This window comes from Muntiacus reevesi, chromosome 12 (assembly GCF_963930625.1).
Source record: "Muntiacus reevesi chromosome 12, mMunRee1.1, whole genome shotgun sequence".
NCBI lineage: Eukaryota > Metazoa > Chordata > Mammalia > Artiodactyla > Cervidae > Muntiacus > Muntiacus reevesi.
This window is the reverse complement of record NC_089260.1, coordinates 5,798,790-6,375,505: the sequence shown is the minus strand read 5'-3', so window position 1 is coordinate 6,375,505 and position 576,716 is coordinate 5,798,790. Positions and strand designations below refer to the sequence as shown.

At 37.4% G+C, this 576,716-nt stretch overlaps 1 protein-coding gene, 1 non-coding gene and 1 pseudogene across 2 annotated transcripts; 1 reads left to right on the top strand and 2 right to left on the bottom strand.

Moving 5' to 3' along the window:
- Positions 1-106,916: 106,916 nt before the first annotated feature.
- On the bottom strand, positions 106,917-458,762 carry CNBD1 (cyclic nucleotide binding domain containing 1). Its single transcript, XM_065903452.1, has 11 exons — positions 458,675-458,762; positions 439,799-439,871; positions 411,544-411,651; positions 392,315-392,473; positions 222,558-222,703; positions 208,974-209,152; positions 159,048-159,185; positions 156,697-156,829; positions 112,674-112,783; positions 107,793-107,943; positions 106,917-106,951 (listed from the first exon to the last, which is right to left on the bottom strand). Exons 1-11 carry the CDS (start codon positions 458,760-458,762, stop codon positions 106,917-106,919), a joined length of 1,320 nt encoding a protein of 439 aa, XP_065759524.1.
- On the bottom strand, positions 227,414-227,486 carry TRNAR-GCG (transfer RNA arginine (anticodon GCG)). Its single transcript has one exon. It is a non-coding gene; the product is annotated as a tRNA-Arg (tRNA).
- On the top strand, positions 250,163-250,892 carry LOC136145181 (ornithine decarboxylase pseudogene; annotated as a pseudogene).
- Positions 458,763-576,716: the final 117,954 nt, after the last annotated feature.

Here is a 576,716-nt window from a genome sequence, read left to right as displayed (position 1 = left end):
CTTTGACAACCAGTTTCACTTACAAATGATATGGGAAAGGCAGGGAGCGCAAGGCAGTTGTTGGGATTAAATTCTGAAGAATAACATTAAGTTCATGTCACGAAAGATGGGGGAAAAAATCAGTGATCATCAGATGGCAAATTGTTTCTTCAGGAAATTGAATAGTTTACTTAAAAGCTTAGCATTTGTTTTTATCTTTGAAATACAAGGGTCAAATGAATCAATAAATGTATCACATTTAAGACACGAATACACAGAATGCATGCATATTATACCTCAGTTCAGTTCAGTTCAGTTGCTCAGTCGTGTCTGACTCTTTGCGATTCCATGAATCGCAGCACGCCAGGCCTCCCTGTGCATCACCAACTCCTGGAGTCTACCCAAACCCAGGCCCATAGAGTCGGCGATGCCATCCAGACATCTCATCCTCTGTCATCCGCTTCTCCTCCTGCCCCTGATCCCTCCCAGCATCAGGGTCTTTTCCAATGAGTCAACTCTTCGCATGAGGTAGCCAAAGTACTGGAGTTTCAGTTTCAGCATCAGTCCTTCCAATGAACCTAGAGACATCTATATATACCTATATATCTATTTGTGTCAATAAAAATAAACGTGTTCTTTAAAAGATGTTTGCAAATTCTTTACACATCTTTCTTACATGCACAACCTTATTATTATAAAAATTATTGGATTTGCAAACATTTTTCCTATTGCAGAGGTTGATTTTTCATTTTGTTGATAGTTTCTTTTCTGTGAAGAAGTTTTCTAATTGGTATCTCTGGTTTATTTTTGCTTTTGTTGTCTTGGTTTTTGGTAGCAAATCCAAAAAAAGTATTCCAAAACCAGTTTCAAGAGGAGCTTATCTTATGTTTTCTTCTAGAAGTCCTATGGGTTCAGGTCTTATATTAAAGTCTTTATTCTGAGATGATTTTTGTGTATGGTGTAAAATAGAAATCAACTTCTTTTTGAGTATGGCTGTCTAGTTTTCTCAGTACCATTGGTTAAAAGAGAATGCCCTATCTCCATTGTGTATTTTTGGCTCCGTTGTTATAAATTATTTGACCCTATCTATGTGGGCTTAAGTCCGGGCGCTCTATGCTGTTCCGTTTATTTATCAGTTTTTACGCCAGTAACATACTTTCCTGCCCTTTGCTTGGATAGGAAGCTTGAATTCTAAACTGCAAGGTGTGCCTATCAAGAGATTCAGTTTGTGGCCTGGCTTAGCCTTCTGCATGCTGAATCTTGTTTTATATATAATTATTTATCAATTTTTTGCTTCATAATCTATGTCAGTCTGGAAAGCAAACAACCAAACAAACAAAAAATGCCAACACATTGAATCCCTACACGGACCTGCAGTCCCCACATGGACCTTTCCTTTCACTGGGGCATGATTTGCTATCTTCACACTTCAGGACTCATGTTCTCCACTACACATAATGTGACCTTCTACCTATAACTGATTTAGCTCCTCAGCCCCACTGCTCAATTCTTGAACTTTATATCCTCCTATCACTGATAAGTGGACACTAGCCTTTGCATATAACATATGCAATTGGTCTATGTAAAATTTAGACAGATGCTATATTATTAGCCACTGTTTAAAACGACTGTTGAATTACAGTGATCTGAAGAAATACTTTTATCTTTATATTTAGACTCATGGAAATTGAGATGTTACATTAAAGGAAAACTCACAGAGCTGTATATATTCAAGAAAAGACATTGCAATGCATAATGCACAAAAATTAACATTAAAGCTTTTTCTGCTTTTTTTCCATATGAAAGAGAAAATCAAGTGAATTATAATTACTTCCCTTAGGATACTCTGAATTATAGTATGCTACTACTCTAAAGTCCCACCTTATATATTGACATCAAATAAATAAATTTTAAGCTCTGAAAGGCAAAGTTTCATGATAGTGAGCATCTTTCACATTTATGAAGTGTTACAAAGAGGGGTAGGAAAAGATGGTGGTGTAGAAAGATCCTGGACTCACCTCCCACCATGAGCACACCAAAATTCCAACTACTTATGGTGCAACTATCTCTGAGAATCACTTGAAGTCTACTAGAAAATATGTTCCACGACTAAAAATAAAAAGGACATGCCGTAGTGAAACTGGTGGTAGTGTGGAGACATGGTCTGGCCATGAACCAAATGTCACTATTTTGACCTCTAGGCAGAAAGGATATCACAGCCCTGAAGGTTGCCTCTGAGGAATGAGAGGTTCAAACCCCACACCAGACTCCCCAGCCAAGGGATATGCACTGGGAAAATGATCTCCCACAATATCTGGCTTTGAAAATCAACGGTACTTATGTGTCCCTGACTGCTGGGGAGGCTATAGAAAACGGAGACTCCACTCTTAAAGGGCATGTGCAAAAACTAACTCTCTGAATTCCAGAACAGAGGCAATGTTCTGAAAAGTGCCTGGGTCATTCATAAAGAGGGGTTTACTAGGTGGCATCATTGGCAAAGAACCCACCTGCCAATTCAGGAGATGTAAGAAGTGTGGGTTAGATCCCGGGGTCAGAAAGATCCCCTGGAAGAGGGCGTAGCATATACTTCCTGGGAGAAGCCCACGGACAGAGGAGCCCAGAGGGCTACAGTCCTTAGGGTCTCACAGAGCTGGACACGACTGAGGCAACTTAGCATGCATACATAAGGAGGTTTGCTGAATAATTTTAGAGATGTGCCCAAGAAGTAGGGATCTGTTGGAATTCACTCTGGGTCAGAGAAGCTGGTAAGTGCCAGTATTCATTTGTTTGCTTTTCTTTGTTTATTTGGGGTTCACCTTTTACCTTCCCAGGTGATGCTAGTGGTTAAAGTACCTGTCTGCCAATGCAAGAGACATAAGAGATGCTGACTCAGTCCCTGGGTCAGAAATATCCTCTAGAGAAGAACATAGCAACCCACTCCAGTATTCTTGCCTGAAGAATCCCATGGACAGAGGAGCCTGGAGGGCTACAGTCCATGGGTTGCAGACTTGGACATGACTGAAGCAACTTAGCATGCATAGCGTGCATGCATGCAACTTTTACCTAACTGGTTTAGTGCTGGAAGGGGATGCCATCTCTGATTCTTTCTACCTATCCAATCTACTGGTGGTCAGCCGAGACTCTCCAACGTAACCCATGCCCCACTAGACGTAGACTATAATTTTCTGTCCTTGGAATTCTCCAGGCAACAATACTGGAATAGGTTGTCATTTCCTTCTCCAGGGAATGTTCCCAACCCAGAGACTGAACCCAGATCTCCTACATTACAGGTGAATTACAGGTGAATTCTTTACTGTCTGAATCTAATGACCAAGGTATCGATCAGACAAGAAGATATAATACTTGTAGACTATATGCACTCAACATAGGAGAATTTAAGTACATAAAGCAAATATTAAGAGATATAAATTGACAATAACACAATTTTAGGTAATTTTAGCATGCCATTTACATGAATGAATATATCATCCAGCCAGAATATATATACATACATACATATATATATATATATTTGTTGTTCAGTTGCTCAGTCGAATTCAACTCTTTGCAGTCTCATGGACTGCAGCATGCCAGGCTTCCCTGTCGTTCATTATCTCCCAGCGTTTACTCAAATTCATGTCCATTGAGTCGGTGATGCCATCCAACCATCTCATCCTCTTTTGCACCTTTCTCCTCCTGCCTTCAATCTTTCCCAGCATCAGGTTCTTATCCAATGAGTTGGCTCTTTGCATCAGGTGGTCAAAGCATTGGAGATTCAGTTTCAGCATCAGTCCTTTCAATGAATATTCGGGTTTGATTTCTTTTAGGATAGACTGATTTGATCTCCTTGCTATCCATGGGACTCGTAACAGTATACTCCAGCATCACAGTTCAAAAGCATTTGGTGTTCAGCCTTCTTAATGGTCCAGCTCTCACATCTCTCTATATATAGACGTCCCTGGTGGCTCAGATGGTAAAGAATCTGCCTGCAATGCAGGGGACCTGGGTTCGAACCCTGGTTCAGAAAGATCTCCGAGAGAGGGGAATGGCTACCCTCTCCAGCATCCTTGCCTAGAGAATTCTATGGACAGCAAGCCTGATGTGCTACAGTCCTTGGGGTCACAAAGAGTTGGACATGACTGAGTAACAAATGCATTCTTTTTTCATATATTTGTATATAAAACTTCCCAGTTCAAAGTAGTAGAATACACATTCTTTTTAAGTTATGTGAAACATTCTCCAGGCTCACATGCTAGCAAGCATAGATCATATACTCGTATGATCACATGCTCGATCACAAAAAGGGTTCAGTAAATTTAAGAAAATTGAAATCATATCAACAATCTTTTTTGGTCACAACACTACGAAACTGGAAATTAGGTACAATAAGAAAACTTCAAAAAGCACAAGCACATGGAGGGTAAACAACTGCTATTAAACAAAAAATGAGCCATTGAAGAAATCAGAAGATTAAAAAAAATACCTGTATATAAGTGAAAATGGATACACAATGCACCAACATATATGGGAAGCAGCAAAAATAGTTCTAAAAGGAAAATTTAGAGTGACAGATATCTACCTCAGTAAGTGAGAAAAGTCTCAAAAAATACACTAATCTTAACACCATTCTGCTTATCTATAGTGATATGATGTTCACTAAACATACTGAAATCATTTCATGATGTATGAAGTCAAATCATTATTCTATACACCTTAAACTTATACAGCGGTGTACATCAATTATATCTAAGTTAAAATTGGAAGAAGAAGACAGATGAATGAACAAAAATGCTATGATATATACATGCTAGTGGTTCAGGCATAATAATGGAGTGCATGCTACAATTTGGATGAACCTCAAAAACACTATGCTAAGTGAAGGAAGCCAGATAAAAGGTTACATATTGTATGATTCTACTTACTGAAAATAATAAGTTAATTCATAGAGACAGAAAGCAAATGAGTGACTGCTAGAGGATACATGAAAGAGGAGATTGGGGATATAACTGCTCGGTAGATATGAGGTTTCCTTTTGAGATGTTAAAAATAATTTAGAAATTGTGGCTGCATAATATCAATATTATGAATGTACTAAATTCCACTGAATTGCTCTCTTTATAATAGTTTATTTTATGTTATGTGATTTTCATCTCAGTAGAAATTAAATATAAAAAGTGCTAAATAGAATTGCATCAAAAATAGCAAATTATCTTAATATAATGAAGATTTTAGGTTTAGTCTTCAACAAGATAATAAAGCAAATTCCATTAAGTCAAAGAAAGCACTGTTAGATGTACCTCTTTTTTAATCTCATATACCTATTTCTTTTCCTTTGCATCATTCTTTAGAGAACTTCTCACACATTATACATACACTTGTGTCCATATTTTTATAATTTATGTATCTCCCATAAAAGAAATCCAGACGATCCATAAAAGAAGTGACTGTTTACACCTTATTATTTTCCTTTTTTTTTTTTACATTTCAGAAGAGTTATTTTGATTATCCAAATATCAATTTTCATCATTTAACTAATGCTCACTGAATTTTTCCTATATGCCATTCTGTGCTTAGTTCTGGACATATATATGTAAACAAGAGGTCTTCAAGAAATCTAAAATCTACAGCAGGAAATGACCAGAAGTAAAATGTCAGATAATGAGACAATGTTCTCAAAAAAAGTTGAGAAAGAGGTGTTAAAAAAAAAAAAAAAAAACTTCAATTCTCCTTTTAAAAACTTTAACACAGATCAGAGAATTATTGATTAACATTTCCTTTAATAATACTTTCAATGGGAAGAGTAAGAAAATATCAATTTTACAAAAAAAGATAAACTTTGGTATAATAGGAAAAGAAAAATATTTTCACTTTTTAATAACATATTCATTTTAGTCATGAAGACTAGCCTGAGGCAACAGGTCAATTAATATGATAATTTGATACTTAAAGACTTAGGCATAACAAGCGAAATTTAATTTTGTAATCTCATGGTAATCATTTAGGGTCCAGAAGAGAGCAACACAATAATTAAAAGAAAGAGCATTTATGAGGGGAATTGAAGGAACTAATGAAATATAACTAGAAAAGAGAAGAATAAGTGATATTTAATTTTGCTTAAAGAGATATAGTAGAGATATAATGTTAGGGGTCAAAGAACTAGGGCAAATGCTGATTTAAATATGTGTCAATAATCAAAAATACATATGCAAGCAGGGCATTTGGACACTGACGTTTACATGAAATTTTCTCCCCACGGAATTATACATTTTTGGCTCTGGACTTATGGATAGGAAAAAACTTACATTAGTTATAACACAAATGAGTGAGAAATTTTTGCACGTTCTTTGTATTTTGGGGAGTAACTTTTTGGGTTTTTGTTGGTACAATTTGGAAATATAATCAACTGTGTCCATTGTGTCTCTTATTGAAAGCAATAAGCATTAATATTCTTTGATTAATCTGAAATGCTTACGAAGTATAAAGATTGATTTAAAAAAATCTAAACAACTGTAACCAATACTGTTAATAATTTAATATGTCCACTGAAATGACACTACCAGCTCCTGTACACGTCACCCCTTTTCCAAAATTTATAAAACCCTCTGACCCATGTAAATTATACTTGTAGACCAAAGACCACGACTTGAACTACTATTTCTGTAACCTATTGAATATTTGCATTAAAAATTTAAATACAGCTTAAAAATTAATAAGAAGCCATTATTCCAGATATTTTGAAATGCTATTTTTTTCTAACTTTTGTAGTGTTTTCATTTACTTTAGGTCTTTTTATGGTAGAATAGATTTCTGCTCTGACTCAGAATTCTATTTCAATTCATAATTATTAATATTTTATTATTTTATTCTATTTGGAATTGTAATATTTTATTCTATTTGGAATTCTATTTGGGATTTATTCCAAACAAAATAAAATAATTGCAAAATCACCTTTTGAAAACGTATTCAAAATTACCCAAAACAAACAAAAAACCCCAAATCTCTATCCTGAGAATAAACTTGAGTGAAGTATATAAATTCGAATTATTATTATATCATTTTTATTTCAAACTACTGAAGGATTCAATATTTTAAATCTGAAATTGAAAACTGAAAAGGCATTAGAAAGTAATTTGTCAAATTATTCTTTTCTCACTTCTATATTCAAGTTTATATTAAGTATTTATTTTCATATGCATTCAATGCTATTCTGTATTGTGTGGTTCTATTCATGAGCACCTTTAAATAAAAGAAGAAAAAAAGAGGGAGACACATGTATAAAACACTTAGAAAATGATATTTCAGTTTATAAACAAGTATCCCCCAAATTTCTACATTTTCCTTGATCTTCCAAAACAGTGCTTAGTTTCTACCTCATCTCTCAGGAGGTGGGATAGAAGGAATCAACCAGTCTAGGTAGAATGGCTCCTTTTCTCATTATCACTTTCTTTACTCTCTGGAAATTCTTAAAGCCACCTTCCTGGACCTAGTGCTTAAGTCAGATTTGTGTAAGTTAAATGGGAACTTCACAAACACAGTAGCAAGCAAATAGAATGCATGAAAGAGAAGGAAAGTACAAAGCTCTCGGTTTATACACTGGGGGTCGGGGGCGGGGAGCGGGAAAGAGTCCCCCAAAGATGGGAATTAGAGCAGTTTATATCCTTGCCAGTTTTAATCTGCACATTTTTGGTTGGCTCCTGTTCTTAAAATATGTCATTTCTAATCAGTCAGTTTGGAGAAAGAAATGGCAACCCACACCTGTATTCTTGCCTGGAGACTCCCAGTGCCTGGCGGCTGCAATGCCTGGAATCACCCAAGAGTTGGACGGGACTGAAGCCACTAAACAACAAGCAGTTTAAAGGTCACAATGTCTAACTTAACATTGTGTTAAGCCTTGATGGCTTCTCTTGATCTTCAGTTTAACCTGCACCCTTGCTCATGCCCCCTGGGTGTTTTACAATGGACCAGGTATGAGGGTTAAAGATTAATGAGCATCAGTTGTTTTTCCCTCAGGCACATGGAACAGAAATTAATTGCAGCTCTTCCCTAGATCTGAGGGCTGATGATTTATCAGGCCCAAATTCCAGGAATTCTTGACAAAGGGTATAGCTTTAGGTTAATGGAGCACGATATTCATTGAAAACAAGAGGAGGTCTCAGAGTCCTATACTGACTGCCTAGTAATTTCTACCTAATCAGCATCTAATCTCACAGACATCAGGAATTTCTTGTGTGTTAAGGCCAGTTCATATCCCACGAGAGTCAAATGGGCACATCTCTTTCCAACTGCATGAACAGTGACATCATGTTGGGAGCTTGAAATTGGCTATGAAGAGATGATTTTCACCATGAAAACAGGGTTTTTGTTTCTTTGTTTTGCTTTGTTTTGAGAGGGAGAAGAGTAGTTTACTTAACATGTTGATTAACACACAATTGTGCTGTCATTCAGTCACTCTTTGTGTCCATCTCTTTGCGACCCCATGAACTGTACCACACCTCTGTTCTCCATTATATCCCAGCATTTACTCATATCGTGTCTGTTGTGTCAGTGATGCTAACTAGCCATCTCATTCTCAGCCACCTACTTCTCCTTTATCTTCAGTCTTTCCCAGCATCAAGGTCTTTTCCAATGTGTTGGCTTTTCACATCAGATGGCTAAAGTTCTGGAGCTTCAGCTTCAGCAACAGTCCTCCAAATGAATATTCAGGGTTTATTTCCTTTGTGATTGACTGGTTAGATCTCCTTGCAGGCCAAGGGACTCTCAAAAGTCATCTCCAACACCACAGTTCAAAAGCATCAGTTCCTTGGTGCTCAGCCTTCTTTATGGTCCATCTCTCACATTTGTACATGACTACTAGAAAACCATAGCTTTGATTGGACAGATCTTTGTTGACAAAGTGGCATCTCTGCTTTTTAATATGCAGTCTAGCTTTGTCATAACTTTCCTTCCAAGGAGAAAGAGTGTTTTAATTTCATGACTGTGGTCACCATCTGCAGTGATTCTGAAGACCAAGAAAATCAAATCTGTCATTGCTTCCACTTTTTCCCCTTCTATTTGCAATGATGCGATGGGCCTGGACACCATGATCTTAATTTTTTGAATGATGAGTTTCACGGCAGATTATTCACTCTTCTCTTTTACCCTTATCAAGAGGCTCTTTAGTGCCTTTCACTTTCTGCCATTAAAGTGATATCATCTGCATATCTGAGGTTGTTGATATTGCCTAGCAATCTTGATTCCAGCTTGTGATTCATCTTTTTTTCAGTATGAAAAGGCAAAGATATATGAATCACACCATTGTGTACAGCTATGCATTGGTCCATACAATTTCCAATTGGTTTTAGCTCCAGTTTTATAACACAACAACAAAAAATCTATAGAATACATACATTTCTAGCTGTAGGGCTAAGCATAAATATCTAAGTTCACAGTCTCTTCTTGTTAGTGTAAGTATAAGGTCTATAAGTAAGTAAAGTTGCTCAGTCGTGTATGACTCTTCGCAACCCCATGGACTGTAGCCAACCAGGCTCCTTCCATGAGATTTTCCAAGCAAGAATGAATACTGGAGTGGGTTGCCATTTCCTTCTCCAGAGGATCTTCCCCATCCAGGGATCGAACCCGGGTGTCCCGCATTGTAGGCAGATGCTTTACCATCTGAGCCACCAGGGAAGTCTATAAGGTCAATAGACTATTAAAATGAAATCTGATGTTCCCGTTGACACAGAATTTTTTTTTTTTAAGGTCTAGGTGTAAGGTAGTTAAAATAGGAGAAAGGAGTTCAAAATGGCAGTGGGTAAAAGACAAAAAAAGGAAAAAGCTCGTGAAAATGGAACACAAGAAGATCAATGAACCAGAATGATAACCTCATGTGACACAAACACGCCCCCTTCTTGGCCAGCCCAGTTTGCATAGGGCAGGCTCAAGGCAGGAAGGAGGAGACAAAGATATAAAAGGAGGAAGTCAAGACAGATTGAGGTCTCTCCTTTGGGGTCGGCTTGTCCTAATGCCTCAAGGGTGTACTGTCCTTTGCTTGTTGAATAAAACTGAGTTATAACCAAACTGTAATATTGATCCACTGTTTCAAATCTTTGCTGTGGCGATTCAAAACCAAGGAAATTACACATTCCCCCGACATAGGTGTTATAATATAGAAAAGAAATCAATGTTGAGCCATGGCTACTCCTTGGCTCTCTAACAGAAATCTCGTCAGGACTTATCATCAAATGTTAAGTAACAGAACATGTTTAACAAGAATTCCTGTGACAGATGAACTTGCAAGCAATCTATATTTAAGGACTTGAGAAAACAGCAACAACTTCAAGGACAACTCTGTGAATAGCTCTTCTTGAATTGTTTCCACAATAAACTAATAAATCTGATAGTCTTACACATCCAGCTAGAAGTTCTAGGAATCATTTTCTAAATATGCAGTTGGTAGAGAATAATTGAATATTATAGTTTAGAAATCTCACTAGAGGGTTAAAGACAGGAAATGAATTTTAAGTGAGCTTAGGAGACTGTTGTAGGCTAATAAACACTCAAGGAAAGAATCCAATCTACAATCTACTCTACCTTGAAGGAAGACTAGGCCCATTCAAGGGCCAGGTACACTCAAGTCACAAATCCTAATAGGTAAAACACAACAAAATAAAATAAAAACCGTAATACTTAAAAAATACTTTAAAAGCTTAAAATACTTAAAAAGAAACAAATCCTAACATTTAAAACACAATAAAATAAAATTTAAAAATCCTAATAGTTAAAAACAATAGATATGAGATGTGAATCTTATTGCATGAAGTCAGAGTCCATGGTCCTTGAAGGGTAGAATTTTGCATCTAGCCAAGCCAGAAATGTAGGGCAAAGAATCTAGGTTATAGGAGACATTATACAGGAATCTGAGATGAATTACTGTATTTTAGTATCATGTTACCACCTTTTTGCTAATATGCATATAATTTAAAAAGTGACATGACAGTTTTGGTTAGACCATATGGGGTCAAGGGAGAAACAAATGATGTAAACCTTGATGCCTAGCAGAGAATGAGAAAGAAGGTGATCTTCTTCCCTCCTCATGCTTCCTTTGATGAAAAAAAAAAAAAAATGCAGCCTTCTTAGTTCTTGGGACTGTGTTCCCTTACCTGCTCATTTTTATTTTTTTACAAACTTCCGATACTAATAAACTCACTGTTTGCCTATCCACCTTATCCCTTTGCCTCATCCTGAACTTTTTCTGTGATGAGGCAAAAGAACCTGGGCTTCAGTATGTCTCAACACCAGGTGAGCAGTTCTAAGTAGAAGACAGTGGATTTGAGTCCCCTCCTAAGGTGGGGATTTTGGGTTCAACTCCTGATCTGAGTAGAAGTCCCATCTGAGATGGAGTTTTGTTTCACAATAACAATATTTCTACAGCAGAAAGTTATTAAAGGAAAAAATAGCTTGGCAGAAGGACGTTGAACTCCCAGATTTTCCAAGGATCCCCTCATCATAGATTTGGAGTGACATCAACAAAGTTATGGCACCCTTATTCAAGATCACTTCAATAGCAAAGGCATCTGCTGGTAGTGTGTATATAATTCATCCATTTTTCATAATTACCGAGTGCCCATTTTGTGACAGGCGCTGTGCATGTCAATCTCTTTCCCTTATTGAAATTACAGTGTAGTAGTTAAACTGAAAATTAGCAGTTATAAATTAACTCAGGTAAAGGTGTTTTAGACAGGAGAGAGAATGGTCTTTTAGAGAACTGAAAGTTCAGCAGACAGGAGATTTTGGTATGGGCAAAATTCTTACAAAATCATGTGCAAATTATCTTTTTAAAAGATTTAGATTTCTTCAAGGAAAATTGGAAAGTATTAAAATAGCCTTATTTATTTATTTATTCATTTATATTTTGTGTGTGAGCATAGAAATGATCTAGCTTTATTTTAGAAAAAACTAGAATTTAAAAGAAAAAATACTATATATTTCAGTAATAGATTTAACCTTATATTTTTGATAAATTATAATATTTGGAGCAGTGAAAATTCCCAGTGGGAGTAAAATCAGAGCTCATTGACAAGAACATGAGCAAACATAAAAAAATAGCTTATCTAGAAGACTGAATTAGAAATTTACTATGGCAAGAGCAAGCTGTCATTCAGCCCAAAGGTTACACTGTTGCACGTGGTTATAGAAGGTAATATTTTGATGGAGGGATTCATTCTACCTTTTGTTTCACTGTTCTCTAGGCAGAAATAAATATTTGAAAAATCTTTGTGACACATTTGTCTTTTCTAAGAATTAGGTAGATTCGCCCACCCCACACGACTACAGCACAGAGTAGAGGCATTTTCTAGGCTTAACGTCTTATGGTAGTTGTGCAGCACTTACCTGTGGTGGGTAGAACTGTTTGAAAAACATTTACCCTTCCTTCTTTTTACTGGAGGTGTCTATCGGAGCTTTTTTGAAAAATAAGATGTCCCATTTAAAATGTATGAATTTTTTACTCCATACAGATGATGTGGTGTCTCACACAATATTCTACTGTGTTAGCCAGAAAAAGAGTTTGCTACTCTAAAAGGTGGTGCATTGTCTTAGAACTTTATTTTGTGTTCCTTTTTCTTTTTTTTCTTTTTTGCACATATCAGAGTTTATGTGTCTCAGTTGTGACACAGCCTTCAGAGTTATACTATTTTTGCTTTTAAACATACAAATATTTAGTGATATACACGAATGAAATATTTACAACTGTTTTACTCACTGTGCGTATCTTACAAAAGGTACTGGATACATGATGGTGGAGACAGTGATGATGATGATGATGATTCTGGCAGTAAATTTTTCACAGTGACAAAATTTGGATTAATCTCATCAGTTCAATTCAGTTCAGTTGCTCAGTCGTGTCCGACTCTTTGCGACCCCATGAACCGCAGCACACCAGGCCTCCCTGTCCATCACAGACACCCAGAGTTTACTCAAACCCATGCCCATCGAGTCGGTGATGCCATCCAGCCATCTCATCCTCTGTCGCCCCCTTCTCCTCCTGCCCCCAATCCCTCCCAGCATCAGGGTCTTTTCAAATGAATCAACTCCTTGCATGAGGTGGCCAAAGTATTGGAGTTTCAGCTTCAGCATCAGCCCTTCCAATGAACACCCAGGACTGATCTCCTTTAGGATGGACTGGTTGGGTCTCCTTGCAGTCCAAGGGACTCTCAAGAATCTTCTCCAACACCACAGTTCAAAAGCATCAATTCTTCAGCACTCAGCTTTCTTCAGAGTCCAACTCTCACATCCATACATGACCACTGGAAAAACCATAGCCTTGACTAGACGGACCTTGGTTGGCAAAGTAATATCTCTGCTTTTTGATATGCTATCTAGGTTGGTTATAACTTTCCTTTCAAGGAGTAAGCATCTTTTAATTTCATGGCTGCAGTCACCATCCGCAGTGATTTTGGAGCCCAAAAAAATAAAGTCTGACACTGTTTCCACTGTCTCCCCATTTATTTCCCATGAAGTGATGGGACCAGATGCCATGATCTTAGTTTTCTGAATGTTAAGCTTTAAGCCAAATTTTCCACTCTCCTCTTTATAGCAAGATGGAAATCAATAACTAGAGTCAATAACTTTTCTTTTGATGCATATATTACAAAATACAGTTTTATTCTCACTTGCAAGCTACTTTCTATGGCTCTCACAGAAAGAGGCATACAATTTCAAGGAACTCATTGTATCTTGAATTTTCCATTCTCTCTTTTGTTGTTTCACCCAAGCTGTTTTACTGGAAGTTATACTATCTCTGCTTCTTGAACAATTGCCTTAACCTCCAGTCTTTGGTTTCCTCTTCCATAAAATGAGAAAAGTAATCACAGGAGTTCTTGGGGTTAAATGATGCAGCATACATAATCTAAACACACAGTAGGTATTAAATGCATAATCTTCCCACTAAGAGAAAAAAAGGTTACTACAAATTTATTTGATATGTTTCTTACACAACAGTATTAATATATAAAGAACAACTGATATTTTAGTAAAAATATTGCCTTTAACATCCTTTTATTATAATAAAAAATTCACTTTCTTTAATATTCATATTCTTTGGAAAAGCTATTACTAATTTAATGCAGTTTGAAGAATAAATAGCTATCCTAAATATTTGTTTTAATATATGGTATTGTACCTTGAAATTTTTCCATTCCCTCTTTAGTTCCTTTTGCAAATATTCCTTTTTGACGTCCTCCTATGGAAAAACATAAGGTTAGATAAGTTAAGTGAGCCAATATTTCTTTTAATCATTTAGTCTCTGTATGGTGATTCAATGCAATGCTCATAGCAAACAACATCTTTCAAGGACAGAGGAAACAATTCTACACATGGACAGATGGTCAAAACCAAAATCAAATTGATTATATTCTTTGCAACATGAGATGGAGAATCTCTATACAGTCAGCAAAAACAAGACCAGGAGCTGATTGTGGCTCAGATCATGAACTCCTTATTGCAGAAGTCAGACTTAAATTGAAGAAAGCAGGGAAAACCACTAGGTCATTCAGGTATGACCTAAATCAAATCCATTATGATTATGTGGTAGAAGGGACAAACAGACTCAAAGGATTACATCTGACAGACAGAATGCCTAAAAAACAATGGACAGAGGATTATAACATTGTACAGGAGGAAGTGATTAAAACCATCCCCAAGTAAAAGAAATGTAACAAGACAAATTAGTTGTCTGAGGAGGCCTTACAGATAGCTGAGAAAAGAAGAGAAGTGAAAGTCAAAGAAACAAAGGAAAGATGTGATACCCATCTGAATGTAGAGTTTCAAAGAATAGCAAGAAGAGAAAAGAAAGCATTCTTAAGAGAACAATGCAAAGAAGTAGAGGCAGACCGTAGAATGGGAAAGGCTAGAAATCTCTTAAAGAAAATTAGAGATAGCAAGGCAACATTCTATGCAGAGATGGACACAATGAAGGACAGAAACTGTGTGTACCTAACAGAAGCAGAAGATATTAAGAGGTGGCAAGAATACACAGAAGAACTGCACATAAAAGGTCTTCATGACCGAAATAACCATTATGGTGTGATCACTCACCTAGAGCCAGACATCTTGTTGCGTAAAGTCAATTGGGCCTTGATGAAAAGAGTAGTGGAGGTGATAGAACTTCAGCTGAGCTATTTGAAATCCTAAAAGATGATGCTGTTAAAGTGCTGCACTCAATCTGTCAGCCATGGAACTGCAAAAGATAAGTTTTTCATTCCAATCCCAAAGAAGGACAATGCCAAAGAATGTTCAAACTACCACACAATTGCAATCATTTCACATGCTAGGAAGGTAATGCTCAAAATTCTTCAATATAGGCTTCAACAGTATGTGAACTAAGAACTTCCAGATGTACAAGCTGGATTTAGAGAAAGCACAGATTAAATTGCCAATATCCACTGGGTCATAGAAAAAGCATAAGAATTCCAGAAAAACATCTACTTCTGCTTCACTTACTACACTAATGTCTTTGATTGTGTGGATCACAAGAAACTGTGGAAAATTCTTAAAACGACAAGAATACCAGACCGCCTTACCTGCCTCTTGAGAAATCTGTATGCAGGTCAAGAAGCAACAGTTAGAACTGGACTGTTCTAACTGGAACAATGAACTGGTTCAATATTGGGAGAGGAGTACTTCAAGCCTGTATATTGTCACCCTGCTGATTTAACTTCTATGTAGAGTACATCATATGAAATGCCGGGCTGGATGAATCACAAACTGGAATCAAGCAGTATCAATAATCTCATATACGCAAATGAAAAAATCCTAATATCAGAAAGTGAAGAGGAACTAAGGAACCTCTTAATGAAGATAAAAAAAAAGTGAAAAAGCTGACTTAAAATTCAACATTCAAAAAACTAATATCATGGCTCCAGTTCCATCACTTCATGGCAAAGATGGAGAAAAATGGAAACAGTGACAGACTTGAATATTTGCTAGGAGGACTGATGTTGAAGCTGAAGCTCCAGTACTTCAGCCACCTAATGCAAAGGACAGCTCATTGGAAAAGACTCTGATGCTGGGAAAGACTGAGGGCAGAAGGAGAGGGGGGTGACAGAAGAAGAAATTGTTGAATGGCATCGTTGCCTCAATGGATATGAGTTTGAGCAAACTCTGAGAGATAGTGAAGGATAGGGAGGCCTGGAATGCTGCAGTCCATGCTGCAAAGAGTCAGACAAGATTGAGTGACTGAACAACAACAAATTGTGATTCAAACCTTGCACATGTATAACTGGAGGCCTGGAAAATAATAGTAGAGGTCAAATAGACACATGGTAGAAAGATATGGGATAACCAATTTGAGCAATACCTCATGTATTTCAGAGTCACATGTTCAAAGACAATGTCTTGAAACGAAGTTTTACTGGTAGCTTATAATGAATAATTACCAAATATATAAGCAATTTAATTATATTTATATAAAGAGACACTGAACACACACACACACATATAAGCAACCTTTCCATGCACTCTTATTTTAATAAAACTTTGATTTTATAATATACAAAACTAAGAAACAGGAAGATGAAATTAGAACTGTTTCCATTTTAAAAATAAAGATTTGGTCAACATGATCTCTATGCTGCTGTGTGTCACTATGTTATTATCCCATTTCTTCTGTGAATATCAGTTATTTGTTTGTATTACCTTTAAATTCAAAGTGTGACTATAGTGAGTGAATATAGGTGTACATAGGGTTTCTAAGGTGGTGCTAATGTTAAAGATGCCGCCTGCCAATGCAGGAGATGTAAGAGTTGTGAGTTCTATCCCTAGATCAGGAAGATCCCCTGGTGGAGGGCATGGCAAGCCACTCCGATATTCTTGCCTGGAAAATCCCATGGACAGAGGAGGCTGGCCAGCTGCAGCCCATGGGGCCACAGAGAGTCAGACAGCTGAAGCAACTTAGCCTACAGCACACACATATATTGAATAAATGCTTAAATAATATTTACCTAAATATTAAAAATCACCAACTATCTTACCAATAGTCTTCCAAAGAGTCTTTAATTATCAAATATGAAAGGTCACTTTTGCATTTTAGAAAGATATGTTTGCATTATATTTATATATTTTAGAAGAGCACAAATGTGAATATTAAAAGATACATTAAGCAGCAAAAAGAATGAACCACTTATTCCAACTATTCATATCAATACCTGTAATAGTACCTTTAGCTTATGTATGATCAAAATAATTCAAATTATAATGTATAATAAGGATATTAACGATATGTAATGTACAGCAGCTTCTTTCTCTTCTGGAATATGATCTTTCACATAAAATTGTAAGTTTCCAGTTGTTCAGCATGATGGATAACGATTTGTTGCAATTTATAAAATAATCAAATAAGCAAATTAATAGAGAGAAGTCACATGAAGTATTCATCTTTCACCAAAATACATGAACACAAGCTACACTAAACATAATTTGAATCTTGGGAATTCAGCAGACACATAAGTAGCTACCTTGTTCATTCCTTATGTTTTCATTTTAGTATTCAGAAAATATCAGCTTAAAAATATTTCCCAAGCAGTAAATGCTATATAAAATGGATTCTGTTTTTATTTTGAGATTTGTGAAAGTTTGGCATTCTCCTTTGAAACTACGCCTAAAATGACTCCCAGTGTGAAGCAATCCTTAGGATTAACTGTAGTGGTTATGAATTTACTGACATTAATATTCCTCATACAGGGATAGTCTGCTGGATAACTTCACATTATTGAATAACTAATGATCCCCTTCTCTTCTGGCAGTCCAAATGAGACATCTTTCAGCGAAAACAAAACACAGATGTTCAGCATTAGCAGAAGTCCAGGGTGACACTCTAAACATATACAAGGAATGGAAACCCTAGATCCTCTCTTATGTGTAAGAAATTCTGACAAGTGACTGTAAAATTTCCTAATAGCATCATTTGGTTTTGTAAGAGTATAATTTTGTTTATGTATTAGATAATAATATCCTCCCAAATTCCAGTCCCTACATTGATGCCAAGATTATATTTTTTTCAGAAATAAAAGTAATGATACATTATATTTAAAAAATCATATTTGTCTTCAGAATTTTCATACCATTTTTACATAAAATAGCAAGATAAAAACTATAACATGTAAAATATAATTTATCTACACTATCAAAATAAGTCTTTAAATTAATATCTTTTGTCAAAAAATTCTAAGTGGCTTCCTTCATTGTTCATTTTTAGCTTACTCAAATATCTTCTCAGTGTGGACTTCCTCGGTTCAATTCAAGTGGAATATTTGACATTGTACACTTAATTAATTTCTGCCCACTAGAAGCTTTGTGAAGGCAGTGAGTCATTTGACTTATTTATCACTCTATTTTCAAAGCCTAAATAGAGGACAGAACAGGCGCTCAATAAATATTTTTTAGTTACACAAAAGAGAAACAAAAATCGAGTGCTTCTGTTTGTTCGCTCGCCTGCCTTCCTTCCTGCCTTCCTCCGTTTCTTAGTTTAGTGGGTGAGGTCTCATCCTCCCCAAGTCAGCGTAACCATGCCCTGAATTTAATAAACAATGGACACTATTCAAGTAAATTAAGACTCTACCCTAACCAATCCCTTTATAAATGAAACTTCAGCAAATCATTTTTAAATCGAAGAATAAATCACACACTATAAAATGTACTTTTCTTACATTATCTGTTTGATGAGCTTTCACCACCCAAAACAAATTAATCACCCTGGAAATTTCCCTTATAACAATCTTTTTTTCAGTCAAACCCCTTTTCACAGAGGCAATTGCTATCTGACTTCTACCACTGTAGGTTATTTTTGACTATTTTACTAAATGAAATCATACAATATGTCATCTTTTTTTTGCTTCTAGTTTTATTCACTTTGCATAACATCTATAAGATTCTTTATGTGCTTTCTTTATGTGTATCAGTCTATTACATTTTATACCAAGCAGTATTCTATTGTTTTAATGAATCATGGATAGCTAACTAACTTTCTTGTTGATGGATAGTTGGGTTTTTCATTTCTTGTTATTAAGACTTAAAATACTATGAACGTTCTTGTAAAAATATTTTTTGTATTCATTGACCTTTGAATTAAATACTTAGGAGTAAAAATACTGAGTCATCGAGTAGATGTATTCTTAACTTTGTTGGAAATGGCAAAGATTCTCAAAGCTGGTTGTAAAATCTAATTGCTTTTCATCCTGCTACTACGCTAGCAGCTGCTAGCTACTATGTGCTAATCTATGACATCAAGGTCATTAAACGCATTCTTCTATGCTTTCTTCTAAAAGATTTATGGTTCTAGGTTTTATGGTTACTTTATCTGTCTTAAATGATGATGATGATGATTTTATTTTTATAGAATGAGGATAGGATTATTATTCATTTTTTCCATATAAATATTCAGTTATATGTTCCTTTTTTCATTTTTAAATTTTAGCCATTCTGCTACATATAAAATAGTATCCAATTGTGGTTTCACATTGAATTTTTCTATCGATTAATGATACTGAACACTTCTCATGTGTTTATTGATCACTCCCATATTTTATTCTGTGATGTGTTTGTTCAAATCCTTTGCTATTTTCAATTTAGTGTTCCATTTTATTGCTACTGATAGAAGAGTAACTATGTCTCCTGGGAAACATGTATGTGAGTCAAGAAGCAACAGTTAGAATCAGACATGGAACAATTGAGTGGTTCAAAACTGGGAAAGGAGTATGACAAAGTTGTGTATTGTCACCCTGCTTATTTAATTTCTATGCAGAGTACATCATGTGGAATGCTGGATTTGTGAAGCACAAACAGCAGTCAAGACTACCAGGAGAAATAACAACAACCTCAGACAGGCAGATGATACCACTCCAAAGGCAGAAAGTGAAGATGAACTAAAGAACCGCTTGACGAGGTAAAAGAGGAGAATGAAATATTTGGCTTGAAACTCAACATTCAAAAAACTAGGATCATGGCATCCGGTCTCATCACTTCATGGCAAATAGAAGGGGAAAAAGTGAAACCAATGACAGATTTTATTTTCTTGGGTTCAAAAGTCACTGTGAATTGTGACTGCAGTCACAAAATTAAAAGACACTTGCTCCTTGGAAGAAAAGTCATGACAAACCTAGACAGCATATTAATAAAGCAGAGACATCACTTTGCCAACAAAAGTCCATATAGTCAAAGCTATGGTTTTTCCAGTGGTCATGTTCGGATATGAGAGTTGGACCATAAAGAAGGCTGAGCATTGAAGAATCAGTGTTTCCAAACTGTGGTGTTGGAGAAGACTCCTGAGAGTCCACTTGGGCTACAAGGAGATCCAACAAGTCCATCCTAAAGGAGATCAGTCCTGGATATTCATTGGAAGGGCTGATGCTGAAGCTGAAGCTCCAATACTTTGTCTGCCTGATGTGAAGAGCTGACTCTTTGGAAAAGACTCTGATGCTGGGAAAGATTGAAAGCAAAAGGAGAAGAAGGAGGCGTAGGATGAGATGATTAAATAGCATCACTGACTCAATGGACATGAATTTGAGCAAACTCTGTGAGACAGTAAGGACAAGGAAGCCTGACATAGCACAGTCCATGGGGTAGCAAGGAGTCAAACATGACTCCGCAAATGAACAGCATTTATTAGTATGAATTCTATTGGCTAGCTTCTTAAATTTATAATATATAAATAATTACTGAAACTTCTAGATTTCTCTCTCTAAGCAATCCCACCCATCATTCTCAAATATCTTAATATTTCTTATCAGCAAGAACTTTTCCTACATGCTCATAATATAACCATCAAAATTAGGAAACTCATAACATAATTAAGAAGTTGTCAGCCTAACTTTTCTACTTTTTCTTAAATATTCCTTTCTTCCTTTTATAATTAGGACATATGTTATGGAGGAGTTACTTTAGAAATGCTTCGTTCCTCTTTGCATCTTCAGCCCCGATTATTTATTTGTGTTTGGAAACATGGTTTTCAATTTTATTCAAAAGTTATAATCAGTATTATACATTGATGTATAATTTATAGTGTAAATAATATATATTGTATACATAATGTATGTAGGTAAATAATACTATATATATTCAGACTCCAAGCAGTAGCTGCTACATGTGCTCATTGCTGTGGAGTGTCCCTCTCCCAAGCTCTCTTAGTGGATAGAACAAGTCTGTATATCCAGTTAAACCAATATTCAGTACTTTCAATTTCAGAGTGCTACTACGGGTTTCTTTCTAGTTTTCTTTTTCTCTTTTACAAATTGTAGCTAACTCCTCTCAGTTCAGTTCAGTTCAGTCGCTCAGTCGTGTCCGACTCTTTGCGACCCCATGAACCGCAGCACGCCAGGCCTCCCTGTCCATCACCAACTACTGGAGTTTACCCAAACTCACGTCCTTTGAGTCGGTGATGCCATCCAACCATCTCGTCCTCTCTCGTCCCCTTCTCCTCCTGCCCCCAATCCCTCCCAGCATCAGGGTATTTTCCAATGAGTCAACTCTTTGCTTCAGGTGGCCAAAATATCGGTGTTTCAGCTTCAGCGTCAGTCCTTCCAATGAACACCCAGGACTGATTTCCTTTAGGATGGACTGGTTGGATCTCCTTGCAGTCCAAGGGGCTCTCAGGAGTCTTCCCCAACACCACAGTTCAAAAGCATCAATTCTTCGGCGCTCAGCTCTCTGTATAGTCCAACTCTAAAATCCATATATGACTACTGGAAAAACCATAGCCTTCACTAGACGGACCTTTGTTGGCAAAGTAATGTGTCTGCTTTTTAATATGCTGTCTAGGTTGGTCATAACTTTCCTTCCAAGGAGTAAGTGTCTTTTAATTTCATGGCTGCAATCACCATTTGCTGTGATAACTTCTCTAATAGTGAGTAAATTGGCTTAAATCATCCTTAACATTTTACGTATTTGGTTAATCTTCCTGTAGGTGATCAGTTTCCTATCTCTAGCACTGTTCACTTCCTTCTTAGGGAATTCCCTCCAAGGAAGCCCCATCTCAGACACCTACACTGGGCCGGCCCCTGCTATGCCAATGCCCTGCTCAGTCATCCTGGATGTTCACACTGCCCGCCGGTGGATCCCTGCAAATGGGCAGACAACAGCCTCTTCAGAGCCTCCTACGTGACAGTCCGCACCTTGTCCCCTCCCTTCAGAAATCCTCACCCCGTGCAGACTCCAACACTAGGGCTTGGCAGCGCCCTATGCAAGGAACCTGCTTCCCTCCTCAAGCTCCAAAATCTCGCATGGCATTTCTAGACCCTCTGGAAGGGATCTACCCACTACCCTCTCCAGGGCTGACACCATTTAAAGGGGCAGCCCTCCTAAATGAGCAACCTTCTCCAGCTTCAAAAGCTAGGTACTCAGCACCAGCTCGCCACATCACCTTTAGGCTGCACACGGTCTGACCCTGTGTCTGCTGCCCTTCTGCAGGGAGGCCCTCCTAATCTAAAGATAAGCAATTTTTATTTAAACTAGAGTGAATTTACACTAAAAATGTATATCTTATGTCTTGATAAATACTGATGATGGTTTCCCATAAACTCAGTAAAAATTATGTCTTCTCTGATTTCCAATAGAAATACCGGCGAAGCACTGTAAGAAATTACAAGGTTTATTTCCAGTGCAACTTGGCAGGGTTGGCTGGCGGTCCTGCTTTGCACAGTCATTCAGGGACCCAGACTCTTTCCATCATATGGCTCCTTCATTCCAGAGGCCTCAGAGTCCTCCTCTAGATCCTCTGAATCCAGAATCAAACAAGAGAAGATGGAGAATGAAGGATCATGCGTGGGGAATCTGAAAACTGCAAGAAAATCTGAAAAACGTAATCTAGCTGTGTGTTCAGGAGGAAAGTGAAAAGATTTTGTCATATAAACAACTAATTTCATCACAACATTATGTTTAGGCCTTTGTGAACTGTAAGAATAGTTTATGGCTGATCATATAGAAGAAAAATAGATATAAATAAAATTTTTGTAAAGTGTATGTCAATTAAATAATGGGCTGTTTTAACAAAATGGAAATATGTCATTGAACAATAGAGAAATTCTAATCAATATTGAGATTTTTAAACTATTTTTCTTGGTAGACAATATATGGTAATAATTTTTTCAGATTTATTAAAAGGAGATTACATGAGGCAGCTCTATATAAGATATAACATGAATTTTCTCTGATTCCTTTTAAAATAACCCTTAAGAAATCATCCAATTTTAGTGCTGTGAGAAACAGACCGATGAAATCATCTACAGCTTAAAATATTGAAGATGCTATACTTAGGTAGCAAATATTAACTCTTTTTCCTTCTTTCCGTCTAAAGTGTTCTAATCTTACCTACTTAAACTCTCAAACCTATCACAAAAGAAATAAAGCACCTGGAGTAAGGAAAGGAATTGGTAACTGCACATATACTTTAAAACTCATCTCTAATTGTTTACAGTGAAATTCAGTCTTGCAATTTTAGATGACAAGATTATAAAATTAGATTCTTATAATTTAAACCTAACATCCATTTTCCAAGAAAGCAGTAACATTGTCTGACAGATTAAAGAACCACAAATAATAATCAAATTATATTGTCCTCTTTTCACAATTTTAGGAAAGCATCCACTTAGAGTATTGCTAATAAGAGAGAGTGATTATTTAACAAATATAACAAACATCCATTGTTTAGCAAAAGCAAAATACCAACAAACTTTCTAAAGAACATAATCTAACCTTAAGCAAAAACACATGACTTCTGATCCTTGTATTTGTATAAAAACAACATTTAGGAAAAGATTATAGAATCTTTTAGATGGAATCTTAGACATCATTTTATTAGCACCATAGTACTGGGCTTCTTCAGTGGCTCCATGGTAAGGAATCCGTCTGCAATACAATGCAATGCAAGAGATGTGGGTTTCATTCCTGGGTGGGGAAGATGCCCTGGAGAAGGAAATGGCAACCCACTCTAGTATTCTTGTTTGGAAAATCCTAAAGACAGAGGAGCAAGGGAGACTACAAGTCCACAGGATCATGAAAGATCTGGACATGAGGTAGCGACTGAACAGCAACAATAAATAGTATTGCAAGTTTTCTAAGTTTCTTAACACATAGAGTCCCAGTCTTAACTTGAACACTCCCATGGGATGGGGTTTCAGCAGTTCACAGGTGAGCAAGGGCCACTGGTGGATATAAAGGACCTAATAAAATGTCGTTTTACACTGGCTTGAAACAAAGTTTCTTATGACTTTTAACTATTAATTCTTATTCTATAACCTGGACAATGGATACATTTACACCTTCTATATGAAATACATTTAATAATGATGAGTGGTATAATGCAATTTATTTTCTTTATTGTCTGTGCCTTTGTTAATATCAATTCTTTAATATTTCTAACTAAATTGTCAACTCTTTTTTCAGAATGTCTGTGCTGTTCTTAACCAGAAAAACATATATGAGAAACAATGTACTTGACATTTGCAATGTCATTTTTCACTTAAAAATGTGCACTAATACCCCAATAATGAAATTCGTTTGAACTTCAGATCTCTCATGCAATTTCAAATAGAAGTCTTATTATGTTCATATTCTGTTACTTATATTTATTATTTTGAAAGAATGGTGATCTTGTTAGGTCACAAAATTTGGCATGCAACTTTAATTTCTTAAGGAAAAATAATATTATTAGGCAAAATATTCAATAGGATTTGAAGTATTGGAAGTTGTTTTATAAAGTAAAACATTTTAAACTTGTTTATGCAAATATATGGGTTTCCCTGGGACCTCAACTGGTAAAAATTCCACTTGCATTGAACCCAGGTCTCCCGCATTGTGGGCAGATTCTTTACCATCTGAGCCACCACGGAAAGCCAAGAATATTGGAGTGGGTAGCCTATCCCTTCTCCAGGGAATCTTCCCGACCCAGGAATCGAACTGGCATCTCCTGCATTGCAGGTCGACTGAGCATTTCTCCACACTCACATTCCAGTGAAGTGAAAGAAAAATACTAAAATAAAATCAAATGGATAGTAGCATTAGAGAGGAGAGCAGAACAAATCAGTAAGATATAAGAGATAAGGCAAGTATGATGTACTAAACAAAGAAAATGATAATCGCATATAAATTCAATGTTTATATAATGTATATATAAATTCAAATAAGTTTTGCTACAGAAGGAACATTTGCTTGTGTGACCAGCCAGTTCCTGAATATACTAAGTGGCTTCTTTGAGTGTTTCTTCACAGTCAGAGTTGTTGACTTTAGTATGGGTCTTCAGAATAAAGTAATCCCACAATTAGAAGGTGAACTGGGTACTCTCATTTAGAAGAAACCCGGAATAAGTTTTGGGTCAGAGAAACAGAGTCGCATAGACGTTTCCCAGCATTGTGTTGCTGTAGGCCCTGAACACGTGAGGCCTGAGGAATCCACAGCCAGACACCTATCAGCGATTTCCCCCCGCCACCCACAGTTCCCATCTAACCCCGCAGAGCTGCAGCGCCTTCAAGCAGATTCCACGTTTCTTGGCTTTTTACAAAGTTCACGCTGGTTTGAATATAGCACTCCAACTGCCAGTGTGGGGTCTCATATGTAAATATAGACATAAATTCAAGATCCATAAAGTATATGGGCCATAGTAGATACATTTGATGCCATGTTATGTTGTTGGAAATTAAAAACATAACCAGTTTTTCTTTTAACACTTCCAAGAAATAGTAAAATGGATATAGTTGATGATTCACTCTTAAGTTATAAGATTGAACTGAGGTTTTATCTGACATTAAAAAATAAGAAAAGAAAGAAAGAAAGAAAATGAAAGGAATAAGAGTAAAGTTAGAAAGTTGAAAAACCAAATCTGGGATTTTCAAGATTCATGGCACTTGTCCCAGAAGGGATAACAGAGCCTTGACAGGAGAGGACTTCAGTGTTCGGATGTCACAATTACTTTTCTAAAATGTCTCCTTCCAGCTTTATCCTTGTTCCTTCCACTCCAGCCACACTGGCTTTCTTTCTGTTCCTTGAGGTTGCTTAGCATGTTCTCAACTCAGATAAGAATCAGTCTTTGTACATGTCTGCTCCCTTTGTCTAGAAAACTTTTACAATAAATGTTAGATTCCTAACCTCAACTTTTTTCACATCTTTGCTCATACATCAACCTACCCACAGCGTCTTTCTTATCTGAGCTTTATAGAATAACACACTTCATGCAATGCACTCCACGTTTCCCTGGTTTTGCTCTATTTATCCTCACAATGTTGATTGCAATCAAAATCATTCATTTATTTATTGTTGATCTCTTTCCCTAGACTTCTGGCACTTGCTGTTTGTCACCTACTCTGTCCTCTATACTCAGATACTGACTGGAACATAAAAGGTACATAATAAATATTTGATGAATAACCCAATTAATGAATATTGAATGGTAGGAATCAAAGAAAATTTCTCATCCTTTGGAAAGAGTTATGTGTTCAGAACAAAAGATCTCAACATTCATTGACAAGGAGTCAAAACAGAAACTTAAAAAATAAAACACAGTGAAAAAAATGAGGTTTCCCTCAGATTATTTAGTTGTAAAATGAAAAATGAAGCAGTAAAATAATATTGAAGCTATAGTTATTTACTCAACTAACCTAGCATTCAAATGTGAGTTGAAAGTAAAACATTTTGTGTTTAGAACATAGAGAAATGAACATATTTAAAAAATGCAAGTGAGAAAAGGCACATTGGAAGACATAAGAAACAGAAAAAAATAAAAATAAAATAGAGGCAGTGTTTCAGAAATTGCTTACAATTCTGCACTAACTTTATAGATGAATTAAAGAACTTAGTAAAAATGGGATACCAAACAGAAATCTGCACATTTTATTTGGGTCATATCATACAAACTCATTTGTACTGGAAAATGGAAGCATATATCTGGATCAATGAGCAATGTTTACTATGATTGCTCTATATAAATTTCCAATAGAAATATTGATATTGTGTTTTATTTTGTGTTAGTAGGATGAAATATTAGAAGACAAAGTAGATCTTAGCTTTAATTTCAGTTATCTTCTGTATATTTAATTCTTGAATCAGATTAGTCAAAATTTTGAAAAGAGAACCTGATATCTCTGGTTGACAGTGTTAAAGACAACATACAAAGAAGACACTGATCAATCCCAAATTATTTCAAAATGCAATTTTTTTCATAATAAATTGTTTTTAAGGGACTCAATTAAACAGTTATTGAACCAAACTCAGTCAGATATATTATTTATTTTCTTTATTTACAAAAAATAAAAATATAAGTGTAGACTAACAGACTCTGAGGGCGCAGCAGAAACTTGTGCAGCAGGACCCAGGAGAAGGGAACAGTGACCCCAGAGGAGACGGACCCGGACTTGCCTGTGGGTGTCCAGGCATCCCCGGTGGAGGCGTGGGCCGGTGGGGGCCTGCTGCAGGCTGGGGGCGCGAGTGTAGCAGTGCATGCTGGGAGCTTCTGAAGGAGCTCACCATCATCTTCATTACCTCCACCATAGTTTGGCCCCAGATAAATAGCAAGGAGGGAACACAGCCCCATCCATCAACAGAAAATTGTATTAAAGATTTACTGAGCATGGCCCCACCCATCAGAACAAGACCCAGTTTCCCCCTCAGTCTATCCCATCAGGAAGCCTCCATAAGCCTCACAGCCTTCTCCATCAAAGGGCAGACAGACTGAAAACCACAATCACAGAAAACTAACCAATCTGATGACATGGACCACAGCCTGGTCTAACTCAATGAAACTATGAGCCATACCATATATGGCCACCCAAGACGGACGGGTCATGGTGGAGAGTTTTGACAAAACGTGGTCCACTGGAGAAGGGATTGGCAAACCTCTTCAGTATTCCCGCCTTGAGAACCCCATGAACAATATAAATGTACCTTATTGTAAAGTTTTTAAAAGTATAAAAGTATATGAAATAAACATTTTTAAAAATTTATTTTATTATTCCCTCCAATGATACTTCCTACCTTATAGCTAATCATTAACAGATGAAAATGGCAAGTTCTTCTAGACATGAAAGTTGGACTTATGATAACAAGGACATAGATCTATAAAGATATGCTGTCAAATATATTACTGTATTCAGATGGGCACCAAAAGGATTTTGAGGAAGAATAATGGGGTTTCCTTGTTTCATGATAGGAAATCAGGACAATTCTCTAATTCTCATGAGAACATGCATTATCAGAACATGGGAATTTTTTTTACAACACAGAACTGACATACAAATGCATTACTTGAGTAAGAAAATTCACTTGATTGCAAGTAATTTCTGATGTATATTTTGACAATTCTAAATAAAATATAAATTAAATTTTAAATATAAAATAGCATTTAACATTTATAGCAGTCTTCATTTATAAAACATGGCAAGTAGCCTAGGTGTATTTTTATGCTCACCTCATCTTAACATCTTAGTGGTTAAAGATAGAGAAAGACTGCTTCCACATTTAAACAGCTGCATTTTAGTAGGGTAGAGAGGTGACTTCAAATGTCTTACCAGTAAAATTAAACGATACACAAGGTACAAAAGCAGTATAGAACAGGAGAGAGACAGAGAGGAATTTTCCCAGCAGCGGTGCAGCTTTGGGAAAGACTTTAGAGAAAAAATTTTCCGTGGACAGGATTAGAAAGATGAACTTGCCAGGCTGATAAAAGAATAGAACATAGCAAAGGCACAGAGGCATGAAATAGGAGAGTATGCTAAAAATACTTTCAAGCAATTTTGCATTAGTTGATCATAACAAAGAGTAAATGGCAGGTGAAAACCCTGGAAAAGTCTGTAGGGGCTGAGTCATGGATGAGCTGGTATTAGCTGAGTTACTTGAACTCTAACTTATAAGCCATGGGATATGAATGAATGGGTTTTAGAACTAGAAGAGAGTATAGAGGCTGTATTATCTAAATTTAAAATTTTAAAGTCATCTACAATCATTTAATAACTGTGATCTGTAAGCAGTATCACACAATGCACCTTAGACTCTATGTCTATTTGTTTAAAAAAGTTCAGAGATTAAACTTCACAGAAGAGTCTGGAATATATACAATTAAATGGGGAAAACTGTGGGCTTAGAGGAAAGGTCATTAACTTGAGAAATGTATCAGGTTTGTTGAATCACATAGGAGATCATTATCAAAACGTGATTTGGCTTGGATTCCCTATTACATTTCACTTGTTTCAATTCTTAGGTAAACTTTTGAAATATTAATTCACTGCATTTTTTGTTTTCAATCAGTTAAAATTATTTTTATCTACCTTATACAAGGCACTGTGCTGAGTGCTGCTGTGAGGTTTCTGAAATTTGAAAAGTATTGTCCTTATAGTGTATAATCTTGTTGAGGATATAAGGCTTAAACATTTTAAGTACTAAATAATGAAAGATTTAAATAAAAGAAGCTATCCCAAGGTAACAGCTTGATTGCTGAATCTCTTTATTGCTAAAGAAATAAACACTATTCACTTGTGGCTTCCTTCGAGATTCCTGTTATCTTCAATTCTAAGATTTACTACGAATCTTACCAAATGGGTCTAGTGTAGACAGAGTAGTTAGTCAATCATCAAAAATATTTTTGCAAATATAATATTAGATCTAGGGTTAGTCATCATAAGGCACATTGTAGAAATGAATGTCAGAAGAAGGCAATGATCAAAAGAGAATAGGATCCTTAACAATGGTAAAATTGAATACCTTAATTCATGTAGTAGAAGTCATCACAAATATAAGACTGCATGGAATAAAATGTAAATAGGTAAAGTATTAATTTGTCTGAGTCAAACCCTATCAACAGAAAATTGAAGTTGCAACTAAACATTCAGTAAGTTTCCAAGGCAGTCCCAGAGCTCTTCCATTCTTTAAATGGTGTGAAAGCAGAGTAATACAATATTTGACTAGTTTAAGGACTGTCTTGAATGCACGATGCTCTATGGTACCATTTGATACCAAAGGTCAGCCAAGGATCTGTAAGTTTCAAATGTAACAAATTCAGAAATAAGTAGAAAAATCAATGAGGCCTAAATTATCAGGAATGTGTTGTCAAACTTTATTAAAAGATGAGATGTTGAATGTCTTTGCAGTCAACAGTCATTAGAGCAACGACGGGCTATGAGCAAGCACACTATTTCACACTTGAATTAATGTGAATGTTTTCTTCTTACTGATGTTTTCTTTTAAAATGGCTTAGGAATTAATCTCCAGATTTATTTCAGTTATCCATAAAATTTCTATGAATTATAGTTTATGAGCAAAAGAATTTCAAAGATAATAGTAGAAATTTTAAGACTATTCTAAAACCATGAAAATAAAATTAGATAAAAGTAAATATTTACATATATTTAATTATAATATCATATAAGCAGTAAAAAAAGAAGGTAAGAGGAAATCAAGTTTGTCAATTGTACACTAAATATGTTTTTAAAAAATTCATGAATTATATATACATAATAATTCATATATATATAAAATTCATGAGTTATATATACATATATATCCTATATATGTATCCAATACCTAGATTAACTAAAACAGAATTTTGTCATATTTAAATAAAACTGTGGGTCAATTAAGTTTTATCTACAGCTTCCCAAATGGAATGTTAATCTAAAAGGCAGCATTCCTAGAATGGATTACTCAAGATACCCATTACTCAGTAGAGAGGGATTAAGAACCTGGGCTCTGAAACCAAGTAGCCTGGTTTCAAACTCCAGCCATAAGCTTTTTTAGGCAGGTGATTTGGGGATTATCTAACTTCCCGGTACCTCAAATTATTATCTTAAAAACAGATATGATATCACTACTTCATAGAATTCTTGTGAGGGTTTGGCTTACTAAATGTAAGTTAAGTGAAGAAGTGAAGTCGCTCAGTTGTGTCCGACTCTTTGCGACCCCGTGGACTGTGGCCTACCAGGCTCCTCTGTCCATGTACGTTTCCAGGCAAGAATACTGGAGTGGGTTGCCATTTCCTTCTCCAGGGGATCTTCCTGACCCAGGGATCAAACCCAGGTCTCCCACATCGCAGGCAGATGCTTTGCCCTCTGAGCCACCAGGGAAGCCCTATTAAATGTAAAGCATATAGTTAATTGCTGTTCAGTCACTAAGTCACGTCCGACTCTGCGACCCCATGAACTGCAGCATGACAGGCTTCCCTGTCCTTCACTATCGCCCAGAGTTTGCTCAGACTTATGTCCATTGAGTCAATGACGCTATCCAACTATATCTGATCTGTCAAATATTTTTATTACTCAAATATGGCAAAATAAAATCAGAGAGTTGAGAATACAAAAGCTACTTCTAGTATCTTTTGAAGAACAAAGCTCTGCTGATTTGTTGTATTTTTCCTTTTTAATATGAATGCATCACTCTCTTGAATAAGTATTTGATAGCATTTATTTCTATTATTAAAATGAAGAATGTGTGATTTAGGAAAAAGAAAAGTTAATATCTGTGATAATCACATATTATCTAGTTTTCTTATTATTCTTAGACCTGTATGGAAATTGTTATAATTCACTCTATATTTTACTGCTTCTTTTTTATGATGCCTGGTTATGACAAAAGAGGGCTTGGAAATTTTCTTTGTCTCATGACAAAATTTTTAAAAATTTTGCACAACCTGTAGCAATCTAGCTCCTTATATATGTGGATGAATATGCTGCCTTTCTTCTTTACTTCATTGTTATTTATATTTCTTGCAGCTATCAACAGTATCTGCTTTCTTTCCAATTCTGATCTAGTGTTCAAAACTTATCTTCAAATTTTATCTTCTGCAAGAAACTTCCAAGAGTACTTCAAACCAAACGATTCATCTCCTAAATCTTTACCTTATAATTCTAGCTATCCATAAACATGGTGATTCTAAAATTGAATGATATTTATGCCCAACAGTCTATATCTCAAGCATCTATCATGGAATACATGCATGAAACATCTAAAAGTGGGCAAAGATGACAGAAGACATAAAATAAGACTGGCTGAGCAATTATGGAAGCCCTGTACAAAAGTAAGATGCTGATTTTACTTGATGTGCATCTTTTCTAAATTTTGTTTTAAAAAAGACTTTCATCATGTTCATGTTTTGTAACAATTTTAAATTATTTGGAATATTTAAATCTCATATGCCATCACTTGTTTTACTATAATAAGTTATTTTTGTAAATCAATAAGGTATTTTTGATACTGTAATGAGAATTAAATAAACTAGCAAATTCATATTTGCTTTATTTTGATCATTGAAATTGTAATAATTATATGCTAAAAATTATTTTGGTCTTTTTGATATTACTAAATTCATGATTTTTCAACTTGGTGTATATTATTACCTATAAATATATATTATCAAGTGGTCTTGTATCACTGTCCATTCTGAAATATTAAGCATTATGTTCAGCCTTAAAATGTAGGAGTGTAACCCTATTCAAAACCACCTTTTATGTATCTACAACTGTATCTATGTGTGTCAATGAAATATTACTGATATATATTCATTTTTAAATACCCTATTGTCTAATATACTATTTTAACTCAGTTCTTCCTTCCACTTCTAGTTGCTCAGTCCCGTTTGACTCTTTGCGATCCCATGGACTGTAGCCCACCAGTCTCCTCTGTCCACGGGATTCTCCAGGCAAGAGTACTGACTGGATTGCCATTCCCTTCTCCAGAGGAACTTCCCAACTCAGGGATCAAACCCGAGTCTCCTGCGTTGCAGGCAGATTCTTTACTGTTTGAGCTATAGGGGAGACCTAACTTTTAGCATTTTTGGAAATGGATAACCCCCATGTTAGTGGATAGGAGAGGAAAATGAGAAAATCTCAACAGGTTGCATACATATTCAAACATGTTCATGACAGATTTTTGTTGCTGTTGTTACTCTGCAATTATGTTGTTTTTATTTATAGCTTTACTAACCCTTCTCACATGCTATATATCATATTTGTTTAAAAGCCATGGTTCCAAAGAAAGGACTGGGGTAGGGGCGGTCTTCTTTCCCCTGCATTCCACAGAGATGCTGAATGGTTTCTAGCTTGGTGTAAATTTGTCTTGATATTCTGTGACTGGTGTTGTGTGAGTAATGAAAATAGTGTATCAGAACCCTGCACTAGAAAGTAGGCAGGCTGACAATATGCTTGTGCTTTTGGCTGCAAAATATAAGCAGGCTGCTGTACTTTATGAAAACGTCAACCTTCACCCGCCTCTGTGCGCAGTGACGAGGCTACACTGAGACAGTCCAGATGTTACAGATGCATGGATCCCACTGAGCTGATCTTTATCCTGGAGGCAATCCCAGAATATTCTGGCTGGAGAAAGGTGAAAGAAAGCACTTAGAGTTACATCATATACAATGTTAAGTCCAGAAGCAGTAATGAATAGCTTGCTTTGTTTATTTGTCTCTGAGAATTTTAAGACAACACCCATTGTGAAATGTGAAATGCCACAGGGCATATGTATGAAAAATAAACAAAATGATAGAAGCTAAAAGTCATTTTTAGTTAGCGTGTCAATCATGAAAAGCACAGCTGAACAGATGTCCCTCGCTTTGTGCCCAGAAGTTCATGAGGAACTACAAGTTTTGTCAGGTGAAGAAAAAAAAAAAAACAGTTCAACAGACGAAAGGCTTTAGGATCTTAATAAGATCGCTCTTGCCGATTTTACTCTTTGTAACTTTATGTGGATATGGATATCCCTCCAAAAATATCAAAGGCCATTCTCATAATGGAGATTTACAAATCACGTTTGACTTACATCACTGAGGAATTAAATTATATTGCATCATTTCAATATATTTGTATGGAAGTCACAGAACTAAGTATACCTGGGATATGTTACTTTCATCAAGCCTTTGCTACACTCATAACCCCAATCTGTTTTCCACACAAGTAACTTTTATGAAACATTGGCTGCATGTGTTCTACATTATCATTATTTATAAGAAATATACACATATTTGGTCATTCAGGTGATCAAAATATGTGTCTAATACATATTTGGTATTCATCCACAGCTTCTAATTTGTCCTTCAACACAACTCACAAAACCCTTGGAATTTTCCTGAGCAATAAGAGCAATGGGATCATCTTTTGCTAAGATATTTGATATCTTGTCTCAGTTCCTGAAAATTCTGCAGAACCATGAAATGGGAGAAATGGGTGTCTTCTTATTTTATCACAAATGTCTTTCCACCACTACCAGGTTTATGTTAATGAAGAGGGCTTTTGGAAGCACCTGGAAAAAGCATATAGAAGTGACTATTTGCCACGGAAGCCAAGAATACAATACTGAAACTTTCAATTCCATCCTCTGATTTCCTGGGAGGGGAGAGGGTAGAGGATGAATTCATCTCCAATGGCCAACGAGTTAAACAATTAATGCCTATGTAATGAAACCACCATAAAAGCCCAAAAGGAGAGGGTTTGGAGAGCTTCCAGCTTGGGAAACCAGACCATCTAGATGCTGGGCCAGACTTCACAAAGACAGGAATTCTTTTGTTCAGGACCTCAATCTATGTATCTTTCTATCTGGCTATTTTTATCCTCTAATATAATCTAATAATAAATCACTTTCCTGGCAGCTCAGACAGTAAGGAACCTGCCTGCAATTCAGGAGATTCAGGTTTGATCCCTGGGCTGGAAAGACCCTCTGGAGAAGGAAATGGCAACCCGCTCCAGTATTCTTGCCTGGAGAATTTCATGGATAGAGGAGCCTGGCAGGCTATAGTCCACGGGGTCACAACGAGTCAAACACGACTGACTGATAATAAATCAGTAATCTAATGAGTAAATGGATTCCCTGAAGAGCTGTTCTAGCCAATTAACTGAGCTCCAGGAGGGGGTCATGGGAACTTCTGATTTACAGCCAGTCAGTCAGAAGCATAGGGCATGCAATTAGTCTCTGAAGTGAAGGGCCATCTCGTGGGGCTGAAACCTTTATCGGTGGACTCTGATGCCATCGAGGAGTAGATGGCATCAGAATTGAATTACATTTATTTGAATTTTTGGACACTGCTGACAACTGGACTTTACTTGTTGCTGAGGGGAAGCCTTCACAGGGGTGTGTGCACACACACATGCACATGCCTACGCTTTGAAAGTGGGTCCAGGAACCCCTAAAGAACTTCCTACTTAAGGAACCATTGAGACCACAAGAGAAGATCTGGGTATATAAAACTCAAGTCACTCGCAGAACATCAAATTACTTCTCAGACTTCTCTCCCATAAAAGTGCAAAATATCCTCTCCATTTAAACTTTGTATTTTTCTTACACATCATGTGGTACTTAAAATACAGATAATCTCACCACTTCTGAGTATTTACATCCAAAAAAGCCTATTCATTTTTTAAGGTTTCTATAAAACAGTATACTTTTCATGAAGACTCTCTCCATCTATATTTCTCTGTAACTTCTGTTGAAAAATTAGCTGTTATTTTCTCATCTCATTTTCCATCCTAAGAATACATGTTACCCCTACTGCAATGGCTAAAGAAGTCAGGAATTGATTCGATTAATTCTATATGAAATCTGGGGGTAGACTACCCAATTAACAGGTGTATTCAAGGAAACATGCTCTTGATATCTTCTTGCTGCAACAACTTTTCTCCAACTTGTGTTCCAAGCCAGAATAATGAAGAAGGCCAAAAATATTTTGCTAGTGAGATATTGTTTGTTTCTTTAGAAGTCAAGCTATCTACAGAAAAATTCTAAAGTATTTCATTGGCTAGAACTGGATCACATGACCACACAGCTGAAATGGAGTTTGAGAAGTTTTTTTTTTTCCAAATCTAGACTCAAGATGAATGAAAGTATAAGTATATGATGCTAATACTTCCCCATAAAACTAACACATTTTGTGCTTATATTACACTTAATGTGGATATGTTCAAGTCTGTCTGTAATCCTGAGTCACTTGAAGAAAATGATTGTGCCTTTAATATTCCTATCTTCAGGTTGGGAACAATTTTAGATGATATTTGTAGAATGGATAGCTTCAAGAAAGAGAAGGTTCTGTTATAAGAAATCTGAGGACCTGAAAATAAACCAGAGTTATTTAAAGTGACAGACATTATTTTCTTGGAATCCAGAATCACTGCAGATGGTGACTGCAGCCATGAAATTAAAAGACACTTGCTCCTTGGAAGAAAAGCTATAGCAAACCTAGACAGCATATTAAAAAGCAGAGACTTTACTTTGCCTACAAAGGTCTGTATAGTCAAAGCTATGGTTTTTCCAGTAGTCATGTATGGATGTGAGAACTGGACAATAAAAAAGGCTGAGCACCAAAGAGTTGATGCCTTTGAACTTTGGTGTTGGAGAAGACTCTTGAGAGTCCTCTAGACAGTAAGGAGATCAAATCAGTCAATCCTAAAGGAAGTCAGTCCTGGATATTGATTGGAAAGACTGATGCTGAAGCTGAAGTTCCAATTCATTGGCCACCTGATGTGAAGAACTGACTCATTTGAAAAGACCCTGATGCTGGGAAAGATTGAAGGCAGGAGGAGAAGGGGACAACAGAGGATGAGATGGTTTGAAGGCATCACCAACTCAATGGACATGAGTTTGCGCAAGCTCCAAGAGATGGTGAAGGACAGGGAAGCCTGGCGTGCTGCCGTCCATGGGGTTGCAGAGTTGGACATGACTGAGTGACTGAACAACAGTTAAATAAAGGTAATATTCCCATGACCTTTCTGTTCTGAGAAAACTTAATTTTCTGGAGGAAACTAACATCATTCAGAGCATCTATAATTTTGCCAATGTGTTTTTCAAAGCAATTGTATTGTTCCCACCAAAAATATATGAGTTCCGGTATATACTTATACCACAAAATATATGTATGTGTATATATATATATATGTGTATATACACACACACACACACACACACACACACCAAGCACTACCATTCATTAGTGAAAAAGGACCAAAAACTACACACAGCAAGCACTGATAAATTATATAGATATAATATAAGGGGGGTAAACAAAGACAAATAAAGCATACTATATATTTCCAGTTATATGAGTTCAAGAGGAGGTAAAACCAACCTATGATGAGAAAGTTTGATGAACTGTTACCTTTGAGGAGAGATGAATGATATGAAATGGAAACTAGGGAGGCTCTGGTTATACTAGGAATGTTTTATATCATGACCCTTGTGAAACTCGCTGTGACTACATGGTTATTGTCACTTCCCATAAATTGACCTGTACACTTAAGAATTTGCACTTTTACCATATTTATAATATATATGCATATTATATTTCAATATAACTGTCCATAATAAATATAAATAATTAAGTGAGCAGTGGTTATATTATAGTATACTTCAGTTTTTATGTGAAAATCTTCCATATTACTATAATTGCTAATTAATTTGTATCATTTTTCTCTCTCCCTCATGAGATAAACTTAACAAATTCTCTACCACCCCACCTCTCTACTATGTCTCTTTTCCTCTATCATACATGTATACATAATCATGCAATTTAATCCTGAATTAGATTTTAAAATAGCTAAATATTTAACACTAATTGGAAATAAAACTAAACAATGAAAGACTTTGGTTAAACCTAAATAATTTAAAATTTTTGGTTAAACCTTCAATATGAAAGTGCTTTTCTTGTAGCTCGGCTAATAAGAATCTGCCTGCAGTGTGGGAGACCTGGGTTTGATCCCTGTGTTGGGATAATCCCCTGGAGAAGGGAAAGGCTACTCACTCCAGTATTCTGGCCTGGAAAATTCCACAAGCTGTATATAGTCCATGGGATCGCAAAGAGTCAGATACAACTGAGAGACTTTCACTTTTCAATGTGAAAAACAGCAACCTTTTATGGCATAAGGAAAAAAAATCCATAGCAAAAAGGAATTCTAGTCTTAAGTAGTACATCTGAACTTTCCTTAGGCTGGAATGCTTTTGTCCCAAAAATAAATGTATAGAAATTAGAAAAGCATCACATATCAGCAATGTTAAGCATCGAGTTAAGTCAGTGTGACTAGCAATAGGGTTTGTCACATATTAGATTGTCAATATACGTCTTTCCAGTAGTCATGCACAGATGAGAGCTGGACAGTAAAGAAGGCAGAGCGCAGAAAAATTATACTTTCAAACTGTGGTGCTGGAGAAGACTCTTGACAGTACAGTTGGACAGCAAAGAGGTCAAACCAGTCAATCTTAAAGGAAATCAACCCTGCATACTCTTTGGAAGGACTAATGCTTGAAAGTCTAATACTTTGGCCACCTGATGCAAACAGCTTACTCATTGGAAAAGACTCCAATGCACAGAAAGATTGAAGGCAGAAGGAGAAGAGGGTGACAGAGGATGAAATGGTTGGATGGCATCACCGATTCAATGGACGTGAACTTGGGCAAACTCTGGAAGTTGGTTAGGGACAGGAAAGCCTGGCAGCCTGCAGTTCATGGGGTCGTGAAGAGTTGGACGCGACTTGGTGACTGAACAACAACAACAATTTGTGCCCGTGGAGTGAAAAATAATAGATCATATGGTGACTCTAATTTCCTACTAGATGAAGAAAACCGTTGTAGAAATGTTGGGGTCATTAACTCCCTGGTGGTTGTCAACACTTGCAAGTAGTGCAGCTTTGGCAAACTTGTCTGTTAAATACAGAATTATTTACACGTGACTTATTTAGGAGTACAACAGGAAAATCTAGCAATATTAATTATACACCAAGTAACAGAGCATCCTATACACATAGGTAAATGGCAGCAATGAACATTTCATGGTAGATGCAATAACATTCTCCTGTTTCAAAAATAAAATTATTAAAATAGTAGAGAACCTCAAATGTTCTTTATTATTTTAAAACTTATTTATGCAAGAAAAAAATGTTGTTCCAATGAGAAAAATGTTTAGAAAACTTGAAAATCTATTTTAAAAAGAAGAAATTATTGCCAAGTCTTAAAAGTTTGCTTTATGGTTTTATTTCTTCTGGAAAACTGTGATTACAAACAGAAGGATTTCTTACAATTATTAGGCATGAAAAGAAAAGCATATTAAATTAAGAGTAATTTTAAGAAACTTTAACATTTGTTCTAATGCGGAGCAAAGCAATTTTCATATTGCAGCATAACATTTGTTTTTTACTTCCTAAGCTTTATTCTCATAATTGTTTTGGTGGGAATATTAAATATGGTAGTCACAACAAATCTTTTAAAATTCCTCTGAGTTTATAGTTATTATCTATATTTCTTTTAGAAAACATTTCAATTTAAACTGAATTTAAAAATCATGAAATTATTTAGTACAGATGATCCACAGCAATAATAATGCTTAGAACTGGAAATGTAACAGAATAAATTGATTATATTAAATGATTAATTAAATTAAATGCTTGTCTATTGAGTCTATTCAGGAAGTATCTAAAGGCAGGGATGGTTTTACACATTTAATTAAAGTGTTTTCTGAATTATACCCCTAAAATAAGTCCCCTACAAACTAAAGCCTTCTGTTCTAACAGCGCATTCTAATTCTTTTGTTAAGTCCAATAAAGTTGGCCTAGGGACCCAACAATCACAGTCTGCTGTATGGTACTGTAATGAGTTTTTAATACTCTTCTTATAAATAATACAAAATAAAACAAGCACAAAAAATAAAGGGAACATTTTTAACCATACAGTATAGGACCTTGGAAAGTACAGTAGTACAATACAACAGCTGACATAGCGGGCCTGGCATCAAGTTAACAGGCAAGATGACTTACTAACTGCAGGAGAAAGAGCAGGTTCGGGATGGTAGAGATGAATGATCAGCAGCAATAGGAGATGGAAGACAGGCTACAGCTTCGCTCTCACCTGACATTGAGGAAAGACGCGATCTCATCCTTTAAAGTTCGCAACCTGAATGTCCCTATGCAGGGGACTTACTGAACTGTAATTACTCTCTTTGTACATTTTCTTTTATCATACATTAATTCAGGCGAACAAATAAAATGAAAAGCTCTCTCTAAACTTCTCTGGTAATAATCTTGGTCATTTTAATATATTGCTGTATATTCTGATTTAAACCGCTAATTAAATAATATGCTAAATTAGTGACTGAACGATACCAATCAAAAGAATATCATTGCAAAATCACATCATTTTGATCATTGCAAAAGCGTATCATTTATATTCATATATATTTATATACGTATATATTTGGGCTTCCCTGGTGGCTCAGATGGTAAGAATCAGACTACAATGCGGGAAATCTGGGTTCGATCCCTGGGTCAGGAAGATCCCCTGGAGAAAAGCATAGAACCCACTTCAATATTCTTGCCTGGAGAATCCCATGGACAGAGGAGCCTGGGGGGGCTATAGTCCATGTGGTCGCAAAGAGTTGGACGCGACTGAGCAACTAACGCTAAAGCGCTACACACACATATTGTCCAAATCTTTGTGACCCTATGGACAGACTCACCATGGATTTTATGGACAAAGAAGCCCTCCAAGCTCCTCCGTGGATTTTTCAGGCAAGAATACTGGAGTGGATTGCCATTTCCTCCTCCAAATCTATCTATCTATCTATCTCTCTCTATATATATACATATTTATATATTTATATACACACACACATATATACACACAGATGCATATATATATATACATATACAATGTGTATATATATATATACACATTGATTAAAGGTAAAGTTATTTAAATTAGGTGGTTGGTACCGTGTGATAATGATTAGCTTGAACTCACTTTATTTTCTTTTCCTGTTAAAAGAGATATCTTAAACCAGTCTTCTTGTAAAAATATATTCAACACTGCAAATAAAATAAATCAAGAGTGAGAAAATTGGGACAGAGGGAAAATGAGGATAGGAAAGGAGGATGATGTCAGAAGCAGGATGCATACTCTGAAGACACACCAAATGTTCCCGTGCATCTGCTAGAGATGGGGCACAAATTTAGCTCGAAGCTTTCTAGTAGTCAACACAAAGAAGGATCAATATTTCATTTAATGGGTCACAGTATCCTTGAAATGAAAACAATATACTCATTCAGGAAAAGACCTATTACTGGCACTCTAACCAGAAAAACATTTCCCATGTGTCTTAAAAAGAATATTAGAAATTGCACCCACACTTACATCCTTACAGTACAGTAACGTCAGAAGAGCCTTGACATTTCTAGTGATAACATTCTCAACTTCAGCTGTGCTATGACACAGAGCCCGATTCAGCAAAGCCAAAGCAGTGAAGTTTGGGTGGACACAGCTATCGGATGACGTGGCTTACCCCAGCAATCCACTGCAGTGTTTCTAAAGTAGGAGGCTTTGCATTTTCACGCTGCTTCAAGACCTATCCTGTGTGCACCTGTGAGCGCTCATCCATACACATGGGCACATAGATAAAAGGAGATCCAATATCACTTTCAACTAAAACTTAATAATTTGTTATGTTTGCTCCAGGTTTATATACTTTGTGGCATAATACGTAGAAGAGTTTTGAAGTTTGTTTCTAAAGGACAGTTTGAAAAGTTTCCAGAGCTAAGCAAAGAGCTAGACTGGATATTGTTTAGGAAATTCTCAATCACCAATTCTCAAGTGGGTGAGAATAAGTGACAATTACTTCCAAGTTCTGCTTCCTGTCAGCTTTTTGTAATGTTATTATTTTACTTTTTTCTTATCCAGCACAAAGCCAAATCTTTTAAGAGTTAGTGGCACTAAAAGATGATCAATGCCATCATCTGTTTTAAAGGTAATGGTGCTTATGACAAACACACGTACTTGAAGAGATGACCTGGATTGACCTAACAGTCTTTTAAAAGCAGGTTTTCATTTGTTTTTTGTTTTAATTTCAGGACTAAACAGCAAAATATAAAAAACACATGCTTGTGGATTAGTGCCAGGTAAATATCCCCAAGCTTGAAGAGAGTTGTAATATAATCATTCATGAAATTTTTACAAATGCAGGTTGTCTGGCATCCATTTCAAAAATCCTGAATTAGAAATTGCAGAGTAAGAGGAGAATAAATATAACTACTCAAAAAACTCCATAGGTAATCCTATTATGTATTCCAGGTGGAGAACCATCAACTTCTTCTAAGTAGATTCAATGAAGTAGATTAAATAGGAGGAAAAAAACTAAAATAATCCCTTTCTTCAGTTTTAAAGTTCAGCCCATTTGTAGCTGGTCACTTAGTCAAATCATGAAGAGAAGCTGGAAAATATGAAAAGCTGAAAGGCCAGAGCCTTGGCACTAACCCCTGGTCTACTCGCTAGGATTCAACTCTCAATGCTGCAACTCAGCTTCACTCTCCGGCCAGGGGCTGGGGCGCTGTTTCCCCCACCACAGGCCAGGCTGCCTGAGATCAGGACCGCTGGGCAGAATGCTATCACTCAGTGAGGACTTCCAGTCAGGTTAAAAGGGGAAGCATCGGAACAAGCATTAAAGACCGCTTTTTCCAGAGAGTATTTAATTAATCCTTTCTTGTAGAACAGAAACATAGGTTTCCATAGATTTCCAGAATATTTCAGAGAATATATTTACTGACAGGTGAACCTAAGAAGTAGGGAAGAACTGAATAAAGAAAAAAGTCTTAATTTTCTTTCTGATTTTCCATTTACTACATTTTCTACATTTCTAGAATGAAACTTTTGATTTTATATTTAAAAATTAAATATCATTGCTCGGCTCTGCTAAAAACTGTATTTCAGTTCAGTTTAGTCACTCAATCGTGTCTGACTCTTTGTGACCCCATGGACTGCAGCATGCCAGGCCTCCCTGTCCATCACCAACTCCCAGATTTAGCACAAGAGTAATAACTGAAAGACTTTTCACCAGCTACAAAGGGTCTCTGACTATATTTTTCCATTTTGCAAAATATCTAGTTTTATTCTTCTTAATATGTTTCATTGAATGCAATAATCTATATTGAGGGTTAAATTCTTCATTAGTTTGGTCTGTTATTGAGTTGGTCTCATAATATTTTAAGTGCTATTATTTATTCCCTCTGCTCCTTATGCTTCTTTTTCAACCAGTGGGAGTCAACTATAGTTCAAAGTAATGTCTCTCTAGTCTTTGCATATTTAAAAATCTTTTTGTGCATTCTGTCAGTTATCCTCATGTAACTACCAGACTTCCTTTGTTCTCCATAGGCTCCATTAATTTATCAAATCATGGTCATTAGTGCCTGCTTGAAGTCTAGCCTTCCCACAAAGAGTAAAATAGAGGAAAGGAATTTCTATTTCTTGCAATGGCATAATCTTCAAATATAAATGTTTAAAATGGATAGATAAGTTAATTATCATAAGTAAAGGTAACGTTGCTTCCCTAGTGGGGCAGTGGTAAAGAATTTTCCTGCCAATTTAGGGGGGTAAGTTCAATCCCTAGGTCTGGAAGGTCCCCCGGAGTAGAAAATGGCAACCCAATCCAGTATCCGTGCCTGGGAAATCCCATGGACAGAGGAACCTGGTGGGCTCTAGACCACGGGGTCACAAAAGAGTCAGACATGACTTAGTGACTAAACAACAACAATAACCAAGGTACCCTCCTGGGGAAGATGCTTGGGAGCAAGGGAGACTCAAGTTGAATGACTCCAGATGTTAGGGGCTGAAAGGCATTTGAATCATTCATTGGGAAATTGAAAACCATAGGAAAGTGGTTGTTGTTTTTCAGTTGCTAAGGTGTGTCCAGCTTTTTGTGACCCATGGACTGTAGGACTCCAACCTCCTCTGTCCTCCACTATCCCCAAGTTTGCTCATACTCATGTCACTTGAGTCAGTGATGCTATCTAACCAGCTCATCCTCCGCCGTCTCCATCTCCTTTGCCTTCAATATTTCCCAGCATCAGGGTCTTTGCCAACGAGTCATTTCTTTGTATCAGGTGGGATTTCCCAGATAAAAATACTGGAGTGGGTTGCCATTTCCTTCAGGGATCAAACTTATGTCTCCTGCATTGGTAGGCTGATTCTTTACCACTGAGCCACCAGGGAAGCCCTGAAAAGTGGTCAAGTCAAAGAAGCTAATGAAAAAAAGAAAAATTAACCCAGGGAAAGTGTTTTGATTCATGTTTTTAGCAAAAAAAAAAAAAAAAAAAAGTATGCAGAACTTCTGCTTCTGGGTAGAATGGATTACTTTGTGCTTGACTACTGTTTCTGTAGAGCATAAGGAGATCAGTATTTTAAAATAACTTTGACCATTTTGTCTGTGTGGTGAGTGTGTTCATGGATGCTTTAGAATTTTGTACATATGAGTTCATGTCATCTGTAAAGGTCCATCCAGTTAAGCCTATGGTTTTTCCAATGGTCATATATGGATGTGGGAATTGGACTATAAAGAAAGCTGAACACTGAAGAATTGATGCTTTTGAACTGTGGTGTTGGAGAAGACTCTTGAGAGTCCCTTGGACTGCAAGGAGATCAGTCCTGGGTGTTCATTGGAAAAACTGATGCTGAAGCTGAAACTCCAATACTTTGGCCACCTGATGCGAAGAGCTGACTCATTGGAAAAGACCCTGATGCTGGGAAAGATTGAGGGGAGGAGGAGAAGGGGATGACAGAGCATGAGATGGTTGGATGGCATCACTGACTCAATGGACATGGGTTTGGGTAAACTCCAGGAGTTGGTGATGGACAGGGAGGCCTGGCATGCTGAGGTTCATGGGGTCGCAAATAGTCAGACATGACTGAGCGACTGAACTGAACTGAACTGAACATCTATAAACAGATAATTTTACTTCTCCTTTTCCAACTTGGATGCCATTTTTTTTTTTATCTTGACTAATTGTCTTGGCTGGATTTTCCAGTACTACACTGAATAAAAGTGGTGTGATGGTGGGTATTCTTGCCTTGGCCCTTATCTTAGAGTAAATGATTTTGGCTTTTCAACATTGAGTAGGAGATTATCTGTGAGCTTGTCATGCATGCGTCCTAAGTTGCTTCAGTCATGTCCAACTCTGTGGACCCTATGGACTGCAGCCTGCCAGGCTACTCTCTCTCCATGGAATTCTCCAGGCAAGAATCCTGGAGTGGGTTATCATGCCCTCCTCCAGGATATCTTCCTGACCCAGGGATCAGACTCGGGTCTCCTGCGTCTTCTGCATCGCAGGCAGATTCTTCACCACTGAGCCCCCAGGGAAGTTCCCCGAGCTTGTCACATGCGTTGCTTATTATGTTGACGTGCTTTCCTACGAAGTTTGTTGACAGCTTTAATAACGAAAAACTAGCAAATTTAATCAAATGCTTTTTCTATGAACATGTGATTTTTATCTATCATTCTGTGCATTTGATGTATCACATTAAATGATTTATGTTGAACTATCCTTTTAGTTTAGAAATAAGCATCACTTGATCAAGATGTATGATCTTTTTAATGTGCTGCTAAATTTGGTTTGCTAGCATTTTGTGAGGCTTTTGATTCTATGCTCTCAAAGAACATTGGGCTATCATTTCCTTGTAGCGCTTTGTCTAGTTTTAAAGTTGCAGGATACAAAGTGAACATAAGTTATATTTCTGAATAATAACAATAAGCAACCTGAAAAAGAAATTAAGAAAATAATCTCATTTACCCCAGTACTGAAAAAAAAGAAAACTTAGGAATAAACTTAACCAAGGTGTTAAAATGCTTGTACACTGAAAACTATAAACACTGATAAAAAAAAATTTTATCTATGTGTTCATGGATCGGAAAAATCAATGTTAAAATGTCTGTAAGTAATCTACAGACAGAGTGCAATTTCTATCAAAGTCCCAATGGTAATTTTTTTTACAGAAAAAGGAAAGGCAATCCTAAAATTCATATGGAATCATAAAGGCCCCAAATAGCCAAAGCAATCTTGAGAAAGAAGGGCAAAACTGTACTTATCACATTTTCAGATTTCAAATTACAAAGCTATAGCAATTCAGACAGTATGGTTCTAGACTAAAAGCAGATATAAAGACCAGTGGAACAAAACAGAGATCCCAGAAATAAACCTTGCATATATGGTCAACTGACTTTCAAGGAGAAGCCAAGAATGTTCAATAAGGAAAGGATCATCTTCTCATCGATTGGTACTGGGAACACTGAATATACTCATGCAAAATGCTGAAATTGGACCCTTATTTTACACTATACATTAAAAAAATCAATTCAAAATGTATTAAGTATAAGACTTGAAATTGTATAATTCCTAGAAGAAAATATAAGAGAAAAGTTATGTGACATTGGTCTGGGCAATGGTTTCTTTGAAATGACACCAAAAGCACAAACAATAAAAGCAAAAACAGACAAGTGAGACAGCATGACATTCAAAAGTTTCTTTGCAACAAATGAAATAATCAACAAAATTAAAAGTTGTTCTACAGAATGTGAGAAAATACTGGTTAGCTCATATATCTGATATGGGGTTAATATCCAAAATATATTAGGAACTCATTCTTAATTCAATAGCAAAAAAAAAACAAAACCCTAGATAAACTGATTTAAAAATGGGTAAACATACATCACAATCTTATTGAAATATTTTGCTAGTACACTAGACACGCATTCTCTATCCAACCTTTTAAGGGCAACTTATACTCAGAAAAAGTGAAATCTTAATATTCTGAATTATAGATCCTCTATGATCAAGTTCATAATTTTTTAAAAAAGAAAATTTCTTAACATATTGTTTGAAATTTGTGGCGTTACTATTATTTGTTTCTGAAGACAACAGTTACAGAGATGATGGGCCAAATAAATGCTCTTGCTTATAATGAAGAGATTTTTAGCTCTTGTAAAGATTAAAAACAGATAGTTTTTTGGACTAGGCTACAGAAATAAGATGACAAATGGAATGGAAAGTGTCTCAATGAGATAAGCATAATATGACGTCACTGTGATTTGACCACCTTGAGAAGTAGACCCATGGCAGATAGTATATCTCCAGTGCTAAGACTAAATGATGAACTGTCTCTGGCATGGTGTACCACAGTTTAGACATGAGGTCCCTGAAGTAACCGTACCCAAATCTGAGAAACCTGCTATTGTAGCATCCAGTATATTTTAGGGATGGAACAATTAGTCGGTTAATAAGTGTTCTGGTTCAAAAAACAAAACAAAACACAAAATGAGAAAGCAACTTAAATATTTCCAAAGAAGACATATATATGGCCAATAGGTACACGCAAAGGAGCTAAATATCATTAACCATCAGAGAAATGCAAATTCAAACCACCGTGAGATTTCACTTCACACATATTAGCATGGCTGTTATCAAGGAACAGATAGCTGTTTGTGGACATGTGGAGAAATTAGAACCCTTGTTCACAGTTGGTAGGAATGTAAGTTGGTAATGCCACTATGGGAAATAATATGGAGGTTCCTCGATAATTAAAATTGAACTACCATATGATCCAGCAGTGCCTGTTATGGACATGCAGTCAAAAAAGTTAAAATCAAGACATCAGATTAATATCTTCAGTCCCGTGCTTTTGAACTATTCAAAATAGTCGATACAGATACAACCTAAACGTCCATCAACATTTAGATAAAGAAATATGGTATGTCTGTTTATATGGAAATTATTCTAGTTTAAAAAAGAAGAAAATTCTGTCACATGCAACAACATGGATGGACTGAAGTAACTTATGCTATGTGAAATAACCCAGTTTACAGAAGGAAAAATACAACATGATTCCCCTTATTTGAAGTATCTAAAACAGCCAGACTTATATAAATAGAGAGTAGAATGTGGAGTTGCTATTCAATAGGTGTAAAGTGTCAATTATATATGATAAATAAGCTGTAGAGATCTATTATATGACTTTGTGTCTATAGTTAACAGTAATATATAGGCACTTAGAAATTTGTTTAGAGGGTAAATCTATGTTAAATGTTCTTATCATAGTCAAAGAAAATCACTTTGACTAATATGTTCAAGAAAATAGTGGAAAAAGATGAATTAAAAGGAAGAAAAAATATGGCTATCATCTGATATTTAGAGTCTACATCATTGGAATTTAAGATGGCAACAGATACAACCTCACATTAAAGAGCAGAAAATATGATTAGTGAGCTGGAAAGAAGAGCAGCTGAAAGTAAGTAAGGTGAAAGAGATACAAAAATAAATATAAATATAGAAAATATGTAGAAAATATACAGATAGAGCAAAAATTTCTCACACACATTTAAACACAGTCTGAGATAGGAAGAAGAATGATGTGAAATCATTATTTGAAACAATCCTGGATGAGCATTTTCCAAAATGAATGAAAGACATAAACTTGTAGACTGAAAAAGCTCTAACACTGAAAGAGAATAAATAGAAATAAGATAGATACATCGAAATAAGATTACTGAAAAATGAGGACAAATAGAAAACCTCAATATCTCAACAAGTTATTTTATGTATTTCAATAAGCTAATTTTATTACAAAATTTAAAGGAAATTCAAAGATGAAGAGAAGTGACAAGATAATCATGAAGAACAAAGTAGAAGGATTTAATCTACAAAAAGTCCCAAATTTATATGTAATTCTCAAAAATTAAGCCACTGTGGCACTTGTATAGGAATAGACAATGTGCCTATATTAAAAAAAGAGAGAATACATGAATAAACTCACGCATATATAGTCAACTGTTTCATATCAATGGTGGCAATGCAGTTCAGTGGATAAAGGACGGCCTTCTCATTACATGGAACTGAGAAAATTGGATATCCACATAGGAAAAACAAAACCAAGAAACTTGGCCTTAAATTCATACCACTCTCAAAAGCCAACTTCAGATAAAGTGTGAAAATTAAAGCAATAGAACTTTAAGAAGTAAACATAGGAGGATTAAACATAGTCTGAATAGATGAACAGGGAGAAAGGTCAAAAATGAATATTGAAGGTGGATTTTTGTGGCAATATACATAAGAATTTGGCTTAGTCGAAAAAATCAATAATTATAAAAATACTACTGAGCTGTGTCTGATATACTTCATATTAAAAACTAGGCAATAAAATTCTGTGACTGTGGAAAAATGCTGATCAGCACGAAAAAATGTTTAAAGGATACAGGTGTTTTACTCAGATATGTATTCTGCTCATATGATTCTGCAAGAATTGGTTAACAAAAGAATTCTAGCTTATGCAAAGGACCAGAATAGATGCCCCTGAAGGAGGTAAAATTTGAAACTACTTTAGAATCATCATAAAACAACACAGGGACATATACAGAATTAAAAATGAAGACTTGCATGACTATTAGCACATTTGGAAAATAAAGTGTGTTTGATTTTTCTGTCCTATAGGGCTTAACACATGTGGCTGATTTTCAGGCAGCATCTGTTCTTGTCCCTACTAAACTCTAAGTCAGAGCTGGTGTTTTTTTCCACTGAGTGTTAAAAGAGAAAAAAAAAAAATTGTTAGTGAGCAGTTGAAGACTTTTGAGGGGAAACAGAACTTTTATTTTAAACCTGCAACTGCAACCAACTTAGTTTGTTTATAAATGTGTATTATCTTCTAAGTCTTTCTTTGGCTGTACTTCCAACTTAGGATTTTCTCCTTGATCCATTTTGCTTTTTCTGCTTTCTTTCCCTCTGACACATCACTTTCCCCTTTGTACTCAGATCCCCGGGATGCACGGTCTAGATCTCTACTCACAGGGCTGACCTTTCCCGCCAGTTCACCACCCCTCTCCAGCAGTTCCTGTATCCACTAACCCTGGTGAATAACAAACATTATTTCTTTCTCATTTGTATTATTTCTTACAGAAAAATATCTGGGCATCTCCCGACCCAAAATCTTCTCAAGGAGAAGACAACACCAGGATTTCTTTGGTATTACCAGTGCTCCATTGATTATTTGCTTAAGTTCCTCTCCCAATCCAGAGGTAAGAGAGCTTTTTCAATGTCTTCTTTTGGGGTGGTGTTTCCTATTCCAGTCTGATGACTTAACTGTGGAGAAAGTCTCTTCTCCTGAGTCTGGATTTGCCCCTCTCTCAGTCTAGTCAGGCAAAATTACACTTGTGTCAACAGAGGTCAGTGAAAAAGAGTAAAGTGAAAGTGTTAGTTGCTTTGTGACCCCATGGACTGTAGCCCACCAGGCTCCTCTGTCCATGGAATCCTCCAGGCAAGAGTACTGGAGTGGGGTGCTGTTCCCTTCTCCAGGGGACTTCCCAACTTCGGGATCAAACCTGCAGGCAGATTCCTTACCATCTGAGCCACAGGGAAGCCCTCCCTCAGTCAAGGAAAATTATAGTTGTGTTAGCAGAGGTCAGGCTTCCCTGGGGGCTCAGACGGAAAGAATCCACCTGCAATGCTGGGTGGAGACCTGGGTTCAAAAGATCCCCTAGAGAAGGAACTGGCAGCCCACCCCAGTATTCTTGCCTGGAGAAGCCCACGGACAGAGGAGCCTGGCGGGCTGCGGTCCCTCGGGTCGCAAAGCGTCAGACACGACGGAGCATCTAAGCACGCAGCCTAGCTCAGCAGGTATTCTTAATTCAGGAAGAAGGCAATTATTATTGCTGCAAAAGGGGAGGCTCAGAGGTGAACTTCACAGCTCAGTCCTTACCTATTTAGCACATTTTATCCTCCGGACCAGAAACACCTTTAGCCCCTAATACTGATATCTCTGGGTTTCCCAGGTGGCTCAGTGGTAAAGAATCTGCCTGAAAATGCAGGAGACACTGGAGATGCAGGTTTGATCCCTGAATCGGACAGATTCCCTGGAGGAAGAAACGGCAACTCAGCCCAGTGTTCTTGCCTGGAAAACCCCATGGACCGAGGAGCCTGCCTGGCGGGATATAGTCCACGAAGAGTTGGACACGAATGAGCGAGTAAGCTGCTCACATCAATATCTCAGCATTCCTTTCAAACCCTCTCATTTCATGAGCTTAATTTCTCCAGAAGATTATGGTTTCTACCCTTAAAATAACCAAAATGAATGGTTGTTTCTATTTCCTCGCCTCTTGGAAGGCTCTTTGCTTTCATTTCCAAAATCTGTTTTTCCTGCCTCAGGTGGTCCTTCCAGTTCTATGTAGGACAACCACCAGACCCGAATCAAATTAGTGGGCAATTCCAGTGCCAAGGGCAGGTTTGGGAGGCCAACTCCTTCCTCTTCTCCATCCCATATGATCTCAGGCAGATGAGACACATATTAGTGATCTGCAGATGGGCCAAACTAAAATGACAACTGAAGTTTCAAGTCAGCTATTTCTTTTTATTTACTGAGGGCAGGCATTTCTACCTTTAGTTTTCTTTCTTTTGAAACAGCTAAAAGACAGTTATAAAGGGGCAAGTTTGTTTTTTACTGAATTCAAGATTTTTTCAGGAAGGCTAATTTATAAATTGCTCTTAAAGTACTATTTCTGGGTAGTCCCAGTATATTCTCCACATCATATTTCAGAAGGCTTATTACAAGATCTCTTTAGTGTTTAAAATACATGTAAAGGTATTTTATTCCTTGTCTTTTTGATTTATAATCAAAATCCTCTGATCTTAACCCCGGCTACTTTCCACTTTATCATACAATGCCACCAAAACCAGAGAGACATGTCCACGTTATGTAAGTCCTAGCACTGGTTTAACAAATGATTTCGAAATCTTTTTCATTTCTCTACTTTAAGCCTGTTCCTTCTGAGCGTTTCAGTGGCATATTCTAGCCACAAATCAAAATATTTTTCTCGTATCACTTGCATTACACTCCCAATACATTTCTCTATTTTCTGGCGGCTTTCAACCTCACTAAATCATTGTAATACTTGATGGATGATCAAATCACCCAAAAGTGCACTTTCTCTAGGGAATTTCACCCTTACAGGTGACATCTGTCATGGACATTTTATAATAATCCTGGAAATGTTTTAATATCTTAAGATTTGGTTAACTGTTTGTAGCTCAATTATAAATCCATTACTAGCTTCAGAATGACATTTCTTAATTCTCTCATTCAACTATATGGAATGGTTCATGTATTTACACTTTATCTGCCTGCAATGTGGAGACCTGGGTTCAATCCCTGGGTCGGGAAGCTTCCCTGGAGAAGTGAATGGCAACTCACTCTAGTTTTCTTGCCTGGAGAATTCCACACAAAAAGGAACCTGAGGCTACCGTCCATGGGATCACAAAGAGTCGGATGCGGCTGAGTGACTAATACTTTCACTGTCTTTCACTTTGAAAGTTTCCATATTAAACTGCACAACGTTCATCTCATAATGTCTCTCTTCTATTCAGTCACATGCCAACTACCATCATGGTGTGTATCATTTGGCAACCCTAGTGAATAAACACTCGTGTCAATTTTATCACAATGATTTAATCCAAAACATAGATGAGAAGAGCATCTTAGTTCAGAAATCCCAGCTGAGTATTCAAAGTATAACCCACATGTTGCTCTCTCTGGGGAGCTTCTATTCTTACCACACTTTAGTCCTAAAGGGGTACTCAACATGGGTTCAAATTCAACCACAAGGAAACTCCAACACCATGAGTGAGTTAAAGGGATCCACTAAGAATTTTGTGGGGAGCTGGACGGGATGGCTGGCTTTGAGCTCCGCACCATAAATAAATTTGTGTGTGAGTGCTGTGATCAGTCATGTCCGACTCTGAGACCCCATGGACTGTGGCCCACGCAGGCTCCTTTGTTCACGGAATTTTCCAGGCAAGGATCCTGGAGCAGGTGGTCATTTTCTACTCAAGGGTATCTGCACAACCCAGGGATCGAACCCTTGTCTCTTGCATCTCCCGCATCCTCGGGGGGATTCTTTACCGTGGAGTCTGGGACGCCATAAACAACTTAGTGTTTAAAATTCCCTTCAGGGATTTCTGGGCCTCAGTCATCTTGTTTGGTTAAATTGCCTGTCTGTTTCCTTTTCCCTTGACTTCTCTACTATTTTCTCAAATCACACATCATATCTTGCACTTTCACACATACTCACTACAGACATGTGGCCTTGGGTTCTCCCTTTTATGTAGAACAACGCCATCAGGATTCGAGCCTTCTTTAGACCTCTCCAGAATGTTACTGATTTAAAATTTCCCCCATTTTTTCATTATACCATAAACTTGTTTAAGGTTTTTCTTTTCTTGTATAACCAACAAATTATCATAAAGAAATTATCCTCCAATTAAAATAAACTAAAAAAAACAGAGAGAACAATATTCTAAATGGTATAATTTATAATGACCCTCTATGCATTCTTCCAGAGAAGGCAATGGCACCCCACTCCAGTACTCTTGCCTGGAAAATCCCATGGACGGAGGAGCCTGGTAGGCTGTGGTCCATGGGGTCGCTAAGAGTTAGACATGACTGAGTGACTTCACTTTCACTTCTCACTTTCACACATTGGAGAAGGAAATGGCAACCCACTCCAGTGTTTTTGCCTGGAGAATCCCAGAGACAGGGGACCTTGGTGGGCTGCTGTCTATGGGATCACACAGAGTTGGACACAACTGAACTGACTTAGCAGCACGCATTCTACAAGGGCTTCCTAGGAGTTTCGGTGGTAAAGAATCTGCCTAACAATGCAGAAGCTTAAGGAAATGTGGGTACCATCCCTGGGTCAGGAAGATCTCTTGGAGGAGGAAATAATCTGCTCCAGTATTCTTGCCTGGAAAACCCCATAGACAGAGGAACCTGGAATGCTACCATTCATGGGAGTCTGAAAAAGTCAGACACGGCTAAGTTTGCACTCACACGCATTCTATAACACATTTTAAACGTAAGTTTTATAGAGATTGGCATAAGCTGCATTTATTGCATTTATTGCAATTATATCTTATTTACATAAAAAGAATATGCTCAAACTGAAAAAGTGTTATATACTTAACAGATTTTTAAGTATATAATACTGTAGTATTGTCTATAGGCAGAATGTTGTACAGGTGATCTCTAGAACATTCATCTTGCAAAACTGAGATTTTATATCAATTAATTAGGGACTTCCTTGGTGCTCAGATGGTAAAGAATCTGCCAGCAGTGCAAGAGACCCATGGGACTTGGCTTCAATCCCTGGCTTGGGGAGTTAGCAACTCCCTGTTAACCTCTTCCCCCAAGCCTTGGAAACCACAATTCTAATTTTTTCTCCCTTGAGTCTAATTTGTTACCTCATGTAAGTGAAATTGTGCAGTATTTGTCTTTCTGTAGCTGGTTTATATCATTTAGCATAAGCTCCTCAAAGTTCATCTATGTGCCTATACGGCAGGCATGAAAAAGAATGAATTTGTATCTTTATCTTAAACATTATATACAAAAATCAACTGAAAATGGATTAAGAATTAAACATAAGATCTGAAACTATAAAGCTCCTAGAACAACAATAGGGAAGTCTTTTAATGTAAGAACGATTACATGGTAAACTTTGTTGTGATAAGCCATAAAAGTCTTTGTAGTGTGTTATAAGTCTGCACATTATAGAAATATTACAATAACATTGAAATACATAAGTAGGTAGATCGATCATTGTAAGAACTTTTACAAATATCCTATTCATTATTTTCTGGGGTGGATAATATGAACTCATTTTTATTAGCAAGAAAGCCAAGCATATTTAAACATAATAAATGCTTACATTTAAGTATCATGAACAGAGATTTGTGTTATTATTTGAACATTTTACTTACATCTGACAGATGACCAAAAGTTGGCTTAGCCGTCTGAAGCATAAGTTGCTTGGTCACTGGGTCTAACGCTGGAGGAAAACCAAACAAAATATATTAGAATATCATGAAAAGAAATAGAAAAGCACAAGTGGAGAAGTGGCTAAAAATATCTTTATCAATATTTTGAAATAAAAAGATAAAATTGGATTTTTCCCTGATAATAAAATTGGCTCACTGAGGATTCTTCTTAAATTCACATTCACAGACAACCAGATAATCACAGAGAATTTAGCATGAATTATTTAATTTATACAACATCTAATTTCAAACTTAGAAATTATGTAGTACTTAATTAGTGGCAGATATTATCGGTTGCCTACACAAAAGCTATTTCCTTATTCTTTGCCAGAATTACTTTCCATGACAGAGGATAAAAATACCAGCATATGCTTATTATATAAGACACTATGCTCTTAAGTCCTGTGATACAAACTAATTTATCAACCAAACGGGGGCATATTTGAGAGTAAAAAGGGAGTATACATAATACATAAGCAAAGTGTCTAAAATGTAGCACTTGTATACAAGCTCAAAAACAACAGAATGATCTCAGTTCATTTCCAAGGCAAACCATTCAACATCACAGTAATCCAAGTTTACACTCCAACCACCAATGCCAAAAAAACTGAAGGTGTTGGTCTATGAAGACCAACAAGACCTTCTAGAATTAACACACACAGAAAAAGATGTCCTTTTCATCATAGGGGGTTGGAATGCAAAACTAAGAAATCAAGAGATACCCAGAATAACAGGCAAGTTTGGCCTTAGAATACAAAATGAAACAGGGCAAAGGCTAACAGAGTTTCATCAAGAGAATACACTGGTCATAGCAAGTTCCTTTTTTCAACAACCCAGTAGTTAACTCTACACATGGACATCACTATAAGATCAGTACCAAAATTAGATTGATTATGTTCTGTGCAGCCAAAGATGGAGAAGCTCTATACAGTCAGCAAAAACAAGACCTGGATTTGACTGTGCCTCAGATCATGAGCTCCTTATTGCAAAATTTAGGTTTATATTGAAGAAAGAAGGGAAAATAACTAGGCTATTTAGGCATGACCTAAATCACATTCCTTATGATAATAAAGTAGAAGTGACGAATAGATTTAAGTGTTTAGATCTGGTAGACAGAGTGCCCGAACAATTATGGATGGGGATTCATAACATTGTACAAGAGACAGTGACCAAAATTGTCCCAAAGAAAAAGAAATGCAGGAAGGTAAAGTGGTTGTCATGAGAGGCCTTACAAAGAGCTAAGCAAAGAAAAGAAATGAAAGGCAAAGGAGAAAGGGAAAGGTAATCCCAACTGAATGCAGAGTTCCAGAGACTAGCAAGGAGAGATGAGATTCTTGAATGAACAATGAAAGGAAACAGAGGAAAACGATAGAATGGGAAAGACTAGAGATCTCTTCAAGAAAACTGGAGATACCAAGAGAATGTTTCATGCAAGGATAGCCACGATAACAGACAGAAATGTAAGGACCTAACAGAAGCAGAGCAGATTAAGAAGAGGGGGCAAGAATACACAGAACTATACAAGAGAAGTATTAATTAGCCAGATATCCAGGATGTTGTAATCGCTCATCTACAGCTGGACATTCTGGAGTGTAAAGTCAAGGGGGCCTTAGGAAGCTTTACTATGAACAAAGCTAGTGGAGGAGACAGTATTCCAGCTGAGCCATTTAAACTCTTAGATGAAATTCTTAAAGTGCTGCAATCAATATGTCAGCAAGTTCGGAAAACTAAGGTGTGGTCACAGGACTGGATAAAGGTCAGCTTTCACTCCAATCTCAAAGAAGGGAAATTTCAAACAATGTTCAAACTACTATACAATTGGGCTCATTTCACATGCTAATATGGTTATGCTCAAAATTCTTTGAGCTAGACTTCAGCAGTATGTGAACTGAGATCTTCAGATGTACAAGATGAATTTCAAAGAGGCAGAGGAAACAGATTAAATTACCAACATTTGTTGGATCATGGAGAAAGCAAGGGAGTTCTGGAAAAACATCTGCTTCTGCTTCATTGACTATGCTAAAGGCTTTGATTGTGTGGATCACGTCAAACTATGGGAAATCCTTAATGAGTGGGGAGTACCAGACCACCTTACCATCTCCTGAGAAATTTGTATGCTACTCAGGAAGTAACAGTTAGAATTAGTCATGAAAGAACTGACTGGTTCAATATCAGGAAAGGAATATGACATGCTGTATATTATCACCCTGCTTATTTAATTAATACACAGATTACATCATGCAAAATGCCAGGCTGGATGAATCACAAGCTGGAATCAAGATTGCTGGGAGAGGCATCAGCAGTCTCAGATATGCAGACGACATCACTCTAGTGACAGAGAGTGAAGAGGAACTGAAGAGCTTCTTGATGGCGGTGAAAGAGGAGAGTGAAAAAGCTGGCTTAAAACTCAACATTCAAAAAACTAGGATCATGGCATATGGCCCCATCACTTCATGGCAAATAGATGGTGAAAAAATGGAAAGAGTGACAAGCTTTATTTTTTTGGGCTGCAAAATCACTATGAATGGTAACTGCAGCCATGAAATTAAAAGACACTTGCTCCTGGTAGCTAGACAGCTTATGAAACCTAGACAACTAATAACCCAGACAGTTTATTAGAAAGCAGAGACATCACTTTGCTGACAAATGTTCTGTGGAGTCAAAGTTATGGCTTTTCCAGTAGTCATGTATGGATGTGAGAGCTTGACCATAAAGAAAGCTTAATGTCAAAGAATGGATGTTTTCAAACTGTGGGACTGGGGAAGACTCTTGAGAGTCCCCTGGACTGCAAGGAGATCAAACCAGTCAATCCTGAGGAAAATCAACCCTGAATGTTCATTGGAAAGACTAATGTTGAAGCTGAATCTCCAATACTTTGGCCCCCAGATGCCAAGAGCCGACTCAATGAAAAAGACCCTGATGCTGGGAAAGATTAAGGCAGAAGGAAAAGGGGATGTTTGGGCAACACCACTGATTCAATGGACAGGGGTTTGATCAAACTCAGGGAGATGGTGAAGGGCAAGGAAGATTGGCATTCTGCAGTTCATGGGGGTGCAGAAATTCAGACATGCTTAACTATTGAACAACAACAAAGCCCATTGTATGGATGTACCATGCTTCTTTAGTCATTCATAAATACAGTTGGGCTGCTTCTACTTTGCTGCTATGAACACTCACGTAAAAGTTTTTGTGTGGACATATGTTTTCAACTCCTCTGAATACATACCTACAACTGATGTTACTGGGCTCAGTGATTTACTTTTTGAGAACTGCTAACTATTTTCTAATGCACCACTTTACATACCCACAGCCTATGTACGAGGGTTCTAATTTTTCCACATTCTCATTAACACTTATTATTTTGTCTGTGATTTTTATTTTGTCATTCTAGAGGATAGAAGTGACATCACGTTTTTCTAATTAACATCTTTCCTAATTTGGAAACATATGTTCAAAATAATTTGCTCACTTTTTAAATGTTTTTGATTATTTTGGTAGAGTTTCAATAGTTCTGTATATATCTTACTGTATATACATATATACAGTATACTAGTAATATATATACACTATATATTTAGTATCTATATATATATATACTATATATATATCACTAGACTGTAATCAGATATATAATTTGCAAATCACGTATCTTCCATTTTATGCATGCATGGCCTTTTTAGTTTCTGAATAGTGACTTTAATGCACACAAAATTTCATCTTTAAAAAAAATGCTATTAACTTGTTCTTGTTCTTTAAGTATTATATGTAACGATTTCTTGTTCTTTAAGTATTACTTGTAGAAACCATTGCCTATTGCAAGGCCATGAAAATTCAGCTCTCTTAAAAATGCTATAAATTCAGCTGGTATATTTCAGTATTTGATTAACTTATTTTTTGCATATGGTTGGTGGTAGGGGGTCAAAATTTATTCTTTTGCCTATAGATATCCATTTTCCCAGCACCATTCATTGACATTGTCTTAGCACTATTGTTGAAAATCAATTAATCATAAATAGCCTAGCCTAGTGTGTGTGCTCAGTCATATTTGACTGTTTGTGAATCCCATGAATGGTAGCCTTCCAGGCTCCTCTGTCCATGAAATTTTCTTAGCAAGAGCATTGGAATGGATTGCCATTTACAACTCCAGGGGATCTCCCCAACCCAGGGATTGAACTCATGTCTCCTGCTTATCAGGCAAATTCTTTACCACTGTGCCACCTATGTGGGTTTATTTCTGGATTTTTAATTATATTCCATTGGTCTAATATTTACTCTATGCTGTTGCTGCTGCTGCTGCTGCTAAGTCGCTTCAGTCGTGTCTGACTCTGTGCGACCCCAGAGACGGCAGCCCACCAGGCTCCGCCGTCCCTGGGATTCTCCAGGCAAGAACACTGGAGTGGGCTGCCATTTCCTTCTCCAATGCATGAAAGTGAAAAGTGAAAGCGAAGTCACTCAGTCGTGTCCAACTCTGTGCGACCCCATGGATTGCAGCCCACCAGGCTCCCCCGTCCCCGGGATTCTCCAGACAAGAGGACTGGAGTGGGGTGCCATTTCCTTCTCCATACTCTATGCTAGTACTACACAATCATGACTTTTGTAGCTTGTATAGGAAGTTTTGAAATCCAGAAGTGTGAGTTTGCCTACTTAGCTGTTCTTTTTCAAGATGCTTTAGACTATTCTAGGTTCTTCATAATTTCCATATTAATTTTAGGATCAGTTTGTTAACTTCTGCAAGAAAAAAAAAAAAAAACAAATGACATTTGATAGGGATTATGTCAAACCTGTAGATCAACTTGGTGAGTATTGCCATCTTAACGGTATTAGGTCTGCCAATAAATGAACACATGCCTCCTTTTAATTTATTTAGTTTTTCTTTATTTCAATAATGCTTTGTAGTGTTCAGTGCACAAGTAAAACATCTCTTTTTCTTAAATATATCCCTAAGTATTTTGTTCTTTTTGATACTATTATACATGGACTTATTTTCTTAATTTTATTTTCAGGTTGTTTATTGCTTCAGTTCAGTCACTCAGTTGTGTCCAACTCTTTGTGACCCCATGGGCTCTTTATTGCTAGGGCACAGAAATAGTGAATTTTAGTATATTAATCTTGTATCCTGCTGACCTGATTTATTGAGTGATGGCTGTTTTGTTTTGTTTTGTTTTTTAATTCCTAAGCATGATGTTAATTCCTCCATTCCAAATAGATATCCTCTGTTTTTTTCCTACCTAATTATCCAATGTATGATCTTTATCAGGATATAAAAATTCCTTTCAACTTCTACTTTATTAAGCATTCTTTTTGTCAAAGAAATAATGTAATATTTGTTCTTTATTCTTGTCAATATGGTATATTAATCAAACATTACATTGTTAGTTATTCCATCGCGTGATACTTGTATGCTGAATAAACAAGCATTCCCGGGAGCAATTGTACTTCATCATGGTGTATAATCCTTTTTATAAGGGCAGGATTCAATTTGACAGTATTTTGTTAAGGAAGTTTGTGTCTATATTCCTAAAAGTTTTGGCCTATAATTGTCTTGTCTTGTGATATCTTTGTCTGGTTTTGGTATCATCCCTCATAAAAGGTATAATACCTCATGCTTTTGCCTCATAAAATGAATCGGAAGCTATGTTTTAGCCTACTGTTTTCTCCAAATGTTATCCACTGCCCCTCGGCAGCTGCTAGGTTAAACAACAGTTTAAATAACTCTTACTGTTTTCAAAAAGCACCTGGGAAAAGAGGTTTTGTGGGCTTCCCTGGTAGCTCAGCTGGCAAAGAATCTGCCCGCAATATAGGAGACCCTGGTTCAATTCCTGGGTGGGGAGGACCGCTTGGAGAAAGAATAGGCTCCCCGCTCCAGTATTCTTGGCCTTCCCTGGTGGCCCAACTGGTAAAGAATCCACCTGCAATGCAGGAGACCTGGGTTTGATCCCTAGGTTTGAAAGATTCCCCAGGAGAAGGGAATGGCTACCCACTCCAGTATTCTGGCCTGGAGAATTCCATGGGCTCTATGGTCCATTTGGTTGCAAAGAATCAACAGGGGTGAACAACTTTCAGTTTCACGGCTGAGCTGAGTTTGTCGCATAAAGACAGTCTTTCAGAGAACCATTGGACAGGACAGTGAATGACAGGTCTCTGGGGAGGACGTTTTGAAGGGGTAACAACTTGCTGTGCCTTTCTGGTGATTAGAGTTTCACCATGATGGTAGGCTGTTGGTCTTCAAGCCTATCGCAGAGTTGAACGGGGGCGTGGTTATAAGGAAAAGGCCGCAATGCTCACTGATCTTACGTGATTCTGCTGCATTAATACTTAAATAAATGCTCCTCAGGTTGCTATAAGCATTTGGTCAATTTTCAGCAAACTGAAAAAAGTTTTATCTTCATAAATTTGCCAATACTATTCCCATTACTTTTAAGGAGGATAATTTTCATAGGTCTTTCAGACAGTTAAGTTCAGTCACTCAGTCACATCCGACTCTTTGCAACCCCATGGACTGCAACATTCCAAGCCTGCCTGTCCATCACCAACTCCCGGAGCTTACTCAAACTCATGTCCATTGAGTTTGATGCCTTCCATCCATCTCATCGTCTGTCATCCCCTTCTCCTCCTGCCCTCAATCTTTCCCAGCATCAGGGGCTTTTCTAATGAGTCAGCTTTTTGCATCAGGTAGCCAAAATGTCGGGAGTGTCAACTTCAGCATCAGTCCTTCCAATGAATGTTCAGGACTGATTTCGTTTAGGATAGACTGGTTGGATCTCCTTTCAGTCCAAGGGACTCTCAATAGTTTTCTCCAACACCACGGTTCAAAAACATCAATTCTTCAGTTCTCAGCTTTTTCTATGGTCCAACTCTTACATCCATACATGACTGCTGGAAAAACCATAGCTCTGACTACACAGACCTTTGTCGGCAAAGTAACATCTCTGCTTTTTAATATGCTATCTAGGTTAGTCATAGCTTTTCTTCTAAGGAGCAAGTGTCTTTTAATTTCATGACTATAGTCATCATCTGCAGTGATTTTGGAGCCCAGAAAAATAAACTCTGTCACTGTTTCCATTGTTTCCCCATCTATTTGACATGAAGTGATGGGACCGGATGCCATTATCCTAGTTCTTTGAATGTTGAGCTTTAAGCCAACCTTTTCACTTTCCTCTTTCGCTTTCATCAAGAGGTTCTTTAGTTCATCTTTGTTTCCTGCCATAAGGGTGGTGTCATCTGCACGTCTGAAGTTATTTCTGCCGGCAATCTTGATTCCAGCTTGTGCTTCATCCAGCCCAGCATATCTCATGATGTCCTCTGTTAGAAGTTAAATAAGCAGGTGACAATATTCAGCCTTGACATACTCTTTTCTCAATTTTGATCCAGTCTGCTGTTACACATCAGGTTCTAACTGCTGCTTCCTGACCTGCATACAGATTTCTCAGGATGAAGGTAAGGCGATCTGGCATTCCTATCTCTTCAAGAATTTTCCACAGTTTTTTGTGATTCACACAGTCAAAGGCTTTAGTGTAGTCAATGAAGCCGAAGTAGATGCTCTTCTGGAATTCTCTTGCTTTTTCTATGATCCAATGGATGTTAGCAATTTGATCCCTAGTTCCTCTGCCTTTCCTAAATCCATCTTGAACACCTGGAAGTTCTCAGTTCACATATTGTTGAAGCTTCAGTTGGAGAATTTTGAGCACTGCTTTGTTAGTGTGTGAGATGAGTGCAATTGTGCAGTAGTTTGAACATTCTTTGGCATTGCCTTTTTTTGGGATTGGAATGAAAACTGAACTTTTCCAGTCCAAGACTACTGCTGAATTTTCAAAATTTGCTGGCATATTGAGTGCGGCACTTTCACAGCATTATCTCTTAGAATTTGAAATAGTTCAACTGGAATTTCATCACCTCCACTAGCTTTGCTCATAGTGATGTTTCCTAGACTCACGTGTCTTCCCACTCCAGTATGTCTGGTTCTAGGTGAGTGATCACACCATCCTGATTATCTGGGTCATGAAGATCTTCTCTGTACAGTTCTTCTGTGTATCCTTGCCACCTCTTCTTAATATCTTCTGCTTCTGTTAGGTCCATACCATTTCTGTCCTTTACTGTGCCCATCTTTGCATGAAATATTCCCTTGGTATCTCTAGTTTTCTTGAAGAGATCTCTAGTCTTTCCCATTCTATTATTTTCCATTAGTTCTTTGCATCAGTCACTCAGGAAAGCTTTCTTAGCTCTCCTTGCAATCCTTTGGAACTCTGCATTCAGATGTCTGAAAGCATATCTTTTTCTCCTTTGCATTCTGCTTCTCTTCTTTTCTTGGCTATTTGTAAGGCCTCCTCAGACAACCATTTTGCCTTTTTGAATTTCTTTTTCTTGGGGATGATTTTGATCACTACCTCCTATACAATGTTATAAGCCTCCATCCATTGTTCTTCAGGCACTATGTCAAATCTAATCCCTTAAATCTATTTGTCACTTCCACTGCATAATTTTAAGGATTTGTATAGGTCCTTACTCTATCATTTTTGCTGATTTTTATCTTCTTACTTTATTATATATTTCAGAAGTATATTATATCCTAATATTATAGATTTATGTATTTCCTTTAATGATTTATGTCAACATATTAAAATTTATCTGAATCTATATTATTCACAATACACAAATTTTAATTGCTTTAGCTTCTGATAACAGTTATACATTTCTTTTAAACTTAACTCTAATAAAATTTTCTTTTGAAACTTGTATTTTCTTTGTTTTCTGTACACACTTTTTTGTTATTCTTTACGTGATAAGTATTTTGTACCCTTTTTTTTTCTTTCAATATTTCTAAGTTATCCCTGCCTCTTACAAGTATTATATATTTGCATTTTGCTTTTATTTTGCTAATTATTTTTTCTTTATCCCCCTCAGGTCATGTTTTAAAATTTTATCCATTTGTCTTATTTTAAATTTTGTGTGTTATTCATTTTCTAGTGATTACTATTGTTAATTTCATATTTATACATTTTCTACAATTTTGTAAAAGTGTACCCTAGAGATGAAAACATATATTATTCTTGACATTAATCTAACACTTTAAACCACATCCTAGACAATGCAAAATCTTTAAAATATTTTATGCTCAAATACCCATTTTTAAAACATATTTTATGTAGTTTTTTATAGCTCTTAAGCAGAAGGTTTATCTGAATAACCTAGTCTTTCATGAAAACAAAACAAAGCTGAACTCTCATTTCTTGATATTTAGACAAGAGTATAGAATGTCAATTAATGGTTGCACTGAAATGAAATAGGGAGGAATATAAGAAATCATCAACATGTAGTTAAACTCTAGGAAAAGTTTCAATGATTGGAACAACTAGTCATCAACAGTCTGTTCTCAGCACGGGGAGGAGCAAGTGATACAGGGAGGCTCCAGGAGCCGCGAGGATGCCTGCCTGGGTTCTGAGGCTGCTCCTCTGATAGTGACACCGGGTATTTTCCCACTTTATAAAATTTTAAGAGCCCGAAGCAGGACATTTTAGGGAAATCCTCAGGATAACCAGAGGCCGTAAAAGATCCTATGAGGCAGTAGTTCTTAAAGTGTGCCCCTCAGACCAGCAGTACTGTAAGTACTCACGGGCTCCTAGTTAAAACTACATATTTCTTGGGCCACAACCTGGATTTACCAAATTAGAAATGGAATTTGAGGGCCAGTAGTTGATATGACCTTGGAGTCCCATTAGTGCTCCTGGAAATAGCCACCACTGTAGCAAAAACGAACGCTCCATCTACAGAGAGAGCACGGGCTGCGTCCACATCAGAGGGCACCTCCTGAGCGGTGCCCCTCCCTGTGGCATAGTAATAAATGCCCGCTGCTGCTCACACCGCTTGCCACATTCAGGGCTTACTGGGGCCTCAGATGACCCCTCTCCACTTAGCCTGACAATCCAACAAGTGGCTTGCTGCTAGACGAAACAGACGTGTATCATCAGGCACCGGGGCCCCAGAGAGTTGAGAAAGTAACAGTATCTCAACACACCTATAACTCATTTGGGGAAATGTTGCTTGTAAAGCTCAATTTTATCATCAAAAATGGATTATCCATTCAAGCAATATATTCTCAGCAGCTTGTGAACCGAGATCAAAATCACTAAGTACTTGTACATATTTTCTCATTATAGAAATTACTTTTTTAATAAGAAAATGCTTTTTTACTTTGGTTATAAAAAATTAGCAATACATTTTGTAAAAAAACAAACGAACAAAAAACTAAAGGTATAAAGAAAAGTACAGAGCAATGTAGCCAGTGATGTCTAATGAACAGTTCTTGTATTAGCACCCTGAGGTATAATATTATTAGTATATATTTATGAATTCCTCCTTTGCTAACCTTCTACCCACACATATCCAGTATATAGTATTTCCAGGTGTGTATGTTGTAGGCACATCAAAATAGCAAAATAAAAGAAGATATATGACAATTTGACAAACAAAATAATAACATAAATATTTGTTCAAGCAGTGGCTATGCTGTTTAGGCTCATCAATTACAATTCAAGGGTTATAATTAAATAAGAGAATAAAATCCACCAAAGTAAATACTTAAAATGACACTAGTTGTTAAAAATAAAACAAACCTTCAGGTGAATTAAAACTTGAATCATTTCAAAATACAGGTGAGAAAATGTAAACTAGCAAGAAACACAAGTAAGTAAACATAATGTCTCCTAGTATATTATGAAAATGCATATTTTTCTTGGCAATTGTACTATAAAGATCTAGGTTCACAAGAACTCGGAAAACAATACGTGAAGAGAGAACTTGCAGATGATTGTTAAAGCATCAGAATATAGACCCGTCTTAATAAAAATTACTTGTGCATTTTAGGCATGTGTTTCTCTTTAGTGTAACATTTGAGAGTAGAATCCTAGCCATAGACATTGGCCAGAAATGATATGTTGATACATATCATTTAAAGTATTAACTGCTTTGCCTTTGTTGTTTTTATACTTTGCAGATGTCACTTCATCCAAGTTTTAATATTTAAAAGGAACACATAAAAAATAACATGATATATCAGAGGAATTGGGATGTTATAAGAAAATAGTAATATATTTAAAAAATGAGTGTCATTCCCCAATTTGTCAAAATGGAGAAAATGAAGGATGCATGTATCTTAATTTAATCTGAAAAAAAAAACAGGCTAAGTCATTTAAACTTTTTTCCTGACCTTTATAGTATTATAAATCTAAGGTATTGAAGTTGCCTCTGATTATTAACAGTAGGCAAGGGCGATTTTGTGGACTTGTGCCCAAAAAGCACTAATGAATGTCGAGGTAATCCTCATAAAATTTTATTCAGTTGCAATAATGAGAGAGGAAAAAAAAAACTTTATGTCAAATATTTCTCTATAGAGTAAAAGCCATCTGTGTCAGAAAATCACATTCTGTTTCAGCAACATTATTTATAGTTCCATTCACTTTAAGGCCACTCATCTTAGTATTTATGCGAAAACAGTACCTAAAGTCATCACAATAGCATTTGTCACATCACTGCTGTTTTTACAACAGGAACATTCAGCTAATTTACTAGAAATGTTTCAGCGCATGTAACTTGTTGGGAATTTAGAAAGCAGTAATGAATATATTATAATTATTATAGAAATATATGTCAAAAAAACTAAAATAAAAAATAACATGACATATCAGGAGAAGAATAAAAAAGTCAATAAATTTCCAATAAGACTTAAATAATTCAGCTTCGGGTGGGGGCTTATTATTTATCCTGTGTTCATTAATATATTCTTAAGAACAACTTATCTGGCTAGTTATAGATTGGCATTTTTTGGCAATAGCACACTGTTTGTGAGAATTTTGTAGAATGACTTTTTAAAAGTATGTTTGTGCAGGAGATGAATATATATTTAACTCAACTAATCCTGCCTGTGAAATGCCTAAACTTAACTACAGATAGAAGGACTTGATACTTTAGTGAATTGCAAGTTGAACATGGATATGTAGGGAATTATGTTATTCATGCATTCATTAAAAATGTTTATCTTCAATTGTGTGCCAGAAATAAGGATAAATAAAGCGTAGCTATGACTTTGGACAGCCATGCACTCTAGTGGTGCCTGCTAAGCCCCTTCACTCGCGTCTGTCTCTGTGCGACCCTATGGACTTTAGCCCCTCTGTCCATAAGATTCTTTAGCCTGTCGCTAAGATTCTCCGGGCAAGAACACTGGAGTGGGTGCCATGACCTCCTCCAGGGGATCTATACTCTAGTGGCAGAGAGAGACAAATAATTAAAATAAAATATGAAAAATCATATAATAAAAGCTGTGGGAGCAGAAAAGAAAGAGAAATGCACCCAAAGCCCTTGGAAAGGATTCAGAAAAGTATTCAATTAAATGGAATCTCAAGTACAGTAGTAGGAGTTAAAATTCTGTTATTTTCTGAACTAATAAGGCACACCTAAAATTCATGGCCAGTATGGGCCCCTGCATTTCAGAATGGGACGAAATCAGGAAGATACCTGACAAGCACAATGGTACCTAGAAACAAGACTTCTGAAGAAAAGTAAAAATAATTGATATTATTTAGTTACAAAGTTGTGACATCTTGTAAATGGAAAGTTGCTGTTTCTTCAGATTCTTGTAGAAAAAGCCACAACAGGCCTATCAAAAATACATTATATTTGGGACTTTGCTTTTGCTTATGATGGACTAGTTTGTTTCAGACCAACTCTACTGACAGGAACAACTGGAAAAGCTGGGTAAAATACATTAAACCTCTTTGGAGGCATCAGAAAATTACCAAGACAACCAAAATTTGAGGGGGAAAAAACTCAGAGAGAATGGAAAACGAAACTGTAGCTCAGTGCTGTTTTTTCTTTGCTGATGTTTGCTGATTCCTAAGCAGGAGAAAGCCTAGAGATTCAGAAATAACTAGAGGTTGCCATATGAGGCTAAGAAGCTATGTAAATCTTTTGGCGGTCTTGCAGTGCAAGGAAAGGAGAAGTGAAGCTAAGGGCCATTTAAGAAGCCTAATTAATATGCCAGATCCTGCAAGGCTACACTCAGCATACAAGAGCAAATCTGAAATAGCCCAGCCAGAAAAACACTGAAACCCAGCTTTAAATTGGCTCAATTTCAATACTAGATTCAGGAGATAAGTCAGAAATATGCAAAAGTAATTATCTATGGGAAAGATAAGATCATTCAGAAATAAAAATTATCCCTACTATATTTTTACACAATAATTAGGATTCAATCATATATTACCAGGTTATCATCATACAAGATAAATGTACATACAAAAAAGAAAAAGAGTGAAAAAGAAAATAAAAAAATAGAGATTTAGGAAGGTGATCTAGATGTTAAAATTATAAGGACTCTACAACAATTTTGATTTATAGATTTATTGAAGATGCATTTTAGGATAGAGAATTTTAGTAGCTAGCTAGTTTTTGTTAATAAAAAAGAAAAAGGTGGTTACAGAACAATAAGATAACAAAAATTAAAGACCTGATAGGTAGCATTAAGCAGATTAAAAGATTAATGAATATGGATTTATTCACAGAGGATTAATGAATTCATATAGCTCAGAAGAAAATGCTTAGCTTGAAGCATGGAAAGAAAATTCAGAGAAAAAATTTCAGAAAATATCTGATATACCAAGAGTCATAATCCCATGAAGAAAGTGGACAAGGCAGTAGAAGCAATATTTGAAAAGATAATTACCAAGAATTCAAACCATAAAATACAAACAAAAAAATGTAAAACATATTGCACTGAAGAGAACTAAAGGGGAATGGTGAAACAATAAAACATATCTATAAGACAGTGTAGACAACTACCTTCAAGAATATGAGGTAGATATGAGCTTCAGTGAAAGAATATAAAAATCCCTATATAGGGGAAAGTGATGAGCTGGACTGCACTAAAGTGAAAAACTCCTCATCTAATGAAAACATTAAGAGAAATTCACTAGGAGAAAATTCAAACCAAGAAGTGGGAGAAAAGATATGCAATATATACATCTGACTCACATATATAATTTACTGAAAAATCTACAAATGAGTAAAAATATAGGCCACTCAATATTCAAATGAACAAATGGATATAAAAAAGGATATCCAAATCACAAATGAATATATTTTAACCATTATTTAACCTTATTATTCTTCAAAGTCATGCAAATTGAAGCTATAAAGAGATTACTTCCTATCCAAATTGCTGGAAAGACAGAAAATACAGGGAGTTTGCAAGAATTGGAAGTAATGAGAATTCTTATAGACTGATAGAAAGAGGGAAATTTGTACATATCATTTTTCAGTACTTGCTAAAATTGAATATATGCATAAACTATGACCTAGAAATTCAATTATGAGAAACAGGACTACTTGAAATACACTCAGTAAAAGACATTTACTAGAATGTCAAAATGTTCATGGCAGCATTTTTTCATAATAAATCCAAATTATAAACAATACCAATTTACTCAACAGTATCAATCAACAAAGGAATTGGTTAAAACGTATAGTATAATCAGATAAGAGGATATCATTCAGCAATGGAAATAAGCAAAATACTAATAGATGAATCTTGCAAATATAATAATGAGCAAGAGGAGGCCATAAACTTAAACTATACACTATATTTCCTTATACAAAGTTTAAAAATGCATATAACTTCTTCACAGAATTGCAAGTGAGAATGTTAAATTTACTTTGAGGATGCAGATAGGTTTTTTTACATAACTGGGAAAGGTCAAGAAAGGGCTTCGGTGGTATTTTAAAAGTCTAATTTACACCCTGCTTCTCAATCTGGGTCTGCAGTCATGGGCTGCCATGAAGATGCTACCAGTGGCATGTAAACCCACATATAAACCACATATTAGTGAATGAATATGTTTTTAAAATATTTTTTAATGCATTGAGAATTTATTCTGATACAAAAATCACTTAAATTGTTACTGGATTCATAGCAGCTTTTTGCCATTGGATATTTGATCAATCTATAGTTACTAATATGATATCATATTATAGATGTTTATAAAATATTTGACATTTAAAATATTTCCCATTCATAAACAAAGGTTGGCCTCAACAACTTAGATGATACACTGAAATACAGGTCATTAAATGAATGGTCATCTAAAATCTCTCTTGATTATATAATTATTTAGTTAAAAGAAGATATATTTCCAAATGATGCATAGTATCGAAATAATCTTGTCATTTTGGTGAATCCCAAAAGAAAGCTCCATTTCAAGGTCCTCAGAGAAATATACTGGACGTAAGATGCAAATGTGTAGAGATTTCACATTGTCACTGGATGATTAATCTCCCTAACTACACCTGTTATCAGATATTTGATGTTTACCAGAGCTTAAATTTTCAGTGGTAAAATAGATATCAGTAATTGTAATATTACTAATGTGAATCACAATAAAAACAGAGATAGTTTGAAAATCTCTGAAATAGTGACCCTGGCATATTGGCCAGAATATTGAATACAGGCTTTCCTTCTGCCATTGATATTGTTAGTCACATTTCATGCCAAACAAGCTGTCATAGCTCAAGGATGACGTGCTCAAGAGATGCATAGCATGAGTAATACTCATGATGACTCCCTTGCTTTATCCCTTCCATGTGTCACTGTTTCAGAACGCAAACCATGCAGTTGCTGACTCATTCAGGTCTCTGTTAACAAAATCAAAGATTAAGGACATCGGTAGTCTGGTCTGAGGCAGTAATAAGCCATCTGTGCTTCCCCAGTGGCTCAGTGGGGAATCCACCTACAAGGCAGGAGACGCAGGAGACCTGGCTTCGGTCCCTGAGTCGGGCAGATCCCCTGGAGGAGGAAACGACAGTCCACTCCGGTATCCTTGCCTGGAGAATCCCATGGGCTGAGGAGCCTGGTGGGCTACAGTCCCTGGGGTCACAAAGAGTCGGACACGACTGAGCGACTAAGGCCGGGGATCTAAAGGAGCTGTGGAAACACAAATCTTGCATGCTGCAGCAATAGAAAAATCACTTTAAAACTGTGGTAGAGATAGTCCCTGGATTTACTTAGAAAACACTCACTCTTTACTCTCAGTAGTAGGAGGAGGAGTGAAGATAATAATGAAAACAGTGATAATAATCATCAAAAGCAATACCCTCCTTCGGGGAGTGCCTGCCTCGTGTGAGGCATTGTTCCAGGTAATGAACAAACAATTTCATTTAACTCTAAGAAGAATAAGAACATGGGACATGAAAGCCTTGCTTTAGGTTAATATGATTATCTTTAAAACCTCAATAGGCCCCTAATAGACTTATTTCAGTCTTATCCAGTTGGCTGGGATAATCCAGTTTTATCCAGGCTAGTTTTATCCAGTAGGCAGTTTTTGCATGTAGGGCTTCCTGTTTTCTCACCGCAAGCCTTTGTGCACCAAGTACCCCCTAGTTCACAAATATTTTCAAACCGAGTTAAACTAAAACCTATATGATTCTGTCCTCCAGGCTACGTTCCAGAGACTTCTTCAATAAGAAAGAATTGTTCAAGAATTGCCTAGGGAACGTTTTAAAAAGCAAATGCTCATAATACTTTCTAAGAAAAATTAATTAAATAAGAATTTCAGGGCTGGAAACAAAGCATCATTATTTTTTAAAAAGCCATGTGCAGCCAAAGTTGAAACCACGGGGTTAACCAGAGGTATTTAAAAGAGGGTTAAGAGTTCAGACTTACATTTTAAGTAATCTTATCTTCTAAGAATTCTATCTTTCTGTCGTTATCAGACCCTAAATTTGGATTACAGTGTATTTTCCAGCAATGCAAAGAATCCAGTTATCAGCAATTGAAATCCTGATATCAATTTGGATATCAACTTTCCCTCAACAAGAGGAAAATGTTTATTTAAAAAACTGTCTTTTCTTTATTCCTTGTGTCCAGAGAGGCCTAAACTTGCCTCCTTCTTGGAAAATATGTATGATGGCCATAATAATTAATCAGCATATTGCAACATCCTGGTATTTTCCTAACAAGTTCTTAAAGATATTGCTCTTATTCAAAATGTATAACAAACCACAATCTAACCAAGCATGTCAACAAAATTTCAATTTTCTACCAAGAGTAATAGAGTCCTTCAGCAAATTGATTTACAGGTCGGGGTTATGTAACTGCCAGCAATCCAGTACTGGTACCAGATTATTTAACAGTGTTCTCAGCTGTAAACCAGAGATATTAAATCTGGTTATCTTAAACAGAAAATAATTATAGTGGAGGAGTGATTGGTAGCTCATAAAATCTCTCCTGAGTCCTGGAGAATAACTCCAGGTGGGGACAAAGAAGGTAAGGTGTAATGAATATCTTGCAACAGGAGCAATCTACACAAGAAGCCATTGCCAGTGCATTGACTGCCAATTGTTAATCTGTGAAGTGAGATGTGTGTTGGGGGTTCCAATTATTCTTCACCTTCAATTTGGTATGGTTACCTTTCTTTTATTCTTTTCTGACATCGTTGCTCTTGTCCTTAGAATAATCTTTCTGGAAAAGACCTGATATAAATAATTGAATGTCAGTCATAGTTCTGGGTTATTCCCGTTCAGCTGAACCAATTACAATATGAAATATTTCCTCACCATCTAAGTTAAATAACCACTGTTAAAGCACCTTAAGTATCCCACAAGCGCCTGAGCTGGTCCAGACCCCAGATTCTCCCATGACTAAATGCATGATGATTGGCATGTCAAGGACCTTCAGGACCCTGTTCGGAGCTCCTTCTGCTGAATGGATCAGGACTGGGATCTTCCAAGTGTTAATAGTTGAGTAATCCTCCTCTTTTCCCAGATGACTGAATTTTTGGCATCCAGAGCTGAAGGGTGACTTCATAAATTATTCACGATACCCCAGAATGTAAGTGTGAATCCAGAGTTTGGAACTTGGCAGGCTTGTTCCAGAGTCAGAGTTATAAAACACCAACTCCCTACTCCTTTCTTCTAGATACATTTGTATCTCATTAAGTGAATTTCCCTCACAAAAATTACAGATTGAAGAAGTGGGAGGGAGGCACTGGGGAAAACTGGAAAGGGTATCAGGAAGATTGTTTAAGAGACCTTAAAATCATATTGTGTATGCATTGTGCTCAAGGCTAACAACGCCTTAGGACACAGGAATCCTTAGGACTAGTGCATATTTGGCAGCTTCTTTAAAATCCTCACTTATTTAATCTTCATGATTTATATGCATGCTTAAAAGGAACACCAGTAATAACAAAAATAACTTGCTAATTGAATCATCACAGGTCAAAGGAGTGAAGTAAATAAAATCAAGCATGAAAAGAAAACAGAAATACATTTGTTCCATTATAATAAAAAATAAATGGAAATAAATTGTTTTATTTTAGGATGTTTAACTTCAGGGGGTGGAAACTGTCCTCGATTTAATTAAAAAATTAATCACTGAAGAATAGCAAGCTAGCAAATAGGAAAAGTGTCCCACTAAGAGAATACTTTTCTCTCATAGGTGACTAGATGGGTTTGAAAGTTATAGCACTAAAATCTGTGTTTGTTTAAGATTTACTGCCATTCTTGGTCTAAGAGAATATTAATAAGAGAGTTAAAGCCCAATAAGTTATAGCGAAAACTAAGAAATGCAGGAAGAAACTTTTGGGCCAGATACGTTTCCTGCTTAATGTATCGACCATGGGGAACATGGTGAGTATAAACTTCTAAGACAGAGGAATTGTATAAACCCTATAGCCCTCTCTGAGACTTAGAATGATGAAAAGCTTATTTGAAATATAATAAAAAATAGGATGAAGCAGGTTTAAATAAAGATGGATTAGGTAAGGAAATCTATAGTTTTAGGAAATATATGCAGCTGAAAACAAAAGTAGCCTGAACAACATTTTTAAAAATTGAGAGGATCGTAAGTAATCTATATTGAATACATTTTATATTTTATTCAACTCAAGTGAGTAGAGAAACTATATTACATTTTTAATACAGAGCAACAATCTGGCTTACAAACAGGCTCACCTATAACTAGGCAATTTCTATTTTCTCTGGAGATCTATTGTCTCATAACAAAGAGTGTCCAAAATATGTCAACACATAGGGATAAAATAAGGTAGCTCCAGAAATGGAAAAACAGTTTAATTTTTCAAAAGTTTAACTAACAAAATTCAACCATAAATATTTAGATGTCACTAGGAAATAGATACTTAAGATGATGTGATATTTCAAATTTATTAATATAACAGGAAAATACTTGCAGAAATGTGCTTGCCTCTAACACAGGTATAGTCCAGGTCATAATACAAAGACATTGGCATCTAAAATTTTAGAGGATATTGATGATTATAATTTAATCATAGCATAATTGAAGGCATGACTACATTTGCATCTATGAGGTTTGCATCCTTGCTATGTTTCAAAAAAGGAAGGAAATGTACATAGAATTCTGAAGACAATGAACGTAAAATGTAATTTCACTATATCTCCAACACTAACCAATAAAGAGATAAGATCTGTTTGCTGTCATGAACTGTCTGGCAAACTATATAAAATGTAGAGGGAAACTCTGTTTTGTGGCAAAGTTATGCTTCATATATATTTCCCAGCACTTAGCAAAACAGATCATTTCTTTTGCTTTGATTTCACTCTCACAAAACAAATAGCTTTGCTTTGTAAGAGTGCAGCCTTACTAGGCTATGGCAAGGGCATCGGATGAAGGTGACTAATGAAACAATACATACAACTCAGAAAGTGGGCATACTAAAGGAGTTATGCCAGCATTTTTACTCATGGGATGCAGTTTACTCCTCATACAAATATTACTAACAGAACTACTCATTTCTAGGGTTAAAAAAAAATTAAAATTACAGTTCTGGAAGAAATAATGCACAAGAATAAATAAAATATATAGAGAAAATTTTAAAAAAATAAGGAAGAAGTGTCCCTGACAAATATAAGTTGTACTATAAAACGAGTAACTAAGACAGTGTGAAAACTTTTCAAATAATAAAGCAACAAATGAAATAATCAAGAGTCCAGAAATAGAAAAATATATATTTTTAAACAGTTTCACCTAAAATCAGTAAAAAAAATTATGGGCTATTAAAGATACAATTTTAGGGAAATTAGCTATACTTGATTACTGGGGGTAGAAATGATCCCTGTATTACATGAGGAGAAATTCTAGATAGTTCAAAGAACTTGGTAAACAAATGAAACTGTAGCATATTAGACAAAAAACTGAGACCCATAAAGTAAGTGGAATGTATAGCTCTCATTATATTAATAAAAAGAAGTGGCTGAAATATCAAAAAACCAACAGTGGATGAACTAGGGAAAATATTTTCAATATATAAAACTGGAAAACTTTCAGTACTACTAATATAAGAAAAACATATGAATTGATGAAAAAGAGAAAATCTAATGAAAATAGACAAAAGTTATAAATAGATAATAGCAAAAAGAGAAATGCAAGTATTAAATACTTGCATAAAAGATGTTTTGCAACATTAATAGTTAACAGAATGAAAATTAAAGTGGTAGACATTTGATTCTTATTACTCATCATATTTGTGTTGTATAAAGTTGCCACAAAAACTGAACAATTATGCCACAGGGAAATACATTAGATTTCCATGAACCTATAGTCACAACATTTTCATCAGCTAATCAATACATAACATCGTTTTATGGATATTACTGTTTAAATGCACGTGTCTGATTCTGCGACCCAAAGAACTGTAGCCCGCCAGGCTCCTCTGTCCATGGGATTCTCCAGGCAAGAATACTGGAGTGGGTTGCCATGCCCTCCTCCAGGGGATCTTTCCAACCCAGGGACTGAATCCAGGTCTCCCAGATTGCAAGGCAGAGTCTTTACTGTCTGAGCCACCAGGGAAACCCTTTAAAGTCCCCTCATTTAGTAAATATTGTTGATTGATTCATTAACATTGAACTTACAGTCAGCAAACACTATAACTCACGCCTGACTGAGGTTTATCTAACACACTTGTCTTCCTAAGGCATACCACAGCCTTCTTGCACTTAGAAGCGTCAAATAGCACCGCAGCTCTACTCTTGGGGGCAATTTCAAATGGCAAAATCACCAAGAAGCACAAAATATGGAAAATGCAATACTAACGCACTGCAAAATTAAACTTATTTGCAGTATGAGAACTGAGCGCCATTTCCTCAGCTGGGCAGGTGTGTATCAGGTGGTTCAAAAGCTTCATTGCCCTGACTGATCCAGACAGCACTGTGAATACAGATTTAGGGGCTTAAAATTTATTTTAGTGAGCAGGTTAAGTTCACAAATAGGGAATACAGGGATAAAGAGAATCACTTGAAATCATCGGATGACCATAGCATGAAATAATTATATATAGTCAACGTTGCTTTGGGGAAACAAGGATTTGAATACTGTGCTGGTGGAATTACAAAGTTTATAATGTGCCTGCAGTATGGCTAAGTAACACCACTTCTAGATCTTGACTATGGAAATATGTGTATAAAAAACATAAATATGAGCACTTATATCAGAAAAATTTCTTACAGTGTATAAATTTTGACCTCTCCAAAACTAACTGCTAATAGTGTACCATTGACAGGAAGCTTTACTGATAACATAAGGAGTTGGTAACACATATTATGCATGTCATATGGATTATGTGATATATTCTTACAACAAGGCAAGATAGAGAAAAGAAAATTCTATCAAGAAAATCATAAGCAAGAGAAAATACATTCACAGAACAATACTGCATTTACTGATTCTGTGAGATTACAGTGGCTGTTTACAGTATGAACTGTGTCAGGATTTGCATCAATATCGTCTTATATGATATAAAATATTATAGGTGTTATACATATTGTAGCACTCAAAATCAGAAATGAAAAGATAATGTGAAAAAATTCATATTTATCTATAGGTATGATAATTCACGCATCAATAACAAAGAAGCAATGATACAATTGCTTTATGGTAGCCTAGTGTAATCTCTGAGATTGATTCATGGTAGCCTTACCTAATACTAATGAATGAATCCTTATAAACTTTTATGGTGTACAGCATATTATATTAATATTCATAATACACTATTGGAAGCTTTGCTATATTTTTTTTAAGAAAGCACCTGTGATGATAATCTGATACACAATGTCTCCAATTATGAGCGAGGCATACTGTAGGCAATGTAATTATTTGAAAGCAAAGTTATGACACTAAGAAATCAACCATATTATTAATATTACATTAAATATCACTCACCTTATGCCCAAGTAAGGGTAGGCTATCCACTTTACTACAAGTGGTGCAGTGATGTTCTACACAACCATTGCTTAGACACTGATGACAGTGAAAACGGTGTCGCCCAATTCTTGCCACGTAGTGATTATATTCTCAAATGAAGGCAAACATATGAGCAACAGATTGAAGGGCACAAGCAGAACCTTGGGCCCCAGGGCCCAGGAGAAAGGAGCAGCGACCCACAGAGACTGACCCAGACCGTGGGTGTCCAGGAGTCTCCAGTGGAGGCGTGGGTCGGTGGCAGCCTGCTGCAGAGTTGGCAGCAATTGAGGGCACGGGGTGTAGCAGTGCGTACATGGGAACATTTGAAGGAGGTCGCCACTCTCTTCATGACCTCCATGATGGTATAAGTAAGTAAGTGTTAGTCGCCCAGTCATGCCTGACTCTTTGCGAACGAATGCACTGCAGCCCACTAGGCTCCTCTGTCCATGAGATTTTCCAGGCAAGGATACTGGAGTGGGTAGCCATTTCCTTCTCCAGGGGATCTTCCCAACCCAGGGATCAAAGCTGGGTCTTCTTCACCGCAGGCAGATTCTTTACCGACTGAGCTACAAGGGAAGCCCCCAGGACAGTTTGGTCCCAGGTACGGATATAATAACAGGTACAGAGCACACCTCCACCCGTCAACAGAAAATTGAATTAAAGATTTATTGAGCATGGCCCCGCCCATCAGAACAACACCCAGTTTCCCCCTCAGTCAGTCTCTCCCATCAGGAAGCTTCCATAAGCCTCTTATCCTCCTCCATCAGAGGGCAGACATACTGAAAACCACCATCACAGAAAACTAATCAATCTGATGACACGAACCACAGCCTTGTCTAACTCAATGAAACTATAAGCCATGCTGAGGAGGGCCACCCAAGACAGATGGGTCATGGTGGAGAGGTCTGACAGAATGTGGTCCACTGGAGAAGGGAATGGCAAACCACTTCAGTATTCCTGCCTTAGAACCCCATGAACAGTATGAAAAGGCAAAAAGATAGGACCCTGAAGATGAGCTCCCCAGGTCGGTCGGTGCCCAATATGCTACTGGAGATCAGTGGAGAAGTAACTCCAGAAAGAATGAAGAGACACAGCCAAAGCAAAAACAACGCCCAGTTGTGGATGGGACTGGTGATGGAAGCAAGGTCCGATGCTGTAAAGAGCAATATTGCAAGGAACCTGGAATGTTAGGTCCATGAATCAGGGCAAATTGGAAGTGGTCAAACAAGAGATGGCAAGACTGAATGTCAACATTCTAGCAATAAGCAGACTAAAATGGAGTGGAATGGGTGAATTTGACTCAGATGACCATTATATCTACTAATGTGGGCAAGAATTCCTTAGAAGAAATGGAGTAACCATCATGGTCAACAAAAGAGTCTGAAATGCAGTACTTGGATGCAATCTCAAAAACAACAGAATGACCCTTGTTCATTTCCAAGGCAAACCATTCAATATCATGGTAATCCAAGTCTATGTCCCAACCAGTAATGCTGAAGAACCTGAAGTTGAACAGTTCTATGAAGACCTACAAGATCTTCTAGAACTAACACCCCCAAAAGATATCCTTTTCACTATAGGGGACTGGAATGTAAAAATAGAAAGTCAAGAAATACCTGGAGTAATAGGCAAATTTGGCCTTGGAGTACAGAATGAAGCAGGGCAAAGGCTAATAGAGTTTTGCCAAGAGAGCGCACTGGTCATAGCAAACACCCTCTTCCAACAACACAAGAGAAGACTCCACACATGAACATCACCAGGTGGTCAATACTGAAATCTGATTATATTCTTTGCAGCCAAACATAGACAAGCTCTATACAGCCAACAAAAACAAGAACAGGAGCTGACTGTGGCTCAGATCATGAACTCTTTATTGGCAAATTCAGACTTAAATTGAATAAAGCAGGGAAAACCACTAGACCATTCAGGTATGACCTAAATCAAATCCCTTACGATTATAGAGTGGAAGTGAGAAATAGATTCAAGGAATTAGATCTAGTAGACAGAATACCTAAAGAACAATGGACGGAGGTTTGTGACATTGTACAGGAGGCAGAGATAAAGATCATCCCCAAGAAAAAGAAATGTAAAAAGGAAGAGTGATTGTCTGAGGAGGCCTTACAAATAGCTGTGGAAAGAAGAAAATCAAAAGGCATTTGAATGCAGAGTTTCAAAGAATAGCAAGGAGAGATAAGAAAGCCTTCCTCAGTGATCAATGCAAAGAAATAGAGGAAAACAGTAGAATGGGAAAGACTAGAGATCTCTTCAAGAAATTACAGATAGCAAGGGAACATTTCATGCAAACATGGGCACAATAAAGGACAGAAAAGGTAGGGACCTAAAAGAAGCAGAAGACATTAAGAAGAGGTGGCAAGAATACATAGAAGAACTATACAAAAAAGATCTTCATGACCCAGATAATCATGATGGTGTGATCACTCACCTAGAGCCAGACATCCTGGAATGAGAAGTCAAGTGGGCCTTAGGAAGCATCACTACAAACACAGTTAGTGGAGGTGATGGAATTCCACTTCACCTATTTCAAATCCTAAAGAGGATGCTGTGAAAGTGTTGCACTCAATATGCCAGCAAATTTGGAAAACTCAGCAGTGGCCACAGGACTGGAAAAGGTCAGTTTTCATTCCAATCCCAAAGAAGAGAAGTGAAAGTCACTGTCATGTCCGACTCTTTGCAACTCCATGGACTATGCAGTCCATGGAAATCTCCAGACCAGAATACTGGAGTGGGTAGCCTTTTGCTTCTCCAGGGGATCTTCCCAACCCAGGTCTAACACAGGTCTCCCACATTGCAGGCAGATTCTTCATCAACTGAGCCACAGGTGAAGCCCATCCCAAAGAAAAGCAAAGCCAAAGAATGTTCAAACTACAGCACAATTGCACTCATCTCACACGCTAACAAGGTAATGCTCAAAATTCTCCAAGCTGGACTTCAACAGTACATGAACTGTGAACTTCCAAATGTTCAGCCTGGATTTAGAAAAGGCAGAGGTACCAGAGATCAAGATGCCAACATCCGTTGGATCATTGGAAAAGCAAGAGAGTGTCAGAAAAATATCTACTGCTTTATTGACTATGCCAAAGACTTTGACTGTGTGGATAACCCCAAAATGTGGAAAATTCTAAAGAGATGGGAAAACCAGACCACCTGACCTGCCTCTTGAGAAATCTGCATTTAGGTCAGGAAGCAACAGTTAGAACTGAACATGAAGCAATAGACTGGTTCCAAATAGGGAAAGGAGTATGTCAAGGCTGTGTATTGTCACCTTGCTTATTTAACTTATATGGAGAGTACATCATGAGAAACGCTGGGTTACATGAAACACAAACTGGAATCAAGATTGCCAGGAGAAGTATCAATAACTTCAGATATGCAGATGACACCACCCTTATGTTTTGTGAAAGTTAAGAAAGTGAAGAAGAACTAAAGAGCCACTTGATGAAAGTGTAAGAGGAGAGGGAAAAGTTCGCTTAAAACTCAACATTTAGAAAACTAAGATCATGGCATCTGGTCCCATCACATCATAGCAAATAGATGGGGAACAGTGTAAACAGTGACAGACTATTTTCTTGGGCTCCAAAATCACTGCAGATGGTGACTGCAGCCATGAAACTAAAAGATGCTTGCTCCTTGAAAGAAAAGCTATGACCAACTTGGACAGCACATTAAAAAGCAGAGACATTACTTTGCCAACAAAGTTTTGTCTAGTCAAATCTATGGTTTTTCAGTAGTCATGTATGGATGTGAGAGTTGGACTATAAAGAAAACTGAGCATTGAAAAATTGATGCCTTTGAACTGTGGTGTTGGAGAAGACTCTTGAGAGTCCCTTGGACTGCACGGAGATCCAACCAGTCCATCCTAAAGGAAATCAGTCCTGAATATTCATTGTAAGGTCAGATGCTGAAGCTGAAGCTCTGCTATTTTGGCCACCTGATGTGAAGAACTGACTCATTTGAAAAGACCCTGATGCTGGGAAAGATTGAAGGCAGGAGGAGAAGGGGACGACAGAGGGTGAGATGGTTGGATGGCATCACCAACTCAATGGATATGAGTTTGAGTAAACGCTGGGAGTTGGTGACTCAGGAGGAGGCCTGGTGTGCTGCAGTCCATGGGGTCGCAAAGAATTGGACACGACTCAGCAACTGAGCTGAACTGAACTGAAGTGTGTTAACTATATGGTATGATGATTATTTTCTACTCATTATGTGGAAATGGATTATCAAGAAAATCTTCATCCTCCTCGACTTCACACTGAGTAGGCTGAAAGTGGAAGTGAAAGTCACTGAGTTGTGTCCTACTCTGCAACTGAGGAGAAGGAGACATAGGAAGGTTGGTCTTGTTTTTCAGGGATAGCAGATACAGAAGCAGTGGAGGAGATAGAAAGGGAGGGAAAGAGGCAGGCACACTCCGTGTAACTTTATAAAAATGCATCATAGTTTATGCCTGATTTCTTTGCTTTTTCATTTCTCCAAAAATTCTTCTATATGAAACCAATCCCTCATCCACTGTCTGTTTTAGTCTCAATGCTCATATCATAAAAGGATCCATGTTTTAAAAAAGTCAAAAGCAGTCTTCAATAATCAGAACTCTTCTGTCAGGCTATCTGTTGTCAATTTCTTTTGTTTCTGGCACTGCTTCTACATTTTCTTCAGCATTGGTTCGGAAGCACTCATCTCCATCGAGTTGCTTCTGATTGTTCCTTTGATGTGATGTCTATTAGCTCTTGAATTTCTCTAAGATCCATATCTTGAAACCCTTCACACTCCCCCCCCCCCTTTTTTTTCTTCTATATCCACATGATTCCCTTGATTGGCTCTGTTGTAAAGCCTATGAAGTCATGCACAACATCTGGACACAGTTTTCTCCAGAAGGAGTTTATTGACTCAAGTTTGATGGATTTCACAGTTTTTTCTATAACAGTGATGGCATCTCCGAAAGTGTAATCCTTCCAGACTTTTATGATGTTTCATCAAGATTCTCTTCCATAGAGTTGACAGTCCATTGTAAACATCCTTATGACCCTCTGGTCTAAATGCTGAATTAGAGATATTGTATGTAGGGGCAAGTAGACCACATTGGTGACTTCGATGCTGATGAATTCATGGGGTTCTGGGTGACTAAGGGAATTGCACCCCACCCCCCACCCCCCCCAAAAAAAAACTTTAAAAGGCAGTTCCTTACTGGAAAGGTATTTCCTGACTTCAGGGAAAAAACATAAATGGAACAAATCCAGAAAAAGCGTTTCATTGTCCAGGCCTTTTAGTTGTATAATTAAAAACAAACAAACAACAACAAAAAAAAACTGGCAGCTGCAGTTTATCTTTTCAAGGTTCAGAACTCTGAAGCATTTGAGAAAAGGGCATTTGCATGAAAAGGTGAAATTGTCCTATTCCTTCCTGACTTAAAGCCTGGTGCTCCCTTCTCTTCCTTACTAATAAACGTCCCTTGTGGCATTTTTTCCCCAAGAATGTCTGCATTAAAAACCTGCTCAGGCAGATATCCTTTCTTCTCAATGATTTTCTTAACAACACCTGGGAACTCATCTGTTGCCTCTCAGTTACCTGTTATCTTGATATTTTTAAGCCAAATTTCTTTCTAAAATTATCAAACCATCCTTTACTGGCATTAAATTGTCCAGCTTTAGATCCTTCACCTTTCTTTTGCTTTAAGTTGTCAGATAATGACTTCAGTCTTCTCAAATCATCTTAGAAATTCATAGATATGTCTTTCATAGAGCAATCGTGTACCCACATCAAAACTGCATTTTTAATATGAGATTTTTTAAAAAGTAGTTTGCAAGAGGTACAAGATGTTCACACCTGGCAGAATGACCACAGCAATGGCATTCCTTATTTCCTTTTATGTATAATGGTCCTTATGCTGGATCCATTTCTCTTGAAGTGGCAGGCAACCTCAGTTACAGACCTCAATCACTGGTACATACCAAGCAATTCAATTTTTTCTTGTAATATCATATCTTTTCCTGCTTCTTGGGAGCACTTCCAGCATCACTAGTGACACTTCATATGAGTCACTTAGTGTTACCCAAGGTTTAGGGTATTGTGCTAAATATAATGGAAAATGTGCAAGTACCATGAGCCATCACTTTTCACTGTGGTACCAATGTACTGGCAAGATCAACTGCTCACGTGGAGATGATTAGTATCACACAGAATTTTAAGCTGATACTCACAACTCTTGAGCTCATTGTGATAGCAACAGGGTGTTTCTATGACATTTTGACACTAGGACAGTATGTACTGGAGTTAACTTTACACAGCCTTGCTTTAACACTGCATCCGGACACTTGCTTGCATTCCTCTTGACTGCAAATGACTCCATGTATGATCTATAAGTGTTTGTGTGCGGAAGTTTTGATACATCTTAATTTTCACAATAGATTTGTGACTATTTTATTGTAATACATGATAAAATAGACTAGTATCAACATATATTTTGTGCATTCATGACATTACTAATTTTTAACTTTTTTTTCAGTATTTCTAGGCTTTGTGACTTGTCTACAAGTTTTTTCAACTTATTGCAAATCTCTGAAGAATTTTTCAATATACGTACTGCAAAAAAATCTGCATATAAGTAGCCTACACAGTTCAAACTCATGCTGTTCAAGGGTTAACTCTCTATATAAACTCAGATAAATATGTGCTTAAAGTCTTGAAGAAAATAAAGAAAAATAGTTCGCTATCTAAAAGGTGGAAACTGGGGAGATTTAAAGAGAAATTTTACTACTTTTAGGTGTGTCATTTATTTTGACTATTTAGGTAGTATGTTGTTGACATTTTTCCCCACAGAAACAATACTAAATGTTATTTTTATTATTAAAAATGCATTTTAAAAGGGAAGATATACAGGAAATAAAAATATATTTTGCCCTTGAAGACTTTTGCTATAAAATTTTAAATTACAAAGTATTATAAAAGACAAATATCTAAGATGACATGAAAAAATCCATCTGATTCTAAGTTGAGCATGGACATTTCAGTGAAAGGAGGCAACATCTCAATTCTAACAGAAGTTTGCTAAATGATTTAAAGGAAATGTCTATAGTCTTATAAATACTAATTATGTGGGGTTTGGAAAAAATTAATTTATATGACTACATAATCATGTCACATTATAGATAAACACTCATAACAAATAGAAGAAGGTTTTGTGTATCATAATTTCTGATCCTAAGGAAGGAATGAGCTGGGGGAAAATACACCTAAACTCACCTCAATATGTCTTCCATAAGCCTTCTCTGTGATGTTTTTATGTTTCCCATTAACCTCTATGTGCTCCTAAAATGCATGGAAAAGGCTCTGTGGGCAAGCCTAGGTAACATCCCTGCCTTGCCTCTGAAGGAAATGATCACTAGCTGTCATGAGAGTCTCAAAGGATTGAAATGACACAGGCACACACCGAGATTTTACAACACTACTTTACAAAAACAATTCTCTTCTTTTGCTGTGATCAAAACGACTTTGTAAATCTTGATTATAGCATTTTAAGAAAGTGTTTGGCACCATTAGGCCATCAATAAATATTTCTTAAATGAGTGAAAAATTCAGTAGGTTGTTAACATGTAACACACTTTTAAGAAAATTTTTCCTAGACTATTCTAAAAGCCATAGAACGGCAACAAAAACATTATTTTTATTATTGACAAAAAATAAAATACTTGCCAATATCACAGGCATACAACCAGCTATGTACTCTATCTCCAGGATCTTTCAATTCAATTCAAATATTACTATTTATTTTCATGTTAAACTTTATCTAGAAGGAGTCTATACTCATATATGCCAAATTCAAAGGGCATATTTAAATTTATATTGTCAAATTCTCAAGTAAGAAGTCATTAAGCAAAAGTACTCTGAACTGTTGACCTATGTTTAGTGAACAAAGTGAGAACAAGATATTGAAACAATATCATTTTACTTTAATTCAAATAATTCATTTGGTGATTTGGTGTCCTTGTGTGTGTGCTAAATTGCTTCAGTCTTGTCTGACTCTTTGTGACTCTATGGACTCTATTAGTGTCTTTACTGAGAAGGAAATAAATAATACTTCAACTTGACTTGCTTCACCATGGCAGTCATATAAACAATAGAGATATTTATTTAGCCCATGTAAAAATGGTACTTTATTTTTTATTGAGTTAGTAGAAAAAGAGTCAAAAAATTTAAAATAAAATAAAATGATTTAATCAAATAAACAGTGAGTTTAATTAATGCTTGCCAAAACTTTTCACTTTCGTCTCAGGTTCAAGGGATTTGTTAACAAAATAAGCCACTATTATACACAAATAAATAATACAATGATTTTTTAGAGAATTATCTAGCTTACTTTCAAAATACTAACATTAAAAGAAAAGAGAAATAGAAAGAGCAGAAGATACATCACCAAATAGGATTCTGACCAACCTCCAGACTTAAAAAGTGCTGCAAGTCCCCTGTCAGAGTGCATCTGGAGTACCAATTGGGAAAGGGTCTGTGGGTGAGACTTCAAAGACTGCAGTTTGGGGTTCCCATTTATAATCCCAGGATGGACCCAAACTGCTATCATCATCAACCTGTGAGCAAATTGCAAGCTTGGGTTCAGGTTAATGATTTGGTTCTGACATGTAAAACTTGGACTGTTGCTAAGCCTGGGGCTTGATTGCCCAGGGCCCCCTCCAGGGGCTCAACAACCTCAGGAATCCTCTCCCATCTTATCTACGGGGCTTTAAGTCTTGCGGTCCCAGCAGGCAGTCACTCACAGTCACTCCATCTGGGCAGTGTCCAGGCAGATTAGAATCAAGGTCAGAGGCCTGCTCTGCTTTGTCTCTGAAGCTTAAACAGAACTATTTATTTAATTTCCCTAACAATTGTCTGAAACCTAAACTAAATGTTAAAAAATAAACTATCTAAGAATTTATATCCCCCTTTGATATACAGATAGCCAGTCTCACACCAGAAAAGTAAAACACAGAGGTTCTTAAATCTTAAAATGCACTATCTAGTTAGATTGCTGTTTTTAATCATCACAGCCTTAATATACAGATAAGTTCAGATAAAAGAATATAAATTACTATTCTAACCTACCTATGAGCCATAGAGAGAAGGAGGGAAAAGAGTGAGAATGCAAATTGTAACTGAAAACAAGATTCATTGCAAAATTCAGACTTAAATTGAAGAAAGTAGGGAAAACTACTGGACCATTCAGGTATGACCTAAATCAAATCCCTTATGATTACACAGTGGAAGTGACAAATAGATTCAAGGTATTAGATCTGATAGACAGAGTGTCTAAAGAACTATGGACAGAGGTTCGTGACATTATACAGGTGACTGTGATCAAGACCATCCCCAAGAAAAAGAAATGCAAAAAGGAAAAATGGCTGTCTGAGGAGTCCTTACAAATAGCTGAGAAAAGAAGAGAAGACAAAAGCAAAGGAGACAAGGAAAGATATTCCCATTTGAATGCAGAGTTCCAAAGAATAGCAAGGAGAGATAAGAAAGCCTTCCTCAGTGATCAGTGCAAAGAAATAGAGGTGAACAATAGAATGGGAAAGACTAGAGATCTCTTCAAGACAATTAGAGATACCAAGAGAACATTTCATGCAAAGATGGGCTGAATAAAGATCAGAAATGATATGGACCTAACAGAAGCAGAAGATATTAAGAAGAGGTGGCAAGAATATACAGAAGAACTGTACAAAAAAAGATCTTCATGATCCAGATAATCACGATGGTGTGATCGCTCACCTAGAGCCAGACATCCTGGAATGTGAAGTCAAGTGGGCCTTAGGAAGCATCACTACAAACAAAGCTAGTGGAGGTGATGGAATTCCAGTTGAGCTATTTCAAATCCTAAAAGAGGATGCTATTGTTGTAGCCACATGTTCCGGGAAACAAACTCACTCAGGACCATGGAGAGAGCGGAGTGCAGTTTATTACACCAGTGAGCCCAAGGAAGAGTCTCCTCTTAGCCAAGGACCCCAACCGACTTCTGTGAAAACCTTATATACCTTAAGTGTACTGCTCAAGCCCACATCCCCAAATTCCTTAAACCCTGCCTGGGAAGTGTAAAAGCGAGATGCAATCAGGTTACAGCCATGATTCATAACTGGAAGAGTCAGCTACACATTGTAGCCTACACCCTTACCATAAAGATTACAAAGGTGATTGACTACAGAGGGGATTATTACATTCTTTTTGGCGACAGGAAATCTTGGTATGTAATCTAGTGTTTATCAGTCCAGGAGGCCAGTTTGGGCGTAGGTATGCTATCCCCATTGCTACTAGGCACATAATCCAAAGCAAACTGAAAGTGCAAGGTGGAGTTTCCTTTTTTTTCAAGATGGAATCAGCTCAGCCTGTTCCTTTCCTCCCTCACCATTAAAATGCTGCACTCAATATGTCAGAAAATTTGGAAAACTCAGCAGTGACCACAGGACTGAAAAATGTCAGTTTTCATTCCAATCCCAAAGAAAGGCAATGCCAAAGAATGCTCAGACTACTGCACAATTGCGCTCATCTCACACGCTAGCAAAGGAATGCTTAAAATTCTCCAAGTCAAGCGTCAACAGTACGTGAACTGGGAACTTCCAGATGTTCAAGCTGGATTTAGAAAAGGGAATGGAATCAGAGAGCAAATTGCCAACATCTGTTGGATCATCAGAAAAGCAAGAGAGTTCCAGGAAAACATCTGCTTCTGCTTTATTGATTATGCCAAACCCTTTGACTGTGGGGATCATGACAAACTGAGGAAAATTCTTCAAGAGATGGGACTACCAGGCCACCTGACCTGCCTCTTGAGAAATCTGTATGCTGGTCAAGAAGCAAAAGTTAAAACTGAACATGGAAGAAGAGACTGGTTAGAAATTTGGAAAGGAGTACATCAAGGCTGAACACTGTCACCCTGCTTATTTAACTTGTATGCAGAGTACACCATGAGAAATGCTGGGCTGGAGGAAACACAAGCTGAAATCAAGATTGCCGGCAGAAATATCAATAACCTCAGATATGCAGATGACACCACTCTTATGGCAGAAAGTGAAGAAGAACTAAAGAGCCTCTTGATGAAAGTGAAAGAGGAAAGTGAAAAAGTTCGCTCAAAACTCAACATTCAGAAAACAAGGATCATGGCATCCAGTCTCATCACTTCAGGGCAAATAAATGGGGAAATAGTGGAAACAGTGACAGACTATATTTTTGGGGTCTTTAAAATCACTGTGGATGGTGACTGTAGCCACGAAATTAAAAGATGTTTGCTCCTTGGAAGAAAAGTTATGACTAACCTAGATAGCGTATCAAAAAGCAGAGACACTTTGCCAACGAAGGTCTGTCTAATCAAAGCTATGGTTCTTACAGTGGTGATGTACAGATGTGAGAGTTAGACTGTAAGGGAAGCTGAACACTGAAGAATTGATGCTTTTGAACTGTGGTATTGGATAAGACTCTTGAGAGTCCCCTGGACTGCAAGGAGATCCAACCAGTCCATCCTAAAGGAGATCAGTCCTGGGTGTTCATTAGAAGGACTGATGTTGAAGCTGAAACTCCAATACTTTGGCCACCTGGTGTGAAGAACTGACTCATCTGAAAAGACCCTGATGCTGGGAAAGACTGAAGACGGGAGGAGACAGGGATGACAGAGGATGAGATGGTTGGATGGCATCACCGACACAATGGACATGAGTTTGAGTAAACTCTGGGAGTTGGTGATGGACAGGGAGGCCTGGTGTGCTGCGGTCCATGAGGCTGCAAAGAGTCGGACACAACTGAGGGACTCAACTGAACTGAATACATTTATACAAAGTTTAACCACCCTACTCCACTGTGCTCCCCAGCTCATAGGTGATCTCTTCATTTAAACAGCTATTAGGATTAGAGTTGGGAATAATTATTTGACTTTCATCAGTGCTTTTTATTACCAAGAATCTTCTTATGTTATATTACTAATCTAAAATATGGACTTCCCTGGTGCCTCAGCAGTCAAAGAATCCACCTGCAATGTGGGAGAACTGGGTGAGACCCCTGGGTTGGGAAGATACCCTGGTGAAGGACATAGCTATTCACTCCAGTATTCTGGCCTGGAGAAGCTAAAATATAATTATTTAAGGCAGTTCTAATTTTAAATAGTCACCATGATAGTAGCATATTCATAACATACACAGTATGGATGATTATTATATCTAATCAACAGATTAAAAAAATATACCCTTTGATCATGCCCACAAAAAAAGTAGTTTGCAGTTTGATATCATTTTCATTGTTGTTGTTATTTTAATTATTATGTTTATTTTTATTATATGTTTAACCATGGAGCGATTGTATTATCAGTGTTTTCAAATCTGCTGTCTGTGGGACTGAAAAAAGTCACACTTATTTTAGCATAGAATTTAGCAATTCTATGACTGCCCAGTCCACAGGTGTTTTTCTTTTTGTTTTCCAAAGTATAGTACTTATATTTCCTACATTCATCTTGGCACTTACCATTTAGTCTGTTACATCTCATATACTGACCCCTTATTACTTCTAAACTTCCCACTATTTAAGTGTAATTGACTTTTTCTGGTAATCCATACTTTCTATGAACCTCACAATGTCTTCTGGGAAAGAAAGGATGGTTTATATTTCTTTTGAAATTCTCAAGCCTAATTACATACTATGTGCTGTCTAAAAACTTGAATTCGTGTTAGACAAAACACAATAATAAGCAATAATTTAGTGTGTAGGTCTACTTACAAACTCTCATTTTTGCTACTTAAAAGAGAATTAAAACTACTTGGGTCATATTATATCTAATTAACAGCTCAAATGCAGTGTTTCTGGAGGTAGAATATTGCTGGAAGATCAAGAATACTTGTCTAAATCATAGTGTGAACTGTGCTTGAATCTTGTCTGTAGAAACTATTTCTGCATTATTTCCTGAAGAATGATCGCCTGCCAGTCTGCTTATTGAAATCTCCTCCTGATGGTACTTAGTGTCTGTAGAGTTAACATGCTTAAAAATACATTCTTGATTCCATCCCCAATTTTACTCTACTTTCAATCTCCTAGATTCTAGTGAATGCCACCCTTATCTTTTCAATTCCTGTGTCCAAGAACTTAGTCATTTCATAGTTCTGACATTAAAACAAAACAAACAAACAAAAAAACTGTAGAAAGACCTTCAAACTTTGATGCTAAATCATTTTTAAGTGAACATTTTTTAGACTAAACAAACAACAAAAAGCGATTTTAAGCCAGCAATAGGGATGTGGGTGCATGCGTGCGAAGTCATTCAGTCGTGTCTGCCTCTTTGCGACTCCATGGACTGTAGCCCGCCAGGCTGCTCATGGAGTTCTCTAGGCAAGGATACTGGAGTGGGATGCCATTTCCTCCTCCAGGAGAGCTTCCCAACGCAGCGATCGAACCCGCGTCTCATATGTCTCCTGCCTTGGCAGGCGGGTTCTTTACCACTAGCACCAGCTGGGAAGCCCAAAGTGAAAGTGAAAGCCGCTCAGTCGTGTGCGACTCTCTGCGACCCCAGGGACTTACAGTCCGTGGAATTCCCCAGGCCAGAATCCTGGAGTGGGTAGCCTTTCCCTTCTCCGGGGATCTTCCCAGCCCAGGCCTCCCGCACTGCAGGCGGATTCCTTCCCAGCTGAGCCATGATGGCTTCCCTGGTGCCGCAGAGAATAGGGGTGTGGGGAGCGCAAACCGGCCAAGACCGCATGGTCGGTCTCTGGCCCCGCTCTTCGCACATAGTGGTTATGTCACAGCCGAGGTCGCTTACAGCCCTGCGCATGCACACCCAGGGTACTCGCTCGCTCACGGGCTACTTCCTGCGGCTCGCCTGTATGAGCGTCACCATGAAAGCCCGGCTGCTGCTGCATCGGGGCCACGCTGGGGCGACGTCATGGCTGTGTTATAAGAGGCTATGTTATGGCCACGTTGTGGTTCTGTTATGGCTGCTGCTACCGCTGCCCTGCCAGCCAGGACAGAGTGAGCGTGTCTGAAGCTCCTACAGCTCCTTGCGTCTTCTCCCAGCCTCTGAGCTCCAGCCTCGCCTACCCTGGGATCAGTGAACAGTCGGAAGGGCAAGACAGTTGGCATCATGAACAGGATCAGCAACACAAAGGGCTTCCCTGATGGCTCAGTGGTGAAAACCAGCCAGTGCAAGAGGCACGAACTCAACCTCTGATCCTGGACGATCCCTTAAGTCACAGAGCACTAAGCCCATACACCACAACTGTTGAGCCTGTGCTCGAAAGCCTGGGAGCTGCAAACACTGGGCCCATCTGCCGGAAAGACCATGATTCTCAACTAGGGAAGCCACTGCAAAGAGAAACCCACGCACTGCAACTAGAGAGTAGCCCCCGTTTACCACAACTGGAGAAAAGCCACTGCAGAAATGCAGCCTAAGTTTACAGAGTTGCAAACACACCACCATTTAATTTATCATATTTATTACCATTCAAAAGAATTTACATCTTTTAACAGTCACTCTTCATCCCTCTCCATTTTCTCTCTCAATCCTAACAACCACTAATCTACTTTCCATCTCTGTAGATTTTATTCTGGATATCTCATAGAAGCAGGATTACATAATATATGGTCTTTTGTGACTGGCTTCTTTTACTTAGCACGATGTTTCCAAGGTTCATCCAGGTTGCAAGGTTCATCCATGGAATTCTCCAGGCAAGAATACTGGCATGAGTTGCCATTCCCTTCTCCACGGGATTTATACAACCCAGAGATCGAACCTGGGTCTCCTGCATTGCAGGCAGATTCTTTACCATCTCAGCTACCAGTGAAGCCTCATCCGTGTTGCCCTGTGTATCAGTACATCACTCCTGTTTATTGCTAAGTATCCATTGCATGGATATATCACATGTTATCAGTCGATGAACATTTGAGTTGTTTCCATGTTTTGGCTATTATGAATAATACTGTTATAACCACCCACAAGTGCAATTGCTTACTTATGCAGTAAATGTATGGTTTTATGAAGAACTATCAAGTTATTTTTCAAAGTGGTTGCACCATTTTATATTTCCATCAGTTGTGTATGAGAATTCCCATTACTTCACATCCTTGAAAACATGTCTTTCTTTTAAAATTTTTGCTACAATAGTGGAAAAGAAATGATATCTCATTGCAGTTTTGATTTGCATTTTCTTAATCATTATGTTTAGCATCTTTTTATGTGCACACTACCTTATTTTATATTTTGGAAAAATATATGTTCAGACTATCCACTGATTTTAATGGTGGTGTTAGCACTCTTTCAATATTCAATACCTTGTTATAAAAATTATTTCCAATATTTTCTTCCATTATGTGGATTATCAACTCCTTGTTAGCATAATTTGCAATGCAAAAGTTTTAATCTTAATGAACTTCAATAATCACTTCTTTTCCCCTTCTTGCTTGTGGTTTGGAATCATAATTAAAAAGAGTTTGCCTAACTCAAGGTCACAAAGACTTACTCCCAAATTTTATCCAAAGAGTTGTATTAGTTTTGTTATTACATTCAATTCTATGAGTCTTTGCAACCATTTAAATTTAATTTTTGCCTGTAGTGTGAAGTAGGAGTCCAACTTCATTTTTGTGTGTGAGCATATCCAATTATCTAAGGATCACTTTTGAAATTGCTGTTCTTTCTCTTGGAATTATTTTGTCATCCTGTCAAAAATTGACCATAACTATAAAAAGTTTATGTCTAGACTCTCAATCGTATTCCATTGATATGTGTCTTTCTTTATGCAACTACTACACAGTTTTGCAGTAAGTTTTAAAGTTTGGAAGTCTTCCATATTTCTTCTTATCAAGACTATTTTGGCTATTCTGCATCTCTTGTGTTTCTATATGGATTTTAGTAACAGTCTGTCACTTTCTGCCAAAAGAAAAAAAGTAGCAGGCTGGGATTTTGATAGGGATTTTGCTGAATTTGTACGTTGATTTAGAGTATGCCATCATCATTTTCTACATGGACTTTCTAATGCCCTCACAACTGATCTTTTCACTTCAATCCTTGCCCTTCAAATATGTTCCCCATATGGAATTAAAGTGATTAAAGAAAACCAAACCTTGATTATGTTCCTCTTCATTTTACAAATCCCCAAAGCCTCACCCAGAGTAAAGTCTAAGATCCTTAAGTTTAATGACCCTATATCTACCTTTCTCCTGCTGCTACTCTGATTTCATCTCTTACAATTTTCCTACTTAGTCACTCATTTGAACTACCCTGAACTGATCATGAATCATTCTCAGCAAGATCAACTTCAGATTTTTTTACATTCTTTGTTAATTCTGCCCTTATCCTTCCTCCTCCAGACATTCTGCACTTTCCTCAGGTCTCAGGTACAATATCATATTATTAGGGGGTCCTTCTTGATCTTTTTGTCTAAAATAGCATCGCTCCATCTGTCTCTATCTTCTGATATGCTTTATTTTCCTTCAGAGCACTCATCACTGCCTGACATGTAATACATGCATGCAATTTTTTAGTATCTATCTCCCCCAATAAGTAAGTTTCATGTAAATAAAGATTTTGTTTTGTTCATGATTTTATCCCCAGTGCTTAGAAAGGTGTCTTCTACAAAGCAAGCACTCATAAATATTTGTTGAAAGAGGAACAAAATATTTTAAGACTATCTAATGGCTACAGATGAAATAGCCAATCCTATCAGGATTCTGTTATAGAATGTTATATGCAGATAATACATAATTAAACTTCTCTCTCTTACTTTCAATATTATTATATTATTCAAGCAGTACATCTACTTTAAAACACATGTCAAATGAATTTGAAGAGTATGTGAATGAGCCTTCCTTGTATCTAATTTTCAGCAAGTCAAAAATATTGAGGTCTCATAATCACTATCAGTCTTAGCAAGCAATCAAATTTATATCACTATGTTCTAAAATCAAGAACCATTGGTACCTCATAAACAGGATTCTAGAAGAATACTAAGACTATTAAGAAGCCAAGGAGCATTAAACTTCTTCACAATTCTGTTTTCACTTTACATGATTTGGATTGTACCACTAGGAAAATTCATTGTCTAACAGAACCTTGCTACAACTGGCTATTTTTACCAGTTTCTTCTCTAACATTGAGTTTCCCTTGTGGCTCACTGGTAAAGAATCTGCCTGCAATTCAGGGGACCTGGGTTTGATCCCTGGGTTGAGAAGATTCCCTGGAGAAGGGAAAAGCTACCCACTCCAGTACTCTGGCCTGGAGAATTCCATAGACTGTATAGTTCTTGGGGTCGCAAAGAGTCGGACACGACTGAGCGACTTTCGTTTCCACTCACTGCGCTAACATTGGATAGTGTTTCTTTAAAACCAAGATAATATAATTTGCTACTATTTATTCTCTTGCATGCATTTGGTGCTATCGATAAACGTGACATAATTCTCACTACAGGTCAGTTTTGTACTTGGGAACTGCCACCCAAAAAGAAAGAATTCCTACAGTATAAAAGTTTCAATGTGCATAAAGGATGATACATTAATATTATAGTGTGAAAAATAACAGAATTATAAATACATGAGAAGCAGTGTAGGAATCGGAGTCAGGAAGACCTTATTTTAAATGCTGATTCTTTGTTTTCATAAGTATAGTAATAATGATGAAAAGTTACACATAAAGGAAATTACTTCTTTTTCTCTAAAGGGGAAATAGCAAACAATTTTAGAACACCTAACAGAGTGCCAGGGATATGGTAGGTACTTAAAAAATGTGTGGTTCAACTCCTTTGACAGATGTCTCAAACGGGCATGACACGAGGTATAAATTCAAGGGTCTAATGAACAGATAGACTGAAACAGCCATCTTTATATGAGGCAGGTGGGATAACCACTGAAATGAACTGTTGAGAATTCCATTATCATTTTTAAAGTAACTGGTATCTTCATAATATAGTCACATTAAAAAATGACACATTTTATAAAATTGAATACTAAAATAAATTGAAAAAATATGAGAATTTTGAAGAGTTCATAAATTGGGAATCAGATAATCTATTAAATATTTATCTTTTTGCCTTTAAAATATTCTTAATAGATTTTTTTTTAATTTCAAAAGTCAAATATGCTATTCAATCCACAACCTGACAACAGTAGTTGACAACCTGGTGGATATATTTCCACTGTTTTGAGTATACTCCTATAACTGTTTGTGTGCATGTGAAGTCACTGCAATACTGTCTGACTCTTTGTGACCCCATGGACTGTAGCCCACCAGGCTCCTCTGTCCATGGGGTTCTCCAGGTAAGAATGCTGCAGTAGGCTGCCATGCCCGCATCCAGAGGATCTTCCTGACCCAGAGATGAAGGGAATTTGTCTCTTAAGTCCCCTGAATTGGCAGGCGGGCTCTTTATGACTAGTGCTACCTGGGAAGCCCCGGAACTATTTACATAGGATTTTTATGATTTGTTTAAATTTGTGATATATATATATACACATATATACACACATATATCTCCTGAAGTTTGCTTTGGAAAATTCTTAGTATCAATAAATGATATTACTATAATTCATCATCCAAATCCAAGAAAGGCTATGCTATTAACGCTCACATCTGTACAGTTCACTTCAGTTGAGATGCTCAGTCATTTGCAACCCCATGGACTGCAACACTCCAGGCTTCCCTGTCCATCACCAACTCCTGGAGTTTACTTAAACTCATTTCTATTGTGTCTGTGATGCCATCCAACCATCTCATCCTCTGTGGTCCCCTTCTCCTCCCTCCTTCAATCTTCCCCAGCATCAGGGTCTTTCCCAATGAGTCAGTTCTTTGCATCAGACGGCCAAAGTACTGGAGTGTCAGCTTCAGCATCAGTCCTTATGATGAACACTCAGGACTGATTTCCTTTAGGATGGACTGGTTGGATCTCCTTGCAGTCTAAAGGACTCTCAGGAGTCTTCTCCAACACCACAGTTCAAAAGCATCAATTCTGCACTCAGCTTTCTTTATAGTCCAACTCTCACATCCATACATGACCACTGGAAAAACCACAGCCTTGACCAGGTGGACCTTTGTTGGCAATCTAATGTCTCTGCTTTTTAATATGCTGTCTAGGTTGGTCATAACTTTCCTTCCAAGGAGCAAGTGTCTTTTAATTTCATGGCCACAATCACCATCCACAGTGATTTTGGAGCCCAGAAAAATAGTCAGCCACTGTTTCCCCATCTATTTGCCATGAAGTGATGGGACCAGGTGCTGTGATCTTAGTTTCCTGAATGCTGAGCTTCAAGCCAACTTTTTCACTCTCTTCTTTCACTTTCATCAAGAAGCTCTTTAGTTCTTCTTCACTTTCTGTCATAAGGGTGGCATCATCTGCATATCTGAGGTTATTGATATTTCTGCTGGCAATCTTGATGCCAGCTTGTGCTTCCTCCAGTCCAGCATTTCTCATGATGTACTCTGCATATAAATTAAATAAGCAGGGTGACTATATACAGTCTTGACATACTGCTTTCCTGATTTGCAACCAGTCTGTTCCAGTCAAGTTCTAACTGCTGCTTCCTGACCTGCATAGAGATTCCTCAAGAGGCAGGTCAGGTGGTGTGGTATTCCCATCTCTTTAAGAATTTTCCACAGTTTGTTGTGATCCACACAAAGACTTTGGCATAGCAAATATGTGCATATATATATATTAATTTCTATATTCAAACAAATTCTTACAGTGGGTAGATGGCACTTCTTGCCACCTATGTTTTTGCTCATACCCAGGGGAGGCTATATGTCTCACTCCTGATGCTCACTCAGCATTACATGTGCATTACTTTGGCCCATGAAAAGTAAATGCAATCTTATTTGTTAACTGAAATTTTAAGTACCAATATATGTTACAACATGTTTCTGTTTTTCTCTCTAAAATGATATCTTAAATATTGTAGATAATGACTGTTTCACCAGGCTGACCTACAGGTGATACTATAATAAACCTTCGAGGAATGTGGAATTTGAGTTAGGAAGCAATCTTGTTAACTATTAGCTTGCTAGACTATGCAAAACTTGATGAGGAAAAAAAAGGAAGGGGGGGAATCACTTGTATATGAAACCTGACAAATACAGCGTACTAGTGGATATAACAAAAATGAAGCAAACTCACAGATATCCAAAACAAAGTAGTGGCTACCGGTATTGGGGGAGGGATAATACAGGGCTGGGAGACTGGGAGGGATAAATTAGTTGGTATAAGATAGGTTACAAGGGGGCACTGTAGAACATGGGGATATAGCCAGTATTTTGTAATAGCTATAAATAAGAGTGCAATCTTTAAACATTGTATATTAAAAAAAATAATAATAAAATTCCTTATATAATTAAAAAACGTGTAGATGAATGAGGCAAAGTGTAAGAGTCAGGGAAAGATTTAAAGACAGGCCACTGCTGGCTTTGAAGATGGAGGAAGAGACTGAAAAAAAACCCAGGAATGCAAGAGATCTCTAAATTCTGGACAAGGCAAGAACACATCTTCCCCTGGGACATTTAGACGGCCTACAGGCCTGCTTACACCGTGATTTTAGACTAATGTCACCTACATCAGAATTCCAATATCTGGAGTTGTAAGATAACAAATGTTTCTTGTGAAGACACTAAGATAGCAGTAATTTGTTCCCCGAACATTATGACTTTGGTACCTGGACATGAGGTGTTGCTACATAGAATACCTAAGAAATGGAAAGAGAAAGAAAGAGGTACTATTTAAGAAGATTTTATTTTCTACCTCTAACTCTACATATCATCAGGAATTTTAATTTTTATGTTTGCAGTAAGATAGAGACGGTATGTTTTTATTTTCTTCCAGACAAAAGCAGCTATTCTAGCAACTTCATTTCTTTCTCTAGTTACTCTATTTTCAACTTCTTATATTTTATTTCATTTTCTTTCTTCTCCTCTTCCCTGAGATAACCAAAGAATCATGTATCAGCTCAGACTTACATATTTACTAATAGTTTGATGATACAAGCTAGTAGCAAGTACAAGGAGAGCAAAGAGAAATTTGGAACATCAGTGATGGCTCCCAGGGACATTACATCATCCTTAGACATGAATTTCTAACCTAGAATACCAGATGAGGTTTCCGTGTAAGATATCTCAGTTACTCCACAGAGCAGGAAGCATTAAGCTTATGAAGAATTTTTAATTTATATCTAGATAAGTGATCTTATTTAATATTTTCTATGAAATTAAACCTCACATATCCTAGGTTTGTTTACTATAAGCAATCCTAGCCAAAGACATCTTTCTAAGAGCATTCCATTGATAAGGGCTCTTTCTACTAAATCACCCTCAATGCAGGAGATGTAGGAGATACAGGCTCAAGCCCTGGTTCAGAAACATCCCTTGAAGAAGAAAACAGCAACCTATTTCAGTATCCTTGCCTGGAAAATCCCATGCACAGAGAGAGGAGTCTGGCAGTCTGCATCCATCGGCTTGCAAAGTTCGGAAGTGGCTGAGCATGCATGCACTTTCCTATTAAATATCAATAGCTTATTTCCTGAGACCTCCAAGGAGAGTAGACTGGGTCAACCGTGTTCTTTCTTTGCCTAAAATCATCTCTCCAATAAAGATACATAAATTACAGGGCAATTGTTCTACCTTTTTCCTCCCCAGAGCCGCAGAAAACTATTAAGTCTGTTTGGTTTCTTTAGGGATATCACCCTCTTGATATAGTTTAGTCTTAAGTGGATAAATACAATGGCATTTCAGGTCAAGAGATAGAAATTCCCATTCAGTTTAGTGCTTGTTACATGAATTTGGTTGTAATCACCTCTAACATGACAACAGTAATTCCTAGCAACTGTTTCAGGTGAATTAAGGAATGGGATTTTTTTTAGACATTGTTATCTCTATTGACATAGTTATTTTATTATAGCACAACCATTTCCCCTTATCTGACTCTTATGCAAACCCATTCAAAAATATTTGTAAAGCTCTCAGCTGTTCAAGACACAAAACTGCCCTAAAAGAACCCATGCTCTACTCTATGACATAAAGCAAAGCAAGACCCTCTATGACCCACCTCCTAGATTAATGGAAATAAAAACGAAGATAAACAAGTGGGATCTAATTAAACGTAAAGGCTTTTGTACAGCAAAGGAAACTATAAACAAGGTGAAAAACAACACTCAGAAAGGGAGAAAATAATAGCAAATAATAATAATAGCAAAAAACTGACAAAGGATAATTTCCAAAGCACACCTGCAGTTCATGCAACTCAATGCCAGAAAAACAAAGAATCCAATCAAAAAGTGGGCAGAAGACCTAAACAGATATTTCTCTAAAAAAGACATACCAATGGCTAATAAATACATGAAAAGATGCTCAATATAGCTCATTATTAGAGAAATGCAAATGAAAACTACAATGAGATATCACCTCACACACGTCAGAATGGTCATCATCAAAAAACATACAAAGGATAAATTCTGGAGAGGATGTGGAGAAAAGGGAGCCCTCTCACACTGTTGATGGGAATGTATGTTGATACAGTCACTATGGAAGGCAGTATGGAGATTCCATTAAAACCTAGGAATAAAACCAACTCCAGTCCTTTGGCCACCTCATGCGAAGAGTTGACTCGTTGGAAAAGACCCTGATGCTGGGAGGGACTGGGGGCAGGAGGAGAAGGGGACGCCAGAGGATGAGATGGCTGGATGGCATCACCGACTCGATGGACATGAGTCTGAGTAAACTCCGGGAGTTGGTGATGGACAGGGAGGCCTGGCATGCTGCGATTCATGGGGTCGCAAAGAGTCGGACACGACTGAGCGACTGAACTGAACTGAACTGATGACCCAACAATCCCTCTACTGGCCATAGACCCTGAGAAATCTATAATTGAAAAACACATGTGCACCCTAATATTCATTGCAGCACTATTACAATAGTTAGGACATGAGCAACCTAGATGTCCATCGACAGGTGAATGGATAAAGAAGCTGTGGTACATATGTACAATGGAATATTACTCAGTCATAAAAGGGAAGCATTTGAGTCAGTGCTAAAGAAGTGGATAAAGCTAGAGGCTATTATACAGACTGAAGTAAGTCAGAGAAAAACAAATATCATATATTAACAAATATATATGGAATCTAGAAAGATGTTGCTGATGGACCTATTTGCAGGGAAGTCGTAGAGACACAGACATAGAGAACAGACTTATGGACATGGGCGGGGGTGGGGGAGAAGGACTGGGTGGGATGGATGGAGAGAATAGCATGGAAACATGTATACTGCTGTATGTAAAACAGATAGCTGTGGAAATTTGCTATATGATTCAGGGAGCTCAGGCTGGGGTTGTGTGACAACCTAGAGGGGTGGGATGGAGTAGGAGGTGGGAGGGAGGTTTAAGAAAGTGAAAGTGAAAGTCGCTCTGTCATGTCTGACTCTGCAACCCCATGGACTCCTCTTGGAATTCTCCAGGCCAGAATACTGGAGTGGGTTGCCATGCCCTCCTCCTCCAGGGGATCTTCCCAACCCAGGGATCAAACCCAGGTCTCCCACACTGCAGGTGGATTCTTTACCAGCTGAGCCACAAGGGAAGCCCAAGAATACTGGAGTGGGTAGCCTATCCCTTCTCCAGGGGATCTTCCCAATCTAAGAATCAAATCGGGGTCTCCTGCATTGTAGGTGGATTCTTTACCAACTGAGCTATCAGGGAAGACTGAGGTTTAAGAGGGAGAAGGCCTATGTACACCTAAGGCTGATTCATGCTGATGCATGAAAGAAACCAACGAAATATTGTAAAGTAATTGTCCTTCAACTAAAAGTAAATAAATTTAAAAAAGAGATAACTCAAGTTCTTCTGTCATGATTAATTCTCCTACATTGTACACAATTATTAACTGTTTCCTGCTTTCTAAATATTGTCCCATCCACCAACTTTACTAGACACTTTCATGCTTCTATCTGATTTCTTCGTTTTTTATGATGCACAATAACTTAGAGTTCAAAGCAACACATTGGCATCTGCATCATTAGTCTATAACCTGACTGCATCTTTGCTTCTTATTTCACACCTGTATATACAAACCGGTGCTCTCCGAAGAAAGCTATTTATTCCCTGGATTCCTACACAAATTGATACAATATGATATGGAAAGAAAATATTAGAATTTCTTTTTACTTTAGTCTCATACTTTAAAACTCCCTCTTTTGTGTCTTATCATGATCATGATACAATAACATATATGTTATATACAATGAGGTATACATTTGTTGAAGTACAACTTCAAAAAATATTGCACTGAGTAAACTGTGCTTTCAAAAGAGTTTGAAGATCATTGCATCAAATTATTCCTATTTAAAAAAATATATATGAAGAATCAGAAGATTTTTCTTCTAGAACATTTTTTTTCTTTGCCTAAAACATCTCAAGAATTATAAAATACATTTTAACTATTATTTTATTTTGAATAAATTATCCTAAAGAGACAACAATGAGTATTTCCCTAGAAGCTATAGGTAATTTGTATATCAATGTTTCATTGATTTTCCCTTTTAGAACTCTACAACTTTTTAATGTATCTATATATTAAAGCCACTTCTCTAAAGAAATAAACATTACATTACTACAAAAGGTTTTACATATTTATATGTAATTTAAAAAAAACTTTACTTCCGTAAATAGTACTTTAGCATGACACGTATTTTTGTATTACATTCTAAGTAGAATGGTTCTACTTCCCAGGACTATTCACACATAAATTGATAAGTAGCAATGCTTAGTATTATATAATTGTGAGCCTTGAAAGCTGGTTTCCAAGATGTGCTCTGACACGTTAGACAAACGTCCTCAGTTATATATTTCACTTTTTGTAAGTTTCCAATTTCTCCTGTATAAAATGAGAAGCATAGTTAAGAGCATGGGTTTTGTACGGAACTGGGCCTGAATTCTGGCTTCATCACTACAAATTCCCGTTTATTTGAGTGTCTTCTGCTTTATAAGCATTAGTTTCCTCTTTTGTAAAATTTATTTAATAAGCTTAACTCAAAGGATTGTCGTTAGATTTAATGAATAACGCAAATAAAGCAATTTAATTCAGTAAAGAATCACTTATGTTAGCTCTTTTGATTACCCAATATTCAAATTTCTAGCAAAATTTCCAAATATGACTATGCAAGTCTGAATGTGTATCTGACGCTTTTCTAAGTGCTTTCAACTGGGTCAGGATATTTCTAGAAAGTAATTCTTGTTATACCAAGTTTTACCATTAAAACATTGGAATCTAGGGGTTAGGGTAATTTCTCACAACCACAATTCACAGAAGATGATGTGTTTAGTCATTCAGTCATGTCCAACTTTTTATGACCCCACGGGCCCCATGGACTATAGCCCTCCAGGCTCCTCTATCCATGGGATTCCCCAGCAAGAATATTGGAGTGGGTAGCCTTTCCTTTCTCCAGGGATCTTCCCAACCCAGTGGTCAAACCCAGGTCTCTCTTATTGCAGGCAGATTCTTTACCCTTTGAGCCACCAGAGAAGCCCCACAGAAGATGATAGAATTTACATTAGCACACTGAACTTTTATCTGAAACACTCATGATATTCACACCATAGCATACTGTCTTCATCAAAAGAGAAAACTAATGAAGTGGTTTGTATACAGGTAATTATGCCCCCAGCAATGTGGCAGCAGAGTTCTAATGTGCCCTTCATGATTACGGTATGACTTCCATGATTATGTTATATTATAAATCAGAGACATTTCACAGAAAAATGTAAGACTACTAACAAGTTGACCTTCTTCTAGAGAGCTTACCTGGATGAACCTAGCAAGATCACCCACAGAATGAGCAGTTGGTAGAGAAAAGAAATTTGAATGACTCAGTGTGAGAGGCTGGATGGGAGTTTTTCATCGCTGAGGTGGAGGGGGCTTGTGAATGGGGCAGCCTCCAGTGGCTGAGGATTCCCCAGCTGACAAGTAGCGAGAACTCAAGGAAGAAGGATGTAGCAAGCCCATCAACACTGCATCGAATTTGGATACGTGCTTCTTATCAAGTTAGATGCATTAAGGCCTCAGTTGAGAATATTTGGAAACTAAAAATAAATTTTAGCCTGTTTTATGACTTAGGAGTATGCATAAAATCATTAGAGTTGTTTTTAAAGTGAAAATGAAGTCACTCAATTGTGTCCAACTCTTTTGCAACCCCACGGACTGTGGCCCACCAGGCTCCTCTGTCCATGGGATTTTCCAGGAGAGAATATTAGAGTGGATTGTCATTTCCTTCTCCAGGAGATCTTCCCAACCCAGGGATCGAACCTGGGTCTCCTGCCTTGGAGGTAGACGCTTTACCATCTGAGTCACAGGGGAAGTCCAAGGGTAGGAGAAAAACTCCTCTCACTGAAAAAGTATCAAAGAATGTGGAAGACATTGCACAGTTGCTTTGTGAATGCAAATTTGAACTTGTTCAATAAACCAGTTATTTCTTTTGTGTATACAGTAGTTTGTGGTTATATTTTAATATAAGTACCCCAAACCCGAGTAACATTGTAACTTTTTCTGCAAGGAGAATGCAAAATGGTTGTAGTTAAATTTTTTAAACTAATGTGCCCAAATTGTGAAAGATCACTTTCACTAATAGCAAATAATGCTACTGACAAGTATACCTTCTTGCTGAGAGGCATGGCAGAAAAATGCAAACACAGACCTTTTGAATCACTGACTACATAACTTATCAAGGATCACATCTATGGTAGAACAGCATTTAGTGGAACAACAAGTAGCTTCATGTGTAGTACAGAGTAGAGCGTCAGCAAGATTAAAATTGAGAACAGAGTATTATAGATCTTCCTGCTTCTTTTGTTATAATAGACTTGTCAACTCTGTCATCCCCAAAGCCATAAACTGAAATGGTTTGATATTTTCTTTATGAAACAAATTATTAAAAAATACCCAAGCAAAGCATTGACTTCTTTATGCAAAATAAACAAAAACTTTATGAAATTTATCAGTAGCTAATACAATATAAATAATTAAAATTCCAAGATCAACCTTGTTTTCTGATTAATGTTATCATTTATTAATATATATAATGTATAAGATCTGTGATATTTCATAAAATAAACTTAATTTCCCAACTATGAACTACTTCTACATGTCTGCAAAATGTTTAAAATATTTGACTGGTTTTTATCATTAACAATATATTTTTCTTCAATATGTGTATGAAATTCCTAATGAAATTTTACTCCATTAGTTTCTGAGAAAGAGTTACATGAAATATATTGCTTTCACACAAAACTTTGTCCAAAATAAAACAAAAATTAACCTCAAATTAATTTACATTTCTTCACTGACATTATTGGTAATGAGTAAAAAGAATTTCAAGACAAAAATTGTTGTGTCATACCTTATTTTCAACTGGGAAATGTATATTTATACAACAATTTTCTCATCAAACAGAAACAAGAAACAAAGAGGACAGGAAAGCATAGTTACTGTAGCAAATCATTCAAGTCTAAGCTCTTCTGGTTAACTTTGTTACCAAGAAGATACCTGGTTACAACTTATCTCGGCAGAGAGGAGAAATTCCAAGGGTGTTGGGATGGAGATCTTTTCAATAAGAATATATCCATTGCTCTAAAACATCTAAAAGATCTATCTATGGTAAAAGAAAAAATCTGGTTTCCTAGGTTTCTGATTTAAATAATTATTATCAGAGATAAAAGTCTTTTAATATTCTTTCTTCCTGTTAAAAAAACAAACAAAAACATTCAGATAGTGTGTACTGATGACATCTTGAAACTGGAATTTTCCTTTTAGAAAAGTCCATTTAAATCCATAGCTGTCTCTTAGTTTTTCAGTTATTTATGGTTGATTGAAATATAATTAATAATAGTGGCAATCCATTTTTTATATGAAAGCAATTATTTCTCATTACAAAAGTAGTACACTTGTTTTAATGGTATGATGAGAATTTCAGATATCAACAAAATTAAGGTAGCTGGTATGTATAATTTTAATCTAAACGACTTGAGATATAAATTCTGCATCTGGGCAAAGATATATTACCTTAATAAAAATAGTAATCAGATAAGCTAAATTCCCAGTGTCATTATTTAAGAAAATATATACTTATATTGCTTAACTTAATAATCTTGTTCTCAGTTTTTTTAGATGCTTAAGGTAACATCTGAGAAGAATGTACATAGATTATAAAACAAGTTATCTGCTATTTTCCAAAAGTTGACAATTTAAATGAAAAAAAATCATACTTTAAGTCTGTTTAAATAATGTCCAATTAATTACTGAACTTTTTCCTCTATGATTGTATACAGTTATATATATAATTCTCCAGATATAATATGTAGCATTTATGCACTCTTTTATGTTTCTTTTCTGTTCTACTTATCCCAGGTAAAAATACAGTGACTGCACTGCTTCCTTTAGGTATTTACTAAATATCGTTAATAAACTGGATCATTTAAGTAATATTGGTCCCATATATTATATATATGGGAGCAAATATATACCTGAGATTGGTTCTTTAACATAATTTATATGGGAGCAAATATATACCTGAGAAAATGTTTTCTTCTCATATGTGGATTATGTTGCAATCTGTCAAAGATTGTTAAATACAGTAAATTTGGAGAGGAATTGTAAAATGCATTACTGGAAAACTAAATGTTTAATTAGTCACACAATATGTCAATAGGTTTATAACATCAGTTCCTAATGAACAAATACATGGAATTTAAAAATATGAACAACACTCACAGAAACACAAATAAAACTTAAACTATGACATCTATTTGAATTTTTGTTTGCCAAATGACAAAGATGATTCTGATATATGCTTGAAAGAAGGACTTTCATGTGTGACGTGGTGCTTTATGCAAAAGTGTCCAAAGTGTATTTACCTTGCATCAGTTAACATAATTAGTACATGAAAAGAAAAATCTAGCCTATGTCAAGTGAGACTATTGTAAAGATAATTAGTAGTTAGTACATATTCTTAAGTAACATGTACCTTGAGAGGTTTGGTAGTTGAATGTCATAAAAGGAAAGAATTAATCAATGCAATTTCAAACGGATACCTACTAAAAGTGGACACATGACTTTGAAGCTAAACAAAATCAGAGTTAAAAAGGTAGAGGATACATATTCTCTAAGAAACACTAAAAAAAAAAAACCTTGAAACTCAGAAAAGAGAATTCAGACAAATCATATATAAATAATAGAAAAAATTTCTAGTTGAGCTTAGTTAAAGTAAATATCTCACCTTTGTTAATTTCTATAAGTTTCTAGATCTTTTAATCAATGTTATCATCTATATTTCAAACTCAAGTGCATATCCTATTTGAATATTTATAGTATTCGGAGGGTCAACCACACATGACTGGATGATTATTCTTCCAATACCTCTAGAGCTCTAAAATTTCAGCATCACTAATTATTAGAGAAATATAAACTACAGTAACATATCACCTCACACGGTCAGAATGGCCATCATCAAAAAAATGTATAAACAATAAAATCCGGAGAGTGTGTAGAGAAAACAGAAACTTCCCACACTGTTGGTGGGAATGGATAGCCATTAAGGAGAAAAATATAGAGCGTCTTCTAAAATATTAAAAATAAAATGACTACATGACCCAGCAATCCCACTCCTAGGGATACAGCCAGAGAAAACCATAATTCAGAAGTATATATACACCCCAATGTTCACTGCAGCACTACTTATAAGAGCTAGATCATGGAAGCAACCTAAAAGTCCATTGAAAGAGGAGTGGGTAAAGAAGGTGTGGTATGTATATACAATGAATTATTACTCAGCCATAAAAAAGAACAAAATTCTGCCCTTTACAGCAACATGGATGCACTTAAGATACTGTCACACTGATTGAAGCAAATCAGACAATGAAAGATAAATGTCACATGATATTACTTAAACATGGAATCTAAGTAAAAGTGGTATAAATAAACTTATTTACAAAACAGAAATATGGTCACAAATGTAGAAAGCCTTTGGTTACCAGGGAATAAAGAGGGATAAACGGGGAGACTGGGGTTGACATCTGCACTTTGGCATATAGTAATAAAATGGACAAGTAATAAGAAACTGTTGTATAGCAAGGGAACTCGATTCAAAACTCTGTAACAGGCTGTGCGGGAAAAGAATCTAAAAAGGAAAAAAAATTCGGATGTATGTATATGGGTAACTGGTTCACTTTGCTTTGTTGTGCACCTGAAACGAGCACAGCATTGTAAATCAGCTATATGCCAATAAAAATATTAAAAAATTAAATTCAAAAGTTTAAATACTGCAAGCCATGGATTTCCATATGTATTTGATTTAGATTATATGTTGGAGGATAGTACAAAATTGACATGAACAAGAAACAAAGAAGTGATGGTTTAAAAAAATCTAGAAAGGGAGGAAATGTTGCTATTAATGATAGTGGGAATTAACAAAGAGAATTTAGTAATTTACAATCCAAGTCTTTTAAAATGCTGCTGCTGCTGCTGCTGCTGCTGCTAAGTCGCTTCAGTCAAGTCCGACTCTGCGCGACCCCATAGACGGCAGCCCACCAGGCTCCCCCATCCCTGGGATTCTCCAGGTAAGAACACTGGAGTGGGTTGCCATTTCCTTCTCCAATGCAGGAAAGTGAAAAGTGAAAGTGAAGTCGCTCAGTCGTGTCCAACTAGTAGTGACCCCATGGACTGCAGCCTACCAGGCTCCTCCGTCCATGGGATTTTCCAGGCAAGAGGACTGGAGTGGGGTGCCATTGCCTTCTCCTTAAAATATTGCTAACATATTCTAAAAGTAGCACAGTTAATTCAGATAAACTATGAAGTTATAAATGGGATTATATATAAGTATGTTTTCTCTGTATATAAATACACAAACACCCATACTGACCTGAGTATCCTAATTTGTCTGTGAAATACAACTACTCTTATAAAAAACTTATCAAACAAAATGGCAGAATAGTTGAAATAAAAGGCATTTATATATTTACCATGTAGGTCCTTATCTTCAATAATTGCCATCTCAACATCTTTTCCAGTAACTATTGTGCATGTGAAAGGAACTTGAAGAAGAACACTTATCTCACCAAAAGACTCCTTCTCATTAAGTCTACCCATATAAACAAGTTTCTGAATTTTTTTCTGTAATAGATATAGATAATGTTTAATGAAATCACTTTCATGTAATGGATAAGCATTATTACTACTAGAAATGTATTGCTCATATGTCATTTGGGTATATGGTATTTAAAATAAATTATCATTTTCATGCAAATCAAGAGGACACTTATTTATAAATATACTTAAAGTTTATTAGAAAAATAGTAGATTGATAAGAGAACCTCAGCATATCTAAAATAACTGAAAGCACTGTAGTTTAGTGATCTAAAAATTAAATGTTTTAATCCACCAAGATGTTTATGAAACATTGAACTAATTCCATTTTTCAACATTGTAGGATACCATTTAGCAATCATAACTTAGTATACTTAGTTTGTATGAGTAACTCTTTGAGACCCCATGGACTGCAGTATGCCAGGCTTAATGTATGTCATAAACAATCACAATACTGTAAAGTAATTATCCTCTAATTTAAAAAAAACTAAAATATAAAAAAGGGATTATTTCAATTCATCCTATATGCTGATCATCAGTTCAGTTCAGTCCAGTTCAATGACTCAGGCATGTCCAACTCTTTGCAACCCCGTGAACTGCATCAGGCCAGGCTTCCCTGTCCATCACCAACTCCAGGAGCTTCCTCAAACTCATGTCCATCGAGTCGATGATGCCACCTAACCATCTCATCCTCTGTCATCTCCTTTTCCTCCCACCTTCACTCTTTCCCAGCATCAGGGTCTTTTCTTTTTTTTGAAATTTTTTTTTATTAGTTGGAGGCTAATTACTTCACAACATCTCGGTGGGTTTTGTCATACATTGACATGAATCAGCCATAGAGTTACATGTATTCCCCATCCCGATCCCCCCTCCCACCTCCCTCTCCACCCGACTCCTCTGGGTCCTCCCAGTGCACCAGGCCCGAGCACTTGTCTCATGCATCCCACCTGGGCTGGTGATCTGTTTCACCACAGATAATATACATGCTGTTCTTTCACAACATCCCACCCTCGCCTTCTCCCATAGAGTTCAAAAGTCTGTTCTGTACTTCTGTGTCTCTTTTTCTGTCTTGCATATAGGGTTATCATTACCATCTTTCTAAATTCCATATATATGTGTTAGTATGCTGTAATGTTCTTTATCTCTATGGCTTACTTCACTCTGTATAATGGGCTCCAGTTTCATCCATCTCATTAGAACTGATTCAAATGAATTCTTTTTAACAGCTGAGTAATATTCCACGGTATATACGCAGCTTCCTTATCCATTCGTCTGCTGATGGGCATCTAGGTTGCTTCCATGTCCTGGCAATTATAAACAGTGCTGCGATGAACATTGGGGTGCACGTGTCTCTTTCAGATCTGGTTTCCTTGGTGTGTATGCCCAGAAGTGGTATTGCTGGGTCATATGGCAGTTCTATTTCCAGTTTTTTAAGAAATCTCCACACTGTTTTCCATAGTGGCTGTACTAGTTTGCATTCCCACCAACAGCGTAAGAGGGTTCCCTTTTCTCCACACCCTCTCCAACATTTATTGGTTGTAGACTTTTGGATAGCAGCCATCCTGACTGGCGTGTAATGGTATCTCATTGTGGTTTTGATTTGCATTTCTCTGATAATGAGTGATGTTGAGCATCTTTTCATGTGTTTGTTAGCCATCTGTATGTCTTCTTTGGAGAAATGTCTGTTTAGTTCTTTGGCCCATTTTTTGATTGGGTCATTTATTTTTCTGGAATTGAGCTTCAGGAGTTGCTTGTATATTTTTGAGATTAATCCTTTGTCTGTTTCTTCATTTGCTATTATTTTCTCCCAATCTGAGGGCTGTCTTTTCACCTTGCTTATAGTTTCCTTTGTAATGCAGAAGCTTTTAAGTTTCATGAGGTCCCATTTGTTTAGTTTTGCTTTTACTTCCAATATTCTGGGAGGTGGGTCATAGAGGATCCTGCTGAGATTTATGTCGGAGAGTGTTTTGCCTATGTTCTCCTCTAGGAGTTTTATAGTTTCTGGTCTTACATTTAGATCTTTAATCCATTTTGAGTTTATTTTTGTGTATGGTGTTAGAAAGTGTTCAAGTTTCATTCTTTTACAAGTGGTTGACCAGTTTTCCCAGCACCACTTGTTAAAGAGGTTGTCTTTTTTCCATTATATATCCTTGCCTCCTTTGTCAAAGATAAGGTGTCCATAGGTTCATGGATTTATCTCTGGGCTTTCTATTCTGTTCCATTGATCTATATTTCTGTCTTTGTGCCAGTACCATACTGTCTTGATGACTTTGGCTTTGTAGTAGAGTCTGAAGTCAGGCAGGTTGATTCTTCCAGTTCCATTCTTCTTTCTCAAGATTACTTTGGCTACTTGAGGTTTTTTGTATTTCCATACAAATTGTGAAATTATTTGTTCTAGTTCTGTGAAAAATACCGTTGGTAGCTTGATAGGGATTGCATTGAATCTATAGATTGCTTTGGGTAGAATAGCCATTTTGACAGTATTGATTCTTCCAATCCATGAACACGGTATGTTTCTCCATCTGCTTGTGTCCTCTTTGATTTCTTTCATCAGTGTTTTATAGTTTTCTATGTATGTCTTTTGTTTCTTTAGGTAGATATACTCCTAAGTATTTTATTCTTTTTGTTGCAATGGTGAATGGTATTGTTTCCTTAATTTCTCTTTCTGTTTTTTCATTGTTAGTATATAGGAATGCAAGGGATTTCTGTGTGTTAATTTTGTATCCTGCAACTTTACTATATTCATTGACTAGTTCTAGTAATTTATGATTAAAACTCCCCAGAAAGCAGGAATAGGAGGAACATACCTCAACATAATAAAAGCTATATATGACAAACCCACAGCAAGCATCTCCCTCAATGGTGAAAAATTGAAAGCATTTCCCCTGAAATATGGAAAAAGACAAGGGTGCCCACTCTCACCATTACTATTCAACATAGTGTTGGAAGTTTTGGCCACAGCAATCAGAGCAGAAAAAGAAGTAAAAGGAATCCAGATAGGAAAAGAAGACGTGAAACTCTTGCTGTTTGCAGATGACATGATCCTCTACATAGAAAACCCTAAAGACTCTTCCAGGGTCTTTTCAACTCAGTCAGTTCTTTGAACCAGGTGGCCAAAGTATTGGAGTTTCAGCTTCAGCATCAGTCCTTCCAATGAATATTCAGGACTGATTTCCTTTAAGATGGACTGGTTGGATCTCCTTGCTGTCCAAGGGACTCTCAAGAGTCTTCTCCAACACCACAGTTCAAAAGCATCTATTCTTTGGCTCTCAGCCTTCTTTATGGTCCAACTCTCACATCTATACATGACCATGGGGAAAACACAGCTTTGACTAGATGGACCTTCGTTGGCAAAATAATGTCTCTGCTTTTTAATATGCTATCTAGGTTGGGCATAGCTTTTCCTCCAAGGAGCAAGTGGTTTTTTTTGTTTGTTTTGTTTTGTTTTGTTTTTTATTTTCATGGCTGCAGTCACCATCTGCAGTGATTTTGGATCCCAAGAAAATAAAGTCTGTCACTGTTTCCATTGTTTGCCCGTCTATTTGCCATGAAGTGATGGGACCGGATGTCATGATCTTTTTTGAATGTTTAGTTGTAAACCAGGTTTTTCACTCTGTTCTTTCACCTTCATCAAGAAGTTCTTTAATTCCTTTTTTGCTTTCTGCCATAAGGGTGATGTCATCTGCATATCTGAGGTTAATTGATATTTCTCCCAGCAATCTTGACTCCAGCTTTTCTTCACCCTAGCATTTCACATGATGTACTCTGAATATAAGTTAAATAAGCAGGGTGACAATATACACCTTGATGTACTTGATGTACTCCTTTTCCAATTTTGAACCAGTCCATTGTTCCATGTCCAGTTCTAACTGTTGTTTCTTGATCTACATACAGGTTTCTCAGGATGCCAATAAGGTGGACTGGTATTCCCATCTCTTTAAGAATTTTGCACAGTTTATTGTGATCAACACAGTCAAAAGCTTTAGCGTAGTCAGTGAAGCAGATGTAAATCATTTTTCTGGATTTCCCTTGTTTTGCTATGATCCAATCAATGGATGTTGGCAATTTGATCTCTCATTCCTCTGCTTTTTCTAAATCCACTTTGAACTAGAACTTACATATTCTAGAACTTCATAAAACTGAAATCATACAGAATGCATTCCTCTGAGTTTCACTTTTTTGCCCAACCTAATGCTTCCAGGTTCATCCATATTCTTGTGTGCATCAGAGATTCTTCTTGTTGAGGCATGATATTCCAATGAAGGAATATACCACAATGTTTCTATTCATTTAACTGTCAATGGACATTTAGATTATTACTTATTTTTTGACATATGAAGATTCACATAAGTCTTTTGATAAATGTATATTTTATTTCTCTTGAGTAAATATTTAGAGTGGAATTTCTGGGTAGTATGTTAAGTATAGTTTAACCAATCTGATATGCTTATAAAAGTACTTTGTTGTGGTTTTAATTTGGATTTTTTGATAAATAATGTCAAGCATCTTTTAATGAGTTTCTAGGTCATTTCTAAGTCTTACAACTCAACATATCTTGCAAATTACTTTACATATTATAGCTCAGTAACAAGAAGAAAATAAATGCAATGAAAATTAGTTTAAAAAAAATGAACAGCTGTTTCACAATACAAGACAGATAATAAATGAGCAATAAACACAAGAAAAACATGTTCAATATCTCCTATTTATTAAAATAGATTAATCGGTTAAAAAGAATACATAGGTTTGAAACTTACCACTTTTCCTGATTGTGGTTTTGAAAGTCCTATGATATTTCTATAAATCTTACAATATCCAGAATTAATATAAGCCACAAAAGAGATTATATTTCCACTTTCCACAATCACTGTAAACAAAAGAGATAATTCACCATTTCACATAGTTTTCTAGAAGATATTATTTTAGTTACTAGGACAATAAAAGTTCGCATGTTTAATTCAACAACTATTAATAGTAAACTTCTTAATGAATGACAGTATACAGGCAAAGCTTGTTATATAAAAAATTTATGTTGGATATTTATACCAGCACCTAAAATAGAAATAAACATTGACAAGAATTTGGAATGGTGTGCTAGTAAACTGTGTGGTGGAGGAGAGGAAGAGGAGTTTGGTGCAAGCCCCAAATTGTAGCATTTGATGATTTTCATGGTGCAGATATTGATGCCATGACTTATTTCAAACTGCCAGTGATTTAACAACTGTCTCAAAAAAACAGAAAAATCTCTGAATATTTAACATTTAGAGCTTCAGAGCTCAAAGTGTATAATAAAAAAGGAAGTAAAAGGTTATTTGTCAGAAGTCATTTATTTTGCTTAAATAAAAATTTATGTAACTCTTCTACTGTTTTATACATTGTCTCTTAAATAACATTATAAAGTTATCTTCAAACATCAAAGCATAATATAGCTATGCTACTGCTGCTGCTGTCACTTCAGTCGTGTCCGACTCTGTGTGACCCCATAGACGGCAGCCCACCAGGCTCCCATTCTCCAGGCAAGAGCACTGGAGTGGGGTGCCATATGGGCTTACGTGTAAACTGTATAGACATGGGAATGTTTTCACAGACACAACAATTTAAAAACGCAAAGAGTAGCCTTTTGCCAAAATATAATGTGATAGCAGACATTGTTTTACTTCTTTTAATCAATCAATAGGACATAAGGAAAAGCATAGGGTCTTCTGGCAATGTAATAGGTAAGAGAAGGATACACTTAAGCAGATACTAAAGAAGCCCACTATTCTTAACATTTTGGGCAGCACTGTTGTAAATCTTTTCTTGAAAGTCAAGCCTTATATTCTACAGCATGCATGATATCAAAGCGAATAGAATCAATTTGTCTTTGTATTAAAGGCAAGTCAACAAAGGGAAAGCTGAACCACCGCAGTAAAACCTATGAGGCAACCTCCCTCCTTAGAGGGAACAGTTGCTTCCTGAGTAATTGTTAATAGTCTCTATTCTAATCATAGAAAATGTTTACCTTAATGAAGACAACACAGCAAAACCCTTTTCATCTAAACAAGCAGGCTGAATTTAATGATATTACAAAAAAAATATATCTCATTACACTCAAATAAGAAATTTTAGATCCTTTTTGACTAGGAAAAGAATTGTACGTACTGCCTGTAGAGAGTTAACACCTCTCTCGTGTTTCCTAATTTTAACCGTTCAACCTTTGATCCTGCTTCCCATTGCAAAGATCTTATGCCAGTGATGTCAAGATAAATGTTGTCATCTCCATACCCTTTCCTCTTGAGTTACACAGAAAATGATGAACAACATAGAAAGATCCAAAGGATTATAAAACAATTTTAAGTGGAAAGACTTAGTCATGGACTACATAAGATAAATTTTATTCATTATTATTTAATGGTAATAGTCAAGAAATAAAGCTTATTTGTATTTCAAACTTAGGCTTTAAAGGGCCTCATCAAAACTCACACTCATACTCTAAAACCTGAAATTATTAGATTGTTATGAAAAGAGCAAACCTGATTTTATCCTAAAGGTAAATATGAAAGGGAAGGAAATCAGAAAATCAGAAGGGTTCATAGACAGTGAGCAACAGGTATCGTTCTTTTCCTTCTTGTTGTTTATTATATACCAAGAAATAGTAAAAAAAAAAAAAAAAAAAAAAAAAAAAACAACTAATAAAATAATTTTATTCCAATTTTCAGGTCAGTTAGAAGTCATGATAAGAAAGATAACTCCCAACTGGCTATTAGAATCAGCACTGGGACAGTTAAGGGCTCAGTTTAAATGGGAACTAGCGATTAGAAAGACTGTTAAAGGACAGCTTCTTAATTAAGATAAGCTCAAGCCATGAGCCTAACAGACCAAACACAGTTTTGTATCAGAGTATCAGTAAGACTGATGCACCTCTAGGAGCAAAACACACATTAGCGTAATGGATACCAGTTCCTGTAAAACTAGATTACTAGGAAAAGAACAATATTAACAAAACCAATGCTAACAAGTGCTACTTTTGAACTTTACTTTCAATTTGGGGAGATATTTTTGAACTTGTTTTCCTTATGAATATATTTTTTGCTGTTGCAATGTTGCTAAGAAAAATCTTGGTTAGAAACGACTTTGTATTTACAAATGCTGAGTATTTCTGTAAGGGTCCATACAAATGAAACTTTCAGTTCAGTTGCTCAGTTGTGTCCGACTCTTTGTGACCCCATGAATCCCAGCACACCAGGCCTCCCTGTCCATCACCAACTCCCAGAGTTTACTCAAACACATGTCCATTGAGTCAGTGATGCCATCCAGCCATCTCATCCTCTGATGCTCCCTTCCCCTGCCCCAATCCCTCCCAGCATCAGGGTCTTTTCCAATGAGTCAGCTCTTCACATGAGGTGGCCAAAGTATTGGAGCTTCAGCTTCAGCATCAGTCCTTCCAATGGATATTCAGGACTGATCTCCTTTAGGATGGACTAGTTGGATCTCCTTGCAGTCCAAGGGACTCTCAAGAGTCTTCTCCAACACCACAGTTCAAAAGCATCAATTTTTCAGCGCTCAGCTTTCTTCTCAGTCCAACTCTCACATCCATACATGACCACTGGAAAAACCATAGCCTTGACTAGACAGACCTTTGTTGGCAAAGTAATGTCTCTGCTTTTTATTTATTTTTTAATTTTTTTCATTTATTTTTATCAGCTGGAGGCTAATTACTTTACAATATTATAGTGGTTTTTACCATACATTGACATGTATCAGCCATGGATTTACATGTGTTCCCCATCCTGATTCCCCCTCCCACCTCCCTCCCCACCCCATCCCTCTGGGTCTTCCCAGTGCGTGATAACAATGACCCTATATGCAGGTCAGAAAAAGAGACACAGATGTATAGAACAGACTTTTGGACTCTGTGGGAGAAGGCGAGGGTGGGATGATCTGAGAGAATAACATTGAAACATGTATATTATCAAGTGTGAAAAAGATCGCCATCCCAGGTTGGATGCATGTCTCTGCTTTTTAATATACTATCTAGGTTGGTCATAACTTTCCTTCCAAGGAGTAAGCATCTTTTAATTTCATGGATGCAATCACTATCTGCAGTGATTTTGGAGCCCCCCAAAATAAAGTCTGAAACTGTTTCCACTTTTTCCCCATCTATTTCCTATAAAGTGATGGGACCAGATGCCATGATCTTAGTTTTCTGAATGTTGAGCTTTAAGCCAACTTTTTCACTCTCCTCTTCCAGTTTCATCAAAAGGCTTTTTAGTTTCTCTTCACTTTCTGCTATAAGGGTGGTGTCATCTGCATATCTTTAACCAATATTAAACATTACCTCTTTATTATTTGAAAATCTATATTTATATTCATTTAAGAATATTTATAGCTAAATGGAAGCAAATATTGAATAGAAATATGTATCAGAAATATTGATCGCTGACTAATTTCCTAGTATACTACACCTGCTGAATTCATGGCAGGTTAGAATAGGTCATTATTTTAAAGTATGAGCACTATATGTAAAATTCTCTCATGCAAGTTAAGTACTTGTCACTTTACATAGAAATAAAAATAAGTGAGCATTTCTCTAATCTCACAAGTATGAGATTTGGGGGGGGGATGGTTATATTAATTATTGATAGAGGAAATCCAGAGAAATATGGGTGGAAGAAATTTAAATTTTGAACATGCCTCAGAAACTGTTCCAAGAAAAGAATTCGTGGGCTTAGTCGCTCAGTTGTGTCCAACTCTTTGCAACCCCAGGGACTGCAGCCTGTCAGGCTCCTCTGTCCATGGGATTCTCCAGACAAGAATACGGGAGTGGGTTGCCATGACCTCCTCCAGAGGATCTTTCCAACCTCGAGGTCAAATCCAGGTCTCCTGCATTTTTTCAGGCAGATTCTTTACCATCTGAGCCACTAGGGAAGCCTCTCCAATACAATACATTTAAAGTATCATTTCACAGAAAGTAACAGAATATGATTGGTTGCTCACTAAAAATTAAGAGAGATGAAGAAGGTCCAGACCTGATGTTGGATTCCCCGAACCCTCTCTTTTCCACATTCTTGCGCCTTTTTCCCTTTTCATCCCATTCCACACTCCAAGGTAGGACAAATATTGGTAGGTAGAACTTTTTACTAATGCTGAAACTTCAACTCCAATACTTTGGCCTCCTGATGTGAAGAACTGACCCATTGGAAAAAACCCTGATGATGCGAAAGATTGAAGGCAGGAGGAGAAGGGGACAACAGAGGATGAGATGGTTGGATGGCATCACCGACTGGATGGACATGAGTTTGAGCAAGCTCCGGGAGTTGGTGATGGACAGGGGAGGCCTGGCATGCTGCAGTCCACGGGGTCACAAAGAGTCGGACATGACTGAGCTACTGAACTGAACTGAGAGCCTTTTACAAGTCAGGGCAGGAGAGATTGTGGGGATTTGATGCCCAGCCAGATAGCCAGGACACACTCACAACATCTTCATTCGGATTTCCCCCTCTCAATGAAGTCTACCATGATAGATCGTACTACAGTTTAGTTCTCTCTTTCCCAGCTCTCTCACCCTATTCTCTTTTTCCTCATGGTTTTATTATCATCTAACATACTAATTCACTCATTTATTTCTTGTGCTTGTGGTGTATTATGTCCTCTAACCACTAGGATGCAAGCTCCATCAAAACAAGTATCTTTATTTCTATCTTTCATTCATGCACGTACTTGCAAAGTAGCCATTCAATAAATATTTGATGGAAAAATGCAACATCTCAATATTGAACTGCAATTTTCTCAGAGCTAATTGAGCACAGGAGGAAACTCACTGTACAGTACCTTAGGTTTTCATGAAACCAAGCTGCATGACTAAAAATTCTGGATGAAATGTTTTTAAGTATATGAGGTGGTATTAGGCAAAAACAAACAGCCAAAAATACCAATCTCAAAAGCCAGAAACAAAAAGAGAGTGCAGTCACAGGATTAAGAAAGCACTAGAGCCAGTGGCAAAGTGTCTGAGAGATCAGACATGCACATCCTCCTTCATAAAATCCCCAAGAGCAATATTCTTGTGGGGTGAACTGGAAAACATCCCACCTTACAGAGAGAGTTATTGAAGATATTTTCCTCTCTTAGTTGTGGTACTACTTGATGAAAAAGAGAAGAGAAAATCTCTCTGAAAATTATTAACCATAGCTCATGGTATTGGGAGTAATGTCTACACTGCCTATAAGGTACCAAACATCTATTTTTAAATTATAAAGTTTTTTTGCAACTCTATATCCCCAGGAAAAAAATTCTTTCGGGATAAATTCATGTATGTCCAGGCTTCAGAAGAGTCCCACAGATCTGAAGATACTATTTTAGGGAAATTAAGCCCTTAATAAAATATGTATTACTAGATATATTAGCCAACCAGCATGATTAATTATAGCCACCATACTATTATAAACATAAATATATATATATGCACACATATATTATAAACATAATTATACATATATTTAAGTCATGGTTCCTATTATCTTACATAACTATTGTTTCTTATATGAACTATGAACTGTCGACTTGAGAAATGGAAACATTGCTATCGATGTAATAAAAGAGAAAGCTTTGAAGAAAGGACTAACATTTAACTGAAGGTTAATTACAGTTATAGTTCCACAGTCAGAGTAAATCAAGCTTAATAATTATCATACTTAGAATTTTTATTCCACAAAAGTAGTCATAAGTAAGCAAATATGGGTCAAGTGCCAGAATATTTCTTTCTATGCAGTAGGGGTTGATCATCAAAGAATTTAGGTGATATTACCAATGATTGACTATATGCTAAGCAAACAAACATTTTTTAAAATTTTTCAAATAACATAAAAAATGTAAATTGCCATCTTCCAAAAATATTTCCGATTCATCCATTATTCTTTCTTTTGCCCAGCACTGTGATGAATTTTGTTGCAAGTGTGTGTGTGTGTGTGTGTGTGTGTGTGTGACAGTGTGTGTGTGTGTGTATGTGTGAGAGTGTGTGTGTGAGAGTGTGTGTGTGAGTGTGTGTGTGAGTGTGTGTGGACACGCACACATGTTTGTGTTTAGTTTGACATTTAGAATCGAATTCTATTTTCAATTGAAATGGCAAAATGATCTTATTTCATAGAGTTCTTCAGAGGACTGAAGAGTTAATCTAAATTAATCTGCAAGAAAGAGTACTTTATAAATATCAGTAAATTAATAGAAGAAAATTATTTTTGTATTAAACAATTTCTTCATTTTCACCTGACAATCATATTAATATATTTCAACCATAAATTATAATCATTGTAATTGTCCATTTAACAAGGATACACTGATTAGCAACTTCATTCTGACACTACATAATCATCTACATTGATTTCAGTTAAATTACTTAAGCAATATTATATTAGAGATGAATAATCATGTACTAAATGGACTGGCCAAGAAAGATCATGAATAGTATGATGCATTTATAATTTGTACCTAGGTATCATTTATACCTAGATGATAATTAAATTTATTCATTGCTTGAAATAATGATTTACCTCATTAACTTCACAATAATTAATTTATTTCAAGATATATTCCACTTTGTATATCTTAATGTAATCTGGACCAGTGTAGGTAAATCAAGAAAATTTATTTTATTACATTTCTTCAGAACATTGGTCATTTATACCCAAATGAGTTCAATCACTTTATATGATATTTATGCAAAAGTACATTTCATTACAACTACTGATGATCCAGCTTCATTTTTGTATACACTATTATGATGAGAAGAAAGTGTGAAGTTGTTAGTTTTAAGATTTTTCAAACAACTTTAAAAAATGTGATAAATCCTATTTTCATTTTTAAATGGAATATTATTTTTATAATTAGTTTTATAATTTTTTTATTAATCCTTTTTTACAATATCATTTGTTGATTCCTCTGAAACTATTGTTTTCCTCTTAATCACATTACTTTCACATGTTAAACAACTCAAAATAAATTGCATACCCAATATAAATTGCATACCCTTACCTATTATTGCTATTTCTAGTTTCAAGTTGATAATTGGGTTTCCCTGGTGGCTCAAAGGGTAAAGAATCCACCTGCAATGCAGGAGACCTGGGTTCCACCTCTGAGTTGGGAAGATCCTTGAAGGAGGGAACGGTTACCCACGCCAGCATTCTTACCTGGGGAATTCCATGGACAGAGGAGCTGGCAGGCTACAGTTCATTTCCATCTTAAATAATTTCTCTCACATACTGTCAGGTTAAATAGTTTATTGAGCTTTCTCCCATGTGTGCAGATTATTTTCTAATAGTTTCATCAAAGTTTCCTTTTTTATTTTATCAAATATATTCAATATACCCAAAACTTAACTCTTACCCTATGCCATGTTTGAATTTTAGAACTGGTAGGGCCTGATTAATACATTCTAACATGATAAATTAACAAGTTTGTTTTTCTAATAACATTTTCATTTTATTCTCCTGTACACTGGGTTTTTTTTTTTTTTTATGTATATACTAATGGTCTAAATGAAATGAAAAAGTTGTTTGAGGTTTTATAAGAAATAAATCTGCAACATGTGTCAAAATTCTATAACATTTTGGACACATTGGTGAAATGGATCTAATTGTAAGAATTTTTTCTTAAATATATAAGTAGACAAAACTGCATGTGTAAGATAGTTTATGCAACTTAAATGAAAACCAACAGGGAAATGCTTAAATAAAATGTGATAATCCGTTGAATATATTATATTATGCTTCCATTAAAATTCAAGGGGCTTCCATGATTGCTTAGCTGATAAAGAATCTGCCTGCAACCTGAGTTGCAGGAGACCCCAGTTTGATTCCTGGGTTGGGAAGATTCGCTGGAGAAAGGATAGGCTACTCACTCCAGTATTCTCAGGCTTCCCGATGGCTTAGCTGGTAAAGAAGTTGCCTGCAAAACCAGAGACCTGGGTTCAGCCCCTGGGTTGGGAACGATCCCTGGAGAAGGGAATCTTCTGGCCTGGGGAATTCCAAGGGGGTCGCAAAGAGTCAGACACGCCTGAGCTCCTTTCACTTCACTTCACTTCTTCACTAAAACTCATAACTTGAGAAACTGTTACTGACACGGAATATGTTAATTTTATAAAGGCCAGTGGCAATGCGATCCGTTAACCTTATAGTATTCAACTTTGGTTGAAAACATACAAAAACTATTTGCTTCTGAATTAAAAATCTGGCAAAATATAAGAAAAGGTTGATAATTGTCACAGTCACTGTTTGTAAGAGTACAAGTTATGTTCTGTAATATTCAGTATGCAAGTATATAATAAATGTATGCATTGTTTATATATTATTTTCATAATTACATTAAATAAATAATTTTCTAAAATAATTTTTAACAACTGATTTATAATGTGATCTCTGATAGAGGTATACCATAATTATGGAATAAAAATAAACTGATTTTGAGCAATATGGTATAATAACAAACCCAAGACCCTCCTTACTCTCACAGAGACACTGATTCAACACCAATCCATAGACCAATTCTATTTGTCAAAAGTCTAGAAACGAAGTTAAGAGTCTCTGGTCATCCAGGTAAGCACAAAACCAGCCATATTGAAGCTGGTTAAAAAAAAAAATCCATAGCACACACTTGTCATCATCTCCCCACCACTCCCTCCCCCAGCACAACTCCAGAGGATCAGGAGAAAATTACTGCTCTGATTTCTGTCCAGGGAGGGAGAGAGAAGGCTGGATTGCATGTCCAAAGCTTTGGACTTTCAGGGGAACTGCCTGAGCCATTGGATTCTGCCTTGCTTCTCTGAGAGCACCGATAGAGCTCAGGACACTTATCTAGATGCCTGGGGACCTCTGGGAACGAATAAGAGCTGGGTAGCGTGCTGCTTCTCCAGGACACGCATGGAGCAGCAAAGTCCACAACAGCTCTGTGGCCTCTCCCCCAGGGGAAAGAGAAGAGTGACGCAGTGTCCAATGCTCTGGATTTTCAGCGTGCTGCCCGACTTAATATCTTGTCTGAAACTGAGGGGACTGCACCGGAATGCGTGTGAGGGCATATTTCTGCACCGACAGTAATATCGTGCCAGGGTGAGGTCCGCTGAGAACAAACACTGCCCACTGTGTACCAGAATCTACAGAACAACATACAGACTCTCTGTGGCGCTCCTGATTGGAACTTGGCAAACCCCTTCATCAAGGAGATCAGACACACGAGACCAGAGAAAACGCATCCCTGGAAAAGGCTTGAAAGATCTCTAGAATATCTAGCTAGGCTGATTGAAGAAGTTCCTCCCTGGGCAGAGCTGTGCCACAAAGACTGGGAGAAGCAGTTGGTTTTTCACATTCCAAAGTTCTGACAGAAGATATCTAGACATACAAAAAGCAGGAAAATATGGGGCATTCAAAAAACAAATTAAATCACAAGAAAATGATCCTAAAGAAATGAAGAAATATGTATTAACAGAGAATTTAAAATAGCCATCATAAAGATATTCAGTCAATTAAAAGAGAGAACAGACATGTAAATAACTGACATCAAAAAATGATGTAGAGGAACTGAGTAAAAATTCTAGAACTGAAGAATTAAAGTAACTGAATTGAAAAATTCTCTACAGGGACTTAGCTTTTGACTAGACAGAAGAAAGAATCAATACACTTGAAGACAGGACTTTGAAAATGATTGAGGCTTAAGAGCAAAAATTAAGGAGAAGAAGAAGGATTAAAAAAAAAAAACAAAAATAGCAAAAGTGAAGAGAACTTAACGGATTGCGGGACATCATCACATAGTACAGCATACACATCACATGAATCCCAGAAGAGAAAAGAAAGGGTCAGAGAAACTTTGTTACATATGCATCCCTTAAACTAGTAGAAAGAGAACGTTTTAAGTAGGAACATGGACAATATATAAATAATGCAAATCAAATTTCTAGAGATGAGAACTAAGGTATCTGACATGAGAAATATAACATACAACTGACACGTTAGACACCACAAACAAAATGAGTAGTCACTTAGAAGATATGATAATGGAAATTATCTAAAATGAAGAGGAGAAGAGAAAAAAAGAGGATCAAACATGTATACACAGACACACAGAGAACAGAGCATCCTGAGACACGGGACAGATTGAATCCATCTAATACATGTTATTTGCACACCCAAAAAGAGTGAGGGAGCACTTTAAAAATCACATGCAAAATATCCCACATTTAATTAAAACTAATATTCCACCCAATAATAGCAAGATATACATTGGTTACAAGTACACATGGAGCACATACTACATAGACCTTATTCTGGGTCATATAAAAAGTCTCAATAAGCTTAAAGATATTTAAATCATACAAAACATGTTCTTTAACCAAAACAAAATTAAATTTAAAATTATTAACCTGCAAAATTAAAAATATTTTTAAGTTTAATAACATATTTCCAAGGAATGGGTGAAAGAGAAAAAATAAAATTAGAAAACATTTTGAAAGATGAAAACAAAAAGAGTAACATGTCAAAATCTGCATCTACATCCAAAGCAGGACTCAGAGGGAATAACATTATATGGTTATAATAAAAATGAAGAAAAATCTCAAATCACTAACCTCAGCTTCTGGCTTAAGATACTAAAAGAGTGAATAAAAGTCAAAATAGACAGAGGAAAGGAACTAATAAAGATATGAGCACAAATCAGTGAAAAAGAAATCAGGAAAATGGCAGGGAAAACAGATGAAAATCAAAGCTGCTTCTTTGAGAAGATTAACAAAAGTGAGAAACCTCTATCCCAGCAGTCACAAACACACAAAAAGCACCCTCTGATAAAAGTGCGATTATTACCCCCGTTTACAGAGGAGAAAATAAGGCACAGAGAAGTTACATGGTTTACCCAAGGCCTCACAATTAGAAAATAGTACAGGCAGAATTCAAACCCAAATTATCTTTCTTCTCCAGCCATTCTTTTAAATATATATTAATATTATATTTTATAATGTGAACATTTACAAATTCATATCAATATTTAAATACCTGTATCAAATATAAATATGATATAGTAAATAATAATTACCCACTGTCTGGCACTTTTTTACTTTTCAGTGTATCTTGTAGATCATTATGCATTTGTACATTGGTACATATACAAATGCATAATGTACATTATGATCGTATGCATTTATATATGCATTTGTATATGCTTCATTCTTTATATTGGGCAGATCCCCATTATATATTTTATTATATATATATTTATATATAATATATATTATATATTATATATATTATATATAATTATATATTATATATTCATATTATTTATATATTTATCATAAATATATATTTATTAACCAGCCCATTATTGATGGATATTTGCTTTCTAGAGCAAAAAAAAAAATTGCTGCACATACATCTTTGAATAAACAAGTACACATTTACTGCTAGTAAAACTTTTTAGAAATGAAACTTATTTATAGAAAGATTGTTATGTTTTTATAGATTTTGCCAAATTAGTCTTGAAGCACGTCAAACCAAGTGATATGCCTACCTAAAAACACATACGATTCTTATTTTCCAATCCTAGAAAATCTTTATTAATAAAATTTTGAATGTTTGTCAATGAGACAAGTAGAAAATGTCAATTAAATAAAACTGAATTTTCAAAATGATGAGCAAATGTGAATGATAAGAATTGTCTTTTCATTCTCCTTTCTTCATTGTCTCTCCCTCTCTCTACCAATCTGAGATTTTACAATTGATTAGTTAAGAGCCATTTTTTGTTAGAAATCATTTTTCGCAGGTGTACAACAATTTTATCACCTTGCCTTTATGTATTAATACTTATGAATCACACTGCCATGCAGAATACTGAATTTTTATTATTCTGGGGTTAATATTTCAATTTTAATTTTGAAATTTTAGTTTCAAAAAGATATTTTACATTTTCTTTAACCATGCTTAAAAGAGTATCTCCCACCAAAAGTTAGGAAGTAAATTTGCCCGTGTTCCCTTATAATGGTGCTATGACATCCTAGTTTACACAGAGGCTTTTAATCCACCCGAATGCATTTGTCTCATTTTAATACTTGTCCAACAATCAGATATTTAATAAACTATCTTTTACCTAATCTTTTAAAATAGCACCTCTGTATTATATTAGATTGCAATATTTTTTCTACTTCCTTAGTTTTTCAAACAACTGCTTACCAAATAAAATATTTGATTTACATTACATTCTCAAAAATGACAGAATGATCTTCTTGCATACTGCATATACATGAATCTTATGTATGTGTCTATGTGTTTAATTCAATCTCTATACTTTAATGAAAACTCAACATTCAAAACATGAAGATAATGGCATCAGGTTCCATCACTTCATGGCAAATAGTTGGGGAAACAATGGAAACAGTGACAGACTTTATTTTCTTGGGCTCCAAAATCACTGCAGATGGTAACTGCAGCCATGAAATTAAAAGATGCTTGCTGCTTGGAAGAAAAGCCATGACAAACCTAGACAGCATAATAAAAACAGAGGCATTACTTTGCCAACAAAGGTCCATCTAGTCAAAGCTATGGTTTTTCCAGTAGTCAGGTATGGATATGAGGGTTGGAGCATAAAGAAAGCCAAGCGCTGAAGAATTGATGCTTTTGAACTGTGGTGTTGGAGAACATTCTTGAGAGTCCCTTGGACTGCAAGGAGATCCAACCAGTCCATCGTAAAGGAGATCAGTCCTGGGTGTTCATTGGAAGGACTGATGCTGAAGCTGAAGCTGCAATACTTTGGCCACCTGATGCGGAGAACTGACTCATTGGAAAAGACCCTGATGCTGGGAAAGACTGAAGGCAGGAGGAAAAGGGGTCAACAGAGGATGAGATGGTTGGATGGCATCACTAACTCAATGGACATGAGTCTGAGCAAGATCCGGGAGATGGTAATGGACAGGGAGGCCTGGCGTGCTGCAGTCCTTGGGGTTGCAAATAGTCAGAGATGACCGAGCGACTGAACGACAGCATCAACATTGGTATAATCTACTCCATGAAAATTTAATCAAATTAACTATTTTTAGGCATGTTAAAATATTCGCATTATTATTACATTTACTTCTGGTATCAGCAAGGATCTCACTAATATTCTAGAAGAGGCTGCCACTAAATATGATCAGTCTTCTGAAAAAAAAAAAAAAAAACAGACAGGAATATGCAAAATACAAAATGGATGGGAAGATTTTTGTCTTGGTGAGTATTACTCAAATTACTTCTATTGCGGACATATCTTTTCTGTCATCATATAGTAAAAGTAACTAAACTGTTGAAAATGTTACATTTTTAACCAAGTTATTTTTTATATCTCTTACCACTTATTTAACAATAAATAATTTTTAAACCTGTATTATTCTAGTTAAGAGAACATTACAACAAAATATAAGGTATCAGTGGTCCCTATGATAAAAATATCACTTTCCTCTCAAAGATATCCCAGGTTATGCATGACACTTGAATGAGTGGTTGAAGTAGTTTGTTAAGTGATGTTCTTGTGGTTCACACACATTAAAAACTATTCATATCACTTTCATGATTGAAAGATTTGTCCAAGTGTTACATATTATATTTCTACTCTTTAAAACTATGTCTTAAATATTCATAAATGCATGAATAAATTAAGGGGCCAAAGTACTTCTTGAGAATAACTGCTTAATCATATAAAATGGTTCTGTGTAAGATGCTTGAATAATTATTGTCACCTTATTCAAACACGTCATTCATTCTTGAATAGCAACCCAAATTTGATTTATATTTTACATTTTATGGCAAATATTATTTCCAGAGAAGTTTCAGCAACATTTTCTAAAATAATATTTGTCAAGCAAACATAAGTGGATTAATATTAATATAATATGTGTAAAAAAAAGCAAATCTCTCAAGTTCAATAAAGGTCTTGTCTAAAACAGAATTTAGGTACATGGTATTTTAGTATAAAACCTATCCAAACTTTCTGAGTGAAGAATTTGCTTTATGTTAAAATAAACATTGGAAAATGGCATTTTCCTCATAAACATGATAAAAATTTAAATAATGCATAATTCAAAAAATGAAAGTATGCCATTTGAGAACTTCAGGCAGAACTGCTATAGCTTTTAAGCCTAAATGTAAATGAATGTGCATATTTTTCTCAGGGTAATTGTTTATCTCATTGCTGTATGTGTGTGTATGCTCAGTTGATCAGTAGTGTCCTGCTCTTTGTGACCTCGTGGATTGTAGCCCACCATGCTTCTTTTTCCATATGGAATTTTCCAGGCAAGCTGCAACTATCTCCTAAATGCTTCTGTAAAATGTGGGAGCCTAAAGAGACCAGGAGAGAAACACAGGTTCAACATGTCTGCGCTCTACTGATCAAGATTTGTCTAATTTCAACAAAGGACTTTTATGGAATATTGTTGTCTGACACGTCTAAGTCTTCTAAAGTCCCAGATTGAATAAAAATATATAAATAACACTTTTATTAAAGTTTGAGAAACAACATATGGACTTATGGGTAATTGCTCGTGTGGTTGTCATTGGCTATAGAAATGCAAAAGCATTAAAATACGAAATAAGAATACTATAGTCACAGATAGATTAACCCCTAGCAGTCTTACTTTTCTTTCTTTTTACAAGCAATGTAAATATCCACTATATTTCACAGAAATTGAAGACCTGCTCGTTTTGTGATTAACTAGTAGTTTGGGAAATCTTGAATAAACACTTGGTTGGGATCCAAAATGTGTAACAATACCACTGATATAAATTCAGTAGTGCTAATATTTAAAGAGCCAAAACTAATCATGTGGTTATTGTCCCAAAAGGAAATAAGAGGTTGTGCATCTGTAACTCACACACAGTCAAGAAAAATAGTTTTTACCAAAAAAAAAAGTGTGAATTTGTTAAAATTAGATTATGATCTCAAAACACTGACATGGTTCTTCAAGAAGGTTAAGTTTGGGGTTTGCAAAAACATTTGTTTGAGTTTTCCTATAAGCTGTTACAGAGAAACCTGAAGAAACTTTTTGGCCAACCCAATACAAGAGAGTAACTTGCTTTAAAGAAAAATGCGAAAAGTCCTCCAGTATCACTCAGTCCAAGAAACAGTATAGATGACAGACACAGATTTTTGCTTTGTTGAAACTATGGAAGCTTACAAAGTTCTTCTTGTGAAAAGAATGAGCAAGAATCATTTTAGTGATTTCAGAAAATTCATGCAGGGGATTACATTTTGTGAAGCAATATGAAGGCAGTTGCAAATATAAATACATGAGCAATATCACCAGAAACATGGCCTCTGAGAAATTTAGAGGAAAATTTGTAATTTTAAGAACCAAACCTAATAGCACAATACCTCTTCTTAGGTACCAGGAAATGACAGGTCTTATGAGGTTACAGTAGGATGCAGAAGCCGAAATGGTTTGGAACCAAGAAGACAGATGGAGAAGACGAAGCATAGCTGGGCCCCTCTGGAGGCAGCGCGTGCACTAATTCTGCCTGCGTGCTGCGCAAATGCTTTAAAGAGCGTTATGTAATACAGCACTTCCACTTGGATAAAGCATGCACTTCTGTTGTCTCAACAGCACCGTAGAAACACACTTATCCCCTTTGGCAGTCCACGTTGTCCTAGGAGGACTTTACCATTTTCCAGAGGCAAGACTGTGATCCAGATCCAGCTGAACAATAAATTCCAACCCTAGCCAGAGTGAACTGTTCAGAGTGCACATGAGACTCAAGCTCAGCCAGTGAGTCATACCAGATTTTTCCTGGAACAATCGGAAAAAGGACTTTTTCACAGGGATTGTTGGCTGTGATGAAAATGTATCCTGCAGTTATTTTTTGCCATAATATGGGAACCATGCTAGAGAAGAAAATGAAGAAAAAGCAAAAGAGAATAAAGGACTAAAACAAATAATCACAGTGAATTTAGTTCAGATCTTGTATCCAGGTGTTTCTGAAAGATAGGTTCCTAAGCTTCCTAGTTATATGTACCAATAAACAAATAGCAGTTATATGCTATGTTTTGTTGTTTCCCATTCTTGATTCATTGAGTTTGACTTCTGTAATGAAAATGCAAAAATACCTAATGAAATATACTAAAATTAGAATCCATAAAGTCTTCCTTGTTAGGCTCTGATCACTTAAATTTTTAGCAAAAGTTCCCTTAACCAGACTCTGTTTAATATACGATAAGCTAAACGTCTCTGTAAACATAACACATGCCCTTGTCTTATTGAATATCTGCAGCTAATCAGTGGTACTTCAATAGCCTCATGTCCTTCAATTACCATCATGTGAGTCGTATTCTTGACAACAGTCAATTGTGTTTGTTAGAAATGCTGTTCATATTATTTGTATTTGTCACTGTAATTCAAATTTTAATCAAATATTAAACTAAAATATTTTACATGTGAAAGAGTTCATATTTCTGTGAAATCTAAAGATGAATCTATCAGAAACTGAATCTACCGGAAAGACCTAATAATTGTGAGTTGCAAAATAAAATATTCTAGCTATAAGATTTTATTTTTTGTTCCTCTTTAAATTACTTACTAGCAGAATTCATGGGGGTGAAAAAAGAAAACATACATATCTCTAATGTGGATCCATTTTCAAAGAGGCCTTCTTCCTCCCATCACAGCATGAGACATACATGGCAACCATTTTAAATAAAGGTTTAATCTACCAACAAGTCATTTATATGATTCTCTAATTTTATTTCAGTTAAATTGCCACTTACTGATCCTAACATACCAGTACATCCATAAATTTTTAGCCTCTTAGAAGCTAATGTGTCTAGCTTTCAATTTAGTAGTGTATAATTTTAAAGATTTTTTTTTCAGTTCTTCAATATGGATTCTAAATGCAATGAGGATAGAGAGTTCTGGGTATTATATGACTGGGTATTAATGACTCTACAGAGTTCTGGGTATTATATAGTGTAAGTACTTGCAGATTCAAATATGAATCATTTCTGCTATCACATTCTTTGTTTCTAGTCACTGTGTATACATTCACAAATTCAGAAATATTTTTTTAAAGTTTCCATTCTTGAGAATAATATTAATAAAATTAATCCATAAACATCTCAAAATATTTTATAACAAAAATAACTATATTGAACTTCTCGTGAATATCTATTTTTTTCAACTGCAAGTAATGCTAATTGTGGGTGACTGATTTACATATGTTCTCCATGCATTAACAGTTGCTAGTTAAATCAAGAATCCAAGGGGTGAAAACAATATTTTGATTTACTTCCACTATTTTTCTTTTAGTTTTACTCAGGTATAGTTGGAACATAGCTCTGTGTAAATTATATGTTACATCAGAATATTTGACTTGTGCATACCATGAAATGATTATCACAAGCTTAGTGAAAATCATTCATCTGATATAGACATAATATTAAAGAAATAGAAACAAAAATATTTTTCTTGTGATAAGAACTTTTAAGATTTACTCTTAACAAATTTTGGTGTTAATTACATTTACATGTCATACATTGTATCCCAGTGTGTGTTTGCATACTCACTCATTCAGTCCTGTCCAGCTCTTTGCAACCCCATGGACTGTAGCCAGCCAGGCTCCTCTGTCCATGGGATTTTCCAGGCAAGAATACTGGAGTGGGTTGCCATTTCCTCCTACAGGGGATCTTCTTGACCAAGGGAGCAAACCCCCATTGCCTGCATCTGCATAGGCAGGTGAATCCTTTACCATTGAGTCACGGGGGAAGCCACATTATACCCCGAGCACTTATTTATCTTATAACTGAAAGCTTATATCTTTTGACCACTTTTATCCAGTTACCTCTCCTCCAGACTCCACCTCTGGTAACCACAAATCTGATCTCCTTTTCTATGATTTGCTTGCTTTAGAAGTATAAGTGGCTTGCAACACTAAGTTACCCCCTATTATATAACATAGGAGGGCATGGCAACCCACTCCAGTATCCTTACCTGGAAAATCCCCAGGGACAGAACAGCCTGGTGGGCTACAGTCAATGGGGTCGCAAAGAACCAAACACTACTGAGCAACTAAGCACAGCACACATACAACATAGTGTGATTTGATGTTTCTGTCCATTTAGAAATGATCCCCACTATAAATCATTGCAATATAAGATATTAGTTAGTGACTACATTCACACTGTACATTCGATACCCATGACTCATTTACTTTCCAACTGAAATTTTCTATCTCTTAATAGCCCTCACCTATTTCTTCAACTATTGGTTTTTTTTTAAATTTCTCATCATTTTCTCCATATTTCCACACTTTTTCCCCTTAGTTAACAATGCCAATCCAAGAACAGACCTATCTCACAAGTACCAGAGAAAAGCAGGGAGAACTGGAAGACACTGCCTCCTCCTTGCAGGGATTGCTGCTGCTAAGTCGCTTCAGTCGTGTCCAACTCTGTGCAACCCCATAGACGGCAGCCCACCAGGCTCCCCCGTCCCTGGGATTCTCCAGGTGAGAACACTGGAGTGGGTTGCCATTTCCTTCTCCAATGCATGAAAGTGAAAAGTGAAAGTGAAGTCGCTCAGTCGTGTGCGACTTCCAGCGACCATGGACTTCAGCCCACCAGGCTCCTCCGTCCATGGGATTTTCCAGGCAAGAGCACTGGAGTGGGGTGCCATTGCCTTCTCCCCTTAAGGATTAGTGCGGTTCAAATTCACCTCATGTCCCCATCACCATATGTGTACCCTGGTAGAAGGCTGCATCTGCCAAGAGAAAGTTGTAGCATTTTTAAGTCTACACAGAGGTGACATATGGTCTGGAGTAATTTCCGTAGCGAGTCCTCATTCTGTCTCATATTTAGACTGAAGCTTCTGTACTCATTCTGTTCTTAAAGAAGTCAGTTCAATTCAGTCTCTCAGTCGTGTCTCACTCTTGGGGAACCCATGGACTACAGAAGCCCAGATTCCCTGTTCATCACCAACTCCCAGAGCTTGCTCAAACTCAACCCATTGAGTCACTGATGCCATCCAACAATCTCATCCTCTGTTGCCCCCTTCTCCTCCTGCCTTCAATCTTTTCCAGCATCATGGTCTTTTCCAATGAGTCAGTTCTTTGCATCAGGTAGCCAAAGTATTGCAGTTTCAGCTTCAGCATCAGTCCTTCCAATGAATATTCAAGACTGATTTCCTTTAGGATTGACTGGTTGGATTTCCTTGCAGTCCAAGGGACTCTCAAGAATCTTCTCCAACACCACACAGTTCAAAAGCACCAATTCTCTGGTGCTCAGTTTTCTTTATCGTCCAACTCTCATATCCATACATGACTACTGGAAACACAATGACCTTGGCTATACAGACATTTTTCGACAAAGTAATGTCTCTGCTTTCTAATATGCTGTCTAGGTTGGTCATAGCTTTTCTTCCAAGGAGCAAGCATCTTTTAATTTCATGGCTGAAGTCACCATCTGCAGTGATTTTGGAGTCTCCCAAATAAAGACTCTCACTGTTTTCATGGTTTGCACATCTATTTGTCATGAAGTGATGAGACCAGGTGTCAAGATCTTAGTTTTCTGAAAGTTGAGTTTTAAGCCAAGTTTTCACTCTCCTCTTTCACTTTCATCGAGAGGCTCTTCACTTCCTCTTCACTATCTCCTATAAGGGTGGTGTTATCTGTGTATGTAAGCTTATTATTATTTTGCCTGGCAATCTTGATTCCAGCTTGAATTTCAAAATTCTTCAAGAGATGGGAAAACCAGTCCTCCTTATCTGCTTGTGAGAAATCGTATGCAGGTCAAGAAGCAACAGTTAGAACTGGACAAGGAACAACAGACTGGTTTCAAATAGGGAAAGAAGTATGTCAAGGTTGTTTATTGTCACCCTGCTTATTTAACTTATATGCAGAGTATATCATGAAAAATGCTGGACTGGATGGAGCATAAGCTGGAATCAAGATTGCTGGGAGAAATATCAATAACCTCAGATATGCACATGACACCACCCTTATGGCAGAAAGTTAGAAAAACTAAAGAGCCTCTTTATGAAAGTGAAAGAGGAGAGTGAAAAAGTTGGCTTAAAGCTCAACATTCAGAAAACTAAGATCATGGCAACCGGTCCCATCACTTCATGGGAAATAGATGGGGAAACAGTGGAAACAGTGGCTGACATTATTTTGGGGGGCTCCAAATTCACTGCAGATGGTGACTGTAGCCATGAAATAAAAGATGTTTTCTGCTTGAAAGAAAAGATATGACCAACCTGGACAGCATATTGGAGATCCAACCTGCCCATCCTAAAGGAGATCAGTCCTGGGTGTTCATTGTTCATTGGAAAGACTGATGCTGAAGCTGAAACTCCAATACTTTGGCCACCTGATGCAAAGAGCTGACTCATTGGAAAAGACCCTGATGCTGGGAGGGATTGGGGGCAGGAGGAGAAGGGGATGACAGAGGATGAGATGGCTGGCTGACATCACAGACATGATAGACATGAGTTAGTAATGGGAGTTGGTGATGGATAGGGAGGCCTGGCGTGCTGCCATTCACGGGGTCGCAAAGACTTGGACATGACTGAGCGACTGAACGGAATTGAACTGAACAGAGACAAAGTGATGTCTCTGCTTTTTAAATTGCTGTCTAGGTTGGTCATAACTTTCCTTCTAAGGAGTAAGTGTCTTTTAATTTCATGGCTGTAGTCACCATTGCAGTGATTTCGGCACCCAAAAATATAAGTCAGCCACTGTTTCCACTGTTTCCCCATCTATTTGCCATTAAGTGATGGGACCGGATGCCATGATCTTAGTTTTCTGAAGGTTGAGCGTTAAGCCAACTTTTTCACTCTCCTCTTTCACATTCATCAAGAGGCCCTTTTGTTCTTCACTTTCTGACTTGACTTAAAAGCAAACAAACAAACAAAAACACTCCAGATTGTGTACTGCCTGGAGTCTGACACACCTACGTCTGCTACCGCTAGGGTACTTTCCTTTTGACTTTTCCGAACACCAGAACATTTCCTGAAGGAAAAAGACAGTATAATGGAAAGAGGATTCATTTTATCATTAGTCCATTCTGGATTTCAAATATTATATGTATTTTTATACATATAATTTTGTATTCCATAATTTTGGAAAAGTACATTTTTGAACTTTAGTTTTTCTTAATGTCTGTTTCCCTTAATATAGTTTCCCTTTATGAATATAAAATGAGTGTACCTGTGATATATTTATATACATTAGCTCTGTGGAATTTCCAATCAGCTTATTACAATGAAGAACAGTAATGTAGTTATAATCTCAATATTAAAAATCAGATTTATCAAATCACTTGAAAATTTTTCTCAAATTGTTATAGAATGTCTTTTAATATCAAGTTTCCTGATGCCTCGGACAGTAAAGTGTCTGCCTACAATGCGAGAGACCTGGGTTCAATCCCTGGGTCGGGAAAATCTCCTGAAGAAGGACATGGCAACCCACTGCAGTATTCTTGCCTGGAAAATCCCATGGTTGGAGGAACCTGGTAGGATACAGTCCAGGCGACCCACAAAGGGTTGGACATGACTGAGCAGTTTCACTTTCTTTCACTTTCCCTGATGCTTATAGAATATAATTTCATTTAAATAAATTCTACATTAATAGTTACAGATATAGAAATATCACTTTATCAGGGCTATTAATATCTGTGAAGATAAAGTTGTGTGGTATCTCAATAGACCTGTTTATTAGGATGATATTTTCTGTTTGAAAATGAAAATAAAAATATTAAATGTAACAGTTTTCACATTCCTGAAGTAATCTTACCCCCTCACCACACACACACATACATACACATACATTTTCACTCATCTGTAAATGTGTAATTCCAGAGAAACTTAAGATATTGAAATATAAGAGTTAGGAAAACAAACTTATAATTCCATGATTTACCTTCTTAGCTAGAGTCACTTTTTAAGAAGTAGTCATTATAATTATTTTAAAAATCTTTTTTTAAGAAACAGACATATAGTTCATCTTTACTATCAGTAATTCTAAAAATCCAGTTCTGCAAATGTTTTACATCAATAATTTTGCTTCTTTTTATGTTTTCCAATAGCAGGAAGAGTATCTAAATCTCTGCTGTCCACTATGGAATCACTAGACATATACACCTGTTGAGAATTGGAAAGCAGTGAGGCCAATCAGAGATGTAATGGAAGTATAAAAAACACATTGGGTTTTGAAGATTGCATTTGAACACGTATTCTTAATAAAATGATGTAAAGTATCTAATTAAGCTTCCCTGGTGGCTCAGATAGTAAAGCGTCTGCCTGCAATGCAGAAGACCCGGTGTCCACCCCTGGGTCAGGAAGATCCCCTGGAGAAGGCAATGGCACCCCACTCCAGTACTCTTGCCTGGAAAACCCCATGGATGGAGGATCCTGGTAGACCTCAGTTCATGGGGTCCCAAAGAGTCGGACACGACTGAGCGGCTTCACTTTCAAAGTATCTAACTAGTACTTTTATGTTGGTTGCCTACTGAAATTATATATACTTAGCTAAAACAGTTTTGCTTTCCATAATCAACAATGGTCTGGACATGCTAAGTGGAAGATTCAAGAAATAACTCACAAATTCTAAAGCGCACCTTGTTCTGAGTAGCGTGGTGAAATCCCGCCCCGCCCAGCTCTGTAGCTCCCAGCATGGGAATCACACGGCGTGGCCTGCCCGCTAGCCGCTTAGTAGCCGACCTGGGCATCAGGTCACCTGGTGTGCTATCGCCGGGCTGTGTTCAATGAGTCTTGATGTACTTAATCATGACACAAAGGTGCAAGAGTCGTGATGCTAGCAGTCCATATATGCCAAAGAGAAAGTGTGAGTGCTTCCTTTAAATGAACAGGTAAAACTCCTGAATTAATAAGTAATGGGAAAAAACAAAACAAAAAAAAACTAGTATGCTGAGGTTACTAAGATTTACAATAAGAGAGAATCTTCTATCTGTGAAATTGTGAAGAAAGGAAAAGAAATGTATGCTAATTTTGTGGTCACACTTCAAACTGCAGCAGTTACAGCCAAAGTGTTTAGTAACTTCTTATTTAAGATGGAAAAGACATTAAATTTGTACAGTAAGATGTTTTGAGAGAGAAAGGTTACAGTCACGACTTTTATTACATATATTGTTATAATTGTTCTATTTTATTGTTTGTTATGGTTGTTAATCTCTTTACTCTGCCTGACTGTTTAGTTAAATTTTATCATAGATATATGTGAATAAGAAAAAAAGACACAGTGTATATAGGGTTTGTGTTATGCACGATTTCAGATATTCACTCTAGGTCTTGGATTGTAACCCCTATAGATAAAGAGGGACTACACTATATTAAATTTAATTTAATTTGCTTCTTTTTACTTTTTTAAGTGTCATTCCTAAGAAACTTTAAAATGTTTATGTGCCTTCTATTCTATTACTATTGGACAGCTTTGTTCTAAGATGCATACTTCTGAAAAATCATATATTATTACAATATAATACTTTGTGAACTACATGTTCAGTTTCATGTTTTTTAAAAACTTATTTCTCTTTATATAGCCCTCAGGGGAACAGTGGAAAAGATCATCATTGGTCATTATAGTCTTACCAAACTATACAGACTCTTGCTCTAATTTCTGCTTCAATAGAGTCATTCTTACTTTATTTCATCTTTTTAGACATACTCAAGAACTCATCATACACAAAAGGAATCCTTTGATCTAATCCATGTTCTTTTCCTGGACAGACTTATAGCATAATTCTGGTTTGTTTTCATATCGTTATGGGTTAGGCCTTAGAATTTCAAAGTAAATAAAGCAACTTTATTTTAATTATCACTTCCCTTCCCCCTTAAAATTCATAACACATCATATACTATATATCTAATTGCCTACTTCCATAACTCTGGTGTCTTATCTTTGTTCATCACATCTTTCCAAATATAAAAGTATCTTCCAAAAAGAAGCCATTGCAAAAAGTTTATAATTTCAAACATGATGAAAACTGGCAAGGACTTATATTAATGCAGTTCCACAGGTGGGACATTGAATGGTGCATCACAGCATTCAATAGAGATTGTTCTTTATTCATTAGATTGCTTTGGGTGTTTAAACACCAAATTATAACTATGCCTATTTATTTATTTATAAAAATAATAGTCATTATAGAACATTTTTGATATACTGAAAAATAGGAATGAGCAATTGATACTGTCATGCAATACAAGAGTTAGCATTGAACGAAATTCTGTTTTGAAAATTTAGAGATAATATTGATTAAAACAAAAAATATGTATCCTTGAGCATTGTTATAGACTGAAGTATCCAGGTATTTGGTTTGTTTAGAGAAAATAAAATTTATTTTCATATATTTTATTTGCTTAAAATGTGAGTAAATGGAGTTGGATTTTGTTGTGTGTGTGTGTGTGGGGAGCAAAATGCAACTTTACTTCTGGATGTCAAGAGATAGAATGATAAATGTTAATTTTCATTCATAGGAAAGATTATAATTTTTGTAATGACGAGGTAAAAAGTCATATGTGGAAAGTAGGAAAAAGTGAAGTATTCCATGGGGGCTTCCCTGGTGGCTCAGTGTTAAGAATTCCCCTGCCAATGCAGGAGATGTGAATTCAATCACTGGGTTGGGAAGATCTCCTGGAGAAGAAAATGGCTCCCCACTCCAGTGTTCTTGCCTGGAAAACCCCAGGGACAGAGGAGCCTGATGGTGTTCAGTCCATGGGGTCACAAGAGTCAAACTTGACTTATTGACTAACCACCACCAACAAAGGTATTTCATAAAGACCTCCAACATTGCCTTGGTTGTTCATGAAGACTTCTATTTACTCACAGGGAATTAGAATAGGTGAATGTTTTATTATTAAATGATATTCAGTAGTATCATATATTTCTAAGGATTTGATTAATTAAATAAATGCTTGACTTATTTTTATTACTATCTAGTAGTTGAATAATTATTTAAATCAACAGTAATTTTTTTTTACTTTACATAAGTGTTTAACTTATTATTCATCTTTGTCTTACTAAAACTTAATTAATTCTGAGTAAACTGCATAATTCCTACAACTTTTGTTTGGAAGTATCCCATGGATATTAATAAACTTTGTCAAATTACAAAATCAATTCAGAACAAAATCAGTGGTCTTATAGTATACAGGTGTACTAGTTTCCTGTGACTGCTGTAACAAATTGTCACAAACTAGGTGACCTGAAACAGTAGAAACGTGTTCACTGGTCGCTCTGGAGGTCAGATGTCTGATATCAAGGAGTGAGCATGGCCATGCTCCCTTTGGAGGCTGCCTCTGAGAAGAATGCATTCCTTTCCTCTCTTAGCTGGTAGTTGCAGGTATGTGTAATACACACAGGTTTCAGGGAGTGAGTATATCTTTGGAGAGTCATTGTTATGACTGTCATGATAAAAGAAATAATCTAATTGTGTTGTTAAATGTATATTACCAAGTTGTTCAATATGTGTGCAATTTTTAAGCATGTCTTACATCACCTAAATAAGAACTTCTCCAAAATGACTTTTTTTCAAGCAACAAATGTCTGGATTTTAATAACAGTGTGTCTTATTTTCTATTGACAAAATTTTCAAAATACTGTATTCAGAATCTAATAAAGTTCAGCTCTAAAGATATTATCTACATGCATTCAGATTCATATATTTTCCACATGGGCAAATCATTAACTATGAAATTTAAAAATTCACAATGAAAATATTAATAAAAATTATACTTAATAATATGCAATCTACAATATTTCTAGGGTAAATTATTATAGCATCTATTAGGTTGGTGCAAAAGTAGCTATAATTTTGGACTCTGAATTTTAAATCATTATTTAAATGATTCAATTATTGGTTATTTAATCAAACACATCTTTATTAATCAAAATGGGAACCATTTCAATCAACACAATTTTGCCCATGAGAAGTGTTTGTTTATTCCTGTAGCATAAAAATCCCTGCTTCACGATTCAATGAACTCTTGGAAAGTATTTTCTGCTTCTTGCTGGTTGTGGAAGTGTTTTCCCTATGAAAAGTTTTTGAGATGCTTGACGAAATGGTGGTTGGTTGATGAAAGGTCAGGTAAATATAGCAAATGAGGCAAAATTTCATAGTCCAATTTGTTCAACTTTTGAAACATTGGTTGTGCGATGTGTGGTTTGGCATTGTCTCAGTGGAGAAGAATTGGGCCCTTTGTGTTGACCAATGCTGGCTGCAGACACTGCAGTTTTCATTGTATCTCATGGATTTGCTGAGCATACATCTCAGCTGTAATGGTGTTGCTAAGATGTAAAAAGTGGTAGTGGATCAGACCAGCAGCAGACCACGAAACAGTGACCATAATCCTTTTTTTGGTGCAAGTTTGGTTTTGGAAAAGTGCTTTGGAGCATTTTCTCAGTCTAACCACTGAGCTGGTCATCTCTGGTTGTCGTATAAAATCCACTTTTTGTCGCACATCACAATCTGATTGAGCAATGGTTCCTTGTTTCATAGAATAAAAGATGATACTTCAAAATGATATATATATATTTTAAATTTTCAGTCAGCTCTAAAGGCAGCTACTTACTAAGCTTTTTCACCTTTCCAGTTTGCTTCAAATGCCAGTTGACTGTAGAATGGTTGATGGTGAGTTCTGTAGTTGTAAGAGGATCAGCTTCAATGATCTTCTCAGTTGGTCGTTGTCCACTTCCGATGGTTGGCACCTGCCCTCGTCATTTTCAAGGCTCTTGTCTCCTTTGCAAAACTTTTTGAACCACCAGTGCTATACATTCACTAGCAGTTCCTGGGACAAAGGTATTGTTGATGTCGCAAGTTGTCTCCGGTGCTTTATGACCAATTGTGAACTCAAATTAGAAAATTGCTCAAATTTGCATTTTGTCTAATATCATTTCCACAGCCTAAAATGCATGTAAAATAAACAGCAAGTAATAAGGCTTCCCTCATGGCTGAGATGGTAAAGAATCTGCCTTCGAAGCAGGAGACCAGAGTTTGCTCCCTGGGTTGGGAAGATCCCCTGGAGAAGAGAATGGCAACCCACTCCAGTGTTCTTGCTTGAAGAATTCCATGGACAGAGGAACCTGGAGGCCTATAGTCCCTGGGGTTGCAAAGAGTAGGACATGACTGAGTGACTAAGACACACACAATAAGCCATTGTTAAAAAAAATGTAAAGCAAAAAACACACATTAAAATTATGTAAAACACTTTTATTTAAGAATGGCATTCCAATATCAAGTGGAAAATTTCAACAACTCAAAACTGCAATTACTTTTGCACCAACCTAATATGATAGCACTAAAGCTTTTCATAGGATGTTGATAAAGTTATTTAATTTTACATAGTCATCACACATCTCCATTATTAATTATTATTCTAGCAAATAAGTCTATTATCAAATTGTAAAGAAAATCTAAAAAAGAGAGAGACAGCCAGTTCATTAAAAAAAAAAAAAAAACTTTCTTGAATTGTGAAAGAAATCATAACAAAAAAAAATTCCATGTAGAAATTTTGGATTATACTTAAGTGACCTTGAAAAATAAATTTATAAGCTAGAAAAATAAAAATACACATATTCGGAAATTGTATCTTTAGATGATCTACAGCATTATAAATCCTTTAGTAGAAATATAAATTAGTAATAATAATAAGCTTAAAAGTCAAGTGGTAGACAGGTCCTTCAGCAGCTTTGGGAACATTGGCAGAATGCAACAACTGAGGAGCTTGGGCTTAAATGACCAAACTGAGAGGAGAGGAAATACGTGTGCTTGTGCAAGGTGAAAGTAAAAAAAAACAAACAAAAACAACACTACATAATACTAAGCTTCTCAATGAAAGCATGTTACAAATACCTGTCCATAGATGTAGCAAGTCATTGAGAAAGCTCTGCTTACTTTGGGTTCTGGGTAGGAAAAATAGCATCTGTTCCATGAACATAAAATACTTGTTTACATTCACAGATGTCTTGAGAGTGGGGATGGGGTAGTCTATATTTAATTACCTTTGGGAAATACTAGAAAAACTGTTTTAACTCTGAGGTATTGAGGGAGAGAAAGCACAGGTTCATTTAAAACCAATCTCGAGAATCCTGCTCAGCAACTAGAGTAAGAGTTTAGCCTGAATTCAAGATCTACACATATCTATGCAGCAAAAATGTATTCTGGTTGATATTTTTAAAATGCAAGACAAAAACAAAACGTAGTGTAGACGGCTAACAGTGCAAGGGTGTACTGAAAATGTACTTGAAAGGGCCTATTTCATGCAATACCTTGAACAATTAAAATAGGTCTCGCATAAATCTCTTTCCATTATTAGCATCACCAGGGCCTTTTGTTTTTTTTTTCCCTCTGCACTACCAAAATGAACTTCCCCGGTGACTCAGGGGTTAAGAGTGTGCCTGCAGTGGAGAAGATGAGGGTTCCATCCCTGGGTTGGGAAGATCCCCTGGAGAAGGAAGTGGCAACCCACTCCAGTATTCTTGCCTGGGAAATCCCATGGACAGAGGAGCCTGGCGGGCTACAGTCCATGGGGTTGCAAAGAGTCAGACACAGCTTAGCAACTAAACAACTACCAAAATAGATGACTATCTGTTTTCCTGGTTTTCTCATCATTCATATAGCTCTGACTGATTCATTCCTCTAAAACTTTTCCTTCTTCAGGCCTCTTCTACTATTGAAAATCTTTAATGATACCACATTTGCCATAAAATAAGGCACATGTATATGAATCTGGCAGCTAAAATGCTTCAGATCTCTATGGTATTGACTGAACTCCCAGTGCTGGTGAATAACCGCTGACGTGAATGAGGCACTGTTTAAAGATGCACTTGAAAGGTGCATTGTTTTGACTTAAGATCTGCAGCCCTATGTTGACTCATATTTTTCCTGCCTACAACTATCACTCTCAGTCACTATCCAAGCAATATCAAAAGATTCTCTCTCCCAATCTTATATATTTTTGTAGTTGTTAATTCTTTGAGATCAAAACCAAGCCTTACATGCGTGCATGTTCAGTCGTGTCCGACTTTGTGACCCCATGGACTGTAGCCCACCAGGCTCCTCTGTCCATTGAATCCTTTAGAAATACTGGAGGAGGTTGCCATGGCCTTCTCCAGGGGATCTTCCTGACCCAGGAAGAGTCAAACCTGCATCTACTGTGTCTCCTGCATTGCAGGCAGATTTTCTACCCACTGAACTACTTTTGAAGCCCAAACTTTACATGATAGCTACTCAAATACTTGATTTCATTTGACTTTAAATGCACTTCTTTTAATCTCCCCAAAGCAGCTAGCATTTTTTTCACATAATAAATGTTAAGTAAAAATGTTACTTGACTAAAAGTCAAATGAAGAAATTATGAAAAAGTACTTATTTACAAAAGAAATCATCTTTGATACAACGAGCAGCCAGGGCACTAATCTTGGTTTCTGAATACAGACAATAGGCTCTTTTTAATCTAAATTTAAATAGAAACCAGTTTATTAGGTGTTTAAAAAAAAAAAAAAAAAAAAAAAACCTATAAGAGGACCATGGAACCTGGTTTCAAAACCCTAGAGTTGGGAAATTCCCTGGTAGTCCAGTGGCTAAGATCATGAGCTCTCAGTGCAGGAGCCCAGGTTCAATCCTTGGTCAGGGAACTAGATCCCACATGCCACAAGTAAAACTCAGTACAGACAAATGAAGAAAATATTAAAATAAAAAACACAATTATAGAGTCAGGGTGAAAAATCAGAAGTGAAAATGTTCCCCCACAGTATGAAGCTCTTAGAGGAGACCTCTAGCTTTCCAATCATCTGCAGTAATGCTGGGAAGGAGATCAGAAACACCATGTTCATAAGAAGAGCTGCTCCCTGAATACCTCCAAGCTTTGTGTAAACATATCTGCAAGGCAGCACTCAGGCCATAATCAAAATTAAGGCACTTACAGTGGATACAGGAGATGTAGGCTTTAGCGTTTCTAGCCTTCACAGTAGACTAAGATGGGTTAGAAGTGTATGGAAGACATTGAAGAATATAATATGCAGAGTCCACCATAAACAAAGCTTATTTCTCTCAAGAATATTTATAACAATGTGTATTATGACAAATTTAAAAAGTAGGAAGGGGATGCTATGTATATTTATCAGTCGTTATTCCACTCCCATTCCCTTACATTATAGAAGTTGGCTGCATATATAGTGAGATATGAATATAATGGCTAGCAATAAAAAGGGTTAGTTTGATAGATTCAAAATGTTTCACCCCAGGTGATTTCTTGAAGACAACAGAATTTCAAACTGCCTTTACCTAGTGTTGTTCTTAATATCATGCTAATGTCTGTCTCATTAACAGTATATCAAATTTAAACTGGCTTCTATTCTCACTAGAATATGAATTGAAAACGTGGCCTGCCAGAATTCTTGGTGGTTGGCTGAATGCAATGATATAATTTTTTTTTTACATTTTTACCCAGGGATATTAAAACAAACAGCTTGTTTTAATCAAAATTTGACAACAAAATATGTTTAAGTATGTTGTTGTTGTTCAGTCACCAAATCTTGACCAACTCTTCAAGACCCCGTGGACTGCAGCATGCCAGGTTTCCCTGTCCTCACCAGCTCCCAGAATTTGCCCAAGTCCATGTCCATTGAATCCGTGATGCCATTCAACCATCTCATCTTCTGTCACCCTCTTCTTCTGCCTTCAATCTTTCCCTGCATCAGGGTCTTTCCAAATGAGTCAGCTGTTCACATCAAGTGGCCAAAGTATTGGAGTGTCAGCTTCAGCTTCAGTCCTTCCAATGAGTATTCAGGGTTGATTTCTTTTAAGATTGACTCGTTTGATCTCTGCTGTCCAAAGGACTCTCAAGAGTCTTCTCCAACACCGCAGTTCAGAAGCATCGAGTCTTCGTCACTCTGCCCTCTATATGGTCCATACTATGTATAAGTATACTAAGATTAAATCAGCAAATAGCATGTTTCTCAAAGACAATTTGTGCTTAGTGTTAATACAGCACGTCTATCCCAGGAGAAGAAAATGGAGGGCATTTTGGTATTCTTGCCTGGGAAATCCCATGGACAGAGGAGTCTGGTGGGCTACAGTCTAAGGGGTCGCGAAGAGTCGGACGCAACTTAGCGACTAAGCTACCACCACCAACAACCCATCCATACTTATCAGTAAGGAGTTATATTAATTACTTTGGGAAGAAATATGTGCTAACTAGGGCCTAAAGGCACACACCACCATCAAAATATTTGTTCATTTTTTTCATTCAACATATCTTTCAAGGGCCTACAAATTTTAAGCACTTTTTTGGATACTGGAAAATAAAATGGACACAGTCCAGAGTCTATTAAGAAAACTGATTCTTAAGCCATTAATTGTGACTGCGCGATTAGGGTTAAGACAGGGGCTGTCAAAGAGCAAACACTATAGACATACTTCCCATCTCTTTTTCTCAGTTTTCTTTTAAAAACATGACTATATAAACTAATAGTGATCATTTTACTTCAGTTGTTAATATATTTGAATGAAATATGTACAGCAATAACAGTGCACAAAAGGAAAGAGGAAAAAGAGCTATACATTGTAGTTAGATGTGATATACATTATATACAAATGATATACATTATATCAAACTGGAAATGTTAATAAATTTGAAGCAGATTCTGATAAATTGAAATGTGTATGGTTGCCCTAGAACAAACATTAAAGAAGCAACAAGTATAGTAAAAGAAAAAAAAATAAAAAGATTTTTCCAGTACAGCATGTAAGGAGCTTGGGAGATACAACTGCATCTTAACAAGTAGAAAACTGAAAAAGAATTCAAGAATTCTTAAACCATAAGAGAAATGAGATGATAGGTCAAAATGCCACTCACAGAATTGAAGATATTAACAAATAAATACAGAGAATCACAACTTTCTAGAGTAGAAACCTCCAGAAGAACCAGAATTGAAGTAGAAAGAACAGCACTGTAATTAATGAATTGCAGAAGGCTCGCTGTAGATAAATCTGAGATTTTAAAACCCCAATGGGATCCAAACAACAGAGAATCCACATACTTTTATGAGTTCTACCTCCTGGATCTCTGCCAGGAACTCTTATACTCTGACATGAAATAGGACAGCATACTTTGTTCTTATCGAGGCCTGCATGGGTCAAGTCTAACCTAACAGGGTTTTTATCAAAGGTTAACTGAACTGAAGGAAAATACCTAATTCCAGTCAACTCGGACCCACTTTTCCTGTCTAACACGAATGGGAGAAAACTGAATTCTGTGTGAAGTTCACCTTTGAGAGGCACAGGCTCATGATAAGGTAGAGACCTCCTCTGCCTACACCTTACAACCTTATTACTAAAACATATTATAGTAAATTGATACTTAGATATCAAGCAAAAATTTAAATACTACAAAACAAAAATCACAGATAGAAAAGACAAAGTAAGCAAGACATTTCAGAGATGCTGGAATTGTCAAACCAGGAATGTTTATGCTAAGGGTCCTAATGAATAAAGTGGACATCAAGCAAGAACAAATGGACAAGGAAGCAGAGAGATGGAACTTCTTTGAGAGATCAAAACTAAATACTGGGACTGCAAAGCAACATGCCAGAAAACAACGATGTCTATGAAAGGGTTATCAGCAGACTGCACACAGCTGAGGAATACTCTCTGAACTTGAGGATGTCTAATTAGAAACATCAAAAAGTGAGAGGCAAAGAGAAGATAAAAAGAAAGCCTAGTCAAGAACTGTGGGACAACCACAAACGTTATAACGTACCTAATGGGACTGTTAGAAGAAGAAGAGAGAAAGGAAGGGAGACATATTTGAAATAATAACGACTGAGAATTTCTCAAAAATAGTAACAGACACCAAACCATATGCTAATTCAGTAGCTCAGAGAATATCAAGCAGAATATATACAGCATAAGTGCCCTCCTCTATTCAAAAAAAAAAAAAAATATATATATATATATATGAACAGAATCCCAAACAACTACATCTCAGCATTTTATTTCCAATATATAGAAAATCAGAGATAAGAAAAATCCTGAAAGAAGCCAGAGAGGGAAAAAGATATCTTACATATAGAAGATCAAAGATAATTACAACCAACCCCTTCTCAGAAACCATGAAAACAAGAAGAGAGAGGAGTAAAATATTGACAATATTAAGAGGAACAAAAAATATACCAGTGGAAAATTATGGACTCTGCAAAATTATCCTTCAAAAGTAGTTGGAGAAATAAAGACTTGCTCAGACAAATAAAAATTGAAGAACTCGAAATGTCTTGTAACAAATATTAAAATAAATTCTTTAGAGAGGAAAATAATGATATAGGCCAGAAACTCTGCTCTATATAAATAAAGGGGAAATATCAGGGAAGGATGAAAATGAAAGTAAAATAAAAACTTTTTCTTCTTAGTTGGTCTATCAGATAACACTTGGTTCAACAATAACAGAAATACTGTGTTTGACTATATATGTTTATAAATATGTATCTGCTTAACTATTTTGTACATGAGTAAAATTAATGACAGCAATGATAAAAGAAATGAGAGGGAGGATTATTTTGTTATTATTGGATTGGTTAAAGAGTTCCTTTGATTTCTAAATAAAGATACATATTTTTCACTTCACCAAGAACATTATCAAACAATGTATTCACCATTCTGTTCCACTACCTTCTGCTGTTTTTCAGGAGACTTCATAATTCCATCTTCCCCAAACTTTTTTATTTTTTGGAGAAAAGAAATGACCCAGGTACCTTTAACAGTCTTCCAGAAAATTTAAAATTTTTCCATTAAGATAATTTTATAAAGACTGAAATATACATAAATTTAAAGGTACAATTTCTGGTGAATACAGAGAATAAATCAGAACTTCCTAGTCAAGTTGTAACAGTTTTGCCTGGTCATCAAAAACATGCAGTCTTGCATTATCCTATTGAAAGATTATGCATTTCTGTTGACTAACTCTGGACACTTTTCATCAAGTGTTGCTTTCAGTTGTTCTAATAAGGAACACTACTTGTTGGAACTAATTGGTCTTCCAGAGGGAGCTCATAATAGAGAAAGTGAAAGTGAAAGTCACTCAGTCATGTCTGACTCTTTGCGACCCCAAGGACTATACAGTTCATGGAATTCTCCAGGCCAGAATAGTGGAGTGAGTAGCCTTTCCCTTCTCCAGGGGATCTTCCCAACCCAGAAAGCAAAACAGGGTCTCCTGCATTGCCTGGAGATTCTTTACCAACTGAGCTACCAGGGAAACTTGATAGTTCTCATAATAGAGAATTCCCTTCCAATCCTGCCATGTACACAGCATCACCCTCTTTGGATGAAGACTGGCCTTTGGTATGGTTGGTACTTGTTTGTTTCCCTTGCTCCATGATCTCTTCCATTTCACATTATTGTACTGTATCCATTTTCATCACCCGTCATGATTTATTTTAACAATAAAACATTTTCATTATGTTTAGGTAGCGAATTGCATGCAGAAATATGGTCATGAAGGTTTTTATTTATATATTTATTTATTTATTTGCTTAACTTATATGGAACCCAAACATCAAGGCAATGAATACAACCAAGCAGGTGCAAATGAATTTCAATGCTTGATTTGGATATTTTGAATATGTCAGCTATCTCCTGCATAGGGTAATGGGATAATGTTGATTTTTCTCAATTAATGTCTCAGTTTGATTGTTGTCAACTTCAACTGACCTGCCCAATCATGGAACATCATTCAGTGAGAAATCTCCAGCAAATAGCTTTGCAAACCACTTTTGACAAGTTTGATCAGTCACAGCACCTTCTCAGTACACTGCATAAATCTTTTATTTTTGCATTTCAGCTTCATTTTTTATTCATTGAAATACTAAAGCATAAATGCTGAGAGATGTTGCATTTTCCCTTACATGTTCAATTTCAAAGTGGCTACACAAAAATTCACCAATTTTGGTAATTAAAAAAAAAATGATGCTGATATGACAGCTGTCACAATACAATCTAACAAAACTGTTTCAAATGAAGTTAAAGACAACTGAACACTACACTTAGATTAATCTTAAGGAAAAAAAATAAACCTTTTAGCCAATACCTTGTATTGACAAGGTATTCACACTACTGTGAATCAATGTTTTACTTGAAAGTGGGCTTGGATTAGTTACAAGTGTATATTGTAAACTCCAGGACAACCATAAGAAACAGTAAAAATGTTTATACTAAAAACAGTAAAGCTGACATGTTAAGAAAGGAGAGAAAATGAAATCATACGAAATAATTAAAATCACAAAAGGCAGAAAATGAGTAGAAGCCAAAACAGAAACAAAGAACAATGACAGCAAATGGACAACAGTAACAAATATGGTGAATATTATAAAATTATATCAATAATAACTCTGTATACCAATGGTTTAAATGTACCAATTAAAAGACAAAGATTATCAGAGTGGATAAAAAGAAAAAAAAAAGACCCAATGATAGGTTGTCTACAAGAAACCCACCTTAAATATAAAGACATATAAATTAGAAATAACTTTATGGAGATAAATATACTCACCAAATGAAAGCACAAATAGCTATGGTAACTTCAGACAGAACAAACTTCAAAGTGAGGAATTTTATGAGATGAACGGGGGCATTGCATGATGATAAAGAAGTCAATTGTCCAAGAAAACATAATGATACTTACCATGTATGTGGTAAAAATGGAGCATCAAAATATGTGAAGCAAAAGTGATAGAACCTCAAGGACAAGTAGATAAATCCATTATTAAATTTAGAGAATTCAACTCCTCTCTCTCAAAAAGAGAAAGATCCAGCAGGATTTAGTTGAATTCAGTGTCACCACTAGTCAACTGAATAGAGCATCTCTGTACAAAAATACCAGAATAGTCATCTCTCAAGGTCAAGTGGAACGTTTGCCAATAGAGAACACATTTTGGGCCATAAAATATAACTTGAATTTAGAAGGATAAAAATCATTCAGTGTGTGCTCTTAGACCACAATGGAATTAAGTAGAAATCAATAGCAGAAAGAAAACTGGATAATTTCAAAATATGTGGAAACTGAACACATTTCCAAATAATATACATGGGTCAAGGAAGAAATTTCAAGAGAAATCTAATAATTGAGTTAAAAGTAATGAAAACACAATTTATCAAAAATTCATCAAAATTATGGGATGCAGTGAGAGCGGTGCTTTGAGGGAAATTTATAGCATTGAATTCATTTATTAGAAAAGAAATAGCTTACAAAAAAAATCTAAGCATCAACTTAGAAAATTAGAAAAGGAAAAGCAAATTAAATCCAAATGAAGAAAAAGGAATAAAGTAATAAAAATTGGAGCAGAAATCAAGGAAATTGAAAACAGAAAAATCAATATAAAAAATTCATGAAACCGAAGCTACTTGTCTTAACTAACAACAAGCATGTGGAATTTGAGACTTAAAATGAAATACTTTTTACCTTAGGATTCCCCAAAATGAAATACTTAGGTATAAATCTAAGCAATATGTGCGAGATCTATACAAGGGAAACTATAAAACTCTGATGAAAAAAGTTAAAAATCTCAATTAAAGGAGAGACAATTCATGCTTAGGATAGGAAGATATTATCATCAAAATGTCATTTCTTCTCAAATTAATCTATAGATATGATGCAATCCAAATTAAATTCCTTTTTGTGTGTGTGTGTACATTGATTAACTGATTCTAAAGCTTATGTGGAGAGGCAAAAGATTCAAAGGAGTCCCCACAATTTTGAAGGTGAAGAACAAAGTTGAAGGACGGCCACTATCTAAGTTCAAAACACTATAAAGCAACAGTAAATAAGACATTGTGATATTGACTTAAGGACAGACAAATACATCGCTGAAGCAGGATAGAGCACCCAGAAATGCCCTCCACAAACACAGCCAACAGATCTTTAACAAAGGAGTAAAAGTAATATAATGGAGCAAAAGCAGTCTCTTCAACAAATGGTGCTGGAGCAACTAGACTTGCTCGCTCGGTATGTGCTCAGTCTTGTCTGACCCTTTGCAACCCCTGGAAATGTAGCCCTCCAGGCTTCTCTGCCTGTGGAATTTCCCAGGCGAGAATACTGAAGTGGGTTGCCATTTCCTCATCCAGGGGATCTTCCCAACCCTAGGGATCAAACCCATGTCTCTTGAGTCTAGTGATGTCTTCTTTAAAATTAAAGACTTCTGTTCTTCAAAAATACTTTGTATTATGAGTATGAGAAGACAAGGAACACTTTGGGAGAAAATATTTGCAAGGAACATATCTGAAAAACACTGTTATCCAAAATATATAAAGAATTCTTAAACCTCAACAATATGAAAGCAAACAAAGATCTAATTTTAAAAAATGGGACAAAGAATTTGACTCTTCCCCAAAGAAGATATATCAATCAAAAAGCACATGAAAAGGTACTCCACTCATATATCATCAGGGAAATTAAAACCAAAACAAATCTATTTGGCTAAATAGATCCAAATCTATTTGACTAAAATCTAGAACACTGACAGCAGCAAATGCCAGCAAGGAGCAACAGGAACTCGCCTTGCTGGTGGAAATACAAAATAGTACAGCCACATTGGAAGTCAGTTTTTTACTTTCTCACAAAATAAAATATACTTTTATCATATTATCCAGTGATTTCACTCCTTAATGTTTACCCAAAGGAGTTGAAAACTTATGTTCACAGAAAACCCTGCATGCAAGTGTTTTTAGCAGCTTTATTCAGAATGCCAAAACCTGAAAGCAACTAAGATGTCTTTCAGTAGATGAACAGTTAAACACACTGAGTTACATCCAGACAATGGAATATATCCAGTGTTAAGAAGAAATTAACTAACAAACCATGAAAAGATTTGGAAGAAACTTAAATGCTAAAGGGAAAGAAACCAATCTGAAAAGCTACATATATATTGTATGATTTCAATTCAGTGACAATATGGAAGTGGCAAAATCAAAAGAAGACAGGAAAAAGATCACTGATTGCCAGGTTTAGAGAGGATGAAGAAATGAGTGTGTACAGCGCAGAGAAGTTTTAAGGCATTAAGTACTCTGCACAATACCAAAATGGTGGACAAATAGACATTTGTCCAAGCTACAGAATGTCTAATACCAAAAATGAGCCCTAACATAAACTCTGGGCTTTGGTTAATGATGTTTCAATGCAGATTAATTTACTATAAGAAAGGAACCACTTGGGTGGAATATTCTAATAATCAGGGATAGCATTCAAGATCAGGGGCAGGTGATATATGGGAATTCTCTGTACCTCCTTTTAAGTTTTTGCTGTGAATTTAAAACTTCTTTAAGCAGTAAAGTCTATTAAAATGATTAAATGAATTAATATGCTACATTACAAAATATTCACTTAATGAAAAAAAAAAGGAAGAAAAACACATCACAATCACTGGCACCCTAAGACATAAACCTGATTCTGGGATGCTCAAGAGTGTCCTTGGGACTAAGAGTTTTGATACCCTCCACAGTTAATTCATCTGCAAAGACAAATGTCAAAATATTGAGGTTTAGAAACATTAGGTAGAAATTCTGTGGCTAAAACTGTCAATTTTTGGTTTGTGAAGTTTAGATTTTTTTTCATAATTGCTATATTTGCATATTTTATCTTTTAAAACTAAATTGAATAATAGATTTTTAGTATATCTAATTATTATGCTTGCTATATCATACCCAACCTGGAAAAGATGAAGCTTATTAACATAAGCAGGATAACAATAAAATTTACACAAATGGTTCATTGATGTCTAATGAATGTACCATTTTGTTCTTATACACATGATACACATAGACATAGGTTGATTAGTGAGATCAGCTGGTTGCCGTTTTCCAGTCAATCACACCTCAAAAAACATCACCAGGGAAGACTTTGTACACATACATTATATTCAGTCTCCCTTTGTAAATGAAGCAGAAGGAAAAAAGACTTAAGTTAACAGAGGAACAGAGCCAGAAATAAGCTTTACTTATGTCATAGATTTCCAGGGATTAATGTTAAATTCTATCAAGATTTTCAATAACAAAATCTCTCTGAAACTTCACCAATATATTTTCCTAAAATAAGATCAAAACACACATAATTATGCTTTGGAATTCATACAACTGCTAATTCCGAAGCTAGATAATGAAAGTATAATTTGAGCTACACTCCACATTTTCTGATAAAAGTTCAAAATAAATCTTGAGTAAAGTTGAGAAGGATTATATCTAATGCTTTCTCTTTGATATATCAAGCTTGCCACCACCATAAAAGAAAATTAGATTGAAAGAACTTATTCTTCAGTATGTTTATTTATGAGAACCATAGTATTTCAGAGCTGAAAGAAGTTTTTAGATTCATCTAGTGAAATTGCCATTCTTCCCTAAGGAGGAAAGATGGTTTTTTTAACTGTAAAAGAATAAGGATGAAAGTTTTAAACAATTGGGAACAGTAGAAGAATAATGTAACTTTTAGATTGCAAAATATAATCATGGATTTTTCAATATAATAGTTTCCACCATTAGTGCAAAATACATTCACCAAAAACAAACTTGAGCCCAGCATGTCTAAGAAACTATGTGTCAAGTCAGGATCATCTTAACTTTTTGATGCTAAAGTTAAATATTTTAGGTTGAAACACAAATTATTCATCATTAGTACTCAAATAAATTAAAAAGACATGATTGTTCCCCTTTTTCCGAACCCCGTATCCTTTTGGTTCATGTAGTTGAGAAAACTCTTTGATTACAGTTCCTTCCTTTCTTTAAAATCATCTCAGAACTATTAACATCCTGATAAATTGGCAAGGCTATGATAGTCTTATATAAAATAGCCCTGGAACTGAAGTATGGGCCAAGAGTTGATATTTCTACAAATACAAAAGGAAAACCCTATGGTAAATCCAAACACTCAACTTAAAAATAATTTTATACATGTACTGACTTTACAAATGCTAAATGCCAGTTTTTTACAAATCAGTTTACTACTTGTCTTCTAAATAGACTTTTGACCAAAAAATGGATACATTGTTAGGAAAAAAATGTTTCATGATAGAAAATGCAATATATCATATTCAATTTTTATAAGCAAGAATAAAATAAATATTTGGCTAAGTATGGGCTAAACACTGCATTTCAATTCTGATAAATAATTTAAAAACAAGCACAGAAAAAACTTGGAACAAATTCAGAAAGGGTGCAGAGTCGCACTAAATTGAACAGGTTTATTAGGGACTCCGAGTTTGAAGCATAAGGTACTTATCTTTTTTTCCAATCAATGAAGCATCTGTACAGTGCTATGCTAAACCTCACTTTCCTATTATGTAGGGACTTCCTCAAATGACATCTCAGCCAGATTCCACCACTTCTTCAACATACTTTTATTATTAGAATAGTCACATTTTGGAATTTATAAATTAAACTCATTCTTTTTAGAACTTTAGATTAAATTTAATTCAGTGTTCCTTCTGATCACATCCTTCACTGCAATTATGATCCATAGGTTTGAGGTCGGGCACCAGAGTGATCCCTGACTGAATGAGCTCCAAGACTCTGGCCCACCTACCATAGTTCCTCTTGTATTAGTGACTTGGTTTTGCTTGTGATGACAATTAGTATTGGCTGGGTGGCTTAAACAGTAAACATTTTCTTTTAGAACTGTGGAGGCTGGGACAACTAGGCGCCAACAGATCCAATATCTGCCAATAACCTTCTTTCTGGTTTGTAGATAGCTGTCTTCTCACAGTCTATTCGCACAGTCGAGAAAGAGAGATCAACTCTTTCTCTTCCTATTTTTAAGGGCACTAATACCACTCAGGAGGGCTCCACTCTCATGACTTAATTGCATCCCAAAGGTCCCACATCCAAGTAGCATTATATTAGAATTCAAGTTTAAACTCAAGAAAGTAGGGGAAACCACTAGGAAATTCAGGCGTAACCTAAATCAAGTCCCTTGATGATACAGCAGAATAGATGGATATAAGGAATTAGATGTGGTAGACAGAGTGCATGAAAAACTATGGATGGGGGATAACAATGCAGAGGAGACAGTGGCCGAAATCATCCCAAAGAAGGAGATTTGCAAGAAGACAAAGGGGCTGTCTGAGGAGGCTTTGTAAATAGCTGAGAAAAGAAGAGAAGTGAAAGGCAAGGGAGAAAGGGAACGATATACCCAACTGAATGCAGAGTTTCAGGAGAGATAAAAAGGCCTTTTAAATGAACAACGCAAATAAATGGAGGAAAGCAATATAATGGGAAAGACTAAAGTCTCTTCAAAAAAAAGAAATTAGAGGTATCAAGAGAACATTACATGCAAGAGTGGGCACCATAAAGGACAGAAACTATAAGGTCCTAACAAAAGCAGAAGAGATAAAGAAGAGGTGGTGAGAATACACTGAAGAACTATACAAGGAAGATCTTAATAACCCAGATAATCACAATGGTACAGCCGGTCGCCTAGAGTCAGACATTCTAGGATATGAAGTCAAGTGAGCCTTAGGAAACATTATCATGAACAAAACTATTGGAGGTGATGGAATTCTACCTGAGCTGTTTAAAAATCCTAAAAGATGATGCTGTTAAAGTGCTTCACTCAATATGTCAGCAAATTGGTGAAACTCAGTAGTGGCCACAAGACTGGAAAAGGTCAGTTTGCATTATATTCCCAAAGAAAGGCAATGCCAAAGAATGTTCTAACTACCATACAATTGAACTCATATCACATGCTATCAAGGTCATCCTCAAAATCCCCCAAGCTAGGACTTAGCAGTACATGAACTGAGAAATTCCAGATGTACAAGCTGGGTTTTGAAGAGGCAGAGGAACCAGAGATCAAATTGCTAACAGTTGCTGGATCACGGATGAAGCAAAGGCATTCCGGAAAAACATCTACATCACTGACTACGCTAAAGCATTTGACTTTGTGAATCACAATGAACTGTGGAAAATTCTTAAAGAGGAGGGAGTACCAGACCACCTTACTTGTCTCCTTAGAAACCTATCTACAGGTCAAGAAGCAACAACTAGAACCAGACATGGAAAAACTGACTGGTTTTGGGGGAAGTTTCCCAAAATGGGGAAGGAGTATGATAAGGCCACTGTATATTGTCAACCTGCTTATTTAGCTTATATGCAGAGGTGGATGAATCACAAGCTGGAATCAAGATTGCCAGGAGAAGTATCAACAACCTCAGATATGCAGATGATACCACTATAATGGCAGAAAGTGAAGAGAAACTAAACAGCCTCTTAATGAGTGTGCAAGAGCAGGGTGAGAAAGCTAGCTAGAAACTCAACGTTAAAAAACTGAGATCATGGCATCTGATCCCATCATTACATGGCAAATAGAAGGGGGAAAAGTGGAAAGAGTGACAGATTTTATTTTCTTGGGCTCCAAAATCACTGTGGATGGTGATTGCAGCCATTAAATTAAAAGACACTTGCTCCCTGAAAGGAAAGCTATGACAAACATAGACAGTGTATTAAAGGCAGAGACATCACTTAGCTGGCAAAATTCCTTATAATCAAAGGTATATATTTTTCTAGTAGCTATGTATAGATGACAGAGGATTAGATGGTTGAGGATGAGATGGTTGGATGGCATCACCAATTCGATGGACATGAGTTTGGGTAAACTCTGGGAGTTGGTGATGGACAGGGAAGCCTGGAGTACTGTGTCCAAATGGTCCCAAAGAGTCAGACACGACTGAGTGACTGAACTGAACTGATGTATAGATGTGAGAGTTGGACTACGTAGAAGCTGAGTACCAAAGAATTGATGCTTTCAACTGGTACTGGGGAAGATTTATGAGAGTCCCCTAGCCTGCAAGATCAAAGTTGTCAATCCTAAAGGAAATCAACCCTGAATATTCACTGTAAAACTATTATTGAAGCTCCAATACTTTGGTCATTTGATGTGAAGAGCCGACTCATTGGAAAAGACCCTGATGCTGGGAAAGACTGAAGGCAAAAGGAGAAGGAAGCAGCTGAGGATAAGATGTTTAGAAAGTAGCACTGAATCTATGGACATGAATTGCAGCAAAGTCCAGGAGATAGTGGAGGACAGAAGAGCCTGGTATGCTACAGTCCCAGCAGTGGCAAGAATTGGACATGACTTGGCTCCTAAATAACAACAAGAGATTAGGGCTTCAACATATGAGTTTTGTGGGACCCAAAATCAACCCATACCAGTTGGCATCTCTTAGTTAGTACACTTCTCATAGATGAAAATATTGTAAAAATGACCCAATGCCACCTACATTTTTTGCGTATAAATAATCCAACATATTCATGCATCATTGCAGGTCTAAATATTGGAAATACAGGTAGCATCACTACTGCTGCTCCTGCTTTTAGTCTTAACTACTCTCTGTAATGATATTTTCCCTGATGATTTGTCACATGGGTTCAAACAAGCAAATGTGCAACTTAAGTACGTGTTCTTCCAAGATAACACACACAGAAAAATGACTATAGTTTCTCTTTGCATTTATACTGTATAGTTTGGTCCTTACATTGACAGCAAGGGTAAATCAAGAAGGGTAGGGATTGTGGGACGAAATAGAGGATGTGGAAGTAACTACTTCTGAGATCACCCTTTGAATCAATACAGAATGATTTTTAATTAAAAAAGCAACAATCTAAATTCCCAACTGAAAGTTAACATTAAATATATTAGAGAAACACATGTGACAAAATATTATATAAATATTAAATTATAAAATATTTAATATATTTATAAAATATTGAAAATATGAGAAATTATAATTTTCAATAATAAAATGTAAATAAAGTAATCCAAAATCACATTAAACTCACCATGACCTGGGGGAAATTTTTTCCATTTAGTGAATGTAACTAGTTCACATATGGATAAAGTAGGCCACTCCACATAATATGGACACTTATGAATTAACTTCACCTTATGTTGCTTTTCCAATCTTGTCTTTTCCTGAAACAAAAAGTCATTATCAAAATTTGTGTATTAAGTAATTTAAAAAAGAGAGAAATAAAAGGATAGAAGATAGGCAAATGGCAGTGAAAAGAAAAATAAAGGTTATATGAATGCAAACTATAATAGAATTTATTTGAATTTTTATAAAAGCAAGACCACATAACCCTTAAAGACTGAAATTTTAATCCTCATATTGGCTACTAAAATATTTTCCCACCTTTCACATTTATTTTTAAACTCTTATAAATATTTTAGCATTTCTGAAAGAACTCTGTCATAGTTGACTACTCTCAAATGTTGTATTTGATGCAATATTTATTTGATCAAGTAAGTGATACTTACTGACATTTTGAAAATAAAACCAAATGTGTGAAACTTTTTTTTAGGCCAACCTCTCTGAAACCAGAGGTTTGGAAGGAAGTTGAATCTCAGGCTTCTCTTGTGGTTCAGACAGTAAAGAATCTGCCTGCAATTCAGAAGACCCAGTTTTGATCCCTCGATCAGGAAGGTTCCCTGGAGATGGTAATTGCTACCCACTCCAGTATTTTTTCCTGGATAATTCCATGGACAGAGGAGCCTGGTGAACTATAGTCAGTCCATGGGGTTGCAAGGAGTTGGACATGATTGAGTGACTAACACTTTCACACTTCACTGAATCCTGGGAAAGTCTTCTGTATCACTCACCCTGAGACCACTGCATCAAAAGAAATCCCAACTACTAACGACCTAAATCAGGAAGATGGGTGTCTCTTGACCCCCTTCTGACACAGGATCTTACTGTAGCCCATACAGTGCCTGTGGCACATAGAGCACAGTTAAACCCTATCAAGAATTTCTGGTGGAGGATGACCCTATTAGTCCCCCAATCCATCATTTATACAGACTTCTCTACCCTCCAGGGGGGAGAAATACAAGATGGGTGTATTTTTCAACTTGAATGAAAGAGAATAAATTGTTAAAATTGAAGAAAATAAGTTTTCCTAATGCAGCAGAATTAGGGGGTCAGAGTTCAGTTGTGATCACCTCTTCATGCAGTTTTGGATTTTGACATGCGCTATACCAATAATGACCCCATGGACTGTAGCCTATGAGGTTCCTCCATCCATGGAATTTTCCAGGTCAGAATACTGGAGTGGGTTGACGTTTCCTTCTCCAGGGGATCTTCCCAACCCAGGGATTGAACCTGGGTCTCCAGCATTGCAAGCAAACGATTTTACCATCTGAGCCACCAGGGAAACTCAATAATCCCTAGTTTTGTTTTTTTCTTTTTCTTGTTCCTGAGGCAGATTATACAGATTTAGAGATCTCTGTCTGATTTTTCTGGTATCCCTAGCTGGTGACATGCCATTGTTGCCCAAAACAGTCATTGAATGAATGAATAAAAAAACAGTGAATGAATGAATCTTAAATTTATGGAGAACCAAATGCACCAAATGCACATGTATAATAAATTATATCCATAGAGACCTTCCCTTCCACTTCAACTATTCATCAAAGGCTTAAGTGATGTATATCAAGTCTTCTTTTTAAGGTCTCCAATTCAAAACAAATTAAAATATTAAAAGAGATATGGATAACTTCTATCTAGAGAGTCAAAACACTCATAATGTGTTAACATATAGATTAGATATGGTCACACTGGTGACTGCAGCCATGAAATTAAAAGATGGTTGCTCCTTGGAAGAAAACCTATGGCAAACCTCGGGGGCGTATTAAAAAGCAGAGACATCGACTTGCCAACAAAGGGCCTTATAATCAAAGCAACGATTTTTCCAGTAGTCATGCATGGATGTGAGAGTTGGATCACAAAGAAAATTGAGCACCAGAGAATTGATGCTTTTGAACTGTGGTGCTAGGAAAGACTCTTGAGAGTCAAGGAGATCAAACCAGTCCTTCCTAAAAGAAATTAACCCTGAATATTCATTGGAAGGATTGATTCTCAAGCTGAAGCTTCAATACTTTGGCCACCTGATGTGAAGAGTCAGCTCACTGGAAAAGCCCCTGATGCTGGGAAAGAGTGAAGGCAGGAGGAGAAGGGGCGACAGAGGACAAGGTGGGTTGCATGTCATCACCGACTCAGTTGACACGAGTTTGCACGAACTCTGGGAGGTGGTGAAGGACAGGGAAGCCCAGGGTGCTTCAGTCCATGCAGTCATAGAGTCAAACGCGACTTAATGACTGAACACCACCACCATCAACAGCAACAAAAACATACCGTTTTTAACTTTGCATAATTATTTGCTGAAATTTTAAGAATTTCACAGTCTTCTTCTGTCACCACTGAGTACCCCCTTTTTTCTGATTCAACATGAGCTGCAACTTCCAAGGTTCCAAAGGTACTCCATTGTCCAAGCTGTAAAAACACCAAGATCACTTAAACTTCATCATTATTCATCAGCATAAAAATATCAATGATAGGATCAGTCTAGGAGAGTCTGCAAAAGGCAGTATCATAGCCCAAGCTCCAGGTGTGTGAAAGAAGAGGATCTGAAGTCCGGCATGGCCGGACTTTCTTCTGGCCAATATTACTTGCCCAAACAAGAAAACTTCATTTTTTTTCACTAGCATGAAGAAAATAAATCGTAAGAATAGATCTTCTGTGTTATGCACTGATTCATTTAAAATGCCTGAAATAGTGCTTTGTGCATAAGAGCCATCCAACAAATATACGTTGAAGGGATGAGAAAATAGTGCACCTTTATCTGTGGGTCTTCTATTTATTTTATAATACTCATGTTGGTAGTAATAATGAAAATGAATATAGTGTTAGGCAGGTATAAATCACTGGTGTATATATATATTCATGTAGGGTCTCCTAACTTACTATGCTACAAATAGATATTAAGCATACCAAAAATATTACCACTAGAATACATACTATAAGTTTTTAGGATGTAGTGCGAATGTGTACAGCTACATAGAAGATTTGTATTCATGCTTGCCCATGAAATACCAAAAGGCATCTAGAATAACAGGGGTAGCTTCTCAGAGAAGACATCGGGTCAACATGCCTGGCTATCAGTGACATGGGAGAACTTCTACTCTTCCACGTCAAACCCATAGAAAGGTCAAATGTTTTCCTTAGTTGAATGAATAGCTGAAATTGAATCCACCCGTTTGAAAATAAAGAAGGAATTTAAAGTAATTGCTGGAATCAAAGTGGTCCAGAGTAATATCAAACTTAGATGAAGGTCTCTGGGTCTGAGGTCTAGGAATTGTCACGCATATTAGAATAAGAAACTCAGGACCATACAAGGTGAAAAACCAGAATTGAATGTTTTTATGTAAAGCTTGAGACTTAAAGGGTTGTATGACATGTTAAATGGGAGAAGCAAGCTGTTGGTTTGTTGTTGCTCAGTCCTGACTCTCTGCAACCCCATTGACTGTAGTAGATCAGGATTCTCTGTCCTCCACTATCCCCTGGAGTTTGCTCTAACTCACGTCCATTGAGTCAGTGATGCTATCTAAACATCTTGTCCTCTGCTACACCCTTCACCATTTGCCTTCAGTCTATCCCAGGACCAAGGTCTTTTCCAGTGATCAGCTCCTTGCATCACGTGACCAAAGTACTGGAACTTCAGCGTCAACATCAGTCCCTCCAATGAATGTTCAGGGTTGATTTCTTGTAGGATTGACTAATTTGATCTCCTTGCAGTCCAAGGAACTCTTGAGTCTTCTACAACACCACAAGTCAAAAGCATCTTTTGGCGTTTGACTTTCTTTATGGTCCAACTCTCACATATCTATATGACTACTGAAAAACCATAGTTTTGATTATTTGGACCATTGTCAGCAAGTTGATGTCTCTGCTTTTTAATACACTGTCTAGGTTTGTCATAGTTTTCGTTACAAAGAGCAGCATCTTTTATTTTCATGTCTGGAGTCAACATTCACAGTGATTTTGGAGTCCAAGAAAATAAAATCTGTCACTCTTTCCATGTTTTATCCTTCTATCTGCCATGAAAAGGTGCGACCAGATGTCTTGATCTTAGTGTTTTTAATGTTGAGTTTCAAACTAACTTTTTCACTCTCTTCTTTCACTCTCATCAAAGGTTCTTTAGTTTCTCTTACTTTCTGCCATTAGAGAGGTATCATCTGCATATCTGAGAAAATCATATTATAGTAATGTTATATATAATATTTGTGTTTTGTCATGAATTACTGTTAATTTTGTTTTATTATAAATGAATGTGAGCTTTTATCATGTTTAAGTGCTAATTTTTATTTTATCATTAATGAATATTGAATTTTCTGCTTCTGAGATGATCCTCTTCATTAACCTTTTAATGTGGTTAAATGACACAATGGACATTCATTCTTGGGATAAAAGTAGCTCATTCACCATGTGTTACATGATTTATATATCACTGGTTTTTCTTAGGATGCTTTTTATCTTTTAATAAAACTGGCCTTTAATTTTCAAAAAAAACCCAAATATTTCTCCCGGTAATCTTGATCCTAGCTTGTGATTCATCCAGCTCAGCATTACGTGTGATATACTCTGCATAGAATTTCCATAATCTGGGTGACAATATACAGCACGGATGTACTCCTTTCCCAATTTTGAACCAGTCCATTGTTCCTTGGCCGGTTCTAACTTTTGCTTCTTGATCTGCACACAGGTATCTCAGGAGACAGGTAAGGTGGTCTGGTATTCCCATCTGTTTCAGACTATGCCATGGTTTGTTGTGATCCACACAGTCAAAGGCTTTTGTGTAGTCAATGAAGCAGATGTTTTTCTGGGATTCCCTTGCTTTCTCTTTGATCCAATGGATGTTAGCAATTTGGTCTCTGTTTCCTCTGCATTTTCTGAATCCAGCTTGTACATCTGGAAGTTCTTGGTTCACGTACCTCTGAAGCCTAGCTAGAAGGATTTTGAGAATTACCTTGCTAGCATATGCAATGAGTGCAATAGTACAGTAATTTGAATATTCTTTTGCATTGCCCTTCTTTGAGACTGGAATGAAAACTGATGTGTTCCAGCCCTGTGGCCAATGCTGTTTTCCAAATTTGCTGACATATTTAGTGCATTACTTTGGCAGCATTATCTTATAGGATTTTAAATAGCTCAGCTAGAATTCTGTCACCTCCACTAGCTTTGTTTGTAGTAATGCTTGCTAAGGACCACTTGACTTCACACTCCAGGATGTCCAATTCTAGGTGACGAACCACATTGTCATGGTTATCTTGGTCATTATGACCATTCTTGTGTAGTTCTTCTGTGTCTTCTTGCCACCTAATCTTATTAACTATCAATAATTTCAAGCAAATGATTTATACATATTTTTCCTGATATTCTAACTGTTTCTTAATAAGACTCAGTCTGAGTTACCCAATAAATTATTATGAAAGCATAAATCACCCATGACCTTGAATAACGCTCTTAAGGTTTTCTTTCTTGATTCATTTTTTAATATCAGACACTCAATGTCAGGCAAGTATTCAACTTCCAACACTCTTTATACACTCACTTATTTTAATTGAATTAATTTAAATGATTGATGCTTATAACATTTCCATTCGGTTCTATAACTTTGGCCATCTTCAAAGTTCAAGAAAAAGAACTTTCAAAGAACTAGAATTGTGTATTTACTTAAAATAGCAATGCAGAATGAGTTAAAAAAAGATTATAATTTCAGACAGCATGTGAAACAAATTGCTAAAAATTGAATTTTAGCTAGGAAAACATTCATTCCAAAGAGAAGGAATGCAAAAAGTTAACAAAAATTGGTAAATGTAAATTTCATTTTTTCATATATAAAAATTTTTAAATAACTAATGTGGAATACATTTAAAACAAGATAAACTTAAAATAATGTACAGCAGAAATGCCAAGGAGAGGTGCAGGAAGATAGAACTAAAATACTTTAAAAAATGTCTATGCTCTGAAGGAAAAAAGATTTATGTAGCTTTTTTAAGTTCAAATTACAAATTTAATTATAGGAACTAGAACTTTGTAAATGGAATAGATAAATAAATGAAATGAAATAAAATGAAGTGATAAAATTTTATGTACCTAAAATGTCTAATAACACTAATAATTTGACCTAAAAATAAAAACAACAAAAGCAGATGACTACAAATAAAAGGAGAAAAATATTTTTAGAAATTTCCAGAAGAGAATAGTCAAATGAACCACAAAGGAAAGAAATATGTTCAGCCTCAATAGAAAACAGTTTTATATTTAGTCATCAATCAGATTGAAAATATTAAATTACTCTAACCTATGAGACGGGGGAGATACTTTAATACATAACTTGAAAAAAATGTAAAAAAAAAACTTTAAAAATGTAAAATTATCTGGCAATATTTACTAAAATAATTAAAGAATGTATGAAATACTTTATCCAGGAACTCCTTTCCTAAGAATCTAAATTGAATACACTACTTTCTTAGAGATATATTTAAAGAAGTTATTGCAGCGCTTTATAGAAACCCCTGACTGCAGTATCCCTGTAATGGTCACCAGCTTAGATCGATATGTGGGTGTGTGTTATTTGTAGCTTGTGTGTCTATGTGTCTATGTATACACACATATGTGTGTGAATAAATTATATAAACACACTCACCCTAAGTTCTAACAAACTGTTAAAAATCAATTACACCTATACATTTTAACATTTCTTATGATGAAAAAAATAACAAATGAGAATCTATTATTTAAATATTTTAAAAAAAATTTAAGGGAAAGATGACAGAAGCAGTACTCTATAAGTGTACACATGTGCTTACGCTTGTGTCAGTTCAAGAAAAGCTGTACAGGTGTAATTACAAGGCTATTCAGAGCAGAGGTGAAGTGAAAATGACAGAAGATTTGTTATATTTCTTTTCAAACTTCCTTCTATTTTTTTCAACAATAATAGGAAGCATGTGTTTAATTTTATACATTTTTAAAATACATCTAAAATGCAAGTTCAAAACAACATTCTCTGTCTTCTAAGACAACAGAAATAAAATAAAAAATAAATAAATGGGACCTAATCAAACTTATAAGCTTTTGTACAACTAAGGAAGCTATAAACAAAAAGAGAAAGCAACCTACACAATGGGAGAAGATATTTGCAATGTATGTGATCAATAAAGACTTAATTTCCAGAATATACAAAGAGCTATACAACTTAACAACAGCAACAGTCAGACTGGCCATTATTCAAAGTCTATAAATAATAAATGCTGGAGAGAGTGTGGAGAAAAGGGAACCCTCCTACACTGCTGATGAGAATATAAATTGGGACTGTATAGCCCCTATAGAGAAGAGAATGGAGATTTCCTCAAAAAACTAAAAAAGTAGAATTGTTTTATGATCCAGAAACCCCACACTTGGGCATATACCCAGAAAAGGCAAAAAAGTTTTAATTTGAAAAGATACATGTAACCCAAAATTTATAACAGAACTATTCACTATAGCCAAGACATGAAAGCAACTTAAGTCTCCATCAACTCTTAGGATTGATGGATAAGGAAGATATGGTGTATATATACAGTGAAATATTACTCAGCCTTAAAAAATTTGAAAATGCCATTTGCTCCAACATGGAAGGACCTAAAGCTTATCCTACTAAGTGAAGCAAATCAGATAAATATGTGGCACATAAAAAAAGTAATATAAATGAACTTATTTACAAAGACTAGCAAACATATAAATCACACTTAAGGTTACCAAAAGGGAAGAGGAGGTACAGATAGAGATAAGTTGGGAATATGGATTAACAGATGCACAGAACCATATAAAGACAGATAAACAGCAAGGATTTACTGTATAGCACAGGGAACTGCATTTCATATCTTGTAGTAATCTATAATGGAAAAAAACCTAAATGTACAGTTGAATCACTTTGCTATACACCTGAAACTAACACAATATTATAAATCAACTATATTTCAATTTTAAGATTCTCATATTTTGCATGCTTGTATTATCTCTTAATAGCTTTATGTTGATATACAAAATATGTTAAATTATATACATCAAATATTTATAGCTGTTACCTCTCCATGATGAAATTGCAGAGAATTCACTTTATTATTGTGTGTGTGTTTAGTTGCTCAGTTGTGTCCGACTCTTTGCGACCCCATGGACTGTAGCCTTCCAGGCTCCTCTGTCCATGGGGATTCTCTAGGCAAGAACACAGGAGTGAGTTGCCAAGACCCCTCCAAGGGTTCTTCCCAGCTTAGCGATCAAACCCAGGTCTCCTGCGTTGCAGGTGGATGTTTTACCATCTGAGCCAGAATGGAAGCCGTTTTCTGCATTTTCTAATTTTTTTCAATAAATATAATTTATATTAGATAATATTATGAAGTTATTTTAATGATTTACAACTCAGTCTTTCTCAATTTTTTGGAAAATATTTTTAAGATTTTGTATATAATCTTGTTTAGGGGGATAGTTAGTAGAGGTACACAAAAGGAAATTTTTCTCTCACTTCCAAAATCTCATGTCATTTTACTGAAAAATAAATTGATAGATAACATAAACTTTATTGTGAAGCAATGTATTCCCATGATTTAAGAATTAACTTCTCCAAAAATGCATAACCCAAATAACTTGCCTCTGAACATCAGGAATTGGTACATCCTTTACAGGGCTTCCCAAGTGGCTCAGTGGTAAAGAATCCACCTGCCAATGCTGAAGATGCAGGAGATGTGGGTTCAATCTCTGGATCAGGAAGAGTCCCTGGAGGAGGAAATGACAACCCACTCTAGTATTCCTGCCTGGAGAATCCCATGGACAGAAGAGTCTGGTGTTGCAAAGAGTCAGACATGGCTGAGCAGTCCATAGTGTTGCAAAGAGTCAGTGTTGCAAAGAGTCATAGTGTTGCATAGAGTCCATAGTGTTGCAAAGAGTCAGACATGGCTGAGCAGCTGAGCACACACGCACACACATCCATTACAATTTTTTTAAAATAAAAAAGCCATGTTGAGATTTGTTTTAAACTGCATTTTTCAAGAATAAACTTTTCTGAAAAAACAAAAGACTTTCATAGGTACAATATTTGTTCTTGTATTATTTTTCCATGTATTCTAGCTTCCAGGCACATTAAACAAGATCAATAACTAAAATTACAGTTGCTATTTTTAAACCAAGGAAAAGTCTTGTTCTTAACACTATGAAACATATTTTCTTTGTTTTAAGGGACTGAAGAGACAGAGAAAATACAAAGTCTCGATAGAGGAGGGATTCGAGACTGACCTCTAAGGATGAATTTTAAAACTCTTAAACTTCTAATATTTTTCACCACAATATGTGGTTGTTTGTAATTTCCATTTTTCTTGAGTTTCTGCAGCTTTCATTAGATATGCAAGGTTGTCTCTCTCTCTCTCCAAAAGGTTGAAAAGTATTGCTATAGATAGAAAAAGATTACTTTTTCCCTATGATTTAAAAGGCTTATATAGAAGATACCTTCTTAACTAAACAATGTTGTAAATAAAAGGGATAGAAAGATGTTGCCTTTCATAACCTTTTGGAGGGAGGATTTTGGCCTTATTGAGATCGTACTGTGACATCTAGAAGGAACAAACTTTAAAAGCATAATCTGCTTGGGACCTATGTCATCCCACAGGCTGTGACTTAAAAGAATTCTCCAAATACATTTGCTCCAAACTTGTATGCTGAGTCAAAGAAGATGTTTCTTATTATAGAAAAATAATTGATCATTTAAGATTATATTAATAACTATGCAATCTCTAACTGAAAACTGCAGCCATGAAATTAAAAGATGTTTTCTCCTTGGAAGAAAAGCTATGACAAACCTAGGCAGGATATTAAAAAGCAGAGACATTACTTTGCCAACAAAAGTCCATACGGTCAAAGACATGGTTTTACCAGTAGTCATATATGGATGTGAGAGCTGGACCATTAACAAAGCTGCATACCAAAGATGCTTGCAAAATGTGGTGCTGGAGAATACCTGTGAGAGTCTCTTGGACAGCAAGATCAAATCAGTCCATCCTAAAGGAAATCAACCTTGACTGTCCATTGGAAGGACTGATACTGAAGCGGAAGCTCCAATACCTTGGCCACCTGGTGTGAAGAGCCAACTCACTGAAAAGACCCTGATGCTGGGAGAGGCTGAGGGAGGGAGGAGAAGGGGTGACAGAGGATGAGATGGGTGGACGGCATCATCGGCACAATGGAGATGAGTTTGAGCAAGCTGCGGGGGATTCTGAAGGACAGGGAACCCCAGTGTGCTGCAGTCCATGGGATCGCAGAGAGGCAGACACAACTTAGCCATCGAACAGCAACAAGTGAAACCTACAAATCAACTTGACTTTTAGATATAGTCAATAAATCCCTCTTTAAAAGTTGGCTATAAAAGATGTCCTTTTATTTCCCTCACATGTTTTACCAAGAAGAGTCTAGGTATCATGATGAACAAGAGAAGTTCTTTTTATTTCCTCTAAAACAGAGTGGTTCTTTTCAAACACCCTGAGGGTATTTCCACCTCTTCTACTGTTCAAAAGAAACATTTGCCTGAAATAACTAGCCCACCGGATGCTTGTCTGGATTTTACCCAGCTTCCAGGCCCAGTTTAAATCTTATCTCTTTCACAAAATCACCTGGTTCATCACAGTCACTCCTCGAATTTCTAATAAAGTATGCATTCTATTGTTTTGTTATGTAACATGCACTGCTCTTATAAGTATGGGCACTCTAAAAAATCAATGATAATATTATATGACTAACTTTAGATTGTGAGGATAAAGAAATTTGTTTCCTTCCCTCCAGTATAGGGAGATTTTCAACAGCAAGTGAGCCTGAGTTACATAATCATCACATACGGCCACTTTAAGATCAGTAATATTCTAGTCAAATATTTTTTATTTTTAAAAGTCCTGTTGTAAAAAAAAAAAGAATTACTCTATAGGTTAATCTTGAACTTGGTATATCAAGCTTATCTGATGCTTTCCTTGCTTAATTCCACTGTGGTTACTGAAGATTTCAAATTTGAATCACTTGAATCAATCATTTGAAATTTGTAGAGCCTCATGACAGCATCAAGTCAGTTTTTAAAAATGTTTCATGTGCCCTTAAAAGGAGTGTGTACTCTGTAACTGTTTGCAATGTTGAATACAAATCTAGCAGATCAAGTTCGTGTTGTTCAGAATTTCTATATCTTTATTGATATCTTTTTTTTAGGTCTAGAACTTTATCAGATTCCATTAAAATCCCCCACTGTAGTTGTGAATTTATTTCTTCTTTGTGCTCCATCAGTTTTCACTTTATATATTTTGAGGTTATAACTTTACGGCATATAATTTCACTTTCATGAAATATTTCTTTATCTTTAATGGTGCTCTTGCAATAGAGCATACTTTGCCTACTATCAGAATAGCTATCCCAGACTTCTTTTTAGTGGGATCTGATTTATTATATTCTATTACCTTTCTTTGTAAATTCCTATATATTTGTAATAAGATGTGTTGGCATATAGGGTGTTATTTTATCTAATCTGACAACCTTTGTTTATTAATTGAAGTATTTCACCAGTTTATATATAATGTAATTATTGATACATGTAGGCTTAAATCTGACACGTTAATGCTTGTTTTTGTTTTTTATTTTTCTATTTCTGTGTCATTTTCTCTCCTTCATTGCTTTATTTCTGTTATTTTGCTATACCTTTATTTAGCGTAGTATATTATTATTCTTTTGGTGGTTGCTCTAGTAATAATAAGATATATTCTTGTATTGCTAGAGTATACTCTAAATTAGTATTTTTTTTTTTTTTACTTTTCAGAAAAGCAAAGATGCAAAACATCTTTAAATCCATTTACTGTATCTTTTTTTGTTTTGTTTTGTTTTACAACTTTTGTTATACTTCTATATACATGTACACCTCCCCAGGTAAAACTGTTTTATACTGTCAAAGAATATTTAGATTGACCACATATTCACAAATTTCCTTTGCTCTTCAATCCTTACTAAATTCTTGCAGTTTATTTGGAACTATATATATATTTTTTCTACCAGAACTTCTTTGCCTTGGGATTCCTTTCTTGAAAGTTCTTCTAGCAATGAGATCTCTCTTTACTATTTGCGTGAACACACATTTATTTTGCCTTTAAAGATATTTTTTTCTGGCTATTGATGTATGGATTGTCAACTGCTTTTATCTCACTACTTAAATAATTGTCATTCCGTGTTTTGTGACAATGATCTATTGAGAGAGTATTAACATTTGCCTTTGAACATGTTGTGTCCATTCTATCAGCTTCAACATTAAGATTACCTCTGACTGGTTTTATTAGTTTCTAGTATGTCTAGATGTCATTACCTAGCTTGTAACTCATATCCAACTTGAATCTGTTGCTTGATGCCTTTTCACAGTCGGGAGCATGTTTTCCGCTTGTACTACTTCAGGCAGTGCCAAATATTGCTTCTGTCCCATTCTTATTCTTCTTTTTTCTTAAACTTTATTACTAACTTGTCAGAATTTGTCATCACCTCCATCACCTGACCTGCCTTCTGAGAAACCTGTATGCAGGTCAAAAATCAACAGTCAGAGCTGGACATGGAACAACAGACTCGTTCCAAATAGGGAAAAAAGTACATGAAGGCTGTATATTGTCACCCTGCTTATTTAACTTATGTGCAGAGTACATCATGAGAAACGCCAGGCTGGATGAAGCACAAGCTGGAATCAAGATTGCCAGGAGAAATGTCAATAACCTCAGATATGCAGATGATGCCACCCTTATGGCAGAAAGTGAAGAACTAAAGAGTCTCTTGATGAAAGTGAAAGAGGAAAGTGAAAAAGTTGGCTTAAAGCTCAACATTCAGAAAACTAAGATCATGGCATTTGGTCTCATCACTTCATGGCAAATAGATGGGGAAACAGTGGAAGCAGTGACAGAATTTCTTTTCTTGGGCTCCAAAATCACTGCAGATGGTGACTGCAGCCATGAAATTAAAAGATGCTTGTTCCTTGGAGAAAAAGCTATGACCAAACTAGACAGCTTATTAAAAGCAGAAACATTAGATAGCCAACAAAGGTCCATCTAGTCAAAGCTATGGTTTTTCCAGTAGTCATGTATGGATATGAGAGTTGGACCATAAAGAAAGCTGAGCGCCAAAGAATTGATGCTTTTAGACTGTGGTGTGGGAGATGACTCTTGAGAATCCCTTGGATGGCAAGGAGATCCAAGCAGTCAATTCTAAAGAAATCAGTCCTGAATATTCATTGGAAGGACTGATGCTGAAGCTGAAACTCCAATACTTGGGCCACCAGATGTGAAGAACTGACTCATTTGAAAATACCCTGATGCTAGGAATGATTGAAGATGGGAGGAGAAGGGAATGAGAGAGGATGAGATGTCTAGATGGCATCACTGAATCGATGGACATGAGTTTGAGTAAGTTCCAGGAGTTGGTGATGGACAGGGAGGCCTGGCATGCTGCAGTCCATGGGGTCACAAAGACTGAACTACTAAACAGACTATCCATCTTATGCTCTTTTCAGTAATCAGTAATATTTTCTACTAATCTATTTTTTTAATTCAGTAATTTTCTCCTGTTGTATTTAATCTGCTGATAAACACATGTATTGAGTTATCAATTTTTTATATTGTTAAGTCACAAAGTTTAAATTTTGTTATGTATTACAATTTTTGCTTTATAGTGAGATTCTCCCCTCATCTATTTTCTTCAAAATACAATGACACTTATATTTAACTGATAATATCCATAACCTAAGGTAAAGAGTCAATTCATTGCAAAAGATCCTGATGCTGGGAAAGATTAAGGGTGGGTGGAAAAGTGGGCACCAGAGGATGAGATGGTTGAACGGCATCACTGACTCAATGGACATGAATCTGAGCAAACTCTGGAAGACAATGAAGAAAAGGGAAGTTTGGAGTGCTGCAGTTCATGGGGTTACAAAGAGTTGAATGTGACTTAGCAACTGAACAATAACAGCTATAATAGAGAATATGCAATGTCTGAACTATTCATCTATCCATTCACATCATATGCTAATGAGTATGTGAGAACTTGATATTGATTGCACTTTGCATCTTATATGTTGCATGTGTGTATGTCTTTATCTTTTTGAGTTAAATTTCTTTTCAAAGTGTTTTAACAAGCTACACATTTTCTAGTTCACATAAAAGATACATTTAAGATTGCAGGAAGGAAGTGGATCAGCAAAGAAAAGCAGTACCTGTAGAACTCATAGGAAATGTGTTCTTGACGTTTGTTACACCTCTCACAATGCAAGCTCTTCTGAAGAGCCCAGACTATAACCTGTAAGCACATGTGCACAGCTCAGGGGATAACCACAAACTAAATCTCAGGTCACATATCGAATCATTATGTTTTACACCTGAAACTAATATAAGATTGTAAGCCAACTATACTTTAATAAAAATTAAATTACTAATAAAATGAAATTCTGTGTGCTGACTATCTGGCTAAAGAAAACAAATTTTCCTATTTAGATAGAAAGTCATTATACTAATTATTAGTATATTAATTTTTTAAACTTTAAAATAACCCTAAAAACAGAGTATGCATAGTATGGTTTTATCTATTTCTTCACACTATTTAAAATATAAGAGCAAATAGCATTCTGGTTTTTTGACAAACATAAAGGTTTTGAAATTCAACCAAGTTAACCTAGTACCTAGTGCATTTCATTTTTCACTGCTGCATGATAATACTCAAATTATTTATTTAAAATAATTTAAAATAATGTTAATGAATATTTGTGTTGTTTTAAGTCTGCGGTTATAAAGCAATGATGATATAAACATTATTGTGCATGACTCTTCATATCATATGTAACTATTTCTGTAGTATAAATGCCTAAGGATGCAATTTCCATGCAACAGGAGGTGTTGGCACTTTTTTTTTTTTTTTTGAGGTGTTGGCACTTTAACATCTAATATTAAACTCTTCTAAAATACAGGTTCTAATTTATACCGCATTTGCCACATAAATGCATTCTGTTTCTGTGAAACTTCTCACACATTTTGTATTATCTGTTTTTTAAAATGTTTTCCTGTTTGGTAGTAGCACTATTTATTGTGAGCTTCCCAGCTGGCACTAGTGGTGAAGAACCATCCTGGCAATGCAGGAGATGTAAGAGATTCCAGGGCTGATCCCTGGGTCGGGAGGATCCCCTGGAGAAGGGAATCGCAACTCACTCCAGTGTTCTTGCGACAGAGGAGCCTCGTGGGCTATTGTCCATAGAGTCCCAAAGACTCAGGCATGACTGAGGTGACTCTGCAGGCACTATAGATTGTAATACTTTTTGTTATTTAGATGTAGTTATTTTTAAATGCAAAATTTATCGACTGTGTATTTCCTAGAATGATAAGATGGTGAAGCAACTTTTCATTTGCTTTATATTTGATTCATAGTTTCTCTTCTATAAAAGATTGATTTATATGTTTTTTATTTTTATTATGGTTTCCTTTTAGATTTGTGGATCATTATATTTTTCAGACATTAGTTCTTGGCCTTTTCTGTATGTTGAAGATATCTTCTTTCAATGCATGCTTTATCTCTTCATTTACTTAGGGAATTAAGAAATGAATAAAAAATTCTTGACTTTAAACATATATTCTTATAGTTTAATTCTATAAATATCTCAATTTAAAAAATACTTAAGCATTTGCTAACGTGGCATCATGAAAAAATTGTCATACCATCTTCTAAAATATTTGAGCTTATCCCTTTCTCAATTAAGCTCGTGACCTAAAGTTATTTTTATGTAGAATGGGAAGCAAACATGGAGCTTTATATTTTCTATCCATATAGATCACCAATTGTCTTAGTTCATATTCCTGAATTATCCCCACTGCTCTTCATGACATTGTTTCACATGAAAGCTCACACATCTGCTCTTAATTTTGAATTCTCTGGCTGCCACTGTGTTCATCTATGACCCACTATTTTGTTATAAAAACACTATATTGATTATGTAGCTTAAAAGTCTCCCTTTTCAAAGTGTCATCTTTGGACATATCTACACTATTCTTAGTCTTTTGTTCTTTAGTATAATTTTTAAAATCAATTTGTCACTATCCACAAAGATACTTGATTTCTTTCCCCCCACCCACTGAAATTCCTTGAAATGTATAGATCATTTGGGACACTTGTCATCTTAAAATATTGAATGGTCCTGTCCATGAGCATTTTTCTAGTATCTTTTAATGAATATGTATGCCGTTCTTTAACAAGTACTGCAACAAAAATTTTGTTATATTTCTCTTGTTTTTTTGTTAATGGTATTTTCTTGTTATTTCCTATAATTCTGTGAATTCTTTATTTTCAGATCAACAAGGTATTTACAATAATGTTCTATTACAGTTTAGTCACTTCTTTAGTATTTTCAGTTTAGAGAAGGGATTGGCAAACCTTTTCTATAGAGTACTAAAAACAAATATTTTTAGTTTTGCAGGTCATTTAGTGGTTGTCACTGCAGATGGTGACTGCAACCACAAAATTAAAAGACATTTGCTGCTTGGAAGAAAAGCTATGACCAACCTAGACAGTATATTAAAAAGCAGAGACATTACTTTGCTGACAAATGTCTGTATAGTCAAAGCTGTGACTTTTCCAGGAGTCACATGTGGATGTGAGAGGTGGGCCATAAAGAAGGCTGAGCACCAAAGAATTGATGCTTTTGAACTGTGGTGTTGGAGAAGACTCTTGAGAGTCCCTTGGACTGCAAAGAGATCCAACCAGTCCATCCTAAAGGAGATCAGTCCTGGGTGTTCATTGGAAGGACTGATGCTGAAGCTGAAACTCCAGTACTTTGGCCACCAGATGCAAAGAACTAACTCACTAGAAAAGGCCCTGTTAATGGGTTTCTTAAAAGCAGGGAAAGAAAGTAAAATAATTAAATCCATAATTTGAAAGTAATTTTATTAAAGGGGAGGGTGCTTATCCTGGAACTCTGCTAGAAAGTTTTTGAATTTCTGATTCTAATTTTTTATAATGCAGCTAAAACATAATGTTCATCCATCTTCACTACTGTGCTGAATAAATAATTGATTAGGGGTAAAGCATAGTTCTTGGACTGTGCCTAAATGTACTTGAGTCTTTGATGTTGAAAACAGACAGAACAAACTACAGGCCCATGATGCACTCACACTTGTGGCAGTAATGAATCTATGCGGGATGCACCAGTCGTCAAGGGAACACGTTCCACGCTCAAACCTATTCCTACAGGAGGGAAAAAAAGGGGGTGGTTCTTGGTCTTCACAGTATATCTGTGAAGTGAAGCGAAGTGAAGTCACTCAGCCAGTCTGACTCTTTGCAACTCCCTGGACTATAACCTATCAGGCTCCTTTGTCCATAGGATTTTCCAGGCAAGAGTACTGGAGTGGGTTACCATTTACTTCTCCAAGTATATCAGATACATATCTGATAGGGAAGCTAAAATGGAGGTAGTCTTATTCAGGCTTCAGAAGCAGGAGAGCAGACTTCTGGCCTGCCTGGACACTGCCTGCACTGCTTGCCTGCTGGCGAAACACACCAATTGTTACCAGCAAGTCAGGCAGCACTTTAGATAAGAGAGAGAGTCTTGTAATTTCTGAGCCCCTGAAGATCTGGCCAGTCCCCCAGGGTCTAAGAAGTCTCATGACTCACAAGATGAAACAGCATTGTAAAAGTTAAAGTAAAACCAGAGCTGCATTTTGGCATGCAGACTGATGATGATTTGAAAAATCTGTAAGTGCAATTAGTTATTTTAAAAGAATAAGCATGAAGATGAGTATCTGTAGTTATCATTTTCAACATTCAACTTGTAGCCATCAGTTTGTGGTCTGGGACTAAAAGGGGAGCTCCCAAAGCTGAAATTTAAAGTCTTGCCCGCGGGGTGGATGCACTAGAACCCTTTACCAATTGAGACTCCAGATTACTGTTAATGTGCGACATCCTAGCACTACTCAAGCCTGGATGTAGGTGCCAGCTCAATTTGGTGATGTATATGCTGTTACTTCTCCCTATTGCTTCCATTTCTTTTATTTTAATGACTATACACTGAAACTACATCAAATAACTCTTCTATAAAAAAAGTTAAATTGTTTATTTGGGTGTAAACTGTGGCTTCTTTTGTTAATGAGCCTTCAAATCTAACATGAAACTAAAACTCTTGGCAAAATAGTTGGTGGTTGAATTTCAAATATTTTCAAGTGATATAGTAGGAAGTACTATAGTAAGAAAGCAATATTACAAAGAAGGGTGAATTGAAATGTCGAAGTACATTTGAATAAAACACCGGAGCTGTTTTTTGCTTGAACAAGGGGGAAAACGAAAATGTTAGTCTCTGTCATGTCTGAGTCTTTTGTGACCGCATGGACTGTAGCCGCCAGGCTCCACTGTCCATAGAATTCTCCAGGCAAGAATGTTGGAGTGGGTTGCCATTCCCTTCTGCAGGGAATCTTTCCGATGCAGGGGTCAAACCCGGGTCTCCTGCATTGCAGGCAGATTCTTTATTGTCTGAGCCACCAGGGAAGCCCTGGAAAAAAAGGGGAAGAACTAAACAACTCTTGGGGAAAGCAGCATGCTATAGAAGGCAATCTCCTAGAGGAACTTCGAGCAAAACATTAGGCCAACTTCAAAAAAATTATTACTATGTGCTTTTCCAAGCTGTCAAGAATCTCTAACACTTTAAAGATTTGTGATGCTAGTGTCAAAAAAGTCTGCTGCACTGAACCAAATAAAAATCATTTTTGTTGGTTTTGGTTTGTTCATTTGTTTCAAAATTATTGGTCTTTAGACATGGAAAGGAAGAATATTAGTAGTCAAAACTCTTGTCTCAAAGAGGGCAAGAGGGATGGATTTGTTGAAAAGAAAATAAATATCAGCAGATGTACAACAACTATAGTGGTAAGGAACTTTACCATTAGCAACTTGCACAGCAGTCTGGGACTGAGTGAGACCACTCAATCACTTAGATTCAAATGTTATAGTATATTTTTATAGTTACTGATTATAAGAGAATAGTTATTAAGTACATTAATCTTTCAGCAGTTCATTTTGATTTTTCTATTTAATAAAGACATAAACTGCTTCCTGATACAAGACAGTGGACTCGGGACCTGACAAATATTAGCTCTTTGAATCCTCATAATAGCCCACTGATGTGAGTTTATTACTACACTCATTTTCAAAGTGACAAAAGTGATTTTAAGAAGGCTGAGTAAGCCTCCCAAGATCGCAGAGCTATTAAGTGGCAGAGGCAGTCCCAGGACTCAGACAGGTTGACTCCAGAGCCTGAGTTGGTCCAATCACTCCTTTATGCTCCCTGTGAATGCACAGACCAGGCACAGAGTCAGCAAGGAGAATGAATGCTGAAAAATTATAACTATATATATTCATTTTATACATTTTAAATAACCAACTGTACTTATATATTTTTCAAAAATTTAAAATTCCCAATTCCATTCTAAGTGACTTTTTATTTCTCTGATCCTTTTGCTCAATAAATGTAATCATTAATTCTCTCTTTACTGCACAACTTGACTTTCTTGCACAGATATAATTAGATCAAGCCATTAACAGTAAAGTTATAACTAACTCAATAAATTGTGAACACCCATGCTTTAATTCATATCCCTTCTAACTCTTATTTCCTGTAGACTTGTCTTAGCCTTCCATGATTCATCCCTGTTCTCCCGTCCTCCTCACCAACTTCAGATTGTCCCTTGGCTCCATGGGTCACAATTGTTGGGTCCCAAATACCTTTTCTAAGGCTTTATTTTTTAGAACCACTTTAGGTTACAGTACAATTGAGAAGGTACAGATTTACTATATAACCAATGCCCCAATATCTGCATATCTTCCCCCATTAACAACATCACTCACCAAAAGGATATATTTCTTAGCAAAGGTGAACCTGAATTGACCATAATCACCTAAAGTCCAAAATTTACAGTATAGCTGTACATTCTAAGGGTTTGGTCAAATGTATAAAACCATAAATCTATCGTTAGATCACAGGATACTTTTACTGCCCTAAAGATCCTCTTTGCTCTTCCTATTCATCTTTTCCCCTCTCACCACCATCCTTGCAACCACTGATGTTTTTAAATGTCTCCATAATCTTGTCTTTCCCAGAATGCATACTGTTGTAGTTATCTAAGATGTAGCATCCTCACATTGTCTTCTTTCACTTAGCAATATGCATTTAAGCTTCTTCTATGTGTGATCTTGGCTTAATAGCTCATTTCATTTTATCACTGAATAATATTCCATCGTCTGGATATACCACAGTTTGTTTAACTACCTACCTACTAAAGCACATCTTATTCCTTTCAATTTTGGGCAATTATCAATAAAGCTACTATAAACATGCATGCAGGGTTTCATGTAATCATTTTTACATTTCCTTTGGGTAGATACAAAGGGATGCCAATTGCTGGATCATACGGTAAGAATATACTTAGTTTTGTAAGAAAACACCAAAGAGTTTTCCAAAGTGGTTAAACAGCTTTGCAGTCCCACCAGCAATGAATGAAAATTCCGGTTAATTCACATCCTCACCAATATTTGATAGTGTCACCATTCCAGATTTTGGCTCTTTGAATAAGTGTACAGTGCTATCTTGTTGTTATTTTAATTTGCATTTTCCTTCTTCATATATGATGTGCAATATCTTTCTGTATGCTTATTTGTTATCTGTATGTCTTCTTCAGTGAGGTGTTAAGGTCTTTTGTGTATTTTTTAATCAAGTTCTTTTCTTGTTATTGAGTTTGAAGAATTCTTTCTATATTTTGAAGCAGACCATTATCAGATGTAGCTCTTGCATGTGGCTTGTCTTTTCACTCTCTTGATATTATCTTTTGCAGAGCAGAAGTTTTTCATTTTACTGAAATATAGCCTATCAATTATTTCTTTCGTAGCTTGTCTTTGGTTTTGTATCTAATAAGGCATTATCAAAGAAGATATAACAATTATAAATATATATGCATCCAATGTAGGCACTTCAATATGTAAGGCAAATACTACAAAACATAAAGGGAAAAATTGACAGTAATGCAACAATAGTGGGGGCTTTAATGAAATTAAAAGAAGCTTCCTTCTTGGAAGAAAAGCTATGACCAACCTAGACAACACATTAAAAAGCAGAGACATTACTTTGTCAACAAAGGTCCATCTAGCCAAGGCTATGGTATTTCCAGTGGTCGTGTATGGACGTGAGAGTTGGACTGTGAAGAAAGCTGAGCGCCGAAAAATTGATGCTTTTGAACTGCGGTGCTGGAGAAGACTCTTGAGAATCCCTTGGACTGCAAAGAGATCCAACCAGTCCATCCTGAAGGAGATCAGTCCTGGGTGTTCATTGGAAAGACTGATGCTGAAGCTGAAACTCCAATATTTTGGCCACCTGATGTGAAGAGCTGACTCATTGGAAAAGACCCTGATGCTGGGAAAGATTGAGGGCAGGAAGAGAAGGGGATGACAGATGATGAGATGGCTGGATGGCATCACTGACTCAATGGACATCAGTTTGGGTGGACTGCAGGAATTGGTGATGGACAGGGAGGCCTGGCGTGCTGCAGTCCATGGGGTCACAAAGAATTGGACACAACTGAGCGACTGAACTGAACTGAACTGAATGACTGAATAGCAGCAATGTCTGTGTCTTCCTTCCTAGTTTTGATAGAGGATATCCAGTTGTTTCAGCACTGTTTGCTAAAGAGGCTATCTTTGCTCCTTTATACTGATTTTGCTCCTCTGTCAAAAATGAGATGACCATATTTATGGGGCTCTATTTCTGACCTCTCTAATTTCTCCCACTGATCTATTTGTTTTTTCTTTTACCAGCACCACACTGTCTTTATCACTGTGGCTTTACAGTAAAACTTGAAGCTGGGTAACATCAATTCTCCAACTTCGTTCTTCTCCTTCAGTATTGTGCTGGCTATTCTGGGTTTTTTGCTACTCTTTATAAACTTGAGAATCGTTCTGTGTGCTTAGTCACTTCAGTCATGCCCGACTCTTTGCAATCCCGTGGACTGTAGTCCGCCAGGCTCCTCTGTTCATGGGGAGTCTCGAAGCAAGAATACTGAGTGGTCGCCATGCCCTCCTCTGGGGGATCTTCCCAACCGAGGGATGGAACCCAGGAATCCGCATGGCAGGTGGTTCTTCACCATCTGCGCCACCAGGGAAGCCTCATTTTTGTTTATATCTATAGAGTAACTCCCTGGCAATCTGGTCAGGATTGCACTGAATATACAGACCAAGTGAGAAGTGACATCTCAACAACACGGAGGCTTCATACAGTGAACATGGACTACCTCTCCGTTTATTTAGTTCTTTGATTTAATTCATCAGAGTTTATAGTTTTGCTCATATAAATTTTGTACGTGATGGTAGTTTACTTGCTACGTCGTGTCCAACTCATTGCAACCCTGTTGATTGTGGCCCACCGGGCTCCTCTATGTGATTTCCCGGGCAAGAATACTGGAGTGGGTTGCTGTTTCCTTCCCCATAGATCTTGTATATATTTTGTTAAATTTATACTAAATATTTCATTTTGAAAATGCTAACATAAATGGTTTTGTGTTTTTAATTTCAATTTCCATTTGTTCACTGTTGGTATATAAGAAAGTGATTTACTTTTAAAATTAACCTAGTATTCTGCAACCTTGCTCTATTATTATATTACATTAATTATAAATTCTTGGATATATTTTTGTCTATTCTTTTAGATTTTTCTATATAATCATGTCATCTGTAATAAACATATTCTTACTTCCTTTGTCCCAATCTGTATAACTTTTATTCTTTATTCTTGCCTTATTGAATTAGCAAGGACTATCAATACAATGCTTAAAAGGAGTTGTGAAAAGAGAAATTCATGCCTTATATCTTATTTTAGAGGGAAAACTTTCACTTATTTCTTCTTCAGAGCTATTCCTTACTCCTATATTGATTCAGGTTTATGACCTATATAATTTCCTTTCTCTCTGAAAAGTTTCTCAAGATTTATTACAAAGTCGGTATACCAGCAACAAATTCCTTCAATTTTCATTTGTTTTCTAAAGTTTTTATTTCTCCTTTATTTTTGAAGGATAATTTCCCAAGGTACAGAATTACATATAGGTAGGTTTTTTTCCTCTCAATGCTTTCAACATTTCACTTCACTCCCCTCTTGCTTCTGTGGCTTCGAAAATGTCAGATGAAATTATTTATTCCTCCAAAATCACCGCAGATGGTGACTGCAGCCATGAAATTAAAAGATGCTTACTCCTTGGGAGAAACGTTATGACCAAACTAGATAGCATATTAAAAAGCAGAGATGTTACTTTGCCAACAAAGGTCCATCTAGTCAAGGCTATGGTTTTTCCAGTAGTCATGTATGATGTGAGAGTTGGACTATGAAGAAAACTGAGTGCCAAAGAATTGATGCTTTTGAACTGTGATGTTGGAGAAGACTCCCTTGGACTGCAAGGCCATCCAACCAGTCAATCCTAAAGGAAATCAGTCCTGAATATTCATTGGAAAGACTGTGGCTAGGCTAGTAAAGAATTCTCCTGCAATGCAGGAGACCTGGGTTCAGCCCCTGGGTTGGGAAGATCCCCTGTAGAAGGGAAAGGCTACCCTTCCAGTACTCTGGCCTGGAGAATTCCATGGGCTGTATAGTCCACGGGGCTGCAAAGAGTCGGACACAACAGCAACTCTCACACACTTCACATACAGAACATTCCTCACACACCAGGACTCTTTTCAGAATTTTTTTATCTTTCATTTTCTGTAGTGTGAAAATAGAATGCCAATGTGTAAAGCTTTTGGGCTTTTGTTTGTCTTTTTTTGTGGCAGGGTACTTATCTTGCTTGCTGTTCTCTGAGATTCTGGACCTGGATTTTCACTCATTGCTTCAACATTCCTTCTGTTCCTTTCTCTTTTTCTTCTCCTGTTATTTCCATTGTATATGTATTGGATATTTTGTAGCTGTCCCATAGTCCTTGAAAATGTTTTTTCTTTTGTTTGTTTGTTTGTTTTGTTTTGAGTCTTTGTTCTCTTTGCTTTTCAATTTTGTAGATTCCTAATAAGATAACAAACTCAGAGGTTCTTTTCTCAGGCATGTGCAGTCTGCTAAGCCTATCAAGAGCACTCTTGATTTCTATTACAATGTTTTGACCTCTAACATTTCTTTCTGTTTCTTTCTGGTGATTTCCACCTCTCTGCTTACATTGTCCATATATTCTTACAGGCTGTCTACTTCATCCATTACAGCCCTTAGCACATTATTCAACATTGTTTTAAATTACTGGTCTGATAATTTCACCATTCTTCTCATGTCTGGTTCCAATGCTTTTTATATTATATTTTGATTCTTTTTGTTATATTTTTACCCTTAGGTATGTCTTGTAATTTTTTTTTTCTCTTGATGCTTGGACATGATGAAATGGGTAAAAGGAAACGATGTAAAAAGACCCTTCGTAATGTGGTGGTGAGGTTTGGGAGAGAGGAGGCATTCTACAGCCTATAGGCTGTGAATATGTCAGTCTTTTAGTAAGCCTATGCCCTTGGGTTGTGAATTTCACAAGGGTTTCTCTTCCCACTTATATGCAACAGGATCGCTAGACTGGGCTAGGTTGGATATTTCCCTTTTCCCAATTCAGTTATACTCCGATAATACTCCATCAGGTCAGGCTCTGGTCAACCAGTTTTCCCTAAGGTCAGGCTTTGTTAAGAAGAGTGGAGTGCTGTGGTGTATTTAAAAATGGCTTCTCCCCTGGCCAGAAGCCAAAGGAGTTTTTTCTCTGATATTTACTATGAAAAACCTGGGCAAGATCCTAGGGGTAAATATCACAACGCTATAGAGGCCCCCCTAAGACTGAGTTCCTCTGAAGATTTTAACTGAGTTGTCTGTACTAGGCTTCCAATAATTTGTCAGAGTTCATGTTTTTGTACCCCAGCACTAGTTCCCAAGGAAGTTTCTACTCCTGAGCCTCATTTCTGGTAAACCTTGACTCACTGTATTTATCTCTCTTCAGTCTTGCAGGCTACTGTCTGTCCTAGGCCCTCCCTTTTTTATGGATACAAGAAGAGTTGTACATATTACACATTTTTGCTTTCAAGGAAAGAGTGGTGCCTTCCAAGCTCCTCACATGTAGAACTGCCCCTGCTTACTTTCTATCTCTCTGTGATATAGATAACATTATCTAACTACCGTTCAAGAGTTTTAAGTAACTTTTCGCTAGATTCCTGTAGCTCACAAGTAATAAGACAAGGATTATATCCCAGGTCTTTAGACACTAATTCTTTCCACATTTAACATATTTCTCCTCTTCTGTTGATTTTAAAATACATTTGTGACTATTAATCCTTGGTTGAATGAAATTAAAAGGTAAAACCAGTGTTAACCTATATAGCAATTTGGAGAAAGAAATGGCAACCCATTCCAGTATTCTTGCCTGGAGAGTTCCATGGACAGAGACTGCAGTCTATGGGGTCACAAACAGTCAAACACGACTGGGTGAATAAATTAAAAAAAAAAAAAGTAGAGCCTTATCTTCTGCAGAAGAGATTGCATCACTATGACCTATAATACAATCCCTGCTTGGACTGTAGATGATTAAGCCATAATTAATACATATAGGGTCAGATAGTAAATTATCTGCTTATTCAATGCAGCAGAGGTGTTTTTAAAAACTGGTCATTGGAATATAACCAGAAAGAAAAATAATTATTTTTACTTCCTCTAAGAGAAAAAGTCATGTAATAATTTGATTACAGTATGTTATTGACCATTGATTATAACAGATATTAATTTGGTTAAATAATCTAGACAATACAGAAATGGGATTTGTTTATTTATTTACTTATTTTTAATTTTAGTCTCTGGGTCATTTTCTATCTCTCTGGAATTTTTTTTTTTCTGTTTCTTTGACTGCCTCCTCTTTCTGCTCACACTGGGTGGGTGGGAGCCTTTCCTAGCAATTAGTTCTCAGGTCTCTGCTCTACACCTTAGATAACTCTGACATCTGAGAACTCAACACTAATGACATGATATCACCTCTATTTGTAATATTCCTACACTGCTCTCCATTTCTTACTTATATCTGTAATGCTAATCACATCTCAAAGTGTCTACTGGTCATGTCTCCATAAATAAAATACATGCAAAATTCATAATGCAAATGTCTAATTTAGAGATCTTTTCTCTTTTTTGTTTTACGTATGATAAAATGTTTTTACTGATGACACAAACAAAATCTTTCAGTTGCTAAATTTCGTATTTAAGCAAATTCTTATTCCCTTCTAATTTCCACATGCTTGCAATTCTCATGACTACTCAATCCATGTTTAATATGCTGTTATCATCTTTATTGTCCATAACTTTCTATCATTACTACTTTAATAGTATTCATGTATTTTCATTACCTGAATTTGCCCACTGGGTGCTTAATTCTGTTCATTAATTCTCTCCACAGTTCTGGTTTGCTGATCTGTTTCTGATTTCTTGCCATAATACTAATATTTCCGAAACAATTACTTCCACATTTACCTCTTTATCAGTCAGGGGAGAAATACCACAGTAATTTGAAAAGAATTTAATGAAAAAACTACTTATTAGGATATAGGGAGATCAGATGGGAGCACGTATTATCCGGGGGCTAAGAAAGCAGCGCACACACAGGCCTCTTCCCTAGGCCTGAAGTGGGAGCCCCTGGGGACTAGGTGAAACGTGTGGAGAGGTCCCCTGAACATGTGCTGTGACCTTCAGATGGGAGCTTCAGCTGGCGACACTGCAGAGCGGGAATCAGGGAACAAATACTCCAACCTCCACTCTCCTGCTCTTTCTGGTCTCCATGGGTTGAATCCAACTGCAGGCCAGTGGGCAAAAGAGCCCTTGGATTTAATCTCTACAAGCTAGCCTTGGGATGAAAGGTAAAGTACAGAAGGATAGAAGGTGACTCTGGGGAGTGAGGGAAAATGAAAACTATCCAAACTTTGTTGCCTTAGCTTTTCAGCTTATTGTTTAGATGCCCTTGAACATCTGCTTTAGTCTTACCTTTTCACTTTCTTTACCTCCTTCTTTAGCTCTGCCCTTTATCCATTTACCATTGAATTTTCTAAACTTCACAGTGCCAGGTATATGTTTATTTTCATATCTAAATCACTGCTCAAAACAGGATTCTTCAGAAACACACAAAATATGTGCCCTCTCCCTTACTTTATAGTCAAATCTTGTCTTTTAAAGTTGTCACAGATTCCTCCTTCTCAACAAGCATTATTTGACACTGAACCTGTAGTATCTCCCTTGCCTCTGAAATCCTATAGAACTTCCTTGTCCCAGTTATCTAGCACTTCATAAAGATTATCTCATGTTGTCATATAATTTGTATGGGTACATATATTGAGCTCCCAGTCAAATTATAAACCCTCTAGAGGCAAGAAATGTTCCTCTAAGTTTTGGGTTCTCCATAACATACAAGAAAGTTTTATAAATATTGCATATTAGACCTCAAATTTGAGAACAATAACAATATTCAACTCATTTTTATTTTCTCAGTACTCAGCAGTCAGTACACACACAACATGGATGCTTAATTAAGGTTTGTTGAATTAACAGTAGCAAAATAACCAATGAAAGAATAAATTATGTGCTTCTATTAACTTATTCTCTAGGTAAAATAGCTAATTGCTTTTCTGATTATAAGACATTTACAGACTGTAGCTGTGAAATTGTCTTTCTTTGTGTAAATATAATAGTTGAAATAAAAACATAATTGATTTTGAATAATGTTAAAACTCATTATAATAACAAAATATTGAAAGTCAACTATCATTGTTTGATATTAACTAGTGAATCAATTTCATGGAATTGGATAAAATGAAAAAGTATACTTTGTTTCATGTTTAGGTAAAAACACAAAGAAAAAGCCTTTTCCTTTTTCCTTTGTAAAATCTGGTATATCTTGAACCACAATTGAACCATAGTTGTCATAAAAACGAACATAACTCTGGTTAAAAAAGCATAGAAAAACTAGAAATGAATGTCAGAAGGAACACCAGGGACTTAATCTAATTTAAATGTCTTTATGTATTTGTTCTTCCATAAAATATACTCACATTATTATCAATTTATGTGGAAATACATGAATCTACTCATCAAACGTTTTAATTAAAATGGATTCCACAATGATCATTTTCACATCAAAAATTGAAAAATAGTTTATGCAAAGAAAACTTATTAAGAGATATAATATTAGAAAGATAAGTATAGAAATTTCTCGATGTAAGAGATGGGAACAAGTCCACAACATGGGGAGCATGAAGGGTTATATCCCAAACTTCTGATTGTATATGGTGGTCTTCAAATGACCAAAGAGTACAGTTAGAAAAAGTGTGTGATTAAACACATTTACAGCCATCTGCTGTAGAGATGCGCCATATAGCATTTGGAAAGAATAAATGCTAAATTGTGCCTAAACAGATGTGGTCATTTCAATTCCTAAGAAAATAATCTCATATTACAAAAACAACAGTCATGTTCAATGCTCAAAATATGAGGAAGACAATACTGCAAAAATGAAGGCATTGAAATTACATTAATGGTCTCGAGGGTCTTGTTTTTATGGAGAACTTTGTCTATACATGGTATCTATGTCTATCCAGCATCCTTGCCTGGGAAGTCCCACGGACAGAGGAGTCTGGTGGGCTATGGTACATGGGGTCACAAGAGTCGGACACAACTTAGTGACTGACATCAGAATTATTAAAAGGTTTTTCATGATGCCAAACTAACTTCTGAGAATTTCATGTCAGAAATAAATGCATCCGTTCAACAGCACTTCCCCACTCCTGCCTGACTTGCTAACAGAAACCTGATTTCTTCAAGGCATGAGGTTTCAAAGTGCCTGGGGATCATGGATTAAGCCCATGGTGCTGAAGGCTGATTGTTCTAAGCTAATAGGGTGATCACATTCACCCTTATCAATTCTGAGTTGAAAGGTGGACTGTCTTAGTCCATTCAGGCTGCTGTAACAAAATGCCATAGATTGTGTGGCTTGTAAAGAAGAGACATTTATTGCCCACGGTTCTGGAAGCTGAAAGTCTGAGATCAAGGTGCAAGCATGGGAGTGAAAGCCTTCTTCTAGGTTGCAGGATCCTTGTATTCTCATATGATAGAAGACAGTTGAGCGGACTCTCCAGAGCCACTTTTACAGGCTCAATACCATTCAAAGTGCTCTATGCTTATAACCTGAAGACCCTACTTAATTCTATCACCTTGGGAGTTAACATTTCAGCATGTGCATTTTGAGAGAATACAAACATTCAGACCATGGACCTATGACCCTGTCTTGCCAGGGAGATAGGAGTGGAGGTTTGTGCCATCTGGACTTTTTGTGGAAATGTTTTCTTCATTAATAAAAGGACACATGCTATACCATCCCATGTTTGGAATAGTAAAACAATTGAGAGGCAAATCCAAGGAAGAAAGGCAGCATTCTAAGAATGGCAGGACAAAAAATGGCCAAGGACCCAAAAGAAGCAGAAGAGATTAAGAAGAGGTGGCAAGAATACACAGAAGAACTGTACAAAAAGCCAGTGATCTGACTAGCCATGATGATGTGGTCACTCACCTAGAGCCACACATCCTGTGAAGTCAAGTGAGCCTGAGGAAGCATTACTATGAACAAAGCTAGTGGAGGTGATGGAATTCCATCTGAGCTATTTCAAATCTTAAAATATGATGCTGCTAAAATGCTTCACTCAATATGCCAGAAAATGTGGAAAATCTAGCAGTGGCCGCAGGACTGGAAAAGGTCAATTTTTATTTCAACTGCAAAAGAAGGGCAATACCAAAGAATGTTCAAACTACTATACAATTGTGTTCATTTCACATGTCAGCAAAGAAATGCTCAACATCCTTCCAGTGAGACTTCAACAGTACTTGAACTGAAAACTTCCAGATGATTTAGAAAATGCAGAAGAACCAGAGATGAAATTGTCAACATCCATTAGATCACAGAAAAAGCAAGAGAATTCCAGAAAACATTTACTTCTGTTTCACTGACTACGCTAAAGCCTCTGACTATGAATCACAACAAACTATAGAAATTCTTTAAGAGATGGGAATACCAGCCCACCTCACCTGCCTTCTGAGAAACCCATATGCAGGTCAAGAAACAACAGTTAGAATTGGGCATGGAATAATGGACTGGTTCAGTTGAGAAAGGAGTACATTAAGGCTGGATATCTTCACCCTGCTTAGTTAACTTATATGCAGAGTGGTAGTGTTGGTATTGGTTTAGTCACTAAGTCATGTCCGACTCTTGTGACCCCATGGATTGTAGCCTCCCAGGATCCTCTATCCATGGGGTTCTCCAGGAAAGAATACTGGAGTGGGTTGCCATTCCCTTTTCCAAGGAATTTTCGCAACCCAGAAATCAAACCCAAATCTCCTGCATTGCAGGCAGATTCTTTACTGACGGAGCTACAAGGGAAGCCACATCATGCAAAATGTCAGACTGGATCACAGGCTGGAATCAAGATTGCTGGGAAAAATATCAACAACCTCGGATATGCAGATGATACCACTCTAACGGCAAAAAGCGAAGAGGAACTAAAGAACCGTTTCATGAGGGTGAAAGAGGAGAGTGAAAAAGCTGACTTGAAACTCAACATCAAAAAACTAAGATCACAGCATCTGGTCCCATTATTTTATGGCAAATAAAAGGGGGGAAAGTGGAAACAGTGACAGATTTTCTTTTCTAGGGCTCCAAAGTCACTGAGAATGATGACTGCAGCCATGAAATTAAAAGACTCTTGAAATTAAAAGACTCTCTTGAGAGAAAAGCTATGACAAACCAGGACAGTGTATTAAAATCCAGAGTCATCACTTTGTTGACAAAGGTCTGTGGGAGAACTCTTGAGAGTCCCTTGGACTGCAAGGAGATCACACTAGTCCATCCTAAAGGAAATCAACCCTGAATATTCATTGGAAGGACTGATGCTAAAGCTGAAGCTCCAATTCTTTGGCAAGCTGATGCAAAGACCTGCCTTACTGGAAAAGACCCTGCCGCTGGGAAAGATTGAGGGCAAGAGGAGAAGAGGGCGACAGAGGATTAGATGGTTCGATAGCACCACCTACTCAATGGACATGAGTTTGAGGAAACTTCAGGAGACAATGAAGGACAGGGAAGCCTGGCACACTACAGCCCATGGGGTCACAAAGAGTTGGACACGACTTAGTGATTAAACAACAATAACAAAGCACAGTTAAAATATTAAAAGCAACAAGAGAAAATAGACAAATAATATACAAGGGAACCCCCATTAGTTATCCGTTGACTTCTCAATGGAAAGCCTACAAGCCAAAAGGAAATGGCACAATGTATTTAAAGAGATGCAAAAGAAGAAATTACAACCAGGAATACTCTACCCAGCAAGACTTTCATTCAAATTTGATAGAGAAATCAAAATCTTTACAGACAAGCAAAAGTTAATAGAATTCAGGGTCATCAAACCAGCTTTGCAACATCTGCTGAAGGAACTTCTCTAGACAGGAAACACAAAAGAAGGAAAAGACTTACAAAAAATAAACCCCAAACAATTAAGAAATGGTAATAGGATCATTCATATCAATAATCACCTAAATAAAAATTGATTAAATGCACTAACCAAAAGTCAAAGACCGGTTGGATGCATGAAAACAGGTGCATGTATGCACTTTCCCCTAACACATCACTCTACCTAACCTCCCAAATTGTGTGTAATTGTTTTATACTGTTAGGTTAATCATGTTTCCAATATGACTTGCAACTATGATTGTCTTTTATTTTTTGTCTGACTACTGATTGCTAAAACTGATAAAACATCTTTTTCTACTGTGATTATGTAACTATTACTCATTTTAATACCACTGTATCATGATTTTTCAGTAGAAAATGATAGAGTTCTATATCACTAAAGCTAGCATTTAACAGAAAAATCGGTAATCATTTTTTTAAATCCAGATGCATATAAGAATTATCTTGAAATTTTTTGAAAAATGCTCAAGTATTGTTTTTTCCTCCAACACCCCAGTTTGATTCTAGTGCACAGTCATGTTTAAAAACAACTGGACTATATGATGATCTTTATTCTCATCTAGTTTGTCTCACTTTTTAAACTTCGTTTTCCACATTCTCATTTAATTTAGTTAATGTTCTACAAGTTCTCTGTCTCATTTTTGTTGTTTTTTCCTCAAGTGTAGTAAAAAAACTTTTTTTTTCATTTACTTTTATTAGTTGGAGGTTAATTACTTTACAATATTGTAGTGGTTTTTGCCATACATTGACATGAATAAGACCCAGAAAAAATTTTAATATATTTAAAATAACATATACTTTTTTAGCATATATTTTTGCCTAACTAAAAAATTTATCACATGTAGTCCCACTTGTCTGAATAAGTATGAATAGAATGCTAGATTTCTGATTTATATTTACTCAAAATTTTTATATATTTCCATTTATTCTGGCACCTAGTATTATGGCTAAAATCTAGAAAGCTTATTATCTTAGTCATTTAAAAATATAATTGAATGAGGCTTGAAACTTCTAATCCAATTCTGAGAATATAAAGAAATACTGGGTTGTAAAAAAAATATGATATGACACAGTATTATTAACTAAAGTGCAGATTTTGTTCAAATTTCACAAAATTTTATGTTACTGTCCATTACTTGTTTTAAAACTTTATTCAAGTTTCCACATTGTATTTAGTTGCATTCAGCTGAATGCAACAAATTCTGATAAATTTTCTTTTCATTTTTATTATTATAAATATTTTCTAATTTTCTTTGTTATGGCTTCTTAGCCTATCATTTAAAAGTGGACATCTAATTTCCAAATACATGGGGCTTTAAAGTATCTTTGACATTAATTTCTCATTTCAACGCTTTGTTCTCTGCAAACACCCTCTGTGTTTTCTTGGTCTAACGTTATTGAGGCTTTCAATGACTAAGTCAAAGATTTCTGTTGGTAAATGTCAATCACACTTGAAAATATGAGGGTTATTTTCAAACATCTTTTGATACCGATTTCTTACGTAATTCCACAAATACAAGAGATTTTAATAACTTTAGATGATGAAATTTTTACACATTGTTTTATGTCCCTGTATATGTTCCAGTGTCTCTTGATTTATAGTGTATGGAAACTTAAATAGAATTTGTATCTTGCTGTTTTGTGAAAATTGTATAAAGTTTAGTTATGTTGAATTTGTTCATCGTGCTTTTCAAGTCTACTATTTTCTTTTACTTTTCTGTATATTTATTCTACTAATCTTTGAGAGTTTGATTTGAAACTCTAACTTAAAATCTTAATTGATCTACTAAAAATAATTATAATATAGAGCAAAAGTGTATGCTACTCTGTATTCCCCAAGTAAGTCTCCTATAAATGTGTCATCATACTATCATAATTAAAAATGTCATATAGGCAGTGTAATTTTTACTTTTTCTAATTTATTTTCAAACAATAGTATGTTTTCTATGATTTAAGGTTAATTTTTAGTTATACCACATATTTTAACTGTGAAAATAGAAGGCTACTACATGATAAGAAATACCTTCATGTTTTAAATCCATCACAAGCTATTTATCTTAAATTTTTAAATGATTGGAGAAACAATTGTATGTTAAGTTCCCATCTGTTTGGCTGACTTTTCAGTTTTTAACTTTTAAATAACCTAACATTTATATTTCAAGAACAAAATACTACACATATTTTAAATATCAATTTAGATAAAATAAATGCAATACATAAAAACAGCAGTAGTACATATAAGTTAAGTTTGATTAATTCTTATTGAACACCTTAAAAGTTTATGGAATACTAGACATCAGAGAAATATAAACTCCCCAACTACAAGGAAGTCACCTTAACATGGGGAGTTGAGATAGGGGTTCAGATAGACCAGCCTCTAAGATAGCAGCAGAAAACCATCCAAGACAATCTATAAATGAGTGAAATAAGAGTCGGAGGGGATCAGAAGTCTGGACAAAAAATGTATCCCTGACAAGTATTTTGATATAGAGAGGCAAGAAAAGGAAGACAACCAGCTTAGAGAACCGCATACCTGGAAGATCAGCAACTTCTGCTTTAAGAAATCTGGCTATCTGGAAATTAAATATCCTAAGGACAAATTCTTCATGCCTGTCAAACATGACTTTTAGTCTTCAGGATATCCCAATATTCTGCTTGGTCTATGGCTTAAAATTATTTGGAATAAATTACCATTTGAAATTATTGGTTGAGTTTTATTCTGGATTTAGAGATGAAATGCAGATGACACCACCAGAAAGTGAAGAACTAAAGAGTCTCTTGATGAAAGTGAAAGAAGAGAGTGAAAAAGTTGTCTTAAAGCTCAAAATTCAGAAAACTAAGATCATGGCATCTGGTCCCATCACTTCGTGGCAAATAGATGGGGAAACAGTGGAAACAGTGTCAGACTTAATTTTTCTGGGCTCCAAAATCACTGCAGATGGTGATTGCAGCCATGAAATTAAAAGATGCTTACTTCTTGGAAGGAAAGTTATGACCAACCTAGACAGCATATTAAAAAGCAGAGATGTTACTTTGTCAACAAAGGTACGTCTTGTCAAGGCTATGGTTTTTCCAGTGGTCTTGTATCGATGTGAGAGTTGGACTGTAAAGAAAGCTGAGCACCAAAGAATTGATGCTTTTGAACTGTGGTGTTGGAGAAGACTCTTGAGAGTCCCTTGGACTGCAAGGAGATCCAACCAGTCCATCCTAAAGGAGATCAGTCCTGGGTGTTCATTGGAAGGACTGATGCTGAAGGTGAAACTCCAATACTTTGGCCACCTGATGTGAAGAGCTGACTCCTTGGAAAAGACCCTGATGCTGGGAAAGATTGAGGGCAGGAGGAGAAGGGGATGACAGAGGATGAGATGGTTGGATGGCATCACTAACTCAATGGACATGGGTTTGTGTGGTCTCCGGGAGTTGGTGATGGACAGGGGGGCCTGGCGTGCTGCAGTTCATGGGGTCACAAAGAGTTGGACATGACTGAGTGACTGAACTGAACTGAACTGAGAGATGACATTGCTATTCGACTATCATATTAAAATGATGTATTATTTCTCCAGTGGTAACAACCATTTATCAATGATTCTGAAGTCCCCCCAAATATATGCAAATATCTAATGAAACTTGAAATGTTTTGGACAGTATGAGTAAGATCCTCATGGCTCAATTACCATCAGGTCTAAGAAAGACACAATCTTTGCTGATAACACAGATTAGAAGTATTTAGTAGTTGGGAGACTGAAAACTCAGGATTCAACGATCAAGTGATTAACTTGCTCAAAATATGCTTGCTCTACTTTAAGGATGCATACATTTTAGCAACAAATTTGTTTTACCAATTCTGACCTCTGTCCCCATCCCTACCTCCAAATCCTCACTCGCACAATCTGGTACTGACTGACTAGCTAGCAATTGATAAAGGTCAAGAAAGTAGTTCTCCGAGAGGAGATATATTCCTATAAAACATAGGAATTAATTAATATTTAATATGACGTGAAGTGAAGTGTTAGTCACTCAGTTGCGTCTGACTCTTTGGGACCCCCATGAACTGTAGCCTGCCAGGCTTCTCTGTCCATGAGATTCTCCAGACAATAACACTGGAGAGGATTGCCATGCACTTCTCCGGAGGATCTTCCCAACCCAGGGATCAAACCCGGGTCTCCTCCATTGCAGGCAGATTCTTTACCAGCTGAGCCACAAGGGAAGCCCAATAATGATGATACACTATTATTTATTAAACCCAGGGTCTATGCCAGAAGCGGGATGATGAACACAACTCAGAACATTTGGGATACCGTAAAAGCAATGCTCAGAGGCAAGTTTACAGCCATACAAGAGAAACAAGAGAAACAAGAAAAACATCAAACAAACACCTTACACTTAAAGCAACTAGAAAAAGAACAACAATAACAAAAAACAAAGTTAGTAGAAAGAAATAAATCATAAAGATCAGAGTGGTTATAAATAAAAAATAAATGAAAGAGACAAAAGCAAAGATCAATAAAACTTAAAGCCGGTTCTTTGAGAAGATGGGGAGAGAAGACTTTTATCTATAAAATTAGAAATGAAAAAGGAGATGTTACAACAGACAGTGCAGAAATATAAAGGATCATAAAAGACTATTATGAGCAACTATATGACAATAAAATGGACAATCTAAAAGAAATGGGCAAATTCTTAGAAAAGTACAACCTTCCAAGATTGAAACAGGAAGAAATAGAAAATATGAACATACCAATCACAGGCAATGAAATCAAATCTGTGATCAAACATCTTCCAAAAAATAAAAGCTTGAGACCAGATGGCTTCACAGGTGAATTCTAAATGTTTAGAGAAGAGCTAACACCTATTCTGCTCAAACTCTTCCAGAAAATTGCAGAGGAAAGAAAACTCCCAAACTCATTCTAGGACGGCACCATCATCCTGATACCAAAATCAGACAAAAATACCACAAAAAAAGAAAATCTATACCATATCACTGATGAACAAAAATGCAAAAATCCTTAACAAAATTGTAGCAAACAGAACCCAGCAACACATTAAAGGAATCATGCATCATGAGCAAGTGGAGTTTATCCTTGGGATATAAGGGTTCTTCAATACATACAAATCAATCATTGTGTTAAACTGTATTAATAAAATGAAAGATAAAAATCATGCGATCATCTCAATAGATGCAGAGAAAACTTTTGACAAAATTCAACACCTATTTATGAGAATAACTCTTCAGAAAGTAGGCATAGCAGGAACCTACCTCAACATAATAAAGGCATCTATGACAAATCCATAGCAAGCATTCTCAGTGGTGAAAATCTGGAAGCATTCCCTCCAAGATCAGAAGCAAGACAAGGGTATCCACTCTTGCCACTATCATTTGATATAGTTTTGGAAGTCCTAGCCACAGCAATCACAGAATAAAAAGAAATAAAAGGAATCCCGACTGAAAATAATAAATAAAACCCTCATTTGCTGATGACATGATTCTATGCACAGGAAACCCTAAAGATGCCACCAGGAAACTACTAGTCCAAATCAATAAATATAGTAAATTTGCAGGATATAAAATTAATGGACAGAAATCCCTTTCATTCCTGTTCATGAACAATGAAAAATCAGAAAGAGAAATTAGTGAAACAATCCCATTCACCATTGCAGCAAAAAGAATAAAATACCTAGGAATAAAGCCACCTAAAGAAACAAAAGACCTGTATGCAAAAATCAATATGACACTGATAAAAGAAGTCAAAGATGACACAAATAGATGGAGAGATATATCATATCCTTAGATTGGAAGAATCACTATTATGAAAATGACTGTACTACTCAAAACAATCTACAGATTCAATACAATCTGTATCAAATACCAGTGGTATTTTTCACCATTGAAAAAGCACTAGAACAAATGGAAACACAAAATACCCTGAATAGCTGAAGTGATCTTGAGAAAGCAGAGTGGAGCTGGAAGAATCAACCTTCCTGACTTCAGATCATACTGCAAAGAGACAGTCATCAAGACAGTGTGGTACCGGCACAAAAACAGAAATATAGATCAATGGAACAAAGTAGAGCTACATCCATTCACCTAAGGGACTGTAAAGAAAGCTGAGCACTGAAGACTTGATGCTTTTGAACCGTGGTGTTGGAGAAGACTCTTGAGAGTCCCTTGGACAGCAAGGAGATCCAACCAGTCCATCCTAAAGGAAATCAGTACTGAATATTCATTGGAAGGACTGATGCTGAAGCTGAAACTCCAATACTTTGGCCACCTGATTCGAAGAATTGACTCATTGGAAAACATCCTGATGCTGGGAAAGATTGAAGGCAGGAGGAGAAGGGGACGACAGAGGATGATATGGTTAGATGGCACCACTGATCAATGGACATAAGTTTGAATAAACTCCAGGAGTTGGTGATGGACTGGGAGACCTGGTGTGTGGCAGTCCATGGGGTCACAAAGAGCTGGAAATGACTGAGCAACTGAACTGAACTGAACATGTAAAACAATGAAACTAGAACATTTCCTAACATCATACACAAAAATAAACTCAAAATGGATTATAGACTTAAACGTAAAGCCAGAAACCATAAAGCTCTTAGAGCGAAACATAGGCCAGTGCACATTTTGTCATAAATCACAGCAAGATCCTCTTTGACTCATCTCCCAGAGTAATGGAAATAAAAACAGAAATAAACAAATGGGACCCAATTAAACTTAAGTGTCTTTGCAAAGCAAATGAAATAATAAACAAGATTAAAAGACAACAGAATGGGAGAACATAATTGCAAGTGAGACAAAGAATATAGCGGCTTATAAGGTTTAATATTAGAAAAACAAACAGCCCAGTCAAAAAATGGGCAGAAGAGCTAAACAGACTTTTCTCCAAAGAATACATACAGGTAGTCAACAAACACATGAAAAGATGCTCAATATTACTAATTGTTAGAGAATCCAAATGAAAACTACAATGAGGTATTAACTGAAACCAGTCAGAATGGTCATCATCAAAAAATCTACACACAATAAATGCTGGAGAGAATGTGGAGAAAAGGAAACTCTCCTACATCATTGGTGGAAATGTAAACTGATGTAGCTATTATGGAGAAGAGTATGTAGATTCCTTAAAAAAACTAGGAATAGATACCATATGACCCAGCAATCCGCTACTGGGCATATACTCTGAGAAAATCACAATTCTAAAAGACACATGTACCCCAATGTCCGTTGCAGCACTATTTACAATAGCTAGGACATGGAAGCAACCTAGGTGACTATTGACGGATGAATGATTAAAGATGTATAGCAATGCATATATATACAATGGAATATTGCTCAAGCATAAAAAGGAACAAATCCGAGTCAGTTATAGTGAGTTGGATGAAACTAGAGCCTGTTAAGTAAGTCAGAAAGAGAAAACCAAACACTGTGTATTAATACATACAGAATCTAGAAAAATGGTATTGATGAACCTATTTGCAAGGAAGGGGTGGAGATGCAGATGTACAGAATGGACTTGTGGACCCAGTAGGGGGAGGAGAGGGTGAGACAAATGGAAAAGTAGTATTGACATATTACACTATCAAGTGTAAAATAGATGGCTGGTGGGAAGTTGCTACACAACACAGGAAGCCCAGCCTGGCCCTCTGTGATGACCTAGCGGGGTGGGGATGAGGGGAGAAGAAGGAGGCTAAAGAGGGAAGAGATACATGTGAGATCATGGCTGATTCCTATCGTTCTACAGCAGAAACCTGAACAAAACTGTACAGCAATCTTCCTCCAATTAAAAAATAAATTTTAACAAAAATAAAGGTTTAAACTTTTAGTTAAATTATATTACTCAAAGGAAACCTATGTTCTCCAGTATAGGATGTTATCAAGTCACATAACAAAACATGAAGAGTCACAAGCTGCAACCAGGGAAGAAAACATGAGGGGTTCATGCAAAGCTCTCATTGTAAAAGGGACGGCCCCAAATATCGATAATTATTTAATCATGTCACCTGCAGGGGAATTTTCTTCTCCCCGTCATATTTCTAGTCAGCGCCTTTGCTGGGCTCTATAGTGACTAATTTCCATTTTCTCAAGTGAGAAATTTACTCAAGATTTGCTCCTTGAGTTCAGCTCTTTCTTTTCAATACTATTTTCCGGAAGATTTTATCTGTCTTATGGATTTAATATCACACTTCTACGTAGACAATTTCAAAATTTATATCTCTAACCATTTCAAGATTATATTGTATACTCAGCACAGCACTTACAAATATTTACATAATAACTGTTTTATAAAACTAGTTGATTTAACTGAATTTTTAGCATGCATAAACACCCACACAATGAAAAAACTTTTTTATTCTGAAAAACTATCTTGTTGAAACTAATATTTTGTGTGGCAAAACCCACAAGTAATAGAGACATATTTCAATATCCCAGTTTTTGTCAAATTGGGGAGTTTCAAGAAAATTAATAAATAACTTTATATGTAAGATTTCATGTGGAAATATATATAATCTATTCCGTTCTATGTGTTATATGTATTTTTATGTGTACACACAACATCCTACTACATTCATATAGATATATTCTATTATATATGAAGCTATAATATCTGACAGGATACACACATTACATAGGATGTGTTATAACTAAAAAACATATAATATTAAGTGCAATATTTTTAATTATTCTAAGATGTTAAACATATTCATAGAAATTTAAATGATGTAAAGTAGACTATATATACACACATAATAAAGACTGAATAGGTATTTATGTAACAGAGTGCTCTGGGTAGTTTTCCTACAGTGAAAGTGACTTTTCCTGTTGCTTCAGAGTATTAGGAATTAAAATGTGTAGGACTTGCACGGAGATTTATCAATCGTAACATTGATTTTGTGAACTTTAGCTCATTCTCCGCCTCGAGAGACTGTAAACTGAGATCAGAGTATTGATGGAAAAGACAGAGAGCTCTGTGTAGTGAGAGCTGTCAGTCCTGCAGTCATCTCCCCTCCTCCTTCGCTTTGCCCAAAGCTCTGTGAGCACTGCAAGAAGTTCTTTCTGCCCCTCTCCTGTCTGCCTGCTTCTGCTCCTCTCTGACCTTAAAAGAACTTCATCATAGGAATGCGATCACTAGATAATTTAACCCAACTCCTAACTTCTTATCCACGGAATGCACACGGTACCCTGCTCACCTGTTGATTCTTTTCCTAGATTGAAAGAAATAAGAATGAGGAATTAAGTAGTAAAAAGATGACTAGCTCTCTACTCCCAGTAGCCTCATTAGCAATCCTGCAGGCAGATCACCTGGGCAAGATAACATCTGAAGGAAGATCAGCAGGAGTCAGCCAGTCTGCATGCAAGGGAAAAGGACGCAGATCCCAGCCTCCTGCCTGGATGATTCACTGAGACTCCAAAATCAGTCATAGCCAAGCAGGCTCTTCTGAGTTGATCTGGAGCACAAATCCACCTTCTCTCCAGGTTGCTAGAACTCTGAGAAAGCAACCATTCACCTACTTTGTGAGTATTGACTGATTGATCAGTGGCCAGCCAAACCTGAGTTCAGTTACAAGAAGACAGGAAGCTGATGGGGTAAGTGTGTGGCTCCCCCCTCCCATCAGCTAGGTGAACTCACCAAAGCTAAAGAGTGTGGAACTGTCTGGAAAGGGAGTAAACCTGGGGATCTGCCTGAAGTGGTGAATTGATTCAAAAGAGAGACTTCTGTGGTCTCCACTGCATGAAGCCAGGGACAAAAATTGTATTAAATAACTTACTATACAAGACACTGGGCTTCCCAGATGGCGCAAGTGGTAAATAATCTGCCTGTCAATGCAGGAAACACAGAGACACGGGTCAGTCTCTGAGTTGGGAAGATCCCCTGGACAAGGAAATAAAAACCCACTCCAGTATTCTTACCTGAAAAATACCATGGACAGAGGAGCCTGGCAGGTTACAGTTCATTGGATAACAAAGAGTCAGACATGACTGAGCATGCATTCACAAGACATTACCTTTCAAAGGAGTTCCAGAAGGAAGGACATACAAAAGATTGCATTTAGACACCAAATCACTGACGGTAACCATAACATTCACCTCTAATATCCATTCTCCCTTCCTTCCTGATCCTCTGAGAGGAGCAGAAAAAGCAGTTAACGAATAGAAGAGGATGCAGAGTAAGAAAGGGGGAATAAACTAGTGTGAACTCCTTCCCCCACTGCAGAATTATAGCATAGTAAGGCGCAATGTGTTGTCAAGCATGAGAGTTTGAAATTTTGATATGAAGACTCGACTGGAAATTATAATATCTAAAAAATGAGGCTACTTGTTAATAACTAGGAATCTGACAGATTTCATCCAGGGAACATGGAAAAATACTACTACACAAACTGTTTTAAAGCTTGGTTGTTAAAAAAAAAATAAAGTTATTTTGTAATTTTACCCTGCTTGGTCCAAATTGTTCAATATACATTTATCAAGTGATTTTCATTCCACATGTCTTGAAGTGTTTATTGATCAAAGAAAAGTTCTACTAATAAAATATAAAGTTATTTTTAATAATAAAGAGCTTCCACTTAAAAATTGCTTGTATGATGTTGCTAAATGTTATCGTGTCAAAAATACATCTTAATAAAAATACCAGCATAACCAAATATATGTCAGTTATAGGGGCATATAAAGTATGAAATACAAAATAAGGTATAAAATGCAGAGTGTGTCTGCGTGTAGGTTTGTGTTAACATACAACATATCATACCTGAGTTGACTCTAAGGAAACTTGATTTTCTTTAAGATTGTTCTTTGAAAAATTGTGAAACTAATTCAAAATAAACTAAAGATTAAAACTACTTAGGATCCTAACTGATGATCTTGTAAATGAATGTTTATTTTCTCTTTTCCTTATAGGTGATGTGCTTCCTCCCTCAGTCGTGTCGGACTCTTTGTGACCCCATGGACTGTAGCCCGCTCCAGGCTCCTCGGTCTATGGGATTCTCCAGCAAGAATACTGATGGGTAGCCTTTCCCTTCTCCAGGGGATCATCCAAACCAGGGATCCGACCCAGGTCTCCCATGTTGCAGGCAGATTCTGTACTGTCTGAGCCACCACAAAACAAACTGCCTTACTATATAAATCAATATCAAGAAAAACAAAAATTATCATTTGTACTTTACCATTTTTTTAGTCCAATTTAGATCTGTAACAGGGAATTGGTGTAACAGATATTTGCATCTCATGAAAAATGTATTTGATTCTTTAACTGAATTTTTTCACTCTATGCTCATTATACTCAGATAATGCTCACTTGTTTACAAAATTTGTTAGAGGGTTAAATTAAAGAGTTAAGAGAGTATTACTTCTCTTTTTTATGTGATTCTCTGATACAACACAATAAAAAAAGCAAATAGTGGTAAAGAAGCCAAATAGATGGAGGAAAAATAAAACATAACCCTTTGTGAAAAACCACAAAGCTCCCAAACATAAATAATATTTAATGCTTTTTTTTAAAATTAATACACAGAAAAGCAAGTCAATAAAGTTAGACAAAGAATAGCATGTTTTAAAACGTAATTCACATTTCCTATAGAAAACAGGGTCAATAAAGATAAATTATAGGCAATAGTCACATACTTTTTCTTCAGCAGACTTAAGAACAAAATCACTAGAGTTGCTGACATGCAACAGAATTGTCTACTTTTATCTATATTACTTTTTCAAAATATTCTATAAGTACTAGAAAAAAAGAATGATTTAGAGTTATGAACTGCTTGCTTGCCAGCTTGCAATAAAAAGCCATTACTTTATTTCTGATAGTTCTTGGCCTGCTATAGCAGTACAATTGATAAAACTTTTATGGTGTGAACAGGGCTAGGGTATTGTCAGAAGACAATGCTCAGGAAGCTACAGTTTCTCAGACTTCTGAGATATTGGGGATGACTATTAAGAACGACCGGGATGGGGAATTCGTGTAACTCTATGGCTGATTCATATCAATGTATGACAAAACCCACTGAAAAATAAAAATTAAAAAAAAAAAAAAAAGAACCATAGAAAAGAATAACTGAGGCATGTTTCTGTACAGCAGTAATTAACACAACATTGAAATTCAACTATACTCTAACAAAAATAAAATTTAAAAAAGAAAAACTGTTTTGGGGGGATATAAATACAATGGATAAAGGAAATAATATTTTAGGAAAATATTCATCAGCTTAAATTGACATAACCAAAGAACTCCATGGTCGCATATAAGGAAAACCTATTCTTCTGCAGTTGGAAGACAGGAAAAAGGTAAAAATTGGACTTCATATTTTATTAAAAGGATACCATAGCTCCAAAGAGCCTTGCATATGCAACCCCAGCAAGTACCTTGTTGAACCCTGAAACTCAGGGTAGAGACTTTAAAACCTGGTACAGTAATTGTCATAATTGCCATCTTTACAGTGAGAAAATACAGTGACTGCAACAAAAAGCTGAGTTTGGGGGCTTCCCTGGCGGCTCAGTGGTGAAGAGTCCCCCTGCCAATGCAGGGAGCACAGGTTCAGTCCTGACCCAGGAGCACCCCACATGCTGTGGGGCAGCTGAGCCTGTGCACCACGGCGATTGAGCCTGTGCTCTGGAGCCTGGGGTCCTCAGCTACTGAGTCCACGTGCTGCAACTACGGAAGCCCACATCCCCTAGAGTCCTCTGCTTCTCAGCAAGGAAAACCACTGCAGTGAGAAGCCCAGATGCTGCTACTGGAGAGCGACCTCTGCTCTCGGCAACTAGAGGCAAAGCCCATACATGCAGCAGTAAAGACTCAGAATGGGAAAAACAAAATAAAATAAAAAATAAGCAAACTGAGCTTGGCCCAGGTCTGGTTCACAGTAGCTCTACTATATTCACAGAACCACTGCATGACAACTTCCATGGACTTTAACTATGCAATTTGAATGGATACTTGGTATTGATCCCATACTGATTTCTTGGTCTTTGTGGTAAGAGCTATCAGTAAGGAAGATCAGGTAGAAATCTGAAATTCCCTCTCCCTACCATCCTCCACCTTAGCCAAGATAATAAATCAAAACAATATCATAGACATCAGCAAGATGGAAGGCTGGGAATTCCCACCCAGTTCTCAACCCCCCACAAAAGTAACAATTTAACAGCAATCCACAAATAAAAATCTAAAAATATTTAGTACAAGGCAAGGATGCCCACTCTTTCTACTTTTCTTCAATATAGTACTACCATCCTAGGCAGAGCAATGGTGCAAAGAGAAAGAGAAGGAGAAGAACAAAAAAGGGAGAGAAAGAAAGAAAAGATATCCAAATCAGAAGGAAAAAATAAAATAACTTGCTTGTACATGACATGATGTTATATGTACAAAACATGAAAAAACTCCAGCAAAAATTGCTAGAAATAATGAATAAATCCAGTAAAGTTGCAGAATACAAAAGTTGCATACAAAATCAGTGTCTTTTCTATACATAATAACAAATTATACAAAAAAGAAATTGAGAAAGTATTTACAAGCACAAAAATAATAAAATACATAGGAATAAACTTAAAGACATGAAAGATATGTACTGAAAATTATTAATAGTAATGAAGTTAAAGAAAGCAAAGAAAATGGAGACATTTTCTGTTCACAAATAGGAAAAATTAGCGTAGTCAAAATGTGCATATTACCAACTTCAATTTAACAGCATATTAAAAGAATTATACAGTATGACCAAGTGGGATTTATCCCTGGGAGGCAAGGATGGTTCAATATATGCAATCAATAAATGTGATGCACTACATTCTCAGAATGAAAGATAAAGATCATATGATCATCTCAATATATACAGAAAAAAATCTAACAAAATATACTAGTCTTTCATTTCAACACATTGAGTATAGAAGGAACATGACTCATAATAAAGACCATTATGACAAAGCCGTTGCTACTATCCTACTCAGTGGTGAAAGATTGAAAGCTTTTTTTTCTGAGATCAGGAAAAAGACAAGGATATTGCTCTCATCACTATTATTCCACATGATACTGAAATCCTAATTAGACCAATTAGTCAAGACAAAGAAATAAAAGGCATCCAAATCATAAAGGACACAGTAAATTGTCTTATTATTTGTAAGTGAAATTATCTTATATGCAGAAAATTTTAAAAAAAGCTATTGGAACTAATCAAAAAATTCAATAAAGCTTCAGGATATAAAATCAATGTACATAAATCAGTGGCATTTCTGTATACTAATAGGACACCTGAAAAAAAAAAACTATCCCACTCACAATAATATCAAAAGCATAAAATAATTAAAAATTTATATAACCAAGGAACTGAAATATCTGTACAATGAAAACTGCAGAACTTTTTTGATGAAAATTGAAGAAGATACAAAGGGAAAGATATCCCATGCTCATGTACTGGAGCAATTAATATTATAAATATGTCTACACTCTACAAAGTCATATATAGATTCAGTGTAATCCCTATCAAAACTTCAGCGGTATTTTTCACAGAAATAAAGGAATCCTAAAATTTGTATGGGACCACAAAAGACTGAATTGCCAAAGCAATACTGAGACAAAAGAACAGGGGTAGAGGTATCACTGGATCTAACTTTAAGCTATACTACAAGGATATAGTAATTAAAACAGTATGGCATTCGTGTTAACAGAGAGACATACAAATGGAGCAGAAAAGAGAGCTCAAAAATAAATGCCATCACATACAGTCACCATATGTTTCACAAGGGGTTCAGGAAAATTTAACAGGGAAAGAATAGTCTCTTCAGTAATTGGTGCTTGGAAAATCAGATAACCAAATACTGAAATTGAGTTCTTATCTTATAGAACACTATAAAAATTACCTTGAAATGGATTAAAGACTTAAACACAAGATCTGCTATTGCAAAACTCCTAGAAAAATATGCAGGAAAGAAGCTCCTTGATACTGGTCTTGGGTAAGGAATTTTTGGACACAATATCAAAAGTACAAACAGCAAAGGTAAAAATCAACCATCAGAATTACATGAAGTTTGAAAGCTTATTTACAGCAAAATAAAAATAAACAAATAAAAAGACAGCCTATATAACAGGAGAAAAATTTTCAACCATATATCAAATATGGGATTACTATCCAAAATATATAAGGAACTCACACAATTCAATAGCAACAAGACAAATAACCCAAATTTTAAGATGTGAAAACAACCTAAATAGATATTTCTCAAAATAATACATTAAAATGACCAACAAGTGCTTGAAAAGGTGTTCAACATCACTAATCATCAAGGAAATGAAATCAAAACCGTACTGAGATATCACCTCACATCTGTTAGAATGGTTATTATCAAAAAGAAAAGGGAAATGTGCAAGATGAGGTGAAAATGGAATCCTTGTATACTGTTGATGGACATGTAAATCAGTAGAGCCTTTAAGAAACAGTATGGAGCTTCCCTGGAGAAGGACATGGCAACCCACTCCAGAATTCTTGCCTGGAGAATCCCATGGACAGAGGAGCCTGGCAGGCCATGGTCATAGGGTCACAGATAGTCAGTCATGACTGAAGCGACTAAGCATGCATGCACACATGGAGCTTCCCTCAAAAAATTAAAACAGAACTACCATACAATCCAGGAATCTCATTTCTGTGCAGGCATCTAAAGAAAGGAAAACAGGATATTGAAGAGACAGCTGCATTTCCTTGTTTATTGAATCATTGTTCACAGTAGCTAAAATATGGGAACAACCTAAGTGTTTATCCATGGATGAATGGAGGTGGGAAATATGATATATACACAAGCAATGGAATTTTATCAAGTTTGAAAAGGAAGGAAATTCTGACATTTGTGACAACACAAATGAAGCTGAAAGACATTATGCTAAGTAAAATAAGCCAAAAAAAGACAAACAGGATCTCATTTATGTGTTTTATTTAAAATTGTCAAACTCATAGAAGACAGTAGAATGTTGCTGACAAGGTATAAAGTGAAAGTGAAAGTGACTTAGTCATGTCTACTCTTTGCAACCCCATGGACTCCAGGCCAAAACACTGGAGTGGGTAGCCATTCCCTTCTCCAGGGGATCTTCCCAAGCCAGGGATCAAACCCAAGTCTCCTGCATCGCAGGCAGATTCTTTACCAGCTGAGCCACAAGAGAAGCCACAAGGTTTAAGGGCTAGGGAAAATAGACAGATATTGATCAAAGGGTACAAAGTTTGCTGTATGCAAGATGAGTGAGTCTTGGAGATCTAATACACAACACAGTAATATAATCAACAATATGAATCTGCCTGCCAGTGCAGGAGACGCAGGAGATGCAGGTTAGATTCCTGTCAGGAACATCCCCTGGAGTAGGAAATGGCAACCCACTCCAGTATTCTTGCTGGGAAAACTCCATGGTCAGAGGAGCTTGTTGGGCTGAAGTTGATGGAGTCACAAAGAGTAAGAGATAACTGAGCAACTGAGCGCACGCGCGCACACACACACACACACACACACACACACACACACACACACACACGTATGCTTGAACTTTGCTAGGAGGACAGATAATGTGTTCTCATTACAAACACACAAAAATCTAACTATATAAGATGATGGATATGTTAATTAGCTTGATTGGGCTGATCACTTCACAATGTATACATATGTCAAAACATCAAGATGCACACCTTAAACATGTACACATTTTCTTGTCAGATTATACATCAGTAAAGCTGGCACAAAAGCACTACTACATTCCTGGAAGAATGGCACCTATTACTGCTGCCCTCAAAGGCCTAATTCAGGGTTCAGAGTTGGTAATGCCATCTTATTTCATTAAATTCTTGAGTTTTGTCCTCAACAAGCAAACAACTAGATGCTAGAAGATTGGAGTGGATTACTATAAAGTTAACAAAGAAATGGCCCTAATTATAGCTGCTCTGCAAAATGTGGTATTCTTTTTTCCTAAAGCAGATTGAAAAAGTATTGGGTCTGCACAGAAGAACTGTACAAAAAAGGTCTTAATGATCGGGGTAACCACAATGGTGTGGTCACTCACCTAGAGCCAGACATCTTAGAGTGTGAAGTTTGGTGGACCTTAGGAAGGAAGCATTAATACTAAAAAAAAGCCAGGGGAGGTGATGGAATTCCAGCTGAGCTATTTCTAATCCTAAAAGAATATGCTGTTAAAATGCTTCACTTAATACACCAGGAAATTTGGAAAACTCAGCAGTGACCACAGAACTGGAAAAGGTCAGCTTTCATATAAATCCCAAAGAAGGGCAATCCCAAAGAATGTTCAAATTGCCACACAATTACACTCATTTCACAAATTAGCAAGGTAATGCTCAAAATCCTTCAAGTTAGGCTTCAATGGTACATGAACAGAGAACATCCAGATGTACAAGCTAGAAAAGGGAGAAGAACCAGAAATCAAATTGTCAATATCCATTGGATCATAGAAAAGGCAAGAGAATTCCAGGAAAACATTTACCTCTGCTTTCTTGACCACACTAAAGACTTTGACAGTGGATGACAAGAAACTCCAGAAAATTCCTAGAGATGGGAATACCAGACCATCTTATATGTCTGCTGAGAAACCTGTATGCAGGTCAAGAAGCAACAGTTAGAACTGGACGTGGATAAATGAACTGATTCAAAATTGGGAAGGAATATGTCAGAGTTCTATATTATTGTTCTACTTACTTAACTTTGTAGAGTACATCATGTGAAATGCTGGGTTGGAAAAATCACAAGTTAGAATCAAGATTCTAATCCAAAATCACTGCAGATGGTGAATGCAGCCATGAAATTAACATGCTTGCTTCTTGGAAGAAAAGCTATGACCAACCTAGACAGCATGTTGAAAAGCAGAGACATTACTCTGCCAACAAAGGTCCGTCTAGAAAAAGCTACAGTTTTTCCAGTAGTCATGTACGGATGTGAGAGTTGGACCATAAAGAAAGCTGACAGCCAAAGAATTAATGCTTTTGAGCTGTGGTGTTGGGGAAGACTCTTGAGAGTCCCTCGGACAGCAAAGAGATTCAACCAGTCCATCCAAAAGGAAATCAGTCCTGAATACTCATCGGAAGGACTGATGCTGAGGCTGAAAATCCAATACTTTGTTCACCTGATGCGAAGAACTGACTCGTTGAAAAAGACCCTGATACTGGGAAAGGTTGAAGGCAGGAGGTAAAGGGTTTGACAGAGGATGAGATGGCTGGATGGCATCACTGACTCGATGGACATGAGTTTGAGGAAGCTCCAGGAGTTGGTGATGGACAGGGAATCCTGGCATGCTGCAGTCCATGGGGTCACAAAGAGTCAGACACGACTGAGCAACTGAACTGAACTGAGAATGAAGATTTCTGGGAGAAATGTCAATAACCTCAGATACACAAATATGCCACTCTAACAGCAGAAAGTGAAGAGAAACTAAAGAGCTTTTTGATAAAGATGAAAGAGAAGAGTGAAAAGGCTGGCTTAAAGAAGAGAGTGAAAAGGCTGGCTTAAAACTCAACATTTAAAAAACAAAGATCATGGCATCTGGTCCCATCACTTCTTGGCAAATAGATGAGGAAAAAATGGAAACAGTGACAGATTTTATTTTGGGGGGGTTCCAAAGTCTTTGCAGATGGTGACTGCAGCCATGAAATTAAAACACATTTGTTCCTTGGAAGAAAAGCTATGACAAACCTAGACAGCATATTAAAAAGCAGAAACATCACTGCTAACAAAGTTCCATATAGCCAAAGCTATGGTTTTTCCAGTAGTCATGTATGGATATGAGAGTTGGACCATAAAGAAGGCTGAGCACTGAAGAATTGATGCTTTTGAACTGTGGTGCTGGAGAAGACTCTTGAGAGTTCCTTGGACAGCAAGGAGATCAAACAAGTCAATTCTAAAGGAAATCAACCCTGGATGCTCATTGGAAGGACTGATGCTGCAGCTGAAGCTCCAATACTTTGGGACCTGGTGCGGAGAGTTGACTCATTTGAAAAGACCCTGATACTGGGAAAGATTGAGGGCAGGGGGAGAAGGGGGTGACAGAGAATGAGATTGTTGGATGCCACCATCAACTCAATGGACATGACTGTGAGAAAACTCTTGGAAATAATGAAGGATAGGGAAGCCTGGCGTGCTGCAGTCTATGGGGTCGCAGATAGTTGGACGTGACTGAATGACAGAAAAGAAACACTGTAGGTGGCCATTGAGTGGTGAATTCATTTTTTTCTATTCCAATCAAGACAGAATGTTAGAAGCATTACTCATTCATGTGTGATCAACAACAATTTATACTTTTATATTTTTATCTCATTTTTTTCTTTTAGGTTCCAAAGTCATTGCAGTTGGTGACTGCAGCCATGAAATTAGAAGACACTTGCTTCTTGGAAGGAAAGCTATGGCAAACCTAGACAGCATATTAAAAGCAGAGACATCACTTTGCTGACAAAGTTCCATAAGGTCAAAGCTATGGTTTTACAGCAATCATGAATGGATGTGAAAGTTGGACCCTAAAGAAGGCAGAGTGCCAAAGAATTGATTCTTTCAAATTATGGTGTTGGAGATGACTCTTGAAAGTCCCTTGGACAGCAAAGGAGATCAAACCAGTTAATCCTAAAGGAAAAATTCCCTGGATATTCATTGGAAGAACTTATTCTGCAGCTTAAGCGCCAATATTCTTCACCACCTGATGTGAAGAGTCGACTCATTGGGAAAGACCTTGATGCTGGGAAAGACTGAAGGCAAAAGGAGAAGAGGGCAGCTGTAGATGAGATGGTCGGATAACATCACCGATTCAATGGACATGAACTTGGGCAAACTCTGGGAGATAGTGAGGGATGGGGAGGCCTGTTGTGCTGCAGTCTATGATGTTGCAACAAGTGGGACATGAAGTAGTGACTGAAAAAAACCAGTTCATATTTTATCCATGTCTGTCTTTATTGTCTTTATCCATGTCTATCCTTATTGAATCTGAGAATATTCTAGGTCTTTTCCGACTTCAATCCATAGTGCTATATCATTTGATTTTAATTAGTTTCTTTGGCTATTTACTCCTCTGAGTATCTTGATCACCCTACATCCAAAACTGGCTTTTATAGTCGCAATTCTAGTTGAACCAGTGAAGACCCTCATGTGGGGTATTCAGGTGTCCAGAAAGACATTAACCTTTATTTGAGCCAGTTGATGGTTTTCAGACATTGCATATAAACACAGTGCTTTCTTCAATTGAGACTTTCTGATTTTAACAGAATCAACCCTTTGATTACCTTAGCATTGTTCTTGAGATAGACAGCAAAAGCACACACTCTTAATTTTATTTAAAAGGGCCTTCATGTTCTGTCCTCTGTGTTCCCTTTCTTAAATCACTCCCTCCCTCTTATCTCAAGATGGCCCTCCTTCTTCATTTAGTGATCCAATTACAATGGCTTTGCCTCAGTAATCAAATGCACCACAAAACACCAGTCAGTGGGCAGTATGTTGTGGAATGCATCCCTCATTAATTTTTTTTAAAACATATCTCCAGTTGTGATGACAGTATAATTTTTATTTTTAAAATCTATATTAGATTTAATATTTCAGGTAACACTAGATATATGTAAATTTAAATATCTGGAAGAGATAAAGTTTATAACAATGATACATCATTGCTTATTGAAGAAGCAAATACTCATTTCTTACCGTGGGACCAACCCCAGTCAGTAGAGGGTTTCTGAAGTCTTCACTGAAAACAAAGCTGTGAAAACTCTGAGGTGTGAAAGAGGTTGTAGACTCATGTTCTTCAATCATATTTTTATATATTTGTGTTTGAGGTCGGACTAGGCCTTTCAGTATTATATAAAATCCATCATTTCCAATCACTGAAAAAAAAAAAAACCAGACAAGGTATACTATAGACCTTATTTTGAAGGTGCTTTGATGTACATATGTCTACAATACATATTACAACTGCTTCTGTTTTAGCAGATTTCTTTTTATTTATTCATTGACAGTGACTTTAATGTAGCACTTAGGCATCACAAAAATTTAGACAAATAACAAAGATACCTACACTTAGAGTACTATTTGCTGACAGCTATTTAGAGTAATCAATCCCTTATGGAACTGATAAATTCTAGGAAAGAATCATGGTGACATACCAAGATTAATAGATTTAAGATAAAATAAGGAGAAAAGTGCCAGAAAAGCCCTTGAACTTTTTAAAATGTTTCTGTCCCCTTCAAAAACGCCATTCTTTTTGTGTTATATAAATAGCAGTATATCACTATTAATTTTCATTTATCTTTGCTCTAGACAGGATGATGATCACTCATAGAACTAAGCAAAGAGTATACTATGAAAGGAGAAATGGATCATTACTAGGAAAAAGTTTTGATATTTTTTTCAGTATTTCTTCTATTCCATTTTGTAACTCTCCACAAGCCATCTTCCAACCCCACTACCTAAAGTTCAAATATATGCCTGAAGGTCTGGAAGGCTCATTCACTTGTGAAGGTTTTGAATGAAGCACAAATCAGTTTTACTTCTTCTGAAAGCCCATCACTTTGGAGAAGCAGATCATGGGAACTGGATGATGTGACTCCTTTTCTTTGTCATTTGCATTACATTGCTCCAAAGGAGTAAATTAGTCAAGTCTGGTGTTTTTCTTACCATTTCCTTATTAACTTGTAAATAAAAACTTTACAAGTTGATTTTAATGGATACCTGCATCTCTTTCTTTTTATGCCCTATGACATGTCACGTGCTTGCCTTCTCTGCTTTTGTCTAAACTGAGTCCTTAATGGGGGGGCTCTTTTGTATACCACCTGTACATCAGTTCAGTTCACTTCAGTTCAGTCACTCAGTCGTGTCCGACTCTTTGTGATCCCATGAACTGCAGCATGCTAGGCCTCCCTGTCCATCACCAGCTCCTGGAGTGCACCCAAACCCATGTCCTTTGAGTTCATGATGCCATCCAGCCATCTCATCCTCTGTCATCCCCTTCTCCTCCTGCCCCCAGTCTTACCCAGCATCAGGGTCTTTTCCAATGAGTCAGCTCTTCACATCAGGTGGACAAAGTATTGGAGCTTCAGCTTCAACATTAGTCTTTCCAATGAACACCCAGGAATGATCTCCTCTAGGATGGACTGGTTAGATCTCCGTGCAGTCCAAAGGACTCTCAAGAGTCTTCTCCAACACCACAGTTCAAAAGCATCAATTCTTCTGTGCTCAGCTTTCTTTATAATCCAATTCTCACATCCATATATGACTACTGGAAAAACCATAGCCTTGACTAGACGGCCCATTATTGACAAAGTAATGTCTCTGCTTTTTAATATGCTGTCTAGGTTGGTCATAACTTTCCTTCCAAGGAGTAAGCATCTTTTGATTTCATGGCTGCAATCACCATCTGCAGTGATTTTGGAGCCCAAAAAAATAGTCTGCCACTGTTTCCATTGTTTCCCCATCTGTTTGCCATGAAGTGATGGGACCAGATATCATGATTTTAGTTTTCTGAATGTTGAGATTTAAGCCATCTTTTCATGGTAACTATAAAATAGTGATTTTTCTTTTTGTCTTCACTAAAGCAAACATTGTGTTTCTTTCGATGCCTAAGCTTAAAATAGATACTTCCTAGATAGCTCAATATCATTTCTTATTAAACATGTAATCTGTGTGGCAAAGACACTGCAGAAATATTGCTTTTTTAAAAAAAATGCTTATGTTTTATTTTTGGCTCTGCTGAGTCTTTATTGTGGCCCATAGGTTCAACATTCAGAAAACTAAGATCATGGCATCTGGTTCCATAACTTCATGGCAAATAGAAACAGTGGAAACAGTGACAGACTTTATTTTGGGGGGACTCCAAAATCACTGCAGATGGTGACTGCAATCATGAAATTAAAAGATGCTTGGTCCTTGGAAGAAAAGTTATGACCAACCTAGACAGCAAGTTGAAAAGCAGAGACATTGCTTTGCCAACAAAGGTCCATCTAGTCAAGGCTATGGTTTTTCCAGTGGTCATGTGTAGATGTGAGAGTTGGACTATAAAGAAAGCTGAGCACTGAAGAATTGATGCTTTTGAACTGTGGTGTTGGAGAAGACTCTTGAGAGTCCCTTGGACTGCAAGGAGATCCAACCAGTCCATCCTAAAGGAAATCAGTCCTGAATATTCATTGGATGGACTGATGCTGAAGCTGAGGCTCCAATACTCTGGCCACCTGATGGGAAGAACTGACTCATTGGAAAAGACCCTGATGCTGGGAAAGATTGAGGGCAGGAGGAGAAGGGGACGACAGAGGATGAGATGGCTGGATGGCATCAATGACTCAGTGGACATGGGTTTGAGTAAACTCCGGGAGTTGGTGATGGACAGGGAGGCCTGGCGTGCTGTCGCAAAGAGTCAGACATGACTGAGTGAACTGAACTGAACAGGTTCTTTGTTTCGATGAACTCGCTTGTTGTAGAACATGGGCGCTGTTGTGTGTGGGCTTTAGCAGTTGCAGCGTGAGGGTTTCAGTGTTGGCATTAGGTGAGCTTTGCTGTCTGGTGGCTTCCTGAAGCCGGGCTCAAACCCATGTCCCCGGCACTGGCAGGCAGATTCGTAACCAGTGACCCACCAGGGACGTCTGAAACATTGGTTTTTAATAGCTCTCATGTGGGCTGTAAAAGAATAAACACCTTACATTTCCCAGAGATGCTTAACTGTGTGGTCGCATGATCACTCTGATTAATAAAGCATTGAGAGGATTTTTGCTTTCCAAATATGCACATCACCCCTTTTTCCATGCTAGAATGGGTGTAGGATATTTGAGCTGAGGAAAATGCAAGGAGAATCTCAGAGGCCTCACCTCATGCCTTTAAACTACTGTCCTGTGACTTCTCATTATGCAACATAAATACAAATAAACCTGAAAAATATTATAAACTAATGTCCTCTAGTTCTTTGTTACTCACAGCTGAACACAATTTCTGAGTGAATCTTGTTGGAATTTCACTGAACTCTATTCATAAAACATGTTCACCTTACTGATGAATGTCATTTTTCAGTTCCTCTGGAGGAAATTTTCCTTTTCCTTCAGCCTTGGCCCAGTGACAGTGAATCTAACTAAATAAATTCTGCCTGCAATGCATTAATTTTTATATTTATATTTTAAAAAACTATCTATGATATTAAGGATGCCTTAAGAGTTTAAGTAATCTAAGGAATTTGGTTGTGTCTTACTCTCTGTGACCCCATGGGCTGTAGCCCACCAGGCTCCTCTGTCCATGACTCTCTGGGCAAGAATACTGTAGTGGGTTGCCATTTCCCCCTCCAGGCAGGGGGTCTTCCTGACTCAGGGATCAAACTCAGGCCTCCTGCATTACAGTCAGATTCTTTACCATCTGAGCCACCAAGGAAGACCAGCTAAGCAGTTTAAGTAATATAGGATTTTGTGATCCATGGAAAATATTTTTGGTCAGAACATATCTCATCAGTACTCAAATTATACTTATTTTAAAAAACAGTCAAATAAAGCCATTCTGGAAGCTGTAACTCCATTTATATAAAAGATGATAGCTGTATTTGAAATGGCAAAGAGGGGCTCTATTTTAAAAGAAAATGCTTTATGAGTATTAGGTAGATATCATTTTCTCTTTTTATTGAGGTATAGCTGATGTTCAATATAATGTAAGTTTCAGATGTACAACCTAGTGACTCATTTTTTAAATGTTATATTGCATTTCTATTTACTATAAAACATGGTTATATTCCAGGAGAAGAAAGTGGCACCCCACTCCAGTCCTCTTGCCTGGAAAATCCCATGTATGGAGAAGCCTGGCGGGCTATGGTCCATGGAGTCTCAGAGAGTTGGACACGACTGAACTGACAGAGCATGTGTGGTTATAGTTCAGGTATTGTACTGACTATAAATCCTGGTAGCTTATTTATTTTATACAAGGTAGTTTGTACTTCTTAATCCCCTATCCCATCTTATCTTACCCCTCTCTTCTTTTTTATCTCCACTAGTAGCCACCAGTTTGTTCTCTATATATGTGAGCCTGTTTCTTTTTGTTATAGTTTATTTTTTTAGATTTCACATATAGATGATATCATATAATTGCCTTTCCAACTCTGACTTATTTCACTCAGCATAACGTCTAAGTCTATCTATGTTGCTATAAATGGCAAAATATTATTTTTATGACTGAATAGTTATTCCATCTTCTTTATTCATTTACCTGTAGATGGACATTTGTGTTCCTTCCATATCTTGGCAGTTGTAAACAACTTTGTTATGAATATTGGGTGCATGTTCAAATTAGTGTTTTCAAATGAGTGTTTTTGCTTTTTCCTTTTTGTAAGAATACCCAGAAATGGAACTGCTGGGTCTTATACTAGTATTTTGAGAATCCTCCATACTGTTTTCCACAGTGACTGCACCATTGTGCATCCTTGCTAACAACTTATAAAGGTTTCCTTTTCTCCATATCCTTGCCAATATTTGTTATTTCTGGTCTTTTTGATGATAGCCATTCTAACAGGTGTAACATAGTATCCCACTTTGGTTTTAATTTGCATTCCCCTGACAGTGAGATTGCTGGTTTTAGAAAAGGCAGAAGAACCAGAGATCAAATTGCCAACATTCGCTGGATCATCAAAAAAGTAAGAGAGTTCTTTAAAAAAAAAACATCAATTTCTGCTTTATTGACTCTGCCAAAGCCTTTGACTGTGTGGATCACAATAAACTGTGGAAAATTCTTAAAGAGATGGGAATACCAGACCATCTGACTTGTCTCATGAGAAACCTGTATGCAGGTCAGGAAGTAACAGTTAGAACTGGACATGGAACAACAGACTGGTTCCAAATAGAAAAAGGAGTACGTCAAGGTTGTATATTGTCACCCTGCTTATTTAACATATATGCGTATTACATCATGAGAAACGCTGGACTGGAGGAAGCACAAGCTGGAATCAAGATTGCCGGGAGAAATATCAATAACCTCAGATATGCAGATGACACCACCCTTATGGCAGAAAGTGAAGAGGAACTAAAAAGCCTCTTAATAAAAGTGAAGGAGGAGAGTGAAAAAGTCGGCTTAAAGCTCAACATTCAGAAAACAAAGATCATGGCATCTGGTCCCATCACTTCATGGGAAATAGATGAGGAAACAGTGGAAACAGTGTCAGACTTTATTTTGGGGGCTCCAAAATCACTGCAGATGGTGACTGCAGCCATGAAATTAAAAAGATGCTTACTCCTTGGAAGAAAAGTTATGACCAACCCAGACAGCATATTTAAAAGCAGAGACATTACTTTGCCAACAAAGGTTCATCTAGTCAAGGCTATGGTTTTTCGAGTAGTCATGTATGGATGTGAGAATTGGACTGTGAAGAAAGCTGAGTGCCGAAGAATTGATGCTTTTTAACTGTGGTGTTGGAGAAGACTCTTGAGAGTCCCTTGGACTGCAAGGAGATCCAACCAGTCCATCCTAAAGGAGATCAGTCCTGGGTGTTCATTGGAAGGACTGATGCTGAGGCTGAAACTCCAATATTTTGGCCACCTCATGTGAAGAACTGACTCATTGGAAAAGACCCTGATGTTGGGAAGGATTGGGGGTGGGAGGAGGAGGGGACAACAGAGGCTGAGATGGTTGGATGGCATCACTGACTCGATAGACATGGGTTTGGGTGCACTCCAGGAGTTGGTGATGGACAGGGAGGCCTGGCGTGCTGTGATTCATGGGGTCACAAAGAGACGGATACGACTGAGAGGCTGAACTGAATTGACAGTGAGATTGAGCATCTTTTCCTGGGCCTGTTGACCATTTGTATGTATTCTTTGAAAAATATCTATTCAGCTCATTTTTAACCAAGTTGATTGTGTTTTCAATGTTGTGTTGTATGAGTTGTTTAAATATTTTGTATATTAACTCCATTTATGTAAAAGTCTCATTACTTGCAAAATTTTTTTCCCATGAAGTAAGTTGTCTTTTTGTCAATGGTTTCCTCTTCTGTGCAAAAGCTTTTAAATTTAATTTATGTTCCATTTGTTTATATTTACTTTTATTTCCTCTGTTTTAGGAAATACACTGAAAAACTATTGCTACAATTTATATCAAAGACTGTTTGGCTTATGTGTTCTCTTTTAGGAGTTTAATGGCTTCCAATCTTACCTTTAGGTCTTTAGGTAGATACCATTTAAATGATTTACTGCATACTAATAATTTTTTCTTTTCAAAATAAGATACTGTAGATGGATCAAGTACTGGTTTAGGAGGTCTGGATTCAGTCGCATTTTTGCATCCATTATGTATCCATGGGAGAATCATATTCCAATCATTTTCCAATTCAGAAATTGTCATGCTAAGCCAAATTATCTACATATATATTTTTTAATTTTTCTGATATTCAATGGAATAATATATTTTTATGTTGCTGAAATTACTATTCAAGTTTAAATAAGTTAGAATTTCAAAACTATATAAATAACCAAATTTTACCAATAAAAAGATTACTTTAAAGAATTTTGGATAGCTATATATCCAAAAGTCTACAAGCAATAAATGCTGGAGAGGGTGTGGAGAAAAGGGAACCCTCTTACACTGTTGGTGGGAATGCAAACTAGTACAGCCGCTATGGAGAACAGTGTGGAGATTTCTTTAAAAACTGGAAATAGAACTGCCATATGACCCAGCAATCCCACTCCTGGGCATACACACCAAGGAAACCAGATCTGAAAGAGACACGTGCACCCCAATGTTCATCGCACCACTGTTTATAATAGCCAGGACATGGAAGCAACCTAGATGCCCATCAGCAGATGAATGGATAAGGAAGCTGTGGTACATATACACCATGGAATATTACTCAGCCGTTAAAAAGAATTCATTTGAATCAGTTCTAATGAGATGGATGAAACTGGAGCCCATTATACAGAGAGAAGTAAGCCAGAAAGATAAAGATCATTACAGCATACTAACACATATATATGGAATTTAGAAAGATGGTAACGATAACCCTATATGCAAAACAGAAAAAGAGACACAGAAGTACAGAAGAGACTTTTGAACTCTGTGGGAGAAGGTGAGGGTGGGATGTTTCGAAAGAACAGCATGTATATTATCTATGGTGAAACAGACCACCAGCCCAGGTGGGATGCATGAGACAAGGGCTCGGGCCTGTTACACTGGGAGGACCCTGAGGAGTCGGGTGGAGAGGGAGGTGGGAGGGGGGATCGGGATGCGGAATACGTGTAACTCTATGGCTGATTCATGTCAATGTATGACAAAACCCACTGAAATGTTGTGAAGTAATTAGCCTCCAACTAATAAAAAAATTAAAAAAAAAAAGAATTTTGGATAGCTTTAATAAACTTTTAGAAATATAGATGAAAAAGACTTGTCTAATTACAATATTTAAATTAGTCAACAATACGTAAAATCCCATATTAAATTTCCAGAAACTTTTTTCAATGTTGATCTGCATTTCAAGGCTCCAGTTTCATTTGTACCTTCCTCTCACCCAAGAGGATCCCAGGCAGTATTGTGGCAGAGATCCAACTGCCAATGCAGGAGACACGAGAGATGCAGCTTCGATCCCTGGGTTGGGCAGATCCCCTGGAGAAGGAAATGGCAATCCCCTGCAGTATTCTCGCCTGGAAAATCCCATGGACAGAATAACCTGATGGGCTATAGTCCATGGGATCTCAAAGAGTCGGATATAACTAAGCACGCATGCACACCCTATCCAAGAGACGTTTGTGAGGTTTTGAGAAAATTAATGCAACTTTCAAGGATGAATCTTTATGACCCATGGAGAACACCTTAGTTGCAGTGGAAGCACATGCACACTTTAGAATCGATATACATTCTTCAAGGCCACATTTGCCTTTAGGAGAGCTATAGTCTTTACGGTAAGGTTAAATATTTTATTACTTCTATTGTAAGAGCATATTGTTTGAATTATGGTTAATTTATATATGGGGTAGGTGCCCATTAAATTTTTCATGAGATGTAACTACTATGTTTTTATATGCTATGTGAAATTTAAGCCACTACAGAAAATAAAGTATATGCACGCTAAGATATGTTTAAGGTTTAGTAATCTAAACATATTTTTCAGCATTAAAAATAAATACAATATTTTACAATGAGGAGCTATGGATTTTTTGAGATATAACCTCATAGAAAGTAAGACTTAAAGGGAATAAATGGAAAGAAATAGCAGAGAAATAACATTAAGACCTAGTGGACTTCAGGCAAAGAAAAGATCAAAATTGACATATATATATATTAAGAGACAAAAATCCCTATGTCAATAATTCCATAGGAATGTTGCCATGTTAATTTAAAGGTAGATATTAGTAAAACTTTTATCTATGATCCAATTTCATATTAGCTATTACATTGGATTCTCTTCTAAGCTAATTTTCTTAGTTTTCTGGACTTCAGTTTGCCAGTCTTAAATGCCCTCTGCCCAGGCCATAAAACGAGATCCAGTGGGAAACTCTTGGGATCAATTAAATTAAGTAAACTATATCTATATAGCATATAGAATTTACCATATGTTATATATAAATATATATAAAGTATTTTATAGTAGCATAAATAATCTTTATATATAAGGATCTTAATATAGTAATCATGTTTTTAGTACCATTTTCACTTAAACTAGAAATATGTATGTGTATTACTCAGTACTTGAAATCAAGAAATTGCTGTTCTTGTTAATATTTTATTGTTTAAGAATATAATTCACGAGAGGCTAAGTGAGTAGCTCTAAGCTTAGGAAGCTGCCTTAAATGATGAAACTCCAAAAAATTCTATGACCAGAAAAGAGACCAGAAGGTGCAAACAGCTGTGCAGAATTACAAGAAAGAAACCAAAGCCTAAGCGGCAGATTGAAAGTCACCAGCCTGGTGACGAGAGGTTACTAGGGGGAATCCTTTAAATAACAGCAGAGGGAGGGAAGTGCACACATGAATAAAGAAAAGGGAAAAAGAAAGACACCTGCTTGGACCTGTTTTGTGTTTTTTTTTTAGAGTTGGATGAACAAAGAGATTTACAAAGGTCACATATTTAATGAGTTGACTGCTTTGATACTGAAACACAAGTGAGTTGCCAGAATTAGACGTCTTAAAAACTCAAGAGAATGGTTGTAGCACATGTAAGGTGTAAAGACAGATAGTAAAAATGTTTGATGTGTTTAAAAATATGCACTATTGAAAAAATAAATAAATAAAAAAAATAAAAATATGCACTATTGAAATGAATTGCAAGGTCTTATTTAACATAAATCTTCACATTTGAAAGTTGGTCTTTGTTAAGGATTGAAAGTTCATATTTTATCAGTTTATCACACAAGTCATTACAATACTTGGAAAATACAGTATTTGCTTCTAATTTTAGTTTTAAAACCTTTCAGAAAAAACTAATAACTACTTACAAACACTAGCACACAAATATACATTCATTGTGGAGAATTCAACACAAAATATATGTAGAATAAAAGAGTTAACTGTTTCTCTTCACTGGTCTTCGATTCCTTTCCCCTCCCTACATAAAGGTAACATGTTTTTAAATGCTTGCAATATCTTTCTGAATCTATTTCTATGTAGTTTTTACTGTGTATTTTATGTGAATATATATATACACATACAATTTTAAGTTTTATACAATGGTTTCATACTATTTATATAGTTCGGCATTTGTTCTGTTTTGATTTATTGTCCTTCATAAATTTTTAAGTCAGTGTATATAATCTACCTCATTCTTTTTAATCTCTGCCTAGACTTCCATAGAATAAATGTATCAAAATATATTCTATCTTCTATTAAAGGATATTTAGGTATCCTCCATATTTTTTTAACACAACAAGTAAGATTTTAGAGATTTATGACAGAACAAATTAAATTTTGATTATTACCCTCAAGCTAATGGCAAAACAACATTGAACGTTTCTTCTTTTTTTCCCTTTCAAAATCATTTATCCTCTGCAAATTCCTACAATTTAACTTTCACTGTCTGATGTCAGATCCAAAGAAACTAACTATAGGACTGTAGGAGGAAAGCTTTCAAAACATGTAAATCTTTTCAATAGGCAGACATGCTACAAAATTCCAGTTTCGTTTTAAATATTATGATCCTGATGGACCATTTTATTAATAGAGTGGCATAGTGGACAGAGAATAAATTTAGCATTAAGGCTAAATTTTATTTGAAAGTAGTTCTAATCAGGAATACTCCACAGGATATTTTGTGCCTTAGGGTCCTCGTCTGAGGAGAACAATAACAATATCACTTTCATTTGATACTGGGAGGAATAAGCAAGGGATATTCATTACCCAAAGGATGTATTGAGTAAATTTAGTGCCTCTTCTCTAACCGTCGCTGTTCAGTTGCCAAGTGGTGTCCAACTCTTTGCTACCCCAAGACTGCATTACCCCAGCCTTCCCGTTCATCACCATCTCCCGGAGTTTGCTCAAACTCATTTCCATTGAGTCGGTGATGATATCCAGTGACCTCATCCTCTGTCCCTCCCTTCTCCTCCTGTCCTCAATCGTTCCCAGTCTCAGGGTGTTTTCCAATGACTTGGCTCTTTGCATCAAGTGGCCTAAATATTGGAGCTTCAGCTTCATCATCAGTCTCTCCAATGAATATTCAGGGTTGATTTCTTTCGGGATTGATGGGTTTGAACTCCTTGCTGTCCAAGGGCCTCGCAAGCATCTTCTCCAGCAATACAGTTGAAAGCACCAATTCTTTTTTCTCTCACCCTTCTGTAAGGTCCAACACTTTCATCTGCACATGACTACTGGAAAAACAATAGCTTTGACCATGCAGACGTTTGTCAACAAATTGATGTCTCTGCTTTTTAATATGCAGTCTAGGTTTGTCAGAGCTTTTCTTCCAAGGAGCCAGCACCTTTTAATTGCAGCCAGTGGCTGCAATCACTATCTGTAGTGATTTTGGGGCCCAAGAGTATAAAATATGCCACTGCTTCCATTTTTTCCCCATCTATTAGCCATGAAATGATGGAACCAGATGCCATGATCTTAGGGTTTTGAATGTTTAGTTTTAAGCCAGCTTTTGCACTTTCCTCTTTCACATTCATCAAGAGGCTCTTTAGTTCCTCTTCACTTTCTGTCATTAGAATAGTATCATCTCCATATCTGAGATTATTGATATTTCTCCTGGAAATCTTGATTCCAGTTTTTGATTCATTCAGCCCAGCATTCCACATGATGCACTCTACATATAAGTTAAGTAAGCAGGGTGACAATACACAGTCTTGACGTATTCCTTTCCCAATTTGGAACCAGTCCATTGTTCCATGTCTGGTTCTAACTGTTGCATCTCGACCTGTATACAGGTTTCTCAGGAGGCAGGTAAGATGGTCTGAGATTTCCATCTCTTGAAGAATTTTCCACAGTTTGTTGTGATCCACACAGTCAAAGGCTGTACTGTGTCAATGAAGCCACAGTAAATGTTTCCCTGGATTTTTTTTTTTTTTTTATGTTGGCAATTTGGTTTCTGATTCCTCTGTCTTTCCTAAATCCAGCTTGAACGTCTGGAAGTTCTCGGTTCATGTAAGGCTGAAGCCTAGCTTGAAGGATTTTGAGCGTTACTTTGCTAGTGTGCGAAATGAGCTCAATTGGGTGGTAGCTTGAACATTCTTTGGCATTGCCTTCCTTTGGGATTGCAATGAAAACTGACCTTTTCCAATCCTGTGGCCACTGCTGATTTCCAAATGTTCTGACATATTGAGTGCAGCAACATCGTTTTTAACAGTATCATCTTTTAGGATTTGAAATAGCTCAGCTGGAATTCCATCATCTCCACTAGCTTTGTTCAGAGTGGTGCTTCCTAAGGCCCACGTGACTTCACACTCCAGGAGTCTGGCTCTAAGTGCGTGATCACACCGCCATGGATATCCATGCCATCAAGACTTTTCCCTGCAATTCTTCCGTGTATCTTTGCCACCTCTTCTTAATTTCATCTGTTTCTGTTAGGTTCTTGCCATTTCTACCCTTTTGAGGAAAAGAACATTTGTGTGTGTATGTGTGTGTGCGTGTGTGTGTGTGTGTTAGTTCTAAAAGTTCTTGTAGGTCTTCAGAGACTTCTGCATGAGTGGTTGGGGCATAAATTTGGATTACTATGATATAGAATCGTTACCTTGGAAACAAACCGAGATCATTCTGTCACTTTTGAGATTACACCCAAGTACCGCATTTCAGACTCTTGCTGACTATGAGGTTTACTCCACTCCTTCTAAGGGATGCTTTCGTATAGTAGATATGATGGTCATGTGAATTAAATTCTCCCATTCCCATCCATTTTAGTTCACTGATCCCTAAAATGTCAATGTTCACTCTTGCCATCTCCTGTTTGGCCACATCCAGTTTACCTTGATTTATTCAATATTGTTCTTTTAGCACTGTTGTTTATTTTCATCACCCAATGCATCCACAAGTGGGTATCAATTCTGCTTTGGGTCTGCCTCTTCATTCTTTCTGGAGCTATTTCTCTGCTATTCCCCAATAGCATATTGGACACCTACTGACCTGGGAGGCTCATTTTTCAGTGTCATGTGTTTTTGCCTTTTCATAATTTTCTAATAGGTATTAAACAATTGGAAAAGAATAATGTTTAACTCTGTTGGTTTAGGTGTGTGTGTGTGTGACTCTGAGTGTGTGTTTATTTGTATGCCATCATCCCAAAATATTAACATATAAAATGCTTCTCTTAATGCATCCATTATATCCCTTGTCAAGGCACTAGAAGTTAAAATGGGAAACTTAACTAAAATTTGTCTGAAGTTGTTTTTTTTTTTCCCCTCAATATCTGGATCAGTCAAATAAGTACTTTGACCACTTACTGTCTTAACTATGAAAATCAGTGCTATATTGTCAACAAATGTGTGTGTGTCAATGAATGGTTTGCAAAGTGTGGTTCCCAGACGAGCAGAAACCCCTGGAATGTTATTAGAAATGCAAATTAAGCTTCATCCTAAATCTACTGAATCAGAAAACTTAGGCGCTGAGCACAGCAACACTTTCAGTGAGTCCTGAGGGATTCTGATGCATGTTCAAAGCGGAGAAAGACCACGGTATACCTTTAAGGTCTAATTACCAAAATGCGAGTGTTATTTTTTCACTATTTATACCTTTACAAATGATGTACATCCAAACCGTACATTCCAGCATGTCAACTGAAATTAAGATTATTGACAGATTATGACAGAAAACTCAAAGTAGTGACGCACGCTTTGTCTTGCCAAATTTGGCTCCAGATTAGTCAGTTTACCTGTGCTGCCTTTTATCCAGGTTTCAGAAATGACATTCCTACTAAGTATTTTAAGATGCTCATCAAGTAGCTGAGAGGTTAAATCTGGAATTGTTTTCAGCATCTTCCACACAATGTTGTGTTCAGATGGAGTCCTATGAATGGGCCTTAAAATAAAAAAGATTGCATATTAAGAGACTATAGCATAAATACAAAGAAACAGGCAGAGCAAAAGATCCTTGATTTTTGAATTTCCAAATGTGTTTATTCTTGTTTTTAAAATGGTTGCTCAAGAATAAGTGATAGTGTTCTCTTTTGTCTTAATAATATTTAAGACATATGTGTCTCCTTTGAAGATATGTGTTCTCCTTTCAAGATAAAGATGCACCTCCATGAAACTTTAAACTTTAGGGTATTAAATAGTGCCTTTATGTATTTAATAGAAAACTCAGTGCTTCAGTTTTAAGATTATATGTCTCATTATTAGTTATTGTAATAACAATACCTTTTTAGACAGTAAAATGATTGATGTTTTAGGTACTATTTATTCTGTATTTTTAAAATACTACTACAGTCACAGCAAACGAATTTGTGATTTAACATTTGATAATATAAATTTTAACTTGAAAGATGCATGTGTAATTTTAAATAAAACACAGTTATCCTATGATAGATGATATCTATTTACTTTTCATTCAGTTCAGTTGCTCAGTCATATCCAACTCTTTCCAACCCCATGGACTGCAGCACTCCAGGCTTCCCTGTCCTTTATTGTCTCCCTGAGTTTGCTCAAATTTACATTCATTGAGTCAATGATACCATCCAACCATCTCATCCTCTGTCACCCCCTTCTCCTCCTGCCTTCAATCTTTCCCAGCATCAGGGTCTTTTCCAATGAGTCACTTCTTTGCATCAGGTGGTCAAAGTATTGGAGCTTCAGTTTCAGCATAAGTCCTTCCAATGAATATTCAGGACTGATTTCCTTTAGGATGGACTGGTGTGATCTCCTTACAGTACAAGGGACTCTCAAGAGTCTTCTCCAACATTACAATTCAAAAGCATTAATTCTTCACTGCTCAGCTTTCCTTATAGTCCAACTCTCACATCCACACATGACTACTGGAAAAACCACAGCTTTGACTGTACTTTTGTAAGTAAAGTAATGTCTCTGCTTTTTACTATATTGTTTAGATTTGTCATAGCTTTTCTTCCAAGGAGCAAGCGTCATTTAATTTCATGGCTGCAATCACCATCTGCAGAGATTTTGGAGCCAGAGAAAATAAAGTCTTTCACTGTTTCCATTATTTCACCATCTATTTGCCATGAAGTGATGGGACTGGATGCCATGCTCTTCATTTTCTGAATGTTGAGTCCTAAGCCATTTTTTCACTCTCCTTTTTCATTTTCATCAAGAGGCTCTTTAGTTCTTCTTCACTTTCTGCCATAAGGGTGGTGTCATCTGCATATCTGAGGTTATTGATATTTCTCCCGGCAATCTTGATTCCAGCTTGTGCTTCCTCCAGCCCAGCGTTTCTCATGATGTACTCTGCATATAAGTTAAATAAGCGGGGTGACAATATACAGTCTTTTTGTACTCCTTTACCAATTTTGAACCAGTCTGTTGTTCCATGTCCAGTTCTAAATGTTGCTTCTTGACCTGAATACAGATTTCTCAGGAGGCAAGTAAGGTGGTCTGGTATTCCCATCTCTTTAAGAAATATTCTTAAGAAATAGTTTTCAGTTAACTAGCACCCCCTTTTAACATCATTTAAAACTGTGTACTTCAGATGCAATAATAAAGAATTAGTATTCAGAAATGGCATGATATTATTAACCAAATCCTGAAATAAATGTCATTGATTAGCAGAGATGACAAGGAAATAACATCACAGATTTTAAAAACAGACATACATTTTTAGTGTTAAAACGTTTGATATGGTAATTGCCTGTAATAATTTGAAAGATAGACCAAGTGCCTAGGAAACCTGCATCTTCTCAGATAATAGTTGGGAAAAGACAGAAAGTTACTGGGTTTTGTTTGCTCAGAGTTAGCTATATTATAATAATTCACGCAGCCATGAATTATTACCTGGGTAAAATTGACCAGTTATCAAGCTAATGAAAAGGATTAAAGAAGAATCAGAAATGAACTGTGTTGTTAGATATATACAGTAGCCACATCTACCAATACGAATGAGTAGCTTAATGCTTTTCATCAAATTGGAAAGATTTGGCTATTCTCTCTTAAAATAGTCTCTCTCTTTGATCTGTTCTCTCCCTCTGGGATTCTCATTGTGTTGATTCTGGTGTACTTGGTGGTGTCTCATGGGTCTCTGAGGCACTGTTCATTCTTTTCATTCTTATTTTTTCTGTTCTTTTGACTGGATCATCTTACTATATACATCTTCTTGAAATTTATCAAACTTTTCTTCTGCCAGAACTAATAATGAGGCACTGTTCATTCTTTTCATTCTTATTTTTTCTGTTCTTTTGACTGGATCGTCTTACTATATACATCTTCCTGAAATTTATCAAACTTTTCTTCTGCCAGAACTAATCTATTGCTGAACCCTGATAGTGAAGTTTTTATTTGCTACTGTACTTTTTAACTCCATAATCTGTATTTGCATCTTTTATGTAATTTCTTTTATTGATATCTATGTGGTGAGACATTATTATTCTCATGAGTGGGTGAAAGTGTTAGTCACTCAGTCGTGTCCAACTTTTTGCAATCCCTTGAACTGTAGACTGCCAGACTCCTCTGTCCATGGAATTCTCCAGGGAAAAATACTGGAGTGAGTTGCGATCTCCTCCTCCAGGGAGTCTTCCCAACCCAGGGAATGAATCCGGGTCTCCTGAATTGCAGGCGGACCCTTTAATGTCTACGCCACCAGGGTGTATGCCCTCCGTGTGCGTGCTTAATCACTCAGTCATTTCTGACTCTTTGCGATCCCATGGACTGTAGCCCGCCAGGCTCCTCTGTCTATGGGTATTCCTCAGGCAGGAATACTGGAGTGGGTTGCATGCCCTCCTCCAGGGGATCTTCCCAACCCAGGAATTGAACCCAGGTCTCCTGCACTGCAGGTGAATTCTTTACCATCCGAAACATAGTGTACAGCTGACTCTCTGTTCATTTCACTTATTCGTCTAATACTTATTTGGAGATTTTCTTAAATGCCTGAACCATTAAGTCACCCAACTTTTACCAATGGGCAGGCTGTTTTCATGTTCTACTTTAATTCATTAGATACAGTTTACTTTATTTCTTTGAACCTCTTCATAATGGTAGATTTAAAATCTTTGTCTACTAAGTCTAACATTTGAACCTTCTAAAGGCATTGTTTGTTCTTGGCTGATTTTTTTCCCTACAAATGGGAGACACTTTATCTCTTTGCATGTCTCATAATTTTTGTTTAAAATTGAATAGTTTGGATAATGTAGCAAATCTGGAAATAACTTTTCCCCTCCTTTCCAGGGCCAAATAGCAGCAAAACCTTATGAATGTGGCTTTTCTAGGACACTGCTAGACAAACAGTGTAGCAGTGATCTGGGTGTGGGTTTTTAAGATGCTTCTGAACAGTCTGTCCTTCTAGAAGTTTCAAGGCTGCCAGTTTTTAAGACTATCACAGAATTGGAGATAGAAAGATTAAAATATGTCAAGATAAAAAGCTACAAACTATGCTGTTTTTCTTGAATAAATGCTCCTCATTTTGTTGCATGCATTTGATTAATTTCAGAGTTCTGAAAAAAAAATTCTTTTGACAGTCTTTGCCAGTATTTCATTGCTTGTATAGAGGAGCAGACATACAGAGATCCTCAGTTTGCACTTCTAGGAGGCCTGTACTCCGTGCTGAACCTTAAACTCTCTGATGGATAGCAACACCCCTAATTTCCTCCCACAGCACAAAGTCAGCATAGATTTCACTTAATGACAAGCAATAGGAAGTACATGTGGATCTTGTGGGTGGGACAATCAAAAACATTTGTAAAATCATATTACTAACAGAAGACATTACAAGAAATAAAGTTTAAAAGCCTGGAGGTCATCCCCAAATTATAACTATTAGTTTGATTTAAAAAAAAAAAAAAAAAAAAAAAGAATGGGCTTATAATTTACATATTCTGACTGAAAGTGCAAAACCATTTCTTATGTTCAAGTAACATAATCTTACTCTGGAAATCCTATTCCTATAAATAGTATTTATATATTCCTACTTTTCAGTTTAATTCTGTCTTTCCTACTCAAGCACTCAAGAATTTTCAAATATTTGGAGTATCGTGCTTGGAAAATGAGAAACAAGAGAGGGGCTGTAACTCACCTCCAGGCTCCTATCACCACCACGTCTGTCTCACTTGGGCTGCCCCCGTGGGCACTTATCTGTAGGGTGTCTGAGGCTATGCCCTGACAAACGATGAAATTCCCCCAACATTTTTCAATGCAGTCTAACACACACCCTGGTGTTTACTATCCTTGAAATGCTGCACTAAGGCATTCAGTTCTGAAAATCTGATCTTCGCTTCCTCTCTCTAAACTGGACTTTTTCTCTTTCAACCTCTACATTTCCTGTCTGGCAGAAACGTTTACACACATCATACCCACTCCTTCTTACATCTTCCTGATCCACTCTTAATGTAGAAAAATTTCAGTGAAAGAAACCAGACTAACAAAAAGCAGACATTCATATATTGAGAGATACTTCAAACACTATAGTGTTCAAACTAGTACCAATAAATAAGCAAAGCGAAGCAAAGCAAAGTCCCTCCTTCATGTCTGACTCTTTGCAACCCGTGGACTATAGCCCACCAGGCTCCTCAGTCCAGGGAATTCTCCAGGCAAGAATACTGGAGTGGGTTGCCATTTCCTTCTCCAGGGGACCTTCCCAACCCAGGGATCGAACCCGGGTCTCCTGCATCGCAGGCAGATGCTTTACCGTCTGAGCCACCTAAGGAGTCGTTTAATACCGTCTTTCTTATCATTATTGTCATTACGAATTATCAGGCCACTTGCAGTGGTATTAAAAAAAGGTTATTCCCTTTGCATGTTCATTTACTTACTTTTTCTATTTCTAGCCCCAATTCCAGCTGGTGACAAAAAGGAACATCTTAATATATTCCCAGTATTTCAGGCATTGCAGTCGGAAACAAAATAATGATATGATTTCTCTTCCATGCCTTTCTCTCCTGGTGATCATCTCAAACTTCGGAACTTATAAAGAGCCATGACAAGCAGCCCTGTGGCTTCTGATCACCAGCACCCACATGCATGGGCGTCTGCTGAATTCTGTTATGTGTAGTCATTGGCATTCACACTATTGTTCCCCGAGCCTTTATTTGTTTCAAGTTATAGGCACACACCATCTATACTGTGTAAAACTCTAGCTAACCTGTTGACTTTTTCACTCTCCACTAATCCATCATCCTTCTTGCTGGTGAGAAGAGAGTTTGATCATTTTAGAAAACATATCTGTGACTGTGGGAAAGTGTTCAGTGTTCTCTTAAGGTCGCTATACGCCTAACACTAATTTACTTAGATGTGTAGATGAAATGGAGCTTCTGCAATTTTTTTCTTCATAATCTAGCTTTCCTAATAATCCCTAACTTACTAGATTGAAGAGTAAAATAAACAAAAATTTCTTGCACTTGTCTCTTATCAATACGATATCTTCTAGTCAATTTAAATACTGAGATGACATAAAGTTTAACTTCCAACACTGGCAGACTCACGGGGCCTTTTTAAAAAGATTTAGACTCTTTCATAGAAGTGCTTGTCTTCCATTGTTACTGCACTCACAACTCTTCTGCCCAAGAGGGGATTCACGAGTATAAGAGGATTGACTGGGTCCCTGTAGCAGTGGCTAGAAGAGCAGTCAGACTCCACGTGCAGAAAGTCTTGTTGAAGAAATATTATAACTTACATTAAAAGACACATAAATAGAGCCATTTAACTTGAGTAAGATGCTTGCCAATAAAATTGTAGTAAATTAGAACATGCAGGTGCAAGTAAACGGAGAGAACGCCAGTGGAAAATGCTATAAGAAGCAATATTTAAACTAAAAAAGAGGTTTACTTCCTGAAGGATACATAGTTAGGGATGATTAAAAAGAAATTGAAATACTAAAATATGCTAAGTGAAGAACAAATCATTCTAACACACAATTACACACACATGCACATAACAACAAAACTTGCAAAATATTTCTTGGAATCAGAATTCAGGAGGAATGCTGATTGCAAGAAAAATTTATTGAGGAAGAGTTGCCAGAAGGCCCATGAAGCTCTCTAAAATTGAAAGCAAACTTCAGAGAGGCTGATTAACTTTTTCTTCTCAGTGACTTATCAACATCAAAGAAAATATCTTTAGGTCCTGTCATAAAACAATTAATTTTTAATTGGAAATGAAGATATTTGTTGGATAGAGCTGATTCATACAGTTAAAGAGCTGTCAAATTAAAGAGGGACTGAGATTATTCTGTCAGGCAATTTGAGTAAAAGCTATAAAGAAATCATGTTTTCTAATTAAAAGTACAATTAAAAATATTAAAAACAATGAAACAGATCCTTGGGAATGTATGGAAAAATTCAAATATTTAGCTCCTTATCAAGTCCTCCTGTTGTTTGAGTGCATATTTTCTTTCAATAATGATTAAAAATATCTAAGCAAACAGAAAGCATTAGGGAGCTAAGCCTTCTGTACTGTGGGAAACTTGGTATTCCTTCAATATCCCTGAGAATTTGGGGGAAGCTTATGTTTCCTCAAGTTGCTTATTATTGTTATCCCATTTTCACTGAATATTTAAGCTCTGGTCTGGAGAGAATTTGCTGTGGTCAGTATTACTTTGTTTACTTTTAAATAACATCTTATTACCACATATGAGCTTCAGATCATATGGAGAACAGATTACTATTTGTTTTCAATTTTCAATATTTTTACTAATGCTCTCAAGTGGTTTTATATATATATGGATGGGATGAGGCTTCCCAGGTGGCGCCCCAGTGATAAACAGCCTGCCTGCCAATGCAGGAGACATAAGAGACACTGGTGCAATCTCTGGGTTGGGAAGATCCCTTGGAGTAGGAAATAGCAACCCGCTCCAGTATCCTTGCCTGGAGAACCCCATGGACAGAAGAGTCTGGCAGGCTGCAGTCCATGGGATTGCAGAGTCAGACACGGCTGAAGCGACTTAGCATGCACACAAGGATTGGACAAGAGCAATGGTGTTCAAACACACACAGTCACAGAACACTTTGTTCAAACTAAATCTTACACAGACCTGTATATAAATAAAAGCAGACTTATACTAGTTTAGTGAACAGGAGGCTAGGTGAGTTTCCAAACTAGACCCAATTCTCCTCCTTCACATCTGAAGGAGCAGTGAGAGATTCACAGAGCCAATATAAAATTACACAAAATCCAAGGTTCCTTTCAACATAAATGTTCTATTATTTTATTTAGGTGATTGCCCACCATTCTAAAATTCTTTATTTATATTTTCATAAATTACAAGGAATTATATTTCCTAAATTCAATCTCCTCCTTTTAAAATAAGAAAATTTATAAAAAGAAAATTGAGGCTTACATATGTTAGGTAATTTGTTCAAAGTCACACAGATAAGAAACTGTAGGGTCAGAATTTTATCCCAGTAGTCTCATTCTGGATTCTTGGTTCCCATTCACAGCTAAATCTTCACCATAGTTGTTTTCTTTTCTTTTTTTTTTTTTTTTTTTTTTTGAGTTATTGGGTAATGGAGTTAGGGCAGGGACTATTCCAGGTTTTATTGAGCATGACAAATTATAAAGCATAAATTTATAAATTACAAAATTGGAACAAATGCATTTATTTAGGAAGGGAAGCTTATTCCTTACTCCATAAGGATTTAAACTAACGACATAAACTAAGGACTAAACTAAGATCATGGCATCTGGTCCCATCACTTCACGGCAAATAGATGGGGAAGCAATGGAGACAGTGACAGACTTTATCTTTTGGGCTCCAAAATCACTGTAGATGGTGACTGCAGCCACAAAATTAAAAGATGCTTGCTCCATGGAAGAAAAGTTGTGACCAAGCTAGACAGCATATTAAAAAGCATTACTTTGCCAACAAAGGTCCATCTAGTCAAAGCTATGGTTTTTCCAGTAGTCATATATATGTGAGAGTTGGAATATAAAGAAAGCTGAGTGCTGAAGAATTGAGGCTTTTGTTCTGTGGTGCTAGAGAAGACTCGTGGACTGAAAGGAGATCCAACTATTCCATCCTAAAGGAAATCAGCCCTGAATATTCATTGGAAAAACTGATGCTGAAGCTGAAACTTCAATACTTTGGCCACCTGATGAGAAGAACTGACTCACTGGAAAAGACCTGATGCTGGGGAAGATTGAAGGCAGGAGGAGAAGGGGACAACAGAGGATGAGATGGTTGGATAGCATCACCGACTCTATGGACATGAGTCTGAATAAGCTCTAAGAGTTGGTGATGGACAGAGAAGCCTGGCATGCTGCAGTCCATGGGGTCGCAAAGAGTTGGGCATGACAGAGCAAATAAACTAAACTGAGGAAGGGATGCGAGGACAATAAATTACAAAGTTTTAAAAGCTAGATAATTTCAAACATCATCAAATCCAGAAAAATAGTACAGAATTTTTTAATTGGTTGCATAAGTACATCTAGATAGTGGAGGACAGAGGAGCCTGGTGTGCTGCGGTCCATGGGGTCACAAAGAGTTGGACATGACCTGGAAACTGCACAGCAACAAAATCTATTGTATTTGCTATTCTAAAATTTTTACTGCATTTCTTACACTTTTTTTTTTTTTTACCTCTTTGTATGATACCAATTTTAAGTCATTTATATTGAAAGAATAAATTCTCTTGAGCTTGGTGAGTAAAAATTTTTAAATTTATTCTCAATTACTTAGAAATGTTTCTTTTTTAAACTTTAGAATTCCTGTCAAATTTGGGAATATCTAAACCCACATTTGTTTCACGCATGAGCCTTAAAATGTGAAAAGCTTTTCCATGGATTCAATTCTCTCCTGATGCCTTTCCAAGTATGTACCATTTGACTGCTCACGTGTTTCTGTTACCAGGTTGCCATATAGTGATGGTTAATTCTGACCCAGTCAAGATGCTATTGGGTCCTCTCAGTGAGTGATACAGTTAATGCTGACAGTCATTCATACACTAGAACAGTGAGCAGTAATAACTTGCATGTACAACAATGACTAAGAATCAAAAATTATATCCCACTAGACCAAAATGAAAAGTATCTTTAACTCAATTCTCCCTAAACTGGATCCACAAAACGCCAGAAGCCACTCCAATGCCAGGTGTCATGAATGTCAAGAAAATAAAAGAAAGTTGGCAGGCTAAGAGAAAACAAGTGATTAAAGTTAAAATATCCTACTTTTGTGAATTTTACAGAAACTTGTGACCATGTGAATACATTTCTAAGGCCTCTCCCAGGACTGTGGAAGGAACCTATGCTGATCAAATGACAGGCCTAAAATGTAAGCTTCATTACCTTCAGGGTAAATCTACCTGTGGTTTAAGGTCTAGTTATTAAGCAAAAGAAACAATAAGAAGAAAATAGCACCAATAATCAGACTGGATTAAAAAGTGAAGGTTTTGAATCTGGAGTGAAAAGAGGTAGAAATTTTTTTAAGGCATGAAGGAGGAACACAGCGAAATAAAGGTATTAGCCTGAATCAAAGACCATGGAGAAATGTGCTCAGGTTTACAATTTGTAAAAAAAAAAAAGTTAGCATTATAGTGTGGATTATCAGTTGGGAGTAGAATACCAGTGAGTCTATTCTATTTGATTATATCTGTCCCTAGAGTCCCCATACCTGGTGCATCAAGCCAGAGGATTTCCTCAAAGAACCCAAAAACTTGCTGCAATGTGATGGCATTATGTTTGGAAATACAAAAACATTTTCAGCTAAAATTCGTGGGTTTTAGCAAGAATATAACATTTGATCCAATGTTCTGTGAACCACGGATTATTGGGATAAAAAAAGTCCAGCTGAAAAGGTCACTTTAATTAAAGGATGCACACACTCATACCCTTGGGCCTCCTTACTAATTTTAAAGGCATTATTTGTCAAAGGAACAAAATTATCTAAAACAGTTAAAAATGTGATTTTCCCCAAATGTCATTTATCTTTCTCCATTTTCCATTTATGCTTTCAACTAATCCAGTATAAAATTATTTTCATGGAATCTAGTGTGTACCGGAATTTTTCTTGAATCAATGATTATTAATATGCACATCACCTTCTGTCTGACTTCTCATTTGAATTGCCTAATCAGTTAAGGATGAATGAACAGAATAACAATTTATTTTATTTGATCATCCAAATTCAGGTGACAAGGGTTGATCATTATCAATTTTCCAGAAAGTGGGTTTGGTCAGTCATGAAATGCAGACACCAGGGTCACAGGATGACTTGGGCTTTCTTTGCTATTCTTATACACTGTTGAAAATTAAAAGATCAATGACAGCAACTTTAACTCTTCTTTTCAAGCTTAAAATATATATATTATAGAAAATAGATAATTTTTTTAAATGCCTCTTCTTTTTGTCTAGAGAGGATGAGTAGCGCTTTTCCTCGCGGTGCGAAAAAAATCAAAAGATATGTACCTCCAAGATAAAATAACAGATTTCCTATAATTTCTCAGGAATGTGATTAAAGAATATACTAAACTAGCCTGCTAACTGAAAAAATTTAGAAGCAGGTCATAAAACAAGTTTCAAAGAACTTAATTTATATTTCTTTAGGAATCCAACACCAATTTAGAGAATTTTGAGACCCTTCAGGAAAGGTGCCTCATCAAAGAACATTTCTTTAACATCTTTCATAGACTTGGTCCCTAAGACCTGAGTGGCTAGCAGTAGCCACACAGAAAGAGCATAAGTAAGATCTCAAAATATTTCAAAAGCCACCTATAATCTCACTTCCTAAACATGCTCAGGTTCAATAAATAAGATAACCATGGATTACCAAAACACACAGAGGTTTAGAACTTAGAGGTTTAGAACATTTCCCTGGAGAAGGAAACGGAAACACACTTCAGTACTTTTGCCTGGAGAATCCCATGGACAGAGGAGCCTGGGGGACTATAGTCCATAAGGTTGCACAGAGTCGGACACGACTGAATCGACTTAGCACACATCTTTTGTCCTTACACGTTTGAAAGAGCTGCAAAACAAAATTGATGTGATGGATTTCTCTGTAAGAGAGACTGACAACAATTTTGTCAGGAATCTTAATTATCGTCAACTTAATCATCTTACTTCTTCTTATGCTCAGAGGAATGTAATGACTACATGTTAAAATAAGAAGGCAAACAGTAGCTTCTACCCATATTTGGATTTTTTTTTGGTCAGCTAAAAAAGAGCTCCTATTATCTGATCATTCATTCATTTTTTATTCAGCAAATAGTTCTGTGCAATGGTTGATTTTTAGATATTATCCTAAATATTGACACTTTTGCTATTTTTTAGTTGCTATGTCATGTCGGACTCTCTTGTGACTCCATGGGCTGTATCCCACAGGTTCCTCTGTCTTCAGGATTTCCCAGGCAAGAATACTGGAGTGGGTTGCCTATTCCGTCTCCAGGGGATTTTCTTGATTCAGGGATCGAACTCATGGTTCCTGCCTTGGCAGGCATATTCCTCACCACTGAGTCACCAGAGAAGCCCAAATATTGGCATCATACAACAAAGAAAAAGACAAACATGTTCCTTATCTTTCACAACGTAAAATACAGTAGAGAAGTCAGATATCAAAAGAAACTTAAGATTGTGGAGTGTAGGCTTCCTCGGTGGCTCAGACAGTAGAGAATCCACTCACAATGTGGGAGACCCGGGTTTGATCCCTGGGTTGGGACGATCCCCTGGAGAAGGAAATGGCAACCCACTCCAGTGTTCTTGCCTAGAGAATCCCATGGACAGAGGAGCCGGGCAGACTGCAGTCCACAGCACCACCCAGAGCCGGACATGGTTGAAGCGACTTAGCACGCAGGAACACGTGGCTGTGGAACTTCTGTAAAACTACTATAAAGGGTAGGGCCCTGCTCTATGGAAAGTAATAGAGAGACCTACCTGGTCTAGTTGGGTCAAAAATATTCCAGAAGAGTAAGTTGGGCAATGCGTAAAGGGAGGATACCAGTGGTGAAGGTATAAGGAATTTCATGCCCAAAGGTCCAGGGTCAAGTATTCAAGAAAGACTGAAGACTATAAAGAAGGTCCAGACAAGTCAGAGCAGAGGAGGCAAGGAGGAAATAGGACGTGAAATGAGGCCAAAGGGACAGAAAGGTCACTTTTGACAAAGTGACAAAATCCTAGGGGCACTGTAATCTCTGTTAAGAATTTTAGACTTTGCCATGAGAAAAGTTAAAGTCATCCAAAGTCTTTCATTATGAGTAATAACTACAGGGATTTGCATTTTTTGAAAATTCACTCTGGCCATACAAAGGAGGATGGATTAAAACTAATGCACTGAGATCAGTTAGAAGGCTATTAGAGCAGACTGTACAATTTCATCTAGCAGGTCAAGTTTTTTAAATCAGTTTGGAATGTATTTAGTGAGTTTTACAGGTCAAGAAAAAAGCAGTATAATTCAGTCTCAAGACGACTCCTCCATTGGAATAACGCTGGTATCCACCACTATTAACATTATCGTAACAGGAGAGACTTCTTTTGTCAGGATTGCTGACTAGACGACTTTAAAAGTTTCCCAGTCCAAACTAATTGTGACTTTATTTCAGTTACTGTCAAAATGCTAGCCAGAAAAAAATAAAATATAAGAATCGCCCTACTATTATCCTCTTTAACATATATTTTAGGGTGTACTCTTTCCTTGTCTAATGTTAGGATCAAGGAAATAGACAAACTTAAATTTCATTAGGTTAGCTCTAATATTTCCACCATCTGACGGGAAATAAATGCTTAGCAAAGTCACAAATAGTTACATGTGTTAGGTGTATAAATGAGTAGGTATTTACATAGGTATAGACATATATATATATATATATATAGAGAGAGAGAGAGAGAGAGAGCTGTATTTCAGTATCTATCTGTAGCTTATATATCTACTTATCTGAAGTAGATGTATATATAGATATTGAAATAGATAACAAAATTTATATCTATGTCTAATATATCTATATCTAATTTTATATCCATTTATATCTATATATATCTAATATTTATATCTACATCTAATCTTATATCTATGTCTAATTGAAATATATATATTTGAAAAATCTAGACATATCTGTAGTTAGCTACTGAAATATACTATTTTAAATATTTTAATTTTTTAAAATGCTTTTTTTTGAAAACTGGTAATCAAAATGACAATATGGAGAAAATCCTTTAGGTTAGGCATTGAATAAAAGAAATACTAAAATGCATGATGTTGTCAATTACATACTTCCTTCTTTGTTTTATGAAAGAAAAAACTTTGACACTGGAATTGATTTCTTTTTTGCTTTGTTTTGTTTTTTGAACTGATTCTTTAAACTGATGAAAACTGTTGCTGTTTGGTCCCTAAGTCATGTCCAACACTGCAACCTCAAGGAAACCAGCACACCAAACGCCTCTGTTCTCCACCACCTCCCAGAGTTTGCTCAAATTGATAGTCAGAGATGTTATCTAACCATCTCATCCTCTGCCGCCCCTTTCTCCTTTTTCCTTCAGTTTTTCCCAGCATGAGGGTCTTTTCCAATGAGTCAGCTCTTTGCATCAGGAGGCCAAAGTATGGGAGCTTCAGACTTAGGATCAATCCTTCCAGTGTATATCCATGGTTCATTACCTTTAAGATTGATTTGATTTCCTTGCAGTCCAAAGGACTCTCAAGAATCTTCTCCAGCACCACAATTCAAAAGCATGAGTCCCTTAGTGTTCAGCCTTCTTTATCACCCAACTGTCACGTCTGTATATGACTACTAGAATAATCATAGCTGTGACTATATGTACCTTTGTTGGCAAAGTGATGTCTCTGCTTTTTAACACACTGTCGGTTTGTCATTGCCTTCCTTTCAAGGACCAACTGCCTTTTAATTTCAATCACCTTCCTCAGTGTCTTTGGAGCACAGGGAAATAAAATCTGTCACTGCTTCCAAGTTTTCCCCTTTTATTTGCCATGAAGTGACGGGACCAGATGACAGGTCAGGTGGTCTGATATCCCCACCTTTTTAAGAATTTTTCACAGTTCGTTGTGAGTCACACAGTCAAAGACTTTAGCTTAGTCAGTGTAGCAGAAGTAGATGTTTTCCTGGAATCCTTTGCTTTCTCTATGATCCAATGGATATTGGCAATTTGATCTCTACTTCCCCTGCCTTTTCTAAACCCAGCTTATACATCTGGAAATTCTTGGTTCATGTACTGCTGAAACATGTTGGGGGGTTTCAAGCATAAACTTATAACATGCAAAATGAGCACAGTTGTATAGTAGTTTGTACATTCTTTGGCACTGCCCTTCTTTGGGATTTGAATGAAAACTAACTTTTTCCAGTCCTGTGGAAAATTTGCTAACATATTGAGTGCAGCACTCCAACCTACATCTTTTAGGATTTTAAATAGTTCAACTGGAGTTACATCACCTCCATTAGCTTGAAGTGAAGTGAAATGAAAGTTGCTCAGTCGTGTCCAACTATTTGTGACCCCATGGACTGAGTCCATGGAATTCTCCAGGCCAGAGTACTGGAGTGGGTAGCCTTTCCCTTCTCCAGGGGATCTTCCCAACCCAGGGATCAAACCCAGGTCCCCCAAATTGCAGACAGATTCTTTACCAGCTGAGCCACAAGGGAAGCCCATAGTAATGATTTCTAAAACCCACTTAACTTTACACTCTAGGATGTCTGGCTCTACGTAAGTGACCACATCATTGTGGTTATCTGCATCACTAAGATCTTTTTTGTATAGTTTTCTTGTCTATTCTTGAGACCTCTTTTCAATCTCTTCTGCTTCTGTGAAGTCCTTATTTTTTCTGTCCTTTATCATGACCAAACTTGCATGAAAATTTCCCTTGATATCTCCAATTTTCTTGAAGAGATTTCTAGTCTTTCCCATTCCATTGTTTTCCTCTATTTCTTTGTATTTTTATTTAAGAAGGCCTTCTTATCTCTCCTTGCTATTCTCTGGAACTCTGCATTCAGTTGGGTATATCTATCCCTTCCTCCATTGCCTTTAGCTTCTCTTCTTTCCTCAGCTATTTGTAAAGCTTCCTCAGACAACTGTCATTTTGCTTTCCTGCATTTGTTTTTCTTGGCGATGGTTTCGGTCACTGACTCCTGTACAATGTTATGAACTTCCATCCATAATTCTTCAGGCACTCTGTCTACCAGATCTAATCCCTTGAATCTATTTGTCACCTTCACTGTATAATCATAAGGAATTTGATTCAAGTCAAAAGGGATCTTGATTATAAAATCCCTTATAATCATAAGGGATTTTGACCCCCAAAATAACTTGAATTTTTCAATAAGGAGCTCATGATTTGAGCCACAGTCAGCTCCAGATCTTGTTTTTGCTGAGTGCATACAGCTTCTTCATTTTTGGCTGCAAAGAATATTATCAACCTGATTTCAGTGTTGACCATTTGGTGATGTCCATGTGTTCAATAATCTTTCATGTTGTTGGAAAAGGGTGTTTTCTATGACCAGTATGTTCTCTCGACCAAACTCTTTTAGCCTTTGCCCTATTTCATTCTGCACACCAAGGCCAAAGTTGCCTGTTACTCCAGGTATCTCTTCATTTTCTCCTTTTGCATTCTAATCCCCTGTGATGAAAAATACATCATTTCTTGGTGCTAGTTCTAAAAGATCTTGTAGATCTTCCTAGATGTTGTCAACATCATCTTCTTTGGCATTGGTGGCTGGGGGATAGACTTGAATTACTGTGATCTTGAATGTTTTGCCTTGGAAACAAATGGAGATTATTAAGACTGCACCCAAGTACTGCATTTCAGATTCTCTTGTTGACCATGAGGGCTACTCTATTTCTTCTAAGGGATTCTTGCTTTACACTACAGTAGATATAATGGTCATCTGTAGTAAATTCACCCATTCCCATCCATTTTAGTTCATGGATTCCTAATATGTTCACTCTTGCTGTCTCCTGCTTGAGCACATCCAAAACAGCTGATTCATAGACCTAACATTCCAGATTCCTATGCAGTATATTGTTCTTTACTTCATCAGACTACTTTCACCACTAGACACATCCACAGCTGGGCATCATTTTCGCTTTGACCCAGCAGCTTTATTCTTCCTGAAGCCATTATTAATTGCCCTCTGCTCTTCCTCAGTAGCATATTGGAGATCTCCTGACCTGGGGGGTCATCTTCCAATGTCATATCTTTTCCCTTTTCACACCATCAATGGAATTTTCCAAGCACAAATACTGAAGTGGTTTGCTATTTCCTCCTCCAGCAGACCATATTTTGTCAGAACTCTCCTCTATGACCCAACCACCTAGAGTGGCCCTGAAAGGCATGGCTCATAGTTTCATTAGTCACACAAGCTTCTTCACCACGACAAGACATATATAAGTATTGAAATATATATTAAAATTTATATTTATTTATTTGATCAAAATCTATATATTTGTTTGCAGAATATATAAACATATCTATAGGTAGCTATTGAAATATAGCTATATAACTAATTTTTTTAATGCTACATTTTGAAGGCTGGTAATAAAAATGACAATATAAAGAAAATCTGTTTGGCTAGACTTTGAGGAAAAATAATACTGCCCTGTATGAGTTTGTCTTCCCAGGTAGCACTACTGGTAAAGAACCTGCCCACCAATGCAGGAAACACAAAAGACACGGGTAAGATCTCCCACCCCTGGGTAAGGAAGATCCCCTGGAGAAGAAATGGCAGCCCACACTCCTTGGTGGCTCAAAGAGTAAAGAATCTGCCTTCAATGCAAGAGACCTTGTTGCATGAATATGTGTGTATTTATGTATTTTCTTTTCTTGTTCTTGAAAGTTATCTCTTACTAGACTATAAGCAAATAAAAGTGAGGTTTTATTACATTCTTTATTATTTGCTGTTCAGTCACTAAGTCATTTCCGACTCTTTGTGACCCATAGACTGCAGCACACCAGACTTTCCTATCTTTTACTCTCTCCCTAAGTTTGCTCAAACTCATGTCCATTGAGTCAGGGATATCATTCACCATCTCCTCCTCTGTCATCCCCTTCTCCTCTTGCCTTCAGCCTTTCCCAGCATCAGGGTCTTTTCCAATGAGTCAGTTCTTCACATCAGGTGGCCAAAGTATTGGAGTTTTCATTTCAGCATCAGTCCTTCCAATGAATATTCAGAGTTGATTTCCCTTAGGATTGACCAGTCTGATGTACTTGCTGTCCAAGGGACTCTCAAGAGTCTTCTCCAAACCACAGTTTGAAAGCATCAGATCTTAAGCTCTCGGCCTTCCTTATGGTCCAACCCTCACATCTGTACATGACTATTGGAAAAACCAGTAGCTTATATGGACTTTAGCTATATGGACCTTTGTTGGCAAAGTAATATATCTGATTCAACAACTACCGGAATTCATGCAATATAAATCCCATCCTTCTATTTGTTATAATTATTCTCAGAGCTGTCTTTCTAGTATACTAGAAAGCTATTTTTATAAAACATGCAATTCTACTACAGTGTAAGACTTTATAACTTTTTTTTACTATAATATAATCAATTAATTAAGGAATATGAAAAACATTATCTCCTAAATACTGGTTACTATGTGATTAAAAAAAGATGTTAGGACTTAATGGGTAGTAAAACTTTGTGCCTTGTGTTTTTATAAAATGTGTAATAAGAATGATAAGCTGCACTGTGTTCATCTCTTTGATCATGATTTTAGGGAAAAAAAGAAGTCATATTCTTCATTATCAGCACTGGCTTTGTTCAGTGACATGGTAAGGTTCAGAATTATGGAATTTTGTTATTTAAAATAACTCCATATTGAAGTACCTATAGGAAAAAAACTCCATTATTTTGAGGATGAAATTCTCTAAATCTCAGTCTTTCTCTCCACTGGAACAATGATTTCATAAAATGATTTTCAACATTGTGAGGTTCTTAGGAACAAACTTTTGTCATAGCAAGAGTATATTCTGGGGAAGTAGCAGAACTAGCCATGCTATTACAATTTGGGTCATGACAGTTACTTCTTAAGTACTCCCTTTTACATTTCTACTTTCATTTTATATCCCTATAATGTTTCCTTCTCCCTCCATAGAAAAAAATGAATACATATAATAAGCATAACTAACATTTGAAGAGCATTTTGACATTTTCAAAGCAGTTTCACTTATACTGCTTCACGTAATATAATAACAGCACTGTAGATACAAATCACTGTTTTTCTTATTATTTAGTGAACATGAGTAGCCTCAGATTTCAAGATAATACTGATAGTGTCAATGTCAGATACAGCTTAAGCCAGATATCATTTTCCTCTGTCCTGCCATTCTACATGAGAATAGAGAAATAACACTTTTTAAAATTGACTATTGTTTATGGTTATCTTTATTTTTCATAATTTATGAATCCAGCAAAAATAAGAAACCAGTAATATCTGCTTTATCTTGTACTGTAAATATTCATTTAAAACTGAAAAGTCAGTAAATATTAATGTAAGAATTATGAAAAAGTAAATTTTAACCTAAGTTAACAAACTGACTTAATCCTTGACAGACTGAATTCAGTGCAAGCAAGATTTAATTAAGCTTATTACTGAACTAGATATTCAAATAATTGAAGACCAAGGGAACATAATAAAGAAATATAATCATATTTTCCAGATGAGTAAATCCCAATATTTCCATCTAGCACTGTCATGTGGAGCTCAATTGGAAACAGAAGACAAAAAAAAAAAAATGCCCCTTGTATCTAGACTTACCAAACTACCTCCCATATTTTGAGCCATGAAAAATATTAATAAAAAGGTCTATAATAAAACTCATGAGTGAATATAAAACCCTGCATTGCCTAATCTGTTCACACACCATTGTCAACCTTCATAAATCCACCTAGTAGGGACCCAACCACCCAGTGGTTCAGAAACTGTGAGCAGATGGAAAATAACAGGACTTGTCATTGAATAAAAATGCAGAATCATAAAACAAATCAAGAAAACACATCTATTTGAAATTTTGATATTTTTTCGTGATAGATTTTTGCATTTATTTTTATTTTTTCAAAATTTTTGCATTAAAAATATTTTATCTTGACTACTGAGATTTTTGGCACATGCTCTGGCACCTCCTCTGAATCCCAGTCCTGTCTCCAGGTACATTGATGAGTACCACCAAAAAGACACGACTGAAAAGCTGTAACTATAACTTGAAATAATCTACCTCAAAAACGAAAAATGCATGGTATAGTACACCAGACATATTAGGCTAGTGAGTTCTTGAGTCAGACTTCCAAATCTAAATTTTAACTTCACCCTTAAGCAACATCACAAGGATGATTACTGAAGCCTAGTTCATAGAATATGCCTCTCAACTGGGAGATTGCTGTTAGAAATACTAGAGATACATTATACAGAATTAACTCTATAACCATAAAGCTGGCAACATTTTCATAATATAGAAGGTAATTGAGAAAAGCAATCCAGAGTGCATCAATAGTATCCCAATGTTGTAAAATAATAATAAATCTTTCTGATCATATACATATCTATACAGCGACGTGTTGGTATTATTTTAAAAATCATATTTAAGGAAAAAAAGTGAAAAGAAGCCCAATTTCTAAATGACAGTTTACAATAAATGTCCATACAAAGCATACATGTTTTGATTTCACTTTATAAAAGCATACATGTGTTTTAAAGTGATATTAAAGACATACTTGAATGAATGGTCACAGAAATGTTAATGGTGATAATATCAAAGTTATGGGATTTAAGGTAAATATGTTTTATGCTTAATGTTCCCAAGTAATATTGAATTTTTTCACAGAGAGCATGCATTATTTCTGCTACCAAAAATTTAAAATATTTTGTAAGATCACATAACAGCAACTGAATTTAAGCTTCAGAAAATGACTTACGGATTTTGTTTAAAATGATAGACTGAGCATGGATTGTGATTCTCTTAGTAATAAAAAATAAACATTAAATACATGATTATATACTCTGTTGAAAAGGGAAAAGTACTGTGTGTGTGTGTGTGTGTGTGTGTGTGTGTGTGTGTGTGTGTGTGTGGAGCAGAGGCAGAGATGCTGACACTGGCTGTCCATGGGAAACTTCTCTCAGAGAAGAATATTTAAGGGTAAACAGAAGTATGAGGAAGAGCTATCCATAAATTTTTGCAGCAAGAATAGTTGGGAAAGAACTGCCCAAATAGAAATAAGCCTATTTCCCAACCATGCTTGTCATAAAAACTTATGGCTGGCTCTTCCTTATGTTTCTTTCTACCCTTAAATATTCGTGGCTGAGAGAAGCTTCCCGTGATCAACCAGTGTCGGGAGCCCTCAATACCACCCCCAACAAAATGCATTTTTCCTTTTTCAACAGAGTATATAATCATGCATTAAATCTTTATTTTTTATTACTAAGAAGGATTTTAGGGAGGGAGACCCAAGAGGGCGGGGACCCATGTATACATAGAGCTGCTTCTCTCTCCAGCAGAAGCCAGCGCAATATTGTAAAGCGACCACACACTACTTAAAGGAAGAAAGGAAGAAAGAAGCACAGGTGCAAAGGTCAGAAGTCCTGAGGAGGAGCAGAGAAGCTGACCAGAGGCCGGAGCACCAAAGAACAATGGGAAGAGCCGACCTCAAAAGAACAGGCAGGACCAGGCCCCCCAGGGCACTCGTGGTCTCGCTTAGGTTAGTTTTCTTAGATTTTATTAGAAGAGTGATGGCACATCAGTGAACAGATCTAACTGGAGAACCAATGCAATCCTGTCTGTGTTTTGAAAAGAGCGTTCGGCAGCTGTGTCGATGTGTCTATACCAGACTGCAAGGCAGAAGCAGCAGGCACCAAGACCCTGCAAAGGAGGCCATCTCAGCATCCCCACGGCAAGCTGATGGGAGATTGACGTCAGTGTGACTGGAATGAAGCAGACAAAACCAAGATGTATTTTGGAGAGAAACCTAAAAAGACTTACCGACGTGCGGCGTATAAGGGACAGAAATTATTAGGTATAATGCTTACATTTGTCACTTCAGTGACTCTTGTTCTTACTTATGGTGAGAGAAGGAAATGAAAAATAGACAGCTTTACAGTCCTTGACAGTGAGGCAGGTGGGCAGTAAAAACTGAGAGTTCTATTTTGAATATGATCAGTAGGAGATGCCAAAACATCAGTTCAGTACATGAATATAGAGCACATGAATGTAGAGAAAGGTCACAGCTAATTTCTTTTTGCAAACTCCCAATGGCTAAAACTTTATTTCATGTCACAGGTTTATAAGCTTTGACTTAGAATTTTTACTTGCAGAGAGTTATAGTTAGGAAATAAAAGTGTGGACATGAATTCATTTACAATAATTATATCATACATAATAGCAAAGAAACTAGGTGAATGTGCATAAATAAGGAACAATATTACAAAGAAAAGCCAGACAGGTTTTGGTGACTTGTTAGCTGTGAATGCTAGGAAACAGGATTTCAGAATCATTCTTAGGTTAGCAACCTGTTTTGGGTAAGCAATAACTTATGTAGAAAAATATCAAGAAATTTTAATAGAAATGTGGATTGTTTTTATTAAATATTAATATTGAAGCCCTAGTGAAAATTGTCCAAAGAGTTTTAAAATTGTGGGACTTCTATGTGTCAAGATTAAAATTTGAGAAAGAAGTCAAAATTATGAAAAATCAGAAATTTTTAATTTCCAGACCTGTAACTTAACTGTATGAATTTGATTACTCAAATTCTTCTAAATAATTTATAAATTTCCTTGCAACTTTAGCATACTGAACAATATTAAGCATTAAAAATTAATTTAAAAAATATCCATTGAGTTTCTACAATGTGGGTCAGTGTTTAAGGATTTTTCTTTTACTATTCCCATGGTAAGTATATGTTTTTGCTTGCTCTATTTTCTTTTATGGAATATCTACTTTAACTTAGACTCAGGAAAAAACAAAATCCTGTTCCTGAGTCAATATGTCCATCTCCCTCTTAGTGGGGATGTAAATTGGTGCAGCCACTGTGGAAAGCAGTATGAAGTGTCCTCAAAACTTTAAAAATAAATTCGCAATCTAATCCAACAACTCCACTTCTGGGTATTTACCTGAAGAAAATGAAAGCACTGATGTAAAAAGATATATCCATCTCTGTGTTCACCACAACACTTTTTGCAAAATGCAGAAACCACCCAAGAGCCCATCAAGAAATGAGCAGACAGAGAAGATGTGGTCTGTTCACCTCGTTGCTGTTGCTGCCCTTCAGTTGCAGGGTCGTGTCTGACTCTCTGCCACCCCATGGCCTACATCACGCCTGGCTTCCCTGTCTTTCACTGTTTCTGGAGTTTGCTCAAACTCATGTTCATTGAGCTGGTGATTCTACCCAACCATCTCATCCTCTATTGTTCCCTTCTCCTCCTGTCTTCAATCTTTTCCCAGCATTGCAGTCTCTTCAAAAGAGTTCGCTCTTCACACCAGGTGGCCAAAGTATGGTTCTTCAGCTTCGGCATCAGTTCTTCCAATGAATATTTAGCTTTGATCTCCTTTAGGATTGACTGGTTTGATCTCCTTGCTGCCCAAGGGAATCTCAAGAGCCTTCTCCAGCAACACAATTTGAAAGCATCAATTCTTGGGCTTCCAGCCTTCTTGATGGTCCAAATCTCACATCCATACATGACTGCTGGAAGAACCATAACTTTGACTATGTGGACTTTGGTAGACCAGATGCCATGATTAGTTTTCTGAATACTGAGTTTTAAGCCAGGTTTTTCACTTTCCTCTTTCACTTTCATCAAGAGGTTCTTCAATTCCTCTTCACTTTCTGCCACTAAACTGGTGTCATCTGCATATCTGAGGCTGTTGATACTTCTCCTGGCAATCCTGATTTTGGCTTGTGATTCATCCAATCTGACATTTTCCATGATGTTCTTTGCATATACATAATCAGGGTGATAATATATGACCTTGATGCACTCCTTTCCAAATTTTGAACTAATCCATTATTCCATGTCCAGTTCTAACTTTTCCTTCTTGACCTGTATACAGGTTTCCCAGGAGACATGTAAGGTGGTCTGGTATTCCCATCTCTTTAAGAATTTTTCACAGTTTCTTGTTGATCCACACAGTCAAAGACTTTAGTGTAGTCAGTGAAGCAGAAGTAAATTTTTTTGAAATCCCGTTTCTATATATGCGTGTGTATGTGTGTGTGTGTGTGTGTAAATATTTATATGAAGTGAAAGTGAAAATCACTCAGTCGTGTCCAACTCTGTGCAACCCCATGGACTATACAGTCTATGGAATTCTCCAGGCCAGAATACTGGGTGGGTAGCCTTTCCCCCCTTCTCCACCGGATCTTCCCAATCCAGGGATCAAACCCAGGTCTCCCACATGGCAGGTGGATTCTTTATCAGCTGAGCCACAGGGTGGCCCAAATATATATATATATATATATACACACACATATATATGCATATATATGTATATATATATAAATATCTATGTAAATAAGCAATGGAACATTACTTAACCATATAAAGAATGAAATCTTGCCATTGTGACAGTATCAATGCACCTAGAAGATATTGACCTAAGTGAAATGTCAAAGAAAAGCAAATCTTATGTGATTTTGCTTTTATGTGGCACCTAAAAAACAGAACAAATCAATAAACCTAACCAAGCAGAAACAAAGTCATGGATACAGAGAGGAAACAGGTGGTTGTCAAGAGAGATCAGTATGGGAAGGAAAGAAATCAATCTGAGGGAGATTAAGAGGTACAAACTTTGTTATAACATAAATGAGCCACGGATACAAAATGTACAGTGCAGAGACTATAGTCGATAATTATGTAACATCTTTGTGTAGTGACACGACTAGGCTCATCATGATGATCATTTTGTGTGCTAAAGTCACTTCAGTTGTGTCTGACTCTTTGTGACCCCGTGGACTGTAGCCCTCCAGGCTCCCCTGTCCATGGGATTCTCCAGGCAGGAATACTGAAGGGGTCTCCATTTCCTTCTCCAGGGGATCTTCCCGACCCAGGGATTGAACCTGTGGCTCTTATGTCTCCTGCACAGGTGGGTGTGTTCTTTACCACTAGCGCCACCTAGGAATTCCCATGTTCAGATGCATGTGGATATAAAATCACTATGTTTTGTACACAAACTAACATAATGTTGTAGGTCAAAAAAAAAAGAGGGGGGATGTCTAATATTTTGTTATAAAAAGACCCTGCAATGTGTTTAAACACTCAGCATATCCAAATTAACTCCATAAAGAGACCCTTACAGAGCAACACTTCCACACCAAGACCTAGGTATGAAGCTGTTTTGTAATCTAATAAGATGCTGCTCTGTGGCTCCTCAGGTGGTGCTAGTGCTTAAAGAACCCTCCTGCCAATGTAGGAGACACAAAAGATGCATGTTCGATCCCTCGGTCAGAAGGGTCCCCTGGAGAAAACGTGGCAACCAAATGCAGTATTTTTTACTGGAAGATACTTGTCCATTCCATGCACAATGGAACCTGCCAGGCTACAGTCCATGAGTTGCAAAAAGTCAGACATGACTGAATGACTGAGCCCACACACATACACAAAATGATGCATTCATCACATTTTGGCCTTTGAATTTTGTATTCCAGAGCTTTACAATGTTCTGGATAAACTAATGAAAATGTTATTGTGTGTCAATAATATGATTTTTTCTTAATTTTTTTCTGTACTTGAAAGTGGATATGTAGTTAGATTTGCCAAGTTACTTGGTAAGGCATACCTGAAAACAATAAATTGTCTGAATAAGTTACACTCAGTGCTATAGAAACTGATTTAGAATTTCCAATTCTTCAATAAAGTGTTTCTAACAATTTTTAAAATTCTATATTTTCATTATTTCTGGAATTCTAGACTGCTTTCATGTGCATTCAATTATTAGTTTGTTCAATATTCTCTAAGTTTTCTTTTAACTAAGCAGGTCATGTGTATTTTTGTCATGTAACTACCTTATATTGTCATGAAAAAGCATAGGGGTGATTGCAGATTGTCTGTCACTATCAGTCTCCCCTTCTACCTTTCATAATAGAATCCCCTGCAAGTTTTAGCTGTGAGACAACTGCCTGTCTTGCAACTGACTGTGTCTACAAGTTAAACTCTTGCCAAAGTATAATGAAAGAAAGTGATGTGGATAATTCCTGATTGCATGCATAAAGGGGAGATTGTTTTCCCTCCCCTTCCACTCTTACATTTCTCCTTGCAGATGTATATGGAGGTAACCCTATATTTTTCCACTTAAGACTATATATATATATATACATGAGATAGCAAGTAACATGATGAAAGCAAATTTAGCTCCTGAATATCTTGCTGAAGCTGAGGCTCCTGCCAACCTAAACTTCTCTAGTCTGTTACACAAGCAAATAAAATAAAGCTTAGATTATGTAATTCACTGTATTTTAGGATCTCTTTGTTAGAGCAGCTAAACCAGTTCCTAAAAGCAAGATGCTTGAATTAAGGAAATACACCACATAGTTCAATCATCAAATATTGATCTCCATTATATTACATTCTGGATTTTGTAATTGTCATAAGACATTGTCTCTGGTTAGAAATTTCTGCTTGGAGAAAACTTTAAATGAAGCCTCATCTAGTTTGGGAGTCTTCCCATAACTTAGTTGTTTGACTCAACGTCTTACTAATTCTACTATACAGATTCCTTTACAGATTTATATTCTGACTTAAAGTGATCTAAGTAAAGATTGACTATTGGATAAAGTACATTTTTAAATAATTTAAAAACATCATGACTACTGCTTTAAGTTGTTAACAACATTGTTCTAGAAGAAAATATTGATAATTCAAGAACTTAGTCAATTTTGACCCTCATGATAAAAGTCACTCTGCTACAAATGCAGTCATGGAGCAGATCCATGTACCTTTTATAAAGTATTTCATTTTCAGATGATGTTGATGGGCATTGTTTCTTGATAAAGCTAGAGCTGAAGAAAATGTACTATTTTAAGTTCTTTGTGCTTTTTCCATCCTTCTGTTGTTTATACCTATGATAAACAATGTATTTATGTATTTAGTTATCATATTTTAGAAAAATATACAATCAATTTTGGAAATGAGTCTTTATAATGCTATTTGTGTAAAAATAATGGCATATAAAAACACTTCAAAATGACAAAAACTACTTATTTTTTTAATCCATTTATCCACCCTATGTCTTTTGATTGGAGTATTTATTCCATTTACATCTAAAGCAATTGTTGATAGGTATGTAATTATTTGGGCTTCCTGGGTAGCTCAGCTGGTAAAGAGTCTGCCTGCAATGCAGGAGATCCCAGTTCGATTCCTGGGTTGGGAAGTTTCCCTGGAGGAGAGAGAGGCTACCCACTCCAGTATTCTTGGGCTTCCCCGGTAGCTAAAATGGTAAACAATGTGCCTGCAACACAAAGACCTGGATTCAATCCCTGGTGGGAAGTTCCCTTAGAGGAGGGTCTGACAACCCACTCCAGTATTCTTGCCTGGAGAATCCCATGGACAGAGGAGCTGGGCGGGCTACCGTCGTCCATGGGGTCACAGAGTCAGACAAGCCTAAGCACAGCTCGTGTAATTATTTACAGTTTGCTCTTTGTAGTCTGATAGGTTTTACAGCTCTGCTCTCTCCCTTTCTGTTTCCTTTTTTATCTTCCTTTGTGATTTGATGACTTTAGTGTTTTGTTTGCATTTCTTTTCCTTTATTTTTTGAACATCTGTTATAGGTTTTTGGTTTCTGGTTACCATGAAGGTCGCATATAACAACCTAGGTATATAGCAATCTATTTTAAGTTGATAGTCACTTAATCTGTGTGCACTACCAAAGCAGCACCTTTCTACTGCCCTCCCCCATCATTTGATGTCTTATTTTGCAGTTTTTGTTTTGTGTATCTCATAGCTATTTTAGGTATAAATGATTTCGCTTGTTTGTCCTTTAAATGTCATGCTCAATTTATAGATGGTTGGTCCACTACCTTTACTGTATATATGCTTTTATCAGTGAGGTGTTCTTCTTTCCTTGTGTTCTTATTTCCAGTTATGGCCTTTTCTTGTCCATTCAAAGTCCCTTTAGGTTCAGTCTTCTCAGCGTCCACCAGCAGCACGTCTCTGCCAGCACTGCAGTGCCAACTTGGGCTGACAGCCCTCTGTGGGCAGATGCAGGAGGCCAGCGGCTGGACGGGGAGCTGATGAGAGCAGAGGCCGAGCAGTGGGCCGGCTGTGGTCCGGCAGCTCTCTGGGGCTGGCCTGGTGCCCCGGCCTTCTAAGATGAGCAGTGAATTCTGTGTTTATCAGAATACTCCCTCCATTGCACTGGGGGCACATGCGTCTTCAGTGGGACTCGAAACTCCTGGAGAAATGCTTTTGTGAAGAGCTGGCAATAATTTCTTTAAAATCTCTTAGTTTTCCTTTTTGCTGTGTTTCAGAAAGACATCAAGCAACTATGAACAACTTCAGTAGTGAAGAGTTTGTCATTTCCTGAAAAATGGCTTTACAGAAAGACATTCTGGACCAAAAAAGATTGATGAAATTTGTTTTGATGATACAGATGCTTTCCGTGTGGCACACCGAAAATACATTTTAAAGAAATAATTGAGAGGGTTAAAAGCTCTTCCGCTGGTCATCCCCTTTAACGCAGTCAAGTGCAATGAGAGCAGAAGCACCATGAAGACCTGAGCTTCCACTGGAATAAGATCTGACTGTGCCAGCATGACTGGAATACAGTTGGTGCAGAGTTTCATGGTGCCTCCAGAAAGGATTATCTATGTGAATTCTTCTAAGCAAGTGTATCAGATTAAGTATGCTGCCAATAATGGAATCCAGATGATGACCTTTGATAGTGAAGTTGAGTTGATAGAAGTTGCCAGGTCATATCCAAAGGCAAAGTCGGTTTTGTGGGTTGCCACCAATGACTCCAAAGCAGCCTGCCACCTCAGTGTGAAATTTGGCCCCAGAGTCAAAACTAGCAGGATTCTTTAGGAATGGGCCAAAGAGCTAAGTATTGATGTCATCGGTGTCAGCTTCCACATGGAAAATGTCTGCACTGATCCTGAGACCTTCATCCAGGCCATCTCTGATGTCTGCTGTGTCTTTAACATGGTAGGTGGCTGATTTCAATGTATTTGCTGTATGTTGGTGGCGGCTTTCCTGGATCTGAGGGTGTTGTGGTTTAGCTATGGTTGCCTCAGGCAGGCTGATGGGTGGGGTTGGCTCCAAGGCTTAGCCTCAAATACTGCTGTTGTGCAGCTGGGGGGACTGGCCCCCCATCACGGTTGTCTGTCAGGCCTGGCTTCTGCTGCAGGAGCGCTGATAAGACAGAACTGGCCCCTGGACCGGCTGCAAGCTCTGACAACACCTGTACCCGCACCCTGGTACAGGGGCTGGCATCCCAGAAGCCAGGAGCTACTCTGGAGGGAGATTCGTGCTGGCAGAGGCTCCCGCTAAGTGGAGAAAGGTTGGCTTCCTGGAGCAGGAGCCACTTTTAAGGGGCACTGGTCCTGGTCAGCATGGACTGCCCGGTGGAGGGGGGGTGGGAGTCACTTTCAAGGCCAGCGTGAGTGGTATGGGTGGGGTGGTCCTCAGAGGAATTCTGCGCTGGGGCCGAGAACATGGTGCTAGTTACCTTGATGGAAAGTGAGAAAAATGTGCCCAGCCAAGTGGATGGATTGATCAAAACGAAACAAAAAAAGGAGCCTGCTAGCATTTTTGTCCCTGGAGAAAGTCCCACCAGATCTCTGCCTTTCTGGCTCACTTCCTAAAATTAGCAAATGGATCTCCCATTCATTTGACTGCTTCTCAAGCTCTCGCCCCTGTGCTGGGCCTTGGAGCAAGTTTATGTATGGATCAAGAGCAGAGTCTGGGCTTCCTACAGCTCTCAGGCTCCCCCAGATATACACCCCCGTGATTTTCAAAGCAGAATTATGGGCCCTCATCTTCCAGTGCGAGTTTTCCCAGGTAGGGATCCCAGCATGGGGTCAGTTAGAGGTCCCGCTCCTTGGGGGACCTCTGCAGCTTTCATAACCCCCTGCTTTGGGGTCACCGCTCCTGGGGTGTGGATTCTGACTCGACCACATCTCTGACCCTCCTACCCCTCCCAACGTGGCCTTGCCTTTATATCCTCGGTTGTAGGAAATCTGTTCTGCTAGTCTTCAGGTTGTTCTCAGAAGACGGTTGCTTTATATGTGGTTGCAGTTCCAGTGTGGCCTTGGGATGATATGAGCTCAGGATCTTCCTACTCTGCCATCTTGATCCAGACACCATACCATCTTACTTTTAAATTCACCTTTTAAAATTACTGGTTAGGTTCACCTTTTTTTGTAATGCATTTTTTAATGCGTGCATTTTTTAAAACTGTGAATTTACTTGTGAATCAGTCTTTATTTTTGTTTGTTTAACGTTGTGATTCCCCTTCACTCATTTCTTCCACCCCCACCTCTTGCCTCCAGCAGCCACTAACGTGTTGTCTGTATCTATGAGCTTGGTTTTTGACTTTTGATTTGCTGTGTTATCTTTGTATTCCGCTTATAAGATAGATCGAGTGGTATTTGTCTTTCTCTATCTGACATATTTCGCTTAGCACACTACTGTCTTGAACCCAAGGCATGGAGAAGAATTCTCTTATTGTTGCTTGTGTTGGGATGTATATAGGGTTTTTTTGACATATTAAAAATATGAGCACTCACTTTGATTTGTAAGTCCTATTATATCACTGGTGGTAATGAGGGTAGCCCAGCTCACTTGTTTGATCACAGAAGGCTCCAACAGCCAGAAATGCATAAGTAATTCAGGAAACAGATTAGCGGTGGCTCCAGCGCAGCCATGATTCTTGGAAGAAATGGACCAACTGCCATGGGTTAAGTGCAGAAGGTGCTCTCCAGAGGTCATCAGAAACTGTCTAGAAGAACAATTTTCATACTGTGGCAGACAGAACGGATATTCATCCAGCAACACAACCTTAACAGGCGTGACAGAAATTTGTCCCATCTCCAAGAAGAAGGAAAACGTGGAAGTCTGCATTCCTTCAGCCACCAGCCCACTCCAGCCTCACAGAGCCACAAGGAGAGAATACTCACAGCCAAGAGCCCTGTCTCCACTGCACCAGGCTGCGTTTCATCAGTCAACACTCAGTGCTGTAATTCTGCTTTCTATAGGGGCTAGAAGAATAATTTCTGAATCAGGCCATTTTTTTTTTTTATATCTTAGGAAAATTCCAAAAACATATATATGTTGTTTTTTTTTTTAAGTATAACTTTTAGACTAGTCTAAAAAAAATAGCCTTCTACTTCATTTAAATTAACAAAGGCCACTTGGAATCACAAGATAGAGTTTGAAGGATCATGCACTGGAAAGGATTATGGCAAGCACTGTTAGAACTGATTCTATGTTTACGTGGAATTCAACACTAACCTTTCAAAATCTATGCAACTAAACACCCAATGAAACCAGGCAATATGATACACTCAGTTTGTACCATAAAACTTAGAGTTTAGCACCTTGTTAACCACAAAGGAAAAATGATTACTAGAAACTTTTTAAAAAGTGAAAGAAGTAATGAGTGTCATAAGCCTCCCTCAAATTGTATAAAAGATTTATAGCTTGATCCTGTTAAATGGTAACTGGCAGGCTATTAAGTTGTGTGGAAAATGAGATATGTTATTTTCTGCATAATGTAACTTGCATAACAATGAAGGTGTTTGCTAAGGAATGCTTCTGTTCTAGTTCTTGCTCACTGTCTTTAACTCCAGAAAGTTTATTTAATGTAAACTCTTAAATTGATATTATGCTGACAATTGTTATGTAGCACTATGAACTGATCAGACTAAGCACTATCTCAGAGTAAAAAGTCTTTACATACAGTATCAGAGTATTTATTACTTTACTGTGTAGCAACAAGCATCTATCTGTCTTTGGACAGATTCTCCAGCTCCCCAATTTATCTTAATAATTACTATAACTTGCTATTGAGCATAAACTACATGCAGTTTCCCATGATACCTTTGACAACACCACACAGTGAGAGTAATTTTGATATACTATATAATCCATTTCAACAAAAACACTTATTGAGGGTTCAGTATTATCTAGAGACATTCTAAGAGCTTTATTTACTTAATCGTCTCATGACCCTAAAGCCTAGATCTTATTATGAACCCCTCTTAGCAAAAGAGGAAATTGAACCAAAGGGATAATACATAACTTATCCAAAGTCCAGACTGCTAAAGTGTGGAGTCCATATTTTACACCGAGCAGTTTGACCCAAGAGAGATCAAGCCTGGGACCAAATGAACAACACTCTTGGTATACTCTATTTACCTTCTGAGGATCGGACACTATCCTAAGCACTTGATACACAATAATTCATTATATTTTGTATAAAAAACTATTACACCTCTTTAACCAAACTGTAAAATATAAAAAAAAAGTATAAGTTTAGTTACATGCTCATCATAATATAATGCAGTAATTAGTGAATCCCAAATCCATCTATGTAATTCAAAAGCTTATATGATTGACAAGGAGAATGAATGGCCAACTTCAGTTTACTCCAACTTTACGATATGTATTAAAGAGAGAAATCACAGCTCTTTATCCATGCCAAACATTTTTTTTAACTTAAAAAATCAAACTGCTTTGCACAAAAGGAAAAATAGACAAATGTGCTATGAATGAAAACATGTCAATTATACAGACTTCAGAATTCCAAACTCTAAAGATCTTGAGATCCCTCTGCCCAGCCTGAGCTTGTTTAGCAGGAAGTGTGGCCCTGGGGACCCAGTGAAGTCTCCAGGCAAAGCCCCCAGGGTGTAGGCACTTGAGAAAGGAGATGGGGAAGGGCAAGGGAAGAAAATCAGTAAGTGTCTTTTATGTCAGCCGTAGCACCACCTGCTGCACTCTGAAGAATGTACAAAGAAATCAGATATATCTCTATATGTAGTCAGTTGTCAATTATTCCAGGTATCAGGGTGGTCATAACGTGGAATACCAAGGTACCTGTTAACTTTGGCCAAGATGGTCACCAAGATGGTTACCTTCGGCCTGCATTCTGCAGTCCAGTTGACATCAACTCACCCACTGGTGTGAAGGGTTTTCTTTCCTGTTGTTTCCACTAGGCACTCTCCATATTTATTTTTTATTTTCAGATTTATCAAAATGTATATATGTGTGTTATGATTAGTCACTCAATCGTGTCCAACTCTTTGCAACCCTATGGACTATAGCCTGCCATGCTCCTCTGTCCATGGGATTCTCCAGGCAAGAATACTGGAGTGGGTTGCCATGCCCTCCTCTGGGGGATCTTCCCAACGTAGGGATCAAACCCAGGTCTCCCACATTGCAGGCAGATTCTTTACCATTTAATATGTATGTACACACACACAAAAGATCTTATTGAATATTCAAAGTTAGCCAGACAGACCAATGATTTAAAAAAAAAACAAACACATCTGATTAGAAAAGAAATAGTACTGATAATCAAGTTTAAATCTCAGAAATCAGATGGTGCATAAACAGTTGCTGATAAATCTACATTAACTTGCTGTTTGGAGTGGGCTGTTTTTTAAGATAATGTTCATCTGCTGGTCAATCTGCCATTTAAGCTCATAGGTACAGAGGCTTCCTCTCAGTTTACTATCCAAATATCTCTCCCACAGAAGGGGTCACAAACTCATTTAGCTCTGTGCCTTAGACTTCAAAGTAAGTGATTTTCACCAAATTCTAGATCCTGGACCACTTCCCTACCCAAATGCATGTGGAAAATACATGTATTCTTCCTTTTTTTTTTTCCTTTTACTAGAATTCTAGTAGGGAACTATGTTTCTGACTCACAAATGCTATATAAAGCATGCTTCTGAATTTGGTCTTTGATAGAGAAATGAAAAGGGAATGACAGCACCATGATTTTCTGTTCTTTATTCCCGTAACAAACCGAAACCCCAATTAAGACTAAAATTAAACTTGTCAAAAGGCCTTCCATAGCAGCATTCTTTGAATATACACCCCCTGCAAAAAATATTTGAAATAACAAAGACATATCTGTGTATGTGGTATGTGTCTGATTACAAGTATATTTTATCAGATATACTTAAGCTATCCTGGAAATAATTATGAACCAAATGAATTATTAGTTGACAAAACAAGTGGAAACTCTTCAGTTTCATTTGTAAAATGATGGTGATTGTATTCACCTTAAAGAGCTATCAGGAGAAGCAAATGAGACCTAGTGTGCAAAGACTTAGCATACTGTTACCACACATTAGGCACATAATGGGGTTAAATCCTGGTATTGAGTGGGACTGCTACCCACACACTCTCCTTAAGAGTGATTGAGACTAGGACTTCAAATATCACTAAATGTCAACAACTGCTATACGTGAATTTCTGGACTGTAAATGTCTCTCAACCTTAGAAAAATATATATAATCTAACAACTGTACACCTCTACCTGGGTGTTTCTAAAGCATGTTTGGCTCAGTGTGCTGGAAATAAAGTTGTACACTTTCATCAAACCAAATGCAATTCTCTCCATTCAAAAATCTGTGAGTTGTCCCAGGTTTTCTCTATTTCACATCTCATACCTCTTGGCTCCTAGTTCTGTTGATTCAGCTTTCTAACTAAATCCCATACCCCTAGCTCCTTATTCAGATCGTGGCTGCCATGGGTGTAGTTCAAGATCTGATCATTTCTTGCCTGGATTCCTAATTGGTTTCTCAACTTCCACGTGTGCCCCCTCCAGCATATCTTCTACACTGCCATTAAAACCTTCAAATGCAAATCTAACCATGTTGCTCACTGGTAAAATACTTCAGTGACTCCCAATTACCTACACAATAGAGATCAAATTATTTAATATTTGGATCTCTTGGAAGACAATAAATATCACCTTCTTACTTGCCAAACTGTGAAGATAATAAGAAACTAAAGAATAAGAAATAGGTAGCTAAAATACTCTCTTTATTACTAATGAACATATGATTGTTTTTATTACTTTTTAATTTTTTTATTTTATTTATTACTTTTTTATTATTTTTATTACTTTATTACTAATGAAGCTTTTTCTATAATCAGAAAAACTATCCCTCCCAGCCCTAGGTATTGCTGAACAAGAGTATATTTCCCCACCTGGAGAGGGTGCTCCCTTCTGGGAGCATATTTCAAGTGGAAGAATGGTTTCTCCTAGGAGTTTTACAGTTTTGGGTCTTACATTTAAGTCTTTAATCCATTTTGAGTTGATTTGTATGTGTGTTTTAAGATAAGTATGCAATTTCATCCTTTTGGATATGACTATCCAGTTTTGCTATCAGCATACATTGAAGAGATCATCCTTTATGTCCTCTTGAAGACTTGTGGTGTACACCTGAGTTTATTTTGGGGCTCTCTATTCTGTCACATCGGTCTATATGTCTGTCTTTATGGCAATGATTCCTTGACTATGACACCAAAAGCATAGATAACAAAAGCAAAAGTAGATTAGTGGAATTACACCACACCAAAAAACTTTTGCATAGCAAAGAATGGTGAATACAATGAAAAGGCAAATTATTAAATGAGATCAAATATTTGCAAACAATACATGTGATAAAAGATTAATATCCAAAGCGCATGAACAACTCCAACTTAACAGAAAAAAAACAAAAAAACAAAAAAAAAGAGCCAATTAAAAAAACAAAATGGGTAGAGGACTCAAATAGACATTTCTCATATACATGGACAATGCATATAAAGATACTCAACATCACTAATCATCAGAGAAACACAAATCAAAATCATAATGAGATATCACCTCACACTTGTTAGGATGACTGTTATGAAAACAAAACAACAAAACAGAAATGACAATCATTGATGAGGATGTAGAGAAACTGCACACTGTTGGTGGAAATGTAAAACGGTGCAGTCACTTTAGAAAACAGTATGAAGAGTCCCCAAAAGATTCAAAATAGTGACACCATATGATTCAGCAAACTCAATTATGAGCATTTATCCAAAACTCTAACCACTAACTGAAACCACTAACTCAAAGATATATCTGCATTCCTGTGTTCATTACAACACTAATCACAGTAGCCAGGATGTGGAAACAATCTACTACCCATCAGTGGATAAAGAAAATGTAGTACATATATTAAATAAAAATATATAGTAAATGTATTAGCTCTGAAGAAAAGTAAGAAAATCTAGTCACATGTGGCAGTATGGATTAGTTTTGAGTATATTACGCTAAATGAGATAAACCACTTAATGAAGGACTTACTGCATGATACTAATATGAGGTGTCTAAAATAGTCAAACATAAAAAAAAGAGAGCAGCGTGGTGATTTCTTGGGCTGGGAGAGGAAGAAATGGGGAGTTGCTTTTCAGAAGGTACAAAGTTTCAGTTACAGAAGATAAGTAGACTTTAAATATCTGCCGTATAGCACTGATACTATGATCGACAATGTTGTATTGTGTGCTCAAAAACTAAAGGAAATAGATCCCATGTCAAGTGTTCTTATTATCATGAATAAAAGCTAAGTTGAAAAGAGGAAAAATGATGAAGATATGTCAGAACTTCCATTTAAATATTTCCTAGTTTACCTCTCAGGGAGGTGGTTCTCAACCCCCTTAGAGTGGAATGAGTGATAAGGCCTGATATATCACCCAGTGGGGCTCCTTTCAACTGGAAGAAAGATCAGTTATGCTCTTCCCTAACAAGACGGGCAGACCAAGACCTTTTTGATCTAACCTGCAGCAGTTACTTCTGTAGCCTCCTCCTCTGACACTCCCTACCATCCAGTTTAGGTAGGTCCTGGTATCAATTCCAAACTGTGTTTCATAGATTCTTAATTGGTTTCAACCCCTGACCTCTTCCCATAAAAAGGAGGATAATAAAGGAAATTCTGTGATAAAGCAATTTTGAAAAAATGCTGGATCAAATAAAGAAACAGTGTTATGTTATTCACTGTAGGTATTTTCAGATCTTTTACCATGCTAATGGGCATTGTGACTTTCCAAGAAGGGGACAGACAATACACCTGTTTCCAGATCTTTTTACAGGATGTTTTCTGAGGCGTTCTTTGGAAAATACTACTGTAGTAAAAACATTCCACTCACAGTTCGAAATGTATTTTGTTCTCTCTTGTCTCTAAACCACTGGACATGCTGTCCCACTGTTTAAATGCACTTCCTTCCCTCCTTAACCAACTCCCCATGGCCCTTTAAGATCCGATCCAAGAATCACCTCTTAAACCTTTCTCAGTTCTTAGATTTTCCTCCTTATTTTCCTTTAGAGCTTTTTCCTTAGAAAAAGCTTTTTTTCTTTTTCTTTTCCCTTAGAGCTTCAGGCTCTCACAATTATATCACTTTTCACTCCGTGTTACTGTTGGTTTTATTTGATTTTCCATAATTGAAGATACTAAAGTTAAGAAAATATTTCATCTTTGTATCTTGAATCAAAAAATGTTAGGCATTTGATAGATCAGTGTAGAAAGAAGAATGCACTGGGACTTATTTGGGTGTCAATTCCAATTGAACAAGATGCTCTGCGCCAGTCATCCTGAATTTCATTCTCTTCAGCCCAGTTTCTTTTCTCTCTGGTCTTTTCATAAACTGTTTCTTCTTTATGGAGTGCTGTAAAGCTTCTGTCTACTAAACTCCTTATTTATTATCCGTGCCTTTTCATCCTCCTAAGTTCTCCCAAAATGAGATAAGATGTTGATTTTTGCACAAGTCTCAAAATATAGTTTATCTCTCTCCAACATGTTATTGCTTGTTTAACTGCATATTCTATCTAAATACAGGAGCCGCGTCTACCTTGCTTACTGATGTGTCTCCCTTGCCTGACACAGTACTTGATACAAGGTAGGTGAGCAACAAGTAGTCATTAAATGAATGAGCAATTAATTATGTTTCTCACCCAGGCTCCAGACAACATTCTGGAATTTTATGACATTTATTTCATCAGTGTCCCATGACACTGTCTGCTTTTAGGTAAGTAAGGTGATAGGTGAATATTTTACTTTTCTTTTTTCTTATTCCCAGTGCTTCTGTCCATAATTTGTTACCTGCCTGCTGGGACAGGACTTACAATTCAGTGCCTACCTCCTCCACGTCATTCTGTGGTCTTTCTCTACAAATTGCAGCTTAAAGGTCCCTCAGGTTAACTAGAGCATGCAAAAGGCTGAGAAACTCTACAAGGGTTTGTTTCTGTTGACGTTAAAGGAGTAGGTCACACCATATCCAGAAAACTCATGTGGAAATGGCAGTCTGATATATCTCTTCAGCTAGCAAAACAATTACAGATAAGCAATTTTCTTTCCCAAGAGACTAGTAAAGCGCTTTCCCCGTGTCACCTTCCACTATTTTATGTTGTGATGAGTAACTAACATTTTCTATCCAATTAGAGAGACCTTCAACAAGCTGAAGAGTAAATAGCTAACCAGTCAAGTTAGAAACATATGTGAACATATAACCATAAACCACTTTTTAAAAAACCTGACCACATACAGGAAAGCTATAGAATATCCCTCTTAACAAAGGTGAAGGAGATCCTATTTCTATATCTATTCTCCTTGCATCTAGTGTTTATTGGAAATTGTTTTGATATTATTTTAAATGAGGAACACAGTTAGGCTAGAAAACTTAAAAGAGGTAAAACCAATAGGACACAATTTCCTGAAACCACAAAGCAGAAATATACTGCTTTATTTAACCTTGAGAACTTATGTTTTTATTGTTTTCTTCTGTTTTAAAAGGGCTTCCCTGGTGGCTCAGCAGTAAAGAATCTGCCTGCGATGCAGGTTACCTGGATTCGATCCCTGGGTTGGGAAGATCCCCAGAGAAAGGCAGGGCCAGCCACTCCAGCATTCTTGCCTGGAGAAGCCCATGGACAGAGGAGCTTGGTGGGTTACAGTCCATAGGGTCACAAAGAGTCGGACGTGACTGGACATGACTAGCATATGTTCATTAATGAAAATTTGGAAAACTAGAAATAATCTGAAAACTCACTATAGAAATGCTAGAACCATGTGAGAGTAGAATTACGTGTAGATATTTGGAATATGAAGAGAACAGGCAGCTTTATGGCTTCCCTGGTGATTCAGCAGTAAACAATCTGCCTGCAATGCAGGAGACCTGGGTTCAATCCATGGGTCGGAAAGATACCCTGGAAAATGACATGGCAACCCACTCCAGTACTCTTGCCTGGGAAATCCCATGGACAGAGGAGCCTGGTGGGCTACAGTCCATGGGGTTTTAAAAAGAGTAGGACATGACTTAGCAACTAAACAACAAAACAGCTTTGCATGGAGGGGCTGCTGCGGGTTATCAATCTACAGCCTTCTTGACAAGGAATTTAGGATTAGTGCTATGCAAAATTGTGAATTAAATAAAATTTTGGTTACCCCAATTTTCAAAATATCTCCTTAGTGTTCTTCTTTAGCTGAGGTTTAATAATTCTTTCCTTCCATAATTACACTCATATCTTCACCCACTCATGCTGCAGCCAACTCCAGATTCTCCCCACATTGCCCACCCTGCATATAACTTTTTCTTTTTCAACATAAAAACTTTCTACAAGGTGGGTATAGAAGGAACGTACCTTCTATAATAGAGATTATATAAGAAAAGCTCATTGCTGCTATCATATGCAATAGTAAAAAAAAAAAATAGTAATAGTAAACAGAAGCCTTTTATCTAAGATCAGGAACAGGACAAAGATGCCCACTCTCATCACTCCTATTAACAATACTGGATGTTTTAAGCCAGAGCAACTGGGCAAAAGAGAAATAAAATGGATCCAAGCTGGAAAAGAAGTAAAGCAGTCTCCATTGAATGTAAATCTTATGCAAAAAAAAAAAAAAAAAGTCAAAAAATTTCATATACACAGACACACACACACACAAATGATAGAACTAATAAGCAAATTCAGCAAAGTTATGATACAAAATTAACCCCCCAAAGTCATGTTTCTATACACTAAAAAAGAACAGTCTGAAAAAGAAATACAGCTCTATCATTTAAAATTACATCAAAAATAATAAAATACTTGGGGATGAATTTAATCAAGGAGGTGAAAAATCCATACACTGAAAAATAGATTTTGAAAAAAAAAATAGATTTTGAAGAAAGAAACTAAAGAAGATTCAAATAAAAGGAAAGATATCCTATGTTCACAGATTGGAAGAATTAACATTGCTGAAATATCCATACTGTCAAAGCAATCTATAGATTCAATGCAATTCCTATTTAAATTCCCATGACATTTATCACAGCAATAAAAAAATTAAATTTTTGCTCTATTATAGAAGGTATATCCCTTCTATATCCACCTTGTAGAAAGTTTTTATATTGAATTTTGTCAAATATTTTTCCATAATCTATTAAGATAATTATATGATTTGTATCCTTCATTTTGTTAATATGGTGGGCTTCCCTGGTGGCCTAGAGAGTAAAGAATCCGCCTGCCGTGCAGGAGACCCAGATTTGATCCCTGGATCAGGAAGATCCCCTGGAGAAGGAAATGGCTACCCACTCCAGCATTCTTGCCTGGAGAATTTCATGGATAGAAGAGCCTGGTGGGCTACAGTCCATGGGGTCACAAAGAATCTGACATGACTTGAGTAATTAACACTTTCACAATATCTGTTACTGTGGTACATCATATTGATTGATTCACATGTATTGAGCCATCCCTGCATCCCAGGGATAAATCCCACTTGATCGCATTGCATGATCCTTTTAGTGTGCTGTCAAATTCACTAAGTAGAACTTTGGTGAGGATTTTTGTGGTCTGTTTTTTGTTAGAGACACTGGCTTGTAATTTTCTTTTCATTTGACATCCATATAGTCTTGTTATAAAGTAATGTTGGAAGTATAAGTGAATTTGGGAATGTACCCGCCTCTTCCATTTTTTAAAAGGGTTTGAGAACTATTGGTGCTAATTCATCAGAATTCACCAGAGAAATCATCTGATCTGGACTTTTCTTGCTGGGAGGTTTCTCATTATTGACTCAATCTCCTTACTCACTATAGCTCTATACAGATTTTCTATTTAATCCTGATTCAGGCTTGTTAGGTTGCATCCATTTCTATTAGGTTATCCAATTTTGTGGTGTATAATTATTCATGCTACTGCTAAGTCACTTCAGTCGTGTCTGACTCTGTACGACCCTGTAGATGGCAACCCACCAGGCTTCCACATCCCTGGGATTCTCCAGGCAAGAACACTGGAGTGGGTTGCCATTTCCTTCTCCAATGCATGAAAGCGAAAAGTGAAAGTGAAGTCGCTCAGTCCTGTCTGACTCTTAGAGACCCCATGGACTGCAGCCTACCAGGCTCCTCAATCCATGGAATTTTCCAGGCAAGAGTACTGGAGTGGGGTGCCATTGCCTTCTCCAACAATTATTCACAGTAGTCACTTATGATTCATAGTATTTGTGATATCTGTCGCAATATCCACTGTTACATTTCTGAATTTGAGACATCTGTCTTTTTGTCTTAGTCTACTGAAAGTTTTCTTATTTTTTCATCTTTAAAAAAAAAAAAAAAACTCTTAGTTTCATACATTGTGTTTTTGTCTAGTCTCTATTTCACTTATTTATGCTCTGGATTTTGTTAATATTTCCTCCCTTCTACTTACTTTGGGCCTAGTTTGTTATTTTTCTAGTTCCTTGAGAAGCAAAAATAGGTTATTTGAGATCTTTCCTTTTTCTCACTGAAATTATTTATTATGAACACATCTCAGAACTGTTTTGGGGCATCCCACGAGGTTTTGTACATTATATTTTCATTTCTGTTTGTCTCAAGATATTTTTTTAATTTCCCTTTTGATTTCTTCTATGATTCATTTGTCTTTAGTGATGTGTTTTATTTAATTAGAATTAGAATTAATTCTTTCCATTAGTTATAATTGACATACAATATTACATTAATTTCAAGTGGCCAGCTTAGTAACTGAATATACTTATGTATTAGGAAATGATCAGTGCACTATGACCAGCTATTATCCTGCAACATATAAAGTATTACGATACCATCAATTCCATTCCTGATGTATACTTTATGTTGCATAAAGTAATAACTGACTCATTTATTTTAGATTTGAAGGTTTATACCTCTTAATCCATTCACCTATTTTCTCTGTCCCCCTACCACCATTCTTGGGACTTCCCTAGCAGTCCAGTGGTTAAGACTCCACACTTTCAATGCAGGGAGCTCAGGTTCAATCCCTGGTCAGGGAACTAAGATTCCATATGCTAAGAACCCATCTGTCCAAATATGGGCCAAGTATGGCCAAACAAAATAAAAGGAAATAGACATCTGAGTCAATCCTAAAGGAAATCAACCCTAAATATTTATTGGAAGGACTAATGCTAAATCTGAAGCTCCAATACTCAGGCCATCTGATGGAAAGAGCTGACTCATTTGAAAAGACCCTGATGCTGGGAAAAATTGAGAGCAGGAGGAGAAGCGGGCAACAGAGGATGAGATGGTTGGATGGCATCATCTACTCAACAGATAAGAGTTTGTGCAAACTCCAGGAGATAGTGAAGGTCAGGGAGGTCTGATGTGCTGCAGTCAGCAAGGTCACAAGGAGCATCTGAACGACAACCCTCCTTGGCAACCACCAGTTTATTCTGTATAATTATGGGCCTGTTTTTGCTTTGTTTGGTTGTTTGATTTGGGTTTTTACATTCCACAAATAAGTGAAATCATGGTCTGATTTATTTCAATTAACCTAATACCCTCTAAGCTTCACTGGTGACTCAGATGGTAAAGAATCTGCCTGCAATGCAGGAGACTAGGGTTCAATTCCTGAGTGGGGAAGATCCCCTGAAGAGGGAAATGGCAGCCCATTCCAATATTCTTGCCTGGACAATTCCATGGACAGAGGAGCCCAGCAGACTACAGTGCCTGGGGTCACATAGAGTCAGACAATGACTAACAGTTTCAATACCCTCTAAGGCCATCCATGTCGCTGCAAATGTCTGAGTATTATCCTATTATTAGTATTATTCTATTATACATTTATATATATATATATATATATATATATATATATATGTTATACAGAATAATAGAATTATATTAGATAATAGAATAGAATTATTATATTCTATATATATATATATGCATATACACATATATATGTATATCACATCTTCTTTATCTACTTTTTTGGTTTCCATTTGCTTGGAATATTTGGAGTAATTCTTCCATCCATTAACTTTAAGCCAGTGTGTTTTGAAACTGAGATGAATCTCTTGAGTATAGTGTGTGTGTGTGTTATTTTTTTTAATCTATTCATTCTATGCTTTATAATTGGAGAAGCTGATTTATTTAAAATAAAGAATATTGCCAGGTAAGGATTTTCTGCTGTCATTTTGTCAATCGCTTTCTGATTTTTTTTAATTCATTTGTTTCTTTCCTGCTTGTTGTTTTGCTTCTGATTTGATGATTTTCTGTAATGACATACCTAGATTTCTTTATTGCTCCTTAGAAGAAAAGCTATGACCCACCTAGACAACATATTAAAAAGCAGAGACATTACTTTGCCAACAAAGGTCCATCTGATCAAGGCTATAGTTTTTCCAGTGGTCATGTATGGATGTGAGAGGTGGACTATAAAAAAAAGCTGAGCACCAAAGAATTGATGTTTCTGAACTGTGGTGTTGGAGAAGACTCTTGAGAGTCCCTTGGACTGCAAGGAGATCCAACTAGTCCATCCTAAAGCAGATCAGTCCTGGGTGTTCATTGGAAGGACTGATGCTGAAGCTGAAGCTCCAATACTTTGGCCACCTCATGTGAAGAGTTGACTCATTGGAAAAGACCCTGATGTTGGGAAGGATTGGGGTTAGGAGGAGAAGGTGACGACAGAGGATGAGATGGTTGGATGGCATCACTAGCTCAATGGACGTGAGTTTAAGCAAGTTCTGGGAGATGGTGAAGGACAGGGAAGCCTGGTATGCTGCAGTCCATGGGGTCGCAGAGTCTGACACAACTGAGAGGCAGAACAATAACAACGAGTTTTGTACATCTGCTATAGGTTTTTGATTTGTGGTTAACATGTGGCTGGGGCTTCCGGGATAACTCAGTTTATAAAGAATCTGCCTAAAATGCAGGAGACCTCCATTGGATTCCTGGGTTAGAAAGATCCACTGGAGAAGGAATAGGCTACCAACTCCAGTATTCTTGGGCTTCTTTTATGGTTCAGCTGGTAATGAATCTGCCTGCAATGCAGGAGACCTGGGTTTGATCCCTGGGTTGAGAAGATCCCCTGGAGAAGGAAAGGCTACCCACTCCCGTTTTCTGGCCTAGAGAATTCCATGCACTGTTTAGTCCATGGGGTCGCAAAGAGTTGGACATGACTGAGCAACTTTCACTTTAACATGAGGCTTCCATAAATTTCTTACAGTTGTAACAGCCTATTTTAAGCTGATAGTGACAACTTCAATTGTATAATGAACTGTTTTAGTTCTGCTCTATTTTATTCAAGATAGACAATTTATGTCTTTTTAAATTGCATACACATTAACAAGTTATAACTATAGCGTTTTTTTTTTTAGTACTTTTCTCTTTTAAAGTTTATACTTGTATTAAAAGTAATTCACAAACCACCATTACATTAAAAGAGTATGTAGAATTTGACTATATATTTACCTTTACTTTATACTTTCATGTGTTTTATTGCTACTGAATTAGCTTCATTTCAGTATGAAGAACTCCCTTTCAAATTTCTTTTAAAACAGGTCCAGTCACGATGAATTCCATCAGCTCTTTTTTGTCTGGGAAGGCCCATGCCACGTCTCCTGCCCTGCAAGTTTTCTGCTAAGAAATCGGTTAGTAATCTTATTGATGCTTCCTTTTCTGTGATATTTCTCTTTTCTCTTGGTACTTTCAAAACTGTCTCTGTCTCTCTCTTTCTAAGGTTTGATCTGTCTTTGAGCTAAATTTCATTTTGGAGCTTTCATCTGTATGCACTTGGTTGTCCACATTTGTCTGCAGATTTGGAAAATTTTCAGTCACTATCTCTTTAAATAAATGTTCTGCCTCTTTCTCCCTCTTTTTTATATTTGAAAAAGATTTCATTATTTTCCATAATGAAAACATTAGTTCATTTGATGGTATATCTTAAATGTCATAGACTTTCTCAGATATTTTTTTTATTCCGCTTGTTTAAATATGATGTTGACACTTTCTTTTCATTCAATTTATTCTTCAGTTCTTGAATTTCTGTATTTTTTTAAATGATTTCTCTGTCTGTGTTGACTTCCCTTTTTACATACATATTAATTCCTGATCTCATTGAGTGGTCTGTTTGTGTTTTTTGTAACTCACTGAGCTTCCTAAAATAGTTATTTTGAATTCTTTGCCAGGTACCTTTAGATTTCCTTTTTAAGGAGTCGGTTACTGAAAAATTACTGTGCACCCTGTGTGCCTTTGGGGGCTCAGGTGTCTTTGGTCACTCATGTTCCTCAAAGTCTTGCACCACTGTCTTTACATTGAAGAAGCTCTCACCTCCTCCAGTCTTTACTGACCTTTAATTTTCATAGAGAAATACCTTCACAAGTGAGCCTGACTAGAGATTCTGAGGCTTTCTCAGAACTTTTCTTTTGAATGCACCTGCTCTAAGCTAACTGTTACTTCTAGAGAGAGGATATTTAAAGTGGCATGCCATCTCTCAATTCTGCAAAGCCAGACTGTGTCCAGAGCCTCCCGTTTGTTTCCCTTGGAGCAGGACCTGGAATTCTTAAGTGTGGACTTCTTCCAATCCCACAGAGGGGGCAAGCTTTCTGTGCATGTGTGTTAGCCATCTGCAAAAGCTTGTTACCACTGTGCATGAAGCTGCACGGAGAATCTAAAACTAGGGGAGGGGTGAGGAACACAAAGGATTAATATTAAGGGTGCTCATGTGCCAGTTGGAAGAATCAGAGTTGAGGCATCCTAAGTGGCTCGTGGGTAGACTTTTTGATGGAGTCCATAAAGCTTCTGCTGCCCTGTGATGAGTTCTGAGAAGCACTCCCTTCCCTCTCCCTCTCATTTTGATAATTTCAGTAGTCGAGGTACAGCAAGAGAGAAATGAGCCTCTTTAGCAGCATCTGGAAGAGCTGGAAGGAAGGCACTCATTCACTGAGTCCTGTTCCCCCATGGGAGAAACTGCATGGAACTGGGCCCTCTGCTTTGGGAAGGGGATGATGCAGATGACATGAGACCATTCCTCCTCCCCTCTTCAACACATCCCTTCTCATATATATATATATATATATATATATATATATATATATATATATATATCATATCAGTATATTATATTATATATTGCACTATATATTATATATTATCTATAACATATACATACATATATATATATTGCTCTAACGGTATGCTAGACCTTCTCTGCTAGAAACTTGAACTCCCAAAAATGTATTCTCACCTGCAGATTGTTGACAAAATAAATTTTCTGTGTGGAAATGATGGTAGAAACATTCCAAAAAAAAGGTAGAAGATTCCTACTCCATCATCAGCTTGATGTCACTGCTAAACATATTGTTTCTTATTTTGGTCCCATCTATTGACTTTCTATGCATTTAAATACAGGGAATTTTTAATATTTTCTTCACTAATGAATAAATTTCTGATGTTTGGAAAGTGTCTGGTACCTTGTAGATACTCAGTAAACAGTTGCCTAATGAATGAAAAAAATGAATATATATGCACCCTATCTAAACTGGGTCAAAATGATGTTCTTGATAGTTCTTAAGTAACTGCAAAGAGGTAGTTAGAACTATGCTGCCTTCATGATGATGTTTTGGGAGAACGCAGACCTCTTGCTGCCAACATCACTACAACATTTCTGCTCCTTCCCTCCCTAAAGCTTGACTGTCAAGGTTTTAGCTCTTTGAATACTCAGGTGATTGACCAAGAAGGTCTTAACATTTCCCTCAACCTGACTAAACTTTAGACAGGTTTATTCCTGATGATAAGCCCCTGACCTTTTTTTAGAGCATTCACTTTAGAAAATTGTAACTGTAAATTCACTGCTCCTTTGAGATGTAAATCTCCTACCTCTTGCCCATTTTACAACCCAGAATGTCTTTCTCAAGGACCTTTAAGCCATCCCTTTGAGGTGTAATCAAGACAGAGAACCTATCTCCCAGTCTCTGAGGAAATTAGAAGTCTAATTTCAGTAACCTCATCATAGTCAACAAAAGAGTAGGAAATGTAGTACTTGGATGCAGTCTCAAAACTGACAGAATGATCTCTGTTCGTTTCCAAGGCAAACCATTCAATATCATGGTAATCCAAGTCTATGCCCCAACCAGTAACACTGAAGAAGCTGAATTTGAATGGTTCTATGAGACCTACAAAACCTTTTAGAACTAACACTCAAAAAAGATGTCCTTTTCATTATAGGGGACTGGAATGCAAAGGTAAGAAGTCAAGAAACACCTGGAGCAACAGGCAAATTTGGCCTTGGAGTACGGAATGAAGCAGGGCAAAGGCTGATACAGTTTTGCCAAGAGAACGCACTGGTCATAGCAAACACCCTCTTCCAACAACACAAGAGAACACTCTACACATGAACTTCACCAGATGGTCAACACCGAAACCAGATTGATTATATTCTTTGCAGCCAAAGATGAAGAAGTTCTATACAGTCAGCAAAATCAAGACTGTTTGCTGACCTTGGCTCAGATCATGAAATTCTTATTGCCAAACTGAGACTGAAGTTGAAGAAAGTAAGGAAAACCACTAGACCATTCAGGTATGACCTAAATCAACTCCCTTACGATTATACGGTAGAAGTGAGAAATAGATTTAAGGGGCTAGATCTGATAGCCAGAGTGCCTGATGAACTATGGACAGAGGTTCGTGACATTGCAAAGGAGACAGGGATGAAGATCATCCCCAAGAAAAAGAAATGCAAAAAAGCAAAATGGCTGTCTGAGGAGGCCTTGCAAATATTGTTAAAAGAAGAGAAGTGTAAAGCAAAGGAGAAAAGGAAAGATATACCCGTTTGAATGCAGAGTTCCAAAGAATAGCAAGGAGAGCTAAGAAAGTCTTCCTCAGTGATCAATGCAAAGAAATAGAGGAAAACAACAAAATAGGAAAGACTCAAAATCTCTTCAAGAGATTGAGAGATATCAAGGGAACATTTCATGCAAAGATGGCACCATAAAGGACAGAAATATTATGGACCTAACAGAAGTGGAAGATATTAAGAAGAGGTGGCAAGAGTACACAGAAGAACTGGACAAAAACAATCGTCATGACCCAGATAATCATGATGGTGTGATCACTCACATAGAGTCAGACATCCTAGAATGTGAAGTCATGTGGGCTTTAGGAAGCATCACTGTGAACAAAGCTAGTGGAGGTGATGGAATTCCAGTTGAGCTATTTCAAATCCGAAAAGGTGATGCTGTGAAAGTGCTACACTCAATATGTCAGAAATTTGGAAAACTCAGCAGTGGCCGCAGGACTGGAAAAGGTCAGTTTTCATTCCACTCCCAAAGAAAGGCAATCCCAAAGAGTACTCCAACTTTCACACAATTGTACTCATCTCACACGCTAGTAAAGTAATGTTCAAAATTCTCCTAGCCAGGGTTCAACAATACATGAACCATGAACTTCCAGATGTTCAAGCTGGTTTTAGAAAAGGCAGAGGAACCAGAGATCAAATTACCAACATTCACTGGATCATCAAAAAAGCAACAGTGTTCCAGAAAAACATCTGCTTTTTTGACTATGACAAAGCTTTTGTCTGTCTGGATCACAATAAACTGTGGAAAATTCTGAAGGAGATGGGAATACCAGACCACCTGACCGGCCTCTTGAGAAACCTATGTGCAGGTCAGGAAGCAACAGTTAGAACTGGATATGGAACAACAGTTCAGTTCAGTTTAGTCACCCAGTCATGTTCCAAAAAGAAAAAGGAGTACATCAAGCCTGTATATTGTCACCCTGCTTATTTAACTGATATGCAGAGTACATCATGAGAAACACTGGGCAGGATGAAGCATAAGCTGGAATCAAGATTGCCAGGAGAAATATCATAACCTCAGATATTCAGATGACACTACCTTTATGGCAGAAAGTGAAGAGGAACTAAAGAGCCTCTTGATGAAAGTGAAAGAGGAGAGTGAAAAAGTTGGCTTAAAGTTCAACATTCAGAAAACTAAGATCATGGCATTTGGTCCCATCACTTCATGGCAAATAGGTGGGGAAACAGTGGAAACTGTGGCAGACTTTATTCTCTGGGGCTCCAAAATCACTGCAGATGGTAAGTGCAGCCATGAAATTAAAAGATGCTTTCCTCCTTGGCAGAAAAGTTATGACCAAGCTAGACAGCATATTAAAAAGCAGAGACAACTTTGCCAACAAAATTAAAAGATGCTTTCCTCCTTGTCAGGAAAGTTATGACCAAGCTAGACAGCATATTAAAAAGCAGAGACAACTTTGCCAACAAAATTCTGTCTAGTCAATGTTATGGTTTTTTCAGTGGTCATGTATGGATGTGAGAGCTGGACTATAGAGAAAGCTGGGCACTGAAGAATTGATGCTTTTGAACTGTGGTGTTGGAGAAGACTCTTGAGAGTCCTTCGGACTGCAAGGAAATCAAACCAATCCATCCTAGAGGAGATCAGTCCTGAGTGTTCATTGGAAGGACTGATGCTGAAGCTAAAACTCCAATACTTTGACCACCTGATGTGAAGAGCTTGCTTATTTGAAAGACCCTGATACTGTGAAAGATTGAAGGCAGGAGAAGAAGGGGATGACAGAGGATGAGATAACTGGATGGCATCACCGACTCAATGAACATGAGTGTGGGTAAACTCCGGGACTTGGAGATGGACAGGGAGGCCTGGCCTGCTGCAGTCCATGGGGTCGCAAAGACTCAGACACAACTGAGTGACTGAACTGAACTGAACTTCAGTAAGTGCCGTTTAGCAAAGACAAATGTTCTAATGAAATTGAGAACCTCTCACCAGTGCCCTCCAACATTTTTTCATTAGCTCACTCCAGCACTTAAAAACTCTCCCACCTCTTTTTTCTGAGATGTTATGTCTAATCTCCTCTCTATCTCAGTGGTCTTGACCCCTATCGCAACTGAATAAAGTATTCCTTTCTTATTTGATTCTGTCCAGTGAGATTTTGCTTTGACATAATCTTGAAATGAACTGTGGATTTTGCTTAAGCCATTCAGACTTAGTTCTCTTGCTGAGAGAAAAGAAACATCAGTTCACACACAAAGAAACAAGAATCTTAATCAAATATAGTTGGGTCTCATAGGAACTAGAACTGAAGTTCCATTTATAATTTAAGGGACTCTAGGAACTACAACACAAGTGGAAAGCCATGTAGATCTTCATTCTATAGCACAGTCCTCTTTTGAGTCAATGTGTCTCTACTCTTATTGCTATGGGCTTTGTAAACAAAAATACTTCTATTGTTCTAGTCTGTATAGTTGACCTCTATCTTGCTATTTTTCCTTATTGTCTCTTATGTTCCCTCATGATTTTGGCTTATCAGTGACCCTTTGTGCATTTACTCTTAATTTGTTGCATCATTTCATTTTCTATTCCCATTACTCTCTGTTTTTCTAGTTTGAAGTGTCAAGAGAAAGACCCATTTTATTCCTTCACAGAAATCCGCTTCATGTCCTGTTCATCTATGGATTGGCTGCCCTTGGGCTGAGTTCTACCCCAGAAATCCAAGTGTCTATGCTCAGGGGAGTCGAGGCATGTGAAAATAAGACCTGTTGTGCTGTGGCTACTCGGTCAGGATAGTGGGTCACATACGATAAAGGCAGAGACAGTGCTGGACACATGTGGTTCATCTTACCCTTTAATTTCCAGTTGTACATACATTTCCTTTATACAAACACAGTGTCAAAGATACCCTTTACCTAACATGATCTCTTATCACAGTTCAACTATAAATGCATCCCTCCCACTCTCAGTCAAGCAATAATGCAAAACCGTACAAGCTTTCTTGAGATAAAGAAAATGTCATAAAGCTACTTAAAAAGGTTCATACCAGTAATCTTATGATCCTAATCCAAGGGACTCACATTTGTCCTCTAGAACAGCCCTAATAATAATGGTATGTTATTTATATGAGATCAGTGAGTTCAATGTTACATGTAATCATCAAAAACACAGACCATGTATTTGGTAGCAACAACAAATGAATAATCTGTTCTACCTAGGTATAGAAAGAAAAAGAAACTATCCTCAGATTTCTAAGTATAGGTGTTCAGGCTGTGGACAGTGTGTACAATGGGAAAACTGTTGGTTCAAAGCATATAAGACATTGGCAGAACAGTATCACATGCATGAGATATGGAGTCTCATGGCTCTGGAGACTGGGAATAGTTAAAGGAACAGATCATTCTGTCATTTTTTAACTTGCATCCAAGTACTGCATTTCAGACTCTTGTTGACTAGGAGGGCTACTCCATTTCTTCTAAGGGATTCTTGCCCACAGTACTAGATATAATAGTCATTTGAATTAAATTCTCTAAGACAGGTTTCAACAGTACATGAACTGTGAACTGCCAGATGTTCAAGCCATACTTAGAAAAGCCAGAGGAATCAGAAATCAAATTGCCAACAACCACTGAATCATTGAAAAATCAAGAGAATTCCAGAAAAACATCTATTTCTGCTTTATTGATTACTCCAAAGTCTTTGACTGTATAGATCACAACAAACTGTGGAAAATTCTTCAACAGATGGGAATACCAGATCACCTTACCTGCCTCCTGAGAATTGTGTATGCAGGTCGAGACGCAACAGCTAGAACTGGACATGGAACAACAGAGTGGTTCCAAATCAGGAAAGGAGTATATCAAGACTGTATATTGTCACCCTGCTTATTTAACTTATATGCAGAGTACATCATGAGAAACGCTGGACTGGAAGAAACACAAGCTGGAATCAAGATTGCCGGAAGAAATATCAATAACCTCAGATATGCAGATGACAACACTCTTATGGCAGAGAGTGAAGAGGAACTAAAAAGCCTCTTGATGAAAGTGCAAGAGGAGAGTGAAAAAGTTGGCTTAAAGTTCAACATTCAGAAAACTAAGATCATGGCATCTGGTCCCATCACTTCATGGCAAATAGATGGGGAAACAATGAAAACAGTGACAGACTTTATTTTTTGGGTTCAAAAATCACTGCAGATGGTGACTGCAGCTATGAAATTAAAAGACGCTTGCTTCTTGGAAGCAAAGCTATGATTAACCTAAATAGCATATTAAAAAGCAGATATTACTTTGCTGAAAATGGTCGATCTAGTCAGAGCTACGGTTTTTCCTGTAGTCGTGTATGGATGTGAGAGTTGGATTACCGAGAAAGCTGAGTCCCGAAGGACTGATGCATTTGAACTGTGACTTTGGAGAAAACTCTTGAGAGTCCCTTGGACTGCAAGGAGATCCAAGCAGTCCATCCTAAAGGAGATCAGTCCTGAATATTCATTAGAAGGACTGATGCTAAAGCTGAAGCTCAAATACTTTGGTTACCTGATGCGAAGAACTGACTCCTTGGAAAAGACCCTGATGTTGGGAAAGATTGAAGGCAGAAGGAGAAGGGATGACAGAGGATGAGATGTTTGGATGGCATCACCGACTCAGTGGACTTGAGTTTGAGTAAGCTCCATCAGTTGATGATGGACAGGGAGGCTTGGTGTGCTGCCGTCCATGGGGTCGCAAAGAGTTGGACACGCCTGAGCGACTGAACGGATTGAAAGGCACAGACTGGGTCCTCATTCCTTTTGCAGTGAAATGAATTGCTCAGTCAGTTAGATTGTCTTAAGTTTCCCAGGGAAGCTGATCCCTTATGATTAACAACACACCACTGCAGGGTGATGTAACTAACTTACAGACACTCCTGAAAACATGGGCTCAAATTTGTTTCTTTTTATCCGTTATACTCAGATCTGGAAACTGTATGACTGAGGACACATGCCAGTTGTTATTCTGAGTCAGATTCAAATCTCCCTTGATCAGGGCTGGAGAATTTTGGCAGTGTATCACTCACAAAAGCATGCTGGGCTATATGTCAATATCCTTCACAGAGACTCTGCAGTCTATAAATTAAAGATTGCAGCATGTTAGTCTGTCTATTCACACTTCCAGATTAGTATTCTTCCTTGGCTGCCGCATAGCTTTCCGAGTTCAAATCTAATTCTGCCCCTTCTAAATTAATCTTAGACAGGTCATTAACCTATCTGAATCTCTATTCTCTAAAATAAACAATATTGATAAATCTATTTTTCAGGGTTGCTGTAGGGAATGGCCAAAATTAAATGTATCACTACATATTATTATTCCAATTGTGATTATTATAACTTTATACAGATGCTTTGTTTCCACAAACTGCATGTAGTTTATTTGCCTGTGAGCTTTTTTTTGTCCATTATAAGCCTGGATTATGGAATTCTTTCACTTCTTCCTTAAAAGTTCCTTTGGTGACCACGTGTTGAGTTTTGTGCATCTGAAAATGTGTTTATTTGGCCCTGATCCATAAAAGATACTTTTGATAAGTACAGTTTCTAAAATTGACACTAATTTTTCTTGGGAATTTAGAGGTTTTTGTATCCATGGTTTTAGTATCCATTATGATTTTGAGATATCTACCCTCAGTTCTTTCTTTTTAATTAAAGTATAGCTGATGTACAATATTATGTCAGTTACAGGCATACAATACAGGTGATTCATAATTGTTGAAGGTTATAATCCATTTATAGTTATTACAATGTATTGGCTATTTTCCCTACATTGTATAATATACCCTTAAAGCTTATTTTATAGATAACAGTTTGTACTTCTTAGTCCCTACCCTTATGTTGCCCCTCCCAACTTCCTTCTCCCCACTGATAACACTAGTTTGTTCTCTCTATATATATATATCTGTGAATCTGCTTCTTTTATGTTATATTCACTACTTTGCTACAACTTTTAGATTCTACATATAGGTGATATCATACAGCATTTGCCTTTCTCTGTCTGACATTTCACTAAGCATAATGCCCTTCAAATCCATCCACGTTGCTGCAAGTGGCTTTTTTTTTTTCAACTCTTTTCTGTGACAGGGTAGTCTTGCATTATATTTATATTATATGCCACATCTTTATCCACTCATCTGTTGATGGACACTTAGGTTGCTTCCATATCTTGGCAATTGTTAATAATGCTGCTATGAATGTTGAGGTGCATGTATCTTTTCAAAGTAGTATTATTTTGTTTTGTTAAATACCCAAGAGTGGAACTGTTGGGTGATACGGTAGCTCTATTTTTAGTTTTTCGAGAAACCTCTATACCATTTTCCGCAAAGGCTGCCCTGATTTACATTGTCACCAAAAGTATACATTTCCTTTTCTCCACATCCTTGTCAGCATTTGTTATATGTGTTCTTTCTCATAATAGCCATTCTGACAGATATGAAATGATATCTCATTGCAGACTTGATTTGTATTTCCCTGATGATCAGCAATGTTGAGCATTATTTCATGTGCCTATTAGCTACTTGTATGTCTTCTTTGGAAAAAAAAAGTTTCTTTGAGTCTTCTACTTGTTATTAATCAGGCTGCTTTTTTACCATCATTGAACTATAGCGCTGTTTATATATTTTGGATACTAACCCCTTATCAGTCCTATTATTTACAAATATGTTCTTTGATTAACTAGGTTGTCTTTTTGGTTTTATCGGTTGTTTCCTTTGCTGTGCAAAAGCTTATAAGTTTAATTAGTTTCCATTTATTTATTTTTACTTCTATTTACTTTGTTCTAAAAGACAGGTCCAAATATATATAGCTATGATTTATGTTACAAGATGTTCTGTCTATGCTTTCCTTTAGGAGTTTTATAGTTTCTGGTCTCACATTTAGATCTTTAAGCCATTTCAAGTTTATTTTCATATATGGTGCTACATGTAACTGTCCACTTTTTCCAGCACCACTTGCTTATTTCTGGAATGCTTATTTGGTTCCATTGATCTGTGTGTCTCTTTCTGTGCCAGTAGCATACTGCTTTGATTACTATAGCTTTGCACTAATAGTATGGGCTGAAGCCAGGGAGTACAGTTCTTCCAGCTCTATGCTTTCTCAAGATTGTTTTGGCTAACTTGGGTCTTTTATGTTTTTATACACATGTTAAAATTACTACATCCTAAAACTCTACCATAAAATTTATTTTCTATTAAAATTTGTCTTCCTTTTCTTACAGCTAGTGAGCTTTAAAGAAGACTCTTGAGAGTCCGTTGGACAGCAAGGAGTTCAGAGCAATTAATCCTAAAGGAAATCTATCCTGAATATTGGGAGGATTAATGCTGAAGCTGAAGTTCCAATACTTTGGCCACCTGATGTAAAGAGCTGACTCACTGGAAAAGACCCTGCTGCTGGGAAAGATTGAAGGCAGGAGGATAAGGGTATGGCAGAGGATGAGATGGTTGGATGGCATTACCAACTCAGTGGATGAGTCTGAGCAAACTGTGGCAGATAGTGAAGGACAGGGAAGCCTGGTGTACTGCAGTCCTTGGGGTTGCAAACAGCCAGACACAACAAGTGACTGAACAACAACAAGTGAGTTTTTATTTCTATAATAATATTTTAATTTCTAAAATATCTCTTGGGATTTCTTTTCCAAATTCAACAAGACAATTTCTATCATTTCCTATATTTAACTAATTTCTATTCCTTCTTTTAATTTACATCTTGAATGTGACATTGCAGTCTCTGAAGTCATTGGAGGAATTTGCTGCTGCTGTTCAGTTGCTAACTCCTATCTGACTTTTTGCAACCTATGGACTGCAGCACACTGGGAATTGCTGTCCTTCACTATCTCCCAGTGTTTGCTCAAACTCATGTCCATTGAGTCAGTGATGCCATCCAACCGTCTCATTCTCTGTCGTCCCCTTCTCCTCCTGCCCTCAACCTTTCTCAGCATCAGGGTCTTTTCAGTGAGTCAGCTCTTTGCATCAGGTGGCCAAAGTATTGGAGTTTCAGCTTTGGCATCAGTCTTTCCAATGAATATTCATTCATTGGAGGAATAAGTCTGCTACTTGTTATTTCAGTATATTTTAATAGTGGTGACTTGTTTCCTTAAATGCTGAGCGATTTTGTGCTTTAATGAAAGTCAAATTTTTAAATGTCATCCATGAGATAGATCGCTTTGGGCATAAACGGAGGAAACTTTCTTTTAAAGGTGGATTTTCTTTTCCTGAGTTCCAAGGAATACCAGCAACCTAGGAACACTTTGATCTTGTCAAGTGTCCTAAGCTTGGTGGAGAAAACTCAGTTCAATTTCTCTACATTTCTGAAGTCTTTTGGACTTTCTTTCCATCACACCATTGAATAGTCACTTTCTTTTCTTATTTCTCACAACTTTATTACTAGCTTAATATTTAGATCTCTCTTCTGATATTGCCTCATTTTACTTTCTTATGATTTTATTTTTTGAGACTTAACTTAGTTTAACAATTCTTAAAATGCATTAGCATTTATATTTGGTGCAATTTACCCATGACATAGTTTACTTTTATTAGAGGAGACCTTTAGCAGTTATTTTATTGGGAGGACCTATTCTGTGGCCCTGTGATGTTGCCTTAAAATACTATTTTAAAAACCACAAATGAAAGTAAATTATTTTGATTTCTCTGACAATAATAGAAATATATGCATGTTTAATAGTCAGCAGTAGAACATATCTATGAATTTAATTTTGAGAGTATTTGACTAAGTTAAATGTGTTGATATGGGTGCCATTAATAGATGTCCCGTTGGCTTCATACTCTGCTGGGTTAATTAGCACAAACCTAGAACCAGTACTTGGAATAGTCGAGATACCAACATCATCGAGCATATAATGAACAAAAGAGTATGAAGACAAAGTTAGGAATTAATAGTTGGCTATATCACAGTTACAAAACCAGGTGGAAATGTTGTGACTGAAATGGATTGCATATCTCCAATGGGTGAAAGTGAAAGTGAAAATCGCTCAGCTGTGTCCGACTCTTTGCGACCCCATGTACTGTCCTTGGAATTCTCTAGGCTGGAATACTGGAGTGGGTAGGCCCAGTAACAGCTACTCCTCAAGACAACAATACCATTAATTTCATGTACAGTGTGAGGAGTGTAGTCAATAACTATATAGCATTTCTAACAGTGACAAATGGTAACTAGACTTGTGATTATCTTGAAATATATAGAAATATCAAATCTCTATGTTGCGTATCAGGAACTAACATAGCTTTGTAGGTCAATTATATTTCAAAAACAAATAAACAAACTTAGAAAAAAATACCACTCATTTCTAAAGGTGATACGATGGCCTTACTTTACTGATTTGTAACCCTGTTTCTTCCTTTTGCTCTCTCTTGACAAATAGTTGGATTTCAATAAATGCTGACAAATATATTAAAAAAAAATAGGCATATTGAAGGGAAAATAAAGATAACTGATGTAATGGCAAAATGCAGATATTCTAGTTTGTTTTATGTACTTAAATCTGTTTCATGGTTAAAGGAATTTTTTTAAAAAAATCTTTGCCACCAGATAAATCTACCCAACTTCAAAGAAATAATTACATTATAAATGCAATTTATGAACATAACCAGTATTAAAAACATGAAAGATTTAGTGTGAGCTGCCCTGAGTACCGTAAAATTTTAAAAGAAATTGTTTCTATTCTTTTAGAATATAAAATGTAATTAGACATAAGGTCAAATTGAAAATTTCATGAGTGTTCCTACAGGACTTATGCTAACTGATCTTGTCCTTCCTTTTTACATTAGGCTAATAGTTCAACTATTGCTCTTCATTTATCTAATATTATTATGAATATATTTTCATGTTTTAGAGCTATCATTATTTGAAAATATTATACATGAAGACAAATACAAGATCAGTTACTGAAATAAGCTATACTTATGAGGCCTTAGAAAATGTTTAAACCTGAATAATACTAAAAATGGGTGGAAAATCATCTGTCCTAAATGAAATATACATTAACTTGACTATAAGTAGGAGAATTGGTGATGTACTCTGATTTTCTGAAAATTTAGAACACAGGTACAGAAAGTTACTGAACCAATTTTTTATAATACGATTAGTAGAAAGAAGAGTATAGGGACATACATATTTACGCAGTTCCTTCTTTTTCAAGAAACAAAGAAATCAACACAAAATACAGCGCATACACTTCCATTATGTTAGTGAATACAATATAGATTTCTATCACTGGAAATATAGTTTGATGCTGAAATAAGTCTCATTAAGATCTGTAATCAGAAAATCAACTTTTATTTGGTAGTCATATTGTTAAATGAAACTTCTGCAGCTTGTTTAAAACCTAAAGCCATTTCCAGTACATTGATTTTGAAAGAACCAAGAGTGAACACTATCATGAACTGTACAACCTGTAGATGTTTAAAGGTAATCAACAATGTTAACAGAATAGTTTTTTTTTTAATGTTTAGAGAGTGAACACTTTAGGAGATATGCTCCTTCCATAGTTTTCTTCAAAAATTTAATATATCCTAAAAATGGCTAAAGGTTTAGCAGACCTAAACAGTAACTTTGTATTATTTATAATAGGAAGACAAGGTCCAGAAATTATTTAGATCCTACAGATGAAATATGATAATAGCCACCATACATATTGCCACAAGTTACACCTACTCTGGGGCTTCTTCTCATTTTATCTCATGGTAATTTTTTTCTTATTAAAGTTTCTGATTCTGCATAATGTGGTATCTTGACAACTGAAATGCTGAATCTTTGAATTTTTAATACATCTAGCAAGAATTTTGATATATTGCTATAATTTTAAAAATTGAATATAAAAAATTTACAAGGAAATGCTTTATTCTTCTATATAAAAATTCTCTCCTAATCTGTTGTTCCATACTGTGACTTCAATAAATATCAATATTTTAGTAAATCATTATGTTTAGCATTAACAGATTGTCTAAACCATCAAGACATTTAATATCTTATAGGATAGCTTTCTTCAAACTCAGTTTTATAATCATTTGCCATCAGTTAAGTGAGGTAAAATACAATGAGGAAGTATCAGTATTTTCAGGCCACAAGAATAAATGGGAAAAGCAAATTCCTTTGAAGAGAGAGAGACTTTAATTTACAATTTGCATCTTATTTCTACCATTTACAATATGCTTTTGATCAATTAACATAACATTTTCAGTTTTTAAATCATTGTTTCTTAATTAAACGCAAATGTAAAGGATGTATGTTGATGTTTGAGAAAGACAAAGAGGGAGAGAAATTTAAAACAAACTGTGTGAAGCATTGACATAAGTAGTAGTTACCATGTATTCCCATCTCTTGAAGAATTTCCCACAGTTTATTGTGATCCACACAGTTAAAAGGCTTTGGATAGTAAATACAGCAGAAATAGATGTTTTTCTGGAACTCTCTTGCTTTTTCTATGATACAGCAGATGTTGGCAATTTGATCTCTGGTTCCTCTGCCTTTTCTAAAACCAGCTTGAACATCAAGAAGTTCACGGTTCACATATTGTTGAAGACTGGTGTGGAGAATTTTGAGCATTACTTCACTAGCATGTGAGATGAGTGCAGTTGTGCGGTAGCTTGAGCATTCTTTGGCATTGCCCTTCTTTGGGATTGGAATGAAAACTGACCTTTTCCAGTCCTGTGGCCACTGCTGGGTTTTCCACATTTGTTGGCATATTGTGTGTAGCACTTTCACAGCATCATCTTCCAGGATTTGAAATAGCTCAACTGGAATTCCATCACCTCCACTAGCTTTGTTCATAGTGATGCTTCCTAAGGCCCACTTGACTTCACATTCCAGGATGTCTGGCTCTAGGTGAGTGATCACACGATCAACATTCATAAAAGTAAGATCATGGCATCTGGTCCCATCACTTCATGGCAAATAGATGGGGAGAGAGTGGAAACAGTGGCAGATGTTATCTTTTGAGGCTCCAAAATCACTGCAGATGGTGAGTGCAGCCATGAAATTAAAAGACACTTGCTCCTTGGAAGGAAAGTTATGATCAACCTAGACAGCATATTAAAAAGCAGAGACAGTACTGTGTCAACAAACGTCCATCTAGTCAAGGCTATGGTTTTACCAGTGGCCATGTATGGATGTGAGAGTTGGACTATAAAGAAAGCTGAGCACCAAAGAATTGAGGCTTCTGAACTATGGTGTTGGAGAAGACTCTTGAGAGTCCCTTGGACTGCAAGGAGATCCAACCAGTCCATCCTAAAGGAAATCAGTCCTGAATATTCATTGCAAGGACTGATGCAGAAGCTGAAACTCCAATACTTCGGCCACCTGATGTGTAGAGCTGACTCATTGGAAAAGACCCTGATGCTGGGAAAGATTGAAGATGGGAAGAGAAGGGGATGACAGAGGATGAGATGGTTGGATGGCATCACTGAATGAATGGATATGAGCTTGAGTAAACTCCAGGAGTTGGTTATGGACAGAGTCCTGACATGCTGCAGTCCATGGGTCACAAAGAGTCATACACAACTGAGCAACTGAACTGAACTGAACTGAATCATGTACCCAACAATAAATGGGGAAAATATGTTTGACAGCATTAATGTATTACTGACTTGGAGTAATTACAAATTTATCTTCCCTTTTTTTAGAGGACTTGATATTGGTCAAACTAATGCAGCAAGTGAAATACTTTCACACCAAGAATTCAGGAATATAAATGCAACTTTTGATCTCTCTGAAAATTATTCTCTAATTCAAGTCCTCACTCCAAACAAAAATAGGTAACACAAAGTCAGTCTGACAAACGACAGTCATTGAGTAAAAAACTAAAGCTAGACAGTTTCTTTGGCCTTTCTTCTCAGGGAAAGGTTTCATGATGCTTACTCGAGATATGCAGATGACACCCTCCTTATGGTAGAAAGCAAAGAGGAACTAAAGAGCTTCTTGATGAAAGTGAATGAGGAGAGTGAAAAAACTGGTTTAAGACTCAATATTCAAAAAACAAAGAACATGCCATCCAGTCCCATCACTTCATGGCAAAGAGATGGGAAAACAATGGAAACAGTAAGAGACTTTATTTTCTTGGGCTCCAAAATCACTGCAGTTGATGACTGCAACCAAGAAATTAAAAGATGCTTTCTCCTTGAAAAAAAGCTATGACAAACCTAAACAGCATATTGTAATGCAGAGACATTACTTTGCCAACAAAGGTCCATGTAGTCAAGGTAATTGTTTTTCCAGTAGTCATGTATGGATGTGAGAGTTGGACCATACAGAAGGCTGAGCATTGAAGAATTGATGCTTTTGAATTGTGGTGTTGGAGAAGACTCTTGAGAGTCCCTTGGACTGCAAGGAAATCAAGCCAGTCAATCCTAAAGGAAATCAACCCTGAATTTTCATTGGAAGGACTGATGCTGAAGCTGAAGCTCCATTACTTTAGCCACCTGATGTGAACAGACCACTCATTGAAATGACCCTGATACTGGGAAAGATTGAGGGCAGGAGGAGGAGGGAACGACAAAGGATGAGATGGTTGGCTGGCATCACCAACTCAATGGACATGAGTTTGAGCAAGCTCCGGGAGATGGTAAAGGGCAGGGAAGTCTGGTGTGCTACAACCCATGGGGTCACAGGGTCAGACACGACTGAGCAACTGAACAATGACAACGACTCGAGAGGGAAGGCTGATATTTTTATGTTAATGCAACATCTAAAGGTGGGACTGACCACGGACTTCTAGCCTTTGTCGGCCTCAGCCGCCTCTAGGTCCTCAGTGACCTCATTAAGTCCGTCTCTTGGTCCTCAGGCTTGGCTGTGCTGGGGTGTGATGGGACCTGCGGCTGCTTCTTCCATCCTCGTCATGAGTGATCTTGAAGCTTGCCAACTGATCCGACCTCGTCTCAGATTGTTGGAAACTACAGCCACCCTCCCACACCAATCTTGGCTGCAGGAATCTCAGCATTGTTCTTTATCTGCCGACGTCATCATATGCAAAATGATCAGTATGCTCACCGGCTACCAAACATGTTCACATGGAGCAGGGAAACTAGAAAGTCAGGGAAAGTGCTGGCTTCTTGAGAAGCTGAGTTATAGTCAAAATAATTCACATTTACATTTTAAATAAATTAATCATACAGATAACACAGACTTACACTATTAGTAGCTCTTTTTTAATGGACTTTATGAACAAATTTAAAAGCATATACACTTTTCCAATAATACAAACATATTTAAAATAAAGGGATTATCAATACTTTTAATGTCTGGCAAAGACTCTAATATTTGATAACTTCTGGTCTATTTTTAACATCAAATAATGGAGGTATAAAGCAAAAAGTGAAGTACTTTATTAAGTAACAATTTTCAGAAAGGAGCTAAACAAATACTTCTGAATGCTCTATCATTAGAATAGTTTGGGTAAATCTGCATCAAGATTAAATCACACATGACAAATAGCTTCCCCCTTCTCTTCCCATTCTTAGTATCAGATTTAGAGTTCAATAACTTCAGATTATTGCCTGATTCATTCTTCATATAAACTCCCTGTCTAGCTAAACTCTAAACTACCCAGGCTAACGGCACATAAAAACAGCCCAGATAAGGGTAAAAATATAAACAGAGATCTCAGTTTTTGCTCACTGCAGAAAAAGCTAAATTTGGAGTTTTGATCCAGCTTGCTAGAGCAAAACTCATCAGTTTTTAGAGGAACACAGCTTAACTCAGAGTGTTCACAATGTTGAAGGTAAAAATCACAATTATTAGACATATGAAAAAGGGAAAAAGATGACTAGTACACAGATTAAAAAGCAATATAGTTTGACACTTAAAATATCACTGAAGTTGAAATTAGCAGAGAAGTGTTTTAAATTTGCAAGTATAATCATTGTCAAAAAGTATGTGAAAGCATGATTGTAGTGAATAAATAAAAATGAAATTTCAGTGGAGAAATAAGAAAGATAAAAATAAGGTAAGTTAAAATTATGAAAATAAAAAACACATCTAAATTTTAAAAAATATATCCTCATTAAGGAGTGGTCAGTTGGGAAATTTGAAAAAAAATAGAATCATCAAACTTGAAGATAGTTTTTCAGTTTGAAGAAATCAGAGAAGAAAGCAGAAAAATTACTTGAAGAAATAGTGAAGATATAAAGGTTATAGTTTCAGTAATCTCAAAAAGCCCTAAACTGTATATACAAAAAATAAAAAATTATGATGCATACTAAAGTCAAACAGTTTTAACTCCAAAGTGCCAAGAAAATCTTAAAAGCAATTCTCCCCAAAGACACTATCTACAGATAAAAATAATACAAACATCTATTTCTCATTATAAAAAATCAAAATAAGAAACTGGAACAAATATTCAAGGTGCTAAAAGAAAAACTGAGAACCTAGATTTATAAATCCAGTGAAAATATCCTAATCAAATACAGAAAAACAAAATGAATAAATAAAAATTGAGCATTCATCCTTAGCAGAAAAACACTATAAGAAATAATAAAGGCAGTTCTAGAAAAAGGAAGATGATATCAAATTAAAACTCAAATCCTAGAGAGGAAATCAAGAATATCAGAATGGGGTTTTTTAAGTCATTAAGAACAAATGTTTTTCTCTGTGCTAATAATACAATTTATGACTAGCTAAAGTAAAAGACAGCATTGTACTATGGGGTTTAAACATACATACACATGTGTGTGCATGTTCTAATATTTAACATAAGAACAAAAATAATTCATCTATGGATCAAAGAAAAGCTCAAGAGGCATTTTTGAATATTTTAAATTGAATTATAAAAAATAAATTATGAGAAGTTGCTAAAGTAGCACTTACAGGTAACAATTTTAAATGTTTAATAAGAAAAGGAAGAGTGTAAGTGAAACATATATAGATATATCACTTGTGGATATAGTATATATGACAGTGATAGCCAAAGTGAAGTGAAAGTCTAATACTGATTGCAAAGTTTTTACATTTTTTGGCATGGAATTATACAGTACTTTAAACAGAATGTGAAAAGAGAAAGGCATAACCGTGGAGAACACAGCTGTGGACACGCGGCGGGGCGAGGTGAGGGAGGGACAGACAGACAGCGCCACTGACTTACGGACGCTGCTGCTGCCGCTGCTAAGCCGCTTCAGTCGTGTCCGACTCCGTGCGACCCCACGGACGGCAGCCCGCCAGGCTCCCCCGTCCCTGGGATTCTCCAGGCAAGGACACTGCCATGTGTCAGACAGCCAGTGGGGAACTGCTGCAGCAAAAAAAAATCTACCTGTATAGCTGCGTGCTCCGCGAAGACCCAGGGTGGAGTGGAGGGTGGGAGGGAGACTCAGGAGGCGAGGCTGTGTGTACACATGCCCCTGATTCACGATGCTTACGGGAGAAACTAACAGTGCTGCAAGCTATTGCAGTCCAACACAAACAGAAAAAAACTACATTGTATCCCTTGGAGAGACCATTAAAGATTTGCAAAGAAATAGAATTGTAAAACTATTATATGTTAAATTAATTTTCAAAAATGAGGTAACTTTAAAAAAAAAAATCAGGAAACAAAGATGACAAAAACATGGGGAAGATGGCAAAGAAGTCATGAAATGGTGGGCCAAAATCTACAGGATCAATAAGCACATTAAAGGCAAAGAACTGGGGATTCAAAATTGAAAATATAGACATTTTCAGAAGGTATACAAAAATAAGACAAAGCATCCTTTCTATAAGAGGCATACTTTAAATATAAAAAAAATAAACGTAGGCTGAAAGTAAAAGAATGGGTAGGTAAACCATGTGTATCATGTAAGAAAGCTAGAATCTCATATTAATATTAGTATTAATTAAGTTATACTTTGAGGCAACAAGAAAATGAAATATTTTAAAATGAGCAAACTAAATTCTAAAAAGGAATAAACATCATAAATATTCACGCATCTAACAGAGCCTCAAAACACCTGAGAAAAATTTGACAAAATTAAAATATAAAACAAATTCACAATTATAGTTGCATAGTATAACATTCTCTCTCAAGATTTTAAAAGGGAGAAAAACTGAGAAAAGACATGGAAGATCTGAACAGCACTATCATCTTCTTTGACGTAGGTGACAATTATAATACCTATGCCCAAAGGCTGCCAAAAATATTCTTTTTAAAAATACACGGAAAATTCACCAAGTTGGACCATATGCTGAGCCATAAAACAAGTCTTAATAAGTTTCAAAATACTGAAATCCTGCAAAACTGTTCTTTAATGATATGAAATAATTTAGAAATCAATAAAAATAATGTATCTAGAATAAAGATCAATTATGCATCAGTGAAAAAAATCACACTTCTAAAGAAATCCACAAGTCAAAGGAAAACTCAAGAAAGAAACTTTAAAATATTTTAATTGAATAATAAATTTGAATTATAATTTTGAATGAAATTGAATGATAAAAAAACATATCATGGAACTTTGTTAAAGCAGTATAGGAAAATCACTCTGCTTAAAGGCAGTTACATAATAAATAGATGTTACCATCTTTAGTGTAAAAAATTCTATATTTTTATTTTAAATGTCAGTGTTCTCTTTCCTCTGCTTTCCCTGTTTTTAATTTTCGTTGTTATGAAGATACAAATCGTATGTGCTCAACATAGTAATACCAGCTCAACATTAGTACTATTGATCTGAATAATAGTTTAAACCCCCAACATAATCCATACTAACATTAGAGACCATTACACAGCTGTCAAAAGTCATTGGAGTTTCTCCATTATTATGTCTGTGTGATGTGAGAAATATTTTGACAGCACTAGAAAAACCTCATAAGTTGTGAACAGCAGAACAAATCAGAACCACATGTGGATTAAATAGACTCCCAAAGCAAAGAGAGTTTTGTTTTCTCTAAGAAATTCTGAAAGATTGCTATGTGTATGTATAGATTTTTTATATAAACAGATTTTATATATATATATATATGTATGCACATATATATACACATATACACCGATTACAAATATATGCCTTTTTAAAAAAGCTTTATGACTATTTTTCATTCTTTAGCTTCTGGCTCTCCATTAACTTAAATTGTTATGACAGAAATTAAATAAATTCTATTTAAAAAGTCATTTTTTCTGTTAAACCCACAATTCCTGGATCTATATTTTAATATTTCTCCTCTTGTATAAACACCATTGCTAGCTGTTGGACTCACGCAACCAAGAACAGTGAAGATTTATCCTTTGAAGGTGTTCTATGTCCTTACATAGACATATAACAGTACTAGGTACACAGGAGTTGCTGACTATGTCTGTTGAATGAAAAGCACATAAGCAATAGAGCTATGAACTGTATAAGTGTAAATGATAAAAATGAAACTGGCAACATGCATATCAGGCTTTACTTACTTCTATAAGTAAAGGTTCAAAAATATTTTAGTGAAAAAGGCAAGTATAAAGAAAAAACTCAGGGCCTTTGCCAAACTGAAGTTGTACTCAGGAAATTAGACATGCAACTATGCTCTTATCAGGTATGCTTAAAAAGAAAAAAAAAAATTAAAGTGAAAGCAAAAGTGACAATGGCTATTTCTAAAGTTAAGAAGCCCGATGCTGGGCAGCAGAAGCACAGAAATGAGAACATCCAACGGATGGTCACTAAATATAGAATCATGAATCCCTCCCACTGCATGAACGCAAAAGTCATTACACCTTTAATATCTCACTCCATTCCAGCAACAACTGGCCTCCTAGTTCCTGCTAGAAATGCTAAGCCCTCTGCTGACTTAGGACCACTGTGCCTTCTGCACCCAGACTGTGCCCTCTGTCTGGGGAACTAACATCTCAGATACACTAGCAGAGCTCCCTCCTTCACCTCCTTCAAAGCTATTCTCAAATATTTTCTCAGTGAAGCTCACCCTGATCACCCTATAAAATATATATTACACCTCCTCAAAGTAATGCTCAAAATTCTCCAAGCCAGGCTTCAAGAGTACGTGAACTGTGAAATTCCAGATGTTCAAGCTAGATTTAGAAAAGGCAGAGGAACCAGAGATCAAATGGCCAACATCCGTTTGAACATAGAAAAAGCAAGAGAGTTCCAGAAAAACATCTACTTCTGCTTTATTGATGATGCCAGAGACTCTGACTGTGTGGATCACAACAAGTTGTGAAAATTTCTTCAAGAGATGGGAATACCAGACTACCTGACCTGCCTCCTGAGAAATCTGTATGCAGGTCAGGAATCAACAGAACTAGACATGGAACAACAGACCAATTCCAAATAGGAAAGGAGTACATCAAAGCTGTATATTGTCACCCTGCTTATTTAACTTAAATGCAGAGTACATCATGAGAAATGCCAGGTTGAATGAAGCACAAGCTGGAATCAAGATTGCCAGGAGAAATATCAATAAACTCAGATACACAGATAACACCACCCTTATGGCAGAAAGCAAAGAACTAAACAGCGTCTTGATGAAAGTGAAAGAGGAGAGTGAAAATGTTGGCTTAAAGCTCAACATTCAGAAAATGAAGATCATGGCATCCAGTCCCATCACTTCATGGCAAAGAGATGGGGAAACAATGGAAACAGTAAGAGAGTATCTTTTGGGCTCCAAAATCACTGCAGATGGTGACTGCAGCCACGAAATTAAAAGATGCTTGCTCCTTGAAAGAAAAGCTACAACCAAGTTAGAAAGCATATTAAAAAGCAGAGACACTACTTTGCCAATAAAGATCTGTCTAGTCAAAGCTATGGCTTTTCCAGTAATCATGTATGGATGTGAGAGTTGGACTATAAAGAAAGCTTAGCACCAAAGAATTGATGCCTTTGAACTGTGGTGTTGGAGAAGACTCTTGAGAGTCCCTTGGACTGCAAGGAGATCCAACCAGTCCATCCTAAAGGAAATCAGTCCTGAATATTCATGGGAAGGACTGATGCTGAAGCTGAAACTCCAATACTTTGGCCACCTGATGCAAAGAGCTGATTCTTTGGAAAAGACCCTGATTCTGGGAAAGATTGAGGGCAGGAGAAGAAGGGGGCAACAGAGGATGAGGTGGTTGAATAACATCATCAAATCAATGGACATGAGTTTGAGCAAACTCTTGAAGATAGTGAAAGACAGGAAGCCTGGTGTTCTGCAGTCCATGGGGATGCAAAGAGTAGGACATGTCTGAGTGACTGAACAACAATAAATAGGAATTAAGGACACTTGCAGAGAAACAGTCTCCAAAAGACTCAACAATGCCTTTAGCCTTAGAGAGAGATGAGAACAGATAATAATTAGCAAGTAAGACAACTCTGATCATCTTAAATTTATTGGACCTCAAGTTCTGGGTACCTATGTATAAGCTGTCTAGTGGGAACTCCCATCTTAAGAACTATTTCACATGTCCAAATACCATGGATCTGTGCCTTTCCATTTGATATCACTCTATAAACATGTGCAGCTATTCTTTTCTGCTAGTTTCCCATCTATAGTGTGGGAAAATCCACATTCTTTTTGAAAGAAAGCCTCAGGAACTAGGATCAATTTAAAATATTCCCATTTTCTTCCAAATTTTCATGTTCATTCATTACCATCAAATGGACTGTAAGTAATTTCAAAGTAGTTGATATTTACATTAAATGCAGTGGGTATCCTAATGTATGCAGTTAACAGAGACAAGGTTAGACACACACAACATATATGTGATATATACACATATACATATAATACATGCATATATATATATATATACAACACATTACAGATTTAAATGTTCTAGAATCTGATATAAATAATGGTAAATTCATGATATTGTTTATTGTGTATATCTCATATTTTTTATGTTTAGAATTTTGTCTAAAGAATATTGTCTAAAGAGAATGAGACAATATTGTCTCATCTAATGAGAATATTGTTTAAAGCACTTTTAAGTGAAAAAAAAAGTCATATGCCTGAGACGGATGTATTTTTTTAAAAAGCTAATGTCTATATATATAGTTCCTAACCACATTTGCTAATGGATTCAATAGATTAGTCACTACATGTCACCTCTGATAGGTTATATAGATTAAATGATAATTAAGGACCAATCCCTTTTAAAAATAATTGCATGCTGCAGCTTATTTTTATGATTGCTCTGTTGCATCATATTATGCTATAACTTATATTAAAGGTTGGTTGCATATTTATTTCATATTCATTTTATATATGATTTTGGTTGCATATTTATTTCATATTTATTTTAAATATGAAAGAAATATGCTTACCTAGAGGACAGCCTTCCAAAGTGAAGTGGTTAATAATAAGAGTTATATTCACAGTGAACGTGAACATGTTTGCTGTTGTGTTGGAAGTGCATAAGTGTCAGTTACAAAGGATCTCCAAAAGCTCTTGGGTAAATTGTTTCATTCACTATATGCAAGTACTTTTATAATCAGGTGAAGAAATTCAAGTACAGAGGGTACTTTCAAAGGTCCTGCTACCAACGGGAACTAGAAAATGATAGTTTGCAGATAAAAATCAAAGATGAAATTGAATTAAGGAAAAGAGCCAGGACGTAGTCCTTGGACATGTCGATCGTCTTGCGAGTTAATGAATCACGTGCGTACAGCGAATGCTAGGGCTGACAGTGGTCGCTGATAATGCTTGGGTGTTCCATGAAAAAAGGTCATATCGCTTGGCTGAAAACCTGATTCTAAACTAAGGCACTCAGACTAAGACGTCCAAAGAACCACTAGTGAAACAAAATGACATCCTGAACTTTGAAGAGAAATTTATATGCACATTAGGAATGTTACACATGCATACCTTTCCACCAATAACCTTTTCAAAAATTGTACTGAGTAGTATGCTGAAAAGAAATGCTAATAGTGACTCACTTTCTTTGAACATTAATCACATTGCTTCATTCATATGCAAGATCTGCTTCTGTATCTTGGCTAAATAATACACGTTTTTTTTATTCTTACCAGTGATGTCAATGTTTCATTTTTCTGATTTTTTCATTTGTTTTGCACTGATCTAAGAAGCACAGTACCACATTTTCTTTTTGAGGTAATTAAGAGTTATAGATTAGATTTCTAAGTTAAATAGAATTCAATAAACATACATATTTTTCCTTGTAAAATAGACAAGCTTTACTTGCTTAGTCAACATAACACAAATTTAGCACCTATTGGCTAATTTACAAATTCATCTTCACTTAATCCTTTCAAATTTAAGATGAGTTATTATCCTATTTTACAGTAGAGAAAACAAAATCTTAACATTTAATTTTCTTGCCCAAATGAATGCAGATCTATAAAACTTCAAAGGTCAACCTATTAACATTACATTATCTCAAATATTCTATCATGAGTGTTACAGATGCTATGGATGTCCCCACTGGATTCCTCTTATCTGGCTCCTGCACCCATCCCTAATTACTGCCAATGGCTGACTCTGGAACTCTTTTTAGAAGAACTGTCCTTGACAGGCATGAGTCAACTTGCCCAAAGATGTCCCAGTGGTCCTGCATCTATCTTCTGCTGGGGGTAACCCTCTGCTAATTCCCATCCCCTTTGCTCCTGGAGAGAGCAATCGCATTAGCACACATCATGCTTCCAAAGTGTTAGTTGCTCAGTCATATCCAACGCTTTGCCACCCCATGGACTTTAGCCCACCAGCCTCCTCTGTCCGTGGAATTCTCCAGGCAAGAATACTAAGGTGGACAGCCATTCCCTTCTCCAGAGGATCCTCATGACCCAAGAATTGAATCTGGGTCTTCTGCATTGCAGGTAGATTCTTTTCCATCTGAGCCACCCACACTTCAAAAATCTCCTGTGAAATCAGATTGAATTTGAAGATAACTAGCTTCTTCCTCTATCCTGGCTTCCTCCCCTCATTTGCTTGCAGGCTTTTCCTAAGAACCTTGCCTCACATAGGAATCCCCTTTTGAAGTTTCACCGGTAGGAAACCTGACCTGAGACAGTTGGTGGCAGCGGTGTCTCTATAGTAGACTCTGAAGATAGGATTTTAAAATTGGACTCTCTTATCAGGCAGCGCCAGTGAGGACCCCATCCCTGGTCACCGGTGGCGTATGCAGTGTGGCGTATGCAGTGTGTTGAAGTAGGACAATTGCTGAGAGTTACACCGTGGTGTCCTGGGACAGGACTAGTTGCAGATGTACTAGCTTCTTTAGTGTCTTTGGCATTTGATAGATACAGGGAAAAGGTAACTCTAAAATTACTGTACAATTGAGTGGGTATGTCTGAGAGCTACTAATTTATTAGAGAGAAATGACAGGCTCCAATCAGTCAATCAACAGTTTAAAGCAAAGTCTGGGAGTCAGAGTGCCCCCTTGGCAGGGCTTAAAGAGACTCTCACCTAGTAAAGTTTGAGGCCTAATTAATCATAGGAATTAATTGCAAAAGTAACAGAACATCAGAGAAAGCTGAATTTTCATCTCAGCAATGCTCACATGCCACAGTTAGGACTCACAAGGAAAAGACTGACTCCTTAAGATTTGAGTATGGATATCTGTACAGTTGCAATGAAGAAGCATGCAAGTTTAGGCTACCCTGAGTTTTATGAGATAGCATACCCCTACCTCCATGTGACAGAATTAAGAGCATCTCCCGTGCCTCCAAACCATGAGAAGGCCTCAGAGCGGCTCTCTCGCAGGACAGTACCTTCTATCCCCAATGCTGCAGCTGTCTACCAGACCAGCGGTGGGGGTCAGACCTCCTGAGGGTCAAGCAGACTGACCGCAGACAAACTGCTAAGCCCACTAAGGGAGACAGTGGTTTTCTGATAAAAAAAAATTGTAGGATGTAACGTTCTCCAGGAGCTTGGCCTAGAAATGTATCCTAGAGTGCCGAATAGAATGTTAAACTGGTTAGAAGAAATTCTGTCGGAAATAGGTCATTCTCCCGTGATTCTGAATTTAATTGCCTGACATGGCCCCTAGAGGCATTTTAATAACTAGAACCTCCACTCGAAGATCAGAGATGGTGATGGCCTATATTAAATACAGAAATGATTTCAGAACTGTGGAACAAGGAATGAAAAGTCTCAGAAAAGTGGGGGTGCAAGAGTGGATCCATTACGTAAGAATGAAAGACCCCGCATCTGACACTGTTCTCAGGAGCATTCAGAAGACATTCTGTTTATCAGGACAGCAAGGAATGCCTTCATAAAGGAGGCACCAGTGCTTTGGGGAATTCTGTATTGTAGAGAAAAAGTTGCAGAACCGGTCTCCATGCTATTAATGGAGACAATAGCTTTCGAGAATATCAGAGAGCATATGACATCACTTAACTGTCAGAGACAATGTGAGAGCAACTACTGTTATAGACAATCTGATCTTAGTGAGAACCAGGGCTGGACCTGACTCACAGATCTATGGAGATGGCTCAAAGTGAAAGTGTTAGTCACTCAGTCGTGCCTGACATTCTTTGTGACCCCAGGCTCCTCTGTCCATGAGATTTCTCAGGCAAGAATACTGGAAGGGGTTGCCATTTCCTTCTTCAGGGGGTCTTCCCTACCCAGGGATGGAACTTGGGTCTCCTGCATTGTAGACAGATTCTTTACCGTCTGAGCCACCACGGAGATGACTCATACAGCATCTAGAGGAAGGATGGATGAGCAGTCACCAAGAGCATTGCTTAATATATAATCAACAGAGATCAAGAATTAATCAGCAGAAGGTTGATCAGCTGACCTGATAGAAAAGCAGTCCACTGTCCAGTTCTCAAACCTGAACTAGTTCTCAGACCACAACTGCATTGACTGAAAGGGAGGCCAGATGTCTGTGAAGGATGGAACCAAAGAGGTCCCATAACCAAGGAAATATACCATGGATTAAGGAGAGTGCTTATATTTTTCAAGGGCAGGTGGATATAGGATTGAGCTGAGAGTGATATTATAGGTTCAGAAAATAAATGGTGTCCTAACCGAGGCTTATCTCACGGTTTTTTACTGTGTCCATGGGTACAGTGTGGTCATTTCTCAAACCCTGAATGTGTTTTTGAAATGAATACACTTAGCAGCTCTCAGAACTTTCACATTGACTCCTTGCTTAGTGGTATAAGGATTATTGTGTTAGGAAACAACAAGTAGAAGCTCCTGAAAGAGACCAAGTCAGTAAATAAAAAAGAAATACATAGTAAATCCTGAAATTACAGAGTTTAATTTTACCCTCTGAGATGAAGGGGTAATGGTTCTCATCATATCTCATTTCATCAGTCTGTCCCACACAGATATAAAGATAAAAAATTGAAGAGACAGATAATGCTGAATAAAAATAGATGGCTAAAAACTCAGCTTCATAGCAGCCTTAAAGCAGCTGACATAGTAGATGTGATAGCTTTACTAGAACGCACTCATATGGCCCTGCTATGAGGTATGGAGCTATTCATCCAGTAAATGCATCCCTTTCCATATCCATTAGGAAGAGAAGAAAATGTTACTTTCACATGTGATGTATAACATATACATTCTATGGCTACTGTATGCAAGGGCTAATTTAACTTTCTGTCACACAATAGTGCCAAAGGACATGAATTATCTGGATGCTGTACGGACCATCAGATTGGCCCATCATATCAATGGCATCATGTGAATTGTACTTGATGAGCAAGAAGAGGCATGCAGTCTGGATGCCTGATCAGATAAATTCTCCAGAAGACAGGAGACAGCTACTAAGTCAGTAAAGATTTCAGGAGTTTCCTGGTCTGGGGTATGCTGAGATAACTCTTCTAAAAATATAGAAGCCCCCAATGTGAGCTCTCTTGGAGGTTGCCCTTTTGGCACCAAGACCTGGCCTCTAGCCTGCAGGCTCTAGTGCTAGGATGCCTCACGTCAAACATCCCCACCCATCACCAGACAAGCAGTCTAAAGTCATCCTGAGCCCATGGTCACCTCTAGATATGCCCCTTGACATGACCTTGCTCACAAGAGGGACAAGATCCTGCTCCATGCACCAGTGAACAGGGACCAGTCACTCTGATCAGTAAAACTGCATAACCAAAGATCCAGGAGCAAGGGCCAGACGCCAGAAAAAAAGGGCCAGATACCAGAAGCAAGGAGAACTTTAACCTTGCAGTCTGAGGAACAGAGGCTACAAACACAGAAACTTAGACCAAACAAAATAGCATAGAAAGATGTTCTACGTGAAGAGACTAGATAAAATCTCATCTTAGAAAAACAGCTAGATGAAGAGAGACAGAGCCTGAGAAAATATTTGAGGAGATAATAACCAAAAAAATTCCCTAACATGGGAAAGGAAACACTCACTCAAGTTCAGGAAGTGCAGACTCCAATATAAAATAAATATAAAGAGGGACATGTGAAAACATTGTAACAAGCACAAACACACAGAAGCTAAATATGTTACCAAACGACCAATGGATCACTGAAGAAATGAAGAAGAAATAAAAAATACAAAAATGAGTATAAGATGACCCAAAACCTATGAGAGACAGCAAAAGCACTTTTAAGTAGGAAGCAATCTAGAAGAAATGGACATATTCTTAGAAAGATTGAATCTTCAAAGACTGAACAAGAAACAGAAAATATTAACAGACAAATCACAAATACTAAAATGGAAACTGTGATTTAAAAACTTCCAACAAATGAAAGTCCAGAACCAGAGGACTTCACAAGCCAATTTTATCAAGCACTTAGAGAAGAGCTAATACTGATTTTCCTGAAACTCCTCCAAAAAATTACAAAGGAAGCAGCACTCCCAAGGTCATTCTATGAAGCCATCATCACTATGGTAACAAAACCAAACAAAGATACCACACAAAAAAGAAAATTACGGACCAATATCACTAATTGACATAGACACAAACATATTAGATGGTATACTAGCAACCTGAATACAACAATACATTAAAAGGGTCTTATACCATGGTCATTGCTCCAGGGATGCAATAATTTTTCAATATCCACAAATCAATCAGTGTGATACACCATATCAACAAATTGAATAATATCACTATCTCAATATGTGAAGAAAAGGCTTTTGAGAAAAATTCAACCTTCACTTCTGATAGGAAACTCTCCAGAAAGAGGGCATGGAGGGAATAGGTGCTGCTGTGTTTAGTCGCTCAGTCATGTCTGACTCTGTGACCCCATGGACTATAGCCCGCCTGGCTCCTCTGTCCATGGGGATTCTCCAGGCAAGAATACTAGGGTGGGTTGCCATGCCCTCCTCCAGGGGAATCTTCCCAACTGAGGGATAGAACCCAGGTCTCCCACATTACAGGTGAATTCTTTACCTTCTAAACCACAAGTGAATTCATCATAATAAAGTCCATATGACAAACCCACTGCAAAGATCATTCTAAATAGTGAAAACTCTGAGAGCATCCCCTTTATGATTAGGAATAAGAGAAGCATGCCCACTCTTGCCACTTTTACTTACCGTAGTTTTGGAAGTGTGAGCTATAGCAATCAGGGAAGAAATAGAAATAAAAGAAATTCAAACTGGGAAAGAAGTAACTGCTACTGTCTGCAGATGACATGACAATGTACATAAAATATCCTAAAGATGCTACAAGAAAACTGCCTGAGCTCATCAATCAACTTGGTGGAGTTGCAGAATACAAATTAACGCACAGAAATCTCTTGCTTCCTATACACTAACAACAAAATATCAGAAAGAGAAATCAAACAACCTTATTTATCATCACATCAAAGGAATTAAACATATAGGAATAAACTTACCTAAGGAGACAAAAGGTCTATACTCTGAAAACTGTAAGATGCTGATGAAAGGAATCAAATGACACAAACAGATGGAAAGATACAGCATGTTCTCAGACTGGAAGAATCAATATTGTAAAAATAAGCATACTACCCAAGGCAATGTACACATTCAATGCAATCCCTATCAAATTACCAGGGGCATTTTCAGAGACCTCAAACAAAATTTTTCAATGTGTATGGAGACACAAAAGACCCCAAATAGCCAAAGAAATCCTGAGAAAGAAGAGTGGAGCTGGAGGATTCATCACCTCGTCTTCAGACTGTACTACAGAGCTACGGTCATCAAAACAGTATGACATACTGGCATGGAAATAGAAACACCGATCAATGAAACAGGGTAGGAAGTCCAGAAATAAACTCACACGCCTATGTTCTATTATTATGTGACAAAGGATGCAAGGATATACCATGGAGGAAAGATATCTCTTTAACAAGTGCTACTGGGAAAATCGGACAGCTTCATGTAAAAGAATACAATTAGAACATTTTCTAACACCATACACAAAAAATAAATTCAAAATAGATTAAAGACCAAAATGTAAGACTGGGTACTACAAAACTTCCAAAAGAAAATATAAACACAACACTAAATATAAATCAAAGCAAGATCCAGAGTAGTGAAAGTAAACACAAAATAAACAAATGGGACCTAATTAATCTTAAAACTTTTCACAGCAAAGGAAACCATAAGAAAAATGGAAAGACAACCTATAGAATGAGAAAAATATTTACAAATGAGGTAATCAACAAGGGCTTAATCTCCAAAATCTGTAAACAATTTATGCAGCTCAATATTAAAAAAAAGCAAACAACATAATCAAAAATTAGACAGAAGATCTAGATAGACTTTTCTCCAAAGAAGACACACCGATGGCCAAAAAGTAAAGAAAAAGACACTCAATATAACAAATTATTAGAGAACTGCAAATCAAAACTATAAGAGGTATAATATCACCTCACACTGGTCAGAATGACCATCATCAAAAAGTCTACACAATAAATGCTAGAGAAGGTGTGGAGAAAAGTGAACCCTCCTGCACTGTTGGTGGGAATTTAAATTGGAGCAGCCACTATGGAGAAAAGTGTAGGAATTCCTTGGGCTTCCCAGGTGGTCTTAGTGGTAAAGAACCTGCCTGCCAGTGCAGAAGATGTAAGAGATGCAGGTTTGATCCCTGGGTCAGGAAAATCCCCTGGAGGAGGGCATGGCAACCCACTCCAGTGTTCTGGAACCTGGTAGACTAGTCCAGAGGGTCACAAAGAGTCAGACACAGAGAGTTAGCACACATGCATTCACACAGAAGTTCCTTAAAAGGATAAAAACAGAGCTGCCATATGGCCCACCGGTCCCTCTCCTAGGCATATATTTGGAGAAAATAGTCATTGGAAAAGTTACATGCACCCCAGTGTTCATTTCAGTACTATTTACAATATCCATGACATGGAGACAACCTATATGCCCAGCAACAGAGGAATAGAGAAGGAACCTGTGAAATATATACACAATGGAAAATTACTCAGTCATAAATAATGAAATAATGCCATTTGCAGCAACAAGGACGGACCTAGATATTATCATGTTAATTGAAGTAAGTCAGAGAAATGCAAATGTTATATGATACCTACATGTGCAATCTAAAAAAATCAAACAAACAGTAATCCCCTGGTGGTCCAATAGTTAGGACCCTGTGCTTTCACCGCCAGCGCCCAGGTTCAATCTCTGGCCAAGGAACTAGGATCCTGCAAACCACATGCCAGGGTCAAAAATAAATGAATAAGGGAGATAATTTTAAAATATTTTTAAATGATACAAATTACTTATTTACAAAACAGAAACATATCGCAGACTTGAAACCAAACTATGGTACCAAAGGGAAGTAGGGGAGGGAAGAAGGGGTAAATTAAATGCTTGGGATTAACATATGCATACTACTACATGTAAAATAGATAATCAGTAAGGACCCACTGTATAGCACAAGGAACTCTACTCAATATTCTGCAATAAGCTATATAGGAAAAGACTCTGAAAAAGAATGGATGTATGCATACGTATAACTGAATCACTTTGTAGTACACATGAAACTAACACATATTTTAAATCAACCGTATTCCTGCATAAAATAAAAATTAAATTATAAAAAATGATAGGTGGAGAGAAGAATGTCAGATAGCATGAAAGGGTAGTATCTTAACCAATAAATGGTATTTGTATACTTCTAGGAAAAAATATCCGTGTAGAATCTCTGGTAAGCACAGCAGGACTCGAAGGGCGATACCGAACATTGTAAAGCAAATGCGTGCCTGCCACAGAGAACTAGGCACCTTTTCAGAGCACTGGTTCCTGGACCGTAGCCCCACTCAGGTGTGGCCCTAAAGACGGCGGTGCGGAGAAATTCTCCCAGAGGGCAGAGCTTCAAACGGCGTCAGGTCATCCACTCTTGTTGTGTGAAGAGAAAAGTAGATAAAAACGTAAACAGATTCATGAGCAGTGACAAATGATTTAGCTGTTTGATCAAACGACTGGAAGAAGCAAAACTGGAATATCATGGACAAGGAGGTCTGGGGAAGAGGCATATTGTAAACAATCTCCAGGACAGCTTTTGTTCTTTTCTATTAACGCTTGCCTTCAAGCCTATCTAGCTCAGGTTTCTGTACAGAATAAACTCTGATGTGTTTTCTACCCAGTTCAAGTACATTAATACAGCTCTATATTATAAGATTTATATGAGTTGAATATGCAAATATTTTAATATGTAGATATTAACGAACTATGGTACTCATTTCTTAACCACCGTGTGCCAGATAAACTTCAGACACCAGTGTTACCTCTCAAATCCTGTGCGTAAACATACTGAAGCTAAAGATCAACCAGAGTAATTCTCTGTCACTGTGTGCCCATGTGAACTGTCCTTCGGGGTCTACTAGAAGTAATCCTAGGGGTTGGAAGTATCACTCCCTACTGCTTAATATACATAGGATCTTATCTCAGCTTTTGCTTATTTTCCCCTCAACAGAAAACAACATTAATACCATCTTCATAAATTCCAGATTTTGCAGCAATTAAGTCTAGTTTTGATTATGTACTTAGATAAGCTGAATACCTGAATTCTTTAAGCCAGTTAAAAACAATAATATGTAAGTAGAATAAAGTGGAAGATAAAGTCAAGCAACCTTTTGCCAGCTGTATAGAAGACTTGTATCAAATGCTTTTGTTGTTGTTGTTGCTGTTATGGATAAAGACATACATTTGTCCCTGCAGAAGCCATAAAAGTTTGGCTATCATATAGACCAAGAAATTAAAGGCAATGAAACACAAGAAAAGTAGTTATTTCATTGAAACCAAAGTAAGTTATAAAACATCCTTACACAAATGAAGAAAGTCACTATTATCATAAATACAGTAATAGATTACAGGTAAACCAAAGGCAAGTAGTCCCACATATATGAAGAGGTTACCAACATTCCAAATATATCAAGCAGATTAACAAAATAAAAATGATCCCAAACTGAGGACTGTCTTAATGTTCACACAGCAAAAACTCTTAACTTTTCCTCTCCTACATTCTCCAATGCTCCTTTAATTCATGGAAAAGTTGGATAGTAAGTTACCTAGAGTATTGATTCTTAAGAAATATGTGTCAGAATCATCTGCAAGCTTTTAAAAAGTACACAAACACCAATAGCCAGACTCACTAATTCATAATATCTCATATTGGACCTAGTCATTTGAGTAATTTAAAAGCCTTACAAGAATTCATTCACAATGTATGAAAAGTGAAAGTGATAGTCGCTCAGTCATGTCCAACTCCTTGGGACCCCACGGACTGTAGCCCACCAGGCTCCTCTGTCCATGGAATTCTGCAGATAAGAATACTGGAGTGGGTAGCCATTCTCTTCTCCAGGAGATCTTCTTGAAGACTGAACCTGGATTGAACCTGTGTCTCCTGCATTGCAGGCAGACTCTTTACCATCTGAGCCACCAGGGAAATCCCAAATTATCACATTGTATATTTTAAACATACTACAATTTTTGTTAATTGTACCTTGATAATGTTGGGGGAAAAAAAACACCCCAAGTGATTCTGCTATATACCCCTACCTGAGAATTACCATTTGAACCACTGTAAAGTTGTCCACCCAAACTTGACCTCAGAGCCCTATTTTTCATAGAATACAAGACATTTTAAGAAACATCTTGCTTGAAAGCATAGCTTAAGAGTTTACTTTAGGTATATTCAATATGCTTTTAAAAGTAGCTTGAAGACTAAGCAGAGAGTTTAAAAATCACATATATGATATCACATTTGTGATAAAATATGATTGTGATATCAATTTACCCCAAACCTCTTAGAATACAGCTGTGAACTGCCTATGCACAAGGTTATTATGTCACTAGTAGAAAGAAGAGGGTTCCTTCACCAATTTAAAAGTATTTAAAAGTATGTATTATTCCTACTTAGTTATATGAACATGATGACATGATTTCACTTCTAAAGGAAACAAGTAGGTAGAGGAATAAGTAAGTATTCTATTTAAAGAGATACACATGAAGCAAAGAAATGAAGAGATAGCAGGGATATGAAGGGCATTGCAGCTGCTCAGGACTTGTGGGTGTGTTGCAGAGGACAGGCTGGAGCAAGCTGTTCTTCGGAGGAGAAATCTGGGTCTTCCCAGGAGATCAGCTCCAAGTCTAGACACTCCACCTAGGATACATCCCAGTGATGCCAATGCTGCAGTGATGAAAGGTGGCTAAAAGAAATGCCCCAACAAGGTAAATTCTTGAGAAATAGTCATTCACCAAATATTAATTGTATACTCACCAGTCCCTCCTGAAGGAAATCAGTCCTGAATACTCATTGGAAGGACCATTGGAAGGACTCATTGGAAGGACCAAGGCTGAGGCTGAAACTCCAATCCTTTGGCCACTTGATGTAAAGAGCTGACTCACTGGAAAAGAGCCTGATGCTGGGAAAGATGGAAGGCAGGAGGAGAAGGGGATGACAGAGGATGAGATGGTTGGATAGTATCACCGACTTGATGGACATGAGTTTGAGTAAACTCCGGGAGTTGGTGATGGACAGGGAGACCTGGCGTGCTGCAGTCCATGGGGTCGCAAAGACTGGGACATAACTGAGAAACTCAACTGAACTGATTCACCAGATACTAAATTAGGTAATAGGGCTACTAGGATATATAATACATATTGATATGATTTATACCTTCCTGAAGCTTGTATTTTTACAAATAAAACAATTTCAAACTAGGGCATTAGTGCTATTGAAAAAAAGGAAAAAAAACATACAAGCAACCCAGATGCTGAGATAGAGATCAATGGACACGGGCGATGACAACTTCGGAAGAGCAGTTGCAAAAGGGCTCTCTGCAGATGAAATACTTGAGCCGGGAGCATGACAGGCAAACAGGCCAGGGATGGACAGCATCCTCCAGCATGAGTGTACCTTCTACGTGCACTAAACAGACGTGAATATTGCTAGAAACTAGAGCACAAGGGAGGCGGTGCCGCTGTGCCCGCAGGAAATGAAGCGGAGGTGGCAGCAGATGGGTGACAGACTCATCGTAAGCCACGGTTAGAAGATGTACTCCTAGTACACCAGAGCTCAGATGAGGGGATGAAACCAAGAGTTTTCTTTCCTACATGCAGCTTTTGCTATATCAGCAAAATATAGAATAAATGCAGGAAAAATAGGAACCTCTCAGGATACAGAAGATCTATCTTCAGAGTACGGGTGTAAGATAACAAACACCAGGAGGACTTCCAGCGGAGCTGGAGAAGGAGACCGTTCAGTGTGGTTTTGCGTTCTCCTCTTGGAAGCCGGAAGGCAGGAAGGAAGGAACAGAAAGAGGACGGAGAGCCACGCGAGGAATCGGAATGAAAATATTGCAAAGTTCAAGACGGCCCTTAAACAGCAGAAAAAGATTAACAGCTGCTATTTGATTATAACCTAGACATGTCTTTCTGTAGGAACATCTACCTTCTGTCTCAGATCTGAACAGCAGAAAACCGTTTACATTTGACTCTCACGTAGAGCATGACGAGGAACTGGGGGAGCCGCTCCTGCTGTCGCTGACCTTGCAGGGTGATGAGCCGTCGAGTGCAACCTCCTGACAAAATGAAGGAACTCCCCAGCTGGCAGAATAATCACATGCGCCCTGACAGTGAGTCTTCTGCTGCGAAGACACTAGGACCTCATCTGGGGGGACTCAGCTTCCTGAGGGTTAGAGCTGGCACCCTAAACATGTGACCAGAAATTTTATTGTCCATGTCCAAGACCTGGCCTAAAAATGGTCAGTCTAAATGCGGAGTCTTTAAGGATGAGGGCCTCGCATCCACACTCATTGTGGGGGAGGCAGTCATGCTTTTGTCCTGCGGGGGAGACTCTGCAGATTGAAGGAGGGCTTGTCCCTTAAAGGACTGACCGTGATGTGACGGTCCCACTGAGCCTGACTTCCAAGATATTGAAGAAAGTAGATCAGGGCCCTGACCAATAATATTTTTTTCTTCATTTGCCTCTATGGGTTCCATATTTTCCTCTTCCCATTTTGTGTTTTTGAGTTCTCAAATTACTGTGTCTTTTTTTTGTTTGTTTTGTTTTTTTATGTTGTGAGTTCATCGCTGGATTGACGGTGTCATTTTTGCTCTCATATTTCTCTTTAACATGTATGCTCTAATTAAATGGATAACAACCTCTTCTGGTATGAAAGGTTCTCATTTCTGACTATGCTCATCTATTTGTAGTGTTATTCAGATTTTTGTGTACGTTTGCCTTTTTGTTCTAGGCAGAAAACCTCCTTTAAACATTTTCATAGGGCAGGTCTAGTGGTGATGAGCTCCCTGACTTCTGTTTGTCTGGGAAAGTGTTTCCCCTTCATATGTGAATGATAGCACTGCTGGGTAGAGTTTTCTTGGACAACAGCTTTTATCTTCCAGTAATTTTTGGATGGCTTCCCACTTTTTCCTGGCCTACAGAATCTCGGTAGAGAAATCTGACTGCCTCACAGAGATGCCTTTGTAGGTCTCTGTCCTTTTTCCCTATTACTTTTAAATTTTATATCATTGACTTTTGACAGTTTTAATATAATGTTTCTTAGAGAAGGTCTTTTTGCTTTGAGATAGTTAGGAGTCCTTTTAGCTTCATAAACTTCAATATCCAGTTACTTTCCCAAGTTTGGGAAGTTCTTGGCTTTTATTTCTTTAAATAAACTCTCTGCTCCCTTCTCTCTTCTCTTCTTCTGGGATACTCATTACACTTATATTTCCTTACCTGATGGAATAGAATATTTCTTATATAATTTCTTTATTTCTTAAAATCTTAGTTCTCTTTCCTTCTCTACCTAAGTAATTTCTAGATTTATATCTTCAAGCTTGCTAATTCTCTCTTTCATATAGTCTGCTGTGATTTGATGTGTTCTATTGCATTTTTCTTCTTATTTATTGAGTTTTTCAGTTCAGGAATTTCTATTTGTTTAGAGTTTCAATCTCTTAGGTAAAGTATTCCTTCTGTTTCTGAGTTCATTGAATTGCCTTTTAAAATTTTCTCTTTTTTTAACAGTTTGCTTTTTAATTGAAGTATCGTTGATGTACTTTTTGAGTTTACTTGTTGCTCATTGAGTTTCTTCATGTTAGCTTTGCTCATTTCTCTGTCAGATTGCAAACTTCCCTAACTCAAAGTTTGGTTCTTGGAGAAGAGTCTTTGATGTGTGTGTGTGAGAGAGAGATACCATGGTACCACATTTTCATCACAGTGCTTGGTGAGTTTCCACTGCTGGCACATTGGTAGTGGTGAACAACTTTCTTATTTGGGTAAACTTTTTCTTTTTTTTTTTAAACTTTGATTCTCACTCTTCAACAGGGGCTGTGAGAGGCCTTTCTTTTCTTCTTCAGCAGGTGGCACTATAGCACAAACATTGCTTCCGTCTGTATCTGAGAGCCTGCACCTTCTCCTCCACCAGCTCTGCCAGACCTCTTCTTGGCTGCTTGTGCTCTGGGATCACTGACGTCCCTGCTGTCGGTGTCACGGCTGTCACTGGTGTTGCTGAAGTGGGCACCAGGACGGCGGGCACCTCTGCAACACCCAGAGCTGTCTGTGTCCCAGGCACGGCCATCGCGTTTTAGAGAGGAGGAGCTGGGGGAGGCAGGTAGGATTGTGGGCACCGCTGCCGTTCTGGAGTTGTCAGATTGATGGATGCCACTGCTGAGGGCAGCGGGCTGGTGTCAAGGGCCTGCCAAAACTGGCAGGGCCAGGGTCACACAGCTCCCACTGCCGCTGTTTCCCAGTCCCCTCTGCCTGCAGGCGTCATAACAACCAGGAGGCTGGAGTCCTTTGTTGCACATTTTCTGCTGCTGCTGTGTCCTCTGGGGCTGCGAACTCAACCATCTCACCCAGGGGTCTGAGATCATGGGCACCACCACTGCTGTTCCCCAGTTCCTCCTCCTCATGTGTTCCAGTTCAGCCACCTTCAGACATACAGATGTGTAGATCTACCCCGCATCCTAGTGCTTGGTGCAGAGGAACCTGTATTGAGTTACGGGTATTTTTACTCATTGTAGATGCCAGGGCAGAGAGTAAGGGAGCTTCTTACCCTGCCACGAGGCTGATGTCACAGTACTACTTGTTTTTAATTCTAGACATTTAATTTAGTTTGTTTTTATACTTTCTCTATTTGGATTCTCCATCTGTTAATTCATTATGATTCTGTTTTGCTTTTTGTTTTTGAACATAATAATAATTGCTTGAAAGTTGTTGTCTATTGTTTCCAACATCTGTATCATCTTAGAGTTTCTGTTCATTGATACTTTTATTGAGTAACTTTTTCCTGCTATTTTATGCCTAGCAAGATTTTATTGTATGCTTGACATTGTGCTTTGTACATTGTACATGCTCTGAGATTTACCTTTCTCTGAAAGGTATTGAGGTATTGCTCTAATAGGCAGTCAGAGTCAAATTGCAAAAATCGATCTCCAGCAATAGGCAGAAGCTGAAATTTCTGTTCATTTCTTTCTTATAGCTACTGGTTATAGAAGAACTGGAACCTTCCTTACATACGTAGTTCAGTGGGAACACAAAGTCTTTGGTAGAGTTACGACATAGACTTTAAGACTCACCAACTCTAGTTTTCCACTTAAGTTTTCCAGTTGCTTTGCCAGCTCTACACTCTGGTCTTTGACAACTTAAGCCTTTAAGACTTGGATTTCTGCTATTCTGACCTCAGATCAAGAATTCCATCAGGACAAAAAAGTTGCAAATACACAAATATCATCTGATATTGTTTTCATTTTCAAAGGTCAAATTCCCTCCAGTTCCTGTCTGGTTTTTTTTTTTTTTTTTTTTTTTTTTCCAGTTTTTTCAAACAGATGTTTTCTTTTAAAACATCTTAAAATAATTTATCCAGTTATTATTATTGTCATTTGCTTATTGGTAATGATGACAGAGCTTCTCTAGTACCAAAACCCATAGCCTCAACTCTACAGAAACTGCTTTTGTTAGCATCACCAATAGCCCCACACTATTAGATCTAATGGTTAACTCTCAGTCTTCAACTTAACCCAAACTTTCAGCAGAATTTTACATGCCCTCCTCCTGGAACCACTTTCATTATTTGCCTTCCAGGAAAACATATTTTGTTTTCTGTTTTCCTCCTAATTGACATTTTCTTCTTAAATTGTTGTCCTGGTTCTTCATCTTCTTCCAGACCTCTTAACTTTAAAAGTATGCTATGAGTCAATTTTGCAACTTCCATTTTATGTCTACAAACATTTCCTTGGTGATATCATCCAGTCTAGTGGCTTTACAAAATGTATAGCTATTCTCCGTGAATTCTAGACATCCATATTTAACTTCCCGCTTACTATCTCCAGGTGAAAGATCTTCCTTAGATATTCTATTTTCTCACCTTCACATTCAAAATATCAGAGAACATTAAACGTTCAGTCATCAAAATATATTCAAGAGTGTGTCTACCAATTGCCTCTGACATCGTTAAATCTATCTTGGTTATTGTGGCTTAGTCTGACATTGCAACTGCCTCCTCATTCATTTTCAACTTCTACCCTTGCTATCCCACTAATTTTCTCGTCAGTAGCTAAGTTATTCCTTTAAAATATAAAACAGATACTATTATGTCTCTGCCAAAGATTACTTTTTTAAAATATGAAATGGAAGTAGTATTTCTCTGTTCAAGAATTTGTACTTCATTTATAGTAAAAGCCAAAGTCTTCCCAATACCCAAAGAATCTTCTATGGTCTGCGCCCTCTCTGAGTGCTTCAGCTTCCTTCCTATCTGCTTAGTACAAGGCTGCCATTCTGGATTATTTTTTTCTAAAAATGGAATCCCTTAACTTTGCCTTGTATTTTAAATTTGCTTTTCCCCAGCATTGATTTTCTTGCTTCATATATAATCCATTTATTTTTTATATTTAGATTGTCTTCTCCCGCTGTGATGTAAGTATAAGGTTAATAGTTTTTACTGTTTGTTTACCTCTATGTTCTTAGAACCCAGAATAGTGCCTAACACAAGTTTGGTATTGAATAGTTGTTGAATGAATAACTAAGTGAATGAAGCAAATCCTATCTGACTTATCTCTGATCTTTGAAAATAGTCCAAAATCCTAATATGCCTTATACTCTTGGGCATAATGTTATTGCTATATACCTCCCAAAAGCTCCATGTCTCTGGAGTGGTCTTTCTCCCCACATGAATAATGTACAGACATGTTTTAAGTTTCATTTTTCAAAAAGTTTTCTCTTTCTTTTTTAGAACCATCTTACTCCAATCTGGGTTAGTTTTCTCTTGTCCTCAGAACACCTTTTAATCACTGTAGTGTTTATTTATTCAACTGAAGCTTAAAACTGTTAAGTTGTTCATACCTAGATCACCTCTCTTCTGTGAACTATTTTATTCCAAATAGTTGGTGAAATACAGGCTGGGCTTAGTTGTTCAGTCACGTCAGACTCTTTGCAACCCCATGGACTGTAGCCTACCAGGATCCTCTGCCCATGGAGATTCTCCAGGCAAAAATAATGGAGTGGGTTGCCATGCCCTCCTCCAGGAGATCTTCCCAACCCAGGTACTGAACCCAGGTCTCCAGCATTGCAGGCAGATTCTTTACCATCCAAGCCACCAGGGAAGCCCATGAAATATAATATTTGTCAAAAATAAAGCTTGAAAGGTATTATAATTGTTAACCTGAAGTTTTTAGAAATGAGTAAACTAAGGCTTTGGAGACAGAAATGACAACCCACTCCAGTACTCTTGCCTGGAAAATCCCATAGACGGAGGATCCTGGTAGGCTACAGTCCATGCGGTCACAAAGAGTCGGACACAACTGAGCGACTTCACTTTCACTTCAAACTAAGGCTTGGAGCTTCCCAGATGGTGTTAGTGGTTAAGAAGCCATCTGTCAATGCAGGCTAGATATAAGAGACTCAGGTTTGACCCCTGGGTAGGGGGGATCCCCTGGAGGAGGGCTCGGGCAGTCCACTCCAGTATTCTTGCCTGGAGAATCCCACCGGCAGAGATGTATAGTGGGCTATGGTTCGTAGCGACACAAAGAGTCGAACACAACTGAAGCAACTTAGGAGAGTACAGTGAACTAAGGCTGGCGTATGGCTATGAAACCGTGATGGGAATCAACTAGTGTCTGAACCCAAGTCTCTCTAACACCATATTCTTTCCACATGACATATTCATGAGTTACATAATTTTCTTATGAGTGTTAAAAATAACAGTTTATCATAATGCGTTACACCTTTGTTTCCAGTATAAGTTATTGATCATCCCTGGGAATTTTTCATTGATGAAATGTGTTTTCTCACTATAGCAATGTGCAAAGGGTGGTGTAACTATGTTACATTCATCTTTAGACATACATATTTATGTATCATCAATATTCAAGCCACTCAAAACACTTCACAGGTTTTGTGTGTCACACACGGTCAGAATTATGAGGACTCTAGTGGAATCTGACAGACCGTGAAGTTAATTTAACTGCTAAGGTGTCAAGAGTGCAGATCTCTCTAGTTGCTGATCATTGCAGTAAACGAAAAAGCACCTGAGGCAACAGGGAGGAAAGTTTGTGGCAAAGCATAATCAACCGCCAGTTAATCTAATCAAATCTGTAGTGACACCTATTGCACTAAAACGCTTCCCAAAAAGCTCAACATGATGTAAACTAACGAAGAATAAAGTCAAAAATCATAGTTAAAATGTTATTCTTCTCATACATCAAAGCAGAACACTGCTTCCTGCCCCACTCTGAAGACTATAATTATGTTTAATGGTCTCTAAAGACAGGGCCTGTGCTTGTCAAGTGAAGAAATATAAATGCTTTTCTTGGTACACATTGAAGTGTTTTACATGAAAAGACAGCAGTCTTTGGAATCAGACACTCTTGGGTTTGAATCAGCTTCATCATGTGGGAGGTCTGTGATCTCATGTGTTGCATAAACTGTGAACCTCAGTTTCTTCTTTTGCAAATTATGAAAAAATATTTTCTCCTCACTCATTTTTAGGTCCAACTAAAAAGCCACAAGTTAGTTTAAACAATAGAGGTATAGAATTAAAAGAAAAAAATTACATGATATCAAAATCGGAATAGAAATGGAAAAGCAAAATGAAGTTCATATACACAAGGTTCATTGCATAGGAAAATAAAAGAAAACACAACACTTCCCTTTATCCCTGAAAAGTTCAACGTAGCCTATAAGCTTCTCCCCTCACTGAAAGCAAACTGCTGATGCTCAGGAAGTGCTCTGGAAAGAGTAATGTCAAATGAAAGACGTGTGATTAAAGGAGCTACGCCTGCTTCCTGGTAGGAAGCTATGCCTGATCTTCCCCTTGTTCTTACCTTAATTTCTACTTCATTCAGTGCTTCATGCACTGCTCTTTGATACTTAAACTTGCTTTCACTCAATTTTCCTTGTAATATATTATTACCACTGTGCACAGCTTTGTAAACTAGAGGTTTATAAAGGGAAGAGTAAGGGGAAAACACAGAATCAGAAGAAACAAAGCCTCCTCATCTTGCTCTGCTCTGTGATCTTTTCCACCTCATTGACTCCACTTTCTGGCCTATGATGTGCAATTCAGAGCCTAACTGGTTGTGCAGGAGGTAAGACGCATGGCTTTCCCAGTCTCTTTCCACCTAGAGAGCAGGAAACATGTGGAAGGAAAGTGACCCATTGCTCGTTTGTAGCTCTGCCGAGTTCTCTCTCAGATTCTTCTGGTTTAACCATAATTTTCAGCATTAAAAGTAGACCTTTACATTAAAAATTACCCAATGCCCCTGCAATGAACAGAACTGTGTGCTTCAAAAGTCCATACATTGAACCCTGACTCCCATGTGACTTGTATTTGGAGTTAGTGATTAGGGTTAAATGAGGTCATGGAGTGTGGCTCTGATCTGATGGATGAGCGTCCTTATAAGAAGAGACACCAGGGTCCCCCCACAGCCCCTTGCCATATGAGAACACAGGAATAAGACGGCCATCTGCAAGTAAGGAAGAGGGCTCTCATCAACAATCCAATCGGCCAGCGCTTTGATTTTGGACTTCCCAGCCTCCACAACGGTCAGAATATATTTCTGCCGTTTAAGCCGTCTAGTCTATATATATGCCATAGTCTTTGCTATGGCAGCCTGAGTGACTAATACAGCCCCTGTTTGATTCCCCACAAAGCAGTTCCTTTTTGTGGTATTTAAAAACACCTGAGAGGACTTATTGTCTCAGAGCATAGGGTGAGTCTAGGATCGGAAAAAGAATTGTTTAATACCGGTTACCTAACATCCTCTGAAGGTGCATTCAATAACACAAAAAAAGAAGGGATGTTTCAAAGACAAAGCACATACATAGCCATTCATTCACTCATTTGCTCAGAACATAATAATTTGAGTGGTTGACATAGGCCAAGTTAAAAAGACAAGAAGATGAGCACTTATCAACAGACAATTTAGTTAAGAGGATATAAACATATCTAGTATTTATGATGCAAAAACACAAATTAAAAATAAACCCTATTTATTGACTGTTATATATAGCAGAGAGGAAAGCCATCTAATATAGTTAAAGGAAAATAAGAAAGAAAGATGATATTCAAACAGGAAACTATTCAAAATAGTACAGGTTTATCTTCTAAATGAGTTTAGTATGTTCAATATAGGTCATCAGGTGTATGATCTTAAGGAAGCACTAGCTTTTCCAGGAATCCAAAGCCAACAAAAACAACCTCTTAGCCTCCAAAAGAAAGTGAAATGTTAATTCTAATTTGAAGCTTCTAGGCTTTTTTGTTTTGCATTTTTCACTTTGTAAAAACAAAACAGTAGGAAACGTAATTAACCTTCATTTAATCTGACGCTTTCACAGGTTAAGTGAAGAGGCTCTGCTTCTGTGAGTTTGAATAGTTCTAGATATTTACCCATGATGCGTAAATTACTTTTGGAGGGTTTACCAGAACAACCCTGGGCAAAATTTCCTGATAAACTGACTTCTGGATTAAAGTCTTAGGGTTCTGCATCTCTGTGTTTACAAGGTTTATAGGATCAAACAATGAATAGTCATAACAATGAGACTAGGTCATCTAATATCTCGGGGGCTAGACATAACTGGAACATTTAAGAAATTAGCATTCTAATTATGAAACAAATGCATAAATATGACATTTCTTTCTCTTTGATGGTTTTTCTAACCACTCTAAGAAAGTAAGCCTAACTAGCAAAATTTAATTTAAAAAAACTAATTTAAATTTTAAAACACACTGGAGAAGAAACAAACATCAGGGAAAGTAACAGGAAAAGGAAGCATTTGCTCTCAGATGTGAGAAGAGGATCACCTAAGAGCTTGTGCTTAATATTCCCAAAGCTTGGGCCCTTTCTACCTGCAGTAACCTCCAGCTCTTCTAATTAAAGCTGCGCCTTGTAAAGGAGAGAGAAGAAAAGCTAGAAAATGAATCCATAGCATCTCATTCTGGGAAGCCGGAGCCTTTAACATCCTGCTGATCCAAATTCCTAGCACAGTCATCAGTGGGCCTGCATGACCCACAAGATGTATTTTTTCCACTGTTATTAAAGGGGGAGGTGAGAAGGAGACCTTGTCATAGACGCCACCTTCAGAAAAACAGAGCGTCATGAAAGATGCTGTGTAGAAGCGTGTTCTAAAGTGGATCCAGCCACAAATTCACAAGTTATCCCATCCCTAGTATGTGCTAATATGACTAGAAAGGGATAGAGATTTTTAAACAAATTATTATAGGGCTTTATGGGAGCATTTAAAGAGAAATTGGCCGTGTTCTTGGAGTTCGGAGAGATTCCTCCGATAAAATGACATTCAAATTGAGAACTGAAGAAATGGAAGTGGTTTCTTATCATAAATGCAGTAGAAGAATGTGTGTGGCTGGGAGGAGAGACAGAGTTCACTGGGCATAGTTTTTTAAAAAGTGAATTACTGTGAAAGTGAAGAAGGCCAGAATGGAACAGACCTAGAACACTTCATGCACAGGCTGGAGGAGAAAATGATGTAAGCTGAAGATGGAAATGTAGTCAAGAAGTTCACAGTCAGTGCTAAGTACTAAGCTCTTCAGATGAAGGGGGAAACACTTGAATCTCATTTTTTTTTTCTTTTTAGAAGTCACCTAAACTTCATAGATGAAATGCAGAAAAAAAGATCGGGGTGGAGGACCAGAGTTGCAATAGGGAGACTAAATGGGTAACCACATCACAATCCTTCAGGCAAGAGGCAAGTCCACACAGAAGCACGAGAGCAATGGGGCGAAAAGGGTTGGATGTATTAAACATGTGGTTTAAATAAAGTTGATGCCCCTCGGCCTGTAATCAAAGTTTTGAAAACCAAGGTGTTCTTCACTGCTTTTTGTGATTTGAGGACTGGTTTGAGGACTTGGCACAACTACTTCTCACAGAGATATCCTTGAAAATCCTCTGTGATAATTCATTTTATGTACCCAGTGCCTAAGTTACGGTACCCAGTTGTTTGGGTAAGCAGCAATTTAGATGTTGCTGTGAATATATTGTTTATATATCTTTAGAAGATTAAAATCAGTGCATTAGTCACTCAGCCGTGTCTGACTCTTTGCAACGCCATGGACTGTAGCCCGCCAGGCTCCTCTGTCCATGAAACTCTCCAGGCAAGAATACTGGAGTGGGTAGCCATTTCCTTCTCCAGGGCATCTTCTCAACTCAGGGATCAAACCCAGGTCTCCTGCCTTGCAGGCGGATTCTTTACCAGCTGAGCCACCTGGGGAAACCCAAGAATACTGGAGTGAGTAGCCTATCCCTTCTCCAGCAGATCTTCCCAACCCAGGAATCGAACAAGGGTCTCCTGCCTTGCAGGCAGATTCTTTACTAACTGAGCTACCTGGGAAGCCCTGTATATCAGTAGACTTTGAATAAAACAGATTACCCTTCATAATGTGATTAGGCCTCATCCAGTCAGTTGACAGCATGAAGGAAAAAGCCTGAGATACCTCCTTTCAGAAGGAATTCTACCTGCAGCTGCCTTAGGACTGGAACTGCAATATCAAGTCTCCCCAGGTTTCTAGTCTTCCTGGCAGGTGTTTGCCCTGCCAGCCCCACAATCACATCAGCCAGTCTCTTAAAATAAACCCTTATCCCCAAATACACACATCCTATTGCTTCGGTTTATCTGGGGGAACGAGTGCACTCTTTTTTCTGCTCACTGCAATCAGCTTTTCCTGTCAGCATGCCACTTTCTCCCAGCAGTAGAGCAGTTCCATTCACTTCTTTCTGCCAATTCCCTAAGCACTGCACAATGCCAGGATGTTGACTCCCTTTCTCCCAGCCAGAAGAAGTCACCTGCCTTTTACTGCTCATAGCTGGTCAGAAAATTAAGAGTTGGACTATAAAGAAATCTGAGAACTGAAGAATTGATGCTTTTGAACTATGGTGTTGGAGAAGACTCTTGAGAGTCCCTTGGACTGCAAGGAGATCCAACCAGTCCATCCTAAAGGAAATCAGTCCTGAATATTCATTGGAAGGACTGAGACTGAAGCTGAAACTCCAATACTTTGGCCACCTGATGTGCAGAACTGAGTCACTGGAAAAGACCCTGATGCTGGGAAAGACTGAAGGTGGGAGGAGAAGGGGACGACAGAGGATGAGATAGTTGGATGGCATCACCAACTCAATGGACATGAGTTTGGGTGGACTCCGTCAGTTGGTGATGGACAGGGAGGCCTGGCGTGCTGCAGTCCATGGGATCACAAAGAGTTGGACACGACTGAGTAGCTGAACTGAACTGAACTGAACTCATCCCAACAACAAGTCAAGTTCCCCACAAATGGGAAGCCCCACTTAATGTATTTCTTATAAGAACCGGCCCTTTTACCAAATTCTTTACAGAAAAGGAGTTGCCAGGTGTTCACAAAGGAAATAATATATATTTATCCTAGAAGTCAGAGGTGAAAATAGTGTGTTTATTCATATATTAATAATCCTTGGGCCCTGTCACAGATACTTTGGAGGTAAAAGTTAAAGGCTCCATGATAAACTCAAAATGGCAGGCATGAATGAGGGCGTGGAGGAACAGAGGTGAGGCCAAGGTTTCTGTCTTAGATAATTATATTGGTGAATAAAAATGCCTCTCATAGTAAAGTAGGTGGACTACAAAGTGGGTGGGGGGAGGGGAGTTTGATTTTATATATATAATATACATGTGTGTGTGCACGCTAGGTCGCTTCAGTCATGTCCAACTCCGTCAGCCCTATGGACTGTAGCCCGCCATGGGATTCTCCAGCAAGAACACTGGGGTGGGTTGCCATGCCCTCCTCCGGAGGCTCTTCCCAACCCAGGGATCAAATCCAAGTCTTTTATGTCTCCCACATTGGCAGGCAGGTTCTTTACCACTACTACCACCTTAATATTTTCTTTAGAAAAGTTAAATCACTATATCTACCTGCAATTGTTAAATGGAAGAATTAAATCCAAACTGCATATAATAACAACATAGTATATTGAAAAGTGGTAAACATTCCACAGTGTATATGCATATCAAATCATTGCATTGGATACTTTAAATATATATATTGTTTTCAATGATTCCTCAACAGAACTGAAAAATGTTTTAAATAAAAGATTGATTTTTAAGATAAAAAAATTAAGAATCCTGTTATAGACATTTTACATCAATTGCACATAACTATAATTGTTACTTTGATGACACCTCAGCTGTTAATTCAGTAGAATAGTGAAAACTGATATATTCTGTTGAATTAATATAGTTTTAATCACTCCCTCATCTTCAGCAGATGTTGGTAAACACTGCATTGCCCTCAGTCAACCATCTTAGAAGGTTATTAACTCCAACACAGGGCAGTAATTCACAACAAATTAACATTCTCCAGAGGATGTATTAAAGAATGAGGGAAAGGAAATAATCTTTTTGAAGCGATCTTTTAAAACATGCCCTGTCTTGCACATTCTCAATCCATTTACATTCTTTGAAAGGGTGTAACAGAAGAACCATGTGACTAAAAATGAAAAAGGCATATTCAGACTATATCTGAATACCTAATCTGAGGAATTTATTAACTGTGTTATCAAATATCTATACATTATTAATAAAAGACATTTGTATGAACAAGTGACATTTTCAATACAATCAAAGTCTAATATTATAAAAATATTTTTATGTAGAAAGAAAGAAAAAATTCTTTGGGAAAAAGCAAGAGCAAATTACAACTCCAAATCCATTTTCTAACCCTTCACTAATTCTCAAATTTTGCAATATTATCTCACCCCATGACTGTTTTATAAACAGATCTTTATAGAAAGAAGGGTCTGCAGTTATCAAATTCAATAACTGCTTTCAGTCTTCATCCTTCCAACTTTTCATAAAGTATCTGACAGTTTTATTTTTTTCTCAAATTTATTCTTAATCCCTGCAAATCCAAACGTAACTTCAGTTAGTCACTATGTCCTGTCCATTTTTATATGCTAATTATATTAGCCTCTTCTTTCCATCCCACTGCCAGAACTGAATTTAATATCTCTGGTTAGGAATATGCAATAATAATATTTAATTATTTTCCATGTTCTCCCATCCCATGTCTACACACACACACACACACACACACACACACACAAACACATTTGAGACTATTTAATACAGCTGAAAAATAATATCTTTTTTTATACTCAGACACTTTGACCTTGTGACTCTCAAGGTTGTATTTTTAATGACTATCACTGACTAAGGAATCAAGTCTATAGTTCATTCAATACTATTCACAACACTATTAGATCTGGTTCCACTATGTTCTACCTGCTTTTTCATCTGCGATTCCATCGACTTTTCTTCATTGATCCATCTTTCCCGTAGACAGGACTCCCTGCCATTCCCTGTAGCTTCTGTCATGCTCCCTGCTTTCATGCTTCAATATTTATTTTATTCCAATTTCTACTAAGCCTTTTAAAAACCTTACTCAACTACTTTCTTCTTTATGGAGTCTTTCCTAAATCTCCTCCATGAAAGTGATTTTTTCTTCTGTGTTCGAAATTGTTTCTTGGTTATACTTCTGTCCACCAAAATACCTAGTACAATTATGAGTGTTCATTTTTTGTTATATTGCATTAAACATTTCAACTTGTTTTCAAGAACACTTGGTTTATGGGCTTCTGACTGGAATATAATTGCTTTACAATGCCGTGTTAGTTTCTCCTGCAGAACAACATGGATCAGCCACATGCATACACGTCTCCTCCCTTTTAAATCTCCCTCCCCCCCACTACCCCACCCCTCTAGGTCACCACGGAGCATTGAGCTGGGCTGCTTGTGTGATACCGCAGCTTCCTGCTAGTTTCCATGTGGTAGTGTATATACGGCAGTACTACTCTCTCAATTATTATTATTATTTTTAAATACTCTTTATGTTTAACACAGGGAGATACGGGGATGAAGAAGACAGCACTACTGGTAGGAGCCTGCCTGCCACTGCAGGAGACATGAGACAAAGGTTCGACCCCTGGGTCGGGAAGATCCCCTGGAGAAGGAAACGGCCACCCACTCCAGTATTCTTGCCTGGAGAATCCCATGGACGGAGGAGGCTGGCAGGTTACAGTCCATAGTGTCGCAAACAGTTGAACACGACTGAGGCAACTTAGCATGCATGTTCATAAAATGCTAGTGAAACCAGGGCCAAGTTTACTCCTCCTTAGTAAATTTAATCACATTAAATAATACTACTACTTTTAATAAAATAAGTTAATTTCTTTCAGATATGATTTTAATTTTTTTCAGTTAAATATTATTAAAAGTTAATTTACTATATTTAAAAAATAAGCACTCCTACAAAGAGTCATAACTATGAATGGCATAGTACAGAAAATGAGGTAAATTCATCAATAATTTTAAAAAATGATTTATAAAAGTCATAAATGCTCTTTTCAGATTACCCTGAAAGATAGCTAGGCCATATGGATATACAAAACATCCCAATGGCCTTAATTGGGCACAATATGACTAGGACTACTTAGTTTTGCTGCAAAAAGATAATTTTATTGGACATTTCATGCTCAAAGGGTCAACTGAGTTACAACAACCTATCATTAGCAGTGCATTAACCTCTAACATTACTTAATATTCATAAATGTTAGTAGGTAGGAGTGTCAAAGGTGAGACATTTAAAAAATGTCTTTGAAACAGAGGGGGAAAGCTAATATGCCTTTCAATCTGAAAGTTACATTCATAAGCAGGCATATATACAACTCAGCCTTTGGAAAGAAGGATAGAACTTTTGCAATCATTTATCACTTGAAAAAGTCTACTGTATAGTGACAAATGACTTTATGTGCACATAATGTGATCACAATTTTTTTTTTCCTCTTTCAGAATAAACACAAGGTAATGGAAAGAGCTACAGACTCAAAGCCAAAGCAATTGTGTCCTCTCTCAAGCTTCACTGCTTGCTGCCTATATGACCTTTGTCAAATCATTTAGCATTTCTGTCTCTGTTACCTCATCTGTAAAATGAGAAAGGTGAACTCAATGATCTCTCAGGTAACTCTAAGCTCTAAAAACCTATAACTTTAAGGAATATATTTTGATAGAAGAATTTCCAAAAGTTCTCTCTTGTATTATCTCCCAACAAAATGCTTACTGATATTTTGCCACATGTTGTCATATTTTGCTCCATTCTTGAATGTAGATAGTGAATTTTCTCCATGCATTCTAAATCTCCAGTGTCTAGTTTAGTTTTTTATACCTACTGAGAACTAAAAAAACAAAAACAAACAAACAAACAAAAAACTATCGAATGGATACTAAGAAGTGCTTTACTAACAACCAGTTTTCTGCCTCCCAGGTATTCCTGATGTTCATTTGTATTTAATTTTATTAAAGATTTTGAATGCACTGACATTTCCAGGAGAGAATTCTGTGATTTAACCCAATTCAGGAAGCATATTACATTCCCTTGGGGACAGTGATTGGTTCAGGGGTAGACATGTGACCAAACCTGATTTGAACAGAATGACTCTTGAGTTTTTGCTTTGAATGCTGGGCCCTCATCCTTCCTTTCACAGAATCATTTCTAAGTGTAAGGTCTGAATAGCTAGGCTGGACAAAGGCTAAAACTGACACTCAAAGGAAGGCCAAGGGGAACAGCTGCAGACAAATGTCACTGGGGCACTGTTAATAATTATGAACCTCTTGTTCAACTGGTGCTTGGAATTCTTACTGCCTTTGAATTTGGGGTTTTACAAGAAGCTCATTTGCTTTTCAGTTTAAGGTGGTTTAAGTCAGATTTTCTTTTATTTACAACAGAAGTATTCAAATACAAGCAGTTAATAAACTTTTAAAGGATCTGGTTAGTAACACTTCATGGAACTCCCAAAGCTAACTAATGACTCTACGACATACATTAAATTATTTTGTTTTGTTTTATGGTTTAACATCAATCCTGTAATTTGTATTTTCAACAAATCTACTTATAAAATGAGTTCTCTCATTTTTCCTAAAACCATCATTTTAAAAATAAATGATGCTTTGGCCTTAAAAGCAGACTCATAATATTTGTATTGCTCAAGAGACAATATTTCAGTATAGTAACAGTTGAAAATCTGAATATAATAATTGTAGCTTCAGAAATATCTTTATATACTTGTCAAATAATATTCTCTTTCCTGCTCATATACCCTATTTTTCTACTTCTCAAAATTTGCATTCTGCTTAGCAAGTATAAAGCCTGAATGTCTCCCCCATGCTCTAACAATCAGAAAAAAGCCCAATAATCTATAAAAGTATACTTTTTCAGATAAATTAGAAAGCTGAGTTTGCAGGACAAAAAAATGCACCTAAAATCTAAGGAAAACTAGCTATGTCCAAGGAGAGAGGGATATAAATGAGGCAGAGGATGAGAAGGGGAACTGGGTGCTATACTGTTAAGAAAAAAAATCACTTTAAAATTTCTAAAGGGATGTGAGTGAGGGTTATGGTGAGATTATAAAACCATTAGGAGCTTCAGACTCAAAGACAGTTCACATTCATTTACAGACTTTTCAATGATCTCCCCAGGACCTTGGGAGAGATTGTAGTGGCAGCACAAATAAAGAAACTGAGGATAACCACACATATTGAAGGTAACCATAGCAATAAAAGCTCCAAATGCAGCTCAATCTTCCTTTCCAAAAACTGAACAAAGAAAAAAGAGAGCCCTACTTCCAGCATGAATCGTTGTTACTCTACTATCTTACACACCTGTCAGCTTACCAAGCACAAATTTTGAGAAAAATGAAGCAGCAAAGAAAAGCAAAACACTGGGAGAGACAAAGAGATCAAATGAACCAGACCCGTTTGTGATCCATCAGGTTAATAAGGTAACGATTGAAATAAAAAGCATGGTACATACAAGAACACCTTGAACTGAGTCGCTGGAGACTGAATAATAGCTGAGGAAAGAATTAATGAACTTGACGGCAGGTCAATGAAATTACTCAAACTACAACCCAAAGGGAAACAAAGAGACTTAAAATAATTCAGAATAGAGCATCCAGGAGCCGTGGAAGAATTCCAAAAGATGAAGATAAGAAAATGAGGCAGATGAAGTAAGTATTGATTGAAGAGGTAATTATTGGCAAGTCTTCAAAAATAATGAAAGGTATCAAAATACAGATTTAAGAGGCTCAGAAAATATGAGGCAATATAATTTTTTAAAGATAACTAACACACTGCAGCTAAACAGAGGTAAAATTTTTGAAAAGTAAAAATCTAAAAGTTGGCCAGAGGAAAATAGTACATCCCATATAAGAACTGCAATATTTTCATCTGAAATTATGCATACCAAAAGACAGTAGAATAACATAATTAAATGCAAAATTTAAAAAAAAAACATTAATTCCAAATTTTATATCAGTGAGAACATCTCAAAACAAATGAAAAGCAAGAGCAAAATAAACATATTTGAGGGCAAACAAAGGCTGAAATAATTTATAGTCAGCAGTTCTATGCTACCAGAAATATTAACTCAATTTTTTCCAATAAGATAATACTACCAAATGGAAATTAGTATCTATAGAAACAAATGAGAAACTCCAGAAATAACAAAAATAAAGCTAAATATAAACATTTTTATTAATTGCTTTAACAGATACTTTTGTTATCTAAGGCTAAAATGTCACTGTATTGTGCATTTTGAAACATATAAGATAGAGTATGTGAAATAGAAGAATAAAGATTAATAAGAAAATAGAAATATGCTGTTCTAATACTTAAATACCACATATGACATGGTATAAATGATATTTAAAGGTAGACTGTGAAAAATTAAAATTTTACATTGTTAACCTTAAGTAACCACTAAAAAGTTTTTAAAAAGATCTACAATTTATAAATCAATAGGGGAAATAAAATGGAATCATTTATAAAACTCAATTCTAAAGAAAACTCTAATAGAGAAAACAAAGAACAGATGGAACATATAGGAAAAACTAGAAAAGTGATAGGTTTATTCTAATTACAATCACACTAAAATGTAATGGCCTACTGTTGTTCAGTAGTTCAGTAGTGTTCGACTCTCTGAGGCCCCACGGACTGCAACACAGCAGGCCTCCCTGTCCATCACCAACTCCCAGAGTTTACTCAAACTCTTGTCCATCGAGTCGGTGATGCCATCCAACCATCTCATCCTCTGTTGTCCCCTTCTCCTCCCGCCTTCAGTCTTTCCCAGCATCAGGGTCTTTTCAAATGAGTCCGTTCTTCATATCAGGTGGCCAAGGTTTTGGAACTTCAACTTTAGCATCAATCCTTCCAATGAATATTCAGGACTGATTTCCTTTAGGATGGACTGGTTGGATCTCCTTGCAGTCCAAGGGACTCTCAAGAGTCTTCTCCAACACCACAGTTAAAAAGCATCAATTCTTTGGTGCTAAGCTTTCTTTATGATCCAGATCTCACACCCATACACGACTACTGGAAAAACCATAGCCTTGACTATACAGACCTTTGTCAGTAAGGGAATGCCTCTGCCTTTTAATACATTGTCTAGGTTTGTCATAGCCTTTTTTCCAAGGAGCAAGCATCTTTTAAATTCCTGGCTGTAGTCACCATCTGCAGTGATTTTGGAGCCCAAGAAAATAAAAGTTTGTCACTGTTTCCATTGTTTCCCCCCATTTATCTGCCATGAACTGATGGGATCGCATGCCATAATCTTTGTTTTTTGAATGTTGAGTTTTAATTAAAATATAGAGATTGAATTAAACACACACACACAACATATGATTCAGGTATATGCAGTATATAAGAATCCCACTTTAAATATAAAGATGTAAAGAATTTAATAGAAAATAAAGAGGTAAAATATACCATTCAAACATTAAGCAAAAGCAAGCTACAGAGGCTACAATAAAGCAGACAAAGCAGATAACAAAATAGGAAATATTAGCAGGGTCAGGAGGGACATTGCAGGATTATAAAGGGATCAAGAGCATATTAACATGCTAAATAGGCATTCCTCTAATGACAAAATTTTTAAATGCATGAAGCAAAAACTGATACAACTGAAAGGAGGGATAAATAAACCTACAATTATTGCTAGGAACCTCAAAAATACTTTATCAGTACTTAAAGTAATATATGGAAAGAATTAGAGAGGTTGTGTGTCTGAATAACATTATCAACCTGCTTGAGTCAGTTTACATTTATAGGTAATCCATGCAATAACAACAGGAATCATAAGGCATGTTAATTAGGATAAACTATATTTTAGGTGATAAAACAAACCAAATTAAAAATCAAACAGAAAACATGCAAGGAAATTAGAAGTAAATAACAGAAAGATATTTGGAAAAGTCCAAATATTTGGAAATTAAGCAACACACTCTATAACCAATAAGTCAAGAAGAATCCATAAGAAAAATGAGAAATATCTTAATTAAATACAAATGGTAATATATAAAAAATCACTTGTTGTTGTTCAGTCACTAAGTCATGTCCACCCCTCTGCAACCCCATGGACCATAACACCCCAGGCTCCTCTATCCTTCAGTACCTCACAGTTTGCTCAGATTCATGTCCCTGGGGTCAATGATGCTATCTAACCATCTCATTCTCTGCTGCTCCCTTCTGCACTTGTTTTCATTCTTTCCCAGCATCAAGGTCTCCAATGAGCGGGCTCTTTGCATCAGGTGGCCAAAGTATTGGAGCTTCAGTTTCAGCATTAGTCTTTCCAATGAATATTCAGGGTTGATTTCCTTTAGATTGACTGGTTCAATCTCCTTGCAGTCCAAGGGACTCTTCAAGAGCCTTCTCCAACACCACAGTTCAAAAGCATCAGTTTCTTAGTGCTCAGCTTTCTTTATGGTCCAATTCTCCCATCCATATATGACTACTGGAAAAACAATAGCATTGACTACATGGACCTTTGCTGACAAAGTGATGTCTCTGCTTTTTAATACACTAGGTTTGTCATAGCTTTTCTGCCGAGGAGCAAGTATCTTTTAACTTCATGGCTGCAGTCACCATCTGTAGTGATTTGGAACCCAAGAAAATCAAATCTGTCACTGCTTCCAATTTTTCCCCATCTATTTGCTATGAAGTGATGGAACCAGATGCCATCATCTTAGTTTTTTGAAAGTTGAGTTTTAAGCCAGCTTTGTCACTGTCCTCTTTCACCTTCAAGAGGCTCTTTAGTTCTTCTATGCTTTCTGCAATCAGAGCACTATCATCTGCATGTCTAAGGTTGTTGACATTTCTCCCAGCAACCTTGAATCCAGCTTCTGATGCATCCAGCCCAACACTTCTCATGATGTACTCTGCATGTAAGTTAAATAAGCAGGGTGACAATAAACAGCCTTGACGTATTCCCTTCCCAGTTTGAAACCAGTCCATTGTTCCATGTCCAGCTCTACTCTTGTTTCTTGACCAGCGTGCAGGTTTCTCAGGAAACAAATCAGATGGTCTACTTCTCCCATCTCTTTAAGAATTTTCACAGTTGTGATCCACACAGTCAAAGGTTTTCGCCTAGTCAGTGAAGCAGAAGTATATATATATGTGTGTGTATGTATGTATGTATGTGTATATATATATATGTATATATGGAACTCCTTTGCTTTCTCCATGATCCATCAAATATTGGCAACTTGATTTCTCATTCCTCCGCCTCTTTAAAACCCAGCTTCTATATCAGGAAGTTCCCGGTTCATGTACTGTAGAAGCCTAGCTAGAAAGATTTTGAGCATTACCGAAATCTAGCACATAAAATGAGTGAAATTGTATGGTAGTTGGAACATTCTTTGGTATTGTCCTCGTTTGGGATTGGGATGAAAACTGACCCGTGGCTAACGTCAGGTTTTACAAATTTGCTGACATGTTGACTGCGGCACCTTCACAGCATTGTCTTTTAGGATTTTAAATTGGTCAGTTGGACTTTCATCAACTCCACTAGCTTTGTTCAAAGTAATTCTTCCTAAGGCCCCTTTGACTTCAGACTCCAAGATGTCTGGCTCTAGGTGAGTGATCACTGCATCATGGTTATCTGGGTCATTAAGACCTTTTTTTGTATAGTTCTATGTATTCTTGCCACCTGTTTTTAGTCTGTTCTGTTTTTGTTAGGTCCTTAACATTTCTGCCCTTAGTCATGCCCATTCGTGCATAAAATGTTCCCTTGGCATCTCTAATTTTCTTGCAAGATCTCTAGTCTTTCCCATTCTATTGTTTTCCTCTATTTCTTTTGATTATTCATTTAAGTAGGGCTTCTTATCTCTCCTTGCTATTCCCTGGAAGTCTTCATTCAGTTGGATATATCTTTCCCTTTCTTCTTTGCCTTTCACTTTTCTTCTTTACTCAACTATTTGTAAAAGCTCCTCAGACAACCACTTTGCCTTATTGCCTCTCTTTTTATTGAGGATGGTTTTGGTAACTGCCTCTTGTTTAGGTGTGAACCTCCATCCATAATCCTTTAGGCATTTTGTCTACCAGATATAATGCCTCGATTTTATTTGTTATCCCTACTGCATGAACTTGAGTGATTTGATTTAGGTCATATCAGAATGGCCTTGTGGTTTTTCCATAGCTTCTTCAATTTAAGCCTGAATTTTGCATTAAGGAGCGCACAGTATGAGCCACAATCAGTTCCAGGTCTTATTTTTGCTGACTATACAGAGCTTCTCCATCTTCAGACTTACTTAGACATTCTTGCCTTAATATTCTTGTCTCTCTGGCTCTATCGCTTATAAAATATTATATCCCCAAACTTGACCAATCCTAACCAAGCCCAAACACTGAAAAGAACCTTGTTAATCCAGGCCACTTAAAGCTCATAAATATCTTGCCTTTGCTCTCTCCATTCTGAGACACGACTAAAGACTATTAAGATCGATACCTCTTTTTATGTGGTAAACCATTTGTCTCAACATATTATTTTGGTGATGTTTTCAAAAAACAAACAATAATAACTTTTGATATCAGCAAAGCTAAGAAACTACAGAATGCTCAATTCTTCATTCAAATCATGAACACTGATTCAAGACAGTCTCAAAGAAAATTAATTCATAAACCTCTGTAGTTTTCACCGTGAATATTTGTTCATAAATTTTCTCAAATAAATCTCAATTACATTTTCCTGACATAAGCTTGCCAGAGCTTTACTGTACTCAACTGGATGAGTAGCAATAATTACAATTATAATTCTAATTAACATTTCCTTACACTATGTAATATTTTATTGCAATTAGGATGCCTAATAATTTAAGCTGAGAATACAAACCCCCAATAATATCAGTCAAAAGTCCTATTTGGAGGGTGATTTTATCTTTGGGACAGATTGTATCAAGCCCTATTAACACACCATCCAGGTGTAGGGTATAATTACTGTTATGGAATCACCGCTCTGTGTGGACTCTAGAAATCGGAGCATTTCTCAGAGGTTTAATAAGAACTGCTCCCTGCCCTGTCACTCAGCCTCCTCAGTCGTTCCCATTCACCTCACGCTAGGAATGCTACAGCTTTTTCTACACAAGACGCAAATCTTTGCATTCCACTCTCTCAAAACACCCACACTCTTTCAGAAATGTCTTGAAGTTTCTGCATGTTTACCGTATACTTATTTACAACACTTACAAACATATCTGTGTGTTTCTTCACTATGGCAGTGGAAATTTGGAGGCCAGAGGCCAGAGGGGCTGAAGGTGTCTCTCTCAGAGAGCTATTAAAGTCAAAAATAACAAGGTACACAGGAAAATATTCCAAAACCCCCATGTACACACAGTTCAAAAGGAAGATATGCAAATGGCATATGGGCATACTATATGTTTTACCTCATGATTAATTGAGAAGTACAGCTAAAAGCAATTTTATACTATGTGCTTTTATGTATCAAAAAGTATTCTAAGAGTTTTACAAAAAATTAGTATGTTTAATCCTCATAAAATCTCTAAAAGATAGTTATAACTTCTATTCCCAAGTACAGATGAGCAACTGAGACATAAAGAAGTTATCTACTTTTTCCAAAGGGATAAAGTAAATGGAATAGCCAAGACTTATGCTCCTAACTCTAAACTTATACTGCCACTACATCCCTAGAGAGAGCTAAAAAAAAAAAAAAAAAAACTTCAGCAGATGCTTCCAGAAAGAAGAAAATGGGGAAACCTTTCATAGTTCACTTTATAAGCATAACCTTAAAAATAAAACCTTACCAGAACACTACATAGAAAGGAAAATTAAATACAAAGTTCACTCACGAAAATGAGTCAAAATAATCTTAAGTGAAATGTTAGCAAACTTAACCAAGCAATAACCTGAAAGATAATACATAAAACTAAGTTGGGTTTACAATAAGAATCAAAGATGCTTTAATTTTCAAAAACTTTCTAACATAATTCACCATTGAATAAAGAAAAACATCCATTTCTACACATTAATAGATGTAGAAAAAAGAATTCATTCAAATTCAATAATATTAACCAAAAAAAAAAAAAATTAGAAAACCAGGACTGTAAGAGAGCATCTTTAGTATGATAAGGGAAACATACCTATTTTACAATAATCATCATACATAAAGCTGAAAGCTTTCTTCTAACAGACACAATGACTTTTGGCAGTTGTCATCACTCTTAATCATAGTGGATTTTAGGTCCAATGTAGTAAGACAAGAAAATAAAAGTTATATGAAGACGATATAGAGAAACATGCTTTCACTGGCAAATGGCATGATTACATATGTAGAAATTACAAAATACTCTAAAGAAAATTTAACAAATCAATGTGCTACGATTGGTGGACACAAGATCAATGTAAGAGCCAATTGTATACATTTCAATATTTCAAACAAAATTTTAAAAGCTACTATGCACAATAGTCTCAGAAATAACAAATAAATCTAAATAGAATAAATCTAACTAATACAAATAGAAAAATAAAATATTATTGAGAAAAAATAGAAAAAGTCTAATAAATGGAGAAACCAACAATTTTCATACATGGGAAGACTACTATATAAAGTTGCAAGTTCACTGCTAGTTTATCTCCAGATTGAATGAAATATCAAATATTTTCAAGTGAATTAATTATAAATTTAAATATAAAAGACAAACCATAAACTCTGGAAGGTAACAAAGAATATCTTCTAAAGCTCTGCTAGAACTTCAATTTTCCAAACAAGATACAAAAACTATTAACAAAAAAGGAAAAGATTGATATATTAGACTCTGTTAAAATTTAAAATAGTATTTATTAAATGATAGCATTAAGAGACTGAAAAGTAAAGCCTCACAGTGGGAGAAGATATTTGCAACTCATACAGCCTACAATGGGCAATCTAATTTTCTAGATGATGACAATCTAATTTTTAAAATGGGCAAAATATTTGAACAGATCTCCTTAAAAATTGTATTTCATTTGTCAATAAACAAATGAAAAGTCACTCAAACTCACCAGTTATCAGATAAAGCCATGCTAACTAAACAATGAGATGCAACTATAGCTAGCAATATGGTTAAAACTTAAGGCTGATCTCTGTCTGTCTGTATATATACTGCATACATATGTATCTGTGTAATGTACATTTAAAAAATATAGTGATTAATGATTGCAGATAACTTCTATCCCTCTCACCTCTTCTTCCAATAATATCAAAGGTAGTTTTTCCCTCCCAATATCAGACAGAAACAAGACTCAAAGAAGCTATAATGCTTTTCCAAGAGAACAATCTGATAGATGCTGGACAGGACTAGCGCTGTGAACAGAGAAAGAAGGCAATGGAACAGTGAACCAGAGAGGAGGGAGTGAATGAGAAGGATGCTCAGAATGGCACCAGAAGGTTCCTCCTCACAAGTATCTGGCAGTGAAGGGGACACCGTGTCCAAACGCCCAGAAGTGTGGACAGTCACGTACTTATTTTCTGTGAGCTTCCAGTACTTTGACACCTCCTAAACAGAGAGTGAGGGATTACACATTTATCTGGAGATTGAGACATCAAATAAAAGTCTCCTCCTCCAACCAAAATTAAACAGATGAAACCAAATGAGAATTCTCCTAGGAGTTGAGCAGTTGTGTACATATCACCACTGTTATGAATGAGTGACTTAATGAGCAGAGGAAATTGAAATACTTGAGAACAAAGTAAACCTCCAATAAATACCAATATGATATTTACCGATTCACAAAACGCTACACCGTGAGAGCACTAAAGATGTGTAACACAAAGTTGAAATAAAATGGGAATGGCAACTCCAGTAGAGCCCTCACTTCAGTTCAGTTCAGTTCAGTCTCTCAGTCGTGTCCGACTCTTTCTGACCCCATGAATCGCAGCACGCCAGGCCTCCCTGTCCATCACCAACTGCCGGAGTTTACTCAAACTCATGCCCATCGAGTCGGTGATACCATCCAGCCATCTCCTCCTCTGTCGTCCCCTTCTCCTCCTGCCCCCAATCCCTCCCAGCATCAGGGTCTTTTCCAATGAGTCAGCTCTTCGCATGAGGTGGCCAAAGTATTGGAGTTTCGGCTTCAGCATCAGTCCTTCCAATGAACACCCAGGACTGATCTCCTTTAAGATGGACTGGTTGGATCTCCTTGCAGCCCAAGGGACTCTCAAGAGTCTTCCCCAACACCACAGTTCAAAAGCATCAATTTTTTGGCACTCAGCTTTCTTCACCATCCAACTCTCACATCCATACATGACCACTGGAAAAACCATAGCATTGACCAGACGGACCTTTGTTGGCAAAGTAATGTCTCTGCTTTTTAATATGCTATCGAGGTTGGTCATAATTTTCCTTCCAAGGAGTAAGTGTATTTTAATTTCATGGCTGCAGTCACCATCTGCAGTGATTTTGGAGCCCCCAAAAATAAAGTCTGACACTGTTTCCACTGTCTCCCCATCTATTTGCCATGAAGTGATGGGACCAGATCCCATGATCTTAGTTTTCTGAATGTTGAGCTTTAAGCCAACTTTTTCACTCTCCTCTTTCACTTTCTTCAAGAGGCTTTTTAGTTCCTCTTCACTTTCTGCCATAAGGGTAGTGTCATCTGCATATCTGAAGTTATTGATATTTCTCCCAGCAATCTTGACTCCAGCTCGTGCTTCTTCCAGCCCAGCGTTTCTCATGATGTACTCTGCACATAAGTTAATTAAGCAGGTGACAATATACAGCCTTGATGTACTCCTTTTCCTATTTGGAACCAGTATGTTGTTCCATGTCCAGTTCTAACTGTTTCTTCCTGACCTGCATACAGGTTTCTCAAGAGGCAGGTCAGGTGGTCTGGTATTCCCATCTCCTTCAGAATTTTCCACAGTTTATTGTGATCCACACAGTTGAAGGCTTTGGCGTAGTCAATAAAGCAGAAATAGATGTTTTTCTGGAACTCTCTTGCTTTTTTGATGACTCAGCAGATATTGGCAATTTGATCTCTGGTTCCTCTGCCTTTTCTAAAACCAGCTTGAACATCTGGAAGTTCCCGGTTCACGTATTGCTGAAGCCTGGCTTGGAGAATTTTGAGCATTACTTTACTAGTGTGTGAGATGAGTGCCTAGTTTATTCCAGTTCCACTGTTCACTATATTTCTTACTGCCTGACATAAGCATACACAAAATGTCTTCCTTGTAGTTGTAATCATTCAAAACTATTTTTCAAAACAATAGCAAAAGCATGAGCAGCCTTGATAATAACACATAGATGATGAAATAACACAAAATCATTTAGATCATACAAAAGACATAAACAGAGAAATTTACAAAGCAGAGATTTGTTATTTATTTTAAAGTTTTTTCATCTTTGCACCAAATTAGCATGTGTAGCTTATAAGAACAAGATATATCTGCCTTTCTGACTTCCAACTAGGTCTTTTTTTTGGTTCACATGTCTCAAGTAATATATAGTTTTGTTGAAGACAGTTTCTACAGTTGCATTATTCCTGGGCAATCCCAAAAGGAGCTTACAATTTTTCCTTCTATGTGAGAGCCTTTCATTAGTCTAGGAGATCAGGAGATTTACCTGCTTCGTGGGTACAATATCTAGGCCCTTTTAGAGCACTGCCTTCCTGGTGGAGAAATACTTTGGGAGGAGGGAAAAATTAAGTGAGAGGAAGTAGTCTGGCTGAGAAGGGAAGAGAAAAATAACTTTATCCATAGGTTCTTTAAATACATTTTTAATCCCAGCAGAACTATTTAAAATCCTAAAAGATGTAGCTCAATATGTCAGCAAATTTGGAAAACCCAGCAGTGGCTACAGAACTGAAAAAGGTTAATCTTCATTCAAATTCCCAAGAAGGGCAATACTAAAGAATGTACAAACTACCAAACAATTGCTCACACCCATGCTAGTAAGGTTATGCTCAAAATCCTTCAAGGTAGGCTTCAGTATTATTGAACTTCCAGAAGTTCAAGCTGGGTTTAGAAAAGGCAGAGGAACCAGAGATCAAATTGTCAACATTTGCTGGATCATAAAGGAAAACAAGGGAATTTCATTAAAATATCTACTGTTTCATTGACTGTGCTAAATAAAGCTTTTGACTACATGGATCATAACAAACTGTGGAAACACTTAAAGAACTGGGAATATCAGACTGTGTTACCTTTCTCCTGAGAAACCTGTATATGGGACAAGAAGCAAAAATTAGAACCTTATATGGAACAACTGACTGGTTCAAAGTGGAGAAAGGAGAATGACAAGGCTGTTTACTGTCACCCTTATTTAACTTACACCCAGAGCACATCATGAGAAATGCTGGGCTGGGTTAGTTACAAACTGGAATCAAGATTGCCAGGAGAAATATCAACAACCTCAGATATGCAGATAATACTACTCCAATAGCAGAAAGCAAAGAAAACTAAAGAGCCTCTTGCTGAGGGTGAAAGAAGAGAGTGGAAAAGTCAACTTAAAACTCAATATTAAAAAACTAAGATGATGGCATCCAGTCCCACCACTTCATGGCAAATAGACGGGGAGAATGTGGAAGCAGTGACAGATTTCCCCTTCGTGATCTCTAAAATCACTGCGGATGGTGACTGCAGCCATGAAATTAGAAGATGATTGCTTCTGAGCAGGAAAGCTATGACAAACCTAAACACTGTATAAAAAGCAAAAACATCACTTTGCTGACAAAGGTCTGTATAGTCAAGGCTATGCTCTTTCCAGTAGTCATATATGGATGTGAGGACCATAAGCAAAGCAGAGTCCTGAAGAATTGATGCTTTTGAATTGTGATGTTGGAGAAGACCCTTGAGAGTCCCTTGGACTGCAAGGAGGTTCAATCAGTCCATCCTAAAGGAAATCAGTCCTGAATATTCATTGGAAGGACTGATGCTAAAGCTGAAACTCTAATACTTTGACCACCTGATGCAAAGATCCAACTCATTGGAAAAGATCCTGATGCTGGGCAAGATTGAAGGCACAAGAAGAGAGTGACAGATGAGATGGTTGGATGGATCACCAATTAAATGAACATGAACTTGGGCAAATTCTGGGAGATGGTGAGGGACAGGGAAGCCTGGTGTGCTGCAATCCAAGGGGTTGCAAAGGCAGACACAACTTGGCACTGAACAACCACATATATCAAACCTAGAAGAGATTCTGACAAATTATCTTTCTCCTCTGAGGTATTAAATTTATAGATGGGCTTATTGATTGATAACCCCTTTGCTCTATAAAATATTCTAAATTAACTCATCCAAACCTAAGTAACCACACAAGCTCAGTCTCACCATGTGGCCTAAACACACACAAACTGAACATTTGCATACATTGGCACATGAGTAAGTTATCTGATCTCCTATAACCTTGGTTTTCTTTTTTTTTTTTTTTTTTTTGATCATAAGCACAAAGCTTTGCCGTGAAGACTAAATTAAGTGAAAGTGGAAAAGCATTTATTTTTTTCTCAGACCACTTAACCATTCAAAATGAAAAAAAAAAATACTAAGATTTTTTTCTTACCATTTTAAGAACATATTACTTAAAACAGTATCACATTCGTTTACTGAAAACACATTTAAAGTGGAAGTCATTTTTAAATTAATTTAAAATTTTGTCAGGATGTGATGAGTAAGATGGGGTTGCAAAGAGTCGGACACGACTGAGCAACTGAACCAATGAGTAAGATAACACACATCTACAAGTGCTTCTGCTGCTCTATGAGTAACCCAATAAGTCATGTTTGCTCTATGCTGGAGGTCAAAATCACGGATGCAATTTAAAAAGCAATTACATACTGAAAGAACAGATAATTACTTGTCCATACCTCAAATATGCTTAATGTATCATCAAAGTCTAATTGGCTAAAGATGTAACAGAAGTTATTTATTACATCTTTTTACAGTATAACAATTATTTAGTATTTTGAGGGTAATTATTTTCAAGACAAACTCACTTGATAACTATTCTCAGGTCAAACTAGTCTCTCCTATTTGTGAGTGATTATTTTAATTCTTTATTGGAGAGATACATGAAAATGTTAACTTTCCTCAGGTGAAAACCAACATGTATTAGGAGGCATGAGAAATTACAAAAAGAAATAATACACTGGTGGAGATCAGTCACATTCTAAAAAGGCAAATTTCAAGCAACACAAGGTGATGAGTAGCCAAGTAGTGAGTGAAAACAAATGGCCTCTGTTTAATAATTCTAATTTGTGATGGCTGAAAAATGAAAGGAATGCTCTGAAATCTCTAAAAGAGAGCCTACAGTTACCCTGGAGGAAGGTGGAAAAATGACTTAAATATTTGTGACTAAATGCAACTTGTTTTCACTTTAAGCTTTCCTTGTTGGTCTCTTTAAAAGTTTTACAAATATTAAACTGTGTAAAGAAAAGCTGTATGTCATTTTAAAACTACCATAAGTAACATTTTCTAAAATCAAAGTAGATATATTATATTGTACACAACATATGTTTTCTGGTAACATCATGGGGTTTAAGGTCAAAATCAAAATATCACCAGGATAATTAGTAATTCCATGAAAACTGTACAATTATTAGAGTGGATTTTATTTTTAAGGCATGCTACACCCACACATTGAGAAATGTTTGTTTCCTCTTTGACACTTTATCCATTTTCCCCCAAGCTTATTCACTGGCATAATACAGTCAAACTATCCATTTTTAAGCATTTTGTTCACATGTGAACACCAGATGTAGACATGCTTAATATTCCATCTCTAGAGAAATGAGCTCACCTCTCACATGCTTGATCTTGGAGGAGAGATGATGCCCCTGACTAATGACAGTAACAAGAGGGTTATGCCTAAGAGAAAAATGCAGCCAGTAGAATGATTTTTTTCCAAGCCCACATGAATCACAGAGTCATGAAATTTTAGATCTGGAAGGAATCATCAGTATTATCTAATCCCAAACTTTTATTTCACAAACAAAACCCAGAAAGGCAAACTGCCTAGCTTGAAGAAATGAAGTAATTATAAAGTGTAACATTATCAATGAAACAAGCAATAGAATGTGTATAATTTCTATCTGAAATTAAGGTACATAAAGCTGTACATTAAATTAAAACAATAAACCTATCTAGTCAGTCAAAGTAATTGATCACTCTAGAAATAAAATAAGAATGTCTAAGTAGTCAGTTGAAAAGTTTGGGAATACCTAAAGCTCTGATCAAAGTACCTGGGATATTTCTTTAGGGAAAAAGAACTGGAATAAGAGGAAAGAGGAGACACACTATAAGTGGATAAAAATTGGAAACCCTCCAAATTTATAAGGCAGGAATACTCTTTCAGGGAAGAGAATGTTCTGAATTTAAGCACTCCTGGTTCTGGAAGTAGGGTAATCTACGTAACATCCAAATAACTCTTGTTCTAATTACATACAAGCTTCTAATTATAGTTCATCATTTTTCCAGTTACTTACCAAGAGTAATAGAGATCACTAATTGACTAGCATAAACCTATTTTTCATGATTGTTTTGAGTAGGTTGGCATTTGGATTTACACATGACCATCTATGAACTTGGTATTGTGGCTCTAAGTCCAAGGATTTGCCACCATCATGCTGACAACCCTGGGTCACTAAAAATAAAAGGATGAAGTCTAACCCTAGATGTGGTGAACTCCCAAAAGCTGTTGTAGGATCGTATTGAAGTTCCTAACCTCCAGTAATCTGTGCTTCCTTCATGACCTCTAGGAATCACTGTGCTTTTCTTCTTTGTAACTTAGATATGGAGTTAGTAGAAAAAAGTCACACATTGGTTAGCAATATGTGCTTTAGAATTCGAGAGAGCTGGGTTTGAGTTCAGCATACACATTCATGTGCCTTTTGACAAGGCCCAATTTACTCCTAAGTCTGGTGGAAATTTTGGAGGACAGCTTTAATGCCTGGACAAAACATAAAAATATTTACCTGAAGACTTCAGAAGGTTGATATTGCCATGAGGAAAAGTACAGTCTTTTCAGTTTCCTTTCCCTTAGAAACCTCTTAATTCTTAACATTTTGAGGTGGAAAATAGAGAACAAAAATTGAAATCCAGGCCAACTAAAAGTGTGCCAAGTAAATACCCTACAAATTTTTTGGTAGCCCGAAAGGTTAAGTTTCAGAGTAAGAATGAATTAGAATTAAGATCACAGAGGGACTACATATGGCCTAATCTTGAATCATCTCAATTCCTTAAATTGGAATAAGAAGTCCATATTGATACTGCTCCTAGAATCCTACCAGAAGCACTGTAAGTCCTGTCTGGGGAGAGGTGGCATCACTAATGCTCACAGTGCTTCTACCATTTTTCAAAAAAGTGTCTGGCTCATAAAACAATAATAATAATAATAATAATTGGGCCCAGGAGTAGAAAGACACCATTAAGAAAACAAAGCAAAACAAAACAGCAGAAAAAGTGACAGAAATAAACCCAAAACTCTAGATACTAGAGTTATCAGGCATCAGTTGTAAAATGAATTTTGCTTACTATGCTTCATAGAGATATCAGAACTTCTACAGAGAACTGGTAAATCTATGAAAAGCAAATGGAAGATCTGAAAGTACAAAAATGAAAACGCACAACGGTCAAATTAAGAACTGGATAGATGTTGGGAACAGAAGAAAAGACACACAGAATTTATGAGCCAACACTAATCAGAAGAAAGCAGCCAGACTGAAGTATGCAGAATGAAAAATATACAGAGAGTGAGTTATCAAGGACACGCTGAGAAGGTGTAGCGTACATGCAGTTATGTTTGTGGAAGAGGAGTGAGTGGACCAGAATCAAGTTTTTAATAGCATCTGTTTGAGCAATAAAAGGCAACAAGTCACAGATTTTAAAAGCCCCATGGAAGACAAAACAAACAGTCATAAAAACCTAGCTATCAGATTAGATTCCTAGAGAAAATGTCTTTTAAGAGTGAAGCTAAGGGAGGGGCCTGGGGCTGAAGAGGCACCCCCCGCCGCCCCCCACTGTCACTCGTGCGCAGGGCGTGGGACTGAGGGGTGACTGGCCAAGGGTTGGGGGTGCGGGGAGGCTGGGGGAGAGAAGGTAAAGAATATCGTTTTCAGACATGCAAAGAATATTAACTAAATCTGTCATTGGAAGACCTGAGCTAAAGAAAAAAAAATTACTAAAAGGGTGTTTTTTTCAAAATAAAAAAGTAGAAATAAAGATAAAAGTAGATATAAAACACAACAAAAAATATACTGGTTTTTTAAAATACTAGTGTGTTGTGGAGTTTAAAATATAGAGAAATGAATAGACATGAAAAATAGCATGTTTTTCAGGGTGGAAGATGGTGGATTTTCAGTGTTCTAAGGGGCTTTCCTTACCTAGGAAGAGAATTTTCTTAAATCAATATGCTGATAATGGAATCTCAGCTAGCATTCCACATCCCCTTTTCTGGAGATTAAAGGCTTGATTCTAAACCTTGTATGGAGATTCCAGGAATAAAAATAGCTATGATTCTTAAAGAACAAGATTTGAGAACTTTTCAGATATTAAGTCTAACTATGCTAATCTAACAAATTAATTAAGGTGATGCAGTCTCAGCATTAAGATATACCAACAGACTGTAAGAGAACGGAGGCCAGAACCAACCACTTGACGTGGACACCTCATCTAGAGCAAAGCCAGCTCTGCAGAGCCCTGGAAAATTCACGGCCTTTTCAGTGAGTGGTCCTTGGGCAACTGGAGAGCCATATGAGGGCCATGTGGACTTGCCATTACAGCTCTTACAACACTGATCCAATCAACACTTCTTTTTCCAGAGACACAGTCCCTGTGTGAAGGAGTTTTGAGTGAATTTGAAGAGTTATCACGATTGTCCCGCTCTCATGGGCTTGTGGCTCTAGCTGAATTCCAAAGGAGCTTGAACTGTTCATGGTGTGATATGACTTCCAAGACACTGTCTGTAAGTCTTACCTTCACCTCCGTAGGTCATGATTTGCCAGTCTCTTTCAGAACACAGAATCAAAGTGGACACATTATTTGAGCGGATCTGATCTGCACCATGATTTTTTGTGTTTCAGTTGCTATACTGCTAATACAGCTATCGGTTCATTTTCTTGGCAACACCATCAGTAGATGTCATGTGCTAAAATTATAATCAGCCAAAATCCTTTTTTTTAAACACGTATTAAGACCTATCTTCTCCATTTTGAATTGTGGAGTTGCATAAGACTTTTAACCTAAGGCCCAAGATTTACTTTAAATCCTATTACATTTAAGGGGGAAATGAGGTCTACTATGTAAAGCACTTTAATGAGGTACCTAATTTATAGTAAGCAATCAAAATATTAGCTGTTGAAAATGTCAGGTTTTCCTTAATAGCTTAGAGTATGTGCTGCCAAAGTGAGCGCTTCCTTAATAATTTAGGCACCTTCTAGGAAGATGACAATAAAAGCTCACTTGTTAATACTTGTAAACACACATAACACAAATACACACACAGGCATTAGTGTGTCCGTTTCTCAAGCCTAAGATTAGTGTTGAAAGAAGCTGCCGTTAAAAAAAATTATTCATCGAAATTAACTTTGCCTTGAATAACAAAACAGTATAAACCTACTTGGAAACTGGAAATAACCCAGGTTGTCACTGCAGACCTCTGTAGTTGGCTAGTGTTTCTGAATGATTGTTACCGCTTGTCTGGAAGTTGAGCCGCTGGCTAGCAACAATCTCAGTTCCCTTTTCATTTGGCTGGTGTCATGCCTTAATGCCACTAATGGCCTACCCTCACCAATAGGTAATTGACTATCTCTGCTCAGCAATCACTGCTCAGCTGAAAATAGATCCTGAATAACATTGATCATTTCATTTTCCCTGTCAAGCTTAGCTGTTCTGACAGGACATACCACAGGGTAGAATAATTATGGAGATGCCTGCAGGGAAGCCATTAGCAAAGTCATGAGGCCTCTGTCATAGCTACCACTTCTTTTATGTAACTTTGGGGAAAATGTTCTCGTCCACTCCACTTCAAAAGCATATTTTCTTACACAAGTTTCATCTTCTCTGAAATACACTTGCTTGGAACACACAAAACAAAGACAAATGTTAAACTACTAGAAATGTCATCAGCTCACTCCCACACTCCCAAACCCATCTCAGAATAGGACACACAAAATTTATTCAGACCTGGTGAGTTCATACTAGATAGATATTTCAAATTGCGAAAGAAGCTCTAGTTTTTAAACAGTTAGTAAATTCAACATGAGTGTAAATAATTATGAAGGCGATTCTTGGAGGCCAATGGGAATGGAGATTGAGGATTAAATCTTTGTGATTAGAAAAGAAGGAATAAAGTGAATTAGCCATTTGTGGGGCTCATAGAACATCTTAAAAATAAAACTGTTTGGAGTATTATCCCGTAACCTGCTGTCAATACAGCCTGAATCAGCCAAACCCAAATGAAGTTTCCACTTGAAGGGGTTGATTAACCTTGTTTAAGGACACTTCTTAACTCCCAGTGTCGTGCTTGTCTTTTGTTTGGTACAAGTGCAGGCCAGCCATCACCAAGTGGTGGGTGTTCAGCGAAATAATTTTTCCATGAGTACAAGAGACGTGAGTACACCATTTACTCACTGCAAACATTCACAGCGTCTCAAGTTTCGGTTTAAAAATCCTGAAATTGGCTTTTCAAAAACAAATTTACACTGAAAGATGAATTTGAATTTCACTGTTATGAAATCTGGTTTCTGCCAAGAATTCTTACAATCCAGGGGCAAAAGATGCAGAGAGTAAAGCTTTCTCAGACTCAGTCCTGTATTACACCCATGGCTGACTCTCTTCAGTCTTTAACCAAAAGGAGAAATAGCTGTTGCTGACAAGCTCCTTCTTTCATGTGTAAAACTTTTTTGATCAAAAGTATACAACTGTATTTATCTTTTATGAATTATATTCTTTACCCATTTTCTCTTTCAGATTCTGTTAGCTCATCATACAATAAATATATTATCCTTTTTAATATTTGTTGGAGACATTTTTAATTCAAAAAATTTTAGTTCAATATTGCTATGAATATAAAGAATATATTTCTATGCTATAAAGAATGCTGAGCACCAAAGAATTAATGATTTTGAACTGTGGTGTTGGAAAAGACTCTTGAGAGTCCCTTGGACTGCAAGGAGATCAAAGCAGTCAATCCTAAAGGAAATCAACCCTGAATATCCTTTGGAAGGACTGATGCTGAAGCTGAAACTCCAATACGTTGGCCACCTCATGCAAAGAGCTGACTCATTTGAAAAGACCCTGATGTTGGGAAAGATTGAGGGCAGGAGGAGAAGGGACAACAGAAGATGAGATGGTTGGATGGCATCACCGACTTGATGGACAAGAGTTTGAGCAAGCTCCAGGAGTTGGTGATGGACAGGGAGGTCTGGTTTGCGCAGTCCATGGGGTTGCATAGAGTTGGAAATGATTGAAATGGCAGCATGAACACAGGCACTACATAATTAATTTGTGTAAACTAACAGTTCCTGGTTCTTAGTAAATGCTCAATAAGCAGTTTAGTTATAGCTGTTCAATATTGTTATTGTTGTTTTAATATCCTTGAGTTTTCCATTTTTCTCAGGAGTTTTAGAATTGTCAGAACAGGAGTTGAAAAAAGAAAAAAGAGAAAAAGGAACAAAGCAATCAGAAAAAAAGGAAGGGAGAAAGGGAAAACATTAAGTGAGGGAAAGAAAGATGAAAAAATATTTGACTTAAAATATTTAAGGTGGGAGAGGAACAAGGAGAGAGAATTGGATGAAGGCAGTCAAAAGGTAGAAACTTCTAGTTATAAGTACTAGGAATGTATCGTGCAATATGATAAATATTACCACTACTCTACATTATATATTAAAGCTGTTAAGAGAGCAAATCCTGAGGTATCTCATCAAAAAGAATTTTTTTTTCTTTTTCTGTCTATGAGACTATGGATGTTCATTCAACACACTGTGGTGATCATGCATGATGTATGTCAGTCACATCACTATGGTGTACACCTTATTCAGTGCCGTACATCAGTTACATATCAATGAAGCTAGAAGAAAAAAGTGTCAAAGGGTATATCCAGATTTTATGGAGCCTAAAACTTATTCAATATTGAGTCCCTCTTTAATACACATAATAAAAAAATTTAATTTGCAAAATTAAATGACAAAAATGACAACAAAAAAAATATACAACCATGTGAGCTCATTGTTAGGATCCGTCCCAGGGCCTTAGAAGGACTGTGTAAGGGCATGACACGGAGACTCCACTTTCATTAAGTCCGAGGGAACTATGCTCCCATCAGTTCAGTTCAGCTCAGTCGCTCAGCCCTGTCCGACTCTGCCACCCATGAAGCGCAGCACGCCAGGCCTCCCTGTCCATCACCAACTGCCGGAATTTACTCAAACTCATGTCCATCGAGTCAATGATGCCATCCAGCCATCTCATCCTCTGTTGTCCCCTTCTCCTCCTGCCCCCAATCCCTCCCAGCATCAGGGTCTTTTTCCAATGAATCAGCTCTTCGCATGAGATGGCCAAAGTATTAGAGTTTCAGCTTCAACATCAGTCCTTCCAATGAACACCCAGGACTGATCTCCTTTAGGATGGACTGGTTGGATCTCCTTGCAGTCCAAGGGACTCTCAAGAGTCTTCTCCAACACCACAGTTCAAAAGCATCAATTTTTTGGCACTCAGCTTTCTTCACAGTCCAACTCTCACATCCATATATGACCACTGGATAAATATGCTTCCATAGACAACCAAAGTTGGATTTTGAAGAAAAATGGCCACCTTGAAAATAAAACAAAAATCCTTTTAAAAACATAAAGAACAAGAGTGCCTCATTCATGAGCAGCTCCTTCTAGAAGATGTCAACACAGGGACTTTGCTCTTCAAGAGGGAGGAGAAATCCTTTCTGGCAGAAGGATGGCAGAGGTTCCATCAATGAAGTGAAATGCCAGACTTCTCATGGTTACCCACTGAGAAGACAAAAGGGGTTTTTAGAACTATCAGGAGAGACCAGAAGAGAGACTGAGCACATTGGAAATAGCAACTTACTCCCCAGCAGACAGTGGCAGGCGGGTCTGCAGACCTCTAGGATAGGCATTCATTCTGGCCGAGTCGGGGCGCAGGTGGTGGAAGCTTTCTGAGCAACAGTTCTGCTTACCTGTGGCCATACATGATGAACATGTGATACAAAGGTTCTTTCCCAACCTACCAAAAAACCTGAAAGGCTCAGAGTTCCAGAGCGCTGACCTGGATCCTAATATCAGAGCCCAAAGGCCACTGTGTCTACAACATGAGCTGACTTAGATAACAAAACTAAAATGTCAAAAATTGGGAACATTAGAATCACATTTATAAAGTTTATAGGTAAAATATGTTGAATTCTATAAATATAAAAATATAAGAAAACTTGGCAAACCTAAATTTACAATGAATGACTTTAATAAATCTCAGATTATATATAATTTCTGAGGATATGATGATATAAAAGTATGACAAGTATATTTATAATTGTTTTATTATATTTGTATTGTACGTATGTTTAATTTATATAATGATCACTGTATAATTAGTATTTATAAGACTTAATTGTTAGTCATAGTATATGCCTACATATCTACATACTTTCAAATTTTTCTCTGAAAAACAGATTAACTTAAAACCTTCTGTTGGCCATAAAATATTTATAAGCATTATTTCACATAAAACTCTTCAAAAGAAGTTTTGCTGGTTCCTAGTTGCCCAATCTCTGTTTAATTCACTTTAATCAAGATTTCTTTTCTATCATCTAGTTTAGTTGAAATCACCAACTACCTCATATTCTCCACAGCATCATTAGATATAGCTTATTACTTAGCTTTTTTTCTCTCTGCTGTTGTTCAGTTACCCAGTCATGTCCAACTCTTCACAACCCCATTGACTGCAGCATGCCCTGTCCTTCACCATCTCCCTGAGTTTTCCCAAGTTCAAACCCACTGCATCAGTGATGCCATCAAGCCATCTCATCCTCTGATGCCCTCTTTTCCTTCTACCCTCAATTTTTCCCAGCATCAGGGTCTTTTCCAGTGACTTGGCTGTTTGCATCAGGTGACCAAAATATTGGAGCTTCAGTTTCAGGATCAGCCCTTCAGTGGTTTTTCAGGGTTGATTTCCTTTAAGATTGACTGGTTTGATCTCCTTGCTATTGAAGGGATTCTCAAGGGTCTTCCTCAGCACCACAGTCTGAAGGCAGCAATTCTTGGTGCTCTGCCTTCTTTATGGTCCAACTCTCAGAACCGTATGTGACGAGGAAAGACCATAACCTTGACTATATGCACCTTAGTTGGCAAGGTGATGTCTTTGGTTTTCAGCACACTGTCTGGGTTTGTCATTGCTTTCCTGCCAAGAAGCAGCTGTCTTCTGATTTCATGGCTGCAGTCACCATCCACAGGGATTTTAGAGTCAAAGAAGAGGAAATTTGTCACTGCTTCCACTTTTTTCCCCTTCTATTTGTCATTAAGTGATGGGGCCAGAAGTCATGATCTTAGTTTTTGGGTTTTTTTTTTAATATTTAGTTTTAAGCTGACTTTTTCACTCTCTTCCTTCAATCTCATCAAGAGGTTCTTCAGTTCCTCTTCACTTTCTGATATTAGAGTGGTATCATCTGCATATCCGAGGTTGTTGATGTTTCTCCCACCAATCTTGATTTCAGGTTGTAACTCATCCAGCCCAGCATCTCTCATGATGTACTCAGCATATAAGTTAAATAAACGGGGTGACAACAAACAGCCTGTCATACTCCTTTCTCGATCCTGAACCAGTCAGTTGTTCCATACAGGATTCTGACCATTGATTCTTGACCTGCATATAGGTTTCTCAGTAGTCAGGTAATATTCTTGCCCGGAAATTTTTTTTTTCTCTACTTATACTCTAAAAGAATCACTCTAGCTGATTCTGTTCAGGTCTATGGTTTTAAATCCTATCCATGAGTCATTTTTATCTCTTGCCCTAGGCCCTTATCTGAGCTCCAGTTATATTCCATTGTCAAATCAATTTCTCAACTGAGATATATTTAATAAATAATAATAATAGGTAATCTAAATAAACATATTGAAGACCGATCCTTTGATTCATCTGTCTCCCAAAACTTTGCTCTTCCCAAAGCTTTCTCCTCAGTCAAAAAAAAAGAAACACAGCTTAGGCCAAAGGCTAAGAAATAAATTTAATTCATTTTTTCCCCTCAGGCACCATAAGTCAGACCAAGTAGATAAAGATAAATGCTATATTATATCACTTAAAAGTGGAATCTAAAAAATAAACAGGTATATACATAGCAAAGCAGAAACAGATTCACAGATGGTTGGAAGAAACAAACTAATGACTACCACCGGGGAGAGGAAAGAGAGGGAAAAGTGGGATAGGGAAGGGAGATCAGGAGATGTAAACTACTGTGTAAAAAATCAGCAAGCAACAGGGATATGTTGTAGAGCACAAGGAATGATGGCCATTAACTTGAAACACTTTTTAATGTAGCATAGCCAGTAAAAATACTGAATCACCATTCTGCACAACTAACACTAATGTGTCCATGTGTGCATGCTCAGTCGTGTCTAGCTCTTTGCAACCCCATAGACTGTAGCCTGCCAGGCTCCTCCGTCCGTGGAAATTTCCAGGCAAGAATGCTGGAGTGAGTTGCTGTTTCCTACTCCACAGGGTCTTCCTGACCCAGGGATCAAAGCCGAGTCTCCTGCATCTCCTATATGGGCAGACAGATTCTTCTACTACTGCACCAACTATTACTAATACAAAATTGCAAATCAACTATACTTCAATGAAATAAATAAATAAAATGCTTGAGCTAAAAAAAATTAGCTTACAATTCTATGATAAATCTGACCACTTTCTCATCATCTCTTCTGCTAGTCCAACCTTGATAAAGTAACGGTCATCATTGTACTCCTAGATTCCAGGAATACCTTTATACCTGACATCCTTTCTTTCTTTATTATTCCAATGTGATCCCTGGAGAAACAGTCTTCGTACTTGTAATGCTTACATCAGAACACTTCCCTTGCTTGTTTAACACCCTTCAACATCTTTCAAATCCACTTTTCCATGCACTGTCATATAATCTAGACTTCTCTCATCCTTTGTGATGGCTAAACTTATATGTTAACTTTTCTGGCCATCGAGTGACCACATGAAACATTATTTCTAGCGGTGTCTGTGAGGGTGTCTCCAGATAAGATTAGCATTTGAACCCATGGATTCAGTAGATTGCCCTCTCAATGTGGGTGGTCATCACACCATCTGCTGAAGGCATGAATAAATCAGAGGCTAAGGAAGGACTGGTTTGCTCTTTTATTCCTGCTTAAAGTGGGACATCTCATCTTAATTTCTTCTTCCCTCACACCGGGATATATACACATCACTGACTTCTCTGATTGGGCCTTTGAACTCTGACTTGATTGCATCACAGGTGTTCCTGGATCTCCAGCTTGCATATGGCAGGTCACAGAATTCCTCAGCTTCCTAACTGTATGAGCCAATTCCTAACTATAAATCTCCTTGATGGATAGACAGACAGACAGATAGATAGATAGATAGCTTATCTTGAGAACCCTAATATGTTCTTTATCTCTCATTTAATGGCAGTTTCCTCTTTCCTCATTCCATTTCACTTATACTGGTAGTTTTGCTCTGCTGCAAATAACTTAATTCCTGACTTGAACTTTTACATTTGCTATTTCCTCTCTCAGATATGCTCCTGCAACTCCTTACTCTGCACACCACTCCCCCAGGCCCCCCCCAAAAAAGCACATTGCTCACTCCTATACATCATTTAGCTTTCCTTCCAAATGCCATCTCCCTGGAGAAGACTTTCCTTAACACCAAGTTTAAACTAGTCTTTCCCACTCCTTCCACTGGCACTTTTTCCTTTTCTATTTTTCTTCACAGCATTTTTCACAACTTCAGATTACACTGAAATTGTAATAAATGCAACTTTTTCATTTGTACTTTTTTTTGCCTGCAACCTCCCTAAACAATATAATCTCTTTCCTGTGTCTGAGTATTCTAAAATATTTACATTGCTTTTTCAATCTGAAACAATAAATTACTTTAATTAGAAGCCATAATAGTGTATCACATAGAAATTAACAATAGGAGGAATACTTCCAAATAAAACATATATTTCATCATATCTCACTAGAAGATTTAAAAGCTTTGTTTTTCATTGTTAAATGAAAAATATTAAAAATAAGTTATTTAAGCATTCAACTCAACAATTGAGACTAGGAGCCAGAAAATAGGAGAAAGAAAATTACAAGTTAAGAATTAATGGATATAATGAATTAAGAAAAAGTTAATCCATTATAATCCTTTTTTAAAAAAAGAAATAGTAAAAATGAAAATTACAACCAAGAGTATTGGTTTATAAAAGGAAAATAAAATAGATAAATCTCTGATAAATCTGATTCCCAAAATGGGAGGGCTCATGAATATTCCTACCTTTGCATTCCAATCCACTACAACAAAAAGGACACCTTTTTTTGGTGTTAGTCCTAAAAGGTCTTATAAGTCTTCATAGAACCACTCAACTTCAACTTCATCGGCATTAGGGACTGGGGTATAAGCTTGGATTACTGTGATATGGAATGGTTTGCCTTGGAAATGAACAGAGATAATTTTCTCATTTTTGAGACCATACCCAATGACTATATTTCAGACTTTTGTTGACTGTGAGGGCTACTTCATTTCTACTAAGAGATTCTTGCCACAGTAGTAGATATAATAGTAATCTGAATTAAATGCACCCATCCCCATCCATTTTAGTTCATTCATTCCTAAAACATCAATGTTCACTCTTGCCATCTCTTGCTTGACCATTTCCAATTTACCTTGATTCGCCGACCTAATAGTCCAAATTCCTATGCAATATTGTTCTTTACAACCTCGTATTTTACTTTCACCACCAGACACGTCCAAAACTAAGTGTCATTTCCATTTCAGCCCAGTCTCTTCATTCTTTCTAGAGCTGTATCTCCACTCTTCCCCAGTGGCATACTGGATACCTACCTGCCTGGGTAATTCATCTTCTGGTGTCATATGTTTTTTGCCTTTTCATACTGCTTATGGATTTCTTGAGGCACAGATATGGAAGTGGTTTTCCTTCCCTTCTCCAGGTTTGCCTTAGAGTACAATGTGAAGCAGGGCAAAAGCTAACAGAGTTTTGTCATAAGAATATACTGATCATAACAAGCACGCTTTTCCAACAACATGAAACCACTCTACACATGGGCATCACCAGATGGTCAATGCTGAAATCAGATTGATTACATTCTGTGCAACTGAGGACAGGGAAGCTCCATACAGTCAGAAAAAATAAGACCTGGAACTGACTATGGATGAGATCATCATGAGTTCCTTATTGCAAAATTCATGCTTAAATTGAAGAAAGCAGGGAAAACCACTAGGCCATCCAGGTATGACTTAAATCTTTTATGCTTATACAGTGGAAGTGACAAATAGCTTCAAGGGGTTAGATCTGGAAGACAACAACAGAAAAACTGTGGATGCAGGTTTGTAACACTGTACAGGAGGTGGTGACCAAAAGCATCCCAAAGAAAAAGAAATGCAAAAAAGCAAAATGGTTGTCTGATGAGGCCTTACAAATTGCTGTGAAAAGAAGAGAAGTGAAAGGCAAAGCAGAAAGGGAAAGATATAACCTATCTGAATGCAGAGTTCCAGTGAATCCAAGGAGAGATAAGGAAGCCTTCTCAAGTGAACAATGCAAAGATATAGAGGAAAGCAGTAGAATGGGAAAGACTAGAGACCTCTGCAAGAAAATTGGAGATACCATGGTAACATTTTATGCAAAGATGGAAAAAATAAAGGACAGAAGTGACAATGACCTAACAGAAGTGATTAAGAGAAGTGGCAAGAATACACAGAAGAACTGTACAAAAAGAGGTCTTAATGATCTGGTTAACCACAATGTTGTCATTACTCACCTAGAGCCAGATGTCCTAGAAAGTAAAGTCAAGTGAGCCTTAAGAAGAATTACTATGAACAAAAGTAGTGGAGATGATGGAATTCCAATTGAGCTATTTCAAATCCTAAAAATGATGCCATTAAAGTGCTGCACTCAATATACTAGCAAATTTGGAAAACTCAACAATGGCCACAGGACTGGAAAAAGTCAGTTTTCATGCCAATCCCAAAGAAGGGCAATGACAAAGAATGTGCAAACTACCAAACAATTGTGCTCATTTCACGTGCTAGCAAGGTAATACTCAAAAGCCTTCGAATAGGCTTCAACACTACATGAACTGAGAGCTTCTAGATGTACAAGCTGGATTTAGAAAAGACAGAGGAACCAAGGATTGAATTGCCAACATCTTTTCAATCATAGAAAAAGGAAGGGCATTCCAGAAAAACATCTACTTCTGCTTCATTGACTATGCGAAAGCATTGACTGTGTGGATCACAACAAACTGGAAAATTCTTAAAGAGATGAGTATATGAGCCCACCTTACCTGCCTCCTGTATGCAGGTAAAGAAGCAACAGTTAAAACAGGATGTGAAACAACAGACTGCTTCCAAATTGGGCAAGGAGTATGTCAAGGCTGTATATTGTCACCCTGCTTACCGAACTTCTATGCAGTGTACATCATGTGGAATGCCCAGCTGGATGACTCACAAGCTGGAATCAAGACTGCTGGGAGAAATATCAACCACTTCAGATATGCAGATAATACCACTTTAATGGCAGAAAGCAAAGAGGAAGTAGAGTCTTTTGATAAAGGTGAAAAAGGAGAGGGAGAAATCTGGTTTAAAACAACATTCAAAAAATGAAGATCATAGCATCCAGTCCTATCACTTCATGGCAAAAAATTGGGGGGAAAGTGGAAACAGTGGCAGATTTTATTTTCTTTGGCTTCAATATCACTGCAGATGGTGACTGCAGCCATGAAATTAAAAGTTGTTTTCTCCTTGGAAGAAAAATTATGACCAACCTAAACAGTATATTGAAAAAGCAGAGACATAGCTTTGCCAACAAACGTCCTTCTAGTCAAAGCTATGGTTTTTCCAGTAGTCATGTATGAATGTGAGAGTTGAACTGTAAAGAACGCTGAGTGCTGAAGAATTGATGCTTATGAACTGTGATGTTGTAGAAGACTCTTGAGAGTCCCTTGGACTGCAAGGAGATCCAACCAGTCCATCCTAAAGGAGATCAGTCCTGGGTGTTCATTGGAAGGACTGATGTTGAAGCTGAAACTTCAATACTTTGGCTACCTGATGTGAAGGGCTGACTCATTTGAAAAGATCCTGATGCTGGGAAAGATTGAGGGCAGGAGGAGAAGGGGGCGACAGAGGATGAGATGGTTGGGTGGCATCACTGACTCAATGGACATGAGTTTGGGTAAACTCCAGGAGTTGGTGATGGACAGGGAGGCCTGGCGTTCTGTGGTCCATGGGGTCTCAAAAAGTCGGACATGCCTGAGCAACTGAACTGAACTATCCAGGTAAGAATACTGGAGTAAAGTCTCTGCTTTTTAATATGCTGTCTAGATTGGTCATAACTTTTCTTCCAAGGATATTACCTGGATAAGCCCATGGATAGAGGAGCCTGGTGGGCTATAGTCCACAGAGTAACAGAGTCAGACATGACTAAAGCGACTTAGCACAGAGGACATGTAAGCAATAATCTAGATGTCCATCGACGGATGAATGGATAAAGAAGCTGTGGTACATATACACAGTGGAACATACTCAGTCATATAAAGAATGCATTTGACAGGTTTAAGAGCCTATTATACAGAGTGAAGTAAGTCAGAAAGAGAAAAACAGATATCATATATTAATGCACATGTATGGAATCTAGAAAGATGGTACTGACGAGCCTATCTGCAGGGCAGCAATGGAGCTACAGACATAGAACGGACTTGTGGACACAGAAGGGGAAGGAGAAGGTGGGATGAATTGGGAGAGTAGCACTGACACATATACATTGTCGTATATAAAATTAGACAGCCAGTGGAAATTTGTTGAATGACACAGCAAACTCAAATTTAGCCCTCTGTGACATTCTAGAGAAGTGGGATGGGGTGGGAGGTGGGAGGGAGGTTCAAGAAGGAGGGGACATATGTATACCTATGGCTGATTCATGTTGACATATGGCAGAAACCAACACAATAATGTAAAACAATGATCCTCTAATTAAAAATACATAAATTTAAATTTAAAAAGAAAGGCATATTTATACTTTTCCAAACTTTTCAAAAGTTGGGTGCATCCATAAGAGCCAACTATGAAATATAACCAAAAATATGCTTAGTGAAGGAGGCTTCTGGGAAGGTTAATTTTCTTACAGATAAGAGAGGAAGACGTGCTCATCACCATCTTTCCCTCTTCTTGCCGTGAACACTGGGATTATGGCTGGAGCTGGGTTCCGGCCATCACATCCTGTGTCCTCGCTGAATCACTGAACATCCCATGCCAGATAGCATGAAAACACGTGCATTTTTACTAAGAATTCTAATGGTATACTGCATTCACAGATTCTAGAATTCTAGAGCATCAAATTCTAGAGCAACAAAATGAACTGACAATTTTACTTCAAAAAAAATTTTTTTTAAATATGTTTAGTCAGTTAGATTAGAAAGAGCCAACATGGGAAGAATAAGCAAAAGGAATAGACTATATGGAGATAAGAGAACAAAAAGGAAAACACGATTCCCATGTCCCTGAGCAGGTTGTGTGGAATTTTATGATTTGCTCGTCCTTTTCTACCTCCCCAAATGTGGGCCAGTCTGTGCAGAAAAACCAAAGTACTGGAGCAATTCATAAGATTTCCAAAAATATCTAGAATAGTTTTTGCTTTAATTCTTATTCTTCCCATTTTCCAAGCAGTGCCATCGAATCAAAATTTGAGAAAATGTAAATATTCTCACAGCTGTCAAAGTGTTTATGTTTTTAAATGGATATTTTAAATCCCATTCAACCAGAAAACATTGTAAGACAGTTTCCATGGTTACTTCTATTAATTCCAGCAGCCATAAAACATGTAGCAGGCTGCTTTAAAAAATTAGTGTCATCAAGCATTAAAAGAAAAAAAAACTTTTAGAAGTGTTTATCTTGACTACTAATCATCTCTGTTGTAAGATGATAATAATTCTGAAAACTCAGCAGATGTGTTAAATTCAATGAACAATGTACAGAATTTAATAAGAAAATGAATATCTAAATTTATTTCACTTTCATTGCAATTTATTATATTCATGACTTCAATTTGTATATGGAATGCTGAACACACATATAAGTGCCTGACACAGTATATTAAAAATCAGATCTCCATAAATTTTCAAGGTCTTGAATTTAATGGCAGATTACAATTATTTTTTACATACATTCAGACTTGATATTTCAGGAAACCAATCCCTTGAAAGTGAAAATACATCTTAAAAGCATATCTCATATCCTTACAATTTAAATATAATTGTTATATTAACTGCCAAATAAATTAAGATGCAAAATAACAATACTATGTAAATTATTTTCTGTAAAACTTTATTCCCAATGGCACAATTTTCTTTTCCAAATAATATTTTTAAAAACTTCTAAAAAAAATACTTGAGACACTTTCTCATCCCTCCCGCTGTCTCTCTCACCTAGGTCGATCGCTTTTGACTATTTTTACCTTTCTTAATTACGCTGATTTACCTGCGGCACTTTCTAATAATTACGTAACTATACAAACATTGCAATGACTTTGGTTGAGCCTGTGTTTCGTGTTTGAATTCTTACGCCTTTGAAGAGTACTCGGCCCTGATTCCTTGCCGTTTGTTCGTTCGGCCTCTCCTGCATGATAGCGCGCTACGTGTCACTCTTCACGTAAGCGCATCTGAAAGAAACTGCTTTTCGGACCGCGCTGAGCCCTCCTTGCTGTGCACGGCCTTCTCTAGCCGAGTGACTGGGGCTGCCCCCGGCGTGGCGCGCGGGCTTCTCACCGCGATGGCGCCTCCTGCGGCGGAGCGTGCGCTCTGGACACACGGGAGCTGGCAGCTGCCGCACGTGGCCCGAGCCGCTGCGGCTAGCAGGCTCAGTCTCGCTGTGGCATGTGGAGTGCTCTCCGACCAGGGATCGAAGCTGTCTCCTGTATGGTCAGGCAGGTTGTTAACCGCTGGACCACAAGGCAAGCCCCCTGAGAGAGTATTTTTAAATGAAACATATGCAGATTTCAAAATGAAAGGGAAAAAGAGAAAGAGATTGAGAAAAAGAGAAAAGAACAATTCTCTTCTTCATGAAAAATTTTGCAGGACAAACATATCCTTTTTTTTTTCACCTTCTATTTAAAATATTTTTCTTATGTTTCATTCAAATAAAGAGATATTACAAAAGAACTCTTTTGTGTCTTCTCATTCATATATAGGATAGTCATTTTGATGAGATTTATTTTAATATTCCAGTGTTACTCTTCTGCTCCTTGATTTTTGCCCCTAAATCAGGAAATATTTTAAATATAAATTTATTATCTGAAGACTAGGCATGTTTTAGAATAGAATTTTTATGTACATATATTTTAAAAATTGAAAAGATCACATTTTCCCTGCAGGTAGAGGTACTCTATTCTCAGCAAGAAAGGTGAAGGAAGGGAAAGAAAAGGAAAAGATGAGAAGGAGGAGGAGGGAAGAGAAGAGAAAAAGAGAAAAGTAAAGAAAACTCTCTCAGATGTAGCTCTCTAGCTCTATTAAATGCAAAAAGGTCATCATTGTAAAGACAAAATTTTATTCTCCCAGTGTTTGTAGGTCTTACTGATTGAAAAGGCATGTCCCAAAAGGAATGCTTTTATAATACCATTTTATTTTCATTTAAAACAAAAGCAAAATATTTGAAATTAAATAAAAGATGATTTATAAAAAAAACTAACACTTCAAAATCTATTTAAAATAAAATAATGTTCCTCACATAATCACATAGGGCAAGAATCACATAGAAGAAATGGAGTGGTCCTCATAATCAATAAAAGAGTCTGAAATGCAGTACTTGGGTGCAACCTCAAAAATGGCAGAATGATCTCAATTCATTTCCAAGGCAAACCATTCAATATCACAGAAAGCTTAGAAAATGCCTCTGGTAAAAGAAAAGATATCAATCAAATAATTTGGGATCATAGACGTTAACTCCTTTCCCACTTTTTTCATCTGTCAATTGTCCCTACCCTGCTCTTCATTCATCCTACCCAAAACTTACCCCCCAAAACACAAAAGGATGTTAATTCATATTTTTTAAATTTCTTAGTCATTTTCTATGCATTCAAGAAATTTTTTCATATTTAGTGATTTAATATGATGATGATTTAATATAATGATTTAATTTAACATTTAATCATTTTAAATGATTTAACTTGGTTTTATAAAACTTCCTTTCAACCTCAAAAATGATGCTCAGTCGTGGATGTGCCTGGTGATGAAAGTAAAATACGATGTTATAAAGAGCAGTATTGCGTAGGAATCTGGAATGTTAGGTCCATGAATGAAAGTAAGCTGGAAGTGGTCAAACAGGAGATGGCAAGAGTGAACATCAACATTTTATGAATCAGTGAACTAAAATGGGCTGGAATGGGTGAGTTTAATTCAGATGACCATTATATTTACGACTGTGGGCAAGAATCACATAGAAGAAATGGAATAGTCCTCATAATCAATAAAAGAGTCTGAAATGCAGTACTTGGGTGCAACCTCAAAAATGCAGAATGATCTCAATTCATTTCCAAGGCAAACCATTCAATATCACAGCAATCCAAGTCTATGCCCCAACCACCAATGCCAAAGAAGTTGAAGTTGAAAGGTTCTGTGAAGACCCACAAGACCTCCTCAAACCAACACCAAAAAAAGATGTGCTATTCATCATAGGGGACGGGAATGCAAAAGTAGGAGGTCAAGAGATACCTGGTGTAAGGCAAGTTTGGCCTGGGAATACAAAATGAAGCAAGGCAAAGGTTAACAGAATTCTCCAAGAGACTGCACTGGTCAGAGCAACACAAGAGACGACTTGACACATGGACATCACCAATGGCCAATAACAGAATCAGGCTGGTTACATTCCTTGCAGCTGAAAATGAAGAGGTTGTACACAGCCAGCAGAAACAAGACCTGGAGCTGACTGTGGCACAGATCATCAGATCCTCATAGCAAAATTCAGGCTTAAACTAAAGAAAACGGGAGAAACCACTAGGCCAATCATGTACAACATAAATCAAATCCCCTATGAATATACAGTGGAGGTGATGAATAGATTCAAGGGATAAGATCTAATAAAAGATAACTTGAAGAACTATGGACAGAGGTCTGTAATATTGTGCAGGAGGCAGTGAACAAAACCATCCCAAAGAAAAAGAAATGCAAGGAGCCTAACTAAGTGGTTGTGTGAGGAGTCTTTACAAATAGCTGAGGAGAGAAGAGAAATGAAAAGCTAGGGAGAAAGGGAAAGGTACTAAATGTACCTGACTAAATGCAGAGTTCCAGAGAATAGCAAGGAGGGACAAGAAGCCTTCTTCAATGAACAACGCAGAGAAATAGAGGAAAACAACAGAAGGGGGAAAAACAGAGATCTCTTCAAGAAACTGGAAATAACAAAGGAAAATTTCATGCAAAGATGGGCACAATAAAGGAAAGAAACTTAAGAGCTAATAGAAGCAGAGGAGATCAAGAAGAGATGGGAAAACTACACAGAAAAGCTGTACAAAAAAGACCTCAAAGAGCTGGATAACCATGATGGTGTGGTCACTCATCCAGAGACAGACATTCTGAAGTGTGAAGTCAAGTGGGCCTTTGGAAGCATTGCTGCCAATAAAGCAAGTGAAGGTGATGGAATTCCAGCAAATCTATTCAAAACCCTAAAGGATGATGCTATTTAGGTGCTGAGCTCAATGTATCAGCAAATTTGGAAAACCCAGCCAGGGACACAGGACTGGAAAAGGTCAATCGTCATCCCCATTCCCAAGAATGGCAGTACTAAAGGATGTTCAAACCATCAGACAATTGCACTCATTTCCTATGCTAGCAAGGTTCTGCTCAAAATCCTTCAAGCTGAGCTTCAGCATTACGTGAACCAAGAGCACCCAGATGTTCAAGCTGGCTTTAGAAAAGGCAGAAGAGCCAGAGACCAAATTGTCAACATTTGCTGGATCATAGAGAAAGCAAGGGAATTCCAGAAAACCATCTACCTGTTTCATTGACTACACTAAAGCCTTTGACTCTGTGCATCATAATAAACTGTGGAAAAGTCTTAAAGAAATGGGAGTACCAGATCATCTTACCTGTCTCCTGAGAAACCTGTATTCAGGTCAAGAAGCAACAGTTAGAACCTTATATGGAGCAACTTACTGGTTCAAAATTAAGAAAGACATATGGCAATGCTGTTTACTGTCACCCTGTTTAATTAACTTATACACAGAGCACATCATGCAAAATGCTGGGCTGGATGAGTTACAAGCTGGAATCAAGATTGCAGGGAGAAATATCAACAATCTCAGACTTGCAGATGATACCACTTTAATGGCAGAAAATGAAAAGGAACTAAAGAACCTCTTGATGAGGGTGGAAGAGGAGTGTGAAAAAGCCTGTTTAAAATTCAACATTCAAAAATAAATAAAATAAAATTCAACATTCAAAAACTAAGATCATGGCATCTGGTCCCATCACTTCATGGCAAATAGAAGGAAAAAATGTGGAAGCAGTGTCAGATTTCCTCTTCTTGGGGTCTAAGATCACTGTGAATGATTACTGCAGCCATGAAATTAGAAGATGATTGCTTCTTGGCAGGAAAGCTATGACAAACCTAAGCAGTCTATTAAAAAGCAAAGACATCACTTTGCCAACAATTGTCTGTATAGCCAATGGGATAGCCTTTCCAGTAGCCCTGTAATGATGAGAGGGTACTCAAGGAAGGCAGAGAGCCTAAGAATTGATGCTTTCTAACTATGGGGCTGGAGAAGACTCTAGAGTCCCTTCAACACCAAAAGATCAAAACAGTCTTAAAGGAAATCAACCCTGAATATTCCCTGGAAGGACTGATGCTGAAACTGAAGCTCCAATACATTGACCACCTCATGAGACCAGCCAACTCATTGGAAAAGACCCTGATGCTAGGAAAGATTGAAGGCAGAAGGAGAAGAGGGCAACAAAGGATGAGACAGTTGGATGGCATCACCAGTTCAATGGACATGAACTTGGGCAAACTCCAGGAGATGGTGAGGGACAGGGAAGTGTGGGGTGCTGCAGTCAAACTGGGGTCACAAAGAGTCGGACATGACTTGGTGACTGAGCAACAGCAACACTAAGAAATCATTAGGAAATACTTGATTCTAAAGAGATATTTCTATATTTTATGTGTTGTAATAATTCATGGACAGTTCTCTTTGTGAAATATTATCCAGGGTTAATCTATCTTTCAACATAAAGAAAATGTGCAATTTGGACCAAAAATATCTTTTAGCTAATGATCAAAATAAGTAACTCTAAGAAAGCTTTTAAATGTCATAATAAAGATTTAAAAATGACAAAGTCTAAGCTTCTTGGGAAAGAAAGACACTGAACCATGCTAACAAAGCATTTTCTCCCTTCAAGCGAGTGGTTTGGAATTCTAATTCAGTATGATATGGCCTGTTTGATATTCAGGACTACAAAGAAGAGATGGTTAAGGGCAATTTAACACTTGAATTAAAATTTTTCTAAGGAAATATATGATCTGATTATTGCCTTGCATATTTAAGTACTATTAAGGTTTTCTAAAGGTGAGGAAATAGTACAAAAGGCCAAAGTGTAAAAATTGTATTTGGGCCTAAGACATTCATTTACAAATTAAAAAGTCACACTAAGAAAAAAGATATGATATAAAATACAGTAGGTTGCAAATTCTATAATTAAAGAGATGATTATGTTACATCATCTTAAAGGTATATTTTACTATAATATTTTTTTGTATTTTTAACATTTTACTGCGTTCAATCTACAAGGTCCATAAAGTCTGCATTGTGAGCCCCTTCTCAGCAATGTTTGTGTATTTTTTCACTTGCTATCCTCAGAAAATCTCTCACACAAGAGAGATTCATTGAAGCCTTACATAAACATAAACAGAATATCCTGTCAAATATAGGAAGGATGAATTGATGAAAGACACCATCTTAGTTTTTGTGGGCTGCTATAAAAAAAATGCCATAAACTGGGTAATTTATAAACAATAGACATTTATTTCTCACAGCTCTGGAGGCTGAAAAGTCCAAGAACAAGGAACTGGAAGGTACAGGGTCTGGAGAGAGCCCACTTCCTTCTTCACTCACGGCCGTCCCGCTGAGCTCTCATTGGTGGGCCAGACGAGAGCTCTCAGGGCTGTCTTCTGTAAGATCACAGGGCAAAGGCTAACAAGAGTTTTTCCAAGAGAACGCACTGGTCACAGCAAACACCCTCTTCCAGCAACACAAGAGAAGACTCTACACATGGACATCTCAGATGGTCAACACTGAAATCAGATTGATTACATTCTTTGCAGCCAAAGATGGAAAAGCTCTATACAGTCAGCAAAATCAAGGCAGGGAGTTGATTGTGGTTCAGATCATGAACTCCTTATTGTCAACTTCAGACTTAAACTGAAGAAAGTAGGGAAAATCACTAGACCATTCAGGTATAACCTTAATCAAATCCCTTACATTATACAGTGAAAGTGAGAAATAGATTCAAGGGATTAGATCTCATAGACAGAGTGCCTGAAGAACTATGGATGGAGGTTCCTAATGTTGTACAGGAGGCAGGAATCAAGACCATCCCCAAGAAAAGAAATGCAAAAAGGCAAAAAGGTTGTCTGAGGAGGCCTTACAAATAGCTGATAAAAGAAGAGACGCGAAAGGCAAAGGAGAAAAGGAAAGATGTACCCATTTGAATGCAGAGTTCCAAAGAATAGCAAGGAGAGATAAGAAAGCCTTCCTCAGTGAACAATGCAAAGAAATAGAGGAAAACAGAGAATGGGAAAGACTAGAGATTTCATCAAGAAAATTAGAGATACCAAGGGAACACTTCATGCAAAGATGGCACAATAAAGGACAGAAATGGTATGGACCTAACAGAAGCAGAAGATATTAAGAGGTGGCAAGAATACACAGAAGAACTACACAAAAAAGATCTTCAGGACCCAGATAATCACGATGGTATGATCACTCACCTTGAGCCAGACACCTTGGAATGCAAAGTCAAGTGGGCTTTAGGAAGCATCACTACAAACAAAGCTAGTGGAGGTGATGGAATTCCAGTTGAGCTATTTCAAATCCTAAAAGATGATGCTGTAAAAGTGTTGCATTCAATATGCCAGCAAATTTGGAAAACTCAGTGGCCACAGGACCAGAAAAGGTCAGTTTTCATTCCAATCCCAAAGAAAGGCAATGCCAAAGAATGCTCAAACTACTACACAATTGCACTCATCTCACACGCTAGTAAAGTAATGCTCAAAATTCTCCAAGCCAGGCTTCAACAATCCGGAAACCATGAACTTCCAGATGTTGAAGCTGGTTTTAGAAAAGGCAGAGGAACCAGAGATCAAATTGCCAACATCTGCTGGATCATCGAAAAAGCAGGAGAGTTCCAGAAAGACATCTATTTCTGCTTTATTGACTATGCCAAAGCCTTTGACTGTGTGGATCACAATAAACTGTGGAAAATTCTGAAGGAGATTGGAATACCAGACCACCTGACCCAACTCTTGAGAAACCTGTATGCAGGTCAGGAAGCAACAGTTAGAACTGGACATGGAACAACAGACTGGTTCCAAATAAGGAAAGGAGTACGTCAAGGCTGTACATTGTCACCCTGCTTATTTAACTTATATGCAGAGTACATCATGAGAAACGCTAGGCTGGAAAACACACAAGCTGGAATTAAGATTGCCAGGAGAAATATCAATAACCTCAGATATACATATGACCCTTATGGCAGAAAGCAAAGAAGAACTAAAGAGCCTCTTGATGAAAGTTAAAGAGAATGAAAAAGTTGGCCTAAAACTCAACATTCAGAAAGCTAAGATCAAGGCATCTAGTCCCATTATTTCATGGCAAATAGATGGGAAAACAGTGGAAACAGTGACAGACTTTATTTTTCTGGGCTCCAAAGTCACTGAAGAGGGTGATTGCAGTCATGAAATTAAAAGACACTTACTCCTTGGAACGAAAGTTATGACCAACCTAGACAGCATATTAAAAAGAAGAGACATTACTTTGCCAACAAAGGTCTGTCTGGTCAGAGCTATGGTTTTTTCAGTAGTCATATATGGATGTGTGAATTAGACTATAAAGAAAGCTGAGCACTGGAGAATTGATGCTTTTGAACTGTGGTGTTGGAGAAGACTCTTGAGAGTCCCTTGGACTGCAAGGAGATCCAACCAGTCCATCCTAAAGGAGATCAGTCCTGGGTGTTCATTGGAAGGACTGATGCTAAAGCTGAAGCTCCAGTACTTTGGCCACCTGATGCGAAGAGCTGACTTATTTGAAAAGATCCTGATGCTGGGAAAGATTGAATGCAGAAGGAGAAGGGGATGACAGAGGATGAGATGGTTGGGTGGCATCACCAACTCAATGGACTTGAGTTGAGTAAACCCCGGGAGTTGACTCCAGGGAGGCCTGGTGTGCTGCTATCCACTCTTTGTCCGACAACGACTGAGCTGAACCAAACTGAATCCCATTCATGAAGGCGGCACCCTCATATTCAAGTCATCTCCCAAAGGCCCCATCTCCAATTAGCACTACTTTAGGGATTTAGCTTTAACATATGCGGGAATCACAAACCATCATGCTTAACAACCCCTGACCTTTGCTTCAAAGGATCTGAATTCAGGTCTCATCTCTCATTAGGAGAGATGACATGACAAGTTACCCATGACACTATGAGTGACCCTAATAGCATGAGTCTCAGATCTCTTTTATGTAAGAGTGATAAGAATATCAGCCTTACTATAAGATTTAAATACTATAGTATTTGAAGGGGGCTGGGCTCACAGTTTCCTTTTTTAAATTGCCTTCTTTCTTCTCTTCCTATTTTCAAATCCAGAAGATAAATTTTGTTTGACTTCAAGCAAACACATGTAAGTTGTTTTTAAATTTCAAATTATCTCCATTAAATAGACTCTTAAAACATTTCCAGCAATTATTAGATATTTATTGAGAATCAATTTTGAATTATATTCACTTTTCTCGGGGTTAGGCAGTGTATTTGAAAATGTATAGCATTAAAACAGGCAGGATAATTTCAAAACTATGATCTCAGTAATAGCAGCTACAAAAGCCTGTAGTATAAATGTTTATTCAATTGGAGATTTGTGAATTTAATACACTGAAGGGCCAGAATAAACAAAGTGTAATCAAATTCATCTGAAACATTAAAGCTCAGAGTATCCAGCATTTTTTCTTCCTTATGGTAGACTACCCCACTTGGAATCATCTGAGATAAACTTATTTTTCACTTTATTTGCATCACTGGGACTCATCTAGTGCAATCTATTGTTTCTCTTCTCACCAAGAGAAAGATATAACTCTCCAAAATAATTTATTTTTATTGAAGTATAATTGAATTACAAGGTTGTGTTAGTTTCAAGTATATAGCAAAGTGGTTCAGTTATATATGCATATTTTTTCAGGTAATTTTCTGTTATAAGCTACTACAAGATCCTGAGTATAGTTCCCTGTGCAATATAATAAATCGTTGTTGTTTTCTATTTTGTGTATGGTGGTTTGTATCTGTTAATCCTGCACTCTTTATCTTTCCCACCATCCCTTTCACCTTTGGTTACCATGAGTTCGCTTTCTATGTCTGTGAGCCTGTTACTGTGTTATTCATCTGTATTATTTTTTAGATTGCACACAAAAATGATATCATATGATATTTGTCTTTCTCAGTCTGACTTACTTCAGTTAGTTTGATATTATCTAGGTCCACCCATTTTGCTGCAAATGGCAAAATTTCATTCCTGTTTGTAACTAAGAAACATTACATTCTCTGTGTGTGTGGATACATATATATGTTACATTTTCTTAAACCGACTGTCTTTTGATGGGCACTTGAGTTGTTTCCATGTGTTGACTATTGTAAATAGTGCTGCTCCAATTATAAGTCACCAAAAACAAGAACTGGGCCCAGGTCATGAGCTCCCATTGCAAAATTCAGACTTAAATTGAAGAGAGCACAGAAAACCACTAGGCCATTCAGGTATGACCTAAATCAAATCCCTTGATAATACAGTGAGGGTGACAAATAGATTCAAGGGATTAGATCTGATAGAAGGCCAGAACTACCGATGGAGGTTCATAACATTGATCAGGAAAGTGAAAGTGAAGTTGCTCAGTCGTGTCCGACTCTTTGTGACCCCGTGGACTGTAGCCCACCAGGCTCCTCCACCCATGGGATTTTCCAGGCAAGAGTACTGGAGTGGGCTGCCATTGCCTTCTCCAGGGGATCTTCCCGACCCAGGGATTGAACCCGGGTCTCCCATACTGTAGGCAGATGCTTTACCCTCTGAGCCACCAGGGAAGTCCCTAATTGGTCAGGAGGTAAAGATCAAATCTATACCAAAGAAAAAGAAATGCAAAAAGGCAAAGTGGTTGTCTGAGGAGGCTTCACAAAAAGCTGAAGAAAGAGAAGCAAAAGGCAAGGGGGGAAGGGGAAGATATACCCAACTGAAGGCAGAATTCCAGAGAACAGCGAGGAGAGATAAGGCCTTCTTATGTGAATAATGCAAGGCAATAGAGAAAAAGCAATAGAATGGGAAAGACTAGAGATGCCTTTAAGATACTGGCGATAACAAGGGAGAGAAACCACCTGCAATGCAGGAGACCTGGGTTTGCTCCCTGGGTTGGGAAGATCCCCTGGAAGAGGGCATGCGAACCTACTCCAGTATGCTTGCCTGGAGAATCCCATGGACTGAGGAGCCTGGCGGGTTGCGGTCCATGGGGTCGCAAAGAGTCGGACACTTAGTCTGAGTGACTGAGCACAGCGCGGCACAAGGGTGTATGAAGGCTGTTTCCTGGCCGCCAGCCTACAGATGCCGATGGGAACTCCACCCGTGCGACATGAGTGACAAGCAAGGGTATCTCCAGATACTGCCAAATGCCACACAGGAGGCAGAATTAACTCCAGTTCAGACCCAATGGTTTACATCAATGAACCTAAATTTCAACTTTTGATAAGAAAATGTAGCCATTAGCTTGCTAAAAGTTAGGAAGTCTGTAATTGAAAATATCTCAAATATGTAAGAAATACAGCTCCCAAATCATATTTAATTATCTTCCCATACTTCTTGTGTCTATGCAGTGTGAATAAATCATTGAAATATAATAGGAATAAGAATACACTTACTACAGGAGCATTTCCTAATTGCAGGAAAACTTCTCAAGCTAACTTGCATAAAATCACTTTGAAAGAATAAAGGATGTCTGCTAAGCTATACCTATTGTGTATAGCCTTGCCTTCACAAAAATCAGCAAAATAAGAACCAACAAAATCACTAACATTTCTGCAACCAGAAATTTCACTATGAAGTTGGATAACAAATTTCCTGCTCATTCATCTGCTGTTAGAGATGGCATGTTTTCATTGCTCACTTAGTGACTTTCTAATTCTTTATAGCTTGTAAGTTTAAAAACCACAATGAACTTGTCCCAGAAGAGATTTAGATGTCCTCTAGAGAATTTCACCTACATGGTTTTATTTATACTACATTTATTTTAATTCATAGAAAAAGAGTACAAATTCAAAGTTCCCAGATGTTCCTTAGCTTTAATACTCCAATAAATCTGCTCTCCTTCAATCATAAATTATTCCATGTACAATTATTCTTAGTGTCAATTATCTGAGCTATTCTTCTAATATTGTTTATTTTCTCCAGAGTTTCAATTAATCTTCTCTGAAAACAGTATGATCTTCATGTTTATTCTTTAAGTTTTTATCCTAGAACAAATTGACTACACCTAACATTAATTCTAAAAGCAGAAGATAAGAAAACATAGTTTTTAATGAAATATTTTTCTTAAATAAAAATGACTATTCAAATGAAAGAGAATATAGACTTAACCCATTTAATAAAGTAATTTTTTTTTAGATTTATCTTGAAGATATTAGATGAAAATTAAATTATTCTGCTCTGGCTATGATAAAATAGGTCTTCTCAGAAAACTACCACCCAACCAGGAAAAAAAGAAAAATGAGAAAAATTGGGTAAATTTTTATGAGTATTTAGCAAAAGCAAACAAAGACACATACAATTTTTAGTGTATTAAAGAAAACCAAAGTAGACATGAAGTCAAAATGTTGCAGAGATGGAAATTCTTAGAGATGAGCAAAATGGTTTTTGCTGCTTTCTCCTCAAGGCGTTTGATGATTCATAAGCTATGTAAGCCAAGAGGCTAAGAAGCCAAACAAAATATAAAATTTAACAGGATATCTAAACAAAGTTTTCTACAATCTCACGGTGCTGAAGAGAATAAATATTGAAATTCAGAGACTTCCAAGAAGGAGAAAACCCTGGTAAACATCCCATGTTTTTTATTGAAAAACCTAAAGAGCCATTATTTAGGGAAAAAAGACAAAACAAACAAAAGCAGCCCTAGGAAAGACTGAATCCAGCCCTAAACTTTCCAGCTACGACTGCAGCACGGTGACCTGTTCCTATCATCTCTGCCAGAAAAAAATTCATCTTCTCCCACCAAAGATATCATTAGTCAGTCTCTATAGTGTTTTCCACTCAATGACTGGCTTAGAAACAAACCTTATTAGACATGCCATGAGAGTAAATCAAATGATTATAAATCAAAGCAGAGAAAAAGAGGGGGAAAAAGGCAGAAACATACCTATAAGCAATCCAGATATTATCATTTTCAGACATGGATTTCAAATAAATGTTTTCAATACATTCAAGAAGACATGACAGTATAAAGATTACCACAGAACTGCCATTTATAAAGAACAAAAATGTAATTCAAAAAAAGAAAATGAAAATAGTATAACAGAAATAAAAGCTAGTAGGTACATTGAGCAACAGCTTAGACAAAAAATAGAGCATTGGAAGTTAGATCAGTAGAAAATAGCCAGAGTGAACCTTGTAGAAATAAAATGATAAAAATCAAAATAGTTTCAGAAATATATAGGCCACTGATAACAGGTCTAAAACATGTATTTAAAGTGCTAGAGAATGAAAAATGGAGGTAAGGGAAGAAGTAATATTTGATGAAACCCCATGTGCAGTTTTTCCAAAAATAAAGACCATAGTACAGTGGAAGTGGCAAATAGATTCAAGGAATTAGATCTGGTAGACAGAGTGCCTGAAGAACTATGGACAAAGGTTCACAACACCGTACAGGAGGTGGTGATCGAAACCATCCCCAAGGAGAAGAAATGCAAAAAGGCAAAAAGGTTGTCTAAGGAGGCCTTAAAAATAGCTGAGAAAAGAAGAGAAAGGCAAAGTTCCATATAGTCAAAGCTGTGGTCACTATGGATGTGAGGGTTGACCATAAAGAAGGCTGAGAGTCAAAGAATTAATGCTTTCAAACTTTGGTGTTTGAGAAGACTCTCGAGAGTCCCTTGGACTGCAAGGAGATCCAGCCAGTCAACCATAAAGGAAATCAGTCCTGGGTGTTCATTGGAAGGGCTGGTGTGAAGAACCAACTCTTTGGAAAAGCCCCTGATGTTGTGGAAGATGGAAGGCAGGAGGAGACGGGGACAACAGAGGATGAGATGATTGGATGGCATCGCCAACTCGATGGACATGGGTTTGGGTGGACTCCGGGAGTTGATGATGGACAGAGAGGCCAGGTGTGCTGCAGTTCATGGGGTCACAAAGAGTCGGACACAATTGAGAGACTGAAAAATCTGTATCAACTAACAAAAAAATAATATGTTAGAGGAAAAAAAATTTCTAAAATCCAAAGATAAGGAAGAAAACTTTAAAGCAGCAAGTCATGAGAGGTTATCCCCTTCCAACAGAAAATAAGACCCTCAGTTGACTTGATGTCAAAGAAAAAGAACAAAAAGAAGGAAGAGAGGAAGGAAGATGAGGAAGAGGGAGACGAAGAAGGGGAAGGAGAGGGGACACTGAGGCAGCAGAGGACAAAACACTGTGGTGGCAACTTTAATGCACTTAAGTGAAAATTAAATTTTCCCAACGTGTAAAAATATCCTTTAAAAGCAAAGATAAAATCAAGGTGTTTCAAATAAATTTGTCTCCAGCAGACCTACCTAAGTTAGAAAGAAATACTGAAAGGAATTCTTCCTGACAAACAAAAGTGATCAGACTGAGTCAGTTTGTAGGCAGGTTGATAAGAAGTCTGGGGTCCCCGAGGAGGAGATAGGGGTCTGGGGCTCTCAAAGAGGAGACTGGGGTCTGGAGGAAAGGACACATGTCTTTTTTCCTCTATATTCCTTGGTCTTAGTCACATAAAATGTTTTCTTTAAGCTCAGAACTGATGATTACACAACAAATAACTCAGTTTAAACTGTGCTAGGGATTATGTAACAACCATGTATCCTGCTTAGGGACAGTTTCTCCTTCCTGAAAACCTTCTGACTAAATCTTGATATTTTAGAATGCATATTATGGGAGTGGGTCTGGTAGGCTCTTTCTATTGCTAAATTCTAATCCTGTTAGCCTAAAATGTAAATTGTGGGAGTGGGTCTGGTAAAATTTTCACAGAGTTGAGCCATTCTTTTGATTTATTGCAATAACTAATTAAAAAGTCTGTAAGTCCCTCGCTAAAGACTAGCGAGGGGAGCACTGTGTCCCCGTCCTGATGTCCATGTCAGAAGCTTTCTCTGTCCCTCTTTCACTAACAAAACTTTGCTACACAAAGCTCTTGAGTGATCAAGCCTGGTCCCCGGTCCCGAAGCTAAATCTTCTTTGGAGATCAAAAATCTGACATCATTCACTGTAAGCTATCAAGCATGGGAAAGAGGAAGAAAAGAAAAGTCAAAGCAGGATAAATAGATCTGTGAATTGAAACGAATATTGGCCTAAATAATAAATGATAGCAATAATGTTTGACAGATGGAAACATGTATGTAGAATTGAGGAAAAAAGAACAAAAGGCAAAGAGAGTTAAATGGTGTTAGACAGTTCTAAGATCATTTTCAGTGTTCTGAAAGTGGAAGAGCGCTAATTTATCACAGACTCTGGTAAATGCTGTTTGCTCAGATGGTAAAGAATCTGCCTGCAACGAAGGAAACTCAAGCTCAACCCTTGGGTCAGGAAGATGCCCTGGAGAAGGGAGTGGCTACCTGCTCCAGTACTTTGGCCTGGAGAATTCCACGGGCAGTAGAGCCTAATGGGCTACAGTCCATGGGGTCGCAAAGAGTCAGACTGGACTGAACTACTAACACTTTCATTTTCACTAGCATATCAAGGTTATGTGTAACAATTACTATTGTAAATGGAAGTAAATGAAAGAATACATAGCTAACCAGATAATATACAGAAGGAAAGCATTAAATAGGAAAAGATAATGGATAGTTAAAATAGAAAACCCACGACAGATTTCAACTTAAACATGTAATTACTTTTAATTATAAATAGAACATGCCTGCTCAGTTGCTAAGTCATGTCCGACTCTTTGCAACCCTATGGATTGTGGTCCACCAGGCTCTTCTGTCCATGGGGTTCTCCAGGCAAGAACACTAGAGTGAGTTGCCACTTCCTTCTCTAGGGGGTCTTCCTGACCCAGGGATTGAACCCAAATCTCTTACGTCTCCTGCTTTGCCTGTGTGGATTCTCTACCACTGAGTCACCTGAGAAGCCCATAAATAGAACAGATGCCATAATTAAGACAAGATTGTCAGACAGCAAAAAATTATCCATATAAATTCATTGAAAATGGGAACACAGTTTTTTTTTGCATTGAAGGGAAATGTTTTTGCAATCATGAACAGGACATTTTGTTAATGAAAGGATGAATAAAGGTGGTTTGGTAAGGCTAAGAAATAAAAGTTCCCCAAATAAGCTTACAAGGAACATTTTGGCACAATCCCATTCTTCCTTAATTGCTACTATTGGCTAACATCAATTCAATTTTTGCTTCCTGTGGGTCTTTCATACATCAAGCTAACTCCCTGATGATTTCTGCTTTTCCTTCCAGACGTTTAGCTGTGGCAAAACATTTCACTCAGCAGGGCCTTACATGCAGGGATACATTTGAGTTGCCAACACTGGGGATTCAGATATGCATTAAAAATAAACCCAAGAACATCTAAAACTAACTCTTACTGGATAAGTTCTTCAGGAAGCACTTTTAAGACTAAAGGAAAAGTACAAAGGTTATGGCAAGGAAAGTAATTACTGTGTAAAACATCTGAGAAACACCAGTACAGTGATATTCACCACCAGATTTCTATACTCACTGCTTCTAAAATTAAGCATATAATACAAAACACATTAAAATATGAGAACAGCAAGCAATATGCTTAGAAACAAACGTAAATAGATTAAAATAAAGATGACATTTAGAACAAAAAACAACAGGGAGAAACTGATTGGAGAACCAACCTGTTACATTAGACCCAAATTGACATTTTAAAACACAGAGAAAATAATTGTGCATTTCAAACTAGTAGGCAGTAAGAGAAGTATCTCCACCTCATAGAAGTAGTTGATGTAGATAAAATTTTAAAAGCTGAGTGTAATACGTCAGTGGGTTGGTTTGGGTGTTGTTTAAAGTCTGTATGAAAATAAATAAGTATGTAGACCAAAATATTAAGTTATTAGGTTAGTTCTTCTCTTATCCTTCACCTCAAATATCGTTTAAACATATTCATGTACCAGCAGTGTCTTAGAGTTATTTAGTTACTGTATGAGTACTATCTTATTAAGAGAAAAGAGTAATATGTTGACTTGCTTAATGGCTTATCTAGATATTTGAAAATTTAATGAACAAAGTGTAAAATTAGTAAAAAAAATTTTTTAGTAAAAATTGTAATAAACTTTTTCTGGATCCACCTCCATAAAAGGAACTAAAATAAAACCCACTGAAATGTTGTGAAGTAATTAGCCTCCAACTAATAAAAAAAAATTTTTTTAATAAAAAAAAAGGAACTAAAATAAAAAGTAAATAAATGGGACCTCATTAAACTTAAAAGTTTTTGCACAGCTAAGGAAATTACTGAAAAAATAAAAAACAAATGAGAGAAAATACTTGCAAATATGGTGGATAAAGGATAAATATCTAACAGCTCATGCAACTGAACATCAAAAGAAAAAAAAAGGCCTGATTAAAAAGTGAGCAGAAGAGCTGAATAGACATTTTTCCAAAGAGGAAATGCAGATGAACAACAAGCACGCGAAAAGATGGTCAACATCACGTCAGTCCAGCCGCTCAGTCGTGTCTGACTCGCTGTGACCCCAGCACTCTTTGTGACTCCTTGGACTACAGCACGACAGGCCTCCCTGTCCATCACCAACTCCCGTAGTCCAACCAAACCCACGTCCATCGAGTCGGTGATGCCATCCAACCATCATCCTCTGCCTTCCCCTTCTCCTCCTGCCCCCAATCCCTCCCAGCATCAGGGTCTTTTCCAATGAGTCAGCTCTTCGCATCAGGTGGCCGAAGTATTGGAATCTCAGCTTCAGCATCAGTCCTTCCAATGAACACCCAGGACTGATCTCCTTTAGGATGGACTGGTTGGATCTCCTTGCAGTCCAAGGGACTCTCAAGAGTCTTCTCCAACACCACAGTTCAAAAGCATCAATTCTTCTGTGCTCAGCTTTCTTTATAGACCAACTCTCACAACCATACATGACCACTGGAAAAACCATAGCTCTGACTAGATGGACCTTTGTTGGCAAAGTAATGTCTCTGATTTTTAATACACTATCTAGGTTGGTCATAACTTTCCTTCCAAGGAGTAAGCAACTTAATTTCATTGCTGCAATCACCATCTGCAGTGATTTTGGAGCCCAGAAAAATAAAGTCAGCCACTGTTTCCATTGTTTCCCCATCTATCTGCCGTGAAGGGATGGGACCAAATGCCATGATCTTAGTTTTCTGAATGTTGAGCTTTAAGCCAACTTTTTCACTCTCCTCTTTCAGTTTCATCAAGAGGCTCTTTAGTTCTTCTTCACTTTCTGCCATAAGGGTAGTGTCATCTGCATATCTGAGGTTATTGATATTTCTCCCGGCAATCTTGATTCCAGCTTGTGCTTCACTCAGCCCAGCATTTTTCATGATGTACTCTGCATATAAGTTAAATAAGCAGGGTGACAATATACAGCCTTGACGTACTCCTTTTCCTATTTGGAACCAGTCTGTTGTTCCTTGTCCAGTTCTAACTGTTGCTTCCTGACCTGCATACAGGTTTCTCAGGAGGCAGGTCAGATGGTCTGGTATGCCCATCTCTTGAAGAATTTTCCACAGTTTGTTGTGATCCACACAGTGAAAGGCTTTGGCATAGTCAATAAGGCAGTAATCATAAGGAAATGTAAATCAAAACCACAAGGAGCTATCACCTCATACCTGTCAGAATGACTATCATCAAAAAGATCTACAAATAACAAATGTTGGCCAAGATATGGAGAAAAGGGAATCTTCATACACTGCTTGTGGAGATGTAAACTGGTAAACTGTTATGGAGAACAGTATGGAGGTTCCTTAAAAAGCTAAAAACAGAACTACCATTTTTTATTCACTCACTGTCCTGTCTGACTTTCTGTGACACCCTGGACTACAGCACGCCAGGCTTCCCTGCCCTTCACCCTCTCCTGGAGTTTGCTCATATCCACATGCACTGAGTCAGTGATGCTATCTAACCATCTCATCCTCTGCCACCCCCTTCTCCTTTTACCTTCCATCTTTCCCAGCATCAGGGTCTTTTCCAATGGGTTGGCTCCTTGCATCAGGCTGTCAAAGTACTGGAGTTTCAGAGTCAGCCTCAGTCTTTCCAATAAATATTCAGAGTTGATTTTCTTCACGACTGACTGCTTTGATTTCCTTGCAGTCCAAGGGACTTGCAAGAATCTTCTTCAGCACTGCCATATTTCAGAACACCATATTACCCAGCAATTTCACTCCTGGGTACATATCCAAAAAAGAAAACAAACAAACAAACAAAAAACTAATTCAAAAGGTACGTGAACTCCAATATTTATAGACATTATTTACAATTGCAAAGATATGGAAGCAACCTAAGTGTCCATCAGCCGATGAATGGGTAAACATGTGGCAACATGGATGGACATAGAGGGCATGTGCTAAGTGACATAGGTCAGACAGAGAAAGTAAACACTGGATAGTACCACTTAGATGTGGAAATCTAAAAAATACAACAAACTAAAGAATATAGCCAAAAAAGAAGCAATCTCACAGATGTAGAGAATAAACTATCAGTTACCAGTGGAGTAACCAATCATGGCATCTGGTCCCATCATTTCATGGCAAATAGACAGAGAAACAGTGGAAATAGTGAGACTTTATTTTGGGGGGCTCCAAAGTCACAGCAGATAGTGACTGTAGCCATGAAATTAAAAGACGCTTACTCCTTGGAAGAAAAGTTATGACCAACCTACACAGCATATTAAAAAGCAGAGACATTACTTCACCAACAAAGGTTCATCTAGTCAAGGTAATGGTTTTTCCAGTGGTCATGTATGGATGTGAGAGTTGGACCATAAAGAAAGCCGAGCACTGAAGAATTGATGCTTTTGAACTGTGGTGTTGGAGAAGACTCTCTTTGGACCGCAAGGAGATCCAACCAGTCCATCCTAAAGGAGATCAGTCCTGAATATTCATGGGAAGGACTGATGCTGAAGCTGAAACTCCAATCCTTTGGCCACCTTATGTGAAGAGCTGACTTAATTGAAAAGACCGTGATGCTGGGAAAGATTGAAGGCAGGAGAAAAAGGAGATGACAGAGGATGAGATGGCTGGATGGCATCACCGACTCAATGGACATGAGTTTGAGTAAACCCCGGGAGTTGGTGATGGACAGGGAGGCCTGTCGTGCTGTAGTCCATGGGGTCGCAAGGAGTCAGATGTGACTGAGCAACTGAATTGAACTGAGTACCAGTGGAGAGATGGAGAAAGACAATATAGCAACTGGGGGATGAGATGCACAAACTTCTGGCTGTCAGATATGCTCAGAGGTGTATTGTAAAAGATGGGAAATACAGCCAGTCTTTTATAATAGTTGTAAATGGAATACAAACTTTAAAAGCTATATAAAATTTTTAATTAACTAAATAAAAGCAACTCAAGCCCTGAGTCAGACTCTTTTAGTCAACCTCAAATAAAAATTAAGTTAAATAAGATAAAATATGTAGAAAATGCAATTTACTATAAATATAAAAATAGGAATAATTTTTTCCAATTTTTTAAGGAAAATATTAAGAATGTTATCTAAAAAGTATTTTTCAATACTAAAAACCTTTTCATTTTCCCTGAAGTACAACAGTCAGTCCGTCAGTTCAGTCGCTCAGTCGTGTCTAACTCCTTGTGACCCCATGAACCGCAGCACACCAGGCCTCCCTGTCCATCACCAACTCCCGAAGTTTACTCAAACTCATGTCCATTGAGTCGGAGATGCCATCCAGCCATCTCATCCTCTGTCGTCCCCTTCTCCTCCTGCCCCCAATCCCTCCCAGCATCAGGGTCTTTTCCAATGAATCAACTTTTCACATCAGGTGGCCAAAGTACTGGAGTTTCAGCTTCAGCATCAGTCCTTCCAATGAACACCCAGGACATATCCCCTTTAGGATGGACTGGTTGGATCTGCTTGCTGTTCAAGGGAAATAGACAGTGGAAGTACAACAAGGGTCAACTAAATTTCACAAGCTAAGAGAAAATTAACATAAAGATGGAAACCATTTATTCATGTAACAAAATATCTTAAGTAATATGGGAAAATGACAAAGAGAACTCAGTGGACGAAAATGGAAAGTTACAATCTCAGATAGAGTAAAGTCACTATCAGCTGTTGAAACCTAGGACTGGAAGCTCAAAAGATACTTTTATATCCAAAAGATATGAAATATAAACCAAGGGAAAATTATCACATAATCTAAAAGCATAAGTTAGTTGAAAAATATAATAAGAGCTTAAAGATTGTTTAAGAAAATATTTTCTAGTTTGCTGAGAATTGAGTCTCCAAGTTCAATATTTCTGCATTCTCTATAGTATAAAAATGTGAAAATAAATGATGAATATATTTAGAAAAATTAGTAATAATATGAATTTGTATTTCACAATGTTCAGTTAAATGCTAACATAAGAAAATTATAACAGTTACATATTTTTAGCTTTCATCAGCTTATATTAGGAAGTAAAACATTTAGCAAATAAATAAGGAGGTTAATTGTCTTCTTGAGTGAAGAGTTAGCATGAGAATATGTGAGAGAAGGGGTTTCAGGATAGGTAAACATCCATGCAAAGGGGAGAATATATTTGATATTTTTGAGAAAGAGCAAGAAGACCAGGAAAGACGTGATCTAATTTCTGAAGGGCCGCTCTTGCTACTATGTTAAGGGCGAGCCGTGGCAGGTGAAGAACAGAAGCCTAGTTAAGAAGTCCGTGAAGATGAACCTGGAGAGACACGGCACTGGCTCTGACCAGATTTGCTCCAGTGGAACTGGAGGGAAAACGTGGGTCAAATTCCGGACATCCTCTATTTTAGGGTTATCTCAGAAGGATTCGACTGAGCAAAAAAACTTCCCTTTCACTTTTCACTTTCATGCATTGGAGAAGGAAATGGCAACCCACTCCAGTGTTCTCGCCTGGAGAATCCCAGGGACGGGGGAGCCTGGGGGGCTGCCGTCTATGGGGTCGCACAGAGTCAGACATGACTGAGCGACTTAGCAGGAGCAGCAGCAAAAGGATTCGGTTTTTGAATTAGATGTAGCATATGAAAGATAAAAAGAGAACCAAACAATTTTTATGTGAATTTCCATCAAATTAAATAAAGTTTCTATAGCAGATGAAAAAAGCACAGTGGCACATACTGGAGGCTCTTATCTCTGAGTCCACCCTTCAGAGGCCATACTAGCAAATGACAATATCTGGAGAATTCTATTATAGCCCCCAATATTGAGATAAATAAACTGAAGGGATGTCTTCTTTTCCCTCTTCTTTCAAGGAACACTTATAAGTGACTACTGGGAATAATAATTAAAACAGAGAAAACAAAAAGAGAACCTGACTTTTTAAGGAATTAAAAGTTTCATTGATAATCACTAAAGTGAAACCTGTGAATGTCTGTAGGGAGGGCTTCTGTCTGTATCTCTACCTCTACCTCTATTGATATAGATATATAAATACAATCATTCACAGGTGGCCTGGCCTGGATGTTTCCTGTGAGCTAAACAAGAACACTTTGGCATAATTCTCATTGCCTGGAAGGCAGGGTTCCAGGAAATGGGACATGATGTATAATTTAAGCTTATTGGCAGCATCCCTGTAGTGATGAACTTGTAAAAGGTTTTTCCTTATTACACTTGCTGTCTAGTATTCCTAAATTTTAAGAGGGCTGCAATGAGCCTTATGGAGAAAATGTTGGATAGGCTTCATTCAGGCATGAGTTAGAACTGCTGGCCATGAATTCAATGTGCATGAATCTACCATATGTTAAATAAAAATGTCTCTGAACAGAATAACACATAAAACAAGGATATATATTAATCAAGATATGAGAACCTAGAGACTCACCAGGGACCTAGCCCTGTATTTCCTCTGAAAGCAATGGTCAGAACTGTCAGCAACTTGATGGACCACGATAACCACAGGAAATGAAAATCAATTGTATCTACTTAGTATTTATGGTATAGATTCACCTTTGTGTTGTAATGGTGTGGAGAAATGGAATCTTGAGTGCACTCTGGGCTTACTCAGCCTTTGAGAAAAAGAAACAGGCTTAACAAGGAGCACTGAAGCCTATTGTCTGTCTTGCTCCATGAGCTGCTAGTGGTGAGAAGCCATATCATAAGGTAAGCATGACGTTGCCAACAAGCAAGATTAGGATTCACTAGGGGAGTAGACACCCCTGGGTCTGGAGGAAGACTTATGACTCAGGTGGTTAAATACGCCGGGAGAATAATATAAACCCTCCTCCCTGTGACTCCTTAGAGATGTCAAAGCTGCAATGCAATAAAGGTCATACTAGAAAACAGAAGCCCTGTCACCCCAGACCTAAGAAGAACCGGTCGGGAGTCAGACACTACCCACCACTTTCACAGACCTCGCTTCAAGTCTAGTAGGAAAACAGCCTCGGAGCTAATATCTCTCTAACCACTTTTTCACAGAAAAATGAAGCCCCATCAGTAACAACTGGCTTAATTCTTTTCAAGGGGGACTAAGTGTTTGAGAAAACCAACCAAAGGGTTGGGAATACTGACAAGCTGAATGTGACCTCATCACATTTCCAAGGCAATGACAGTGGAGAACAACCTCCTCCAGGGGACTGAAGAGTGAAATGAATCCGCCACAAGACACAAGAGGCTTGCTTTGTATTATCTGAATTTCTCTAAGGTATATAAAGTGTCTTCTGAAAAGAGCTGTCATTATTTTATTTTTAAAGCAATCAGTCTCCTCTAAATGTGCCACATTGATCATCAAAAAGGGGTGAGAGGCATGGCTCTTGAATACACTGTGTATCCATAGCAAAGGTAGCAAGTATCTTATGGTCCTAGGATGAAGACTTCAGCTGTGACTCTGCATTATTGTAAAACAGTGGGTCTTTAAGACAGAGGATACCTAATTGTCTAAGCTCTAACCTCCTTATGCTTTCACTGTGTCAACTTTGTGACACTCGACTATTCTGCTTACTCTCCACTCCCAGTCTAATTCCATAACTAATTATTTAAGATAGGACATGTCTTTCTGCCCAAAAGTAGAAAATATGTTGGTGTCTAAAACTGAAAACAGAAGTTGTAAAGCTTTATAAATATTCAATCTACTACTACAGTGTTTTAAAGTACAAATAATTCATGTATATATATAAAACAGCAGTATGAAAAAATCTTTAGAAACCCCAATGAAAACATTTTTGTGGTTTTTTACATTAGGTTATGCTCAGGTAAAATTGTCAGTGTTATTGATATTTGCATCAATTAATCGATGTGTTTATTGTGCTTTTGAGCATTCTCAGCATTAAGACCAGTGCTTGGTAGGAAGTCATGATTTCTATGCTCAAAAAATTCATAATTCTGGTGAGATCATAAGAAAAAAAAAAAAAACCAAGCAACAAATGTGCATGTAAGAGTTTGCCTAACTGTGAGCAGCAGTCACCATAGGAGAGGTGGAGTGGGAGGAAAAGAGGCTTTGGAAACCTCTAGAAATTCTTCTGGAATAAAAATTTTTAGAAAAGTAATAATAATAATAAAAACAAGGACAGTTGGTCTTTTAGATAGGTGTGCTCCGTCACTTGGTCATGTCCCACTGTTTGCCGCCTCTTGGATTGTAACCGGCCAGGCTCCTCTGTCGCTGGGATTTTCCAGGCCAGAATACTGGAGTGAGTTGCTGTTCTGTTCACCTGGGGATCTTCCCAACCCAGGGATCGAACCCATGTCTCTTGCACCTCCTGCATTGGCAGGCAGATTCTTTACCACCAGGGCCACCTGGGAAGCCCATTGATCCTTTAGATAATAGAAACCAAATTACCAGGTAGGAATAAGCCTGAGAGATAGGCTTCTTTTTTGTGGGACTAAGGAAAATTAAATTAGATTCCAATTATGGATGGGGATTGACTGGTTTAGAAATCAGTCCTGAATATTCACTGGAAGGACTGATGCTGAAGTGAAACTCCAATACTTTGACCACCTGATGCAAAGAACCAACTCATTGGAAAAGACCCTGAGGCTGGGAAAGATCGAAGGCGGGAGAAGGGGACAACAGAGGATGAGATGGTTGGACAGCATCACTGACCCAATGGACATGAGTTTGAGCAAGTTTCAGGAGTTGTTGATGGACAGCGAAGCCTAGCGTGCTGCAGTCCATGGGGTCATAAAGAGTCGGACACCACTGAGCGACTGAAATGGACTGAATTGATGGATGGGGATCATGGAGGGTCTCAATAACAACAGGAGTTTGAAAGTATTTGACAAGCAAAAGGAAACCATCAGGGATTTTTGACAAAAATTATTCTACTTTGTCCATCTCCAGTTCATCTTTCACAAGAATTTTATCTAAACATAAATATAGTCATAAAATACTTTAAGAATGTATCTCTGTCAATTCCATGCACCTTAGAACACTTTTCAGACTTTCTGTCTCACTAGTGCCCCTTCTGTTCATTCCACTGTCTCTGCATCATACACATACACACACACACACACACACACACACACACACACACACACACACACACACACCTCTCCATATACTGACTGCCTTTCAAATATGCATTTCATGCCATTCCAGCAATAACCTGTATTTTTCTTGCCCTGACATAGTAACCCCATCAGTTTTTATTTCAAAAACTAGTTCTCATTCTCAAACACTCCACTTAAATTCCCAATTATATGATTTTCATTCTAATGAATTTTCATTTCATTAAAAGAAAAAAATGTTGCTTATGTCAAAGGCCAGAAACCTATAGTCTATGGACTAATCTAGCTCACTGTCTATTTTTCAGTTAGTTTGCTTGTTTGTTTTTCTAAAACAGGGTTTTGTTTTTTTTTAAGAATACAGTCTTGCTCATTTATTCATGTAAAACTAAAGCCTGCTTCTGTTCCATGATACAGAGTTGAGTACATGTGACAGAGACTGTATGGTCCAAAATCTAAAATATTTACCATGTGGACATTTAAAGTAAGAGTGTCAACCTTGGTTTATGGTTTATGCCTCTGCTCTAGAACTTACCATGCTGTTTCATAAATATTTAATTATGTATGCTTGTCATATGTAAAGTCAAGAACGGTTTCTACAGCGATCGAGAGATTGCTGCTTAAGCTGAATCCGCCCTCATTCTTCAAACTTACTGACTTACTTGCATCCCTTCCAAGCTCTACTGACCTCTCTATTCAGCTACTTCAACACTCTAAACTCAACACTCCAAAAGCATTCTTACATGGAGATCCACACACAGGTTGTCCCTCTGTCCAGAACGAGGTTCACTTTGGCATTCACACAGCAAGCTCTTTGTCATGTTTCATATTTCAGCTTAATGATTACAGCCACTAAAAGACCTCCTTCTTGACTGTAATTTGTAGCACCAATCCCCATCTTTCACTCCTGTTATTATTCTCTATCAAAATACCTAATTTGTTTAGTTCATAACACTTAACATAAGTGGTACTATCTACACTTTCACCTGCTTTTTCTCAAACTACTTTGTGACACTGTAATTTCCATGAAAGTGAGCAACACATCTAATTTTCATCACTATATTCTCAAATGACCTAATAATCCCACCTCAAACACTAGCACGGTTTCTGGTTCTGAAATTGATAGACCTCTAAATCAACTGATCAAGAAAAAAAAAGACACAAAATAACAATTCAGAAATGAAGAGAAGATACCACTTCAAATCCCAAAGACATGAAAAGAATAAGACTAGATAAAGATACCTTCTGCAATGCGGGAGTCTCAGGTTCAATTCCTGGGTTGGGAAGGTCCTCTGGAGAAAGGAATGACAACCTACTCCAGTATTCTTGCCTGGAGAATTCCATGAGCAGAGTAGCCTGGTAAGCTATTGTCCATGATCTTGCAAAGACTTGGACAAGACTGAGTAACTAACACACACATAGGGTTATACCTATACCTTTGACGACATAGGTTTCAAAGATTTGAAAATCATAAATTAGCAAACTTGAAAAAAGAAACAGAAATTTTGAATAAGTTTTTATTAATTAAAGTCACTGAAATTATAATTTAAAATTATCCCTAAAGAAAATTGCATACACAGGTGCCTTCAACAGTGACTTCAATCAAAAACTTAAGAAATAAATAAAACCAGTCCTGTATAAACCTTTCAGACAATAAAAAAGAGTGTGATCACAAAATAAAACTGGAAATTCATCCTTCTCATGGAGAAACAGGAAAAATTCTTAAGAAAATATGAGCAAATTGTTGCAATGTGTTAAAAATATAATACATTATGACCTGTTGGAATTTACCTGGGATTGCAAGTTTAATATCTGAAAATCAATATGGTAGAATAAAGTAGGAAAACTTAAGATAATTTCAGTAGATGTAGAAAAAACCATTTGACAAAACTTAACTTCCATTTACGATCTTTTAAAAATATTAGTAAACTAGGAATAGAGAAAAACTGCCTCAACCTGATTAAATGATCCACAAAAAAAAACATTAAACTAACATACTCAGCAGAAAATAACTCATTACTTTCTGTCTAAAATCAAGAAAAAAGGCAAGAATCATCTTATCTCTCCATTTTATTTAAAATTAAGGGCATCAAGATTGGAAAGGAATAAGTAAAACTATTACTTCATATAATTTGATGGTAAATGTAAAAATTAAAAGGAAGCTACAAAATAACAAGCAGAATTAAAAAGTAAATTATCAAGGTCATAATATAGGTCAACGTAAAAAGCAAAAATTGGTATTTTTATAATCAATAAAGAAATTAAAAATTCAAAACAAAAAGTTAAAAATTTCAATTATAAAAACATCTATTAGAAATAAAATTCTTATAAATTACTTCAACAAAAGTTGTGAACAACTTATACACTGAAAATTATAAGGCATTGCAAAATGAAAGCAATTAAGATCTAATCTACCTGCCTCTTGAGAAATCTGAATGCAGGTCAGAAAGCAACAGTTAGAACTGGACATGGAACAACAGACTAATTCCAAATAGGGAAAGGAGTACATCAAGGCTGTATATTGTCACCCTGCTCATTTAATTTATATGCAGAGTACATCATGAGAAACGCTGGGCTGGAGGAAGCACAAGCTGGAATCAAGATTGCTGGGAGAAATATCAATAACCTCAGATAGGCAGATATCCTTTTGACAGAAAGTGAAGAAGAATTAAAAGAGCCTCTTGATGAAAGTGAAAGAGGAGAGTGAAAAAGTTGGCTTAAAGCTCAATATTCAGAAAACTAAGATCATGGCATCTGGTCCCATCACTTCATGGCAAATAGATGGGGAAATAGCGGAAACAGTGGCTGACTTTATTTTCTTTGGCTCCAAAATCACTGTAGATGGTGACTGCAGTCATGAAATTAAAAGACACTTACTACTTGGAAAGAAAGTTATGATCAACCTAGACAGCATATTAAAATGAAGAGCCATTATGTTGCCAGCAAAGGTCCATCTAGTCAAGGCTATTGTTTTTCCAGTGGTCATGTATGTTTGTGAGAGTTGGACTATAAGTAAAGCTGAGCACTGAAGCATTGATGCTTTTTTTTTTTTTCCAGTGGGTTTTGTCATACATTGATATGAATCATTGATGCTTTTGAACTGTGGTGTTGGAGAAGACTCTTGAGAGTCCCTTGGACTGCAAGGAGATCCAACCAGTCCATCCTAAAGGAGATCAGTCCTGAGTGTTCATTGGAAGGACTGATGTAGAAGTTGAAACTCCAATCCTTTGGCCACCTGATGCAAAGAACTGACTCATTTGAAAAGACCCTGATGCTGGGAAAGATTGAAGGCAGGAGAAGGGGACGACAGAGGATGAGATGGTTGGATGGCATCACAGACTTGATGGACATGAGTTTGAGCAAGCTCTGGGAGTTGATGATGGACAGGGAGGTCTGGTGTGCTGCAGTCCATGGGGTTGCAAAGAGTCGGACATGACTGAGCAACCGAGCTGAACTGAGAGCAGATTAATGATATTGTGATAATTTTAGGTGAACAGCGAAGGGACTCAGTCATACATATACATGTATCCATTGACCCCCAAATTCACCTCCCATCCAAGCTTCCTTTTATGTGAAATTCTCATAAATACCAAACTCTAATGACAGAAAGTAGATCAGGGGATATCTTGGTTCAGGGATGAGAAAAGATGGACTGCATAAAGGATGAATTTTGATGACAGTTACACAACAGTATACAACTGTCAAAATCCATCAAGCTCAACATTTTAAAGGGGGAATTTAATTATATATTAATATATAGGCTTCCCTGATGGTTCAGCAGTAAAGAATCTGCCTGTAATGCAGGAGACAAAGGAGACACGAGTTCAAACCCTAGGTCAGGAAGGTCTCCTGGAGGAGGAAATGGGAAGCCATTCCAGTATTCTTGCCTGGGAAATTCCATGGACAGAGAAGCCTGGCATTCTTTGGTCCTTGGTGTCTGAAGTACCTGAGCACACACACATGCATGTGTGTCTTTGTGTGTGTGTGTGTATGTGTGTGTGTATATATATATATATATATCAACATCTTAGATTAAATAAACAGAAGTAAGAGATTTATGCCACCAAGAGCATCTAAAACCCTTGTAATCAGATATCTCTACCATGTTCTTTGGAAAGGCTTGAGTGTGTAAACACACAGCATGTACACACATATACATATGTGCATACACAGAGCAATACCACAGTCTTCCCACAGTCTGCATCAATCCAACTGTGTTCTATTATGTAGAATGTTCATGATTTTTAATGTTATGTAAAGCTTCAAGGTCTCTCCTTATTTTCCAAACAAACTGCTGTGTCTACTCTCCCTCTCAAAAACATACTCTGATAAACCCATGTGTGGGTATATCAGAGGGTGTGAGTTTATGTGTACAAAAGTCCTGCAGATTATTAATAGTCAAATTTGTATATTGCAGGGGCTGAGAACAGACATTCCACTATCAGATCATTCTGAGTTTCAGTCCCAGATCTGAGTGCCAGAAAGTACCCGCAAACCCTAGTTTCCTCAACTGTTAAAAAGGTAGGGGGTGAAGTGGGAAATAATATTTCCCACCTAAATAGATTGTTGTGAACATTAAAAGCAACAAGAAATATAAAGTTCAATAAGTATCAACTATTATTCTTACCCTATATCTTGAGATCTTTGCAAATCCCTTAATAATACAATAGCAAATAATTTGCCCCATAAAACATAGTAAAGTGTAACCAAAAAATTTAAGTAGTCCCTTTAGGTTCTTAGAACATATGACTATACGTACTATACAGTCTATAATACATATGACTGAGGTCATTTTCAAAAGTGTTGAAATAAATTTTATCTCTATAATAAACTCTACCAAATATTAATTTTAATGTAATATAGCATATTAACTGTGCATTTGCCTGAGTCAGTAAACTCTTTTATATAGTCTTTATCTTTTAGGGAAGTTTCAGATTCAGAGCAAAACTAACAAGAGATCATAGAGATTTTTCACATGCTCCCTGCATCTACACATGCACAGCGTCCCCCATTATCAACATCCTCCACCAGAGAAGGACATTTATTAAAATTAATAAATCTACATTGACACATCATACTTATCCAAGTCTATGATTTGCATTGGAGTTCACTCTTGGTATACAGACTATGTGCTTGAGCAAATGTATAATGACATGTATTCATCATTACAATATCATACAGAGTACTTTTAATGCCCTAAAAATCATCTGAGCTCCACCGATTCATCCCTTCCCACTGCCCAAGTCCTGGCAATGAATGAGTGTTTTACTGCCTCCACAGTTTTGCATTTTCTAGAATGTCTTATAGAGTTGAAATCCCATCATATGTTGTCTTTTCATATTGGTTTCTTTTACTTACTAATATGCAGTCAAGTTCTCTCCACATCTTTCATGGTGTCATGGTTAATTTCTTTTTAACTCTGGGTTATATTCCAATGTCTGCATTACTGCAGCTTACTTATCTGCTCACCTATTAAAGGACATCTTGGTCGCTGGCAAGCTTTAGCAATTATGAATAAAGTTGTCATAAACACCCATGTGCAGATTTTTGTGGGAACAGAAGTTTTTAGCTTCTTTGGGTAAATGCTAATGAGAACAATCACTTGCCAACTTCCCTGCTGACTCAGATGGTAAAGAATTCGCCTGCAATGCAAGAGACCCAGATTCAATCCCTGGGTCAGGAAGATTCTCTGGAGAAGGGAATGGTTATGCACTCCAGTACTCTTGCCTGGAGAATTCCATGGACAGCAGAGCCCCAGTGGGCTACAGTCCATGGGCTCCTAAAGAGTGGGACCCAACTGAGCAACTAAGACACATGTACACAGAGGATGTTGAGTTCTATAAGCCACCAAATTGCCTTCCAAAGCGGCTTTGCCATTTTGCGTTCCCACCAGAAATGAATGGGAGCTCCTGCTTTCCACATCCTTGCCAACATTCGCTGTTGTCAGAGTCCTGCACTTCGTCCCTTCTGATAGGCGTGCGGTGATATCAACTTCCTGTTTAATTTGCATTTCCCTGATGACACGTGATGCAACATATCTTTTCAGACACTTACTTGTTATCAGTATATTTTCTGTTAAAGTCTTTTGTCTATTTTTTAAAATCAACTTGTTTTCTCATTGTTTAGTTTTACAACTTCTCTGTATATTTTGGATACCAGTTCTTTATCAGATGTAGTTTTTGCAAGTATTTTCTCCCAGTCTTTTGATGCATCTTAACTCATTCTCATTTTCTTGAATTTGTCTTTCTCAGAACAGAAATTTCTAATTTTAATAAACTCTTCCTTATTAATTATTTCTTTCATGGATCATGTCTTTGGTTTTGTATCTAAACTGGCAAAACTTTTATACTTTCTCAAGATGTGTTTAAAATATGAATATAAATCCACATTGAGATACAAGTTGGGCAATGAGCTAGACATTTGCTAAAGTCAAGAAATGCATAATGTGAATATGGCATAAAACAGTCTCCAACATCCACCTCAGTTACTGAATGTCAGCAAAAGGGCACAAACTTGGGCTGGATAGCTCCCTCACTCAGAGCTGGCATCTGTGAGCCAGCAGCTGGCAACACTGCCCACAACCAGAGAAATAATCACCTTAAGGACCAGGACTCACTACACCGTAACTGAAGCAATTCTTGGAACATTGTTTAATTTGCCTCATTCTTTAAAGCAATAAATTTTCAACTGTTATAAAAATTCTAGTCTCAAGTATGAAAACCAAAAGAGGAAGTCAGAAGAGAAAAATAAAGGCATATACTTGAAAGTCGGTGATAAATTTGACTTTTGGAACTTATAAGTATCAAAATCACTGAAAATAGAAAAAAAATCAGTTATATGTGTTTGTGGAAATACTATCATTTAATATAAGCAATTTAATAAAAAAGATTTTTCTGTCAAGGACCTTTAATTGTTACATTTTTCAACAATATTGGAAGAATCTAGCATGTCTCACTTTGCCTTTATATCCCCTTTTAACTCTGTAAAAAATAACAGCTCACCTTAGAAGTGATGGTGAGTTAGCTGAGCAGCCTCTGGGACAGGCAGGAGCCTTAGAAATACAGCCCTACGGGGCCTCCTGTAGGAGACGGTTACTTCTAGATAAAAGTCTATTTCTATACTGAAGAGCTGATTTATCCAAAGTCCTTGTGTACTAAGAAATATTTTTAGGAAAATAATCATTTGGAATTGGATATTTAGTGTTCTTTATAATAGTTTTCATATATAGCAAATACACAAGAAAACAAATGCTGTTGTTATATAGTGATTAATGATAAGGACAATGTTGACTACTGAGGGAAAATGTGACTTGATTTTTAACTTCATTCTGAATTAATAACTCAGTGACAGATTCAAAGCTTGAACTGATTCAAAGATGTAATCTTAACATTTCCATAAGTGAAAAAAAAAGACAATGAAAAGTCACATTGTTTGTGTGACTTGTTATTTGGAATGTTCAGTGTATATACTCATATTCCAAATATTCCTACGCTGTTGTATAGATTGCACTTTTTTCTACAAAAGAATATGTATTTGCTACAGAGAGAGCTATACTTAGAATATATGTTTCTAAAACAAAAAGTATATCATTTACAAATATGAAATTAGGATGGGTTACCAGGATTTTGTGTATATACTGTAATATACAAAAAAGAGAGATGCTTACTTATTAAGAACACTACATTCAAAATGTTTTATAAATCAAATTTCAAAGTAAAAAACACTAGTCAATTTAAATTTGAATCAGTGACACAATTTTTTTCAAATCCAATGCCTAGATTATTTCCTGTCTCATTTACGCTTTTAGAAGATAGCAATAAAAACTGATTCTTATTGCTATTAATATTATTGATGTTTCCTCAAGAGGAAGTTCATCTACCCACATTGACACTTAAAGAAATGAAGGTCAATATGGATATTGGCTTTCTGTAAATAAGATTAATGGCTTGAGGTAAATTTTAGTAAAAGATGGCTTGTTTCTTCTCTAAATTTTCTACTAAACAACGAAAGGGACTGTAAATGGCAAAAATAAGCTCAAATGAGAAGAAAATAGGGAGAACGAAGTAGTGTAGTCTCAAGATGTAACACCAGACATTAAAAGGCAATTCATAAGCAGTATGGGTTACTTTGGGGCTTCCCCGGGGGCTCAGCGGTAAAGAATGCACCTGCCAATGCAGGAGACATGAGTTTGATCCCTGGGTCAGCAAGATTCCTGGGAGAGGGAAATGACAACCTACTCTGCATTCTTGCCTGCGAAATACCGTGGGCAGAGGAGTCTGGTGGGCTACAGTCAATGGGGTTGCAAAGAATTGCATGAATTAGCGACTAAACAACAACAGACAACAATGGATTACATCAATAAAGAATTCATGTACACTAATGCAATACGTCCAAACATGGAGAATATTTTCTCCATGGAGAATAAACTCTCCATGGAGTTTATTTGCTCATAGAAGAGTTTTCCCAATAGCTTTTTCCTAAAATTTTTAGACTTATATTGAATGGATTTTTAGTTTTTGCATTTTAAGATAAAGTGAAAGTGAAAATGTTAGTCACTCAGTCCTGTCCGACTCTTTGCGACTCCACGGACTGTAGCCCGCCAGGTTCCTCTGTCCATGGGATTCTCCAGGCAAGAATACTGGAGTAGGTTGTCATTTCCTTCTCCAGGGGATCTTCCCAACCCAGGGACTGAACCCAGGTTTCCCACGTTGCAGGTAGATTCTTTACCATCTGAGCCACCAGGGAAGCCCAGTAAAACTTAGAACTGATGCTTCGAAAAGATAAACAAAACTGATATTTATAGACCTAGTTAAATAGCTAGCTTTCCCATATACTTTCAATGTTCAAAAAATATAACAATTTGAAAGTTTTTAACAAAATAAATCCTAAAAGTTTCCATCTCAAAGAAAAAAAAGCATTTTTTGTGTCTATATAGGCTTATGGATATTAATTACACTTGTGGTAACCATTTCATAATACATTTAAGTTATTATGGTATACATTTAAACTTATAGAATGCTATGTATCAATTATATTTCAATAAAGTTGAAAGGAGAAAGTACTACTTCAACTGTGCCCATTAATTTTTTTGAGACTGGTCTTGAAAAAAAAATGCAGTAAGAAAGTAATGCCCTTAGAGTATTCACAAAAAAGATATAAGAACTAAGAAATGACCCCCTAAAAAAATATAGAATCTATACGAAACTCTACTAAGAGTCACAGAAGAAAACTAAAAAAAAATGCAAAATCTACAGCATGTCCCTGAATGAGAAAGATACTATTTTATATATGTAATTAATTAACAAATTAGTAAGAAATTGTCTTACTAGATATCAGCACACATCATAAAGTTAAAGTTATTTTTAATTCAGATGAATTTGGCACAAGAATAGACATCAGTAAAACAATAGCTAGCCCAAGTGTATAGTAAACTTAAAATGTGATCAATTTGCATCGTAATCAATATTATGACTGAAATGTCCAAGAACTTAAATGATAATATGAAGGTTTTGGCATAAGAGCTGCAACCTATAAAAAAAGAATCCACTGAAGTTTTTAGAAATGACAAGTGAAGTAACTGAAATAAGAGCTCCATGAATGAGCAAAAGAGAATTGGTGAACAGGAAAATAAAAGCAAAATAAAATATGCAAACTGACACAAGACAAGACAAAGTGAAGTCAAATATAGAAAATAAGATAGAAGACATTTAGGACGTTATAAAAAGTCCTAATTTACAAGTAAGTAGAGTTCCAGAAGGTCAGGATAAAAAGAGTTCATCAGGAACAATATTTGATAAATTAATGATTAAAATTTTTCCAAAACTAAAGACAGCAAGCCTTAACTTTGAGAAGAACTACAAATCAAAAGACTTAAAAAAAATAAATTTGGGGCAAATAATAGTAAAATTTTTAAAAACCAAATACAAAGAGAAAAATCTTAGAAATATCTAGGACAAAAAGAAGTCTAATTACTTTCAAAGGAGGAACAAAGGAGTAACAACAAGAGAGACAGCTGACTTTATAGTTGAAACAAAGCCAAAAAGTCATAAAATAACTGCCAATTTCAAATTTTATTTTCAGCAAAAAATCTCCAAAAATGAAGAATAAATAAAGGCATTTTTCTAAGAAACAAAACTTGAAAGTATTTTCCATTAGAAGACCACACTAAGGAAAATATTAAAGGGTATACTTCAGGCAAAAAAAAAAATGAAGAGATGAAAAGTTAAAACTGGGTAAATCTAACTGAAAAAAACAAGAAAAAGATTGTTTAAAGTCCTAATAATATTGATTTATAGGATTTACACAGAGTAGAAAGTTTTCCAGATCCCACCATCTCTCGGTCAAAATCCTTATGATTTTAACACATTATTTATCTGTACAAAGTTTATTTTGAAATGAGTTTTACAGCTAGATTCTTTTTAAAACCTAGGAAGATTCAATAAATTATGTTACCTAAAACAAGCATAAAATTAAAAAGCAAATGAAAATTGCAATACATATGTAAAACTCCAAGTAGTCTTTTCTTTTTTAGCAACTTACAAACTGATTCTAAAGATTCACATGAATACACAAAAGACTGAAGATAACCCAAAAGAGCAACAAAGCGGAAGAAATCACACTACCTGGTTTTGCATGCATGCGTGCTATGTTGCTTCAGTCACCTCCAACTCTGAGTGACCCTGTGGACTGCAGCCCGCCAGGCTCCTCTGTCCATGGGATTCTCCAGCAAGAATACAGGAGTGGGTTGCCATGCCCTCCTCCGGGGGATCTCCCCACCCAGGGATCCAACCCGCATCTCTTCTGTCTCCTGCACTGACAGGTGGGCTTCTTACCGCCAGCGCCACTGGACATATCAAAAACTATAGTGATCATGACACTGTGATAGCAAACTAAGATAGACATGCACCAACAAAAGAGAAACTCCGTAAGTAAAACCACTGTGCATGAATAAATAATTTCCACCAAAACTACAAAGGCATCGCAATCCAGAAAGAGTAGAATCATTTTCAATAAATGGATATTAATGACCAAAACAAATAAATAAAAATAAACAAAACTTCTAGCCACATTTTATACCACTTGCAAAAATTAACTCAAAATGAATAATAGACTTAAATGCAAAACCTAAAACTATAAAACTTGTGACAGAAAACATACAATCAATCCTTCAAGATTTTTAATAGGGCAAAATTTCCAATATACAATATCAAAAGCATGATTCATAAAAGAAAAATTATTAAATTGGATTTTATAAAAATTAAGTACTTCTACTTTTTGAAACTGCTAAGGAAGTGAAAAAGATAAGTTAAAGACTACAAAAATATTTACTAGGCATATATCTGATATATGTTCTATTATGTTTAGAATATACAAATTACCTTCAATATTTGTGCAAATATTTTCCTCTTTTAAAATTGAGTTTTCACTTTTAAAATGTGCAAAATATTTGTACAAATATTTCATCAAAGAACATATATGGGATGGGAGACCGGGATGGGGAATTCGTGTAACTCTATGGCTGATTCATATCAATGTATGACAAAACCCACTGAAAAATTAAAAAAAAAAAAAGAGTAAAACATGTTAAAAAAAAATAAAATAAAATAAAGCCAGCTTGAACATCTGGAAAAAAAAAAAAAGAACATATATGAATGACAAATACATTAAACATTATTAGTTAGTAGGGAAGGATAAATTAAAAATCATGATATGGCCCTATAAACCTATTAGAATAACTAAAAATTTTAAAATGATCAAACCAAGATTTGACAAGAATGCAAAGGAACTAGAACACTCATAAACTAATAGTGAAATGTCTGTGGCACAAGACTTTTGGAAGAACTTGGCAATTTCTTAAAAGTTCAACATATACATATATTTACCAGAGACCAAGTTGCTCCATTTCTAGGTTTTTACTTAACAGAAATGAAGGCAAATGTCCAGACTTGTACATGAATCTTCATAGCAGCTTTATATAATGGACAAAAACTAAAAAGAAACCAAATGTCTATAAACAGATGAATAGATAGAAACAGTTGTATATTATCGAGTGGATTACCACTCAGGAAAAAAAAAAAAAAAAAAAAAGCAATGAGCTACTGATATACAAAACAACATGAATGAATCTCCAGAATAACTGTGTTGAGTGAAAGAACCAGACTAAAATACAAAATATGTTGTGTGATTCCATGTGTACAAAATTCAGGAAAACAAACTATAGTGGCAGAAAGCTAACAAGTGGCTGCTTAGGGAAAGGGAATGGGGTGTAAGGTTGAGGAAAAGGAAAGGATTACAAAGGTGCACAAGGAAACTTATGAATGATGAGTATGTTCTTTATCTTGACTGCGGTGATGGTTTCATAGATATATACATGTCAAGACCTACCATGTCAAGATGCATCAAATTGAATGTGCTAAAATATGCATTTTATTATAAATAACTTATACTTCAATAAAGATGTTTAATATATATTAATCAGCTGTATTATATAATATTATGTGTATTATTAAACAATAATATTAGTAATATGCATAATGTCTTTCTTTCTTTGAGCTTCCCATGTAGCGCAGCGGTAAAGAATCTGCCTGCCAATGCAGGAAATGTGGGTTCGATCCCTGGGTTGGAAAGATCCCCTGGATAAGGAAGTGGCTACCCACTCCAGTATTCTGGCCAGGAGAGTTCCGTGGACAGAGGAACCTGGCGGGCTACAGTCCATGGGGTGGCAGAGTCAGACACAACTGAGCAACTTTCACTCACTCACGCTCCAAGAATGCATGTAAGCTCCACATCCCTTCCCACACACCTTGTCCTAGGCACCTCTTCCTTCTGACTGTTCCTGAGTTATATCTTTTTATAATAAACTAGTGACCTAGTAAGCAAAATGTTTCTCTGGGTTCTCTGATCTGCTCTAGCCAATTAATTGAACCTAAGGAAGGGGCCATGGGAGCCTGTGATTTCAGTTGGTCAGAAGTACAGACAACAGTCTAGACTTGTGAGCAGCATCTGACATCCATGGAAGGGTTGTGGCAACCTCTAATCTGTGGTAGGTCAGTCAGAAGCACAAGCTCAACTGTTGTCTGAAAAGAGGAGAATGAGTTGGAGAAAAGACAGCAGTTTTGTAGGTCTGAACCCAAAACCTATGAAACCTGGTGCTGTCTCTGAGCAGGCAGCATCACAGTTGAGTTGACTTGCGTATTGGCTCAGGGAAACCCTCTATCCTCGCTCCTCACGCCGAGCACTGTATCTCAGAAGAGACGCTGAGAGCTCTCTCCACTTTGGCCACGTGAGCCCCTAGCAAGAAGACGGCCACGGATGACTCGGGAAGGGGCCCCGCCCCACCCAAGGAATCTGCAGGTGCCTTGATCTTAGACCTCCCAGTCTCCTGAACTGACCGCGACAAATAAATTCCTGTTATTTAAGCCATCCAGTCTATGGCATTTTTGTTATAGCAACACAAAGGGACTAAGGCATAGCTACACAGTGGGAAAAAAAATTTCAAAAGAAATAAGTAATGAGAGCATTTGCTTATTTCCAAGCAATAGGAGAATGATACAAAGATATCATTTTCTTAAACATTAGTTAATTTGTGACCAACTAGCAGCTTCTGAAATTCTGGTATACAAATACCACTGGCACCTTTGTAAACTAATATAAATACATGATAAATAATTAACAGCAACTACTTATTCACAAGGGCAGGGAAGGAATTCCTCTGCAATGCAGGAGACCCCAGTTCAATCCCTGGGTCAGGAAGTTCCCCTGGAGAAGGGATAGGCTACCCACCCCATATTCTTGGGTTTCCCTGGTGGCTCAGACGGTAAAGAATCCTCCTGCAATGCGGGAGACCTGGGTTCGATCCCTGGGTTGGGACGATCCCCTGGAGGAGGGCATGACTACCCACTCCAGTATTTTTGCCTAGAGAAACCGCATGGACAGAGGAGCCTGGTGGGCTACAGTCCACGGGGTCACAAAGATTCGGACATGAGTGAGTGACTCAGCACAGCACAGTAGATTTATTCACAACCTAAGAGAAATCTGCATATTCCTTCTTAAATTAAAAAATATATATATGACCATCGTTATTCTACAATACTAGGAACCTCTTTATACTTCAGCTATAGGAAGTACATAGCAAAGTCTTTTATAAAAAATTCTTATCACAACATGGAAGATTCCTTTGGAAAGGGAAGACTGACTTGAACAAAGACCTATGAAGGACTAATAATATTCATGGGGCTTTACATTTTTATCTTCATTTAGGCTTCTCAACAACAATGATCCTATGACATTAACAGTTGTACCCATTTTATAGATTAGTGAATTATGTATCAAGAGGTATAAAGTTCATACATACAACTCATTACTTGCCTTGGAAATCCCATGGACAGAGGAGACGTCCATGGGGGTGCAAAATAACTGGACACTGCTTAGCAACTAATTACAGGTGGAGTCCAAGTCAGAACATACTTCTTCTTAACCCTGAAGCCAGGCATCTGTGATACGTGCATCCCAAAAGTAGATTTAGCTCTCACTGTCACTCGTGGGCCAAGAGTCAGCACCTTACTCGTCTATGCTATCAATCTACCGTCAAGGAGGTTTTCATTTCTGTCCTTGGCTAACTTATCTCTTTTAACACAAATAGCTCTCTTTTTAAGTTTCCATTCTTATAAACAATCACTGTTTCTGTCAGAAATCTGAATTACATTTAGCATTTGCATCATTTTTTATTAACTTATGTTCCCTTTTAGCTTCCAATAAAACCTTTTTTTAATGTAAAGAAGGCCTCTCTAATTTCACTTAGTTTTTAACCCAACTTTGTATTTTTAACAGAATTAATAACCCACAGCGTGTTTTTCTCTCATCAGCATGTAACCCTAAAATATAGTTTGAGATTACATTTCCTCCTCTTATACCCCATTTCACTAGCAAACAGCACTATAAGAACCATATTGCACTTGGATTTTAAACAGCCTGAATCTAAAACACACAAATCCTCATGTCCTTTCAGGGACCAATTCCTCTGAGTCATTCCTGAGAAGTGGCTTTGCATCACTGCTCCACTGAAACATAATGATCTTCAGATGCCTCCTTCCCTCAAAGGAAACATCTTTAATTGGAGAAAGTAGGAGAAAAATCATTTGGGCCAAGTTTTCTCAGAGGATCTTAAACTGCTTTTCACAGCTCATTTATCAGTTTGTCTCTTCTCCTACCCTTTCTAAAACCTCCACAGTTACATATACACATCACTTGTTCTCCAGAAATTAGTCATTTATAAAGAAATCAATTATGTTTACCAAAGAAATCCATAATTCTATTTTTAAAGCCGGTGGAGTTATAGACAATGTCACCAAATACAAATGTGTGACAGCCTGAGATGAATTGCCCAGCATTATCTTTGATGGTGGTCAGGTTGAGCTAATAACCTAATGTGCTTCCAGGAATATCAATTGAAAACTGTTCAGCTCGTGTCTTTTTTAAAGCTAAGTCAAGTTCTATTGATACATGTCGAACTGAACTCCCTAATGCAGAATTCAGACCACAGTCATCTCACACCTCGACCAATTCCATATAGCCTTCTGACAGGTCATCCCAAATCTCCTCCTGGTACTCACAGCGGACTCTGCATACATTACACATTACCACGAAAATAAAAACAATGCCACTCCCATTTTGCTTGTCACACCAAGATTGAAAACCTACCATAGCCTGCAAGATCCAGAGCCATGATCTGGTTCAGCTAACTCCGAAGCCTCACTTCTTCCCCTTACCGATGCACTGTCACAACACTGGCCAGCTTGCTCATTTTTTTTTTTTTCAATGTACAAATTGTGTGTGTCTGTATTATCCCTCTTACATTAGAATATAAGCTCCCCATGAGGGCAAAAATGTTGTATTCGCCACTGCCATCCCAAAGTCAAGAATATTTTCAGAAACTGTAGGGATTCAAAAGTATATGCTGAATTCATTAATAAGTGAAAATAAAGTCCGTCAAAACTATTTATAAAAATTTCATCATGTTTTAATTCATTGCTTTTAATATTGTTTATTCATGATCCACTTCCCCCTCTTTCTGAGACATTGATATTTTCTCTTTTGAAATGCTATCGCTTACCAATTGAATGTATATTCAGTAAAATTGTAAATTAAAGTGTGTGATCCCCATCAGCCTTTATCCAAGATGTGAATATGAAAGCAAACTGCAATGATCAACAATCTGACTCCCTCCCTCTGAAACCGAAGTGTGAGCCTAATAACCTCCAATCAAAAATAGTTGTAGCTGATGGAGTGATATATTATACACCCAGAAGAATCAAAGACTTCTTTCTCTATTTTGGGAGCTATCCAATATTTTCCCACAAGTTTCCCCTTCCCCACTCCTTTTTGTTTGCTTGTTTGTTTTAAGCAGCCATTTTCTGTTGTTTACAACCCAAAAACTAACTAACACATGTAAGGCTGTATTTAACCTGATATGCCTCAAAATACAAAATTTAACAGAAAGGTTTGTAAAGCTCTTTTGGTCTGTCAATTACCCCTCACAATTACAGTGTCCTCTACTTATTCAAACCCTTCCTTTCTGGTGACATCCCCCATACGTGACCTTTCCAATGATTTTAATGTTTCAACCTCTTTTTTTCTTCCTCCCATCTAACACTGTTTACTCAGAGCTGCTGAATTTAAGTATAAGCTAAGACATAATAATATGATTAAGCCAAAATGCTCTGTTATCAATAACCAGTATTCTTAATCTTGTCAGGCATGTTTGCATTTCTTTAAAAAGAGGCTACTCTTACTCAAAATCAATTTGTTAAAATTTCAAGTATGATGACAAAGTAAAAAATTTTAGAGTATAAGGTAGTTATTTTTAAAAATATGTTAAATGGCATTACTCAAGTAGTCCATGGATCTGCTCATGGTTCACCTAGAGATAAACAGAGGGCTATAGATACGACAACTTATCCATCAATTACAGGTTTCAGTTGCATTATTTTCGTTTGAATACCTAAACATTTAGAAGCATTGCGATGTGATTAACGGAGTCATGATGAGATTTGTGATGTTAGCAAATATGACTAATACACCCCGAGGGGACCCTCAACCACCTCTCCCTGGGTTTTGAGGACTGGAAGCAAGAGGAATGACTTGTCCCTACCCAATAGACTATCCACATTGAATAGGAATAAATAATGATCTTTTTTAAAAAAGCTATTCAAAAGAATTATTCAACTACAAGAAGTAACGTATTTAAAATACTTACAATTTCTTTAAAATAGCCATGAATTGTACTACCTTCTCTTCAAATTTCTTTGGTCCGTATAAAGTACGGCCTCCACGTGCCTTCTTGACATGGATAGCTATATTGTGGGAATCATCAGGTTGTGGAGGTTTACTTTCCTCTGTGTCTTCAGCAGGTATTCTGAACAAGGAAACACAATATTTTATGTTGTATAAAAAATTACTGATGTGAACTCTTTATTGTCAAGAGTAGAAATGCACTGTTCTGAGATAATTCAGCATTTTAGTAATATATTCCTTCTCAGGGTCTGTTTTTCTCCAGTCATTAATAATGCAATTAAACATATCACTCTAAGTCTCAAAATTATCACTCAAAATTACCATATATAAAATATTTTCTAAGGACAGAATTTGACTATAGACGTTATGACTGTCCCAAGTGATTAAAACATCTTCCATAATAAATTAGGTACATACACTTAGGAAAATATTTTAAGACAATGGTTACCACACTTCCTTTTTTCTCTCATGGTTGGTTTCCAGCAAGTTTTTTTTTTTTTTTTTTCTTTTTTTGCACCAATGATAAAAGTGCTTTTTAAAAAACTTCTGTTTCCAACTGGTAAATTATGAACATCTTGGAAGCAGCCACCATAACTTATTCTTGTGCTACCGTATGATATACATTTAAGTCCCCAAGACAGGTGTGAATGAATGACCTTTTCCCATTTATCCTTCCAGCTCCAAGCTTTCCGATTAAGAGGTAACTAAAAAAACCTAAGGAAAACCAATCTAACAAATGTCACCCTTAAGAAAAAAAATAGAGCAGGAGAAGATAAAAATCCAAATGATCACAGATTAGTCACCTTTACTTATAAACATGAGACTTTTTTAAAGTTAAATATAAAATAAACATTATGTAGAATAACAATAACAATCACCACATTAACATCTAACTTATATTTGAGTCTTTTTAAAGGTATTGTCTACTCTATTAAACATTATATACATATTTATCATTAACATTAATTAAGTTAAATAAATATTATCCCCCATTTATGGGACAAGGAAATTTCAGCTTAAAGAGTTTGCATAATTTGTCTAATCACTCATATCCACTTTCCAATAGATCTGGAAAGAGGTTTTTGCAATCCAAAGTTCACAGGTCATTAATGCTTAATAGCAAAACTTACTTGTCTGGCATATACAGAAAGAAGATACTGCACCATAATTTACAAAGATAAAATTGAGAGTCAAAATTTATCTCCCCTTCTACCATTTTCACAGAACCTCAGTCATTCTATCCACAGAAACTTAGAACTCTATTTAATACTCTATCTCTAGTTACGTCTATAAAGAGTAACTACAGTAAAGCTCAGCAATGTTGAAGATTCATATATAAAACAATTGACTGCATTCTTCCCCCCAGCTCTGATTTTCAAATGCAAATGGAGGAAAGTTCTTATGTTCTAAAGAAGAGTAATCTGTGGACAGAATTCTGTGTAGGAACTTTAGAAAATGAGTCCCCACTGACCCAGTGTTTTTCTGGCCCAAGTTCATCATATTTGCCCAAGGCAAGAGTTTCCTGGAATTCCTGACTTTGAAAATTCCTACATTGAAAATCTCAAGCCAGACAAAGAAGGTGAAGCTGCTCAGTCCCATCCATTTCTTTGGACCCCATGGACTACAGCCTGCCAGGCTCTTCCATCCATGGGATTTTTCAGGCAAGAATATTGGAATGTGTTGCCATTTCCTTCTCCAGGGGATCTTCCCAACCCATGGGTCTCCTGCACTGCAGGCAGACTCCTTAGCGCCTACGTCACCAGGGAAGGGGCAGCCAAAGCATTCAGAATAGTCCTCAATGATATTTAAGCCAACCTGGAGGTCATACCTGCTACCAGCTTACGTGCATGTGTTTGCACTCAGCCATGTCTGACTCTGCAATCTCACGGACTGTAGCCCCCCCAGGCTCCTCTGTCTATGGGATTGTCCAGGAACAGATACTGGACTGGGTAGCCATTTCCTTCTCCAAGGGATCTTCCTGACCTGGGGATTGAACCAGTGTCTCTTGTGTCTCCTGCATTGGCAGGCAAGTTCATTACCAGCTGAGCCATGACAGAAACCCAGAAGCCAACCAGCAGATAGCAAACCACCAAAAGCAACAGGAACAAATAGATGGTCATATATAGTGATTGATCGAATGATTAAGTTATGTCTTATGCTCTTTGAGAAATGGCAGTGTCAACTACAAATTAGCACTTGCCAAGAACATTTGCCAGCGGTGGAATGACAACAACAAGGGCCTTTGCCATCTGCCTCTGTGGTGATTAAACCCTGTGCTGCTGCAAACGCCAACCTTCAACACCCTCTCAGGGGAATTCAGGGTGAGAGTGAGGAGCTCTGTGATCCAGGGAAACAGGTGGGACAGGTCTTCAGATAGTTGGATATTTTCAGGAACTGATTTAATGACCCTGATCCTTGCATCTCTTCATACCTAGAAAATCATTAAATCCCTTCATGGTGACATCAGCTCCTCGTGACTAGCAGAAAATCTTTTGTAAAGTATGCACTTGATTGCAGTGAACTCTCCTTTTGCCAAAATCTTATACATCAGCTTCCCCCTACAACCTCCTTGGAGCAGTCTCTCAGAGCCAACTGAGGTGGCATCTCCTGGACTGCAGTCCTCATTTTGCCCAAAACGAAACTTCACTTGCCACTCTCACACTGTACATCTTTTTAGCCAACATTAGAAAATAATCCTCAATCGTTATATTTATGTAGCAAAACTACCAACAATTCAATATATATATAGTCTAAAATGTAGAGTCATACAAAATTCAAAATCTGTTTATGAGAGATTAAGTGAAAGTGAAAGTCACTCAGTCATGTCTGACTCTTTGCAGCTCCATGGACTATGGAGTCCATGGAATTCTGCAGGCCAGAATACTGGAGTGGGTAGCTTTTTCTTTCTCCAGGGGATCTTCCTGACCCAGGAATCCAACCCAGTTCTCCCACTTTTCAGGCAGATTCTTTACCAGCCAAGCCACAAGGGAAACCTAAGAATTCTGGAATGGGTAGCCTATCCCTTCTCCAGTAGATCTTCCTGACCCAGGAATCAAACCAGGATTTCCTGCAATGCAGGCAGATTCTTTACTAACAGAGCTATCAGGGAAGCCCTGTGTTACTCTAAGGCCTCCAAATATTCCTTTCTTTCAAGCAAGTCCTACTTGTTACATGATAAGATAGTTTCAAGATATGTAATATGTTGTTATAAATTATGTATATGTCTAATAGGTATCTTGAACTCATTTCACACACTAGTAAAGTAATGCTCAAAATTCTCCAAGCCAAGCTTCAATAATACGTGAACTGTGAACTTCCAGATGAACGTGCTCGTTTTAGAAAAGGCAGAGAAAACAGAGATCAAATTGCCAACAACCAATGATCCAACTGGATCATTGAAAAAGCAAGAAAGTTCTAGAAAAACATCTATTTCTGCTTTATTGACAATGCCAAAGCCTTTGACTGTGTGGATCACAATAAACTTTGGAAAATTCTTCAAGAGATGGGAATACCAGACCACCTGACCTGCCTCCTGAGAAATCTGTATGCAAGTCAGGAAGCAACAGTTAAAACTGGACATGGAACAACAGACTGGTTCCAAATAGGGAAAGGAATACATCAAGGCTGTATATTGTCACCCTGCTTATATAACTTATATTCAGAGTACATCATGAGAAACACTAGGCTGGATGAAGCACAAGCTGGAACCAAGATTGCCGGGAGAAATATCAATAGCCTCAGATACGTAGATGACACCACCCTTATGGCAGAAAGTGAAGAAGAACTAAAGAGCCTCTGGATGAAAGTGAAAGAAGAGATTGAAAAAGTTGGCTTAAAGCTCAACATTCAGAAAACTAAGATCATGGCATTCGGTCCCATCACTTCATGGCAAATAGATGGAGAAACAGTCAAAACAGTGGCAAATTTTGAGCTCCAAAATCACTGCCAGTGGTGACTGCAGCCATGAAATTAAAAGACTCTTACTCCTCGGAAGAAAGACTATGACCAACCTAGACAGCATATTAAAAAGCAGAGATATTACTTTGCCAACAAAGGTCTGTCTAGTCAAGGCTATGATTTTTCCAGTGGTCATGTATGGATGTGAGAGTTGGATTATAAAGAAAGCTGAGAGCCAAAGAATTGATGCTTTTGAACTGTGGTGTTGGAGAAGACTCTTGAGAGTCCCTTGGACTGAAAGGAGATCCAACCAGTCCATCCTAAAGGAAATCAGTCCTGGGTGTTCATTGGAAGGACTGATGTTGAGCTGAAACTCCAATACTTTGGCCACTTGATGTGAAGAGTTGACTCATGGCAAAGACCCTGATGCTGGGAAAGATTGAAGGTGGGAGGAGAAGGAGATGACAGAGGATGAGATGGTTGGACGGTATCACTGATTCAATGGACATGAGTTTGAGTAAACTCTGGGAGTTGGTGATGGACAGGGAAACCTAGCATGCTGCAGTTCATGGGGCCATAAAGAGTTGGACACGACTGAGCGACTGAGCTGAACTGAAATACGTTTCTTGAATATAGGTAATAATAGTTCTGGATCTAAAGTATGTAGGATTTTTTAAATAAAATTTCATTTTATTTATTGGTCATTGTGGTTGCATAGAAAAACTATTTTTTCTTTTCCTCAGTAAACTCAGGTGTAGAGATTAGCACCATGGTGAAGCAAAATAAAGTCAAATTAGCATATATTATCTCATCCAGTCCTCCAATATCACTCTCGCAAGTGCATTCTTGTCCCCATTTTTAGATACAAAGATTCAGAGTGAGGTAATCTTCTTAAGGCACCATAATCACCAAATTGCAGAACTGAAGTTCAAACCCATATCTAACTAGTCTAGAGGCCATCACAGAACTTTATTTTCCATATATTCTTGTATTAGCGCTCTTACAAACATTTTATCATTCCTCAAAATCCTTCTTTAACCTTCTCCATCACTTTATTGTAAATCCATAGAAATTTTACTAAATAGGAGTTAAAGTCAGAAAAATATATGGACTCTTTCTATATTTGCTGTAGGATTCTTCAGTCATTTTTTTTAAAGAAACTGAAATCATCCTAATAATAATAAAAATTAAATTCAGTCATACCAGGTGCACTAAGTTTATTCTATCTGTTGATGTTAGCTTAATTATCACTATTGCAAAACAAGGAACCAGCAGAGGGTAAGTCTCCACCCCCAGGATGGAAGTTGGTGAGTTGCAGACTTTGTTTTGTGCTGAGCAAGAGTGCTGACTTTGTCCCACACGTTGCCAATATATCCAAAGTTAAAATTGAGGAGAGCTGAAGGCAAGTTCCATTATAAACTCTTGACAGTCAACATTGGAATCCTGTCATCTCTTATAATATAAGAAAGAATATTTTAAGCTTAGACAGAGGTAAGCAATATTTCCCTGGTTTCTCTTAAATTAATGTCCTTGACAGACTGAATGTCTTCTCGTTCATTTCCAAGGAGCAATAGAAAATCCACATTTAAAAAAGAACATTGGACTTACATGTATTCTACAGAATAAGGGAGCAATACATTTTCCAGATTATGTGACAAGCTATACAAATATATAAGAAAGTTATTTAGAGAAGATTACAACAGATTTATCTCCTAAGGATTAATTGCAAATATTAATAAGCATCAAATTTAAAAGTTGGGATATCTAAGATAATTTTAATATAGCAATATATTAATAAATATTTAGCAAATTATAAGCAAATATTGTGTGCTATCTTTACTTACAACCTAAATTCCCTCCAGTCACGATTCAATTCAGCAAACATTTCTTGACTATCTAGCCCAAGTAGAATTCATTGTGTTCATTATCTCAGCTCCCAGGTATGAATCATTTCCATATTTCCAATTTAATCACCCTAGTTTTTCCGCCCAAAGAACATTGCTGAATTGGTCACACACTTGGGTGATTACAAATCTACATTATCTAATTTTAACTGATCTTTGCTTTCGCTCAGCATTCTAAAATCAGCTATTTGTCAAGTTCTTATACAGTCCCCTCAATGACTTCCATCTAGTTTCTTTTCCATTCTCATTTCCACATTCTATGGACAGTCTTGTTTCAGTATTTAATGCTCTCTACTTGACATCTGTATAGGAATTAGTGATTATTACCGACTGTTAAGAAATAATGATAAACACTATTCCAGTTATTCAGCTATAGTGCCACACAAGCTGAACCTAATTTTAAATTTTTGAAGAATCAAATGCAGAGAAAATGTGGCTTGTGAATTTTCAGAATTTCCATTTTTATTTTGTGCTAATCTCCTCAAGTAAATCTTAACCCCATAGGGCTAATCTAAGTAATGAGTGGAACCCCTAATTCAGGGAAATGGAAGGATCAATTTGGAGGCAGGGAGCAAAATTTCCTGCCACCAATATTATACAATATGGAAGAAAGTCCAAAATTTCAACTATATCTTTTTGAATCGTAGGACTGAGTCCCTTTAAATCAAAGGTGACATTTCTTCTTAGGTACATATGGTCTTTTATGAACAGAATTTATGAGAAATCACCATTCACATTACGTCTTCAACTGAACTCATACTTTCACATTGTTCACTACTTAATTCTTTTTAAAAAACTTTTTGTTTTATATTGGAGTATAAGCAATTAACAAGGTTGCAATAATTTCAGGTACACAGCAGACTCAGCCTTCCATTTACATATATCCATTCTCCCCAAAAACACCCCTTCTATTCAGGCTGCCTGCCACATATCATTGAGCAGGGTTACTGTGCTGTATAGTAGGTCCTTGTTGGTTATCCATTTTAAATATAGCAGTGTGTATATGTCAATCTGAAACTAACTATCCCTTCCTTCCACCTTTTTCCCCTGGTAACCATAAGTATGTTGTCTAAGTCTGTAAGTTTCTGTTTTGTAAATAATTTCATTTTCATCATTTTCTTTTAAATTTTGCATCTAAGGAATATCACATGCTATCTTTTTAAAATAAGTTCCTGTGAAAATTCATGCAAGTAGAAAGCTCTTCCTAAATTTCCAGCAATTTCCCAGGAGATTACATTTACATCCTGATGTCACCTTTGCCACTGCGCTTCTTCCTTAAATACTTTCCTTATTCCATGTCTTGTTTATCCAGAGGTAAAACCAACTTTTCCTCAGCAAAACTAAACCAAACTAAACCAAGTATTCTGAGCATTTGTAAGTATGGCAGAGTTCATCAAATGCTGAGGTTATCTTAGATATTTGTATCACATATGACTTTGGCCACCTGATGCAAAGAACTGACTCATTGGAAAAGACTCTGATGCTGAGAAAGATTGAAGGCAGGAGGCGAAGGGGACGACAGAGAGTGAGATGGTTGGATGGCATCACCGACTTGATGGACAGAAGTTGAGTAAGCTCTGGGAGCTGGTGATGGACAGGGAGGCCTGGCATGTGGCAGTCCATGGGGTCACAAAGAGCCGGACATGGCTGAGTGACTGAATTGAGCCTGATCACATATGAAACAGGGTACTTGAAATCCACTAATCCATCTCTCTTTTCTTAAATGCCCTCACCTCCCTGCCCAGGATCAGGGGGCACTTCTTCCTTCAGTTATTTCCTGGCCACTCTTGCTCCTTTTTTACCCCATTTTTGTCTGCCTTTCCTCATTCCAGACTTGCTCCACAACTCCGAATTAGAATACCTTTATGAGACCGAACAATTCAGTTCTTAGCACCTATTCTCAGACACATCTAACTAAAATCATCAAGAAAGAAGCATAACCAAAGGTCCTTCCTTCCGGCAAAATCTATCACTCCTCAGTGGTAGTCATAAATATAATTGATGTTTGTTTTTAGACTCAGACCTGAAACTTTCTTGTATCAGTCCACTTTAACATAGGGAAATCCTGCACACATAAACAATTTCTACAAATCACCATCACTTTGCTACAATAACACCCCAATCCATACAGTATTCCGCTTATGTCATATTAAAGGCTTTAATCTGGATGACATCAGGATGACAAAAAGGATGATCCCAGCACATGGCTGAAGCAATCAGTTAGGTTTCTATAAAGTTCCCTCTCTTTCCAACATAGAATTCTCTGAAAGGTCAAAGTACTGCTCCTGAACTGGCAGGATGGTCCTTCGTTTCTCCCTCGTATTTCTCCCTTCCCTCTCCTCCTCTTTCCTTCCTCCTTTCTTTGTTCTCTGTCTCTCTTTCCTTTCCCTCTTTCTTTTCTTCCTTTTGCTTTCTTTTCCTCCCATACCCCTCCCAGCCACCATTTTCCTCTTGGAATCTGTGGCAGAGAACATGGGCCATTTTGGAAAAAAATACTGTTTTTAGGTTTCTGTTCACAGCTGCTAAGCAGGGCATGCAGAGTATCAGTAGGAGAGCTTCATGAGTCCTTGGATAACCAGCAGTGTGAAGAACATCACATTCAGGTCTCTCTGCCTCAGAGATTCTTTCCTTTGTTTCAGCCAACCCTTAAGTCATCTTTGAACTTACACGTTCCTTTCTCAGGGATGCTTGATTTCCAGGACACCATCTGTGGCTAGCATAAGCTCTCTCAGTGCAACCAGCCCTCAAACTTGTAATCATCTCTGACACCCGTTTCATTTCATTCATCCCTCTTACTCAGGGCCTCTCTGTGGCGTCAAGATGCAGCTTCTAAGTACAGAGACCCTGCTCGACTGACCACTGCCTGGTGTATATTAAATGAATAAGACTAAATAAACAGCCCTTATGTGTGTCTGAGGTACCATGAGGTTTCTTTCCAAACAGTGTAAATTTTTACTTTTCTTTTTATTTTTCTTTTTAGAATAAAATAGTGAAACAGGTGGGTTCTTTACCAATAATGCCATGCTAGTGGTAAAGAACCTGCCTACCAATGCAGGAGACATAAAAGACTTGGGTTTGATCCCTGGGTCAGGAAGATCCCCTGGAGGAGGGCGTGGCAACCCACTCCAGTATTCCTGCCTGGAGAATCCCACAGATGGAGAAGTCTGGCAGGCGATGGTCCATGGGGTGGCAAAGTCGGACACGACTAAAACAACTAGCAAGCACATGCAGTGAAGCAGCATTGTTCTAATTCTGACTTTTAAAAATACAGGGAGCATCTCATTCAGTGGATCTCAGGACTTCAGTGAAAATATGGGTTTTACAACCATAACAAGAATAGTTTTATCAGCTCTAATGTTAAATACATATTTTCCAAATAGTTAAATGTCTTGATGCCAGATCCAAGCTAGCATGAAATAAACACTACTTAGATGTAGCTGTTGTACAAGGGTAATTTTGACAACACTAGAGAACAAAATAGATTTTCTCAAACTAGATCTGTGATTTTCAGAAGAAAATCACAAACAAAAAAATCAATTTTGCAGAGATTTTTTTAAATCAATCTATTAGAATCCAATTGCCTAGGTTTTCAGTTGCTTTATCTCCAAATATTCTTATTTTCCAACATTTTCTGAACTTATGCTTTTAGAAAGAATTTATAATCCATCTGGGTGGCTTATGTGCTATACCAAATTATTGTTTTAAAATGTTTGAGAAAATATACAAGTTAAAAAATTCCACATTATTTTAATCCAGATCAAAGCCACATGTTACTACTGCTTTTAGACCTAGAAGTGAAATTCTGAGTTTCAGTTCAAGCAGCTGGGATAGCCTATTCTCTTCAGAATCTGAAGTTCAAATTAAAGCATCAGTTTTTGTACAAAACACATGCTGAAAGCTTTTGGAGTGATTGGTCATTTGGCCAACTGAGTGAGTATACAGACTCTGAGCCCATGAGGAGGATCCCAGCAGACTCCTCCGGTCAGGCTGCCTTTGGAACCTTGGAGAGGACGCTTGGTGGATTCCTGGGGCTGGTGGGATGGGAGAACACCATTTGCAGACTCCCAAAATCTTTTCATTCTTCCCAATTTAAGTCATTCAATTGTTTGTTACATAACACAAGCTAAGAGAAAATGATATTGCAAAATATTGCAATTTATGATTACAAATCTGTCAAAATCTGTTATAAGTTATAAACTTGGAATCTTCTGAACATAGCAATCTACTTATGTTTTTTCCTTATCTGATCCTATCTTAATTAGAATTGAAATTTTAAAGATAACAGATACTTGGCCACACTTCATTAAAATGTACTGAGTAAAAATCTCCCATAGAAATTCCAATATGTCACACGCTGCATATTAAGTGCAACATGATATTTGCTATAAATTTAATAAAACAAACACATTATGATCAAAGAATATGCACAGCAATGCAGTTTAACTAATTGAAATAAGCCCATAAATGAACAAATTAATTGTTCAAAAGGAGGGTTAAATTTTTCCATTAAAAAGTCACAGTTCTGTAAATTTTTTTCATTTTCCTAAAGAAAAAAATTTGAGTAGTTCAATTGTGGTCCATGCACCAGGAGCAGCAGCAGCTGCCAGCTTATTAGAAACCCTCTTTCCACCCCACCTTAGACCTTCTGAATCAAAATCTGCATTTTAAAAAGCGAGCACTCCCAACACCCTGGAGATTAATGCACATATTAAAAGCTGAGAAGCACTGATTTGGAATTTATTGAAAGTTGCCTTGAAAGTAATGCCAACTCTCTGTCTTTGACACTCAAGTAATGCTACCACTGTAAATGCTTAACAATAAACGACCATGAAGGAGAGTTTATTCTGCAGTCCTCCATTACACATCTTTTTGGATCACAAAAGAAATAACTCCTATATGTGTTTGTATTTATTTGTTTGTACAAAATGAGCAGGAAGCACAGAGATGTCCCCTATATACCCCACCCTACTCACATGCACAGCTTTCCACATTATCAACATCCTCCGCAAGTCTACTACATTTGTTACAAGTGATGAACCTACACTGAATCACCTTCGACCAAAACCTACAGCTTCCATCAGGGCTCACTCTCGGTGCTGTGCCCTCAGCTCTATGGGTTGGATGAGCATATACTAATATATAACCACCGTTATCCTATCATATAGAGTGTTTTCATTGAAATCGTCTGATTCCATCTATTCATGCCTCCCTTCCCCCTAACCCTGGAAACTGCTACTCTTTTTACCATCTCCATAGTTTTTCATTTTCTAGACTATCATACAGTTGGAATTAAACCTGTCCTTTACAGACTGTCTTCTTCCACTTAGTAAAATGCAATTAAGTTTCTTCCATGTCTTTTCATGGCTCTGTGGCTCTTTTTTTAACACTAAATAATATTTCATTATCTGATATAACACAGTTTGTTTAGCCATTCACCGACTGAAGGACATCGTGAGTGCTTCCAGGTTTTGGCAATTATGAATATAAAGTTGCTATAAGTACTTGTGTGCCAGCTTTTGTGTGTCATGTATTTCAACTTCTTTGGGTAAATGACAAGAAGAGTGATTGTTGAATTTTGTGGTAAGAGTGGGCTGGGTTTTGTAAGAAACCACCAAACTGCCGGTACCAGTTTGCATTTTCACCAGTAATAAATGAGAGCTGTTTGCTCCACAATCTTGCTGGCATTTGGCATTGTCAGCATTCTAGATTTTGGATCTTCTAATAAGTGTCTAGTGGTGTCTTACTATTGTTTCAATTTGCAGTCCTGATGATACATGATGTAGACATCTATTCACATGAGGTTACTTTTTGCTATCATTACTCTGAAATTTCCTTCTTACAATGTCCTAATTAGATTTCCAATTGCTCTTCTACTAAAAAAAAGTTATGACAGTTTCCATGTTAATTGTGCCTTAACAGCTATCCTGAGATGTGAAATTTAGAATAACATATTTCATACAGACAGGAACCCCTGTAGCTTCTCACTGTTAAAGGACATTTTCCTCTGGCTCTTTTATATGGATGCAGTTTTAGTATTTTAATACCTAAGTAGATTGGTGGGATTGAATTTTATCTAAACCCTATGATGTACAAAGAACACAATTTACTTATATATACAAACATACATATGTATGTATATTGATGGTTTTGAACTGAGGTGTTGGAGAAAACTTGAGAGTCCCTTGGACTGCAAGGAGATCCAAACAGTCCATCCTAAAGGAAATCAGTCCTGAATATTCATTGGAAGGACTGATGCTGAAGCTGAAACTCCAATGCTTTGACCCCTGATGCAAAGAACTGACTCATTTAAAAAGCCTCTGATGCTGGGAAAGATTGAAGGCAGAAGAAGAAGGGGAAGGAGGATGAGATGGTTGGATGGCATCACCGACTCAATGGACATGAGTTTGGGCAAGCTCCGGGAGTTGGTGATGGACAGGGAGGCCTGGCATGCTGCAGTCCATGGGGTCGCAAAGAGTTGGACACGACTGAGTGACTGAACTAACTGATACCATCACACAGTATCTGTCCCATTAATTTGAAACAGTTAGGGTAAAATAACCTTGTTTTTGTTAAGTAAATGAAGACTCAGTCATGTCAATTTTCTGTCTATTCCATTTCCTTTCAGAACTTGGTTTGAGTATATGTTGGGCGAGGTTAGGGTTGCCAATATGATCATAGTTTGAGGAAGAAGCTTCTCTTCCCTGTGAACTGCCAACTGATCATCGTCATGTTCCTGTTGCATGGTGACTGCAGATCTACGCAGGCCCCTAGACTGGCATCTATCGAGGAAAGATTGCAACCTTTGGAACTTCATTCACTCTTGCTGACTACTTCTCACTGGATCATCCATATTTCTATCTCAGCAACCTGTGCTCCCCCCTCCAGGATCCGACAGCCCTTCAGTGCTATTACCATCTCACGTCTCCACAGTTTGTGGTCATTTCTGGAGCTTGTACATGCTAGAAGCAAGCCAAGTGGAATGAAGAGTCTTAGCTTTTGGTTATCACTTGGCATCTTCATTTCAGAGTTGTTGTAGTATTATTCTCACTGCATGTAGAATGAAGCCCAAGTTAGGTCTTATTGTAACAATAATTTTCAAAAGTCATCTAGGAATATTTGTTTAAATACTTAGACTTTGGTCCCAAGTTCAGTTCAGTCAGTTCAGTCGCTCAGTCGTGTCCAACTCCTTGCGACCACATAGACTGCAGCACGCCAGGCCTCCCTGCCCATCACCAACTCCCAGAGATTATTCGAACTCATGTCCATTGAGTCGGTGATGCCATCCAACCATCTCATCCTCTGTCGTCCCCTTTTCCTCCTGCCTTCAATCTTTCCCAACATCAGGAGTCAGTTCTTTCCATAAGGTGGCCAAAGTATTAGAGTTTCAGCTTTAGTGTCAGTCCTTCCAAAGAATATTCAGGACTGATTTCCTTTAGGAAAGATTGGTTGGATCTCCTTGCAGTCCAAGGGACTCTCAAGAGTCTTCTCCAACACCACAGTTCAAAACCATCAATTCTTCAGCTTTCAGCTTTCTTTATAGTCCAAATCTCACATCTATACATGACTGCTAGAAAAAACAAAGCTTTGACTAGATGGACATTTGTTGGCAGAGTAATGGGATTCCAATTTAAATAGTCTGTGATGGAAACAGACTTTGCACCAGTATTTTGTAAAACCTTTCCCGATGATTCTAATGTACAATCCAAGTTGTTTATCAATGCCCTGGATAAGCTGGAGGATGCAGCTTCTTTGCCAGCTACCAGGATGTTTTTACAGCACTCAAATTCCCATAGAAAGATTCACATCAAGGATTTGTTGTTGTTCAGTCACTCAGTCATGTCCAACTCTCTGCAACTCCAAGGACTACAACACACCAGGCTTCCCTGTCCATCACCAGCTCCCGGAGCTTACTCAAACTCATGTTCATTGAGTCGGTGATGCTATCCAACCATCTCATCCTCGTCATCCCCTTCTCCTCCTGCCTTCAGTCTTTCCCAGCATCAGGGTCTTTTCAAGTGAGTCAGTTCTTTGTATTAGGTGGCCAAAGCATTGGAGTTTCAGCTTCAGCATCAGTCCTTCCAATGAATATTCAGGATGGCTTTCCTTTGGGATGGACTGGTTGGATCTCCTTGCAGTCCAAGGGACTCTCAAGAGTCTTCTCCAACACCACAGTTCTCTGCAACATTTTTTTCAGTACTCAGCCTTCTTTATGGTCCAAATCTCATATCCATACATAACTACTGGAAAAACCATCACTTTTACTATATGGACCTCTGTTGGCAAGGTAGTGTCTCTGTTTTTTAATATGCTCTCAAGGTTTGTCATAGCCTTTCTTCCAAGGAGCAAGCATCTTTTAATTTCATGGATGCAGTCACCATCTTCAGTGATTTTGGAGCCCAATAAAGTCTGCCATGGTTTCCCTTGTTTCCCCATCTATTTGCCATTAAGTAATGAGACTGGATGACATGATGTAATTTTTTGAATGTTGAGTCTTAAGCAAGATTTTTCACTCTTCTCTTTCACCTTCATCAAGAGGCTCTTTAGTTCCTCTTCACTTTCTGCCATTAAAGTAGTATCATCTGCATATCTGAGGTTGTTGATATTTCTTCCAGAAAACTTGATTCCAGCTTATGATTCATCCACCTAACTTTTCACATAATGTACTCTGCATAAAAGTTTAATAAGCAGGGTGACAATATATAGCCTTTACCTACTCTTTTGCCAATTTGGAACCAGTCTGTTGTTTCATGTTTGGTTCTAACTGTTACTTCTTGACCTGCATACAAGTTTCTCAGGAGGCAGGTAAGGTGGTCTGGTATTCCCATCTCTTGGAGAATTTTCCACAGATGGCTTTAGCATACTCAGTGAAACAGAAACACATGTTTTTCTGAATTCTCTTCCTTTTTTAAGATCCAAAGAATGTTAGCAACTTGATCTCTGGTTCCTCTGCCTTTTCTAAATACAGCTTGAACATCTGGAAGTTCCTGGTTCATGTACTGTTGAAGCTTAACTTGGAGAAATTTGAGCATTACCTTACTACCGTGTGAGATGAGTGCAATTGTGCAGTAGTTTGGACATTCTTTGGCTTTGTCTTTCTTAGGGACTGGAATGAAAACTGACCTTTTCCAGTCCTGTGGCCACTGCTGAGTTTTCCAAATTTGCTGGCACATTGAGTGCAGCAGTTTCACAGCATCATCTTTTAGGATTTGAAATAGCTCAACTGGAGTTCCATCACCTCCAGCTAGTTTTGTTTGTAGTGATTCTCCCTAAGGCCCTTGACTTTGAACTCCAGGATATCTGACTCTGGGTGGGTGATCACACCATCATGGTTATCAGGGTCATGAAGATCTTTTTTGTACAGTTCTTCTGTGTATTCTTCCCACCTCTTTGAACATCTTCTGCTTCTGTTAGATCCATACCAGTTCTGTCCTTTATTGTGTTCCCTTGGTATCTCCAATTTTCTTGAAGAGATCTCTGGTCTTCCCCATTCTATTGTTTTCCTCTATGTCTTTTCATTGATCACTGAGGAAGGCTTTCTTATCTCTCCTTGCTATTCTTTGGAACTCTGCATTCAGATGGTATATCTTTCCTTTTCTCCTTTGCCTTTTGCTTCTCTTCTTTTCTCAATTATTTGTAAGGCCTCCTCAGACAGCCATTTTGCCTTGTTGCATTTTTTTTCCTTGGGGATAGTTTGATCACCACCTCCTGTACAATGTCACGAACCTCTGTCCATAATTCATCAGGCACTCTGTCTATCAGATCAAGTCCCTTAAATCTATTTCTCACTTCCACTGTATAATCATAAGGGATTTGATTTGGTCATACCTGAATGGTCTAGTGGTTTTCCCTACGTTCTTCTATTTAAGTCTGAATTTGGCAATAAGAAGTTCATGATCTGAGCCACAGTCAGCACCTTGTCTTGTTTTTGCTGACTGTATAGAGCTTCTCCATTTTTCAGCTGCAAAGAATGTAATCAATCTGATTTCGGTATGGACCATCTGGTGATGTCCATGTGCAGAGTCTTCTCTTGTGTTGTTGGAAGAGGGTGTTTGCTATGACCAGTGCATTCTCTTGGTAAAGCTGTTAGCCTTTGCCCTGCTTCATTTTGTCCTCCAATGGGAGTGAATGAAGATCAACACTTTTCAAGCTTAACTAACCTCCTCTGTTTCTATATCACTACTTTTCCTCATATGCCTCCATTTTATATCTTTCTCCTTCTCAATGCAGGATTTACCCTTCTCTGAAACCATGATGATGCATGGAGTGCAGAAGTCATATTATTAAGAGAATATATCAATATCAAAAGATAAATAAAATATTATCTTTACTACATATGTCTCCCTAAAGTATCTGTAGCATCAAATAGGAATTTTTATAAAAGTCAAGAAAGACGTTAACAGGAATGCAGGCCTCCTTGAAAATATTTGAATTCCCATCCTCCTAAAAAATTACATTATTTTATAAATATATCTTTAACATAGATTTCTACATTTCTGTGGAGGCATTTTGTTTCTTCTGTTACTATCATTTTCTTAAACTTCTTTTTCCTTGGATATAAACTAATGCAAAAATTTGTTGATTAAAGTCTATATATTTCTTGTTGTTTAAAAATTTTTGAAGCAAGCAATGCCGTGAATTTTTGTTAATTTGTTGTGGAGGGATTATTGTTTAAATCGGCAGTCCACAGGAATAATCAGTGACCCCACGGACTGCAGCCTGTCAGACTCCTCTGTCCATGGGATCCCCCTGACACAGAATACTGCACTGCGTAGCCATGTCCTTCTCCAAAGGATCTTCTCAACCCAGGGGTCAAGGCCAAGTCTCCCGCAATGCAGGCAGATTCTTTACCACCTGAGTCACTAGGGAACCTCACTAATGAGCTATTACAATTAAAACATTCTTTCAATGCATAACTCTGAGTAGGGTAATGCTGCTGCTGCTGCTCAGTCACTTCAGTCCTGTCCGACCTATGCGACCCCATAAACGGCAGCCTACCAGGCTCCTCCATCCATGGGATTTTCCAGGCAAGAGTACCAAAGTGGGTTGCCATTGCCTTCTCCAAGTAGGATAATATTATCCTCTTTTCTGGGTAAAAAAATCTGGAGTGTAGTCAATGTTCAGAGAATTCCAAAGACATGTTGCTGCTATTGGGTGGAATAAAAATGCAAATCCAAGTCTCCTGGATCAAAATTTAGTGTTGTTGTTTTTTTTTTAAATGTGTCTATTTGATTTCCCATGTCTGTGAATATACCAAAAGTTTACCTTCTGTCTAGATGATCCACTAAAAAAGAAAAAAAAAGTTTAGATAATGGTCACAGTTCCAAACAGCCCTTTGTCTCATTCTTGTCCTGCACTCACATTTCTTGCTCATGTAGAAATGTTTCCCTATGTCTCTGAAATGTGATTCATTTATTTTCAATAGTGCAGCATCGCTCCAGGTCAGTTTAATGGTTACATACAGCATCTCTTCTGTTCTCCTTGCACATGACTGTCTTACTTCACTGCTTAGCAAATGCCCTACACCACTATTCTCACCAGCTGCCACGGCAAAGGAGGTGTCACACTTCAGTCTGGCTGTTGTATCTGTCACAGGACATGTGAATTAAATGAATTATAAAGTGTTGAATGTGACAATGATAATAGGTAAAGGTTATTGATGAATAATTTAATAGTGCAGGAATTTAGTGTCTACTAAGACTCTTGTTTCCTCAATGATTTTATCCTGCCAAATGGTCTCTGAATTAACTGCAGCTCTCCTCCCATCAACTGGGCATATATGAGTTTATCACATTACATGAGGGACCAGTGTAAGCTAAGTGTAGAGAAGATTTGTAGTTTTTGAATATATTTTATGTAATTTATTTTAATTCCATTTTAAAATATTTTATTTTATTGTTACTTTAGAGTAGATGATTTTTCATGACCAAAAAAAAAAAGAAACATTTTGTATTTCATAACAGGCACATGATTGTATTCATTACACATTTTTTACCTGCCTGATTTTGCTTTTACTATGAGACATGGATACTGAATTTTATCAAAGGCCTTTTCATCATCTGTAGATATCATCATATAGTTTCTCTTTGAGCTACTAATATTTTAAAATTTTAATAACAGCTTTTCTAACAAACCTTCTTTGTACTCATGAGATGAAGTCAACTTAACTGTAATGTACCAATATGCTAATACACTATTGCTAACATTTTATTTTTTATGTATGCCTATATGTGGACTTCTCTGGTGCCTCAGGTGGTAAAGAATCTGCCTGCAATGCAGGAGACCTGGATTCAATGCCTGGGTGTGGAAGATCCCCTGGAGAATGGAATGGCAACCCACTCCAGTATTCTTGCCTAGAGAATCCCCATGGACAGAGGAGGCTAGCGGTCTACAGTTCATGGAGTTGTGAAGAGTCAGACAGTCAGACACCATGAGCAACTAACACTGTTACTCTGCCTGTATGCGCTGTGCTCAGAACCCCGCTCTCCCGCGTTGCAGGCGGATTCTTCACCGTCTGAGTCCCCAGGGAAGCCCAAGAATACTGCAGTGGGTAGCCTATCCCTTTCTCCAGGGGATCTTCCCAGCCCAGGAATATAACTGGGGTCTCCTGCATTGCAGGCAGATTCTTTACCAGCTGAGCTACCAGGGAAGCCCATGTATGCCTATATAGTCATAACTAAAAACTGATATTTCTTGTTTATGCTATTCTTGTGAAATCTTGTTATACAGGCATGACAAATACACAACCTATATTCATTTTCTATACTCCAAAAATATTAAACTGCATAGAAAGTACCTTTACTTAAAACAACATCTAGTCATATCACTGAGACTATGAGTTTTTAATTTTTGCTTTTGTTCTTTTTTGGCTTCAAAAATACTTTTTAAGAGTTATTTTTACAACTCTTTTATTCATACCATAATTACTTTTTATTTGTATCATCTTGAATAACTTTAGTAGTATGTATTTTTAGAAAATGAACCAAAAACATCTAGATTATTCTCAGGTTATATGAAATATTTTCTCAAAAATTATAATTTATTTAGTTTTCTCTGTATCATTTAGTATATTCTCATTCCTAATAGTACTTTATCTTATTAAGATTATTATATAAAGATAGTTGTTTAATGAAAAAAATTCAAGGAGCTATACATATTTATTAGTCCCAGTTATCATATAACCCAATTAAAATGTCTGCAGAATTATTGTAGGAATTCACCTTTCCTTACCAATATCCATTTCCTTGGCTGATCCCTAACATGGAGTACTGGGAACTGATCAAACACTCAGTATTTGAGTTCCACTTGTTCTTCCATGCACTCACACGCATCTGCACACACACACACACATCCACACACACAAAGACTTGCTTTCAAAAGAAGACGTCATTACCTTTCCTCTTCCTCTTTGAAAAGTTTAGGCAGTCTGACTTTTTTCTGCACGAATATTTTAGGATATTGCTTCATAAACACATCGTGCGCTGATAGAATATTGGTTCGGCTTAAAAGAGAGAGAGAGAAATTATTATAAGTGCCATAAGACTTCTGAAGGAAAGATCTTAAACTCAATATATACAACTTAGTTCTATACTATTTAGTCTAAAAAAGCAAATGACAAAAATATGAAGCATAAACATTTTATGCTTAAAAAATGTCCACTATAAAAATTGTCTGTACTGTGTTTCACTGAGAAATATTTTAAGAATATCAAATTTAAGGTAATGCTAATTGTCAAAAAATTAATTTTTTAGCTGAGTCTTCTTAAAATTTTTATTTCTGTAATTGATTAAAATGGCTGTAAAATATACCACATAATTAAAATTTCCCCAAGATGATTCATATATACCTTACATACACTTTATTCAAAGTATAGTTATCTGAATCTTTGCAATTATTTATGAAAATATTATGTGCTATTGTTTTAGGATTGGAATAAAGATGTTTTAGAGCAATATTTCAGCATTTCTGAAATCCAGATCGCTGGACTCATCTGCGGTGTTTTTTAAAAAGTGTAGATTTCTGACCCTTTTCCTGATGAAGCAAGATCTCCAAAGGTGGGGTCAGGGTAGTCTTCTCTATTTTAAATATCAGCCTCCAGATGATTCCTACTTGCAGTCAGGTTTCAATCCAGTGAACATATTTAAAAATGTGAGTAACAAGAGCTAATGAAATATAGCAAATTGTCAGTGTTAGATAACGACATTTGTTTCTGAAAAGTCTGCTTCATTCAATTTTTAACTGACAACATCAAGAAAATTTGGTCAGTTTTTTAGAATGTTGAGTGCTCATCTTGACAGCTTGTATCAATAATTATCAAACATAATCATACTTAAAATTGAACATTGACAAACGTCTTAGTCAATATTTACCTCATGACAATGAATATGAAAGTCTCCAAGATTTTCTCGTTTCATTGTCAATGTAAATAGCAGCCCCACACTTTAAAACATTTATAGCATCTTTTTTCTCTTGGCCTGAGTTCATAAAATACCATGTTAATTCTTCACACAAAACAGAGAGCATATACTTTAAGAATCCTCTTTAATTTAATTTAACTTCATTGATTCAAATAATGCAATGTGTGATTTATGTGACATTAGAAATTTTCATTCCTACTCAGACACTGTAGTGATACATTGACCAAAAATCTATTTTCACGCAGGTAAAGAAAAGATACACGAGAAAACCTATAGCTTTAGAAGATCAATCAAGATTGTAGAGTAAGAGGATGTGCAGCTTACCTCCCCACTCAAACACACCAAAATATATATATATATGAAACACATGAAAAGATACTCAACATCGCTCATTATTAGAGAAATGCAAATCAAAACCACAATGAGATATCACCCCAAACTGGTCAGAATGGCCATCATCAAAACGTCTACAAACAATAAATTCTGGAGAGAGTGTGGAAAGGGGAATGGTCTTGAATTGTTGGTGGGAATGTAAATTAATACAGTCATTAATGGAGATTCCTTAAAAAACTAGGACTCAAACCACCATATGGACTCAGCAATCCCACTCCTAGGCATACACCCTGAGGAAACCAGGGTTGAAAAAAACACATGTATCCCATTATTCATTGCAGCACTCTTTACAATAGCTAGAACATGGAAGCAACCTAGATGCCCATCGACAGATAATTGGATAGAGGTTGTGGTACATATACACAATGGAATATTACTCATTCATAAAAAGGAATGCATTGGAATCAGTTCTGACGAGGTGGATGAAGCTAGAACTTATTATACAGAGTGAAGTGAGTCAGATAGAGAAAGATAAATATCGTATTCTAACACACATATGCAGAATCTAGAAAAAGGATTCTGAAGAGTTTATTTACAGGGCAGCAGGGGAGAAACAGACATAGAGAATAGACTTATGGACATGGGAGAGGGGAGGTGAGGGTGAGGTGTATGGGAAGAGTAACATGGAAACTTACATTACCGTGTAAAATAGATAGCCAGCGGGAATTTGCTGTATGTCTCAGGAAACTCAAACAGGGGCTCTGTACCAACCTAGAGGGGTGGGGTGGGGAGGGAGATGGGAGGGAGGTTCAAAAGGGAGGGGATATACGTACACCTATGGCTGACTCATGTTGAGGTTTGACAGAAAACAGCAAAATTCTGTAAAGCAATTATCCTTCAATAAAAAATTAATTTTAAAAAAAGAAACACACACACAAAACACACGTTTACGAAGAACAATCCTCACTGAACACTAACTAGAAACTGGCAGAAGGAATCCTGTTCAGTCAGGGCTGTAAGAAATATGCAGACATAATCAGGAGGAAAGGGGAGGAAAATGATTGGGTCAGACTGTGCCCCAGGAAAGGACTCAGAGGGAAGGGGAGGCAAGGGAGACACCCGCTGTGGGTGTGGGTGTCTCAGCCCAGAGGTCCTGCATGGGAAACAGGAGCCTCCTTGGCGCACTGGGGGACTGCTGAAGCTAAAAGGTGGGCTGCGGAAAGCCTGCACTGCATCCATGCAGAAAAGCCAGTTGGCTAACTCTAGCCCTAACCTAACCCTACGGTCACGCCCTGGCATGCGTCTCATTCCTCGTCAGGCAAACACGCATGCTTCCTCCCTCAATGGCAGAGCGTAGCACAGGGCCTGGGGAGGCCATGAGTAGGGGGAGATGTGACTGGGGGGGGCAGAGGCCCATGGCGCCGGGAAGAGTCTGGGTGGGGTGGAAGCGACCCCTGTTTGCACTTACTAAAGCAGTGCATTTGAAGCGGCCCAGATCTCCGACAGCAGCTCACGCCTCACCCACCAGTGCGTACTGAGAGCTTACACGGGCTCTCCTCTACTTGTGGGGAGCTCCAAAACAGAGTGGGAGGGGAGGCTGGGCCAGTGATTAGCTGTGGGGGACCGAGTGGCCTTGAACCGAAGGCTACATGTCGGTGCTGCAAGAGAAGCAACTGCAGGCGTCTGCACGGCAGCACCTCGGAGACACCCTGTCGCTCAGCTGGAGGCCGGCACAGGCCCCCCTTGCTTCACCACGACCTCCTCTGGGACGAGCGGTCCGGTGAAAGGGAGAGGGTAAGACAGCACGCTTGACGGTAACAGAGCCATCTGGGGCCTGAGCCACAAGGCTCCGCTCCAGCAACTTGAGACCGGAGGGCACCCCCATGGGATGGTGATGGTGACTGAGGAGCAGGGAAATCCCACCTCATGACCCCTGCACTCGAGCGCCTCCATCCCCATCACATCCCCTACAAAAGTCAGAGCTGACAGCGCACCCTGAAGAAAACCGCAGCTTGCATCCACGTAAATCCAACTCCTTTACCAAAGGTACTGGGTCCATGCAGTCTGTATAGGTGTGCCCCCATTTAATAGCAATCCTTCAAGACCACAAGAGGCAACTGTTTCCCTCATAGGGGCAGAGAAAGTTAAGAAAAATGAAAAGGCAGAGGAACTGACCTCATTTGAAATAACAAGAGGAAACACTTGAAAAAAATTAATGAAACAGACATAAACAATTTACCAGAAAAGAATTCAAAGCATTGATAATAAAAATGGTAGCTTAATTAGGGGAAAAAAATCAACATACTCTGTCAGAAGCTTAATATGGAACTAGAAAATATAAAAAAAGATCCAATTCACTAGCTGAAATAATACACTAGAAGGAATGAATACCAGACTAAGTTATATAGAAGAACACATAAGTGATCTGCAAGATAGAACAATGGAAATCATACAATAAAAATAGCAAAAAGAAAAATTATGAAAAAAAAAAAAAGAGGTCCCTGTGACAACATTAAGCATACTGACATCTTCATAATAGCAGTTCCAGAAGAAGATGAGAGAGAGAGAAGGGGATCAATGAAGTATCTGAAAAAAGAAAAAAACAAATGGCTGAAATTTCTAAATCCTGAAGAAGGAAATAGATATCCAGATACCAGAAGCATAGAAGGTGATGAACCCAAGATGAACCCAAGCAGACCAACACCACGATACACCATAATTAAAGATCAGAGAGGAAATAAAATAAAGTGGAGATCCCACTCTCAAAAAAAATAAAAAATTAAAAGATCAATGAAACCGAGAGTTCTTTTTAAGATAAACAAAATTGTTTAGATTAGCAAAAATCTTCAAGAATAAAACAGAAAGATCAAAATAAACAAGATAAGTAACAAAGAGGAGAAATCACAACCAATATAACACAAATATGAAAATCATAACAGAATATTATGAACAGCTACATGCCAACAAATTGGACAATCTGGAAAAATTGGACAAATTTCTAGAAACATACAATCTTCCAAGACTAAATGAGGAAGAAATAAACAATCTGAACAGATCAATTATTAGCTGTGAAACTGAATCTGTAATCGAAAAAGTTCCAGAAAACAAAAATACAGAACTGAATGGCTTCACAGCAAAACTCTACCAAACATATAAAGAAAAGCTAATGCCTCTCCCTATCAAACTATTCCAAAAAAAAAAAAAAATTAAAGAGAAGGGAACACTCCGCATTCTATGAGGCCACTATTAGCCTGATACCAAAAGTAGACAAAGATGTTCCCCCCTAAAATTATAGGCCATTATCTCCAATGAATATGGATACAAAAACCTTCAACAAAATATGAGCAAACTGAACCTAACAATATTTTAAAAGGATCATATACCATGATCAAGTTGGACTTACTCCAGGGATGTGAGGTTAGTTCAATATTCAGAAATTAATCAATGTGATAGAGCACACTGACAAAACAAAAAATAAAACTCACATGACCAATATCAAATGATGTGAAAAAGCAATCAACAAAATTCAATGTACATTCATGTGAAAAGCTCTCATTAAAATAAAAAAGAGAGACCATATTTCAAAATAATAAAAGTCATTCAAAAAAAAATTTACAGGTAACATTATACCCAAAGGTGAAAAGCTAAAACTCTCTCTGATAAAATCAGGAACAAGAAAAGGATGTCAACTATCATCACTTTTATTTGACATATTAATAGAATTGGAAGCTCTAACCACAACAATTAGATAAGAAAAAGAAACATATGGAATCCAAATTGGAAAGGAAGAAGTTGAAATGTCCCCATTTTCAGATATCATGATACTCTACATACAAAACCCTAAAGTCTCAACCAAAAAAATTATAGAACTAAAAAGTATGAATTCAAAAAAGTTGCAGGATGCAAGTTTAAATAAAACAATATGTTACTTTTCTATACACTACTAATAAACTATCAGAAAGATAAAGTTAAAAAAAATCTGTATAAAATCTCATCAAAATAAAATATCTAGGAATAAACATAATTAAAGAGGTGAAAGAATTGTACTCTAAAAATTATAAACTTGATAAAGGAAATTGAAGATAATGCAAAGACTGTAAATATGTCCCATTCTCTTGCACTGGAAGAATTAACATTTCTAAAATGGCCACACTACCCAAGTTAGTTCAGTCGCTCAGTTGTATCCAACTCTTTGCTACCCAATGGACAGCAGCATGCCAGGCCTTCCTGCCATCACCAACTCCTGGAGTTTACTCAAACTCACGTCCATTGAGGTGGCGATGCCATCCAACTATCTCTTTTCTGTGTAGTTCTTTTTTTTTTTTAGTTCTTTTTTTATAGTTCTTCTGTGTATTCTGTGTAATATTACCCAAAGTAGTCCACAAATTTAATACAACACCTATTAAAATACCCATGACGTTTTTCACAGAGCTAGAATAATTCTAAAATGCATATGAAGCCAAAAATTCCCAATAGCCAAAACAATCTTAAAACAAACAAAAAAAATTAGGATTATCATCCTCCCAGGCTTCTGATCATCTAACAAATCTACAGTAATCAAAACAGCGTGATATGGGCACAGAAAACAGACATAGGGATTAAAGAAACAGAACCAACAGACCAGAAATAAACCCAAACACCTCTGACCAATTCATCTTCACCAAACAAGGCAAGAATATACAATAGAGAAAAGACAGCCTCTTCAAAAAGTGACGCTGCAAAACCTATACAGCCACATGTGAAAAAAATGAAATCAGAACATTTCCTTAAACGATACACATAAATAAATCAAATGGATTAAATGTCTAAATGTAGGACTTGAAACCATAAACCTTCTTCAGACAATATAGGCAGAATACTCTAAATCACAGCAATAGTTTTTGGGATTCTCTCCTAAGAAGAAGTGGCAATAATACACAGAAGAACTATACGAAAAAGATCTTCATGACCCAGATAATCACAATGGTGGGATCACTCACCTAGAGCCAGACATCCTGGAATTCGAAGTCAGGTTGGCCTTAGGAAGCATCACTACGAACAAAGCTAGTGGAGGTGATGGAATTCCAGCTGAGCTATTTCAAATCCTAAAAGATGATGCTCTGAAAGTGCCGCACTCAATCTGTCAGCAAACTTGGACAACTCAGCAGTGGCCACAGGACTAGAAAAGGTCAGTTTTCATTCCAATCCCAAAGAAAGGCAATGCCAAAAAATGCTCAAACTACCACACAATTGCACTCATCTCACATACTAGCAAAGTAATGCTCAAAATTCTCCAAGCCAGATTTCAACATTATGTGATCTGTGAATATCCAGATGTTCAAGCTAGATTTAGAAAAGTCAGATGAACCAGAGATCAAATGGCCACCATATATTGGATTATTAAAAAAGCTAGAGTGTTCCAGAAAAACATCTATTTCTGCTTTACTGACTATGCCAAAGCCTTTAACTGTGTGGATCATCACAAATTGTGAAAAATTCTAAAACAGATGGGAATACCAGACCACTTGATCTACCTTTGAGAAATCTGTAGCCAGGTCAGGAAGCAACAGATAGAACTGGACATGGAACAACAGTCTGGTTCCAAATAGGAAAAGGAGTACACCAAGGCTGTATATTGTCACCCTGCTTATTTAACTTATATGCAGAGTACACCATGAGAAACACTGGGCTGGATGAAGCACAAGCTGGAACCAAGATTGCCGGGAGAAATATCAATAACCTCAGATATGCAGATGGCACCACCCTTATGGCAGAAAGTGAAGAGGAACTAAAGAGCCTCTTGATGAAGGTGAAAGAGGAGTGTGAAAAAGTTGGCTTAAAGCTCAACATTCAGAAAACTAAGATCATGGCATCTGGTCCCATCACTTCATGGGAAATAGATGGGAAAACAGTGGAAACAGTGACAGACTTTATTTTGGGGGCTCCAAGATCACTGCAGATGGTGACTGCAGCCATGAAATTAGAAGATGCTTACTCCTTGGAAGAAAAGCTATGACCAACCTAGACAGCATATTAAAAAGCAGAGATATTACTTTGCCAACAAAGGTCCATCTAGTCAAGACTATGGTTTTTCCAGCAGTCATGTATGGATATAAGAGTTGGACTCTAAAGAACAATGAACGCTAAAGAATTGATGCTTTTGAACTGTGGTGTTAGAGGAGACTTTAAGAGTCCATTGGACTGCAAGGAGATCCAACCAGTCTTTCCTAAAGGAAATCAGTCCTGAATATTCATTGGAAGGATTAATGCTGAAGCTGAAACTCCAATCCTTTGGCCGCCTGATGCAAAGAACTGACTCATTTGAAAAGACCCTGATGCTGGGAAAGATTGAAGGTGGGGGGAGAAGGGGACAGCAGAGGATGAGATGGTTGGATGGCATCACCGACTCAATGGACATGGGTTTGAGTAATCTCCAGGAGTTAGTGATGGACAGGGAGGCCTGGCATGCTGCAGTCCATGGGGTTACAAAGAGTCAGACATGACTGAGTGACTGAACTGAACTGAACTCCTAAGCCAACAGAAATAAAAGCAAAAATAAACAAAAAAGATCTAATTAAGCTTAAAATCCTTTGCAGAGCAAAAGATACTGTCAACAATACAAAATGACAACAAACAGAATTGGAGAATCTACTTACAAATGACACGAGCAACCTGGGTATAAAATTCAAAATATGTAAACAGCTTGTAAGATTCAGTATCAAAAAACAAACAAACAACCCAGTTGATAATGGGCAATAGTCCTGAATAGTTATTTTTCCACAGAAGACGTTCAGATGGCTAACAGACATATGAAAATGTAACCAAAATCTAATTTCTAGAGAAATGTAAATTCAAACCACAATGAGGTATCACGTTGCACCTGTTGAAATAGCTGTTATCAAAAAAATTAAAAAATAAATGTTACTGAGGATATGGAGAAAAGGGAACACTTGTACACTGTTGGTGGGAAAATAAATTGTAAGGTGACTATGTAAAACACTACAAAATTTCCTCTAAAAGTTAGAACTATAGCTACCATATTATCCAGCAATTCCACTGCTGGAAATATATCTGGAAAAAAAATGTAAGCACTAATTTGGAACGAAACATGCCTCCCAAAGTTAATAGCACTATTTACAAAAAATAAGATATGGAAGCACCCCAAGTGTCCATCAACAAATGAATGGATAAAAAAGATGTGGTATATATATCTATATATGTATATATACATACATATATATGAATATTACTCAACAGAAGCCTCTTTAGAGTCCCTTGGACAGCAAGGTAATTAGAGCAGTCAATCCTAAAGGAAATCAATCCTGAATATTCATTGGAAGGACTGATGCTGAAGCTGGAAATCTGATACTACCTGATGCAAACTGCAGATTGATTGATAAAGACTCTGATGCTGGGAAAGATTGAGGGCAAGAGGAGAAGGGGGTGACAAAGAATGAGATGATTGGATGGCATCACCGACTCAATGGACATGAGTCTGAGCAAACTCCAGGAGATATTGAAGGACAGGGAAGCCTAGCATGTCACTGTCCATGGAGTCGGGGGTGGGGGGTGAGGGACAAAGAATCAGACATGTCTGAACAACAACAAATATGAAAACAAAATTCTGCCTTTTGCAGCAATGTAGATGGAACCAGAAAATATTATGCTTAGTGAAATGTCAGACAAAGACAAATACTGTGTATTTTGCAGAATATTTGTGGAATCTAAAAAATAAAAAGAATGTATTCAGCACAACAGATTCAGAGATATATATAAAAAAAATCTTGGTTATCAGTAAGAAGAAAGAAGCAAGGAGGGACAAGATAGGGAGATGGAATTAAGAGATACAAACTCTTACATAAAATAGATTAGCCACAAAGATAAATATACGGCAAGGGAGTTGTAGCCATTGTTTTGTAATAACTTTTAATGGAATATAGTCTGCAAAAATACTGAATCACCATGCAGTATACCTGAAAGTAATTTTTGCCTGGAAAACTCCATGGAGAGAAGAGCCTGGTGGGCTTCAGTTCATGCGGTCACAAAAAGTCAGGCATGACTGAGCTTACACACACACAATATAAAGTTATTATAAATCAATTATTCTTCCATAAAAATAAACAAACCAATAGCTTTACACGCAAGAAATATAAACCATGTACAAGATGCTACATATTCAAAGATCATAAAATTAAATGCTTACCCTGGCCAAGCAGGTTTCAAAATGTGAGGGCTGTGGTGAACAGGAGAGATTATGCCCCTAAAATGGAAGCCATGACCCCTCTCTTAAATCCACTTGTCATGTAATAAAGGAAGTTCAAAGTGGTTAGATCTTGTAGGGATTTTTTTTTTTTCTTAAGAAACCAGCAATCTGAACACATATGTGAAAACTTGTAATATTTGAATATTAGCAATTGCTGTAGACTGAATTATGACTCCTTCAAAATTTATTTTGAAGCCCTGTTTCCCCATTTCATCTGTATTTGGAGATAGAACTTTTAGGAGATATTAAGGCTAAATTATATTGTACAAATCAATATCTAATCAATTCAAAAAGATTGTGGCCATAAAAGCAGAGGAACAGGAAGGATCTCTCTTCTCCACATGTAAGCACCAAGAAAGGCCGAGAGAGGACACAGAGAGAAGGCACCTCTCTGCCAGCTAGGAAGCGCATCTCCCCCAGAAACCGAATCAACTGGCATCTTGGTCTTAGACTGCCTGGCCTCCAGAACTGTGAGGGTTTCTGACGTTTAAAAGTTAGTATGATGCTGAAGAAAGCAGGAAAAACCTTGAGGCCATTCAGGTATGACCCAAGTCATTATATTATACAATAGAGGTGACAAATAGATTCAAGGAATTATATCTGGTAGACAGACTGCCTAAAGAACTATGGATGGAGGTTTGTAACATTGTACAGGAGGCAGTGACCAAAGTCATTTCAAAAAAAAAAAAAGAAATTCAAGACTGCAGAGTGGTTGGCTGAGAAGACTTTTACAAATATTAATAGTTGAGGAATTAAACAACTGAAAGGCACAGGAAAAAGGAAAAAGACACACCAAATTGAGTGAAGAGTTCCGCAGAAGAGCAAGGAGAGATAAGAAAGCTTTCTCAAGTGAATGATGCAAAGAAACAGATAGAGGAAAACAATACAATGGGGAAAAATAGAGATCGCTTCAAGAAAATTAGAGATATAAAAGGAAAATTTCATGCAAAGATGGGCAAGATAAAACACATAAATAGTAAAGATCTAACAGACACAGAAGAGATTAAGAAGAGGTAGCAAGAATAAACAGAAGAACTGTACAAAAAAGGTTTCAATCACCCAGATAAGCATGATGGTGTGGTCACTAACTAGAGTCAGACATTCTGGAGTGTGAAGTCAAGTGGGCCTTAGGAAGAATTGCTATGAACAAAGCTAGTGCAGGTAATGAAATTCCAGCTGAGCTATTTAAAATCCTGAAAGAGGATGCTGTGAAAGTGCCGCACTCAATATGTCAGCAAATTTGGAAAACTCAGCAGTGGCCACAGGACTGGAAAAGGTCAGTTTTCATTCCAATCCCAAAAAAAGGCAATGCCAAAGAATGTTCAAGCTACCATACAACTGTGCTCATTTCACATCCTAGCAAGTTTTTGCTCAAAATTGTACAAGTGAGGTTTCAGCAGTATGTGAACTGAGAATTTCCAGATTTACAAACTGGGTTCCAAAGAGGAAGATGAACCAGAGATAAAATTGCCAACATTCACTGGATCATGGAGAAGTCAATAGAATTGCAAAAAAATAGCTACTTCTGCTTCATTGACAACACTAAAACCTTTGTCTCTGTGGATCACAACAAACTGTGGGAAATTCTTAAAGAGTTGGGAGTACCAGAGTACCTTACCTGCCCCCTGAGAAATGTATATGTGGGTCAAAAAGCAACATTTAGAACCAGGCATGAAACAGCTGGCTGATTCAAAATTGGAAAAGAAAGACCACAACACCATATGTTGTCACCCTGTTTGTTTAACTTCTATGCAGAGGATGTCATGTGAAATGTTGGACTGGATGAAGCACAAGCTGGAATCAAGATTTCTGGGAGAGAGATCGGCAACCTCAGATATGTAGATGGTACCATTTTAATGGCAGAATGTGAAGAACTAAAAAGCTTCTTGATGACGGTGAAAGAGGAGAGTGAAAAAGCTGGCTTGAAACCCAACATTCAAAAAATAAGTAAATAACATTGTGGCATCTGGTTCCATCACTTCATGGCAGAAAGAAAGGGAAACAGGGGAAGCAGAGTCAAATTTTATTTGCTTGGGCTCCAAAGTCACTGCAGACAGTGACTGCAGCCCTGAAATTGAAAGATGCTTGCTCCTTGGAAGGAAAGCTGTGACAAACCTAGACAATGTGTCAAAAAACAGAGATATCAGTTTGCCAAAATGTCCATATAGGCAGAGCTATGGTTTTTCCAGTAGTCATGTACAGATGTGAGAGTTGGACCTTAAGGAAAGCTGAGCACCAAAGAGTTGATGCTTTAGAATTATGGTGCTAGACAAGACTCAAGAGAGTCCCTTGGACTGAAAGAAGATCAAGTCAGTCACTCCTAAAGGAAATCAACACTGAATATTCATTCAGAGGACTGATGCTAAAGCTGAAGCTCCATTACTTCAGCCACCTGATGGGAATAACCAACTCACTGGAAAAGATCCTGGTGCTGGGAAGGATTACAGGCAAGAAAAGAAGATGGGAGCAGAGGATGAGGTGGTTAGACAGCATCATCAACTGGATGGACATGAATTTTAGGAAACTCCAGGAGAGAGTGGAGGACAGAGGAGCCTGGTGTGCTTTATCCACGGGGTTGCAAAGAGTTGGACGTGACATAGCAACTGAACAATAACAAAAACAAGTACTATGTTATGGCAGCCCAAGCGACTAAGATAGTAACTTACTTACAAATTTGTCTAAATTTCTGTGTGTGGATCAATCGAAATAATTTTGGGGGTGGTATCTATCTGAGGTCAGAGAGAAGAACACCAGGTGAGTAACGGCTTTGGGAGGGCTCCTCGACTGGGTAACATTAAGAATCTGCTCAGTCGTGTCTGACTCTGCGACACCCTGTCTGTCCATGGAATTCTCCAGGCGAGAATACTGGAGTGGGTTGCCATGCCCCTCTCCAGGGGAACTTCTTGACTCAGGAATTGAATCTGACCCAGGGCAGATTCTTTACCGCCTGAGCTACCAGGGAAGTCCATGAAGAATCCTAGTCTTATGGTTAAGGTAACCTACTTGTATACTAATTTTTATACTTTATATAAAATAGCCAGTTACTTAAACTTTATATGCCTCATTTCTTTATCCTTAAAGAGATTAGTAATAATAGCATCTCTAGGTATAATATTTAATATCATATATTTATCTCAAAGACTTCTCTACACTACACTAAACCATACCTTCTCCTTGGGCACAGAAGGAGACATTTCCTAACCTCTCATGTAGTATCTGACTGAGTTCTAGCCAATGGAATATGGAAGATGAGGTGTGAAGGATGTGTACCACTTCAGACTAGGATCATCAAAATCTTTCCCCAACTTCACAAAAAAATCCTTTCCATGAGAGATCCTCTACCTTTTTTCCTTTCAGCATGAAGCAAATTGTTAGGGAGAACTTGGAAGACACACAGAAAAAGATCAGAGAGCAAAAGAATGGGAAAAGCCTAAGTTCCTAAACCAGAAAAACAGCCTGCCAATCAAAAACTGCGTTATAGGATTTGATGTGAAAAAGAAATAGATTCTATTATGTTGAGTCCTGAAGGGCAGTGTCAAAGAATGTACAAGCCATTGCACAATTGCACTCATATCACATGCTAGCAAGTAATGCTCAGAATTCTCCAAGCTAGACTTTAGCAGTGCATGAACCAAGAACTTCCAGATGTACGAGTTCGATTTAGAAAAGACAGAGGAACCAGAGATCAAATTGCCAATATCCATTGGATCATAGAAAAGATAAGAGAATTCCAGAAAAACATCTAATTCTGCTTTATTGACTATGCTAAAGTCTTCAACTGTGTGGATCGCAACAAACTGTGGAAAATTCTTAAAGAGATGGGAATACCATCTTTATCTGACTCCTGTAAAAACCTGTATGCAGATCAAGAAGCAACAGTTAAAACCAGACATAGGACAATGGGCTGGTTCAAAAATGGGAAAGGAGTATATTAAGACTGTATATTGTCACCCTGCTCATTTAATTTAAATGCAGAGTACATCATGCAAAATTCCAGACTGGATGAAGAACAAGCTGGAATCAAGATTGTCTGGAGAAATATCAGTAACCTCAGATATGCAGATAAGAGCCTCTCGATGAAGGTGAAAGAGGCTAGTGAAAAAGCTGGCTTGAAACTCAACATTCAAAAAACTAAGATCATTGCATTTGGTCCCGTAACTTCACAAAAAATAGATGGGAAACAGTGACATACATCATTTTCTTGGGCTCCAAAATCACTGCAGATGGTGACTGCAGCCATGAATTTAAAAGATGCTTGTTCCTTGGAAGAAAACCTATGACCAACCTAGACAGCATATTAAAAAGTAGGGACATTACTTTGCTGACAAAGTTTCATCTAGTCAGAGCTATGATTTTTTCCAATAGTCATGTATGGATGTGAGTCGGACCCTAAAGAAGACTGAGTGTCAAAGAATTGATGCTTTTGAACTGCAGTTTTGGAGAAGATTCTTGAAAGTCCCTTGAACTGCAAAGAGATCAAACCAGTCCATCCTAAAGGAAATCAATCCTGAAAATTTGTTGGAAGGACTGATGCTGAAACTGAAGCTCCAATATTTTGGCCACCTGATGCAAAGAACTAATTCATTGGAAAAGACTCTGATGCTGGGAAAGATTGAAGGCAGGAGGAGAAGGGGACGACAAAGAGTGAGATGGATGGATGGCATCAAACTCAATGGACATGAGTTTGAGTAAGCTCTGAGAGTTGGTGATGGACAGGGAACCCTGGTATGCTGCAGTCCATGCAGTTGCAAAGAGTTGGATACAACTGAGCAACTGTAAACCACAAATAGCAGCTAGGAATATCCTAACTACTACACTATGTCTTCTGCATCCCATTCAGTTTTGCTCACAAGTCTCAGGAGATAATAAGTTTTTTCATAAAATATTTATTTATCAATTATATTTATGTGATTGCCCTAAAGCAATTTACAGTTTTAATACAAATTAATTTAAAAATTCATAAAATCTGAATCTATTCAATCACTTTTGGATTTCTTTGTTGAATGTGTCTTACAAATGTTGTAGCATCTATACACTTATTTGATGAAAATTGAAAGAAATATGAATGATATCTTTGCACATTAGGAGATACAATATTTATAAAATGCTTATGACATATGTATATATTTATATATCATAATTTACTATGTATAACAGATATATTGTATTATATTATATTCCATTAATTTATATTATACTAGATAGATTCTTTTCTTACAATATTAAGTTGAAGAAAAAATGCTCTGTTGTAAGCTCAATGTATTTAACACACCCTAGACTTAAATGAAAAGTTAATCATCAGTCTTCAAAGAATACCAGTACAAAGTGTTATTTTATTGTTTCCTCTATACTTATTCTTTGAATTTTGGAAATTATTAGCCCCCAATTATGGATTAATTTAATAATCATTCTTTGATAAAGTGTGTTAGTCAATGACATCATGGCTTCAAAACTATATTTTTTTCAAAGGAGTTCCACATGCTATTGCAGTTAATCATAAAAGGTTAATCCCAAGATTTTTATTTTATAAAATTCCTGGAGAAAACTTAAAAGATCTGTTTTGACAAAGTTTTCTGACAAAGTTAAACTTCAAAAATATGATTTGAAGACTGAATCTAAACCTTTTAGAGAGATGTTAATCTGTCATAAAATTTTACTTCCCATAAACAACTGAAACTCTCCCTAGTTTGAGGGAAAATATCTAAATTGTATAAAAACTGAAGTTTTCTGGGAGAAGATTCAAGATGGTGGTGAAAAAAGCCCTTAATTCACTTTCTCCCATGGACACAGAAAATCACATCCCATTCACACAGATCCATAATCAGGAAGGATTACAAGGTACAGTCATTTTCTCATTACTAGTAATGAAAATCTAGTGGGAGCTATCTTTGTGATCACAGGCTACCTTGCTAATACCGGTACTAGTAGAAACCATTTTGGAAATATTCATCTATTATGTTAGTGAAAATCGGCACGCCCTGTTGCAAGTCTCTCGGCTCCACGAGAGCTGAGAGTATTCTTCAGGAGAGCGGAGAGTACCTCTAACAGATGATTCAAACTTAGTAAGCAGCAAGGCAGAACAAGATTACGGAGTAGGTGGACGTGGGGTACACCTCTCTCCACAGATCCATCAGGAATACGCCTTCAGACGCAGACGTGCATGCAGAACACCAGCTGAGAGGCGTCAGGAGTACCTGACCAGTGGAAAGGAATATATAGAACCACACAAAACTGGGTTGGAAGAAGGAACTAGGGGAAAAAACAGGAGTGTTAGTAGGACGGGACCTTCCCTCGGTGGGTGGGGGAACTGAAGCAGGGGTCCGATCCCCACGTCGGGGCAACTGTCAGGATCAGAGAAATATTTGAGGCTGAGAGTGAACCAGCTGATCTGCGGCAGCCTAAATGGAATGAGAATCAGACGGTCCTTGCCTCTGCCAAACATACCGCAGACAGAGACGCGGGTCCCCTAGAAGCTGGAGTTTAGGGGACTGTGGAGCTGCTGCTGACTGTGGAGAGACGGATCGAGGGGTGTGAAGGAGGAGACTGTGGTGGGAAACGCCTGTGGAGCGAAGCCAGGCAGCCTCGGGAGCAAGGCGACACTGCTGAGTCACGTCTACGGGGTGGAGCCATCACCAAGCCTCTCTCCCCACAGCCAGCACCAGCAGCTGAACAAGAGAGAGGCTGGCCCATCCAACGCCTGAGCACTGAACTGCAGAGTGGGACCCACCCAGCTGCCCCTTTAAGTGCCTGATGCCCGGATCTTCAGAGAAGGACCCCAGCCAGGGGCGCCCCTCTATGTGCCTGACGCGCGGAACAACAGAAGGACCCCAGGCGAGGGAGCCCTCTAAGTGCCTGATGGGCGGAGCTACGGAGAAAGACTGGCCAAAGAGGCCTCTGAGCGCCAGCTACAAGAGGCTCGACAAAAGCCTCTGGCAGGGCCATGACTCCTGCAGAGGAGACAGTCCCTGTCCCCTCACATTGGGCGCCGCCAGGGCCCCCGCGACCCCAGCAGCTGCGCCACCTTCAGGCTCAGCCCCCGCTGGAGCAGCGCTGCCACAGGCAGAAGAAGTCTTGCATCCCTGCACGTGAAGTCGCCTCGGCTGTGCCCAACCCTTCGTTATCCTGTGGCCCGTGGTCTGCCAGGCTTCTCTGCCAGGGCTTCTCCAGGCAAGAATACTGGCGTGTACGGCCAACACTGGTTGTCATACCCATCTAGAGCGCTGTATTTCCTGCTGCCCTCGCTGCCAACTGCCCTGAGTACCTGGTGCTGCCAGAACCCCTGTGGCCCAAGCGGCTACACCACCCCCTCACCTGGCCCTCACAGGGGCAGACCCCAGCCCTCCAGGGCAGCCCCAGGAGCAAACCCCAGTGGACAACCCTCATAAATGAATAAAATAAAAGGTGGAAATAAAACCACAGCTGAAACCCAGGGGCAGCGTGGCTAAGGAAGACGACGCAAAACCTTCCCGGCAGCTGCACAAGCTGCAGATTAAATCCACATGATCGACTAGGCAGACTCTGTGTCTATGGAATATATAGAAGGACATTGAGAGCCCCCCATGGAAGAAAACACACTAGCTCTGATAGCTGCAGACATTGGAGGCAAGAACACACAGGAGGAGGACCAGGTTAGAGTCTGAGCTGCCCCACAGCAGGTCCAGAGACCAGTGTTGGAGGGCGTCCTAGGGAGGGGAGGTGGGCTGTGGCTCCCAGCAAGGGAAGGGGCTCTGACAGCAGTGACTCAAGAAAAACAATTACTATTCTTACGTTTTGACTTGTTCCGTAGTTTCTTTTGGATTGTTTTTTTCTTTTTTTCTTCCTTTTTTCCCCAGTCTGTCATAGTTCTTGATTTTAGTGACACTATGAAATCTAATTAAGCTCTTGAGGTTTTTTTTAATTAATCACACCTTTTTTTGTTGTTATAAGCCTCTGCCTCTACATTGGGCTTTAGAAGTTCTGTGGAATTCTCCCTTTTTTTTCTTCTTCTTTTTTTTTTTCTTTTTTTTTTCTTTTTTTTTTTTCTTCTTTTTTGTTTTTCCTTTTTTTTCTTTTCCCTTCTTTAATTTTAATTTTTTAATTTTTTAAACCTATTATTATTGTTTCTACATTTATTCCTTTGTTTGCTTTTCTAACTATTCTTTTTCTTTTGGAGTTAATCTTTAATGTATATAAATCTTCTTTATCTACCTCTATTTAACTTTGCCTATCTATTCTTTCTTTCCTTTCCTCTCAAAATATTTGGTAGTTTTTTTTTTCCCAATTATTTTTATTAGTTGGAGGCTAATTACTTTACAATATTGTAGTGGTTTTTGCCATACATTGACATGAATCAACCATGAATTTACATGTGTTCCCCACCCTGAACCCCCCTCCCGCCTCCCTCCCCATCTTACACTGTTGGTGGGAATGCAAACCTGTACAGCCACTATGGAGAACAGTGTGGAGATTTCTTAAAAAGCTGGAAATAGAACTGCCATATGACCCAGCAATACACTGCTGGGCATACACACTGAGGAAACCAGATCTGAAAGAGATACGTGCACCCCAATGGTAGTTTTGTTTTCATTGCTTTATTCCCCAGTTGGCACCATGCCTTAGCTTTGTTTTCCAGTTTGAGTTTTAGTGAGGTTTGTTCTTAACTGGTAAACATAATTTTTGGCATCCTTTGTTTGCCAGGTCAATCTATTATACTTTATTTTTGTTGGACTGTTTTGATTTTGCTTATGGGTGTGTATGTATATGTGTATATTCTATTATTTTAAATATTATTTGCCTGATTTTGTAACTGCCATTTGTCTGGGGTTCATCTTTAGTTTCTCACTTTTGGGTATTTGTTTTAATTTCACTTAATGCCATAACAAACCACTTGTGGAATCTTCATTCCTGACCAGAGATCAAGTCCTGAGCCTTTGGAGTGGGAGCACTGACTCCAAGACCCTAGACTACCAGAGAACTAACCCTAGGGAGTACTGAATAATGAGAACTCACACAAAGGGAACCCCTGGAATACAAGACCCGGCATCACCCAACCACCAGTAGCAGCCTGTGCAGGATGCCTCATCCAAACAACAAACAAAAACACAAACTCAATCATCAGCAGACAGGATTACCACCTCACTCAACCTTGTGCATCAGAGAAAAAAATAGATTAGAAAGTGATGAAGGACCACTTCACCTGTGGTCCATGCATTCTTCACTCTGACATCTTTGCATTAGGTTTGGGTCAAGTGGGTTTGAGTGAGGCTGTGTGTGAGGCTTTTAAGAGTAGTTTTTCTGTTCCCTACTGAACCTGAAGACCAGATATTTTGGGGGACTTGTCTCTTCTGTGCAGAATCTAAGGGTAAGGGATGTGATTTTTGATTGGTGAAGTTGTATCTTTGTTTCTTCTACCCATCTTGATATTTTCCTCTTCGTTGTGGAGACTTTGTTCATCCAGTTTTCAAGTCCCTTTCAGAGGGAATCAGCTACATATGTAGTTGCAGTTATAAAAGTGCATGTTCTGGTTCTGACATATCAGATGATTTGCAACCCTTGGACGTAGTCCACCAGGAATCCATCAGGCTCCTCTGTCCATGGGGTTCTCCAGGCAAGAGTGCTGGAGCAGGTTGCCATTTCCTCCTCCAGGGTAATCTTCCTAATTCATGGATCAAACCCATGTCTCCTGCACTGGCAGATGGAATCTTTACCACTGTGCCATATATAAAAGACATGATACACACACACACACACACACACACACACACACACACACACACACATAAACTATACAGATAACTCATACAACTCAATAACCAAAAAAAAACACCTGATTTAAAAATGAGTAGTGGAACTGAACAGACATTTTTCCAAAGAGACATACAAATTGCCATCAACAGATTAAAATATCTTTAACACCACTAATTATCAGGGAAATGCAAATCAAAACCACAAGGAGATTCAGATCACACATGTTCAGTTCAGTTCAGTCATTCAATTGTGTCTGGCTCATTGCGACCCCATGGACTGCAGCACACCAGGCCTCCCTGTCCATCGCCAACTCCCCGGGTTTACCCGAACCCATGTCCATTGTGTCAGTGATGCCATCCAACCATCTCACCCTCTGTCATCCCCTTCTCATCCCACCTTCAATTTCCCCAGCACCAGGGTCTTTTCAAATGAGTCAGTTCTTTGCATCAGGTGACCAAAGTACTGGAGTTTCAGCTTCAGCATCAGTCCTTCCAAAGAACACCCAGGACTGAGCTCCTTTAGGATGGACTGGTTGGATCTCCTTGCAGTTCAAGGAACTCTCAAGAGTCTTCTCCAACACCACAGTTTAAAAACGTCAATTCTTCATCACTCAGCTTCCTTTACAGTCCAACTCTCACATCCATACATGACTACTGAGAAAGCCATAACTTTGACTAGATGGACCTTGTTGGCAAAGTAATGTCTCTGCTTTTTAATATGCTGTCTAGGTTGGTCATAGGTTTTCTTCCAAGGAGCAACCATCTTTTAATTTCATGCCTGCAGTCACCATCTGCAGTGATTTTGGAGTCCCCCCACACCCCAGAAATGAAGTCTGTCACTGTCTCCATTGTTTCCCATCTATTTGCCATAAAATGATGGGACCAGATGCCATGATCTTAGCTTTCTGAATGTTGAGCTTTAAGTCAATGTTTTCATTCTCCTCTTTCACTTGCATCAAGAGGCTCTTTAGATCTTCATCACTTTCTGACATAAGGAAAGGCAGGTCAGGTGGTTTGGTATTCCCATCACTTAGAAGTTTCCACAGTTTGTTGTGACCCACACAGTCAAAGACTTTGCATAGTCAATAAAGCAGAAGTAGATGTTTTTCTGGAACTCTCTCACTTTTTTGATGATCCAATAGATGTTAGCCATTTGATCTATGGTTCCTCTGCCTTTTCTAATTCCAGCTTGAACATCTGGAAGTTCGTGGTTCACATACTATTGAAGACTGGCTTGGAGAATTTTGAGCATTACTTTGCTAGTATGTGAGATGAGTGCAATTGTGCGGTAGTTTGAGCATTCTTTGGCATTGCCTTTCTTTGAGGTTGGAATGAAAGCTGACCTTTCCCAGTCCTGTGGCCACTGCTGAGTTTTCCAAATTTGCTGACATATTGAGTGCAGCACTTTCACAGCATCATCTTTTAGGATTTGAAATAGCTCAACTGGAATTCCATCACCTCCATTAGCTTTGTTCATAGTGATGCTTCCTAAGGCCCACTTGACTTTACATTCCAGGATGTCTGTCACTAGGTGAGTGATCATGCCATCATGACTATCTGGGTCATGAAGATCTTTCTTCTCCAGTTCTTCTGTGTATTCTTGCCACCTCTTCTTATTATTTTCTGCTCTTGTTAGGTCCATACCATTTCTGTCCTTTATCGAGCCCATCTTTGCATGAAATATTCCCTTGGTGTCTCTAATTTTCTTGAGGAGATCTCTAGTCTCTCCCATTCCATTGTTTTACTCTATTTCTTTGCACTGATCACTGAGGAAGTCTTTCTTATCTTTCCTTGCTACTCTTTGGAACTCTGCATTGAAATGGGTATATCTTTCCTTTCCTCCTTTGCTTTTCACTTCTCTTCTTTTCCCAGCTATTTGTAAGTCCTCCTCATACAGCCATTTTCCTTTTTCGCATTTCTTTTTTTTGGCAATGGTCTTGCTCCCTGTCTTCTATACAATGTCGTGAACCTCCATCCATAGCTGATCAGGCACTCTGTCTATCAGATCTAGTCCCTTAAGTCTATTTCTCTTATAGTATAAATCTATACTGGCAGTTACCGTAATCTAATAAATATAGCCTTCAAGGAGATACCTCTATTATAATAGAGAAAAAGAGACTTTAAACAAATGCATAATAAATTATCAGGAGTGCTCTAATAGAAAATATTACAGAGTCAAGTGGAAATGGAGAAGAATACTCTTCTTAGAGAAGATTTTAGGTTGACTATGAAGATTAGTTCACCTATTTATTGGGAGTTGGGGATAAACAGGAAAATGGTAATTCAGACCAAGACATCAATAAGAGCAAAAAGTACAAGACGCTCAACAATATGGTGCAGGTGTAGTGAAGAAGCCACCTGTCACATCATCACTGGGAGCAAAGGAAGAGTCACTGTGAGACAAGACTGGAGATGTAAAAAGCATCCCATTATAAAAGCTCTTATAAGTAATGTGATTATAATTTACTTATCAAATGGAGAGAAGATCAGAGTCTATGATATGACAGTTTCTGGCTTGGACAGCTGTGTAGATAATTTTATCATTCACTAAGATAAAAGTGTGGATAAAAATATAGCTTCAGCTTTATACAGTAAAAAGGCTGAAATTTTTGTGTGTCAGATCAAATTTATGTCATTCCTTTTGCAAATGAGAACACTGAACTCTGAGAGTTTAACTGATATTACAAATACCTCCTTCATACTTCACATCAGAACAAGAGCTAGAAGGCAATCATTCAGACTCCCAGCTTACAGCCTTTCTGAAACAAATGTAAAGGAAAATAAAAAACCATGACATTTGATGGGAGACAATTTGGACCTTGAAGGATAAATAAAATTAAAGTTGGCATAGGGGAGATTAATAAGAGTATCAAGATAAAGGAGTTCATAAAAAAGGTTTGGTACTTTAGGGGAAATTCACTTAGGAGTAATATTAACATCAACAAGTAGTAACAAGAATATATTAATTGATCCAGATTCTAGAGAACTATCATACCAGATAAAGGAGATTATTCAACAAATATTTAATGTGCACCAATAATGTGTCAGACACTATTCTGATCACTGGGAATGCATCAGAAATAAAATGAATTTTGTCCTCATGAAGTTTTCAATGTAGAGAGAGGAAACAAAAATAAATTTATAACTGTATGTCAGATATGCTATTAAGAAATGAAAGCAACACTCAGAGCATAATACATGCTAAGAGTACCTATTTCATATAGGCTGGTCACAGAAAGCCTGGTGTTACCGAGTCCAAGTTTGGTCTGCTCACTGCACAACAGGCCAATAACCCAGACACTAGGTGTTGAAACAAGGAAGAGCGACTTTATTCAGAAAGTCGAGCATCCAAGAAGATGGCTAACTAGAGTCCTAGAGTCCCACTTTAGTGGGGTCTGCATGCTAGTTTATTTTATAGAATATCGAGGGGGGATGAGGTGAGGAAGTAAAGTAAAAAGGCCATAAGTTTCGCAAAATATCTCCTGGTTTGGGCAGCCTCAGGGAGGGGACGTGTTCATTTCTCCTGCCCCGCTCACAGGGTCAAGGCGACTCCCTGTGAGCTGAGCAAAGGCACTTTAGTTTCACATTCAGGTAGACAGGCAGGGCTCCCCGAGGCAGACCATTGTGTTTGCTTACAGCTATAGACAGAATCGCTTTAGTGATTGTATTAGCGGAAGAAACGGAAAGCAGAGGTTAAAGAAACCAGTCCAACCTGGAGTCAGATTTTGTTCTTCCCTGTCACACTGAGGGGACTGAGGCATAAAGGAGAGCAGACATCTGAAGAAGGAGCATCCCGGATAGAAAGCATGAGTGCAAAGACCCTGAGGCAGGAGCATTCTTGATGTGGTAGGAACAGCTCATGGAGGCAACTGAGGTTAGAGCAAAAGAAGCAGAAGGGTCTTGTCCAGAAGAAGTGATTAGAGATGCAGTGGGATGAGACCATGTGTGACCCTGCAGGCCACTGTGAACATCTTAGCTTTTACCTTGAGTGATACGGAAGGCGTTAGAATATTTTGAACAAACAATGCTCTGCTGTACATTTTAACAATATTCCCTGGCTTCTGTGCCAACTTATAGAGTGTAAATGTGCAAGGGGCGGAGTAAGAAAACCAAGCAATAGGCTATTACAGTAATCCTGGCAAGAGCATTGGTGCTCTGGACCAAGATGGTATTATTAGCGGTGGTGAGAAATGGTTATATTCTGGATATGTGCATATTGTTATTGCTTAGTTGCTCTGTCATGTCCAACTCTTCTATGACTCCACAGACAGTAACCCACCTCTGTCCATGGGATTGTTCAGGCAAGATTGAACTAGCATCTCTGTGTCTTCTGCAATGCAGGATATGCAGGAGATGAGGTTTTATCCCTGGGTTGGGAAGATCCCCTGGAGGAAGGCATGGCAACCTACTCTGGTATTCTTGCCTGGAAAACCCCATGGACAGAGGAGCCTGGGGCTTTCATGGTCCATGGGGTCGCAGAGTCGGCCACAACTGAAGCGATTGACCACATATGCATGCCTCTGTGTGTGTGTGTGTGTGTGTGTGTGTGTGTGTGTGATTCTCAGTGAGAAGGAATGAGAAGAATTCACATGCACTTAAACAGTAGACAGGAGCAGCTTTAGCAGCAGGAATTGAGCCCATGGTCAAGGTACGTGGTAAATGGTAAGGAGTAGCAGTCTCTCTTTTTCCCCTTCCCATGCTGGGTCACAGGAAGGATCTGGGAGGAAGGACAGCTGTTCAAAGATAGTGACTACACATATGAACGTGTGTGTGTGTGTGTATGTGTGTGTGTGTGTGTGTATTATATTGGGTTGGCCAAAATATTCCTGTGATATTTAAATAAAACATACATTTTTCATTTTAACTAAGAACTTCATTGAATACTGTGATCAGTGTGTTATTCTAATACAATCTGCTATTTTCCAGGAAACTTCATAATCCCATCTTCCCAAAATTTTTTACCTCTTTGAACAAAGAATGGTTGCAGGTGCTTTTTACAGTCTTCCATGAAATTGATATCTTTTCCATTACAGGAATTTTGTAAAGGCCAAAATAAATGGAATACAAAGGGGAAATGTCTAACGAATCCAGGCAGTGAATCAGAACTTCCCAACCAAACTGCAACAGTTTTTGCCTGGTCATTAAGGAAACATGCAGTCTTATGTTCTCCTGATGGAAGATTGTGCGTTTTCTGCTGACTAATTGTGGATGATTTTCATCAGATGTTGCTTGCAGTTGGTCTCATTGGGAGCAGTGTTTATGGGAATTAAGCTTTTGGGACCTCATAAATAGAGGACTCCTTTCCAGTTCCACCAAAAACACATCACCTGCTTTGGATGCACACCAGATTTTGGCGTTGTTGTTGGTGGTTCATTTCACTTACCCCACGATCTCTTCCATTCTACACTATTGTCCATTATCCACTTTTCATTGCCCACCGCAATCTGAACATTTTTGCTATGTTTAAGTAAGGAATCTCATGTGGAAATATGGTCAAGAAGGTTTTTTCACTTAACTTATATGGAATTCAAACATCAAAGTGATTAACATAACCAAGCTGGTACCGATTTTCAATGCTTGATTCTCAATTAATGTCTTGATTTGATCGCTATCAACTTCAACTTGTCTCCCCAATCATGGATCATTGTCCATCGAGAAATCTTCAATGTGAAACTTCACAAACCACTTTTGACACATTCGATCAGTCACAGCGGCTTCTCTATACACTGTACAAATATTCATGTTTCAGTTATGCTTTTACTTTTCTTGAAATAATAAAACATAATATGCTGAAAATGTTACGTTTTTCCCTTCCACCTTCAATATTAAAATGGCTACACAAAAATTCACCAATGTTGATGTTTCTTTTTTTAAATGCACACTGGTATGATGGCTGTCACATTACAATCTAACAAAATTATTTCAAATGCAGTTAAAAAAAAACAAGCACTGCTAGAGTCATCTTACAGAAAAAACCAACTTACCTTTTAGCCAACCCATGATATATATGTATATGTATAGTATAACATATATAGTTGGTGTGATATCAAAAGAAAGACCTTCCCTAGCGGCTCAGTGGTGAAGAATCTGCCTGCCAATGCAGGAGACAAAAGTCTGAACCCTGATCCCACATGCTGCAGAGCAGCTGAGCCCATGCACCACAACTTTTGAGCTTATGTTCTGGAGCCTGGGAGCCACAGCTACTGAAGCCCATGCACCCATGCTCTGAAACAAGAGAAGCCTCTATACCATTCCACTGCAACCAGAGAGTAGGAGACTCCAAAAACCAAGATCTTTCATAGTTTACATGTATAAAAAAGTTAATCCTTGGGTCATTTAATTCTCAGGCTTTCTGTTTTTATTATGGGGAAAAAGCATATTTCATTGGTCATTTTAAACATATAATACATATGAAATAAATATGGAAGAGCTAATTTTTCTTAAATCTCTCTGAAAGACTTAAGTAATTTCTATGTATGCATTTTGGATAAATTGCCTTAAGAAATCTCATGAAGGAAAAGCAACCTGAATGCCAAGTCTTCATTAATTTGTTGTAGTTTATTTTCTCATTTTAAATACCTATTTTCACATCTAATTTTGTGAAGGTGACTGCAGTCATGAAATTAAGAGACGCTTGCTCCTTGAAAGGAAAGCTATGACGAAACTATACAGTGTATTAAAAAGCAGACATCACTTTGCTGACAAAGGCCTGTATAGTCAAAGCTATCATTCTTCCAGTAGTCATGTGCAGATGTGAGAGTTAAACCATAAAGACTGAACGCCAAAGAATTGATGTTTTCAAATTGTGGTGTTGGAGAAGACTCTTGACAGTCCCTCCCTTGGAAAAGACTCTTGGGTCCCTCCTTTGGATTGCAAGGAGATCAAACCAATCAATCCTAAAGGAAATCAACCTTGGAAGGACTGCTGCAGAAGCTGAAGCTCCAATACTTTGGCCACCTGATGGGAAGAGCCACCTCACTGGAAAGACCCTCGTGCTGGGAAAGACTGAAGGCGGGAGGAGAACGGGGTGGCAAAGGATGAAATGGTGAGATAGCACCACCGAATCAGTGGACATGAATTTGAGCAGACTCTGGGAGATAGTGGAGGACAAAGGAGCCCACGTGCTGCAGTCCCTGGGGTCTCAGAGAGTCAGACACAACTGACTGACTGAACAGCAACGGCAAAATGTTTTCTAAAAGAATGAGCCGTGACCTATACATAGCCCCCCTAAAATGTGCCCCTTTCCAGGCCCTTGGTGTTTGCAACAGGAAACACCCAAGAAATTCAGGGGAGCTAGTGTGAAAGAGAGGGAGGGGCTTCCATGATGACTCAGAGGTAAAGAATCTGCAGGAGAGGCCAGTTCAACCCCTGGCTTGGCAAGATCCCCTGGAGGAGGAAATGACAACCCACTCCATTATTGTTGCCTGAAACATCTTATGGTCAGAGGAGCCTGGTGGGCTACAGTACAAAAGGCCACAAAGAGTCAGACGTGACTGAGCGACTGAGCAAACACAGACAGTGTCCAAGAGAAGGCTCAGAAAATCTGGGACTGAATAGAGGGAAGTAGGGCAGGCCAACCAGACTGCACCTGGACCAGATGATTGTCTGATGAGGCAACTCTGCCTGGAAGGGATTCTCAATCCAGAAAGATGAAGGCTGGTAAACTTTTGTAGAATGGATTCTTTGGCAGACCCGGATCTAGATGATTTAACCTCTCTTATTATGATTCCCCAAGGGTAAGGAGGTGGAATCTATAAATAAATTTTAAAATAAAATATCTGGCCTAGAAAGCAAGAGGAAAATAAGGGTAAAGGAAGTGTTCTGCTCCAAAAGCCTCACATAAAATCTTCTATGTGGAAAAAAAAAGGGGGTAGGGGGAGGGCAGCATATAAATTCAACAGTCAAAAGCCTGGGTGAGCTTTTTTAAATAACAATAATAAAAATACTTCTATAGCTCTCACCATGTACCAGATACTCTGTACATATACATTAGCTCATTTAATCATCCTAATAATTCTTTGAAATGGATATGACTATTATCTCCATTTTACTAATGAGAAAACTGAGGTAAAAAGAAATTATGTAACCAGTCCAAGGCCACACAGCTGGGAAGTGGCTGAGCCAGGATTAAAACCAGGTGACTCGCCTGACTCCAAAGTAAGTTTATTTAATTCTTTACCCTATGGGAAAAGATGCCACATGTGCAGAAGGGACAGGAAGGCATAATAAAAATGTAAGCTTTGGAAAAATTTAAAAAAAAAAAAGAAAAAGCATAGCCTCCTCCTTTCTCCAAGAAAGAAGGAGTAAAGAGGTCAACGAAGATGTAAATAACTTGAAGTGGTTAAGAGGATATGACTTAAGATGGGCAAGGGCCTCTCCTAGTGAAGAAAAGTAGGAGGATAGATAGACACTGATGGATAAGAAAGAAACTAGCTAGTTTTACAATTTCAAAAATCCAGCTGGGGAAAAGGAATTGACAAGAAAATAAATTTTTTAAAAATCGTATCTTCAAGCATCACATATCTTAGGTATCCTGAGGTTTAAACCAATATTCTATAGTTCTTTGGGTCGAATATATTTCAACCAGGCATCTCCTAGGCACCGCTAAAGTGCTTATTTCACTCGGGATTTGTGTTTTCAGCCATTTGAAGCTTTTTTCTCTTATGACGGCTTTTTGAGTACTAGAAAGGGTCCAGCTAGGGATGAGTTATGCGCGCTTCACGCTAAATTGTTTCCTTAAAATATGACATATATCGTCTGCCCCTTCAGTCTGGAGAAATAACCTCCAGGTTTTCAGATATTTTTATCTGTGTGGTAAATCAGGTACCTCTGAGAATCAACAATGGCTTATTACTATACTTTATCCATGGAACAAATATATTCATATTCATTTGCGCGACAGGAAAAGGAAAGGAAGGCATGATAACCTACCTGGGTTGTATTCTTCTCAAGTGGCATAATGCATTCAACTGACCATAATCAATGATCCTAGATTTTTGCAAGTCTGCAAAATTAAAAAAATCAATTAAAAATGTAAGTATTTTTCTGTAACCTTGTTAACCAAATTTGCAAATAGAGTTTAATTGCAAACATTCATCATAGTAAAGGAATTCAGCGACTATGAAAATGAGGTATTACCAGTCTTTATTTGATACATAAGCAGAATTGCATAGGGTGATTAAAAAGAGGAAAGAATTTAATGTTTTTCATTTATGCCAGATTTAGTCTGGCATATATTATGTGTTTAATTCCAGTAAATGGAATGTTTATATCATGTCACTTCTCTGGAAGGAAGCCTTTCAGAATCTTTATCCTATGCCTTTCGAACGTGAAGTGGTTCCAGAACTCCAGACATGAAAATTCAAAGAAGAGTTTTCTTGAGGTCTCCCTCTCCCTCTTGATCACCCTGTCTCTCTCTGAAATACTAGTCATTTTTGTTCATTCCTATGCAGGGCCCCATCTTTGGCTAGCTCCTCATCAGAGCCCTACAGATCATCTTCCAGGGTCTGGATTCAGTTTGCAATTCCTTCTGAAGTTCAAGTGTAAGCAAATCACACACACTCCCTTACAAGCAGAAAGATAGTAATCATAGCCGAGAAGCAAACTAATTGTCATTCCCCTTCAGTGCCAGAAAGAACTGACATCTTCCAAAGGAGATGAAAAGGAAGACAGAATATTGACGACAGCCACCATGGCAAAAATGGGCACTCACATAACAGGTCCTCTCCCCATCCCGGGAGAATGCATGCTGTTGGGAATGTTGTAGAATGGAAGGCAGGAATAAATACCGGGGTGCACATTACTCCTTCCCTTGGTGAACAGTTGCTGAGAAAATCAGTGGCCTAATGCATTGCTAACCCTTTGTCGAAATGTATTCAATGACCTCATCTCAATAAATATATCCGCTTTTACGCCAGGTTACTGAATCATAAAATTTCAAAAATGTCTTAAGCCTTTTGTGATCTAAAAATGAATCAACAACAGATAACCACTTTCTAAATACAAAATTGAGATTAGTAAAATTTATTTTTTTTTTAATTTAAACAAAAGCTGGCTGCTACCTACCACATAAATCATCACCATTTAATAAACTTGAAAATTCTAATTATATGTTTTAGGTATCTTCTTACTTAAATTACTCAGTTAAAACTTAAGGAAAAATTACCTAATTGCATTTTAGCATTATATGGAATTATTAGTTTAAGTAAACCAAGTTATAATTAAATTATATCAAAATGCTTTTAGTATAGTAATAGCTCTATTATAGGATATTATATAAAATTTTATAGTAGATTTATACACATGGGTTAAGAAAAGACTTAACACTAAGTATTGATTTAGTCCACTTTCCTAACTGAATTTAAAAACAGGGTCAGAAATAGCCCTGGGGACTGGTGTGGACATAAAAGGCGGATGGTGCCATAGAGATTTGGGAAAAGGACAATGTTTAAGAAATTCTGACTTTGAAAGGGGCTTTGAAAAGGTAAATATATTCATCTTTCAGGTAAAGCAAAAATATAAAATCCACAGGACAGATATTATCAGACTATGAGTTGCCAGTAAAGACTAGAAAAACTGAAAGTTCACCTTGCCTGAGGAAGGCTGCAGCATCTGCAGGGACAAATTTGCACAGGGCTGGCACAGCCAAGAGAACTCAAAATCTAAAGTAGGCTAGATAGCACTCACAGCCTAGAAGCTCACTTTACAATTCACCAAAAAAGGCTCCACTGATCCTCATTTCCAAGAAGTTTAAGTCACAAAGGTTTTACATTAAAGCCACTGAACAACATATTGGTGGTTTAGTCACTAAGTCGTGTCCGACTGTTGTGACACCAGGAACCGCAGCCCGCCAGGCTCCTCTGTCCATGGGATTCTCCAGGCAAGAACACTGGAGTGGGTTGCCATTTCCTTCTCCAATGCGTGAAAGTAAAAAGTGAAAGGGAAGTCGCTCAGTCTTGTCCGACTCTTTACGACCCGACCCCATGGACTGCAGCCTACCAGGCTCCTCCGTCCATGGGATTTTCCAGGCAAGAGTACTGGAGTGGGGTGCCATTTGACTGTGTGGATCACAATAAATACTGTGGAAAATTCTTAACGAGATGGGAATACCAGATCACCTGACCTGCCTTTGAGAATTCTGTATGCAGGTCAAGAAGCAACAGTTAGAACTGGACATGGCACAACAGTCTGGTTCCAAATAGGAAAAGGAGTAGGTCAAGGCTGTGTACTGTCACCATGCTTACTTAACTTGTATGCAGAGTACAGTGTGAGAAACGCTGGGCTGGAGGAAGCACAAGCTGGAATCAAGATTGCCAGGAGAAATATCAATAACCTCAGATATGCAAATAGAACCACCCTTATGGCAGAAAGTGAAGAAGAACTAAAGAACCTCTTGATGAAAGTGAAAGAGGAGAGTGAAAAAGTTGGCTTAAAACTCAGCATTCAGAAAACTAAGATCTTGGCATCCAATCCCATCACTTCATGGCAAATAGATGGGGAAACAGTGGCAGACTTTATTTTGGGGGGCTCTAAAATCACTACAGATGGTAACTGCAGCCATGAAATTAAAAGATGCATACTCCTTAGAAGTAAAGTTGTGACCAACCTAGACAGCATATTAAAAAGCAGAGACATTACTTAGCCAACAAAGGTCCATCTGATCAAGGCTATGGTTTTTTCAGTAGTCATGTATGGATGTGAGAGTTGGACCCTCAAGAAGGCCAAGAACTGATGCTTTTGAACTGTGGTGTTGGAGAAGACTCTTGAGAGTCCCTTGGACTGCAAGGAGATCCAACCAGGCCATCCTAAAGGAGATCAGTCCTGAATATTCATTGGAAGGACTGATGCTGAAGCTGAAACTCCAATACTTTGACCACCTGATGCAAAGAACTGACTCATTTGAAAAGACCCTGATGCTTGGAAAGATTGAAGGTAGGAGAAGAAGGGGATGACAGAGGAGGAGATGGTTGGATGGCATCACTGACTAAATGGACATGAGTTTGAATAAACTCCTGGAGCTGGTGATGGACAGGGAGGCCTGGCATGCTGCAGTCCATGGGGTCGCAAAGTGTTGGACACGCCTGAGCAACTGAACTGAACTGAAGACCATATTATTTTTCCCCAACAAGCTTTCCCTTAAAAGTATAATAGATAAATAACCTTTGCAGAAAGCAAAGAGGAAGCGGTAGAATAAGTGACGCCTTAACAGAATTGTAAATGCCTAAGCACTCTTTACTAGGAGACTGAGCTTATCTGAGCAGCTCATGGGGCAAGATAAAGGAGACGGACAGTAGAGCCAAAGAGAAAATGCGACAACACCATGCGAAAATGTCAGAGGACGCCTGCATGCCAGGGCACTTCAGTCGCATCTGACCCTTTGCGACTCTATGGACCATAGCCTGCCAGGCTCCTCTGTCCATCAGATTCTCTAGGCAAGAATACTGGAGTAGATTGCCATTGCCTTCTGCAGGGGATCTTTCCGACCCAGGGATCAAACCTGCATTGCTTGTATCTTCTGCCTTTGCAGAAGCATTCGTTACCATTAGTACCACCTGGGAAACCTACAAAACAGACTGATTCAAAGTAATTAACTGTAGTGGACTCTAGTGATGAATCCAGTGATAAGTAGAAATTTGCTTAATACAGTATTCAGAGTACAAATGGTTAGGTAGCAGTAGTAACAGAAATATTATTAATAAACTTTCAGTAAGAATAGCAATTCTTATACTAATATGCAAGAGTGAATTCTAACATAGGACTAAAGTACAGAACAAGGAGTTGGGTAGGAGAAAGGAAAATATCCACCAGAGACTGTAAGTGTAACTAATTCCCTGTATATACTTAGATAGCTGATCTAGTTCTATGTTTCTATTAATAAATAAGCCTAAATTTGTGTAATAATAGAGAATAAACACAGGAGGAGAAGGGGATGACAGAGGATGAGATGGTTAGATAGCATCACCAACTCAATGGACACAGGTTTGGGTAGACTCCGGGAGTTGGTGATGGACAGGGAGGCCTGGTGTGCTGCGGTTCATGGGATCGCCAAGAGTTGACATGACTGAGCAACTGAACTTAACTGAACTGAAACACATCTACCGAGAGTGTTAACAGCCTGCCTAGGGAGGTCAGAGGTCCGCAAGTGGCAGGAGGGAATAAACTGCAAGTGGCAGGTTTTTTTGTTTTTCCTTCTCTACACAAAATTAAAGGAGGTTTCTTTTAATTCTGTGTTGTTTTGGTGACACCCGGTTCCACCTGAACTTAACTTTATCCAAACCTTGAGCTAACCAATGCAGTTTTTCTCATGGAAATGTCTTTCTTAAGGTATGTTAATGAACTATGTATTTGCTTGGAAATCTGCCTTTCTTTAAGATTCATGTCCATTGTTTTACGGCCTGGGATGTCTCACCTTGTGCCAAAGTTATCTCAAAATGCATGTTGTGGGAGAAGGGCTGGAGCAGTTCTCTCAGCTTTGAGGAGTTTCCTTTCTCTAATTAGCAGCTTGCTAATAGGTATATAACTCCATGCTAAAAACTAGCAAGGGAGCACCCTTTCTGTCTCCTTCTGATGTCTGTGTCAGAAGTTTTCATTATCTCTTTTATACTTTAACAAAACTTTGCTACACAAAAAGCTCTCAGTGATCAAGCCTCAGATTGAATTCGGTTCCTCTGGAGGCCAAGAATGCGGGCGTTGTTCATGGCTCATAGCAGCAACCTTTCACTATGTCAGTGGTTAATGGTGTGTTTATTCTTTTCCCTTCAACTAACTGTTGTTTTCTAAAATCCCAAAGTTAATTCTTCTTCAAATAACATTCAATAAACATAGGCACTTAAAATTTTTCAATTAAACAAACAATCAAAAGGCAAAGAAATAGTGCCCAAAGAAGGGCTTCTAAAAATAAAAGTTGACATACCAACATGGACCATTATACAAGCGGGCCTGTGCTGTCCCTGCCTCTTGTCTGAGTAGTTAAGACGTAAAAATAAACATGTATTAACTGAAGAGGGAAAAACGAGGGGAACGTTATACAACAAATTATTGACACAGCTTCTGTTTATATGCTGATGAATGCATCTACATCTTTATTGCCTCAACTCACATTCACTTTTCCACCCACTAAAAATTATCTTTCACCTTCATTATTTATTAAAAATTGTCTTTATTAAAAATTATAGGAAATCCTGGAGTTTCTAGCCCAGGAACCGCTTTTCAGTCTTCACCGTACCATGTTTGACATTTGACGCTGGTGAAGTTTCTGCCTATGAGACCTCTGTGACACTGTGCCTTCCTTACCTGCCTCTTCCTTACTAGCCTGCCCTACGAACTCCCGTCTTCCTCCTCAGAGCATGCTGTCCACCAGTCCATTCCCAGGGTCCCTGTCTTCTCCTCTCAGTTTAGACCATCTCCTTGCATGACCTTTTCAGCACTCGCATCCCCACTGTCACACAGATCCTCACACCAAACTCTAGTCCAGAGCTCTAACCTTCGCTCTACTGATATTCATGTGAATGTCATCCAGGAAAATCAAACTCAAAATAGCAAAAACTTCAGTGATAATTCCTCTCATGCTTCTTTCCCTCAAAAGCCTGATCCTCCTCCTGAATCCTCCACCTGGGTTGAGAAAATCCCGTTATTTTCCATAACTCTATCGCCAATCTTGGGATCCTATTCTTTTGTTTCCCTCTCAGGGCCAATGTGTTATGAAACCCATCAATTCTGCCTCTTTTGAAATGTATTCTAAAGTATCTTTCAAACAGGGCTTCTTCAATCCTAATGGTGTAGCCGCCAAATAGGGCCGCTGTGAAGAGGTGCCACTCCCATGCAGGCAACACGTCAGAATCTTGTTTCAGAGCCTCTTAGCGTCTCATTTGTACTATTTGCAATAATCTCTCTAGTCTCCCTGACTCCAGTCTCTTCCCTTCCAACTCATCCTTCATTCTGGTATCACAGTACTTACTAAAATTCTGATGGTAGGGACTTCCCTGGCAGTCCAGTGGTTAAGACTCCACAGTTCCACTGGGTGTGGGTTTGATCCCTGGTGGGGGAACTAAGATCCCGTATGCCACACAGAGTGACCACAAAACAGAAAAGAAAAGAAAATTCCAATGGTGGTTACATAATTTTGTATGGAACACAATGCCTTCAATGATCATAAATTAACCTCATTGAACTTCATTAACCACCACCACCATATTCTTCTCCCTTGCCCCCCGGGTTTCAATAACACATTTTCTACACATTTTCTATCTACTCCATGAACATATTTAGTCTTTTCAATGTGATATTCTCTTTGGTTCTTTCTCAACTTAAAAAAAAAAATTTATCCATCATTTAGATCCACCCCATACTTGTCTGTGACATTTAAACTTCTCATCACGAGGGAGAAGCAGTTTTAAACCTGAAAACAGTTGCAGTGAAGCAAGCATCATCCTTTGTTATGATTTCTTCAACTGTACTTAATGTTTATTTCAACTGTCCCCTAAAGGTAGGATCCATTCTTCACTCATATATGAAACACTAGAACTTATCACAATGCTTGAATTTAAATAAATATTGCTTCTTAAATTATGATGGATAAATAAGAACATTGTTCTATATGTCAGACAAGGGTCAGTTGTATGCAAGGAAAATAAATCAAGGAAAACCAATGAAGGCAGGAATAGCTGATGAATATAAAGTTTTGTTTAAAGAATATGGCAAAGAATACCCATCAAAAGCTAATAGATGAACAAATGAAAGAACTCTGTCCCTTGTAAGGTATTATACATGAATAATTTTACCTTCTTTTCTACATGAGATCGAAGATCATGGAAATGTCATTTTTAGCATTAAAAAGCTATTCACCATGGCAAAGAGCTCACTAACTAAAAAAGTGTACTAAGGAGGAAATATTTCGATCTTCATTAAACTGAGGATTAAGCACATTTCCTTACTACGAACTTAGAAGAATATCAGCCACATGATGTGATTTCAATGAACCTTAAAAGAAGCAAGCATATGCATACTTCTCTTGTTAGAGGAAGCAAGCAGAATTCTCCAGGGACAGGTTGTAGGGTCCTGGAGGAGTCAACCGATGAACTCTCACCTGGAATGGGAAGTTCTTGAGACTGAACATACTTTGAAGAACCTTAAACCCATGATATACATGAAATGTAGGGCCAAACAAGGATTCCACCTGTACTTATATTCTTTTTAAGAGTCAGGTTGTTGTAATGGCAAAATAGAGGGTAAATGTTAGGTGATAATCCCAGAAGCAGCTGAGCACTGATCTCAGTCATTAAAGAGAAATAAAGAAATCTCTACCAAGAAACCTTGACAGAATTATGACACTTGAATTATGACAGCACTAATTAGAGACATACAATTTAGGGAAGAGTACAGAACAAAGTTGATGAGAAAGTGTTCACAGTTAACATACAAGAAAATTTCATCAGTCTGCTATCCTAGTTCATTTATTTTTCTTGCAAGTAATCCACCTTCAAAGGAAAAATAAACATCATTCAATAATACTGATACCTAGGCATAACATACTCTAAGAGAAAGTGTGAAAAACACTTAACTTATCAAATGAAAAATACTATGTATTAGAAGATGTAGTAAACAGCAAGAAATTTCCACCACACACACACATGAAATCTTATGAAAGATAAATGATCTATAAGGCATTAAATATAAATAAGACAATAGAAATAAATTACAAATGAACAGGTTATATTCAGGAAAGGAAAGAAAAATAATTATAACAAAATCCACATTAGAAATGTCAAAAATGGCAATAGAGTATTAAGAAAATATAGTCATAGAACATAGAGGTTAACATAAATAGAGAAAAGAAAAGAAGAAAGTGATAAATGAAGATAGGAGTCACTACAAGTGAAAACTGTTCCTGAGGAAGGAAATAGTAACAATGGCAAGGTGGGAGTGGTGGGGGAATGCTCAGATATTTAATGCAAGAACATTTTTCTCCTACAAAGGCCTGAATCTGAAGAACTAAATACCACGACCCAGAATGGGAAAGAGAAAGCATAGTTCATCATCTACAAAGAGACTAGATATTTCAGATGTACTAGGTCAGTAACTGAACGCTGTTTCAAAGGTAAACAATTATTTTAACACCCAGCCAAAAGAGGAAGGGTCTCCTATAAGAGTCAAAACTCAATTTGGCCTTAGTGTTCTCTGCAGCAAAATCCTGACAAACAGTGAGACAAATTTTTCCCTGACAAATGGCAAAAATGTGACTCATGAGTTTTCCTCTCCAATAAATATAAAAGTAACAAATAAGAACTTCAGAGAACATATTGCACCATGAGCTCCCTGAAAAATACAACTTGATAGACATACGACTAAGGCTTAAACGGTATGGACTGTACTAATCAAGGCGTTCCCCTGGTGGCGTTAGTGGTAAAGGTCCTGCCTGCCAATGCAGGAGAAGAAAGAGCTGTGAGTTCAGTCCCTGGGTCGGGAAGATCCCCTGGAGGAGGGCATGGCAGCCCACTCCAGTGTTCTTGCCTGGAGAACCCCATGGACAGAGGGGCCTGGCGGGCTACAGTCCGTAGCGCCACATAGAGTCGGACAGGACTGAAGCGACTTAGCATGCACACATACTAACAAAGGGTAAGTAAATCCTTAAACCTTAACACAAATTTTGAATTGTCCATAGATTCTAGTGGAGACAGTGTAAATAATAATGAGTAACAAACTGGAAGTTCCAGCAGAGAAGCAGAAGTATAAAATATATTTGCATAAATTTCCTCACACAACAGATAGTAGTTACAAACTAAAGAATATTTAAAAATAATGGATGCTTACTAATAATATTTGAAGGTATGAATTTAGCCAAAGACTTAGACATTAATATTCATTAGATATTAATAATCAAATTAAGATATGAAGAAAGCTTTCTCATTTTGTACTAGATTGTCAATATCCATTGTCTAAAGTTAGTGAATCAAGAAATACAGATTTAGATATGGAGCCTTACTATTAAATGTTTTCCAAATTAAATGGCATTAAAATGTATAAATCAAAAATCTCAGCTTTCATATTAACAAATTAACTATACCTCAATTTTAAAAATTGTTTTAAAAAAGCAAATTGGAAAGAAAAACTCGAGACAAAATAACTTCCGTAGTAAGTTCTTTTCCTTTTTAACCCAAAAATCAAGTGGAAATTGAGTCACTGGAGATATAACTATTTTACATAGTTAATGAGATATATTAATCATATGTCAAATTTATTCTTAAAGAGCATATCAAAACTGAAATTATAAAATATCAAGAAAGTAAAAATAGTGAATGCTTTCATGCACCAATGGGATGTAGTTAGTCTTTCTTTGAGAACCAAACACCCCCCTAAATATGTATATTACAATAAAGGAAAAAGAATTAAGCATTCTACTCAAGAAGTTAGAAAAAGAAAATTAAAATAATAAGAGAAATGGAAGAGAGAAAATAGAAAAGTAGAAATTAATATTATAATTTATAATTATAAAACAGGAAAAACTGCTGAAAAGTTAGCAATTTCAAGAACTGTTTCTTTAAAGGGAAAAAATAAACTACTGACTTATCTAAACAAGGAAAAAAGTCATAAGTACTCAATGTCAGAAAGATAACTGAGGTGTAATTAACTTGAAATATCATAAAGATAGTGTATTTTTTTACAACTACATGCAAAATAATTAAAATTCTGATTTAAAAATGAGTGAGTTTTCAGGAAAATGTATATTCCTAAACTGACCCTAGAAGAGAGAGAAAACCTAAATAAATAATTTGCCTTGAAAGAAGTAGAAAGTAATCTCACAGTTCAGTTTCTCTCTCTCTTACACACACACCCACACACACACACACAAATGTATCAAAGCAAGGTGTTATCACAGTGAATTCTATCAAATTTTTATAGGAGAAATAGCTCCAATGTTAGTAAAATGTTTCAGAACACAGAAAAAAAAAAAAAAAAACCCTTCCAAATTTCTTTGATGAAGCAAGTAAAGCAATGATACCCAAATGTGATGACAATGTGAAAATGAAAACCAGATACTGATCTCATATATAAATAAAAATGAATAAGTTTATTAAGTCCAGAAGCATATTAACATAATCATACCCACAAAAATGTAAGATTATTATAGTAATTTGAAGAAATTTCAAGTTACAACAAAATAATTTACCACAAGTGAGCATTTTAAAAATCATAACTTCAACAGATGCAGAAGTCGTCAATAAAATTCAATACTGTTTTTTAAATAATTTAAGTTGAAAGAAGATTCTTGACTTGATGAATATATCAGACCAAAAGACAGCGTCATGTTTAATGTTGAAACGCTAGAGTCAGCAGCATAAATTGAAGAACAGGACACAAACATTCACTAGTGCAACACATGTCTGCAAGTACGAAGAAACACGATTTGTAAAAGAAATATGCAAGTTATAAAAATTCGGGAAAAAGAGACAGAAAAGATCACTTAACAGAGATCACCATAACAAATATGATGGTAATAATGAAAAGGTTGAAAAACAGTAAGAAATGCTAAAATATAACACAGAGACAAGAAGTAAACAAATGCTGTTAGAAAAATGATTCCAATTTGAGGGTGGGGTGAATTGAGAGAATAGCATTGAAATATGTATGTTACCATATGTAAAACTGGTGGCCAGATGCAAGTTCAATGCTTGGAGCAGGTCACCCAAAGCCCGTGTACTGGGACAAGCCTGTATAGGGTGGGGAGGGAGGTGGGCGAGGCTCAGGTAGGGGGAACACATGTACACCTGTGGCTGATTCATGTTGACATACGGCAAAACCAAGACAATATTGTAATTAGCTTCCAATTAAAATGAATACATTTTTTAAAAAGAGAAAAATGGTGCCAATAGACTCAGTTAACACAAGGCTGCCACGAACTTTCATTTTGTAAAACATGCAATATCTACAACACATAATTAAACAAGGCATGCCTGTTAAAAGAATGAAGAAAAGAGACAAAATTGTTTGATAGTTTTGTAATTATATAAGTAGGCAACAGAATTTCATAGACGGGAAATCCCTTAGAGTATCAATTTAAGTGGCTGATTATGAGTAACTTAATATTCAATAGCTTTTACTTTCCTCTGAACCAATGGGTCCCAAAACTGCTGAGAGTAGAGAAAGGTAGGCGTCAATGCCAGTGCAGGGGTGGGGTGATGAGAGGGTGCCCCAATGCACAGCACCAGGGCGGTGGGCACCCAGCGTGGGGTGGGCCTGGGAAGAGTATCAGAGGCCAAGAGGGGTAAGGAGAACAAAAGCGGGAAATGGGAGGGGTCAGGATGAGCCAGGGTTGAGTGTCAGACCCTCAGTGGGGAGGAGGAGAGGGGCAGTGGTGATAAGAACGGGCCACACGCAGGGGAACTGGTCAAAGGCGTTTGGATTCATAGGAACACGGTTTCATACTTGAGAGAAGAGATTTATAAATACAGAAGGAGAAGACCAAAATGACTAGAGAGCTGCAGCACTCAGTTGCAACCACTTAGTGTAAACTAAGTGGCTCAATAGAAATAAATTGATATACAAGCAAAATAGAAACAGAAATATTGGTTTTTTATTAGAAATAAATTGATATGCAAGCAAAAATAATGGTAAAATCTAATTCCTTAGATCCGTCCACTGAAGGGGGCTGGGAGCAGTAACACTCTAACATCAACGAACACCCAGAGTACCCTGATCTTGATTTTTAAATCCAAGTCTGCATTAAAATGAACTAGGGCTCTTCGGGAAAATGGCTGGTCTGTGGGCTCAGGTAGGGAAAAGTACAAGTTGAACCTGAAAAAAATCTTATTGCTCTAGAAAGTAAAGAAATGCTTAACAACCTTGAGAGCACTCCCAGTGGCCAGATTGAACAATTAAACAATTTAGGCATCAAAACATGTAATGATAGTGATTCATCAAAACACTTTGAATTAACTGTTACTGTTATTTAGTCACTAAATCATGTCCCACTCTTTTGTGGCACCACAGACTATAGCCCGCCAAACTCCTCTATCCATGAGATTTCCCAGTTAAGAACACTGGAGTGGGTTGCCATTTCCTTCTCCAGGGCATCTTCCCGACCCAGGGATTGAACTCACATCTCCTGCTTGGTAGGTGGATTCTTTATTGGTAAGCCACCAGGGAAGCCCTTTTGATTAAACGAGGAAATCATAATTTTACAATGATTAATTGATTAAATATTTGAGAAGAAATGGAATATTTATATACTTTCAAAATACTTTTGACAAAATACTTATTAATTTCAAAAAAGGAAAGAGTAACAGCAAAGCTCTCTGTGTATACTTAATCAACTGATTAAAGTGAAATTATGCCCCACCTGGTAAGACGTAAGAAGAACACAGAATCACTTCTGTGACATTCCTGCCAAAGATATCTGACTTGAATCTAGTCATAAGGAAATATCAGACAAATCAAACTTAATCATAACCTACTAATAATGGTTTGTAATCTCCCAGCATCAAGGGCATGAAACGAAAGGAAAACTTAGAAACCATTCTCAACTAAAGGAGATCAAAGAGACAAGACAATGAAATGCAATGTGAGATTTTAAATTGAATCCTTTACTTACAGAAGATTATAAGAACAACTGGCTGAATTTGAATATAGTTCAAAGATTAGATTACAGTAATTTATCTGTGTTAAGTTCCTGGTTGTGATGATTATACTGTGATTACATAATAAGAGAATGTCCTTGTTTTTAAGAAATACATACTAAAATATTTAAGGATGATGGAGTGTCAAATGGTTCTGGAAAAATATATTTCTTTATGTTGAATTTATAGCATTTCTGTACAATTGTGGCTTCATTTTTTTTATTTTATCTTTTAATTCAATAGCTTCTTTGTATGACTTTTATAGTTAAAAAACATAATGAGAAAAAGATCTTTATAATAAAAAGGAAAAAATTAAATGCCCAGGAATAAGCTTTATTGAGTATCTTAAATGGACACCTGCATAACTTGGAAGTAGAAAGGTTGAATAAAGATACCAGTTCCTGAGTAGAAAAACTCAATACCATAAAGATGTCTGTTCTCCTTAAGTTAATTTTAAATTTAGCATATTTTTTCCAGTTAAAATACCAAAATGTTTATTTGTTGAAGAAGCCCAGATAGTTCTAAAGTTCACAAAGGAAGATAAAAACAGAAGAATAGCCAGAAAAATGTCTTTTAAAAAAGAGTAATCAGTAAAGATTAATCTTACCAGGTATTGAAATATAAGGCTTCAAAATTATAACAGTTCAACATGAATGCATAAATAGATGAGAGAAAACAGGAGATTAGTGTCAAAAGTAAATAATATACTCTAGATATAGATCCAGAATACCTGTAAAAATTTTGTATTTAATAAAAACTGATATTTTAGATTAGTAGATAAGAATTACTCAACAAATGGTGTTAGAACAGTTGGTTGGTCACTTGGAAAAATATTATGTTGTAGCCTTACACACTATGCTAAAGTAAATGTATTCAAAATGATTTTTAGATGCACCAGATATTTAACAAATTTAACACTGAAAAATAAAGCTATACAAACCCTAAGAGAAAGCATAGAGGAAATATGTTTAAATCTTGATATGAAAAATGACATTCTAAGCAAGAATCAATAACAGAGGACAAAGTTACACAAACATTCTAAAATCTTTGTCAGACACAAAAATCATAAAGACAAAAGAAAAATGCAAACTGAGAAAAATATTTGTAAAGCACAAGCTGAAGAGCTCATTTCTTTTATAAACAAAGAGTTGTTTTAAATAAAAGGAAAAACAAACCTCAGTGAATGGGCAAGGGACATAAACAGCTATTCACATAAATACAAATTGCCAAAAATATATGAAAAGATTCTAAACCTCACTATTTAAGAAAAATAAGCTTAAAGAGCAGTTAAAATTGTTTTCCATTAATTTATTGACAAACATTTGTTTTATATACATGATATCAGTAGAAATGCTGTAAAATAGAAGCTTACATGTGCCGATGGTAGGATTAGAAATTAGTACAGCCTCTTCTGAAGACAGTATCAGTAGTTATCAAAATTTAAAATGCACTCATCCTTTGACCTTGCAGGTCTACTGAAGCACTTGCCTACCAACTTTAAAAGGTACATGCAAGATGTTTATTTGATTTTAACAGCAAAACTTGCTAGAAACAAACTCCCACCGTATTAGTTAGGATCCAGTAGCCAGGAAACAGAAGACTTATCAGTATTTTTAATGGAAAAAAAATAATACAAAGGACTGTAAGGTATTGAAGAGATGAAAAGACAAAAAAAGGGAACATCACATACCATGCAGAAAGCATCTACCACCAATATTTCTGCTGATGAAGCAAAGGAAAGAGGTTTAACTACGAAAACTTAGAAACTGGATCAGTGGCCTACAAAGCTGAAACACGGCCCCCTGAGGACAGAGTCTAAGGAGCTGGCCCTGGATTTTTGAAGGGAGGTGACGGGGCTATTCCTGAGAATATCGGGAAAACCGCAAGTGGGATTAACTGCTGCTGCCGGAACAAGCAGCCAGCCACTGCCTGGGCGAAAAACACATTTCTGGCGAGATACTAACAAGGACAAACAAACCAAAAACAGAAATCAGAAGGATAAACACTTTCCTTAACTTTCCTTCTGCCTTCCAAGCCCCCTCTAACACTGCTATTGACAGAGCCTGATAGGAGGCCACCTGTCTTCTCGGGAAAAACAGGTTTGCAGAGTCCCAGCCCCAATTTCATAAAGCAGAATACAGAAGGGTGGCTTAGAAGATGAGACACAATAACTTAAACATCCCTTAGTAGCATTGTGGTGAATTCAAACACATATAAACATGAATGAGTTTGGAAACTCCAAGAAAAAAATATTTTTTATGATACTTCTGAGGATAAGATCAGGAGTGTGGGTTGGGAGGAAGACTCAACTGGTAATATTCTCTTGATTCTGTGTGTGTCCTCAGTTATGTCTGATGCTTTGCAACCACATGGACTGTAGCCTGCCAGGTTCCTCTGCCCATAGAATTTTCCAGGCAAGAATACTGGAGTAGGTTGCCATTTCCTACTCTGGGGGATCTTCCTCCCTCAGGGATAGAATCTTAGGCCTCTTAGGTCTCCTGCATTAGCTGGTAGGTTCTTTACCACTAGCATGATATGGCTTTGTGTCTGACGCACATACTATTTATGTAATGATTTGTAAAAGAGCACTGTTCACCAAAATTCCCACAAACTGAGATTTATTCATTCTTCTGTCAATTTACTAAACACTTGAATGCTAAGCATTAGACAAACAAATTTTTCTCAGCATCAGGGTCTTTTCAAATGAGTCTGTTCTTCACAACCCCATATGTTGGAACAAGCAAAATGTACCCACTAATATCTTGTGAACCTGAATGCCATTTGTTACCGGGAAAGCAAACAAACAAACCCTTCTGTTAAAGTGCAGAAATTATCAGATAAACCAATACAAAATGCAAAGCACACTTTTGAAATTGTCCTTTCTCAGAAGGGTAAGCCTAGTAAGTATGAATAAAATAAAGGTATAACTTATTAACCCAAACAAAGGTAGCTAACTGGACCATACTAATTATAGGTGTGAAATGGTTTCCTCCAACCAAATGCTAAAGAGTTCTCTGTCTCCTTAAAAAAAAAAAAAATTTTTTTTAAACATTTTTCTTCCTTTTGTCTCTTCAGAAAATCAGCTGCTAATAATAACAGATCTAATGTGTCCCTAGATTAGATGCTATTTCACATAAGTGGTAAAACTACTGCAGGTTTAGCTAACTTGTAAGATTTTTAAAATAAAACTTATCCACCATAAAAAGTGGCATGACATTTTTGCTTTTGAGACCAATCATCTCTTTCCTGGGTTATGAAGAATCCAGAGTTACAAGTCAAAGAGACTGTAGAAGGCTTGAAAGTTTCAAAGGAAATATTTGTAAGTGACTCAAGAAGCTTAACTAGTCAAGTGTTTGTGAGTCTGAATTTCAGAGCCAAGGAGATAGGACTGGGGCGGTGGAGGGGGGTGTTTAAAGATGTGTGATATATTCTCTTCCTTAAATCAAGAGTGTCGAGCATCATTTAAGTGGTAAACTGTGTGAGGGATTTCAGGGTAGTGGGCGAGAAGGAAGCCGAAGTGTGGCTGACTTTGTTGCTGGTTTATGAGTAGAGGAAATTCACAAGGATGATACTGTGAATGATCTCTACCACTTGACAACTAGGTGAACACTAGTATGACACCTAAGCCTCCCTGTTCCTAACTGTAAAATGTAACATGTGTTGGTTTTATGTTGCCACTGTAACAAATTACCACCAACCTACTGGCTTAAAGCAGCAAAGCGTTGTTACCTTGCAGTTCTCTAAGTCAGAAGTCTGAAACAGGTCTCACTAAGCTAAAACTATATTGTCAGCAGGACTGCATCCCTTCTACAAACTCTAGAGAAGAATCCATTTCTTTTCCAGCTTCTAGGGGCCACCCGAATTCCTTGACTTACTGACTCTTTCTATCTTCAAAGTCAGCAACAGCCAATCCAGCCTTTTCTCATCCTGTATCTGCCGCACATGCTTCCCTCTTCCACTTATAAGGACTCCTCTGATTATGATGGGCCCACCAGATATTCCAGAACACTGTCCCGTCTCAAAGTCAGCTGATTAACAGCCTCAATTTCATCTGTAACCTTAAGTCCACTTGCCAAGTAACATGGCATATTCATCGTTCAAGGGATTAGGACACGGACATCATTGAGGGCCATTATTCTGCTTACCACAGAGCTCATGGGTACTTGTAGAAAATAAATGAAATAACAACATAACGTGCAAAATGTTTACACACTGCCTATAGAAAGACCTCAAATAGTGTTATCCACATATGAAATTTATAGAGAAGGTAGACATGACTCACTAAACATAACCTAGCTAACCTGATCCTAACTAAACTGGAATATATATAATGCCTAGACTTTATTTAAGGCCCTTAACTGCACCTTCCTATATATATGTCTGTTGCATTTTGAGTAACTCCCTTTTGTATCTCCTTTATAATCCAGGTTCAGTCATACTTTGGGTTGAGAGCATCCTTGCATACACTTTCACGGGATCAATGTTTCAGCAGAGTTTAACAGGGGGAATTGCTGACTTGTTAGAGTTAGCACAAAGACACAGCTACTAAGCAAGCCGGACACGTATCTAAAGAGAAGTCGCACACAGAACATGGAGCAGAAAACTCTAAAGGGACAGTCAGGAGCTCTGCGCCTTTCCATTATGTTCTATTCAGTTCTGAGATCTAAATTGCTGCTGATTTTTCATCTTTTAATCACTTCACACAAGTTAAGTGTCCTTGGGAGATGCTACAGAGGGTAGCACATGTCTCATCCCATTGATTCTAAATTAATTTGATCTTTTAACTCCCAGCTACTGTAGTTCCCAGGCTGTTAAAAAAGAAACCATCCTAGAGTAACTTTTTTCTGTACAGTAGAGACTGCCATTTTTTTGACAAAATTACATTTGACATTTATTTTCACTGACATTGAAATATGATTTTGACTACATACATGAATTTTTGCACAATAATAATAAAAACATATAGAAGTAACTTACATAGGAGTAAATTTGATTTAACATAAGGACTTCATTTAAGCCTGTTCAAGGCTTAAGAAGAGCCTTTCAAATGGTATCAAGTGCTGCCTGTGGCAACTTTTCACTGGTGACTATGTTCATTAATTTAATATATATATACATAAAAGTTAATTCTCAAAGGAAGATAAAGAACAGATGGGTTAGCTTTTTCAAATCAATACTAGAAATTTGCCCAGTAAATATTAAAATAATAAGATAAATGCATTATTGAAGTTGAAAAGGTCACAATTACTGCTGGTATCTAAAAATTTTTTTAAATCTCAGCAATCACTAGGACTATTACATATTATTAGTCAGTGTATTGGTGATCAAATAATGGATCTATGAATTTGATGACTATGAAGAGAGGTCTTGAGAAAAGTATTCTGGTTTAGTCTGACTCGATAAAATAAGAAAACACTGCAAATTATATAAACTTCAAAATGTTTAACTCAAAATTTATAATTCCTTTAATATTGTAAATCAAAGATTACAAAATTAATATAAAATGGGAATAAATTTCAGAGCAAGAAAAATGGGAATTATGTCTTTTTTCCCTTGAAAAATTTAAATAGGAATTCTCCTAGTAAAAGTTATGCATTAATTAACTCACAAAGGACAGACTGTTAAAACTAACTCTCGGTAGGCACCTGGAGACTTGTCAGAAGCAAGAGGCCTGTTCACTGGTAAAACAAGTGACCTCTCTAAGCCTTCGGGTTGTTTTTTTTTTTTTTTCGTTTTTAAACTATTTGCTATCTGAAGCTCTGAGAATTCATAAAAATGCTCATTTTACTAAGTAAAGTACTGGACGCCTAGAGAATGAAAATGTTTTCGGAAGGACACAGCAGAACTGGCACATCTAGGGGCTTCCCTGGTGGCTCAGAAGTTAAAGCGTCTGCCTCCAATGCAGGAGACATGGGTTCGATCCCTGGGTCGGGAAGATCCCCTGGAGAAGGAAATGGCACCCCACTCCAGCACTCTTGCCTGGAGAATCCCATGGACAGAGGCGCCTGCTGGGCTGCAGTCCACGGGTCCGCAGAGTCGGACACGACTGAGCGACTTCCCTTTCATGTTCTTTCCATCCCACTGTGCGGTCAGCAAGGCGCCCAGGGTGCCCACCAACCCTGAAAAGCCCCATTTGCCTTCCCTGGGGTAAGTGCCGCTGCAAACAGCGGCAGGCCCTACAGGTTCCCCCGCTCACTTGGAACACTGCGCAGCGGAGGAGGAGGCACGCGGCTCACAGCGATCATGTGAGACAGGATGGCTGCCGGGAGGGAGGACATGGGCATCTTGCTGGCGCAGAGGCAGCCGACCAGCGGCTGCTCAAGAGGCAGACGACTCCTCCTCTGCCTGCGGCGTCACAAAGCGGAACCCTGAAGGAAAGCCCTGATAGGCAGTGCCATGGAACCCTCAGGTTCTCAGTTCCACGTGTGCGCGCGTGTTCTCAGGGTGAGACCCAGGCCGGGCGGAGCGACGCTTTAGTCCAGTGGGATGTGTGAAGGCGGCCTTGCGAGCTTCCGTGAGGAGCAGGCTGAAGCGGGGAGTCGTGATGCACAGGCAGCGAGAGCAGAACCCGGGGCGCTCTGAGTCTGGGCTGGGCAAGGGGAGATCGCATGCCACTGGCCTTTCACTGTCCTGCGCCTTTTTCTCGGGTCACTAAATGTCTGCACTAGTGTTGGAAACCTTTTCTGTAACAGCAGCAACAGGATTATTTAGACTGCTCCCCAAGGCTATATGCATACCAGAAAACATACCTTCTAGTGATCAGACACCAGTATACACCATGTTCTGCTAAGGTGCGATATATGTTTGTTCTTGGTTTCTTCTGCTTCACAATAATTAAGGCTCTCTACAACAGCTAGGATTTAGAGTCTTAATGCATCTCTTACTTCTGCATATCATCTCTGAAGACCTTTAAAAATATTTTCTAGTGTCATAACTGTAATGGGTCATAATCCAAAAGGGCTGTGACTGATTCCTGAGCATGATATACAGTTATAATTATTCATAGATCAACTTCATCTGGAAAACATTAATAGCCAGAATTGAAAACTTTAGGGCATTACAAAAATAACATGTTTAACTAATAGTTCTTATCAAATTGGCACTCTACAATAGCTTTACTATGCTATAACTTTTCGATCGAATCTATTTTCCTGTCTGCAGTTTTATAAACTCTGGACTCTGTAGACTCAAATTTGTTGAGGTTTATCATTACATTTAACTTTGTATTTTTTCTACATTAGCCAGCTACCTTCATCTGCATGACTGCCATTTCGCCATCCCAACTATAACCCCTTGGGAATTCCTATGCCTTCACTTCATTCGACAGACTCTCCAGATCCGTTCTCTTCCCAAACTTACATTTAAAACTCAAAGAACCAAGGACATCTTTATAAAAGTTCATTGTAACCTACTGAAGTTTTCATGGATTTTAAATAGATGGAGCTGTTATTAGAGGATTTTTTTTTCCTTTCACAAGTAGTTTTGAACAAAGAAAAGTTCTCTAAGGCCCTAAGTTCATACTGATCAATTTCCTTTCTGATTCCAATTTTGTAAGTTCTTATTTTTATTTATTTTCTAGTTCTTTCTCCCCCTTTTCTAAATTTTCTCCTTTATTCTTTTCTGTATTTTGTTTGTAAAAAACTGTGCATTGAAAAGCATGAAAAGCAAAGTAACATCATAATAATTTCCCATCAAATTGGACCTTGCATTACAACTAATGCACGTCAAGAATCTTAAGGGAAAAACAGCAAAACAGCACTTTTTAAAACTTCATTTTCTCTGAAAAAAGAAGGAAAAAAGTGAAGGTGTTAGTCACTCAGTCATATCCAACTCCTCACAACCCCATGGACCGTAGCCTTCCAGGCTCCTCTGTCCATGGAATATTTCTGTAATCTTCAAGATTGTGCATGAAGATCTGATAGCATCTGCTGGTTTATGTCCAGAGAGAATCCAGCAAATCACAAATTCAGCTTCCGTGAAATGTTTTTGATTAGTCTTGGCAATATAGTCTGAATACTCTTGAAATTCATTCCAAGAACAATAGCATATTTGTCTTTGATTTGTCTTTGATGGACAGACATTTGAAGCTTTGTCTCAGTTTCTAGAAATTCCTCAGAAGGCTGCTCACTTCTCAAGCACTTATTATCCTGTTCAAGTCACTTAATCTTAATTTCATAATCCTAATCTACACCATAAAAGCAACAATACCTCAGACAAATGTTACAAATATTAAATTTAAAAATGAATATTAAGATCCTAGCACAGAATAATAGTCACTCAATTGCCATTTTTACCAGTAGTAATGTTATTATTGCTGAGGTAAGCCTTGAGAAATTCACATGAATTAAAAATGTTTTAAATAATAACTTTTTCTCAAATATACATTTTGTATGCATCACACCCTTCCCACTACATAGTCAGCAATAGCATAGTATAGGTTGGTGTTTCTAGATACACTTTAGGTATCCATTCCATATTACAAAGACCAATAATAATAATGCTGAAATTTACCATGATAATTTTCTATAGACTCTTAATATTTCAAATAATTCCAGAGAGAAGAATGCTTCAATTAAAATTAAATTAATTCAATACATATATTTTAAAGCATAATTATCAATACCTTTACAAAAGTTAAAACTGGAGAGATATACAAAATATTTATATAAAATAAAGTGTTACATGTCCTCTCATTGGCCAATCTGTTCTAGGAAAGGACAGTCTATAAATTACATATGTACATGCTGGAAGAGGTCAGTTTTCATTCCAAACCCAAAGAAGGGCAATGCCAAAGAATGTTCAGACTACTGCACAATTGCACTCATCTCACACGATAGTAAAGTAATGCTCAAAATTCTCCAAGCCAGGCTTCAGCAATACGTGAACCGTGAACTTTCAGATGTTCAAACTGTATTTATAAAAGGCAGAGGAACCAGAGATCAAATTGCCAACATCCACTGGATCAGAATAAAAGCAAGAGAGTTCCAGAAAAACATCTATTTCTGCTTTATTGACAACATCAAAACCTTTCACTGTGTGGATCACAACAAACTGTGGAAAATTCTAAATGAGATGAGAATGCCAGGCCACCTGACCTGCATCCTGAGAAATCTGTATGCAGGTCAGGAAGCAACAGTTAATCTGGACATGGAACAACAGACTGGTTCCAAGCTGGAAAGGAGTACATCAAGGCTGTATATTGTCACCTGCTTATTTAACTTATATGCAGAGTACATCATGTGAAATGCCGAGCTGGATGAAGCACAAGCTGGAATCAAGATTGTTGGGAGAAATATCAATAACCTCAGATACGCAGATGACACCACCCTTACGGCAGAAAGTGAAGAAGAACTAAAGAGCCTCTTGATGAAAGTGAAAGAAAGTGAAAAAGCTGGCTTAAAGTTCAACATTCAGAAAACTAAGATCATGGTGAGAGAGTCAATTCCTAGGCAGTTTTGATAAGAAGTGCAGGGGTCCCCAAGGAGACAGGGGTCTGGAATTCTCTTCAGGAGAGAAAAGGACAAACTTTTTCCTCTACATTCCTTAGGATTGTATAACAATAATGTAACCTGCTTGAGGACAGTTTCAGGATAAAACCTCCTGGCTGATCCTGTTATCCTAAAATTTACATTACGGCAGTAGGTCTAGTGAGGTCGTTATCACCTCCAGACATTCTTTGGATTCACTATCATCGAAAATCAAGAGAGTTCCAGAAAAACATCTATTTCTGCTTTATTGACCACGCCAAAGCCTTCGACTCTGTGGATCACAACAAACTGTGGAAGATTCTGAAAGGGATGGGAATACCAGACCACCTGACCTGCCTCTTGAGAAACCTGTATGCAGGTCAGGAAGCAACAGTTAGAACTGGACATGGAACAACAGACTGGCTCCAAATAGAAAAAGGAGTACGTCAAAGATGTATATTGTCACCCTGCTTATGTAACTTATATGCAGGGTACATCATGAGAAACGCTGGACTGGAAGAAGCAAAGGCTAGAATCAAGATTGCCAGGAGAAATATCAATAACCTCAGATATGCAGATGACACCACCCTTATGGCAGAAAGTGAAGAGGAACTAAAAAGCCTCTTGATGAAAGTGAAAGAGGAGAGTGAAAAAGTTGGCTTAAAGTTCAACATTCAGAAAACTAAGATCATGGCATCTGGTCCCATCACTTCATGGCAAATAGATGGGTAAACAGTGGCAGACTTTATTTTGGGGGGCTCTAAAATCACTACAGATGGTGACTGCAGCCATGAAATGAAAAGACGCTTACTCCTTGGAAGGACAGTTATGACCAACCTAGATAGCATATTAAAAAGCAGAGACATTACTTTGCCAAGAAAGGTCCATCTGGTCAAGGCTATGGTTTTTCCAGTGGTCATGTATGGACATGAGAGTTGGACTATGAAGAAAGCTGAGCGCCAAAAAACTGATGCTTTTGAACTGTGGTGTTGGAGAAGACTCTTGAGAGTCCCTTGGACTGCAAGGAGATCCAACCAGTCCATCCAGAGTGACTGAACTGAACTGAGCTGATGCTTCCAATAACAGCAAAACAAAGCAAATCATTAATATACAAATATATTTATACATGTACATATTTTTCATGTGAATGATTAAAAGTAATATTAAAATTAGCTGAAATATATGTAATCCGTATATACTCTAATGAAGTGCAATACTTATGTATTTATTTATTTATTCAGACATGGATAGAAATGAAACTTATATGGCACTCTGTACACCTACTTCAGTTTATGTCAAATTTGCTAATATAAAATGAGTACAGAGTACAAAAATATTGTCACTAACTTCTGACTTAAATTCTATTGTTTCATTTATTGCAAATTGCTCTGAGATGTAATTTTTAGGTCCTTCTAAATAGCCATTTTTATTGTAAGATTAATTTATAAGCAATTTAAACTTCAGCTGATAAGTTGGATAATGTATTGATAAACGTAATTAAAGAAATAAACTCATTTTCCAGGCCCAATTGACAATGTTATTTTGGTATATATGCATATGACTATCTACTTATCTATAATGTATAAATAAAATGCTACCTATATTCAAAAAAATCTTGTTTTTGGTTCAGTCTTTTACCATATACGGATCTAAGTAATAGGACATTTATGTACATATAGTCACAGCCCTTGCCACCTATATTCTTTAAGTGTATAGTAATTTTTAATGAGAAAAATATAATCTTCTGTTTGAATGGGTTATGTATTTACCTGAAAAAGACGATCAAATTTCTCCACAGATGTGGCTACATACATTTGTATAATTTGTTGTGCCACAGTTAAAGTAGTTTCTCCAGAGCTGCACTAATCACGTCCCCCTTGAACTAAGACCTATTTTGTAGTTTCTTCAGAGCTGCACTAATCACGTCCCCCTTGAACTAAGACCTATTTCGAGTGTTTCATTCTGGTATATTTGTAAGCTTTATTTCTTAGAAAGATATGTCAACTTAAAATAAACTTGAATGATTTAATAGAGGATTTCAAAAAATTTACCAAAGCAATTTCCCTGTCAGTTTAAAGATTTGCAAGTATAGCATATATTATACCCAAATGGCTTTATTAGATTAATAAAATTAACTAGTCACATTTCCAATGTAACCTTTCTGTAACCCTTAGATCAGGCATGCAATCTTAAATATAGCAAAGCCTAGAGAGGCAATAAGCAAAAGTCTGAACAATCATAGAAAATAATCCTAGCTACTGGCAAAGTGGAGCAACATTTGACTCAAAAACTAGATAATAAGAACAAAGCATGATAAGTCACTCCTAGCTAAGGGTTTCACCAAAAACCAATGGAAAGAAATGAATCAGTTATAGTAAACCACCTTTCTCTTACACATATATTATCATCACATGAAAGGCCAGGTAGACAGAGTTTCAGATGCCACCTCAGCTGTTAACTGTTAACCTCGGCCCTATATGTTGTTATTTACAGACTTCAGTTTTCTTATAGGCAAAATGCAAAGATATCTATCCATAGGATTATTCTGAAGAATGAAAAAAAAAAATAGAAATCGCTTAATGCAGCTTGCTTAACACAGTTGTCCAGTTAACGTTAGTTCATTCTTTTCCATCTTCTCTATATGTTTATATATTTATGTTCCTGTTTAGTGATCATAACATCTCAATCTTACAGGATTTACAAAGCAATTATAGGACTTACAAAATAATTACAGGATTTACCGAATAATTATAAAAATTTAGTGAGGTGAGCTCATCTCTGCCCATGAAAACATGAAAATTACAGCTGACAGCTGATAACCATCAACAACAACAACAAATACCAGAACCTACTAAGAAAAGAATCTACAGCAAGATGGTTAGAATGGTGCAGACATGATAAAATCAAATCCCATACCCATACTAGGTAGGCAACCCACAAACTGGAAAATAATTATGCCACAGAAGTTCTCCAAAGGAGGGAAAGATCTGTGCCCCATGTCAGGTTCCCTAGCCTGGTGTCCTGCATTAGGAGGTAGACGCCCCAGAGCATCTGGTTTTGGAAGTCGGCAGGATTTGATAACAGGAATTCCATAGGAGTGGGGGGGACAGAAACTCCACTCTTAAAGGGTGCACAAGGTTCTGTATATGGCAGGACCCAGGAGCAAAAGCAGTGAGCTTATAGGGCCCCAGGTCAGACCTACTTGCTGGTATTGAAGGGACTCCAGTGCAGGTTGCTGTGGCTGACTGCAGAGACAAAGACCCCGGAGGCAGCGGTTCTGGGGGGTACTGTTGGCATGAGCTTTCCAAGAGACCCCCACTTTCTCACCAAGAGCTGGCCCCACCCCACAGCCCGCAGGCTTCAGTGCTGTTTGGTCTAAGATGCCTCAGACCAAACAGCCAGCAGGGTGGGAACACGGCCCCACGCATCGGCAGACAAGCTGCCGGTCATCCTGAGCCCACAGCTGCCGGATAAACACACCTTGACACGGCCCTGCTCGCCAGAGGGACAAGACCCAGCTCTCCCAGCAGTGGGCAGAAGCCAGGCCCCCATGCGGAAGCTGGCACAAGCCCATTAGACCAGTCTCGTCCAGCAAGATGCAGACAGCAGAAGCAAGAACTACAGCCGTGTAGAGTAGAAGCCACAATTACAGAGACTTAAATGAAATGTGACAGCAGAAGACTGCGTCACAGATAAAGGAGCAAACTAAACTGCCAGAAAGCAACTGAGTGAAACAGAGACAGGCAACATACATGGGGAGGAAAAAAAATTCAGAAAATGAGAGTAAAGATGATCCAAGATCCCAGATAAAGGAGACAGATCAAGAAGAAACAATAAATATTTAACAAAGAGCTAGAAGATCTGATTCTCCAGGCAAGAATAATGGAATGGGTACCTATCCCCTTCTCTGGGGGACCTTTCTGCCCAGAGACTGAACCCAGGTCTCCTGCATTGCAGGCAGATTCTTTACCATCTGAGTCACTAGGGCCGCCCAAACAACAAACAGAGATGACCGATACAATAACTAAAATGAAAAGTACACTAGAAGGAACCAACAGGAGAATGAATGAGGTGGAAGAACAGATACATGAACCGGAAGATAGAGTTGTGGAAATCACTGCTGCAGAACAGAAGAGAGAAAAAAGAAATGGGGAAAGTCTAACAGACCTCTGAGACAATATTAAATGCACCAACACTCACCTTACAGGGGCTCCAGAGGAGAAGAGAGAAAGTACCAGAGAAAATATTTAAAGAGCTACTAGCTGAAAATTTTATTAACATGGGAAAGAAAATAGTCACCCAAGTCCAGAAAGTTCAGGGAATACCAGGCAGAATAAACACACGGAGAAACCCACAGAGACACATAGTAATCAGATGGACAAAGATTAAAGACAAAGATAAAATAGTAAAAGGAAAAAGGGAAATGCAACAAATAATATACAAGGGAACACTCATAAGGTTATCAACTGATTTTTCAGCAGAAACTCTACAGGTCAGAAGGGAGTGGCACAAATACATTTAAAGCGATGAAAGGGAAGAACTGCCGACCAAGACTACTCTACTAAGCAAGGCTCTCATTCAGATTCGACAGAGAAATCAAGAGCTTTACAGATAAACAAAAGCTAAGAGAAATCACCACCATCAGATCAGCTTTGCAACAAATGCTAAACAAGCTTCCCTAGGTGGAAAAGAAAAGGCTACCACTAGAAACAAGAAAATTATGAAAGAAAAAGCTCACCAGTAGAGTCAAACATACAGTAGGAAATCATTCACACAAAAATATGATATTAAAACCAGTACTTGTGAGAAGAGGAGAGTAAAAATAAAGGATTTGGTAATGCTTCTGAAATTAAAAGACTGGCAACTTTAAACAATTTTGTTTATATATAGATTGCTATATCTAAACTTCATGATAAACACAATAGATACATACACAAAAAAGATTAAGGAATATAATAAGCAGAGCAGTAAAGTTAGCCATCAAATCACAAGAGAAGAGAACAAGAGGAAGGAAAGGAAAAATAATCTACAAAAACAAATCAGACCAATTAACAAAATGGCATTCAGAACATAGATATCAATAATCATCTTTAAAATAGGGATTCCATACAAATGAAAGTCAAAAGTACCAATACTCCTATCAGACAAAGTAGACTTTAAAGACTGTTACAAGAAACAAAAGTTACATAATGATCAAAGGCTCAATCCAAGAAGTTATAACAATAATAAATTTGTATATACCCAATATAGGAGCAGCTTAATACATAAGGCAAATGTTGTTGTTTAGCCGTAAGTCATGTCTGACTCTTTTGCAATCCCATAGAGTGTAACCTGCCAGGCTTCCCTGGCCTTTGGATGTCCCAGGCCAGAATACTGAAGTGGGCTGTTATTTCCTTCTCCAGGGGATCTTCCCAACCTAGGAATCAAACCTGCATCTCCTGCTTTGGCAGACAGATTCTTTACCACTGAGCCACCAAGGAAGCCCATAAGGCAAATACTAACAGCTATAAAAGGAAAAAATCAACGGTAGTACAATAACAGTGGGGGACCTTAACCCCACACACTTTCATCATTGGACAGATTACCTAGACAAAATCAATGAGAAAACACAGGCCTTAATTGATCTAATTGGTATTTATAGAGCACTCCATCCAAAAGCAGCAGAATACATTTTCTTCTCATGTGCAAATGAAATATTCTTCAGGACTGACCACATGCTGGGCCACAAACTGGACCTCAGTAAATTTAAGAAAATTTAAATATCAATTTTTTTTTTCCAGCCTCAACACTATCAGATTAGAAATAAACTACAAGAATAAAAACACATACACATGGAGGCTAAACTATGTGCTACTAAACACCCAGTGGGTAACTGAAGAAATCAAAGGGGAAATAAAAAAATACATAGAGGCAAAAGAAAATGATAGCGCAATGATCTTAAACCGGCGGGCTGTGGCAAAAGAATTTCTAAGAGGGAAGCTTAGAGCAATACAAGATTCTTTACTGTCTGAGTCACAAGGGGAGCCCAGTCTTACATCAGTGTGATAGACCACATTTCAGACTTAAGAATAGAAGTCAAATGATTATCTTAATCTATGCAGAAAAGCTTTTGACAAAGTTCAGCACCCTTTTATGATGAAAACTCTCCAGAAAGTGAGCATAGAAGGAACATAGTTCAACATAATAAAATCCATTTATGGGAAACCTACAACCAATGTCATAGTCAACAATGAAAAACTGAAAGCATTTCCTCTAATATCAGGAAGGAGACAAGGATGCCCACTCTTGCCACTTTTATTCAACATAGTTTTGGAAGTCCTAACCATGGCAAACAGAGAAGAAAAAGAAGTAAAACTGTCGATGTTTGCTGAGGACCTGCAGAAGCAGGTCATAGAAAATTCTTAAAATGCTACCAGAGAACTACTAGAGCTCACCAATGAATTTAGTGAAGTTGCAGGATACAAAATAAATACACAGAAATATGTTGCATTTCTATGCACTGAAAATGAAAGATCAGAAAGAGAAAGTAACAAAAGAACCCCATTGACCATATATATATATATGTGCATGTGTATGCATACACACACACAATGGAATATTACTCAATTAAACCATTATGAAGAATGAAATAAAGCTTCCCAGGTGGCTTAGTGATAAAGAATCCGCCTACCAAGCAGGGGACACAGATTTGATCCCTGCATCAGGAAAATCTCCTGGAGAAGGAAATGGCAACTCAATTCAACATTCTTGCTTGGGAAGTCCCACGGATAGAGAAGCCCGGCGGGCCACCATCCCTGGGGTCACAAAAGAGTTAGACAGAACTTAGCAACTAAATAGCAGTACCTCATTGCCTTTTGCAGGGACATAAATGTACCTGGAGATCATCACACTGAGAGAAGTAAGTCAGATAGAGTAGGACCAAGATATGATATCACTTATATGCAGAATCATAAAAAAAAAGAATGATATAAATGGACTGATGTACAGAACAGAAACAGTCTTAAAAAACAAACTTACGGTTACTGAAAGGACAGGTGGGGGTAGGGGGTGGGGATTGGGAGTTTTAAAATAGATAACCAGCAAGGAACTACTGTATAGCACAGGGAACTCTGTTCAATATGCTGTAAAAACCTAACGGGAAAATAAATTTGACAAAAGAATAGATATACATACATGTATAACTGTATCACATAAAACTTAATTTTCCTGAGTCCAAGCTTGCTCTGCTTGCCCCACAACAGGTCAATGGATCTGAGAGATGAGGTAAGGCAAGGAATAAGACTTTATTTGGAAGGCCAGCTGACCGAGAAGATGGCAGACTCACGTCTCAGAGTAACCATACTGTCGGGGGCTTGGAAGCCAGGTTCTTTTGCAGAACCAGAGAGAGCAGCCGTGAGGGACTAAAGTCTAAAAGTAGACCAGAGATGGAGAGGCAGTGGGGAAGTGAAGTGAAATAGTCTTCAGTCTTGCAAAACATCTCCCCTAATGGCCAGCTGTTGGACGTGGTGTGTTAATCTCTTCTTTTAGTTGTAGCTATCCATGGGTGGGCAGGCATCACATTATCTATCTATGAGCTGAACAAAGGCACTTCAGTTTACTGTGAGGCCGAGGGGCAGGGTCCTCTGAGGCAGGCTATTGTGTATTATAATAACCAAGCAACAAAGAGGAAGTCAAAGAAACAGCTTCCAGCACGGAGTTAGAATTGGCTTCTCTACAACACAGTCCGATTTGAGTCTTTTCTGCAACACAGAGGCCACACTGTAAATCAGCTCTGTGCTGTACTGTGTTGAGTCGCTCAATCGTGTCTGACTCTTCATGACCCCATGGACTGTGGCCCGTCAGGTTCCTCTGTCCACGGGCAAGAATACTAGAGTGGATTGCCATTTTCTTCTCCAGGGGATCCTCCTAACCCAAGGATGGGACCTACATCTCCTGCATTGACAGGTAGATTCTTTAGCACTGAGCAACCTGGGAAACCCTAACTCTTAATAATATTAACCAAAAAGATCAAGGTAAGATTTGTGCCAGTCCTTCTTATAAGAAATATAAATATTCGGCAGGAAGGGCAGAGCATATGAGCATTGAGGGATGGCTTTTTAAAATAATCAAGATGCTATCAACTCTTGATTGTAAATGAAAAACATCTTAAATGAAATCAACTCTTCAAGGAAATAATTAAACATTAGAACAACCATGCAGTTTGGAAAACTACTGAGATCAGAAATCCTTGTCAGACTTGATGGCATTAACAATTCCCATGATGGCTTCCAGGTAAAATTATCTGAAGCACATTCCATATATCACGGAACTTTAAAAATATTTTCTCTTGCCAACTTTAAAGTTCTTTCCCTTTATAGGCACTCACAAACAGATGGAGTCTCCTTGTTGAAAATAGATTTTTCCTAAACAAAATAGAGAAAGACTACGGAATGTTTATATTACCAAGAATTTTAACCAGGGTGGCACGTTAAGCCATTTACTTCACCAGTTTAGGAAGTGCCCTAGTGTTTTAATATCTGTTCAAAATTCACTCTGAAAGTCACAAACCCATTTGTGTTCCACTTACTACCAAGCTCTTTGAGTTTATTTGATCAAAGTTTACTCCCATAATCTTACTAGAGAAGGCTAATACATAACGTTTCTGTTTGAATTTCTATTCTCATGAGAGTAATTGAATGACAGATAACATCTGTGGACTATATTCTAATTCTCAAACTAAGTGACTTCTATTGTATTATCCCCTATTTTGTTCAATCTTTGCAAAAGTCTACAGGCAGAAACTAGTACTATTCCCATTCTACAACTTGAAGACAGTCTTGATGATGATAAATAGTTTCTCTTTTTCCAGCCATTGAAATTCACCTCTAGGATTCAAATTCCACTGGATTCTTCAGTCTGTTGGTTCATCATCCATTCAAGCAAAGGAAAATACATTTCAGCAGCACTTTCCCAAACTTACTTTAAATCTCAATGCCTCCTGTTGGAAGGAAGACCCCACTGAATAAGTGAGTGTTCTTAACAAAGACCCACAGTAGTGGTTGTTCCTGGACACTATGAATACTGGCTGCCAGGAGCGCCTTAGACAACAATCTATTTTTTCTCCTGACTTTTCTCCAGATACATTACTCTGAATTCCCAACATTTTGCTCTGCAAGTGCTCAAAATTTATTTAAATTTAAAAGTGTCACATTCCCTTTAAACCCAGGAAGATGTGAACCGTGTCCCCCTAACATGAAAGGGGGGGGAAGTCCCTTTCTTTTTCTTCCTCTCTTGCATTTTCTTTCATATGATTTAGACATTTTAAAGATTCTCTTGCCTATATTCACAACTGCCTAGAGAAGCACCTAGAAAGGTCACAGGTGTGTGCATGGCACATGATTCCTGCCCATTCCTTACACATCCTTACTTTCTAATTTGCAGGATTATGTGGCCAAAGGAGTGAAGCCCAGACGTGGCAGCCCTCACAGAGCCTGTGAAGGGCATGAGGCTTTTCCTCTTTCTTGGGGTGAGCCTGCTGAGTGCTCTCTACTTCCTGATGATTCTGCTTTGCATTTGGGCAGCAGACCAAATTGGACTCTCTACTTCACCCAACCTACCTTCAACTTTTGGAAGATCACTAATGAATCAGGAAGGGGCTCATGATTGAGGCCTAAACTAAAAATTCTTTGCCCAGCCCAATTCTTTCTCCTGGTTTGCTTCCCTCCCCTCAGATATTTAACAATATTATTTCCCTCTTCACCTAAGAGCTTGAAGTGCTTCCCAGTGGACCACACGGTAAGTGAATTTTATGAAGATACTATTCACAGCATCAAATGACCCACTTGTCATCTTGATTTTTTTCTAATGTAATCTCGTCATCATTTACGTTTGACATTTCAGAAACTTGAACTTCAATGCACTGTACTACTCAAAATTGCCTGGGGACAAGGGCTGAGCTGTGCTTTTCCCCCATGATTCAAGGAAGAATGTGATTCTTCTTTCTTTATTGCTCCAGTCTTTCACTCTACATTTCCACAAATCACTGTAATTTACACTATCTGCACGGGGTATCCTGCAGCAACTTCTGAAATGGCCTATAATATTATAAATCATTGTGCTATTCTGGCATAAAATGTTACTTAGGTAAATAGCCATTGTTGTGCATTTTTTCCTCTAGAGAACTATTAGTCACATCGTATTGTTCCGAGAGAAAGTCTGGCAGGAGTCATATTTTTCTGGGTTTTTTGGTTGCTGTTTGGTAGCTGCTATAGTTTAAAATTACACTTTAGTCCTTAATAGAGGCAATGTCTTTGAGCGAAAAGCATCCATATGTGTTCATGCATTAATAAACTGTAGGTCACTAAGAGAGCTGATGTCCATTTGAATATTTTTATAAATCATTACTTTGTTACATGGTATCTGCAACAAAAACAGAACAGATTTATAGGCCATGACAAATGGCTTAGTTGAAGTAAATCCCTGACTTTATTAGGTCAAATACAGAAGAGAAATAACTACCCAGAAAAAGCCAGCCAAAACACAGCTTTTGGATCACAACAATTCTGGTCATTTTCTGTGATATATCAAATTGTCCTTCAAAATCATACATGATTCACTTTTTTGATGGGCTGGATATTTAAAAAAAAAAAAATTCTAGCTGATTTTCAGAGCCTGAACTGCTGTTTCCTCTGTCAACTGTATCAGTCAGGGTTTTATATGAGAAGCAGAACAGCTAGGAAATATATGGTATAAGGGATTTGTAAAGAGATTTGAGATTCTACAGTGACACAGCCCAAATTCACCTCAACTCATTTCTCAACTTTTACTTACCTGATTTCCATTTATCCTCTAAATATTTTCCTAAAAATATTAAGATAAACTGCCAAATAGCCATGAAATATATTAGTACATTCAGGAGAACAGAAAAACAGCATGGTTAAAAAGGCATCTGGATACCAACTCCAGGAAAACTTTTCCCAGCTTTCATTTAAATCGCCATAAAAATTCCAGAAAAGACAAAATCTATAAAGTGAAAAATTAAAAGGGATAGACAGCGTGATGACACAACCTGAATGAACTCTATGAAAATTTAAAGCACGTGGAGTAAGATTGATGAGACTTTTCCTGTTATGGGCTGAAATGTGTCCCCTAAAATGATATGTTTAAGTCTGTTAAAGTATTCAAACAGTATCATTTAACTGATCCAAGCAGGTTTTATTTTTTGCTTCTTGAAGCAGGCAGTCTTCCCTCTCCAGAGTCCAGAGAACTACAAAGCGAGGAACAAGGCTGTGAGCTTTTATAAAACAAGGCAATCAGGGAATCAGGGAAGGGCATCTGGCTTAAACTGATTGGCTGGAATTGCATATCAGACCTTATTTAAAACAAAGAAATCATTACAGTTTCTTGGCAGTTGGGGTTTGCCTGGTTGGACATACTGTGTTTCTGGTTGAGGGAAGTATTTACAGGAACATGAAATCTAAGTTCTGGCTAGCTGACATGGCATCCCACCAGGAGTGGCTCCATCTTGGGCCTAGAAATTTGTTTCACTAAGTCTTAATTCCCAGTACCTCAAAATATAGATTTCTTTGTTAATGGAGTCTTTTCAGAGATAATCTGGTTATAATGAGGTCATTAGAGTGGGCCTTACTCTAGTGTGATGGGTACCCTTACAAAAAGGGGGCAATTTGGACATTCACAGATGGGAAACAATGTGAAAACAATATAAGAAGGTGGCCAGGTGACTGGAGTGATACATCAATAAGCCAAGGAATTCCAGCGATTGCCAGGAAACACCAGAAGCTAGACGAGGAGGGAAGGATTCTCCTCCAGAGACTTCAGAGGGAGGACAGCCCTGCTAACACCTTGGCTTCTGATTTTAATCTCAAGAATTGCAAGACAACAATTTTCTGTTGTTTTATGCCAGCTACTCTTTTTTTGGTGCTTTGTTACAACAACCTCGGGAAATTAATACACTAACAATGCTTCCTCGCGTGGCATCATTCACGGTACGGTCCTATGCCAGCTCTTTTTAAAGTATTCTTCACCCTCTTCAAGTTGGTGTGTAAACTGTACTGAACATCCCCATGGACACCCATCCTCTGCCTTGCAAACTCCTTCAGATTTGCCTTGTGTGTATATGCTGTAATAATTCTTGTCCCTCCATTTCATCCACTATTTCTTTCATTCCTAAACTGGTTCCCACCCTCGACTTGGGCCCTTTCACAAGTGGCTCAGTTCTGGACTTTGTCCTTCATTGCCCCTCTTGAGAGCAGGCCACGGAGTGTGGTCCACAGGTTCAGAGTAAGTACCACAGCGTCTGCACCATCACCTCTTCTTCTTAACCTCACCTGGTTCACGGCCAACTTTGACAATACTAGCATAAGGTGATAGAAAGACCGGTGAAAATATTTCTAGATAACTGAACTTAAACTTTGAAGCACCAAAACATTCTACAAAAGTAGCAGAAGCTGATAAATAGATTTTCTGGCTTGGTGATTCAGGATTATCAACAAGAACATCAATTTTTGTACAAGAGTACTATAATAGTGCCTTTGGAATTTGTTGTTAAGTTTGGCAGACTATTAAATATTTGTGTGTTTTTTTTTAATTTCGGAGAATTCTCCCCAGTTTTAACATGGTTAAAGTTATTTCTGTTAATGTGGAAATGTCTCTCCTTCTAATTTGTTCCTTCTCACCAGCACTGTCTGAGGATATTAGTTAAACCGGCTCAGATAATTGCATTTATGAACATGGAGATGATCTGCCAGAATCTTCCTTCAAGGGAGGATGTGTTGCCCTAGCAACAGGTTAGTCCCAGCTAAAGAAAGATCTGCATTCAAAAGGGTACTTCCTTCCCAGGGGAGCTTGTGCCGGATAATCAACCCATATACATGTATACGGGCCTCGCTGGTGACTCAGATGGCAAAGAATCTGCCTACACTGCAGGAGACTAGGGTTCCATTCCTGGGTCAGGAAGATCTCCTGGAAAAGGGAATGGCTACTCACTCCAGTATTCTTGCCTGTCTCCAGGCAAGAATTATTCCATGGATAAAGGAGCCTGGCGGGCAACAGTCCCTGGGGTTGCAAAAAAAAAAAAAAAAAAAATGGACATCTGAGTGACTCTTTTACTTTTCATATATATATATATATGTGTGTGAGAGAGAGATGATATATGGTATAACATCATTTCAGGTGACTAATTGGTTATTTGAGCGAAACTTGCTTAAATATCCTAAAATCTCACCACAATTCTTGCTGTATTTCATTATATATGATGAAACTTATCTTTTCAAAGTATTACTATTTGTGTTCTGAACATACCACATTGATTAACAGATTTTATTTTTAAGTTTTTAGTTATTAATTATTTTCACTATAATTATATAAATGCATTAGTTCTTGATTAAATAATAATTAAATTTACTGTTGACTTAACTGGCAATTTAATTAAAAGAAATTTCACCACAATTGGAGTTTTGTTTTAGATGCTTCTTAGCAAACACAACTCATTTAGATAATTTCCTATTATATCTTTACTGCTGGTAATTCAGGTTATGGATTCCCCTTTAAATCTGAGTGTATCCCTTCTTGGGCAATTAAAATGCATTGTAAACTGAACTTGCTACCTCTACTTAGCTGTGTCGTGTCTTCACAATGGAATGGAGGAAGGATCTTGGCACCCATTACTATTATCATAATGTAATGCAGATATTTTGAAATAACCTACACTGCTAGGATTTTTCTTAGCTTGTCACCTGCTAGAAAAAGATCACTTCCTTTAAAAATTCTGCACACAATGATTGCAATTTGGCCTTAGAGTTTATTGATCATGATGATGATGATAGTGATGGTCAAAGTATTTTGAGAGAGCTACACAGTAAAGAGAAAATAGATAGGGCTGTATCTGCATCAGTCATTGCTCAGGATGTATTAGCAATTCATGGATTATTTAAAAACTTTAAAAAGATTCTCAGTGCTTTACTCACTAATTTCACATTAAATTATACTTATTGGACTGATACCAAGTTTAAGACTTGCTTTGAGATCCAAATTTAGAATGTCATATCTATTTTTAAGTTTTAAAAGCAGATGCTCTAGGGAAAATATCATAAAGATTCTTCAAAGGGAAAAAATACCCCAGTACAGTCTTGACTAAACATTGAAAAAGACTGTCAAGCTGAACAGTTGACTGATGATGACCCTATTGAGATGTCCGTTCTTAGCTATATTTTCAAAAGCATCAAAGTCATCCCTTATTCTCCTGGTAAATTGTCAAATCTGCCTGGAATTGCTGTTAGCCTTATCTGTCTATTCAAGAAAAGTTAAAAAACAAAAACGCTACCAGTAAACTTTGGCCTTTGAATTTAAGTTCCCATCAAAGAGAAGTTGTTGTGTTTTTTCTTGGTTTTTCTTCTTTTTTCTTGTTTTTTTTTTTTTTTTTTTTCTTTCCTAAGAACATTTACCTGTTAGGGAATTGCTTGAATTACATGCTCTACAATAAAAGCAACAGAATGAGTTCAAACCATTAGAATGGATATCTGAAGCATTTAGTAAGTCACACAAAATACAATTTTAAGTTTAAAAATCCTCAGACTTCTAGTTTTAGAATTACTACTTATGGATCAACTGATTTAAGAGTCACTGCAAAACTTTTCAGCCCTAGAATATCTTGAGAATAAAGATGTAATTATGAAGAAATGAAATTTGAATAGAAACTATACAGAGAGGATAAAATACCAACTCTAACAAATAATTTTCTTTTTTCAGTTCAATTCAAGAAGCAGTACAGCATAAGAGTTCCAAAGTAAGGAGAATGGTCATTGGAAGTCTTACCTATTAAGTAACATAGAGGAACCCTGAAACTTGCAAAATAGGCAGGCCACAGGGAATGAGAGCCCAGACAAGAGTCTACACAACAAGGATTCAAGCAAGTCAGAGAAAATTGTTAATCAGTACAGCTCACCAGAAGCCAAAATTGAACTCAACACTTCTTAAAGAACTTATTTATAACCAGGTCTGCACTGGTCTGTGGGTACTTAATGCCAGCCCAACTAGGGCAGGCCTACACACTGACATGATTCCTGACCCTCTGTGTAAATGCAATACTGAAAAATATTTGATGATACAGTCTATGGCTACTGCTGGAATAAATGAAAAATTCCAAGAGAGTGATAGTTCTAATTACCTCTGAGTATCAGTTACAGCCATCACTTTAACTATGTGCACTCTCTTCTTTTGTGTCTTTGACTGTGTTTGCAACACACAGTTCTGGTCTTGGAAGACAGAAAAGCTGTCCTCTAATTCCATACGACATTATTGACATAGGAAGAAAGGGTTTGAAATGAATTTGTTAAGATAAAGATGCTACTATTCATGGGTGGTTAGGCCTGTCCCCAAAGAATCTTAAGCCAAATACTTAATTATTTTCCTCACAGGTGAATATAAACTTAAAGATGCATAAATAAGTATCTGAGTTTTCAGAATAGTGCAGTTTAATAGAAGATATAACATCACTCTTTCCCACAAATAATCCTGGCTTCTGTTAATATTTGTGCCTTTAAAAATCATAATGATACAGCTTTTGTACAAAAAAATGGGGAAAGTCAAATTGTGAGTGAATATTCAAGTAACCATTAACTACTTCCTCTTAAATGCATGAGTGTATGTTAAACCCACAGTTGCAACAGTTGTTTAGGTGATCTGGTTCTTTATGTCAAAAATTGAACTGCTGAAGTAAACACCCCTAAGAAAGAAGTGATAGTGAATTTACAATCCTCTCATTAATTCAAAATTAAAAACAGGCTAGGTCCTTAATCTTATCAGGGTAGGGCATGGCTGTGAAATTAAGTTGTGATATAAATTAGACCAAATGATTTACCTAGTTATTAACTGAAATCAGACAAATTGGTAGATATAAAAGCACACAAATGACATCAGAAAAAAGTCAAAAGCAGATAAGCAGTGGGGAAAAGATAGTATTGAAGTCAAGAGAACAAATTTCACTGCAACCCAAAAAAAAAACCAAGTGAAAGTGGACGTCCTCAGTCGTGTCCAACTCTTTGCAACTTCATGGACTATAGTCCATGGAATTCTCCAGGCCAGAATACTGGAGTGGGTAGCCTTTCCTTCTCCAAGTCAGGTACAAAAAGGGCCACAGGAAAAATGTAGAATGCTGGTTTGTTTTCCAGGAGAAGAGCCAGTGTGAAGTGATGAGGATGGACGATGACCTTTATGTTCAGAGGACTAAGCCTAATTGGACAAATCCACTTTTCTGCTGAAGAATTCCTATAGGACCAGAGAATCATCTCCAATCCTTTAAGGATAGTTATAGAATAAATACAGGAATAGAGTTATACAGTATATAGAGGAATTTGGATTAGAAATCAGATTCGGATCAGTCACTTTCTCTTGTGGTAGACTTCTAATGTTCAAAGTTAGAAAAAAAATTCCCATTGATTTTTTTTTCCCCTTCTGCTGGCTGAGAAAGGAAAACATATATTTAATCACCTACAAATTCTTCTCAAATATAGAACTGTCTTCAGTCCAATATCAAATATAATGCAGAACACAAATATAATCCAGAACACAAATAAGATATTTAACAAAAAGAGGCAGAAAGTTGAAAACATTTCTTCTAAAAACAGGAAAAAGATAAGGATGCCCACTCTTGCCACTTTCATTTAACATAGTATTGGAAAGAGTGGCCACAGCATTTAGACAAGAAAAATAAATGAAAGGAATCTAGATTGTAAAGAAAAAAGTTAAACTATAATCATTTGAATTGTCTGCAGATAACATAATACTATATTATATAGAGAAAGTCATAAACACACTAAATAAATAGGTGAAAGACTTATACTTTGAAAATTATAAGATAGCAATGAAAGAAAAAGATGACACAACAGACAGAAAAATACATTGTGCTTATGGATTGGAAGAGTCAGTATTGTTAAAACGATCACACCACCCAACGCAATGTTCAGATTCAATGTAGTCCCTGTCAAAATACCAGAGTCATGTTTTCACAGAAGTACTACAAATAGTTCTAAAATTTGTATAGAAACACGAAAGACCCCAAATAACCAAAACAATCTTGAGAAAGAAGAACAAAGCTGTAGGTATCACACTCCCAGATTCCAAACTATGCTACAAAGCTACAGTAATCAAAAGGGAATATCTCTGGCACGAGCAAACACACAGATCTTTGGAACAGAGAGCTCAGAAATAAACCCACATTTATATAGTTAATTAATCTACAACATAAGGGGCAATGGGGAAAAGGGTTTCTTCAATAGATGATTCTGGGGAAACTGTCTAGTCCTTCAGAAGAATAAAACTCGACTCCTTTCTCACACCAGATATAAAAATAAACTCAAAATGGGTTAAAGACTTAAAAATATAAAGGGTTAAAGACCTGAAACATAAAATTCATATACAAAAACATAGGCAATACATTCTTCCACATTGGTCTTAGCAATATTTTGAGGGATATTTCCTCAGGCAGGAGAAGCAAAAGCAAAAATAAGCAAAAGGGATTACGTCAAACTAAAAATCCTTTTCAGAGTAAAGGAAACTATCAGGAAAACAAAAAACTTAATGAATGGAAGAAGATATTTGCAAACAATATATGGAACAATGAGCTAATATCCAAAATATACAAAGGACTTACAACTTAATATCAAAAAGAAAATTGATTTAAAAATGGCCTGAAGAGATGAATAACTGTTTTTCCAAAGAATACATATAAATGGCCAACAGGCATATGAAAACATGCTTGATATCAAGCAATTATCGGGGAACTCCAGATCAAAGCTACAGTGAGATATCATGTCACATCTGTGAGAGTGGTTATCATCAAAATGACAACCAATAAAAAGCGTTGGTGAGGCTATAGAGGAAAGAGAGCCCTCATATACTGTTGGTATGATGCAAATTGGTTCAACCATTATGGAAAATAGTATGAAGTTTCCTCAAAAAATTAATAATATAATTTCCATATAACCCAACAATTTCATGTCTGGGTATTTACCCAAAGGAAATATCAATACTAATTAAACAAGATATATGTAACTTTATGCTTATTTCAATATTATTTATAGTTTTGGGATATAAAAGCAACTTAGCTATCTATTAATAGATGAAAGGATAAAGAAGATGTGGTGTGTACATATATATATGTATATATGTTCTTTATTCATATATATATAAATGATTTTCAATGAAATATTACGTGGTCATAAACAATTGAATCTTGCATTTGTGACAACATGGATGAATCTAAAGAGAAGTGAAATAAGTGAGACAGAGAAAGACAAGTACTGTATGGTCTCACTTACATGTGAAATCTAAACAAACTAATCAAAACAAAAGCAGACTATAGATAGAGCAATGGGAGTAGTTCAGAGGGAAGGGGGGTGGAAGGTGCATGAAATATGTGAAGGGGATTAAGAGGCACAAACTTCAGTTATATAATAAATAAGTCACTTGGATGTAATATATAGCATAAGAAACATGCTCAATAATTTTACAATAACTTTGTATAGGGACAGATGGTTGCTAGACTTATCATAGTGATCATCCCATAATGTACGCAAATGTCATCTCTGAAAGATATAGTATATCTGAAAATTACACCATACTATTGTATGTCACATATATTTCAATTGAAAAAAGAGGCAAAATGTTAAATGAATATAGGCATTTGCTAAAGAGAATCAAAGAGGAATATAAGAGACCTGCATTAGTCTCAGAAAAAAGCTAAGATATAAATATATAACATGTTTTCTAGAAAACTGAGTGACAGAGAAGCAAACAAGAGACCATTTATTTGCGAACCTAAGGTGTAGAAGTCCTACGTACGAAAAACTGTTCAATTTCTAGCTGTTATACCCTTCAGTACAACATGAAAAAAGCAAAAGAACACTCAAAATCACTTTTTTACGGAACTCAGTTGTTAGTAGAATGTTAGATAGAGTATTTCGACCAGAAGTTTTAAAAAACAACTTTTTAGAATGAGATTCTTTCTTTCTGATTTTGAGTTCAAAAAGAAGCTGGCTGTCTAAATTTCAGAACAAAGTGAGACAAGTTGTGCAAATTTCAAAACATGTTGAAACTTTTCACAGAAAAGTGAGGGATCTTTTTAGAGTTGTTTTCTTCTGTGAGGATGTTTGGTGAAAATGTGTGCCATGACTCCCGGGGAAAACAGAGAAAATCTGCTTCCAAATGAGGAATTTCCAGTCTCTTTCCCATTCCCCAAACACAGTCAAGTCCAGAGCACACAGCCCTTTTGACATCTCCTCTGCCTTTGTTATTGCCTGGGGTAGCAGCATCTGTTTAAACACAGATGCAGCTTGTCTTTGCCTCAGACTTAGTCCTCTGGGCAACTGAAACTCCAGCTGACTTTCACTAGGGCATTTTCACCAAACACCTACTTTGGGTAATATCACGCATATGAAGTTCCACCTTGGAGGCAAATATGGAAGCTGAGACGTATCCCCCAGATGATTTGTCCCCAAAAAACCATGACTGCTTCTTTTTCACAGAAGTTCTTTTCTCGTTGTTCCTGTCTACAATAAGCAGCTCCTCCTTTTGCTAGGGTCATTAGTACTCATATCATTTGGGTAGAAGGATAGCCTAATTCCAGGCTGTCAAACTCAACCAAGTAAAGCTGGTGTGTCTGGCTGTTACTGTACATCTTTTGGGAATTAATAAATTGCAAGGGGGCCTTTCATTTAAGTATTTTCATTGCCTCAACTCCCAACTGTTGGTGTAAATCATCCCATTCTGTTTTCTATGGCTGGACATTTGTAGTTCAATTACCGTATTCTAGGCAGGACCCACAATACTTTCTTAAGAGTAGGGATAACAACCAGTCATATCAGCAAAAATCATAACACTCAAGTCAGTGGCTTTATTCCAGTGTTATTCATCATTAAGAGTAGGTGTTCTTTATTCCTAGAATATAAGTGCAAATAATCTGAAAAAATTTGGCATGAGCTGTCCCTTTGACCACTACTCCCATTTAATTCCTTCTATTCTAAGGTGAGCAGCCATATTTAATTATAGTTACAGTAATTAAAGCCTTCCATTCCTAGTGACAATAGTCTTACAATCTTTTCATATACAGCTGACTTTTGAACAGGAAGGCGTTAGAGGTGCCTACTTCTTATGAGGTCAAAAGTCCCCATAAAATTTTACAGAAAGTGAACTTGCTCAGATGTATTCAAGTCTTTGTGACCCCATGGACTGTAGCCCACCAGGCTCCTCTGTCCATGGGATTTTCCAGGCAAGAGTACTGGAGTGGGTGGCCATTTTCTTCTCCAGGGGATCTCCCTGACCCAGGGGTCGCACCTGAATCTCCCACATTGCAGGCAGACACTTTACCTTCTGAGCCACCAGGGAAGCAAAATTTTGCCGATGGTCTTCAAAATCCAAAATTCCGTATCTGCTTATTCAACCAGTGCAAATTGTATAATACCATAGTAAGTATTTGCTGAAAAAAAAACAAAAAAAACACGAGTATAAGCTGATGCACCCGCTTCAAGCTAAATGTTTTTCAAGGGTCAACTTTAATTTGCATATATTTTACACACCTGTTTAAGTAGGACTGATAAAATAGTAAATGATTTTGGCTAAATGAAAATTCCCATGTCATAGATACAGGCCAGAAAAAAACATGAAAAAAGAAAATGAGTGTGTGATGTACATAGTAAAGAATATCCTTAGAGTCCTTGCACTAGTTTAATACAAATGAATAAGGGGAAAGGTAAACATATGAGGAGAGAAACTTTCCAGTTGACCGTGAACATAAGATCCTTTGCAGCATTATGATGACAGCACAGGCACATTTCTCAGTCAACGTTTCCTAGGTCTCTCCCTCACACTCCAGAACCACATGTGCTTAAGGCTGAGTCCAGAGAACTTACATTTCATTTTAAACTTCATCTGTATGGCTTAAGTAAGTTGGGAATGGACATGGAAGCCATATAAAATTGATGTGCTAGTTGGCGCAATGACTAAAAGTATGGGAAGGAATGTGCTTTGCTGGATACAAATGAATAAGAATGTAACATGGTTATTGTTCAAAATCAGTTTTCTTCATAGCAGATAACTCCATTTTCAGATAAAGTTCTGAGTTGCTACAGAAAATTTGCAGATTTATACCTTAAATGGTTGATGTATTTACATTGCTGTTGTGTAAGGTGATCAGGTAAATTCCTGAATTTGAATTCACAATTTGCTTATGTGGATCAATAAAAGAGACTGTAAGAACCTTTTAAAAATGCATTTCATTCAAGATGATGGTGTAACACGCCCACTATTATTCATCAAGCCACTCATTTATTTCAAAATACCTGTATTAAGCCTCCATGATACACTTCTTATGACTAATCAACACTGGCCCCTTACCCCTTATTCCTTCCACCTGTAAAAACCTCTTCTCCCTTTCAATATGGAACCCAAGCATCATCTTCTCTGCTTTGACATACTTACTCTCCTCCTTCCCAGAGAGGTGCCCCCTCATTAGGCCTTCATGACATCTGCACAAAAATCCAACACAGAGCTTATGCTATTTCATCTTACTTATTATCCTTCCACTACTGGACTGATTCTTCCTTAGAACTGGGGCATTGTCATCATCGAGTGTTTATTCAACCTTGTACCTACAGGTCAAAGTGTAATGACTGAGACATATTAAGAACTCCATAAATGTCTTCTGAATGATCAACTTATTGATTAATTGATTGAATGTTAGGAAGTAGGAGTCTAAGTTAATCATTCGGCTGCTTTGGATTAAATTTAATCTTTCTCTTGTCTATTTTCGGCTGACAGAAATAAATAGCAGAAAGGCAGCAGCTGTAGAAATTCCGTAGAAAAATACCATTCTTCTCCATATCTGAGTAATAGATTATGTCCCTAATTTTTTCCTGTAAAGACTGCTAAATTTTTTTTCCTATAAGGATTAATTTATAGGTAAATTAAGCATTTTTTGGAGTTTTATTAGATAATCATTATCTTCTTCACTTTTCATAGAACCTGATGTATTTATTTACTCATATTTATTCATTCATGACTTCTTAACATGTCAGTTAGTAAAACCACAAGTATCCTGCCAGCAGGATTCTTCATTATCGGCAATCGAAATAAATTCTAATTTAAAATGAAAAGGGTTGGTGGAGAGAGTATTAGGAGGCTCGCAGAACTGGGTAGAATCTGGAGGCTCACAGTGGGAGAAGGGGCGGAGGAAACCAAAGGAGCCAACCAACCTTCACCATAAACATTCTGGTGATGGCTTTGTTACCATTCAACCACGCCTCCCATCCCAGCGTCACTTACTACCAAGAACACATTCAAGTTCTCAGGGTGATCAGCCGACCAGGCTTAAGTTCACGAGCCCCTCACCTAGCAGGAAAAGGAGGTCCTCAATACTTTCAATTTCCCAGGAGGAGGTTGTCACCACTGTCACCACCCGCCAAAACTGTGTGTGATGGGAGAGAGACAACTCCACAAAATGACAGGGTGCCATCAGGAAAGGGAATCGGCATCATCCAGCCAGAAAAGTTATAAATATTCCTCATGTATATGTTTTATATTACATGCAAAGTCATCTTTGAACAAAAGTCAGGATGTGGAAGATGAGCCAGATATGAATCCTGCCATTAAGAAATGAACCGTCTCGGAGAGCTAGTTGCTTTGGAATCACGCTGTATCACTATAGCCTGAAAAAAACTGAACTAAATGCAGCTTCTCATGGTTCAACCTCAAATTTAGGCTCTCTGTTGTTGTTCGGTTGCCAAGCAGTGTCTGACTCTCTGATCTCTTGGACTGTAGTACACCAGGCTCCTCTGTCCTTCACTATCTCCCAGAATTTTCTCAAGTTCATATCCATTGAGTCAGTGATGCTCTCTAAGCATCTTATCCTCTACCAGCCCCTTCTTTTGTTTTCAATCTTTCCCAGCATCAGGGTCGTTTCCAATGAGCCGGACCTTCACATCAGGTGGACAAAGAATTGGAGCTTCAGCTTCAGCAGCAGTCTTTCTGGTGAATATTCAGAGTTTATTTCCTTTAGGATTGACCAATTTGATCTCCTTGCAGTCCAAGGAAGTTTCAAGAGCTTCCTCCAGCATCACAATTTGAAAGCATCAGTTCTTTGGTGCTCATTTATTGGGGCTTCCCTGCTGGCTCAGCGGTAAGACTCTGCCTGCAATGTAGGAGACACAGATTTGACCCCTGGGTCGGGAATATCCTCTAGAGAAGGAAATGGAAAACTACCCTGGTATTCGTGCCTGGGAAATCCCATAAATGGAGGATCCTGGCAGGCTATGGTCCACGAGGTGGACACGACATAGTTACTAAACAGCAACTACTGCCTTCCTTATGATCCAACTCTCACATCTGTGCATGACTACTAGAATAAACCATAGTTTTGATTATATGGACCTTTGTCAGCAAAGTGGTGTCTCTGCTTTTTATTTTTTTTAATTTATTTATTTTTTAATTGAAGGATAATTGCTTTACAGAATTTTGTTGTTTTCTGTCAAACATCAATATGACATCTCAGTGTGTTATAACTTTCCTTCCAAGGAGCAAGTGCCTTCTAATTTCATGGCTGCAGCCACTGTCCCCAGTGATTTTGGAGTCCAAAGAAATAAATTCTCTCACTGCTTCCATTTTTATCCCCTTCTATTTGCCATGAAGTGATGGGACCAGATGCCATGATCTTAGTTTTTTCAATGTTGAGTTTCAAGCCAGCCTTTTCACTCTCCTCTTTCACCCTCATCAAGAGGTTTAGTTCCTCTTCACTTTCTGTCATTAGAATGGTGTCATCTGCATCTTGGAGGTTGTTGATATTCCTCCTGGCAATCTTGATTCTAGCTTGTGATTCATCCAACCCAGCATTTCACATGCAAAGTTCACGTGTATTCTGCAGAGAAGTTAAATAAGCAGGGTGATAATATAGAGCCTTGACTGTACTCCTTTCCCAGTTTGGAACCAGTCAGCTGATCCATGTCCAGTTCAACTGTTGCTTCTTGACCCACATACACATTTCTCAGGAAACAGGTAAGATGGTCTGGTATTCCCCTCTCTTGAAGAATTTTCCACAGTGTGTTGTGATCCACACAGTCAAAGGCTTTAGTGTAGTCAATGGAGCAGAAATAAATGTTTTTCTGGAACTCCTTTGCTTGGCAATTTGGTCTCTGATCCCTCTGCGTCTTTGAAAACCAGTTTGTACATCTGGAATTTCTTTGTTCATACACTGTTGAAGCCTAGCTTGAAGGATTTTGTGCATAACCTTGCCAGCAGATGCACTGGCCTCTATTCCAAGTATTCAACTTTATTTTTTTTACCTTTTTCAGGAGCATCTACAGACTCAGAACAAAATAGTTTTATTGCATGTTTTATATCTGATATTATTAAAATGAATACTTTTTAATTGGTGCAAATAAACATGGAGAACAGAAAGTAGACTATTTGGGCAATGGGAATTAACCCAAGGGAAAATTTTCTGTGATTACTGTATAGTAAACTGAATGGCTTTCAAAGGCAATTATGCAAAATGATTGTGCTAGATACTCAAGTTAGATTGATATATCCATACTAGTAAGCAGGTAATATTTATTTTCAAGAAAGTATATAAATAAAACAAAAAATGAGAATCCAAATCAGAAAAGTATTGCATTGTATCGAAGATCAGCAACCTTCTAAATTATGTACCAAAATTTTAAGCCCTGCCCTCTGGTTCTTCAGGATCATGGATAACATGGTTACCATGCCAACCAGTTGAAACAATGTTTCCATGACAACTCAAATGATGAGTAGTAAAAGGGTGTTATTTTTCCAATTCTCTCCTTGAGATAGCTCTCACATGCAGTGAACCTTATCAAGTATGGTCAAGTGGTGTTTGACAATGCCTGTCCAACCCCTCCAACCTCAGTTGCTGAAACCTGATCAGTTTGATTCTAATTTAGTTGGATGAATATATTCTATTCTGTGAAACTATAATGTGATTCGATGCCAGAGTCACTGAGCTACAGAGTACCCGTGTGGCTTGGAAGAGTTAACACAACTTCTCACATACCCAATTTATTCTCAGAAATTTTGAAAATGGGGAAAGGATAACTTGTTTATTAAAATGTTACATATTTATGCATTTAGCTGCAGGTATATTAAAGTGCTGAACTTTTTTTTCCAATATTTTAAGGATGAAATTTGAGTCTGTGTCAGGAATCCTCAAGACTATATCCAGACTCAATGATCCCCTAGAAAGATCACCAGACTCAAAAATTCTGTTAAACTCACATTTATGGTTTTTTATTACAAAAGATATCGATTAAATTCAACAAAGAGAAAAGGTTTTTATGAGGCAAACTCCAGGAGAAACAAGATACAAATGTTTAGGTGTCCTCATCAGTGGAGTTGCATGGATACACTTAACTGCTGAGCAACAATATGTGACAGTATGTGCCAAATGTTGTCAACCAGGGAAGTCCGCAGAGCCTCGGAGTCCAGGGTTTGCAGTGGGGGCTCAGCAACACAGCATGCGGTGCTTGCTTGCATGACTGACTTCAGCTACTCCAGCCCTCACAGAGCAAAAACAAATGTTCACCATAAATCCTTTTGTGAGCATAATTTATCTGGTCAAACTGGCACCTCATGGATTACAGCCTCAGACACACAAAAACACTGTTTCCAGGTAAGCATTCCAAGGACTCAGAGCTCATCTCCCAAGAGCTGGCCAAGGGTCAGTCCTGAAGACAGTCTTCACTTGGGAGTGTGCAGGATTCGAGCAACTCTGTCCTGCTGAGTTAACCCACCCATGCATGGCAGACTGCTCATCGTTATATGAAATCTATTTTCTTTTCTTATACTGTAGTAACTTATCTGAGCACACGGCAAGACAAACATTTCCCATCTTTTCTTTCAGCTAATCATGACTATGTAACCAAGTTCTTCTATCTAACAGATTCTGTGAAAATCACAGCACACTGCTTAAAAGGAAATTGCTTTTCCTGGACTTCCTTTGTTGGCTCATTCTGTGGGAAAGATGGTGGTTATGCAACTCAGCTTCAACCTATGACCCAGAAATTCTGTCTGACAGTATATCCCAAGAAATTCTCACACATGTCCATAAGGGGACATTTACAAAGATGCTTATCAAGCATTGCTTGTAGCAACAGCATTTTGGAAGCAATCAAGTTTTCTATCAATGGAAGAACAGATAAGCAAAATGTGGTGGATTCATACCAATCAGTTTAATGCTCAAAATATGTAACAAAGGTGGTGGTATCAATCCCAGTCAGTCAAAATGAATACCAGCCTTGGCGCTGAAACAGGGTCCTGGAGAACCCCATCTCCCCACCCCCCAAGAAAGCACTTGGTATTATCCCTGTCGATGCTGGATTGTGGAGAGATCAAGAGGTGCAGCAGAGGAGCCCTCAGGAGACTCTAAGTGGAGACTGTTCATCAGTCCATGTTAAGGCACTTCTGTGCTTTAACAAGTTTTCCCAATGGCTCAGTGAGTAAAGAATCCGCCCGCAGTGCAGGAGGAACAGGAGACCCGGGTTTGATCCCTGGGTCAGGAAGATCCCCTGGAGAAGAAAATGGCAACCCACTCCAGTATTCTTGCCTGAAAAATCCCATGGACAGAGGAGCCTGGAGAGCTACAGTCCATGGGGCCGCAAAGAGTCAGACAGGACTGAGTGACTAAGCACATATTTTAACAACTTGTGTGACCATACATTTGCATACTGATTGAAAAATAGCCCTATGTAGAATATTAAGTAGGAGTTAGCATAAGTGTGCTACATGTCCACGTAGAAATATATATCAAGAAAATAACAAATAAAATGGGATGTATAGCAGAATATCATTTAAATTAAATATACTTGCACACAAAAAACTGCAAACAATTTGTAAGAGAATGATCTTACAAATGAATGACAAAACGGAATGGGGATGAAGGGAAGCAAATAAACAAGAGGGAGTCTTGTGTGGATCAAAGATGATAAGATCCAAAATATTCCATTTACAACTAAACTATCTCTGAGTCTAGCCAAATATAGTTAGGCTGTTGCTACAGTTTTTTTTGTATGTTAATAAACTTATGCAGAAGAAATAACTGCATCGGAACCAAACTCTTGATAACTTGCTTTGTTTCTACAAAAAAAAATAAGTTTTCAAAATTCAGTTCATAAGAGGGAGATGGCTTATTAAGGAATCTGAGAAGGAAATACAAAAAAGATGGGATGTTGGAAGACCGTTAAAAGGCAGATAAGCTCTCAAGTGACATAGATTGGGGAAGACAATTTCTGGCAAAGGAAAATAAACAAAGCACGAGGATGGAAAAGCCTGAGATGATGAGAAGGGGAAATAAAAACCAGAAAACACATAAGCTGCATGAAAGAGAAAAGTGAGAAAGGCAACCATGGAAAGAGCTGGGTGAGAACTGGAAGGGCTGTGGGTTCTAAGGAAAGAAATTTGGAAGACAGTGAGACACAGTTGAATTTTGTTGTTGTAGCTATTGTTATTGCTATCATTATTAGTCTAAATATTGTACATTCAAGGCTGTGGCTTTGGAGGATTAATCACATGGCTCTGTTTAATATGAATTAAAAGGAAGGGGTTATAAAGTAAAGGTACCAGATGAAGGCAATTATAATAATTCAGATAAGAGATATGAAAGTTTCCTCTTGGGAACAAGATTAGCCCAAAGAGCACAAATATGGGGAAAAAATTTTGATAAAAATATATAGGCTCTGTGACTAATTGGAAAAGAACTTTGAAGGTAAAGGAGTTTAAATGACCCTGTTTTGATGTTTGAATGATATAAACCATTGTTTCTCCCAGAAACAGTAAGTAAAGGGAACAACAGTTTATAATTGCTGTTGTATAAAAGGGAAATTGTTATAATAAAAGGGGAAAAGAGAGATAGAAAAGGTATTAATTCTTGGTGCTAGAAGGAAAATTCTTAAAACATGGGTTGTCTCGTTGCTGCTTTTGTTAGAACAACTCAGCAAAATAAAATTCTGGTTTATTGTTGGACAACATTGTTCCACATATACACCAAACAGGCCAAAAAATAAATAAGCAGCAACTTTATACGCGCACACAAAAAAGAAAATTTTTGTCTTTGGCCTTTTTAACCATCTCATACATACTACTTAGCAGTACAACTAAGTCCATCCACAAAAAAGTTACTGGAATGCTCCAAATAAGATTGGATTTTTTGGTTATTGCTTTTGCTTTTATCACAAGGCTGTTTTCCTTCTTTGAGATTATAATGAACGTGGTCACACCACAAGTAAAGTCAATAGGACAGAGAATGCTTGGAAGGAAGGTTTGGTCATCCAAGATCATTAAAATGTCTGGCCCCTGAGAATATGTACAAAACTATAAAATGTAAATTAAAACTACAATTTTTTTTTCTTTTTAAAGTACTTTAAGAAAAAACAGGGCCTTGGAAGTTTTGTTTCTTTCTTTGTCCCCTGTTGCAAATTCATGGGGCTTCCCAGGTGGCTCAGTTGGCAAAGAATGCGCCTGCAATACAGGAGGCACAGGTTCCACCGCTGGGTCAGGAAGATGCCCTGGACAGGGGAAGGGCTACCACCCCAGTATTCTGGCCTGGACAATCCCGTGGGCTGTAAAGTCCATGGGGTCGGGAAGACTTGGAAAGGGCTGAGTGACTCACTTCACTGAGAAATTATCTCTTTCCTTCAAATTACCTCAAGGCCAGAATTCTGTGCCAGATATGTACTATGTACTTATTTGCCAGACATTGTGCTGCATTAATTAAATATAGTCCTGTAGGTAAGGAATTACAATGGTCACGTGATTTGGGAGTGGGAATTATCAACTTATTTTCATACCTCATAACTTCTTCTACCTGTCTTCTACTCTCTAGGCTAAATTTCCATGTGGCTTCCCCCAAAATTCAAATTCATCCTTGTATGAAGTGGTATTTTCAGAACATAAATTATATGTTTTTCATAGCTTAAAACCCCTCAGTGACTCTTTTCACCAATCAGATTAAAACCAAACTTGACTTGCTCTCCAGGTTTGTCTTCCACTCTTTGCTTTTTTCCCCTTTTAAAATGCGCAGTTTGCTGGCTCCACGGCGCCTGGCACAGTCAGGGCTCCTCCTTGGCCCACCCCTTTCCTAACCCAGCCTCCCCTCCCCAGGGCTCTCCTGACCCTGGTGTGGCCCTGGCTACCCCACCTAATGCCCCCACCCTACCCAATGCCCGGCCTTATGTTGGCCTGGCAGAGATCTATTTGCTATCGAAGACTTATTTCAAGCATCTATCTCATGAAGGCTTTCTTCTTAGTAAACTCTAACCCCACCCTCAGCCATCACCACATGTATTCTGACACATATCACCACATTTTACCTTCATCCTACTTTTTTTCTCTGATTAGATCTGTATTATAAAATCTCTGATATTTAATCATACATGTTTGCCTTTATATCTGCTTATTAGACTATAATCTCATTGGAAAAAGGAATAATATTAATACATGCAAAGGACCTGACTTATTGTAGATGTCTAATAAATATTAAATGAATGAATATATAGTCAGTACTAGATTTATCTTAGGTAGACCAGTCTGCTTTTTCTAGGAACTAAATTTTTAGCTTTGAAAATAGAGCAAATTTTCCTTTGATTTTTTTCCCCCTACTTTAAGAGATCTAGAGCAATGATATATTTATTGCATAAAAGGACACTATTGAAAAAAAAAACATAAAATTCAGTGATTTAGAACTGGAGCTCTGCAGTCTTATAAAACTGGATGTGAATCCCAGCTCATTTTCTGCTTATATAACATTGGGTATATTTTTAAACTCTTGAAGATACTTTTTCCATCTCTTAAATAAAAGTAATAAAAGCACCACTTTCACAAGGTTGCTGTGAGGGTTGAATAAGGTAACGCATATGAAGGCTGGCCATACAAGATTATGTGGAGAAAGTACTAGTCAGTTTTAACTAAAGTTACATACTATTGCTGTTACTAGAGCCAGGTAATGGAACCCAGTTTGAACCATCTGGTTCTAGCCTATACTTCTGATTGATTAATGTTCTATGAACATGCAGACTTCTTCCTTTTCTTCAGCTTCAGTCATGTTCAAATAGATGTTCTCTGTCCAGAGTACTACACAGCCACAACGATTGTTCTGTAGACAAGATCCAAAGCTATTTCAGCAATCTTGCTCAAGAAAATCATCGGTAATCTGGGAATCTTAGTCACCACTGTGATAAAGTACATTCCACAATACTTCTCTGAAGTGTAGGGGAAATGACTGGATGCATGCACAGGCCCACTTTGGTTTTTATTTTACCCACTTCTAAATAACACTTGTATTTTAGCTGATAATAGTGTTGATGATAATTATTTCTTAATTAAAATATATTCAATTTCAAAATAGATTTTCCATGAAACATAAGGAAAACCAAAGGGAAAACTCTAAGAAAATTAGAGTTTCTTACTGCATTTCTGTTACAGACTATTTCTATCTTCATGTACTTGAATGTGATGCTCTTTAAGACCTGTTCATTTTTATGGTAAAGTAGTCAAAGTAATAAATGACAGTAGTCAAAGGAGTAAATATAAAGGTAGAAATCTTACGCACCAACCGAATATCTAAATTATGACATAGTAAGGCTCAAACTTCTCCAAAATATTTCATGTTTAGTAGCTCTACAAAAAGAAGTATAGTTTAAAACTGACAAATCTACTGTCAATACATTTTTTCCACTCAATAATTCAATATGCAAGTATGGTATTTTAAGAGATTTATCAGTTCTATTTAATTCTATATATGTACTTTTTTTCTTTATCACTGTTCAGTTATATCATAATAGCAAGTAAATATACTTTGGTTACAAAGACTATCAAAAAGTTGCCAAAAATAGATGCTTTTAATATGAACAATTGTGTATTTTCATCCTTTTCCTGAATACTAAACTATACAATTTGAAAATGTTATTACAGGATATAAAAGAATTCTCCCAAATTCAGTGAATATAGAGAGCAGCACAGAGCTTAGTTCATAATAGATGTTCAACACGGGTGCATTAAATTAGATCTAAGTTTTCAAATATTTAGTTTTGAGTGAAAATAACTGAATTATAAATGAATTAGCTCTATTTATGCAGAATTCTAAAACTCAACTTCAAACAAATTATTCAGCTGGAAAATTCTCTACTGTGAGTATATTTGCCTCATCTGAATACTAGAGGCAAAATCAGAAGATACAGTAAAGTTCTTTTTTGTCTCTTGATAAAAATGAGAGAGCTTTCCAACTTCAATGATGTGCCATAAAATTCTACTTTTCTCAGGTACTATGTAGGCAACAGGTATCTCTGTTCGCAAGCAACAACACACGAAACTTAGTAACAAATCTGAAGAGAATGGATGGAGACAAAAGTGGACCTCCATGCCTATCAACCTTTCTTGAAGCCAGTTACTGCCTTCCAGGGATCCCTTGCACCCACGGCCTAAATTTTGCCAATCAAATACACCATATGGAGTTGAGTTTGCAATTTAGTAATATAAGATGGAGACTATACTCTGGGAAATTGATCTGGCAAGTGAGGCGGCAAAGGCAAGTGAGGTGGGGAGCCTCTTAAAGGATGACGCGTATGCATGGTATTCACCAGCTGGTTCTCCCTGGAGACAGGTCGTAACACAGCATCAGTAATGGAGCTTCTAGTGCCCAATCCCAACTGTTCACATGCAGTAAGCAGCAAGAGCAGCAGCGTCCTCATTACAGAAGTCCACCAAGCTACCCTGCTTCCTCCGTGACCGCGGGAGAGATTCTATGAGCTGTGTTGTTGTTGTCTGAGTGTTTAAGTCACATCTGACTCTTAGCGACCTCATGGACTGTAGCCCGCCAGGCTCCTCTGTCCGAAGGATTTCCCAGGCAGGCAAGAATACTGGGATGGGTTGCCATTTCCTTCTCCAGGGAATCTTCCTGACCTAGGGATGAAACCCACGTCTCCTGCCTGGGCAGGCAGATTCTTGACCACCAAGCCACCAGGGAAGCCCATGAATGATAATGATAAGCTCTATGAATAAATTCCTTCCCTGCTTAAACTGACCAGAAAGGATCCCATCTCTTGCAGTCTTTACTGGAAATGCCAGACTCAATGTATCAAAAAGTTGTAGTTTTGTTTAGGCTTTGACACTCACTAGCTGTGTGACTGAAGGAAGTCAGTTGAATTAGCAATGAGAAACACATTTTAGATGTTTCAAAGATTTAAACCTTTTTAAACAATTAAGTCACTAACATTTTAGAAAAAAAAATTAAGTGCATATATTTATAACTTTGATGAGAATAATTTTCTAAGGATAAGACATAATCCATGTATTAAAATTATATAATTAATCACTTAAATTACAGATTTTTTTAATTTATAGGCAATAAATACCTTAGCCAAAGAAAAGTGGATGAAAGTGTGCAATATATATGTTAGACAAAATAATTTTTAATATTTAAAAGGTCCTTATTTATAAGAATTAAAGGTAGTATGAATATAACACTCCCTTCCCACCCTCAAGTAAAAAGAAATTTTAAAAGGTCAATACACTTATAGAAAAATGTTAAGCCTCATTCATACATAAATAAATTGAAACAATAAAGAGATACTATTTTTCATCAATTAGACTGGTAAAATTGTTAAAGTTTTACAATACCAAGTACAGACCAAGATGTGAGAACCAAGGCACTTTCATTCACTATTAAGAATGTAAAGTAGCACAGCCTTTGGAGAGGCAATTAGACAATATATATCACAAACTTAAAAGAACATATATTTGACTCACCAATTCCATTTCAAAGCATTTACCTCAAGGATAATATTACAAAATTCCATGAAAATATCTAAAAGACTAGTCTTTTTCTGGTAGGAAATATTGGAATAATCTAAATTTCCTTGAGTATTAAAGTAGTTTTAAGAATAAAAGTAGATACACGGAACATCTGAATGCAATTGACTGCCCTGAAATCATTAGAAAAAGTGAATTTGATCTATAATTAACATGGGAGAGGTTTCCAAGATTAAATATTAAAGGAAAAGATGCACACTGCATAGCATTGTCCCTTTGATAAGCTTTTTAAAGGATGACATATGAATGAAATATTCAGTAGCTGGTTGCCTCTGGTGGCAAATTGCATTTAATATTTTAGACAATACCAAGTTAACCAAAACTTCAGAAAGAGAAACCTGATTAAAGTAAAGAGGCTTTTATTTCAGGGTTGTTAGGACTGCAGCCCAGGAGATACAAATTCAAGAAACCTTTAAATTGTGTTCCATTGGACTGAAAAATGGAGAAAACTTATAAAGGCAAAAACCACAAGGTCAGAGTTAGTTATATGAGCTGTTTATCAAGAGTTATAACTGGAGCTGGCAAAGAGTAACAGTGTTTGTTAAGCAGAACTTGGTTGAGGTCCAAAATGGTTGAAGAATTACAAAGGAGAAGGACCTTCAGACCACAGAGTTGTATGTAGCAGATGCTGCTTTAAAAATGGCTGGTGTCCTTGGGTTTGGTATCGTTCACAAAGTTCAAGTTCTCAGTGGTGCAAGGACACGCCTGTGACCTGATCCCCGGTAGCAGCCCAGTTCCACTTTGTATGCCTAAACAGGCATTATTCCATTATGATTTCAAATTCTCATCATTTCCCCTTTTGGTTAAAACCTTCCCTCCCGAAAACATTGATGAACAAGCCTTTGTAACAATTAGGTGTTTTGTCCCCCAGAGCTGAAATGGACTTGTCACAGGAAGTTTACCTTAGGGTTAAAGGCGCAAGAGAAGAGAGTTTCATGCTTGGGTTGTGTTTGAGTAACAAGAGGTCTTAGGGCTAAGGTCTCAGGCAGACACATCTTAATCAAGATTCTGAACCTAGTTGAACTCTTTGGAATGCAATGACAAGTGATGAGGCAAAGACTCGATGAATAGTCTCCAATCTCTGATCCACTATTATTCTAGTAGATTCAGGAGATTTCAAATATTTTGGAAATAATAATGCTATTAGTTTGCATAACAACCAAACTAACAGATAGGATTTAGATAACAATTAGTGATGCAAATTATAGTCCATGTCTTAAAGGGTAGCTTAATCTGGAAGGCAACAGACTAAATAGGTCCATCCAATAGCCAGAGATTTCATGGACTTTTTTAAGATGTCAATATGAGCCTTTAATATTTCTAATTATTAGACTACCTTTATGATTTATTTATTAAAAAACAACATTCTTCTCTAAGGAGAGCTCACAAGTTCCTGCTTATTAGGTGGTTAAAGATGAAGAAACAATAAATTTATGAGGATTGACAGGACAGAGAAACTTAGGCTTTTGGGTGCTCAGTTGATGAAGACTTGAAACAAAACTTGAATAGGACAGCAAAAAAAGCAACAAGGTTTGTTTATATAGGTTTCTTGGCCCAAATCTCTACCATTGGCAGTGAAGGTGTTCTTCTACCCCAAGATGCAGGGAATGTACGTTTCGCAAGGGAGATTCACTTCCTGTTTTCAGGAAAACAAAAAGGAGGGTCCCGTGTTCCTCTCACATTGATTGCTTCTTAAGTAACTTTAATTCAAAATAATTAACACACCTCCTTGAGGCATGTTTTTGACTGGCCCACTCTAAACCTCAACAGTTACCCCCTCTGAAACTTACCTGGAAGTTTCATATGTTGAAAGCTGAGTTGGTAACTGTGGAGAGAGAGAATGGGTTACTAGAGTCCTTCATTGCATGGAAACATTTCCTGAGTTTTGAGAACAAACCAGCCATTTTGGTTAAAGGGACTGTGTCTCAGTTTAGGATGTGGTGACCCAGGTAGCCTTCCCAAGTTAGGCCTACGATATAAACAATTAGATGTTTGGTAACAGGCACTTCTATGTCAACAAACAAAACAATCCAACAGATGGTAACGACTGGACCAGGTTATAAAACAGACTCTTAGCCCAGGCAGCAATCAGTCATGGAAGCATCTTTTGCAGTTTGAAATGTCTCTGATGATGTCCTCAGGAGTTCAGGTAAATTTTCTGTATGGTTTCTACAGAATCAGGCATGATTGCTTAAATGTGAGGTTTAAATATGAGCTACTGTAGCATCTTCTTCATAGTTTATATCAAGTCTTCTAATTTCAGTTTGCAGGGCTTCAGGAAAAGGGCAGTTTTAGTCTGAGAGTTTCTGAATTCTGAAGGGATCATGTAGGGAGAAAAAGATGAATGTTTCAATTCTGCTTACAAAGATATTACCAAATGACTATAAGTTTTGGGAAAAAAGTTCCCTATATTTGGAAAACAAAAGATTAAAAACCAGTAGCATTTTAGACAAATGACAAAACTTAGAATAGTATTTATCAGTTCATTCAATCCCCTATGATTAATTCTCAATCTGCTTAAGTCCAGTTTATCCATTAGCTCTGACAGTCTTGCCTGATAATTGAGAGTGACTGTGACAGTGATAATTTCAAGAAGCTTGAAAAGTTTTTGGTTTCCCCATTGTAACGGCTGCCTTGATCCCTGGAGATTTTGTGGAGGATAGCCCTCAGGCAGAAAACACATTTTGAACAGTTTCTTTTTCTTTGTGAGGGCAGGAGCCTTGCAGCAAGAGAAGGAATCCAGAAAACATATACACAATAACAGGAATATTCTGGTAACCCATACCATGTGTCGCTTGCCGGTGTTCAAAGACTCCAGAGGGAGAGGGGTGAGACCTCCAAGGAGAAAAACAATTTTCTTCAGGGTTATGGTGCTGGAAGGTGAGACATCCTGGTAGAACATTTTCAGTTTTATAGAAATCTTCCCACAATGTCTATTTACCACTTGAATTATAGGAAAAGCACTGTGCTGCGTGAAGGAATGCTGTGGAAAATGAGGTTTGCCACGAAGCCAGGAATCACTGAGGGGCCATCATGGATTTCCCACGGCGCGTCCAAGACTGGTGTTCTCACCCTAACTCCTTTCATTTAGGAGCAGGCGGTTGCCAAGTTAAAAGGACATCACCAGAGCAGAAGCCGGGCAATCAGGGGTCAATTTTCTTATTAAAGTAGAATTGATTTACAACGCTTTATTAATTTCAAGCATACAATGTAGATATTCAATATTTTATGTTATACTGCATTTAAAGTTATCATGCAATATTGACTATATTCCTTGTTCTGTATAATATGTCCTTGCAGCTTATTTGTTTTATACAAAGTAGTTTGTGCCTCTGAATCCTCTTTACCTACCTTGCTCCTCCCCACTTCTCTCCCACTGATAACCTCTAGTTTATTCTCTGTATCTGTTTTTGTTTTGTTATATAAATTGGTTTCTTTTTTTTTTTTTTTTTAGATTTCACGTTTAAGTAATAACACACATTATGTCTTTATTTGACTATTTCAATATCCTTGAGGGCCATCCATGTTGTTACAGATGAGAAAAATTTATTCTTTTTTGTGACTATTTCTTTTTTTTTTTTTTTTAATATTATTTTATTAGTTGGAGGCCAATCACTTCACAACATTTCAGTGGGTTTTGTCATACATTGACATGAATCAGCCATAGAGTTACACGTATTCCCCATCCCGATCCCCCCTCCCACCTCCCTCTCCACCCGACTCCTCAGGGTCCTCCCAGTGCACCAGGCCCGAGCACTTGACTCCTGCATCCCACCTGGGCTGGTGGTCTGTTTCACCATAGATAATATACATGCGGTTCTTTCAAAACATCCCACCCTCATGTTCTCCCCCAGAGTTCAAAAGTCTGTTCTGTACTTATGTGTCTCTTTTTCTGTTTTGCATATAGGGTTATCGCTACCATCTTTCTAAATTCCATATATATGTGTTAGTATACTGTAATGTTCTTTATCTTTCTGGCTTACTTCACGTGACTGAGTATTTCTAGGCAGTGTATTACAAAGCAGAGGCATCATTTTGCCAACAAATGTCCATATAGTCAAAGCTATGGTTTTCCAGTAGTCATGTATGGATGTGAGAGTTGCACCATAAAGAAGGCTGAGGGCCAAATAATTGATACTTTTGAACTGTGGTGTTGGAGAAGACTCTTGAGAATCCCTTGGACTGCAAGGAGATCAAACCAATCAATCAAAAAGGAGATCAACTCTGCATACTCATTGGAAGGGCTGATGCTGAAGCTGAAGTCACAATGCTTTGGCCACCTGAAGTGAAGAGCTGACTCATTCAAAAAGACTCTGATGCTGGAAAAGATTTAAGGCATAAGGAGAAAGGAGCAGCAGAGGATGAGGTGGTTAGATAGCATCACTGACTCAACGGACATGAATCTGAGCAAATTCCAGGAGATAGTGGAGAACAGAGGAGCCTGGAGTGCTGCAGTCCATGGGGCCTTAAAGAGTCAGACATGACTTAGCAACTGAACAGCAACAGATTATCCCATTGCAACAACAAATTACCCTGTTGTATACATATGCCTTTATCCATTCATTTGTTGATGAACACTTAGGTTGCTTCCATATTTAGGTTATTATTGTCAACCATGTAGCAATAAACATTGGGGTCCATATGTCTTTCATAATTAGTGTTTTGATTTTCTTTGGACATATACCAAGGAGGGGAATTGCTGGATCACATAGTTTATTTTTCAATTTGAGGATTCTCCATACTGTTGCTATAGGAACTGCACCAATTTACATTCCTACTAACAGGATACTAGGCTTTGCTTTTCTCCATATAACTGCCAACATTTGTTATTTTGATAGCATTTTGATGATAGTCATTCTGACAAGTATGAGGTGATATCTCATGGTGGTTTTAATTTGCATTTCTCGGATAATTGGTGATGCTGAGGATCTTTCCACTTGCCTGTATGTCTTCTTGGAAAATGATTTTTCAGGTCTTCTGTCCATTTTTTAATTGGGTTGTTATTTTTCTAATATTGAGTTATATAAGCTGTTTATGTATTTTGGATAAAGGTGTCAATCATATCATCACAAATACTTTCTCCCATTCAATAGCTTGTCTTCTCATTTTTCAGTGGTTTCTTTTGATGTACAAAGGATTTTAAGTTTAATTAGATTCTATTTGTTTCTTCTTACTGTTGTTTTCTTTGCTTTAAAAGACACCTTAGGAAACAGATTCAAAAAAATATTGCTGCAATTTATTTTAAAAAGTGTTAAGTAAATTTTTTCTTTAGAAGTTTTATGGTTTCTGGTCCTACATTTGGGTCTTTAATCCATTTTGAGTTTATGTTTGCATACAATGTGAGAAAATATTCTAATTTCATTCTTTTATATATATATCTGTTCAACTTGCCCAGCATCACTGATCAAAAAGACTGTCTTTTCTTCATGTGTTTTTGTTCAGTAGCTCAGTCATATCTGAGTCTTTGTGACCCCATGAACTTCAGCATGCCAGACTTCCCTGTCCATCACTATCTCCCGGAGTCCCAGCTCAAACTCATGACCATTGAGTCAGTGATGCCATCCAGCCATCTCATCCTCTGTCGTCCCCTTCTCCTCCTGCCCTCAATCTTTCCCAGCATCAGGGTCTTTTCCATTGAGTTGGCTCTTTGCATCAGGTGGCTGAAGTATTGGAGCTTCAGCTTCAACATCAGTCCTTTCAATGAATATTCAGGCTTGATTTCCTTTAAGATTGACTGGTTTGATCTCCTTGCAGTCCAACGGACTTTCAAGAGTCTTCTCCAAGCACCAAAGTTTGATGTATCAATTCTTCAGTGTTCAATCTTCTTTATGGTCCAACTCTCACATCCACACATGACTACTGGAAAAACCATCCATGCATGCTCAATCACTTCAGTAGTGTCTGACTCTTTGTGACTCTATGGACTGTAGCCTGCCAAGCTCCTCTGTCCATGGGATTCTCCAGGCAAGAATTACTGGAATGTGTTGCCATGGCCTTCTCTGGGGGATCTTCCCAACACAGGGATTGAACCCCGGTCTTCTGCATTGCAGGCAGATTCTTTACCACTGAGCCACAGGGGAAGCCCTAGAAAAACCACAGTTTTGATAATACAGACCTTTGTTGGCAAAGTAATGTCTCTGCTTTTTAATAGGCTGTACAGGTTTGTCATTCCTTTTCTTCCAAGGAGCAAGTGTCTTTTAATTTCATGGCTGCAGTCACCATATCCAATGATTTTGGACCACAAGAAAGTAAAGTCTGTCACTGTTTCCATTTTTTCCCCACCTATTTACCATGAAGTGATAGGACCAGATGCCATGATCTTCATTTTCTGAAGGCAAAGTTTTAAGCCAGGATTTTCATTCTCCTCATTTACCTTCAACAAGAGGTTCTTTAGTTCCTCTTCACTTTCTGCCATTAAGGTGCTGTCATCTGCATATCTGAGGTTATTGATATTTCTCCCAGCAATCTTGATTCCAGCTTGTGCTTCATCCAGTCCACCATTTCACATGATTTACTCTGAATATAAGCTAAATAAGCCAGATGACAATATACAGACTCCTTTCCCAATTTGGAACCAGTCTGTTGTTCCATGTCCAGCTCTAACTGTTGCTTCTAGTGTTCTCTTCTCTTTAAGAATTTTCCACATTTTGATGTGATCCACAAGGTCAAAGGCTTTAGTGTAGTCAATGAAGCAGAAGTAGATGTTTCTCTGGGATTCCTTTGCTTTATTATGATGCAATGGATGTTGGCAATTTGATCTCTTGTGTCTCTGACTTTTCTAAATCCAGCTTGTACATTGGAGGTTCTCGGTTCAGGTATCACTGAAGCCTAGCTTGAAGGATTTTGAGCATTACCTTGCCAGCATGGGAAATGAGTGCAATTGTGTGGTAGTTTGAGCATTCTTTGTCATTGCCCTTCTTTGGGATTGGAATGAAAACTGACCTTTTCCATTACTGTGGCCACTGCTGAGTTTTCCAAATTTGCTGGCATATTGAGCACAGCACTTTAATAGCATCATCTTTTAGGATTTGAAATAGTCCTACTGGAATTCCATCACTTCCACTAGCTTTGTTCAGAGTAATGCTTCCTAATGCCCACTTAACTGCAAAAATAAGTGATTTTTCCCAAAGACACAAATTTCCCTATTAGTTGGCTACAGGATATCTCACTACCACTTTCTTATAGATCAACATCAATATTCCTCATCAGACACAGGTCACACAATTCCTTATAGTGATCTTTATATGTATTTATTCACATTCAGGTGAGAGATAGACAAGTAGACAGATTATCACTTTGATAACTGATGAATATATTAGTGGCTTTGGGTAAGCATCCCACTACAGAGGACGAAGCTGAATATTTCAGGCCAGAGACTAATAATTCAAAATCCTTATCAATGTGATAGAAAACAAACAACAATTGAGACCTTTTAAGAGCTGTGACAGACATTTCAAAGAAGCAGTGTATCTAAATCAGCCTGTATTTAGTTGTGAGTTGGAAACAATTCCTGGCTAAGTGATATATGCCCAGTTTAGAATTATGTGTTTCAGCTCCCGGGAGAGCATATCACAAGAAAGTTTTATCATACCCATCGTCAGAATCTATGTAAAAATGATATCTGGGGAAACTGCACAGATGCCAATAAAGAGTCAACAGCATAAAGCCATGTTCAGTCTCTCTGTTTCTTCATCTCCTGAAAGATGATCCACATTTTACCTTATTTCCTACCAAAGTCCTTGAAAGAGCTGTGAGTTTGTCATCTCACAAACAATGTTTTGTTTCATGAAAACATTTTCCTGTAGTTGGTGATAATTAATAGCTTCCTTATATAGAGTGCTATAAGCTCTTGCACATTATCCAAGAGGTATGCACAGTTTCATAAAAGCCCAGGCCATATGTGAAACTGACTTGAACATACTAATTTACTTGATCTTGTTCTGATTCAGCACATGTTGTTGTTTGCGTCAAAATTCATAAATCTTGTTTCACTTTGGCAGAGATGATTCATAGACAAGTCTCAACTGACTGGATGAAAAATCAGCTTGTATACAATAGAGTAAAAACATGAAAATGCATATGATTTGGGGATATACATTTTCTTTTGATGGCCATAAACTACTACAGATGGATTTTCATGTTTCAACTTAATAAATTCCAGTAGCTCATTATTGTGTAAATTAAAACAAGGCCACTGTGAAGTAGCAATTTAGGGCTATGTTATGAAACAGCCCCATGTTTTCAAGACCCCAAACCTTGTTTGTATTAAGTTTAAATTCAGGAGAGTAGTATTTGCCTATCTCTAACTTTGAAACCCAGAAAATTTTAATTTTCCTGAGACTTAGGTAATATGTCCTATCAATATGAAGCAAACAAAAGTCCCCTGACATATAATGAGCATGTACTTTTAGAAAGTCACTGATATAGGACATCTAATTATGATCTGAACAAACTATTAATACTTGCCACATAATTTTCCTCTTGTGATTGGCCATTATTTCATACTTTGGTTATGATTAGATCCCATCTGTTTGACTATCCTGTTTCTATTGCTACAATCGTCTCAATAATTGAAATATTGTTAATAACCAAGTATCTTGAATTAGACTGAGTTCTCCAAAGTGAGGAGCACATTATCTGTGTCAAATATAAGGGAATTCTAATGTTAAATAGAGAAAATTCTAAAATTTTAATGCCATTAAAGTCAGGTTATAAGAATAAAGAAAGGAATTTTCCATACAGGTTTAAACATTTGTGATGATACTGGACAGATGTTTAAATGTTACTCTGCTTCCTTGAGCAGATGCATCATTCACTGTTCTATTTCAGTAAGCAGGGAACATCATAATGAAATAGACACATTTGGCAATAAGAGATCATCACTTTTATGAATTGCATTTTTTGAAGGTGGGATGTTTTAAAGGATTTTGCTACAATATATCATCATACCTGGTGTAAATTTATGATGTCCCTCTTTTCAAAGTTGACTAAATCAAATCAAGTTTCAATGAGATGAAATGAACTGATGAAAAGCTGTTTCTGAATCTTTGAAGTGGTTTGGGCTTTCTTATCAAGGCAAGTCTGTCTTGCAGCATGTTAATGTAAATTATGGTAGTGAATGTCAAATCTCCATCTGCTCCACCAATCTGTTAAAATATACAATTCTCTTCTATGGAAAAGACTTTATAATCTTTTAGAATATTGTCATAAGTACTCCCTTGAATAAACTGTGTCTTGGGAAAATCTATTCTTCACCAATGACTTAATTCCTTGCTCTGGCAGAATTTTTTGGTGATGTTACCAGAAGCTTATATATTTTTCTCTGTTCCTAGAAAGGGTTTTATGAGCTCTTGATAACATTCTCTAGATTGTGTGCATCCATCCACATCAGTGCTGCAGACACTACATTTATAGATCTTCATGGGAGCTAGAAGTTCTTCACAACAGAACATTCACTTTGGAAAAGAGGGAAAAGAAGTCAAAAGGGGAAAAAAAGGATTTTCAATCACAGGAAGGTGGATTTAGAGTATCCCCTGGGTTCAGTTTCCCAAAGCACTAGCAATGGCTTGGTGGAAAGGGCCTGTTGCTAGAATAAAAAGGCTCAGTGGCTCCTCTGTTTCTACAGCAGGAGGCTGTGCAAGTTACTTAACGTTCAAAGACTCACTTTCTTCATCTCTAAAGAATAAGATCTATGAGCAAATGAAATCCTTCTGTGAAAGATTTAAAAGAATATATTTTACCAAAAATTTACAATCATTTTGCATAAGCCACGGCATGCTGTCATGAGAACATACACCGAGATTTAGGTAATTGTAACAGAAAGCTTTTCCTCAGAAAACCTGATAGATCCGCACTGTTGAGAACCGATGTGTCAGTAAGCATTAGGAGACACTCTCAGAGATTTCCTGCCCAGCAAAGCACACAGAGCACATTTAAGAAGAAAAGCTTTCTGGCAATACATTATCAATCTTCTCCCAGAGCTGTGATGTCTTCGGAAACAGAATTGCTTTTTGATCTTCACCCAAAAGAAGTGCATTGTGAATTCTGTGCCCCCAAATTCACCAGACTTACATAATAAACCTGCTCTCATTTGTAGAAAGCAAAAGATATTCTTACTTAAACTCTTTTCCAAAAAAAAATTAGATTGATTCATTCCAATGTGACATTTAATTTTTTTTAAAAATGTATACCAGGGTTTTTGCTTAAACTTGAATATAAACTTTATTTTTCAACTTCACTAATTAAAGACTCAGGAAAATATAAGACAAAAGAAATGAAAAGGTCTACATCCAAAACAACAGAATTCTAATCAACCATAGCTAAATGCCAAAGTGAGAAAAAGATAAGAATTATTGTGTTCTCCTCCATATTCAGAAGAAGTTCTTGAAAGAATATTTTAGTTAAAGTCAGAGGAAGTATGAAAACTGTAGCCTAACCACAGAAAACCTGTCTTTTCAATTTCTTAAAATGTGTCAATGGAGCTGATGACTACATAGGGGCTAGTCTTCCTTGCTTAGACACATATGGAGGGGAAAGGAACTTCAGCATGACAGAGAATTGCTCGCTTTGAGCAGACCTCTATCGACAAAGTCAAAATTTCAAAGTCGGCATTTATGTTGTTTGCAGTAATTGCTATTTAGGAGTTGAATATATGCTCAAGATTCATAACTAAAACAAAAAAGTCTCTTTGGATCACATAGATTTATGGAATTAAGAAGATATGAACAGACTGCATTCTTTAAAAACAAGGCCTGATTCATTACAGTTTTACAGAAATGACCCAAATTACCTCAGATGGCAGTTGGGAACAGTTGTTACCAACATGGATTATGCATGTAAAAATGTTATAAAGGGCTTTCTAAGATATTTTCTTATTCCAAAATCCCCAGGTTTCCTGATGAACAGAAACTAAAAATGCTACTCAAAATCATCTAAATTTTCCATTCCAAAAATGTATATAAAAAATTATTTTATGTTGCCTAAGCAGAGGATAGCTACTAAAAGATGACAAACTATATGCAAAGATTAAATCATCATTTAATAGACAGATAGAAAACCAGGCAGGTATATATCACTCATGAATTTAAGCTTTTTAAATATATAAAAGTATTAAAAATCATCTGGTGGGATATGAACTTTCATTTTGTTTTTAATGGAAACTTAACTGTTTTAGTTTTTCTTCCCTCTATCGCATTAGAAGAATAGAATGCAATTATTTCCCCTCGCTTTCTGGCAGTTGGAAGGTTTTGCCCTTCTTGACCTCTCGTTTTCATTTGCTAATAATTCACACTAATGATCTTCAGTAACTACTGAGAAAAAATAAAAAGGAAGTAGAAAGATCGGAGTGACAAGGAACTGGGGGAAGAAGCAGAGTGATCAAGAAGACGTGAGGAAAAGAATCTGAAAAGAAGAGTGAGTTTGGGGGCTTTGTCAGTGGGACACCACAAATCACAGAACTCATTCCAAAGAAATTGCCTTAAAAGGAAGAAGACCCACTACCAAGAAGAGTCTAGTACACCAAGGAACAGTCACCATGTTTCAATTGCTCCATTTTTATCAACACTGTGCATGACAAAACATCCTTAAGAAAATGATGGAATTTTAATTGGGTCTTAAAGAATAGATAGTATCTGAAGAAAGTAGAGGGAAGGAAAGGCTAGTATGACTAGGAAATGCTAAGTATAAGGTTGGATCATCATGAATGTGGACTGCATACATTGGAAAATATCTCTCAATAAAGACTTCGAATAGCAAGTCAAACTGTACATCAGTTCAGTTCAGCCTCACAGTTGTGTCTGACTCTTTGCAACCCCGTGGACCATAGCATGCCAGGCCTCCCTATCCCTCACCAACTCCAGGAGTTTACCCAAACTCATCTTCATCAAGTCAGTGGTGCCATCCAACCATCTCATCCTCTGTTGTCCCCTTCTCCTCCCACCTTCAAACTTTCCCAGAATCAGGGTCTTTTATAATGAGTCAGCTCCTTGCATCAGGTGACCAAAGTATTGGAGTTTCAGCTTTAGCATCAGTCCTTCCAATGAACACCCAGGACTGATCTCCTTTAGGATGGACTGGTTGGATCTCCTTGCAGTCCAAGGGACTCTCAAGAGTCTTCTCCAACACCACAGTTCAAAAGCATAAATTCTTCAGCACTCAGCTTTCCTTATAGTCCAACTCCCACATCCATACATGACTACTGAAAAAACCATAGCCTTGACTAGACGGACCTTTGTTGGCAAAGTAATGTTTCTGCTTTTTAATATGCTATCTAGGTCGGTCATAACTTTCCTTCCAAGGAGTAAGCATCTTTTAATTTCATGTCACGATTTGCAGTGATTTTGGAGGCCTCCCCCCCAAATAAAATCAGCCACTGTTTCCAGTTTCCCCATCTATTTGCCATGAAGTGATGGGACCAGATGCCATGATCTTAGTTTTCTGAATGTTGAGCTTTAAGCCAATTTTTTCACTCTCCTCTTTCACTTTCATCAAGAGGCTTTTTAGTTCCTCTTCACTTTCTGCCATAAGGGTGGTGTCATCTGCATATCTGAGGTTATTGATATTTCTCCCAGTGATGATTCCAGCTTGTGCTTCATCCAGCCCAGCGTTTCTCATGATGCACTCTGCATATAAGTTAAATAAGCAGTGTGACAATATACAGCCTTTATGTGCTCCTTTTCCTATTTGGAACCAGTCTGTTGTTCCATATCCAGTTCTAACTGTTGCTTCCTGACCTGCATACAGGTTTCTCAAGAGGCAGGTCAGGTAGTCTGGTATTCCCATCTCCTTCAGAATTTTCCAAAGTTTATTGTGATGAACATAGTCAAATGCTTTGGCATAATCAATAAAGCAGAAATAGATGTTTTTCTGGAACTCTCTTACTTTTTTGATGATCCAGCAGATGTTGGCAATTTGATCTCTGGTTCCTCTGCCTTTTCTAAAACCAGCTTCAACATCTGGAAGTTCATGGTTCACGTATTGCTGAAGCCTGGCTTGGAGAATTTTGAGCATTACTTTACTAGCGTGTGAGATGAGTGCAATTGTGCAGTAGTTTGAGCATTCTTTGGCATTGCCATTCTTAGAGATTGGAATGAAAACTGACCTTTTCCAATCCTGTGGCCACTGCTGAGTTTTCCAAATTTGTTGGCATATTGAGTGCAGCAGTTTGACAGCATCATCTTTTAGGATTTGAAATAGCTCAACTGGAATTCCATCACCTCCACTAGCTTTGTTTGTAGTGATACTTCCTAAGGCCCACTTGACTTCACATTCCAGGATGTCTGGCTCTAGGTGAGTGCTCACACCATCATTGTTATCTGGGTCATGAAGATCTTTTTTGTGTAGTTCTTCTGTGTATTCTTGCTACCTGTTCTTAATATCTTCTGCTTCTGTTAGGTCCATGCCTTCTCTGTATGGACTGTACATAACTGTACATCAAATGACTTCAAATGACTCTCGTGAACAAATAATGAGTCATAATTGATAATCTACTGTAGGTAGACATCAGAAAGGCTCCTAATTTTTTCCAAGTGCTGTCTTCATCACTCAGGATTTAACTGTGAGAAAAATAGTTGTGTTTCCACCTCTGACATTGAGGGTAACAGATTTAATCAAAGACACCCTCCAGTTCATATGACAGAGAAAATTTAATATCCTGTCATGCCAATAGTGAACAGAACAGAGAGCATATTAATTCAGTACTGGGTAACCCAAAGCTCATGTTCACAGTGGAAAAGTGATTGTACTTAATGTGACAGAGGAGGAAAGAGTGATTCCAAGGATTTAAGTAACAGAGACACAAGTTTTGGTTCAATAGTTTCTGTAACAATTACAAATGTCCCGAATTAGATTGGCCTGCTCTTCAGGTGGAATTTAATCAAAGGCTGAGTTACTGCCTGCATCGAGTATTGTGAAGAGGATTGTTGCACTGGATAACCTCTAAATTTCTTTTAACTTTCTGAGTCAGTTAAATCTTGACTTCCCTCTGTATGTTTTGATTATTGAACTAACAATAACTATCAAAGATCCCTGCACAAAAATATATGACCTCTACTCTAAAATAATTGGATGTTCATCAAATGTCGTTGGTCTTTTCACTGATCATACTATACCTAAATTCTTCCTATCAGTTCTTACCTGAAAACTCCTTTGTCGATTATTCCACTTCGATGTTATCAAATCAAGGGGAAATTTGAAACATTTGGCTTTCTTAAACATCTTCTAAATGTTCAGCACAGTCTATACCAAATTAGTATTCACATCATTTCTTCAAAACCTTACATTAAGACTTGATTTTAATTACCTCTCAATTACATCTTGCACTGCTCCTGTGAGTTAGCATTTTGAAAAGAAGGGAAGCTGCTGAAAAAAAGTTAGATTTTAAAATGCAATATGACAAGTTTAGACTTAGTTTTTATTGCAGCTATGAAATGATTTTCCAAAACAAGATGCTTTCATATAATTTTTTAAATTATATACTTCTCATTGCCTCAATTGTCCACATGTATCTATACCACTTTCAAAAACATTGCACAGAATATAATAAGGAAGCCCTGGGTTTCAGATATAAGCACTAGAACTAGACAGAGTATGAAGTGCAGGACCTCTGCATTATTGCTCATGCAGAGGTGTGAAGACTGAAATAGTCCTAAAAAGACTCATAAAAATTAACCATTTAGAATATTATGAATTTAAAATTTGGTCACTTCCTTCTTAACTGGCTTCAAAAGTTTTCCTAGTGAACAGAGGTTACTATAATTATTTAGACTCATTTTGAATTAAAAAGAGCTTCCCTTGTGGCTCAATCCCTGAGTCAGGAAGATCCCCTGGAGAAAGACATAGCAACCCACTCCAGTATTCTTGCCTGGAGAATCCCAAGGACAGAGGAGCCTGGTGAGCTGCAGTTCATGGGGTTGAAAAGAGTCAGACTTGGCTGAGCTATTAATACTTTCACTTTTAATGAAAAAAAGCATGCATAACAATAGTGAAAATAATGATGTGATAAGAGCTACATTTATCAAATACCCATTATGTTCAGACATAATTATAAGTACATTGTATGTGTTAGGTAATGTATTGTATGAAAAATTATTTGAAAAATACTGCTGTTTTTTCAAACCATTTTATATATGAGGACACTAAGTTACCTGCGTATTTCTGTATTTCATAGCCAGTGACAAATAGGGTCCAGTTTCTCATCACAGTAATGGGGTCTCAAAACATGTATTAAAGCCATTATGTTAATAATGATATTATTAATTTCTGCTTCTGCCTTAGAATCAGATGATCCCTCACACTATTATTCCAACCTTGAACAAAGAGGACTAATTGCTTTAAAATACAACACTGTGCATACATCAATGGATTAACAAATGCAGACAACTAATCATGGTACCATATTTTCAGAAAATAAAGCAAGAGATTTAGGTAAGCAAGATCCACAGTGAAAATGAGACTTCTGATTTTAAAACAGTGCTGACCCCTTGCAGATCAGAAATTACTCAAAACGAGGAAAAAACCCTGAAATGCAAACCCTACTTATGTCGCAGTGTAGGAGATAACCAGAAGGTAAGAAGAAGAGAGTGCACAAGCTCACCGCGGAATCATCTCCAAATGGCTTGTCATTAAACAGAGGCAGGCAGCAGAGATGAATGGAGGAATCACGCAGGCAGACGGCATCGTCAGGAAGCAGTCTGTTGGTGAGACAGGTTGGAAAAAAGAGACCGAATCATTGATAGCCCTAGAACTGCCAATCTTAGACGACTGGGAGGAAGTAGACTATAAACATCTCGGTCACATAAATGCTATGTTATAACGAGAACTTCTACCAGCGTAAAAGATTGCCTTGATCTTTCTCTCAAGGAAAATGTATGGTCCAGCTAGAACCCACCTCCTCCAACAAATGAGTAATAGTATGCAAGGACATTGTACAAGTCTTTACTAACACACCAAAAGAAAATAACAGGAGTGAAAAAAAAACAGAAAAAATTACTAACTCACCACAAAAATATTGATAAAGGGACAAATAATTTTAAATGGCATGTAATCTGGAAAATTACTGAATCACTATGTCGTACACCTGAAACTAATATAACATTGTAAATCAAGTACACTTCAATACAAAAAGAAGCAAATGAAAACTGTGATCATCAATGTTATCATGAATTTTTTAAAATATAATCAATACAGTGCTCCAAAAAATAAAATCTCAAAAGAAAAGGACGTGAGCTCTGGAAAGAACTGGTAGGAAAACAGAATAAGGTAAATTATCACATCGTTGAACTTAGAAAAGAAAAGGTGGGGGGGGAAATGCTATCATAGAAATGAGCTGCAGGAATTGCTAGTATATTTTTGAGATTAATCCTTTGTCTGTTTCTTCGTTTGCTATTATTTCCTCCAAATCTGAGGGTTATCTTTTCACCTTGCTTATAGTTTCCTTTGTTGTGCAAAAGCTTTTAAGTTTTGTTAGGTCCCATTTGTTTATTTTTGCTTTTATTTCCAGTGTTCTGGGAGGTAGGTCATAGAGGATCCTGCTGTGATTTATGTCAGAGAGTGTTTTGCCTATGTTTTCCTCTAGGAGTTTTATAGTTTCTGGTCTTGCATTTAGATCTTTAATCCATTTTGAGTTTATTTTTGTGTATGGTGTTAGAGAGTGTTCTAGTTTCATTCTTTTACAAGTGGTTGACCAGTCTTCCCAGCACCACTTGTTAAAGAGGTTGTCTTTTTTCCATTGTATATTCTTGCCTCCTTTGTCAAAGATAAGGTGTCCATAGATATGTGGATTTATCTCTGGGCTTTCTATTTTGTTCCGTTGATCTATATTTCTGTCTTTGTGCCAGTACCATACTGTCTTGATGACTGTGGCTTTGTAGTAGAGCCTGAAGTCAGGCAGTTTGATTCCTCCAGTTCCATTCTTCCTTCTCAAGATTGCTTTGGCTATTCGAGGTTTCTTGTATTTCCGTACAAATTGTGAAATTATTTGTTCTAGTTCTGTGAAGAATACTAGCAACCCCTGCAGCTCAATTACAGAAAAATAAATGACCCAATCAAAAAATGGGCCAAAGATCTAAACAGACATTTCTCCAAAGAAGACATACAGATGGCTAACAAACACATGAAAAGATGTTCAACATCACTCATTATCAGAGAACTGCAAATCAAAACCTCAATGAGGTACCATTACACACCAGTCTGAATGGTTGCTATCCAAAAGTCTACAAGCAATAAATGCTGGAGAGGGTGTGGAGAAAAGGGAACCCTGTTACACTGTTGGTGGGAATGCAAACTAGTACAGCCACTATGGAAAACAGTGTGGAGATTTCTTAAAAAACTGGAAATAGAACTGCCATATGACCCAGCAATCCCACTCCTGGGCATACACACCGAGGAAACCAGATCTGAAAGAGACACGTGCACCCCAATGTTCATCGCCGCACTGTTTATAATAGCCAGGACATGGAAGCAACCTAGATGCCCATCAGCAGATGAATGGATAAGGAAGCTGTGGTACATATACACCATGGAATATTACTCAGTCATTAAAAAGAATTCATTTGAATCAGTTCTAATGAGATGGATGAAACTGGAGCCCATTATACAGAGTGAAGTAAGCCAGAAAGATAAACACCAATACAGTATACTAATGCATATATATGGAATTTAAAAATACGGTAATGATAACCCTATATGCAAAACAGAAAAAGAGACACAGATGTACAGAACAGACTTTTAGACTCTGTGGGAAAAGACAAGGGTGAGATATTCAGAGAGAATAGCACTGAAACAAGTATACTATCAAGGGTGACACAGATCACCAGCCCAGGCTGGATGCATGAGACAAGTGCTCAGGGCTGGTGCACCGGGAAGACCCAGAGGGATGGGATGGAGAGGGAGGTGGGAGGGGGGATCGGGATGGGGAACACATGTAAATCCATGGCTGATTCATGTCAATGTATAACAAAAACCACTACAAGATTGTAAAGTAATTAGCCTCCAACTAATAAAAATAAATGGAAAAAAACAGAAATTAAAAAATAAATAAATAAAATACTCAAAAAAAAAAGAAAGAAATGAGCTCCATTTGGCAAACAGACTTAAAAAGTAAATAATGCTGCAAACACAATAAAAGATGGAAGACATGATTGGGAAAAGGAAGAAAATAAGATAAAAGTGAGCAACTTGATTAGAGAAAATCATACATATGGAGAAGTGATATTCTTTATACGCAAAATTGATGTTGATGAAAAAGAAATGCCAAACAATGGTAGATAAAAATAAAAAGCTTTGGTTAAGAAAATTATCCATAAATTCAAAAATAATAAGTCTATGGGTTCACAGAACACAGGAAAAAATGCATAAAAACTTCCAATCCAAGGTATTTCTAAGTTAAGCTCCTATTTTCATAACTCTTATGGCTGGGATAGGGAAAAGAGAAGTCATTTACAGCTGACACTTGAAGTTAGAAAATAATAATAATAAATATAAAAACTAAGAGACTTGTCTCTATTAATTGAGATCAGTTACAGAAAGGAAAGACAAAGGTGAGAAAGCATTGAAATATAATTATTTTATTATAATGACAGTAACTAGTCAATAGACTTTCTATTAAAAATAAGAATTCTTCATAAAAACCTATAGCTAGAAATGCAATTATTAGGAAAAATCAGAATAATTTCAAATAAATAATTAAAAATTAATTATAAACTACACAGGACAAGAATTAGCAAAGAAAATTCAAACTATATTGCAAGTTTCAAAAACAAACAAAAATATAAAAATGTAAAAACAAAAAAATCACAGTAATGTAGTAAAATACAAAATAGCAAACATATCTTTTAGACTAGTGGGCTGAATTCACATATTAGCTTGACCATAGAGACTTCTAAAACAAATCAGAAAGGTAAAAATAAAAAGATGGACATTAATATACCAGGCACATGAAAACAAAAACAAAACACAGATGTCATAACCACTTTTTTTGGTATGAAATATCTTTATTTTACCTTTATTATTATTTTTTAACCTTTTATTTTGTATTGGTGTGTAGCCTATTAAGAATGTTGTGACAGTTTCAGATGAACAGTGAAGGGATTCAACCATACGTGTATATGTACCCACTCTCCCTCAGGCCCTCCTCCCATCCAAGCTGCCACATGACATGGAGCAGAGTTCCACGTGCTATGCAGGAGGTTCTTGCTGTTATCCATTCTAAATATAGTAGTGTCAAATGTTCACCCCAAACTCTCTAACTATCCCTTCCCCCAGCGAGCAGCCATAAGCTTGCTGTCTCTTTGTTTTGTAAGTTCGTTTGTATCATGTCTTTTTACATTCCACACATAAGGGATGGCAAAGTACACATATTAAAAAGGATGAACTATACAAAGAAGCCCGCTCTCTGAGATAAAGTGTACAATCCAAAGTGCAGAATTACAATTGGGATCAAATAACACAGCATCAATCTTCACACAACTAAAAGCATTTGCGTACCTTATTTCACTGCGCTTGGCTCCGTTTTATTGTGCTACGCTTCTTACAGATTGCAGGTCCGTGGTACCTGCCAAGAAGTTTATCAGGGCCACTTTTCCAATAGCATGTGGTCACTTCCTGTCTCTGTGTCCCGTTTTGCCAACTCTCACAAGATTTCTCGCAAGACTTTTCATCATTATTATTAATGTATTAGTAATCCATGATTGATGATCTTTGATACTACTGTCGTAATTGTGTGCTCTGAGTGTGCTCATATAAGACACTGAGCTTCATCCATAAAGGTAATGAGTGTTCTGTCTGCTCCATGACCAGCTGTTCATTTCGTTGCCTCTCCTCCGACCTTCCTAATCCCTGAAATGCAACAATACTGAAATTAAGGCAATCAATAGCCATACAGTAGCCTTTAAATGGTTAAGTGAAAGAAACGTTTTGTCACTCGCACTTTTGTTGAGAAACAGTTTTATTTCTCACTCTCGCAAACTGAGAAACAATTTCTCGCTTTGTCAAAACCTGTAAATGTTTGCCCTGCGCTAAGCTGCTTCAGTCTAGTGTCTGACTCTTGGGGACCCTGTGGGCTGCAGCCCCCCAAGCCCACCGTCCGTGGGACTCTCCAGGCAATCATACTGGAGCGGGTCGCCATGCCCTATTCCAGGGATCGTCCCCACTCAGGGGTCAAACGCCCGTTTCGCGTGTGTCCCGCGATGGCAGGCAGATTCTCCACCACCAGCGTCATCTGTGAAGCCCCTTTCACAGATAGACCATTAGATAAGCCAATCAAGGGGAAAGGAGAAAAGAAACAAGAGAAGGAGCACAGAAAAGTGCAAAATGAGAAATCACTAATAAGAAAAGACTCAAAAACGAGATTAGAGGCTACTTCCCTCATATGTATTCAAAAGCCCACATGATATAGATGACGATGCTCTAGGAGAATATAAATTAAGGAAACTCATCTCAGTACATCACCCTTAGGATATTGGCAGTTGGACCCCATTCAACATCAAGTCACTAAATGCCTAACTTTTTATAAAATCCAACAAGTTACTACAAAACATGTCACAAAAACCCTCCATCCTATTAACCCATTCCCGACCCCTACACAATAACCACGTCCTGAACATGCACAAGATACAGGCTGACTTTCACCAAAGACCATAGCCGATGCAGCAGCCTGCCAGCCAGTTTAACCCAATAGTTCAAAATCTAAGGACCATGAGCTCAAATTCAACTGGAAAACCTCTTGGCAGAAGTTTAATTTAGACTATAAATACTCACCATGCTCTATTTACTACACATAACGTCATTCCTCTCAAAGAGTCGAATTTGAAATATTGATGCCTCGCAGAGTTGTATTTACAATGATGGCAGATTCAGTCACCTGTCCTCATTTGAAGTCCCTTTCTTTCACATCCTGGACATCCAAAACTTGATCAATTCTATTGCCCCTGGTAATAGAATTGTCAGACTCGGACAATTAAAACCTACCTCCTCACTCGCTAGAGCTTTGGTGGGGTATGAAAAAGTCAGCTGCTGCATAGGTTTGCAGTCGAGCTGTTTCATCTCCTTCTTTGCTGTGTGTGCCTTCCTGAACATCAGTAGAAACGGAAGAGGCTTGTGCTATGGTGGGCTGAACCCCTGAAGAGCAGAAACACCTCTGTTCTTAAAAAAGAAATAAAAGAGTGCCCTTCAGTCGCGTCCACCTACTCGATTTCCAGCATCCCCCCAATTTCCTTGCTGTTTCTTTTCTCTTTTCTTCCCAGCTCTTTCTTATTCCTAAATTCCTAAAGAGGCTTTTCATTGTGAAGTATGTTCAGGGAACAAATCTAACAATGGAAAGAAGGGATCCTCCGTGAAAGGAAAGGATGTAAGCCTCAGAAAGTAGAAACAGTGGTCTGCTTTGTGTGCTGAGTTGTCACAGGCCTAGAACATATTCGGTTATATCAGGACCTCGGTAAATATTTATTGAATTAAAGAATAAAGATTGGAGCATGAGAAAGGAATAGATGGCAGAAATAAGACTGAAATTAAGGTGATTTCCAGTTGTCATTAAGCTGCTCCCTAAATTCAAAATCCTCAGTGATTATCTACTGCTAAGACAATAAAATCTAAACTCTTTCTTCCACCCAGATCAGACTTCAACTTCCATTTTCAGATTTATTTTGCAATGTATTATGTTGTCTGTGTCTGCAGCAAACTGGCTTACCATCCTACACCTTACCCACACACTACATAAACTGTCTATGTCCCATCAATATTTCCCCCTCATTTCCTTTCCTAAAGTTCTTCTGGATTCTCTCTACTCCCCTATTCCTCAACACAATGTGATTGCTACTTAAAAAGAATCTCCATTTTCCTCTGTTCTTACTTCACTCTTGTCTCTTGGATCATGTGGCCTTGAACTATACTCTTCCATCGTTTTGTCTTGTCTCATTGCCACAGTGGCTATCATCATTTTATTCCTCAATAAATTAAACAAGTGATGTTCACATGTGCAATGCTTTGTCATTGTGCTCTGTCACTCTGCTTCTTTCTTGCCAACTCAGGAAAACAGATTAAGATTTGGGGGGGAGAGGGCAGAGATGACAGGAATGAAGTTGAATTTATCCTGATATTTTAAGTAATTTGAGATTCTGTTACTCATATAATATCAATCACCAACCACCAGCAAGTTATCTCACAATTGATAGTTAGCATTCAATATTCTTTACAATATTTAAAAGGTATTTTTATGTTGTTTCTGTTCAGTCACTAAGTCATATCCAACTCTTCGTGACCCCATGAACTGCAGCACTCCAGGCTTCCTTGTTTTTCACTATCTCCCTGAGATTACTCAACTCATGTCCATTGAGTCGACAATGCCATCCAACCATCTCATCCTCTGTTGTCCCCTTCTCCTCCTGCCTTCAATCTTTCCCAGCATCAGGGTCATTTCCAATGAGTCAGCTCTTCACATCAGGTGACTAGAGTACTGGAGCTTCAGCTTCAGAATCAGTCCTTCCAATGAATATTCAGGGTTGATCTCCTTTAGGATTAACTGATTTGATCTCCTTGCAGTCCAAAGGGATTCTCAAGAGTCTTCTCCAACACCACAGTTCAAAAGCATCAATTCTTCAGTGCTCACCCTTCTTTATGGACCAATTCTCATATCCATACATGATTGCTGGAAAAACCATAGCTTTGACTATATGGACATTTGTCGGCAAAGTGATGTCTCTGCTTTTTAATATGCTATCTAGGTTTTTTATACCTTTTCTTCCAAGGAACAGTGTCTTTTAATTTCGTGGTTGCAGTCACCATCCACAGTACTTTCGGAGCCCAAGAAAATCCAAATCTGTCACTGTTACCGCTTTTTCCACACCTATTTGCCATGAAGTAAGGGACTGATGCCATGATCTTCATTTTTGAATGTTGAGTTTTAAACCAGCTTTTTCACTCTTTTACATTTTTATATTCTTATGTTTTTTTCTGTTTCACCTAACATAGAAACATGAATAGGTAAGCCAGTGAGCCTCACTTTTTAGGAGGCATATCAGAATCACTGTCATGGGAGTAAGAGATCATACACCTATCACTCAGGCAATAGGCTGTCTCCAGTCAATAACGAGCTCTGTGATCTCCTCTGGTGGAAAGTAAGAATGCCAGTTAGCTTTCTTCAACCAAAGGGTCTCAAGTCATGGTTGAAAATTGGATCTCCTTCTCTCCCTGGTATTGGAGGCCCAAGTTTTCTGACTGTATGGGTTTCCTGTTAAGTGGAGGAAGTAGCCTGATACAAAGTACGCCAGCTGTCCACAATCTATTTAATATACACTCCTATCTCTTCCCGCTGAGTACTAAAAAGGTGACTTTTATTAATGAAATTGGACATACAATTCAAGAATGACAGGAAAGGGGAAAAGTTAGGACAGACACGCAGGTACCAAAAACAAATTAGTAAAATTAAATTAAATTAGGAAGACATTTCTAGTTATAAGAATTGCCTGAAGATGAAACTTTATACAATAAAGTGGCCTCTCCAACACCAGAAGAATGGGAATTAGATAATTTTCTAAGTGCTATCATCAGTTCAATTCAGTTCAGTCGCTCAGTTATGTCCGACTCTTTGCAACGCCATGAACTGCAGCATGCCAGACATCCCTGTCCATCACCAACTCCCAGAGCTTACTCAAACTCATGTCCATTGAGTCAGTGATGCCATCCAACCATCTCATCCTCTGTCGTCCCCTTCTCCTCCCACCTTCAATCTTTCTTAGCATCAAGGTTTTTTCCAGTGAGTCAGTTCTTTGCATCAGGTGGCCAAAGTGAAGAGCTGACTCATTGGAAAAGACCCTTATGCTGGGAAAGATTGAAGGCAGAAGGAGAAGGGGACAACAGAGGATGAATCTATTAATACCCTAAAATTAATAGTATCCTTGTACACTGTACATTTTATTGTATATGCAAGTATATGCAAGTATATGCAAGTGTTCTTGTTAGACTGTAAACTCATTAAAGACCAGATCATATCTTAACTGGCTTGTCAGTCCCTGAGTCAGAAGAGGTACTTGGTAAATATTTTTGTTATGACTGTATGACTTAATGGGAACATTTTCAAAGGATGTATAATTTGATGGCTAGTTTAGTAGTACTTCTGTATCCAATTCTAAAAATTTATGCATGTGTGATTTCCTATGAAGATTATTATAGAATTATTTTGCCTCTGATGAATCTGTGAAGAAACAAAAGACCAAAACTATGATGGATGGTAACTAGACATTTGGTGGTTATCAATTTGTAATGTATGCAGATGTCAAATTATAATGCTTTACATCTGAAATTTACACAATAAAAAAAGACGAAACCTAATCTTTAAAGGTAAAGTGATAGATCAAAACAAAGAAAAATATCATAACCACAATGTGAAGAAAATACACAATGTTCTCTATTAACAACATAGAGCCTTGGCTTTTTCTAAATTCATAATGGAAAACAACAAATTTCTCCTGTACTCCACATTAATCAGAGGGAAAGGAAAAGAAATAAAAGACTTCACACCCTAGATGGGATATTATTTAAAATGCTTACATTTACTGTATAATTCTTTGGCTTGACATTTCCTATACTGTGTCTTTGTAAGTCTAGTATAGGAAATTCAAGAAATATCCCACTGCAACCACCACAATAAAATATATTGGAAGTTATTGAAACGTCCTTTAAGTTTTATAAAAATTCAACTTTAATCGCTTCGTAGATGGATGACCATGTGTATTCCTTTACTGTTTACGGGGTTCTCAAGGCAAGAACACCGAAGTGACTTGCCACTCTCGTCCCCAGCAGCCCACGCTTTGTCAGGCCCTAGCCAGCAGGGACGCGCCCCTCGGCCGTTCTCCGGAGCCGGATGACTGACCGGGGACCGGGCTGGCCCACTGCGGTGCCCTCTGAGCGCATAACTCTTCACTGGCTGTCGGGGTCGGTCCGCGTGCAGCCGGGGGCCAAGCAAAGGCCCTGCTGGGACTGGGGAAGGGGTCTGGGGGAGGCTGGAGCTGATGCTGGAAGACACCCAGGAGCGGAGGGCGCCCCCAACCAGCCTCACCGCTGCTGCCGGCTGCCCTGGGGTCAATCCGCTTTAGCTTGCTCTTTATTTTCCTCTTAATAAAATATTATTTTTCTGCCTCTCCATGATGAAGATAACTCAAGAAAGACATATACATCGGTAACAACATAACCATATTCTGTCTATATAGTTTTTCTTGAGTTTTTAATAGAATATATTATCTTTAGAATCATGTTGGACGTTTATAACACACCTTAGCTAGTAGATTACTGACCATAATTTCAGTCTTTCATTCATCGTCTTTGATTACTACCAGGGAAAAACTTGTTGAGCTAATCAGTTTAATCTTTACAGCTTATCTTCATAGACAACTTTTAAAAACTTAGTAAACATCTTGCTGCATGTATAGACATTTTGTTTGTAGAAATATTCTATTCTGAAAAATATTACTAGATGAAGTTTAGATAGCAATATTTAATTATTACATATTAAATTTAGTTTTGAATTAACTTCTTTCTTATGTACCTTTTCAAGATTGACTTAGAATTTTTTAAGGCAATTTTTAAAATTTGTTTTATTTTCAGTTGGAGGCTAATTGCTTTACATTGGCGTGTTGGTTTCTGCCATTCATCAACACGACTCCATCACAGGTATACATATAGCTTCTCCCTCTTGAGCCCCCCTCCCACCTCTCACCCCACCCCACTCTAGAGCTCCCTGCATCACACAGCAAATCCCCATGGCTATCTCTGTTTTGCATACGGTGATACATATGTTTCAGTGCAACTCTCAATTCATCCCACACTCTCCTTCCCCCTGCTGTGTCCACAAGTCTATTTTCTAGGCCTGTGTCTCTACTTCTGCCCTACAAATACGATCATCACTACCATCTTTCTAGATTCCATGTATACGATGCTTGTTTTTCTCTCTGCCTCACTTCACTTTGTAAGAGGCTCTAAGTTCATTGACCTCACTACAACTGACTCAAATTCATTCCTTCTTACGGCTGAGTAATATTCCATTGTTTATATGTACTACATCTTCTTTATCCATTCATCTGTAGATGGACCTCTAGGTTGCTTCCATGTCCTGGCTATTGTAAAAAGTGCTGTAGTGAACAATGAGGTACATGTGTCTTTCAGAATTGTGATTTTCTCTGGGTAAATGCACAGTAGTGGGATTGCTGAGTCACTTGGTAAATTTATTCCTGGTTTTTTAAGGAATTTCCCTACTGTTTTCATAATGGCTCTGTCCCACCAACAGTGCAAGAGGATGTGTTTTCTCCACATTCTCCAGCATTTATTGTTTGTAGACTTCTTCTTGATGGCCATCCTAACTGGTGTGAGGTGATACCTCTTTGTAGTTTTGATTTGCATTTTTCTAATAATAAGTGATGTGGAGAATCTTTTCATGTGTTTATTAGCCATTTGTATGAAATTTTAAATCTTGAGCACAAATCCTCCAAAATCTACAACACAAAAGATGTCTCATTCTTTCTTTAAAGGACTTAGGAAGCTTGTGGCATTTATCATTCTATAAACAAAATTTTTAAGAAAAGAATTTCTCTTGTTAATATTTGTCGTAATCTGCTCTCTAAAAACTTAATTCACAAGATTTACTTTCTTTTGCATAATGCTCTATGAATAGTAGAATTAAAATGTTTCTTTAATTTCAGAACATCAAATGTCTTGAACAAGTAAAAGTCATGATTTGTTTGCCAATATAATAAAAGGTTTTTAAAAGTCCTTTTCTTTAATTGTGTAACTTTTTTCAAACTAAGTCTATTTAATTATAGTTGCATTAAACCAAGGCAGAAACATTTGATTTGATTTTTGTAATTGCCATTATAAAAAAATACATGAGAAACAAAAGAAAATTTAAAAGACCACCTGTGTTCTTATGCCTGATAATGCTCATTCATCTCAAAAAGCTGAAATCTAATTAATAGCATAAACACTTTTCTTTAAAATAGACAATTAAAATATCCTTAATTGCTATTAATTTTTCATTTTCTATTTTTTCAGTATCCTTTATCTCCAAGCTTTCTACAATGAATGTGTATTACTTTAATGAAAAAAGTTATAAGTAAGATTAATGCTATGTGATCCATCTAATATAAATTAAAATAGATACTAAATATAGCTAGATGCTAAATTAGTTTTACAATTTTAATTTCATGTGAAATAAAGCGCAAAATAATATAATTGGGATAAGCTGAAAAGCTTCAAATGTTTGAAAAACTCTCAAACAATTATTTAAAAGCTAAAACTTTCTCCCTGAAAGGATGTGATAAAACAACTCATTTTAAAAGTGCCTATGCCTATCAAGTTGGTTTGCAATATCTTCAAGATCCAGCTTTTGTAAACATTACAAATTTTAGAAAATGCTCATATATAGTTTGGTTAGTAATCTTAATGTGTCTGAAATGATGAAGACAAACATTTCTAAAAGCAAAACAAGTAATGAATTGAGGTTTAGAAAAGATTTTACACACACAAACCAATTTATATCCAAATAAGAAAAAAATATGGTGCAACGTGCATGGAAAGTCGCTAGTTCTAAACCCCCTCATTAGTATATTAACATAACAGTATTTAACTTATTTTTACTAAAGCAATAATTTACAGAAGTCAGTTCACATTATTACTGTTACTTCTTTTATCTTACTATTAGAACACCTAGTGATAGTTATAATAATCATCTACTGATATTAATGACAAATGATATCTGTGATGGAGAGAAGAAACTAATACGATGGTAGAGAGATCAGCCGAAAGGTCACTGTAAAGGGCTGGGGAGGAGAGATACTGGAAATAGCAATGGAAGAGGAAGCATGGAGATGAGGAGGGCTGGAGGTCCCAGTGCTAGATAGAAAATGTGAGGCCGCTTGTCCAGAAAAGCGGGGGTAAAGTATCATTAAAAGTACTGAAATACAAACCTTTTTCTTTTCTTGCATAGTTTCTCTCTGGATCTGTCATGAAGGTTTTATTTGCTATATGTTAGCCCTTCACGTGCTTTTTTTTTTCTCTCCATTTATTTTTATTAGTTGGAGGCTAATTACTTTACAATATTGTAGTGGTTTTTGCCATACATTGACTTAAGCCCAAAACCTGAGAACACCAGAAAACTCCTGACTAACAGGGAACATTAAGTAATAAGAGACCGTCCAAAAGCCTCCATACCTACACCAAAACCAACCACCACCCAAGAGCCAATAAGTTCCAGAGCAAGACATTTCACGCAAATTCTCCAGCAACGCAGGAAGATAGCCCTTAGCGTCAACATACAGGCTGTCCAAAGTCACACCTAACAAACACATAGACCCATCTCAAAACTCACTACTGGACACTCCATTGCACTCCAGAGAGAAAAAATCCAGTTCCACACACCAGAACACCTTCACCTGCTTTTAAACTGCCCCCTGCAAGTTAGGTACACCATTATTATTTCAAGTTTATATCTGACAGCCTCTGCCTCTGCAAAGCAAAGTTGACTGAAGCTTTTGTCTGATGCAGAAGTCAATGCCGTTTGCCGCAACTACTTCCATGAGCCATATAGAAACTCTTGTATTTTTTCAGGAAAATTCTCTTTTAAATAGCACTTCAGTTCAGTCGCTCAGTTGTGTCCAACTCTTTGCGACCCCATGGAGGCAGCACGCCAGGCCTCCCTGTCCATCGCCAACTCCCGAAGTTTGCTCAAACTCATGCCCATTGAATCCAACCGTCTCATCCTCTGTCGCCCCCTTCTCCTCCCGCCTTCAGTCTTTCCCATCATCAGGGTCTTTTCCAATGAGTCAGTTCTTCACATCAGGTGGCCAAAGTATTGGAGTTTCAGCTTCAGCATCAGTCCTTCCAATGAACACCCAGGACTGATCTTTAGGATGGACTGGTTGGATCTTCTATCGGTATCTTTAGAAGGATCATGGGTTATTTCATTCAAAGTAAAGGATAGATATATTCAAAGAAGAATAGATAGGTAAGGCAGGGCTTGCATATGTAGTTTTAAATATAAACTTGGTACATGTTACTTTCCTCACAAAGTACTTCTTAAATAATAAGTGAGAGTTCCACAAGTGTGTCTCATGAGTGAAATGAATTAGAAGAAATTCAGACTTCACAGTTGAAGAAATCAGCTTATCGAACTGCGCACTCCAATGAAGCTGATTTGAGTGGGGAGTTGTTTTGAAGTTCATGGAAATATTCAGGGCAGCATGCCAAATTTAAAATCTGTCCTCAGTTTAATCATTGGAGTCTAGACAATCAAGCTAAAAATATTGATAATTAATTACTTATTTATAGGGTATATTAAGTTTTCTATAGTTGATTAGAAATCTTGAGCCCAATTTCCCAAACCATTGGTAAACAGGCAATTTTTTTTTTTATGGCATATGGATTGGGGCAGCCCAGGGACTGGGATAAAAGTGCTTTCCTCTCATGCAGTGATTTCTAAAACATCTGCAGTGACTAGAGTGAAATGATTGAGTCGGGAGAGGTCTGTAGAAATCTCTGTACTGTTTCTGCCCAGATGTTTGCCCAATTATGCAGCTCTAACATCAATTCCAACCTAACATCAATGGCATTCTAAGCTAGACAAAACTGAAAAGATATAGACAGAATGCTGGAAGGCTTATCATCACCTTTATTTTAGTTCATAGTTTTACTTTTCTAATAATAATGGTGATGAAGATGAGTAATCATTTACATAATACCTATCAGGTGGTGGGCTTCCTGGTGGCTCAGCTGGTAAAGAATCTGCCAACAATGTGGCAGACCTGGGTTCAATCCCTGGGTTGGGAAGATCCTCTGCAGAAGGGAAAGGCTGCCCACTCCAGTATTCTGGCCTAGAGAATTCCATGGGCTATATAGTCCACGGGGTCGTAAAGAGTCAGACACGACTGAGTGACTTTCATTTTCTATTAGGTGCTGGAGATCATGCTAGGTGTTTCATTTTTTCACTTAATTAATAAAACAATCAAAAATTATCATCCTGCAATAGAGATGAGACACTGAGGCTAAGTGGAAGAATTAGGAGGCAGAGAATCACCAAAGAAAATCTCTGCAACTCGGGAACCATATTGGCATGCTCTGGTCCCCGCTCTCTAGTGGCGGGAACTTTATACTGGCTCCTCTCTTGGTCTGTAATGTTCTTCAACAAGTTTTTTTCCACAGATGAGTCTTTCTCATTGTTGAGAAATGTCTTTTCAGAAGGAGTTCTTTCTTGGCCCCTGGTATCCTATTCTAATGGATCTCATCACCTTACTAATTACCCATACTGCTCTTATTGTCTGTGATTGTCTAAGGTTTTTCACTTGTTAAATGTTCATTTCTCTCTCTGGAACGACAGCTCCATGAAAGCTGGGACCTCCCCTTTCTTTTTCTCTACTTTATTTCCAGAACTGAGCATACTTCTTGATACATATTAAATGCTCAGTAAATGTTTACAGGGCTTCTCTTGTGGCTCAGGTGATGAAGAATCCACCTGCAATGCGGGAGACCTGGATTCGATCCCTGGGCTGGGAAGATCCCCTGGAGAAGGGAAAGGCAACCCAGCCAGTATTCTGGCCTGGAGAATTCCATGGACTGAACAATCCATGGGGTCGCAGAGTCGGACACGACTGAGTGACTTTCACTTTCACTTTCAAATGTTTATTAAATGCATGACTGAATCCTGATAGAAAGGTGTCAGGAAAGAGTGTGGCTGGCCCTCTAGGACAAGGCAGTGAGTGCACCCATCCAGCACATCAGACTCACGGGTTATTCAAAAGCAAGTTCAAACACACAAAGTGAAGGGGATAGCTGCACAAAAAGCTGTGTTTTCTTGAGCTATCTCACTGACCACCTCAGTGTTTATGAAAGTCAGTCTCCTCTTTGTGGGACCATCAGCCATGACATACGAGATGATCAGCCTCCAAAGTCTCACACCACAAGGAAGACCTGTTCATTGCAAAATCTGGCCCCCAAGTCAGGATGCATAGCGGTTGACCAACTCAGTGGGTGAGGAGCAGAAATTCTCTTCTCCTTTAGACTCCCTCCTATCCACTGCAGTCATCCAATTATAAGCCTCACGTACTCAGAAAAGTTGTTGGAGCCATAACCCATGTAGTTCAATTCAGGATCGGTATTACATTTAAAGAATGCAGTCCAAAGATGCAAATAATATTATTCATATCAACAATAAAGCAGAATTTCAGCCTCCTTTATGTCTCTCCAAAGGCACTGAAGGAATATAGGTCACTCAGTTCAGTTCAGTCGCTCAGTCGTGTCTGACTCTTTGTGACCCCATGGACTGCAGCACGCCAGGCTTCCCTGTCCATCACCAACTCTCAGCTTGCTCAAACTCACGTCCATCGAGTCAGTGATGCCATCCAGCCGTCTCATCCTCCTCTGTTATACAGGTCATAACCCTCTCTGATCCTTGCTCTTCCAACATTTTTCACCTCCCCACACACTCTCCAGAGAGTCCTGTTTGTCAATTCCTCTCTTTCCTAAATACTTCCTTACTGACTTCTAGTTAGACCGCCTATGTAGGGTATACAAATATCTTCTCCCTATCCTATTGCTGACAATTTCAGGGTCAGCAAAGATAATAAAGTGCGATCAGTGCAACATTAATAAATTTTAGCCAATCACATCCACTAAAGGACCATTTCTCTCCAAGAACAATAGTGGAAAGATACTATTTTTTTATTTCTCTTCCTATTTATTTGTTGCTGTTTAGTCTCTAATTCATGTCCAACTCTTTGATAGCCCACCAGGCTCTTCTGTCTATAGGATTTTCCAGGCAAGAATTCTGGAGTGGGTTGCCATTTCCTTCTCCAGGGGATCGTCCTGACCCAGGGATCAAACCCATGTCTCCTGCTTGGCAGGTAGATACTTTACCACTGAACCACCAGGGAAGCCCTTCCCTGTTTATAGATAGCTATTATTTGTACAGGCACATTTTTATTCTTTTGTGTGACTCTCTTTCTGAATCCATGAAGAAATAATATTTTCTCTGGGAAATAAAGCATATTTAACCTCTCTATATGGATAGATTTGAAATGTATAAATCATTAAATATTTGCAAAGAAAGGTGATGATTGGTGGCAGGAAAATAGCATCATTTCTATAAAAGGAGCTTTTATTATCCCTAAAGTATCAGCAGTTGTGTATTTGTTACCATGAAAATTTTGAGGTACATGTCATACTTAGATAATTATCATTGGTACAAGCAAAGAATCATTCATCTGTAAGTTATACTAGGAAGTTATTTCAAAATTCCAACCCCAAAGTTATAGTCTCTCCCCAAAGCAAAAGGAATAATTTCAAAAATGATTTGCATTCATCCTACTTTCCTTTCAAAAATAACACTTTTTCAAGCCAAAATATTTATGATTTGTATTCACTATACCTCTCCTTTCAAAAATAGAAGTCTTTCAAGACAAAATATTTCCCTGAGGTAAGTTTTTGTCAGAGTAGAGCCACACAGTTTTTTCGTTTGAAGAATTATTTCAATGGCCCAAATATCGTGTTCTCTCTTACAGGATATTCTAATGAATAATTAATCAAGCTACTCTTCTTGGCAAAATCAGAACTGTATTATGCGTAAATGAGTTACATAGTCAAGTCGTCAGATGATTAAATGAACAAAACACCCAGGAGGATTTTTTAATTAATACAACCTAAAATAATTGGTAGAAGCAGAGGAATTAAAAGCTGTGGAAATTGTTATGTGTTCGATTGTCGGTAGACTCCTGGCGCCGCTTCTCCCCACCCGCCCCAGGCTCGCCTTTGTGCTGCAAAACTACAGCCTGGAAGCTACTTCCTCACAATTCCTGTGAGTGGGATGACAGGTTAGAAGGCACCAGCAAGGAGCACTTGCATAAGATCTGAGAGGCAAAAGAAAAGCAGAAGCCAGGTTATTGCTTCTGCACTGGAGGCAGGCACAACCTTGAAGTATTTTCCTGGGAACCGCCCAGCTCAGCTCTAGAAGCAGCTGTGGATACCATCTGGGCATGTGCCACATCACTTCAGTCAAATCCAGCTCTTTGCGACCCCGTGGACTGTAGCCCACCAGGCTCCTCTGTCCATGGGATTCTCCGGGCAAGAACACTGGAGTGGTTGCCCTTCCCTCCACTGTGAACAAAATGAGTAGTTTCCTGTAATTCCAGAGATTTTCTGAAAACTACAACAACTGACAGTAAAGGGGGCCGATTCTGACTTTTACACTCCCAGCTCTGCTAATGGCTTTGTAAGCATCTAATTACCTTCATTACCTAGTTTATTGAATTAAATGTGTCTAGTTTAATTCATCTGATTTATTGAAACCTTTTCTGCTTGAGATGTCTTGAGTGATGTTTTTTGCTCTTGACCAAATTCTGGAGAACATATGCTATTCTTTTCTGAGATGGCATATAGCTTGTTAGCAGATTTTGTAAGTTCAAAAAACATTAATGGAAATGTGTCCTTAGCTTTATGTCATTCATATCACATTTGGTTACATCGCAAAATGGTGGTGTGTGTTATGCTGCTTTGACTGAAGTAACACTTAGATACAAACGGATTGACACTTGCTGTATCTGTTGCACACTTCTTTTCCTGCCAAATAACAGAAAAGTGAGAAAATGTCTTGGCTTTTGCCCTCCACATGCACAAAATCTAGTAGGGAAAGTGGTAGGAATATTTATTAAAAATATTAATCAAAGCAAGACAGGGCACTCAGAGAATGTCAGGGGAAAGACATGGAATTCATTCATCTCATTTCACCCCCTCCCATCTTACCAGCAAATTTACTAGATGGCAGTCTCTAAGAGAAGCCTTTAAAGGAGTCGCAGATTTTCTGAAGGCAAAGAGAAACAAGACAAAGTACAAGGAAGGGAGTGAGAGAGTGGAATGGGAAAAAAAGTCACAGGAAGAGATACGTGGACAGAAACACGTTTCCTAGTAAATAATGTTGCTTGAAGGAAAAACCAGACGTGGGGATTGAAATGCTTATCCGTGAGATATAAAAAAGTCCAAGGATGGCAAACATCAGAAAGGGTATTAACCAGGAACTCTGGAAGCCTAGATTTCCATCTCAGTTCTGCTGCTAAATCTGACTTTTTATCACTTCAACTCTCTGAGCCTTCAACTCATTGTCACTAAACTCATGGCTTGAACTGGATTATCCCTTAGAGTCATATTTAGCTCTAACATTTAGGCATCGGAACAACAGTTCATCCAGGGTGTGTGGGATTTTCCAATATTTTCCAGGTAGTCACAGAATTTCTCTGGGTACCAGGCAATATTTCATTCACTCATGTGGATATTTTAAAAATATACATGTCAGTTTTCAAAATTCAGATAGTCAATATTTGAAGCATTATATGAAATCAGAAGGAATAAGGAAATAAATTATTTTTGTGCCTCTAAGGCAAAAGCATCCTGATCCACTCCATTTAACTTGGTAGAAAAACTCCCTTACTGCCACTCACTACATTTGGAATGTACAGAAAGCAAGAAAGACATGTTCCACAGTTCTCCCAGAGCTCCACCATGGGGAAAGGGATTAACTGTATCTCTTTATAAGAAATGTGAATATACCTTATCTTCAAATACAGCCATCTAAATTTAGAGCCTTTTTCTCATGAATATTTAAATAATCAGTAATAGTAGTAATCATTCTGATTTTATAATTAAAGTAGATGAGTTTTATTTTTAATTTAGGGTAGGATTTTTTTTTTCCTCTCTGTTAGGCAATCACAGCAATTCTTGATGAATATGTGCTTTATTTTGGTAAGAAACATCTACCAAAATAAAAAGTCACTCTGCTTTGGGGAAAAAAAAAATAGTGGATTAAATCATGCAAAACCTTTTGACTATAATTAAAATGACGTACTTTTTTTAAAATTTCCTAGTATGGCTATACAAGCAAAACTATGTAACATTATTATACACACCTGCAAAAATTCCATTCAACGGAAATAGAAGCATAAAATTGCCTTGTGTTCATGAAGGAACCCCATTACTCAATCCAAGACCACTTCCACTTTAACTGCATTTTCCACTCCCTCCAATGCCTGTTCTTGGGCCCTGTTCCTGCAAATTAAACATTTAAATGAAAATACACAGTTTTTATATTCACTTACTCTAACATGCATGGGCTTCCCTTGTGGCTCAGCTGGTAAGTAATCTACCTGCAATGTGGGAGACCTGGGTTTGATGCCTGGGTTGGGAAGATCCCCTGGAGAAGGGAAAGGCAACCCACTCCAGTATTCTGGCCTGGAGAATTCCATGGGGTCACAAAGAGTCAACCGCGACTGAGTGACGTTTACTCCACTCACTCTAACATGCAACAGGAAGGACAGAAAGACTTATATTAATTTCTTTTTTCCTTAAAAAGTAGTTGGGTGGATGCGCTAGTAAGATCTTTTTTTTTTTCCTGTGTTCTAAACACTTAGCTCCCAATCAATTGTTCTAAGCCAGGGCAAACGCCTCTGTGTAGACTGTACTTTATACTTGGAAATAGGTAACTGGCACAGGTAATATCAGTCCTTTCTACTTGATCTATGTCTACTGGCTTAGCATCGAGGGCATACTTCTTCCAGCATAATCCAAGAATAAAGAGCATCCTTTAATACAAAATCCCATCGTTTATTTTGTCATTTACCCAGCACTTCTCACATCTTATTGTACCTGTTGAATATCTGTCTCTTCCTCAAGGCACTGCACTTCTTGAGGATAGACGCCATGCCTGACACATGTTCCTCTCTCCAGCACTTATGTAATTCTTTGCATATAGTAGCGTTCCAGAATGAATAACTCTTCTTCATCAACACAGAGATTGCCTAAAACTTGGCTCAAAATAAACCACCCCATCTGTCACTGCTTTTTCTCTACTTCCCTGAATTTCTCAGACATTGAAGCATTTGTCAAGATTTCTAGGCACATAAAGTGAATTAATTTTGTTAACCAGTTCCTCGTCATAGCTATTGGATAGACTGGAATATTTATGTTGGTGAGATCAGGGAGATGTGTCTGTAAAGGCAAATTGGGGTGAACACAAGTTAAAGATAGCAATAAAGCCAAATATCTCCTTTTCCTTTATAGTACTTTCCTTAAAATATGGTGTGGGGTTTAGTGGGTTTTTTCTTTTCAAATATTTTACCAATTTAATTGGCATCATAAATATACTCTGAATGAGAAGTAAAGTGACATCATATAAAGGTCATGGCTTTCAGAATCTAAAATACCTTGCATCAACTCAATTTCAGCCTCTTTCATCCGTCCATTAAACATACCACTTCTGAGTATCTACTCAGAGCTTAACCCCCAGCTAATCATCAGGTAGTCAGTGACCATTAGGACATGATTCCTGTTCTCAAAAAGTTTGAAATACAGAGGGAGCAAAAGAGACATAAAAACGTAAATGTACTACATGAGTGCTACAATAAGAGAAAATACAGGAAACATAGGAACAGAGCTTAAATGTGCATGGATCCAATGATATAATATATGGAATTTGCTTTGTAAACTAAAAGCCCTGTTCAAAGATGAGTCATTTTGTTCTGTCCTTAGTTTAATGACATAGAATGTGGTAAAAAAAAAAAAAAAAAAGTAGGAGTGGTCAGAAGAATCAAGAGATAGTGCAAATATCTTCCTTTGAAGAAGAAATTATTTGCATCCAAGTATTTTTTAACAATATTTGAAAGGTTCTTCCACTTCTTTGTATTGAAAATCTGTCAGTTCTTATGTATCAAGGAAATCTCCATTGACTTTATTCCAAAAACTGTAGGAGTACTAAACAAGTTATAAATATTATATAAATATAAATTATGGAATAACTGGTTTGACTTTCCCATTTTAATGACCCAAATGAACCATTTTAAGGCAGTAACTGACATTAATATCTTCATTCATTTTCTAACCAAAAAAAAAATTTTTTTAGTATCTTGTGGAAGGAAGCAAGTTATAAAACATATATCAAATAAAATATTCTTTCTGAGAAAATGTGTGTACAGCAATTAGGAGTCAGGTCAGGAAAGCAGAAGCCAGTCTAAAGTAGTTCATCCAGAAATAAATTTAATAGAAATGAGTTAGAGGCTTATAAAACACAGCCAAGAGAGTTGGGGCAGCACAGGTCAAGGAAAGCCTCTGTTGGTTTTAAGGAAACCAGGAAATGCAAGCTTATTACCACTAGTGGGCTCAGCTGCCTGCAGTCTCAGAATGGGTGATCCACAGGAGGGGTCTGGGAAGGTGCCCGCAGGGGCTCACGTGAGCCCACCTGCCGAAGACCAGGAACTTGCCTGAGGAGCGATAATGCTGCTGCTGCTCTTCCACCTTCCAAATCTTACACACGAGCCTCTCACGGGTGGAATCTAATCCAGAACCCTGCTGGCTGAGATTTGGGAAAAGGTTATTACCGAGAATTTAGGAGAAAGTCTAGGAAGCGGAAAATGGTGTCAAGTTCCCATCAGGCCATCTGGCACACATCCCTTAAATTTCAACACTTTTGCTTATTAAGAATAATTTTCCCAAGTTCATATTTTTTCAGTAATTTACAAAACTGACCCTAGTCCTATTTCTCATCCTGTGCCACCTTATGAAGCTTATCCACATGAGTCACTTCCTTCTTTTCTCTCATTCCAGAATTAATTGGGAAAAAGAGTAGTCAAGTTAAAAATACATTTCCAATGAATGCACCAGAATGGAAACATTTACCTTCTTTAACAACCTGACCTAAACAAATCACTAAATGCTCAGTCGCTTTTCCCTCTCCCATAATTTTATCCAGAAACTCCTAATAAAGCTTTCTTTTTTTTTTTCAATAATATTAAAGTTCGTTCAAGTAAACAATTTGCTACCATGCTTAGAGCAGAAGTAAATTTTAAAAGTTAATGGCATGCTAGAGTATATATTAATTTTTAACATCCAACAGTAAGCTTAAGAAAATAATAATAGAATATGAGGTTAAACATGGATGAGTATTGACTTCTGGAGCCCCGTTGTCTAGATTCAGTCCCAGGTCTAATGCCACTTAGCAGTGTGAGTTTGGCACACTCCATGCCTCTCCCTGCCTCGGTTTTCTCATCTACAAGTACTGAGGGGTGAAATAAGCTAATACACTGAGGGTCTTCAGAGCTTCCCAGGTGGCACTTGTGGTAAAGAACCTGCCTGCCAATGCAGGAGACCTAAGAGAGGCAGGTTCGATCCCTGGGTCAGGAAGATCCCCTAGAGAAGGGCATGTCGACCCACTCCAGTATTCTTGCCTGGAGAATCCCACGGTCAGAGGAGCCTGGTGGGCTACAGTCCATAGAGTCACAAAGAGCTGGACATGATGAAAGCAACTTAGCACTCCCGCACCTAGAGTCTTTAGAATAATGTCTGTCTCATAGGAAGTACTTGGTCAATGTTTCCTATGTGAGTCATAGAAGTAAATTTGCTAAATCTTCCCTTGGACCCTTTCATCTAACAAATGCTTATTGAACATCTTCAATATGCCAGACCCTTCTATACATGGTAATAAATCATATTGGAGACAAAGACCCTGCAAATTTAGCAGGAAAAAAACAGAAATCAAATGCACAATAATGTGACATCAGGAGTGTAAAGCATTAGGAGGAAAAAATAAAACACAGTAAGGGAGGGAAGGTGATAAAAAGTGATGGAGGCTGATATTTCAGATAGAATCTTCAGGAAGGCTCTTCCAAGAAGGTGATATTTGACCGGAGATTGAAATGAAGGGGGGAATCGAGTCTTCCTGGAGTGTGCCTGGCCTGCTGCAGAAGCCACAGGTGGGCCAGTGTGGCTGAAGTCGAGTGAACAGAAGAGAAATACACAGCAGACAAGCCTGGAGACAGTCTACCCAGGAGGGCCAGGTCTGGGATGAGGCTGTGAGGCGTCAAGGCGCAGACACCTGGCCGTGAGTGACTCCTGTGACGCTTAAGTTCAAAGCCCTTACCAGGCCTGCAGTTGACTGCTTGGTCTGGCTGCTCCTCCGAACGTATCTTCTACCACTCTCCTCCAGCCGCTCTCTTCCAGTAACCCTGGCCTCTTTCTCCATCTTCAGACCCTCCAAGGACACTCCTAGGACTCTGGCTATTGCTCCTGTGTGCTGAGAGCCTCAAAGTTCACTTTACTCAGCTCTCGGTTCAAATGTTACCTTCAGAGGAGTCTACTACCATCTAGATAGACAGATAGTGAAGTCACTCAGTCCTTTCCGAGTCTTTGCGACCCCATGGACTGTAGCCCACCAGGCTCCTCCATCCATAGGGTTTTCCAGGCAAGAATACTGGAGTGGGTTGCCATTTCCTTCTCCAGGAGATCTTCCCAATCCAGGGTTCGAACCCAGGTCTCCCTCATTGTAAGCAGCTGCTTTACCGTCTGAGCCAGCAGCCTTCTGCCCTGCCCTCACTCCCATCCCCAGATGCGCTCTATTTCTCGCCACTGCATCCACTAGCTTTACTGGCAGTAACGCTTCCCGAGGCCCACTTGACTTCACACTCCAGAATGTCTGGCTCTGGGTGATTGACCACACCGTCATAGTTATCCGCTTCATTAAGACCTTTTTTGTACAGTTCTGTGCATTCTTTCCACCTCTTCTTGATCTCTTCTGCATCTACTAGGTCTCTACCGTTGCTGTCCTTTGTTGTGACAATCTCTGGGTGAAATGTTCCCTTGATATTTCCAATTTTCCTGAAGAGATCTCTAGTCTTTCCCCTTCTGTTGTTTTCCTCGATTTTTATGCACTGTTCACTGAAGGCCTTCTTATCTCTCCTTGCTCTTCTTTGGGACTCTGCATTTAGTTAGATATACCTTTCCCTTTTTCCCTTGCACCCAAGTACTGCACCTTGGTCTCTTTTGTTGATTATGAGGGTTACTCCATTTCTTCTATAGGATTATTGCCCACGGTAGTAGGTATAATGGTCATCTGAATTAAATTTGCTCATTCCCGTCCATTTTAGTTCACTGACTCCTACAGACTTGGTACAGCTACCTAATACATGGAAATGATGGCAAAAGTATTATCCCTTCTATAGAGACTGAAATCCCTTTTAAAAAAATGCCATAGTTCTGACTCCCTTCTCACAAAGTAACTTATTTTAAGTAAGCCTCAGTTCATTTACACGTTGATCTGAGCAAGGTGCCTCTTCATTCATTTGTGATTAGCTGCCTTTCTCATTTCTATTTCCCTAACTTCACATAGGTATCCAATCTAATATGCTTAAATAATATATACCTTTTTATTTGTATGTGTAAAATAAAAAATGTCCCTTTTTTATCTCTTTGACAATTGATTTTTCTACCCTTAGCTCTCTGTTCTTCCACATACATTGTAGAATAAGCTTACCATGTTCCTCAAAAAAACTGGATGAATTTTGATTATGATTGTATTGAATTTAAACTTTAATAAAAAATATATCTTTTTACTATTAAGCCATCCCATTAAAATATGGAAATCTTTCTTTTTATTCTGATCTTTTTTGTATAACTTTTAAAAGAGTATATCTTTTTATATGCTTTAAAGTTCCTTCATAGATGTCTTGTATATTCTTTGATATATTTATTTCTATAAGCTTTATGGACTTTGTTGCTATTGTGAATATCTTATCTATGATGATAGTTTCTAGATATAGTGTAGAGAAATGTCATTGACTATTTAACACTGATTTTGTGTCTGATGATTGTGCTAAAATTTTATATTCACTCTAAATTCATCTTTCGTTTCTCTTGGCTTATTTGTTCTATTCAGATGTACTGGATTAAATAGTGTTCTCAAAAACTTCATATTCACCTAGAATGTCAGAATTTAGAAATTTGAAATAAGATCTGTGCATATGTAATCAGTTAAGATGAGGTCATGTGCCCAAAATCCAGTGACTGCTGTTCTTCTATAAATGCCATGTAGAGACACGCAGATAAAGAAAAGGCCATGTGGTGATAGAGGCAGGTTTTGGAGTAATGCAGCTTTAAGCCCAGGATGTCAAGGCAACCACAAGAAGCTAGGAGAGAGGCATGGAACAGATTTGCCTCAAAATGTCCAGGCAGAATCAACTCTGCTGATTTTGGAATTTGATTTTGAACTTATGGCCTGCTGATTTGTGATAGAATAGGCTTCTGTTGCTTTGAGTCAACTAACTTGTGTTAAATTTTTTATGCCAGCTCCAGGAAAATAATACAGTGGATAATCATATACATGTAAATTATGGCATGCATTTCTCTCTTACCAATCCTCACAACTCATTTCTGTTTTTCTTATTTATGGCCTTGGTCAGAACATCCAATATTGTGTAAAACAGTGACAGTGACAGTAGAAATTCTTGTCTTATTCCTAATCTTTAAAATAGTATGTTTACTTTTTCCATCAAGTCTGTTTACAATAAGAATTTATATATAGCCTCTCCAAATTAAAGACTTCTACTCCTTGTCTCCTAAGTGTTTTATAGTACATAGAATTTATCAAATCTATCTTTCTGCAATTTTAAGATAACTATAACTTTTTACTTTGGTCAATTAATAGATAAATTAAACTCTTAGATGTTTTAATATATTCAGACATCCATGCATTCTTCGATAAAATCTGTCTCATAATGTATTGTTTTTATACACTTTTGAGTTGAGTTGGCTAATGATTGTTTTATTAAGGAATTTAACATCTGTGTTAGAAAGTAAAGTGGGCATCTTTTCTTGTGCAATCATCACACAGTTTTAGAATAAGACTTAAGCTAACTATATAAAATAGGCTTGGCATCTTTTGCTAGTTTTTATATTCTGGCAAAATTTTTTTAAGTGTGGAATTAACAGCTCCTTGAAAGACTGGTAAAATTTTGGCCTAAGTTTCATAAAGAGGAGTCTTTAATTACCATTTTGATTTATTTATATGTTTATTAGTCTATTCAATTTTCCATTTCTTCCGATTTTGTGCCTTTTTATGTTTTTTCAAGTATGTATACATAATTTCACAATGAATTTTAAATTGGTTAGGGTATAGTTGTTTTGATTCATTTCATTTTTAATCTCTGTGTTATTATAACTTTCCCCCTTTCCACTCTATATTTTGTCTATTTGCATGCCATTTTCTTTTCTTTCTTGTCAGTCTTACCAGAAGTCTCCATATCTTATTAATCATTTCAAAGATCCATTCTGAAACCGTTTCTGTTTTTTTCCGGTGTTATCTTTGCGCTATATCTCACGGATCTCTGCCTTTTATTATGTCTTTCCTTCCTACTTATTTGGGTTTGCTCCCTGCTCTGTTTCTAACTTCATAAGTTGGATTCTCAGCTGGTTTGTTTTAATGTTTCCCATTTTCTGATAAAATTTGTAAGACAGTAAATCACCCATTCCCTAGTGTTGCTTTAACCATTTCAAATAGGGGACGGGGGGAATGGTGTAATGTGACTCAATGTGGAGCTCGGCTCCGGGCAGAGAATGTGGCAGTTAGGGTCCAGAAGTGCACGATGCCTCCACACTCTTCACCATCAACAATCAAATATCAGTAAAGTATGGGAAAACATGAAGTACAGACCCCAGGGAGGCACATAGGAGTCTGCCTGCAGTGGGAGACCTGGGTTTGATCCCTGGGTGGGGGAGATCCCCTGGGGGAGGAAATGGCAACCCACCCCAGTATTCTTGCCTGGAGAATACTGTGGGTGGAGAAGCCTGGCAGGCTTCAGTCCATGGGGTCGTGAAGAGCCAGACACGACTGGCGGCTAACACACACTACTATACACCAGGCGTGTGCTCAGAACCGGGGACATAATAGTGCAAAAGGTGGCCAGAGTCCTTGGTCTCTAGTGTGAAGTCTATAACATCCCAGCAAGAGCACTGGCTATCTTTCATTAACTATTTTAACTTCTAAGAGAACATTTGAATACTTTTTAATTTCCTGTATTCAAAAAGTATGCTTTCTGTTCATACGAGAAGCCCCATAGTGTTTCGAAGCTACATTGATTCTGTCTCATAACCACAGTGAATGAACAGATGTTTTATTGGAGTGGGAAATGGTAATTTTCTGACTTGGGCAGTAGGTAGAGGAGAGTGCTGGTCCCTCCAAAAGAAAATATATAGAAGGTGCTTCGTCAAGTCCATTTTGACATGATAAAGTGGTCCAAGAAAGGTTACCAAATGACTGAAGGCTCATGGGCAAACCAATGTCCCTTTTAATGGGACATCTTTGACTCTCTGAAAAAAAAAAACTGTGAATCAGAAAAATTAAGAGATGACTCTTTTAATTTTGAATGATAATTGTTATGACTACATAATTTATGTATGTCTTTTGAACTTTTAACTACTCTATGTATACAGTATTTCTCTCTAATTTGATAATAATTCTTAAATATAACTAAAAGACATATATAGGAAGAATATATCAGTTCAACATCTTGGTTGTGCTATTGTACTATAATTTTGCAAAATGTTACCTTTGCGAAAATTGGGTAAAGTGTGCATGGAATCTCTCTGCATTATTTCTCAAAACTGCACATGACCCTATAATTATCTCAAAATTAAAAGTTTAATTAAAGAAGAAAAGAGGTACAAAGAGTAATTTGGGGAAAGAAAAATAGTTCAGGTTCTTATGATAAAGTTTGTGTTTTCTTTTGAAATCCAAATGGAAATATGTAAGAGTAGGTCATTAGATATATAGGTCTAGCCTCAGGGAAAAGATTTCAGCTGAAGGAAAAGACTTTGGAGTCACACCCCAATAGACATTCATTAAAAACATGTGAGTGGATATCTTCTCCCAGGAAAAGTGTGCACACGAGAAGGGCACGGAGCCTTCACTCACTCCTTCCCCCCAGGTCACCAGTCTTGGCACTTGCCTTCTATTTTCTACAAGCCTAATTGATGACTAGTCAGTGTTTGTTTTTTTTGCCTCATTTTCTGTGCTTCCTTCCTCCTTAGGTCAAACAACATTGTCATATTGGAAGATCACCTATCTTCTATTTACCTCCAATTTTATCAACTTTTTTAAGAACACAAAGTATTCTGTTTCTGCTATTTCAAACCTACAATCTCCTGGCTATCATTTATTTATCCAAACAGTGAACATTTATTGAGGGCCTGCTATATGCCTAGACTAATCTAGATATTAGAAATACAAGCAGCAAAGGAAACAGACATTGGCCTGCCTGGCGGACTTTACATTCTTCCAATTATCTGGTCTCTTCATTTTGTCTCTGGATTTGCTTCTTCATCTAAATGTAAATGTACTACATGGATCTTTCATCCTTTTTTATTCTAATAACACCCATTGCAAAACCATCCTCAAATTTGCCTCTAGTCTTTACCTTTTTCAACATCTGTGGACCAAAATCAAGCAAAATCAATTAATTCTGTGAAGCAATTCACTGTTTACTATATATATGTATACACATATGTATATATATGAATATTCTCATTCTTATTTTAAAAATTAAGAAACTGAAGTCTTAACAGGTATAGTAACTTCCCTAAAGTAAAACTATGTTAAGTAAAAGAACAAAGTAATAAGCATAAGTTTTCTCTGTTCAAAACCAGTGTTTGTGCTGTTATTCTAAAATGCATCAAACTTATCTTTGGAATATTTCTCCTATGAATATCAGAATCATTTGCAAACTTTCCCTGCCTCACATTACATCAAAGCATCATGCTGCCCCTAAGTCACTTCAGTCGTGTCCGACTCTGTGCGACCCCATAGACGGAAGCCCACCAGGCTCCCCCGTCCCTGGGATTCTCCAGGCAAGAACACTGGAGTGGGTTGCCATTGCCTTCTCCATAGCATCATAAGATTCTTTAAATGTTCTACAGCCTCAACCCACCTCCCTCATCTGACTTCACTGGCCTGTAGTTTATGCCCTCATTACCTCTCTCAAAGACACTCTCTCATACAAACTCATTTGATCAATGCTATCAATGCTTATGCTATGGACAATCATCCAAATTTTGTCACCATTCCCCTAGCTTGTCCTACACACATTTCTCAATATCTTTGCTCAAGTTGAAGTATTTTTCATATAAGAAATATTTATTTAGCCCTTTTTTATATGCCAAATCTTTATCCCAAATGCTGGAGCTTAGATTGTAGTAATAATTATCATGGAAATTTATTGAAAGTCTATTTGGCACAAATATTATCCCACTAATCGTCCTCAAAAGCCTAGATAGTATTCATAGTATTTTTCTATTAGTTAGAAAAGGAAACTGAGATTTACAGAGTTTATGAACTTAAACCACGGTCAGAACAGAGAAAACCCTAATTTGAGCCTAGTCTGTCTAAAGTTAACATCCTCACACTTAACCTTGTGCTATAAAACCTCTTCTTCTGATACTCCGCTTATCTGCCTATTGGATTTTGCTCCTCCTTTAAGATCTATCTCAAATCTTGACTCACCCCCAAAACCTCTCCTTATCAAAACTAAATGTATCTTATCTTCTCATGCTCCCAGAATACTTTCTTAAACTTTTTCCCTATCATAAGCTGCTTTTTAACTAGCATTTGGTACATCTACACAGGCATAATTTAATGCAAAAATTTTAAGGCCCAGCAGGGAACTAACTATATTCTGCTCATGTTTATATTAAAGCAACAAGATGAAGAATGTGTAGCCAGTAGGGGATAAATAGGTAGGAGGGTATGTTCAGTTGAAAAGAACAGCTTCCTGAAAGCTTCATTCTTACAAGATGCTACATGAGAAAGTCTATATATGAATATATTATATATATATAATTATATATAAAATCATCATGAAGAGCTTGAAAGGAGCAGGCATACACCCCTAAATAAGGAACTTTTCATAGAATATTTAAATATAGTCATTTCAAAACATTAATATTAAAAATGAAGAATATTTATTAAAAGTAGAAACTATCATTTGGAGAAAAATTACTTCCTTCAATGACTATAGAATTCCAGAATCAATTTTAAAAAAGAAAAAGAAAATAGCATTATATCTCTACTTATACCATAGCACGGTTGCATGAACTAGTTCTAGTTCAGGAAAGTTATGAAATAGCTACTTGTCAGCAATTCCATCTGATTACATAGTCTCAAGATTAAACAACTTTTGAAATCTGACCTTTATTCTTTTGTTCTTACACAATCTTCTCAAGTCTAAATTTCTCTAGAATGACTAATAGCTCCAGATTCCCAAAGGCAGGAAAATAGAGTGGGTGTGCTTCAGAGTCTTGCCTAAATGCAAGTCTGGGGTTCTCTTCCCTAAATCTGCAGGAGAGGTGAAGAAAACTGTATTCCATTTTGTACCATTACCACCCTCATTCTTTAAAATGAAAGTTGAGGACATTTTATTTTCTAACATATCTTGCATACAGGCAACATACAGTTAACCCCTGGGCCTTTTTCCTTTTCCACACTTTTTAATCCTCTCTTTGTGTAAATGCAGTCTATTAACCAAAGTTCAAAGTAACCAGGACCCAGTTTAGTAAATTTTCATTTGATCAGAAAGTATTCAACACTAAGGAATTAATTTGTTAAATTCACACAATTAACACAGCACAAGAAACAAGGTTGTAGCAAAACATTTACTGACACGATGCTATTCATGATGTTGTCGCTCAGTCGATCAGCCATGTCCGACTCTTTGCAACCCCATGCGTTGCAGCACGCCAGACTTCCCTGTCCTTCATCATCTCCTGAAGCTTGCTCAAACTCATGTCCATTGAATTGAAGATGCTATCCAGCCATCTCAACCTCTGTCATCCCCTTCTCCTCCTGCCCTCAATCTTTCCCCGCATCAGGATTTTTCCAATGAGTCAGCTCTCCATGGCAGGTGGCCAAAGTATTGGAGCTTCATCTTCAGCAACAATCCTTCCAATGAATATCCAGGGTTAATTTCCCTTAGGATTAACTGGTTTGATCTCCTTGATTCATGATGTGTTATTACTAAATAAAAAAGTATACAATAGGTACAGATAATCCCAAATATTATATCTATTTATTAATCACTATCTATATACATATCCACCCATATGGAGAGAAAGAAATTTAAAAGTAAGGTTTTTAACAGGAATAATCTCTGAAGAGTAGAAGCCTGAGTTAGTTATAGCCCTTTCTCAGTTGAGCTCAGTTCAGTCACTCAGTCATGTCCAACTCTTTGTGACCCCATGAAATGCAGCACGCCAGGTCTTCCTGTTCATCACCAACTCCCGGAGTTTACACAAACTCATGTCCACAGAGTCAGTGATGCCATCCTCTATCCATCCATCCTCAACCATCTCATCCTCTATCCCCTTCTTCTCCCACCTTCAATCTTTCCCAGCATCAGGATCTCTTCCAATGAGTCAGTTCCTCGCATCACGTGGCCAAAGGATTGGAGTTTCAGCTTCAACATCAGCCCTTCCGGTGAATATTCAGGACTGATTTCCTTTAGGATGGATTGGTTGGATCTCCTTGCAGTTCAAGGGACTCTCAAGAGTCTTCCCCAACACCACAGTTCAAAAGCATCAATTCTTCGCACTCAGTTTTCTTTATGGTCCAACTCTCACATCCATAGATGCCTACTGGAAAAACCATAGCTTTGACTATAACCCTTTCTACTTGCTTGTATTTCTAATATCCACATGTATTCATGCACTAAACCTGCTTTTGAATTCACTTTAAATACTGTTTACTTCATAAGCCATATTGCAAAGCTGCTTGCTTCATATCTTGTAAGTAGCTATCAATTTTTGTGATAATTTAGTACCAAAATACAGCAAGAAATGAGAAGTAAAAATATATTATTGGCTTTGTGCCAAAATCTCAAAAGACCTGGTGTCCTGTAACCTTGTAACTATGCAATAAACAAGCTTCAAGATAGCCAGGTGACTGAAGTAGTGTAACACTACACATTAAGGTAAGCAAATAACACCCAAGTAGGGGTCCAGTTATTGCATCGATAAGTTTCCATCCAAATGTTTCAAAAGGATAGTTATTTGGGCTAAAGCAAAGCTGCCTAACACTTTAATAATGTAAGTACAATAAATCCATATGGCTTTAAAATTTTGAATTTCATCTGTAAATGACCAACTGATGGTTTTGTTTTGTTTTTTCACTTTTGACTATTTCAGTTCCACCTTTGATATCCAAGTTCCTGCTGTAACTAGCTAATGTGATTTTTATAGTGACAAACTTTAAATATTCATGATAAAAGAGCAGGAATTTCAGTGTCAATGCAGAATAAAGAAATATTAGTGAAGTGAAGAACAAGAGAACTTTAAGGAACACATCTCTTTGATATCATGGCACATTTTAGCTTCCGAAGGAGCTTCAGGTTACTAAAGGTCAATGCAAGCAATGGGTCACCTATTTTCATTCTCTACTGAAAAAAAAAAAAAGCAAAAATCTTTCTTTTCTTTCTTTGATGTGTAAGAGCCCTGAGGCTTACAGGACCTTGTCCACAAAATGGATGTGCATTTTCCCTCCCCAAAATCACTTATTCTTAATATAAAAGTATCTGAAGTGAAAAATAAATTAGCAAGGTTTATACAATCAATTTAAGAAAATTAAATCTAGTAGATATTATATGGGGTACCTTTCAGCATGAATATTTTTTCTAAAGATTTTGAAAGACTTACTAAAGTTCAAAAAGATGTATTTTTCATCATGACCTACAGGTCAAATTTGCCCAGAAATGTTATAGAATTTCAATGAGCAAGGCATTTGGTAACACAGAGGAGGAAAAAACTAAGTGCCTGAAAACTAAAGAGGCATTTAAGATTTAGAAGCTTTCAGGTGGATGAACTTGGGTTGTCTATGCTCAATATTCCAACTCTTTCATGTTTGAATATCCCATAGGCCCTAATCACTTGAGAAACTGCCAAGAAAAAGATCTGAAGTGAGCAATCCAAACAGTTCTACACTAAACTGCATCCATATCCCTATATTACTCCAACCAAATTAATTTTTTAAATTTTTGCTTTTTTAGCTGTGCTGGTCTTCACGGCCACGTAAAGGCTTTCTTTAGTTGCAATGTGTGGGCTTCTCCTTGCAGTGGCTTCTCCTGTTGCAGAGCATAGGCCCTGGGGTGCATGACTTTGGGAGGGCTGCTCACAGGCTTGGTTTTCCTGTGGCACGCGGAATCTTCCCAGGCCAGGGAAGGAACCGTGTCTCCTGCATTGGTAGATGAATTCTTAACCACTGGGCCAGCAGGGAAGTCTCAGCCAAATTAATTTAACCAGGTTTTTAACCTCTGGCCTTAGACCCTGAGTCACTCTGTTGGACTAGCAACTGACCTAACCTGATGGAATCTGTGGAAGTGCAAAGATCAAATTTAAGACCCTCATCCAAAGAGCCTTGGAAATCCTGGAGAAGTGAGACCTGTGACTACAACATAGTAGGAGAAATTGTTATTGCTTGTCAAGGGTGAATATTAGAGGAAAGTATTTTCACAAACTGGCTCTGAAGACCCAGACTTGATCTCCCATCCTAAAGTCTTCTCCCAGTGTGCGAGCACACTCGGTCTCCTCAGTCGAGTCCGACTCATTAAGGGTCAGTGGTTCAGTCGTGACTCACTTTTTACCAGCCATGCACTGTAGCCCTCCAGGCTCCTCTGTCCATGGAATTCTCCAGGCCAGAATACTGGAGTGGGCAGCCATTCCCTTCTCCAGGGGATCTTCCCAACCCAGGGATGGAACCCAGGTCTCCTGCATTGCAGGCAGATTCTTTACCAGCTGAGCCACCAGGGAACCCCTGAGAAGCCCAGTTTTATTCCCTCTTCCTATGTCTGGAAAGTCCAAGAACTCTCATCCTTTAAACATATGACTAAAGTTAAAATCTCAACTCCATTCCATCTCCTTTCTTTCAGGATAAAAGAGTGAAGAAGCAAAGGGTAGGAAAAGTCTAATATTAAACTCAATAATTACCATATGCCATTAACCCTAAAGCACACACATTTTGTTTATATTGTAACATTCTAAAAGTGAGCTACATCATTTTGCATCCACTCTATGCCAGGGATCATAAATGTAATTGTGCATACTGCTTTTGTTTCAACTGAATTATATGCACTCTTGGTATTAAGAGTGGAATTATGATTTTAAATGTCTTCAAAAATCTAGACTATTATTTATTATTAAAATTAACTTATTAACTGTACAGAAAGACATGGAAATAGAGGGGTGGGGAAATAATTAAGTAAATAATAATCATTGGAGGAATTACCTCAAATCCTTATTTTCCTGCAAAGGAGCAAGAAATTACTATGATTACATTATGGTAATTAAGAAAGGAAGAGTCCTACAAATGGATAAAGTTGTGATGCTTTCGGATGCCTGGCTGACTTGAATCACCTAGTTTAGATCAGTCGCTCAGTTGTGTCCAACTCTTTGTGACCCCATGGACTGCAGCACACCAGGCCTCCCTGTCCATCATCAACTCCAGGAGCTTACTCAAACTCATGGCCATTGAGTTGGTGATGCCATCCAACCATCTCATCCTCTATTGTTCCATTCTCCTCTGGCCTTCAATCTTTCCCAGCATCAGAATCTTTTCAAATGAGTCAGTTCTTCGCATCAGGTGGCCAAAGTATTAGAGTTTCAGCTTCAGTATCAGTCCTTCCAATGAATATTCAGGACTGATTTCCTTTAGGATGGACTGGTTGGATCTCCTTGCTGTCCAAGGGACTCTCAAGAGTCTTCTCCAACACCACAGTTCAAAAGCATCAATTCTTTGGCACTCAGCTTTCTTTATAGTCCAACTCTCACATCCATACATGACTACTGGAAAAACCATAGCTTTGACTAGTCAGACCTTTGTTGGTAAAGTAATGTCTCTGCTTTTTAATATGCTGTCTAGGTTGGTCATAAGTTTTCTTCCAGGGAGCAAGCGTCTTTTAATTTCACGGCTGCAGTCACCATCTGCAGTGATTTTGGAGCACCCAAAATAAAGTCTTTCATGTTGCCACTGTTTCCCCATCTATGCCATGAAGTGATGGGGCCAGACACCGTGATCTTAGTTTTCTGAACGTTGAGTTTTAAACCAAAATCTTCAAATTTGTGTTTACCAGAGGTGGGGGGCAGAGGGAGGGAGAATTAGACAACAGCAGTGGAAAAGTACAAATTTCCAGCTATAAGGTAAACAAGTGCTAGGAATGTAATGTAAAACATAATAAACATAATTAACACTGCTGTACATTGCATATGAAAGTTTTAAGAGAGTAAATCCTAAGAGTTTTTATCACAAGGAAAATTTTTTTCTAATTCTTTAATATTTTATCTCTATGAGATAACTCATATTCACTAAACTTCAGTTCAGTTCAGTGCGACACCATGAATCGCAGCACGCCAGGCCTTTCTGGCCATCACCAACTCCCAGAGTTTACTCAAACTCATGTCCACTAAACTTACTGTGGTAATAATTTCATCATGTATGTAGGTCATATCATTATGCTGCTGCTACTGCTAAGTTACTTCAGTCGTGTCCGATTCTGTGTGACCCCATGGACAGCAGCCCACCAGGCTCCCCCGTCCCTGGGATTCTCCAGGCAACAACACTGGAGTGGGTTGCCAGTTCCTTCTCCAATGCAGGAAAGTGAAAAGTGAAAGTGAAGTTGCTCAGTTGTGTCCGACTCTTCACGACCCAATGGACTGCTACCTACCAGTCTCCTCCATCCATGGGATTTTCCAGGCAAGAGTACTGGAGTGGGTTGCCATTTCCTTCTATCATTATGCTGTACACCTTAAACTTACATTGTGCTATATGTCAATTACATGTTAATGAGACTAGGAAAAAAAAACTTCCTACTGTCTTTGAAGAGAAACACTTACCTTCCAACTACTTGTGATTCAATGGAAGAAAAAAAGTATAATAATGAGGAATCAGATAGAAAAAGACCAGCATCAATACTTTTAAAATGAACAAAAAGGTTTACTGTATATCACAGGGAACTATATTCAATACCCTATAATAAACCACAATTTTAAAGAATATAAGCATGTAACTGAATCACTTTTCTGTAGAGCAGAAATGAACACAACATTGCAAACTGACAATGCTTCAGTACGTTTTACAGAGACATAAAATGACTACCAGTGTATCACTTTTCAAATAAACACTGAACCATTGATGTTTTTGATGTCATTGATGGTGTCATTGTCTTGAAAACACACCTGTCAGTGGCTCTAAGTGAAAAAATGATTCGGAAAAATGGGATTCTGTTATTGAGCCAATTTTAAAGTATTTTTGTCAACATATGTTTCATATTATTGGCATAATATTTCAATTATGAAAGAGTTATACATTATTTTTTTCAGTTATGTTTAAATGAATCTAAGCACTCTTTTTTTATTTTAAATGAAACAAAGATGAATATTTGTAAAGATAAAGGTACAATTCACAAAGAAGATAGACTTCATAAACCATACCTTAAACAAAAAAAAACAAAGATACATAAAGCAAAAATCAGAAGAAATATAAGGGAAAATAAAAAATAAATAATTATAGTGAGATGTAATAACATTTCTTTGAGAATATTTTATTAAGTGCAGAAAAAATAATAGGAGCCTCTTGAATGATGTCATTGATAATTTATATATAACAGGTTTATATATATTTAATTTATATCAATCATATCCTACCCAAATATATTTAAAAATTTGTGTCTCATACATTGTTATTAAATGTCAATAGGACAATAAACATTTAGAAAAACTGGCAAAAAGATAAACATTACTAAATTTCAGAAAGTAGAATTCTTTTGTGTGTGTGTGATTCAGTTATACATATACATATATGCTATTTTTGAAATTATTTACCACTATGTATTATTATAAGATATTGACTATAAGTCCCTGTGCTATACAATAAACATTTGTTGCTTGTTGCATATCTATCTTTTTAAATTAGAAATCTAGCACTTTATTCGTAAGTCAAACAAGTAGAATCAAAATGTCATAAATTTTTTAGTTAGGCAATAATTCATAACTTTTCTGAAATGCATATATTATAAATATTGTATATATATATATGTACACAAAAGATTTTCTACTCTGCTTGATAAAGGCTTGAGAAAGAACATCAAAAAAAAAGAAGAGATGGAAAAATTGGAAAACACAAACTTAATGAAATGAGAGCACTGAATATGAAATATAAAAGGTGAAATAAACTAGATAAAAGTAAAAGATCCTCATATAGTCAAGTTGTTTTTAAACATGGCTGCTCATTAGAAATATGCCTGAAGCTCTGGCAAAAAGGAAAAAAAAAAGACCTGGGCAATTGTATTTTTCAAGAAACTTCAAGATAATTCTGCTATGCATCTGGATTTTAAAAAGTTATTACAGGTTTTTCTATTAAATGGTAGTTTTGGTGAGAATAGAATTCTATTATTTTTCTGTGGACCAATCATGAAATAATAGTATTAAATGAGTAAAAGTCATATAATCACAATAGTTAAAAGAGGTTTATCAGTTTTCACAATCAATAGCCAGACAAAAATAAAAGATAATTACTATTGCAAGCCACAATGGCAACATGATTAACCTAACAATATAAAATAATTATATTCAATGGAGGGGGTCAAGCAGAGTGATGTGGTAAGTGGAAGTGCCTTCATGCACGAGGTTTCATCTGCTCAGCCAGCCTTTGTCTTTTGGAGCATTTAATCAATACACATGACTCTATTACTATTCTCTTAATTATTTTGGGCTTATTTTCTGTAGTTAGGGCTTTTCCTTCTCTTGTTTTCTGCCTAGAGAAGTTTCTTTAGTATTTCTTGTAAAGCTGGTTTGGTGGTGCTGAATTGTTTTAACTTGAGTTCTCCATCAAATCTGAAGAGTCTGGCTGGGTAGAGTATTCTTGGTTGCCGGTTCTTCCCTTTCATCATTTTAAAGATGTCATGTCATTCTCTTCTGGCTTGTAGAGTTTCTGTTGAGAAATCAGCTGATAGCCTGATGGGAGTTCCCGTGTGTGCTGTCATTTTTCCCTTGTAGCTTTTAATATTTCACTGTCTTTAATTTTTGTCGGTTTGATTGCTATGTGAGTTCCTCCTGGGGTTTATCCTGCCTGGACTTGGTTGATTACCTCTTTCCCACGTTAGGGAGGTTTTCAGCTGTTATCTCTTCAAATATTCCCTATTTTAGTCACTGTGGGATTGTTCTTGCTTCTTCTGCCTGCCCTCTGATGGAGCAGGGGACTGGCTGAGGAAGCACTGTCTTGCTCTGCGGGCAGGGCCCGCTCAGGGAAGCTTTAATCGGCTTGCCTGCTGATGCGCGGGGCTGCACCCCCTCCTGGTCGTGTTCTGGCCTGAGGCGACCCCGCCCTCAGATCTACAGGCTCCGTGGGTTAATGGTGACCCCCAAGAAGGTTTACTCCAAAGGGGACCTTCCCGGACAGCTGCTGCGGTGCCCGCATCCCTGACCGAGCCCCTGCCGACCCACGCCGCCGCGGGAGCCCCTCCAGCGCTCGCGGGCAGCTTTGGCTCAGCCTCCCGTGGCGTCTCTGCCCCTTTCCCCTGAGTCTTGAAGGCTTTGTGTGTGCCCTCCGAGACGAGTCCCTGTTTCCCCCGGGCCTGCGGAACTCTTGCAGTCAAATCCCTCTGGCCTTCAAGGCCAGACTCCCGGTCTCTCTGATGGGGCCCCAGGCTGGGTAGCCTGACTTCGGGTTCTGAACCTTCACAGCAGCGCGAGGACTTCTTTGGTGCTACTGTTCTCCAGTCTGGGGTCGCCCACCCGGCAGGCATGGGATGTGATGTTACCATGATTCTACTCCTGCCATCTTGCTGTGGCTTCTTCTTTGTCTTTGGACGTGGGGTATCTTTCCTTGGTGGGTTCCAGCATCCTCCTGCCGGTTGTTCAACAGCTAGTTGTGATTTTGGTGCTCTCGCAGGAGGAGATGGGTGCATGTCCTTAAAAGTGTTCCTTCTATAAATATAAAATAAAGCATCTAAGTGCTACAGCATTCCATCATGATTAGCAAAGTTTTATTCTTTAGTACTACAAATTTCTTTTTCTCAATAATAGTGTCCTAGATTTAATAAAACATAATATAATTGCAGTCAACTTATTCACCTCCACTTCCACAAGCAAGTAGACACACGCACATGCATATTCAAAGCATACGTTGAACATAAAATTATAGCAAATCAACATTCAATAAATTAGAATAGTTCTCTTTAAAAATCATCATCATGAAGGATGATTAGAACACATAATCAAATAAATTGCATTGTTTCTATAATGAAGAGAGGATATATATCAAGAAAAAGTGAATGATCAAAAAGGAAGAACAGGAAGGGTTCTCTAAAAAGAAAGCATCCAGGATGATCCAGAGAACAGCATATTCTGATTTTAGCAATAAATACCTATCCCGCTCATAAACAACCTCAAGTGAAAGACATATGCAATAGACATCTATCCTTCAATTCATTCCTTCAGCACTGGCTCTATGCTCACCAAGCATCCTTTTAATTACAATTTGTCTTTTCTTATAGTTTTGCTGAAAGGAAAGAGAATTCACTCTACCCTGCCTGAAAGTTAAATATTTAAAATAACAAGTTAATAAGTTAGAACTCTGAGCAACACTCTAGTCTCTTAGGGGTTTGGTGCGGTAAGAATGCCCTGAGGATATCACCTAAGGGCAAGCTTGAAAAATTAATTTCTCAGCCTGCAGAGCCGAGAACCAGATGCAGTAACATGGTTGACCATATCGAATAATGATTCCAACCTTGTCTAAGCCACCAGCTGATTTCCCAAGTGTTTACTTCCCTACTGCAACAATTACTATAATTCACGTAATAAAAGATGTCAAAAAAGTGACAGGAGACTAAATTTTATATACTACTTTTTACCTCCTGACTTAGTCCCCAAAGATATTATCTTAATAAAAGCTATTCTGTTTTCCTACATTTTAGGTTAATTAACCAAAACACTATCAGGCTATTGGTAGATGATGAATTATTCATAATTCCCAAGTGTGTCTCATCAAGAAAAAATGCAGGATAAAGCTTAAGACAATGCAGCCTTATCCAAACCAGATCTTTTAAGGTGGATTTATAAGGGACAGATTGAGAACTTATCTAATAACTTATCTAATAACTTATCTAATTATCTAATAATGTCAAGAATTAGATGGGTAAAATACAGAATAAATACAAACTGTAACATAACAATCTAGTATTCAAAACAGAGGAAAAACATTTAAGCAACCTACCATTTAACACTGATGACTTCAAAGTGAAACTTATATACACGTGAGCTGTGGTAATTACTTAAGATCAGTGGTTCTCAAACTTTAACATGCATCAGATTACCAAGAAAATTACCAGTTAAACACACATTACTAGGCCCCATAAAAGTGTTTCTTATTTAATAAGTCTGGGTAGGGCCAAATGATTTCCATTTCTAGCAAGCTTCCCTGGTGGCTCAGATGGTAAAGAATCCACCTGCAATGAGGGAGACCTGGGTTTGATCCCTGGCTTGGGAAGATCCCCTGGAGTAGAGCATGTCAGCCCACTCCAGTACTCTTGCCTGGAGACTCCCCATGGACAGAGGAGCCTGGTGGGCTACAGCCCACGGGGCCGCAAAGAGTCGGACACGACTGAGCGACTAAGCCCAGCAAGTTTGCAGGTACTGCTGATGAAGTCGGGGGAAGAGGTGGTCCACAATCTGAGGACAGGTGGCTTAATCATTCAGGGGAGGTTTAACTTAATGGAAAAAGCATTGTTAGGACAATGATTTTTAACACTGGACTGCATGATGAAATCATCTGGGGAAATTTTGAAAACTAGATTTCCTGGAAAGTATCTGAAACTAATTAAAGCATGATTTCTGAGAGGTGGAGTCCCATCTTTCACATTTCTTAAATTAAAAAAAATAAAAATAAAAGCTCAGTTTGCAGAGTTTGGGCAAAAGTGATGGACCTTAGTCAATATCTGCACGCATGCAGTCTCCCATTGGATGCTGCATTGATAAATGACCTTGAGGTTTCTGAGCTCTTCACGTGGACTTGTGAATCTCAGTGCAGCAAGGCGATTAACAACAGCACAGACGCTGGAGCCACACTGCCTGGACTCAGACCCCACTTCAACTTCTCTTGGCTTCAGAGGTGCTTTGTCTGTAAAATAATAACATCTACCTCACAAGGCGGTGTGGACATTAAATGGATTCATGTACATGTAAAGGAGCTTCCCTAGTGGCTCAGAGGTTAAAGCATCTGCCTGCAATGTGGGAGACCCATTGCAGGGTTCGATCCCTGAGCTGGGAAGATCCCCTGGAGAAGGAAATGGTGACCCCCTCCAGTATTCTTGCCTGAAAAATCCCATGGATGGAGGAGCCTGGCTGGCTACAGTCCAAGGGGTCGCAAAGAGTCAGACACGACTGAGCAACTTCATTTTCACTTTTTCTTCATGTACATACAAAGCATCTAGGACAGTCCCTTGCATGTAGTTAATGTCATATAAACCTTTGCTATTAGTATCACCTCAATGGTATAACACTCGAGTGCCCCCTCTAGGGTCACTGCTGTCTCTCAGCTCCTCTCAAGAGCCTTCCCTTGATCCCTGATTGTCCCCAAAGTAGTACATCATAATCAAGGCTGTCAGCAGAAGGAAAACTCAGCCTATTCCTTATAACTTATCCCTTGGTCTGACTCTACCTTATCCTGTACATGGCCCACAAAAAATGCCTATTTGTTTTTTTTTCAGCTACACAGCAAAGTGATTCAGTTATGTATACATTTTTTTTCATGTTCTTTTCTTTTATGGTTTATCTCAGGATATTGAATATAATTCCCTGTGTTACACAGTAGAAGCTTGTCATTTACCCATTCTATATATATAATACAGAGAAGGCAATGGCACCCCACTCCAGGACTCTTGCCCGGAAAATCCCATGGACGGAGGAGTCTGGTGGGCTGCAGTCCACGGGGTCCTAAAGAGTAGGACATGACTCAGCGACTTCACTTTCACTTTTCACTTTCCTGCATTGGAGAAGGCAATGGCAACCCACTCCAGTGTTCTTGCCTGGAGAATCCCAGGGAAGGGGGAACCTGGTGGGCTGCCATCTATGGGGTCGCACAGAGTCGGACATGACTGAAGCGACTTAGCAGCGGCAGCATATATGTAATAAAAGCTGCCTGTTTCTTCTTTCTGCCTCGCTCTGCCCTTGTAGCTCATGACAACCTCACTGTCCGTGCCTCAGGCATGGAGGGACTCTGGATTTTCAAAGTGAGGTGTGTGCGGAGTCACGCAGACCTTCTCCTGGGCCCCAGCACAGCCCTCCTGGTGTCGGTCTCACCCAGCCTCCTGCCCAGAGCAGATTCTGTCCCCCACAGTCAACTACGGATGACCATCTCTGCCTCAAATGGCCAGGCCAAGAGGCGTTTTCACACCTTCCCCGTTTCCCTACTTTTCTAACTGGGGAGTGGAGGTAGGGGCAGAGCTTTCTCTTAACCAGAATCTCTCCTCTCCTTACTCAGCTAAGATATAAAGCCTGTCAGGCACCTTCTTACGCATCTGAGCAGAAGCTAATTTAACAAATGTCAGGGGTTACATTTGGAAAAGACAATGGCTACCCACTTCAGTATTCTTGCCTGGGAAATCCCACAGACAGAGGAGCCTAGCGGGCTACCGTCCATGAAGTCACAAGAGTCAGACATAACTAGTGATGAAACCACCACCACCACCGCTACGAAGAATTAGTCCAAGAGCTTGAAAACTATTCTCTTGTGTTAACATTTTATCTAATAACTGTTCAGTTCAGTTCAGTTGCTCAGTCGTGTCCAACTCTTTCCAACCCCATGGACTGCAGCACGCCAGACCTCCCTGTCCATCACCAACTCCCGGAGTTTACTCAAACTCATGTCCATTGAGTTGGTGATGCCATCCAACCATCTCATCCTCATCTATTAACTGTTAACCAGATTGTAAAAGTGATATTATAGTTCTCATTCTATATGAGAGAAAGCTGAAGGTATGCAAACAAGCCCTACCAAATGAATTTGACCAGAAATGTGAAAAGTACTCTCTTGGAAATACTGAAAAATAGCTGACAAATGGTGGGAAATTTCTAGGCCAAGGCTGAGGAGAAAATGGGAATCTAGAAGGGTAAACAAACTCAGAAGATACATTTACTTTGAAGGCATTTGTCTATGCAAGAAATTTTGAAATTTCACTTGGATGGCTTATCTAGGGGTTAAGGTCAGAACCCAGGAACCACATAGGATCTGGTGAAGCAGAAGCCACAGTAAACTGGGTCAGAGACCATGCCTTGGTGTGGCAGTGAACAGTCAGAGAAAAAATTACTCATGAAACTGTTAAAATTTTAAAACAGACTTTATTCAAAGGAACGCTCATGATAGGCTGTTTTGCAGTAGGGGAGAGATTGGGCTCAGTTCCAGGTATAACAAAGGAAAGTTAGAACTTTATACCTAAGGAACAAGCTGAGGAGTCAGTGGTGGAAAATTACTAACAGGTAGGATAATTCTTGCTCACTAATCAACAAGATCCTTGCAGAAGGGAGGCCAGTGTGATGAGATACTACCTGGGGGACAGTGAGGGGTGAGAAGGAAGATCAAATATGAAAGATAAGCAGATACTGATGGTGGAGAATTCTTTCACCTCCTTGGTCACATTTATTTCTAAAGTGGTTTTACTGTGTGTGTGTGTGATTTTAAAGATTTTATTACATTTCCTTTCTAATATTTCATGGTTAGTGTAAAGAAATGCAACCAATTTCCATATGTTACTATTATATCCTGTTACCTTGCTGAATTTATTTATCAGTTCTAGTAGTTTCTGGGTGGAATCTTTAGGATTTTCTATATATAGTATCATATCATCTGAATATAATGACAATTTTACCATTTCTCTTCCAATCTACATATCTTTTATTTTTCTTTATTGTCTGATTGCTCTGACTCAGACTTCCAATACTACGTTGAGTAGAAACGGTAAGAGTGGGCATTTTTGTCTTGCTTTAGATTGTAGCAGGAATGTTTCCGAAAACTTTTCACCATATAGTATAATATTGACTGAGTTTTTTATAGCTTTTATTATATTGTGATATGTTCCCTTTATACTCATTTTGGTAAAAGTTTTTATTATGAATGGATGTTGAATTTTGTTAAATGCTTTTTCTGCATTTATTTAGATGATCATGTGGGTTTTGTCTTTATTTGATATCATATATCACATTGATTTACTTGCATATGTTGAAAAATCCTGTGAACTTGGAATGAATCCCACTTGATTATGATGTATGATTTTTTTGTTTGTTGTTGGATCTGGCTTGCTAATATTTTGTTGATAATTTGTTGAGAATTTTGCATCTATATTCATAAAAAATATAACTGCAGGCTAACTAATTTTAAAACAAATGTTTTCCCCTTCAAAATTAAAATTGTATATACTTTTCATCAATGTGATAAGAAAATGTTTTGACAGACTTTATTTCTCAACAGTATCAGATTTCATGAGGTAGAGTAAGTCAGAATAAATTATATAGAATGAAACAATGTGACAAAACAAAATGGAAAATAAAAGTGGGAATGAAACAGATTTTTTTTACATGAGAGAATCAAAAGAAGCAGAGAGAATAGAGCAAAACAGGAACAATAGTAGAAGAGATATGGTTGGAAATTTTCCAGAAATTATGAAAACTAATTTACTAGTTATTTATTGCTAGGTAACAAATTATCCCAAAACTTAGCAGCTTAGACAACAAACATTATTTTACAAACACAAGATCAGGAATTCAGAAGTGACTTAGATGGGTCTGGCTTAGAGCATGTCATGAGGCTATAATCAGTCTTCTGAAAGCTTGGTTGGGGTGAAGGCACTGCTTGCAAAATCACCAGCACAGCTGTTGGTGGAAGGCTTCAATTCCTCATCACAGGGGTCTATCAGAAGTGCTACTAACAATATGTAACAACATGGTGGCTGACTTCCCCAGAGAAAATGATCCGAGAGAGAGAAAGTGTGAGATGGAGAGAGATCTAAGGAATAATCTCAGATGTAACATGCCATCACTCTTGCAATATTCTACTGGCCAATGCAAGCCAACCGGATAAATGCGGTGGAGGACTAAATGAGGGCATGGATGCAAGGGGGCAGGGACCACCGGGAGACATTTTAGAGGCTGTCTGTTACAGACACGGATCCATAGATTAAAGATGCCCAACGATCTTACAGAAGTAAATGAAAAGGTACACCTAAGAAATGCATGGTGAATCTGCAGAATAACAACATGAGATAGATCTTTAAAGCTTATCTTCAAAGGGCAAGTTTTAAGAGTTGACTTATCCAATGCAATACTGGAAGCCAGGAAATAATAAACTGTCAATGTACTGAAAGAATATAACTTGAAAAAGATTTTCTCAAAAATGAAGGTGAAATAAAGACATATTTAAATAAAGAAATGAGGAAATTTGTCTTTAGCAAACTCTCATGAGAGAAACTTCAGTAAGTATAATTCAGGAAAAGAGAAAATTATGTCAGATGAAAAGTCTAAGATGCAGGAAAACTTAAAGGGCTAAACATGATAAATGATGCATGTAAATCAAAATTACCTTTGACTATAAAAAATAATAACATGAAAAATGTTTTATGTGATTTTAATACGATTATGAGAGATAAAACAGAAATAACATTTATGTCATGAAGAGAGTATTTGTAGTTAAATACTCTAAAGTCATTGTATTGTCCTAGAGAGGGGTGAAGGCATTGTATAACAGAGTTTGATAGATTGAGGATAAATGTAGGCATTTTTAGGGTAACCAGAAAATAAATAGAAACTGAACAGGTATCATCCAAACCATTAGCAGAAAAAATAAAAGAGGCAGAAACATTAATTTAAAAATAGTACTAAAAAATATTAGAAGGTAAATGGGTTTATCAAGGAAGAAGGGGTGATGCAAGTTGACAGTCCCTTACAGATAACAAGAGGGCTGCATTACCCTTAGATAATTAAAAAATAATAATTTTATTTTTATCACATACTGACAATACTAAATAATAATCTGCAATAACAAAAACCATCACCCCTAGAGCAGACTGCTGTCACTACTCATCTAGGCAGGGAACACAAGATAAGGAAAAGACTTACAGAAAATAAACTCTAAACAATTAAGAAAATGGTAATAGGTTCATATATATCGATCATTACCTTAAATGTAAATGGATGAAATGTACCAACTAAAAGACATAGACTGGCTGGGTAGATGAAAACATGTGCATTACCATATCCCTCTGCTTGACACACTCCCCCAAATTGTACATAATTACTTTATATTGTTAGGCTAATCATGTCCACATTATGGCTTACCTTTTATATTTTGTCTGGCTATTGATTATGAAAACTGATAAACACCTTTTACTATTGTGATTATGTAACTATCACTCACTTAACACCACTGGATCATGATTGGTGAATGGAAAAATAATAAAAATCTATATCACTAAAACTAAGATCTAATAGAAAAGTCTCTAATCACTTTTCAAAACCCAAATGCATATCAGAATTATCTTGAAATTTTTTGAAAAATACAAATGCTTACTATTTCTTTTTATTCTCCAGAGCTCCATGTGTGTTTCTAATGAGCAGTAATGTTTAAAAACAACTGGACTCTATGATGATCTTTTCAGTTCAGTTCAGGTCAATCTGAACTGTGTCCAACCTGAACTGTGTTCAGTCATGTCCAACTCTCTGTGACTCAATGGACTGCAGCACACCAGGCCTCCCTGTCCATCATCGACTCCCAGAGTTTACTCAAACTCATGTCTATCAAGTTGGTGATGCCATTCAACCTATCATCCTCTATCATCCCCTTCCCCTCCCACCTTCAATCTTTCCCAGCATCAGGGCCTTTTCCAATGAGTCAGTTCTTCACATCAGGTGGCCAAAGTATTGGAGCTTCAGCTTCAGCATCAGTCCTTCCAATGAATATTCAGGACTGATCTCCTTTAGGATGGACTGGTTGGATCTCCTTGCAGTCCAAGGGACTGTCAAGAGTCTTCTCCAACACCACAGTTCAAAAGCATCAATTCTTTGGTGCTCGGCTTTCTTTATAGTTGAACTATGATGATCTTTTACTTTTATCTATTTTGTGTCACTTTTTCTATTTCATATTCTGGGCTTCCATTTCATTTAGTTTATGTTCTCCAGTTTCTCCATCTCTTCCTTTTTTTTTTTTTTAATGTTCTTTCTCAAGTCGTTTTCAAGGGGAGTAGAAAAGCTTTTGTATACAGATATACAAATATGTACAATATATATTTTAGAAAACTTATGAATTTTTGTCCAACTAAAAAAATTATGACACTTTGTTTCCACTTGTTTGACTTATTATGAATTAGAATGCTAGATTTCTAATTAAAAAATAGATATGCAACAAGAAACAAAGATTCACTGCATAACATAGGAAACTGCTGGGCTGGATGAAGAAGCACAAGCTGGAATCAAGATTGTTGGAAGAAATATCAACAACCTCAGATATGCAGATGACACCACCCTTATGGCAGAAAGTGAAGAACTAAAGAGCCTCTTGATGAAAGTGAAAGAGGAGAGTGAAAAAGCTGGCTTTAAACTCAACATTCAGAAAACTAAGATCATGACATCCAGTCCCATCACTTCATGGCAAATAGATGGGGAAACAATGGCAACAGTGAAAGACTTTATTTTCTTGGGCTCCAAGATCAATGCAGATGGTGACTGCAGCCATGAAATTAAAAGACACTTGCTCCTTGGAAGAAAAGCTATGACCAACCTAGACAGCATATTAAAAAGCAGAGACATTACTTTGCTGACAAAGGTCTGTCTAGTCAAAGCTATGGTTTTTCCAGTGGTCATGTATGGATATGTGAGTTGGACTATAAAGAAAACTGAGAGCCAAAGAATTGATGCTTTTGAACTGTGGTGTTGGAGAAGACGCTTGAGAGTCATTTGGATTGCAAGGAGATCCAACCAGTCCATCCTGAAGGAGATCAGGCCTAAGTGGTCATTGGAAGGAATGATGCTGAAGCTGAATCTCCAATACTTTGGCCACCTGATGAGAAGAACTGACTCATTGGAAAAGGCCCTGATGCTGGGAAAGATTGAAGGTGGGAGGAGAAGGGGATGATAGAGGATGAGATGGTTGAATGGCATCACCAACTCGATTGACATGAGTTTGAGTAAGTTTCTGGGAGTTGGTGGTAGATAGGGAAGCCTGGTGTGCTGCAGTCCATGGGGTCACAAAAAGTTGGACACGATTGAGCAACTGAACTGAACTGAACTGAGCTGATAGGAAACTACAAGGAAACTTGTAATAACCTATGATGGAAAATAATTTTAAAATAATATATATGTATTCATATCACTGAATCACCTTGCTGTGCCCCTGAAACATTATAAATTGACTATACCTCAATAAAATATATATATATATATATTTTTTTTTTTTTAATCTATGGAATGCAGCAAAAGCAGTTCTCAGAGGGAAGTTTAGAGTGACACAGTTCTACCTTAAAAAACAAGAAAAATATCCAATGAACAACCTAACCTATCATCTAGAGGAATTAGAAAATGTACAAACAAAGCTCAAAGACAGCAGAAGGAAAGAAGTAGGAACAATGAGAAAAACAAACTAGAGACCAAAAATTAAAACACACAATAGAAAAGATCAATGAAATAAAGATTGTTCTTTTTTAAAAGATAAACAAAAGTGATAAGTCTTAAGCCAGATTCATCAAGAAATAAAGAGGACTGAAATAAAATAAGAAGAGAGGAGAAATTACAATCAATATCACATAGATACAACAGAAATTATAAGAGAATACTATGAATGATCATATGAAAACAAACTGGACAACCTAGAATAAATGGATACATTTCTAGAAATATACAATCTTATATGACTGAATCAGAAAGGAACAGACAGTCTGAACAGACTGATCACTAGTAATAAAATTGAGATTGGAATTTTAAAAACTCCCAACAAACAAAAGTTCAGGACTGGAAGGCTTCACAGGGGAATTCTACCAAACATAGAAAGAAGAGCTAATATCAATCCTTCTCTCTCAAACTACTCCAAAAAACGAAGAGGAGGGAAAACTCCCATAGTCATTCTACTAGGCCACAATTACCCTGATACCAAAATCAAACAAAGGCACCAAAACAGATTTACTAGCCAGTGTCTCTGATGAATATAGATGCAAAAATACCAAAATATTAGTAAATCAAATCCAACAATACATGTAAAAGGGATCATACACCACAATCAAGTGGGATTTATTCCAATATCCAAGAATGGTTCAGTATCCACAAATCAATCAATATGATACACCACATTAACAATAGATGGGTAAAAATCACTCAGTCATCTCCATACATATAGAAAAAGCTTTTGATAAAATTTAATACCATTTATGATTTAAAAAACAACTCAAAAACTTTGGTGCAGAGGCACATATAAAAAGAAAAACTATTTGTATGTAAAGCATAAGGCTACATAGAATGTTCTCAACACATTTCCTCCTGGTATATTCTCCCAAAATTTCTTGAAATCGTTGCTTTTCCATATACATGATAGCCATGAGAAGTCACTTTTTACTTCCCTGGGGGCTCAGATGGTAAAGTGTCTGCCTACAATGCGGGAGGCCTGGGTTCGATCCCTGAGTTGGGAAGATCCTCTGGAGAAGGAAATGGCAACCCGCTCCAGTACTCGTGCCTGGAAAATCCCATGGACAGAGGAGCGTGGTAGCTTACCTTCCATGGGGTTGCAAAGACTCAGACACGACTGAGCGACTTCACCTGACCTCAAGGAACGAGCGCTAGTCAAGGACAAGTAGGCCCATCAGTACACCAAATTTTGGACCTGTGTCACAGTTCATTCTCTAAGATTCTAAATTGTAGCATATTGGCTGACAGGTGTTGTTAAAAGTCATTTTCTGTCAGAGTGATGAGCCAAAGAAAAGAGTTATGAGCTGTGAAGAGAGGATAATTGGAGAAGATAGAGGTTTTTCAGTACCCTGAGGGCAAGACAGCATTCTCCCTGGGATCCATGAGTCATTTCCATATCCCTTTAATAAATCCTCTTTTTTGCTTAAACTAGTTTGAGTTGACATTCTCTTATATAAAACCAAAAGAAATAATAAAAATGATAAAATATACCCATACCCATAGTACCCATGTTTGCATGCTAAACTGCTTCAGTTATATCTGACTCTGTGACCCCATGGACTGTAGCCTGCCAGGCGCTCTGTCCATGGGATTCTCCAGACAAGAATACTGGAGTGGGTTGCCATGCCCTCCTCCAGGGGATCTTCCCAACCCAGGGATCATCTCCACATCTCTTATGTCTCCTACATTGGCAGACAGGTTTTTCACCACTAACACCACCTGGGAGGCCCATAACACTCACAATACAACCATAACAAATTTATTTCTAGTTTGTAAAAGTTTCCCCAAATCTTATTCAAGCCAGCCTTCCCTTTTGCCCCTGGGCTTTTAAAGTTGAAACTGTGTTTAAATTCTGTAATATGACTTGATGCTTATTTAAATACCTATTACAAATTACCTTGCCTAAAAACTTTTAACAAAAGATGTTTTCTGAAAAAAAAAAAGAAAAAAAAGGAAAGTAAATATATAAAACAAGTCTTGAATGGAGATTTTTATATAGATTACCCAAAAATATTAAATTCTTTCCTTCCCATTGAAAGATGGAGTTTAACTTTGCTAACTATTCACACTGAGTTGAACATACGATGTGCTTTGGGATAACAGAATGTTACTCAAAGTGCTATAAAAGACATGAAAAGAACTTACATATAAAGGTTTGATTTCTTGATTCTCTTGGTACTCTGAACCTACCATGTAAAAGGGCCCGAGTGATATGAAGCATGACAAGTCACATGAAAGAATCAAGGAAGCCAGATCAACATCGTACCAACTATCAGACTAAATCCACCAGCTGCCAGGGCCCGCTGACCTGCTTGCTGACCACAGATGTATGAAAAAGCCCAGAGACCTTTATATCTCTTCCTTGCCCCTACTTGACTTCACAAGTTTGCATTCAGCAGTCTAGAATTAGCTTCTGAGAAGCCTTCTGAAAATATCCTGCAACAGCTAAGTAAATGGTTCCATCCGTTGTTCTGCCCCTGTTATATCCCTCCACTGAAGGATTAGTGCAACTGTGTATTTAGAGCTGCCCCTCACTTTCCACCTCTACTAGGACGTGGGCAGATTCCAGGACTTTACCCGATTAATCCAGACATCAAATGTTCCCTCGGAGTAAAAAGCACACACTATAGCTCATAAATGTAGTAATGTAGCTCATAATACTTTATTGATCTATAATTAATATACAATAAAATGCATAAATATGAAACATAGACCACTAAATTTTAACAAATATAGTAATCCCATGTAAGCATCACCCAGATCAAGATTTAGCATATTTCCATCACCCCAGAAAGTTCCCTCCTGCTCCCTTCCGGTCAGCTTCCGCCCATACCCACAGTCCCACCCACCACCTAGAGGCAGCTGCTATTCGAATTTGTATTAGTGTGAATGAGTTTTATCTGTCCTTTCACTTCATATAAATGAAATCATTAATTATGCATTATTTTGTGTCTGTTTTCTTTGAATACAATGGTTTTAAAATACACTAGTGTTACTGTATACATCACTCGTCTGCTCCTTTTGACTGCTTTGAAATATTTCTCTGTATGTATAGGCCCCAGTTTTGACTCTTCTCTCAAAACTGGACATTTGAGTTGTTTCCAGTTTTGAGCTAACAATGAATGTTGCCATACAAGTCTTTATGTGGACAGAAGCACTCACTTCTGTTGGATGAGTTTCTAGGAGGAGAACTGCGGAGTCACAGGGTAGATATGGAGTTTAACCACATCAGAAACTGAGTAAAACAACACACCACATGCTTCAAACTGCAATCATGGAAGAGGAACAGGTCACACGTGAGGAAACTCAAGAGTCAGCAACTATGTGACACTTTGTAGGCTAGTTGTCACTAGACTCTTTGAAGAATAATGCCATTCATGTTTATCTGGATTATTGGCAAGTAAACAGTGATGCTTTTCATTCAGCTATGAAAACTACCATTTCCACTGCCGAAAATGTTACTATTAAAAATCTTTATACCTCTCAGTGGGGTCTCTATAAAGGCCAGTAACTGTGGTGTGTGTGAATGTATTAGTCAAAGAATGCAAAAGAAATGTTTTTAGAACTAACACACTCTAGTTTCACTAAGCTTTTGGACTAAAATATAGATGTAAAGAAAGAGATCTTTTGTTCATTTCCCAGAAACTGAAGGGAGAGATGCAGATCCCAATGGCCCAGGACAACTGTGGGTGTTGGGTTGTAATTAGTATAACAAGATATGCTGTAATAAAGCAGTCAGTAAGACCAGTATAATGTAATAAAATTTCTGAATTAAAAAATAAAAGAAACTGGCAGTTTTCTAAAGTGGTTATAACATTTATACACCCATCAGTAATATATGAGTGCCCAGGACGCCATAGAAATTTTGGTAGATAGTGGTAACTCATTGTGGTCTCAATATGTGTTTGTAGAATAAGCTACCGATCCTCTACAATAAATACTGAGGAAATCTTAGAGAAAATTATGTTAAAGTAATTACCCTGATGTCCTGGGCGTTCATTGGAAGAACTGACGCTGAAGCTGAAACTCCGATACTTTGGCCACCTCATGCGAAGAGTTGACTCATTGGAAAAGACCCTGATGCTGGGAGGGATTGGGGGCAGGAGAAGAAGGGGACGACAGAGGATGAGATGGCTGGATGGCATCACCGACTTGATGGACATGAGTTTGAGTAAACTCCAGGAGTTGGTGATGGACAGGGAGGCCTGGCGTGCTGCGATTCATGGGGTCACAAGGAGTCGGACATGAATGAGCGACTGAACTGAACTGAACTGATTATAATAACAAGGGTTAACAACATTATCCATTAACCAACTATATATATATACATGTGTCTGTGTGTATATATATATAAATGAACCAGGATAACCTATCTTTAGTGTTCTGATATAATATGCTCAATATTGTGCTCCTTTTTATTTTTAATCTATTATTTATAATTACAATTAAAACTTCTATTATCAAGCATTTTCAATGTTACAAATTACTGTCACAAACATATCATTTAATTAAATATAAAAATAATTATGGATGGAAATATTATAAAGGAGACATGCTTATCTTGTTTATACAGAAGAGAAAAGTACACTTCATGAAAGTTGTGAGTTGCCAAAGTCAGTAAGTGCTGGAACTGGCTCTTCAATATACATTCCCTAGTTTCAAATACTCTTATTTTCCTGCTAGGTCAAGTTGCCCGCTTCTAATGATTCATGATGACATTTCAACTTTATGCAATAAATAAATGTACTAAATATAAAAATGTTAAGAGAAAGTGAGTTCATTGGTATAGATGTCCACTAGAATGCAAACAAGTTTCTTTTGGGGACACATCCTAGGAACAAAGGAATAGACTAGTTGACATTCATAAAGCTTTTAGTTACAACTATTCTATGAAATCAGGAATGGCCATAACAGAAACTTTGCATAAATTTACATCTGGAATTACATAACTGATAATACCCTATGGAAATAAAGTGAGGTGTAGAATTTGGAAAGTATCTTTTAATTAATGCAATAATTTCACTCAATATAGATTCCCACAAGATTCATTTAATAATTTATTACATAACTTTACTAGTAGCAATCAAAATTCTCTACATTTGTCTGCCTATGTACAGGTAGCTTGTAACCACTCATTTAAGCACTAATTGATTTAAAATTACATAGTTTTAAATGTAAGCTATTTTGACTGAATATTCAAATTAAAATATCCTTCAGGTTAAAATGGATTTGCAAATCCTAGGTATAATTAAGTAACTAATTAAGCAGGGTGTTTTTAACCCCTTCCACTAAATACATATATTTATTTAGCAGGGCATATTGGATGATTGCATATTATAAGGCAGTGCCAGGACTCAAAATGAATGAATCATGTTCCCTGCATCTAAATATTTACACTCTCCATGTGCATGCCTGTATCTCCACTAAACTGCAAGTTTTTGAAGAACAGGGTGTCTCAATTTCTGCATCTCCAATGATCAGTAATTAAGCATTATAGCTCTGGCATTACAGTCTCAGCTATACTGTTTATTAACTATGTGACTTTTGGCAAATTACTTGATTCTTGTAAGCTTCATATTTTATCTGATTATTAAGGTCAATAATAAAAACTTAATCTGATAAGGTATTACAAGCATTAAGTGAAATAACACATGTAATGCCACTGGCCTTCAGTGTCTGAATAAATGAATCCACAAATCAGCAAATGGAATGAACATGAGAATAATTTGTGGTGAAATCTAATAAATGACAAGAGTTACAAAAGCAACATTTGAAAACTCCTTGACCTCCAAATTCAACTGTAAGCATGAGAGCCAATGTGAGATTCAGACTGGTAGTAGCTGAGAGATTTGATTAAAATTTTTAGAAATATTAATTGGACAAAGTTGTATAAAATAGATGGTGCCATCCTATAAAAAGATAGGCTAGTGCTGTTTAAAACTGTCAAAGTCGTGAAAGTCAGGAAAAGACAGAGGACTCATTCCAGATTTAAGGAGACTGAGGAGCTATGACAATTAATTGCAACATATGATCCTGAATGGACTCTGGACCAGGACGAAAAGGAGAAATGGTTGAGACAGTTTTGCAAAATTTAAACAGTCTGTGGATTGGACAATAGTGCTATATCAATGTCTAGTCCCCGATTTGGAGGCCTGAACTGTGGTCATGTAGGAGAGAATGTTTTTTGAGGAAACACACATTGAATACTAAGCGTGATGAGGTATCGTGTTTGCAGCTTTGCACTCAAACGGTTCAAGAAAATACTATGGCAATTAGTATGTATACAGAGAAACAGTAAGACAGAGAAGGAACAGATATAGTAAAACCTATTCCAGTTGGGGAATCTTAATGAAGCAGATACTGATTTATTTGTCGTTTCCTTGTAACTTTCCTGTAAATTTTACATTATTTCAGAAGTTTATTTTTAAATTCCTAATGAGTGTGTCGGGAGAGTCAACATGAGAGATATTTATAGATCAATGTTAGAACTCATACTTAATGAAACCAGTGATTTCTTTGAAATTACAGAAGAATGTGAGCAACAGTGTTCCAACAACCGCTCTGTGGGACTCCTCATTACCTTTCAGGGCTGGGCGTCTCCAGCCTCCACATATATGAGCTAACCAGCTGGCCTCGAAACATTATTCACAGCTTCTGCTGGACAACCAGGCATTATTACAACAGCAAAGCATCTCCATGTGCTTAGAGACAATGTTGAAAATGGGAATAGATAAGAGAAAAAACTGTAAATGAAGAATCAAAAAAACAGGTAAATAACTCATATCACTAGGATAAGGGAGGAAATTAAAGGAATGATAATCCCGTTAACTAAACAAGAAATCAGAAGAAGCTACTAGTTTGATGGTAAGGAAGATAAATTTGCTTTTTAAGTGGATTGATCATAAAGTACACAAGACATTTCAAATTAAACATCTGGTGGACTGTAAGAACCAGGAGACTAAAACTCAAACATGAAATAGATTCTGACTTCTAAATAAAGATCTGATAATCTTCCTCAAAATTTTTTCAAATTGTTGTGTATTATATTCATCCTTTACACCTAAGAAATCAATAAAGTTTTCACTACTGGTAAATTTGAATATTGAAAACTACTATCATCCTCATGTTGGGTTAAGGATATATCTGCTTTTATTATTAAGATAACCTATGGTTATTACAGTATTAATTATACAGTATTATTATACTGTGTTACAGTATTATTATACACTATTAGTCATAAACCACCTCCAACTTTCATTATTGCTGGATATATTAACAGGATTAAGAATATACTAACATAGCTCAAAAGTTTCTAAAACATTAGGTTTAGATCACTGATAAATTTAGAATATAGAAAACCAAAAAATCCAGTGGAAAGCAGCTTAGTTAGGGAGCTAATTGTATATAGACAATCTTCTTTAGGAAATGCACTATTAATCTTCTTACATAAGAGTAGACCATGATGTTCAATTAACTGAAGTGCTTTCAGTTAGTTCACTTGACGATAAAAAATAAATAAATCAGCAATGATAATCTGTAATTGGAATCAAATGCTGAAACAGGCTAATCAACTTTGTAAAAGAGTAAGGGAACTTCACACAGTTACCCTATCCATATTCTACATAACAAATCCATCATGACCTGATTACTGTTTATAAAATACTAACATAAGGATTTTTTCACAACATTTATTCTATTAGTCATAGTCTAAACCAATATAGAATTCATTAGTCACAGATGCCACTAGTTGTTAACAATTTCCTGAAGGCATTTTTACCCTTAATATCTGTTACATTTGCTGCTCATGCATTTTAATTATAAATTAAAAGCAATACAAATATTATAATCAGAGAAACAGAGAGAGCATTTCTACTCACTGAAATGCTATATTTAAAATCACTTAAGTTTCAGAAATTCTTCATATCAGCTGATTTACATCTAGTCCCATTACACCTGCAGGTGATTAAAAAAAAACCTACTCTAAATTTGTCATCCTATAAAATCATACTATCAAATATTTCTAAATAGTGTTATACATATTTTATGATGGAAAATTTTCTCCAAGTTGCTATAAATCTACTTTGTTAGACCATTAAATAGTCAATGTCATCAACTCAAGAAAAGCATATTTGGAAATTTTATTTGAATATTTATTTTTTGATTTTAATGATTTTGCTAACCCTATAAAATGAAAAGAATGCAAAATCAGTGTCTTTGGTCCTCTTTGAGAATAATATGGACTATGACTAATATTTAATGTAAAGGAAATTATGTATATATTCATATTTATTGTTAATATTCACCACTAGTTTAATAAAGGTTTCTTACATGTCTACTATAGGCAATGTGCTGGCCACATTAACAGTCGCTTGCCTGTAACACCTTCATTAACTGCATGCTGTCCCTGTGTCTGGAATGTCCTACTTTTCCACACCCACTCAGTGAATTCCTCTTCCTTTAAACCCACTGAGAGCATTAATTCCTCCGCAAAGGTTTACCCTTCATTTTACGGCCCACTCTGGAGGCTCAGATGGCAGAGAATCTGCTGGCAATGCAGGAGACCCACGTTCGGAAGATCCCCTGGAGAAAGGCATAGCAATCCACCTCAGTACTCTTGCCTGGAGAATCCCAAGGACAGAGGAGCCTGGTGGGTACAGTCCACGGGGTCACAAAGAGCTGGACACGCCTGAGTGCCCAGCATTTTCACCTTCACTCACACCTAAGCAGACTCAGCCACCTGCCCTTCTGTGCTACTATTAACACAACGTTACTCACACCTGTCCATTAAGAAGGTGAACTGTGATTGCTCACCCATCTCTGAAGAATCTGCGTGTGTCAAGGGTACATGTGGGTTATCGCTATAGACCCTACAACAGCGAGCAGAGCCCCAGAAACACAGTCAGAGTGCAAATGTTCATTGCTCAGTAAAGTTATGTACTTCAGTAAACAGTGTTTTAAATCTTATTGCTCTCTGGAAATACAATTTGTTTTACTCAACTAAAGAACAAGTATTTCTTGAGCACTTTCATTTTTACTAGATACCTTTTTTATAAGACTATTTCACATCTTTTTAAAATGTTTAAATTTTTAATGGGAGGATAATTGCTTTATTGTGTTGGCTTTCGCAGTACAATGTGTGTTAGCCTCTCAGTCATGCCTGACTCTTTGTGACCACATGGACTGTGGCCTCCAGGCTCCTCTGTCTACGGGGACTCTCCAGGCAAGAGCACTGGAGTGGGTAGCCCTTCCCTTCTCCAGGGGATCTTCCCGACCCCGGGATCGAACTTGGATCTCCTGCACTGCAGGCAGGCTCTTTACCATCTGAGCTATGAGGGAATCAGCCGTAAGTATACACATATCCCCCCACCCCCGGAGTCTCCCCCCACACCCTCACCCCACCCCTAGGGCATCACAGAGCCCCAGGCTGGGCTTCCTGTTTCATGCAGCAGCTTCCCAATAACATCTACTGTACCCTTGGTCATGTCTGTATTTCAGCGCTCTGCTCAATTTGTCCCACCCTGTTCTTCCCCAGTGTCTCTACAAGTCATTCTCTATGTCTGTGTCTCTACTCCTGCTCTGCAAATAGGCTCCTCAGTACCATTTTCTAGATTCTATATATATGTGTTAATATATGATACTTGTTTTTGTCTTTCTGAGTTACTTCGCTCCCTATAACAGGTTCTAGGTTCTTCCGCCTCAGTTCAACTGATTCAAATTCATCACTACAACGAGGTATCACCTCACACTGGTCAGAATGGCCGTCATTTAAAACTCTACAAAAAATAAATGATGGAGAGGATGTGGAGAAAAGAGAACCCACCTGCACTGTTGGTGGGAATGTAAATTGATACAGCCACTATGGAGGAGTGTGGAGATTACTTAAGAAACTAGAAATAAAGCTACCATGGACCACAGCCTTCTCTAACTCAATAAAACTATGAGCCATGCCATGTACGGTCACCCAAGATGAACGGATCATGGAGGAGAGGTCTGACAAAATGTGGTCCACTGGAGAAGGCAATGGCAAACCACTTCAGTACTCTTATCTTGAGAACCCCACGAACAGTATGAAAAGGCAAAAAGCTTGGACACTGAAGATGAGCTCCCCAGGTCGGTAGGTGCCCAATATGCTACTGGAGATCAGTGGAGAAGTAACTCCAGAAAGAATGAAGAGACAGAGCCAAAGCAAAAACAACGCCCAGTTGTGGGTGTGACTGGTGATGGAAGTAAAGTCTGATGCTGTAAAGAGCAATATTGCATAGGAACCTGGAATGTTAGGTCCATGAATCAAGGTAAATTGGAAGGGGCCAACAGGAGATGGCAAGAGTGAGCATCAACATTTTAGGAATCAGCGAACTAAAATTGACTGGAATGGGACAATTTAACACAGAAGACCATTATATCTACTACTGTGGGCAAGAATTCCTTAGAAGAAATGGAGTAGCCATCATAGCCAACAAAAGAGTCGGAAATGCAGTACTTGGATGCAATCTCAAAAATGACAGAATGATCTCTGTTCGTTTCCAAGGCAAACCATTCAACATCATGGTAATCCAAGTCTATGCCCCAACTAATAATGCTGAAGAAGCTGAAGCTGAACAGTTCTACAGGACTTACAAGACCTTCTAGAACTAACACCCAGAAAAGATGTCCTTTTCAATATGGGGAACTGGAAGGCAAAAGTAGGAAGTCAAGAACTACCTGGAGTAACAGGCAAATTTGGCCTTGGAGTGCATAATGAAGCAGGGCAAATGCTAATAGAGTTTTGCCAAGAGAACGCAATGGTCATAGCAAACACCCTCTTCCAACAAAAAAAGAGAAGATTCTACACATGGAAGTTATCAGATGGTCAATACAGAAACTAGATTGATTATATTCTTTGCAGCCAAAGATAGAGAAGCTCTATCCAGTCACCAAAAACAAGACCAGAAGTTAACTGTAGCTCAGATCATGAACTTCTTATTGCAAAATCCAGGCTTAAATTGAAGAAAGTAGGGAAAACCACTAGATCATTCAGGTATGCTGCTGCTGCTAAGTCGCTTCAGTCGTGTCTGACTCTGTGTGACCCCATAAACGGCAGCCCAGCAGGCTCCCCCGTCCCTGGGATTCTCCAAGCAAGAGTACTGGAGTGGGTTGCCATTTCCTTCTCCAATGCATGAAAGTGAAAAGTGAAAGTGAAGTTGCTCAGTCGTGTCTGACTCTTAGCGACCCCATGGACTGCAGCCTACCAGGCTCCTCTGTCCATGAGATTTTCCAATCAAGAGTACTGGAGTAGGTTGCCATTTGACCTAAATCAAATCCCTTTCGATTATACAGTGGAAGTGACAAACAGATTCAAGAGAATAGATCTGATAGACAGAGTGCCTGAAGAACTATGGATGCAGGTTCATGACATTGTCCAGGAGGCAGTGATCAAGATCATCCCCAAGAAAAAGAAATGCAAAAAAGCAAAATGGTTCTCTCAGGAGGCCTTACAAATAGCTGAGAAGAGGAAGAAAAGCTAAAGGCAGAGGAGAAAAGGAAAGATATGCCCATTTGAATGTAGTGTTCCAAAGAATAGCAAGGAGAGATAAGATAAGAAAGAAAGATCAATGCAAAGAAATGGAGGAAAACAACAGAATGGGAAAGGCTAGAGATCTCGTCAAGAAAATTAGAGATACCAAGGGAATATTTCATGCACAAAAGAGCTCAATAAAGGACAGGAATGATATGGACCTAAAAGAAGCAGAAGATATTAAGACGACATGGCAAGAATACACAGAAGAACTGTACAAAAAAGATCTTCATGACCCATATAACCACAGTGGTATGACCAGTCACCTAGAGGCAGACATTCTGGAATGCCAAGTCAAGAGGGCCTTAGGAAGGATCACTACAAACAAAGCTAGTGAAGGTAATGGAATTCCAGTTGGGCTACTTCAAACCCTTAGAGACGATGCTGTGAAAGACTGCACTCAACATGCCAGCAAATTTGGAAAACTCAGCAGTGGCCACAGGAAAAGTCAGTTTTTATGTCAATCCCAAAGAAAGACACTGTCAAAGAATGTTCAAAATACGTCACAATTGCACTCATCTCACATGCTAGCAAAGTAATGCTCAAAATTCTCCAAGTCAGGCTTCAACAATACATGAACCATGAACTTCCAGATGTTCAAGCTGGATTTTTAAAAGGCAGAGGAACCAGATCAAATTATCACCATCCACTGGATCATTGAAAAAGCAAGAGAGTCTCAGAAAAACATCTACTTCTGCTTTATTGACTATGCAAAGCCTTTGACTGTGTGGATCACAACAAACTGTGGAAAACACTTAAAGAGGTTGGAATACCAGACCACCTTACCTACCTCCTGAGAAATCTGTATGCAGGTCAAGAAGCAACAGTTAGAACCGGACATGGACCCACAGACTGGGTCCCAATCGGGAAATGAGTATGTCAAGGCTGTATATTGTCACCCTGTTTATTTAACTTATATGCAGAGTACATCACGCAAAATGCTGGGCTGGATGAAGCACAAGCTGGAATCAAGATTGCTGGGAGAAATATCAATAACCTCAGATATGCAGATGACACCACCCTTATGGCAGAAAGCAAAGAGGAATTAAAGAGCCTTTTGATAAAACTAAAAGAGGAGAGTGAAAAACATGGCTTAAAACTCAACATTCAGAAAACTAAGATCATGGCATCTGGTCTACATCATAAATAGATAGGGAAACAATGGAAACAGTGACAGACTTTATTTTGGGGGGCTCCAAAATCACTGCAGATGGTGACTGCAGCCGTGAAATTAAAAGATGCTTACTCCTTGGAAGAAAAGCTATGACCAACCTAGACAGCATATTAAAAAGCAGAGACATTACTTTGCCAAAAATGGTCCATCTAGTCAAAGCAATGGTTTTTCCAGTAGTCATGTATGGATGTGAGAGTTGGACTATAAAGAAAGCTGAGTGCCGAAGAATTGATGCTTTTAAACTGTGGTGTTGGAGAAGACTCTTGAGAGTCCCTTGGACTGCAAGGAGATCCAATCACTCCATCCTAAAGGAAATCAGTCCTGAATATTCATTGGAAGGACTGATGCTGAAGCTGAAACTCCAGTACTTTGGCCACCTGATGTAAAGAAATGACTCACTGGGCAAAAAACCCTGATGCTGGGAAAGATTGAAGACAGGAGACGGGGACGACAGATGATGAGGTGGTTGAATCACATCACTGACTTAATGGATATGAGTTTGAGTAAGCTCTTGGAGTTGGTGATGGACAGGGAAGCCTGGCGTGCTGCAGTCCATGGGATCACAAAGAGTCAGACATGACTTAGTAACTGAACTGAACTGATGACCCAGCAATCCCACTACTGGGGATATAACCTGAGAAAACCATAATGCAAAAAGACACATGTTCATCCAGTACCATTTACAATAGCCGCAATGTGTAAGTAACCTAAATGGCCATCAACAGATGAACAGATGAAGAAGTGTAGGATGTATACAATGGAATATTACTCAACCACAAAAAGGAATGAACTTGAAATCAGATATTTTTATAGTCATCAATTCATTACCTTTAGAAATCATCCCCAAATCCTTAAGAACTTGTTGTTCTATCTTCTATTTTGCAGACAAGTGCCAAAATAAATTTGTCAGGTGTCCTGAGTGCACAGTACTTTTTTTCTGAAGTTTTATAACTGAAAAAATGCTCATAATTTATCTGCTTTCCTTCTTACTGAATATAGTGTACTCAGTACAGTGAATTTTTCAGGACTTCTTCAAATTTCAATCTTGTTATCAGTTAACGATCTTCTCCTAAAATGAAAACTGCTCCCAAAACCTAGAAAGGAAAACTCATGGTTGTTTACATGCAAGTTGTTGCTTTAGGCTATCTATGATAAACCAGTTATTCCCTTTATAACTTAGTGGCTTCTCATCTTTTATTGAAATAATATTCAGATTATTTAAATTTAATTCAGAATGATCTCATAAAATTATCTAAATATTAGTTTCTTTGGTAGACATAAGGGAAAATATAATCTTAGCTGATTTTGTAGTTTGTCTCCAATTTGTTGTTCAGTCAATAAGTCATGTCCGCCTCTTTGTGACCCCATGGTCTACAGCACACCTGGCTTCCATGTTCTTCACTATCTCCCAGAGTTTGCTTAAACTCAGGTCCATTGAGTCAGTGATGCCATTCAACTATCTCATCCTCTGTTGCCTCCTTCTTCTCCTGCCTCAGTCTTTCCCAGAATCAGATCTTCCCCAAGAGTCAGCTCTTCACATCAAGTGGGCGAAGTACTGGAACTTCAGCTTCAGCATCAGTCCTTTCAGGTGAATATTCAGGACTGATCTCCTTTAGGGTTGACTAGTTTGATCTCCTTGCAGTCCAAGGGACTCTCAAGAGTCTTTTCCAGCACAATTCAAACGCATCAGCCTTCTTTATGGTTCAACTCTCACATCTGTGCATGATTACTGGGAAAACCATAGCGTTGATGATATGAACCATTGTCAGCAAAGTGATGTCTTTGCTTTTTAATATGCTGTCTAGGTTTGTTATAGCTTTTCTTCCAAAGAGCAAGCATCTTTTATTTTCATGACTGAAGTCACCATCCACAGTGATTTTGGAGCCCAAGGAAATAAAATTTGTCACCATGTCCAATTTTTCCCTTCTCTTTGCTGTGAAATGAAGTGACCACATGCCACGGCTTATAGATTCATTGAGTTACGCCAGCCCCTTTTACCACAACTGTGGTCCGTGAGGGCTGTGGTCCATGCAGGGGTTGTTTCCAATAGTCTGCCAGAAGGAATGAAAGGAAGTTCGTTCCAACCCATCCCCCTCTCAGCAGCAGAAGCTGTGATTTAAAAACTATTAGGAATTCCTCTTAATCACTCTTCAATGGGAATGTCTGAAATCCTGTCAATAAAGATTTGCTCAAAGAAAGTTTGAATTTCTATTAAGTGGAAACTTTATTGTGCATCCTCCAACATTGACTTGAATAATTTTGTAGGAATAAGATGTAAATATGTTCAAACCTGGAACTAGATATAAATTCCATTTGCTTGTATCTTTTATATAACTATAAAGCTAGAATCTATTTTTAAACTTAACAGAAAACTCAAAAATCAAAAAGATTAATGCAAGCAACATGGCTATGATGGATAATGCTCTACTGAAGGTAAACAGGAAGAATGTGGCACTGTTTGCCACTGATGATTCTTTTTATTTTAGTATGGCTCTGTTACCATCTCTGTGTACATATGTGTAACTATATATATTGTATAGATATATACATGTTCAGAACAATACAAAAATTACAGAATTTAGAGTTAGAGTTATATGTAAAATATTACTACATGCCATTTATAAACCATATTCATCAAATCTAAAATATGGTTCATTGTAAAATCCATCATTATTTTATGTATAGTTCTCTTAACCTACACCATGCTCAGCCTAAAATCAAGTCTTGCATACAATGAATAACTACTCATAAAAGTTAATGAGACCATAATATATAAAGCTGAAGTTCCAGTACTTTGACCACCTGATGTGAAGAGCTGCCTCACTGGAAAAGACTCTGATGCTGGGAAAGATTGAAGGCAGGAGGAGAAGGGGCCGACAGAGGATGAGAGGAGGGTCGGATGGCATCACCGACTCAATGCACAGGAGTTTGGGTAAACTCAAGGAAGCAGTGAAGGACAGGGAAGCTGGGCGAGCTGCAGTTCACAGGGCTGAAAAGAGTCGGACACTACTTAGCGACTGAACATCTCTGTCCTGCAGAGACGTTTTCCCCACCACCTACAAGCTGTTTCTGTCACAGAGAACCTCTTTATAATTAATTCCAAGCTAAGAGATGGTCTAAACCATCATTTCCTCATCATTAATTCAACAAACACTCATGTAGTATTTAGAATATACTAGCATTGGGCCAGACAAAAGGGATTTGAAGGTGACCAAAATGTAGCCTCAACATGAACAAGCTTACTCTCTTGCAGGAAAAAGAGATCTGGAAATGGCTATAAAATGAAACCTGATCAAGTGAAGGTATGCATGTGGCACAAGGTACAATCGAACAAAGAAAGGATCGCATGTGCACTTATTGGGAGAAAAGCTGGGAGAAGACAACACCCGGCAGGTAGACAGATAAGAAGTGGGACAGGATTGTAGGCAGGAGAAGGACCTATGAGCAAAGATGCGGACAGAGGTAAGAGAAAGCAGTGTGATTCAAGTTACCACGAATAATTCAGCGAGGCTTAGAGTGGGTTATAGATGCAATGAGAGAGTTAGGGAAGGATCCGTTTGAAAGGGCAAGAAAGGTCAGAATGGGGGCCTGGACATGATAGCAAAGGCAGGAGGAGTCACTGAGGGCTTTCATCTAGACATCCTGGTCGGATTCATCTTGGAGCATGATTGCTTTTGCTCAGGCTGGCAGTCGCTACTGCAGCAATTAACTTTGCACAAAAAATTTGGAGTGCTCTTGGTGAAATTCCAGGAGCCAATTCACCCAGAAAAGAAACCCTCTTCTTTCTCTTGTCTTCTTCTGTGGGACACAAAATCACAGAATTTAGAGTTAGAAGGAAACTTAAATGTCATTTTGCCCCATCGTGTCATTTCCAGATTAGGGCAAGACATTCAACTTAACTCACACATCTTTGTTGTTGTTTAGTCACTCAGTTGTGCTGACTCTTTTGCAACCCTGTGGACCGAAGCCCACGAGGTTCCTCTGCCCTTGGGATTCCCAGGCAAGAATACTGGACTGGGTTGCCATTTCGTTCTCCAGGGGATCTTCCTAACCCAGGAATCAAACTCACAACTTCTGCATTGGCAGGTGCATTCCTTACCACTGAGCCACCAGGGAAGCCAGCTCACACATCTACCCACTGAAAAAGAATGAGCCAGAATTCATATTTTTCATTCTAAAATTCTTTCCAGTTTCCCATTTTCTGAACTTTCAGAATGCTGCCTGAAGAACTATGGACAGAGGTTCATGACACTGCACAGGAGATAGGGATCAAGACCATCCACAAGGAAAAGAAATTCAAAAAGGCAAAATGGCTGTCTGAGGAAGCCTTACAAATAGCCGTGAAAAGACAGGAAGCAAAAAGCAAAGGAGAAAAGGAAAGATATACCATCTGAATGCAGAGTTCCAAAGAATAGCAAGGAGAGATAAGAAAGCCTTCCTCAGTGATCAATGCAAAGAAATAGAGGAAAACAACAGAATGGGGAAGTCTAGAGATCTCGTCAAGAAAATTAGAGATACCAAGGGAATATTTCATGCAAAGATGGGCACAATAAAGGACAGAAATGGTATGGACCTAACAGAAGCAGAAGATATTAAGAAGAGGTGGCAAGAATACACAGAAGAACTGTACAAAAAAGATCTTCACGACCCAAATAAT

Excerpts from the sequence above, each read along its gene's own strand:
- CNBD1 (XM_065903452.1), bottom strand. The coding sequence starts at position 458,762 with ATGCCCATGTCCTCCCTCCCGGCAGCCATCCTGTCTCACATGATCGCT. Across the intron at positions 392,474-411,543 it reads TTCAAAGAGGAAGAGGAAAG|AATACCTGCTGAAGACACAG; the intron begins GTAATGACGTCT and ends TTCCTTGTTCAG. Across the intron at positions 106,952-107,792 it reads TGAAGATAAGGACCTACATG|ATTCTTTTCCCGCACAGCCT; the intron begins GTAAATATATAA and ends TTTCCTTTTTAG.